The 445,222-nt window shown below is 37.8% G+C and overlaps 3 protein-coding genes and 1 long non-coding RNA gene across 19 annotated transcripts; 3 read left to right on the plus strand and 1 right to left on the minus strand.

The window, feature by feature from the left end:
* The first annotated feature begins 47,144 nt into the window (after positions 1–47,144).
* LOC149918919 (uncharacterized) lies at positions 47,145–51,898 on the plus strand. 2 transcript variants are annotated; one of them, XR_016464656.1, is made up of 4 exons: positions 47,145–47,322; positions 47,477–47,593; positions 48,047–48,129; positions 50,423–51,898. It is a non-coding gene; the product is annotated as an uncharacterized LOC149918919 (long non-coding RNA). The 2 variants fall into 2 exon arrangements; XR_016464657.1 differs by having other exon boundaries at positions 50,426–51,898.
* A 2,122-nt stretch (positions 51,899–54,020) lies between these two features.
* On the plus strand, positions 54,021–87,912 carry MOCS1 (molybdenum cofactor synthesis 1). Of its 4 annotated transcripts, none has more exons than XM_031594288.2 (11): positions 54,021–54,183; positions 61,185–61,317; positions 62,092–62,259; positions 68,908–69,072; positions 73,903–73,964; positions 75,195–75,306; positions 75,631–75,743; positions 76,445–76,555; positions 78,838–78,958; positions 80,381–80,428; positions 84,506–87,912. In XM_031594288.2, exons 1-11 carry the CDS (start codon positions 54,058–54,060, stop codon positions 85,426–85,428), a joined length of 2,082 nt encoding a protein of 693 aa, XP_031450148.2. In that variant the 5' UTR covers positions 54,021–54,057; the 3' UTR covers positions 85,429–87,912. The 4 variants fall into 4 exon arrangements, with proteins under 4 accessions (XP_031450148.2, XP_031450158.2, XP_089991317.1 ...); XM_031594298.2 differs by having other exon boundaries at positions 80,381–80,443; positions 84,506–84,595; XM_090135192.1 differs by lacking the exon at positions 54,021–54,183 and adding an exon at positions 54,219–54,408 and having other exon boundaries at positions 84,506–87,910.
* An 8,433-nt stretch (positions 87,913–96,345) lies between these two features.
* On the minus strand, positions 96,346–303,565 carry DAAM2 (dishevelled associated activator of morphogenesis 2). 9 transcript variants are annotated; one of them, XM_090135195.1, is made up of 29 exons: positions 303,486–303,558; positions 300,174–300,336; positions 299,556–299,684; positions 294,290–294,374; positions 208,697–208,899; positions 187,842–187,931; positions 169,816–169,890; positions 162,629–162,723; positions 156,041–156,374; positions 151,237–151,347; positions 150,122–150,225; positions 149,758–149,824; positions 148,823–148,940; positions 147,163–147,301; positions 145,671–145,729; positions 145,078–145,262; positions 143,830–144,147; positions 139,294–139,401; positions 136,169–136,201; positions 132,940–133,046; positions 124,276–124,360; positions 122,685–122,791; positions 122,055–122,143; positions 121,158–121,326; positions 119,265–119,372; positions 117,739–117,799; positions 113,451–113,582; positions 105,872–106,042; positions 96,346–104,182 (listed from the first exon to the last, which is right to left on the minus strand). In XM_090135195.1, the coding sequence occupies exons 4-29, from the start codon at positions 294,351–294,353 to the stop codon at positions 103,967–103,969; spliced, it is 3,348 nt and encodes a 1,115-aa protein (XP_089991321.1). In that variant the 5' UTR covers positions 294,354–294,374; positions 299,556–299,684; positions 300,174–300,336; positions 303,486–303,558; the 3' UTR covers positions 96,346–103,966. The 9 variants fall into 9 exon arrangements, with proteins under 9 accessions (XP_089991321.1, XP_089991320.1, XP_089991324.1 ...); XM_090135194.1 differs by lacking the exons at positions 299,556–299,684; positions 300,174–300,336 and having other exon boundaries at positions 303,486–303,565; XM_090135198.1 differs by lacking the exons at positions 299,556–299,684; positions 300,174–300,336; positions 303,486–303,558 and adding an exon at positions 266,638–266,779.
* Positions 303,516–444,702, plus strand: KIF6 (kinesin family member 6). 4 transcript variants are annotated; one of them, XM_090135206.1, is made up of 23 exons: positions 303,516–303,691; positions 304,214–304,320; positions 307,071–307,145; positions 313,560–313,707; positions 318,284–318,393; positions 327,293–327,422; positions 335,404–335,610; positions 337,851–337,994; positions 338,554–338,640; positions 342,929–343,032; positions 353,908–354,013; positions 354,850–354,991; positions 356,930–357,142; positions 390,065–390,167; positions 396,979–397,034; positions 415,300–415,350; positions 422,530–422,619; positions 428,401–428,485; positions 429,367–429,502; positions 431,114–431,208; positions 438,763–438,852; positions 440,788–440,894; positions 444,135–444,698. In XM_090135206.1, exons 1-23 carry the CDS (start codon positions 303,626–303,628, stop codon positions 444,149–444,151), a joined length of 2,469 nt encoding a protein of 822 aa, XP_089991332.1. In that variant the 5' UTR covers positions 303,516–303,625; the 3' UTR covers positions 444,152–444,698. The 4 variants fall into 4 exon arrangements, with proteins under 4 accessions (XP_089991332.1, XP_089991331.1, XP_031450128.2 ...); XM_090135204.1 differs by having other exon boundaries at positions 303,604–303,691; positions 313,607–313,707; positions 444,135–444,697; XM_090135205.1 differs by lacking the exon at positions 335,404–335,610 and having other exon boundaries at positions 444,135–444,702.
* Positions 444,703–445,222: the final 520 nt, after the last annotated feature.

Genomic DNA, 445,222 nt, shown 5'->3' on the forward strand with positions numbered 1-445,222 from the left:
CAAAAGCAACAAACAGAAGGCCTCATTCTTTTTCCCTTGCAGAAGTGAGACTGTCCAAATCAAGACTTTTGGATCCTTATCCTGCAGTCCAGTGTGCAGTCCAAAGTGAAAGACTTTGCATGGAGGATACTGGAAAAAAAAGTAAGTAGTTTTATCTGTGAATTCTATTCTACACTTGAATAAGCCTTATGCAGTAAAAGTTTAAAGTAAGCAGGAAACACAGTCTACAACCCTTCCACACACCACTAAGCTTTTTTAAAACTACATGCATGTTCCACAGAAGTTCCTGCATCATATATACAGTAATGCTTATGTTTCCAATGGGAAAGCAAGATGAAGAGCAATCAATGTTCACAGGATTCACAAGAAGCCACTTACAATGATTTCAAAAGTTTCTAGTTGAGACCCAATACTTGGAGAGTTTCTGTTTTCATTTCTAACTTGCACTATTTTAGTTTACTTTTATAAATGCTAACCCTTGAGGAAAAAGCATACTGATTCTACAGTAATGTATACGTATCCCTGATTAATCCCATTTCTTCCCCCAGCAATAATTAGTCCCCATCATCTCTAAATCATTCACTATGTCTTTGAATTTCACATTTAGGTTTCAGAACATAGAATAAAATGCATAAGTATCGAGGGAGAATAGTGCAGATATCGATTATCTATTAAGGTTCTTTAACATTTGGCTGAATTCAAATCAAGGCCAGAGAAATGGGTCTGACTATAATAAAATTTTTCTCTTTTCCCTTTTATGTTTTTCCTAGCTAGCAAAGCTGTTCTCCCCAAATTACTTTCCATTAACAGCTTCCCTCACAGTCTTTCATTGTGCTCAACCTCAGCACAGCCTTGATATTTTCAGGTTTAATTTACAAAAAGGTAGGAAGAAACTCTGCCAAGAAGAACTGCATTAGGCTAAAGATGAGTAGAAAACACAGATGAAAAGAACTGTCAAAAATGGTTAAAATGGCAGTGACGTTTTTGTCAACGTTGTGAATTGTTGTCTCCAGAAAAGGAATATTTTCTTCTAGAAGTTGATTTAAAGAAAAAATAAATAAATAAAAAAAGTCTGAAATTTGGAGTGACTTTATATATATTGAAGTACACAGTCCATAAAGTATTTGATTAGAGGTGCTTTCTCTTCCTGGAACCTCTTCAGAGCTGCAGTGTGGTTCTGAATGTCACAGCTTGAACCTCACTCTGTTCACCTGAAAAACTGACATAATTACTACCATCATTATATGCCATTCTATAACTGAATGGAATAACTGGAAGTAAGGTCTATTTGGTTTCAAAGCACGTCATTATTACTTGAAAGTTAGACGCTTCTCAGTTTTATTACTTGTAAGAGATGCCAAAGGATATTATGAAAGTTATTATCCACTGACGACTATAGTTCAAATGCTGAACTCTCAGTCCTACTAAGGCAAAGTGGGGGAAGATGGTCTCTGCCTAGGAGCACAGCTTGTGTAAGGAAGACAAACAAGAAGAAACTTCAGTTATGAATGCTCTACCTAAAAGCATCTATTAAATAAAGCAAGTGGCTCCATCCAATAAATGGCATAAAAATATTATAAGACTGACTTTGAGGGAATTTGTTAAAGTAAAATTTATATTGCCACATATTATACAGCAATATATATGGTGATGGTGATATACATATTATACATGTAGTCTCAGTGCCAGCAGTTTCATTATTTATTCTTTTCTCACATGTACATACAGCAGAACACAATTTAATTTCTTCTTCTATCTTGCCACCGAAGGTGAAGTTGCCCTAATAGAATTGACTTGTTCAGTCAGGTGGCAAAATGTTAATTAGTTTTCATAAAAGATTAATCCATTGAATTCTAAGTGACTGAATTTGCTTTCAAGGTACTGAAAGAAAGAAATCACTGTGATTTGCCTTGAAATAGCATGTGATGTCTTTGGAAAACTCCAGACAGTAATAGCAGGATTTCCTAGGCATACTGTTCTACATGTGTCCGAGTAATTAAATCACTTGTGGGCATCACAGGGTAAAAAGGATTAAATGCTACTGTTTTTGTGCAATATGAGGAGAATCCACATTCATACAGCTAACTATCACCAAAATCTAATCCAACAGTTTGGATATAATCTTACTCTCTGTCATGGGGTTGGCCATATCCAAAAAATCAAATAGGCTTAGAGAAAGGGTAATACAAATATTAAACAAACATAGAAAAGAAAAGTTGATAACAATAAAACTCAGATATTAACAATTACAGAAAATTGATTGGGAAAGGGAAAAGATATCAATAGAAAAGTCTGCTGATAAACAGGTGCAAGGGACATCTGCATCGAGTAAATATTTTTGTTCTCTACTATTCAAATAAAGGCAGATAGTGTATTCACAACAATTGATGGCCTTTCAATACCCTCATTTCTGCCAGTAACACAAGAATTTAAAGAGAGCTACTACTATTAAATATTGTTAAACCATCAGACTCATATGGTTATGCACAAGTACTGTAAAATAAGTTATCTCTGATGTATATTTTGATTTACTTAAAGTCTTTGAAAAAAGCAGATTTCCAGAGGATACTTAAACAAAATGACCTAAGTCACTGTCAGCCTGACACTGATCACAAACACACTAATGGGAACGTTGTTACAGGTCTAGATTAAAACAGAATTAAAGGACAGAAATATAATTAATTCCAATTACTGTGGGTTTATGAAATGCAGGTCCTCTCAAGCTAACATCAGAACTTTCTTTGATAAAATTAAATCCTCATGAATACAGTAGATAAGATGTATTTCAATTGGATTTCAAAAGGTGTAGTACAACATTGAATTTTTAAAATCAAATTACAACTATATTAAATTGAGAAGGCATATATTACATGAATTTAAAATTGTCTAATTGGCAAGCTTCAAACGGTCCTCATAAATTACATTTTTGTAAAAGATCATTATTTCAGTGGACCATCCAGTCAGGATTCTTTTCCTGTTATCTGCCTGATTCAATTAAAGTCTCTTGAAGTCTCATGATTATGGGGATGTGAGCAAATCAAGGGAAGAATCACCTTTGAAGATAAAGCATTATACTAGATGGCCTACTCTTAACAGTTGACCTAATGTAATAATTTTCTATAGGTGGTTCTGAAGAAAAAAAAAAAAAACAAAACCTAAAATAAACATTTTCTGATAAAAACACTAAGAAAGGGGTGTAAAAGTGAATTAAATAGCTAATTAGACCACTGTACATATAAACATGTCAGCCCTACAGCAGTTGCATTGCCTCTATCTACACTGCCTACAACACCATGTTCAGCTTTGGAGTCTGTTATCATGTAAAATATGAAAGAATTTTTATGTGGGTAGATAATGATGGGACAAAAGGAACAAATTTAAACTGAAAGAGGGAGGGGCTTAGGCTGGATGTTAAGAAGAAATTCTTCACTCAGTGGGTGGCGAGTCACTGAGACAGGCTGCCCAGAGAAGCTCTGGATGCCCCATCCCTGGAGAAGTTCAACTCCAGGCTTGATGGGTTCCAGGGCAGAGTGATCTAGTGGTTGGCAGCCCTGCCTATGGTAGAAGGGATGGAACTAGATGCTTTGAGGACCCTTTCAGCTCAAGATTTACTGTGCTTCTACGATTCCGTGAGTTGGAGAAAGTTCAGAGTTACCATGAGAATGGTTAAAAAATAAAAATAAAAACATGCTCTTCCAAAAAAGATTTCAGGAGCTCATGAAAAGATTTATGGTATAGCAGTCTGTAAATATCTACTTAAATCAAGACAAGACACAACAGAAAAAAAGGGAATATATAATTCAAAAGTGCATTTTAAATAGTTAGTTTACCTAAACACAGGATACATTTTATTGGGACTATTGTGGAGTTCTCACTTCTGCTTTTTTTTTTTTTTTTAATTAGTATCCAAATAGTTACGATTATCTTCTTACACTTTCTATTGTGGTTCCCCAAGACATTATAGAAAACTAAAATGGAGGAGAGTAAAAAAGAAATATTAGAAAAGATTTAGTAAGTGTTTAAGTATAAAAAATTATATCCATTATCATAAGGAGTTGCATAAAGACCGATTTTCTGATAAGGAGTTAAATTCTTAAAACATTTGGGAAATAAGCAATTAACTCCAGAAATCCTTAAGGCCTATTACAGGCAGGAGATCAGGTGGGGGTAATCACTATGTCCTTTCAGTTCTTGTAATTTATTTATCTATTAATTAGACCTATGTAAGTGGGGATTTGTTTGCTCCAAGGCACTGAGCTGCAAAGCTTAATCTACCTGGTCTATATGGACTTATTGTACCAGAAGCGTGCAAAATTGAACTTAGAGATTTAAATATATGTCAGTGACCTAAAAGTCAGGTTGACAAAGGGCATGGAAGCAATAAAACAACTAAGATAGAGACCTTTCGCAGGTATGCATCAGGCTTTATGCCAAATAAGATCCATTGCTCAGTTTCAAGCCTGAATTAGCAAATTCCTTCTGTAGTCATGAATATGGTAGAGATTGTAACATAATTAAGAGTGGCTTTTGCAAGTTTAAATTGTCCTCTAATATTTACCTAAGTCTGTTGAATCACATTCTAGCCCTTATCTGGCTGCAGAGAGTAGTGATATTCTTTGAAATGCATATGTTCATTATAACACCACCAGTTCAGGGATGCACTGGGAATACATATTTAAGAAGGAATGAAACAATAGATAGTTCTGGTTTGGTTTTGTACTGTATTTTCTGAAGGATGAAGACCACAGAGAGCAAATATTAATCTCAACAATTCAGATTTTTTTTTACTATTTCATAAATAACTGCTTATTATTTCTATTGGGGTAATGGCATTATTATTGCCATTCAATATGCAAGTGCTGCTCTGTGCTCTGGTACTTCATGCTACAGTAGCCAATGACTCCCACTATTCTTTTAAACAAAGAATAATTTAATAAAACAGGCAAAGGGGAGAAAATGCTGTTTCCCATTATCTTGGCCATTTGTATGCTTTGTATGATTTCCTAATGGCATCTCTCCAAATGGTTTTAAAATTGCCATTTGAAGTGTTAATAGCTAATGAAAATACACAATAGACCCTGCTCCTCTATACATTATCTTCTCTCAGCCTCATTCTTCTTTCCCTTCTCCAAAAAAAAAAAAAAAAATGAAATGCTATGTGACTATTCATGCTATTAGATCCTCAGGAACACTGTTGCAGAGCAATGCACTCTGAATGTGAAGAGACCTGGCTATGCCTATTGAAAATGTGTGCTAAACCACTGGCTAGCATGCTATCTACATCCTGATAGATAGTTTCAAATAATGTTGTGTTTTATTTTTTTTTCCCCCCTGTATTTTCTTCAGTATCTTTATTCACTTCCTTTTCAACTCTAAGGAGAATTTTTGTCCCAGGTGATGGAGGTCATCATTTAGGCAAAGCCATTAATATCCTTGGGAGCAAGAATCTCATCTTCCTGTCTGCCTCTATAACATGCACATTTCTGATAGAAGTGATAGACAGAATTCAGTTACAGTGGTTTTTATTTGAGACTCTAACGTGTTCCAAAGATAAGAATGTGAATTTTTAGGCTTATTTTTAGAAATAAAGCACACAACACAGTTTGTCTTTAGTATAGTGTACTTTCATATATGCTTCATCATCACAACCTTCCCACTGAGCTTTTACTTCTTTCCCTCATTTTATCTAAGTGAGACTTCCCTCCATTTCTACCCCTCTCACAAAATTAATTTGCCATTGCACTTGAATAACATTATGATTAGTTTGGCTGCAATCACTCTGCAATGATTTATCATACTATTTACAAGCCCTGCCCAAAAAGTATCAGAAAATCACATTAAAAGAAATAAAGGAAATCCTTCAGTCTCACAGGATAGAGCAAGAACTAATTTTTTGAAGATAAACTGTATGCTGAAATGTGTGGAATTTAGCACATTTCTCATTTTCATAATCAATGACATCTTAACTTGATCTATGTTGAGAATAAAAACAGGAATTTTTGTTTAGAGGTTAACTTTACTTGACCTAAAAAAAAAAAAAAAAAAAAAAGAGAGAGAGAAAGAAAGGAATATTTCCTGAACAGATTTGTATTTTTCAAGATTAACTAATTGAAAAAGAGAAGCACACAGTCCAGAATCTCCTCAAGTAATCTAATGATTCTTCTTTCGTCTTGCATTTAGATATATTGTCGTATGGCACTGACTTTTATAGGATGATAATGTTCTTGCTTTGATTTAGATTCCTTCCAAATACCACAGTCTATTAAAAGCATCAGTTCATCAAAGTCCACAGTATTAATTTACCAGGAATATCCCCACAGGATTTTTAAAAATAATTTTGTATTATGAAATCATGCTTCAAACTGAACTAACAGAAATCTAATTATAAATGGGAGCACAGTGCTAATTAAACCACCCACTTCAGCATTAAGGACCACTTGGGGGTATTCACATTGGTAAACTGCCAATTTAAATTAAATTGGAGGATATAATCTCCAGGTATTGGCTAGCCCTACCATTCTGCTCCTCCCTCTCCTACGGTCTGCTTAACAGTAGTAAAATGTAAAAGGCAAGAAACTCAAAGATTTTTCAGCCTTTGAAATATTTTCTGTGAATAGCAATAGCTACTGTTAGTTGCAAAGGTCTATCCAAAACATGAGTTCCCAAGCCCTACTCTCCACGTAGTTAAAAGTAACCGACATGGTCTCCAACATGCCTGATCTGTCCAACATTCTATCCCAGGTGATTTTTTTTTTTTTTTTTTTTTTTTTTGCCCAAGCAATGCCAAAGGACTGAGGAAAGCAGCTCTATGCTAAATCATGCTCAGAGCTTTGCCATTTCCCAGCAGAGTCTTGTTTCAGGAAAAAGGCATCATCAAAGCACAGTGGCCCCAGCTCCAGAACTGATATGACCAATCTAGCTTCTCTACTCTGAAGTTTCACGATAGTGGGCAGATTCTCCAGCAGAATAGCCATAAGAAACCTCTGGTCAGTCTCATCTGATCTACTGTATTTGATTATATAAAAGACAAGTGTCATCTGGGAAGACTAGTCTTGATCTTGTTTTCTGTCATCTAGAGACTGAAGACCACCTATGTGACAAGAAACCTGTGTATGATAAAGCCACCTGCTTTGCTCTGATAGCTTTTTTTTCCCAACTCTGAGCATCTTAATGATAAGTGAGACAATTTGATTTCCAGTAAATCAGCACCATGCTGAGAGATTGTGAGAAAGTGATATGACTTAATAATGGATTTTATTTCAGAGTAAGGATAGTGACTGATACCCGTTGCTCTGAGAGAAAGGTAACTTCATGATATGTGCTTTACAACTCTGATTAGACAGAAAGAAGGATGGATGAAGATGTGCCATGCCAATCAGCCTTTGCTAAGCGGTGATAAACAGGTGTTTAGGACATAAAAAGGATAGACTAAGATAGTTACTGTCTAGGACTGCATATATATGTTATCTTTTAAAAAGAAGCTCATTTTTCTATTTATTACCCTGGAGTATTTGACCTATTAGATATCACCTAGACTATATCATGAAACTCAAATAGGAATTTCATTATTTTAGTGGACAGATCGACAGTCAAGCTGGAGACTTTCTGGTGCAGAGGCAACAGTTCCATCCAATGACATATGTCTGGAGATATCCATTGGGTAATTCTGAATGTTTTTTTGTGGTATATCAGTAAAAACACACACTGGACTATGATCTCATACAATATCTTGCCAACTAAATAGTGTCAAGATTGATTAAAATTTGGCTGAGAAATATCTGAAGAAAGCATAGAGAAGGGAGTAGCAGACCAAACTCCCATACACAGAGCACTGAAGAAATTCTTAGTGCACCAGGTCTCTGATCCAGCAAAAAAATAATTAAAACAAAAAGTTGACCAAAGCAAACTTATTTCTCCAACAGGAAAATGGATCCTGAATGCAAACAGGAAATTTCTTCTATATATAGTGTTATTTTATGTTGGATGTAGTAGCCATCACTTTTTCATATGTATCTGTATACCTACTTTATCTCCTATACTGCTCTATGTTATTAACTGCCATAATTCATAACACATTTTTATCTTTCCTGGAGAAAACCCAATTTCTTTCTTTCTTTTTTTTTTTTTTTTTTTTTTTGGAAAGCTCTATTGCTTTGAAAGATGCTACGTTCCTACATCCCTGCAATGGAATTCCTAGGGGACATGAAGCAAAAATAGGTAGGTCTGGCCATACATTACAGAAATGGATCTGCTTGGCACATAGACAGTGTTATCAATTTCTTATAACTTTCCTGAATTTTGACAGGCTAAGCTAATAATTGTTATGCCAAACATTTGTCTAAAACTTTATCAGTGACCTGGAAGAGGTGAGGAGCACACTGTCATAAACTTTGCAAACATTACTGCAAAGTGATTTGCAGTCAAAATGCATGACTGCCATTCAGAGGGACTTGGAGCAGAAGGAATAATAGCCTGACAGGAAACTCACCATGGTTAAATGGAAAGTCCTGCACAGGGAAAGAAAGGGCCCCTGTAGTGGCACAGGCCATTTTGCAGCTCTGCAAAAAATGGTCTGATTAGAGAGCATGCTGAATGCGAGCCAGAAGCATGTCTTGGCCTACAGCATCCTGGACAATATGAAGAGAACAACCATTGGAATTGTTTTCCTGTGTTTACTTGGCAACCGCTAGACTACATCTGGGCCACTGCACCCAATTTGGGACCCTCGGTAGAGGACAGACATTAATGAACTGTAGTCATTAAGTGGTGTAGGAGAAGAACCTCCTCTGAGGAGAAATTGAGGAAAAGGGTCTTATTTAGCCTATGGAAGAGAAATCCAGATTGATTATATGGAAAAAAAATTGGCATCATGAAGATAGTCCACCAGAGGAGCTGGCCAGAGAGGTTATGCACTTTCTATCATTGGAGATGTTCGAGACCACATTAAATAATCTTGAATAATCAGGCCTGACCTATTTTTTTTGGCTCTGTTTTGAGCAGAACTGATTAGAGGTCTCCTAATGTGCTTTTAATGTTAATGCCATGACTCCAAGGCCCTTTTTTGAAAGCCTCACTCAGCTCAACCATTTTCAAGAATATATTTTTATACATCAGAATACTTCTTGTGGAATATTTTAGAAAATCTAGTACTCCAAATTCTAGAAAGAACAGTCATTTGAAGTGACTGATAAGGACGTTCTTTCTACTGTTCCATTAAAGCTCATTGGAAACAGAATAAGAATACTTTGTAAACCTCTTCTCACCAATAAAACAGTTGCCAAAAAGCTACCTCAAAATATCCTCTCTCTGCGCTGATTTCATAGGAGGACTAGCATTGAGATTCCTCTTTTTGGCATCTACAGTGTAGATGTTCACTTCGGAGCTAGTCAGCCCTTGATGTTTTATAGCACAAAGTAGGCCTTAGCAGCTAGTTGACTGAGTCCTGCCCTGCATGACTAGCCTAGACATGGAACTTTTAGAGGAATTTAATTATAAGAGATGAATCTCACGACTAACAAGCAGCTACCTAGTCTGTACTCAATTTATTTCCTTACTATTTTCTTTTTTCACCTGTTACTTGGCCAGATAGCAGCATTATACTACTTCACAGGGTGTTTTTCTGTAGTAATAAATGCTTCAGACACAAGCAATGATAATTTAATCTTGTTTTAAGTCTAATATTATTCCTACTGTATAGCTGGAGAACTGTACCACCTGCAGTAACATACACACTGGAGTATTTAGCACCTAATATCTAATTCCATGTCCTCAGCCTTGTTGATTTGATTTTTTATTATTTTTGTGTGTGATCTTACTGGAGACTTTCAAACTTCCTGAATTACATTTCTGCAAATTTGCACTAACATTGTGTTTGACACATATTACACTTCTTTTCTCATGCACTGATCACAAAATGTTCCACAACTGGTGCTTAGCAGGGTTATGCCCATTTACAAACAGATAAAATGAGATATTGGGATTCTAGATGTGCACAAATTATCAGAATCTGCTGCATGTGCCATTTTCTCTCAGATCTCTAAGCTGTCTCCTTCTTTGTTGTAGAACTGCATATGTAAAGCATGAGTCAGATACTTTTCCAATGCTTTTGGAACAGATGAATCTCTGATTAAATTGCTGTAGAAAAATTAATCTTAGAAATAGGTAAAAAACATAGGTTTAGTTCTTTAAATTAGAGCTTGCTGAAATATTCAACTAAGGCTTACTGTGTTTGCTCAAAGTAATCTTACACATTCTTCCTGACATTTTTTGTTTCCTTTTGTTTGTTTCTCTCCCTAAATCTAAGGGCACACAGAAGAAAAGGTAAACTGATTCAGGTCTCTATACTGAATGCTTTGTCAGTGCACCGAGAGATCCTGAAACTGTATCAAATCTCTGGGGCAAAATACACAGTAGCTGTTTACAGCACATTTTGCCACAATCCATTTTTATCTTTCTAGTTCCTTGACTCTGAGAAAATGAAATGAATAATTCTGATATTTATGTTTAAAAGAACTGTTTCACAGCTCTGGATGTCTGATGGAGATACCCGGTAAGTGCAGTTTAAACCCCTTTTGAACACAGGGATTACCACCTGTTCCTCAAGTCTGCTGTCCTGTCATTGTGTGCAAAAGCAGAGCACACTTGAAGGTATTCCTCTTCCTTTTATATCTTGTCATCCCAGCATCACAGTTTAAAAGCTCACGAGACAGAGGTTGTAACTCAAGCTTTTTGTTGAACAGCTACTGAAAAAATATTGAAGGTTCTCTGCAATTTTCAGGTAGAAAAATAAGGAAAAAAACATAAGTAAGGGCCATGCCAGTCATCTTTCAAGAAATACAGTATGTGCAGAAACCTGCAAGGTGTTGTTGAATGATGCCTGGAGTAACAAGGCAAAGGGCAGCGGTTCTTGTTCATTCCTACTTGCAATCCGCACTGAAGACATGGCATAACTGTAAAATCAGATGCTGATATTTCTAGGGCTCTGGCAGGCATTGGTCTCACTTCTTGTTCATCATAGGCTGATGATGACCCCTCCACATAAATGTTAAACTCATTTTCTGAGGAAGGCCAGCCACTCAAAGAGTTGCATGCCGTTGTGATAAGTAATATCTTTACATTCACATAATCTTTTCATTCAGAATTAAATGTATGAATTCTGAAGGAGGCCATTTTTTTCCAAGCTGCTGTAAATAGCCAACATTTTATATGTGCCAGTTGGGAGCATATGTTTTATAGAGAAAATAGTTGTAAAGGGCTTACATAAAGGGCTTACAAGCATAAGCCTAATTCATAAATACCAAACAGAGGCAGACAGAAAGGAAAAGCAGTCCCAAAATACATGTCCTTTGGAAAACTCTGAGCCTTAAGGTAAGTATCCAAATGCAGCATACAGGGAATATCACTAGATGCAGTACCAGAACCAATGCATCCCCAGTACATCACCTAGTTAATGGCCTGTAAAATTAGGTGCTATTACTCCAAGACCTAGTGAATATTTAATGATTTATGTCAAGTGTAACCTCTGCAGACATACAGAGAGAGAGAGAGAGAGAGAAGTTCAAGTGCCTATAAGGACATTTAGAGATGAGCATAAATTAACAGTCAATATCCCATTAGTAGTGCCTAGGATGTGAGTTCGAGATGCTGCTTTCAGTCAAGCAGTTTTGTAGTTTAAGCACTTTGTAAATAAGACAGCTGGGGTATAAGACTTCTTGGAGTACAGTGGTTAGGGATGTCTCACTTGATCCCATAGAAGATTACAAACGCAATTGGATTGGAGACTCCTTTTACTGTCTGGATAGCAACTGACTGTCCTGCTCAAGAGCTCCGATATCTCACATGAATGCAACTTACTCAGTTTATTTTTTTGTATGCCCAATTTATTTAAAAAGCTCCTAAACAGATACTATTAGCATTTATGAACACTTGCTTTGTAAATCGAGTCAGAGCTTTGTTGTTGTTGTTTTTTAACTTACTTTTCTTTGAGTATGGGAGCAGACAAGTTTGAGAAAATGAGAAAAAATAGGGATGTATATGTTAAAAAAAATTGTTCTGCTCTTGCAGACATTTTATGAATCTACTTATTACTTTTTGCATTTAAAGTGTGTGTAATGCAGGTTTCATTGCTCATATAAGTTATATAAGTTTCTGGTTAATATGCTTTAAAAGCTTCATTAAGAACATCATCATTTGAATTATTTACATTACAGCCCTTTTTTAAAGCACTTATCACTAGGATACTTGGAAGCACTTCTTATAGCTTATATTGGGTCATTAATAGATAAAAAGAGAGGAAAAAAAATCACCATCTTGCTATCTTGCTTTGCTGCACTCTGTAGTTCAAAGGTAAAGAAGGTGGTTTTGGCCAGTGAGCTAAAAAAGCTGAAGTTCTTTTCTTTGAATCCGCCCACATATAGAAGTACAATTGCAGTCTTTCTTGAGCACGCTTAGATATGAATCAAAGTTATTCTGACTGAAGTTATTTGCAAAAACAGGCCACTTTTCAGAATGTTTCATCTCCCTATCCCAGAGCCTTCATCCTGGACCTGTAGATGATAGCAACTTATAGGAATAGTAGGTATGTAATCAGGATAATTTACCCCCTTCCCTTGCTCATCAAACTGGAGAATGGGATAGAACCCAACAGATGCACCTGTTCCTGTGAGGCCTACTGCCTAACTCCAGGCCGTGGGTGGAATATGTGGATGCTGTGGGTGGAATATGGAACATCTTTGCTTGTGATTTTATCTTCTGGTGTTGAAGAAAGAGTTTTAGCTATATTTCACCTATTCCTCAGCTAGATCAGATAATTTTGCATCTGCTTTAGGCTAAGAGGATACATCAAGAAAATTACTGCAGACTTGTTGATGCACATAGTTGTTATCTGTGATAGTTTGTTCATACATCAAAACCATTAGGTAACTCATAGGAAGCAAGATAATCTGAAATACTTATCAACTGCCATGGGCTAAAAATAAAAACAAAGTGTCTTCCACACCTTGAATGCTGCACTGTTACTTGTTACCTTAGAACATATCCGTATGTCCAAATCAGAAGGAAGATTTTCTTAACTATTTGAGAAGTTGGTCTCTGGGGCAAGAAGAACAGTGTTCAGATCCCACATACACTTGTGCAAAATGCATGCACTTCCCAGTCCTGTCCTGATTCTAAGTTTTGGCCAGAGGGCTTCAGAACCACTGCTGAACAAACTCTATGCTTTTCAGAGCATCAGGAGTCAAACTGTTCAATACAGCACTTTTCCTGTATTCCTTGTATTTATCACAGCTTATACACTGTACTTATTATTCACATCATGACGCTTCCACTGCATCATGCTGAACTTGCTGCTACTTCTGGCACTCTATTTCATCATGCTATATATATATATATATATATATATATATATATATATATATATATATATACACATAAAACTTTCCTTAAAAAAATAAAACAACTAGCTTTTTTCTTGTAGTTCATCTTGTTAACCTCCTTCACCATGCAGGAAAAAGTAAAGTATTTTCACTTATTAAAGAACAGCAGAATATTAGCATCTAAAAAAAATGCATTTGTTTTAGAAAATAAAAATAACTGAATAGCCATACTGAATTCTATTCTATCACCAGTCAATGGCACAAACTTGGGTAAAAATATAAGGTAGAATAATTCTATATTAACACTTCACTTCTGTAAGACCAAAGATTTCCGTAGTCACTGGTTTACAGATTTACTGAGCCATTCTACCTGCATCTTCACACTTCAGAGCTCCAAGTTGACTTGTCTTCCTTGAATATATGTATTTTTGAACCCACTTTGGAGCCCACAACAATTTGAAGCAGTAAATTCCTCTGGTTCATTGCATGAAAAACATTCTTTTTTTTAAGTTTTAAAACAACCAACTCATTCTTTCAGTTTTACTCCAGTTCCTCTATATTATTCTATCATGAATAAACTGATATGATCACTCCCTGTAATATTTTCCAGCAGCTGACCAACTTTCCATTAAACTCTTAATAATTTGATACTGCAAATATTTATGATTGTCATCAAGTCATTTACAGACGAATGGCTCTTTACCTGCGTTCTTTCTTTTCTAGACTCCAACTATTTAGCTCCTTGTGTTTTATCCTTTAATCCTTGAATCATTTTTGTGATTTTCTTAGTATTGTTTCCACCATATTAGTAGCTTGCTTATTACCATTTGAAATAGCCCTTGAAGTTGATCCATTCTGTCACTAGATTACAACTCAGCAACCTCTCACTTCTTTCTTCCTGACATGCCACCTCTGTGGGTTTCAACATGCTATTCAGTTTGACCACCCAAACATAACTGTGACTTTTTCTGTGCTGCCATGTTGGTAGTCTGAGCCCAGTCCCACCCTGATTATCAAAAAAGGTGAAAGTTAATCATTCACGACCACTTGATCACCAGCTTCACTGCTGAAAATAACAACAGAGGTGAAAGCACAAATTGCAACAACCAAGTGCATGGAAAAGGAAGGTATCTAGGATACCTGAGAAGGAATTTTAAACTAACATGATCCGTGTACAGAAAAGCAGCATACAAAAAAACTAGAACACATCTGCTCCATAAGAACAAATAGGTATGTAAGGCATACATTTTCTTCCTTCTCTAGCAATCATCTTTGTCACTACAGCAATCAAAAGAAATACAATTTAAAGAGGGAAAACATTTTAGTCATTGCAACAAAGACCAGATTTAAAAGTAATGCAATGTCTTATTCCTAGAGAAAACTGGAAATAAAATACCCTATATCAGAATCAAAAATGCAATAAGTTTTGGTTACGTGAAAAGAATCTCAGCATTTCACCTTCTTATTAATTCAGTACAACAAAGAAGTACCAGGATGGAAGCCTTGATTTTTGCTCAGAGCTCTCCTGTCTAGACTGAGAGCCTTCTAGGAACTCATTTTGCAAAGTAGTTGCACTGGCATTAGATCAAAATACCAGTGCTCCACCAGCTGAAGTAAAACCCATTATAGAGAGGTATTCTGTGAATTTGCTGTCACTCTGGTACTTCCTGGAAGATGCCCTAGACTTCAGATTAGTACAGGGAAAACAAAAACAAATAACATTAGATGCAATAAAGGTAACAAGTTTTGTAGAAAAAAATTTCAAAGTCAATCTGTGAAACCTGTTGTATCGCAGACACACAGAATCCTTCAAGTTGGAAGAGACCTTTAAAGGTCATCTATTCCAACTCCCCTGCAATGAATGGGAACATGCACAGCTAAATCAGGTTGCTCAGAGCCTGATAACTCACAAACCCCAATATTTTAGTGGTACTGAAAAATAAGTGGATATTTACAGGGATAAGGACATAACATTGATTTGAAAAGATACAAAAATTAAGAGACTTGGAAACCTTTATGACTTTATTACCAGCTCTGAAAATGGGATAATGCTAACCTGAAATGCAAGTTTTTTGTAACTGTCTGTCATTCAGACATTGACACTACTCACAGCAGAATCCTGTTTCAGAGATAACACAGTGTTGATGTACCACCAAAATAATCAGTCAATGGTCTTCCTCCATTTACTGAGATCACACGGCTAGAAAGCCTCTGGAGGAGTGTATGATTTTCTCAACATGTACATCTGTAAATTTACCAGTAGATTTACTTAACAGCTGACTGCAAAGTTCTATTACTGAACAGAGGTCAGCCATCTGTATAACCAGATAGCGCAGAGTGGTTACACAAATTGCTATGCTTTCCTGGCAATTCCTTGCATCCACAGCTATATTCTTTTTCTGTATACTGATGGAGACATTAAAGACAAGACTTCTAGAAGCTAAACATAATGAATCCAGAAAAAAAAAATCTGACTTCAAACTAGGCGCACCCACTCCTGCTATGCCTTGCTGCAGTGCAGCATAGATCCACCCTGCTGCAAAGCAGTAGACCCACAAGCTTTCTGCTGGCTGACACCTCTAGTTAAAGCAGAACAGTTTATTTCTGTCTAGTCAACAAGTGATTGAAAGCTTCCTGGAGGATCACAGTAACTCACAGGAAGCTGCTCCCTGGAGCTTTACCCCACAGAGTCCTACACTTGTCTGACAGTAACTCTCAGGAAGAATTGCAGCAGCTGAGAAATACAGATGCATAATTATTGCTGTCAGGAAAATTTTTGTGAGAGCAGTCCTGCAAACACTGCACTGCAGTACCCTCCTATTCCTCTCTTTAGCACAGAAGTCTCTTCTTGGAAGTTCTCAAAAAGATAAAAAGAAAGGGAGTAAAGAGCCAGTGTTTATGCACTGCTCTCCAATTAGGTCAGATCTTGTGACGGCTGCACTGAATTCAGACACACTAGTTTTAGGCTCTGAGACATGCCTGGAGACTGCTGAAACCATAGTTCACCAGAAAGATAATAATTCTGGTACTCGTCCTATGTTTTCCTTATCTAGATATTTCCTAAGTACTGCCCAAACAGTATCTTCCCCTCTTCCTTGCTGCACACTAACATTTGCAGATCTCTTTTCTGCAATTTTCTCAGAGAAAGCAGAAAGTGCAAGTAAGGAAAAATATAGTAAAATTAACTTCAAACAGAAGTAACACTTACAGCACATTGTATAACACACTCATTTCTCTGTCAAACTCTTCAGATATCATTGCAATGATGCACAAGAAACCAGACCATATAAGTTAGGATATGTAGACAGAGATGAGAAGATCCGTTTAGATTGGTGAAAAAAGTCCTTTAAACATGCTGACTGAAGTTCTGTATCATTTACTGTCATCTTCAAAAAATAATTAAGAACTACTGTCCTTAATAGAATCTCTAATTAAATCCAGATAGTTAGTAAGCAGTACATACCATTTTTAGGGCCACATTTTGCAATGGGAACTAGACTGTAGCAGGAACTGCCAAGACAGATTTAGGCTATAACAAAAAGCAATTGACTGGTTTTCATGATATTTAAAGTGCATAGCAAACCATCGTAAATCCTGCTTTCTGTGTATATATATTGCCAAGAAAGGGCACAAGCAGCACATATTTTAAATAGCCCAGAAATTGGCCTATTTATAATCTTTTTGATTTATTGGCTATGTTGTAGATTTATTTATTTATTTTGTTATCATGCAGGTGGGAAATATTGCTTAGTTCAAAGGAGACTTGAGACTATATATGCTAAAAGGGAGACGCATAGCAGACTATATACCTGAACAGTGGGGTCCTTGAAGCTGCAGTCTGAGGGAGACATATTCAACCAAGTCCACCTTCCAAAGAGAGGCAAGAAGCACCACCAGGTGCTTTTCATCTCCAGACATCCTCCCTTTTCTGTCACTCAAGCAAGTTAAAGGGAATTAAAAATGGAGGTTGAAGAGGAATGGTGGTTGACAGAGGAAAATATTGTAGGAAAAGAGATCTGACAAATTAACCTGAGTGCTAGAAAATAATTTTCTTGATAAAACATTATTGCAGCTTCCCCTGTTGTCCTTGTAAAGGAAAGTTAAATATTTAACCAGAATACAAGCATTAAAACACCTGCAGCATGTGCTGTGCCATGGCCTGGCTTGGGGGGGGGGGGTGGGTAGCAGCAGAGGAAATCTCACAGAACTAAAGCAGCCCTGCTACTCTCCCTGGGGCTGCCTGGCTCTGCAGTGTGCCCACCTCATCTGTTCACAGTAGCTCTGCTAGCCTCAAGCAGCTGCATGTGGTAATTCAAATGCCATACAGATAAGGCAGTTGGTACCCCTGGTACACTTCATATTATCTTAGGTATAAGCAAAGGACAGTGGGACACCAGTCCTACAAAGAGTCTGCTGCAGCTGGGATAGGCCACAAACGTCCTGCACATAACACAGTAAAAAAAGTCCAACAGAGCCTTCATGCCCACAAAGTGGGAAAGATGCCATGGATGATCAATAACTCCTTTTTTTTCCTTGAAGAATTTGACACATCTATAAGTCCTGCTAGAGTCAACTCTAGAAATAGCTACATGATACATTTAGAAAATCAGACCATTTACCAGAAAGCAGCCTGGCTCCCTGCAGAGACAAGATGGTTCCTTGGATAAGTGCAACAATGCTCTGTCTTCTCTGCTTTTCAATGGTCTGTGTAACAGAGCCTCCCTTTTTTAACTATCCCATAACGTAACAACCCTAATTTCTTGCTGAAGTGTTTCTTTCTTAATGTAATTATCCCCATCCTACCTTTTACTCACTATCAAGTCATTTCTTTGTGATACTTTTTGGGACCTCTACTTCCAAATACTCCAAAGACTAAACAGCTACAAAGCTTAATTGCTTCATTTTTGTAGTAATTGGAAAGACAGATAGCATTGTTCTCTCCTCTTTGCTTTTGCCATCCAGAAAGGATTGGTCTGTGCTATGCTTGGCTAAGACAGATAAACGGTTTATGCAACATATACTACTGTGAATATTACAACTGCACCAGAACAGTGTCTGCTCCAGGCTTTGTCCAGGTAAGGGGTCCTCTTCTGTGATCCTCAAATAATGTTAAAGTTTGAACTCTGTCCTGTTATTTAGTTGTAGAGGACTTAACAATACATCCTAAAAGAAGCATAGGTATGTGTCACAAATGCAGCTGTTTGTAGTTCAGAAAAGCTTTTGCCTAAAGAGACATCAATCAGGGAAGACAAGAAAAAACAGTGTATACTTGGATGGATTAAAAGCCAATGGAAAAAGACTTTCTCTGAAGCTTGAGCAAAGTCTTCAAGAAGAAAATGAGACCACAGGATGACAGTTTCCACTGATTCTTTCCTTTCTTCACACTGGAGCAAAAGCCCAAACCCTCTGCTACGAGCATACAGAGCCTAAAAGTCAGCATTGTTCTGCAGACTGCAGAGATGCAGGGCATCTATTGGGAAGAAGCGGTCTTCCCTTCATCTTAGTTATATTTCCTAATCTTAGTTATGATCCCTTACAACAGTAGGCTTGGGATGCTTTTAAACCTGTTTCACTCAATCTCTCCTACTTGCCTGCAAAATGCAAACCATATTTGAGAAGAGGATTCATACTACATGATGTCCAAATTCCCCTTCCAACCTCAATTAGTCTGTGGTAACCACTGGTTTTAAAGTTATGTAACTTTCCCTTATAGGGAAATAATATACATTGCTTTTTAATTGAAATAATATGGACAGCATTTGTTTAAACAAAACACACTCCAGAGAAAACAATACCATAATTCTAATATGGTACTTCGAGACCATCACAACAGTTTTTAAAAAGAGAGGATGTATAACCAATCACACAGCCAGAAAATACAAGCAGCATCCAAAGGAACAATTTGTTTGGTTAGCTGGTAGGAAGGTTTGTGGTCTGAATTATCTACATAGCACATACCATACAATTTATTCATATCAGCTTCTACAAAGTAGTTTTACCTTTACCCATTACCTGCTGAGTCAAAAGCCCCTATACTAAAAGGCAAGAATTAAATCACAAATACACATAGCACAAAGAAAACCACAATGGATAACTATCATGGTCCATTCTGATATTAATACTTATGAAAGCATAAGATCTGATTACCCATCTCCTTCTCTACGGGTGAAAATGTATAACTACTGGCCACTCATTTCACAAGAGTGAAAAATAACCTACTTCTTCCTAGTGGTGAAGTGTATCAAATAAAGTCTGCCTTACTCTTGTTCTAGTTTCTCTGTTATTTTAATTCAGAAAGCACCCTTTAATTCTGAGTCACTTGCTGCTTTTTCTCCTTTAAAACAAGTTCCAAATCAAATGAAAGCCCAAGGAGGGAACACCTGAGTTAATGGGCACCTTCATCTACTTTACATGGTCCTCTAGGTGCAGCAACTGTTTTTACTAAAGGGATTATGTGTGGACAGCAACATGATGCTTCTGCATGGCTGAGAATTACTGGTAAAAGCTTTATTTTTTTTAAATCTAGAAGTGCTAAAACTTTATTACATCAATGATGAGGCAATTCTTCAGTTAGAAAATAGCAAGTATTTGCCATGTAAGACTTATCTGTTTCTTGCTGATGGTTTCATTTACAAAGCAAAGTCTCCTATAGCGTACTGCTATTAGAGCACAGAGCTGCTATTGCTGTATGGAGAAGAACTGGATTAAATATTTTCAATATGCTACTTTCAGTATGTCTGTTAAGCTTCTATGAGGGGTGAGAAATTTAGGAAAAATAAATTGAATGGAGCAGGTTAGCAAAGCTGAAGGATAAACTCGTTGGATACGGTATGTTGGGAACAGTTGGGACTAAATTCCTGAATGTACATGAGGAAATAGATATTATCTAGTTCCTGAATATCATCAGTAAAAGGCCTCTACTTAGAAAGCACTTTGGGGACGGGACATCCACAACCTCTCTGGGCAACCTGTTCCAGCATCTCATCACTCAGTAAAAAAACTTCCTCCTAACATAAATCTCCCTTCCTTTAGTTTAAAACCATTCCCCCTTGTCCTGTCAATATCTACTCATGTAAAGTGTGAGGGAAATCAACATTTATAAACTCCCTTTAAATATTAGAAGGTCACAATTAGACATCTCCTTCTTTCCAGTCTGGTTCCTTCAACTTATGTTCATAGGAGAGGTTCTCCAGCCCTTGGGTCATCTTTGTGGCATTCCTCTGAACCCCCTCCAAAAGCTCCACATCTTTTTTGTGTTGGGGCCCTAGACTTTGATGTGATACTATAGAAGGGGCCACATGGGGGCAGAATAGAAGGAGACAGTCACCTCCCTCACCCTGCTGGACACCCCTCTTCTGATGGAACCCAGGATGCCATTGGCCTTCTATGCTGCAAGTGCAAATCCGATTACAATACAATACTTCTCCAAGAGACAGCACATTCTGAGTAATGCTGAATAGAGCACAGTCTTCAGGTGATCAAGCTGCTTTCACCCTTCACACTCAGAAAGGTCAGACTTCAAGTAGAATACAGGTAGATTAATGCATAATGTATAAACTCTCAAGTGCAAACCAGATTACAGTGATCATACAACAGCACTGTGCCTGGGTGAGTTTCATCTCTGTTAGGCAACTCTGAGAACCACTTGCTGAGTGATTTATTGTTGGAGTTCCCTAGAAAAGTTTGGTTTTGCAAGGCCCTGGGGCTGCAAGTTGGAGTAAATGCATTCTAATGTTAAAAAAAAAAAATACTCAAAGAGAGAGAAGGAAAGGTGGTACCTTAAATCTTGGCAATGTAAACCTGTCTTAACATCCTTTTTTGCAATAGGAAGGTGTTTTGTATAACATGACTTGCTTTTCTAGAAAGAAGTTTTACTTATTAGAAGAGCTTTCTCCTACAGTGGGGAACCCCCAAGCTGTTCCGCAGAGCTCTTGAGAGAATACAGTGAAGTGATATTTAGTAGATATACTAATATAGCAAGTTACTTTGTCTGTTTTGTAGTTTGTGGTTTTTTTTCTGGCTTTTTTTTTTTTTTTTTTTTTTTAAGATTTTCTTGTTTCGTGGTTTTTTTTTGTTGTTGTTCTGTTTTTAAAATCAAACCTCTCGGTAATTCCTTAAAACATGAAGGCTACTGAAATGCTTGGCTAGAAACACATAGAATACGAAAGCCTGAATGCTCCCTCATCAAATAGAGTGCCCAGCTAGAGAAAACATAAGGGAAGTCAGAGAAGCTCTGTCAACTTAAGCTGTTTTGTACAGGACTCTGAAAACTGAGATGAAGATGTTCATAAAAAAAAAATTAAAAACATCTTTAAAATGTCAGAAATACCTGATGTCTAATCTTCAGCTCACTCAAATCTATACCTAGATGTCTATTGTGTAGATCTAGCACAAATTCATGTGAGAAAAAAAGGATATTTAACTCTATTACGTCTCAGCTGCAGGACAAGCATGCTTCATGACAGCCTCTGATCAAGTGGGCTTGGCATTTCAGCAAGATAGGGCTTGCTCACTGAATCAAAGTCAGTGCAGCTGCATGCTGAAAAGCTTGGTTGTGCCAGAGTAAGGCTCACAAGTAGAAAGATACTCATACCAAAGTCAGCAAGGACTACCATGCAGGAAATTAAGGGTTAGCATGTACTTAAGAGTTTTGCTGTACTAAACAAAAGGGCCCCAATGCCTTATGGGCTGGAGGTCCAGTACTCAAACAGCTAAATGCTGCTTTCCCTTCACACTGATGTAAACCTGAAATAGCTGAAATTAGTGACATTACTTTAGCTTATACTGCTGTGAAGTAACACCAGAACTTGACTGTTTTAACTGCTTCTTATTGTACTCTGTGGTTTTGAAGATATATTTGCCAGAGATGCTAAATTTCTGCAGAATTTCTATTGTTTGGGGAAACTGAGAGATTTCCATCTCTGTAATATTAATTTCTCTGCTTATATCAGCATGGCCCTGAGGAATCATCTTTAATCCCTGAAACAGAGATATAAATAAATTCCCTAATATTTATACTGTTCTCCTTTTCAGTGCTTGAACTGAGCTGATTTATAGAGCAAATATTAGAATCATAGAATGGCTTGGGTAGGAAGGGATCTTCCTACCCAAAGAATAACTAGTTCCAACCCATATGCCATTTGCAGGGCTGTCAACATCCAGATCAGTTACCCAGAGCCCTGTCCAACCTGGCCTTGATTGCTTCCAACGATGGATTACCCACAGCTTTTCCGGGCAGCCTACGCCAGGGCTTTACCACCATCACAGTAAAGAATTTCTAATAGCAAAATAAATCTGCTCTCTTTTAGTTTAAAACTGTTACTCCCTTTGTATCACTACCCTCCCCAGCTTTCCTGTAAGCCACCTCCAGGTACTGAAGGCTGCTATAAGGTGTCTCTTGAACCTTCTCGAGGCTGAACAAACCCAGCACCCTCAGCTTGTCTTCACTGTGCTCTCATGGACCTCATCTAGACTCACTCCAACAGGTCCATATCCCTTTTGTGTTAGGAGTCCCAGAACTAAACACAGTACTCCAGGTGGGATCTTACATTAGAGGAGTAGAGGGGAAGAACTGCTTCCATTGACCTGCTGGTCATATTGTTTTTGATGCTGCCCTGGATATGGTTGGCCTCCTGGGCTGGGGACACAGATTACTGGCTCATATTGGGTGTATTGATGATAAACTAGAGTCTTTCTCCCCACGGCTGCTCTCAATCTGTTCTCCACCTAGTCTGTACTTCTGCTTGTGACTGTCTTGTTGAATTTCATGATGTTTGCATGGATACATTTCTCAAGCTTCTTAAGATTTTTGGATGGCGTTCCTTCTGTTCAGAGTGTCAACCACACATGTTGGTGCCATCGATAAACTTGCCAAGGATACACTCAACCCCACTGCCCTGCCCACTGCTGACATATTAAATAGCATCATTCCCAGTACTGACCCTGAGGAATGCCATTTGTCACTGCTTTTCACCTGGGCATTAAGCCACTGACTGCAACACTTTGTCACCTACTGGTTGGATAGCTGCACTCACTCTTGTAATTATTTCATCTTGAAAATATACCCCCACGAGTGAACATGCTATTGGTCTCACGACTTAGCTGAGATTACGTTGCTTTCTTCGTAAGTAACAGTTCTGGCTGCTGAGAGAAACACTGAACCAAAGAGATCTTAGGGCATCTAGTGGTCCATAGGGGAAACTGCATCTACATACAAGCATTTTGTGGACAAACTGGATGTTTTAACAACAGAGGAGATGATACAGGTGTTATAGGGGAAGAATGTCACCCTTTCCAACCCAGGTCAGCAGCAAGCCTCTGGTTTCAGCCTCAGAAGTTCACTCCTTAAAAGCTCTGCAAGTTACTTACCCCACCTTCATCACCACTCTCAAATAAGTGACAGAATGACAGAACCAAAGAATTCTAGGGTTTTGAAGGGACCTCAAGACCTCATGGAATCCAACCCCCCTGCTAAAGCAGGTACCCTACAATAGGTTGCACAGGTAGGTGCAGGTATGTGTCCAAATGGGTCTTGAATATCTCCATAGAAGGAAACTAACCTGTTCCAGTGTTCTGTCACGCTTATTGTAAAGAGGTCCTTCTGTACATTTGTATGGAACTTCCTATATTCAAGGTTTAGGCCATTACTCCCTGTCCTATCACTATGCACCATCAAGAGCCAGACCTCATCCATTTTCCTCCCACTTTCCTTTAGATATTTGTAAACATTAGTGAGATTCCCTTTCAGACTTTCTCCCAGGCTGAACAGCCAAAGGTTACTCAGCCTTTCTTCATACAGAAGATGTTCCAGGCCGTTTATCAGCTTTGCGACCTTCTGTTAGCCTCCTTCTAGGAGATCCCTCTCTTTTTCAAACTGGGGAGCAAAGAACTGAACACAGTATTCTAAATGTGGTCTCACCAGGCCAGAGTTGAATGGGAGGGATCACCTCCCTCGACCTGCTGGCCACTCTTTTTAATGCACCCTAGAAAGCCATTGGCCTTCTTGGCCACAAGGGCACAGGTATCAGACCAAATCCTCAATTTCCTCAGATCTTATCATTTGCTCACTGTATCAATTCACAGGCTGCAATAAAATAGTCTAATTTTAACTGAGCTACAAAAACCTGTGAATTAGTCTTCAGATTAATGTGATATAAAGACTGATGTGGAATTCTGCCTCAATTTCTCCTGCATCAATAACGGCATACATTTGAAATACTGAGAATTTATATTATGGGAATGCTGCTTACTCCCATAAAAACTGTCCCTCTGAGTACAGAAGCACAGGAGATAGGATGTAGCTGCCATAGCATTCAAGTTCTTATTCTTGTCAATGCAATTGTAAATAGCTTGGCTAACAGCGTTCATTTTGTAGACTACAAATAACGCTTTTCAGAGGTTATTTTTTGTATGGCCTACAGCTAGGCTGCAAGGGGTTTCTTTCTTAACTCTACATCTTGTGGGGATCTGTTAAAATTTAAGCATTCAGAAACCCCAGCTGAGACCAGAGTTTTGCTGTGCCAGGCATTGGGCAAACACAAAAAAAGCTCCAGGTCCAAATTTACAATCTGAAAGAAAATGAGGTGAAGGTCAAGCCACATGTAGAAATGGATGTTTTAGTGGAAAACAAAAACAAAGAACACAGGGCAGTGAGTAGTGAATAGGAAATAAATGTCCATAACCTCTTTCAAGGGCCTCTCCAGAATTCCCCATACTTATACCAGAGAAAATATAGAGCAACAGTTCAAGACAAAACACTTCTATGGCTGGGAAGTGTACAAGTACACCTCCATCCTAATAGTAAATTCAACCCGTAAACACTAAAGTGAAAAGCATTTTGCTAAGGTCACAACTTTGCAGTGCAAAGTTAGGAAGTGGCAGAATGATGGCAGCATACAGTTCAGTCCTCCTGTGTCTCTGTTATGGCACACTTCTATTACTTGCTATTTTCCTTAGCAGCTCTCTGATATATCTAGCAAGCCTGTGCTGAACTGATCAGCAAAATTATGCACAGCAACTAGCAGGGAAGCTGTCAGCAACTGGAGATGCCTATGCTCAATTCAGTAATGCTAACAGAAGCGATGCCTGTAGTTTACCTGACCAAAGTAAGATTTGTATATCAGCATACCTGCACGCTTTTCCAGTGGAGCATTTGTGTGTCACAATCTCTCTGAAGGTAACAAGGAAGACATATGTCAAACATGCAATTAATGTGCTTATGAGAAAAATGGATCATTTAATATGTAAAGATGTTTGGATCCCTTCAGTGAAGGAACAGCGACAGAACATACCCTTCTGTATAAAGGAAATCATGGCTAGCTTACGTTGTGTTCCAGCTATCAGATGAAATGTCACTGTCTGGCATTAGCTGTGCTGCTTTGCGTTTGCCATTGCCAGAGAGAGTATTTCCAAGTGGTAGTTCTAGTATTAACTCAAATGTGTGCCAAAGAAGATCAAAGATGAATAGACTGAAAAAGGCTGGCAGAGTAAATGCAAACAGTGATGAGTAGTTCTTCCAAAGCTGCTTTATTACTAGCAGCTAGTAGAACTCTTAGAGGCTATTTGTTTTTGGAGTAGTTAGATGGAAGATGTATTTTTTGTCTCTGGCATAATACACAAAAACATCCTTGAATGTCCAAGTGATCATAGATTTGCATTTCCAGCAAACAATTTTAAGAAATATTACTTGGTTTAAGTCTCTTACACTATCATATTCTTCTTCACTATCTTAAAAAAAAAACAACAGCTTGAGATGTGAGAGATGGAATTTATCTCCTTTATTCAGACTGCAGTGGCCAGGTTGATGGCAAGTGATGATACTGTTCATAACAGATACGTTAGAGAAACAGCAGCTCTGAGCAAACCAGAATGCTTGACTTAATTTCAAAGTGAAAGTATTCTGAGTAGTAAAAACATTGCAAAGGGCTGAGAAAGATATATTATGACATAGGCCTATAGAAAAAAAAATGATTGTAGCTATGCATTCTTTCTTGATTCCATCACAGAAAAGGAGATTTAAGATAATGTTAGATACAGTAAAGAGTATTTGATTATAAAGAGTAACACCAACAGGTGTATTTTAATGCTGCATATCCCTGATAGGATGAAAATTAAGAAGAGGGCTAGCATTCCTGCTTTGAGATACTTAGCATAAAAATGACCCTGGTAAGACCACTCAAAGAGGATAAGTCTATTCAAAAGTAGGACGACTGCTAACCATAACTATCCATGTCTACTCAGGGGTTATCTAAGAGAGACTTGCAGATAACCTTACTATTAGTGTATTGCTCTCTCCCTGTAACTCCAACTTAAATGCCCTGCTAATTGATTTCCAATAATTTCAAAACAAAAAAAGCCTCTTCTCTTTACCCATTAGACAGATTTGTGTGAGGAGTTCAACTGGGAAAAAAAATGCCTATGAATATTCAAATGAATTCTCTGTAGAGACATTTCTTGCTCCCCTGGAGCAGTTGTTTGTGTACATATGAGCATCTGTCTTTCCATAAAATTATGAAAACAAACAGAGAGAAAGGAAATCCAACAACGGCTCCGTTACGACAAGATAATCAAGACTGACTTCACCAACATTTTATCTTCTTTTTGTAAAAGCATAAACACCATTATGTGTGGCATTCTAATACTTTTTTTTTTTTTTTTTTTTTTTTTGCCTCTTCTAGAAATATGAAGCTAGTAACAACATCTAAAGAGTAGAATTGCAAGAGCAGGATCATAAGGTTATTCTACAATTGCATCTAAAAAGGTTGCTTAGTAAGTCCACCACAGCAGTACCTACAGGGATGGCAGCATTTCTTGAAGATGCGGTCTGAAGATGTAAGCCTGCTCCTACATTAGTTTGTAGGGAGATCAGATAGAAGGGAAGGAGTCAAAAGCAACATCTATTTTCTTTTTGCAGGCTATACATTCAGTACAACAATCTAGCCACTTATGCATGGGGAAAAGATTTGGGCCAGTTTTTCTATGGTATAAACTCAAGCCAAAGTCTAGCTAGTTCTTTCTCTCACTGGACCTTCACTCCTTTCCTCCTAAGACTTACAAATTACTGAAAACACGAAAAGGAAGAGAGCTTTGCAGCAGTGTCAAAACTCTTGATATACTAATTTGCTATGTTTCCTGATATACTGATTTCCTGATATACTAATTTGCTATGTTACCTTACAAATAGTGTAGCTAGATTTCTCTATGTTTTCCTTAATTCTGCTCTGTAAAATTGAGGTAATTAAAAATGCCTACCTCATGGGAATGCCTTACACTGATACTTAATGGATTAACATTTGTAAAGCTCTTTGAACGCCTCAGATGTTGGTCTTGACAGAAATGCAAAATATTATCTTGCTTTATAAAATCATTTCTGAAGACCAACCCATTTTTTATTCACAATATGTGAAATATGATAATGTGGAGATTGATGCATCAATATAATTCAGATAATATAGAAAAGTCTGCTTATTTGCTTGTCCTTCTAACAATACCATTCTGTTTTCAACATCTTCTGCTTTTATCTTAGCCTGAGAGTGAAAATTCTGGTACACATAACAGAAATATAGGAACTAATTACAGAAATGCACAATTTTTTTAAAATCTGACAGGCAGGCTTCAATAGGATCCAAAACAATTATGCATATTTCTTTCATATAACATACAGGCTAAGAGAAAGCCTAACAAGCCAACCTTTTCCCCATGGCTGCTGATTGATGCTATCCTCTAAAGAACAGTAACATCTGCTTCTACATACAAAGAGCACTTAACTTTTGCTAACATAGCTGTTTTTGCCTCTTACTGTAACGTTTGTACATCTTAGAGATAAGGGAAGGAAGAAAGATCCAATTCTATTTTTCTGTATATATAGTTCATCTAACAATTTTGTCTTCCCTTCTGAGAATGAGCAGACCTTCACACCATCTCTCAAGTTGATAAATGAGACCAGTTAACAGGTCAAATATGTAAGTAGCACAGTTGAAGTCCTCAACACAGATCACAATACTCCAAAAAAGAAGCATACACCCTACTATCAGACCTCACACCAACTTCCCCATACTTAAATGATTGTCAAAGTGAAAGTACTCAAACAAAAACCAGGTTATTTTATGTATGTTCATTGTGTCTCTTGACAATAGCACAGTACTGGAATGCAGCTTTTAAGTACAGAAAGTTTTTTTCCCCTCTCTGTTCTAGTTTTTCTGCTACTTTCTACCTTACAAAGTCACCATATTTTCCTAATGCTGGTTAGCACAGGCAGATGAAATTAGCTAGATCCTTTTTATTGCTTATTTATAACATATTTGGCTAAAACGTTACAAGAAATCACCACTCTGAATCTTAAAATGTGTAAGATAGTTGCAATGAGGAGGCTAAAGCAGGCAAACTAGAAAAAAAAACTTGATGCTGAGAAAAATAATACCTGAGGTTTTTTTTCCCCAAACATTTGGATTTGTTGCTGTTATTTATTTATTTTTTGAGAGCAATACAAGCTTTCCAATAAATAAAAGCTTCTTTATAAGTACACTAAGAGGAAATGAGAAAAATTGACTTTATTGTTAGCAAAGAATTGAATATAAGGAATTGCATTCCATCAGACAGACAAATTCTATCAGACAGCACTAGACCAGGCTGTCGAGATATATGTAATTGCCTTTATCTATAGCTTAAAGGAGAAGATAAACAATTTAATGATGGGTTTCCTTTAGAGGCTTGTTTCATGAAGTAGAAGAGAACCAACATTTTCACAAGCGGGGGTAGGAAAACTGTTATTCTCTAGAACTCATCTCTGTGACCTCTTCAAAACATCAACATGTTTTGAAGTGAGTGCATGAAACATATAGAATTGAATACTTTTCAGTCCCCCCCTTACCTCCCGTTCACTAAATTATGCTGCTTTCTTGCATGATTACAGTATCTCTTGCTTTAGATGTTCACTTGCATTTGCTCCATTTAAATATCCATACATATTTTTTTTTATATGACCTTATTATGCAATGAAAAGCAGCAATGACAGCAGAGCAGTAAGGTCCTAGGCTGCAGCAAGCAAGGACTTGCTCAAACGCAACAGTAGTATCTACAGAAATAAAGGAAAAAAGCTGCTTACTTTCAGAAAACCACAGGTATGCAGGAGTCTCCAACAAGATACCCTTGCTACCACTACCAACTCTTTAAGGTCTGGGAAGGGGAGGATCCTGGCTCCACCCCTTCTGGTCACTCACTGGCATTGCATGCACCTGAACTCCCCTGGGTTCGCCCTGCCTTTCTACCAGGTGCTCAATCACTGTTTCAAGCCATGACTTAGCATTTCCACTACAGACCCCATTTTAACTTTTTCATCCTTTTGAAGTATTACACTGTGTTTCTTTTATTCCAGCTTAGTATTTGGGAGGATGTTTTGGGTGGTGGTTTTCTGCGTGCTAACAGGATTTGAGTCATCAGAAGAACAATGTTCACAGAAGCGCAGATAGCAAGTATCCTGTTCACTGGGAAGATCTTGCCACTAGGAACAGAATTTAGCCTGCTTTTGTGGTGGATTGCAGAAGATCTGCATCATCGTTTTGTGTTGTTTACTGTACAAATAGAGCCAAATCATATAAATCCATACAGAAGCTAAGAAAATTTCTATAGTGCTCTTTCCTACCCTCAACTTGCCATATGATATGCTAAAATGGATTATTTTCTACAACCATGAGATGTATAGCCTGATGTAGGAGATGTGATAGTTGAAAAGAAATGTGAACCTCAAAATACAAACAAAAATGCAAGTTATTTTAAGATATACTTACTCTTATTTAAAGAATGGCAATAACATATTGTCTTTGTGGTTGCCTTCATTTTTGCTTAGAAAGAAATGGATACTGACAATGATGGCTTTGGATTGTTGGTTGGTAGGAGTTGTCTGTTTGCTGTTTTAATTTGTTTTCATCATGAAGTATTTAGCTGTGATCATAACTTCATTAAGTGGGGAGAAGGAAAGGACACATCTTTATGTGTTTTATTAAGTTCCCTTCGATAATTTTTCATACACAGACAGACTCAATAATATAATGCAGAAAGTGTGCATCTATCTGTTACTTTGAGTGACATAGATCTGATTAAGGATTAACCTGATCAAAGTAGAGTTTTAAGCATTCTGGAAAGCTCATTTGCTCCAGTGAGGCAAATGAAATCTTTAACATTCATTAAATGTTTTACTTGATTTGTGCCTATAAGGAGAATCATAAGGAATGTTTTCTTTCCTTTCAGAAAATGTGTTCTGTGGATCTTCTGATTCACACATATGTGCCCATCACAGTATTTACAGTTCATCTTATGAACTTGTGCAACAGTCTCTAAGTCAGTTTTGTAAAATGCTGTGCATTAGTCAGAAAGACTGTTACTGTTTTGATACAACTTGAGCTACATCTTACTGATGCCCTTGGACTTATCCTGAAGTGTTATCTGGATGAGGATGTCAACAAATAGCAATACACTGTACTCTGAGACTTTGATCTGATAAGGAAGTAATAATCATTAGTCCTCTGGGGTCCAGTTCTGGTTACATGCTTTTTTTTTTTTTTTTTTTTTTTTTACAGAAGTCATTCTATGACTTCTTTGAATTTGCAGCACAATTAGGCTAATTCCCTCTTTTGTAGGATATTTTGATATATTATTAGGTGTTTATTATGGGGAGAGAATGTTGTTGAACTTCAGTCACACCTGAACAGTGGGATTCTATGATTAATGCAAGATAGATCCTGGTCTCACAGGACATTAAGCAGCATGAATTAAACAACACAGTGTTAAAAATGAGTCACTTAATTAACAAAGGTAGGGAGTCGTTACTATAGTCCAGAATAAATGTTATCCAGCTAAAAATATTTTCTTTACTTCAATCTTTCAATCTATTTTTATTTTAAATTACATGGATTGGGGACACCAGGCTGATATATTTCACCATACAGTCCAAGCCTGAATATTACAGTGACAGAAAACTACACAACTTAAGTATGCAGCAAGCAGATCTACCGGTATTCATTTAGAGTGGTGTAGGCTAGGTGAGGATGTGCTTTGGCAGGGGAACTTTGGTCAGCTGATAATAACTCCTAGAATACTCTAAAGTGAACTCTACTGTGTATTTTTCTAAGTGGCAGGTATTTATCTGGAGACCAGATACACAGAAAGTATCAGGCATACTGATATAGAAATGTATGAAATTATCACATAGTTCATTTCTGACCAAAGCTGAGCATTCTAATGATTACCAGAGAGCTTACTTCTACATATTCCAACTATTGTATTCTACCTTGCAATTCTTGTTTTCTGTCTAAATTGGAATTTCTCCCATCCCATTTTGTCATGTTGTTTAGCCATTTCTCACACCGTTCTTTTATTAAACCAGAAAGGCTTTGTTGTGGCAGATTTTCCCTTTTCATATTTTCAGTTTTCATTCTGCTATTTCTTTTACTGATCACTTCATTACTGAGAAAAGATCACTAAAAAAAAAAAAACCTCTTTTAAATGTCAAGAAATTCTTTGTGCTGCCTTCTTGATGGCCATGTTTCCGTTATGAAGAAAATAGGACCAATCAAGATATATTTGTCCCACAAGCCAATTTCTCACTTCCCCTCCTCACCTCACCCATTGAAGTTTAGAGTGGAAAGTACAAGAATGTTCCTATAAAGTGGAGATGATAAAAATGGAGATGATAACTGTGTTCTGCTAGAGGATAAGGTTAAAATAGCTTGTAGATTGTTTCAGGCAGATGACAGGAGCTGTGAAAATATTAGAGGTGGGACATAAAACTGCAAATCAGAACTGAGGTGTATGGGAGAAAACCATTAACAGAAATTCCTGGACTCAAAAAAATAGCATGCTGAAAGATGAAAATGGAAGAAGCAGTATAGGATAACTTGCAAACCTCCCTATGCTATACAAAGCTGAAGCCACACTGATCAATCCCCTTCTTCATGTTTCTATTATCACTCATTTACTGGCATTATTCTGCTTCTAAACAACTGCTCCTGATAAGCTTACTGTAGACTCTTATGTATTCATAGGAAATTACAGCAAAAAAAAAAAATGCGATTAGAAGCAGCTGCCCAAATTGGACAGTAGAAGGAAACAAAACTTCAGAATTACAGAGGAAAATAGGTGAAATGAAAGGAACAAGCCTATTTGAGATAATATGATGGTATATGTATTTGCCACACTTATGAATAAAACATTGACTTATTGCACTCCCAAGGCATACAAATTATCAGGGAATTTAACATGATCCACACATGCGGGCAGAAAGCAAAGCCATACATAAAAATGGGATCTTGAATATTCTATTCATGCGCTTTGTAGAGAAAGAAGGGAAAATAAGGAGAATCACAATTTTTTTCTTTAAAAACCTTTTAATCAGGACTTGGGCAGAGAAAATAGACTTATGGTGCAGTCATTCAGATGATGGGAGATAAGTGTCACTTCATTTATTACTATCTCTGAAAGGTTTCTAGGTTTCTTTCAAATTTCAATTTTTATCAGCAACTCAATCCATTGGAGCTTGATGTTGGTTTTTATTTTCAGCGGACTCAAACCTTTCTGATAAATAGCATTCAAATAATGTGATTTCTTGTTTAAAACAAGCAAACAGGATTTAAAAAGCAGGTTCTCTTTAATTCCTTTAATTCCTGATATTTTGAAAGGAAGGAAAAACTCAATACTGTGTGTTCCAAATGGAGTGGGCGAGTATTTGATGAATGAATAGAACACAATTCAGAGGTATACTGTAAATAGGATCTCAAAGTACTTTATGGATTTAAATTGGAGAGAAAGATCAAAAAATTAAAAGCCAAGCAAAGAAATAAGTTGTATTCACCTCTTAAAACTGTTGTTTTAACACAACAGCTGAGAAAGGTGGACAGTTGGACTGGATGATCTTAGAGGTCTTTTCCAAACTTGATGATTCTATGATTTATGAAAGGTCTTACATTAAGATACTAGAGAAAATGAACAAAATCTATATGAAGAGAAATTCTGAATATTTATTAAACGTGTGTAAAATTCCTTGAAGGTTCAGCACAATTCATTGGAAACCCAGGATTCTAGTGTGAGGATAAGTACAGAAAACTTAGTGAAGAGAAATAACTTATTTGACTCTCTACAGGTGCCAGATAGGCAGAACAACACTTTCAGGTGTCCTATTAAGATTGTAGAGGCAACAGAAAATCTGACTTTCCACAGAGATTGAACAGCCTTCACTTCTTATGAATCCTATCATGAAAGAAAGTTCTAACATTTTCCAAGATGCATTTCTTTGGAGTTGCTTTTTTTGTTATTGTTTTTATTTGGTTGACATTTCTATTGTTGTTGCTTTGTGTGTGTGTACTTCAAAGAGGAACTGCTTTTTGTTGAGTTTTGTGGGCACTTTCAAGAACTATGGATGTTCTACTTACTGATATGTCTACCTGCTTACCAGACATTTTCTAAGATTATTCATTACTTCATTTGAAAACTTGTGACACTTTTGGTTCACTTCTGATCCCTGTAGTATTGTTTTAGACAGCCCTACAGTAAATAACAACTTTCTTTATAATAAATTAGTTTAAATCTATGACCAAACCTGGCTGTCCTAGAAGATACTGCTCATCAGTGTAACCCTGCCTGAAGCCATGGTGTCATTTCAGTGCTGTTTGTTCTGATTTTAGCTGTTCTGGACTTCAAGGGAAAATTCTAGTTCTGGCAAAGTTAAATTCGTTCATAGACACCATAGCTAAATTTGTTCTGTTGCTTTCCCCCTTTCTTCCACTGTTGCTGACTTCAAATATTTGTCAATGTAGGCAAAGATGGACATGATAGGTATGACATTGCATGCAGTATGGAAATACAGACTTTTGTTTTGTTTACATTTTTGTGATAGTTACTTGGTCATCTTGTCTGCTGGCAAGAATAGGCAGCTGTCAATATGTGATACAAAGAAGATCTTGTCTGAATTCTGCTCCCTTTGTAAAGCATGCAGTATTCCTGAAGGTGGAATAGAGCAAGATGAGGCATGTCATGTCTTGAAGCTTTTACCTTGGAAAAAACAAATCTCTGGTAGACGACACTGTTTTTTACCGAATATTTTACTGAAGATATTGAAACTACAATTAATGCTTGATTTGTTAAATGTAAAAATGGCGTATCTTCTGATTGGTATCTGTATGTTAGCTGTGAGGCTAATATTTACAGATATCCCAACCATTTACATCAAGAATCTTGATTTTGTCTAATCTTACATTAAGATATCTTAATACAGTTATCCAGCTCTACTAAAAATTGAGTTTAAATTAATATCACTTCTGAGCCTTTAAAAAAAGGGGAAGGAGGGGAAAACAAGGGACAGGAAGATATCCCTTATAGTCCATTTGTTCTTGGCAATCTTTAACTGACTTTTGTTGACAGCTCTATATGTACATATAAGCAGCCTTCCAAACTAGTTGGCAAATGTCAGTGCAAAGTACTACATTAAGACCAGGCATAACCAATAACCCATCCGTTGGACCTAAGGTCTGCTTGTATGATTATGGTAGAAAAAATAATTCTACTGAACACCAGAGCAAAATCCTCTGATGAATAATGGGCTACACTGTTACCACAGTAGCTCAGTAAGGGCTCAGTACTTATGTTTATGCCACTTCATCAGCTTGCAACATCACAGATGAATGATGCATACCTCTGAAGTGTGTTCTGACTGTGCTGGAGACAATCCTGGTAGACCTGCAGCAGAAAAGAGTAGCAAGACAGCTCATAGTAGCCCAGTGATGTGAAGGGCTGCATTCTTGTGTTTGTATACATAACATCTACAGAGAGTCCAGGTACAAATCACCAGGTTTGGCTGTCACTGAGTGGCAGCTACGTATCTGACTGTCACATATAGCCTGCAAGTGTGATTAGGAAAGGCACTGATGGAAACCTTCCTCATTCCTATCACTTCCTGTCTGTCTCAGGTTCCCTGGGATAAAAATAATGAAGTTTCTAATGGGATTAGTAATTTCATTTTTCTCAAGTTCTGGAAGTTTGGTCTGGTAAAGGCATAACACTAAACAAGATACAGCACAGATAAGCAGTAGGTAACAATTCTTCATGCATTTCTTTTATACATATTTTCACTGCAAATGTCACTACAATGAAGAACCATATAATCATGACACAAATAAAGAAAGAGCACAGAATAAATACTGCAACCCTCTTACTGCAAGATATACAATTTATATTTACTGAAGTGTAAAGAGTGTACTGAACACTAAGAAATGGATCACCTGCAGTAAAATTGTTTTTCCTTTGATGATATGGTTCCCCAAGACCTGGTGACTCAAGAGTAGGGAGGAAAGTATAACTGGAAAAGGAATGAAGAAAAGTATTGCAGGAGGAGCTTGAAATGTAAATTAGTGAAAAGGCATCCTAACTGGAATTCTGAATATGCACTTCAAGTGCAGGGGAAAGTCCTAGAATATAATCCATTTAGTTCATCCAGTGATAAAGCCTCTTGAAAATAAAGGCTGAGTTCCACAAGTCTGAACATAGCCAGCAACATTCTGTTACACCTAGGGCTTACATTGTCTGTAAAAACGTTCTCCTCTGCATATGAATGCTCATTATTTTGCTTAAAAGGACTTACAGGAGAAAGGTTTTAGCTCTCAGCCTTTTAACCTCATCTACAACTGATCACTGTGCTCTCTGCCATATTCTATTCACCAGCTCTGTTTGGAGCATGCCTCAAGCCCTGCTCAAGTTCCTGACAGAGTTTCAGCACCTCTCCCACTCATGTCTGTGTCGAGGAGTTCCAGCCCAGTCCAGCTACACTTCTACTCCTCTAATAGGCATTCTCCAAAGCATACAGGAATTTAAACTTAGACACAAAGGCTACTTCCTTGGCCCAAAACAGGGGCATAATATTTAGGAAGTACTTGAAGAAAGTTGGTCACTAGTTCGTTGAAACTCACCTGAATTTCAGTCTTTATTCAGGTAGAATCACACTCCTAGTCTGCTAATGTGTTATTTCCAAAGTAGCTGTTTGACTTTGTGAAGTGAGCTCTCAAACAACAGAGAAAATGAGCTTGATTTCTAGAGATGCATGCAGTATGTGGAGAGATTCAAGAAATAAAACTGTTGCGTTGTTAAGGCCTACTTAGAGCAAGTAACATTTGGATATTTAAGATCTATGAAATACTGTACCTGTTATAAAAACTGCTTTCAACACTGTTTTCAAGGGCCCTAAAAGGGACAAAGCCAAACCTCCTTGGTCATACTTTATCTAAATCCAAAGCCTGCATACTCTATATGAGCAAAACTATTTCAATCGGGACTTACTGAAATGGGAGGAGACTGAATATGCCTCTAGAGGTGCAACTTTGAATCTTTCTTTACAGAGAGAAAAATGTGCACCTAGCCAAAGTCTGCCTTCAGCCTCTGGTTGACTAAAATTAGCGTCTGGTAGATCTCATTTCATTGTCTAGCACTTGCATGAGTCAACTTGATGAAGAACTCACACAAACTTGAAGTACATCAGAACATACCTCCTGTCACAGAAGTTCCCCAATATTACATCAATTCTGCTGCTGCACAGAGGAATCTTAAAGTAATTCCTATTTGCTCTGGGGATGTCACAGGACCAGAAAGAATTCTGGAGAGACTAGAAACAACTAGCAAAATAATAATATAAAAAAAATAATAATAAGATACCTGAAACACTTTCTAAGAACAGGTATATTGCAACAGAGTTAAGACCAAGACAGAAGCCACTGGCATTTTGTTCTCTCTGCTTATCTTTCTGACTCAGATCACAGCCAGCTTTCCTACAGTATCATGTGAAAAATGGAAGTCCTCCTACAAAGCAGATAATTTTGTTGACATTGCATAAGGCGATGGCACCATCTAGCTGCAAACACTTGATTCGTGGTTTTTGTTTGCTTTTTTTTTTTTTAATATAAAGTATTCCCCCCCCCCCCCCCCCCCGCCCCACACACACACACACTTGAATTAGCATCTTCTAATTCATCTCTCAGCTTCACTTCATCTAGCATGAAGTACAGAGAGATTGACAAAGCAATTCCTACAAACCTCCTTACGGCCTCATCTGATCGGCCAGACATTCTCCAGGTTTTCTGTATGTGCTGGAGTTGCTGCATAAATGCTTAGTTACATGCACTAACTTGGTGGAGAGCACTCAGCTTTCTGGGGTTCACTACTAATTGTGAAACTGTACCCAACTTCTATTTCTTTCTTCTCATACAGAAGATGTAGTGAAATTTTTCATTTGTTTAACTACAAAAACATGTTATCATGTGAAACAGAAACAAGATTTATGAATCTAAAATAAAACAGACAAAGTATTTTAGGGTAGGACTATGGCTGCTTTTTAAATATTGACAATAACTGTATCAAACTATGCTCTTTTGTGGAAACTTGGAAAAATCTGTTTCTTTGCATCAAATGTAGGAAATAATTCAGCTTCCCAGAAAAAAATATGAAGCTGTTCATTTTTCTTTCAACTTCTCTAAAGTGACAAATACATTTTCATTTGAAAACATAACAGAACACTATAATATTCAAGTTTAAAGAAAAAAGTAAACCTAGAAAATGAAACAGTTCCCTTAACAGGGAGCCAAGAGAAATATTCTTACTTAATGGAAGGTAGTGTTTTTCTTTCTTTAAAGAGATAGTAAGTTCTATGCTAACCTAAGCCAAGATTCCTTTTTTTTTTTTTTTCCCCCTCTTCTGGGGCACTTTTTCCAGCCATCAAATGAAATCAAATACCATGTTATTTCACCAACTGCACAGAGAAGGCTAGAGATGCATCAAGATATATTATTATCTTCATTGCTCTTGATTTATTTTCCAGGAACATGGCATAAAATAAGTAAAATTTGACATTTTAAAGATTGGTCTTTAATGCACTCAGTGGCCTTGCAGTCAGAAAAGATGCCCGAGTGGTAATGGAAAGGTCTTCATGAATGAGTGATCATTGTATTAGGGAACATTATTACATTTAGTGGAAGAACAGGAAGTTGAGTTTTTTCTTTGTCGATGTTCATCTTAGAAGAAGAAACAATACATACTTTACAGAAGACAGATTGAGGGTTTTCTCCTTCTTAAAAGATAGTATTTTAAACGTGATAGCTTTCTTGTCTCTTCATAATACAAATGCAAGATTCAGATTTTTCTTTCTGCATTATTATTAAAGATGCTTCAGAAAAGTTGAAATCGCAACCTTAGCACAGTTGGAACTGTGTTTTCTCAGCATGCAGCTACCTCCTTCACATAGCTCTGGTGAGCACTTAAAATGATTTATTTTGGAAGCTGAAGGCAGAAAAAGTAAAAGAAAGAGATCAAAACACCATCACCTTAAATCTCATGCTCCAAGCCTCAAAGGCTGCTACAACAGCATGACAAAATGTGCACATGCTCTCCCCAGCTGAGTTTTCTGTTGGCAATTAACCAAGCAGAGAACCAGTCATAGAGTTTTTATTAAGCACATCATAGGTTTTTGTTGTACTATGGTAACGTGAGCTGTTTGAGTCAGAGGAGTGGCAGCCTTGCATTTTATTAGCTCTACTGACTTGGAAAGTTAGATGTTGATTTCTGAATTCCAATAACTGCAAATACACAGATGCTTTTCTAAAGCTTAGTGAAGTTATTGTATCCTCCTTTCAATGCATGAGTGCATTGACAGGTCTAGTCTTTCAAGCTCTACTGTTGAAGTTTACCAGAAATGATAAGAGAATTAGAGAAAACTTCCAAAGAAGTCATGTGTTCTTCCTGGCTTTCAGGAAGGTTTAGTCCTTAACGGCTCACACTTCTTCCAGACTAAGCAAGTAACAGCTAGTTTGCAGCAACTTTTTTAAAATATATATAAAAACAGTAGTAGTAATTTCAGGAGAGGTTGTGTAATTTTGAAACCAGGTTAGAGTCAGACACAGCCCAGAAGGGCTACGTAAGCTGCCCAAGGAAAAAAGTAACAGGAATAGCCAGTTCCTTTCTCTTCCATTTTCAATTGATGAGTCCTCAGTTTCCTGTTTGCCATGTAATAAATCCTTACTGTGTAATCCAGTCTCATGTTAACACTATATACATGGAACCTGATTCTGCCTGGCAAAGACTTCATTATACTATATGCTGACCATTCATGTACACATGCTTGTTTATATGCTTTTCAGTGCTGGGTGGTTTAGTGCTACTTAGATGCTCCTGCTAGCTGGAATTGACCTAGCTCTGATACTTAAATTTAGAAAGATTCATCTTCAGTTTTGAGGCCTTTATACTATCGCTTAAGTCAAGGTAGGGATACTAAACACTCAGGAGATAATGTGTACGCTTGTTAATACAAGGAGTCTAAGCAATGAAAGTGATGCCATTGTCCACTCCTGAATGACAGAGTTGTGCTGAAGTAGTGATTACAAGGAGAGCATGTGTTAGCCATATGCTGCTCAGGAAAGATAGAAGCAGAAGAGTAACTTGGTGTTGAACAATATATAAAGTCGTAAAGAAATAAGGACAACTAGTCACTGGGACAGGAGCCCAGAGGGGTTCTGGAAGTCTCTATCCTTGTTGAATCTCAAAGCCCAGTTGAACAGAGAATCGTAAAATTGTTTAGTTGGAAGGAACATTTAAGATCACATAATTCCAGTCCTCATGTTAGAAGCAGTGACAGCTCCCACTAGACCAGGTTGCCCAAAGCCCCCTTCAACCTGGCCTTGAGAGCACCTTCAGAGAGGCAGCAACCACAACCTTGCTGGGCAACCTGTTCTAACATCTCACTGCCCTCACAGTAAAGAATTTCTTCCTGGTACCTAGTCCAAATCTATTCTCTTCCAGCTTAAAGCTATTTCCTCTCACCCTATCACAACAAGCCCTTTGTAATGCTACAACAGAATGGAAAGTATCACAATAATAGCAGGGCAGCAAAGTCTTCAGCTACAGGAAATGAGAACAAGAACAAACCCAAGCGCAGCAGTCACAGAAATGAAAGAAAACAACTGCTTACCTTTAGAAAACCACAGGTAGGCAGGAACCTCCAGCAAGAGGTGCCCTTATCTCTTTCCTGCCAGCCCTTAAATGAAGTCTGGGAAAGGGTGGATCCCGATTCCACCCCTTCCAGTCACTGAGCTGCATTGCATGTACCTGAGCTCCTCTGGGTTAGCCCTGCCTTCCCACCAGGTGCCTAATCATTGTTTCAAGCCATGACTTAGCATTTTCACTATACCCTTTTAAAAAGTCAGCCACTAGAAGACCACTAGGAAGTCTCTCTGGAGCCTTCTCTTCTCCAAGTTAAAGAACCCCAACTCTCTCAGCCTGTCCTTATAAGGCTGAAGCCCTCTCATCATCTTCATAGTCCTCCATTCAGCCTGCTCCAATATGGGTACAAGCTCATCCTGGTCTAGAAGCAGATGATCTTCAAGGTCTTATTTTGTGATTCTGTGTAATAAGCGATAGGATAATTAACACAAATTTAGAGAAAGCTGAGAAAAGAAGTGCAGCTTGGATAACCTAGCAGGTCAAAGAATACAATGGTCAGAGAAAGATAATACTGAAATAACAGTTACTACTTTCCATACAGAAATGGGTTAGGGAGAAAAAATAAGGGGAAAAAAAAGGTACCTGGAAAACAGAATAAAATATACAAAATTTAGAAAATACAAATTTCACAGTTTTTTAATACTGTTTGAGAATATTCTTCAGTAAAAACCTGAGAATATTCTTCAGTAAAAAAACCCTGTTTGTTTACAGAAAAGAAATTACATAAGTTTGCTTTAAAAAATGGTGCTTGGTGAAAAACATAATTAAAGAGATGAGGGCCCACAGAGAACAGTAAGCTGGTTAAGAACTATCTAAAATATCAAAGAGCATTTTGCTGAAAAAGATGACTAGTAAAGGTCTTCAGGATATGTCTTTAGTCTTTTCCTGTCAAATATTTTTGGTAATGATGTTCAGAAAACTGATACTCTGAAATTTGTTGCATATACTTTGGTCTCATTGGTAAATCAGAGGAGTACTGAATATCAATAAAAACCGGATTACCATGAAGCTCTGTGTAATAGAAATGAAATTAAGTTACGCAAAACAGGTCATGCATGTGCAGCATTAATTACTGCTTGTTCCTTGTCAATCAAATGATAGAAGATCTTGTGTTTACTCATCATGGCTTGCCTATTACCACTAAGACAACACAGTATCCAAAAGAAAAACATATCTTGGGAACATGTTCTGAAAGAGAAATCTATCACCAAATGTATTGAGAAAAGATTAATTTTAATATGTAAGGGAGAGTTCATATTTGAGATGCTGCTTCAATGTATCCTAGAAGGTACATACTAGTTTAAGTAGTGACACAAGTGAAGAAAGTTATTTTCTTCTTAAAACTGGAAAGGGGCAAACAGAGTTATGTAGAAAAATGATCAATGCATGTGCTATGGCAGTTCTATGGACCCTCAGTGCCATTTGACAAGTGGTAAGGGCCTACAGAAACAGTTCAGTCAGAAAGCAGTAATGTTCACTGGGCACACTGCTCCTAACGAATTGTAAGAACAGTTTTAGTCACCCAAGAGCAAAATTAATTTTGGCAGAACAAGTGCAGGTAGAGGCTTTTGAATTCCCTACTCACCATAACAGCACATCTAAGAAGAAGAGCCTAGATGAGGCATTCATCTGTTCTGACAAGTGGTACTCATGGACAGAAATCAGGAGAGAGATAAGACAGAGGTCAGCTTGTGCATAAACTGTGCATAAACTGTGACAGGTGAAAATTTAGAAGGCTTACAGGCATTGGAACTCCTTGGCTCTAAACCAGATTCTCAGCAAGAGTAGAAGTGCAAGTTTGTGATGTGGCCATCTCCAACAGCTGGTGACTCATTTGATGACTCTCAGAGTCCCTTCCTGTACTACTAAGTTTCATAGGGAAAATTCTTAAGTCAGTTTTCCCCCTTCTCCTTTTTTTCCTTCTGACAGGTACCACTGTGATAATTAAACTTCATAGTTACTGGAAAAGCAGACAAAAAAGTGCTACCAAGTACTGAAACAGAAAGAATTACAAAAGTCTCAAAATCATGACAACTCAGTCACTTGAAAAGATAAGAAGAGAGTAAAAAATGCTAGTGGCTTTTGTCTTGGTCTTAACTCTGTTGCAATATATCTGCTCTTAGAATTACCTTTTGCACATTCTCATTCTCCAGTCTCTCAGTCTGAATAAAGTCTTTTTAAACTTCCTCAAGTCTGAGTTAATATTCTAATCATAAATAAATTAGAAAGAGTAGGGGCATATCCTACTTATTTTCCAAGGACAAACTTTTTTCTTTAATTTTGCCTGTGAAAAATTGGATCAAAGTGCTTAGTACTCTGTAGCCCTTTTCACTCATGCAGTCATTTACAAGATGATGATTTGCAGGATGATTGCAAATTATTGTACAAGGAAAAAGCCAAGGATGAAGCAACTGCTTGGATTGTATTTCCACTTGAAGGACTCTCTGTTCCCCCCTCAGGCAACAATTGTATTAACAAATAAAGTGAGCTGAGTTCAACAGCTTAGTTCTTCCAAAGCAGTAGACTGCTGAACTGCCTTAATCCAAGAATGTGTTCCACTGAAAATTTTTCTGAAGTCCAAATTTTTAAGCTTTTTCTCAGAATTTTTCTATAGTTGTATTTTAGTATTTTTTTTTACTTTTTCTGCAAAAATATATATATCTGTTAATACAATATTTAAAATGTTAATATGGAAATAAAAAGAGAAAATATGCTTTTGAGATGTTCAAGTTTACAGACCAAAGATGATAGATTACAATTAACCAGAGACTAAGAAGTTTTCATTTAAATATTACAGCTATGTTTTGTCTTAAATATGTTAAATTTGCTTAGTTTGGTTTTGGTTTTGCTTGCATACTAACTACTTTAAGGGGAATGCTTTATTATATTTATGTTTAAGATTATAGTTTTCTATGCTAGTCAAATATTTTGACAGCACGATCAAACTTACTGAAGTTTCCTGATAATTTCTTTGTTGTGACCCACAGTTAGTTAACAATTTACAGAAAGTGGAGCCACTCCTACTGGGTGAAAATTCAAGAACTGGCACCAAGACCTGCAGGGCTCTTTTTTATTATTATTTTTTTAATTTATTTTTTATCTCTTCCCAACTTCATTGGCTAGTTTCTCACTACACATCTTGTCAAGTCAGAACTAAGTTCTTCAGGAGAGGTATTGTCTCCTCTGGTGTGGATGTGGGCCTCTGTGGACATTCACCTCTTCACAGAAAAGTGTATTACCATGAGTTCTTCAGTATGATTTTCAATTGATAGGATTTTAGTAGGTGTTTCTGTGTGCTCACTTGTATTCTTCCATTTACCCGCAGGTTTTGTGTACTTCCACTACCAACCAAAGTGGTTATTCCCTGTCTTTCCAGAATGTGCCAAAATACGAATACAATGGCAAATACAAACCCACAGGTTTGTAGACCCCCAGGCTGATTTATGAGAGCAGGTGCAAACTGCAAAGCAATGATTAGGTCATTTTCCTAATGCAGGAAATTAGGAGTTCAAACACCTGCAATCTGTTCTCTACCCTACACTCAATCAGTTGTTGGAGCTGTTAGGTGTTAGGATGCGCATTGGTGTCTGTGACAGATAAAAGGTTTTTACACCCATGTGCTGTGTCAGTTTTATTGCAGCTTTACTTCTTCCTTACCCTTCAGAGAAAAATAAATGAAACATTGGCACAGTTAATAAGTGGACAGCTGTTGCAGCTGCACTGTGGGCTGGGGCCTGCAGGATCCCAGATACCAAACTGCAATAATATCCTGATTAGAGCTGGGACAGAATTGATTTTCCTCAGTAGCTGGTATGATGCTATGTTTTGGTGTCAGCAAAAAAACAATGTTGATAACATACCAATGTTTTAGTTGTTGCTGATTGCTGTTGCACAGAGCCAATGATGTATCAGTTTTCAGCTTCTCATATTGCCCTGCCAGTGAGGGGGATGAGAGGGCACAATCAGTTGGGAGGGGACAGAACCAGGACAGTTGACCTAAACTGGTCAAAGTGATGTTCCATAGCATATGACATCACATGAAAAAAAAATAATGCTGTGGGGATTTGGCTGAGAGGACAGCCTCAGCCTGGGGACTGGTGGGCATTAGTCAGCAAGTTGTGAGCAATTGTGCTGTGCACCACTTGTTTTGGAAAAAAAAAAAAAAAACTATTATTTCTCGTCTCCTTTTCTATCTTAGTAGATTTTTTAAATATTAACCTACAAATTCTATCTTTTTTCCCAGTTCTCTCTCCCATACACTTGGGGAGAGAGAGTGAATGGCTGTGTGGTGCTGAGCTGCCTGCAGGGTTAAGCCCCAGCACATCAGCAGTAAAGGTGAAGAGACATTCCTATTTCATGTCCTTGAGGGCTTTTATTAGCAAGTCTTTGTTTCAACTATCTCGTCATTCCTTCCAAAACCACATCAATGGTGCATATAAACACAGAGCTAATGTTTCTATGCTAGACATAAAGCAGTAACTCCAGAAGCAGAACAATTTTATCAGTGCTTTGCTGCACTCACACAGATGATCTCTGTTAGGATGCAAATGCTGTTGCACTATCTCTATGCCTCTCTTGATCTGAGCTGGCACCACTGCAGATCCAGGCTATGTACGATGTGATTTTATCTGCCCTGTTATCTTCAGCTTAACAGGGTCCTTGCCCTGCTGCATTGTACAGTATAGTTATTGTATTTAACATGAAAAGAGTAGAGTCATCCCCTGGAAACCTTGCTGACACCACATGCTGCTTTTTAAGCCTTAAGATATGTAAACTGAAAAAGGACTTACTCTGGACTGCCAACAAACGAGGCAGAGTTTGAGTCACCTCTAATTCAAAGTTCTTTACTGGAGAGGGAATCTGAACTATGCAAGTTTCCTGTTCTCTGTAACTTTGCCAAAGTTCAAAGTAGAAGTGTATAATGAAGCTCTCATCAGTGAGTAAATGTAAAATAAATTAGGTTACTATAATTAAATATGAGGATTTAATCAGACTCATCAAATCAAGTCTCCTTCAAAAATGGAGGGAGTAAGAACCACAAAAGAAAGTTACTTTGTTTAGTTATTGATTTTTGTGGCTACAAAGTTATTAGCTGTTACTGGGATTGATTTGCGGAATCAAACTCTCTAACCCACGTAAGGTTATAAGAGCAGGTACGTCTTTATTTCAGCACTGCACCACACGCCGGGTGCAAGGGGGATCGCTCCTCCTAACTTGCACGCCGGAAAGTGAGCTCCCGTTACATTTATAAGTCAATCCATACATATTCAGGAGTGTTACCTAAGACTCACTAACATATTCATCACCTTTCCGGGAGTTCATTTACATACTGTCCCCCTCCCCAGCGCATGCGCAGCAGCATCCATTGGATGAAGGCCCGACGTCTTCCTCCCCCTCTGGTGGTCATCCCGGGATGAAGTCAGACGTCTTCCTCACCATGTCCTTTCGACCTTTGTCCCAGTTTTGGGCTCTTCTCCCGTCCTGCATACCTCAGCAATCTCTAATTCTGCCTATCCTTGCCACGTTCTCAGGGGCCCTTTCTGCTGACTAGAGACGGCTGTCTGTTGGGAGCGTATTTTGGGCTAGCAAAGGTTAAGCAATAAGTTCCCCTTGAGATAACAAGAGGTTAAACTAAGAAACGAATTCCCTAAGCTGAGCAATAAATTCCTCCTGAGTTAGCAAGAAGGGTTAAATTACGTGATGCTAATTTCTTTGAGTTAGTAAAGCCAAGCGATGTTACAGACCCCCCTTTCATCTTTCCCACTTTACTGTCTCAGGATGAGTGTGTATATTGTAGCCAAAGAAAGGTATAGGAAGAGCCAAATTGTGTCCAGGTTGTAATTAACGTAGAGAGTGCAGCCTTCTGAAATTACAGGTAATGAGGTTGTAAATAATCCTTCCTGAAGGCAGGGTTGCACACAAGAGAAAAACTATGTATGAAGTCACATCACTTGTTCAGGTGACATTAGAGGGACACTTCAGTACTGCAATTAGAGGCTGTAACTTTTGAAATACATGAAAATCTGATATTTCAGATAGCAAACTTTCTAACAAAGGCTGCAAGTGACACATTGTTAGTATTTTTTGTTTGTGGCTGTTTTTTTTTTGTTTGTTTGTCTGTTTTTCTTTATAGCAGTGGTGGTGTTTTGTTTTTGTTGTCTTGAGTTTTTTTGTTTGTTTGTTTGTTTTTGGGGGGAACAACCTTTCCCCCCATTCCCATAACCCTGAGCATCTATTCCCACTTTGATAAATTCTCATGTGTAAATATGTTTCTCTCACTCACCAATTTCAGATGCACAGTTGGCAGAAGGGAGGTTTGCAATGTAAAGAAGAGATTAGAAACAAAGGCTAGAAAAGGACAGTAGAACAGGTGAGCAGAAGCTGAGAGAGGAATTTAAGGGAATGGAAAATATAAGAAAGCAACTAAACATTGAGGACACTTATGTCAGGGAATGAACAAAGAGTGTGCAAAGATGGATGTCAAAACTAGGGCTACTTTTTTCCCTAAGTATTTGATTTTGCAACTTTAATATAGGGATTGGCTGTGGAGCACAATAGCCTGTCATTGTGATATTAAATTTCAGAACAGGAAGCAAAGAAAATAGAGGAAAACAACATTAATCTAATAGGGTGTTGATTCCCAGCAATGGACACATGAAACAACAAGGCAGTAACTGCATCCTTTTGTCCCTCTGAACCGTCAAACTGATGGTCTTTCCTTCACCTCTTCCATGCCTGTTTAAAGTGATCTGTTTTTCAAAAGGGACTGTGTTGTACTGCAGAAAGAGATGCAATTAAGTGGAGAAAGACTTTCTTGTTAAAGTATGCTGGAATCTTATGGAACAATTACACATTTTAACTGAAAAATGCAAAATCCTTCTAGAATGTTAGAGTCACTCAAGTCTGAAGGTTGTGTGGCTTCTTGAATGTAGGTGCCATTTTCAGCTTTACATAAAATCTAAGGCAAATACTAAAATCTAATGTCTTAGTCCCACATTTTCTGCTTTGTCCTCACTCATTTCTCCTTTTTCTCCCCTTTTTTTTTTTTTTTTTTTTTTTTTTTTTTGCCACGCTGCATTTAGCAAAAGTGCTCAGCCTTCTTCACGAGTATCATATGAGTATAAGATGCAGGCTGACAGCAGGGTATTGCCAAGCATTTTGGATGCCACTTGGAAAAAGAAGACTTACTCAAGATAAAGGTATTTTCTTTGATCAGAAGAAGAAACAAACTTGTAAATAGCAACAACACAAAACCTCTTTGACTCAAATTGATGCTGCCAAAAGAGCTGAGCTGATATTGGAGATAAGTTCCCAGATTGCGAAAACAGGCAAAGCTGCCAAGCTTAATAAAATAACAACAACCAAAAAGGCATTCCACTGTCTAAGAGGACAGTCTTTCCAGCAAACAAAGCTGGAACACTCAAGTCAGTATCAAACTAGCCTATTCCACTTTCATGTTTTGTTTTATAATTAATTTTCCTTCTTTTGTAGTTTTACAGTCAGAGAGTTTGAAGCTGAAATAACTGGATCAGGAGACAAAATTTCTAGGGCTGAGAGCCTAATGAATCACTAGTTACAAAGAAATACAAAGCCAATAGAATGCTTTAAATGCATTTTTCCTGTGGAATAAACTCATTCTCATTTCTCCACAGCAGACCGTTTCAGAGACTCAGTGGATAGCCAGTCACAAGGTCTGAGCAATTACCAGGATGGCTGAAAAGCTTTAGAAGAGCAGGTACTACCAACAATACAGCCTATCAAGTCTCAAATATAGTAGGCATAGTAGTTGTAAATTTTGCAACTTCTGGTCTGATGGTTTCTCTGAGGTTAGATTGAGTGCTATTGTTTGGACAGCTAGCTCTCCAGGGCTTGATTTTTTGTAACCTAATAGACTATTTGTAGTCACTGATGTGAAGGTGAGTGGCAGAAACGAGAAGAGCAGAATTCTCTTCTCCCCTGGAGACAGCATCTCAAGCGCACTCTTCCTTCATCTATGTGACTAAACAATGCATAAAAAGGTAATTACCCTCTGTTTGAAAACTGAAGGAAAGCTTTCTCAATACACTGTTACATTTTGAATATTTTTGGAAATACAGCTTACAGAAAACATTGGGAAGGGGAGATCAAAGGAGAGAGTCTGCAAACAGATCCTTCCTGTCTTTCTTTTACACAATTATAGCCAGAGATGTAAGAGGGAAATATTCAGTGAGATTCTGTTTGCTTAGCCACAGTTCTTTTTTGTGATTTACAGTATCTGAACAGAACTATAGTGTCTGGGGGATGTGAAATGACAGAAATATCTCTGGGATGTTAAATAGGGAAATGCAGCATCTGTAAAAATATAGCCTTTGATATAAACTTCCACAAAATAATAATGCCAACAGCCCACAAAGATGCCCTGATGTTGCTTCTAATTGCTTTTATTTTGCTCTAACTTTATAATTTGATAAAGATCATTCAATACAAATTAACTTTCTGAGAATGTTGTCTGTTACATTTTAACTTGCTTTGAGGTTATGCTTAAGAGACTGGAATTTCACTTGTCTAACAAAGTAGGCCAAGAAATAACCAAAAAGTAAATCCTTTCCTAGGTAGACTAGGACTCTGGCTATTGGTGTGAAAGTTGCAAGGAAGGTATACATCACTATCTAGAAGTGATTTTCAAGTTGCATCAAACATTTCCAGCACACACACACACACACAAAAAGTCTTGAAGGTCTATGCTCTTGTTGGGATGTCAAAAAGGGTTCTTTGTTGACACTACCGAACTTTCTTAATTGATGCAAATGTTGTGGGAAATATCTATCATATATCATAAGATCATATGCCAAGCCAAATAAATTGAAGGGAGCGCATAAACAGGAGAGGGAATGGCTGTTTACAAGGGTGGATAGTGATAGGACAAGGGGGAATGGTTTTAAACTAGGGGAGGCTAAAAGATGGGGGAGGTTTAGGTTAGATATTAGGAGGAAGTTTTTCACACAGAGGGTGGTGACACACTGGAACAGGTTGCCCAAGGAGGTTGTGGATGCCCCATCCCTGGAGGCATTCAAGGCCAGGCTGGATGTGGCTCTGGGCAGCCTGGTCTGGTGGTTGGCGACCCTACCCATGGAAGGGGGGTTGAAACTAGATGATCTTTGAGGTCCTTTTCAACTCAGGCCATTCTATGATTCTATGAAATCGATTGCTGTTCCAAACACAGGGATGAAATCTAAAAGAGTAAGACAGCAATGATACTGGATAAATGGTAGAGCTAATGGGGGTAGAATCAGCTCCCACTAAGTTAAGCTGAGAAAGGGAATTGCCTAATCTTTCCTTTGATTATATCCGTATCAATCTTATTTGGTGGGGCTGTTCTACATCACTACGCTTATTCTTTTTACATTTTCACAGGACATAAACATGATAAGCATCCAATTAGATAAGCAAAGTTGTTGTGGTCAGCCCTTAAATGACCTGCTTACAAGCAATCTTATGTAAAGAGTAAAACTGTGCAATTTTGCTCCAGATAAAAAAAAGCACAGCAGTTGTCTTTCACAGAACTTGTAGATATAAAACAGGAATGCTAATAGTGCCACTGTTCTTCAATTGTGCCATTCTAAAGGCTTGACAATACTATTTCATTTAAAGGAAAGAAGTCAAAAGAGAAAGAAAAAGCTGTACAGAAATGAAAAGTTTAAGCTCACAGCAAATAATATTTCCCCTTCCTGCCATACCTCCCTCCCTTTCTCCCTTTTTTCTCTTCCTCTGTTTCCTTCCCTTGTTTTCCTCCTTTTCTTTTCCCCCTTTTCTACTGTATATCACAACCTTCTTTTTATGTATTTCTTACTTCCCTTTCTGTAGTGTAGCTATGCAGAAGTACTGATGAGTAAGTGTAAACTTAGCTTTATTTTGAACAATCAGTTGGATTCCTTGATATTCTACTGCCATTGTAGACTATATACTTTCTCAAACAGAGAATGCCAACATTTTCATCTTTCTGAGTTTAGCAGCATTAAATTAACATATATTATTATTATTATTGTAAGCAGAAAAATTGGAAGACATCAAAGAAAATACAGAAGGAGGAGTGGAAAGAGGAAAGCAAGCTACAACTCAGTCTTTTGCTTTATCAACTACCTAGGATTTCTCAACTGCAGATACAAGTGCAATGGTGTTCTTTGAATTGAAAAATGTTATGAAATTAATGTTATGTTTTAAGTCAGTTCTACACATATGCCTTTATGTTTAACAGTGAACCTCCAGCAGTAGTTTCTTTAAAGGAGGACCTACGTTGCTTATTAATAATAGATGCCAAGACTGGCGATGCTCTGCTTTTGCATGAAACAGGCAAAACAATGAGAGTGTTTTTTCAATTTCTAGAAGTTATTTCCTGCTCAAATACCAGGAAATCAGATATGCAGGTTTTCCCTCATCTCATCCTAGACAAGGATTTCTGTATTCTGTCCTTTCTGTAGCCGCAGTACAAGACCTGGCTGTGTTCCAGCCACACGTGAGGACGAGTTCACATTTTGCACTTTGCCCTGTAACCCAAAGTTTCATAAGGTGTTGAGAAACAACTCTCAGTGGGTGCTTAGTTTGGTTAACAAGGCAATCATGATTCAGTGTAACAGGTCTATCTGCTCACATAGTGTGCTTTCTCCTTTACCTTTCTATTATTATCTCATTATTAAAAAGCATTTAAAAATTTATTCTTGTCTGAAACACCAGAGTAGTCCAGTACCTCATATTTTTGTATTGTTCTGAGATAAACTCTGAGATACACACAGAACACTGGTATTTATGTACTGGACTCTGTCCTTTGATTGCCAATGTAGGTGTGATGCTTCTTGGACAGCACACTGACTATTGTGAGTGGCACACTGCAGTGTCTTGAGAAAAGCTCTGTGCAACTGTGCTGAATTAGAATGGGGAGGTGTTAAGCATGTTAAGCATGAATTCAGCAAAATCTTGAAGTACACAGCGGAGTAGACTTCTGTAATCTAGGCTCCATGAAAGTCAGACAAGAAAGCAGCAGTGGTAAGGGCAGGAAATTGCAGTCTTGAGAAGTTGGACTGTGGAATTACTCTGTACCAAACATAAATGAAAATCTGCATGACATACGGAAGACAACTGAAAGCCTAGCGGCAAGAGTCTCTGTGGATCCTAAAACTGCCTTGAACAAACATCTTGAGCTTCACTAAAGTGCCAGTGCTTTTTCCAGTTAAATGTAGATAAGTATTATTTTGCTGCAATGGAATGTCACACACAGCTTTGGTTACAATGCAAGGGCATCACACTGCACAGCACCTCAGCTTAAATACATAAATCTCAAGTCTTTAATTTTTCACTGACTACTAGTTCTTCAGAGAGCTGCTGCGAGAGGCAAAGAAAGTCAACCTCCAGCTGCTGTCTCAGATGTGCAAGAACTTTCACTCTTCACAACATATGATAAGACTGTGTTCCAGTAAATTCCAGTAGAATGGAATTATCTCTTACACAGATATTCCTCACATTTATGCTGCTGTTTTGTTTTTCTTTTTTAAATTCTAGACAAGCTTTTTCTCAACAGTAGCAACTTCTGAGAGTGAGTTGTTGCCTTTGGAGGTGTAAAAGCTGATTTTATGCTTGTTTAATGAGAAATGCCTATACTTACACATAATAAAACCCAAAATATATGAGACTTCACGTATACAAAGACACTTCACTTTTAACTTTCCTAATATGTACATCTTCATTGTATTTATTGGACTACAGATGTAAGTCAAGCTTAATACAGTATTTAAATAAAATAACTCTAGAACCAGTCCCTTCACTGAAGATAAGAATAATTAAGGGAGAATCCTGTGGATTTTTTAAATGATAGTTGAACAATATATAATTTTTGGTCCCTTTCTCAAGTTGTAACTAATTTTGATCTTTACGCACTTTATATTTCTTTTTTTCTTTTTCTTTTCTTTTTTTTTTTTTTGCAATTGAAATATTCACTTAAACAATTACTGCATTTAGTAGAAAGCTAAATTCCTTTCTGTATTTCAGCCTTAATTATCATTATCACTTGCTGTTCATTTAAACTCTAATTACAGTTATTTCTTCTCTACAGGAAAAGGTAACCCTTCACATATGTAATGTAAATGTAACCATCAAGCTTGCTTCTGCATCTTTTGAAAATCATAAATAAAATCAGCATTTACCTTGTTATCCTCTCCACTGTCTCAATTTGTGTGTGTTCCCTCGAAAATACCTCGAAAATCCCATACTGATGAGAATGGTTTCAAGATAATATTTGGCCACATCACATATCATTCAAATCCGTATTTGTTTTCAAATGGCTTCAGATTTAAAAAAGAAAATAATATTGCATTAAACCTTGAGATCTTCCTATCAGATTACACTCAATCTATAGACTGAACAAAGTCTGAATGCTAAAGACTAAATTAGACATAAGAAGGCATTTTGCTAAAGTGTAAGGATTTAAGTACAACCTCACTAAGGATATGAATCAGTAATAATACATATAACTACACCTTGAAATAATAGCTGACAAAAGCAATTATAGAGCCTAGTCATTCACATATCAGGTATTGCAGGTCAAATGCTAAATGATTAAGGCTGTGGTTACTGAAAGCAGGATTTCTCATCCACATCTCAACAAGGAATTCTTTATGTTTTTGTAGCCAGTGCAAATACCCCTGACATAAACTGGTAATGGAAAATGACATGATTTAAACAAGGAGATTTATCTCAGAAGCAGCATGGTGCGTAAGTATAAGTTGTACTCTCACCAGCTACAGCAATACAGAGAGCTGCAACATTTCAGTGCTCAGAGCAAAGAAATTATGTATGGAAACGTGTCTTTCAAAAGCGTAGCCGATAGAATGAGGGAAAACTTTTGGGGAACTGTGTTGTCCTCCTTTCAGGTATGAGACAAGTTCAGAACAACTTCACCTTCAGTCTGGTCATGTGAGAGCACAGGCAGCTGGTACGTACCGGGATGGTGGGCCACAGGGCACTTCTTCCTAAGACCCCATTCTTGTGTAACGGTGCGAGTGGAGGGGAGAGTGCTGGGAAACCAAAATGTTAGTTGGTTTTCCTTGGTTTGTTGGAATGTCTCATAAAGAGAGACATAAAAGTTCAGTCTTATGACTATCATACAGTCATGACCTCCAAACACTCTTGTAAAACAGAGATTGAAGAGGAAGTCTTTGCTTTCACAGGAAACATTCTACTGCTGATAACAGCATTTCTGGTCCTCAGCCTGTCACTGTGGGGACTTGTTGGAGCACCCGCTGTGCGAGCCCTTCCATCAGCACGTTACACAGCCTCGCCCAGGGAGGCCCCGCATGGCCTGCAGGCCTCGGGGCTGCACACGTGCATTGCGTGAAGGGTCAGGGCAAGGGCGGGGACAAACAGACGACAAAGCGGTCGGTGCAGGCTTTGCCCTCGCTAGTGCGGGATTCGGGGCTCCCGCGCGACAGCTGGGACCCTGCCCCGGCGTGGGCCGGCTGGACCTCGGCCTCCGGGCACCTCACTGTGCACCGCCCGCCCCAGGGGACCGGACTACAGTTCCCAGCGTGCAGCGCCGCCTCTGCGGCCTCTCTGATTGGCCGCCGCTCCTCCCCACGTGACGGCAGGCGGTGTCGCGGTGGCCGTGCCGGTTCCCCCCCCGAGTGTCGCGGGCCGCATGGCGGCGGCGTGGGGGCGGCGCGGAGGTCCCGCGCTCCTGCGGGGGGCGCTCGGGGCGGCGCAGTGCCGGGCGTGCAGCACCGGGGCGCCCGTGCGGGCACCCACCGGCGCGGCTCAAGCTCAGGTGAGTCGGCGCGCTGGGCGCCCGGGGGTCGGCTTTGTAATGACAGCGGTGCGGCGCCAGGTGCGCCCGCAGGGGCTGTGCCCGGTGGGTCGCCTCCTCCCGGTAACGCGGTGGGCAGGGAAGCGGGTCTCCTCCCGGAGCGGCTGTCTGAGGCGGTCCCGGCGGCGGGAGCCCGACCTCACAGGCAGAGGTTGCAGCTGTGAATCCTGACGCTTTGTCCTGCAGGTAAAATTGAGGGGACGTAAATTGTGGGGGGCTGCTGGTGGTGAGCCGGGCTTCCCTCGGTACGCTTTGTGTGAGTTCTGAAAGTTTCCTTGAGTAACTGTGGGCAGTGTAAGGTCCCCCTGCCGTCACTGCCGCTGCTGGGCTGGGTGCCACGGGGAGCTTGGCTTCGCCCGAGATCACATTGCAAAAACGGTGTTAAGTAACTTGCATGGGAAAGATGAGCGGATATTAGGAATAGAGAGTGCAGTCCGCAAACTTAGCATGACAATACATTAGTTCCGCGCCCTTACTTTGATCCGCTGAGATCAAATTTGAGCTGCCCCAAATCAAAATTAGCGGTGGTTATGTTCTGAATAACCGTGTGAGCTGTACCACGGAGCTATTTCGTCAGCCCCTCACGTGAAGTAAACAAAGGTGTTGTCCAGTTCCAGCTTCTCCCAGTTTCACCTCAGATCCCTCAGATGCGTTTGGTTTCTCGGTGCTCAAATGCAAGAGAAAAAACTCCGCGTTAAGGCACAGCAGTCTAGCACAGGCAGGGTACGACATCCTGACTAATCCCTGCTGGTGATTTATTGATTTTTCTCTTGATTGCTTGGCTGGCTTCAGCAAGCACACTGTAACCTAAAGCTGCCAGTCTTGTGTCACCAGAATTGGATGCATTCACTCCCACTTACTTATTTACAGGAAGTCAAACAGATTTGTACATTGCTTTGTTGAACAGTTACTTGGCTCAACGACCTACAAAAGTTTATTGAGGTTCTGTGTGTGTGTTTTTTCCTGTAAACTATCAATTTTTAATAAAATCTGATTAGAATTAATTCTCACAGAATGGTTGGAGGGGACCTCAAAGATCACTGAGTTACAACTTCATGCCATGGGCAGAGTTGCTACCCACTATCTCAGGCAGCCTAGGGACCTATCCAGCATGACCAGTTACTTTCTATAAATCAAGTGGCTGTAGCACACAGTCTCAAATATTTTTGGAAAAGCTTGATTATACCACATAGGTCTGAAACCCCTACATCCTTTAGGAGAGAAAACCACAGTGGTTGAGAGTATGAAAGCGAATGGGAGATCTGTATATGTGGTAGTAACCAATGACAAGCGTGCTGGAATACTTGCTAAAACCTTGCAGGTCACAACCACCAAGCCAGTGCAAAAGCAAAGACAGTACAAACTTCATAGTTGTAAAGTGATAAATATCTGGGAATTTGATGGTAAATGGCTTAGGAGTAAAACACAGAACTTGGCTGGACTGTTATTGGACTGGTAGTCTGAGTGATTGAACCTATTTATATCTTAGTATTTATGATACAGTTGCCAGCCTTCTACGTTTGAACGTTCTATTGCCGAGGGTAGAATCCCTTTCTTAAAGATTAGATATCGGCAGGTAGCAACAGGCGCTCTCTGAGAGCTCCTTTTCACACATCTCCGGTTGTGTGAATTACTCCAGAAATGGTTTTACAGTTAACAGTGGAAGATCGAATGCCAGCCTGTCATCTTCTACACAAGATGATATATACCTAAATGATATTCTTGAATAAGAAAGTATTATGTAGGACTATGTATTTCAACTACAAAATGGTATATTTTCCTGTATAACTTTTTATCATAAACAAGAAGTTCCTGGGCAAAAATACAATGAGGAAGACAGGATTCTTAACGTATTAGGGCTTCTAAGTAATAACATTAAGGAAAGGAGTCTTTTTTTTTTTTTTTTTTTTTTTACCCCTTTATAAACATATCACTTCAGTAAAAGTCTTTGGCATCCTGTTATGAAGTTTAATTTCAGCTCATGTAAATCATGCAACTCAAACATAGTTGACTGAAACTTTCTTTGCACTCACTGGAATAAAAGGAAAGAGCCCAGCTAGACTAGAACAGACCTCGTATGGCCTTTCTTGTGCATTCATGCTGAAACTCTGTGTCCTGGCACTCCATTTTGTGGGTAGCTGTTCAAAGTCCATGAGCAGCACTTTCTGTGCCAGAAGCCAGAACTGAAGCATGCTGTTTAGGGCCAACTGTTGTGCAGCAGCTGTGGAGCCCTCAGAAAAACATTTGTCTTGGACTTCTCAGCTCAGACCTCATTCTGGCACTTGACCTACTTAGACCCATTTCATCCTCTGTGGTTGTCTAACTTCCATGTTGAACAAGGACACTTCACTGCTTGCCTAACCCAAGACATTAGAGGTGAGGCTTGAAACAGGAGAGCTTTTGCTGAGTTGCATCTATGATGTTGGCAGATTAGTGCTAGGCCGTTAGGCTGGGAGGGCAGCACTGGTGCATGGACTCATCCAGCAGGACTGCAGGAGCTGAAAGAGCCTGCAGGGTTTGGCAGCAGGAGCCAAGCTGACACTGTTGTGGTGGTCCTTGAGGCCAGAAGAACTATTTGGTAATGTAACATGGTTAAGGAGCTCTCTGCTCCTGTTTAACTGAACTTCTCCAGTATCTGTCAGTTTGTGGTATTCGTGATTGTTATTAATAGTGGTGACAGGTTCCAATTCTGTTGCATTGCTAGAAGAGTTTTTGTGGAGATCACAGGTGAATTGGCAGGTTTGAAGAGTTGACAGCTTGTCAAAATATAACAGTCATCTAAGCTCTTATTCTTTCAGTACTGGTTTAGAACATAGGATTGACATCCTAGAGGGTGAAATTACTTTTTTCATAGATCAGATGTAGCATACTCTGTGACAGGGCATACTCCTATGCAGAAGCCTGTCCTGTCAGTTATAGAGAGGGGAGTATGGGCTAGGGAGTAATAGCCCTGCCTTTTGAATCAGAAAGTTATACAGTTGGACATTAGTAGGTTAAAATACCCACAGCACCCTTCTTTTCCAACTGTAGGGAACTGAATAACCATTTCCCTGTAGTTCAGGAATGGTAGCAGGCAGCTTTTGCTGTTCAGTGGCTCACTCAGAGGCTACAAGTGCCTTAAGGTCCAATCTCACCGTACTTCTTCCCTTCAGAAAATCCTGCTTATGAGATTGGATGAGAGCAGGCTTATGCCTTGCTCTCAGTTACCAAAGAAGTATCTAGGTTTCTGCCTCAGACATTTGGCCTTCCTGAGGAATTGATTAAAAATATGAGTCAGTGTTGCTGCAGTGGCAGATTTGGCAATACAGGATTCACTCCTGGACTCAACCTGGGTACTCTTGAATTCATGGGTGTCTCCTGATTCCTCCTTGTGACATCAAACAGGACAGAAACTGAACTAACAGCTTAAAAATTCCACTGTCAGTTACTCTTTCCTCCCAGACAAGCCCATGACTGCTCTAGCAGCCCTACGAAACTTTTTGTTTGACCACTCCAGCATTAAAAAATATTTTCCAGCAAGAAACAAAAATCAGTTATCTCCAACAGAATCTTTAAGCAGTATTAACACTAGCTGCCTGGGGAGCAAGTTTTCTTTAAATACCGCTTCTTGACAGTAAGCTTCAAAGTAATTAATGAAGGCCAATATTATTCCTCAAGTAAGTCTGCTTTAACTTCCATGTCTGGAACACCTACTCTGCCACTCACAGTGGATGTGACAGACTCAGGAACAGAATCATTGCTTCCTTTAATCTCATGCTACTGAGAACTTCTTCCTGAAAAATGGGAAATTACTTCAAGCACATCATTGTGCTTGTAAAGAAGTTATACTATTTTGACATCCATTTAATAAAATAATTAAAGTTCACTTATTTTTACTTCAGTCTGTCAAGAGACAATAGCATCTTTCTTCTTACTTTACCTGTAATTCTCAGTCTAGAGTGGGGAGACAGAAGGTTGATGCTGTTCTGCCTTCACATGCCGTGGATAAGGAGGTCTCATCCCACACAAAGTGCAAAAAGTGACTAAGAGAGAAGCAGCAGGGGAGTGCTCCTGCAAGGAAGAACTAAAATAATAAGCATGGATGTACTTCTCATCTCAAATATGGACACATTCTTAAAATAACAGATAGGAGAACACCAGAAATATAGCCTGATGAGAATGTGTGGCTTTCAAAAAACAAACATTATGATTTGAGAATGGCAGTATTTAAAATATCTTCATATTTTCTACCTGGGAAATGAGTGGAGTTAAGTCTGAATATTTAGTTAGGCTCTTCTTCGACTGGTTTTCTAAGGAGTTCTCATACTAAGTGAGAAAGAATAAGCATTTCTAATAAAGTAAGCTCCCAGCTTTTGATTTCTTGGGGAAAATAAAGCTGTACAGAATTTGTAAACAATCCATAAGTGCACAGGCTGCAGCATTTCCTCAGAGAGATTAAAAAACATGAGTTGTTCTGCCTGTGCACATGGGAGAAGAGTCCTGTGTAAGAGTGAATTTGAGCAGTGTACATATCAGTGACAACAGCTGTACAAACTGATTAATCCACAGACATCTTTGTTACTGCAAAGGAGGAAAGGACAAGACTATGGAGGACTTTCACCCTCTGGAGGTCTCCACTCGTGGTTGGAGCAAAACAGAAACTGAAAGATTTTGTCTGGGAGATAAGCAATTACATGGAAACAAGTATGCCATTTTATCAAGGTTAAACAGATGTTTTCAGGGCTCTCCACTTTACATCTTCTTTAGCCCCTCCACAACCAAGGTTGTTTTCAGAGGCCTTAACTAATCACAAAGCCATTTAGATCAGGAAGCATAGGAAATTGTTTAAAGGCTGATGGTAAGATTATACTGCTAAGAAAGACTGCTCCCTGCTTGTAAGTTTACCAGCAGCCAAAGAGTTGGCTCAGCTAGAATCAAAATAACTTCACTTGCTGGTAGCAAGTTGCAGCTGGCAGTGCTGGGCCTGATACAGCTCAGGATATAGTTATGCTTTTTAGCTACTGAGGCACACAACTGATGATTTCTACTGATAGGCCAACCCCCCTACCACACATAGCACCCCCTGCCTGTCCCTGCTGAAGGCCTAGACTTCCCACCAAGTTTTGCTTATGTAACATGATGGAAAGCACAGCAAAACAGCAAGGGCATAGCTTCAACAAGTGAGGGTTTGCTCAAGTGGAACAGCCCTGGGCATAGAAATAAAGGAAAGAAGCTACTTACCTGAAGAAAGCCTCAGGTAGGCAGTAATCTCCAGCAAGATACCCTTGCTTCCAATGCCAACCCTTAATTGAGGTCTGGGATGGGGTGGATCCAGGCTCCACCCCTTCTGGTCACTCAGGTACATTGCATGCACCTGAGTGCCCTTAGGTTAGCCCTGCCTTGCCACCAGGTGCTCAATCACTGGTTCAAGCCATCACTTAGTATTTCCACTACAGCTTATCACAATGATATTGCAGTTCTGGGACTGAGCCAAGGCTTCTAGGTCCCCTTGCTTTTTCTTCATGCTGTGTGTATTGATGTAGAAACATTTCAAATGTTCATTTTACCTGGCACCTCATGGAACAGACTGAACGTTCTCATAGCGTGCTGTCCTTCACGTTTTGGCACTCTATCCTATAGTTTATCTCTTGCGTGCCTGATTTTATTTCTTTCCCCCTTCAAGTCTAGTTTAAAGCTCTGTCAGTCAGCTACTAACTCCTGTGCTGAGCAGTTCTTTGACCTGAGTGCACCTTGCCCAGTGTGCTCATTGCTACTGTCAGACACTGACAGAAAGCTTGGGCACCTCCTCCAGCCTGAGACGTAAATGGCCACTTGTGTTATCTTGTCCAGTTCTGCATTCTGCATCTTAGATTTTTGTAAAAACTTCATGTAACCTTTTATCTACTGTGGCCTGTCAAAGCTAGCCAGCATGATTTTGAATGGAGGTGCAATTTTGTGGCTGAATTTTCACCTTCACTTTTTTTTTTTTTTTTTTTTGGCAAATGCCACTTTATCTAGAAGTGGTCTGGTGAGTAGGTGTTTAAGGCCATGTTGGATGGAGCCCTGGGCAATCTTATCTACTACTTGATCCAGCAGCTGGCAACCCTGCCTGTGGCAGAGAGGTTGAAACTTGATGATCCCTTCCAACCCAAGCCATTCTGATTCAGTGCTTCTCAAAAGCTGTGTTGCTCCAGAATATGATACCCTGTTAAAAAAAAAAAAAAAAAAAAAAAAAAAGTAGGTAGAAATCATCTTAATATTTATTTCATCAATGAAGACATTATTAAAATTCTGAATTTTTTACAGCTTGAACAGCTGGAGTGTTTAGGATCATGTAATACCTCTCTTCCAATCCCACTCACTTCATATTTGTTGACTTTTATCAAAGACAAGCATTTTGGTAATGTTCTCTAGTTCAGATTTGAACAGGAAAACCTTTCTGGAAATGTTCTTTAAGCAAACATAAAATATAATTATGTACAGCAATAACTTGGTTTTGCTATTGATAGGATGTTATGTCTTGTATTTGGAAGCTGGAAGGGACGCAAGCGGAGATGCAGAGTTTCATCAATTTTTATTTATTTTGTGCTAAACTACAGGGATCCTTATAAATGATTTTGGTTATCTGAGGGTTGCAGTGAGACTGGTGGTGTTCTTGGATCATTGGTTCTTAGATACATAGAGATGCAATTGAAAAACACTGCCTCTTACGCTGCACAAAAAGTCTGAAGCACCAGTGGCAAAGTGGCTGTATCTTAAAATGGGAAAGCTGGTAATACTATTCTATGGAATTAAGAAAACTAATCACTATGTGGCCAATTTGGGCCATAAGGAGAAACCATTGTTTTTTCTTGTGCTGCTTTTTTGGAGGGGGAAAAAGTAAGATAATAATTATCTGTTGAGATAAAAGTTAAAATGTATGTGGCAAGTATATATTGAGTATTGCTATTCAAATGTTTAACAATTTCTGATTTTCTTTACAGGAACTGCAAAGCTCAGGAAGAGCACGTTTTCTGCTGGAACATGCTGCTCCCTTCTCTGCTTTTTTGACTGACAGCTTTGGACGTCAGCACAACTACTTGAGAATTTCTTTGACAGAGAAGTGCAACCTCAGGTGTAAGTGTGTTCTTTCTTGCACAAAGCTCTTATTCACCATTAGGTAGAAGCACGTGCAAATGCCAGGAATAGTGCTAGAGTACTTGCTGGTACGTTGGCCCTGTGTTATATTTCTTGTCTTGGCAAAGAAGTGGTACAGGACAGTTAGAAACTGATCCGGGGCACAACTGGGATGAGGAAGCAGGAGCATGCCTCATGATCTGGTAAAAATGGGTCTTTTGTCAGACTTGGCATGGTTTACCCAAGGGAACGGCATGAAGATGCATTAGGGCAGGTTCAGATTGGTTGATAGTAAAAGGTTTTTAATGAGGGTGGTTGGGTAGTGGAACAGGCTTGTCGGTCCCTTCCAACTCAGGGTATTCTGTGATTTGGACTGAAGTGCTTTTGGGCATTTGTATACATAAGTGTGTGATAAGCATGAAAGCTTGTACCTGGGCATTTCCTCAACTACATCTACAGAGTCTGTGGCTATATTCCCATGCTTGCTGGGTGAGTTTGGTGTGTGTGTTTGAATGCAAGTTAGATAGAAATAAAGTCAGCTTTTCCTTTTAAGTAGGTCCGTCTTAATTTTGAGACCCATCAAATGAATTGTGGGTTTTCTTTTGAAGGAAACCAGGAAATTGCTTATAAGATATGGTGTATGATCTGTATGTAAGAAAGGTAGTCAGTTGGCTTCCATTAAAGACAGTTGCACTTGGTGCATTTTGCATATCAGTTTTAGATTAAGTGCTGCTGAGTATTTTTTGCCATGTATTTCTGTGTTCTTTGTTTCAGGTCAGTACTGTATGCCAGAGGAGGGTGTTCAGCTGACTCCTAAATCAGAGTTACTTACTGCTCAGGAGATAATCACTCTGGCTGGACTGTTTGTGAAAGAAGGTGTAGAGAAGATCCGTCTGACAGGAGGAGAACCACTTATCCGGCCTGATGTGGTTGATATTGTGGGTGAGTTTCCAATAAATAAAGTGTAATTCAAAGTGACTTATTCTGTATTGAACCAAGAACTACATTTACAATTATCTACTAATAAAGTCCCACAACCTGAAGAAAAATTCCATATGAAATGATGTTGTTTTCCCCCAGTATTGTGAAATGGAAGGCAGTTCCCTTCAGCAAACTTCCAGTTCTGTTCTCCTGGTTGAATAGAATTTGTCATTTCATACTGTGACAGCTGAACTTAGTACTGCCTTCATATTCAACATCTAATAGAATAGCATGCAATTATGCACCCTATGGGTGAAAAATCAACTGATTTGAGAAGGTCCTCATTGCAGAGGAAGAGATGATACTTGTTTACAAACTAGAGAACAAAATGGGTTTTCTTTCTGGGGGGGAGGAAGGGTTGTTGTTTGTTTTGTTTATTTTCAATTGCATCTGTGTTTACAGGAATGGTGGCAATGACTATGCTTTTATAGTTACTGATGAAGAGTGTATTAATTAAATGGAAGATAAATTACTGGCTAAACCTTTGAAGTCTATCTCCTTTTGATTTACATTGTGTTAATTTATTGTGCTCCTGATTTTGGCTTGAGCCAGTTGTTTTTTTCCTTATCAAAAATATCGTATGTTATGGATAATAAAATAGTTTAAGATAGTGGTAATGTATTAAATTAAAGCTATGAAGGCAGGTGTACTTTGGCATATTGTAGGCAATGGAACTTCTGTTTCTACAACTATACTCTTAGAAGTACTGAAGATAAGGAGGGATTAATATGGCATATGAAGATCTTGAGAAAAGTGCCTGCTGATAGACTGGGCTTTGCTGCATGAAACAGACTCTGTTCCTGCTCTGTTTTATTCAGAGCAGTGTAGTATAAAGAGCTGGAAAAAGTAAGGCTGGAGTGAGGTGGCTTGACATCTGCTTGTATCCTGATTGTGAGGAGCCCCCAGACTGTATTAACTTAATCTTTTTGGAACTCTGTGGAATAGCATTACCTCAGGTATTTACCACATGAATGATGGTTATTTATATTTTGAGAGTGTTACGTACATTTCAAGAAGTCTGGCATGTGTGTTTCTCACAATAAAAAGCGTAATTATTTTTAGCTGGCTTTTTCCAGCCAAAAGGGGAGTAGATTTATAAAAGCAGATGTATTTTAAAATATAATAATCCTTTTTTTAAGTTGGAGGATATAGTATTGGCATGAAAATGAATTGAAATCAGTAGCATTATCAATTTAGTGCTTTCTTTGCTGGTTTGTACTTTTTTGTTTTATCGTAGTAGCTGATGGCTTTTTATATTCAACACTGCTACTTCAATGTTGAGGGTTTATGCTGAGTAGGTAGTAGTTAGTTTGCAGTAATTCTAAGCATTGATAGAAGGGTTGTTTTGTATGTTCTACTGTAGTGATTGAATTCTCAATTGCTTATTTTTATGACTATTGGAGGAGGACCTCAATTTGAACCACTGGATTTACATTGTTCTGTTTATGTTCTTGTTCACAACTAAGCTTGGATAGAATCATAGTGTTCTTGAGAACCTTCACAACTTCTGCATTGTCATTTTAACAGATGAGAATAGTCATCTTGGTGTAAAAGCGATGGATGTTAAGATGATTGCTAAGATGATTGTCCTGTTACATTACTTCTTTCTGTAATTAATTTGTATTTACCTGGCTGTTTTCTCTCAGCCATGTTCAAAACTAGAAAATTAAGTCTGCATATACAATTTTTTTTTCTTCTAAGACTGTCATTTTACAATATGCTGTGTGCAATTAGGATCAGTAGAAAGTTGTTAAAATTAAATAGATTGCATATAACAAGTAGGGGAAAACTCACTGAAAACAATTCTAAAAATATTTCCGGCAATGTTTGGAGTATTCAGCTTTATTTAAGCCATTTTATGTTGTTACAAAATTGTTCCAGAAGCGGGCATCTCAGACTCTGAAAATCTCACCTTTGTAATAGTATTTCAAGATGTAAATACCTTATCTTGTAACCTAAGGTTACTGCAGCAACATATGTGATCCATCTTTTGCCTGGCAAGAGTTATACTTCTCTAGAACTTTCCTTGGCAGTACATTCCTTGTATGACCTACTGCTCTAGGCTGTAAGCTGTTTTCTGGTTCTTGGGCAAGAATCGAAAAAGCAAAAATTGTGCTGATTCAGGAGCAAGAGAATTACAGAGTCTGTGATTGCTTCAACAGACTGGAGAAAAAAACTTGGCTAGCCTAAGAGGAAGGTGAGGCACATTCAGAAGTTCTGTTTTATCTTTGTGATTCCGTGAGTGTATTTGTCTTCACTGTTTGGTCTGAAATATGAGCTGCACTTGATTAAGCAGTTCTGCTGTACTTTAAGAAGCCTGCTCACAATTACATAGCAAGAAACTGCTGGGTTTAAGATCCAAATGCTTTATTGTCATGAGTTTGATTTTTTCAGGTGTTCTGAAACAGTCTGAGATTGAAAAAGGCAGTAGCACGTGCTAAGATGCTATTCGTTCACATTTCCATGCTGTAATGTTCGTATTTCTACCAGTGTTAAGTATATTAATTTCTAGTTTAGTGTCATCTTGCCCTTGTGGGCCTATTTTGTTTTATTTTATAACTGTCTTCGCTCTGAAATATTTCTCCATTGTTAAAGTGTCATTACAGTGGTCAGGTCCTTCTGAACTTCAGCAAGACCGATGATAAGATTGTTATGCAGAGGTTTGGGACATATAAGTCTGTTTGTGGCTTTTTGTGACTCTGACCTAGGTTTCTTTTTTCTTGAGTTCCATAAACTGCAGAATACTCTACCCTATTAATTATATGTTGGAGTATGTGATGGTGTTCAAATTCCAGGCTCAGTGCTTTTGTATGGAGGTGGTCTAGCTAGTTAAATACTGTTAGATGATAACATTTTGGTAAATCTGAAGGCTTGCTGTATTAGCAAAAAAAAACCCAACTGGTTAGTAAATGTTTACTGTGGTCTCCATTTATTTAGTATTATATAGGAAAATATTCCTCAAACTAATGTAAAAGCAACTCTAGAACTCCAGAATGATTTTAAAAATAAAATCTAGTCAAGGTAAGGTTGGAGTAACATGATCACTGGCTATTAATTGTTACTAAAATGGCTATTTAGGTACCAGTTGATTTACTCTTAACAACCTAAATAAGCTAAAACAGCCTTCCTGAGATTCACAGGGTTTTTACCCACAAGCACACATTAGATTGTAAGAAATGGAGGCTTCAAAATTGTGTTCTTGACTTAGAATCATAGAATCCTTAAGAGTCAGAAGGGACCTTTAAAGGTCTTCTAGTCCAACTCCACTGCAATGAACAGAGACATGTGCAACTAGATCAGGGCAACTTACCTGAAAGGTAAGGGCATCAGCCATATCTGGGCAACCTGTTACAGTGCATCACCACCTCACTGTAAAAGACTGTTTCCTTTTATCCGACCTAAATCTACTCTCTTTAAGCCTAAAAGCATTTCCCCTTGTTCTGTCACCACAGACCCTGCTAAAGAGTCTGTCCCCTTCTTTCCTGATATCAGTATCCTTTAGATACTGAAAGGCCACTATCAGGTCACCTCACAGCCCCAGCTCTCTCAGCCTGTCCTCGTAGGAGAGGTGTTCCATCCATTGGATCATTTTTGTGGCCCTTCTCTGCACATGCTTCAACAGGTCTGTGTCTCTCCTGTATTGAAGACTCCACATCTGGACACACTACTCCAGGTGAGACCTCACCAGCACAGGGTAGAGGGGCAGGATCAAAATCTTTGACCTGCTGGCTACACATCTTTTGATGCAGCCCAGGATACAGTTGGCTTCCTGCAAGGGCACATTGCTGGCTCATGTCCAGCTTGCCATCCACCATTACTTCCAGGTCTTTTTCATCAGGGCTGCATTCAATCCTTTCATCCTCCAGCTTGTACTTGTAGTAGGGGTTGCCTCAATCCAGGTGCAAGACCTCGCGTTTGGATTTATTGAACCTCATGAGATTCACCTGGGCCTACTGATCAAGCCTGTCCAGGTCCATCTGGATGGTATCCCATCCCTCTGGTGTGTCGGCTGTTCCCCACAGCTTGGTGTCATCAGCAAACTTCTTGAGGCTGCACTTGACCCCCCTGCCAATGTCATTGGTGAAGATATTAAAGAATGTCAGCCCCAGCACTGACCCCTGGGGGACACCACTCATCACCGATTTCCATCCAGACATTGAGCCATTGACCACCACCCTCCGGACTCGATCCTGCAACAAGTTCTTCATCTGTAACTTGTTTCTAATGTTTCTTTGGGCTGGATAACTCAAGTTCCAGCCCTGTATTGCATTGTAGATGGTTTATGGAAATTGCCTACACTACATCAGGAGGTGAATAGGGCTGAGATTTAAGCTACGTTTGTTTTCAGCAAGCATTTCTCTTAACCGTAAATCGTCTGTGGAACACCAGTAAAGCTCATTAATTTTAATGATAGATTATTACAACCATATTTTCCTAATACTTATACATAAACTTTTTACTGCATGCAACTAACACTAGCAGAAACCTCTATCATGTCCTAGTGACTGCCAAAAGTATATATTTGAGACTTTCCTGAAGCAGATGATAATGGAATATAGAATCCATCTCCTTTGTGGTACTGCAGGCTTAAATTAGAACTGGACTTAAAAAGTATGATAGCTGTTTATTATTGTCTGGGAAGCATATGTCTCCACTAAGAACATATAGAATACCCTGAGTTGGAAGGGACCCATAGGAACATCATTTTCCAGGGCAGGCTTTTTATAGTAGCATACACATTTCTGGAGTAAAGCTGTGCTGATTAGACTTATTAATACATATATTAGGAGACAAAATTTATTTTCTGTTCTCAATCAGGAGAAATATAATTGAAGAAACTCTTAGAAGAGGATACATAAGAAAGTCATCTGTTTAAGGAGATGCTATTTATCCTGAAGGAAAAAAAGTAAATGTAAAAAGGTTTATTTGATGGCTTAAGCTGCACAAATAAGTTTTTAGCTTCATGCTATTGAAGCTAAAATTGAATCGTAGCATCTGTTCTGTTTTCTGTCCTACTTCATAGTTTTATCAGTTACCTTTTCTTGTATTGATGTTGTGTTGATGGTAAGGCAGTGGCCAAAAATTGGCAAACAAGTTAATATCTGGGCACACAGTGAGTTCCAAATTTATGAAAACTCTTTGTCCCCTTTTTAATTTAGAGATCATTAATAGAAAAAAAAGAAAAACAAGCAACTGCAAATATTTCACTTCTTAGCTTTCGCAAATAACACAGTTTACAAACTGGTCCTTCTTAGTTTGTTGGTCTAAGTGTTGAGTCTCCATCTCCAATTTCTCACAGTTGGGCTCTATTCAAGTTGTTCTTATTTATTAATGTATTTCCAGTGTCTCGCCCTGTCTCTCGTCCTGGCACAGGGAGAGAAGATGCACTGACAGAAGCTGCTGCCTGCACTTAATGACCTAAAGAGTTCCTGCCTATTTTATTAAAACAACAACAGCAGAACTTTTCCATTTTAAGCCGTGGCTTGGATTTGTTTCTATATTTTATTCCGCGTCTTTATGCGTTTTACATTTCTAGCTGTGAGATCTGTATGGCAGCTAGTTTTTTCCTCTCTGTTAGGAGTTCGGGGCCAAGCTTAGGCTGAATATTTTGAGAATAGCTGAGAAATGAAATAAAGCCAAAGTAAGACCTTTATCAGCATGACCAAATAGAGGTAAAATAGGCAGTGAAGACCGAACTGTAAAATATTTGTACTGTAACTAGAATTGCCCCAAGAATAAGAGTTCTTAAAATATTTTCCAAGAAATTAGGGTAGATACTATGGCTTTGCTTTGATTCTGCTTCTGCAGATGGTGTGTGCGGTTTTGTTTGTTTTCCTTATTTGTTTTTGTATTGATAACCAGAGGTTTGAAGGACTGCCCTCTGGGAATTGAATACGCCAAGGATTTCCTCATTTAGCTTTCAAGGAGGCAGCTATTTTCTAAATTTTAAACTCATTATATTATCTGTTTCTTATTTGGTTTTCTTTTGTTAACCAAAAGTTTCCAGTTGTTAAGTGCAGATACTTTTGTTCATTGGATGTTGTTGCATCAGATTCTCTATACTGGTCTGATGTGTTGACCTTTTTCTCTCTGGATGGGAGCATATATATTTTATTTTTACAGCTTAAAGTCACTATTTCTTGACACTACCACTAGGTTAGAACCGTTTTGTTTTTTTTCTGCAGCACTTCAGGGTAAGCATTGCTAGTTCAGGTGCCATGGTACATCTTGCTGCTGCTTACTATTACAGAACACAGAATTCTGTTTGCAATGGTAGATTAAGGAAAAGATGGTAAAGAAGATCAGAGGCCTTCTTCCAACAGTAGAGTAACTATGGAGAACAAAATTAGTTGTGTTTTCATTGTTCTTCTTAAGCAGTTTTGCATGCAACAAATTGCTGTTGCTTATACCTTTTGAAATAGGTGTATGCAAGAATAGATCACCTAAACCATCATGGCTAGAAGAAGGCTGAAACATTGATGTGTCTGTGTTTTCCTCCACCCTTGCTGAATTTTATTTGTTTCGTGAATCTTTTTAGGGGGCTTTCTGTTTAATTCACAGTTAAATTACTTCTTTTAAAGTGTTCTTACTTTTATTTTCTTTTCCTAGGTCAACTGTACAAGCTAGAAGGGCTGAAAACCATCGCTGTCACAACCAATGGGATCAACTTAGCCAGGTTATTGCCCCGACTGAAGGAGGCAGGACTGAATGCCATCAACATTAGCCTGGATACTTTGGTTCCAGCTAAATTTGAGTTCATTGTCCGGAGGAAAGGTACAGATTTGTCTTCAAAGGCAAAGTTTTTAACACCTGCAGGAATGTGAATTGTTTGATACGTCTTTCATACTCTGTTGTTTTGGAAAAGAAACAAATTAGTATCCTTTTGATTCTAGGGAAAACAACCTACGCTGGCAGTTTAGATAGTGACTTTTCTTCTTTCTACAATGCTAAGAGGTAGAACCTTTAGTTGGATCTGTTAAGAGTAGATGAGGCTCAACTCATCAACCATGGTCAGTGGCGACTGTGTCTACAGTTACCAATAACTGTTTGAGTACCTGTCTGTTGTGGAAATTAAGAGAACTCTCCAGATCTTGTGCTGGACTCATGTGCTGCTGTTCTTTAACACTTTTCAAAGACACACATTTCACTGTAGCAGCCAAGGATTAATATACCACAAGAATTAAACTTCTTGTGACAAATAACAGCAGTTTCTGAAAGCTGCATTTGGGATGTGCCAGCTATGTCTCATTTTTGATTAGTGGTGTTTCCTATGGCACTACATTTTAAAAGTAGTAAAAATAAACCGTTCTGACTTCATTTGAGGAGAGATGCAAGCTTTGTAACTTCTCTCCAGTTGAACTAGTAATAGCAAACTATTTCAGAAATGCTTCGATGTTTCCAGTGTTAAAAATCCTTGTTTAAATGAATCCTGAATTCTATCATGAAGTTTAGCAGAAATGTTTGGGCTTCCTTCCCTAAATCTAAAATTGATACAGCTTTATGTCACTCCATTTCGGTCTACGAATGAACTTTTGCAGGCCGTGAATTGCTAATTCTGACAAAATTTCCAGGTAGCCACTAGATGGTGCAACAGCATAAGCTAAATGCATGGTAAGGGGTGAGCAAATTTGGGATACTGTGAGAAGTAACTTCTACATTTAAATCACTCCTCTATCAAATTGAAATTCTGTTGACAAGTGTAGAAAGGTGGTTTTGTCTGCAGTCTCTTTGGGAGTGCTTCTTCAGATTTCTACATCACAAGGCAAATATCTCTTCCTGTCAGAAATCTGTTTTATTAATGTGGTTGTGTCATGGCATAATTGGCATGCAGAGAAGTATCTGGAGTATCTGATCACAAGCGGGTGGTGACTGTGCTCTTTTCTTCTGCTCTCTGCATTTGAATATTACCTGATTTATGACATTCACTAGAAACAGGCTCTTCCTTATGCTACTGAAGAGGCAAACCTCATCCTGAAGCTCCCTGAATTATATGGCCACAGCTCTTCATATCTGATTGGAAGCTGTTAGGAATGCACTGTTTATAGTTAAATTAAAAGTTAGCGAGGAAGGAGGATAACTATTTGTATAAATGTTCTCATTTTCCCATTTTCAAATGAAAAAGGGCCTTTACCAACAAAGAGAGAAATTGTTCTTCTATATAGAATAGAGAATGGACAGAGAAACTTCTGTGACTTTCTTTTTTAAAGAGGAGAATAAAAACTCCGAACCATATATAATTTTTCTTTTTTCATTAAGATCAGGTTAAAAACAGCATTGCTGAATGCTTTCATTTTTTTTTCCTTTTGTTAAGGGCTGAAATTATGTAAAAATACTTTTTAAATTGTTTTTGAGTGTTTTTTTATTTAATAGGAGATTTCCAAGTATAGAATGAGCAGAGAATAAACCATCTGCTACCTTGTCTCATGTGGCAGTTCCAGAGGTGACCAGATGTAGCTCTGTTAAGGTGAGAGGGATTCCTGGTCTTAGACTCTTACAGTCTAGTAAATTCTGTGGAAGGCAAAGGTTTCATCTAACTGGAGCTAGTCATAAGCTCAAGAAACTTGAATTAATTTTTTCAGCTCTTCTGGGAACTTATTCTAGGATTTTGATGTTGTATCTTTAATGCAGGTTATGTCTGATTTAATCCCAAATGGTTGGGTTAATATTGGAGATACCACTGATGAGTAAAAGCACATTGGAGAACCATAACATTTCTGCTCCTCTCTATCTACCACATTTCAAGGGATGAACAAATAAATAATATTTGGTGCTGCACGTAGCTGTCCAATTTGTTTCATAGCCTGCACCTTCTTTTGTTCAGTACAAAGAAAATTAGATATTTTACTGTAATTCAATCATTAAACATTGGCTTGAAGTCTATGCTCCAGCAGGGATGAAACGCTGGGAAGTGTCACGCCTCCCATATGTGATTGTTCTGGACATGTTGAAGAATCTCTACAGAATCCTACTTACAAGCACTATAACTGTGCTTTAAAGTTGGGTAAAGTTATGGTTTCTTAAAAGGTGAAAATATTGGATTTTTTTCACTGTCTGGGGAAGAATTTTGAAATGTCCAACAAAATGTTGAAAACTTCTGCTTCTTGACAATATTTCCTGAAAAAATAGCTTTTCATTTCTGCTGTAGTGTACGGAAATATTCTGGTTTTGTTCTTTTTGCAGTTCCATTATCACACAAGGATTTTGATCTAAAAAGGAAGTTTCAATTAGTACCTTATGGTACTATGGAACAAGACTGTCCAACAAATGGACTCTTAACAGCTTTCCATAAAGTGAAGCAGAGAACAGTTAACCTGAAAATATGAAATGCATTACAGGTTTTTGGTTTTTTTTTAATGTAATGGGTTTTTAGTTTGAACAGTTACCCTGCTCCCAAACTCTTTGAGCTTGTTTCCACTAATAGTAGTTGTTAATCAAAATAGGTTTGGTGGGGTTTTTTTGTCTATTTTTTTTGTCTGTGTGTAGATTTTTGATAGCTTGTGTTAGAGTGGCAGGAGATAAGAGGTAGAACTGGTTAGAACCTTGATTTAGATGCACTGCAAGCTGTGTTATTCTTCCATACCTCTATATACATTGTTTTATTGTTGTTTTATCTGTTGGTTGCTTATGACTTCTTCCTATCTCTTTTAGTTGATTTTGATTTGTGCATTCCTGAAGCTGCACATAAGGTTTTCTTAGCTGTTGTGAAGCTTTTTGATCCCATTTGAGGCTCTGGGTTGTGCTTACAGCAATGTATCATTATCTCTCTTGCCACATTCAGCTCGTAAACTTAATTGGAAGGAAAACTACCACCATGGCTGCAAACTTTCTGGGTGCATGCAAAACAAGTAGGTGATGAAGGAGAAGAATTACAGGTTCTAACTTCAAACAGTTGCTTGCAAGAGTTAGGTTATATTCCCTCCTTACTCTTCACATTTTTTTTGTGGCCAGGAGTGGTATTGGTTACGCATCTCCTGCTTTCCTGTGTTTGTGCTTGATGATACTCTTAACAGACAGGGAATGGTAAAGTAGAAGTTGTGTCTCTCCTTTCTATTCTGATTCAATGTCAACTGTGCAAGAATATTATTAAGTAAGCTATTACTTGTTTCTGGTAAGCACCTACAGATAATTAAGTTACAAACATTTCTCTAGAGAACCTGAGTTTCCAGTAGATCAGAGATGGAAAAAGAAGGCTGATGAACCTACCTGGAAAAAGATACCATATAAATAAAAAACAGCACAGAGATTGTCAGCACAAAACTTCTGAAAGATATTGCCCTTTTGCTAGCATATGTAAATTATTTGCTGTTGAAGACTACAGCTTAGGGAGGAGTTGCTCAGCCTCATACAGTGTCTTGTCATCTGCATTTAGAGTGCAAAAGAGGAAGGGTGTTTAGTCTACCTTAGACTAGGTAAGACACATGCTTGCAAACACAGTATTTGCAGCTGTGCACATCCACTCACCAGAAATGTGTCCCCAGTGGTCTGTAACTTTGTCTCATTCTTGCTACTATCACCTTGTTTCTCTGCCAGCTGGTGTGACAAGGAAAAGAGTAATATGTGAAATCTAAAAGTGATATCTTGACGAGAGGTCTTAACTTTAAAGATGACGTAAGGTGTGATTTGAATGAGTTGATTAAGAAGCTTTCATAAAGGCCTTTGGAATCATAAAATTGCATACCTAACTTTTTTTCTTCCACATTTAAGAGGTACGTCTAGAGGGAGAAAGTACTTGTCCTGAATTAACTCTGTATCTGGGAGCTCCTGAAAAGTACAGACCATACTAAATGGGAGGGTGAATCTGGGCATTTCATCTCTTGGAGTCACTGCTGCTTTTGACATATTTCATTTGTTTTTAAGAGTCAAAGGACAACTTATTGCTTTTCTAAATGCTTTGACTCGTGCTTCCAACATTGTGGTCACCAAATCCACAAGTTCAAAGTAGTCATAAAATGATAGTCGTGTAAAATGCTGCTGCTTGTGATCTTTAATAGCTTTGGAAGCCAATTAGGTCTGTAGCAAGGGAGGAAATGAAGGGTTTTTGTTTGTTCCTAACTCTGCTCTTCCCCACATACACACTACAAAGATCCTTTTAAAATACCCTTAGCAACACTGTAAATACCAGATTTAGAACAGTGAGAGTCTGCTGTTTTAGCAAAGACACATGTGCTGTTATTATCAAATAAACATTAATTTGGTATTCTTTCTTCATTCCATCTGGAGGCAATTCACAAATGTTTGTCACTCCCTTTAAGACAAACATAATGCAAAGCAAAGTTGGAAGTACGGAGAACTGGAGAATCATACATTAATGCTATATTAACATCCAAAGATGCAGAAAAGCATCTGAATATTTTTGACTACCCAAATACCATTAAAAAAAAACGTATCTCACTAATTTGACAACAGCAATGCTGGCAGACTTTAGGGGAGATACAGAACTGAAATTTTTTTACTTGCATCTCTTCTTACTTAATCCACATCTTCTGAATTAGATTGTTTTGTATGCTTTTTTTTTTTTTTTGTGGTCATCTTTTTGTCCTAAATCTCTTTCCACATTCTGTTTATAAACAGGAAGAATAAAAATTTATCTTTTCTGTATCTTAGGCTTTCACAAGGTAATGGAAGGAATCCACAAAGCCACTGAACTTGGCTACCGTCCTGTTAAGGTAAAAGGAGTGTTAATCTACTCTTTTAACTGTTATTGTTTTTTACCATAACTTGTGATAAAAGTTGCAGCTCACCTGCTAAGGAATTTATTTCCCCCCCTTCTTCTCCTCACCCCAGATAATTTTTGGTAAGTCTGAAGATCACATCAAGAGATATTTGGGGAAATTCGTATCTCCTCATGCAGCTCAAAGCATAGTTCACTCTGCCACAAAGCATATTGATAGCCTAGCAGCAGGCTGCTGGGTGGTCCTGCTCTGTACTTGCCTCCTCCTGCCCCCTGTATTGAGTTGGCACTTGTCTGACCCAGCTATGAACTTGGCTGAGGGAGTTAATAGGCAGAAAACAGCCCTGCAGAAAGACTTTTTTTTCTGGTTTATCTCCTTCATCTGCTCATTGCAGACTCTGATGAGGGCCAGTGTTAGAGACAGGCAAAGGGAGTTTTCCTTTGGAGGTGCAGGTAAATCATCTTAGCTGTAATATGAAACTTCACCCTAACTCAGCTTACAGTTTACAGTTCTGTAGCAGTTGTTCCCTTCTGTTTCACCGGTGTTTTGGAAAGTTGAACAAGTGTAAGTGGTTTAGGCTATAAAGCTCTGAAAAACACCAGCCAAAATTCAGACCCTCTGTCTGAGAACATTGTCCTGCATCAACAGCTCTTCTTAATTTAGAATCATTTGTAAACTTACTTATTATACCTTCAAGTCCTGCAGTGAAGTCATTTATGTAAATGTTAAAGAGAATCACAGAATCGTAGGGGTTGGAAGGGACCTCCAGAGATCATCGAGTCCAACCCCCCTGCCAAAGCAGGTTCCCTACACCAGGTCGCACAAGTAGGCATTCAGGCAAGTCTTGAATATCTCCAGAGAAGGAGACTCCACAACCTCCCTGGGCAGCCTGTTCCAGTGCTCCGTCACCCTCACCGTAAAGAAGTTCTTGTGCACATTTGTGTGGAACTTCCTATGCTTCAGTTTCTGGACCCAAAACAGAATTCTAGGGAACCGCTATAGCAAATGGTCACTATCATGCCATAACTCCATTTACTATCACCTGTTTGACCCCAAACTTTTACAGAAATGATTGGCTGTACCATTTCAGTCTTGCCAAGTTCTCTTTTCTTTCAAAATATGTTGTTCTTTCTGTTACAAATAAACTAGGACTACAGAGCCTTGTGTAAGAGGTAAGGAAGTCATTCTCTGCTTTCTAATTTTAGGTGTCTGCTTTTCCTGCAGGTAAACTGTGTGGTGATGCGAGGTTTGAATGAGGATGAACTGCTGAACTTTGTGGATTTCACAAAGGATCTGCCCCTTGATGTGCGGTTCATAGAATATATGCCCTTTGATGGTAACCATTCCTTCTCTGAGATTTTGCTTGGTATATGGGGTGCCATGAATATATGTGAATCAGGTTGGGGTTATTTACTCCTTGGGCTTTTCTCCAGAAGTTTTGGTGAGCTCTCCTGGGGAATTTTGAAATCCTCTGATTTTATTTCATTTGCACCTTGCCTGTCTTCTGTGGGTACACTGGCAAAAGATTAGTAGCATAATTAGTTGGGACTGAGATGCCTACAGGGAAAAGTGAGATCTATGGGCAATGTAAAGGTTGTTCTTTCCTAACTAAAAAAAGAAAATCCACAATCTACACTTGTGCTGGTTTTGTTAATTTTAGGTAATAAATGGAACTTCAAGAAGATGGTGAGCTACAAAGAAATGCTTGATACAATTAAACAACGATGGCCTGAATTAGAGAAATTGCCCTGTGAAGCTTCCAGCACAGCCAAGGTGGGAATAGACAAAGAATATATATAGCATACATATTGTATATATCACCTCCTTTTACCCCACATCCCCAGAGTCTGATAAGTTCAGCATTTATATTAAAAAAAAAAAAACAACAAAACTACTATTTAGTTTTGTGTGTAGTAACTGTGGAATTTTGGTCAAGCTGCACGCATGTGGTTTGACACTTATTTAAAACACTGGTTGTAATTTTTCCCTTTAGAAACATAGTATGTTTACTAAATGCATTAGTGAGATATAAAGAATGACAGGCTTGCATCCTGTATTCACACATTTTGAAACTTTTCACTGTCTACGTCTGTGTGTCTGACTGCACGTTAATGAACTTGGTGAAACAGCTGTTCACTGAAATAATAGCATTGCTTTAGCGTGCAAAGTCACATGGGGAATCTCTGACCCACATGAATCTGTATCTTATGTCTCTCTGACTAAGAACATTCATACTAGCATCACCTGCAAGTCAGCTACAGTGGCAAACACATAACAAACTTGTGCATTTCCAGGAATGGAATAGAATAGGCTGGAACTTCTGACAAAGCTGATTTTGCTTTACTATCTTGTGTAACCTTAGAACCAGAGAAAATTTTTGTTAAAGTGTCTTCTGGTCTTTGGGCAAACAGAAGTTTTAAAATGAGACCTTTAGTATTGATTTTTTTTTTTTTTTCTCCTCTCCATTTCTATAGAGCTACAAGGTGCCACATTTCCAGGGACAAATTAGTTTTATCACCTCCATGTCAGAGCACTTCTGTGGATCCTGCAATCGGCTGAGGATAACAGCAGATGGGAACCTGAAGGTTGGTAGTAGAAACATGATTCTCTTTGCTTTTGTGAGGCTAAACTGGCGTTGAAATTCTTCCCTTAAAAGTAGATAGGTTGAAAAGTAGGATGGACAGATGCTTAATTACTATAAGCTAACTTCTAAATTATCTATCCTTTATTTTCTGCTGTATGTATTGTTTAAGTTTCTTGGGCTGTTAGGGAAATGCTGTAACACCTTTTTTGGTTTCTCTGTTTTGCTAACATAGTTAATTTCAGCTGCAAAACATCAGTTTCAGGGCTTATAAATATAAATATTTATTTTAGTCTTTGACATAAGAACATCTTAAACATATGACCAGCAGATGATTTCCCATTGAATTTAGATGGGGGAAAAAAATATCTAAGCAGTGGTTAGGGCTTGGCTTTTGTATTCCACAAGGATCCTGTTCTGTTTCACCAAAGATGTCCTTGGAAATCTTATTCAAGAACAGCCTGCATATTTGCTCAGCAGCTGTAGAAAGGGGAGGAATAACTATTTCCTGCCACGTTGAAACTGGCAGTTTCTAGGGGAAAATTAAAGTTTTCAGTTAAAAATTGGCACTTATACATTGTCACCTAATATTGACAACAGCTGTGCTGCTGTCTAATGTCAGATGACCAAGGTAGCCTGAAGGCCCAATGGGCTTAAACGTTATGTAAGCATCTCAGGCTGCCTGTGCATGAACATGAAAGAGAGAGAAAGCAATCTCCATCAACCTTGTATTTCTTCAATATCTAAACCTCTACAAAACACCTTTCTCTGTAGTTACTAAGAAGTACTTATAAAAAGATGGCATACAGTAATGATAGAACTGAAACTTAGCTGTATGACAGAGAACAACAAAGCCCTAAAAAAAGCCCTAGAAGGATTATAAGCTGAGTTGACTGAGGAGGGTAAGGAGAGCAGCGATCTTATAAAATAAGAGAATTGACAGTCAAAGAAATGCTCTGTTGCATAGTATTTGCAGTTTGAAGGAAATTTGCCAACATGGAATCTGCTCAGTTAAAGGAGGAAAAGATGTAAACCTAATGAAACTTACTAGCTATTTCTGGTAGCTTTGTGAGCCTGTTTTCCTTTTTGAGGAAGTCGGTCTGGTGTTGTTCAGCAGGACTGCTAAAGGTAGCCGTGCTTATCTGCGTTTTACAGTACCAGATTCCCATCAACACTTTTCTTTAACTTAAAAGCTCATTTCAACCAGACTTTATGTAAGGACTTATGTCTTAAAGTTAATAAATTGTATGTATGAAAAAAGCATTTTTGTCTCACTTTCTTAAAATAAATTCAGCTGCCTCATGGTGAGCTCAAAAAACAATTACTAGGCTGCCTCAGCACCCAAAAAAGACTCTTAAACAACAGGTAAGCAATGTTAAGGGTTCATAATTCCCATTTAAATTTCCTCACTCTTCCCCCCCCTTCCTTTTTTTTTGCCTTCTATCTGTTAGAAGATACTATCTATTGATTCTGATTGGTTGACCCATTATTGAGCAAAAATGTATAGCCACTTGTTTAGTGTTCTGTACAGAAGAATGACTTATGGTTTTGATACAGTCATATTTTACAAGCTATGGAAGACACATCCCTAGTGTTCTGTTTTATAACTGCAATTCTAATGAAAAATTGAATCCTCCAAGGGATTAATGGTTTTGTATGAGGGTCAGTATGAGCTTGTGTTCAGTATTACTCAGCATCTAAAAACCAGAATTCAGAAAAGGGCGTGATATGACTGTTGGCTTTCATTAGTAAGCTGTAACATATCCATGGTTTGTCTTCCCAGCATCAGACTAGCAAAAGGGAAGAATAATAGTGTTAAGACTTAAGAATGATAGCAAAGTATTGTGCTTACTTGTTAGCATAAGTCTTCCTTTCAGAATTGAGTGACGTATTTGATAGCCTACGAAACCATTTTATGTTTTCAAGTAGCAGTTACTTAGTCATACTAATGGTGAAATGTTTGTTTTATGGGCTCAGCTCACGCTGCTCTTAGCTGCAAATAATCAGTAGGGTATGCTTTTCCTTAAAGCTGACCATGGAGAGTTGATTTGGTTCACAGCTTGGCTTGTAAGGCAACTATTACAACAGCATTATGTTGTCATCTTCAGAGACTAACAGAGCTGTAGGAGTCTGTGAAATAAGATGGCATTGTCTTGAGGCAGCAGCTGTGCAGCTGACTTTCCACTTCACAGAAATCTCTTATCATTGACCCAAGCCTTGTCTGTTATAGGAGGATCACCTATTTTAATCTTTCTTGCTTCTTTTGTTTCCTTTGGTTGACTCTAGGTGTGCCTGTTTGGGAGTTCAGAAGTGTCCTTGAGAGATCACTTACGGTCAGGTGCCTCAGAAGAAGAGTTGGTTCAAATCATTGGAGCAGCAGTGAGCAGAAAAAAGAAACAGCACGCTGGTATGTTTTTTGTACTGGAGGAATAACAGCAGTGAGCAGGGTAGGCAGTGTTATTCTGTTGCAGTGGGAAATGTTGACTTGCCAGAAAAAGGGAAGGAAAAGGTTCTTAAATGAAGCTGCATTAGTTTCCCCTCTGCTAAGAGCATTTTTTGATAGAAAGTTTTTCATTTACGAAGCCTACAGGTCCTCCAAAATTCAAATGCCAATTTAGAATTTCCTAGTCCTTCACAAGATCTGGCACCCTGACTGTCTAGCAGTCTTTCAATGTGCCTTTTGTCTTCAAAGAGGTGCAAATACCATTGCTAATTATCACAACAGTGAAGTGTAAAGCTAAGCAGAAACCAGCAGGGTTGTACTGGATCCCTGTTTACCCAGAAAGTTAGCTTGCTGTAAAATAAGCACTAAAGCTGAATTAAGCCAAGTACAGCTACTTCATTAAGATGTTTCTAGAAGTGTCAAGCCTTTTTTGAGTACACCGAAATACATTGCCAATTTAGTGCTCTGGATAAGGTAATGATGCAAGGTCCATGATGATACAATCTTATCTGCATGCTGTGTCAGTCTTTTATATATATTTTTTTTATTTTAATTTATATTGACATAAACTCTATTTAAGTCACATCTGAGCCTCAGCATGTTGTGGTAATCTGACCGGATGTGAGAATGCTGACCTTTTACATATTAACTGTCTTCATGAGCATGGAATAATTGCCTTTATGTTGGTTCTCTTGTTCTCTTGCAGGTTTCTACCTGTTTACTAATAGTTGGTTTTACCCTTCTTTAGTTACACGTCAAACAAATTTAAGCAGCAGCTTGTAATTCTAACCATAGGCTTGCTTGTAAAAGTGCATTTTTCTGACCCAGATAAAATAGTGCCTTGTAAACCAAAAGGTAGGAGGGAAAATTGATTCCTTTACTTTTAGACTATCCATTTCTGAGTTTCTGATTTGGGAAAGTGAGGTGAATGTTTTCCCATCCAGTAAAGGCATTTCTGCCATTAACAACCTGACTCTTTCTTTTTCTGGCTTGTGTTAGTCTCAGTACTATCCTCGAAGATTTAGAAGATGAGACTTCTTTGAATTGAATCACTGTTAACAGCTTACCCCTACAACTGATAAAGTTAAATGCTATTGTTAAGAAATAAGATTGTCCTAATGTGTTTTAATTCTGTGCTACTTGGACTATAATTCAGATTACAGAAGGTTCTCTCATACATAGCATCTTGGAGACTATGGCAGGTATTTTATTTTAATATCATGCTAGATTCCTCCTTCTCCAGCTCCCCTGATCTTTATTGAGCTTTGGTTTTCCTAGCGTGCACGTTGCACTGTGAAGAGCAGAAAACTAAATATATATGAACCAGATGCATGACTTAAAACCTAAAAAGCTAGGATTTTTATGTGTTCCTTATTTTATTTCTAGGCATGTTTAACATTTCCCAGATGAAAAACCGTCCAATGATCCTGATTGGTGGGTGACAAATCAGTACGTAATAAACATAACATCATTTTGTTTAGTTTATGTCTTTTTGGGAGCAGAGTGGATTGGGCTTTTATTTTGAACATGTATACACTTCTGGTTTAGGAAGAGAAACATTTTTCTTAGTTCTAAGCATAACTGTATTTTAAGCCAAATTTTAGAAAAAGGAAAGGTTTTACATCTCCATCCTCTGACTGTTTTTATTTTCTCTAATTCTGAGAATCATTACATTTTCCAAAGGGATCACTAGCTTCCTCTTGCCAGTCTGCTGTCTTTGTGCCTAACAATACTATACTAACTAATCAGGCAGTTTAAGGATGAGTTTTATGAAGTTTACTAAATTGCAATAGAAGCATAAAGGATTCAAGACTTATTTTTATTCCTGAACTAAGAAATTCTCCTTTGGCTACAACATATAAAAGCAACAATGCGACACATGCAAGGCTTCTCAGCTCCTTAATTCTTTGCTTTGGAATCTGGAACTTGTAGTTTTGTTATTTTGAAATTTCTTCTTAATGTTGCAAAGTCTCAGGACATAACCATTTAAACTGCAGAATCTGGTGTCTCACCACTCCTGCGGATAAGAGCTTTTGTTTTTATTTATTTCTATTAAAGATATGTTTATTATCTTTTCATTCATTTTGAAGATCTCTGCATGAATGATGAGGCACTGCTGGGGATTCTCTTACAGACTTTTTTCACATATCTTTCTGTGTGGCACCTCTTCCATGCCAACACTTCCTTATTTTGTAGCATAGCACTCTTTGGGAGTACTTGTCGGTCCTTGGAAGCAGTGAAACTGCTTCTGATAAGCTCTTTACAATACCAGGCAAAGCATCATTAGCAATATCAATAATCACATACAAGAAAAGGTTGACTTACCCAACAGGTGAAGAGGGTCTCTAGCTATAAGGCATTCCTTTTCAGGAAGCAGCCTCCATCCAAGAGATGCTCTCTCTTTGGAGGCTGGCCCTTAAATGAGCCTAGGGGGTGGACCCAGGGTCACATGGGAAGCACAGGTGAATTGCTTGCAGCTGTGCCCCGTGGGCCAGCCACCCCATTCACCAAGTGCTCAATCATCAGCTCAGGCCGTGACATAACAGTTCCTTTACACTTGTCTTCTTCAAAAGACCAAGTGGTTGTGAGAGTTAGTGTTGCAACATTTGTTGGGCACTGTTCTATTGTGTCTTATCAGTTGGGGGGGGAAAAGTGTAGTGGGGTGGAGGAGAGTGGATCAGTAACACTCATTCTCCCATTAATGCTGTGCAGCATAAGCACAGCTTTTAAAGCAAGTTCCCTTGCAGGGAAGGATAGTGTGCATTAACTGGTAGGCTTTGCTACAAGTGATGTAGTAACAGCTGTATTTTGAAGCAAGAGCCTAGTGATTTTACTGCTGTTGCCTTTGTTGAGAAGTACATTCTTCAGAAGTCTCTTAATACTGTTACATTTCACTGGGAATATTTTTCCCTTGCTAGACCGTCTTTTTCCATGTTGAGTTTTAAAGTGAATGGCTTTGGTGATGCAAGACTAACTAGCTGAGGTTGCTTTTGCTCTTTTGTATTTGGTGACTGTCTTATTGTGTTCCAGTCAAAGAGGAAAGACTAACTATTGCCTGAAATGAACGCTTACTTGTTACAGGAGGAAAATTTTTTTTCTTTAAAGATGATGGAAAATACTAAACTTCCTACAGTTGGATGAAACCTACATCATTTTACAAAATGCTTTTGAAAATATCCTCACTCTGAAGTTAACATTCATAGTAATGTTTTGGTATGTAGAGATCAGATCTATCTTAATTCCTTTTGAAAAGTACTCTCACATTGTCTGACATACAGTAAAAGAGAGAGAGAGAGATCCTGTCCGTGTCCTCCCCAAGCTGTTCCATCTCCTTTTGATAGCAATTGATGTCAATATCTTCATCAGTGGAACAGGGTCCATAACTGGAGATGAGTGGAGACAGTCTCACTCTTTGCACATGGAAAATTGCATTTTAAATGACTAGAATTAATTTATTGAACGCTGTGGAAAACATTGAGTGGTTTCACTAGTCCCAGTATGACAAACCTGGCTTCTCCTCTGCACTGTAATTGGCTGAGTCTTTGCTGTAATATGGTTTGTATGCTACTCCCCTTACTAAAACACTCCTTTTGGCAGGTTGTTCTCTTCACAGTTTCATTTCAGTATTGGAGAGTTCTTCTTGCTTTTAAGTATCTCCTAGCTTCTTTCTTTTCCCCCATCACCACGCTTGCTGGAAGCTCACTCACTTAACTTTCTACCATACTTTTTACTATTAGTAGGGTCAAAAAGAGAAATAGTTTGTCACATAGGTTCAGTTGTATAACGTGTAGTACTATGGAAAACCATTATCCATTTTTTTGTATTTGCATGAACAATGCATGAACACAGATGACTGAACAAAGGCAAAACAAAGATATTTGCATGCATTGCTGTCTGTTGCTATATTTTTACTTCCCACTTTACTTGAACTAACACTACTTCCTTTGCTACTCCCTACTGCCACACAATTGTGCTTACCTCCTTTACACTTGTCTGCCTTTGCAGTCCAGATTCCATTGAAGACAAGACACTGCAGGGGATTAGCTTTAATTTCAAAGCTAATCAGGGGAACCAGAAGAATAATTTGAGACTCTGCATTTTTGAAGGCACATTCACATTATACAGCAGGAGCTAAAGAGAAAGGGGAAGAAAAGATTACTATGCATAATTTTCTGTGCTCTTCTAAAGCAGAGCATTGTTATTTTCAAAACAGTTATGTTCACTTAAATCCATTTCTGTAAGGGTAAAGACTTTATAATTTTGGTGGATAAGCCATCAGTTGTGGATCTGAAAGGGCTTTTGCTTGAATTTAAAGTATTATTGGGATTATATTTTAAAAAGTATATGTATCTGTGGATGATTAAACTTCAGTAATGGGCACTTTTCAATCAACAGTTGGAGGATGAGATGAGAAAGCTGCTAACTACATCAGTCTCTAGTTACAGCAGAATTTGGGATTAACAAGGAAGATTAATAAAAAGCTGAGGAACACAGCTAGAACATTATCCATCCTGTTATTGTAATATGGACAGTTCAAGGCAATATCTGTATGTCTGGGCAGTAAAGGTAACTCAGCAAGGTGCTCCACATTTCTCATGAAGTAGAGCAAGGAGAACTGGAGCTCTAGGAGAAGAGTGGTTATCAGTGAGTTTACTAAAGTAAGACTTAGCCACTTCTATACCATTTTCTCTATACTTACTTAATACAAATCTCTTCTTTTATGTGAAAAAGACTCCTTCTGTCTTGACACTTGGCATTAATACCTCTGCAAATGCCAAAACCAAGGGATTAAATGTGAAAGGGGCAGGAGGGCTGGGAGCTATGCCAGCTCAACTTGGAACATAGCTCTTAGTCGATTTAAAATATGTCTTTGAGAGGAGTGTGATTTTTCCAGTGCTTAAACTTCAGCTGTCAGTAATGTGGTTAGAGCTGGCAGTAATAAGGAAGGTTCCCATCACAGAGCCACCCTGCATGCTGTAGACAGTGCAATTGCAGGTGGTGCTTCTGGTCCTTGCTGCCCTCAGGTTCTGGAATGTCCCTTCTCTGCAGGGGATGAAAGCAGGAAAAGTGTAGCTGCCTGTGCTAGAAGAAGGGTTTTGGAAAAGAGGAGCTGAGAATCCAAGTGCAAGAATTTTTTTACTCACCCTGCCAAGCTTTCATAGAAGACTGGAGCTGGGAGTCTCAAATGGGTGCTGAGATGCTGTTTTAGGCCTGCTGTTCTTGTAAGCTTTCTTGGCTGCTATTTCTCAGTAAGCGTTGATACTTTTTAGAAGCAAGTTGTTTCCTTTTGTCAGAGACTTCTAAATAAGTGTTTTAAGTCCTAGTGTTCAGAATAACAAGTCAGCAAATGCTGGTGAATGGGAAGACAAAGCTTGAAGAGAAAAGGGGATGTTTGCAGGTTTCTAAAGTTTTTCCCAAGCAAGGTTCCACCAGTGTTCTCAGCTGCTGCAGACTTAGCTTAACTTTCTGGTTAGTCAGGCATCCTCATGTTATTTTCTTTTCTTTTTTCAGAGCCTGCATTGATGTCATTCCCTCTATGCCAAGATGCCCTACAGAATCTCCCATATTCAAAACTGTGGGGCCACGCATTTAGCCATTGGCTAACTTTGAGAGCAAGTTTATCCAAGCAAATGGGAAAAGCATTAATAAGAAATAAACTTACAAAACAGCTTATCCTGCCAAGACTTCACCCAGAGCAACAGTGGTACCTAAGGACAGGAATTCTACAAACCCAGCTGAGAGGCTTCTGTGACTTCCAAAAGGACTTGAGCTCCACATCTGACACAAAGTGCCTTGAGGCTTCTTCTGTTGGCCAAGTTTCTATGGACTGTCAGTCCAAAGAGGCAAGTCCAGGATCTGAATTCTCTAACAGGAATTCAGGATCTTGCACCAGGATCCATCGTGCCTCTAATAACTTGACTCACACAGATGAGGAAGGACGGGCCTCAATGGTGGATATTGGAGGGAAACCAGATTCCAGAAGAAGTGCTGTTGCTGTTGCTTTTGTTCGCCTGGGTGAGAAGGCATTTGAGATGGTGAGGCAGAACCAAATGAAAAAAGGGGATGTGCTGGCAGTAGCACAGATTGCAGGAATTCAGGGAGCTAAACTGACCAGCCAGTTGATCCCTTTGTGTCACAACATCCCTCTTAGCCATGTTGAGGTGTCCCTGAGCCTGGATGAGGCCAGTTGTGCTGTGATGATTCGCTGCTCCTGCCAGACCTGGGGGAAGACAGGTGTGGAGATGGAAGCTCTGACAGCTGCCAGCCTGGCTGCCCTGACTGTGTATGATATGTGCAAAGCAGTCACTCATGACATTGTCATTGAGGAGGTGAAGTTGCTTAGTAAGACAGGTGGGCAGAGAGGAGACTTCTCTAGAAGTTTAGAGTCTACATCATATCCAGACACTTCTAGCCCTCTAGATAACCACTGCTAGAACACAGCCTCTTACAGAACAGCTTTCACTCAGCAGTAGTAAGCTTGTAGACCTCAGTATATTACTATACAACTCTCATTTTGCCTTACCCTGTCACTTATTTCTGAATGAACAGAGGAGCCACTTAGCCAGCTGCTGAGTAAGTGGGTTTTTTAGAGGACAGACTTCTCTGCTCAGCCAGTAGTTTCATTTTAGTGTCCTCACCATGAGGTTGAGCAAAGATTCCTAGTTATAGTACAGAAGGTTTCTTTTTCTTCTTGCTGTGAAATATTCACAGCTGCTGTCATCACACCATGCAACTGTGAGCTCTGGAAATGAAACAAGTGTTGAAAGTACTGTTATTTGGCAACTATTCTTAAGTCAAGGATTAGGATTTCAGAACTGCTTCTGTCTGTCTGTGCCCCCATCCCCTCAGATGAGTTTAGATGGTGACAGGGAGAAGAAAACAGCTCTGAGAATTTATTGTACGTCAGAGATTATAGTCGTGGAACAGTCAGAGTCAGAGGGTCAGCTCCTGTCCCTTTTCAGTGCTACTGCAGTGGGAAATATCCACCTCTCAGTTTCAAAACTAAAGGAGATTGCAGCTGCCCAGCTCTACCTTGAACACTGTGAAATATGGTGTAGAACATCAGGTTTCTGGTGTTGGAAGAATTACTTGGCTGATCTGAAAGGTAACTTTTACAATTTCAGAAGCATGTTCCAGCATTTTGATCTTGGCACTCAAATACATTGAGGCACTGTCTGCATGCATGTCTGCATTAAGAGTTTGATTATGCCATGCATGGAAGTAGGTTTCAGCTCTCCCTGACTTTACTAAGAGCTGTCAGATCAAGCCCCAGAAGACTACACTTTTTTAATTTTACAGTGCAGCTCCTAGTAACCACCAAGCTGCGTGGTCCTGACAGGGGAAAGACTAAGACCAGCAGCCACTTACTTGGAGGACTGGGATTGTTGCTCTTGCCTCAGCCAGTGTGTTTTCCTGCATTCTTCTCTAACTCGCTTTCCTGAAGTCTGCAAGTATTTAAGTGGTCCCATGTAAGTTGCCAGAAGTCGATTGTCATGTAGCTCTGAATAGCTTTGATAATTGACTGTCCTAAAAAGAAGTTAATCAGCATTTCATTTCAGGTGGATCCCTTTTAAACATTGATTTATATGCACTGAAGATGATATTTTCAACTTTGGTTTACTTGTTGTCTAGTACTTATGGCTAATGTGAAGCTCCATATGGTTCAGGGTGCTGCCTCTCAATACGCACAGAGAGTTGAAGACAGCTTTAACTTAAGGAGGCTGCTGGGAAAATTGTCTTAAACTTTGCAAGCCATTGCTTCTCATGGAATATGGTTAAACTGTGAGCATCAGTAAAGAACACAGCACAGTCACGCACATCCTGCTCCTTTAAAGTAAGCACAGGTCCAATATGAGGAGTCAGTAGAAAATGCTACAAATGTGTTCACTTATACATTATGAATCTCATACAGTAGTTAACCAGAAAGCACTTTTTCCATTGCAGGTTAATTAGATTCTTTTTTTCATTGTCATTGAGGTCAGGCACACAGAACAGCTACTGCTGAGCAAGCTCAGAAAAGCAGAGGGAGTCTACATAACTTAATAACAGAGATGCTCAACACTACAAACATTTGTAGGCCTATATTCACTGTTATATTCCTGTTTCCATCAATATCACTAAACTGTCTGTAAATCAATAGTAAGTCAGCTTAACATTGTACAGGGGATGGCAGTGAATTATCTCACTCGAACACCTTCCCCAGATAGACACTGAGAATTCCAGCTGACCCTGCAACCATAAGAGACCATGTTCATCTGTGGAAATGCTGTGCACATCATCTCCCCTCATCAGTGTAGAAACAAATCCCCTGGAAAAAGCAGCAGGCATGTAACCTGCTATGTTAGCTGACTTACACAAGCACTTAACTTCCCCCCCCTACCCCCACCATGCACAGCACACGCTGCCATCCCTTCGCCCAATCTTGAAAAATTAAAGAAAACCAGATATACTCAGTAGTAATAAAACAATGCTTGGGGCATATGATTCTTTGGCTTCAGAGATGTTTGCTGTCATGCTGTAAAACTCACAGAAAAGACTTAAGGTCATACCAGGTACATGATTACCACAGCACATGATTACCACGCACATCTTACCACTTAACGCACATCTCACTACATACTTTCCTGGGTTGAGAGTGACTAGAAGCTTTGGGCAAATGTACTTTGGTGCCATTTTATGCTCATGTTCTATTGTCAAGTCTCGAAACTATGCACATTTATAGATGATGAAACATACTTCAACAGAACATTTTACAAAAGAAATGAGCTGGTATATTTCAGTGGTGCTGGGTGGGCAATGGTACAATGTGATGAATACTTTTCGAAGGCTTGCTTTTTTGTTCACTGTTTTTAATAAATGCTTGTTGTAATTGTTTCACATTGTTTTGAATACATTTTTTTCCCATTCACTCATTGAAAGGAATGCTTGTTTTTTTTAGTCCTCAGCTTCTATAAGTAGTTAACTCAGGATGAGCAACAAAACAGACTTTGAAAGTTACCGTGATTAGTCAGCAACTAGGAGGAGATCAGTCAGGATAACATTACTGCAAGGAAGCTACTATTTCTTTTTATGTTGTTGAGTGAAACTCAGCTCTACCTGACCATACTTAAATAGAATGATCTTGTAGGCTTAGCAGCATAATTTATCATTGCACCTTTAATCCTGCTGTCTCCCACTTCTCTATTACACATCAGTGGATGCGTATAACTTAGCATTGCTCTGTGCTGCAGTCATGTAAGGAAGGAGCACCTCACCCATTATCCTTCTTAGTGTAAGCATCCACACACTGAAATAAATGCCCACGGAACTGCCTGTACACAAATCCATCCCTCCTGAACAGTGAAAGTTGTAAGGGAGGTCCCCTTTCTGATCCAGCTGAACTGCCAGGAGAGTTCTCACCTTGTTTGCTACCTGGAAGGCCGGTAGGAAGTAGTATTGGTGGAGCAGTTTGCTGTGACTTGCTGCTCAGTGCAGCCCCATAGGAAGCCAACAGCAGGCACTGTGGAAGAGGGCTGAGACTGTGGCCATACTGCTGGAAAGTTTCCCATCAGGCACAGCCTCAAAATGCTGCTTACCCTGGGACTACAGCACAGTACTTTACATCCACTTTCTGATTCCAGATTAGGAAACAGGTCCTAGATTTTTGACAGTTTATAATGCAGTAAAGCAATGAGCCTACCATGTCTTTCTGGAAGATACCATAAGGGCAAGTCATGCCACTAACGCTTTACATGCCAAATGCAACTGGAACACAAAGCAAGTGTTGCTTGCCCTTACAGCACATCTTTTATCCCCTCCTGGAAACTCATTTGTCCCAACTAATTTCCCATCTGTGTTTTATTGTCTCTTCCCTGCCAATCCAGCCTGTGTCTTTTGTGGCAGGCAAGCTTCTTTCCTTCCTGGCCACATCCTGAGGCCAGTCACCCCACCCTTAGACTGCCCTGGAAAAAAATTGGATGCAAAGTACCAAAAGAGAAGTCAGCAAAAGTTAGGCTCTAAATAAAATAGGGACCTCTTTCAGAATGAGAAGCACATAAAACCAGACCCTAAAAGCAACAACAGCTGAACACTAAAAATGGGAAGAAAATTTTAGCTATTCTAAGCCAGTGGTGACCTGCAGTAATTCTTCCTAAGTCACTGAGGTTACTCAGCTTCACGTGGGATTTGAGTGAACAGAATCTGGCCCTCCATCCCACTCCTCCTTGGCCCATAGCTGGCAGCTCCTGGCTGGCTCAGCAATAGTAAGGCAGGCATGTAACAGCTTAAAAATGGCTGTAACATAGTGTGTGCTTTGGCCAAGACACAGGAGTGCTAATTAGTTCAATGAAAACACGGTTTACCTCCCTCCACTTTCGACAGCTTTATTCCAAGAGCAGCTTAGCGTTTCAGCAAATGTGAAAATGGGAGTTGCTGGGTGCAGTGGGCTGACTAAGCTTTTTTGGGAGACTTCAGGACAAAGCCTCAACCTAGGTCTCAAAATCAAGTGATCTGAGGAGCGCTATAAAAGCTATGATGACGGCAAACCCCGTGACGTGCCTGGCACGCTCCCTGGAAAGGCACAGGGTGGAGTGGCTGAAGCCTTCCTCACAAGCTGGGCCTGAAGGGCTTTGGGTGAACTCAGTGCACCCTGTCATAATAAGAGCAGATTTTCATTTTGGTCTCCACTAGTCTATACAGCAGTAGCTGAGGCATAAATCCAGCTAGCTCCATCTTCTGTGCTGCCAGTGCCGTGTTTAGAAAGCCTTCAGTTTAGCACCTCTATTTTTGAGCTCATCCTATTTGCTCCTTTGATGAGGAGAAAGATCCCAGAATAGCAGAGGTTAAGTATGGCTGAGTGCAAGTTTAAAGGCCAGATGCCCCAAGATGCTGCTGAGACTTGCTTCTAGCAGAACTGCATGACAACCCCAGGCAGTGCTCAGATTCACAATCACAGCCTGACTGCAATGGTGGGACCATCATCCAGATTCTGGAGAGCCTGCTTAAAACCAGAAAACCTCTATACTCCTACTAAGCTCTTCCTCCATTGAATTAGCCTTAAAAAGAAATGCAACAGAAATGCTTTCCTCTATACCCAATTGATAATTTCAGGGTACATAGCTGAAAGGATGCAAGGCCAGCAAAAGCAAAGTTTCTGGTTCCAGTGTTAAGGGCGGCTTGGCTGCAAGGTGCATATGAGTGACAGGAGGCAGGGGAGGAAGAGGGAGAGACAGCAGAGGGTCGGGCAACTGTAAAGTTGTGTTAATATTATGCTTGGAAAAAACATACGCTAGCAGATACACAGCTGCTCCATTAGCTGTGCCCTGGGCCAGTTACAAGCTGGTGCAAGTTGTGGCATAGCTCCAGCAGCAGCAGAACTGCATGGCCTCACACCGGGCAAGGAACTGGTGAGCAGCTTCTGCTCCTGGGACCTAGGAAGGGGGGTTTCGTTTGCAGAGACCTGACCCTTTCCACCACTTCCCAAGTCCTTAAGGAACACCCTGATTAATGAATGGGGGTCATTTCATCACTCGAGTCTCCTCATGTGCAAAGTTCCAGATGAGCTGGAATTACTGCCATCGTGGGCAGCACGTGGGGCTGTCTTCTCCCTCCCCTGAAGCCGCCTCCAGGCTGCCACCCACAGCCTTCGTGTTACGGAGAGCTGAGCTTCCCCACCCCAGGCTGGATGCTGAATGGGAATGTTTCAGCTCTGTGTGGCTCACTTGGCTTCTGCAGATGGGCTCCTGGGGCCATCCTCAGTCCAAATCCAAGAAATAAGCAGAGGGGAGGGAGCAATTTTTGCTGCCCTCAAAGCCTCATCTCTTCTATTGCAGCTGGCAGTTCCGAAGGCTCCATCCTGCCAAGACTGGATCTTAATTGGGTTCAGTGGAAACAGAAGTTACTGCCAGGGCTGCTGTGATCCATGGCTTACAGGGAACATGGGCAGAGTTCGCCTGGTCCCTCAGGAAAGGGCCTTCAATAAAGTTAAGGGGAAAAAAAATCCCTCCAAATGAGTGATACCAGTGAAAGCCTCAAGCCGAGACCAAGGAGGAGAGGAGATGGCTCAACCAGGCAGTTTGAGGAGGAGCAGGCAGTACCACATCTGTGGAAAATCCTCCCTGCTCTGGCAGTGCTTGGAGAGGGGAAGCCACCAGCCAGCCCAACGGGCAGCCAGCAATCCCCAGGCCTTGCAGCAAATATAAGTACTAAACCCAAAGAGGCACACAGGACCTATCCCAATTTTGCCCAGAAACACTCCTGCTGAGGGCTGTGGGACAAAGCACAAGACATAGGAGGACCAGAACAAAGCCTCTTCAAGCATCCTGTCAGCACACAACATGAGGATACTACACAATACTTTTTCCAAGCCACAGATTTCAAACCCAATTGCTACAAAGGCCTCTGCCAGAGCTCACTCACACCTCTGCAATTAGGCACAGTCTATCCGCTCCTTCTGCTTTGAGGAGACACTCAGTTGGCCTCTGCCAATTCCTACTACACCCAAGATGAGCTCTTCTGACCTCATTTCCTTAACAGCACAGCATCCTGTCCTCTCAGCCACCATAGAGTCCCAGCAGCAGGAGGAAATCTGCTGTGCTCTCAGCAAAGCAAGCAGACAGCAGTCCGGATAATTTTGACATCATTTGTTCCCTCTTGCAGATTTTAGGTCCACCAGAAGAAGGCCATCACAGTAAGATCTTGCTCAGACTGGGAGCCTGAGAAGATCTCGCCTTGCTGATTCAGAGACACAGGGCTACCAAGAGCTTATGCAACCAATGCCATGCAGACATCTCAGAGCTGCTGGACCTGAGCGGTGCAAATGGGCTCTTGCTCTGGTAAAATGACTTTAACAGGATTTTCCAGCCAGTGAATGAGCTTTGACAGACACACCCAGGACACTCAGCCATAAGCAACACAACTGCATGCTGAAGGCTCTTGGCCAGCCAGACTGGGAGGGGTATTTAAACACAAGTTTCTTGCATTCATCTTTATAGCCTGCTGTTTTCCTTCGGGGCTCACAGAGGATGCCTCAGAGCACATCCTTATGGGATGTCCCACACATAGCTAAGGCATCAACAGTAACACTTAGCTGATCAATGGTAAACCATAGCTTTTACAAACCTCTGCCAGAGAACTCCAGTTGAACCCCAGCAACTGGAGGGGTTTTCATTTCCACTTCTCCAAAGCTGATATTTCAAGGTGTTTTTATTTCTTTTTAATCAGTTCGCAAGACCAGCTTAGAAGGGGGTTGAAGGAGGAGAGAGGAGGTATCTGCACAAAGTTCCACATGCAAGAGGAGCAGGGCTCAGCTCACTCAGTGTGTGTTTTGCAGTGTGGTTATGGGCCATCATTCCACCTTGACAAAGCTGTTATTTATTTACTTAAAGACTTGCATTCCGTGGAAAAAGATGCCCCAAGATAGTACTGTGTTTCTAAAATTAAACCCAGCTGGCTGGATAAGGAGCAAGCAAGGAAGGACTCCCATGTTTCACTAGCAGCATGAGCAAGGCTCCCCACATTCCAGGGCCTCCCCAGACCCACTGAGCTGCTGCAGAATCTGACAAGTTTTCCCCATGCCCTCAGCCAAAAGAGAGGCAGCTCCCTGGGGCTTGGGTCACTTCATATGAGAGCAGGGATGCAACTGTGTCCGACAGCATGGGACAAGGCCTTAGTAAGAGTGATTGCACTTGCTTCTCTAAGGCTCCAGGAATGCTCTCACTCTGCTGCTGGATAGAGGACATCCCATCAGATATCTGACACAAGTCAGCATGTGGCCCTTTCACATTTAGTGTGGACAGGCTGCATTTATGGTCCTTGTCTTATATCTAATCTATCCAAAATCTTCCTCCAGCTCACGTGTCTCTTCACAAAGCTCACCCAACCCTCGCTGCTGTAATTTGTTTTCACCAAAACCATTTATAGAAGGGAAGAACTCCAGTGTTCCTCCACCCTTGCCTGGCACCAGTAAGAATTTTCCCTGCTGACACGCTTTTGGCACCTGTTCCCCTGCTGACACACGTGCACAGAGGCCACATTTACATCAGCAAGGAGTTCAACTAGGAAACAAGCCTGTTGGAGCAACTGGTGATGGAGCTGCTGTTCAGGGGTTTTACAAGGGCTTACATTTAGCCTCATCCCTCAGACGAGATGTCTCCACACACACATGTGGCTGAAGCTCTCCAAAGGACAGGCCGGGCTCTGGTTGAGGCGCCTGGCCCTGTCAGGGGCAGGAGCACTTTCAAGGCATTTGGGAAGCAAAGTTCATGTGGATAACAAAGGCAGACAAGTGAGGGCCATGGGGAGGATGGCAAAGATATGCCCCAAATCTTACTGCTCTGCACCATAGAGCTCATATAGAGTGAGAGAAGAGAAATCTGATTCCAGCAATGGAATCAATATGATGCTTGGAATGCTCATAGAGCTCCTGATCCCCAGGTGCACAAACCAGCACCCCCTCGGCCTCAGCACCTCGGCTGGGAGCAGATAGAGGGCCCTTGACATCACGCATCACTTGTGACCAAGGCAGGAAGGCGAGCACAGTTCTTCCACTACAGGCCTGGATTGTGATCCAGGAGGACCTGACCACAGAGCATTGTGCCAGACCAACACTGTCATGCTTGCTAAGTTATTCAAATCATTGTTTGCAGATGGGAACACCAATCCGTCCTTCCCATTGCTCTGTACATTAGGCAGTGAGCACCTGGAGATGGATCTGCAGGCCTGAGCACTCTTCATCTCTGTCATGCATCTGGAGAAGGTAACATTTGCCATCAAATTACCAAAGTTACTCTTAGCAGATGTGGCTTCTGACCCTCAGCTTGTCCTAATTGCTTTATGTAAATGTCACTTTCCTGCCTCAGAAGGAGAAAAATCCAGCTGCACTGGTGACACCTCAGTTGCAGCGAGTACAAAAGGCAGAAGTATTTAGTGACAGTAAAGTTCCTTGCAGAGCTGATGGAAAGTGCTGGCAGAAGTAAGAGGAAAGAGAGTTGGCCATCATTCCTGTAAGAAGTTCTTAGGAAAGAGCCTGCCCTTCATCAGAGCTCAGCTATTTCTGTGATTATGTCCATCTGCCCATAATTATACTGATTCTGCTCTGTAACGCGCTGTCAGGACTACTGATCCCTATCCAAACTCCTGCTGCCTTCCTGTCTGGATCAGGATGCCAGCTTGGGTTAAAAATTAGAGAGTGAAATTGCTTCAATATCTGATTTAGCCCCTTCCTCCTCCCATCCTGCTTTGAGTTTGGGATGTGCTGGTCAGCACCCCTCTGGTAGACAATTAATTAGGAACAGATCAATAACTGGCAGCTGTATCACAAGGACATCATCTCAGATATGGGACAAGATGGAGTCTCCCACTTGACCCTGGTTCAAGTCCAAGACATGCTTGGTTTTGCAGCCCAGCACTGACACTCTGAGAGCTGGCAGGCAATCAGCATCCCAAAGGCCACAGCTAGCTTGGGTCCCAATGTTATACTGATTCAGCTCTGGAGCTGCTTCTGCAGTGAAAGGTTGTGTGTCCCTGCTGGCTCCAGGGGCAGCTTCAGCTCTCCAGCTGCAGAAATGGCCTTCTCTGTATTTAAGGAAAAGTTTTCATTCTAGAAACCAGAAGGGAAGATGTTCTGTTACCATTATTTTAAGAGTAACATAGCTTGTGCAAGAATGTCCATATCAAGGATGCCACAGAGAAAGGGCAGCGAATCCTCCTGAGGTGAGGAAGTTGTAGACCGCCATGAGGCCTTCCCTCTGCCTCCTCTGCTCTAGGAAGAACAAAGCAAGGACTTCAGCTGCTCCTCACCCATCTTGCCCTCCAGACCCTTCCCCATCTTTGTAGCCCTCCTTTGTATGCTCTGGTCTTGCAGAGGCATGTGGCTGCCCTGGTGCAAGAGTACTGAGAGCAGGCATGGAGGGTTATCTGGCACCTCTTTCCTCACCCCAAGTGACCAACACTGTGGGAGAACCCAGGGAGAAGCAGTAAGTGAGATGGAACTCCTCATCACATTCATGTCATTTTTCATACTTTGATTATGGCTAGAAAGAGTTTTTTCTTTTGAACTAGGAAGATCTTCATTAATTGAGCATAGGAATAAAGAGAGGAGCTCAGCTGTGAGAGTAGAGGACAAATATTTGTCCTTAAAAAAGCAAAAAACTACCCTTTAGAAGAATCCTTGTTGTGTTTCCTTTCTAAGAGGCTTTTTCCTTTCAAAGGAGCGCTGGGAGCACGATTGGTATTTCTATTACTAGATCATTTTTGAAGCCTGGATTCTACTCCAACACAAGACAAAGACCCTTTTGATTTATAACAATAAAAATAAAAATAAATAAAACCACATTTTCTGAAACAGACAGAAAAAGAATTACTTGGGAGTGGAGGTGAATATTTGAGATCTCCCTGTTAAACATTGACCAGCAAGGCAACAGCAGTTCTGAGAGACCAAGTTGCCAACCACTTTTCCAGCATCAGAGCTGATTCTGTGCACAATGGCAGCACTGCAAGGAGATCCTTGGAGACCTTCACCCAGGTGTTTTGTGGATACCTCAAGAAACTCAAGTGCCTCTGAAGGACAGGGCAGTCACACTGATCCCAAGTGAATTCAGGAGAGACCCTCATCCCACCGCGTGCTGCCAGGAGGACACATTAGACATGCTTGTCCCACCTTTCTAGGCAAGAAGCTGACACACAGAAGAGGAAGCATGAGCTTCAGACAAGACATACTCAGCACCCTGCTTTCAAATAACAGTGAATACTCAAGGTGACAACTTCTTTTCACACACTCGACCCATAGTTTGGTGTTTGAAATCAAACTAAACCCACACTAAACTTTGGTTCGTCTCCCTACTATTTTAATCAACCTTGATATGCATTTCATTATACATTTTATACCTTTTGTTCTTCTTGCCCAGAAACATCAAGATAAAAACCAGGTATGCCAAAATATGCCAAACTGTTTTATTCTTCCTCTGTTTCTTTCCATCATAAAGGCACACTGGAATAAGACATTTAGCTTTCTTAATTAGTCTCTATGTTGCTATTTTACACAAAAATTCAGTCTGCCAGACTAATGTTCCAAAGAGCAGAGCATCCCACCCCACCTTCCTCCAAAAATTTTAGCAGGTATACATAGGTCTACAAGCAGCATCACCCTCATTTCCTCTAATGAATCTGCACTGAGACCAACAGAGACAGGAAAAAAAGAGAAAAATAATAATAAAAGATGACCCTCCTGCTGAATATCTGACCAAAGTAGAGATATATAACAACTATGTCTCAGAGACAACAGCAAGAAGCCCCTTAGCTAAAGAAACATTAAATGAATAAACAAAATCTTGCTCAACAACCTTGAAACCCAAATTTCGGACTTCTGAGGGGAATGAAAGGGGCAAAAGTATTTTAGTATTTTGTTACCAGGCAACAGAATGCAGTTCCCAAAAGGCCAAGCAGATTTCTCCCAGAAGATACTATATCTACTATGGCAGAGATAAAAGTCATCTTTGTTTAAACAGAAGCCAAAGGTTAAAGTAAGGAGAAAGCAATGAATAATAGATCTTCAGAGTTACTCAGCACAACAGAAAAGCTCCCCTTATCCTCCTCCTCACTGCTGTTCAGGACAGCAAAACCCTGACACTATATTTGCTCAGAAAAAAAAAAGCCAGAAGGCACTTACCTTGCTTCTACGCAGCGGTGACAAAGAGCAGCAGTCTATAGCCACAACAAGGAGCCAAATGGGAAGATTAAAGGAAGCATCTATACCAAAGCCACCCTGTAGGGCAGAACAGCAGCTCCTCACTGCATTCTCCAACACCAGTCAAAACAGAAAAAAAAAGATCTTTGTATAACTTAAGCAGGATACCTCTTCGTTTGCTTAGTGCAGCCAGAATTCAAATGCTGCTGGGCTTGACCTCCAGGAAAAACAATGGCTTTGCCTTCTTCACTGAAACCCAGCTGCTAGGGTTCCTGTATTGTCATCTTCCCTCTGCCACTCACATCTTACATGGATTTCAGAAACAGCCCTCCCTTGCATCTGTAAAACAAGAATCTTGTAGCCAGGCTCAGCCAAGTCTGAATCAAACAGACCAAAGACAGAGAATCTGAAAGCCCTTTTAACACATACAAAATGAGTCTTTCCACACAGCACTCAGAGCCCCACCTGCTGCCTGCTCACCCTCAACTTGTGCAAGCAATTATACCCTATTTGCTTTTGCTCGTTGCCATGGCCCTCTTCCCACCTGAGAGCTGCAACCAAGAGCTGGGGCTTTGAGATCCCATGTACTGCAGAAACATACTCTGCAGCCTGATCTAAGCTAGGCATGAGATTTGCCAGAGCTCACAGTTAGAACATAACACTTTCATGATAGCAGATAACCATGAAAATTTGTGGCTTAAGGAGGAATGTTGTCAGTGACCAATTTATGTTATCAGAGACAAGGAGATTCATGTGTAAGTGAAACAGCTGCATGCTGAGTATCTAAAGTAAAAACAACGTTCTGCCCTTGAGCAGAGGAATTCCTTAGCTTGTCCCTTGATTCACCCGCATTTCAAGTGCACACAAATTAGCCCCAACCCTTACATACCTCCTGCTTGCCCCACTGTGCTGTACCCAACTTCTCTCCTTCTCACCTCCCACATCCCTGAAGCTGGCTTTCCTGGATTCCTTTCATCTAGCCTTGTTGAACTCCTTCCTTTGAAGCCATCCTCTCTTACCCTCTTCTCCTCTCACTCACACTCTTCCTCTGAGGATGCTGCTCAAATAAGCAAGTTTACGGCCAGCACTGCAGCCTTACATGCTGTTCTTTGAGTGTGTTCACATGTGGATTATGAGCTCTGAGATAGCAAGACTGATGCGGTTGGGTTTTTTTGTTCTTCGTTTAACAGAACTCCAGTGTTCCCTATGCTCTTCCACCTTCCTGCAAGAACTATCTCTGAAGTTTCTCACCAGCTCTGCAGTGACTGTGTCACTGAAGAACTACACACTCTCGATCAAAGAGAAAGACCCAGAGCCAAGAAAAACAGTGCACTCAGACTCCAACTCACCTGTAACACTGTCCAGCAAAACCACAGAAAATACAACTACAAATAAATTTACTGAGACACAGTGGGGGCAATATATCTTTAATTTTTTTGCTTTTGTTTTTTAGTATTACAGTATATTCTTATAAAAAGATACAGATAAAAAGGACACTACAGGATTTGTACATTTAATTCACTTATAGTCTTAAATTGACTAAGAAATGAGGATACGCCAAGGCATTACAGCAGCACACAACCTCCCACATCAGTAAGCAGCACTATACTTTCCAGCTCGGCAGGCAGGGACACCTCCAAAAATGATCTGGAAGTTTCAAACTGAGCAGGCTGACAGGGGAGGAGAATGGCTGAATACAGTTTGGAAGGGAGAAGCTTTGAGCGTGGCTCAGGTACCTGATGTCCTCCTACAATTCTAAAACAGCAAAGGTATTTGAAGAGAGTGTTTAGGGGCAAGTCTGAAGATGGGAAGCAGTGTAGAGGGGGTGGGTTTTCAGTAGCATATCATAGAGGCTTTTCTAGAATCAGCTGAGTGAGAGCTTCAACTGTTGAACACCTGAAAGGACCAAGCCCTTTGAAAGCTCTGTAGAACATCATCTCAACAGCTAAAGCTGTTTAAAAGGGGAGTTCTGATCCAGATGTTGCTTTAAATAATGTTGGTGTTAAACACTGTACTGGTATACTGGATCTATTCCACATTAACACCAGTATCAGAAGACTGGTTTGGAATATCTGTTAAGCATCCAGACTCAAAATGAGGTGCCATAACAGCTTTCTAAGCTAATGACATCCTTCTCAGCATAATCTGGCCAGCTTTAGGAGAATATGGTCATCCAAACTACTCAGAGCAGTAAATAGCTTTAATATCTACACCTATATTTTCAGTTGGCCGAATTATATTACTCGAGATGGCCTTTTCCACCTTTGATAAGGAAAGTAAGAGTGGTCAACAGCAGCTAAGTGTTTGAATGGCAGGCAACCAGAAATCTCCCTAGTTCAGTACAGAAGCCAAAGAGGTGTAGCTAAACATGTGTTATTGCTAGAGACTCCACAGAGAGGAAACCAAACAGCCAAAAAATGTTGCTTACCCTGGATACTCTGAGGAAGTAGAGTGGAGAGGGGAATCAGAGGGAATCCTTTCTTCCTTGGCCTGCTGCAGTTTGTCTCACCAACACGTAAACTCTGGTAAGGGTATGATCCATACTTGTGCACCTATTTGAGCTTCTCTGGCATTACATGCAGAATTTGAGTTGGAGGTTGAAATTTGAGTTAGCAACTGTGTAGCTTAACTCTTCTCAGTATTCCCACCATGATTCATGACAAGAAAATGGTTGTTTTTAGAAAGTATTCTGAAATAACCTACTTGCATCAATTCACCACATGCTTTAAAAGACATGTTTTCCCAAGTCAATTATTATTAGGGCACAGTGATTCCTGTGAAAGCAAAAGTGAAGTTCCTCCTTGCCTCCTTTCCCACACCAAGGCTGCTCCCACACCACCCCACACCCTGCTCAGCTTGCTGCAGAATGGCCTCGCCAGCTGTCTAGCTGGTGTAATGCCCTGGCACGGTCTCAAGAGTCTTTGCTGTAATGCAGTGTATACATACAAACATAGCAAACTAAAATAAGGCAAAATAAATAGAGGTGTCAGATTTACAGGTTCCCCTTAGAGATTCCTAAAACCATTAAAAAAAAAAAAAAATCATTTAACCCCCAAACAAAAAAGAAAAAAACAAACAAACAAAAAACAACAAACAAAAAACAACCAACCCAGAAACAAAACTGCATATATCATGTACATCATCAACTGTACAACTGATCTCCTTTCCCCTCAAGGAAACTCCTGACACAAGCTTCTCCCGTACAACCCAGCTCAGAGTGCGAGCTTTCCTAAAAAAGAGGGAAGATTCAGCCAATGGAGCTGACCATTACAGAAACACCTGCTCCACAGCCTTCCATCAGGGCCCCTCACGATGCCTTTCCCTTCCTCAGACATTGTGAACACATTACAGAAATGCTTCTGAAGGATGCCCAAGCTGTCTCTCTAGTGGAGAGTCTCTCATCCCTGAATATTAGTCCTGCTTCTGCTCTTATAGGGAACCAGTGCCCGGACCATAGCTGTGCTGCAAAGCATGGAAGAGCCTTGCTGCCCTGAAGTCACTTCATGCTGTAGCATTTTCAGAGACTTACAGACAACTGAGAAGAGTGACAAAGAGCAAAGGGAGTGGGGGATGTGGGGGGAAGTTCTGCAGTCTTTTCAGGGGTCATCCTAATGCAATCTGCTTAAGAACAATGCAAAGACACATAGGTAAGGGAAGAAGCATTAGATCTCTACGGACAAGGTTTGGAGAATTAGAAAGTACCTCCTCTTCTAGGTGTGAAGAACTTCATCATAAAATTAGCAACAACTACATTTCTCTAGGACAAGTATAAAGTAGAACAAGCCCTCAATTATAACCTTTTTCACATCTCCTCCTCTTTTATTTAAAATGCTGGTGCTAAGCACAGCTGCAAGGACAGCAGCAGACCTTAGTTCTCCTCTGTCCCTCAGAATATGATAAAGAAGTTCTGCCTTAATGTTATGCCTCATGACTGCTTGCTGTGCCCACCCAGGCTACAGAGGCACTAGAGGACAAGGATTACATTTTCCCACATTTTTTGGCACTTAGCAACTCAATCAAAACTGCACATGAGGAACAGAGCATAGCTGCACTCACAGCATGCCAGAGACTCCAAGCAGGGATGAACTTGGCTTTGCAAAAAATCTGAGGTCAGATCCTAGAGCAGATCCAACTATTTCCTTATCTGCTGTGGCCAGCCTCATCTCTTAGAGCAGACATATTAATGGGACTGTCTGCTTGTCACCCCTTAGATGAAATCACTGCTTGCCTCAGTGAGTAACCAAGCTTTTCCACAATGCTTTTCATGAACATTCACCAAGCAGTGAACAGCCAGCATGTTCAGCATGCTGAAAGAAACCTTCAGCCACCACCACTGATTCAAAACAAAAGTCTGGGGCCCTTGAGTGCTAAGAAAGTTGAGCTGCAATGAACCGGGGGCATGACTCTGGGCTTTCTTTCAGTTCCAGTAATGTATCTCACAGCTGATTTATTGGAGTTGCACAGTCTCTTATTACTTGTGTATATATCGAGGGGGTGGCAAAGCTACAGCAGCTTTCTCTGACTGTCACTGTGACTGGAGCACTGCGTACCATCATATAACTTTTCATATCACGGCTGAACTGTGTACACAAATGGAAAGAGAGATTATCACTCTCTCTGTTTTTGCTACATTTATGGCCTGGCAAAGTGACTTCAGTTTCAAAAAGTACACTGTGAACCTGGTTTGAAAAATACTGGGGTGGGGAATGCTGTATTTATATTCAAGGGTTTTGCCCTGAGGTGTTTTTTCTATAACAGAACTGCCTTGCTGACAGTCTGACATATTGAACAAGTACCTGGGGAGCAAGCAAGCAGCCATAAATTGGACAGAGCCACAGGTCACATCTTCTTGCACCAGAGCTGACCTTGGCACTGGCACTACACTTGAACTTCTGAGTGAGTCTTAAAACCAAGGAGAACAAAGAGGGGGGAAATCTACAATGTTCTAATCCCTGAAAGTATCATCTTTGGAATTCAGGGATTATCCAAATCTAAACTCCATTGTATACCAATTTGGCACATATTATCACCTCTTATATGGCTTACGTGGCATAGATTATATGGCATGCCTCAAAACAAGACAAACAAAAAAGAGGGTTGAGATATGGCATGTCTACTTTGGGGAGCAGCAAGGAGCTTGTTAATATAAATTACAAGAGACATTTCTAAAAATCCATTTTGTAATTTAAAATAAAAATGCTTATAAAAGTGAGAGTTAAACTTTCAAAAACCTTTACAAAAACACAGTCTTTCTTCTACAAGGTGCTTGTGTCTGCTGCAATGGATATTGCTGTTAATAGCTAATCCCAGAAGGGTGATGGGATAATAAGGGAGGAGAATGCACCCAGTTCTTGTAAGATACCAGCTCTTTACGAGTATTATACAGAGGCGCGGCAGTCTGGAATGTTGTCAATAGGGAAACTGTAGGGTGGAAGTCTCAAAATTCAGTAAACAATGAAACATTAGAGTGTAACAATTCTAAATTTTTTGATTCTTTCCATAGTTTACATAATTATTTTAGTGTTTGGAAAACCACCACTGTTGGCTTCTCCAATATTGGTAGTGCGTAATACTGATCTGGCAGCATGTATGGCAGAAGTTCTACTCTGCAGACTCAGTGCTGAGCCTGAGGTTAAGTGACATTCATAGAAAACCAGAACCAAAATATTAAAGTGACTAATGGAGCTTTTTCCATTTCCCTGGAATTCCTTGACACTTTGTGCTGTTTACTGTTGATACATAGTTTGTAAATTTTGGCCTCTCTTCTCAAATGCTGTTTCCTTCTTGTCTAGGAGGAAGAATCCATCACAATTTCTTTTTTTTTCTTTTTCCCTCTCCAGAGTTGATAATCAAAAGGGATGAAAAGATTGAAGAAAAAACAAATGGAAAAAAAAAGGTCATGGCAGCCCACAGAATTGGGCTTCCAAGAGCCATGAAGATAAATCAAATTTAGAATTCAAGCATCTTCTTGGGGTTCTCCGCTTTTTTCACTGTGTGCTTCGTAGATGCAGTGTAAACGCAAATTTTTTTTTTCTTATACATTAACCCATTTCCAAAGCCTGCTTCACTTACACGACTTTGTGTCCTCCTGGAAAAAAATCTCCGTTTTCCTTATGGGACCTTCCATTGGTTCATCCTAAGTAATCCCTTCTAAATGAAAAAGGCTGTGGCCTGTACAGCTCTCCTTTGACATCACTGATATCTTACTGAACTACGTGATTACCCTAGATAGGATTGGGGTGCATGCAATAAATCATCCTGTTACGCAGAAAGTCCAGTCCATTCCCACAGCAGCTGCAGCCTGTATCAAGTGGAAAAGAAAACTTATTTCTTGCAGCTTGCAGTCCCATTTGCTTTTTGCCCACTTGTGACCTGTGAATGATACTCAGGAGCTTCCAATTTCCATTGGGCTGCACTAAGGAATCTTGCACAAATGGATAAGAAATGTTCAGCTGTTTCCTTCCCACACTCCAGCAATTACAACAGGCTCCACAGTCATCCAGGTGAAATCCCAACCTGTTAGCGGCACAGTTTTCTAAACAAAAGCCACAACTTCTTTCCTAGAAGATGAATTTCAGAACTTTGAGACTCAACCATCAATATATTCCAGAAAACTGTTTCTAGAAAAGCAGAATCCAAAAAACTTTGGCAAAGTATTTTACATCAATCCTGATTTTCGAATTCCATTTTGTTCCAACTTCCTTCTGAGCATCACTTGCTTTGGACAGTATAGGCCATACAAAAACACTATACAGAATATGAGATCAAAAGCATTTTTCAGATGCTGATCAATGGCTTATAAAATCCAATTCTTGGAGGGACCTTGTAACCTCAAGAACTACATCCTGACAAGACCTTGAAGGGCAGTATAGTTACTGAAGAAGCAACAGATGTTTACCGAACTGTTCTGAAATTAGTCTTGCTTATTATCAGCAAGATGGAGATCATAGTTCATTTTCACTTTGGCACGCAGAAAATTATCCTTCTCCAGCTGCAAGGCCCAGTACTTTCTGCCATCATCATGAGGCCTTTCATGACACAATCAACTCACAGAAGCAAATCTGTCAGGTCTGCATGGCCCAGTCACGGACCCTGCTGGCTCCACAGAGGCACTTTTATAATGGTTCAAATTAGGAGCGCAGAGGAGGGATGAGAGGAAAGCTGATCAATGGAAAGGTAATGTCTCTACCCACAGACCAAATAAATCCTTTGGGGCAGCTGTCAGCCAGGCGCCATCGCACACATTCATCTTCCTTGTTCTGCTCTTTTTCTTCACTTATTTTGGTTGATTATTTTTCTTTCTCTTGTAATTAATAATTTAGTTTTGTCACCACCCGCTCCCGGCTTGTCTCTAAGCCTTGGTTCCCCGAACGCTTGCGATTACGCTTCAGTTTGGATAAGTCCTTGTCAAAGACTTCTCCTGACCTCAACGCTGACACCAGGTCATCAAACTCCCCAGTCTCTTCAGAGATGTTTCCTGCTTTTGCTTTCTTTTGACGCCTCTCTTTTTCCCTCTGCTCTTTCAGCTGTGGAGAAAGAGACAGATCTTTAGGATTCACTGACTGAGATCCCAGATCACTACAGACATTGTGTTATGGGCCATCTAAAATATGTTAGTACTGTTTGGAAATAAAAGGATCAGGATCCTATCCGTAAGGCCATCATGTGTTCCAAGAGCAACATATACCATACTATGCTCCCTTTCTCTTGCTCAGGTGAGCAGAGAGCATGAGAAGCAAGGAATGAGCAGCATCTTCTGCTTGCCTCACAAAGCATTACCACTCCAGGGCAAAGAGTACCAGCTGTGCTCACAGTATCTAACCTGCTGAGTTTAAAGTTAGTCTGGATGTTTCTGCACAAACCAGTCACCACTAGAATCACAAACAGCTTTGCTTGTAGGGCACAGGTAGTTATATTCAAACAGGCAGAAAGGTCATGTTCCTTTAGAAGGAGAAAAATAAGAAATGGAATTCATCAGATGGCCACAAGCTAAACATACTACACAAGGAAAATAGTGTAGCATATCATGGAAATGGGGAAAAGAAAGAATATTGCCTTGAGTCCAGACAGAGAGAGCAATTATAAATAGAAACAGCAATGAAACAGGACTGCTGATTTTACCAGTTTACCAGGGAGCTCAATTATCCTCCACGCTGCTCAGCTCCAAGATTAGTGGAAATACTAAGGCACAGCTATGGCTCCCAGGATGCAGGTGGCTCACCGTGCACTAGTCCCATGTTGCAGGAGGATTCTTCTCATAAGCAAACAGCAACCTCTCAGTACATCAGGCCTACTAACGCTTCTTAGAGCTTTAACAGTGGGCTCCTGCACTTTCTCTGCTGGCTGAGAGGAAACTTGAGCCTAAATCTTGGCATTTTATCTCTGTGTCCAACAGTTCCAAGAAGTCTGCTGGCATCCTAGAGTTCTACCTCTTTCCTCTTCTGAAAGGAGTAAAAGAGTTCTTTTGGCACAGCAAACATTGCAAGTAGCAATTGCCTTCAGATAGGAGCCAGGCAACAGCCGAGGTTAAAGTGTTGGCATGGTGGAAGGATGAGGGAAAAGCTGCGCTGTTCTCATCTTCAGGAAAGCCTGAGATCAGAAGGGGAGGCTGGTTCACATGAACCCTTGGGGTTATACACGTTGGTCTCCAAGAGGCAAAATCAATGATGCAGAAAAGCTCATTTGCCTCATCAAGGTCTAGCACAGCCCCTGTAATCAAGGCATTAAGGCTGCCAGCGCAGACTACAACAGGGCATTTACTGTGTCACTGTACACTGTCAGGGAACAAGAACACAGCAGATGATGATACAGTCTGAGTGGAAGCTGCCCAGCTGGCAGGACCTGACTCCAAGAACTTCTGCACAGAGCAAGCAGTCTGAAAGCAGGGCAGACTAGCTCCATGAAGGGACAGCACCATCTTGCAAAGTACCTTGACAGAAAAAATAGGCCTAGATTTGGGTATCTGAACTCAAAAGAAGAGAGATTTAGAAGCCAAACTCTAAATATTCTTTTTTGACAGCCTTTCAAAGCTGACAGGATACAGTCATCAGGAAAAATGCCATCATTTGTGAAGAGAAAGATGACAAAGAGGTGGCAAAGGAAAGGACATAAAACAGGCACAGGACATCAGCACTTGAACTGCCTCTGTCAACATTTCTCTCTTGAGAAATGAACAGATGATGAAGTAAAACACCTTCTTTTGCCCAAGTTCTCACCATGGCTTCCATGCGTGCCCTGCGCTCCTCTTCTTCCTTTTTCTTCCTCATATTCTCCAGATCTTGCTTTGCCTCTGCAAATGACTGTAAGAAAGTGTCAAAGATGCCAAAAAATTCATCTGGCTGCATCTTTCCCTCATTCTCTCCAAAATGCTTCAGTGCCTTGGCGTACTGTCAAAGGGGCAGAAAACACAAAAGCAACAATTAGGCAGGCAGTCCACTGAAGGCAGTGAGGAAAGCTTATGCATAACTACACATATAATTCAATACTCCCTGAGTGTTCACATGCAGAGAAGAAACTGCCTCCCCATGCAGTAACCAAAGTGCCTCTATTAAGGCAGGTGCCTGTGTCCCAGAGAATCTGCTCTATTGGTTATTCTTTGAGCAACACAGGACAATGGTAGTGGGGAGCACTATCTATCCACTCACATTAGAAAAAAGTATTCAATGCCTGAGGTTGATGGAGCTATTTCAGAGAGCAACCATCTGGCCACATCTCAGCTGCAGCTGTGGGTCAGCAGGGGCATGAAAGGCAACAAGCTAGTTGGGGAACAACTATCAAACAAGTAATTCTAGTTCATCCAATCTAGCCCTTCCACCTTCTCCTCCTCTTTCCCCCTCAATTTCACTTTTAAAAGGGCCACATTTAGAGATTTTGTATAATAATGTTGTAGCCTATCCTCTCAGGAGCCTTTTGCTACGTCATCCATCACTCTGGAGTCCTGAGTCAGTGTTGCCTAGGAGAGAGGAGACTATGGACAGACACGGCATGAGAGAGGGGCAAGGAAAGCAGCCAGGGCTGCAGGGCAGACTTAAAAGAGAGTGAATACATCACAAATGGCTTTTATTTTAATAGGGAAATGTTGAGATTGCAGGACACATGTGGAGAGAGCCAAATGGCAGGACTTCAGTCACAGGGCTGTCCTGATCTGGGTATGGTAAATTCGCAGCAACCCCTGGCTCTTGGACAGAAGTCCTGCAGTACTTGTACTCTCTTCTTTGCTCCCTCATACTCACAAACATGCCCCTGTGCTTACCCAAATGTACTCAACTGCCTGCACGCAGCACACAGCACGTATGCCCATATCTACTAACTCTTATATAGCCATACACATCCCAAAACTGCATCACTGTCCAACCACTTTCTCTCATACACCTTTGCACTGCAACTGACAGAACTAAACTCCTGATTCTTATGCTGCCCTGATGTGCAGCTCCCCTAGCACCTTCATGCACCAGTGCTGAAAAACACAGCATCCTCACAGACATCCCTGCTCACCAAAACAAAACCAGCCTCTCCCAAGTAATGGACTGGTTTCCGATAATCTTGTGTGTCTATTCAGTTCATACCACTGACAGCCCAGCTCCCCTTTCCTTAGGTGCTCTTGCAGAATGGAAAAGAATAAGAACAGTCCAGGCTCAAATCCCAAGCATAAAATGAATTTGGAAGCAGGACTTATGAAACCCTCTGGCTCCATACCAGGTAAAGCACAAACAATGTCTCCCAGTTAACTGCAGGGAGAAGAAATCTCCAAGGAAAGCAGCTTCCTTCTGGCACAGCCTGAGACATCCAGCATCTCCCCTTCTCTGCTTTCACTGCCAGGCCCACAAAGCAGTTTAAAGCAATAACCTTTTTTTTTTTTCTTCTTCTTTATAAAGGCTGTGTTCAGCCAGAAACAAACAAAGAAACTCAAAGTATCTGGGGAAAAAAAAAAAGCAAAAAAAAAAAAGTATTGGAAGGAATGCAAGTTGCTTTGAGCTACCAAACATGGCAGGAGTTGAAGGAAGCACTACAGCAGAAGCAAGTCATGGAGGGATTTCAGAGTATGGAAATAGCAACAGACTACTTCTCTGTTTAACCCTGTTCACTGAAAGCTCTGAAGACAAAAACATACATGCGTACACACCTACTACCTTTGTCTCCCTCTCTATATTCTTTCAATATATGTCTACTTAAATATACTTCCACAGCTGCCTGAGCACACAGAGATCACAGTAGGTGTGCTATCTGGAATCTTTTCTCACTTAACTTGTGGTTAATCCCTGTGAAAACTGAAAAAAAAAAAAAAAAGGGACAAATTAAGAGCAACAATTGGAGCTAGCAGCTAGGAGGAAGGCTTATTAGCCCCACAGGGGTTTCCTAGTCTTTTAAGTTAGGAGGCTGAGGAGAGGGTCATTGTCTGAGGATCTTGGATGCTATATATATGGAAGTCTCCATTAGAGGGTGGTGTCGTCTGCAAATGTTCTGCACGTAGTCTGCCACCAACTGCCAGCACCAGCTAATTCTTGCCACACTGGCAGAGAGGCTTTTGACATTGTGTCCTCCCTGCCACATAAAGGAGGAAAAGTATTGCTGTGCTGGGAGGACCAAGCATCCTGGGAGCCCTCCAGAGACACTCATGAATATAAAGTGTCTACAACAGACCCCTCTGCTTTTATTCCTCCTTGTGTTTCTGCCATCACGTGTGCTCTGTCAAAGTATCAATGCAGGGATGAGGGTCAGTGTGCTGCACAGTCCTAACAGCTGCCCTCCTGGCTCAGGGTACTCCAGGCAGAGCAGTAATGAGCAGCCTTAGCAGTTCTGAGCCTCAGCACACTTTTCTGCTATCTGCCACAAGTTCTGTGATCCTGCATGAGTCATTCAGCTGCTCCAAGTGCAGATTGCCCCCCTGTATAACACTGCATAGTCTGCAAAACTGGTAGCATAGTCCTCATGCATGCACAACACTTGCCCTGTCTCTGGAGGCATTCAAGGTCAGAATAGAATGGGGCCCAGGCCACCTGAGCTAGTGTGTGGCACCCCTGCCCATGGCAGGGGGCTGGAGCTTGATGATCTTTAAGGTCCTTTTCAACATATGCCATTCTATAATTCTGTGATTCCCAGAATTTTGTGATGTGCTGTAATATCACGGAATAGAGTTTGAAACTTGCTTATTCCATAAGTCATTTGGGGACAGATGACATACAAAAGCAATATGGAAAATTGTTTCAGTGGGTTTTCCAATGTAATAAAGGATGGTATATCTTTTTTTTCATTAAAAAATTCATTTCCACACCATTAGGGACCCCAAGCTCCATGATATAACAGGTCTGTAAGCTCAGTGCCAGCTCTGCTTCCTCTGCCAAACTTTCCACTGAATTCATCCCTTTGCCAAAGCAAATTGCTTAGACAGTTATTTATTTTAAAAAGCTATTTCATCAAGGAGAGGAAAAGCAGGACAGCAGTGTGCACACTCTTGGCTCTGCTTGCCACCGAAATGTTAAACAGTGGCAGAAGAGCACTGGAAATGGCAGGAATGGGGTTTCTGTGAGGAGGAGGAAAAACAGCTACACTAAAAACTTCCCGCTGTCTGTGCTGTCCACTATCAGTGGAGAAGCCAATGCAAAAATGGATTATATCATGCAACATGAACCGTCTTCCCCAGAAAAGTAATCCTGAGTTTGCTGTTGCAAAGACTCCATTCTGTACCAAGGCAGTTCAGATAAAATTCTGCTCTCTATATGGGGCAGGTGCAGATCAGTAAATAGAAAGAGACCCACTAATCTCAGGCAGGACTGTGCCCAGCTCTCTTTGCAATTTTAGATCTCTAAAAGGATTTTCCCGAGAGTTGAATGGTAACTCTGGAAGTATCTACATTGTAATCTAGATACAAGCGCTATAAACATTTCTGATATGTTATGTTCCATCTCGCCCTGAAGCATCTGCAGTTCTACACACAGGAGCTACACAATTTATTTATCAAATGGTTGTTTCTGACAGCAGGCTGTAGTGCCTGCCCATACACACAACCTGCCCTGACTTCCTCGGTCTCCGACTGACCTCTTCCTTATCCACCGGCCTCAGAGGCTGACAGAAAACACCAATCTCTAAAAATGAATGACTGAAGAGCACAGTAACTGGCACTTGGACTACAGTATTTCATTATTTTCATAACATTCTGCCATTAATGGCTATTTTCTTAAACTGATTTTGGCTTTCACATCCTTGCTGCTCTTCAAAACAGTTACTGCATGTGCTAAGCTTATTAAATGCACGTGCAGATTCTGAACTCGAGTCTCTCCCATGATAAATATAAACACTCTGACTCACAGTAGATGTCATGAGAAAATCTGGAGATGGACATTTTTCTTCCTCATCAGCCCTGCCTGAACTGAAACCTCCCTTGTGCCTCTGTAGAGCAGCATAGGCTTGATTTTCAAAATGAAACCCCAACCCCCTTTGGAGTCATGCAGCTACGACATGACTACCAACTATATAGGAATGGTACTACCTTACTAACCTGATTTAGCCCTTCTAGGAAGATCCAAAACACTTCACAAATGGGTTTATTATAAACCTCACACAAAGTAGAAGAGTTATAGAGCAATAGTTATGTCCATATCTGTCAGCATTCAAGGATACTGTAAAGTTTCATGCAGGGCAGATGTCACTATATTCAAGTAAGAAAATAAAATTCACACAATGGGAGGACACTGTTACTCCCCTTGGACATTTTCTTTGCTTCCCCACAGGAAACTAAGAGAAGAATTCTCACACACACACACAAAAATCAACCTCTTTTTTTTTTTTTTTTTTTTCTGAAATGAGAAAGTCAGCATTTTGTCTGCTAAAACATGTAAAACTGGTGAAAGAATTTCACTTTCTCCTTCTCACAACTTCCAGTTTACGGGAAATGGCAAAAAGCATTATCCCTTGATCTAATCTATATATTCCTTTATTAAGTGGTATTGAAAGTGAGAAAAACACAAAAAGAACAAGAACCAGCTGTGCTAGGGAGCCTATTTAAAAAGTAGGTCTAAGTTTTCAATCACTTCTTAACTATGCCATCTGTTTACTGCATGTAGATAAGTACAGTTACAAAGCTTCTGCTGCAAGCACGGATGTCTGCATCTGACAATTTGGCCCTTTAAGTTTAAAATATCACTTCTTCCCCATGACCACTAGCAGTAAATAATCCTGTTTCAGAAAGAAGGCCAAAAAAGAAGTATTGAGTGGGATTGTGATAAATATCCTCCATAGAGAAGGTCAGTACCACACCTTGTAATGGAGGGTTTCCAAAACTTCAATACTGAAATGATTTTTGCCTGTACACAATATTCCAAAAATAAAAAGCTTCCCAGGTTTGAAAAGATAATTTGTATTGTTTTAAATGCCAGCTGAGGAAACATGGCTCCGATTAACTCATGGCAATCAATTAGCCACATCTATATTTAGAAAGATATCCAGCTCCAGCTGTTAAAACTAGGACTTCATTATTATTAATAAATCTGTGAACCAGACGAATTCTTCCTGGGCCCTGTTAGATGTTTTTAAAAGCCCTCCCTTTCCCACTACTTTTTTTATTATTTGCTTTGCTTTGAGAAATGAAAAAAGAAGAGGATAATCAGATGTTTTAGTCTCTCTCTTCCTTTAATTGGCTAGTTATAATATGTTTCCATGGTTAAAAAAAAAAAAAAAAGTTTGTGATTCAACAAACACAGAGAGACCACTGAGAATGGAAGATGTTATAGGCTTTGCAAAGCACATCTGGTTTGTTGAAAATTTTCTACTTTTTTTTTTTTTCTTTTTTAAAGAAACAGAGGAAAAAAAGAGGAAGAAGGGAGGGGAAAAATAATATGAGGCAAACATGAGAAATAGCTCAGCATTGGTAAGGAACAGACAGTTCCCTTTCAGGAGTCCAAAAGCAGCTTATTGCCAGCGCAAGAGCCAAAGCCATAGGTTGAGCAGAAGCTGGAAAAGCATGCATTCAAATATAGTGAGGAGAAGGTAGAGAAACATTTCCTAAGCATGTTATAGTCATTAAAGTAGAGCATCTCTTCTTGTTGAGGGCGTTATATTGCCTATGGCTAAAAAAGTGCGCAACAACTTCCAGACATATTTGTCCATCTGCAGGGAGACTTTCTGGTTATTTTTAAAGCAAAAGAACACAGTTTTTCTGCAAGTGTCTGATAAAGGAAAGCAGCACTGCTGTTAGATGTGTAGCATTTGCTGGTTTTTATCCCATAACTGACCTCATAAACAAATCACATTGGGCTTTAAGCCTCAGTGTGTCAAAGGAAAGGATCACATCTATCTGTAACATCAAACCAAAAGCCAAGGAGAAAGAGTCATTCACTTCCAAAAATGTGCACCTAACTGTAATGAAGTTGAAAATGTACCCAACCATAAAATAGAAGCCTCCAAATCATAGAACCTCTAGTTCTTCTCAGTGAAGGCGCGGAATGTAAAATACTGGTTTAGTGATTATAAAGCAAGTACAGCGTGAACATTACTATGCTGGAAGTGGTTTGAACATTCTCAAGCAACAAGATAACAATGAAAAAATTAGGCATATTATTCTCCACAAAATTTTGTCACAACACTAGCAAGTGTTATATCACTAAGCTTTGTCTTCAAAGTGAAGTAGTAACTACTGCCCACTGGCATTTGCTCTAGCTAGCTCTAGCTGAGACCCTGTAGCTCCCTGTTGTTAGCATCTGCAAGTCAATATTACCAACATTATCTCCACAGGAAGGAAATGCTTTGCAATTCCCAAATGACATTACTGCAGAGCGATCAGACGAATAAAGAGTCTTAATATCCACATCCTTGGCCTGTATTCTGTCTAACCTTCAAAATCTAAGGTCTAGCAATCCAAAGGCACAGGTTTCATTAATAATGCAACAGGTCCCTTAACACTGCTTATATATCCCTGCAAGGACTGACACCAGGAGTGGAAACAACTCAATCCAAAAGAAATAACACATTTGCTTCATGAAGCCAAGTACTTTTAACATGCCAGCCAACAAGGGTAGATTTGCCATTACATACCGTTTACTTTAGAACTTGCTCTTCTCTAAACATTTTCATATGCTTATAATCTTTTCCTATAAATTCTTCCTCATTCAACTGAGAGACAGAGGGGTTAGTGCCAGATTCCAATCATCAGCAAAGAACAAGCACCTCCTTAGCTGTGCAAATCTGGTAATGGAGGTGCAGACAGTAGAAGTACAGAATGATCACAGCAGCATGTGAAGAGTAACACACACATGGAGCTGGCTTTGTCAGAAGGATTCAAAAAGGTCTGACAAACCGTGAACATTTGGGATCACTGTCCTTGCAATGAAATACAAGCAGTGACAGAGAAGTCTAAGTGAAAAAAAATCAGGTATTCAGGGTTATCAAATTACTCAAAGGTGCACTTTTAAAGGAAAGAAATGAAGTGCAAATGGTCCCAGTTGAATGAGCAGGGTGGGATGGAGGTCACTATCACTGATTACCAAAGGAACTCTTTTGAGAGATTGGTTAAAAGGCAGACCCTTCACTGTAACAGCACTGACATCATCATCACAGTTCCACACATAGATAACATTATCTGTTAAGGTAGATTAGCAAAAGCAGGTAAGAGCACTGAATGTTCTCTTAATCTTAAAATGTGGTGTAAATTGCTATGAATCAGATTAGAAAAAGATAGAAACTTCAGCCTGAAACACCTTCAGTGTCTATTATCATTTTTACTCCATTCCCAGTATCTAAAATTCCTGCTTTCACTTTGATGCATGCTTTCGTCTCAATCAACACTTCAAAAGGTATTCGTACCTTGTCTCTAGCATCATTGAGGAGGTCTTCTAACTCTGAGAAGCTGAAACTGGCAACAGTGATGAAATCACTCATGACGGGAACAAACCTGTCCCCCGATTCCCGTATGCGTCTCTTCTGATAATCCAGCTCCTGAAAGAGAAGAAGTAAGATATACAGGCAGGCAATCAAAGACTTCTCACTAAGAAATAAGGGAGTGGGGAAGCCCACATATTTCACTCAGTATAGAGCGTGCTCTGTTTCCAAACCTCATGCACTAATTCAAAATTCTAACTCAGAAACCCATTTCTCACTAAATTCAAGGTTCTGGCCTTGCAACATGAGACAGAAGCCTAACGTGGGAAGAAGGAAAGCCTCAGTTATGGTTTCCTATATCTTAGAGTAACCACCACTCCCACGAAAGCCACCAATGTGTTGAATTTTTAAAGTAACCTTAGTATCAAGTATTTAAGATACTGCAGATGTTGTTTCTCTTTTTTAATTTCATTTTGTGTTTTATTTCTCTTTACGCAGAATGACAAATTCTATGCAAAATGAAAAATAATAAGGAATGTAGGAGAACTGGAAATTTTTAATTGTGAGTTTCTCTCCATCTTTTCTTTGCACGGTGGCTCAAAAGGCTGTATTCTTGGAGAAGTGCACACACATGTGCCTAATCTGTAGACTGTGCTTCCTAGCATTGGACCTCCTCTTTAGTTCTCTGACAAGCACTTTCTGAGCAGCAAAAAAAGATGCCAAAATTGGTTCTATTCAGAAGAACAAGCTGGAAAACAACATTTGCTAGCACCCTGCTTAACGAGTAAGCATTTACTTGGATGTTACAAAAGTCAGGGATTTATTAAAAACGGAGCTACAGGAAACTAAACTTTATCTGCTACTAAAAAAAATAAAAATAATTATTTCTGGCTCAAGTTCTTAATATTAAGCCAAGATTACCGATATTATCCCTTCCCATATTCTAGTCACCACATTTGTGGCACTGAAAAAGCTACAAAGCTTCTTAAAATGACTAGGTTCTTGTAAGACTGGCACTCTCCCATGTCTGTCCTTGGTTTGTGTGCAGCCAATGGTCTCATGGGGACAATGAAATGGTGATCTGGTATTTTATTCTCAGCTGAATAATCAGTGGGAATGATAAAGCCTTGCTTTCCCTGTAGGGAAATCAGCATGAAACAGCAGGTCAAGTTATGATCTGACCCTCTGTTCCCTTTGGAAAAAATATTTTTGTGCTGGCTGCAACTTTAGCTACATGTATGTTTGGTGCTCAGTGTTACTGGCCATCAAAAGGCTGGTTCATAGAGCCAAATGAGTGGTTTTATAAGAATTTATGCTGAGAAACACCTTGGGATTTGCTCTGTGTTGTTGATGAATGCAAAGAATTACTCTGGTCATTGACAATCTAAAATTAGATGGGCTATCTCTTCTCTTCTGACATGAGTTGGAAAGAGAATGTAACCACTACAAGGAAATACCACAAGGTAGAAAAGCAGCACAAAAACAATGAGTAGGTGTCCAGAGAGCAATCCACATTAAAGAAGTGCTGCCTCTCCTGATTTATATTACATTCTCTTTTCCACTGTTTTTTCTACTACATCATCAGGGTTTGTCCCAAGAGCACTACTCTATTACACCACTTTGCAGTGCACTATCTCTATGCTACAATTCCTCTGAACTGGATCTTACAAATACAATAGACGTCACCTTCTGAGGATTACACAGTTTTTTTCAGACATACTTTCTCATTTTGATTTATAAGCTATTTTTAGCTCAAAGTTGCTATATCCACTCCTCACCATTCTCCTACTCCCTCCACTCCCTGAGTAGGTACGTATAGTAGTTCTTCTATCTTACACACACTGTTGCGATCTATGGCATTTGGGACTGCTACGAGACAGCAATGTTTTTCAAAGCAAAATTAAAATTAGGTAGTCTCATCCTCAATTTCAAATTCAATCCTTCCCTGCAGAGTAATTCTTCCAAATTAAAAATGCCCACAGAAGTAATCAGCATGATTATGTAATCAGCCCAAGAGTGATGTCAGCAAACAAGAAACTCTTCTAAGCCTTCTAGAAATGGTCTTATATTAGTCAAAATAGTGTGACAATAGATGCTAGCATTGCCCTTGGCAGTCTGGGCTACCAGTTCTCCAGATGTATGAAATGATTTAACATGGTAGGGGGTTCTCAAAGCATTGATCATAATCTCCTGGTTGTACGAGAGAAGAATTCCACTGACACAATTCAATTCCAAATTTGGAGAGGACCAAAAATTACTTAGCTGCCCTTTTGAGAGCATTTTACATTAGGCAATAGTTATGTGAATGTCTTAACAAAGGAATGAATCTTATTTTTACTAAAAAGCTACAAATCCAGGAAAGCAAAAGGTTAATAGTACCTTTAAGAACATCTGACTGTTAAACTATTTTTAGCTTTCTATTCTTAAGGGGCCCTGAAGAAACTTCTCAGTCACTGGAGCCAAGGCTGTGGTGAGAACACACTGGACAGGAATCAAGAATCACACCTTTCCCTCCTCCCCCTTCCACCTGACAGCAATCTTCTATTGTTGCTGTAGTGCTGCTTTTTACATGCCAGAAAACCACAAACTGAGCAAGCAGACTGGGAGGTACTGGCAACCCCAGATGATAAATATCATGGCAAGAAGGGTAAGGGGGGAAGATAGTGATTGAATGGGAAGAAAGGTTGCCCACTGAACCCATCTATAGGAAAGAGAAGAAAAATTGGCTGCAAAGGCAGAGGACAAATAATCACAGAAAGTAAAACAGAAGTAGGTACTCACATTTCAACAGGGGGGATTGCCTGCCTCAGCCAAAACTGGGCCTCTCTTCAAGTCATGAACTTAATGTCAGCTTTCACTTTACAGGTACTTTTAATTCCCAAACATGGCTTCTAGTGAATGCAGCAATATCTCTTCCCATTGCTGCTTTCTCCCTTATCCCAACAATCAAGGTTTGGAAGATTTGTTTTTTCCCAGGAGGCTCACTGGCTAATTAGGTAATAAACTGTTGGAGACAGCCAGACAGCCTGGCTGGTAGGCCACAGAACTTTTTCACTGCCCCCAGGATCCAAACCAAACTCAGGAAAGGTGGAAGGAAAATTAAGTCATCACTGTCTGCCTTATAGGATATCTGAAGGACTGGAGAGACCTGGTTTAGTTTCTTGTAGATAGGCAACCATTTCTCAGAAACCACACAATAAGATTCCCACAACTGGTCCCCTTGCCAGCAGTTCCACAGAAGAAGCTGCAGAATGAACAGCAAGGGCAGCAAAGGGCATTTGCTGAAAAACAGAAAATTCCTCTGGGATGGTGTTGTTACTCTGTGGCTAGGACATATGAAAGGTGCCTTATATGCCTTCACAGAGGGGAGGCAAACACTTGAGACTGCTCAAAGCCACACACGTGTATCCATGGCATAAACAAGAAGCAAATGTGGGAGTTCCTAGCTCTTGCCGCCAAGTACGGTGCTCTTGCATTGTGCTCTCCTACCTCAGGAGCCTTTCCTCAGGAACAAAATCAACATTCTAACTAATAAGGTTTCCCTTTAGGGGAAGGAAATCACAGGTGTGATTATAACTAATAAAGTTTTCCCTTTAGGTAGGGAAATCACAGGTGACACATGAATCTGTGACTCCAGGGAACATTTAGACCGGTGCTTCAGCTTTAACTACTACAGTTCAATACAAATAACTGCATCAATACATCATTTGTACCGTTCTCTGCTGAGATGAGATTCTCTGCATCAAGTACAGATTAAACATAAGTAACTTAAGTCCAATTAGAAGGTTTTCATTAATTTTACTGAGCAGGAACATTGCAGCTTTGCTTGACAGCTCCATTCTCTCATCTTTATCTAGTCTACTTTCCCAAGGAGTGCACAAGATATATTAGGGTTGTATACTAGAGTGCACTACCTGTTTACTAGTATTCCAAGACACATGTGAAACACTTGCTCAGCAGTCATCCGTCCCCCCCAGAAAGAACGAGAAAGAATTTTATTTTTCCTTCCAGTGCATGCTGTTTGTCAAACTGTCCTCTTACTCTCCAGGCTGAGATCAAATAAGCTTTTCATCAGGCTTAAGTCTGCTAAGATCATCAGCAGGAGCTCCACATGAGAAGCTTTTATTTGTTTTTTCTTGGGTAATGCTTTTGGAATGGAATGGAAAGGAACTGAAAAGGAAAGCCCACTTTTTCTTATCATAAAATATATAGTGCCCCCGATTCTGACTGTGATACTTTACGTATGGAGCTTTGGAAACCTTCAGATACTTACAGCTTCAACAGCTTTCAATCCGGTCTTTATATTGTTGACTTCCTTCTCCAGCTCTACCAGGCTGCACAGGAGACAGACACAGAGGAGATAAAACAAAAGAGCAGTGTTAAACAGGAGTACAGGAACTGTGAAGCAGAACAAACAGATCATTGGCCCATCAAATCTGATATCCAACTTCTGGCACAGCCACATCAGATGATTAGAAATGAGGAGAAAGGGATCTGTTAATGTTCTGTGTTGCTTTTTGTAGGAGAGGTAAGAAGATGCAGGTTCTGCTTGCCTGTGGTCACACTAAAGATCAGGATTTTCATGAGAAGAGGCAGGAAGTTGCCCTCAGAACATCTCCCATGTGAGCTGAGCCTGACCCTCCTACGAGGGGACCTCAAAAAGGTCCAAAATACTGCTGATTTTTTTCATCTCCATTTCTACTATATGAAAGTCCTTGAAGGCTTACATTGTAACTGAGCATGTAACCCTACTGCTAATAAATGTTTCCCCAGACAGAAACAGTGTACAGATTTTCTGCTTGTCACATATGAACTGGAGCTTTTCCCTAGGGCTTGTATGAAAAAAAGGCTTTTCATTTCCAGTTAAACAGTAGGTAGTTATTTTGCAAATCAGTACGTATCTTCGCTACATATTTGATTAGAAGTAGATCACACCTCCAAAACAAGCAGACCTTAAAGTATGAACATCCATGTATTTTTCACTTATATCTTTTCACTTCTCTTTCAGTAGGTAGGGTAATTTCTTATATAAAGAACCATAGCTGGACAAATAATACGCAAATTTTACACAGTCCTTTGGAAGTGAAAAACATTAATATTTTAGGGGATGCCTTGTGTATTCACTGTCAACTGTGAACCTGCAGAAGTGAAAAAAATTGCACTGAAATTTGTGCAGAAAGCAGGATGCAAAAGTTTGAACAACTTTCTTGAAAATGGCTATTTTAGTCTCTATACCTAGCTGATTATGGCTTAGAAATAAACCAAATTATCCAGAAAAAAACCACCACGTGACATAGATAAGGAGCCAAAGAGTATGGTGAGTGAATTACAGTGACCAGTCCAGTTACAACATCTGATTTGGAAACAGAACAGCTATAAACATGTAAATCAGTCAGTTTAGTTAAATTATTTTGGACCAAAATTTCCCACTGATCTACATTTAAATAACATCAAAAATGTCAGCAAAGGCACTGCAAGTATCCTAGCTGGAAGGCTGGTCATGATTTTGTAAAATCATCACCAGAGGAGGTTGCAGTAGAATATTAGGAAAAATTTCTGCTCAGAAATAGTGAGGTATTGAAACAGGCTGCCCAGAGAGGTGGTGTCTGGGGGTGGTCAAGAAATGTGTAGATGTGGACATGGTTATTGGGCACTACTAGTGGATGGACTAGATAATCTTAGTGGTCTTTTCCAAACTCAATAACTCTATGATCCTAAGGCAATGAAAAAAGGAATAATCATTAAGCTAACAGAAATCACTGTGAACTTCAGCTCTGGGAACAAGCAATAGAGACTTACTTGACTTTTGCTGCTTCTGGAAGATGCTGCAATTCAGTCTGAATATCTAGTATATCTGGATAATTCTTCTCAAAGATCATAATCAAATAGTGCAACAGTGTAATGTTCCTAAAAAAATAAAAAAGGAAGTTGGTGATGAAAGGGAAGGAAAGATAAAACTATTGTGACAAATGAGTGAAAAATATTTGGGTAGGAAATGTACTTGACTGAAGAAAATAAGCAACAGATCAGCAGTTAACAGATTTGCTATTGAAAGAAAAGCATCATAGATTAAAATAAATTAGTCCTTTATGAACCACTCCCACTAAAACCCCAAGTGCCTTGATTTGTGCTGGGAGCAACAGTATGCTCCTAGTCATCTCCATAGATAGCACAGTGGAAAAAACATTGCACAATACAATGTACTATTTATCTCCATATACTTCAGAGAATAAACAAATGTACTAAAGTGACATTAAATAACAAGGGAGAAGTGAATTGTTCTCAGAGGCAATGTGGGGAGGAAAATAAAAGTTAACTAAGAAGAATAAAAGATTCCTGGAAGTCCAAAGATGCAAAGAAGAGTCCTATAGTAAAACAGCTGTATTCAAATAGTCAGGCTCCCTGATAAAAAAAAAAACAGCTCAAGTAGAAGTGGAAAGAAATGAGACCTAGAAGCAGGTTTAAGGACTGTAAAATAAATGGTGAATTTTGCATCAGTGAATTTTGTAAGTAGAAAAAGAAGCCAGCCATAACAGCTACTTGAAGTGGGTGCTATTTGGTTAACTGACAAGAAGATAGCAGATGGCCACTATTTCACTAAGACCAGAGCCTGGGAGCTGGAGAGCTGGAGACAGAATAGGAGAGAACAGGATCTGCAAATGGCAGTTAATGTATGGAAAATTGAGTCAAGCTACATTAAGGCAAAAAAATAAAAAATAATAATAAAAAAAATTCAACATTAGCTACACATGTATTAGCATGTATTAGCCTTAGTATATGGAAAGGACATCATGTTAGTCAAAACAGAGTCTTGTTATTTCAAACTCTAATAGGTAGCAAAGAATTTCCTATGGTTTCTTGCCACTATTATTCATTCTGTCATAATCTGAAGTCATTTCACCATAGCTGTGGTCTCAGCAGGTCTCACAATTTGAGGAAGATATAAGTTAGTATGAAGCAGTATAGGAAATCTCCTAGGAAAATCTTAGTACTGCTGAAGCTTGAAGGTGGTATTCACTTCCCAGTCATAGTTGAATTAATTTCCAGAGCCAGTATGGGGATATGAAGCAAAACATGGGATAACACTATAAAGACCTGCCACCCGTGTCCATAAAGTTAGCTCCACTATCAAAAAAACCCAAACAAACAGCTATTTTTCTTAACTGCTCTAGATACAGCCAAGGTCAGCCTCACCAAGCTACAACTTGTAGTTCTGGTGTAGGTAAAATTTATGAGAGTATTGCATCAGAAGCATATTTCCACGTTTCGCAGGACATGTAAGACTGTGGTCAGAGTTTTTTGTGTTGTTTTTTTTTTTTTGCAAAACCATGTTCATAAAACTTCAGTATAAAAGGCAAATTCCATAGAAATCCTCCTTCTCCCAAACTTATTTCAGTTTAATACTACACTTTGTCATCTTTGTATAACACTGCAGAAACCCAATTCAACAACAGATGTGCACTGTTCAAATGACTGGCAGAATTTGAATGCTTTGTTATTAACTCAAATGCTTCAGGATACTTTAGAGTAAAAAGCACTACTTAAATGCCACGTAAGACATGGTCTGGAGAATAAAAAAAAAAAAAAAAAGAAAAAGAAAAGAAAGACCAAAACCAAATACACTCAGTTCTGTTACTATGTTAAGAGGTGCAGCAGCACAGTTACTAACTCATTTGAGGCCTTTTAGCCTACCTGTCTATGCTGGATTTGGTGTCTGCAATTTTGTTCAGGCTGGAGACTTTGAAGCCATATGCGCTTCCCCTTTGGCCCTTGTTCATGTAATTGCCAAAGGCCAGAACAACCTCCAGGAGTTGCCTCAAACGTTTGCTGCGGATGAGTTCTTTGGATGCCAGAAGAATGGCTTGAAAAGAGAAAAGAAACAAATAGGTTATTGTTGTTTTTAACATATTTTCGCCCATAATCTGAAAGGCCCCAAAGTGTCCGTCTGACTGTTGCTCAGTAAATGTTACAATACAGTTCTGTTCATGCATGGTTCTTTCCCCCACCCAGCTTCCCAGATGCAGGACAACTGGAAAGAAGATACACCTCCTCATTCTACAGGACACTCCTCTGAACCCAGGAATAGGGCTGTTCTCCTGGGTCTCCCACATTAAAAACACAGGTAGTGGGAACAGGGGTAAGTCTAGAGCTCATCTGAAAACGCAGAGTGGAAGATACTCCCCTCCTCTCTTTGATAACCAGGAATGATGCACAGAAGCCATGGCATTATTCTTGTAAGTGACACATTTCCACAACATCACTGTTCTGAGGCACCTAACCTAACTGCTCCAGTGAGATGGAAAGTGAAAGGACTGGGAGTGAGAAGGGAAGGCTGGAAGCGTTTGTCAGTTCAGTAATACCTGGTAGCACACTGAGATGTGTCAGGTCATATTTGCAGCATAACAACAACACTTCATTAAGTCAATTGGGTGTAAGAGCATCATACAGAATTTGCTTCCCAGTGTATTGCACGTTTTGGATTCGCTGGCTTTACAACCACAGCACGAATGTAACAATTCCTTTGAAGAAAAACCTCTATTTACCTTCCTTGCCCATTTACCCAGCCCCTAGCAGAGCTTTTAATCATACCTTCTACTTTTGGCTTTGCTTCTGCCAGCCTCTCTGGAAACTTCTTCTTGAAGAACAATGCTTGGAGTCGCTGCTGATAGTGGTCAATCCTACACAAAGGGTAGAGTAAAATCAGCACTGATCTTGAACCATATTTGGAAACCCTGGGCCAGCATGCTGCCTACATAATCTAATGGCTGAGTGTTGAAACCCAAAATATCTATGCATGGGATTACAGATATAGTTCAAACACCTAACTCTACTTAAACAAAGCTGTTAGAAAAACAGAGAGCCTGAATGCATGAGTTCCAGGTGAAAAGGAGCTGGAAGAACTCCCACTACTCTCAAAATATAAGTGTCATGAAATCCCTTTTTCTGTGAACACAGCTAGGAAGAGGAGGCAGATTTCTGCTTGTCATCAGGGGATTGTCCTTAAGTGACAGCATGGAAAGTGTTTATTATCAATGAAAAGTTTGTGTAATGAAGAAAAACATTTGTAACATTGGAAGGCTTCTGGAAAATGCAAGGTATAATGTTGGCCCATAATCTCTTGCACATTCCCCCTCAGTGCCAGATGATCCATTTTTAACAACAATTACAGGTGCTTCCAAGAAGCCCTCAGTGCTTTTTCCCATAATGTATTGAACAGACCTGCTCATTTCAAAGAGGAAACGATCTGCCCGAGCCATGCGCTCTATTTCATGTTTATGCTCCTCCAGCAGGTCGGTATCGCTCTTTTCAGGAACAAACTTCAGCAGCTGGAATGGCAGACAAACCAAACACCAAGACAAGAGTTTTATCTGTTACCAGTGGGAAGCATTATTTTGATTCAGCCACGTGACTGTAACTTCAAGTGCAGCTGCGGCTACAAAACTGACCTTTTCAAAATATCTGCTTGCTGTTGTGCCTTTGTCCTTCACTGACCCTACTGGATTCATTTTCATCTCCAAAGGGGAATTTCCCATTTCTAAATCCTAAAGGCCAAGTACGACTGCAGCTTACCCAAGGGGAAGAACAGAAAGAACTCTGATTCCCACAGCACTATGCAGAGCGTAGACTGGTGCGTACAATAACAGGATGCACCCCAACCAGTGTGAACTACTCCTTGTGCGTATCTTGGAATGCACACAAAGCCCCATCTATCTCTCTCTTGGGTCCGCCCTACTCTGCGGAAACAATAAACAATAACCAAGCCACTAGATGTGTATCTGACACTGGCTGCTATTCATACGCTGACCTTAAAAGCTCATACTTTGACAGATTTTTGACATATCTAGCGGTAGCTGTGCTTTAGTCTGGTTATAAATACTGCCATGCATGCAGCCTCAGTGCACACCCACAAGGAAAAAACTGCTTGCAACAAGCACTTTTGCTTTACACCATTTCTTTAATATCTCATCCCACCCCTCAAAAGTGTGGTACTCAAAGGTGTGGAGCATCAGAAGTTTGCACTTACTCATAAAGCAGCTGCAAACATTCAGTTAAGATGAGAAGCAGGCTATACATTTCCAAAATGGAATAGCTTTTTGTATATGATTAAATACACTGACTGCATACAAAGAAGTAATTACATTTGTCGTATAGGTGAGAATTATAACATTCTGTGCCCTCCTAAGGAATTTTATCATATGCAACTGTGGTCAAAATATCATCTTTCACCCTCTATAAATGGGAAAAAAAAATGGAGGAATGGTGTTTTAATTGTTCTGTTTTGCTTTCCCTACCAGCTATGCAGTGTAAATGGAGGACAGAAGTCTCTCAATTTCTTTCTAACCTTCTAGTTAGAATGCAAGTTCCCTTCTTAGAGGTTAGAGTCCTGGCTGTAACCATCAACATACACAATCTGATTCATGACATTTCCCAATGGAAAAGCTGGGCAAGGGAACACATTAAGAAAAAAGAAAAGACTGAAGATTGTGGAAGTCACAGAAAAGTCATAGGTAAGAAGAAAGTTCATGAAAGCAAACCCCATACCAACTGTAACCATGCATATATCGCATCAGGAAAAGTAAACTGGTATTGGAATCCAAAAGCCCAAGGGATCAAATTCAACCTGACACAAATAGTGATAAACAAGGGAGATATGTTTTATGACACTGGGAAAAACAGCATTTCTCATGCTCCAACATGCAGTTCAGAACCACAGACAGACTAGCAGAGCCTCCACACGCATCCACTTATTTTGGCTGAAAAAAAGGCAGTGAGAAATTTATTTATAAGGTAGAGTTGACTGCAATCTTACCTGTTCAAGCATATCTTTTGCTAGGTCTTCTTGCTCATCCATCTTCAAGATTGCTTGTCTGATTTCTTCATTAGACAGCTTCAACCTTTCAACAGTACCAACAGTCTACCATTAGTGAAAAGTTCAAATTACTCAGTTCAGAAAATAGGAAATCTGAAAAGCTGCACTTAAAAATAATACAAAAGAGCTGTGGGAAAGTCCTACATGAAACTATGTTTCAAAGGCCGAAATTTTCTATTTTGTGTTACTTTTTTTACTTTTCTTTTTTTAATCCACTTCAGTAAATCAAAAACACACTGACTACAGACATGTCAATTAACAAAAATCAAATCCTCATAGATCAAAAGTGCTTCCAATTTCCTCCTTTATCAAAATATTTCCCTCATCCTTTTACAGCACAAAAACCCTGCAAATCTGCATAGTTTGTAAGTGATTGTGAGCTCATGTTTCATCTAAGCTTTTAAATATTAAAGGATCTCCCAAGGTAACAAGTAATGATTCTGATCTTCCTATGACAAATCTGTTTGTGCTTGCTAAGCTCACTCCGTTAGCAGTCGCAGCTGAAAAAGAAACTGACATCACAGACAAGTCCATGTTTCATATCCAATATGGAAGAAGCCTTAAAAACATAAGCTTATTTTACTAATATCCAAGGTGTTCAAAATTTGTTCTCCTTATCACCTACTCCTGTATATTTGTGTGCAATAGGTAGGAGTCATCAGTTACAACTAAACAAGAAATCAATAAAACAAATCAACTGAAATCCAGGGCAGACCAGTCAAAATTAGGGATCACTTAGAGGCTGTTTGATACACTGCCAGAAATTAATGGGTGGTTCTCAGTGCAGGTGACAATAAATATATGTGCAAGCAACAAATTCTATACTACCATTCCACACTCACAACACCCTCATTGATCTTCCTAGCAGAATAGGGGAGAACTATACAGAAGAAAATCTCAATTTTGGGACTGAAACAGGAAAGTGTGAAAATAAATATTTGAGGAGAGAAGTCTGCAGTCTCCACAGACAATCATTATAATTAATTAACAGCAGAAAGAGAAATTGTGAAGACAAACAAGAGACAGGCTGACGCACAAGCCAGAACGTTTTTGTCTTCCATGCTAACCAACTCCATGTTCAAATTTCACATTGCTATTGCCATTTGGATAGAATCACATTTGTATGTAAAAGCAAAAGAAAGAGCTTTACTTTTACAGACAGGAAATATTACTAAATCTGAGAAACTTAAAACATTTTAATATTGCCCAATACAACCAACAGCTGGAAACTAGAATATGAATCAGCAGAAATTCAAAAGCATTTAAATATTACACCCCTTAACTAATTACACTCACTGCGCTCCTAATTGTTCACTGCTGGCTGTCCCCTTTTGACAAGGAAGGCAAACTGATAACAGCTAAATAAGAATTACCACAAAATAGAATTACCTTCATAATAGGGGCATACTTGAGAAATAAAAGGATTAGAAGGTTTAGAGTTCAGGCTGGAAACTTTTTACTTTAGGTCATCAGTTTTCACTCAAGATCAAAACAACAAACCTCAGTACACAGGCTTCTGCATAAAACCCTACTTTCTCAATCAGAAAGCTGAAGTTTCTTTTGGCTTTAATAATCATGAATTATGAAGTCTATGGTTGCATGACCCTGAGTTGATCAAATTCTGTGACTGCACGACTCTTGAGAAGCTTATTTTTGGGCGTAGGCCTGGCTCTTAGCAGACACACGTACACATAACCAGACAATTTGGGTGCCTACACTTTCGGAATGTGTCACAAAGTGCACTTTTACATTTTCCAGAATCTAGCCTCCGCACAGAGGGCTTATATCTTGTGACACAGGCACAGTGTGTCAGAGGAGAGACAAGAGGCCAATCCATGAACACCAGGGTTTTTTGTCAGTGATGGTGTTGCTACTTTCACTCGAGATTTATGAAAAAAAAAAAAAAGAAAAAAAAAAGTGTCTTTTTTCCATGAAAATAATTCAAACAATTAGTACACTGACCACCTCTTTACACAGAGATCCTGTGCGTGTGTTTGGGAACTCAATAAATATGACCAAACAGAGAGGTCTGAGGCACATTAACAACACAGAAAGCGTGGCTCACATTACTGTGGATTTCAGTATTCTGTCCAGGAGCCTGAGGACTTCAGATTCCAAGCTCCACTGTTTGCTGCCATTTATCATAACTAAATACACTTGAAAACATCATCTGTTCAAAAATAATGGAGAGCCCCAAGGACAGACAGTTATACAAACACTTTGATTTCTTGAATGATTCTGTGCCCAGCCATCCGCAGAAAAACATCTGGCTTGGATGGTTTAGCCCACAGTGGAGAGAACCAGAAAGCTTGCCAGCCCCCTGCTGAGAAGCAGTTTAACTTAGTCACTTACAGGCCTGTAATGGGGTCATGATGCCTGCAGGTGTGCATCCTCGATTATTACCAATCCAATTACTAGTACAGAAGGTTTTACAGCAAAACAAGCTTACTCTTCCAAAGCAGGCTTTTTTGAGGTAGGACATATCTCGAGTTGTAAGTGTCAACGGCAGTAAACAGGGATCTTTCCAGTAAAAACTGGCCGAAGAACTGGCCAAAGAATTCTTAATCATGTGATTTTTCTTGTATCTTCAAAATTAATGCTCAGTCATGCAGTAGATCTTAAAGATGGACAGTGGTAATGTGAAACAGATGTGCTGTTTTTAAACAGAAACAGGTGAAGTGATTAAAGAGGAACCTAAAGCAGATGCATAAACTTTTTCCATTTAGAACTAAATAGAGGCATCCCTCAGAGCCTAAAACTCATGAGGTACAGACAGCAAATTAATGTGGGACTGCAGCCCAAAAAATTACACTGCAGAAATTACATTTCAGTAAATCAACTGTCTACTGAAAAGTTTGCAATGACTTTCTTACAAGCTTCACAGATCCAGGCACTCTTCCTCCAGCTGCTGGAGACAACTCTATTCAGAACAGCGTACAATTCAAGCTGCATTCTCTCTGCCTCACACTTCTTAACCAAAGCAACAATCCTGGCATCAAAACTTAGGAAATAAACATAACCAGGAGAAAAGACTGTGCCTCCTTCCTCAGCTGCAGCACACTCATTCAGAGCACAGATACTGACTGTAGTTTTGTTCAAGGGCAGCCTGACGCCAGTCAAAAGAGCAACGGAAAGGATCTTTACTGAGAATACTCCCTCCTTCTCCCCTTACCCATACATCTTGTGGCAGTATATAGAAGTCCAACTGCTTGAGTCATCTTCAAGCAATGTTAAAATTCAACAAGTACCAAATAACTTCTGATATGGTACTTAAGCTGCCTTCCTCTATCCCCTCCGGCTTCATAAATAATCTCTATTGACTCTGCTGGGTAATTCATCACTAATCTCCCCAGGACACCTCGGCTGATTTAACACCAGCTTCACTTGAAGACATCAAGTGGTTTATTGTTTCGTCCTCTTGGAGAAAGTCAGCAGCCTGTCTCTGAACATGCCTGGGAGACATGCTGCAGCTTTACATCAGCTTCCCTTGCAGACACCCAATGCTCACTCATTTTTCCTTCTTAAATATATCCATTGATTTGAATCACAGTAACCTCCCCCCTTCATTCCTCTCTTCGATGGATCAAAACAGAATATTTGTGGCTTATTAACCATCACCCTCCACATATGAAGAAGTGAGTCACTTCATGGGTTTGTTCCTTGGATTTTGCTTAGTTTTTAAGAATGCAGCTTGTCTGCCTGCTACCAGAGAACCTTGAACTGTGTTACAGCTACATTAGTATCTTGTTCCCACTCTTCCTTTTTCTTTGGAGGAAGGGACTGGTTTTAATGTAAATCAAGACTGAACTAAATCACAGGGCTTGTGAAGATGCTAGCAGTTGTAGCTGTGACAGTGCTGCTGCTAGCTGAAAACAGTGAAATAGGCCTTACCCTTCCTCATGTGTGAGCATGACCTCAAACACGTGCACTTCTCCACATATTTAACTAAGGCCACTTTGTGGAGCTCACTCAATTTTTAGCTTTTATTGATCACAAACTGCTCCATCTTCACAACTCACACAGGTTAATAGTGAATTCAATCCCAAATTTTGTGACTGGTACATAAACCTTCTAAAACTACTGAGCTCTCCTAATGCACTGTACAAACGCCAAGCTGCAAGCTGATGTTAAATAGCTACATTCTGGGAAACTCACTGTTGGTAACCCATAAAGGCAGGAAAAGTAGATCTCTCCGTCCATTTTCAGAAAAAAGCATTCAGGAACATTAGGCTGGTCTAACTGCAAGTTAACCTAGGAGAGAAACCTCTCTTTTCACATTTTATCTCAGCTGCCAACACATTTTGTCAGTGAAGATGACAATGTCTTAACATTTGGGGAACAACAGTGGGGACTTCTATCACATATAACTTGCACCACTGTATCAACATATTGGGCAAAAATCTACCAGTACATTTTCAGTACTTCATTGTGAAAACATTTTGCTAAGTGCATAAACAAACAGCCTTCTCTTTTGTTTTAGTTATTCAGAGAAAGCTCATGAGTGACCATCATCCACACACTCTCAGCTTCCTACCAAGAAGTATCTGAGATGCCATCTTTCCAAGCCAAGCAGGGCCAAACTTGGGAATCCCCAAACGACGGTGACATGTTGATGAGACAGTTGTTCATCCTTCATCACAGCCCTACCTACTGTTTCCCGTTCATGATTTAAGACAGAATGACACTGGCTGATATGTCAAGTTTAACCCTGGGGATTATCATACTCTGGATTTATTGTGGACATTTACGTAAAAACAGAAAATTCCTCCAGGAACCAGGAAGCAGTGTTTATTGCCTGATGTTTTTCAAGACAGAAAAACTGACCTGCTGAGTCCGATGAACTGTTTCCATATCAAGATACAATCTGTACCCCCAAATTATCATAGTACTTAGAATCTGCCTTAAAATAAGAGTGAAAAGTGTATTGCCACATGGCAGAAAAGCACACGGGGGGCTGGGGAACTGCACAGACAGCACATGGAAATCAACACTGTCTGAGTAGCTCATCCCTTTAATGTTTGAACTAAAAGGGTTTAGAAACTCTGAGGAGGCACAGCTATGTGGAAAAATACTCAGTCTCTTCAGTATTCTGGTTGGAAGTGCTGCACAAGTCCCTTCTCCCTCACTGACAGATATCCGAAACAACAATCATGAAAAACACAAACTTTTAGTACAGCCACTTGCTAAGCCTGGTTCACAGTATAAAACTACTATGAGATTAACATTTAAAATTATTTTTGTTCAGTCAGATTGTGTAGTCTTCTGCTACTAACTGTATTTATGACATTTTCCTTGCATTCCTACTGTTTCCAGCCTCTTGAGAGGGTTACTACTGACTAGCTGGGCCACAGAAATAACAAATACATCTCAGAACAACTCTGACATAATTATTTTGCTGGAATTCAAGCAAAATAACTTGTCCAAAAAAGTTCCATAAGTATACAGTCAACCTTCATGCTCCATGTGAGTGATGTTTCTCATAAGACCAGATCTCTGCAGAGCATTTCACAGAATAGAACAGTAAGAGATACAAGCCATAGGCAAGTTCTGTAAGGAACATTTTAAGATGTGGTACAATAAAAACACTAGAGCAGTGAAAATACTATCTGTTATTTAAGTAATGAAAGGAAAGAGAAGCCATACTGGTGAGAGAGGTCAGAGAAGTTTCCAGCTGTGAAGCAAAAGCAGGGAAGCACAGGGATCTGGGATGGCTCTTCCAGACCACACAAGTCTGACAGTAAATTCTCCAGCCTGGTGGAAACTGAAGACATCGGGAAATTCATGAGGGATAGCAGGTTTCCAGAGTGACAGAAATAACTGTATGTTGGAAACACCATTAAGAAAGCCAGATTTGAAGACAGTGGGCGCCTGGACTCACCACAGACAGATGGTTCCACGCCTTGGTTGAATTATAGCCTACTGGAAACACTGTGAGATAAACTGATCTTGTGCCTGTTCAAATCTTTACAGTTGGCCTATGGGAAAGAACTTCGTTCTGGATCCATCAGGTTCCATTAAACAAGAACTGTTACATCCTCCCACTGAAGTTCCCACTGAAAAATATTGCTATCAAGTTGCTGAAAAAAAAAGCTTTTTTTTTTTTTCAATGAAAATTGAGATGAGAATAGGGAGGAAGTCCTATGAATCTCACTGTTAGCAAAAAATAATTAACAATTCAATTTTCATCTCTTTTCAGTTCACCATGCTCCAGTTTCTCTATGAAACAAAGCAAGAGACATCTATTTCTCACTCTAGCTAGATTTTGGCTTGTTGGATCATATGAAATATGAGCTCTGCCTGACCCCTTCTAACACAGTGTTAGTAAAACAAAAACATTTGAGTAGTGGAGGGAAAGAAAACCCAATCCATGCAGCTATTTTACTTTAAAGGACACGGCAGTTTAGTGTAAACAAAGGGGGAATAAACTACAGGGATATATGCACAGTAAGAGTAAATTGGAAACAGCTGTTGGCAGATACTGTGGCAACCTGAAAGCTGGGGCTGCAGCTCAGGGTTGGTCAAACTCTCTTTGTTTGTCACCATTTTAAAATATTTTCTCACTGCATGTGTCTGCACACCCACATGCACACGTGTAAGGTGCACTGCAGGAGAAGCAACGACATGGCAGTAACCAGGCAAGACTTGGCTAGGAGCATCTGTCCCTCTGGGTTTAGCCTAGAGGAGGAAGCACTGGGATAATGAAAAAAACTGCAGTGGGGTTGTATAAACCTTTTGATTACTGTCTGCAGCCAAACCTCCCAATTGCTATCTTCAACAACAGATCCGTGTAAGCAGAAAGTGCAGTACCAGACATGAATACAGAGGTGCCATTTTAATTCCCAAAGATTTTTGTTTTTCTATTTGCCTTTGAAAGGGAGGTTTGGAGAGAAGAAGCAATCCTGGTCCGAGCTATGAGATACTTCATATATCCTGGATGTAAAGTTATCTGTGACAAGCATGAAACCATCTAAGTTAATGATAGCTCTGGTGACAGCAAGGTTAACAGGGCACAATGCAAACTGGGAGGTATTGTTAGGCCTGCTAACAATAAGACCTGATTATTTCTTGGTGGAGAAGCTTTTCAGCTCTTGAGTCCAAATAAGCAACTCAACACATACTAGCTTCATGGCACACCTGGAGTGATCACATGCTGCATACCCTGAAACGCAAAGCTAGTGCACCAAGATCACTTTTCTGGAGGCAACAGGAGGTATGACACATCATGGGGACTGTCTCTCTCTCACTGTTCAGAGAGAATTCCTTAGGAAAGGATAGGCTAGACTTGCACAGCAGAAGAAGTGAATGATGAAAAGCATGCTGCTGCTACCTATACTTGCTCCTGTTTATGGGATAGAAGATATTTAAAAATAGACATCGAGTGTCACAGCAACTCATGGACCACTTTCTTGGATCCTCCTCAGCCCTGCCACCTGTATACATTATGTTACCATTCCAGGAAGCATTTCATGTGCTTACATGACTTAATCTGTGCCCCAGATACACTTTCACAGGTCTGTCAAACAGCATGAAAATCCTGTTGCCCCTATACCTTCAGCATCCCTCTGCCCTAGCCTGCAGTCAGCTGCCAGCATGAGCAAAAACATGCATTGGCAACTACTGCAGAGAGAGAAATGTAAGCCTTCCCTCCTTGCTGGTTTGGATGGCAGGGGTCCTGCTGACATGCAGGCTAATGCCACATATGTAGCATAATGAGCACCTCCACAGTTTTCACCAAACAGTAGAAAGAACTCACTCCAGTCCTGGTGGTCTGGCTGCAGCGTTGCTTTTAACTGTTACCTTGTCTGCTAGAGCAGACAATCACACAAAGCTACATTTTCTGCTAATCAGTGGAATGCTCAGTACTGCCACAGGTTTCCCAGTCTTGCTTCCTGCCTCTGACAGGGAAGGTAAGATTCTCAGGTGGTTCAGTCCCTGTACAAATTTGCTGTTTAGTGACAGATATCCAGCCCAGTACACAGGTTGGCAGAAAGTCATGAAAAGCATACAGGTAACCCTGATGTCACAGCATCTGAAGACATAGGATCATTACAAGAGCATGCAAAGTTGAATCATGCTTTCCGAAGCCTAATTTACAAATAAAAGACCTAGTTCTTTTCTTACATTTGCCAACTTTCTAACCAAGTTCCAAAAATGATAAAGATGATCACCACTCTCAACACTGCTGTATTCCAAGGAGGTGTTTACAGCAACATTTGAAAAGCAACATACAGAACAAATTGAACTAATTGACACACAAACCACATGGGAGAAACATCACTTAAAGTGAAGTGGAAGCACTGCCAACCAGCTCATTTCATCTGCCCATAAGTACCAATAGCTTTCTAATGATGTGTTCAGATACATCCTGGTTTCTATGTCTACCTGCTTAATAAACAAAATGTGTGCGCATACTAAGAGAGCTAACACTTCACAAAGGCACTTGTGCACTTATTAAACTGCAAAAGAATTTTGTTTGAAGTGCTACAGGTATGGGACAGCAGGTCTAGGTAAAAAAAAGTACATGTCCGTTCATTAAATTCCACTCCCCTCTTGCCTCTGCATTGACCACAGCTTATGCTGTCAGCTAAGGCATAGCACACTTACTTGGAAAGGAGAATGACACAATTCTGGGCCCTCCGGCCATCAATCACAGAGAGCTCTTTCACCTTTCGTGTGGAGAGGTAAAGGTCTTCTGTTGAACCCATCTCTTTCTGCGTATAATTCAAAAAAGGGGGGGAAGACAGTCAGTATCATGTTTTTCCTTGTCTACTCACCCAATGCTGATAGAGTTAGTTCAGTATGATGAAAAAAAATCCCAATTTGGGCAAATCCACCCACATGATGAGAAAAGGAAGCATGAAGGACAGAAAACATGTAGGTAGAGCCTGTACTACTAGACAGACAGGAGTCATTCATTATCACCTGTAAGATCACCAAATACTGGACCTGATTCTAACTTACAGGATTCACTCTATGAACAGCTGTGATATTATTATGTAGATTATTCTTAATGTAAATCTAGTCTGACAGAAAAACTGGGCACATATGGTAAAGCCCACCACTCGTAGCATATCCTTCAGCTGGATGTCTTTTGCAAAGGTTACACAGTGCTTTTGAAATGCTGCAGCCCAATAGGAAAAATCCTTTTATCATCTCTAAAGGCTGCCATTGGACCAATCTAATCCATGCTGCAAGTGAGATACAAACAGTAGGGCAAGACAGTCTTCATCATAGTAAGTATTTTACTAAGTATCATAGTAAGTATTTTACAAAGTCACCAACGACTACATTTGAACTAGCCTCTCTTTTTAAATGAATTAATACAATTAAATATGGAGAAAACAACTTCTGTCAAAGTCTTCTGTATATCCCCCCATTGCCAAACTCTTCACCCTGGAAAATACCAGTCCAAGATGTTTGACACAGAGCATAGACAGAAACTAATTGCAGACCTAGTCTGATCATCCACAAGTCTCTGACTCCTTGTCCTGCCTACATATCAGGCGTGAATTTTGTTATACTTCTAGAGATTGGCTTTCTGTAATTCCATTTTGCATCTTTTAACACCATTCCCTAAACAGAAGTAGAGGTAATGATAAAAATTTACGATTTTGCATAATAGCTCCCAAGAAATCAGCAGAGGAAACTGGAAACAGGATGGCTTTTATTTTCCCAGCTTGCTGTTGTTGGAATTTCTTTAAAAATGACTTTTCATTACACTCATATTATCATTCCTTTAGATTTTGAAACTAACTAGTATAATCCAGCTTTGAAAGCATCCATCAAATTATTAACATGATCTCTTCCATTGGACATAACAGCAAACATGCTGGGTTGGACATTCTGTGTCCTGTCCAGTGTCCTGTCTTTGAGTGTGGTCAATAGCAGATATCCATGGAAAAATGTAAGACCGTGACAACTGTGCAATTTCTAGAATTAATGCCTTGGACTGAAAGTTCTTCAGCTCAGATACTACTTATGTTAGTGTCTGTTTCAAGTTACTAACTCCTAATATGATGCTTTCAAAGAGCTTACTGCTCTCCTGATTAACTCACTTCAAGAGATTTTTTAATACCCAAGTATCTGAAATTTCAATGTAAACCTTGGAGAAATTCATACTGTTACTTCCCATTTTAGTTCATGGTACAGCCACAATGAGCCTGTGCTGCTCCTGGATTCACAAAGGATTCATACAACCACATGCAAATGTGTTGCAGGGAGCCACTACCAATATGAAGTAGCATTATAAGCAGGTACAATCCATTAGCCAAAGACATGCATACTATAGTTCTGCTTGAGAAGCCCAGAGTGTCTAGTTGAGAAAGAAAGAAAACACAAAACCACTGGACAAATCAAAAAGAGTTTCTAAGGAAAGAAAAAAATGAACATTTAGCAAGCTTATTATTTTTGAGGAAAACTAACAAAACAGAAGAGCAGTGCACCCCCAGGATGTATGCAGAGATGTCCAATTTTTCTGAATTTCCTCAGTTTTTGGGGAGGAGGGCAGGAGAATAGGTAGATAGGCAGCTGCTGAACAGTGAGAGGCAAGCAAGGTACCGGTAGGTCTGTGCTTTGTTCCCAATTTAAAAGCTTCACTGTCTCTCACTAGCTAGTGTTTGCAGACAAGTACAGCTGGTTACCATTATACAGCACCCATCCCAAGGAAAAAGAAAAAAAATAAAGTAATTTCAGGGCTTGGCTACATACTGTGTATTTCAAGGCTTGGCTATGCAGTGTGTTCAGATGTCTTCCCCTAAAGCCATGCAGGAGGGATTAGTATAACAGTCTCCATCCCGTTTCAATTCCCCAGCCCTGAAGGTTCAACAGAGATGAATACCTGAACTATTCAGACATGGCCCACTCCTTGGTCATAAGGAGTGGCCTAGTCTCATCTAAAAATATATTCTCTCCAACTCATATTGAGAAGAGAGATATTTATAGACATTTGGAGTTCTGTGTAAGCAAAAGCAGATGAAGCTTCAGGTTTTACTGAAGCCAGATTGCAAACTGCACTGAAGGAAAACAGATTGCATGTAGACTATCTGTGTTTTCTTAAACACGGAAAAAGAAGAGCAGTAGTGACCAGCTTTTGTGGGATAAGCCAAACACACAGAGAAAAAACAGCTGGAGCTGTTGTCAACCTACAAAACAATGTCCCTACATCTTATCCCATTATTCTTGACAGTCTTTCTGTGTGGACTAACATTGTGCTATACACTTCAAACAGTATTTCAGATTTGAGATTTTAATTACAAATTCAAAAATCTACACTATCACACAGACTTGTTTTATGGTACACATTGCCATGATGATAAACAGTTTGTGGCCTAGATGCATTTATTAGTCTCCTCCAGCAACAGAGGAAACTTTCTAGTTACAGTCCCCTGAGTACTCACAGCAAGAACTACTTTCTTGCTTTCCATACTTTCCATCAGATGCCACCAGAGACACTTGTCACGACATCTCAAAAATCCCCTTGATAGAGTCTTGCTCTTCTCAAAAGTCTCTCCCAGAAATTCTGCTTAGATAATGAATAAAATGAGAGATACTTTGCCTCCGATCTTTTTGCTCAGAATCATCTAAATGGGAACTACAGAGTTACCAGCAGAAACCACAGAGTGATTACAGCTAATTGAACAGGAATTACATCTTTGTGTAGCAGAGCTAACACAACTGATGAAATTTTTTTTTTCTACTTTCTCTACCCAGGAAGCAGAGGTATAAGGACATATGAAAGACTGGAATGAGATGAGGCATGATCCTATGACAGCATGGTGTAGCATCTCCTTCCCAAGAGCTATGAGAGGATCAGAAGGCAGACAGTGATACTCACCTGCTTGCAGGAAGAGGGGTTAGTTAGCAGGTCCTATGCAGACAGCAGCCACAAATAACAAAGAAGGAAACATGCCAAAAGTCAGTCACAGAGAAGTACACCAAGTTTAACAAGGCAGCTGAATTTAGACACACACACTGTTTTCTAAGAGAATAAAATGCTGAGCGAGTAATACTGGCCCACATGGTTTAAAGGTATTTCAGCACTTCTTTACATATTTTAAATCAGCAGGTGTTAGGGAAATAAGAGTTCTAGGTCTTTTCTGAAATGAATAAATTCAGTTTCCAAACCATAAATCTCTAAGGTCTAGAAACATTAACTAGGATAGTGCTCAAATACCTTTACAAATCTAGTCCAGAGCCTTACTGAAAGAACTGCCAAGGTTAAAAATCAAGGGTCAGTTCTCCTCCCCCAATGCACAGGCACAGTTTGCCTTTCATAGTAACAACTTGTTTCAATGGCACATTATAGCTTTAACGACTAAGAGCCAACAACTTATAGCCAAAAGCACCGTGTAACTACTAAAAAAAACCCTACAGCAGCACTGGCTAACAGACACCAACTATTTCATGACTTATTCCATTCTCCAGGAAAACATCAGATATACTGAACAAAAAGGTCAATATTACACAGTCAGATTGGAGCAAAGTCAAAAGACACGTGTAAGAACTCTTGCTCCAACCTTCTGTACACCGAACAATTTTCCTTTTCCTAACAGCCACCCAAAACAACATACTGGGCTTGAGAGAGGAGAAGAGATCCTTCATCATTAAAAAAAAAAAAAAGAAGCTGTTAGATATAAATGAAGCTGAAAAAATAGGATCATATTAATAGCAGCAAAGAAAGAAATGTCTTTGTCTGTACTCGTTCAACATTTCAGATGCAAAAGAGCAGGGTTTTCGCTGACATTTTTCTTTACAGACATTTGGAGGAAGTTTAAAAGTCACAAACCCAGGGTAAACACATACTTGGCCAGAGCGGAGTATTAATAAAATAAAAGAGGAGAAAAGACCAAGTGTGAATCAATTGGAAAAGTTCTCATCAGAATTTGATTCAAAAGCAATTTTGGTTGCCTGGCCTTGAAAAAATAAAAATAAAAAATAAATAAAAAAAGAAAATGGAAATATGAGGATTTGTTGTTTGGAATTTAGTTCTTATTGGAGTGAATACGGATGAAAAAGAAAGCATTACTTAAAGTAGTAACAGTGGAATACAAATGAAAAAAATTAGAAATGCGAAACTAAAATGAAAGCTGGAAGGGTATCAATACACTTAACTGCACAAAGCCATGATGATATTGCATAAGTGATACTCCAGTGTCTGGAGCCACTGTCATAAAATTTGCTTAACAAGCACTGAGAGAACTGTTCAGAGAACCACGCATCACTGAGATGATGGCTTCATTTCAGTGGGAAAGTTTAGGTTTAGGGTCACGCTACTTTACAGCTGAGTATGTCAGGCACCTTTTCAGTAGTTGGTAACACAGCTATAAATATTACGTTTCTAACTAAGAATCAACAAGCCAGTACATTGACCAGTACATTTTTTAGTTTATATTTGGGGTAAGGCTTTGGAAGGTCATTTCTGGTGAGGAAGCTGCAGCGTTTGCACCTCAAATGCCACATGCTGGCACAAAACCACTACATTAGAATGGCACCTCAGTGGCTGCTGTTGTCCACAGATGGCAGTCTGCCTACTTTCACAACAGCTGGAAGCTCTCTACTATAACTACGCTACTGGCACACAGGGTCTACACCCAGTCTTCTACAGCAGTGCAGTTTCATGTGCCTTTCTTTCTCTCTAGTGAACTAGTTTTTTATTTCTGAGAATAAATATGAATAAGATTTGCAGAGATAGAGAGGGACACACTTCAACAGCTATTTGCAGGAGCAGAATAAGAAATTAAATGCCATCATGTAATGGGCAACACTGCAGTCTTCACAGTTCAAGTTGTGATGCTTATCTAGATGATTATGAGCTAGTAAATCAGAAAAGTTATTCATTATGTTTATTGAATCTGATAGGAAAAAATGATAATGAGGGAGAGAGAGGAGCAAATGGAAAAGTCCAAAGGCAAGGGCTATGTGTTCATTGTAAGGTACTGAATAAGATAGTGAATGATAACAATGAAATTACCCTTATTATTGTGGGTCTTAATTTACAGGCTGTTTATGACAATCATGTCTGTGTCTTTTCCTAAAATTCCAAAGAAATTATCTGATTTTGCAGAATAGGAAAGATTGAAGTTCTCCAAGTATTCCAAAAACAGATGAAAGCTGGAGGAGTTCAGGGAGTGCAAGTACAATCTCTCTCCTGTTAAATCTAATTCAGTGGAGATAGATGGATTGAAAGTAACTTGCTTTCCAAGAAAAAGAGGAGGGGAAAAAAGACATTATAATAAATGGTTGCTTTTAAAGTATGCCGTTTGTGTTACAATCTTTCATTTTGACAGATTCTGTCATCCAGCCAGTTGGACCAGGTATTTACAAAAAGAAAAAAAGACACAAAGCAAAAGGAAGCTAATTCAGTCACCTTGCACAGTTCTTGGATGAATACAGATTTTTTTCATTGGGAAATAGAGAATTAAAAGACATAAGAGAAAGATAGATGTCAAGCATGAGCATAAAGTTCAGGAGCTTTTGGAAACCAGTGGGTACTGAGGTAATATTGGGCATTACCTCTTGTGAAGTGTTGTCTCTGATAGCTGTCCATCAAGTATCATAACAGAAGGCTCTACTTTGCCCACTATATAGAATCATAGACTCACCAAGATTGTAAAAGATCTCCAAGATCATCTAATCCAACCATCCACCTACCACCAATATCTCCTTACTAAACTATGTCCCTAGGAACAACATTTAAATGTTTCTTGGACACCTCCAAGGATGGCAACTCAATCACCTCCCTGAGCAGCCCATTCCAGTGCTTAACCATTCTTTCAGATAAGATTTTTTTCCTAATATCCAATGTGAACCTCCACACTTCTTTTGGTCCTGCGATTTTTTTAATAGTGGCAGAGCAGCAAATGATGCAGCCTGACTGCAGATAGGCAAGAATCAAGCATGTGCATTCTTTCCAACTTAACGTATTCAAGGAAGACAAAGTATGGAAGAGTCCACTCCTACCTGGTGTCTCTGATACGCTGAGAACATCTTTTCAAAATCTTCTAGATCCAACACCTTGAATGCCTTTAAATCATCAATCTCATTCCAGATTGTGCCATGGATCCTCTCCTGAAAGAAAAGGTCATATTTGCATGAGATAATAAAACCTTTTAGCTAAGTACATACAATGCTATTTTCTTAGGTTTTGATTTTTGTTTTAAACATACTTGGTTGTTTATTTTTTGTTTTTTGTTTTTTTTTCCATCACAGCAAACCTCTGATGAAAGGCCACATTCAGACACTAGAAAATCAAGCAATATCCATGATCCCACAGAATGTATCCTTTAATAGTGGTCATGAAAAAGAAGTGTCATCATGAGGAAAAAGCTTGGGAAGGATACAGGATGCATGTTCATCTCAAGATACATATTGCCATCTGCAAACTTTGCCATGTTCTGGTTTAAAGCCTAAAGGCTGTACAGTTTCTATTCTGACTGCCTGTTAAAGTAATCTAAGACTTTATTTTACCTTTAAGGCCCTGAGTCTTTGAAGTCAAATGATTTCCTATTATATTATCTCCCCTGTCCATCTGAGTTCTTTGGCTCAGATATTAGCTATACTCAGATCTCTGAGAGAGCATTATATACACTAACTGGAAATGTTGAAAACCTGTGCAGTACATTACCTTGAACACTAGGGAATTCTAGCTTTCCAGAAGATAATTAGCATGAAGCAAAGAAACACTACATGATAAGCACAGATTACTCCTCCAACTTTGCTACTCATCAGCCCTAGACCAAATAAGCTGCTATAATACAGGCTTTAACTCATCACAGAGTCACAGGATGATTTGGATTGGAAGAGACCTTACAGATCATCTGCCACGAGCAGGGATACCTTCCACAGACAACAGTCACCCTAAAATATGAGAGGATTTGAGGTCTTCTGCTGATCTTCTCAGGAAAGACATCCTTGCCAGCAAAGAGGACACAACAACTGAACTACTTTCTCCTTCCCAGGGACTGTTAAGGTATATGTGAGGTGGGTCAATCTTTGAGCAATTATTCATTCTGAAGAGTGTTCATCACACTCATTCACACCTGACCACGGTATCTTTGAGTTCATTTACTTAATAAAGTGTACAGTTAATGTACTTCATTAACTGGAAAAATAAGGAAGGTGTTGATTAAAAGAAAAAGGAAATGGACAGAAGGGATTGTAAAGAGAAAACCTCATGAGATTAAGAGCCAGCAGAACACTGATGCAGAGAAAGCCAGGAACAGCAAAAAGTGGAAATTAAACCCTCTCACAGGCTCCAGCTCTGAAGTACCTGACTTGCACCTACACAGCAAAAAGTGTGTTAACACTTCATTATCAGAACTAATTAGGAACAGGCTCTACTTCCCATTCACAGTCATCAAAGGAATGAGGGAAATGTGCTAAACCACAAGGCTGAAGGAGCAAGGAAAAACACCTGATGGAAGGATGAAATGAAGGGGAAATAAAAGTGTGAAGTGTTCTGGAGGAAATTCCTGGCAGGGCAGGCACTGTAGAGGAATAACCAACACCCTCCCTCCAGAGGTAGTCTGTGAGTGCACGAAGGAAGGCAGGGCTGTCCAGCTAAAATTGCTACAGTGCTGTTTGCAGTGAGAGTATATACTAAATGGGAGCAGAATTCATCCCTGAACAGGATCACCAATATCTTTGCACAGTTCCTTGCAATCACGTGGTGTTCCCTCCCATAGCAGCAAAAACATGATTCTTTGACTATAACAAAACAAACAAGTTTGGGAAGCTCATCTCAGCTAAAGGAATAGGAGACAAAATTAACTCTGGTTTCTACTGCAAATCTTGGCCAGAAACATCCAGACAGGGTGTTCATTCTCATTCAGTTTCCAGGCTGGCTTTATAAACCTTGCTTTATAAATCCTGAGAGACATATTTGAACTCAGGAGTGTTTCTGTGAGCTCCTCGTTGTCTCATATTGTCCCATCAAACACTGAAATGGAAAAATTTATATTGAGGGGAGCCAGTGGACATGACTTCAGGAATGGTCCTTAGAGTCATCACTGGGATAGAACACTGGGGATGTCAAGAGCTGGATTTGGATGTGGCTCAAGTGACAGCTACTTTTGAGAATCTTGCCATCTACCTGTCTGGCTGTAAAACTCTCTTGGAAGTTCAGTTTCCCCATGAATGGGGAGAATGATGAAAATCTGCTACAGAATGGGCAGGTCTCTGAATTGCAGAACTGCCAAAACAGGAGGGTCTGAGACTTCAGAAGGGACTATAGAGAATAGGTTTTATCTTCATCTTCCCAGAAAAAAAAAAAATTAAGTTAAAATTATTCCTGTTTCAATTCATTTTCATTTTAAGACTTGAATATGGACCAGGTTGAATCTGGACATACATAAGTACAACATCTAAATGTTTCTTGAACACATCCAAGGATGGTGATTCAACCACCTCCCTGGGCAGCCCACTCCAGTGCCTAACCACTCTTTTGGAGAGGAAATATTTCCTAACATCCAACCTGAATATCCCCTGGTGCAACTTAAAGGCATTCCCTCTAATCCTACCATTGCTTCTGCGGGAGAAGAGGCTGACCCCCACCTCACCACATCCTCCTTTCAGATAGTTGTAGAGAGTGATAAGGTCTCCCCTGAGACCTTTTATTCTCTCCGAATTAAACAATTCCAGCTCCATCACCTGCTCCTCATAAGACTTGTGCTCCAGACCACTCACCAGCTTTGTTGTCCTTCTCTGGACACACTTCTCTGCCCAAGTGCAGCTGTTTCCAACAGTGGATCAATGCACGTTGCTACACTGCATGTATCTATTGCAAACGTACCCTTGAACTCTTTTTTAACAAGATAAACATATATATAGTATTAGATGTATTTTTTTTTTTATCAGACTTCCTCAATATGCATAGTATAAGGCCTGTCTCCCATGCTCCAAAGTCTGAGACATACTGTTCCCAGTCAGTATATGAGTTGAGTCTTTGGTAATTTAAATGTGGCTACTTTGACAATTGAGGAGAACACAGCAGAAGTGCTGCAATGGGAACAAAATGCAAGGTGAGGTTATCCAACCTACCCATGTCTTTATGTACAGAGGATGCATATCCATGTGAACAGAGAGCGCTTGGTACTGAATCAGGGAATCAAGGATCTCTGATGAAGATTACCAAAATGCATTGCCTTCAGTGGCCAGTGGAATCATTTACCTCCATAACAAAATGCACCCCAAATGCACCTACAGGTGCAGATCAAGGCAACTCTGCACCCGTATCTCTGCAGTTTTGCAAGGACCTTACTAGGTCTAAACATTAACACACACCTCAAAATGAAAACTTCTCTATCTTATGGCCCATTTTCAATCTATTCTGCCTTCCTCAAAATAGCATCTTTTACCTACCTCACCACCCAGCTCTTCAATTTTATTAGCACAGCTGCCTTCACTCCTAACCAGAGGGCAGGATAAGCCTACAGTTACTGTACACTAAACAGAAACACCTGTGGCTCTCCTTTTTCATATACATTCATATATATACATACATTAGTTATTCTTTCTTTCTTTTTTGTTGTTGTCAGAGCACTAAGTCCATGTTCTGCAAAGGAAAATAAATCCCCATCCTTACATTCTCTCCCACACCCCCCACGTGGCCTTGACAGACAAGCACAGACGGTGCAGCAAATATTTCACTTCACTTTATTTTAAAGAAAAGGAGAGAGGGGGAGAAAGAATTCTTGTGGCATTCCAAAGGTCCCTGGACACTCATTCCAAATGCCTGAGTTGGGCCCTGGGTGAATTTCAGTCTAAAAGAGAACCTGGGTTTCTAGGCAGCCATCCAAACTCAACACAGGAACTTCTTTCTTTCTAAATAAGTTTTAAAAAATTAAGACACAAAGAAAAGGAGAGAAAAGGAAAGAAAGAAAGAAAGAAAAAAAAAAAAAAACATCAGGAAGAGAGAGAAGTGGAGGGAAGAAAGCAACCAAGGTAGCAGAAAATGAATGCAACAGGAGGAATCCAATTCTTCTCCTATATTTCCACTTCCCACTTCAGAGTTTTATTTTCAAGAATCAAAGCAGCTGGCCTCATAGCTATGAAACAGTAGTGTAGAGAAAGAGGTCACCTTTCTCTCCTTGGTGACTGTTTCTGTCAGGGTAGAGGAGCTGGGTTTGGAAGCTGATTCTCACTGTGCCTTGCCCACACTGGATCTGTCCATCCTTTGACCATATACACAAGTGAGGGCAACTCTGGGACAAAAGCCCTGGCAATGTGCAGCTCTGTCTTACAGTATTTAGCACCACTGCAGCTGTGCTGAACCAACAGTATGCACAGATCTACTGCAGTTTAATCTATCCAGCACCTTGGACATCATAGGAGATGTGCTGCTGGAGAACCTCCTCAATATGGTTACTGATTCCCAGTGGCTCAGCCCACGGAAAGCCACAATATCATTGTTTTCTGTCACCTAGAACTTCATGGCGTTAATCAACAATGAGTTATACAGAGAAATGTAGTTAACTGTGAGAGTATTGAATTTCTTACCTCACTCAGCTTAGCCCAGTTGAAGGATTTCAGTGGGTGTGAAGGCTGTGGGATAGACTTCTTCTTCAGGCTGGTACCAGCACTGCTGAAGGTGGTTGTTGAAGGTGGTGGTGCACCCAAGCTGAAGAAAGGCGGTGCTCCTGGTGGGGGAGGAGGTCCTCCTGGAGGAGGTGGTGGGGCAGGAGGAGGGGGACAGGTGGAGAAAGGCAGAGGAGGTGGTAGCGGGGGTAAATTCTCAGAGGTGAGAGCAGAGGACAATGCCAGTGGGCCGCCTGGAGGAGGGGGTGGTGGGGCTGGGAAGGAAATGCTGCCCCCTTGCTGGAGAAAAAAAAACACAGAAAAAGAAAGCAAACAGCTTAAAAGGCACAATAACTCCTTATTGCCAGCTGATGTGATTTTATTATGAGTCTCAAAATATTTGATGTTTTCTTTAAAGCCTCCTGCACTCAAAGCCATGCAATAAAGGGAGGAATCTCAGCTTTCATTTAAGAGAAAGTTTCAAACCCTTGAAGTTGTGGAGAAGAGCTTGAAAAAGGGAACCATAAATGGCTCAGAAAAACAGAAAGCTAGTAAAAGAAGCCAAAATGTATTATTTTATCCTTATGTATGAAGAAAGAGAAAAGTTCAATCTTTGAACTTTTGAACTCCTGGGTTTTAAACCTTAGGGTTTGAAATACAGAATATCTGTCATTAGGCCCTCCTAGCACAAAGTTGGAGCAGAAAAGAGAGTAGGGAAGTAATCTGCTTTTTGCAGTGTGTAACTTCTCAGGGCTATGTCCTGTGGCAGAGAGACAATACTGTGACAGACACATTACTGGAATAGGATCACAAGGCAGTTCTTCCTGTCACTTCTGCAAAGCTTCAAGGAAGCACAAACGCTCCTGAAGCACAATGGGAAATCTCTTTCTTCACTAAAATTACTTTTAGATTGGGCAGATTTCTCTCTATTCTATCAAAATAATGATCAGGGCCACCTCAGCAGCAAAACTTGTGCCTAGAAGAGAACACACGTGCCTCACCATCTTTGGCACATAGGGTGACTGAAAAGGAATGGAGCAGCCCATTCCTGAATTATCCAATCTATACCATCAGCTCAGGGATTTTGTTCTCTATTGAAAGATGAGCAGCTGGCTAGACAGACTCTTTCTGTACAGACCACAGAAAGAGCTTCACTCATAACGTTCTTTTGTTCATCATTCACTAGATAGTAGGCTTTAAACAAGAATGAGAAGAGTCCCAGTCTCATACCGAGTACTCATTAAGTTGAGCTACCAGGTCATTCATCTGGTCCCTGGCCTGGCGCAGCTCCAAGGATTCTTTCTGCAGCTTGTCTTTCATTTTGTTCAGTGTCTTCATCATTTCATCTTTCTCCTGGGTCTTTGTCTCACATTCCCTCTCCTTCTTCTCAAGCTTGCTCATCAGTTCAGCATGATCTAGAAAGAACAGGCAAGCAGGTTGACGAAATAAAGTTCAGGAACAAAGAGATGGAGTTTACTCTGAAATTAAGCTGATAAGTCTGTCAATTCAGCTGGGAATATGTGATATGGAGAAAAGAAAACAAAGTCTGACTGTTCTGACAGTGATCTTCAGCGATCAATACAGCAATGCCCAAATTTCACTTAGATTGCAAAATCATTTCATGTCACTATTGAGGGAAGCCCCACCCTATGGAGCACATAAACTAATCATCACGAGACAAAATGTACTGGAAGGAACAAAGTAGGGTTAGCTCACGAAAGATAACCCAGACAGTCACTTGTGCCTATCTCAGCTTCCTGCTGCTCTGTGAATGGGTCACAGCCTTTCTCTCTTGCCTCCCCAAATACAGAGGATGCACTCACCTTTTCGAAACTTCTCTGCCTGATCCCTCCACTGTTTGACTTCATTCTCATTCACCAGCCTGAAAGATGAAATCAGAACATAAAAATGTGTTCTGAGCTATCCAGTTTGAAAGGCAAGCAGCCATTATATGTAGTGACCAGCAAAAGACAACCTGGTAAATTTATGCATGTTTAATCAGGATCATACTAGAGGTAGGTTTGGTTCCAGATCCTGATTGTTACTGCAGCCAACAGTTAATATCATAAAGGTGTCTTGTAGCTCAAAGTCTCACAACAAATAAAGAATGCCTGGGGAACAGATACTGGCATTCTGTCTTCAGGTAATGCCCTAAAGGTGCCAAGTGTATTTACTCTGACAGGAAAAACTCATGGCTAAAATCATTGCAGCTGCTGTGGGATACAAATTTTTCTACCCTTAACACAAGACTGCATTGCCATTTTTTTTCTACTTTCCATAGTTCTAGATTTTTTGTTTCTTAAGAGGATAGAGAATGTTTATCTGTTGGGTAATTTATCAGTTACAAGGCAGCACTCATATCTCATACTGGCACAGCTATTTCCTACTACTGACAGAAAATATGCAGAGCATGCTGGGGGTTGATTAGATATGCAAAATGAGTAGTAGCTATGAAAGCAGAAATGGAAGATCAGGCACAAGGTCTACAAAGGAGTCTGATATCCAAACAGACAGAAGGAGATCAACATCAGTGTATTTTTCCATGATGAGAAATCAGTTTAAATTTTGACTCATGACTATAAAAGGAGGGACTGGGAGATTTTTAGTACAGGAGAACTTGGTTTCATATGTTCTATAAGAATGCTCTTTCCAGTGGATATTTCAGAAGGGTAATGGGCCACGAATTACCTGCAGAGGCAGATGGATGGGATGGAGACTCCAAAAGTTTGGCTTAAAAAGGACTGAGAACAGGGAAGTTGAGATGAGAGCCAGCTAATGTAGCTAGACTTCTCAAATGATGCATCCTATGGGAAAAAATAATGGTAGAACCCTTGGCCAAGTCTGTGGGTGAGCACATGCAGACATTTTACTGAGGTAAAAAGCTTTATGTGCTAGATGGGTGTTATTTTCAACAATTTCAATTTTTCTAAACTAGATGCTCATTAATGAGGAATGAGATCCAAGTAGAGAGGACAACATTTTTTTGGAATATCAGTGAAAGTTTTCATCAACATCTTGAAAGAAAAAAGAAAAACGAGGAAGTTTTACTATACAATCAAGGATATTTTTTTCTGCTCTTCTAGCTATCTTAATATTTAATAGAAATTAGAAGCCAAACGCAAAAATTTTGCTAGAAAATGCCATCTGGTGGAGTTGTCATTGGAAGGGAACTAGTTATATGACTAGCAAGCCAACAAAAAGCTGTAAATTAGCACAGGAAACTCCTCAGATATTTTATTTCCTAAGTACTTGCATATTTAACATATAGTTACAGCTTCATAACAGAACCAAACAAACAATATTAATGCAACTTACATTTTAATGATATTTTTGACATTGAAGTTTTCCAGTGGAGCTATATCTGGATCATCTCCTCGTTCATCTTGAAGAACAATTTGTTGGAGTATTCTGTCCAACAGCTGCCACTGCTGAAAATTTCCTCCGTTCCTCTTATCTATATGAAAAATGAGCAACACATGAGAACTTCCATTTTCACGCCAAAGTGCACAGGTTTACTGACAGATGGGCATTTCTTCCTTTCTGGTCACTATGTTAATCCCATAGGTAGTAAATTACAGAACACAGCACCTAAGGCTGAATTATTGCTGACAGATTAGTTGCAAACACTTAGCATATTGGAACAAATCATAACAGGCATTTGCAACCCTATGCCTGACCTATACCTTCAGGTTCTGTGATCCTCTTGACAGACAACTACACCTTGTGCTTTAGATGCTTACAGAAGTGATTCCATCACTTATTCAGTATTTTATGCAGCTTGATGGTATTTTATTTTATTTAGCACCTAGGCAACACTATGATCAAGCACTATAAAAAAAGTCAGATCTTCCATCTGCGTACTCTTATCTGAAAGTCAGTCAAACTCAGCTGACATGAAAAGTTCATATAAACGTGGTCAAAATTTGTGGAAAGAAAATAAATTGAACAGAAGGGACTGATCTTCTGGATGTCAAATTTAGTTGCCATCCATATTGCCAGAACAATACGAAGTTCACCTTAGTTCCCTAGGTTACATAATCTAGACCTTTATATTATTTCAAATTGCTCCATTGCAATCCTGTTCTATCCTAGAAGGATTTAAATCTTCTGCCACCAAATATTCCAAATCAATACACAAAGCTCAAGTACTGTCTTAAACAGTAACAGTAAAGAGGCCACTGACAAACACTGGCTAGAATTTGTGCAAGGCAGTACTTTCATCTAATCAGTTCCTCAAAATATGCCACAATACCTCCTGAAAAAGTACAGTAATTCTCCTTCATCTTGATTTCTCAGTTTGACTGCTCAAGTATGGCTGAAAGTAACCAAAACAAATCCCTGACTCATAACAGGATTAAGGCAGGTAATTTTTTGGTGATCTTGCTGTAACTTTGCTCAGCTCTTACACCCTGGAAACGTGACTGAACTACTTTTTTTCAGTTAACAAGTAGATTCCTATCATCTCTCTTTAAAACAAAAGCCAATGTTATTTTTCATTTTGAGCTCAGGAGCCCTCCACTGACATTCTGCCATAAGACAGCAGCCTGAAGACTTACTGTGGAATTTCCCAGTGACAGAACAGTTTTCTGTACTGTATTGTTTCACCAGAAAAGTTCCTCACTGCATTTTGTTAACATTCAAACTAGTATCTATTTCTGGGAAATCTCCGATCTAAAGCACAACAGCTCTTTTTAAAAGTTTCTAATTTAAAGTCATTATAAGCTCTGTCAGTGACAAACTGGAATGTCTCCAGCTACTTAATTTTATTTGCAAGTGCAGAGAGGTCAAACTGCTGCTCTAAGTATTACAACGAAATCTGCTGAATGGAATCAGTGCAATATACCATGTCCCTTAGCCACTGCCAACTTCTCAATGGAGGACACAAGCAGTGTGTCCTGGTATCTGCAACACTATACTCATGCCAAAATTTCACCCATTTCGTCAACACTCCCCTGGAAAACTGTGAGATACTCACATGGCATCTGCAAGCAGTGCTGAAGGATGGACAACAAATAGGGATAGGCATCTGTGTGCTTCAATCTTTTCTTGATCAGTTCAAACATTTGAGAGGCACTTTTTGTATCAATATGGATCTGGAGTGAGGGAAGGTAGTGAAATAATAAATCAGATTAAAAACATGCACAGTAAAAGCTTAACTAGCTGTGAAAGACCAAAGACCAACAAGCAAGACACAGGCAAGTTTCCAGCAACTGGACCTCTGCAGAGTCTCTTGCAACATGCAGCTACAAGCCCATTGAAGAGCTTGTACATACGTCTTCGAGATCAGCATTGATCTACCCCAGAACAGAAAAGTTTTCCAAAGCAAGGGGTTAGAAAGCTAGGAGAAAAAAAAAAAAAAAAAAAAAAAAAGGAAACTACAACTGCTCTGGACCCTGCAGCCCATTACTATTGCTAGCGGTTGTGAAAACTTTCCTTGTTTTATGCTTATCTTCAAATTCCATCCATTTTAAAATATTGACCCCTCTCCATAGCCTCTGGTGTGACACTCTTTAGGAGAGTTTCCTGTGATATACTGGAAAAAGTATCAGAGATGAGCCCAAGTCCTGTAAGAAACTCAAAATCCTGTAAAGGAGATGCCTGAAACTTGAATCATCTGGATCATCAGGACTGCAGGGTTGCAAACGTGAGAATAGTGTTGATAACATCCTCTGCTCCTGAACATTCAGCAAAACATAAAAAAGAAATCTTTGTCAGAGACACTTTGCAGAAGTGATTATTGTTTTTGTTTCACCAGAGACCCCATATGTTCTAAATGAAAAAAAGATGACTAGCCAATCTCAGCATCGAAGCCAATTGCTCATTTCAGGAAATATAAAAGGGAAGTTGCATCAAAGATCCAAAGAGGATGTTCAACTTCGGCAAGTTCAAGTACTCCACAGAAAATCTTACCAGGTCAAATCGCTTTGCAAGTTCCAAGTCATCTTCATTTCTGACCATTTCAAAGAAATCTAAGTGCCTAAGAGAAAACAGAAAAAACAAAACTACCAACTGTCATAGCGTAACTCAGACTTCAAAACGTGCCACCACAGAGAATTCAATGCTTGGAAATTGGCATGTGCCATTTAGTATGTGCATTTTCTACTTCACCTGCTGATTTTAATTTTAAAAACAATTATTCCTTTTGTCTTTTAAAGGGAGTCAGTTTTAGGAAGAGACAGAAACAGCTTGGTGCTTGAATGTGAAATGCAAAAAGAGGAGAGCTCTTAAGAACGCTTTCTGTGATCTATGACTGTTCTCAGAAAACATTTCTTACCTGTCAAGTGTCGCATTCTCATGCTCTCTTAGCTTGTCAATAACAGGTTGAATTCCCAGCATTAGAAACTCATATCGTAGGTGTAATCGGAACTCTAAATTGTCCTTATAAAGAGAAGAAAAAGAATTTACTAAGTTCCAGAACCGTTTAATCACATTTAAAATGATTCACTTATATCTTAAATTCTTCCCTTTCTAATATCCTCTTTCCTGACACCACATTCACAGGATGATTACAGGATTCCAGTAAATTAAGTAAAAAATGAATGTCTTTGCCTCTGTTTCTCTTAAGAATACTGTTCTCCTGTATCTACAATGAGTTCTGCAAGTCTAGTCAGAATAGCACACTCCATGTTTCAAAAAGAACAAAAGGTATGGGTACTTAACATGCTAGTCAATTAGAAACATATCTCCTGCTTAGTGATGAACAGAACTACAGTTCTTTCTTATAGTTTTTATATATATTTGCCATAAAATCACCAGAAACTCTGGTGAACTTGATTGATACTTTCATAGAGGATTTTAAAGGGCAGCTGCAGATACAGCACTCTGCCAGACAGAGCTCTTACAAGCTTGTTGCCTACTGCAGTTTAGCCAGAAAAAAAAGTAAAGCCAACTTTTAGTGACGCTTCAGTTTTAGTGAATCAAAATCAGTTTAAACTATCCTCCATATTCAAGAGAAAGAATTTTTCATGAATGAAAACCAACAAACTGACTTTACTGAATGGCCTCTCTTTGACTTTTTTTAAATTAATACGTTTGGGGTTTGGCTTTAAGTCAAAACATGTTAACATTTTAAAATTTTTCTACAGGTAAACCAAGATGTTTTCTGAAAGGCTGATTATCAAGGAGATAAATGCTTTGCAGTTCTTACAAAAACAAAAATGCCACAATCATTTCAGTGTAAGTAGTCAGCTATCTTAGAAGAATTAGAAGAGGCTGGGAAATAATAAATAATATGGAAGACAAGTGTAATAATGAACTTGACAATTCAGCATTATTTTCCACAAAATACATCCATTCACACAACATTTGTGACTTAGTCTACTAACCACTTCCAGAGTAAATAAATTCAAGCATGACATTTCAGATGGAATTTCTAGGACAGTGACTTACCTCACCAGCACCAGCATTCAAAACAGCATTGATAAAGGACATGATAGCTGTTTTGAGATTTACTTCATCTCGATATCGCCCCATGCTTCGGTCTAGCTCATTCAACAACGTCTAAAACAGAACAACAGGCTAAGTTAGAGGATGTAGTCTTATTTCTTAGACTATTTTGCTTACTGCTCATGGTTCTGTGAACCATGTGAATCATCTTCTGATTTACTATATACTTGCTTAAAGATATAACTTTGTTCAGCGATGGTTATTAGCAGTCTTGGCCAGGCACGTCACAATAACAAATGAAGAATAGAGATGGGAATAAAATGCTCACGAGATCATAATTAAAAACAAAGGTGGTATGTTTTTTTTTTTTTTTAAACAAGCTATTTGAGAAAAAGCAGATGCCTTTACAGTTCCTGCCAACATGATCTAAGAAAACAGCAGAATTGTGTCCTCCCTCATATTAGTTAACTTCATACAGAAGTTTATACATGGAGGATAACATCAACAGCACTCAAGTAACTTTCACTATTTTCTTGGATTTCAGCAGAATAGATTGCACAGGGAGAAAATTCTAAAGAAAAGCTGTCTTTTATTTCTCTATAGGAAGATTTGCATTTATTTATCTATTGGAAGATTTCTTGGAAGATCTCTCCTTGTTCCTTCACTTACAACCGTTTCACATGAAATAGACAATTACTGGCCTCTTGGTAATGCCCTTTTAGGGATTTGCAAATACAGGAATATCCTCAAGTCCAAACTTATTACAGCTTAAGGGTAAATTACAGAATTCAAATGGAAGTGCAGTTAAACTCCAGTTTTCTTTGTTACATCTGTTAATGAAACAGCAGGGGTATTCAGCACTCAGGGGTATCTCATACAGAAATGCTCTTTTGGTGTAATCTCTGCATACATGTAGATACACCATCATAATCTCATTAACACCACAAGACAGAAAGAGAGGGGGAAAAGATAAATAACGTTGTTAACCTCTGCCATATGCAGTCTATTTCAGATTAACTCCAACCGAACATTTACTGAAGAGGTTATATGTAAGAACTGATTAGCCACAGAAGCAACTCTACTTATGGATTTGTGCTGATATCTGAGAATCTGCTCTTCAGGATCTTCTCTGATCAGTTCATTACTCTAAGAATTATTTTTTTTTACTGGAAGAGTAATAAATTCCACTTGAGTTCTGTCAGTTTAATTGTATGGATCTCATTCCAGCATTATTAATAAAAAACCCCACTCATGTTTGCTCTGGTGATGCACTGGAAAAATGGAATACTTTTCCCAGGAAGTTTTGGCCACAAAAAGAGAAAGAGGATAAAAATAACATTTTAGAGTTCTACTCAGCAGATTCATGTAAACAGAATTTTGAAGCTATGATGCTGAGTAAAGAAGTTCATTTTCCTTTAGTTAGTCTTCAGTTCCTGACTACTGAAAGTGTTCATTTATAGCAAAATCTTTCCCAAGCTAGTCACCAGTTTCATAGGTCTATCTTGTTTCCTGTAGAAAATGGACATCATCATGGAAATATGCCCTTAGAAGCACAGGGAATATCCTCCAGGGCATCCCATGGGGAAAGAATACGTTCCTGGCTTCATGTGAAACCTTTGCTTGTTTTTCTGTAAAAATCTTTTGATCTATCATACACTACTGACAGCTGTTCTTATATCTGAGCACAGAATGTTTAACTTCTCTGCCAAGTTCACTGGATTTCATAAATTCTTTTTCCTGCAACTTCTAAATTGCCCAGTTGGCAATTGTGAATTCCTGGCATTTGAACTTCCACCATGTCCATGACTTTCTAATAGTTGTATTAAGGCCAAATACATAGGTTGCTCCGAAAGTAATGCCTCCTATTTATTTCCATGAAAACTACAACAGATACAGTAAACACAGTAACACTATCTGACAGAGCAAATTCTCAACTCCATCTCTAACATTATTTTTCAACTTTGTCACCACAGTGACTATAGCTTGCAATATGCACACTGTTGCTCAGCTCTAGAAAGAAACACTGTAAGGTCAGGCAATTTCTAAAGATCAGATTCCACGCCCACGCATGGCTGAATTCCAATATCTCTAACCCTTTGCAAATGGTTGAGGTTCAAGTCTTCACTTGTGAACATTTCCTTCACCACACCTCTTGGCAGCCAGTTCTCTGGACTAATTGATCTTATGGTTGTAAAGATTTTTCCTACTATTTAAGCAAAACTTTCCTCGCTTAATCTCATTATTCCTCATCACTGACATCCAGTAAGAATTCATTCAACTTGCAGAAAACCTCAAAAGGTTTTGGATGAGCCCTGAGGGGCAGAAGCAAATCAAATAGGAATACAGGACTTCAACTTGTTCCTTTTTAGCTCCTTTGCTACAATTCTGAATCAATCAGATTTCTCTTTGCAGATCATGCTCTGTACTGACATTGCTTAATAAACCAGGCAATGGGACTATGGAAGGAATGTTTCTAATCTCCACCTTTTCGACTGACAATATCAAGCTTTATTTCTTCACCTTCAGCTTTACAGTTTCTAGCAGCATTATGGAAGAAAACAGATTGTTCTGTCCAAAGTAACACAGTTAATATTTTCTCCAGCAAATGAAGTCAGCTCCTTTCAGTATGCATCAAACACCTAACTGAACTCTAGCTGAATGAGTATTCAGACAGCACACTGGGCTGGAAGGGGTACAAGTATATCCTGAAATATCTTTCTGGGTCACTACAGCACTATAATTTTGCAACTGGTTTGGCTCAAAACCCTGCATGTTAAAAAGTTCATATTATACAACATCATAACACCATGCATTCACTTCACAAGACAGATGAGGGAAAACAGCAAAGCAATAACTTTGAAATGCAACCAATGAGGTCCTTTCAGAGTGAAAATCAGTCAGTTTGGACTGTCTGATCTTTCAAAGTCCCCTCCAACTGACTAATTTTATTTTACATGGCGTAATGCAGACATTAACAATACTGAAGTCAAACCCTTTATCCTCAGTTTCCAGAGCATTTTAGAGATCATCACCTTCGCAAGAAAGTACCCAAGAAACTAAAGATGCAGCAACACTTTCGTGGTCAAACAGTGAGTAGCAATTTTGAAGACATAAGATGGAAAAGAAGAACAGTGATGACACCAAGAGTGCATCTTACTAACTCTACTCTTTCTGCTTTGAGGGTTTACTGTTTCAGTTTCCAAATTTTTCTTTCATCTCCCTTCTTTAAGAAGCAGAGTAGGATTTGTAGGCAAATAAGCACATTCAAATGAAAATTGGATAAAGCAAAGGCAGAACTTCTCCAGATTGCCTCAGGAAGGAGATTTAAGGAATGTCTTTCTATTATTGTGGTATTTGAGTAAAGATGGAATTAAAGAAAGAGTTACTTCAGGCAGATGGGCAACATAAAAGGAGGGTAAAAAACTAAAGAAGGCAAAGGGATCATCTCAGACAAGAAGCTATGACAAATGTAAAAAATTGGAATAGCCACAACATGAAGTAAATAAACATTATAGAAACTTTTTGCAAGTGCCAAGAAAAAACCTGATTGTGACAACCCTATGAACACACTGAATAGTGGAGATACAGGGTGAAGTTGTAGTTCTCAAAGGCTTTCATTTGAGGGAAGACCAATATCTCAACAGGAAAGTAAGTTCTGGAGAACCTCCAGTATCTGTAACACGATGCCTGCTGAAAGCTAAGGACTGAATTGAAAATTGCAGTTAGAAACACAGATGACATGTTGGCAGTTTAGAAAGAGGCAACAAGTACATCAGAGATTCCTCTCATAGCCAAATGTAAAACTCTGTTGAGGGAGAACTTCCATGATTATGAAAGGCTATGTATCTCTATTAGCTTCATTTAAAAACAAAAACAAAAACAAAACAAAACAAAAAGCTAACCCTTGCAAAAAACAAGGACAACCTTTCCAAAACATTACAGCATCACAGTTTTAGAAGAGTAATCTTCAGCTGTTGTGGTCTAGTGAAATTTAATTAAATTGACTAGAATTACAGCTGCTTATATCACACAGAAATTTCTCTGTAATATGGATTTTAACTTAAGATGCACAACTTGAACTGCACAAGTTGCACACTTGAACTGCAAGTCCCTTACTGAAATAGGAAGAGTTATAGCAATACACAGCCAATACAAGTGCAGTTAGAACTGCATCTGAAGTCTCAACTTTCCTTCTCTACTAATTGCTAGTTGATGATGATTCTTATTATTCTTAAGTAGCTGTACCAAGTATTGTGCTTAGAACAGTGAGCAAAAACAGTTTAACATTCAACTAAACATGCAGTTTTTTATAGTACAATGTTTAACATATAATTTGTTCATCATTTCACCACACTTGAGCATGTGGAAATTGGAAATAAACAGTGTTCCAATCCAAAGCTTTTACCAGAAAGTTATCTACAAGGTCACGTTTTAAACAGTTGCCAGCAAATAATAGTGTACTTTTCTTCGTCACTCTTACAAAACAAAACTAATAGCAAAACCATACAGCCTCCAACTTAATTAGTGGTTAGAACTTCAGAAATGTCATCAGGTTAGAGAATGAACAGATTAGTAGCTTTCATTTAACTTAGTAATCCGTCCTTTTAAGGTAAAACACAAGAGATTTTACTATTAATGACAAGCAACCAGGTGTTGGAAAAAAAAAAAGAAAATATAATGATAACCTATTTGAAGAGAAACATTGCCTTTCTTCTGCCTAGCTATACTGCAACATGCGCACTATAAAAATCAGTCCTTGAAGAAATGCATTATATCAGCTATTTCTGTCAAAGCATCCTTCTCGTACCTGGAATCTTGTTCTCTCTGCAGCATAGACTTGGTATTGAAGCATGGCTTGCAAGACTTTCTTATGACCATCTGGTACCAAGCAGACAGCCCCTAGGATCTCCAAAACAGCAATCTTGGTCTTGATGTTCTCAGTCCGTAAGCTTTGGGAGATGATGTTGATACTCTCTGGATGAGCCAGGACATGAGCCCGTCCTTGGGAGTTGTTCATCAGTGCCTTGATACACCCTATAACGGATGTGTGTATACGGCTTTCTGAGGTCTCGTAGTCCATGCTTTTCAGGAAGTTCAGCAAACAGCTCAGACCATCCAGCTCAATGAATCTCATCACAAACCTGAAAAAATACGCAGGGAAAAGAACAAAACCAAACTAAAGGTAAAGAAAATTTGTTTACTCAAAAGATATTCAACTCTGTGATCCCAGCAGATGCAAAAGCTGGCTAGTTTTAAATATCTGGAAATTATTCTGTGATCTTAAGAGGAAAAAAAAAAAAGAGGAATCAAAGATTCTATCACTCTTTTTCTGTGACTATCAACTGTAATGACTAGGGAGTTAAGAGTTCACACTTTGAACTCACAATACATGTATAGGAGCATATTACATGCAAGAGGCATATAAGAGCCTCTGAAGAGGCCTTGGCTGCATTATTTTATTTTGAAGATGTATACTAAAGATGCACCACTGCCAATATGCTGTAGCAAAATGTACTGTAAAAACATCATAAATTGAAGAAATATAGAATTATTCAGTTACCAAATTACATATCAAAATCTAAACCTACACTGAAACAGGTTTATATTGACTATTCTGTTGTTTCTACCACATTCTACCATTAAAGTCACCTTTATTAAGACTAAGATGATGGAAATTGAAGATAGAAATAATATAGGGAAAACTTCATGAATAAGCTTAAAGAATTAACCAAGCATACAAAAAAAACCAACCAAACAAAAACAATACTAGCCCATTCAGGCAGTCTACTAGAACAAGTTACAGAAATTGATGGAGTTAGATAAATCCATTCAAACCGGTCATTTTAGCAATGTTTCATTTAGAATTCATGTGCTTTAAAATGGGGATGCAAAGATGTGAAACAGGCTGCAAATCATTTCTCCAGACTAATTTGTTTACCTCTGCTTCTTCTAGAAGGTCATTAATGTAGATACATTTTTTCAGAATGCCTGAGCACAGAACCACATGAATTAAATTTGAATTATCAGTCCACCAAAAGGTACACCAACAATAGCAATTCCACAACCACCCCATGGTGGTCATGTGGACCTCAAACACATGAAAAGTCGTTAACTGCAGTCTGTGTAAGAAATTAAGAAATCTATGTCTGAAGCTCAGAGATTTTACCCAACCCCTTCTCCCTACTACATACTTCCTAATGTACTACTCTCCTCTTATCTACTTGTAAGATGCTTTTTCTAATATCCATCTGTTATGGAAGCACCATACTGAAAGGCTTCCAGAATTTCAGTTATCTCTGTTAATGTTTCTGCAACAGCAATACAAAGCTGAGGCATTCTTATTTATTTCCTGGATAAAATGAAATTTACACACATGGTGCACTCGCGGATACACCCCACACCATATAAGAACTACATGAGAGTTATGCTCATTCTGCTGATGGATTTGCCAACTTTCAGCTTATTCAAGGCCTGCAAACCAGAAACATGGCAAAGACTGGTGCTTTCAGCAAAGCTTCAGTCTGAGGTTTGGATTTTGTTCAAAACTGAATTTCAAAGTGAATATCAGAGTAAGAGCAGGAACACACAGGAACAGATGAACAGTAAAAGCAAAGTTTACCTGAAATCTGAATGTCTGTAAGATAGCCTGCAAAGGTTCACACAGGTCTGACTGCACAATTTTGGATGCATCTTCTTGACTACCCTCATAGAAGCAAAAGCCCATATGTCTCCAGGCTACATGGTGGGATCACACATTGTGCACTCGGAGTTTATTAAGTCATTAAGTTTGTTTTGTAAGTGGTTATAGAAAGATCAAAGTTCAGTTTCTGTAACGCTGCTAGCATGCAAAGAACATTCATGGCTAAAATAGACACTAAGGATATAATAGGAACCAAAATAAGCACAAACTCAATTTGTTACCAAACAATGTGAAGCCAATGACTATACCGCACTTCTCTAAACTTGGGCTTGAAAAGTTGAGTGGATCTTTGCCTATGTGATGGGAGGACCAGTTGAAATTTGCTCATCTCTAAAGGTCAGTTCTATGAATTCACCATACACATGAACCACTCAAACACACACACACACACATACAAACAACAAAATAAAAAAACAGACATTTTGCTGTTCTTTTCAGTTTCGTGGCTGAGAGAAGACTCAGGATGGATACCTTTCCAAAGACACAGAATCATAGAATCATTTGAGTTGGAATGTACCTTCAAAAGTCATCTAGTCCAACTCCCAAAAAAGAAAACATCCTTAAGAAGCAGCTGAACAAATGGTCTCTAAAGTCAACATAGAGATGAAATGCCTGCTCTTATGACAAGACATGAAGACATTAGAACTTTCATGTATTTTGGCCTCCTTTTTGACTGTGAAAAAAATGTGAAATGCACAAAAATCACACTGTCCCAATTAAATACAATCCCTTACTAAATTCACTGGCAGAGCAATTTTTCTATGACTTCTGGATGAGGTTATTCCAAAGATAGAAAGGTGCAAGGAAGTGGTACATGTCACAAACTTTGATTAATGACATAATTTAAAACAATGTCAGCATTTTCCTGTACTGTTCCTAGTTTAGAGAGCACACAGTGAGCTGCATTACTCAATAGGAAGCATAACCAAGTATCTTCCCATTTCAGCTGACACCAGAAGCAGTAATCAAATGATGATTTTTCACCTTCCTTTCCCAAAACACTTAGTCCTCTATTCTCTGGAAAGGACAGAAATCATGCAATAGGGAGACAAAGGAAGAACTGGTGACAGCAGTTTCTGGGACAGAACACACCCTATGAATTAGGATTTGCTCAGTGAGAGTGGGGAACTATGTGGGTCTGTACAGGAGAGAAAAAGAAGTGGGAGTTCAGCTGACAGGCTGAGATCCATAATCCCCACACTATTTGATATTTGTCTATCTGCATGCCTATACGCACAGATGTTTGGGTTCACATACGCATGTACAGAGGAAAACTCAACTCACACATATAAACTGCCTTCTTCCTCAAAACATACACATGTATGACTAACTGCCATCCTATATGCTCTGTATGCTGCAAAGAAACGTTTGTTCTAGACTGAAAGGTGTAAAGTTAAGCATGTTAGCCAACGCATTCTGGCTAACACACTCAAAAACTCAAGTGTAAATAAAGTAGGGTGTGTTTTAATAGGTGCTAAACAAGCATATTAAAGCCTCACCTCACCTCAGACTCTCACTTGACCAGTTTAGCACACATTAAAAAGGCACAGCACCTTTTAGCCTTTCAAGTTTTAGAGAGTGTTGATCAGAACGTGTTAGCTAGCTCAAATAACAAACTTTTCATCCAAATACAGTTGAGGCCTAGGAGGTAATGATCCACTGATGGATTCCAAGTGCTGTGGGGAACATCTTCTCTGTGAGACTTGATCCAGCACAGGAAACACAGAAAGATCATATGTTGTGGGTGTGCAGAGGGCAGGATGTTCCCACCCTGCTATCTGCCAAGGCTGCACTTCCCTAAAGAATCAGGGGACAGACATAATCCTGACAACTACTGGATTGCTGAGAAATTCATCAAAATGGGTTTTGCTTCCTGGAAACATAAATGATCATCTTCAGTATGAACTGGAATGCAATATGGCTAAATCAAACTAAAATAACAAGAGGTAAATCTGAGCTGAACAGAAGGAGAAATGTAGACAGCAAAGGGAGTTAGTGCTTATGACTTAGAATACCTCTCTGGATCAGACTTTTTTTCCAGACTTTTTTTAAGTTTTTACCTTTTTTGCATTTCTGAACCTCCATCTTCAGGTATTAAAAAGAAAAAAGAAAGCTCTTCTCTCCGCTTCTGTCCAATAGTTGTCATCACTCTTGTTTATAGTCACAAGCTCTCACAAACCCAAAGGAAAATCTGTTTCCTTACTAGATGCAGATGTGGGGGTTTTGCTCTCTAGGATTGGGGCTGTTCCTCTGTTCTGGGATATAACCTGGTTTTATAACTTCAGGGCAGCTCCTAAATACCAAACCAAAATGCATCTGCTTAGACTGGGCCAACTAGCCTCCCAGGAGTACTTCTAGCACCTTTTCACTTAAGAGGAAAGGAACCTGAGTTTGGGAAGGTCTGCTTCGGAGTTTGTTGGTATTAGAGCTTGTGCCTTGAAATAAAGGCACAGATTAATGCCATTACTCTGCATTTTCTACTACAAGATGCACAGTTCTACAGTAAAATGAAACACAGTCAAACACATGCATTTTTCTTCTTTTGGCCTAGATTGGAGAATTCAAGCAGAGGAGTCTTTTGGTAAGCTATCAGAGCCCCTCTGTACCCTACTGACAAACAGATTCCAGACAGTCTATTCTGTGTGAATTTTGGTATCTGTTTTCTTCAGAGGTCCGATGAACAGAAGTAGCAAGGAAAATAGGATTTGATGTCCAAATTTAACTAAAAAGACTAGTATTTTGAAGGCTTGGGTATAGTACTGTGTATGAGAGGGATCTGATGGAGCTGAGGGCCTCTCTACTGCAACCTTCCATCAAGAAGAAATTGGCTTGTTGATCAGTCATTGGCATGCAGCCTATTTGGCAGCTAACAAATGGAGTTGCTGGAAATTAGTTGAGACATAGGACTTAACTTAAAATTTGGCTTGGCTTAACTACTTTTAAAAAAAATGCCCCATAACCATTGCCAGTGATTTAGAAGAGAACACTTTATAGGGTAGCTCATAGATGCTTGTACTGAAGCTTGTTAAGGTTATCATAAACAGATGAGGCAACAGCCTGTTGTCAAGGGGACCCAGTAGAATCACTATAGGTCTGGTCTGGAAAACCTTGCAAGGTTTTGGGCAAAGCACAATTCTCTCTTCTCTTTTGCCTTCCTCTCAGGAAGGAGGCTGGGATATCCTATTCAAAATGATGGAGTAAAACAACCTGCGGTGGCCAGCAAAGTGTTTTGGCTGAATGCAAAAGAGATACCTAGCTACTCAGAAATGTTCAGTGGTATGAAAAAGCTTTCACAGAGGAAGCATCACACCAGCTCCAAATTAGTGTGACAGAGTTGCTACATCATGTCTCAGCAGCACAGACCTGTGGTTAAAAATCTCTGTGAAAACTGGGCATTTGGCAGTTGCCTCAGTGTCTGTTTTAACATAAAGTTGAACTACATTTTACCATCTTCTGCTTTAGGACAGTGGCAGTGAGAAGCAAACGGATGCTTGTCCCCTTATGCTAGTTCTCAGTACAGGTTCTCTGTAATAGAGCTCCAGCTATGAACCTGCCACCACAAACAGTTTTGGGTCACAACACAAGAAGTCTGACTGCAAATGAATCTCAGAAAAAGCTTCTCTGTGCTGAAGACTTCATTCTACCTTTTGTCTTCTGCTCAGTATCTTGACATTCACACATGAAGGGAAAAACTATAAGGTCTGAAGGCCTCTCTATATTTGCTTGCTGGCTACAGAAAGGAGATGTTTCAGCACTTTAAAATCCTAGAGCTCCCTCAGTTTCCTTCACATCTATGTACAATGCAGGAGCAAGCTCAACTCAGCCTAACGGCAGTGCAAATTCTCTTGAGATATATATTTTTTAATTATTATTATTATTATTTATTTGTGTTTTTTTTTTGTTTTTTGTTTTTTTTTTTTAATTCCCAAACCCTGTGTGACTGCATTAGTGAAGCTCTCTGAAACCATGACTTCAGCATATTGTACTTACAAGCATATTCAGCCTATTTTGGTCTTAATACAAAGACATTCAGACCAAATATTCCCCTAGATTGTATCAGCCATGGTTACTGCTTCAGCACAGTTTCCTTCTAAGTGTTAAATACTAAAGGTTCTTATGCTAGTCAATTTGCAATTGTTCACAGCACTGATCTCAGAAAAACAAAGATAACCTTACTTTCAAAGACACAGTACACAACAAAGTCTCAACATTTCTGCATGCTGCTGTTACACACAGAGCAGGAAGAATGCCAAAGCAGGTGAAGTCAGATGGATTAGCTGCTTTGTGCCAAACAGTTCACATTACTATAGATAAGAGGAAGCTGGAATTCAAAGTTCATAGCAGAGGCTATGATCTTGCCTGTCATAAATCAGATCACATGGGGTGCTCAAGGGGCTATGAGGTTAGTAAGTTTGATCTTCATAGTCCTTACCTGCATTTGCATAGATCTGCCACATGTTTTTCACAACAGAATTTGTTTTTTATTTTCCTGAAGCTATACGCTTCAACATTAGTGTGCCCTTCCAGCTAGACAGGTTCGAAACAGGAACTGTAGGGCTCTCTGTGGACTGTCTGAACTATTAGAGAATGCTTGCGTGAGGTGAAACAAAGAGGTTTCTGTCTTTGCCAGTCTTTCTTATTCCACATCTGACCATAGGGAGGCAGTGAATTGCGATGAAAGAAGAACAACATTACCTCATGGGCTGAGTCCGCAGAGCTGTCTTCAAATCTTCAACTATTTTATTTTTCATTTCTGTTTCTTCTTCATCAAAAGCATACAGAGTCTGCATCTGTTCAGAAAGGGAGATGACAATCAGAAAAGCTTGAGCTGCCTGGAAGCTAAGAGAGGGGCCAGGAATTATGAAAAACAACTATCCCATCAACCCATGGAGAGATGCCTGCCGACCTCTCACCAGGAAAGCAGTGTCTCAACTACAAAACTGAATCCAGATGAGGCTGCTCATGTGGACTGGCAGCAGCATACTGCTTTGCCACACCAGCTAAACCAGGATTCTCAGATTACTCCCCCAAAATCATACATGCCAGGATGCCCTTAGAAAACTGTACCCAATTTGGAATGGTGATACATTGTGGTGATCTATGATATTGGAGGCAAAATACGTACAGAGATGCAAAATCTTATTAGACTGACACAACTGGAGGGGTATAAGAAAGAAGAAAAAAAAAAAGAAGAAGAAAGAAAGACAACTTCTGTCTCAAGTTTCAAAGCAGAAAAGCTTTTTCTTCAAATGACTAGACAGCCTGCAAGTATCCTGGATTACAGTTTGTATATCTAAGAGTTTGACTATTTTTCCCTACCCAAATTATTTCATCTGGTTTAAGATCCTGATTTTTGTACACACTTCACCTTTGCTAATTAGGAACATTTCCTGCAAAAAGCAGTAAAGAGTATCATAAAATCCCTGTCCCTGGTTTTTAAGAAAAAAACAGAAGCATGCAGAGACTAGAGCCTATATTTTCACGTTTTCTTTTTGGGAGCTCTCTCTATCATTTTTCCCCCTGATACACAGCTTGCAGTCATCTGGAACTGAAGATGCTGTGAATCACTGTAAATTAGGGTGAGAGATTACGAGTGGAATACAGTTAAAATATGACATTCTCAAAATAAAACAATGATAATATGAAATAAGACAGTAAACCCGGAAATCAGGGCTCCAGACCTGCACTCAGCACCACCACAATCTTGTGGGTATAATGCAAGACTCTTCAGTGCCCATCACATGCACCATTCAAGCCCAGAGCTTCAATGTGTGACTTCACAAAAAGTCAAGACTGAATATGAAAATTCTTAGCCTACAGCTGTGTTTTCTTAGGCTCTGTTTTAATTGTAAAACAGAGAGGATAAATGCTTTTCTTACTGGCAGGATTTCTGGGAGATATCACTCAGTGGTATCTGGAAAGTAGCTTTGAAACCAAATGAATACCCCAATTAAACTAGTATTATCTGTAAAGGTTCATTTTATCTCTCTGGGATGGAATCTGAGTACCTACAATTATGGTCCATTACAGCAAAATATTTAAGTCTTTATTTTATTATTTCGCTAGCATGAAATAAAACCTTTCTCATTGAAACTCCCTTCAGCCCTCCTACCCAACCACCTCACTTCCCTTGGAAATACTCCTATGTTGCTTGCTTTTGGAAACCATGTGGTGCCAACACATGTCAGATCCTGAGGGTGGTCATTTGGCTACATGTCATTGCTGTCTTATGCTGAACAGCTGGCATAAGGAGATGTGTTTAACTCTAGGGGTCCTCTCTCTGATCCTCGCTAAAGTCAAATTCACTCAGTAACAGAGCGAGCTATTTCCTGCCTTAATGGAATGACAGAGCGCTACTGATGGAAAATGAGCTGATGATGTTTTATCTTTTGCCAGCATCCCCCAACAGCCAGAAACATAAATCGAAATGCTTAAGCCAAGCCATATATGATTCTCCTCTTTGAAAAATAAACAGAAATCCTGAAAAGGTATTATGGAATCTCAATGGCAGAGTCCTGGGGTGTGATCTGAGGTTTGATTTGTATTTTCTTGGGTGATGGCCCATCTGGTCACCTTTCCTTTCGTCCATAAATGCTCCTTTGAAAGGCTCCCATTCCTACAACAGCTTAATTTCTGCTCTGAGCCATTGTGGGGTGGGAAGCGAATGGATGTCAGGAAGGTGCTCAACAGTATTCTGTTGAGAGTGAAAAAGGCCCACTTCCAAATGAAACAAACACAAATAATCCTGCCTTTACAACTGAGGGCGATTACAGAAAACCCCTTTTCTAAAGCTGCAGGCAGCCAAGAGCCCTTCATTTCTCACTCCTGTGCATGGCCAGGAACTTAAATACTCATGCCCTCTCTAAAGATAGCTTGGTCATGCATTTACATTAAGAAATAACTTTCTCAGCAGGAGTTATAGAAAATACAACTGTCCCTGGGAGACACAAGGGGAGGGAAATGTCATTATTTGAGGCTGGATTTCATGAGTGTGGCAGACTGATGAATTGCTTTCCTGAACTACATACTGCACTCTTGGACTAACGTCAGCTGTGCTGAGGATGCAGCTAGCTACACCAGCTAACCAAATATTATAGGAAGAGGAAGTAAAACAGGTCCAAGTCCTTATCCAGTCCCTAAAATGCAGTATATAAGGCTCTTCTCATATGCATATTTTGCACATTTGAAGGTTGCCAGTCTAAGTGCATCACCCAGGAAAGCATGATATCCGGTTATTTGATTTGCCAATAAAAAACAAACAGAACATCTTATTCATTTAGGAAAAAAATCACCCACATAGAATTATACATGTAAAACTTCAAGCGGTCCAAGATTTGAAAAATCTTAGCACAGTGTAAATTCCCTCACCTTCTCCTAATGTTTAATCATTCCTCTGAAAAGGCAAATAGAATACCAAAAGGACAGTACATGTAAAAAAAAAGACACGCATCACAAAAACAACTAGCAGCAGAAAGGCATTATATGATTGATTTGGTTTCACTCCCAATCTCACACAAATGAAAAGAAAAATGGAGCAAATAGAATAAATTGAGAAAAAGCATCCTGGATATTCTGATTCATCACTGTAGTCCAAGCTCTTTCTTTAGACTGTATCTAAAATCACAACTAACAAAATGCTATCACTTAAAAAAAAATAGAAGTGAAATGAAATGAAAGTTTGATAACAAATTATTGTATTGCATGTCTCCTATGACACATGTGGACAACATCGCCTTAGAAAGTTTCTTTAAAGAAAAGAGGTTAATTGAAATTCAATGTGCATCATATTTCTAGCTATGTTAGAGTTGAACCAAGAGAGCAAACTACAAATCATAAACTATGAATAGGCTATGAATAAATGTAATGTAAATAAAAGAATGTTCAGGAAAATTATTTTGAAGTAACATAGGTGTCATCAAACCCAGAGGAAAGTTATTATGCACCTGCTAAATTACGCTGGAAGACTAATATTTTTTATATTCTATGAAGCTGTTCTGCCCTGAGCAAATGCTCACTGACTCAAGGGAAAGGGCTTTTTTACAGCTGTATTTATTATTATCAATCTCCATCTCATACTCTCAGCTTAGCCATTTCTCAAAAAAGTGTTGTTTATCTGAAAATCTCTCCCTGGAAATGCAGGTACAGCCAAACCTCATAAAAACAAAGCAGTATTGTCAGAAGTTTTCCTGCCCGGTACAGTGAAGGCTGCGTTTATTTGTGCTGCCAAGAAGACAGTATCATGGGGTGAGAAGGGCAGGAGGAGCACAGGGATGTGCTTTAAATTGTGATATAAACAGGACAGCTACTGAATTTTTAAGAAAAGAAGTTCTGTTTGTTGATGAATCAGCAGATGGCAATGACCCTGATAATGGAAATGGCCCCTGATTGTGGGCTTGCAACCTGTCTGCAGTTACCAGCATTATTTATAGCATGTACGTATGAGAACTGGGCAAATTTAGAAGCCCTTCCTTCTAAATACCATTAGCAGCCATTCATTTCTCTCAAGTGCAAGTCTAGAAGACCCTCTAGCAAGGACCTTGGCCCCTTCCTCTCAGTCAGAATACAGAATCACAGAATGACAGAATTACCAAGTTTGGAAAAGACCTTCAAGATCATCCAGTCCAACCATCCACCTATCACCAATACTACTCACTAAACCACGTCCCTCAACACAAAATCCAAATGTAATACCTGAAGGATGGGATGTTTTCTCCAAAGGAATTGTGCACTCCAGGTTAGTAAAGAGATACAGTTTTACAGTTACACACTCTTGTGAGAATTAGGATCAAAAATTAGTAACATTTAAAAAGTCACAGTGACAGAAACAGTTGTGGGAACAAAATCATGCCTAAAATGCATGGCTTTGTAAACTGGATTAGGATTCTGTGACCTCAAGTCTACTGTGAAAGTGCTTCCTAACACAGTGGTCTAAGGTTACAAGTAGAGAATGTCAGATATGTCAGGAATCACCATGCTGCTCTCAAGCATAACGTGTGAGAGACAGACATGATGAGTCTGCAGCACATCTTCTGAGAAAATGATCCCTGAGCATGGAGGCCTTGGCCTGCTGAAATTCAAAATTCACCAAAAGATACTTAAGGATCTCAGTGGGATAATGGTGCCATTTTCATTTTATCAGTGGGAAGAACTTTTTTGCCAAGCTGGTATATAAAACCAAACCTTGCAATTAAACAAAAGGATACAGAAAAATATGTGAAAGCTGCATGTACTTATGTACTTAATTCACATGAGACGCAAATATTAAATTTTATTATAAAAAAAGCAAGAATTAAAACACTTTGAACTAACACTTCTGTGTTTATTGCTGTTTATTTCAACTGGTATTTCTTGCTACATTTCTAATTAACGTATAGCAATACCTGATAGCACCCAGGAGACACAAACTGAAACAGACTACACAGTGTCAGGAAGCAACATGAAACAGGCTTTCTTCCACTACATCTGAGTCAATTTCACTTGGATGCACTTAAAAAGTAGTAATAAAAAAAAATGCTCACCATCACTAAATTTAGGACTGAAGTTATAAAGGACCCAAAATAACCATTTGGACGTTAGGAATCTCAGAGGTCTAAATAATAATGAATAGAGCATGTCTTGTTGGAGCTGTTTCTCAGCTGTGTCGTTCCAGTTTTCCACTGATACAACTCCTATGAAATCAAGTCAATCAAGCTTCACCTGCCTAAAATTGAGGCAACTAAGTGGTAAATCAGAAGCAGTGGTTTAACCTCAGTGTATCTTCTTAACACCTCAAGCAGAAGAGTAAATCATGAGGCTGAAAGCTAAGAAAAAGGTTATCAATCATTCAGTGCTGAGCCATGCAAACAACATTACCAGGGATGGTGTTTATTGGTGCTCTTAAAATGTGTTTAAAATTAGAAACTTAGGCCAAAACATAATCTCATTCCATGGAACTGCTCCAGATTTACAGTAGTGACATGCACATACTCACTCCAGATTTAAAGACTAGTCCAAAAGTCTCTGAAACCAATGGAAAAATTTTCAGTAGATTCAAAAGGCCTTGGATCAAATCCTACCAGAAATATTTTGCACAATATCATTGCAAGGTTTCATAGTTGTTTTTTTTTTTTCCTTAATGGCCCTTGTAGAGCAAATTTGTTCAATCAAGAAATCAAAGCACAGTGCCATGCCAGCCACAAAAGCTTAATCTTTTTTTTTCTTTTTTTTTTTTCTAACAACTAATCTATATTCTTTTTGGTCCATTATTTTGCACTATGAAAATCTAGCATGAAGGAAGCTCATCATTTTGGCTAGCAATAATTCTTTGTAGAAAGTAACTCTTATCCTCTTACAACTGGTTATAGTGGCTTGTAAAGTCCTGCTTTTTTTCCTGAGCTAGACCTATTTCACTAGAGATACTTTATACATTAGTATAAAGTATCCATTAAGGCACTATTTTTATGAAAACATTTTCTATCTCATAACCACACATGGGTGTATAGAAGGCATAAGAAATCAAGCATATGGGCAAAAGTGAAAAAATAAGATGTTAGAAACCTAAGATGTTAGGAACTGACTTCTGTCATCAACACTGCACAAATGTTAAAAAAAAAAATGGCTGAGCAGACACCACACATAAATAACCGGAGGCAAAAACTGACTACAAATTAGTAATAGGATCAAATTCCAAAATGTAAGGTCTACCATATCACAAAAGTCAGTAACACTACAAGGTGTTCTACTTGGCAGACAGATCTACAGGATGTTTCAGAGAAAGACACACATTACTAAGCTACTGAATAAGGACATGGAAAGAAAGTTTACCACAGATAACTTGTTGGCTCACATCTGATGCCTAAGCTGTTACAGCCTTATATTACTCTATCAACCTGCTTGCATGTAAGTGGATATTATATTATATGAAGAACTGCCTTTTCTTTAATTTTTCTACTAAACTAATAAACTCAATGCTATTTTGCAGATTAGTTAGAAATTAATTTAAAGTCACTCAACAGAAACAAACTTAATCTTGTTTTCAAATGGTTACTTTTCTGTTTCATTAAAATACTTCTGTTCTGAAGAGTAAACAGAGACTTCAGTTGACTTTTATCATGAATATAGACTGCTATATGAAATATAACAGTTAAAGGCTGCCCTTCCTACTAATCATGAAGAACCAAATTATTTCACCTTTATTTGGCACAGTCACACACAGGTCTCAACAAAGCAAACTGTAGTTACAAGTACAATTTTGGAAAATGGTACTTTTGGTTGTCACTGTTTCAGACTGGCTAGCCCTGCCAAGATCCAAGTGCAAGTGTGTGCAGTGCTGAAAGCTAGCTTTACCTTACCACTTCTCTAGATTTTCAAAACAGAGGTCATAACTGAATTATCTTTGTGCTCCATCAACATTCAAGAGCAGGAAAATCTCTACAAGACCATTATGGTGTACCATAGTTTAAAGCTAGCTGCAAGTTGTTTTTTAATTGCATAGAAATTCAAAAAGGGCACAAAGACATTTTTGTCCTCTCTTTTCAGATCCAGTGCCAAAGAGCAGAGATCCAAGGATCAGTGCCATACATTGCTGTAGCTTCAGAGCTGGTATGTCACTCCTTTTAAATCATAAATCTCATTACTCCAGCACTGAATTTTCATTCCAGAACTAACTTTAATGCCTTCAGTTCTATGTATCATTTAGATTAAAAACTGGAAAATGCTTATGATGTTATCTAGTCTATTCTGCTAGAGTAGGTCTCCTTCTTAAGACACATGCTATTCCTTCTAAAAAGTCATGCACTTGGGCTAACATTTTCTTCAGAGATTTCTTCCAAAAAAATCCCCCAAAACAAACAGATCTCTATGAAAGGAAATCTTCCCTTTCTGTGCAAGAAGAAGGAACTTACTGCTGCCATGGAATTGATGCGGTCAATGTAGTAGTCTGGCCAGCTGGTAGCAAGCTTATTAGGATCTTCTTGTTCCTGAAACAAAAAGTTAAATAAGTTTACACATGAAGTCTTTGCAGGATAAAGCGTCACTGTAGAACTTCCTGGGATTCTTCAACGTGTTGGTCTTTACTTTAGTATCTCCTCTCCATATTCTTGTGCAAGCACCACAAGCCTACATGCATTATTACAAACATTTCTGGCAGTTTAATACTAGCAAAGTCAGCATGGCGCGTCACAGAAAAAAAGACTCTCCTTCAGTTAAGGTTATTACACTAAGTATTACGAAGTTTGACAGAGACTTGGTTATCTTCAATATCTAAGTGGCAAGCATCAGCCCCTTAAATATACTGACAATATTTCCAAATAGAAGAACCACACATTTTTAGATAACAAGTTTATATTTTGTAGTCATATACTGACAGATTTTTGAAATTATTCTGCCTCACTACTGCTGGAGTGATGGGGCAATTCACCAAGGAAAGTCTTTAACATCTTCTATGGAGAAAAAATAAAAAGAGTTAAGAAATCTGAAAACAAGCCAGAAGGCATTTTGACTTGATAAATCACAAAAGTTATTCTATCCCTCAAAACACCTGACAGAACAGAACAGCATCACCTCAGTTACAGTAGCAGAAATACTTATCTTTACATCTCTACCTCCCAGATAATCCATCAGAAGATTCTTCACTACACCAAGACAAGTCTAAGACTAGACAATCAAGCTAAGCTTCTAACAGAAGATTTGCTCCAACCCAGACAACAAATTTTTTGGTTCCTTGGCTGTTCAATGAAATGAGATTTCATTCTAATGGATACATTTATTTCTACATAGGTGTAACAGTCATTAATAAAATGAGAGGATTGATTTCTAGGATCCTAATTGTTTATTATAAAGAATAAGTAACTTGTATTAAGACTCCTACTATATGGCAAGAGACTGAACTGCTTGACCTATACTAAGGATTTCCAAAGATCGATGAAGACTATATGGATCTCATCAATATTATCATTGAATGGATGCTTACTCATATTAGAAAATCTATTCTGTGGAAGAAATATGGAACAATATTAAATGTGCAGTTTTATTAGAGTACCTCAGCTTTTCAGAACTGCTTGGTTTAGAGATGAGAAATGACTCTACATGATCCCTGTTGAACCATGTTGAGAAAACACCATTCTATCTGACAAGTTTGTAGCAGGTTACCTTCCAACACACAGAGCAACAATTCCATCCAAATCAAAATCTTGATATTTGGATCTGAAAACAAAATCGAGGCTGACATTTTGATATTTTCTTACTCTCTCCTCACTCCCATGGACTTCCAACACGTGGACCAAAGGAGTATCCCCATTCAGGATAATGATCTAACAGCTTTTTTTTATATCTAACAAAGAACTGCAGTAGAGACACATTGTAGAAAGAATACAACTCTTTCTTAAGACTACTGCTGCATGAAAAATATGGGAGACTATCAAAGCGACAAGAGATACCAATTACAACAACAGTTGCTATGCTTCCACTGCTTCACAGTAATAAATGGAGCAATTAAGAACAGGATGACCTTTCTCAAATGGAACAAGAATCTTTGCTGCTTTTCCCTTCTTCCCATTCCCAACCATAGTCAACAGCAGTGTAATGGATCCAAATCCATTCCAAATGACACATCACAGAAGCATGCAACTCTCTCATAGTAGCCAGTTAGAGTTGTCACATCACACAGTATTGAAACATTGCCTTTCGGTGCCTGATTTCCCTTCACTATATGTAGTTGCAGAAAGAACTCTGACAACCATTTTACACTAAGCAGACCATTAGCTCTTACAGAAAAGTCAAAATATAACTTTGCTAATGGAAAAATAAATAAAATATGCAATAGATTAAATCATTATTTTTAGAAGATAATCTTATCATGTCCAAAGAGAACAATAGAGATAGGAAGCTAATCCAGATGTAGTGAAGTAAGTGTCATTCTACAATAAGCCACCATATTCTTTCTCGACATAGAATTATAGATGTATAAATGACAGCTATAATTGTATGCAATGTACAAGTGTCAAGAAGATTTTCAGAACAGGGAATGTGTACATTCCCTCTCCTCTTTCTGCTTTCATTCCTAGCTCTAAGTAAAGAAAGAAACAGACAAACTAAGGACTGCCTGAATCCATCATTTTTGTACAAAACTAAGCTACAATACTTTTGCTCACTAAAGTTCCTTAGAAAGCAACAAATCTATATATAATATATATAAAAGCTAAAATGTCACAACTAATTTCTCTCGTTACCTAGTTTAGACATGCAACCTGAAGAGTATCAGGAGAGACATACAAAAGCAATAATTCAGAATTCTGAAAAATTCTCTGCAAGCACCCAAACCATTAGAAACTTCCCAATCAGAACCACAGTTCTGATGAAAAGAAGAAAATACAAAGACTCTGATCCCTCAAATTATATTAGTATATTTGATCCCTCAAATTATATTAGTATATTTGATCAGCTTAGCAAATGAGATAAGGTCCGTAGTGAATCCTGCTTTTGATCATTTTCTGTTCTCTGCAAATTGGTGCAAACTCTTAGATCACAAGGCTTGTTTTGTTTTTGGTTTTAGTTAAAATTGGGAAAATAAAATAAAGTTTCAGTGGAACACAGCAAGTGTAAGGATTTTTTTTTTTTTCCTGAACTAAAGCCTACACTGAAGCTGTATGTTGGTGCCGTTAAAAAGTTTGATCAGATAATCTTCTTTGCAGTCCTCACTTTTTGAAGTCGCTTTGGCCCATAAGCATAAGATCCAAGATACTAAACAGAAAAGAACCTATCTAATGTTAGTGACCCCCCCGCCACACACACTCTCTGTTCAGAACAGAATTTTATTTCCGTCAGTGGTCTTTGCTTCACCAGAAGAAAAGTGATTATATCCTTAAAACTGTCACTCTGTTTCTCTTATGAAGCACCAGAAAGTTACCCAAATTCTGGATAAACTTGTAAAATTTTATCAAGTCCCCTTAAGACTGGATCATGCCTAACTCATGTTCACACGTCAAAAGTGGCACAATATTATTTACAGCAGTCATCCGGTGATGTTTTCACAAAAGACACCAGTTCACACCTGTAACATCAGAGCCACTAGAGAAAACATCTCACTGCCCAAATTATGATGAATGCTGTCAATGGTAAGAAATCGTTGTATCACATTTTCTTTCAGAGAAGGGAAGACAAAAAATACGAAGCAATTCTTGTTTCTGTTTTTGCTTAGTGTTTATTCATATGAAGGCAAAAAAGGGAAAAGTGTATTTGTGTATGGGGGTGCTGTTTATTGTTGAGGTTTTTCTGCTGTCTATTGCTGGTTTGGGTTTTTTCCCCCCCTTAATGTCTTCAGGATTTTGATCCTTAAAGAAACCTCAGAGGAGATTGCAAGGCACCTTGAAGCTAATGGCAAAGCCCTTTTCCTTGCTCCAAGAGACTCAGAAAAAGAAGAAAAGAAAAGAGGTCCCAACATACAAAGCTGCATAGGCATCAAGAGCTGGAAACAATAACCCATCTGTGTAAGGGAAAACATCAGCTGAAGGAATCTATTAAAGAAAAGCCTTCTTTTAGCTCCTTGAATAATGTAAATATTGCATTAAAAAACAGACGTCAGCTTGTGGACTTTATAAGAGGCCATATCATTCTTCACTGGAGTAACAACTATGTAACTGCTGTGAAAACAGGATCCTGATACCATACGAGCCTGCAATATAGCCAAGGTATTATATAGGCTTTGACACTAATTTGGACAGGCTCCATTGCTTGGTGGAAAGTGGAACTTATGACTTCATCCAAAATAGGATTTAATGGAGGGCAAGTATTTGGACCATCTGAACCAATCAAAATGAAACAGAATACAACAAAGTATTGTCTGCACATCTAAGCTGATCCTAAAAACCTTTTTGAGAATCGTGGGAGACTGGATCCATTGGACAAGCTGTTCTATAGAAAGCAGAGACCTGTAGCAATCGTAACAGACATAATTTAGAAGTATCAAACACTAGAGTTACTGAAACAATGTGGAAATGCCAAATATTTGTGTATCCAGTGAAAATAGAAGCCTGTATATATATAATGGGTCTTTCTTTCAAGATGATCTGAGTCCTTAAATAAAGAATATAGGGAAGGTCTGGACAAGAACAGCCTATGCTGAAGCTCCTTAGGGGCAAATACTCTGTTTCAGTTTCCAGTAAAGAAGTACTGGTATTTCACACTGCACCAAGTAGACTCCTGACACTGTCATACAATTCTCTAGAGCATTTCCTGAAAATCTGACCATTTGTAAGCCATAAATCCATAAGATTAGCAACATTACAAATCTTCCTTCCTGTAGATGCAGAATGAGGAAGAGATACAATGAAATGACAGTTGAAACTCCATCAGGAAATCACTCCAGAGTTAGAACAGGCACTGATTTGACAATGAGTCCACAGTTCTCTTGTTTCCAAGTTTTTTATGCAACGTTGACTGATCCCAGAATCATGGGACCAGTGGCTGCTTAGCATCTCTGGGTGTCCAAGCATTATATAGAATTTGTTTCTACCTGCACACGCACTGCTGTGATAAATTGCCAGGGCTGATGACTCATGAAGCTTTCTAACATACATGTGAAATAATATTTCTTCCTTGAACAGATGCATCAAGAATTATACCACATGTTATGGATGTCATAGGATAACTGTGGGGATGATATCCATTCACTGGAAAGAAGGACTTTCTCCTCAAAAGTGTCTTTTCAGAACTGCAGGCAGCTGACCTGCTTCCCATTGTTCAGAACAGAATGAGAAAAAACCATGTACCTGATGTTGTTCAAAAGGTTTAAAATGTTCTGTTGGCAAGGAACCAAGATACTATTCATTGGGTTCTTCTACATCAATGAAAACAGTGTGCAAACATAGATGAAGGATGTGAAATGAGGCTACTTTAATATAAATTCCTGTTCCGGCTTGTTCATTGTATGATGTCCAGACTAGGCTCAGATTTATACTTGGGTCACAAAGGATTGAATTTGCCTGCAGAATCCACATTAAGGTTAACACTGTTTTTCCTCTCAGCATGCATCATCCTGGTACCTTACAGAATTGTAAAATGGGTTATTTTATGTGGTGAAAAGAATAGGGTGGAATAGAATGGTATAGAACAGAACAGAATAGTTTGAAGGAACCTACAAAGATGATCAAGCCCGAAGGATCGGCATCATCATATTCAATTCAGAAAACATAGGTTACATGACTCAAGTTAGTATAAGAAATTAACAACTTTCAAGAAAAAGTGAAATATGATACCTGACATAATGCATAAGTCCCTGTAGCTAGGCTTTGTTTTTATTTTTGTTTTTGTTTTGCATCCTATTAAAAAAAAAACAATGGGAATGGGGATTGTGAAGAAATTTTTTTGAAGGAGAAAAAAGAAGAAAACTCATTTGTTCACAGAAACTTTAAATTCTAATGCGATACCCATCAATTGAGATAAAAGCTGAGGAATAATTCTCTACTTCAGGAGGAAGCCATCCCACACTTTACAGAATAACAAATTATCTGGTAGAATGTTCATCTGAGATGTGCATGATTTAGACTCATATTCATGTTGTCCCTGTTTCAAAGTGAAGTACATGAACCTTGCTCTCCGCATGCATTTTCTGGTCGCTACAAACAACAATGGATTTTTTATTGTTTTGAGGATAGAGAATGACCATCACTTGTATTTCATTTCCCAAAAGTGCAACTCCATTCCCTTCAGATGCTTTTTGAAATGACTCAACTTATTGCAACATGCTATTAATGCTGAATACAATACAATTCAGTAACACCTCGCACTCCACACTGTCAAAGGTCCTGACAGAACTTCATGTATTAGGTTTTTCAGCCTCCCTTTCATTGAGATCAGCAGAAATGGGGAAAATGGGATGCAGACAATTACAGAGTTTGCAGTCACACAGGAAATCTGTAGCACAGCCAAAAATCAATCGACACTCAAGTCGTACGTCCTGCACTCTCATCCAAATCACCATTCTCCCTTTTTTCCATGACTGACTTACTGCCTTTTCTTGAAGCTCTCTTTAAGGAGAGGTACAGCTTTCAAAGAAACATTTACCTGTTCATTAACACACTGTTCATCCATTAACATCTGTCTCAGTTCAGAGCAGCCAAAGTTCCATAAATAAGAAGCACTTTCATTAAAAGACACAAAACGTGTTTGATCTGCTGTGAGAGGAAATACTAATTCAGGAGTGGAACTAAAATACATCCAAGCTTTTCAGACAGTTTACGCCTCCAGAAAGCCAGCCACGTCCCAAGAGATGGTAATTTTGAAATAGGGCAGACTGTAGGACTGAGCCATTCAATAGACAGATGTGGTCACTGCTCCATTTCTCAGATGCCATGGCTAGCATTTACACAAATATTCTCAGGCTCTGGGGGAGGGAGCTGTACCCAAGCACTTTAAGCACAATTTATTCAGAGTGAGAAAAGCAAACATTACTTCTTTCCCTGGAATTAAGCTATTGACGTGCGGATAATAATCCTTCTGCCCCAGATGCAGTCCACTATGTAACTTATTAAAAGGGAATGCTCAATAATTACTAGCTGGAGCAAGCAACTGAGAATTCTAATTGCCTCTTATAGGTCAGGTATAGTCATATATGCTTACAGTTCACTGGATTATGACACTGGAATATTCTGCCTAGCAAACTGTAGGGTTATTTCTGTTTTTATTTTATTTTTGTTATTTAGACTGATCTTTGCCCTGCTGCCAGCAACTTGACTGGCCTGATAATGACCCCTGGTGCTGGTTACTGAGTACTCATTTCAAAAGAAAGAATCAAAGGCTTCATATTATTATTTATATTACAAAACGCCTTTTGCTGCCAAACAACTGTGGAAGTCACTGCCACAAGATACAATAGAATATGAAAGTATAAAAGTGAAAAAGAGATACAGTTTTTGAATAAGGAAGATTCTTTCTTAAGAATCTTTCCTAATATGAAAGAACCTTCAACGTCGTGTGCATTCACTAGTCTTTAAAAATTAAAACAGATTATCAATCATTTGTAAAAAATAAAATGGTTTTCCCCTACTACAGGCTGAAAACGTTCTAATAAAACTGAATCGCTGTTTTGAATTGCCTATGCCATTCATCACCCTTTTTGCTTCACAGTCACAAATGCAGTAGTTCTACAGTCTGTAGACACACAACATGCCATTTCCAACGTTACCTACCACTCAGAACAACCACTTCAAATTAATTACTTCTAATTGGTACAAGTTTAATAGAGATGGAGATCATGCTTCTGTTTTTTATATTCCAGAAAACTTTCCAGATTATTTGAATACATACACATGCAGATACGTAGTTTATTGATGAAAATGGACTGGAAAGGGGGAAAGCAGGGAGAAAGGTTGCTAGTGTAATGCACTGAGCTGAAGATAAGTGTTATTTTTCCAGAAAAACAAGAGAGATCAGAACCATTGATTAAATAAACTCTATAAGTGTACTATTTAAAACAAAATTAAGTTTTACAATAGCCATGTTTGGCACAGGACTTTCAGTAGGTTGCTGGAGGGAATCTCATTTCAAGGAACTTTAAATTATAGTGAAGTTGCACAGTACATTTAAAGAATATTCTTATGTTCAATTCTCCCTTCCTTTGGCTTCTCATCATCATTGCAGACAAGAGTAAGCTGATGCTGACTGCATCAGCATACTCTTGTTATTTACAGATCACACAAGAGTGCTTGTCCCTGTGCAAACACATACAGCCTTTTTGGAGGATGTGGATCTCACTTATTAGGCACCTATTTACAGGTACAGTAAAGTAACCAAGAGGACAGCTTGTCCCCATATTTACAGATCTACTTAGATATACAGCTGATATCACACTGAATTATTAAAGTCTATCAGTAATTCACATTCTTCCTCTAGTCAAAGTTTCACCTTTCTCAGGGAAGTTGTTCTGCTGGATATATTCTTCTGACTGTGCTGCTGCTTACAATCATTTTTTCCTGAAACCATGAACTCCATGTTTAAAATCTGTTATTGCTCTACTTTCCACAGGACCCAGTTAACTGGTATTTTGCAGCAGATAAGGCTATAATTTAAACACTGTGTTGCAAAAAAAGCAATTAATGAGTTATCTGCAAATGAAATGTAGGAATTCTTAGACAATAACCTTTCCTTGTCTAATTCCATATTCTTTTGGAGATGAAGGGAAATGTCTACTGTGAAGGACTTTACCAGTCAGGAAGTCAATTCATGTTCATTCTACACAAAAGGTCTTTAGGAAAAGATGTTTCTCATGGACAATGTCTGCTCTCCAGGTGTGTGGCTGGGGACTGACATTGTCCTCCTGATCCTCCTGAACAGCTCTGTTCCTGTAAACCTGCAGAAAGCTTAAAGTCAGGGTCCAGATTCTGCAATGATTCCTGCAGCTGATGGAGCCAATAACGTGCTGCTATCCCAACAGCTCCTAAGTAGCATCGCTGGGACATACATTTCTGTTTTATCTAGGTTGAAGCTCTGCTCTTTTGGCTCTATGCTATGTGAAAGTACTGTGAATTCATTTTGCTTAAAGAATTGACCTTGTTCAACTTACTATTCCACCTTATAGTAAGCATCCATTGAACACAGAAGCGGGCATTTGTCCTTCACAATTCACTTCCTGCCTTTAGCTTAACTTGTTCCATTTCCAACAGCACTGTTCTCAACTGGATTCCAATGCTGCTGGTATTGGACAGTAAGGAAGAACTTCCTTTTTTCTTCTCCTTCTTCACTTTCTTTCCTCCTCTTCCTTCTAGCGCTCTTTTGGCAACAGTGAGAAGCCCCAGAAGGAGCCCAGCTTGTTTAAGTGAACCTCCTACTTGTCACATGCTGCACTGAAAGTTTATCTTTTAGTACAACTCTGTTTTTCTCCAGCAAGTAAATAAATTTTCTAAACAAAATGAAAAGACATCTTTTCTAAATAAAATGAAAAGACATCTTCCATTCAGTGCAGGCACCGTGTCTGTCACTTGATGATAGGAGTGAAAGGTCACTAGCCCTGCTCAAACCCACAAAGAAATACTGAGAACACACCTACCTAGAGACAGAATAGCTAGGATAAATCCCTCTAGAAGCGCACACACAATTATCTAATGCCAAACTCTACAAGGTTTTTCTTCACTGTCCTAACAATGCGGGCAATGTGGACAATATGCCCACTGTCTCTACTTCCACTGTCAGCACTTCTTACTCCAGTTCATTTCTGCTTGGGGCCTCTTCTATAAATGATGATAGTGTTGGATTGTGAGAATAGAGAGACAAATGGTTTTTAGGTTGCTAATCCAATATCTGAGTATATTATTCAGTTAATTGGTTTCTCTTTCTCCTTTTCATAAGCTTGGGTAAAACTGTATTTTCTTCCAGCCTTAATTTTTCTCAACTGTTATATTTGTAAAATCTTTGGGATGACAGATATCTTTCAGCAGGTGACTGAATATCTGGGAAGATTATGTACTTTTCACCTTGAGTCAGGTGCAAAGCTAAAACTGTGACTGCAATAGAAATGTGGCTTTCAGTAGATACTGGGAACAATTCTCTGCTGTGTCTGTTCAGAAACCTGTCACTGAAATGACAGAAAATTCAGGAACCCTTCTTGCTCAGTATTTACTGGTTTTTGAAAGGCTGGCGGACATTTGGTGAAATGTAGAATGCAGAGAAAAAGTACTGATGATTGTGGTTATTACTCCCCAGGTGTAGGACTCTACACTTGTCCTCACTGAACCTCATAAGGACTATCTCTGCAGGACTGACTCATACTTGGGACTGTAGAGACCCACAACTTTCAAAAAAGCACCAAGACTGAACTGAATCCAGAGGTAGCAGAGGGTTTTTTTTTTTCTTTTAATTGGTTTTGTTGTTTTTGTTTTTCCATGGATCAAATCTGCTCCCACTGATCTCTCCCCATTCCCACAGAGTGGGACATGTGTAACAGGAAACATAACACTAGGTATTATGATGACAATATACCACTGTATAAATTCAGGAGAATTTTTGGTCAGATTTTTGAGTGCTAACTTCAGCTGGAGAACTAGTAGTTCATATTAAAAAATGCAGAAACTGAAAGATGGACACCCAAATTTTATATGCTCAGAATATCTATAGCAAATAGCATAAAATCTCTATGGAGTTTATGTTTTCAGTACTCTTAACCAAAGAGCTGCAAAGGCATTTTCTTAGCACCAACTAACTTCTACTGTTATAGAGAGAAAAAGAATGAGGAAGAAACTAAAAATATTCCATGCTGTTCCCATGGGGGGGTGGGAAAGAGAAGACTTTCTGATTATACGTAAATAAATATATAATTTCAAGGCCCTGACCTCTAATAGCCTCTCATACTAGGATAAATAAATGAGTCTGCAACTGTTAGCACTGCAGCATGGAAAGCATGAACCAAGTAAAAACTGGTTGGAAGAACTGTCTCTCCTCTTATATCTGCTTCACTGTGGCCTTTCAGATATCATTATTCTATACTGTAATGAAGGTATACCAGCTGAATTGTATAATCAGTTTTTCCTCAACATCAAATTCATCCTTCAATCTGATAGTAGAGTAAATCTGAGCTAAAATCATATGCTTAAAAGAAGAGTCTGATATCATTATGCCTACTGTACAGTTTCTCAAAGTAACCCTCTTGGGGTACTTACAGGTGATGGGAAAAAAATCAAAAGATAATTACAGAAATGTAATGATAAACCTAAGAAAAAGGTCAAATTTTGTCCTCGGGTATCTCTGCATTAAATGATGTAGAAGGAAATGGTACTGTTTTAAGCTTTATTTTATACTGTTATAACCTTGTTGTCCAAACCTTAGAGACTGTTTCAGCCTACAATACACATTAAAAAGAGCTATCAATCAAACAGCTCTTTCAGAATGAAAAGCTTCACTATGCACAAGTTTTGTAATTCCTGTATTAGTGACACTGACTGCATTTTCTCGATTCCTGTTATGTTTTGTGTTTATCATAGGGCAGTTTCTGAATTTACTGTTAGAAAGACTACTTGCACTTATAACAAAGTAATTTCTGAAGTCTTGTGAATATCTTCCATACCTATACTAAAAATACCATAATCACCCGATGTCAGTATTAAGCTAACAAATCATCCCAAACATCTGAGCATGAAGTCATTCTGTTAAAGAGGAAAAGGAACAGATGCTGGTGGGAAAAAAGCAAGTTAACTCCACAATTGCTGGCATTTTCCAGATGTCCAGCTGAAAGAATGCCATGGTTTGCAAAGGACAACATCCTCCCACTGCAAGCTACCAGTGTTAAGAAATTTACTCTGAGCCATAGGCTAACAGAAAGCAGTCTCCAGAGTTAAGGAAGTCAGGCAGTCATTCAGACCCAAAGCAACCATGGATCCCAGGCAATGAGAATGGACCAAATAACTTCTGCTAAAGCATATTTCAAGGAATGTGTCTCATCACTGTAAGACAGAAGACAGTAGGTTGCACAGAGACCTACTGTTGGCATACAGCTGCTTTCTTAGTTTGGTTTATGGTCAGTTCACAAAATCACGGCAAGAATTTAGGATGCAAGGGGCCTCAGGCAGAAGGGACCAGCACAAAGTAGGGCTAATTTTAAAGCTAGATCAAGTTATTTGGGTCTTTGTCAACATTTGCCAATGTTTTAATACCAAGTTAAATCAGAATGTTTACTGAAAAGCTGAATGCTTGCCATGAACTTCTGAAGCATCAGTAGAAACAGAAGCAGTTATCTGATGCATGCAAAACTTGAGATTAATTCCAACTGTCAAGTTCCAGTGTACATATCAGGCTTTGCCCTTCATGCGTAAGATAACGTCATCATTTTGCTAGCAATGCACTTTCACTTGTCTCTCCAAGTCCTATACAACTTCCTCAGTCTCCTGCTGTCTATCAGTTGCTCCTGTTTTTAGCCTGTCATGTGTAATGTGTTATTCCAGAGGAAGAGAGAGTTGGAGCACCCCTCTCCCACAGATATTTCATGCAAAGATGTGAGAAAAACCCTCACGAAGTCACATCCAAGCTTTGTCAAACAGATTCCTTACAATTGGCTTCTCAAATACTGCAGAAAATCATCTTGTGTGTTCATTGTCTGCTACTCCCAAATACAGCTTGTGGAATAACAGCTCTAAAGATGGGAATTTATAAGGGACATATTAAATGATCCTTACAGCTATAAATCCATAACCATAACAGTTTAATATTCCAAATCAATAACAGACACAAGAAGTATTTCAAAGAGGAAAAAAAATAGAGCAAGAAGATAGAATTGAAAACAATACAACTTCAAACCACCCACTTCATTTAGTACGAGACAACCACGTGCTTGGCACTCTTTATACAGAAAGGATGAACCCCAAAAGGGCTTTCATAGCTTGAATCAGACAATACAAAACCAAAAATTCATACTCAGACAACACAATGGTGTGATCTTCATCTGGTATATCACATCACTAAATGAGACCAGATGAAGATTCATTCTCTCTCTTCTTTAGGCAATATCTATTTTACTCTGAACATCTCCATGTATTATAAAGAATTTGTATTTCTTCAAATTCTCTTTCCTTTCGCAAGAATTGAAGAGCTCCTTCCTATCTTAACACAACAGATGCAATGCCATCTCCTGACTTAGAGCTTCCATGAAATTTAAATGTATAGAAAATACCTCAGGGTTCTGGAAGAAAAGCCCAAGCAGCTCACATCTAGCTGAGAAATAACTGCTCTTCCATCTTAGCCAAGTTGAAACTATACAGTATACAAACAAAGAGTACAGCAAACCAAGAACAAGCAGTAGATTGAGGACCTTGTGTTCAACTCAGTGCTTCCCCCAAAAGCAAGGACTCTAGCTTTTATATCAGCATCTCTCTTTTTCTTCATCCCCACTAGACTAAGGTAATTATATCAAAAGCTGCAAAAGTAGCTTAGATTCTTCCAGCAGGTTCTGTATTACAGATATATGTGTGTATATGGTACAAGAACTGATATTACATACATGAGTTCATTTTTATATTTTTAATTTTAATAGGAAGATGTATCCAAGTTTCAGTGTGAAATATATTCTCTGGAATCTGGAATTGTAGCTAGCTTTCAATTAGTGTTACAAGCTAGTGTTGAACTGGAGATTCTGTTTAGTGCTCTGCAGGCAGGCCTGGACATGGAGTAGAGAAAATAAGTATCTTGTGTTATATCAAGCTGCACGATATCAAGCTATACTCTTTATATGGTGACATTTTGCTGACCACTAGGGTAAAGCTCAGAAAAACTCTAAGAAAAAGCTGTGACATGTAGACATTATCATAATTAATGTTAAGACAGTCAGCATGGGGCCAAACTGGAAGTTTGTGAAATGGAACTGCAAACATTTTAAAAAGCCTTCAGAGGAGCTGTTAAAAGTTTAACTAAAACTAGGATTCCTAAGGGCATTTTGGAACCTAATGTACAGCTAGATGAAGGCCTCACATCAGGAAAAGGGAACTGAGTATCAGGTGTTGCAGTGATACCTGCTGTTTCTTGGTGGAAGAGTTAAGTACTTTTTAGAAAGACATCTGGGACATTCCTCACCTAGAATACAGCCTAACTGTGCTGGTGTAATGGCATAAAAGTATCTTCCACTCCATCTTTCCCACCCCATGCATTAAGCTCTCTTGTGTACAGACATACCACAGAATCCATTCCTACAAGAATGTCAAACTTATCCATCTTCTAAGGTAGTGTAAAAGAATGAATACTGATTAAACAAAAAATATTTGAGATAGTTTCTTAGAAAGAAAAAAAAAAGAAAAAAAAAGGAATATATGACATGCAGCCAAGGTATGCATATACAGTACAGGAAAGAGGCCTGAGAGAATGACATGGTCGGAATACCAACATAATGTTTCCCTAGATTTACTACTTTGCTATTCTTTTTTTTTCAGATAGAGAGAAATGCATTTATATATAAACACAATAATGACAAGTTCTCTGAAATTATAGAGCAATTTAGATCAAAGAGCTTAAAAATGAGTTCTTGACTTCTCACATTGTTTGCTAGTTTTCTTATTCATCACTTAGGAGAAAAATGTGATTCACAAATAATATAAAAAGAATAATTGCAGGTCATGAATTCATTAAGAAATCTTTTCTGCATATTGGCTGGTATAGCATGTGCATCAGATACATTTTCATTGGAGTTATTTTAAAGCCATTTGGCTGTTCTAGTGATGCCTTTCCCTAGATCTGTTTTCTGATAAAGCAAAAAGTCAAACGAACATGAGGACTATGGAATCACAGAATCACAAGGTGGGAAAGGACCTATAAGATCATCTAGTCCAACTATCCTCTCACTACCATTGATACCACAAGCTACTAAACCATATCTCATAGCTCCTCATCCAGACGCTTATATGCGTGCACACTTTTTAAGATGCTCTAAATACCTCTTTCCAGAAAGCTGCAGCATGCCATTTATTGCTTCACTACTTGAGTTTGAGTGATGCCATTTGACTAGTTGTTGAAGCAGGTCAACCGAATGACCATGAAGATAATCAGAGGGCTGGAGCACCTCTCCCATGAAGAATGGCTGAGGGAATTTGGCTTGTTCAGCCTGGAAAAGAGAAGCTTCATAGAGACCTCACTGTAGCCTTCCAGTACTTAAGGGGAGCTCTTAAACAGTAGGAAGACCAACTTTTTACACTGCCTGATAGTGACAGGACAGGAGGAATGGCTTTAAACTAAAAGATAGGAGATTTAGATTAGACATCAGAAGAAAATTCTTTACTCAGAGGGTAACGAAGTACTGGCACAGGCTGCCCAGAGGAACTGTGAATGCCCCATCCCTGGAGGCATTCAAGGCCAGGCTGGATGGGGCTCCAGGCAGCTTGATTCAGTGGTTGAGGTTGGAAATGGATGAGCTTTAAGGTCCCTTCCAACCCAAGCCTTTCTCTTATCCTATGAGTAGGTACTGCACAATTAAATGAATGCATCTAATCTACAGCACAATGACAGCAGAAAAGTTAAATAAATAAATAAATAGGAAAGCTGAACAGTTATTAGGATTGAACTTCTAGGTGGCTTGTTTGTTTGGAGAGAAGCTGTATGATAGAGCTATTTCCAGTTTGACTGTGCTTTGGAAAGAGATTTGCTACTAATTTTTCCTCAAATAAACAACAAAAATAAATCAAAAAACACAACTTGTTTAACTCTAAATATGGTGCTTTGAGTAGAGTGTCAAGGTGCCACAATGAGGACTGACTAACGATTTTTATGATGCAAATGAGGACAACTCATCGTCTCTCCTTATGCACTCAGCAGATTCAAGGCAAGATAAAGGAACAGCTGAGATTGAGAACAGGTTAACATTTTCCAGTAGTCAGCCTTTATTCCTTGCAAATAGCTGTTCAACAAAGGAGATGAAGCAGTCACTGTAGTTGCCAACTGAAGTTACTTCTTTAAGATCAAATCATAAGGAATTTGGTTTTAATACTTGAGGTTTCAAATGCAAATCTAGAATGGCCAAAGGAGACCAAAGGAAATACAACTGTATCATAAATGTGAACACTCCTCTGTAGCTATCACCCACAACCACAAAATTTCCACCCAGAACTGAGACTCCTTTGGGTATCAGGGAACTCTGATAGGGAAGCTTGGTCCCCAGTATACAACTTTGTGCATAGACATGCATCTCTCTGCATTTCTTTAGAAAGATTTAATATCAGAGACAGAAGGAATGAGAATTCTGATACAATAGGAAAGTCCTTCCAGGAACAAGTGCTATGAAAGATTATAACTGAAGTTTAACTGTCATGATAAAAATACAACGTGTCTACAATGAGGAGTGCTCTTCATTCCTGCAGGTGACGTTTTTTACTTAATACAGACACTAATGCTGCACTTTTGGAGCAGATCAAGAAGCTCTAACCTTCCATTATTTTTACACTTGAAAAGACATCTGAGATAAATGAACATGAACAATTCCCTAAACTTGTACTTTTTGACCTTCTAACACGTAGCATTTGCTCTTGCCCCCTTACAAAGCTTTTCCTCAGAGTGGACACAGAGCCCTCACTTCCCAGAAAGCAGAGAACTTGGCATCAACAAGACAGAACTCTATGCATAGCTAATGGAGCTCTGTCTAGTGAGGTACCAGGCTCTTTGAGGCCAAAATTAGATTACAAATTCTTCAGGGAAAAGACAGCTTTCCTCTTCAGGGAAGCCTGCAGCACGCTTTTCTGTCACTGTAGAACAGTAATGATAGGTGGATTAGGTAGGAGGCTGGAGAGATGTGTCAGCAGGGATCATTTGACTGACTGTGAGGGGAAACAATGAATAACATTGGACAGTTAAGGTTTCAAGTAATTGAAAGTATCTGCAATGTAATGAATAGATATCTGGCAACAGTATACTGTTCCAGTTAGCACATCATTTTGGATAGCTGGAGCTCAGCTAACTGAGGTTTCACTATAAATGCATTATAAAGATTTTCCAGTATGCAGCTCCTTTAACTACGGAGGTCTTCAGGATTCTTATATCAAATCCACTACTTTAAGGGAAAAAAAGAGAAGAAAAAAAAAGTGTAATGTACTGAATCCAACCAACATATTAAATACATTAAAGCCTGAATCTTCCTGCCAAGGCTGAATGGTCCTAGAGGTGGAATGTGTGGTTCTTTAAGACAGCTACAAATAGATCCTCTCCCATCAGAGCTGAAAAAGCCAGCTGAGCCTGCCAGCAAAAATGTAAAGCAGACATGGATCACAACAGCCTTCACCTTCCCTACACACTCAGCCTCAATGCAATAGTGGGAAGAAGAATGAAGAGCACCAAGCACAACTGAACCTAGGCTACTTTTATATACTTCTCTAATTATTGCTAGTTCAAAGGCACTGCAACTAATTTGATGCTATTGACTTCCCTCTGTGATGCATCTCAATCAAAAACAAGAAACATACAAAATACCCACCTGATTGGGTGTTTTATTTAATTACGTGGTAAGAAAGCTGAATTATTTTTTTTTTTAATTTATTTTTAATTTAATGCTGAGAAAAGAAGTTAGGCTACTATTCTCAGATAGCAAAGTTTTTCAATGACTCGCAAAACAAGCATGTGAATGGCAGCTAACAATGACTGCAAAAGGATTATCATCAAGGTTACAATCTGCCTTCTTCAGTACGGAAATCTAAACCTTCCCCTCCAGCTTCTGCTATGCAGACCTACGTATAAAGACCAGTGCTCTCACAGCAGACTCGCATATTAATAAAGCCTTTGAATCCACCATCTTTCTATCCAACGACCTGTTTCTTTCCTACAGCATCAAAAAATTTCCACCATATCACTCCTGCATGAATTGTCTTGTACAAGTTTCACAGCAGTAACAAAAACATTAATTGCACATGTCACTACAAAAATCGTGTCCAAGATACTCAAGTATCAGCTCCCAGTCTTCTGGCCTTCTCACTGATTTGTCCAAAGTTGAAAACCTTGACTGGAGAAACACTGACATGAGCAAGTACCCTTCACTTTATAATACAACACAGTATTTCTTATTAGCTCTAGAAGTATTTGCTGCCAGGTTTTAAGATATTATTATAAAACTCTTCATGTATTTTAATTCATCCTGATATTTCAGTAATGACTGTATTCTGAGCATCCTACAGAAGTTTTAAAAAATTCCTTAAAGCTTTTGCCACTACAACATTTATTTCTGCTGCTAAGAAACATGTAAAATATTCAGTATGGGGAAGCATAAGATTTCTGCTTATTGACATATTCTTCAAAAATCACGCATGAATATGGTGCAACACTCTCACAAGAAGTATATGCATGTCAATAAAAATCCTTAAATCGCTTCATCATGTTCTTGAGAAAATAGTGGATAAACATGGATTTCACATCTGGATATGCATCAGTAATGATGTGCATGCACATACAATTTATACATGAGCTATTTTGATCAGGACAATAGTAATACCTTCTTTTTGCTGCAGTATATCTGCCATTTCTTCTCTGGAGGGAGTGCAAACATAGCCTCTCTGTTCTTGTCTGTAAGATCCAATTCATCCTGGAGATCACAAAAAAGAAAAACAGAAAAAAACACACAGTCAGTGGCTGCATTGTAATTTCTAATATATTAAGAGGAATCTTGATCAGGTACATTACCTAGCCTTCAATCAAAATGCAGAGGATTTAGTGCCTCCAAAAGACCATTGGTTTCATACTTTTTGCCTCGCTACTCCAAGTTTCCCCTGTCAGGACACAACTTGGAAATAGAGCAGTCTGGACAACTGCAGGGTCAGACTGCCATTACTTATGATTGGTATGGGATGAAAAAGATCACATGAAAGGGATGAAATTACGAACTCAAAGCACTGGCTTACATAATAGAGATGCTCCTTACAGTAGTTAGAGAAAGGAAAAAAATTCAGTACACTTTTCTTCTGGCATGCATTATCAGCTTGGTGTTCCAGTTAAAAACATCAACAGATTTGAGGTACACGAAACTTTGTTCTACATCTGGGCAGAGACTAAGTGAAAAATAAATAAATAAAGCTTTTTGTTTCTTCCATGGGCTGCCAACGATTTAGAATGAGAATAGTGAAATCACTTTATCTTCTAAACAAAGGTCAAAAGACAGTGGTTTAGTGGCAATAATGTCATCGGCAACCTACAAGCTGAAAAGGTTTCAGTACCATTATACTTGTCCACTGAAGCACAGAGGCCCCAGCAAAAAACAATCAGCTGTTCAGAATGAGAGGATTCTACTCCACACAACTTCACATCAGGTTAAACAATAAGCAAATTCAGTCTTTTAAAAAAAATGAGTTCAGCAGAAGACAACTTGTCTGTCTCTTCTGTAAAAGGTAGACAATGTCAGTCTATCTTCCTATTCATGTTTCTCTAAACCATAAAAGCAGAGAGTACTACTTGTGCTCTGTTCACTCAGCACTGACCAGAATAAAGCTCTGGTCACAGCCAGCAGTCTCAGGTACTGATGGGACTTAAACAAATAGGAATGGTCTTCACAGCAAGTAGGCTGCATGATCTGAGACAGACAAAGATGCGTAAACTAGAGTTACAGTAATAAAAATACAAACTTCCAGTGACATTTCAATAAATCAGTTTTGGTTGGGTTTCCTATTTCTTATCTATTGAGGGGAGATGGAGCAGATAACCTTTAAAGGCCTCTTCCAGCTCAAATGATTTTATGATTCTATTTTTAAGTGTTTGGAGAAGGAAACATCCAAGGGTTCGATATCTAGATGACTTTGCAGCACTAAGAACATCACACACACAGGTTCTGGCATCCATGCTAACCTAACCCAAGCACAGACAATAACTCTTTAACTCAGACCAACAATGGTTCATTTGGAAAGCTTTCAGGGCTGGGAAACTTGTGAAAACAGTGAGCTAAATTGCACACTGAGCCTGGTAGCGGCTGCTGACAGATTTAAAAGCCCATAGAGATTTTAGCTGCAAAAAGGTACAAAAGAAATGCAAACAGTAACAAGGTAAGATCAGTGCCAGCAGCCCAAGGTAGAAGAAGCTGGAGTTCTTTCTTTTTTTTTTCTTTTTTCTTTTTTTTTAACAAGAAAAAGTTTAAAGGAAAAGAGTAAAGAAAAATTTTAACTGTGCAAAAAAGTGTAAGCCATGTGGAAATGTTTAGGGTGAGTTTCCAAACAAGGGGGCAGCCAAGCGAGGCAAGGAGTTTTATCCTTGCTACACACAATTAGAAAGCTCAGGCCAGGATCACATTCTTGGGGAGAGAGGGAGAGTAAAACGACATGTAAGGTCTTAAGACAAGCAAAGGAATGCTGTTGGAGGTCAAGCATGTGGGAGGGAAGGGAGGAGCAGACAGGGAATCAGAAATGGAAGGTTTGGAAGAACCACCAAAGGGGCCAGAACACACATCTGAAAAAAGCTGGCTGGCCTCAGCTAAATTCTTAGAAAAATTACGGTATTTTACTGAACTGCTTAATGATCTTAGCCACCTTTTTTTTTTTCTTTTTTTTTCTTTTCCCTAATTTAAAAATAATAATAATAAAGTTGAATTCACTGGACAAGAAAGCTGAGAGGTTGACTGATTCTTCTTGGTTCTCAAAGAAGTTTTGCCCGACAAACCAGCTGCTAGACTTTTGTCCTCAAAAATGATTATACCAACCAATATAGTACAGGAAGACCATTTCATCAAAAAAGCACTCATACTGACTAGAACCTAGGCGCACCTGGACGGCAGAATGCTGCCACTTAGCTTCTGGACACTCCCATTGGCAGCATCAGGGACATAAGGAACATTCTGCTTTCAGTAGGGTAGTATAGGTGACTTCTATTCAATCTTGAGAACATTCTTTTAGGACAGGAGGCTAGAAAGGTTATTTGTAGCAACAAAAGATACAGTGGGAATAAATTTCATCTGAATTCTGTTTCATCGTGATTCAAGGGGGTAGAGTAAGCTAGAAGCGTGTTAGAAGTCATCACACGATGTATGGTAGCACAGCAATAAGAAAATTGCTGTAAGTTACCTGGCATAATGTGTTCAGATGCAGACAGAAACAAACCTGACTGCAAAACAGCACAGAAGGCTCAGAAGAATGGACTGTTGTTCTTTCTGAAACAGCCAGTGTTTGTCTCCATAAGGAGGCAAAATGCTAGACTAACCCCACAGTCAGGTGGGCAGGTAACAAACAGAAGCAGGGAAAGAGACACCTTCTCCAGAGCACAAAGCAGCAGTTGGGCTCATCAACAGCATTTCCTGACATAAGACATTTTCTTCAGCATGCGTGCTACTTCATGGAAGAACATTGTGAGAGGAACTGAAAAGGCCTACATGTCCCACTCTACCTACATCCTTAATCAAATCTTACTCTATGAAGAACTACAAAACTCTGTAAAATATCAAAGACATGAAACTTTCTTCTGGAACCCTCCAAATTCTCCTCCCTTTCCAATCCAGGCCCCTTCAAAAGCAGGAGATGACTGCAATAGCAACAGCAGCATCTAGCTAAGAAAGAGGATCTTGCATCAGGTTTTCCTATTCTGTCTTGGAAACCTAACAGACAATGCATAAAGAAAACTATTCCTGTTTCCCTCCAAAGCAGTCATTAAAGAAAGAGTGGAATAAATTTCAGAAAGGCAACTTACTTCATGTATAGGTCATACTGGCCTGACAGCAGAGGCAGATCTGTCAAAATGTAGAACTTCAGATGCTAGACTTAGTTTAGTGACAGCAAGTAGCTGCAAGGAACTGCAAAGGTTGGCAGGAAAAGTGGAACCACTACAGATTCTGAATGCAGTCAAGATTGGTGTTAGATCCAGGTTGAGGAAGGCGGTATGGTGTGACTGAAACCACATGAAGCATGCATGAACAGCAAGTGAGGTCAGAGAGATGCAAATGCCATCCTCACCACCTGTGCCCATTTTCCCAATAGAAACACAATAAATCTGCCATGCCTTACATGGAGGACTTAGTTTCAGCAATTCATAGCAATGTGACCCTTCACAATGGATCTCAGACTATGGTTCTAAAAAGCACTTGAAGTTGCAAGTGTTCCCATTAAGCAGATTAAAAAGACATTAGCCAGGTTATCCTCAGGGCAACGTAGAGTAGCTCCAGTTAATACTTCTTACATTTCTTTCCTTTATCAACTTTCTATATTATTTTATTTACTGAGAGAGGGACACAGTGAGTTAATTTCTCTTTCATGTGGGTATTTTTACTGACAGATTAAATTTCAATGATAAAACATGTAATATGTACTGGAGCTGGATTTGAGGTTCTGATATTTCCAGCCTAGTTTCTGGGACAAAAGGGAAGATGGCCTCCATTCAAAATGGCTACAAACCAAGGAAATAAGAGACAGAGAAAGAACGAAGAATGGGCAGGAAACATAAAGCAGTATTTTGTGGGATTTAAAACCACATTATGTCCCTTGTTTTTGAGAGCATTCATCCAAGTGTGAAAGCTGGATTTGATGTTTCTAGCCATCAGCTTGAGAATGATATCACCCAAAGCCCCGGAAGAACTGAAAAGAAAGGCATTTCTCACCTAGACTGGGCAGTGTTTTTCTTATAGATGTGAAATTAAATTAATACAGAGAAGAAGGAATATTATGGGAATATAGAACAGTGGCCCTTCCAGAGAACATTTAATGCCTACTGAGACCTCTGTATTGAGATGTACTTTGCATCTCTGCCATTCACCAGGCTTTGCATGAAGACTTGAATGGTCTAGAGAAATCATGGGATTTAAATAGGGAAAAATTGACCTAGGTTGAAAGGCAAACTTAGTAAAATAATGAGAGACCCAGTGAGACTTGACATTTTCAACATACCAATGTTGGAGCCACAGAAGGAGTAGGACAGAAAGGTCAAGATGATGAGTACATAGAGTATCAGGGTTTTGGGAACCTAGGGCATCTTCACTGCAAGTCAGAATAATGAAGACAAAGAGCGTAAAATTGGTTCCCCAGGAATGTTTTGAGAGAGATGGGAGATTTCCTCAGTTGAAGGTCTTTCTCATTCTACTTGGCCCAATTCCACAGGCTACCAAGACATCTTTATAAACTCAGGGAATTTCTCAGTGACTAAGGAGCAGACAGCTGCTCTAGTAAATAATAAATTAAATAAAGAACCAAAAAAAAATCATAAGAATTGCTTTTTGTTGTTGTTTGAATATACTTGGAATTCTCTTTCTGGAAGAAACATGTAAATTCCTAGCACCCATTTGGTTTCAAGTAAAACCTTTTTTTTAGAAATTTCTGTGAAACTGAAACCCAGCTGTAATTTACTATAATCTCAAAATCTGCACTAAAACTTATTAAAATCATAAATGTTCAATGAATTATGCATAGCATTTCCAGCAAGATGTGGCAAAGAATTGTGACATGATATGCTTTGTTCACTGTAGTCAATAATTTTATTAGTACAGACATATCCCAGGAGAGAGATGAGATTTTATTTTCTCACGTTTAGCTGGATACCTGTCTTGTTCCATCAAGTTCTTATAATTTCAGCTATGGACAGTTGAGTTATATTTTTAATTTTTGTCTTGAGGTCTCTTGCTTATGATGTTCATGAAAAAACATTCTTCCTTTGGTTGCTTTCTCTGAGCGTACATCTTAGCCTGAGCCTCACATTTAATGGCTTCTTTTATTATTGGGAGAATGTTATGATATACAAAAAGTATTTTTTTTCCTTTTTTTGTTTTGTTTTGTTTTCTTCATACTAAAAATTCAGGCAACTATTACAGAATTGTTAAAGAATGTAAACCTTTTACCATGCACAGAGGTAATAAATTTTGCATGAAATCTACCATTACTATATATAATTGAATGTAATCACGAGATGTAATAGATTGACATATAGGATTCACTGCTTCTGTTCATATAGTTGCTTATTCTGACTGTGGCTATAACACACTGCTTCGTTCTTCAACAGAAGAAGAGTGCTCAAGCAAACGGATAGCCTGGTCCCAGCATCAACAAACACCACAGGAGCCAAACTCACAGATAGCACAAACTGGCCAAGCTCCACAGAAAAGTTAATCTCTCCAATGTTATCAAAAAAGACAACTTATGTCTATCCACAACAAATGTCAGCAGCAGCAGTTATCTGTCCCGTGATCAGCACCAAGAGTTTCAGAGGGCTGCACAAAAGCCCTGCAAGTGCAAAGCTGCAGAAAAAAACAATGTAGACAGTCAAACACTGCATTGCTCCCTATCTCGAAAAGCCACCTGATTCTGTGATTCACTTGAGTTAATGTTCCTTTCAAGATGGGAGACAATACTGATATTTAGAAAGTTTGTTTTTGCTCAGCTTTTTTTCTCTTGCTCAGTCACAACAGTATTATCCTTGATAGTTCTCTGTGAATCATCAAATAGGGAACAAAACTGATCAATTAGGAATGATACTAAGGTGCCTTTAGAAACAGGCTCTAGAAAACCTGCATAATTTGAAGACATTCTATTTGAATAATTCACTTGCATACCTACCTCAAAAATGCAGGTTCAAGAGTATGTTCATTTTTATGTTATGTCCTCGCACTGTATGAATTCTAGTTAAATGCACCACATGTATCCTGCTTCCTGTTCACATCACCATTCCTTCTTTCTCCTTTCTTGTGCACACAAATACCTTTACTTTCATACTCTTCTCTAACCTTTTTCTCATTCCCCTTTACCCTTTTTTTCCTGTCATGCACAAATGCACTCTCCCTTACGCACTTCATCAATCATTCTCTCAGTTTCTTAACAGCATCAAACTCACCCAAGTTACAAAGTGAAGTATAATACACTGTTACCAGAATAGTAAATTCTCTATATAATATAATACCGCTTGCCTTAGGTTCTAAAAAAGTCATTTATATAGATGTCTGTCACCCTGTCCCCAAAAGAAGGGCCATACTGCAGTTCCCAAGTGTCACAGTAGAGCTGGTGGTCCTATGCACTGGAAGAATTTATTTAAATCTAATATGAAGTAAAAAGTGAACGTGACACATCATGGGATCCTATCCAGAATGTGCTGCCAGGCCCCAGAGTAAAGTTCATGTTCTCTGTGCAATCACTGTGAGGGAATAGCTGCTGGTGGATTAATCAATGGTGAGTACAACTCAAGCTGACATGAGATAAATGGTTCTGACATCTCTGGGACTATAGAAAAGGAAAAGCACTAGAAAGAGATCAGGGAGGGGGTTGTCAGTAGCATGCTACAAGCCTTTACAGTAGAGGATTCAATCCAGCATTACAGCTTTAACAAGTGAACTGAGTAAGATCACATTGCTAGCATGTGATTTATACTGCCTGAGAGCTTCACTTTTGCATTAATAATGGTACTTAGGAACCCCACTTTTTTTTTTTTTTTTTTTTCCTCCCCAGATTACACTGTCTGTGCCATGCTCTCTAAGCAAATAATAAACAGGTCAATGTGGTGGCTCATGTTCTAGCCATCTGTCCCATATGTAGGGAGGCAGGGAGGAACAGACAGAGTCACATTCTCATTGCAGAATCCAGGGACAGCTGTTCCAAAAGCTGCTTTAGAGACCACTGCAGTGAGTGAATAAAAATCAGTTTTCAGATCTTAGTCTCTTCTCAAACCACCTACAAACACTTTCAGATAAGATAGATCTTCTCTATTTAGTCACTGTGTTCACCTCCAGGGGACAGTAGAGGATTATTCCCCTACAGTTTTACTTCCATTACTTTGTTCAATCCAACTCACCCAGCAGACAGATGAGAGGCAGCCTCTGGAAGAGCCCACATTTCCAATACTGAGGTCAGTAAGATATTCTGAAAGCCTGCCTCTCAGTAAATGAGGTTCATTCGACTGCATAAACTGCCCACATCGATGTGCAAACTGGAGCAAAGAGCAGTGCAAAAGTACCACTCAGCAAAGCCCCCCAGCAGGAAAAGCATTTCAGAGGTATGTGAATATCCAACTGCACACACCACTGTGACTGAAGCAGGCATCGAAAAAGAGGGAATCAGATCTGCTTAAGCACCAAGCGGTTCCCACCCCTCCCTTCTCAAGGTTGTGCCCCTAGCTGTCACTGTCAACACATGCTCTTTCAGCAGGCAGCAGCACTGCCACCCATACAGCCAGCACATGTGAAAGGCAGCAAACTAGTCAGAAGTACCCACTTGGGCACCCAGTATATCTCCCAAGTCCTCTGGTAATCCATAGAAAAACAAACAAATAAACACAAAAAACAAAGCAAAACAAACAAACAAAAAAGTCAAGAGAACTTTGCGAAGCTCTTCCCCCGTCAATCTCTTATACCTCATCCTAACCCCTGCAGTTAGAAACAGTCAGTGTGAATTAATTACACATGAAGATGCAGAGCAACATTTTGGTCAGTTTCCCAATTAATAAGAACTAGGTGTATCACCAGAAAACAGCACTGTCTTTCAACATCTTTGCATGTACAGTAAGCATGTGTGCACATACATATGCTACTTGTAGCTTACATACACAAGAATTACATATGTAGCGCATATCTGCTCATATCTACAATGCTTTATTGCAACATTTGTACAAAATGAAAATACTGTGCTCACAGGAGTTTCTCACACAGCCTGCTAGCATAAGAAGATACGTTTATGTTTCAGTTACTGCCATAGATGTGAACATAAACCAGAAAAGCAGACAAACAAGAGACTTTGATTCCCGTTACTCTCTTTCTAATGCTTGCTTTTTAAAAAAAAAGATGCAGCATTAAAACACCCTCTGTGTTAGAGACCTGAATATCTTGATTTTCAGCCACAATAGAAGAAAGCAGAAAGTACCTGATGTCAGCATTCAGGAGAATACACTCCTCTTCTAAGATGCCAACACAGAAGTCGTTCATTCTTATGACTCAGCTTCAGACTAATAATTTCATTTATCACAGGCGCAGCTTTTTGGCAGAGAATTTTATCAAACAAAAAGTCAATTAATTCCCCACAACTCCACCCTGCAAACATCCCCTTTGCTGCACTGCTTCCTTTTTTCTTCCTTAATTGTTGGTTAATTGCCCAGAGAAGAGCTAAATCCTGTCTCACTCCTATTCCTCTCTGTGGCTTGACAGCATATCAGCACATAAAACCAGCAAGGCTGACAGTGGCCATCTCCTTTCAGAGGCCACTAGAAACACCTGTCTGCTGGTCATTTTCCTGCCCTTCACAGGCAAAGTACATGCATTAGACAACAAGCTGCTAGGGCAAACAGAAAGAATGAGGAAAACCAATACCTGTCTATGCAACAATGCACACAGATGTTTGCAGAGAAATCATAATTTAGATAACACATTCTCATATATGCAGGACTATAATACAGGTAGAGCTAAAAGGGAAGTTCCATGGATATCCTCTTGGGTGGGCATATGAGGATCATAAAGTAAAAAATTTTTCTGTCATCACTGCTATTTCTGTTAAGATGGGCTGCATGTCCATGTCAGTGAATTGGAACAAGCCCAACAATAGGGGTGGGGATGAAAACTGAATAGTCAGGCTTCTGTCTAATCTAAATCCCCACTGCTGCAATTTAAGCCTATTACTTCCGGCCCTATCAACCACAGATACAGTTAGCAGATTTGTTCCTTCCTCTTGATAACAGTTTTCAAGTCTATTAAAAGCTGTTGTAATGCCCCTCCTCAGTCTTCTTTCTTGACGCCAGACAAGACCAGTTCATTCAGTCTCTCTTGAGGTCATGTCCTCTGGACCTCTCTTTCCCCTTCTAATTGACATCCAGGCTATCCCAGGTCAAAGTGCATCTTTCCTGAAGTTCAAAAGTGTGAATAGTGTTCCAGACAAGACCTTACTAAAAGCAGGAGATTACCTCATGCATCTTCCATAGCACATTCCTACTTATGTATCCCATGAAAATGATGAATTTATTTTTTTAAGTAAACAAAAAAAGTGTGACTCATGTTCACCCATGAGCTTTCATAATCTCTACTTTCTTTTCCAAAGAAATGCACCTATCTTCCTCCTTCCCTTCCTGCATATCTGACTTGCTCCTATAATGAGTTCATTTTATCTCTTCACTCTTTTTCACACAGTTTCTCCATCTTGTTTTAAGCCTGTCTTTTAACATCCACAGGTTTCCAATCTAATGACATCTGCAAAGTTTATAGGTATATCCTATACTCCGCTACTCAATCAATCAAATGAACACTGAACAGAACTGAAGCCGTTCAATCTCTGCTTGGTAAGTCTTTTCACTATGACAAACGACAGGCCCTCTGGAGTTATGTACCCCTTTTTCCTCCATATTCTGGTTATGCACAGAGTATCAGACACCTCTCTGAAACAGCGTTCCCAATATCATCATCTAAAACACCAAATAACAACAAATTTGACGCTTCAGCACAGTGCCATTCCCCACCCCTTATTTCCTTCCTTTTCCTCCCTCTCCCTTCTCACGGTCAGGGTTTGTTTTTCATGCCAAGGTCCTTTAGGTGAGACCCTATACGGGAAGGTCGGTGTGGGAAAGGTTATTAGGAGATGTCTGTCTAAACTGTTGCTACCTTTCCGGCTTCCCCACCCTCTCCCTGTCTACAAAGTCTCTTCTGTTCTGCTTTAATACTAATGAGTTCAGAGGAGGTTCCTATACTGGAGCAATTCACAGCTTGAACTGTGCCAAAGCACACAGGCACACACCTCTCTGATCGTTTCCTGCCCAAGCACAGTCGTGCTGGTTCAACCCACAAAATGTGGGCTGGGAATCGCTCCTGCGGCTCTGTGCCAGAGGCGTGCTGAATTTCCCGGGGGTGTTGGTGCCACTCATTCCTCCCAGCTTCATCCTCTTGTGTGTACCCTATTTGCCATATGTGCCTATGCCAGGAAAACATGGGTAAGTCAGAGATTGGCTGACATTTAAATCCCTGATAAAATATTACGTAAAAGGGCAAGAGAAATTCAGGAGCAAAATTAACATCTTATCACGTTCTGTTTGCAGTGCTCAGACACATGCTCAATCTCAGCTCTTCTACACAGGGGTAAACCTAAAGGAACTCCAATAAATCAACACAATTTCTGGCATTAGCTCAGATTTAGACAGGTAGAAAGGAAACTGGGAGCTGGGTTTAGTTCTTCTCCTGCTCTCAGAATAATTACTTCAGATTTAGTAATGCATACCAAAGATCAGAATGCACCCATAACTACACTAAACTGATCAAGTTAACCTGTTTTACACAAGTGCAAAATATCAATTTACCTGCTTTAAATTCTAACAGAGACTAATCCTCCATTGTCACCAGACAGCACATAACACAGGCTCCTTCAACTACCCACAGATCAGACTTCAGAAACAGAAGAGACTTAGCAGTCCCCCGTTTTGCAAACTGTTGCTTTTCACTTCAGTAAATGAAGATGAGCTGTATTTGCTACTAATCTATCCAGACTCACTACAAGAACACCCACATATGATGTATCACTCATCTCCTCTGGGGTAAGGTGGAGGGCAATTCCACAATACTTTTTCCTTACAAACTGAGTATTTTCATAACCGAACACTGAATGGAAGGCATGACAGTGTATTTGGTTACTCACTTACACCCTGTCCTGTCTCACTGCTCAAATACTCTGATAATTAGAGCAGCAACTACTGACATCACCAGCCTTAAGAAAATAGCTAAAACTTTTTTCCTCTAAATACTTCTAAGTATGAAATTATATGAAACATTCTTAAAATAGAACAAAAGGAATAAGAGGGATGAGCATTTGCCTTGCAGACTAAATTTGCCCCCTAATTGCAATTACAAATTGTTGTTATTTGGTTAAGCATTTGTAATCCAAAAGTTTTCTCTCACTGTTGTTGTAGAAGCCAACAACTTTGCACTGACCAACAAACTCATCCAGCTGTTGCTCGCTATACGAGATGTAATGCTGAAACATAGCCACTAAAGCAATCCCAATGGATTTTCCATGACTCAGGGAACTCCCTGGACAACTTCCAGATTGGGAAACTACAATCTGCTTTCCCCTTGTAATTTCCTTTAGAGAATTTACTCTTCAAACCTCCACCTAGTAAACTATTGCATAACATTGTTGTGCACACTGCTAAATTCTTTTCAAAAGATGTTTGTGTTATTAGTCTGGCCAGCTTCTCCCTTTCTGTGGTTAACAAATCACGGGAAACTGCAAAAAAGAAAAGGTATCCTTAAGTGTTTTTAATATAGAAGTGCCTAGAACATACAGATACTGGATAGGACCCATTGGCACACAGCACTGGGCCTATATGTGAAAGAAAGGAGAGCTTGCCCAGGAAGGCTATAGATTTTCATATCAGATTCTACCTGAAAATAGAAAAAGCAGACAAAAGCAGGGCAAGGTCTATGAAAAGAAGAACTAGCAGAGATTTGTTCCCAAGATCTTAAAATACAATGAATTTTGCCATTGGAAGGTTTGTGTACTTCCCGTGACCTCCATGTGCAGCATCTTTTCAGCACCTTTTCAATTTGGCTACAGTTCTGTATTAAAACTTGTTTAAGTACTACAAATCCCTGTTTCACACTGGGGAAGTAAACTCATGAATGCATGAAGTAAATTGTTCATGTTTATAGAGGGACTTAGGAAAAGAACTCTGTGGGGGAAAATGTAGAGAAAAAAAGAGCAGCACTCCCAAAGTTTTCCTGCCAGCAAGGTTAAAATTTTTCCATGTACAGAAGAAGCAACATCTAGCATTCAAAGCCATGAATAAGTGATGTTACAGGTGGAAAGCACATGTCTGTATTTCCACTGGACTAAGCATGTCAAAGTCAGCAGCAGCAGATGCAGCCTGTTGAGCGAGAGAAGAAGCACCTTCTAATGCCTGCACTGCATGCTGCTCCTATCAGGTGCTGCAGCAATTTGCTGAAGAGCCTCTCATTACCCACATATAGTGACACCAAAATCTCCTCCTTGTTGAGTTCAGAGGAAGATGCCTGGAAACTGCTGACCTGAAAACTACATACCCTAAAAAGGTGCTACACTATCCACTCAGCCTCACCTGTGGCATCTCCTCTACTACAGAGCCTTGCAGGGCAGGCAGGCATATGGTAAGAAAGGAAACCAAGAATTCCCACACTGAAATAACCATCCCATGTTACTTTAACAGGTAACGATAATATCCTGAATGATAAACAACCTAGACACTGAAGCAACTAGATCACTGAAGACAAAATCCACCTGCAGAAGGACACAGAGGCATGGCATAATCGTAAACCTTTCCCTCCAATTCTCTTTCAGGCTACAGCATATACTGTTGTTTGAGTATCCATTATATCTGATATAAATTGCTACTAGATGAGCAAATACAGAAACTAATTTGAATCAACACATAAAATAGATTAACTTTACTATTATCTACTTCTTCATTCAACTATCTTATTTTGCTTAGTTTTGCCTATACCCCAGCTACCCTTTATCTCAGTACGGGGTAACTGCTGTCCTGCAAAACACTTGGACATAGTCCCCTTTCACAATCCTTCCTCCTTAGTGGAAAATTTCATTTGTTACATTTACATAGTAATTTTGTTATGAATTCTATGAGGTTTTCATCACCACAGAGATCTGGCACTCCCTATGTTGCTAAAATCAAACTAAGTGAGAAATCTTATTTCCTGCAACATCTCAGAACTGACTCTTTTATGAGCTGCAAAAGAAACAGATATCTGTCATTCAGTCTTCCTTCATCAATGCACAAGCTCTGTCTCCAAAAGCACAGCCAGAAGATCATTCTGGTCCACCATTTGTGCCATGCCACCTCCATCTTTGCACTCTTTGCTCTCCCTTCAGCACCACAGTGACTTCATATACTTTTTCTTTTCCTTCAGTATTTCAGAAAACATCATCCCTCCTCATCACAATATTCTGTCCAGTTACTATCCAGCCATCATGTTATTTGCATGTTCAATACTTTACTCTGACATTTTCCACAGATTCTTCTCCAGGTGGCTCCTTCTCATTTCAAAAGGCCTCTTTCACACAATCCATAACAGTTTCCCAGGTATCCTCAGCAGGTCAAATCTAGAATTCAAATGTCCTCTCCAGAGAGCAAAGAATTAGGTCTTAGTGGGTTTGTAGGACATTAGTATAGTTTTGAACAACATAAGACAGTAATACACAAAAAGTAAAGAAAGGGAATTAACTGTAGAAGGGCAGGAATCATGTTCAGAGAGACCATGTTGAAGGCACAGGCCAGAATATCTCTGTCCTGCTGCTGGCTTTATTTCCACTAGAGAAGATAGAACCTGTTACTTTAAGTCAGCAGATACTGACTTGTATGAGAGTAATGGTTCAGTTCTAGGAGTAACGTAGAAAATTGTCTACTTCGTACTCATTCAAGTGGAGCTGAAAGCTTGGCAAAACTGGAATAAGGCCAAGTTGTTTTGATCCTTCCAGTTACCAAGTATGAGCTCTACTATCAATATCATTTCAATGTTTAATCACTTCAGCAGCCTTCAGACTCAATCCAGTAGTTCCTGGCTCTACATTACAGCCACAAGGAAACACAAAGCCATTAGTGTAACAGTAATGCTTTAATAAGAAATAAGCTCTACTGTGGGGCCTTTATATTATCATTTTTGTCTTTTTATGTAATGTTGCCTAGCACTAAATACACTAACAGGTGTGCCAAAATATGATAATATTACCAGCACAGCTGATACAGTGTTATAAATACTTAGGTACAAGATGTCTGAACAATCAACACATCCACCCATGGCTTAAGAGGATAGCATATAATGAGAGTTTCCAAGCATTCAGTAGAGGGAAGACACGAGATAGACTTCTTAGCATATCAATACTTTACTGCTAGGATCTGGATTATCCTTGCTTTTTGCATCCTGAGTTACATCTTTGCTGTGCTTTCAACATCCTGTACTGCTTTTCTTATGCCCTACATTAGCTATTATGCATTTTCCCAATGAGGTAACATCATGGTTATCCTGTAACAAACAGGTAATTCAGCAAATAGGTCTTTCTCAGGTGTTTTCAGTCTACTGTAAGCAAATCACACCCAGGACACACACAAAGTGAATGTCTGAACATTCCCTTCAAACACTTCCACCATGACCACAGTCTTCCCCAGCTTTCAGGAAGGCTGTCAGTATGCTCTCCTAGGGATACTCAACAACCAGCAATCCCCATGGATACATAAAATACCACACAAACCTAATTTAACGCAGTGTAGAGTGATGTGACTCCATTTCAGACTTCAGTGGAACTGAACTGCTTTACACCAGGTAAGAATCTGTCCATAAGTCTCAAAGTAAAGCAACAGAATCTTTAAAGCAGTGCATCCCTACACAAAAGGCTTGTAACTACACATGTACTTTGGTAACACACCCAGGTCCTTCACACCCAAACTCCAGCACATAAATCCATATTTGGATTTGCATTTGTTTACACAACCCTTTTGATTCCTGCACATGGAGCGTGAGCTGCAGTTTTCTGGCTCCCCTCTCAAACTGCTCTCACCACACCTGGATCTCAAAACATTTGCTGCACAGAAACTGCTGCTTCTCACACAGCTGCTCAGGGAGCTGGGAGCTGCCAGCCAGCTGCATCTACTGGAAGGAAGCCTGAGGAGAAAAAGATTGTGGGTTATGCATCCAGTGCCACAAGCCTATCCCTACCACATAGCTCCATACATAGGTGAGTGTGAAAGGCAGAGTTATCTCTGCCACATGAGGTATAGTAAGGTTTTCTATCAAGACCAGAGTAACTTTGCAAAGCTGTCTGTAGTGATATGTGTACTAGAATCAGCAGTTTGTACACATATATTGCATACGGGGTATATGTAAATCTGTCCTGACATTATGAAAAGTCTTTTCTGAAGAGCAGGAAGAAAAGTGGAAAAAATGAGAGAGAGAAAGAGAAGGATCCTGGCTATGTGCAATTAATTAAAACAAAACCAAAACTCACACAAACACTGATGTGTATAACTAGACTGAGATACTAGATATAGCTTTTGTTTCCCAAGTCTTAGTCTCCTTAGCTTCAGAAATCTTACTCATTAATTTTGCTACGACTACAACAGAACACCGGTGCATTTGAACGCATGTTAATTCAACAACTACAAAGTAGCTCAAGTTAGAGCTCATCATGTGCAAATAAAAATGAGGGATCTCTCCAGATCTTGATTGCATTTCTGCCTTGATTAGCTACAGTCATTGATTACAAAAAAAAAAAAAAAAACCACAGAAGGGATGCCCACAGTGAATAATAACAATAATAACAATAATAATAAAAACTAAGAAAGAAAAAAAAAAAAGAAAATACTGGGAAATATACCAAAGAAACAGTTTTAAAATATGGTTTCAGAAAAATTTGCATTGATCAACAAATTCAAACCCACAGGGCTGTCAGAGGTATACTGTCTGAAACTAAGATTTACATGCCAGACAAGTGACACAAATTAAATCCCTGTATTAAAAAGAATCCAGGAAGAGACTAGAGTGACTCAGAAGACTGATAATGTGAAACTGAAATATTCAAATCTTGGCAACATGCCTGAATTTAAATGTGATTAAGTGCTGTGATCAATATACGACACATGTTTCAGGTTTAAAGTAAGGGCCTATATATGCATTTCTAAGCCACAAACTTTCAGTGCAAAACTGGTGACTAAATAAGCTTCAGACAGAGGATACTTTTCCGAAAAGGCGGTGTTTCATGCTGAAGCTGAAAGGCAGCTACATACATCTCCCCCTCAGTCTCTCCCTATTACTTCTGGGGAACAACAGAGAACTTTGTTCTCCAGGCCTGTCAACAAAGAGAAACTCAGCTGATGTTCTCTCTCTTATGCTTACAAAACAGACTCATGTGTAAGGCAATCTATATTCACAACAGAGGCAATTCTTTCGCTTTTTTACCCAATAAATACTCTTGCAGGTTACAGAGCCAAAGAGGGGCCTCACAAACACTGCCATAGCAAGGACTTGGCAAGCTTGAGTGGGACTGGTGATATATGGGAGCACTTATTTAATGTGGTGAAGCCTAGTTTTCGTCTGAGGTGTATGTTGTATCCATTACATTAAATGGCCTGCCAGGGAGAGCTAAGCATGAAGCAAAGTTGCTACTTCCAAGTCAGCCGTATGCAATGGGAATTTCTTATACAATTATTTACACTCAGATCCCATCTCCCTGTGGCTCTTGATGAAAATGCGTTTCATAGTGTGTCACATGGATGCCTTGCTCAGAAACTGTTTTCTTTTTCTGACAAAATAAGTTAAATTCTCAGATAATTCCCTGCTGCACCTTAATCTTTTTCAAAGTAGAACTCCCTTTTCCCCTTTCCCCTCAGATTTCTCTTCTCTGGGAAAAAGGACTACAATCACAGTTTTACTCTCTGTGAAGGCAGAGAAGGAACAGACATGGACAGATGTCAGAGAGTGAACACAGAACAGAGCTTTTCCAAAACTTCTGTTACTGGTCACTTCATCAACTCTATTGAAAACTTGTACTCTTCAACCCCATCAATTCTTTTCTCTCTGTCCTGAGATGATTAGTAAAGATACCGGGTGTGCAATAGCCTATTGTGCTCAGAGAAGAGTAAACAACTGCTTTCACTCACTTATGAATCTATTAAGCAAACAGAGCCTCTTATTAAGGAAAAGCATACAAACAAAAAAACCCCAAACAAATGAAGAAACAAACAACCACAAAAACAACCCAAGTTTAAATGCAGTGTAAGAGAAACCAATCACAATGGGAGAATCCAGACAACATCCTACTTAAACTTAATACTAGAATGCTCCAATGACTAAGAAGGGATAAATGCAAACATTTCTCAAATCTTTCCCAGTGTAAGAATCAAATGTGGCATCAGTAACTCAGACAAGGATATTATCATTCAAGTTTGCAGACTATAGCATGCATAATATGATCAGCTTTGAAAAGGGCAGCTTAAAACAACAACTCTGCTTTTTCCTTTATGACCTTCCTTTCTAAAATAGTGTTCAACTCTACCTTCTCAAGCACCATCTCAACAGAGATACTAACAAAATAAAGAGACACAACAAAAGCACAAGCTCATTACAGTGTCCTTTCCTCTGTGCTAGCATTACTTATATATTTTTTGCTTTCCCTGAATTTTCAGCATTTAAGCTGCCCTTGTGGCCAGGTCTGAGTCCACTTTTAGGATCCACTTGGTTATTTAAGAGAGATATAGATAGCAAAATCTTTACTGTCATTCTGCTCACTACCTTAACCAACAAAAAGAGTCCAGGACTCAAAAATACTGAACAAAAGGAATCTGCTGGGGCAAGAATACACTATCATTAAGAAATTTGAAGAAGGACTTGGAGAAACTGTTTCATGAAAAAAAAAAGAAAAGAAAAAAGAAAGATTTCTCTTTACAGTAATTCTTTCACATTATTCCGCAGTTCCTGTTCAGTTAATAAATCTGTGCAAGGAAAAACACATGTGTTTAGCACAACCATTTTTGCCAGCAGACAAAAAACCAGCTTGGCACTTGCTGAATAGACCACCAACTGCAGCAACAGCACTTTACTACATGGTAGTGTACATAGTGCCAGCTGAGAAGGGAGACTGAGGAAAAAAGGAGAAGCAATGCTGACTGTAACAACCTTGACAGTCAGATAGGGCCAGTTCTATAATTTATGAGATAGGCATAAGACCACTCCATACAATCCTCCTACTGTGTAGAGCTTTTCTTCCTGACCTGTTCATTGAAGTAGTGATTCTCAGTCCATCTGTTTTTCCCTTTTTGTTGGAAGCTGAAAATGGCCCTTTGAGGAGCAAAGCTTGGAGTCACAAGCAGTTGTTTGCTTTGTTTCTCACGCATCTAGACTTGTGTAGCAAAACAAATGTCTGAGATCTACCCTAGAACTCTTTTTCTGGTAAAGCAGCAATGAGAGCACACATTTCAGCTGAGATCAGCATCATCTTGTCATTTGACAACTGCTTCTTGGTCAGAGTCCAGTTAAGTAACTGTCACCACACAGTACCCAGCAAACAGAGCAGCATATATAGGTGTGCATACCTCAGCCTGGTGTCTACACAAGCAAGTTTACAAGTTCTAGAGGAGTTTGTGACCCCGTCACAACTAAAGGATCTCAATACATTCTCAATTCCTCAGTCTTCTCCTTTTGCAAAATGGACGATTCCAACTTTATTTTTATAATGTTAATTTAAAGATTGCACGAACAAGAAAAGACCCACAAAATGTAAATTTTTCTCCAAAAGGCAAGGGCAAGCATAGTGAATATTTACTAGACTGGAAAACTCATCACAAGAGAGGTTTATCGAGCACAGCCAGGTTTAGCTCTTCATGTCATTAGCTCCTATATAGGACAATGTCCCAGATTTTGACTGCAACAAGGGGAAAATAGGGCTTTTAAAAATTCATTCAAACAGACCAATATGTTTCATTATACCCTCTGCAGACCAGATGGCAAGATGAGGATATATCCTCTGGGCCTGCTTCAGGCAGCTAACGCAAATGCTTTTCTCACTGCAGATCTCAGATGATGTTGGTGTCATCATTTCACTTGGGGATTTGGGTCAAAAGGCTTTACACTTAAATCTGCTTTTTATATAGTACAAATGCACCAGACTAGACCCTGACGGATAAGCAGTGGGGAGGCTGGTACGCAGCACAGAGCTCTCGCAGGCACTTCCAGGTCGCTGACTTATACCGGCCCATTTACAGACTGAATCTTGCTAATCCAATTAAAATCTCATCTGAGCTGTCAATATAAATGTAGCCTGTTTTATTTGAGTGTCTCATAGAACGTGCATTAATCTGGGCAAACCATCCCCGCTGGGCAAATTCTGCATTCTGCCAGACCAATTTCTTTTTTGGGTTCTACCACTCCTATAGCCTTTACTAATCTAACATTACCTGCCTACACAGGAACTCCTCCTATTGGCATGTATCATCATCCTATCTGAGTGCTTTATAAAATGCGGCATATACAATCAAGCTTCTGAAAAGCAGCACTTTTCTCTCTCAGCTCACTTCTCATGTAACGATGAGTAGGGAACTATCATTAAATACAGGAATAAGAATTTGATCCATTTTTATTTCAATGGCTTCATTTGTTTGAAATACATATGCCAGTTACAGGCTGTCAGCACATTTACTAAGTTATAGCATAGCCTAATAACTCACAGACTTTTAGGGCCAAAATTTTTTTGCAGATTGTCATGTAGACTTGTCATTAAGTGTTGCACCAAAAACATTATAAATCTTGCTGTTTAATAGACTTCCATAGGACAGCTGCAAGCTATTTTGCCACAAGGACATTGAAAAGAGATACTCACCAGGTATAAAGCAAAAACCTGAAAGCACCCTAAATATCACCACAAACTCTCAAACTCCTCATAGAGCTTGATACCCTTCTCAGTAAGCAAAAGTCCAGCAGCATAATCAAATAAGTCTCTTGGTAGGACCCAAAAGTGAACAAGTTTAGGTTGTAGGAAGCCAAGTTCAGAAGCAAAGCACTTCTGTTGCTAACATCTTCAGCAAAGTTGGATTTAGTATTTCAACGAATCTTGATACCGGATAGAGGTGAACTTTCATTCAAGAATTAAAGCTTTTTATTTGAAAACCAATTCTTAAGCAGCACCCAGAAATAAGCAGACAGCAGAGCAGATAACTGTTATTCCTGAGAGAGATCTGTCATCAAGCAGAATGCTCCACAGTCAATCAGCTGTACCTTCCAAAAGGAATTCAAATAGTCTCTCACAAAATACAAACTGACTTAAATATAGAATGTGATTTTGTGAACCACCTCTGAAAGAGAAAACTTCCTATCTACAAGTTAGAAGCAAATATACTCTTCCTTCTACTGCATGCCTTATTCCTCCTGAAACAGCTGCAAGTTCTGCTGTCTCCTTCCCACACACCTGTCACAGAACACTGCAAATCAAAAAGAAATCCATAGGTTCTAGAGAAAACAGAAAGAATTAACAGAAAAGAAATCCATACCAATTTAAAATGTACAAAGAGAGTAACTCTGGCCAAGGAAATCCTTAAGGTGCAAATTATTAGAGTGGCAGAGTATTCTGGAAAGGGCCACTCTACAGCTGCAGCTTATATTCTTTCCTAGGATGTGCTTTTGACCACTGTTTGAAATAGGATCCCATATTAGGTAGTCAGACTATTGTTCTGAAAATATACCTGTCCATATTTTACTTACTATAGTTACCCATACGTTCACCTCCAACTGCATACCCAAATTACATAGCCATTTTCACTGATACAGCATTGTGAAGGCATGCTAAAACAAGCAAAAACCTTTTAATCTCATTTTTTTCCTCCCATTCTTATTAAGTTCTTTTACTTCTTTCAACAGGGGAGTTCATCCACCCTCTAAAATATATCAATTTGCCAGCAGAAACTTACCACAAGTTCAGAGAACCTGGCATTGAGCTCCTCTGTTGGTGGTATTGGGACAGTAAACTCGAGGAATTGGAGAGGGTTGTTGTCCTTGAGATTGATTTCAGGGAGGTCACTACCCCCAAAGCAACAAAGAAATCCCAGCGCATGACGATTCCTCTTCCTGGGGGCCATGATCATCATGTATGATGCTATCTTCTGATCATGTTCTGCAGGAAGAAGAAAACAAGGGGGAAAACAAGATAAGCAAGAGTCCATTGGATACGTACAGCCCTCTACTGTTACAGTGATCATCACCGGTGTAACAGCAGAATGAGAAGAGAAGGATTTGAGATACAAAGAGCTAAATATGCATTCAAACCAGACAGGATAGCCAAACTTTAACATTCTTAAATAGCAACATAGAATCAACTTCTTCTAAAGTTTGTGAAAAGGTTTTACAAACTCAGGGTGTGACTTTCTAGCAGTTAGAGTTATTAGTAATGATCAGCAGCCAATGCTGAATGCCCATTTTGGCCTTTTGATCACTACTACAGCAGAGGAACCAAAGCATATACTGGAGTATTTACCCAGAAGAAATAGAAAAATCCTCCAAAGATATATCATTTGATGAAGGAGGGGAAAAAAAAAAAAAAAAAAAAAAAAAAAGCCAAATGCAACAATAACACAACAGCAAAAAAATTGCTTTTTTTCACCACTCTGGAGGCAGACAGCCAAACATTCACTTCTCCCTTTCTGGCCAGGACTATTGCAGCAGGACCATTCAGTTTATCACGTTTTCAAGCACATGTTACTAGCTTGGGTTGCTTTATGCATCCAGTGGAGAAAATGTACAGTGCTAGTGCATGCTTTCAGATTTACATTTGAGCTGCCAGATCCAATCTTGACAGGACCCAGGCTTGAGGGCCTTTGGTATCAGGAGCGTAAAGGGAAGCAAAAGGAGGCTTGAAGGAGGAGTTGGAAAGTGACTGATTTCACCACACAACACCGTTTGTGAGCAGCCCATCCAAACAGGAAGCCTCCTGCCAGTAGTTTGAAAGGAGGGATCTGTGCAGTCCGTAGAGAGCTGCATATTTTGCCCTTTTAAGGGACTTGTTGTTTGACAGCTCAGGGGCTTATTTGTGTTGTATTTTTTAAGGACTTCACTTTTGCACTTAATCTGCAGAATAAGCTATATCCTTAGAGAGTAAATAATTAAAGGCTTTTGCAAAGTCCAGCTCCCTGGGCACTAAGCAGGGAAATGAGGAAGGTGGCAGGTGAACCAAACCACAGGATGCTGGATGCTGTAGCAGCAGCAACACAGCTGTGCTTTGTCATCAGAGCAGTTGCTGCCCTAACCTGCCCCACAATGCTTTTGCCTGTTTGCTTGCCAGAACAAGGCTGCTTTGAGCTCTCACAGAGACTAAGCGGCTGTGCTAGGAAAAGCACCTTTAGGTCAGCAGTTGCATAGTAGGACTTAACATACTGCATTCAGCCAGAAGTTCTCCAAGAAAAACGTGAAGAAATCTGAGCATGCTTGCTAAGGAAAAGAAAAAAAAAAAAAAGAACAAAAAAAACAAGCAAACAAAAAATAATCCCAACCACTCAAACCTTCATCCTTGTGGCCCTATGGACTGGGCATGACATGCCCAGTGCTGAAACTAACTCATTTAGTGCCTTCTGTTACATGCTACTATGCAGCTGAAATCTGCATTAGATGGTATCAGGCACAGTTCTCCAGCCTGCACTTTCCTTTGCTCTCCACGCCAGCTTTGAAATGGGTAGTATGCCTCACATGGACTCAACAGGGCAGCATCATTACAACCAGCTTCAAAAGCACATCCATTAAATCATTGGATTCTCATGCCAAATGCCAGATAACTCTGGAACCTCATTTTTTATACTGATAGACTGAAAAAAAGCAAAGCATCCCCAATTCTAGCACAATATTGTATACATCCTCCATTTCCCCTCAAAGGAACAGATTTAAGAGACTGAGTTCTTAAAAGATTTCAAAAAAGAAACTCAGAAGTTGACCTTTTCCACTGTTCTCCAACACTGGCATTTTCCAGATCCATTTCTAAGAGGATGCAGGACATGTAACATGGCCCATCTGTACAACACTACAATTCTGTATAGGTTAGGTATCTAGAAGAATTTGAAATACAAAGAATTGAGAACAGCAAAAAAGGAATCTAGCATAGCTCCTTTAGAATTGAATCATTTAAGAAATGTATGACTGAATATATATTTCTAGGTGGGAGGACTGTCTTCCTCAAGATTAACCCTGCCAATCACAAACTGCTGAAAAACATTTGCTTAAGTAAGTTATTATTATGCTATTTAACATTAAGAAATAATTATGTTATTTACTGTTCGTGCTATTTAAGAACTAACTACATCTTCTTAATTTTTATTTGTGGACATAGTTCTGAAGAAAATTAACACTTTCAAATAGCCTCCAAACAATTCTTTTCCTCTTTTTTTCATCTTTTCTTTTTCAAGAATCAAATCTGGGGAGGAAAACTTGCATCCAAAAGAAAAAAATAAAACAAAAAAGAAAAAGATGAATAAGAAGGGAAAAGCAACAGAAACAAAACATCTTCCATTTCTCAGAGTGGTAATTGATAAGCAAGCTATTATAGAAATTATTTTTTAAACTCAGAAAACTAAAAGTAGTTTTTGTATTTTTCTTTTTCCTACAGAAAGATCTATTAGCATTCAACTCTTTATAAATAAAGCAATTGCAAAAATGACACAAATACATGTAATTACATATTTTTAAACACCTCCTGTGAGAATCAGTGGGAAATCTCTCTCTGGAAGGAATCCCACTATTAAACACAACAGCTCTCTCTCTGAGCTCTTCTCGGTTGCACTGTCTTACCCTTTTACACAACACAAAGAACTTGCTGTCATTTCAACAGCCCATCCTTGCCTCACAGTGAGCCCCCTCCTGCTTCCCAGCCTTATTTGTGGTTCGACTCAGGTCAGGAGTCAGAGTCTGGAAGCTGCCCAAGGTCTAATTATAACGTCTTCTTCCTCTGACAGGGTGTGCATCTTCATTTCTAAACCACTTGGCCCAGTGACCAAACATAATTACACTAATGCAATTTTTTCAAGTCTTATCTGAAGGGTTAGCCACATGGGATGGGATCTCTGCTGACTGCACGCAAGGATCCTCTTTCAATTGCAGGTCCTGAATTGTTTTTTCAGTCTCATTCCTTTCTTCATTTTCTCTCAAAAATTACATTTTCCATGCAAAAAATATCCTGAACTGGCAATGTTCAAAAGGGAATGACTGATCTGCCAGTATTTCTCTTGTGCAGGAGAGCTGATTATCATAACTTTTAGCACACTTTCTTCTCCATTCTTCTCCACAGAGAAGGGCACAACTACAACTAAAATAGAAAAAAATGACTTTTGTATCCAACATTTTTGGGAAAACAAAAGAAAGAATGAAAACTCTGTGGGCTAACTAAACACACACAGGTCTGCAAAACCAGTTTACAACACAAGGAAGCATTAATGGAAACCACTGATTAGCCTCTTCCAGATCAACAGATAAGAAACGTCAGTAAATGCAGGCCAAGCTCACATCTAGGTGGAAAGCACTAGACTGCATATATGCTACAGAATCACTGTCCCCACTGTTATATTCTAACAGATGAGAAAAGAAAGAAGAAAATTTAAGAAAAAAAAAGAAAAGCCCAATCACTTCTGTTTCCCCAGAAACTGTTCCATATATATCTTTCTCCACACCAGGGTGATATGTATAAATTTGATGCAATATCACATGGAAAATAAAGATGAGGTAATTGGTGATAACCAACACTGCTTCATTAAGGGCAGGCCATGCCTGACAAACTTGGTGGCCTTTTACAATGGAGTTACAGCGTCAGTGGATAAATGAAGAGTAACTGTTGTCATCTAGCTGGACTTGCAAAGTGTTTGACACTCCCACACAACATCCTGGTTACTGAATTAGAGAAAAATGGATTTGATGGGTGGACTACTTGCTGGATAAGGAATTAGCTGGATGGTTCAGCTCAGAGAGCTGCGATCAACAGATCAGTGTCCAAGAAGTGGAGACCAATGACAAGGACATTCCTCAGGGATCAGTGCTGGAACCAGTGTTATTTATCATTTTTGTAGGTGACATGGACAGAGGGATCAAGTGCACCCTCCACAAGTTTGCAGACAACACCAAGCTGAGTGGTGCAGTTGACATGCCAGAGGGAAGGGATGCCATCCAGAGAGACCTGGACAGGTTTGAGAGGTGGGCCCACGCCAATCTCATCAAGTTCAGCAAGGCCAAGTGCAAGGCCCTGCACCTGGGTTGGGGCAATCGCAAGCACAGATACAGGTCAAGCAGAAAATGGCTTAAGAACAGCCCTGAGGAGAAAGATATGCAGGTGTCAATTGATGAAAGACTCAAGATGAGCGAACAATGTGTGCTTGCAGCCCAAAAGGCCAACTGTATCCTGGGTTGCATCAAGAGCAGCGTAGCCAGCAGGCTCAGGGAGGCAATTCTGCCCCTCTATTCTGCTCTTGTGAGATCCAACTTGGAGTACTGCATCCAGTTCTTAAGCCCCCAACACATGAAGGACATTGAGTTGTTGAAGCAGCTGCAGAGAAGGGCCACAAAGATAATAAGAAGGCTGAAGCACCCCCCTATGAGGACAGCCTGAAAGATTCGGGGCTCTTCAGCCTAGACTCTGAGGGGACCTCACAGCATCCTTCCAGTACCTGAAGGGGGCCTACAGCAATGCTGAGGAGGAACTGTTTGTAAGGGCATGAAGCAACAGGACAAGAAAAGAAACCAAAAGAGCATAGATTTAGACTAGATACTAGGAAGAAATTATTTACTGTGAAAATGGTGAAACACTGGAACAGCTTGCGCAGCAAGGGTGGATACCCCCTCCCTGGAGGCATTCAAAGCCAGGCTGGGTGGGGCTTGGAGCAATCTGGTCTAGTGGGAAGTGTCCCTGCCTATTGCAAGGGCTTGGAACTAGATGATCTTAAAGGTCCCTTCCAACCCAAATCATTCCATGATTTTATGCAGTAGAAAGAAACCTGAATCTGAACTTGGAACAGAAATCAACACCAACACTCCAAATCCAAATTAAATTTCTACATTACTCAACTATTTAATAAAACATCAGAATTTTGTGGTATTATAATAGCTACCCTCATCTTCACTTACTGCATGATGAAACCAACAAAATAAGCATCATGCTCAAAATCATCAAAATGAACACACCGGACAAAGCTAAACAGTTCTGCTCTCCTAATCCTATAGTCAGTTCCCTGGACCACATTGCTTCTCCAGTATACAGATGGCAAATCTAATGAGCTTCATGGCATATTTCAATTACCATGGGAATTATCCATACAAATTGTCATGCCTGTCACATGCAATGTGACAGATGTCATGTGTAATAGAAGGCAACTGCAGCACTGGGGAGCAGTGGAGGGAAGTGTCTGCAAGCAACCCATTTGCTCCATCTACAATAGCAACTCAGCTCCTTTCATTTGTTTTTCCCAATGCAGCATGGAGCTGCCTGGCTTCTAGGACACAAAATAGCAACAAAATAATTAACTACTTAAAATCCACTAAGCTAAAGCCACTCATTCAGAAAGGAGGAAAGTCCTTTCAGAGAAGCACCACTTGCAAACTGCATTGAACAGGAAGGCATCAGACCCAGGCAAAATAAATCAATTAATCACAAGAAAGAAAAACCTAGAAAGGAAGAAACACTCTGTGTAGCAACAGCCACGAGCACAATCCTTGTGAGGCTCAGCCTTTTCTCAAGGTTTCCTTCACAGGAGAGAGCATGGCTTGCCACTCACTGTTCTGAAGCCAGTTCATAGATCTCCCCCTAAGAAAACACTTTAAAACAAGAGTACAGATGTCAAGAATAAGAACTTTGCAAGCCAACCCAGGCATTCTAGTTTACTCAGTTTCACTCACTTGTCAGGCTGCCTTATGGTACAAGCTCCCAGGCTGCTGCTCTCTGTTTTTCTGCCACAACATCCCATCAAAACTGAGGTAGATGAGAATTTCAAAATATCCCCCGCACAAGGGAGAAAAAGTAAGTACTATTTGAAGACTTGTCAGGTGTAACTATAGCTGTAAACCTACTTAGTGTAATGTGCCTGTCTAAAATCTGTTTATTTTTTAGTTCTTAAAGGTGCTCAGGATGTGTTGTATGACCAATGATCTGCTTATGACCACAAATCCAATAGTGCCTTACCTTTCACCTCTATCTGACTAACACAAAAAGAAGCTACAAAGAACTCTCTTTCCTGTCTAAAAGATTAGTTTGAGTCTCCCTCTGTGCTCTTCTGGAAATGGGGCAGGATGAAACAAACAACAATAAAAAACAACAAACACCAGCAGGTTCTTCATGTTCCTCCCAAACCATTTATCTGCCTTCATAAAAAGACAGTTTTAAAAGAATATGGTCAAATCAAGATTCAAAACCCAGAACAATGACAGAAATGAAGTAGTTAGCAAATATCATAAATTCAGCTAGATATCATTTTTGTATGTTTAAACATTTTTTCCGTCGTTTAATCAAGTACAGATCAGTAATTCTCTATACCTGATTGAGGTGACTGAAAAATCCATTCCTTCTTTTCCCCGATGAGAAGTTGCTTTCACATATTTACCAGTTTATTTTATGTTTGACTCTACATGACATTTTCAAGGGTCAAAACCAACCTATTCCCTTACATATCATGAGTCTAACTAAAACTTTGCATCTAATTTAGATGCAAGTAAATCCATACATCTGTAGCATTTGAGAATGGTGATGCGACTCCACTGCACCCTAAGCTGCAGACCAAACAATTAAAATTAACAACTTAGGTGTTTATGGAGTATGCATATATTCTTCTTCATCTCAGTGTCTAAGTGTACAAGATATTTGGTTGAGAGGCAGCGATGCCTGGCTGTACAGAACACTGGAGGCAGAAATACATTTTAGTGCTTATTATATCACAGGTTCCCATCCGAATTTATCAATTCCATATTTAGGGAAGCCTGAGTGCCTCACCCTTCCTGTGTGAACCTTTCTGGTATTTACAGGTGGTGGATCCAATAGTACTGCATAACCCCGCATACAAACAACCTTTCTGGTTTGAATGCATCATTCTAGAGCCACAGTCTTTCTTTCCTTGTCTCTTCTCTGTTATTATTTCCAAAACTTTTAGCCGCGCAGTATTACAGTTTCAGGAGCAGATGCCTCCACTTCCTTCTCTCTTAAAACAAAGTCTGGACTATTAACAAGACCAATTTTCCTGACTGTCAGCTTTGTTGTTTTTTTTTTTTTTTTCCATTTTTTTCCACTATTTCAATTGTAATACCCTTAACTTCTTTCATGAGAACTTTCAGACTTGGAATGACTTCTTGTATCCATTTCATTCACCTCAAACAGCAAAAATCCTCTCTCTCATTGTACAGTGGCAAGCAGAATTATAGTGCTTCATAATGTGAAGGTGCTAAAAAGTTTGTTTTCAGAACTTCCACAGAATACACTGTAATATTAAGGCCATAAATTTCAAGGCAAGGCTACAGTCTAAAGCACTTTCCTCAGCTTCTCTCACCTTTCTTTGGTGCTGGGCACAACAGTGATGCAATTGCAAGAAGAGGCAAGGGACCAATATGTTAGAAAATGGAATGCAAGATAAAGAATATTTGAAATTACAGATTAGCAGACTGAAAGTGAAATATACTGTGGTGACAACAGGCAAGCAGACATATCCAGTAATGGTCAGAACCAGCACTGCTCCTTCAATCCCAAGATAGAAGACTAATCTTCTCTAGAGTAAGATGAACTTTGTGTCTGTTTCAGATCTTATAAAATCAAATGTTTTTAATGTATTTGGTCCAAGACTGGCCCTAATCAGTAATGGTTTCCAGTTCTATCCATAAGACCAGATCTCAGAAAACTTGACCTCAAGGTCAAGTTTTTGATCACCTCAAGGATAGATTGATCTGGAGAATAAACTGTCCCACTCATCCCTCTATTCCAAAAGACAAGAAATACTACTAGGGTAGATTAGCGTGAAAATTTGACTTAAGAACTGGAAATCTTTGCAGTTTTTCTATTGGGAAGATTGGGATTTAAGTCACAAGATTATCAATTCAGAATTTCCCTGCAGCATTATGTTCTACCACCTTCAGAAGAAAGAACACACAAAATCCCATTAGTAAGAGTGTCCCTGTCTTGTTTCAGTCACTGTAATTTTTCCATTCTGTCATTGCCCAATTATTTCCAGACATGATGTAACCATTTTGCCAGGGGATTTGGGAGTCAAAATGTTGCTGTTGTTGTCATCATTATCCTGGGTGCCTGAATTTTCCAGACAAAATAAGCAGCTGAGGATATTAGAGTGCCTCTGTTGAGAGAGAAATAATTTGTAAGAACTGCCAGTTTGCTCCAAGAAAAACAAACAAATGGTAAAGGTCCAATTACATCTTCCCAAACTCCAGCTCATTTCCATGTAAAATGTTGTTTTCTTTTCAGACAATTAGCAGAAGAATGTTTCATCCCTGGTCCGATGTCATCACAGAGTACAAAAATTGATTTCCATTCTAACACTGGGTTCAGGGCCAGTGCAGGACATCAAAGCTTGACTTGACTGGAAACATGCCTTGATTATAACCAATGACAGCCAGCCACAGATGTAGGTGTACAAGTGCATTTTTCACTATTGCCAGGCAAATCCATTATTTGCACTGGTGAATTTTTCCTCAAGTTTTCTTGCTGAATAGAGCAACCAGGTATAACTGAGGAGAAATCTGACATAGACAACACATGGACTTTCACATGTTTTTCCTAGGTGGTACAGAATCTCTTTAGCATTGCCACCTGCAAAAGACAGCTTCCAGATCTGTTGCTTTCCTACTCAGTGCACCAGCCAAAGTGCAGTGCATTTCTGTTTGTCACTGCAAACATATAATTAATGATGGTGGTTCTCAGCTCAGTTCCCTATACTGAAAAGTAACTGATTGTGATGGTAAATGTAAAGTTCCTTTAGTGATTCATTAAAAGAAAGAGACAGTCAGTAGATGCATCACAAAGGGAGCAGGTCTTGAGATTTAAATGCTCTCCCCATTTTAGAGATGCTTTCTCTAGGTCAAGGCACAGACAGCATCAAAGTATCACTCATTTTATATACCTGTTTTTTAAGCTACTCAGATTCCAGGGCTGTCAATCTGGCACCAACAATAAATTCATCCTTGAAAATGAAATTAAGAAAAGGTCACATAAAGTATTTTATTTCAGCATTTTTATTTTTATTCAACATTCTGACAAGGGATAATCTGGGTTCAATGCCCTGAAACCTCAACATTACGCAAGTAGTTTTAGACTTTAATCTAGCAGCTTGGTGAAATTGTTGAACTTTTAACCTAAAGTGTCTTCATGAAGAATGGATATTTGGAAAGAACTCTGCTCAAGGATTTGGAGATGTTTTCTGTGTGTATTTTTAAGTGGTATCCAGATAAAATATATTTTCTGGCTGCTGTTATATTTATAAAAAGAAAGTGTACACTAACAATGAAAGCTGGTTTCAGAGCTGTGACCTGCTGCTTTAGGTTTCAGGGCTGGTGTTTTATGATGTTAGTGAAAAAGTTTGTATCTACATTTAGATCAAATGCCATAGAGCGAGAGCTCTGAATTACATAGGTAGTGATTTTGAGGATCTGAAAGGAAACTGCTACCTAAAGCCAGTCACCTTACTTGTAAAACAATGCGTGGTTTTGGCCAATAGTGAGTTACAAAGAGTGCAGTAAAAGGAGAGTTGGAGGGGAATAGGTGGAACTACCCTAAATATGCTGATCTTCTCTATAGTGATGCACATCCTCAGACCATGTGGTCTGGAGCATAAGGTACATGAGGGACTGTGCACACCATGACAGACACTACCAACTCCATTCTTTCACAGTTCATGATTAGAAAGAGTTTAAGTACTAAAGTAGAACTAGGGAAGACTTCCTAGAACTGTAACTGATCAACACCCCATTCTTCTTTGTGGGAAAATAATTTGCTTTATGACTACAGAAAATCTCAATACAGCAGGTGTTTGGGTATTTATCTCTGGACCTCTAAGTACCTATTAGCAAGACAACAGATTGCCCAAAGACCAGGCAGTATCTTCCAACTTCTGTGCCAAAATTCCTTGCATCTCACTGACAAACATTCAATTACAGTCCGCAACAAAACAGACTGCACTATAAAATTCCCCTGGCTCCCCAGCTAGGAAAAAAAGTAAACAAAAAGAAACACCCTGCTTTTGAACAGCCTCTTGATCTGAATACTATGTTCTCTGACATGATTTGAAAGGGAGGCTCACTGTACACAAACAGGACAGAATTCTACCCTCTATTAGCAAAGGAGCATCTTCATCCCCTTAGGTCAGCAAACATTACTATATCCAGCAATGCATGACTTTGCAGAACACATTCCAATATCACTACTTGTTATCTCTAGTTCTGTACAGCACTGATTTATTTGATAGATTGTACAGAATTTTATCCAAATCATTACCTAATGCATTTTGTTTTGTCTGATTCTTTGGAGACATATTTAAAACTTGTTTAAACCAGTCATTTTTCTTGCATTTTATATCTTAAACTTATGGACTGTATACATACAAATAAAGACAACTAACAGTCTAATATTGCCTCTTACAAATTATTCATATTTTGGCTCTGGTTTTCCTCGCCACGCAGGGACACATGTAAGATAAATGCATATTATGCAAAAATATCTTCCACTGCAAGAACAAATTAAATTGCTGTTTCCCCAATTTTTACTTGCTGTAGAGAAAAAATAACAACCAGTAACAAAACCTTTCCAACAATATGTACCTAGCATCAGCATTTGATTCTACTCCCCTGCCTCAACCTCACACAGAAACACTCTGAAGAAGGAAGGACTCTTAATCACATGGCACTTCACATCTACCTCACAGCATAATCACTAGAACTGCAAAATTTCAGGAAAAAAAAAAGCAAGGCCAACTACATATGTAGACTGGGTGGCAAATCCAAGCAGAAATATCTTCTATGCAACTGAATAATTTGAATGCAAGCTGCACTAAATTTTAACTGCTGGATGTTGAAACAGTAGATTTTGTATGACAGTAACATTAATGCTACTGAATCCCTATGTTTTATGCTTTAAAAAAAAAGCATTATAGTCATGCATATTACAAGCAAAGAGTCCAGTGCACTATAGTGGTGCTTGGCAATGCTTAAAACTAAAGAAACTGTACAAAGAAGCAGCCTGACCTCCAAATCTATAAAAAGAAGTTAAACTAGCAGATGTATAATGCAAACATTGAGTCCATACTACTGAAACACTCTTCAGGGTGACCTCTTCCCTAGTGCTTCTTCTGTCCATACCCTATCATCAGTCAAATGGAGCCTGTAAGAAGCATGGCTACTGCCCAGGGAATGTTCTTAGTACTGGGTTTACACTGTTATCAGCTATTAATCACAAAAAGCTCCACTGGGATAACCCTAGAATTAAACAAGTCAATTAAGCAATGCAAGCCTAGAGAGAGGAGTCAGTATGGGTAGTAGTTCTTAGGAACATCCTTTTTTTTTCCAAGAAAAAAATGTTCTTTAGACAGTAGAGAGAGTCCATGAGGTCTTAGAATATCCTGTTCATGCTGAGATTTTAAACACACACAAAAATTTTCTACATTTTTAAGAGGTCATGCATGATAAGGAAACAATTCATCTCCAGTGGGGCCTACTAATAGCGGCACTAACTCTTCTTAATCTCCAAAGCACATTTCATACCCATATCAATATGTCAAGATACATTTCCAGCTTTTAATGGAATGTTACTACAGTAACAGTTTCTCCACTCCATTTGAATTGCATTAGTGTAACTACAAGGGCAACAGATCTCAATCATCAAATACCTGCATGATGATCACTAGGTCACATGCGTTCAGAAAACTTCTCATAATGGAAGTGCCCTCCAATTAGGTGATTTTCAGAGCAGTTCAGAGACCTCTGTTCAAAGAAGGTGAAATATAACATTGCCCAAGTGAAAAAAAAAACAACAAAAATTAAGCTCTAGTACTGGGACAGGATCCAGCTTTAGAAACATTTTGTCACTTTCATTTAATAAAGAGAAACCAACATTGACAAAATCTTGGAAATGAGATCTCTTTGCAACCTTCAGCTGGCCACTCTGAACCAAAGAAAGCGTTTCTGAAAGCTGGAAGGAGTACCTCTAAGGACCAAAGTTTGAGATTGAGTTACTAAATAGCAAAGTGAATCCACTTATCATGGGAAATGATGCAAAGGACAAGATGAAACGCTCTTTTTTTTCTGGTTAGAAGGATCCCATGCTTTGTGAGAGTACGATAGCTATTTGTGTGCTGTGGAAGGACCTTGGTGTGGAGATAACTTCAGTGAGTCAAACAGACAATGGTTCAGTCGAGAAAATTAATTCATGCCTTTGTACTCAGTTCTTCAAATATCTAGGCTGAGGTAACACCAGAAAAGATCTCCATCTAATCAGCTATTAGGTGTCTCATACTCCATAAAACAAATGATTTAAGGCCTTGGTTAGGGAATCCTAGAAAATATTTCTGGAGGTAAACTCAGAGGACTGAGAAAAGGAATGAGAGAAAAAGCATTTCATATTTCTCTTCAGAAAGATATTGGAAGGGATAATCAGTATTTTGTTTGTCTTATCAAGGCAGTAATTTCAGGATATACAGATTATTGAAATTGGGTTATAGAGACTGCAAGAAACTTTAATCCTTCCAGTGAGTAAAGAGCATATATTCTCTTATATAGTTTCCTCTACAAATCTGCAACAGACTCCTATTAATGCTGATGGAATAGCATAACCTCACAGAACAAGACACTAGCTCTCCCAAGCAGAACTCAGTTCATTTCTGGTGAATTTCCTCAGTAAAATCATGCCAGGTAGGCATCTGAGATTTTTTTTTAAGTCCTAACCATATTTTTATTTCATGTTCTAAAAAGGCCTTTTGAGCTGACGTTAGCAAAATTGAAGTACAGCATCCAAATAATCACTTCCTGACTCAGAGGGAGTGTATTCCAAGCCATACACAAACTACAGTAAGGACTGGTACTGATACCTCTTTCTTAACTGCATTCATCCATGCAATTTCTGTCACTAAAAATGAAAATGAAATCTAACAGTGCTAGCAAAGTTAGTAGGGAAACTTCCTTCTTTTAACAGTTAAGATTTAAAAAAACAAAACAAAACAAAAAAAAACAGACTATAAAAGGCTGTAAAGGCGTTCTCCTCACTCCAACAAGTGAGCAACACAGCGAAGCAGAAACCTAAATCTAAACTTGAGGTAGTACCTCACACTGGAGCAAGAGTGTTCATATATGTGGTTAGTGTTGCACAGACCTCTTGCCAGGCTGAACGTATTCAAAAAGAGATTTAGTTTCCAACCTTAATCCTAACTCCATGAAAGTCTGACCACAAAATCAAAAAAGCAACATATGCCATATGTCAGTATTAGTTTTGTGCTTCAGCTACCCTTCCACCCTCCCCCTTTAACCATCTTTTCCCAGCAATACCTCTCATGCTGCTTATAAAAACTCAACTAAGTTACCTCAAATCAGAAATATAGGGTAGAACCATCATTGCTTCTGACACTATTAAGCAGAAAATGCTCTCATGCTGCACAGAAAGCCAAAGCATTCCTTTCCCTCTGGACCTTAAGGGACCTCTCTATCTTTAGCAGCTACTATCTGGATGTGCACTGCCAGAGTACAGAGTTTTGTATCATGAACTGCGTTGCAACAACTCTGCACTCTTCATCCTGTACTCCTATCTCCACCATCAGCAAAGACCTAGGTCCAGTTTGCTCACTGTTCCCCCCACTCCAAGAGGTTTTCAAATGTGTCACAGTGCACAGTGTAGACAAGCAGTACTCACACTGGAGAGAATAATAACACAAAACATAGGGGGGAAAGTGACTTGAGATGCAGACATTTTCCCCATTGACCAAAGAGCTTGCGTTGGGATATACCAGAGTGTTATGCATGCATCTTAGCTGCTTTTAAACAAATATTTTGTGTTCTCTTCTTACACCTGTTTGCAGTTTCCCTTCACTAGCTTTCAAACTCACCAAACAAAATGACTCTCACCTGTCCACCACTTGTCAGACAACTCTATGGAAGTAAGCTAATGCCAACATAGTGGAACTCAGGAGCTGCTCAACAGCCACATAAGCTAATCAGCATCAATCACTACATGTATTCACAGCTTAAGGCACTGTCAGACAGTTATCCATAATAAGAGTCCCCTGTTCTGGTCAGTTAAACTTCCACAAGTAACTTCTGAATAAGATCATTAAAAAAAAAAACCAAAACAAAAAAAACCCCACCACATTGGGCTGGTACAACATATATTTTAATGTTAAGCTATTAAGTATGACACAAAATTTTAAGCTTCTTTCACTATTTAGTTCATATATCCCTAGTTTTCAGTGCAATCTGTTGGCACACAGTAAATGTTTGCAGGCTCACAAAAAAAAAACAACAACAACAAAAAACTTCTCCCCCACCATCCAAATTAATTCTAAAAGAGGAAAAAAACAAACATCTTTAATGCAAATCTTCCCACTTCCCTACCTGAAAACAATAAAAATTGCTTCAGTCCAAATTTCAGACTCTCTTTCAAATTCTCCTGTCATTGTAGCAAATACTCTACAGCACCTCAAGTTCTCTGTCCTGTATACAGAAAATAAAAGGATTTACATCCCATTCAAAAGCATCTGTTAAAGAAATCCCTTTTCTCCTGTTTTCTTAGAACATTGAGAGAGCATGGGATTTTTGCTGCACCTTTTTTTCTGTCTTCTTATGACCAAGGAATTAATTTAGAGAGAAGATTTAAAGACAGAGGACCTAAAATAAAGTTTTCCTGTGGTCCTGATATATATAATTCCCTGTTCTCATTCTCACCATTAGACCAACCCAAAAGCTCATGATGTTTTGATAAACACACCAAAAGTAGCTGAAAATGTAAGAATGAAAAACATGTACAGTGTGTTTATTTTATGCCAATTTATTTTATGGCTTTTCTCCAGCATTTTTGATGCACAGTCTCACTAAGGTCATAGTGCTAAAACTTTCCTTAAACAAGTCCCACTAAAATGTTCAGTCTTCTTCTTCACCCTCTGTACCACCTGCTTCACAACAGGGAAGGAAAAAAGAAAAAAGAAAAGAAAAAGGAAAAGAAAAATGGAAGAAAAAAAAGATCAGAGCAGAAAAAAGAGCAGTGGGTACCTTGGTATTGCTTGGCCTCTAATGTACTACACCCTTTTTTCATCAATACTGCTTTTCCAGAGAAAGTACACTTCATACACTTAAAAAGAGAATTTATTTTCTCTGCAAACACTACTGTGTAAAAGCAAGAAAAACCAAAACAAAACAAATCAAAAACACCCAAGCAAATCCCTACATTAACAAGACAGAGCTGAAAAATGTTAAGAGACAAAATAAATAATTTGTGGAAGTGTTAGAGATGAGGCAAGCTATGGCAAATCTTTCATTCAGAAGCTGATAAACAAGTTCTGAGCAACTAGAGAAAAAGAGACAAAAAAATATAAGTGACTACTGCCTTAAGAAAAAGAGAAGTGTAGTTTTGTTTCAAAAAGGGATTAGAAGGCATTAGAGGCAAGATGCTCTACCAAGGATCTTTTCCAAGTATGATCCAACTTCTTTGACCCAGAAGCCACATGACAAAAATATTCAAGATCCACTAAGCACCTTGCGGAGCTCAGGAAAGGGAAAGTGTTAAGATGTGGTTCACAAGCCAAGTGGACAAGCTGCTGCTTTTGAGGTGAGGCTGGGCTCAACAGGTAGCCAGTTCTTAAAATGCTGCTAAGTGGATATCAGAAGCTCAGAATAGAAGAGGCAGAAAGGACCTTCTCAAGGCTGTCTACTCTGACACTCCTGCTCAGCCACGGTCACTTACAGCAGTTTGCCTGTGACCATGTCCAGATGAGTTTAGAGCATTTCCAAGGAGGGAAACTAAAAGCATTCTGCATAAGCCTGTGCCAGTGTTCAACCAACTTCCCAGTTTAAAAAAAAAAATACAAATGTACTTCTGTGTGCTCAAATGGACTTCCCTGCGCCTTTTTTTGTGCTTCCTTCTTCCTGCCCATTCAACAAGCACCACTGAGAAGAGCGAATCTTTCTTATGCAAAAGCTCAAATTTCTCAAAATCCTCCCTACCAGCAAAGCTCCTGCTTGACATAAATGTTTACGAGACTTACATCTGGGTAGAAATCTAGATTGGTTGCATGATATGAGAATACTACAGAAATGCTCTCTTGACCCAACATCTACTTATGACAGAGAACAGGCTGTAGAACAAAGATTCATGTATTGAAGAGATATAAAGAGCTCCAGTACATTTCCCCAGTCAATCTCATTTTTAGCTTACTGACCACAAATATTCAAAGACAGAAGGTAAATCAGTCAGAAAAAGACTCTTCATATCCGTAGAAGGTGAGCCTGCACAGATTGTTACTTCTCAAAGCCTTATTACAAGACTGTCATTAACATTAAAACAGACTTCCCAGAGGATTCCATACCAATAGAAACAACCTTAAATAAAAGTTCAACTGTTTTCAGTTCTATTACCATCCACAGCATAGATAACATCCCTGCATTAACACAGAGATAATGACAAATACAATAGACTTGTACATCTGCTGATTCTTGTATGAGGTAAGATGGGACTGTTATTAAGGCACTGGCATGCTCCAATACATTCCCTAGGCATGCTAGTCTGCAGTCTCATTAATAAGTGCTTGTGAATAAGTTTTTTTTTCCTGTGTATGATCCAAAATGAATACTTGGGTTTAGATTTTAATTCTCCAGAAGTTTAGGGCTTTGCAGAATTGTTCCCTTTGCACCCCTCATCTGCTTGTACTGAAGTCAGGGCATGTTTCACCACTGATTTATGTGGGAAAAGGATGGGATTTTAGCCACAGCACTACCATCTAATATTTGTCCTTCTGAAGCTTTTCAAGGCAAATGCTTACAAAGTAGCTGAATTTGGTTTTTATACGTAAAACCCAGAAAATCCAACCCCAGAGGTCAAGTCCTGTTCTTTGAGGCCTGGGAGCAAACTTTCTGGCACAATTTTTTCCTGAGCCTGTTGTGTGGAAGATAAGGAATGTGAATGATTTCCTGCTATGCAGCATGTAGCTCACCAAGCATGTAACATTTTATGTACTAGAGGCAGTCTCTACAGAAACCTGGCTAGAGAGACCATGATGCTGAGCATGACAGCTTTCCAGAAGCAAGAAGCTCATCTTCATGCCTTCACAGTCTCCAACCCTTTCTAGGTTCAACATTAATTACCTTATCAGCGGCTTTCCCAAAGCATGCTCGAACATGCGATGCCTTTATCCAAACATGTCTCAAGGAAGGGTATTACCTCCATTGGTATTACCAATGCATCATTGCTGCAGGTAAAGCCATTCCCCAAAGGAATCAGTCTTTCATTTGCCTAAACATCATGTGCCAAGTGACATACTTGGTCCTGACTTGCTACTCTCCTGCACTACATGTTATCTTCCAGATATGCGTCAGATAATGCCTTTGGGTAATGTCTTCTTAATTTTCAAAATCAGAAGCGCCTCTCCTAAAGACAGTTTGATTTTTATCTCTGAAGATTAAAAAACAAAACAAAACAAAAAACACAAGGGAAAGAAAAAGAAAGCACCCTTACATTTCATGTTATCCTGTTATCCTTAATGTGGGCTGTGCGCATCCCTATGCTGGAACAATAATGTAGGCTCCCAAGGACTAAAAGCTGAGTGTTCTCTCTCTTCAGGCAATCCTTTAGAATGCCATTGCTTGGTCTCTTCTGGATATTAGCCTGCTAAACAATATCCTGGAGAAATTATGCATAGGATGCTTTCCAGAAAAACTGCCCAACATCTTTGAGGGCCAGGCTAATCACAAGAAGATGAGTTTAGGCAGCCATGGCCAGGCTGTTGTAGCCTCATGGAAATATTCCCTGAAGAGTAAGAAGGATTTGGCACAACAGAATTCTAAATGTTTACCTGAAACCATGACTGCAAAGATGCAAAAGCCAGCCCAGCCTCTCCAAGTTATACAACTCCTTAAGGGCATTCATTCAAAATGAGGATTAATTGAAGAGAACATCATAGTCAGATGATTCTTTTTTCTGTTCTACTGTATGCTATAAAAGGAACTTTTTGCTGTTTATAGGAAATGCAGGAAATCCTCCCTCTAATTGCACTGATCTTATCAGACTGTTCTTCAGCCTATCCTTCTTCAACCCTGTCACTTACAAGAGCAGGATTATATATATGATGAGTAAACATCACTTGTTGTGTTTGAAAAAACACACTTGATTCCAATAATTAGAATTAATTTTAAGGAGAATTTAGCTTTTGCCATCAACTTTTCACAAAACTGTCCAACTTCCATTTCAGCACAAAAAAATGAGACATATTTTGAAAAAGAAGAGGACTGTTTAAATGGAAAAAGAACAGCCTTGAAAAAATTAAAACATATTTGGAAAAAAAAGAAAGTTATCTTAGTGCTCAGAACTCTATAGATGTCTTGGATTTCTTTTTTATAATTGAAAAAAAAAAAAAAATCACCAATATCTCTTCCGCTATTACTGAAGCCAAAAGGAACAAAAATAAAATAAATAATTTAGAAAAACTTAGTAGTATTCATTTTATTGCATTTGGCAGCATTAAAAAAAAAAAAAAAAAAAAAAAAGGAAGAAGGAAACAGTTACAAACAAACACATGTTTCCAGTGTGATTTATCCAAAATTTTGAAATATCCAGTTTTCATAAGAATGTGGACACACTTGGGAAACTCTATGTTTTCTTCAAAATTTGCCAATTTTGAGACCTTTTCATGAGAAAAATTTCAATGGAAAAATGTATGAGACATACTGAGCTCTTTTGAAAGTCTAACCACCAATGTCAGTAAATGAGATGAATACACACCATGATCTAGGCTGTCTTCTCAGAATAGTCACTCAAAGAGCCAAGCAATTATTCTCTCCAACTTATACACCCACTTCAAAATCTGTAGGCTATTACCAGCTGTGATCCTTCAGCAACAGTCATTTAGCTGCTGGTTTGGTCAAGAATACTGAGTTCTACTTTACCTCTGAGCTACCTGATCCATTCTGAACAAGCAGTACAGATCTGCTGAGCTAGCTGCCTTGTGCTTCAACATACAGGAGAAAATGAACAGAAGATCTCCATCTGACCTGTTGGGCAAGCATCTGAAGCACAGATTGCAGCCTCATGCAGTGATAAAAATATAAAAGCAAAGCAGTAGGATATTTTTACACGTTAGCTAGTAACATGTAAATATAAGCTGGCTACATGAAGGATGCGAAAGAAGGCAGCATAAAAACTCTGACCCCAGGTTTATTTAGCTTCTACTGGCTTCAGTGAGACTTAGATTCACAAATGCGAAGACAGTCTTATGAATAACAGAGCTGAAAGGGTTGCATCAATCAGCTAGTCTAACTTTATGCATAACACATGTCGTAGGATTGTTATAAACTAATTCCTGTCTGAATTAGACAACAACTTCTAAATAGACATCTCATTTGATTTGAAGATTTCCAGCAATAGAAAACCTACCACAATCTTCAGTAAACTGCATCTCACTTTAGGAATGTGTGTTTCATCTGCCAAGTTTCAATCTCCTGAGCTTGGTTCTTGACTTGATTTTCCCAGACTGAAGTACGCTACCACCAAATATTCTCTGTATAGCTAATTATAAATGATCAGCAGATCACCTTTTAAGCACCTCTTTAAACAATTAAAGGATAAGCTTTCCAGTCTCATCCATCAATAGAGAGGATTAATCAATGTTATATTTTGTAACCTTCCATTTAACACTTCTGCAGAAGTCTCTCTGTCACACCTACAGCAGTTATTTGAAAATGGCTAACTCTTGAATCAGAAAAGTTATTCAAGGTTAAAACAGAAGTAATTACGTATCATGGCTTTCTGGCAAGACACAAGGATATCTCAATGCAGGTATGAAGAGAATAATGGTCTGCTTAAGATCCTACAACAAGCAAGCAGCAGATACCAGAGTAATACCAATCAATTCTGATTTTAAATCCTCATCCTATTTCACAATGCCACCTTCTTGCATGACACAAAGCAGAAGCTATTCTAAAAAACAACAACAAATCGCACATCCTGGAATCTCTCCAAAATCAGAGCACAGTTGCATCAGCACGCAACTGAAAATAATATCAAAAAAATCCTGGGATCTGCATAATAGTGTCCTTCCTGATTATTTTGAGGCATAGAAAGCATACCAAGCAAATGAAAGATTTAGTCCTACAACAGGCCACATTCTTATTCTTCTGCAACTTCAGAGGTGTTTGGAAAGACCAGTTTCAGCAGCCTACTAAGGCTTTACTATTGGTTTGATTTCTAAGGACTAAGTCACCAACAAATTCTTTTAGTTCCAATTTTAAGCCTGTCCCACAAATTCCAGCTTGCGAATGTAAACACCATAAAGAAAAACAACTTTAAAAACAAAATATTTGAAAGTCAGTTTCCCTTCTTTACTAGCTGCCAAGAGCAGAGTTCAGGGCTCTGTGCTTCTTGAGTTGATGAAATCATTAACACCTACAGCAGCATAAGGAATGTAACTGCCCTCAGGACTTCATCAGTAATAAGAAGCTGGTGTCAGCTGCACCTTTAGAAACAGTTCCAAGTAATAAATTTCCAATTTCACATCCAGATAGAAACCTAGTGTAAACTGCATAGGAAAGTCACAATTCAGAGCACTCGGTTCAAAAGGCATCCATCAACACTAGCAATTTTGCAAGCAAGATGCTCTTAAAAGCAATCAGAAGATGCCTACACTAAAGTAAAGCCTTACTGTGCAGTAATATCCAGAGGCATGCTCACAAGTTACTACAAAAAATTGTGCACAGCATTCAAAGCAGAGAAAATTCAATTCATTTTCTCTTCAGCCAGCAGAATTGACAGCCTTTTCCTTGCTACAGACGCCAGACCGAGACTTAGAAAGATTTTGTGTGGCAACATCAGGCAGCAGTCAGCCAGTCTGGAAGCTACAGCCAGTGTGAATTACAGGGTCTGTATGCATTTAGCAATCTCCATAAAGGTCCCCCTTTATATTCATTACAACACAGTTCTGTCTTTGCTACTACAAGGGGGGCTACAGAGGACGATTAGCAGCTGCTGCTGCTTGGAGGTAAGGTCTTCTGACAGGATAAAAGTGGAGTGCAACTCTCTTTCCAGAAACGTGAGCCTCAAGTGCCTGACACTGTTTGCTGTTAGCTGTATCATGGCTCATCTGTCTCTTTCCCAAACAGACACCGTCTTACACAAGCTGGACATGCCCCCTTCCATCTCGGGAGAGGGAGTCCTAAATGGAAATTCAAGACTATCCTCATGCCATTAATTTATTTAGGGTTTTCCAAGAGAAGTACAGCTGGTTTTCTAGTGCATCAAATTGCTTTAAACCATCTCTTCTATGACTGCTACTCCCACTCCCTGTCCTCTGGGCTTCAGGTCTGGAGCAGAAGATGCTACCTGTCCCCTTCTGATACTTCCATGTTCCTTAACTGAATGCAGTTAAAATAGCAGTATTTTAACTCACAAGTAAAAAGAAATGCTGCGGTAATAAGTTGACATTTATTTTGCATACATTTCAAGCTCAAGGCAAGCACTCTCTCTTCAGCTTATATCCTGCTAGGATGGGATACTCAGAGCATCTCAACATGCTGAATGTCCTACAAGTTGTTGTGTATATTGAAGCTAGCACGATGTTTTGTTCCTCTCTGTAAGTCTACGTCAGATACCCTATTGGAACACACCTACTCTGAAACGTGCCCTCATACACTGCAGGCATGCCAATCCTGCTGTAAAATTCTCTTACATCTTACCAATAACCCAAGAGTCCAGGATTCTCAGTCATTTCCTGTCCCCTGGATTAGCATCCAACGATGTCCTGTTTACATTTCAGGGTTGTGGTGGAAATAAACACCATAATGTCAGGACATTCCATCAGCAGGATTCCAGTGTAACCATGCTGGGCTCCAAGCAGGATGCTGAACCATTTATGGTCTTATTCTTTATCTTCTTGTCTCCTTCTTATAATTCCATTACCTAACTGAAATAGCCTTCTAATGGCTTCATGCAAGTATTTAACATACTGGAAGGATCATTACAAGTGTGAAGTTACTAAATCAAAGGAATCAGAAAGGAAGCATGTAAATACAACAAGCAAGGAAGATGTACTGTATCACAAGGAGGATATTATTTCTTTACTAACAGAAGTTCAAAGCAACATCATAATCCCTTTCCCCACCCACATCAGGCATATGTTGAAACTGAGAAATGGACAAAACAAAGCCGTTTTCCAATTGGTTGTAAGAACTAAATTTCACTGTCAGCTATGGTAGAAGACTAAACATAGGTCAAAAGTTATTAAATCTCAATTCTTCCTCATTACGTTTCACCTACTTAGTTAAACAGCAATGCCTGAATAATCAGAAGAGATACCACAAATGCATCTGCTATTAAATCTCTGCCAAGAAAGCAGGTTATAAAATTTCCAGACTGACTCTGTCAGCAAATCAATTGTCCTGTAGTATGATAAAAACTCTTTATTTCTTACCCTAGCAACGTATAAGCAAATGATATGTTCTCCATTCCAATCAGAATATTAATTATAAAAACTGTGAGTAGAGATCACTTAGGACACATGAACTGGATGGCTATCAAGGAGAAATTGAATGCTCTGAAAATGAGATTTTCTATGATGCAACAGATCTCTCAGAATCAGAGAAAGCAAGGGAAAAGATACACCAAGCTTGTACACTATTTGTTCCAGTGCTGAAACATTATGTTGTGTAACACTTTGCTGTGTGATAGTCAATCTAGACGATTTCTAGTGTTGCCATTTTAGGCACGGTAGGCCTACAACACAGATACTGATCTTTGGAGGAATATAACTGGAAGCCAGAACACTGTGATGTTGCAATAAATGCTTGCACTTGGCATTGAATTGGTATGGAAATAGTTCCCTAGCACTTACATGAGGTTCCAAGTGAGTTGGAGATCCGTAAGATCTCCATGAGACCTTCCAGCTGCAAGTCAGGCTAGAGATGGCTGTCGTAATTTTGTACAATGCTTTAATCTTACAGACTCTTACCTTGCTAAAAGCCACTCTGTCTCAAGACAGCCCTAATGGCCATTTAGAAATTCCAGGAAACATGATGAAAGCTTCACTCCTAACTAAAGTAAGGGTACATGGGCCTGTGACCCAGGCTGCCAATGGTCTGCTTCCTCACTTCTACATGTCAGTGCCACCATTCACAAAGCAGATTAGTCTTGCCAAAAGGCCATATATGATAAAGGCAGCTTTGAGAATATGCCTCAGGTGCCAAAATGTCACACAGACCATTTTCTATTTGGTGACATTTGTTCCAGAAGAACTTCATAGAAGATTACTTCCACTGCATTTAGACCATGAGGTAAGACTCACCTCTTTGTCCAAAACTTAGCATGATCTGTAGACTCAAAACCCCCTGGCACTTTTCCATGAACTGTATTTTTCTTTCTGCTTGTCCCTGAGGTTTACAAGCACATTGTTGGAGGGAGCAGTAGGGAGTACTGGTGCTTTTGCTCCCCCTATTTGGAAAGCCGTTGATTTAAACCATGTGCACACAGCAAAGTCTCAACAAGGACATTATAAATGCATGTAATGATGTGATGGCTGCTAGCAATCAATGGGAAAAAAAAAAAGGGAGAAGGGGAAGTTTACTGGGTCTTGGTCCAGCTCCTAATGGACAAGCTCCTACATCACCAAACTGAGCACTGCAGCTGCCACTACTCACATCAGTCAGCTGTCTCCCCAGCAGCCGAGAAGCGGACAGATAGAAGCTGTCTGAGCTGCTCTTTGCCAGTGTGCTTCCACAGAGGGCACTGGTACTCTAGGGCATGGGAAATTCAATTAATATTGCCCATATTTTGCCTGCTATTTTAGCATCTTTAACAAATACTACACTAACTTTAAAAATAATCAGTGGGCTCATGTTAAAAATAAAGTGCAAGTTGGCTTCCATGAGAAAGCAACTAAGCCAATGCCATTTATAGTAATTCGATGTGTCACTGAATAGCATCATTTTTTATAAATACACTGAAAGCCGGACATGAAATAACTGGTTAACAGCTCCCTAATCACAAGGGCTTCCTCTGCTACACATTTTTCCTATTTATCCAATGGCTTCTGTTTTATATCTAGTTTGCTAATGGAAAGAGAGGAAGGGGGAGGGGGAAAATTGGCCTAAACTGATCCAGCAGATGCACAGAGCTGGGGCCTCAAACACTGGCTTCTTTTCTGCAGCCACCAAAGGGCGGTGGGGGAGAGACATTTCAGCAAAATTCTTTCTCTCCAGCAACTACCGCAGAAACACATTTCCCTCTGTTTGGAGCCACTCAAAATAATTGCAGCTCAAATGCCAGAAGAATATTTTTTGCTTCCTGCATTCAGGAGGAGAAAGAGATGGGAAAATACTGAGAAAAGTTCCAAGTATGGTGGTCTCAAAACAGCAGTGCTAAGCTTTAAGAGAAAAAAATAAAATAAAATAAAAGTGCACTCTCATAAAGAAAGGAAAACAAAACTAGCCCCCAAATATTTGTCCCTTAATGATCCCAAAGCATTTTATAGCTACACATAGGAAACATTATTTTATAGAACAATCCACCTTCTAGACCATGCAGATCATTTCAATTTTCAGAATAATTATCTATTCCCAACTTCTCACAACTGCTAGGATTCCCTACACAAGCATGACTGTCTGCAGCACAGGTAGCAATCATCATTTCTGCACGCGCTAAGATGAATAAACAAAACTTACTCAAGCATATTAACTCCTGTGCTGCACTACTTAGAAGGTAGGCTGCCAAAGCCCAATGGAGAAGATGAGAAAAGGAGTCTTGCTGAAGCTCCTCAGCACAGGGCTGTAACCACCATCCATCCTGCCTCAATAGCAGCATGTCATGCACCCCCACTGCATTGCTTCAGCTTCTCCCTCATCCCCAGCTGGCAGCTAGGCCATGCGTCTGCAAGGGAGCATATGCACATCTACAGCTGATGTCCTATCTTGTGTCATATTGTAGGAAGGCAGAGAACGGGAGGAAGTTTTATGCTGTCATGAGACCGTGCACCAGGACATGTATGAAGGGATTCAGTATCTCCTCAAGGCTGTGTCTACCTTCACTGTCTGCTTTAATTTTAAGCTGCTCAATAAATACTCCATGATTTTAATCTGCAGAGGAGGAGGAGGAGCACAGCACATGTAAGCAGAACGTGAGCGAGAGCATTATCTAAATTCAAGCCAGCAGCAGAAACATGAAGCAAACTCCCTGCCTTTCATCCATTATGCCCTTAGCTATGTTTCACTGTCACAGTATCAGCCCCAGAAAGGGGCACGCAAATTTCCTATGCTAACCACATTGTAAGTGTCTTCACATGAAAACTGCGCCTATATTACTGAGTCCACCATCCGTATCAACACAGTTTTCTGTGTTGAGTTATATTCCAGTAGAAAAAATTGTATGTCGGAAAGGGAAGAGACCAGTGACAAATACAGGAGAGTTACCAGCACTTAAACATTTTTATGTCTACATTCATTGCACAGTGAGCATGTTTTAATGTCTAACCTGAACCTCCAACTGCTTTAGGGTAACCTGTGCTTGAAGTACCTCCATACCTGGGTCAAACATATTTGTCTCTGTGAGCAGCATGAGTAGATGTGGTGAAAATTCAGGTATGTGTAGGAAAAAACGGACACTGAAGATAACCTCAGAATTTAGTAAAATAAAATTAAACTAAATTAAAAAACAAATAAACAAACAAAACAAAAGCAACGTATATTCATCTGATAAGATTTACCCCAGTTTATGAAGCAGGCAATTTGTGGCCAGGTTTTTTTTATTTCCTGCCTAAGGAATACCAACATAGTTATGAGACAACCAAAATAGCCACATACTGATTGACTACAGTACAGAGCCTTTGCCACCAGTAGAGCAGGCAGAGGAGAAACAAAAACAAAGCAAGAAGAAATTTTCACTGAAACTATGGACACATGCAAGCCAGGGATACCATGAGATCTGTTCCATCTCTCTTCCTCTTCAGTCCCTTTGTAACTTGCACTCAAGGCACAGTGTTCACAGAAAACAGTAGTTTTTCTTCATAGACAATGCAGTACTTCAAGGGGCAGTTCCTCACTTCTTACTGAATAGTAAGGAGAAAACGCTGCTCAAGAGGTTAGTATAGCTGGTCCAAACACACATACCTCACATAAAATCAGGAAAGATGATGGCCCAGACGCAAATGCCTTGATATGCTGAGTGGGATTACAAACCAGGGCCTGCTCTTTGTGTGGAAAAGCAGCAAGCAGACTGCCAAGACCCCTCTCGAAATACATTTCAAAGTGGGTTACTGTGAGGAGCACGAGCACTATGATCTCAGCTGCCAACAAGTACTTCTGTGGAAAGCAGTTTGGAAGCAGGAACTCATTCTCCCAACAGTCCAGGCTTTGACCCATATTCACGCTGTGCAGTTAATCTAAGTGGAATTAGTGCTGGTGAAAGGGGCCATATGGATGGCCCTTGAGACAGAAATCTTATTTACCCACAGAAATTCCGCTGTGACCAGCAATGCTGTAAGATACATCTTACATGCATGTGCCAAAGCCACGTGTTCTTCTCTCCAGCTCAAAACAACTAATCCTGGACTATCCAAACCCAATCTTCTGTAGGACTGCACGGAAAGATTTTGCAATTCCAAGGTTTGTACAAAGTAAACAGGAGAGAGATTCGAAAGCATTTTTTGTATATTTTATACGCATAGCATCTGTCGTTCTTTTCTGATTTGTGCCATATTTCTGGGGCTCTGAAAAGAGGACTACGAACACATCTGTCAGCATTCCAGTCAAATCACTAAATAAATATATTGTGTTATAATGAAATGCATTTTGCCATACCTGCTGGATACTATTTTATTCCCCCTCTTCTTAGGCAACAGCTCCTGAAGCTCCCCCCCTTGAACTGCTTACTAATGACAGGCCAAAACTTTCAGTTAATATGTCCTTTAGGTAGGTGCCATGAAGATGAAAGCCACAGGACACAAAAATGACCCATGGAATGGAACACCTCTCCCAGGACAGGCTGAGAGAGCTGGGGCCATTCAGCCTGGAGAGGAGACGGCTCCAAGGTGACCAGATAGCAGCCTTTCAGTATCTAAAGGGGAGCTACAGGAAAGAAGAGGACAGACTTTTTAACAGAGTCTGTGGTGAAAGAATAAGGGAAAATGGTTTCAAGCTCAAAGAGGGTAGGTTTAGGTTAGATATAAGAAAAAAAAAAAAAAATCGTTCACACTTAGGTTGGTGAGGCACTAGAACAGGTTGCCCAGTGATGTGGATAATGCCCCATCTGTGGAGACTTTAAAGGGGAGGCTGGATCAGACTCTGGACAACCTGATCTAGCTGTGCATGTCCCTGTTCATTGCAGGGGAACTGGACTAAATGGCCGTCAGAAGTCTATTTCAACACTAAGGATTCTATGTTTATGTTTGTGTGCCATCACTCTGTTGCACATCCCTCAGCCAGACAACTCAGGCTTCACCTGACCCTGGCCCTGGCTCCTCCTGAAATGTTCCAGGAGGTAAGCAGGAATTCCGTTTTCAGTAAGTCTGCCTCCAGCCCTGGGAAATGAGACTAGCACAAGATTCACTCCCATCTTCCTACTGAACTTAGGGGTAAACTGCAGTTCAGTACTGAATGAAAAGCATTTTACCCAGGAAACTTGAAGCAAGCATTTACCTTGGAGATGAACCTTCCATTCCACTGCAGCAGCACATTAGAACTGTTCTGCACCAAGACAGCCTTCTTAGATAAGAAGTATTTGAGGAACTGAATAGTACTTGATTCAGTCTGAAATCCCACTTGACCAAGATTCATGAAACTGCAGTTCTTACCCTCTCCTAACAGTAAAATGGCGTTAACATCTCCTTCATAAAAAGTGAACTCCAATCCTGCTTTTGCTTTTCAAGTTAGTACTGTTCCCATGGATTCTGTAGCTTGTTTATGTTGCAAGTTCCTCGGAGCAGTGGCAACTTCTGCTTTTGCTTCTCATCAGAGCTTAGTTCCAAAGAATAATAGTAGTCAAATCTGCACTGACAACATCTTTTGTGGCCAAGCATCAGGAATTCTCCGACCTTAAATACATTCTCCTGAGCTTTCTGCATTCACAGAAAGTAAGCAAGCTTTCATTCACCTGAGAGCAGTGAGTTTGATTTTGAACCTATTGATTACGATCACATTGCAACACCTTCCCTAAACATTACTAATACCAGATCACCGAGAATGGCGTTATTGTGAACAAGAAGACAATGGGATGAACAAATTCAGTTCAGATGGAAGTATTGGGCAACAAGTTCACCAATCCAGACCAATACTGCTTCTTACTGATTACAACAAATACACACACATGCCATACAGTCCTCTGTTCCAAGAATTTAAACTCTGTAATATAGATGTCAGAAAAAAAATGAAGCACACAAAAATGGCTGCACCTCCTCCACACCTTGATCACGCCTGGGCAGAAGCTCATTCTCTCTCCTCAAGACATTTCTAAAGAACTACTGCAAGCATTCTGAATTATGTTCAGGAGATGCTTTGTTTCCTAGTCTTTTTATTGGATTAAAACACAGCCCACCTTCCCCAGGACTCAACAGAAAGATACTACAATGTGGAGAAGGTCAGGATGTACCATTATGACCATCAAACCTGACGTCCTGGAGACCACAAACTGCAGGATCTCGCATATGTACTTACACGTTCACTCTCTCTTCAGATCACTGCTCACTGGTAGATTATCAAATTGCAGTTGATCAAGTCTGGACAGCCACTATTCTCAAGCTCCACAAAGGAATCATTAAGGAATCCAGCTCAAGTACAATTTTCCTTCCAGTAAGTATTTGAGATAAAGAAGACAGAAAACACCAACACTACCACAAAGCTAAGCATAATATAACAGCTATAATTTTGATGCCTCTGGACAGTTTTTTTGCTCAGATACAGAAGAACAAACATGTTTGCTACCAGAAGGATTTTCTTAGTATTTCAAAGGTGCCTTTGACTCCCAATGGGATGGCAAGGTGAAAAGAATTCAACCCAAAATTGCTGACAGTCCCTAAGATTCAACTACCAGATACAACTCTCACCAATTTTTTATGATGCTACTATTCTCCTCTCATCAACACCATTCAAACCATATAGCTTCCCTGTTAATGTGCTAAGAAATGTTTTCCAGGTTGATAACTCCTATTCAACATTCTTAGAAAGACACTTTCTCCACTTTACTATTTGTAATCGTCATGATATGAATTTCTCTCTGAATGAATCACCTCTTTCTTGTCCTCACCATCACCTTTTTTACTTAAAAAAGAAGGAAAAGAAAAAAAAAGAAAAGAAAAGTGAGATCTGAACTAAGTTAAATGACTCCAGAACACAGGACAAGAAATACTATCTCTACCAATAAACATAAAATATAGGAATCTTAAACTGTGATTTATATGAGATTGAGATGATGGAACACGCTCAAGTTTAGCTCATCCTTTGCTCAGCCCAATATTTTTCTATTTTCCTTGCCAAAATCATTATTCTTCAAGATGAAAGTCAATCCGGGTTGAGAGCAGGGACAGTTACCCCTGTAGCTGGCAAGCTGCTCATGTGAGGAATGCAGGAGAATATGCACTGGCTGTCATTAGAGATGAGATTCCAGTTGAAATGATTATTCGGTCCCTTTTGGCACAACAGTTGTTAAACTGCTACATTTTGCTACTGTAACAGGACTTTCTAACCTTGCCATTTCTGTACAGATTTAACATTGGCAGCAACTTCAATGGAAATCAATGTAACATCCTGAAATATGGGGCCCCACCACAGTCAGAGGGAAAAGAAGGTACAGTGGAACCAGGGAGGGGTTAAAGAAAACACAGAAGAACATTGTACTTGGCTGTACAAGTAACTTGTGAATATGTCTTGAGAAATGTCCTGGATTATCAACTGTAATAAAATCTCTCAATGAGGAAAACAGGGGTGTCCTAGAGAACTACGAGTTCTGGTTTTCTACATTCTCTTCACACGTGGTTTGAAAAATTCATTTAATAAAACAAGATAAAAGAAAGAAAAGAAAGAAAAGAAAGAAAAAGAAAAGAAAGAAAAGAAAGAAAAGAAAGAAAGAAAGAAAAGAAAGAAAAGAAAGAAAAGAAAGAAAAGAAAGAAAAGAAAGAAAAGAAAGAAAAGAAAGAAAAGAAAGAAAAGAAAGAAAAGAAAGAAAAGAAAGAAAAGAAAGAAAAGAAAGAAAAGAAAGAAAAGAAATGGCAATGCAGCCATAGAGAGTTTAACTTTTCCAACCTAGAGATAGATTTAAGCATTCTTCTTTCTAGGAGAAGGACTATAAAATAATGTTTCAGATAGGGATGGAAGAAGAAGGACATAATTAAAAATCTGTCTGTTTCTAAGATGGACACTGAAATCCTAACTCTTATTTCAGGGGGCAGTGGTTCCTCCATGAAGAATGTATTTGTAAGAAGGAGAGTGAAGTAGGGCTTAAATAAGGATCAAAGAACAAACTGTCCCCAAATTAGACAGGTGTATGCCTGAGGTAGGCAGCTGGTCTTCAACTAAGACGACTCAAGAGCATGATCCTCTCTGTATCATTTGCTACAGAGAAGACCTTTATCCAATCTCAAAGCAAAATTTGGTAATACCAGTATGATACGGGCCAGAAACAGCTTTCTGTAAAATTACTGCACTAAGTACTTCCCCTGAGTTTGAGGAAGACTATCCATGTTTCCATATAAGTTGTCTGTTTCCTACTGAAACATAATGGCTTAGCAAATGAACATTTCCTCTAGCACCCAGATTCATTTGGGAAGGAACAAATAACTAGCCAAGTTGCTCCTTTATCTAAAGCCACAGAGGCCTATAATATTCATGTTGATATTCTAAGATTTCTGCATGCCAGAAACACAGGACAAGTATCTGCATGCACTTCATTAGGAAGCTACTTGCTGTTTTCTGTCTGTGTTTTTGAAGTTCAGTTTTTTTTTAATGTATGTCCCATACTGATAGGTTGGGTATTATTTCAGCCTCCAAGTTCATGTCTATCGAGGTTAGGCTGGGGTGTTTGCTATTATCTTCAAGTCTGAGAAATTACTCTTTCTAAACAGGGGAATCACTTTGAGCAATCCAGCAGTCCATTCCAAATGCTGGATAAGGGGCTCAGCTCTTCTTATTTAGAGCATTTTAGGAGTTTAAGTATGTGCAGGAACAAAGCACAATAAAAAGAATTTTAAGAAAGGAAAATGAGCAAGCAACAAACCTTATCTTCCCATCTTCATCATAAACACAGAAAGTTACCCATATGGCCCCCTGCAAAAGGATACACTTCCTGGAGGCACTGTGCTGTCTCACTAATGCACACATACAAGATGTACTGCACAGATATCAACCAGAGGTCACAAAATTTCAGTGCTGATCAGCACAAAAAAATAAAAAATCCTCACATATGAGATTCTTACAAAGCCACATTTCACTGTGCAGCAGTTGGTTTCAAAACAGAAGAAACATCATAGTATGTTTAAGGCCCCAAATACACAATTCATGCTGAAAATTAAAGATGTCTGTTCCCACTGTACAAACAAAAACAGAGCTGTATGTATTTGTGGGTTTTTATAACGACATGCATGCATAACACTGCACTAGGAAACTTGCAGATATCTGATTAAGAGCAGGAGCATGTGTTCATTTATTTCAGGACAAAAGCGTATGATTGCACGCCTGGTCACATACTCAAGCTTACACATGTAGATCAGGAAGGATGAGTGTAGAAACAAGTACATACATATGCAATTCCTGCCTCAGCTTTTGTATACAAAATACAGATTTAGAGCCTGTGCACCATAATTTGGCAGTCAAAGAAGAGTGATGTTTCTCATGTAGCAAATACCACCCAAGCTGCAAAAGTCATTTTTCTTCTCGCTCTTCCATTCCATGTGCACACTGGCACCTCACGCCGACATGAAGTCATAGTATATTCCAGGAACAGCTTTAGCTTGTTCTTTTCATTCTTGCTTAAAAAGAAATGTGAACAGCTACTCTGCCTGCTCAAAGCTGCTACCAATCTAAGATGTTCAAGGACCCTGAAACCACAAAACGTGTCTTCTCCAATTTCCCAAAGCTGTGTCAGAGGATCCATATCCTGTCCCGACAACTTCTAACCCACCAACAGAACGAAAGGAGCCTGAGGCATTAAAGCAACATTCAGCAGGCACCACTGGAATTTCAGGCAGAGAATTAAAAGCTCTTTTGCTTTGTAATAACAAGAAAATATTCCAGTTAACAAATATTCTGCAGCAGAAAGAGACAATGACTTTGTCATCTCTATCAATTCTGAAGTGCTAGAAGAAATCAGAACCTTACCACTAACTAACACTTAAGTGATACTACTTAACCCCTGTGCTAGTGACCCCAATGCTAGTGACTGACATGCTCTGAGGAAGCTGGAAAGGAAGGATTATTTGAAACCATGACTCTTAGGGTTGATAGCTGTCCTTCAACCAACACCGTTTCTAACTACACAGTTTTGGTGGTTCAGTGTAATTTGTTTGGTTGGTTTGGTTTTATTTTTTTGTGTGTGTGTGATTGGCTGTTCTTTTCTGTTTTGCTTGATTTTTGGCATCACTGTAGGAGTGGTGTGCTGCTGCTGTTTTGGCTTAGGCTGAAAGGAAAAAGAAACATGGGGCTGGGGGGCGAACCGCAGGGAGAGATGCCTTCAGCCCTCAGTGCTGAGCAGGAGTGGTAAAGGGGACAATTTCACACAGAGGGTGGTGACGCACTGGAACAGGTTGCCCAAGGAGGTTGTGGATGCCCCATTCCTGGAGGCATTCAAGGCCAGGCTGGATGTGGCTCTGGGCAGCCTGGTCTGGCTGGCGACCCTGCACATAGCAGGGGGGTTGAAACCACATGATCATTGTGGTCCTTTTCAAACTGGGCCATTCTATGATTCTATGATGAAACACTATGCAGTGCACTGAACACTGAGAAACAAAATCCAACAAATACCTACTCCAGTTTTTCAAGTCTGCAGTCTGCCATTGGAAACCCTTGCTTCATTACCAGGGCTGAAATACCAAAATCCTTAGATAAAAGTGCAAACAGATGATAGATGTTCTTCCCTAAGTATATTTAGCCACATGTATGGAGAAGAAAAAGGATGCATTATCAAAGGATTGAGAGCAACTCTATATATGATGGTTTTATCAGATTTTCCAACTAACTGCAATTGGTCACAATCACACAAGCAGCACTTTGATTTGTTTTGTCTTCTAAGCAAAGCTCAGTTAAAGAACACAACTCCCTTTTATTCTGAAGTCTATGGACTGCAAGGAATCCAGACAATTTTTCAAGCTCGGATGCCACAGGAGAAGGGGGAATGATCCCTGGGTCACGCTATTTTTAATATCCATCTCCCTACCCATGTCATCACTTCTATGCCACTTCTTCAGAGAATAGCAGTGCTGAAACAGCTTCGTTGAAGAAGATATGAAAGCCATAGGAAGTATAATTAGTAGGTTCCTACTGAAAGATGTGTAAAGTCACAGACTCCTTAGGACCTTTGTGTTTAGATGCTCAATGCAAAAGTGATGATCAGTTTTGACTATTAGAGGTGAGTACTGAAAGATTCACAAACAACATCCATAAACTTAAAACTTTCTATGAAGGCATCAAATCAATATATTCAGTTGATTTGTTATTATTATTATGATTACCATTGCTAGGATTTCAGCATGACATTTGTCCAGTAGGAACATGAAAGTGTTCTTGTAACTACTGTTACAGTGACTGGTTGGGTATTTTAGCCTGTACATAAGTCCACACTGCTTCAGCTTTATTAGTATTTTCTTTTACATTTTCGGTTCACATGGAAATGGTATCCACATTACTATAATTTTTAATTGTACAACTGGAGCTGAATAAGCAGACTTATTAATCTTTTTATATTTCATATTTTGATTTCCAACTACCAGTCTTTAAATCTAGACCACTGACATTTATGCCAGACAGTCTTCTATGCTGCCAACCTCCAGTGACTTACTTCTAATCTTCCTTCATACAATTCCTGGTGAACATTAACTAGGCTAATGCAAAGTACTTACACCACAGTTGACCATAGTCCTTCATGTTTCTGAAGTGTCAAGGTGCATAAAGGGTATGGATACACAAAGGAATTGAGATACAGAAAGAGCCTTTTTATGAAGTGTCAAAACAAGGAAATTTGAAGGCAGACCTCTGAGGATGATTAGTTTTGTTTTTTGTTTTTAGTAGGTTTTTTTGCTTGCTTTTTTGTTGGTTTATTTGTTTTTTAACTATATGAGGAATAGTGGTTATTTCTAGCTTAATTAAAGGTCTGACTGTGACACATGAAGCCATAGCCTGCTAATTTTAACTTTGGTTTCTTGACTAAAAGCATTGAGGAATCACAGCAGAGCCATTTGACAGTTGAGACTGTCTAAACTCACTCAGCAATCAGGTTACTCACACAGGTGGCTAGTGTTCTCTAGTTCATGACACCACAGCTTCACTGCCACTGATTTCTGAGCTACCTCACCTAAAGTTAGCTCAAGTATGAGCTGTGTACATCATCTGTTTACTGTGCTAAACAGCAATGCACCTTACCTACACTGCTAAATTGCTATGGCTTTCCCTAACCTCATTTCAGTGTTAGCTGATATGTACGTTAGAGACAGCAGAAAAGAAGAGAGTATAAGGTATTCAGTATTGTGTTAATAGTGCCACAGACTTAATTTCCGTTGCTTCTATAAGAAGTAGCAGTAAAATCACTTAATTTCACAGAGATGTGCTGTTGCAGCAAATTAACTGCAACATAAACACTAATCCTATGCTTCCATGTTTAAATCATCAAACCTTGTAAATTCATCAATTCATTTTATGTTCTCAAACCTCTTTGTTATCCAAACTCATTTTCTGTGGGACAGAGTAGTAATGTTTCTCAGACATTGTATCACAAACAGTCTCAGAATCAAAAGCTCACGTTAACAGAGAAGTCTTTCTCAAAAGCTGATGTGGCATTTTTTTCCTGTGGAAGAATGAAATTCTGGAAAATCTATACTATTTCTCTATGTGGAAGGTTAAAATAGGAGGCCTGAATACACAAATAGATAAACCTAAGCAGGGCAATAGGTCACGAGGAAGAAAAAAAATAAGAAAAGTAGGAATAGAAGACTAATCAAAGCTAAAAACTGACAGGTCATATTTCAAGGCCAAATCTGAAGGTTAAATGTGGAAAAGCAAAAAATTACAAGCCACTTAAGTTCAGTTTAAACACAGTCCCAAGAGAAAAACAGACCACTTAAGGCAAAGAGACTAAAGACGCAAGACAAACCATTAAGTCAGGACAGGAAGGATCAATCAGGACCAAACAAAAATGAAGCTCAAGAGATAATGATCCAAGAAAAAAAAAAAAAAAGTGCGGATGAATATGACTGAATTCAAACAGTTATCTGAGAATGCTGTGGTACTGCTTAGAAGGAGTGCTCTCAAGAAGCCTTCCACCATTTGACAAAGAATCTGACATGATGACACTCAGCAAAGAGTAGTTCAAGACAAAAACGCAATAGAGGTAAGAGTGTCTGTGGCATGAGAAGGGAACATCTAGTTCAAGATTTTTTGAGACAAGAGAGAAGGTGAAAATGCTTGAAATAAAATTTAAGTCCACAGAAATTGAATGAACAAACTCAAAGGTCTGCCTGGACCACTTCTAGATACTCTGCACATCACTTCCATCAACTGGTCAGGTGAAAAATAAAAAATGAATAAGCAAACAGTAACACTATAACACAGGGAGATTAATGGAAACTTGTTATATATATATATATATTCTATATTATATATATAGTATTTATATACATATATAAAATAACAAAAAAAAAAACAAGCAGAATATTTTAAGCCCTTGTAAAGTTTCATTTGGGGTGATTCAGATGCCTAAGTTCTAGCTAAGGTGGACAGTGAAAGGTAGGTAAAACACAGTCCTGAACAGCATGATTTTGAGAGGTTAGGCAATTGTTCATGAACTTTGTATATCTCAACATCTGCATGTGCTTATATACATATATGTATACCTGTGTAATCATCCATGGTAAAGTGAGGAAGAGTGAAAACTTTCTATGAAATGAATCTCCAAACATAAACACATAGTCTTATTGTTACATGTAGGGAGGAACTGGCATGGATGGATTTTATTCCTTTTAATTAGCAAAGGAGCTTTCAAAATCATTCACCATTTCTATAATTCCATTATATTCCTTTCACACAAAGGACTCTGAGCAATTCAATTGATTAAGTCCATCAAGTTTAAGCTTACCTATTCTTACAGAGAAAGAGAGAAACATATTGCTAAGACTGCCAAGTTTGAAAGCAGACTTCCAAGTTTATGAAAGTACCACATGCATCTACCACACGTAGGACCAAGATGACTGACCAACTTTGATACAAATCTAGTCCCAAAACAGATTATGTAGAATTAAATCTCACTCACTGAGAAAAAATAGATTCTCAGAAAAGCCTAAGTAAGGACACTAGCACCAAATCTGATGATGTCTGGATCATGCAGGTGATTCACTGAAATTAAACAGCAAATCAATCGATCTTTAGAATCACACACACTCTCCCATACTATGAAAACCAGCACATAAATTATATTTAACAACCCAGGAATAAGTAGAGAGTGCAATAACACATAGTTTCTTCTGCAAGTTGACTTGAAAAGGTGAGACCAGAGTACCACCATGATCTTTGTCTGTGCAAGATAATGTGTCCATAATTAAATTATGATTGTGTTTAAAACAGGCAGGAAAGAAGAGGAGCTGCTTCTGGACTGTTCAAAGGAACTAGGAAGGAAATGCTTTTCTTTTTTTTTCCTTCCTCCCTTACATTGGTCCTAGAGATCTCACTAAAAGAGGCATTTACTTATTTGTAAGAAAGGGTAAAGTACTGTAAACTTTCACTTTCCAGTTACAGAACACACCCAGAACTGGACAATGTTCAGAGAGGGTGGGAAGGGTATAGTTCATGTTGATAAACAAATAAAACAGTAAACACTGCCCAGAAAGTGACACTGCAGTCTGCCTCAGGAAAGCAGAACTCCATTTAAAACCACTTAAAAAGGACACTCTCTACAAATTAAGGCTTGGTAATGAAGGGGAAAAAAAAAAAGATCTGAAACAAAACTATTTGCAGATTACGAGAGAACTTAATTAAGTAAATTGCACCCATCTGCACACTGTTGAAATGACATGTTTGTTTCCAGAATTACCAATATTCCTACTTCACAATAAAAATAAAAATAATGTCCAGTCTAAAGTCAGTTTCATAACATTGTTTTCTTTGTATAGTTTGAATCGTTATCTCGTGTATTAAGTACATATCACAAGATCTCATTTCCACATAGATATATTTCCAAGCAAAGGCAAGGTATGAATGCCAGACTTGCATAATTGATTCAAAAGATGGTAATCTTGAAACAGATGAACTTCAATCTTATATAACAAAAAGTCAGCAGCAAAGCAGCAAATCTTATCAGTAGAACCACATTATGGCAAGCTTTTTTGACCTATAATCATTTCTTTGTCCACCATTAACAGATATAGTCATTTCCCATCAAACTGTGAAATTAAATTGTGTTTTAGACGAAAATCCCTTTATAGGACATGTTAAAGTACTGCATAAAATCTGCAAGGAGAGTTTCCCTGCCTACACATCTGATAATAGCTCTGTCCATTCTAAGCCCAGACTTGTTACTGAATATTGTTCACTTCAGTCAAGGGAAACCCTGACTTTTACATGATAAACACATTGAATGCCTCTGATGTTATTACCAGGAAGCATGACTGAACTGACCAAACAGTCAGCTGAACACAAATCTTCCATGAATAAATATCAGACACACAGTAAGAAAAGAAAGCAAGAAGGGCAGGGACAAAAACATCTACGGAAAAAGTCCTTTTTCAGAACAGCAGGAGAGCTGACTTTGAAACTAAATTTCAGGCTGCTCACATCAGAGGGAAAAAAGTGACTCCAAAAAACAATGCTACTAAAAACATCACATCACTGAAACTCTTTTTAATAATGAAACTCTCATAATACACTTTTTTTTTTTCTACTACTTATGTAGCCACTTCAAGCACTACATCTTGATATGGCAAATGAAGATGTTTGATAACAACCCACAAAGATCTTGATCAGGCTACATCAAGGCAACACATCAAGAGGCTGATGGCCCAAAAGTCTTCCATTATATGGGGACCTCATGAATTAGAATTATGGATATTCTGGTCTGAGCAGAAAGCACTTTCTGCTTAAGTTGTTGATGAAATTGCCTATTGCATTGATTTTGAAATCTCCCCTTTCCCTAGCATTAGTATTATCATATGCCCAGGATATTTCAAGTATATCTTTTTTCCTGGAAATGCTTACTTGCTGGAGAAAAGAATTTTGGTCTCTTCCCTTTGCTTTCTGCATGAATAACAACCAAGAGCTGTGGACAAAGAACTAAGCGTCATGTGCAAGTGAGCATTACTGTACCATGCACAGTGTATCACAGATGTACATACTTACTGAGAAAGTAAAGAAAACACAGCAGGAATGCCCAGCATCAGGCCCTCAAAGTTTTAATCCACTCAAATGTATTCAATATCACATTTGCCCGGGAGCGTGGAAGGTAACAGCAGAGAAAGGAATTTTCTCGTTCCTGGAAGCTGAATCCATCAATTTGATTCCTTCTATGGACATTACACTTATTTCTGGCTTTGCCTGTCCTACATGAACCCTATCCCTGGAATTCTACAGGGAGAAAGTACAACTAATCTTGACAAAGTAACTAATAAAAATCTCCAGCAAGGCATTCTCTTCCGAATTCTGTCACACATTTGCAATGAGGGAGCACACATATAATAAATTCAAGGAATGTCACTTCTCTTCCATCTTAGGAGACCATCATATACTGCAATCAAAGCATATCCTCCAATTCCAAAAACTGAAATATTTTTTAACTTTTTTTTTTTTGTATTAGCAGGACTGATCTTTACCTTTCAGATTTTATAAACGACCAAAGAACCAACAAGAGACTGCCAGGACTTGTAGTAAGACAATAGAAGGGTAGGCTGGCTTGCAGGACAACACCAGCTTACTCCATGCAGTCTATGCTGGCACTTGATTGAAGGCATATTTTACCTGTGAGCTTAGATTCTTCCTGCTGGAGATCAGTGGGATAGAAGTGAAAAGAAAGAATGATTCTGCTTGTTAGTATATAACCAAACAAAGCCAATTTTAAATGTATTTGCTTATGGTCATCAGCATCTCAGGCAATGAGTGACAAGTTGTTTAAATACATCTGCTGATGGAGAGGAACAAGAATTAATTAGAATTACTATTTGGTGAACAAGTCCCAAATGCTCTTTGGCACCAGTCCTGCACGCCATCATTCCAGGAGTATTCAATATACATTACTTGGCAAACTCCTGTCAAAGATGGAATGCAAGTACAGCACAATGCAACAAGCTCCTGTAGCTGTATGTGCATACCTCTTAACCACAGGAGTACTGGAGACAATAAAGCAGTGCCCTGTTTATAGAAGAAAATGGCTTGAGTATGTTTATCCTAGCTACCCCAGCTAGACCTGCTGAATTTTAAGAATATATTGCAACACCTTTTTTCCTGGAACATAATTGCACTACTTAGAGCTGGGAGAGAAATCTTTTTTCCAGCTTTTGATCAGGAAAAGAAAATTAACTCATTAATCAAAAATAATTCCTCAACACAGGAAAAGACATACAATTCATGACTGTATTCAGAAGGGCTCAGAATCACCACGTTCACCTCAGTACGATGGTACAAACCAAACGCCATTATTCTCCTACTTAGCTAGCACCTATCCAAATCCAGGGGTCAGATACTATGTTTTGGTTCTCCTTCTGCTCCACCTTTAGTCCTTGTGCCCAAAAATTACACCCTCAATCTCAGAAGGTTTGACTAAGGCTGGTACTTTCATGCAAAAAGTCCTGGTTTTGATATACACTCTTTGTTAAATAAAAAGTTATCTCTTATGACACATCAAGCCTTAATTATATCATCTTAAGATCAGCATGCTGAATGGACTAAAAAAAATCTTTTTCCTATGGAGTTTTAGGGACTAAAAGGAACTTCGTGAATGGTGGCACTAAGCACTCAGACAAGTTCCAAGCCCATTGCTCAGAAAGTAAGCTGCCTGGGAACATGACAAGGTCGTAGGAAACCGTACTGAGTTCTCTCTCTCCTCCATGCCTGCCCCTCAACTGCAGCATAGCGTGGGATCCTGACAGCAGGAGGTTCCCATTACAGGCCCTTGGCTTCAGCTCTCTGTTGGGCCTGGGACTGCTCTTCTCAGGACTCCCGATGCGCCCTGAAGAAGCAAGATTCCAGGCATTCATCTGGGGTTCTGGGAGTCACATGCTTCATTCCTTCTGAGGAAACAGCTGGAAGTTTGCCCTCTAAATCTCATTTGTGGACTGCATTCCCTCTGAAAATTTTATCAGCTTGCTCATTTCAAACAAATTTTTACAGAGGGTTGCGAGGGCTGGAATGGATGAAAGAACTGGATCAATACCTTCGCTTATTCCAGGATAAGGAAGATTCTCAGCCACAACTCACTCTTCATGAAGTTCACATGAGAGTTATTTTTCAATATGCAAAAACATGCAGGCCACTTTCTCCTTCCTTCCATTTCATTCTCCTGATCCTAGAGTTAACATGAGTTACCCTCTGCCTGTCTAGCAAAATGTGAATGGTCACCTTTTTCTGCTTACGAGTATCTGAGAGCTAATAGAAAAGACTAAAAAGCTCCCAGAACTGTAGAATTCATCAAACCAAACTACACCGACACTTACAATAATCAACACTGTAAAAAGAAACATAATTTCAACTATATACATTACTTAGGGAAAAAGATAAGAGAGAAAGTTAAGAATGCTCAGATCACAGGAGGATTGTTTAAAAAAAAAAAAAAAAAGAGGTATTAGAGAACAACCTTGGCACAACACCAAATGGGCATGAACTGGCCACGAAAAGTTTAATTTGGAAATCAGAAGCAGATTTCTAAACAGCAGAGGAGTGAGGTTCTTGAATGGTTTCCCAGCAGGAAAACAAAGAGCAAAAGCCATTTCATTTTGAGGCAGAGATTGATAAATTTACAAAGGGAATCCCACAACACAGTTTTCTGCAATTACAGAAAGCCATACTCTGTGATTCAGAAGATCTCTTTCAGTCTTGCATACCTCATCTTCGATTGAGTGAAGGCAGGAAAAAGTAACAGTAAAATAAATAGATGTGTTGCAATAGAACCAAAATAGTATCAGGTCAGTTAGTACAAGGGTAAATGTAAGGGGATTTTTGGAGCAGAATTTATTCACCTCTTGGGACTTCAGTATTTTCAAATAAAATTTTGGATCACAGGGGAAAACTGAATTAGAACTGAAGTACTGTGTATCTATGACCACTTGCAAAGAACAGCATGGATGTGAAACCTTCCACATATCTTGCAATCGTTATACTAGACAGCGAGAAGTTATCCTCACAGACCTATATCCAGAGAATACAGCTGTCAAAGTAACCATAAAAGGGTGTAGAGTGAGACTCTTAGAATATTAAGAAGAACCTTAGTTAAACAAAAAAGCTGAGGGAGGGCACCCTGCACCTATACTCTGTGCTGTTGAGACTTCACCTTTAATACTTTGTACAGATGTGGCATCCTCAGTACAGTAGAGACGCGAACGTGTTAGAGGGTGCCAAGAGGAGGGCCATAAAAGTGATCCAAGGGATAAAACACCTCCCCTGTGAGGACAGGCTGAGAAAGCTGAGAATTGAGGCTGTTCAGCCTGGAGAAGAGAAAGCTCTGAGCAGACCTGAGATTGGCCTTTCAGTATCCAAAGGGGGACTGTAAGAAAGGGGCAAACTCTTTAGCAGGGTTTGTTGTAACAGGACAAGGGGCAATGGTTTCAAGCTAAAAGAGACATTTTGATTGAGTATAAAGAAAAAAGATTTGTTTGTTTACAGGAGTGGTGAGGCATTGGAACAGACTGCCCAGAGAGCTGGCAGATGCCCTCAGATACAATCAACAGTCAGACTGCGCTGGGCTCTGAGTACCCTGATCCAGCTCGTAGGTATCCCTGTTCATTGCAGAGGAGTTGGACCAGATAGCCTTCAAGGATCCCTTCTAATTCATACAATTCTATAAGTCATAGTTGTGAAACATGCAGATGGGTATAGAAATGATTATCTGTCTTATTCCAGACTTGACTAAAATTTTATTGGAAGGAAGGCTCCGAAACTATTAAAGAGAGTCAGCAAGGAGAAATCTTTTCACATTCTATTTCTATACTGAAAAACACAGGATAATATAACTCTATTCTACGCATGGAAGAAAAAGCAGAGCACATAAAGCTGCAAAAGCATGAAAAATATAGTATTGTAACATAAGAATTCATGTGTGAACTCCCCCATAGCACATCAAACATGAGGTATTCATTGATTCCCACAAATGGAGTCAGTGTTGATCTATAAGCTGCAGCTCTGTATTACACATTTCAGTTTTATGCATTTAAGCCAGAGAAACATTCCCTAGGGATTGAAAGAACCCACTACAGTAAGTTGTGGTTCTATTTTGGATCATATCACAGCATAACAAATCACAGTTTCAGACACTGGGATAAGGGCTCAATAAACCAAGAAGCATGATAACTTCATGTATATCCCTTCCACACATATAGCCGTGAGTAGAATCAAATCCACATAAGACCTTCCAAACTGTACAACTTCAAAGCAGCAATCAGTCTCATAATGACATATATCCATACAGCATTATTCATACAAATGTATATCCTTATATAGACAGTTTACCACACATTGTCTTGTAGAAGTAGCTATCTAGCCTTGTCCACATACACCAAAACTGTTCATCAGATCTGATCTCTCATATTTGAGGAAGCAGAAAAGACCATAATGTTTTGTAGGTTGGTTTTTTTTTTGTTTTTTTTTTTTTTGTTGTTTTGTTTTGTTTTTTGTCTTTTTTTAAATGCAGAAAGTTATTCTGGTACTTTGGTTTGTTCCAGTGGTTTTTCAATTGTGGTCCACACAAAGTAGTCCTCAAAAAATCAGCATCACTAGAACTATTCAGTAACTCAGTAGTTCCCTATGACTACAAGAAATTTGAGTGCTGAGAATGATCCACTGGCCCATTATTGGTCTAACACTTTTGAGTCTGAGTGGTTTCTAAATTAAGTCTTTATAAAAATCAATATTAATAAAAAAACTTCAAGGCTGGATTGGAAACTCAGCTATGATGCAAATACCCCATACCAGCGTTCCATCCTGGTGATCTTTGATTCCCAGAGAATTAAGGTTACAACATAACAATGCATCCCATAGCAACCTGTACAGATCAGCAAATGTTACTGAAGTACAGAAGGTCTTCTGTAAACACTGAATAAAGATGAGATAAAGATGAGAGGCAAGACTTTAAAGACAGTTCAAATATTGCTGAGGTACAAGTAGCTACATTTTCGTAAAGACTTTTGCACTTTAGGCGCGTAATTATTTATGTCATTTGGTTGCCTTCTCAAGCTGAAAATGGAACTCTGTGCTATTTAGACTGCCTGAGACTTGAGACACGAAGAAGATCAAAGTGGAAAGCAGGAGCTCAAGTCTTCAAATCCCAGCAGTCACACTTCTTGTTCTCTCTATTTACTGCTGTGCTCTAAGTTGAAGCCCTGCAGAAGTTGCCTTCTTTCCATCTAACTAAGGTGTCCTTAAAGCATGAATGAAACAGACAAAAAGAACCTGGCTGTAGTACATTTTCATTTTTTCATTTTAATTTCACCTACAAGGAATGCACAAGTCAATCACCTTAAGCATGACACTGGATGGATAGCAAAAGCATATCATTGACTGGAACCTAACATCACTAGAACTTCTTTGTTTGGGAGTATTTTCTTAAGAGGAAAAATGATTGAAACAAGTAAACCCCTGAACAGCTTCCAACCCAAACACTGTACAATATTAGGTGATGAAAGACCAGTTAGGAAAATGAATGAAAAAAATGGGATGTTGGAACTCCCTAGCCAAATTTCACTCTATAACCTGAGTACAGTGTAATTAAAAAATAAACAGCACAAAGAACAAAAAACAGCTTTCATTAAAAAACATATGCTTTTACAACCAAGAACTCTTTAGACAGAAAATTTTTCCTCCCCCTACCAGCCCGCCTGCTCTCCTCCTCCCTTCCCCCACAGAGAGTATAATTTAAGGGCAATTAAATTCAAGGGGAAAAAGAAAGGGAACAAGATACATACACACATGAAAATATGTTTGTGTAATGTTTTCAAACAGTATCTTCTTTAATACAACATCCTGCCAAAAGTTTAGTCTGTACTAAAGTTATTACACACCCTTCTAGGTACTAGCACAGCCTTTGTGCCACTGTCATTTATAGTCCTTTTATCCCACATTCAGTCTGAAAGAAAATTCTTACAGTTCACATTCTCTGACTTCTAGATGATCTAAATGCAAAAGCCCACATGCAACTTTCCAAAGGGCCTCCGTATACGTTAAAGAACACAGAGCCTAAAAGCTCAGGATTTGCGTAATGCAAGCAGAGTACTGAAAAACCGTGTAAGATTACTGAATGATTCAGAGGGCTTGTAATATAATACAGTATGCCCTTCCACCAGGTCCCTAGCCTGAATCCATTCTTTGTAACAAACAAAAATAATTCCCACTTGTTAACTACTCTAGTGAAATTAATTGATCAAGACTTTCCTAATAACTGAGCCAGTTTGCCATGGTGTTATTTGTCCCTTGAAACAAAAAGATCACAAGGACTTCTGTTGGCATAACCTAAATGGATTACAGAGGAAGCCATCAGAACTGACTGGTCAGCTCCTTGCTGGTAATCTAACAATGTAGAGAAAGAAAAAAACAAAAGTTGATCGGAAAGATGTCAAACTTCCGTTTTGATCTTCTGTTGACCAAACCACAAAGCTAAAGAGCAGTACTAGAGTTCAAAACATCACTTTGTTCTGCAACTGAACAAAGGTATCATGGCCTTCCAAAGCTGTCAGTTTTGCACCTTTTTTGCACTACTAAATCATTATTTTTTTCCTCCTTAAAAAGAAAATAATAGAAATCCAAATCATCAGTGAAGCCATCAAGACTTTTTGAATTAATCCTCCTTCTTACCGGGATCCACACTTAACAGGTAAATACAGATGCCAAAAGATAATTACCCACAGCTCCCAGTGTACCTTTCTGTTAAGAAAATCCAGATTCCTGCTTTCTAGCACATACAAATTGGACACATTTCATTTACTCACTGTTTATTTTACTAACGTATCAAATTGCCAGAAACGTTTTGTTTACCTAGCAGTGGATAAAATTCATACTTTTAAATGTTTTCTTCCTAAATAAATTAATAAACAATATCAATTTTGATGCAAACACTCAAGCTTTTATTTGGTTTGGTTCTGTTTCAACTGCAGTAAAAACCGCTAGGAAAAAAAAAAAATTAAGAAAGGAAAAAATATTCCTCCAAATCTCCTCTGTATCACTATGTCCTATACCCAAAAATGTATGATAACACACACACTGCTGTTAAAGGCACAAGCTGGCAATGCAAGAGTGAAGCACTACTGTATGCGTGCACATACATAGAAACACACATGCACAGTATTTATAAAATTGCTGCTGTAAGGGATTTGGAGTTTATTTTTTTAATTAACTGAAAATGATAACATGGGAGCTTTTCATCTGGCATGAGCCTAGGTTTTATCAGCTGCTGAAAAAAATTCTTTTGGAGAAATGAGATTGTAGTGTTTCTTCACACACTTTCTGTGGATTTCAGAATAACCAGAGCCTATATGAAGATGCCAGCTAGCAGACAGATGTAAATAAAGTTACAAGCTATGACAAAAGAGGCTGCAGAACTGGACACATGGTCTGGGTAGTACAACCACAGAATGCCCTATTATTGTTTCAACTCCAGCACAAATGAGAAGCACTAGGAAGGACAGTTGCAAAGACTGCCTTTAGCCTCCCTGCTGCACATCGATATTGCATTATACACCACATGGTACAAAGGACAATTCATTAACTGCTGATCCTTCTGCCCATCCACATTTCAGCACTTCCCCTTTAAATCAGTTTAAAACCTCCAAAAGAATAATTTGACAAGAAGATAAGCTGCAGTTCCCAAGTGTAAAACAGACCTTCCAGTGAAGACACTGAAAAGCACAGCATATGCTAAGTAACAGCATTGCCAGCTGCCACTTTGTCTTTTCTTCTCAAATGGAACCTTTACAATCCATGGTCTTTTTAAATTATCTGATTATTAAAAAAAAGAAAGGAGGATCTCAGTAGGGCCTTTTTTTTTTTTTTTTTTTGTCCCTAGGGGTCTAGAAATTCACAACTCTTTTCCCTACTTCATGCTGCAAAACACATCAACTTAATTCATACTTTTGCTAAGTGCTCAGAAGATTATTTCATGGCTTTCAGGGTGCAGCAAAGAGGAAAAAAAAGGACTTTGCCATTGCTTTGATTTATTGGATGGCAAGGTCAATACACTATTTAAATGTGATTATTTAATGATATATTAGGTCACTACTATGTTTTTGCAAGCATAATTAAACTGGTAGAGGGACTAAAAGTTTTTGAAAGCTTTCTTGTTCACTGTATTTGACATTTAAGAAATAATCTCTCAATAACGGATTGTTATGATTTAACCTAGCAAGCAGCTAAACATCACACAGCCATTCATTCAGCTCCCCCGCTCCAAGTGGGATTTTGCAAGAGAATCAACTACACAATTGCTTACCACTCTCAGACTGATGCCCAGCTAGTCCCCAAGCAGCAGCCACCCCTGTATCCCAGCCAAACTCCCCCAGTTTTATTGTTCAGAATGATATCACATGGTATGGGACATCCCTTTGGACACTTAGGGTATTTGTCCAGGCTGCATTCTTCCCTATCTTCCTGGCTGGCAGGGTGGCACTAATGGCAAAGAAGTCCTTGACTTAATATAAACACTGTTCAGCAACTAAAACATCAATGGGTTATCAACATTGTTTTTCTCCTAAATCCAAAGCATAGCAGGCATATTAAGAAAATTATCCCTATCTCAGTTGAAACCATGATACAGATTGAGATTGAAGAAGAATTTTCATGGGAAGAAGAACTTTGGAACTACCAAGGGGAAAAAGAAAAAGGCAAAGCAAACAAAGGAAAAGCTGAGCTGAGTCATTAATAGTTTCAGATACGAGATGACAGCCATACAAATTTGAAGATGGAAATTAATTCCTTAGAAAAAGCTCACGCTCATGAGCATCACAGATCTCATAGAGTCTGAAAGTCTAAAGGAAGATAGAATTATACTTTGAGAAAGGATTTCACAATAAGCGTCTTTAATTAGACTACGACAACGTGCTCAGTGCTGAGTTAACAAGAACATGAAAATCAGCAAAACAATGACCAAAACTAGTAATACTAGAAAATGAACTGTCAGCATTTGTTGACTAATCATGAGTCTTGCTCTGGCTAGACTAACTCAGCACTGTTACTGTCAACGTAAGCAAGTAGTAGACAAACACTCCAATGGCAGACAGAATTCATAGCACTGCCAACATCACAACAATCTACTGGTGAGTAAAAAGAACAGCCTCTACCAAAAAAAAAAAAAACAAAATTATTAAAGGAATCTGTTTCTTTAATTTGGTATGGATATACACGTGGATTTTCATCACATTTTAAATCTTACAAATACATGTCAAATTAAGATAATATTTGGAAGGCTCTAGAGGAGTTAATTGTATGACCCCAGCACCACCCTCTGACAGACTTACAAACTGGATTCTCAGGTGAAATGCAAGAGGGTTACTTCCAAAGTAATACCCCCTATTTATTTCCATGGAAACTACAAGAAAAACAAAGGGGACAATAACACTGCTTGATAGAGCAAATTCTCAGCTAAAAATGCTACTTTTCAACTGTCACCACCATTAGCTTTGCATTTTCACCAGCAGCAAGAACCTGCATGCCTCTTGTAAACATCTGCACCAGTGGAAGTGACCTACTGTCACTGTCAATGCTGCTGAAACACACCGTTCACTGCCTCCCCGGGCTCACATCCACTGTTTGGTCTCCAGAAATGTGCAGCAAGCACCAATGAATGTCAATGGGTGCAATTTTTTCTGCATGGAGGAGTTCAGCAACACCTTTGCTTCATACACGCTTCCATGTCAGACACTATTCTGTCAGACTGCCCCTCTGCTGCCAGCTGTCCCAGAAACAAAACAGAATGGCACACTGGTGGGAAGATCCAACCTCTCTGTCATACCACCAACATCCATCTCTGACATTGTGGGCCAACAGAATAATACATGAGGCATTACAAAGAAAAGCGCTCAGAAGCAAAATAAAAAACATCCTCAAGTGCATTTCCAAAGAGCACAGTAAAAATGGAATGGGACCAGTCACATCAAACTGTCTATTCTGTGTATAAAATACACATTGTAACTGGAAATAATTGGCAAGCAGAAAAACTACACTTTAGAATGGAAATCAGTTCAAGGGTGATACCAAACAGGCCATGCTGAACAACAGAACAGAGGGAAGATGCAGCTGATAAGACCTCAGCTGAACATCAATGACTGTGGGGATAACTTGCTTTCAATGAATAAAAAAAGCCTCCTACCAAGAGAAGCATCTGCTAGTGTCTAATATTTCTCAGAGCGCCTGACAGCTCTATCGGTATTCGCAGTAACCTTGCTCCACTGCCAAGGGGTGTGTCACATCCTTCACAGTGGGAGGGGTACAGCTGACTAATCCCATCAAGTAGTCCTCTTGAAGGAATGCAAAAAAGAAAAGATCCTCAGTACATCAGTCAGACTTCTCACTAGTTCCTGGTAGTTCGGAGATGTGCTAAAGAGAGAAATCTTTCCCTTGATCCAGTAAATGATTTCAAAGGGCCTGTAGTGAACAATGAAGAATATAATGATTCTTTTTTCCCTGTGATGAGCTACTACTATTACAAGGGTACACTGCCTCAAAATAACTGTTTAAGCCCTTTGCAGATGAAGAAGTTGACTTTCTTCACTCAGTCCACTGATTGAGTTGATGTAGTAGCAGCCTAAACTCTTCAATGAGGTTTAATGACTGGAAGTTTGAATGACTGGAATCCATGTGGTCATTTCAGCTCCTTTAATCTGCTTTGTTCGGCATGCCTCATATTAAGAACTTGAACCTGCAAATCTTTCCACTCCACTGCAAGTGATTGTTAAGTAAGAGGAATAAAGCCAGACAGAAACATCTTGTGCCTTGAGCGACAACCAAAGCCCCTGGTCATAACAGAAATGCCAAGTTCAAGTAGATGTTGCACAAGTCAGAAACTTGATAGCTCCGGTCCTTCTCTATTCATAGTAGAACTGCATTGGTTAAAACAATATCTGAATTCACCTTAAAGCCTTTTTTAAGGAAACCCAAATTCCTACTCCAGAGAGCAGCAGAGTATTATACTAACATCTGTGTGCACATGCAAGTATCGTACACACAGATAAAGACAGTCTGTTACTGTATTCTCTAACCCTTCTCTATACATAGCAAGAATACAGTGCTATTACCCCTGTCCCTGTAGCAGTCCTGAGATACCTATGAAGAAGGCTATATGCATGAACACCTTCCCCAAACTACCTGGCACTAGAAAGTACAGTAATCAAGGTTTAGAAGTTTTCATGTTCAGCTTACAATCTCTAACCACTGCAGTGCATTTGTGTTGAATACAAAAGATATTTTATATTAGATGAGTAGCTCATAAAATCACTCAGGTTGAAAAAGACCTTAAAGATCATTGAGTCCAACCACGACCTAACCATACTACCCAACTCTAACAATCCTCTGCTAAACCATGTCCCTGAGCACCACATCCAAACGGTTTTTAAACACATCCAGGGATGGTGACTCAACCACCTCCCTAGGGAGCCTATTCCAGTGCTTAACAACTCTGTCTGTAAAGAAATTTTTCCTGATATCCAACCTAAACTTACGCTGGTGCAACTTGAGGCCATTTCCCCTCATCCTGTCACCTGTCACCAGTGAGAAGAGACCAACCCTGCTCTTGCTGTGAGCACCTTTCAGACATCGGAAGAGAGCAATAAGGTCTCCCCTCAGCCTCCTTTCCCCCAGACTAAACAGCCCAAGTTCCTTCAGTTGCTCCTTATAGGGCATTATTCTCCAAGCCCTTCACAAGCCTTGTTGCCTTCCTCAGTCTACAGCTTGATTAACACCGAGTTCTTCATTATTACCCATACCATTACTGAAGCAACATATATGTCAAGACATTCTACGCTTTTCCTCTCTTTCTTTAAGTAGGCTGACCCCACAACACCTTCCACAAAAGGAAACAGGAATATAATCAGGCTCTAATTTCTAATTAAAATCTGAGTGGATCATCAGAACTTATATTTTTCTTTGTAAGTCAGATAATCACTTCACAAACAAGCAAAACACAAGCTCTTAAGGGAACAAAATTAAAAATTCCGACTGCTCTGACAGGATGTTACACACTGTCGTTCTGTCCATTTGTGAACAATTTCTGTTTTAATTGTGTAAAACATCTTCTCCCTCCTCGATTTTTCGCCGGCCTCTACCAGCTCCCCGGCTGCACAGGGAGGACCATGCCAGACGCAGCAGCACCGCCCTCTGCCCAGCATAGAGGAAATTGCATGTAATGTCTCTGCTCTTCAGAGCTGCCAATGGATTTAGCTAAACTCAAACATACATATGCAGCAGTTGCTCAGCAGTACTTTTGCATGAAGGTTTCCACTGATAACATGGTTGTAAAGAAGATTCTTATTCCTGCCAAACACACTTGACAGCATTTTAAAGCTGTTTAGGATGAGATTTGCTTTTCCTCTGGAAAAGTAAATGACAAATCACTTCAAGCTTCAAAAAAGTCTTTTTTTTTTTTTTTTTTTTTTTCTTCAAATCTCCCTGTTTAGTCATGTCCACGAGAAAAGCCAATTACAACTCTTAGGAACTTTCAGCCCCCCACTTCTACATAAATACTTGCTGGTTTCCCCATCCCAGCTCCTGCAGCGTGGCGTCTATGCAAAAAGAGACTTTCAAAACAGGAGCACAAACGCTGACAAACACTGAACGATTTTTTACACTTTTATTTTGCCTCCATGTTTTCCCAGCTGCTCTGCTTAGAAGACAAGGGCAAAAAAAAAAAAAAAAAAAAAAAAAAAGAAAGAAAGAAAAAAAAAAAAAGAAGAAAGGAAAAAAAAAAAAACTAAAGAAGCGGCCTGCGAAAAGCATTACAAACCAAGAGACTGGAAAACTACAGCCCGAGGTGGAGGATGTGCCTTTCGTTTAGACTTACCAATTTCATCCAGCCGCGTATTTTCCTACTCGCTTTTTACAGCGGCTGAGCTCAGTGCTCAGGAACGTCCATCCCGCGGCAGGCGCAGCGCCGCTCTCGCTCTCCCCCGCGCTGGATGCTGCCGAGTGAGCGGGGCTGGAGCTGTGCGAGCGCTTCTCCGGCCCCAACCGAGGAACTGCTTCCCATTCCCAGCCCAGCTCCAGCGCCGGGACTCTGGGAGGCAGGGCCGGCCCCTGCTACCGTGCTGCACTTTCTTAAAGGGACAAGCTCCGGCCTGGCAGCCACGGCTCAGCTTTCAGTCAAGGCTTTCGGGTGCTTGCGATTTGGTTGTGGTTCAGAGGGTTATTTCCTCCGCACACCTCCGCAAGGCGGGCGGGCGTTCCCAGTCCCCAGAGTTGCAGAGGCTGTGTGTGTTTCTGCAGCTCGCGGGGAGCCCTGTGGGATGCAGTGCCTCCCTCCGACCCTACAGCTCTGCGCTGAGTGCCCCGGCACTGGTATTGGCAATGGGCCCTCTAGCAGCTCAGATCGTTTTGATTGAGGATATGACTTAACTAAATAAAAAGCCTTAATTTCCCAGTTGTTTTTTTGTTTGTTTGTTTTCTCAGTCTTTTTTTTTTTTTCCTCTATCTTTAGATAGCTTAAACCAGCCTGTTTTCTTCTGACTTCGCTTTCAACTCTGTCTTACATTAATAGCTAGATGAATACGGGGGAGCTGTCTGCCTCGTGTGTCTTGCTGTCTGCAGTGGGAGAAATCACATTCCTTGTTAAACAGTAACTCCGAATTTCAGAGATAGTAACACCATCTGCAAAATCTCTCTCTCTGTCTCTTTGTAATTCATGGAAATGGATGGTTTGCTCTCTATGAGCATGAGTCGTTTTTCATTACAATAACTGAACTCTCATGATGACAACACAAATCAACACATATCACAAAGCAAAGTCATATATATACAAATGCATGTATATATAATGGCACAAGCAGAGAAAGCAAGTTACACAGGAAAAATATCACCTTCAGATCAGCAGGCCAAACCAAATAATGTGGAGACAAATCAGCACTGTCTTCCCTTTTCTGTCCTGACATACACCAATTCACAGCAGTCATAGGATGAGTGCTTGCTGCCATCAACCCAGTGTGATTTCTTTCCATTTGTTTGATTCTATGGTGAAAGGAGGTGGATAAAAAACAGAGAATCCAACCCTTTCAGTACTAATGCTCCTTCACAAACAGGCCCAGCAGGTATCCTCTAACTGTAGATAAATATACATTCTATGATGTAAGGAGATTAGTCACTTAGCCAAGCTACCAAATTATAATCTTCAGCATTAATAACTTTATATCAAACCATTGGGACCCATCAGTGTTCTTCTGACATGAGCTATACTACGCTCTTGCGTTTCTCAACATAGAACCCAGGAAAGTTTTATATGATTTACACATGCAAATCAGATGAAATCAGCAGATGAAATCTTACTGTTGTCAGAGCCCCCTTCCATTCATATGTTTCTAACTGGTCTATTAATCTTCAATTTCCACTCACATCTCTGCCTGCTACTTCTTTCATCTCATCCTCCAAGTCCCTGCTCTTTTACTCCCTCTCTCTCTCTTTTGCATGACACAGGTTTTTACCTTTCCCCTTCCCTTGCCAGCCCTGCTTGAGTGGCTTGGTACCTCCCTTTCCCCCTCTATTCCCTCAGCTTCTCATTGGAAAAAGAGAGATGAGAGAGGCAGAAATAATTAACTGTTTCCTTCTCTCAGTTTCCCCCTGTCCTCCACTTCCAGCAGACAAGGATATGGAACCATAGACTGTACCTAGCTCTGGAGACTAGCATGCAGCAGCAGGCCAAGGAAAAAAGGTTAGGTAGGCTCATATTACCAAAACAATTTCCCTTACCTTAGCACACTCTACCATTTATTATGACACAGCATAACCAATATAAATGGCCTTTGTCTTGCTCATTAGTTAAAAGTTAACAAAACTAACTCATTTAAGGCAAAGCTCATCAACCAGCTGACGTCTCAGCTAAGGTTCATCTGATATGTTCAAAATAGGCAGAGCCTGTCTACAGGAAGGCAGAGTAAGGCACTGCAGCAGATGTGGATCTGAAAGGCAAAGACCGATGATGGAAAGAAAACGGGTCTTGTGGGAAGCTAAAGTGGTGCTCCATCACTCTGCAAACACAAAACAAGAACGTGCAAAACACCAGAATGTGCCCAGCAGGAAACAGGCTTGTGTCATTGGGCCAGAATGATCAAATCACTATAAATATGAAGATAAATTAAGAATATCTGCTCTTCCTTACATATGTTGTTCCTTAGAGCTCTTACAAATCCTTGTGAAAGCCATCCCCCCTCTCACTGCAGCATCTGGATGTTCCATTGACAGAGCATTGTCTAACGGTTACGGCACAACTCCTGGTTTCTATTACTGGTTGCAGGACAAATGTGTGGTATATTAAACAAAATGAAAGCATTCAAAATTTGCTGCACGCTTCGATATTTAGTCAGTAATACATTAAACTAGATAAATCATTGATTCTTTCTGTGACTATTTCCCCAGCAATAGAAAAGTAGGTTAGATTGGGTGTTATATAATTCAATGCTTGTATCAATAACAGCCTGGGATGAAAGATGCCAGAGAAGTCAGCTTTTTATTAGTACATACTGAACTGCAGATACATCCCTGAAAAGTGTTGCAGTTTGCAAAAATGTTTGGTTCTGCAGAGTAATCCTCTTCTGTAAGAGTTGACCTTTGATAGAAACTATTTTGGTGTGTTCAGCTTATAGGACACAACAAAACCAGAAGTTACAAGAAAAAGTGATGTTTCTCTTTCTGAACAGCACATAACATAAAGTCTACATCTCAGGACTGCACAAATATACTTAAACAGGCAGCTCCTTTTGAATTTAGGAATAAGACCATCAAAGAAAATATCTGCTTCTTTCTAAAAACCTTTTTAGACTCTAACCACCAAGGTCAACCCCAAAAGCTATAGTATTATCTATGTAACTGTAGAATAATAAGCACCATGGGTGAAGTCTCTGATGCCAACTGACAGTATCAAATTAAAAACTTCCCCGTATTTTCTTTCTTTTTCATGGTTTTTCATTTTTCCCTCATGTGAAAGAAATCAATCCCAAAATGCAGATACACATGTCCTCAAAGTCGCATCTAATTGCTACACAAAGAAGAAGCAAACGCATCAAATATTTAGATATATTTAAACAAAGTCCTTTTAGGGTCCTGCAAGGAGTGAACGGACAAGAGGAAAGGAAGTACAAACCAAAATTTGTTATGTGCTTTTCAAAAGCAGATTTCTTATACAATATAGAAGCAAAAGCTTCTCTGAGATGCTGCTCCGCCTCCTAAGATTCAAACTGTTTGTTTGATCCATTGTCAAAAGGACATGGGTACATTAATCTAAAAACAAAAGTGCCCATTGTGAGCAGAGACCAAGTGCCAGGCTGCCTGCTCCATCTGACAATGGGTTTAAACACCGTGGCTCTGTGAGCTAGGCTGCATTCCATGCCTGACACCACCACTCAGTGAAGATACAGAGTCAAAGTCTTTTGCTTTGCCACTACAGGCTAAAGAATTAGCAAGAGTTTCATACCCTCCATATAGAAGTTGTTTCAATGTGTTTCTCAGTCTCTGAAATAGCACACAGTAATTAGAGCATCTCTCACTGTACCGTGCAAAGCAATATTATTACTATGCAGGTTTTTTGTATGTTGGTTTGGGTTTGTTTCTTGTGTGCGTGTGTGTGTGTTTGTTTGCTTGTTTTGGGGGGAAGTATTTCAGTCAGCTTTTACTTTGGTTAACTTCTGGTTAGCAGAAAACCAGAGTGAAAAAGTAATGGCTATCTTCAAACTGCCCGTTTCTTTGTGGTCCTACAACTGATCAAGGTACATTAAGACTGATACCAACTTACAACAACCTTGAGGTTTTGTAAATGACAATTAGCTACTCGTGGGTCTTGAAACAGCTCTTTAGCAGACAGAGAGCTTCAGTTAAACATCTTTTTCTTTACAATACTGGTGATGGAGCTATTATACCACTCCTATTCCACCTAGAAAACTCACTCCCTTCAAAAGTCTGTTCAAGGTTGCCAGTTCTGTGTGCTTCTGAGACATTTGTAACATCTCAGTGGAGAAAAGCAGCTGGAACAAGTCCTGGCTCCACCTATGATGCCAAGCAGGAGACATTTGCTTACTGTGTATTCATTGCAGAAGAGCTAGAAGGATTATTTACAGTCAGCGTGGCTTGCTAAGCTCTGATTATTCAATATTCTCTGAAGTTTACATGCAAACTAATTGGAAGCACTGATCCCTTAGTAAGAAGCTGAAATCAATTAGAAAGCCAGCTGACCATATTTCAGCAATTAACTGCAAATGGCATTTAGTTTCAGTACTTTAAGGCCAAGCTCATTATTCTGGCCTTTGAGGCTCTGGGTGTTTATTTTTCCTGTACTGCACCAATGTTAACCCACACTCATTTTCCTGGACATAACTTCCATCACAGAGAATCTGCCCTAATCTGTGACACACACTTTCCTGGAGAATACTTGGCTTTCTTTACAGGAATTCCTGTATGTTTAGGAGTCCTGGAAATAGGAAAGTTTTAAGGAAATGTGGCTCCTTACTTTTATGAAAAAGATGCTGAATTGCTCTCTTAGAAATCTGCTCAACAGTAACGGGTGAAGGCTAGAGAGAAGAAAGCTGTAAGCCATTTTTGTTTAATTTGTCAAGACAGTGCAATTCACTGGGAATGCAGAGCATCTATTGGAGTGCTGAGAGGTACATATGCGATTACCAGCATGACTGAGAGTTGCTCTGGAAGCAAAAAATACACCGTTTTCAATGTGGAGTGGTTGACTGGGACATAAAGAGGGGCACACCCAGATACTGCAATATTTAATTCCATCATTGGCAGCCTGAGTCAGAAGGTGACTTGGTATATGCCAAGAAAGCAGCACATATTTAAGTAGGTACTGATCCTGATTATTTTTAAGAGTTATGCATGCAAAGACCAAGTAATTGTTTGTTCCTGAATCCTTCCACATGCCAGAAAAGAAACAGGTCACCTAGAGAGACGTAGCTAATCCCATGAAATTGTTTTTCCAAAAGACTACAAAGATGTAAAATGCTAATGTTTAAAAATTACGTCAGGTAAACACATTTCTCTTCAATGCATATTCATACACAGCTAGGAAATTGAAGCTGTGAGCAAAAGATTATACTTTGTTTTAGGTAAAAGAATGTGAAGTTTAGCAAATGCAATTTTCATGCATCAGCTAGCTGTGCAGTCATCTGGGTTCTTCTTAGTTAAGATACCAACAAGGATCGCACCTCTGAAAACAACTGTTGGAGAGTTACCACTCAATTTGGCAGAAATTTTGAGAGAGTTTGAGCTGTGGCAACTTATTCACCAGTCCTTGTATTTCATATAAATCATTTACATCCACACAAAACGTACACCACCTTAATTCAACAGCACTTTACACTTTCATTGCACTCATGTAAATAGTGCTGCAGATTTTGAGGACTCAGATCTAGCTCACATGGACTTCACAATATTTGTTGTACAGTGGAAATATCATAGAAAAAAAAGTTTTCATGCTATTTTTTAACTCTGTGATTGCTGCAAGTTCTATGGGAGAAACAGAAAGCACACTTATAATGATAAAGTGTTAGGTGCAATTAGACCTCATGCACAAAGTGAATGCAAAAGCTTTCCTTAACAGACTGAAGCCCTGAAGGATTCTAAATTACACAGAGGAGGAAAAACTAAGTTTTCCTTTAATTGGTGTCCATTCTGGAAGAATAGACGACTGAATAAGGAAGGAAAGAAAAAATTAGAGCATAAAATCAAGAGCATTCCTAGATTATCATTTCCTATATGCTTCCAGTTTAGATTATAAATGTAGTCAAATCTAAGTTATCACACTGACCTTCAAACTGGATGACAACAGCTGTACTAACACTTGTAGCAAAGCCTGGATACAAGTTCTATTCTCTTTTGTTTAAATGATGACAGTGTGGAAAGAACAAGAGTAGGAGCTTAAAATTTCAAAGCCATTAGGAGTTATGCTTCTTCTGAACACACCTGGATTATCAGTAATTAGGCACAGTAAAGCCCTTTTTGCTGTAACATTGCTCTGTGTTGAAGAACATCTCACAACAAATGGAATATTCCTTTTGCTTTGTGAACATAGGTAACATCATGAAAGCTTAAGAAAATAAAAAGTGGTAACTAAAATCCGGTTCCCAAGATTTTTACGATTTCCTCTCCCATTCCCCACATGAAAATCAGAACTAACCTGGATGATTTGTGTGGCTTCTGATTTGCTCTTCTCTCAGTATTAAGTTCTCTGTATTCAGGTCCTCATCATGTAGGAAAAGCCCACCTTCAGATGATTTAGTTGAACTGATGTGACAGTAGAGAGTTTTCTGGAGAAAGAACTACAAATAAAGAGTTCCTTTTAGCTTTCTAATATTTCAGTATTTCTGTGATTCTTCAAAAGAAATTACAGAAGAAATCTGTACACAAGTTCTTCTGTTAACTTCAGTGAAAGGCTGATCTTCCAGTATTTTGATTAAATCACTTAGAAACCAGAGGGATTCTAAGTACATTCATGACACTAAGCATAAGATGATGAAGGCAGTGGGTACTACTTGTGCATGTAGAGGCAAGAAAGAACTTAAATGCTTCTTTGCTGAAGCACTCAATAGTACTTCCAGCATACTGCTTAATCCAATCCAGAGCAAGTATCTCACATGTACCATTACATCTGCAGCAACTGCATCTACGCTATGAAAAAATTGTTGATTGGTTGCTCTACCCATTTATTTTAAGTATGTGGAAATGATCATAGGTTATCAATGTTAGAGGAAAAAAAATGTGCTGAGTGTGATTAGTGTATGCAAAGATGGTTTTCATCTGATACAGAACAATTGGCTCTGAATTCTTTGTATCAGCTGCTCTAGAGAAATAACTTCCAGGATTTAGGGCCCGATCTATTATGAATTATTTACTTCTATCAGTCAGCCAATTTTCTTGTTATTAGGTTGGTTTTGGTTGATGCTTCTTTTGTTTGTTTGTTTGCTTCATTTTAATTAAAGACAAATTGTGCTCCAGGATATCCCACAAATGCTGCTATACTGCCATTTTAGGAAATATCATTAAAGCAACATTATCCTTGTTTTCTTCCGATGACATTTAACTAAGCTGTTTTAAGATAAACATTAAAATAGTCAGTTCCTCTATGAGTGCATTAAGGTTATTCATAGAAACGATAGTCCTTTGGGGATAATAGAAACACAAGGTCTTGTTTTCACTTAATTAACCCCATTTTTCATTGAAGTAACAAAATCAGTTTTAACACAAACCTATCCACATTGGGTAAAGTCAGGATTTGTTTATTTCTTTATTTACTAATTTATTTACTTTTTATGTGAATTGGATACTAATGAAAGGCGTCACATTAGAAACTCTAGGGACCGAAGGCTGATACTCAAACTCAAATTATAAATAGCACTTGAAGTCATTCTATCCATCCTCCAGAAACTTCAATCTTTGCCACAATTCCTCATTTTTGCCCTGGAATAACCTATTTTAAGAGGATGTAAGACAACATAACCCAAATTGTATTTGGCCTTAATACGAGTGTGACTTGTGACCACAGTTATTGAACTGTTTTGACTCAGTCATGAGGGGAAAAAAAAGAATCAAAGAGTAGCTGAGGTTGAAAGAGACTCTGGCATTATCTATTTCAATATGCCAGTTCAAAAAGGCAATGAGAGCAGGTTGCTTACAACACAGTACAGTTGGATTTTGAGAATCTCCACGCGTGAAGCCTCCACAACCTCTCTGGGCAAACCATTCCTATATTTGATCAGCCTCGCAGTAAGAAGTGTTGCTACTGTCGTTTTTGTTTTGGTTTTGTTTGCTTTAATGCTTGAATACAGGGATTTCCTGTATTTCAGTTAGTTCGTTAACTCCTGCTCTGTCTCCAGGCTGCACTGAGAAGCATCTAGTTACTCTTTTGCTTCCCCTCCATCAGCTATTTATACACCTCAAGTCTTTTCTTCTCCAGGCTAAACAGTCCCATCTTTCTTAGTCTCTCTTCGTATATTAATTGTTCCATTCTCTTAATCACCTTTGTGACCCTTTGTTGGACTCTCTCTAGTATGTCCATTGCTCTCTTGCATTGAGGAGCCCAGAACTGGTTGCAAGACCAGATTTGTCCCATCGAGGCTGAAGAAGGAAAGTCACCTCCTTTGACTTACTGACATTGCTTTTCCTAATCCAGCCCTGTTGGCATCTACCACAAAGACACATTTCAAACTCATGTTCAACTTGTTGCCCATCCGGACTCCAGATTTTTTTCCACAAAGCTGTTTTCCAGCTGGTCAGACTCATTTTATATTGGTGCATGATGTTATTCCTCCCCAGGAGAAGGACATGGCATTTCCCTTTGATGAATTTTATGAGATACTTGTTGAGGTGGCTCTGAACAGAAGTAAAACTATCTGATTTAAAAATCACTCATCTCAATTTTATGATGTCTGCTAACTTGCTGAGGGTATGCTTGGTCTTATAATCTAGATCATTAACAAAGTTGTTAAGAAGTTTCGGACCCTAGCACTCACCCAAGAATATACCATCAGTATGGTCTTCATTTGATCTTTTTGCTTTGAATCACAACATTTTGAGCCCAGTAGCTCAGCCTGTTATAAAGCAACCACACTGTACAATTATCTAGCCCACACTGCTTCAATTTCTCAACAAGGATACTAAAGGGATGTATCAAAAATATTATACAGTCGAGACAAGCAGCATCTATTTCTCTCTCCCGTCTATAAAGCCAGTTTTCTCATTACAGAGGCCATTAGAATGGTCAGGCACACTTTCTACTTATAAATCCATGCTCACTACCTCCATTCACCTTGTTGTCCTTCATATGTTTGGAAATAGTTTCTAGGATCATTTGATCCCTCACCTTCCCAGGGACTAAGATGAGGCTATGTACTCTGTAGTGTTCAAGATGCTCTTTCTTGTCCCTCTTGAAGATAAACGTAAGAGTTGCTTTTCTTCCAGTTCTCAGGAACCTCGCATAGTTGTCTTCATATTTTAAAGGTAACGAAGATTGTCTTCACAGTGACATCAACCAGGTCCCTCAGCATTCATGTGTGTAACGCATCAGGTCCCAGGGACTTCTGTATTTATAGTTTGTTAAAATGTTCCCCTAATCTGATCCTCATCCATTGAGGTTAAATGTTCCTTGCTCTGAATTTTGTAACTGGTTTCAGAGGCCTGAGATTTCTAAAGGCAAGCAACTTGCTCATTCATGTAGGCCTTGTCTCACCTTTCTTTCACTTCCTTCTCATCAGAGCAGACTGTCCTTGAGCTTGGAGCAAGTGATCCTCAAAAAGCAACCAACTCTCCTGAAACTCTTCTCCCAAGGGCCATGTCTCATGAGATTCTTTAAGACCAGATCTGCTGTTCTCTTGAAATTCAAGCTAAATTATTGCTTTTCATCTTGTTCCCTCTTCTCAGAATCCTGACCATTACCATCCCACAGTCATTGCAGCCAAAGCTACCCTTCACAATCACATCCCCATCCCATTCTTCCTTGCCTGTAAATACCAGGTCCATTTAGAGCATCTCCTGTCTTCAGCTCATCTACTACCTGTGTTAGGAAGCCGTCATCAGTACATTCCAGAACCCTCTTGGATTACTTGTGCCCTGCTATACTGCCTTTCCAGTAGATGTTACGGTGGTTAAAATCCCCACGAGTATCTGTATTTTTGATCACTTGACTCTTCCAGTTTTCTGAAGAAAGTCTCCTTTACTTGTTTTTTTCATTAGGTGGTCTGAAACAAACATTCACCACAGCATTGCTCTTGTTGTATTGCCCACTAAGCCTGGCCCATGAGCTCACATCTGGTTCATCATCCATTCCTGTGATGAGTTACTCCTAGGCATTTGCTAGCACAGACTGGAGAAACATTTCATGTTAACATCAGTCTCTCCTTCTGCTGCAGTTTGTCCTTCCTATGCTTCCAGGGAGCATTCATAAAGGCAAAGATATCCCCTTCTGGGAGACCTCACACACATTCAAAACACCACCACAGTTCAGGGTCAACCTAAATCGATCAGTTTTCTTGCAAGACAGTTTCTTCCTACTTTGCTGATGTTGATATTTCTTTCCTCACCTAAGTCCTGCTGCCTGGGATTCCATCACATTGATATATATTAGGCTACATTTTAGGATTTCTGACCTTTACACTCACAGAAAGAAGTTTCAACCAAACCTTTCTACCTGATTTATGTGGAGAAACCCTCATGTGAACCCAGGACCCTAGGTCGCTCTGCACTCATTCCCTGTATTATAATTTCATGAGTCAGTCTATCCTTATATTCCCTAAGGAGAAGCCCTCTCATGCAGTTCAGAAAGCATTATACCTTACCCCTCAGAATGAATGTAGGGTAGCTTATCCTATGATGCTTACAATTGTAACAATTTTTCATTCCAATCCACTGAACCCGAATTTGAACAGCTCACCAAATCTCTTTTATGCAACATATAATAACTATAAGCTGATTTATTAAGCAGATCCACTTATTTTTATAGCATTGCTTTTGCTGTGACACACTGGCTATTTAATTTTGCATTTTTTGCAACAGTCAGTGCCACAGCATCTCATTACCCAACGACGTGATCCTTACATATTTTTCAAAAGCTCTCTGTGCACATTTTAACCACGTCAATATTGGCCATATAACTAAATCCTATTCTGACCTGATATCATCTAGAAGAGGATAAAGCAAGGCAAACAACTACTAGAATCAACAAAGTTGTAAAAATTAAAAGCAAATAAGCATTTTTTTTTTTTAAACTGGGATAAGTTGAGTAACTCACTCAAGTAATGCGGTCATCCTAAACGCACAGGAATAAAAACTTTATAGCACCTTACAGCTGTGTTCACTCATTTGTTCACTCACTCTTTCTTTACCTCACAGCTCTATCAAACCCATCCTGCATTTCAACAGTCTTTTTTTTCTTTTTTTTTTTTATTTTTTTTTTACATTTTCAGCCAGTGGTACAGCCACTGCTATTTCTATTAATTAACCTGGATGGCTGGAAAAATATGATTTTCTTTTTTTCTGAAGCCTGTCAATTCACAAGGAGACATTTTCTTTGACATCAAAACTTTGTAGATGGAGACAAGATTAAATGTGAAGAAGATGCCAAGATTTTCTATCCACTTCTCCCCTTGATTCCTTGATGTTACAGGAAAATTACATAGGACCTTGGGGATAATTTTTCAAACAGGCACAAAGAGCTTTCCTTAGAAAGCCTGTTGTTATTTGTACATCCCCAGCTGAATTGTGTAATGAATTTGAGAAGTTATGATTTTGAATGTGACAATACAATGGAAAACTGACTGTAAAATACAGCAGTGAAAATAATTGTACTGCACTGTACATTGCCTTTTGTACTCAGCATGTGTTACTGAGGAGTATGTTGTCTGTACTTCTCAAAAAGCAGAGAAACCTTGTGCCTGGTCTTCTCATACTGCAACGTTGTTCTTTCTCTTGCCTAATTTCCAAGTGAGTCAAACGAGTCCAATTAGAAATGTTTGTTGTTGTCTTCAGGTCGGCCTTGCTGTACCAGCAGAAGTACACACTACTTGCTGTTTATATAGTGGTACTCATGTACTATATTTTCTGTCTTTTTCTGACTTGACTTTCCTTTGTTTTTAAAACATTTGCATAGGACAAAATAATTATTTTATCTTTAACCTCACCAGCTTCCATCGTTCTTTTGATTACTGAAGTTAGAATCCTCTGCTGGTCACAGCACTGTAAGGACCAGAGCATTCTAACTGGAAGTGTTACTCCCTAAAACGACCAGATTTCACACTTCCCAGCAGCACTGCAGACCTTGTTCCAAGAACACCAGTATCTTCCAGAAAGCTTTGCCTTTCAGTATTGGTATGATTTCTGGAAAGCAGATGCACTGTAGACCCCAGCTACTTTTTATTTTACCACTCATGTGGAAGTAATTTCTTTTTTTTTCCTGGTTAGAGAGTCAATGCAGCAAAACTCCTCCCAGTTCTACAACATATGTATAATACCTTATGCAGCCTTCTATCCATCCTGTCTTTCACGTTATGTCTAATAAATAAAATGTCTCCAGCTCAAAGCTGGGGAAATGGCATGAAGACCATTTCCATTACTTCTGCAATGCCTTCAAAAGAGTAAGCTGCAGGCCCAACCCCAAATTACTGGAAAAGTAGAAAAACCCTGGCACCAAGTCCCATCTTCCTGACACAACACATAACATCTGACAAGAACAAGCAACAGGCATGCTTCTGTGTAGTCCTCATTCATCTCAAAGTTTCTGCCTCAGATGACAGTGGGGCAGTGTACCCTGGGGCTTAAGAAGCATTGCCTGGCACATTATCCATACGCAGTCCTAAGTGATTTTCTCAAAACAGCTGGTGGAGAAAGAAAGATTGGCTTAAAGCCAAATTTCTTCACTTGATGCAAATATCAACCCCCTTCAGTACTAATTTGGCATTCCTCAGCACAGACACACTCTGCTTTTGAAATATTTACTTTCCTTTATTTCATAACCTTAAGAAAATTTTGGGAAGAATGAGAATTGTTTAGGTTTTTTTTTTTTTTTTTTTTTTTTTTTTGTCCTCCTATGACAGCAGAAATGTATTTATAGCTAGGAACTGGAGGACAGTTCTCACGTGGCTGCTGAAAATTAAAACAGCATGTAGGGTTTTGTTTTGTTTTGCTTTTATGCCTTTGCACTACAATCTTTCCCAGCGTTCCCTAAACCCATGTTATTGTAACCAGAGCCACATTTTGCATTGCTACAATTGCAGGGTTATGTAAATTCCAAAGGCTTTAAAAGAAAGAGCCCGGAGATCCTGCTCCGAGCCATAGGGAGGTCGACGCAAATAGTTGTGCCCAAAATCGAGGGAGAGGCAAAGGTATTCAAAAACTACCAACAGATAGGAAATCTAAGTCTCAAGCTCAGCATGAACCTGATGTTTCTAGACCTTTTAGAACTTACTGTTTTCCTTCAAATTGTTCTCTCATTTTCAGCATTGTGCTTTGCCATTACAAAGAAAAAATGTCCTCTCATTGGTACATCTCAGACCATTTTATCCAGGAGCATCAACAATAGAAAGTTCTACAAATACAAACTACTGCAGACTCGAGGAGTTGTATTTACAATTAAAAAGAAAATTACACAAAAAAACACAAAACACAGCAAAAGATCAAAGAGTTTGTACCTGACCACTGAGAAATGTACCTACTTTATAGAAAGCAGTGTGGGAAGAATTGTGGTACAGGTTGCACATCTGAGTGCCTCTGAGTAACCAAGTTTTAATGCTGACTCTGGCTGTGCATTTCTGTGTGGGCATGGGCAAGCCAATTCTTGTTTCTGACTCTCTAAAAGAGGGATAATAGTGCCTGACTCAGAGTCATTGCCAGATGCCTTTGTGTGAGCTCGTCTTAGGGCCTAGTGTTTAGACAACTCAGCTAAATGAGAAAAATATTTAGTCCACTTCTGCAGTCCTGTTTCTGTTTCAGTTCTTAAATCAACACTAGTTGAACTGTGACACCATATGAAAACCTAGCCTACATTATTACTGAAGTATGTAGAGGTTTCATACTGCTCAGTGCACCTGGATCACTGGAGCATGCAACGGAGAACTTGGGAACTCCTATACTTCTGCAGAGGTGTAGCCAGAACTCCCTAGCACATTCAGCTGACGCATAAGGAAGGATGGTTCTGTGGCCCTGCTCCAACATACTGCTTTCTATAGTTTTAGAGTTTTCCAGACAACCTTAACCTTAGTGCAATGGATATGAAAAAGCAGGGCTTGCTGCATCCCTTGCACCACCCAGGAATGACAGTTGGTAAGATCTCAGGAAAGTAACCAAGAAGCACTGCCTCACCCCACTGCTGTGTAGGCTAATGCCAAGCCAACATATGAAGGGACATTCCAAGCAATTCCCAAGCTGTGATATTTTAAAAACAATCATTACAGTGGAAAAGATGACCTCATCTGCAGATAATAGCCCCTACTCTGCTGGTAGTTACTGCTGCTGCACAGGTACTGATAGCTGCTGTTATGAAAGTGTAGCTGTTTAAATCTTATTTAAGAAATACAAGACCCATCTGCACAGCTTAGAAGTTTCTATCAGTTCGTCATATTCATTTATTTACTTGGAGCCAGGAAATGCTCCATAAAGCTCTGATCCTGGCTGTCACTGTGACCTTGGCAAGCGACTGAATGCCTCTGCACCACCCACAACTCCTTTTGAAGTCAGCTGATGATGTGGATACTGAAGAATTCTGAAAACCCAAGCTCTAGAAGGAAAAGCCTTGTCTGCTACAGCAGAGGTGTTCTGGATCTCATCACAGATTATACAAAATTTGAAGATAAATACCGAAGGATCTATTGCTAAAGAATATCTATGTAAATGTGGTACGTTACACTGGCCCAGTGTAACCACACTCCCAGAGCAGCGGAGTCTAAGGAATCCTAAGGAATCATTCTGAACCTTTTTTTTTTTTTTTTTTTAAAAGGGGACAGTTTTTTTAATGATCTTAAGAGTCTGCAGGGGATCAGAGACAACTAGCCAGAAAACAAACAGAAACCAGAAATTCAAGGTAGTTATATTAGATAGTTTCCCATTCACAGAGTGCCTCATGACAAATATCTGAGAATCACACATTTTACTGTACAAAGTAAAGTACTGACCAAAATTGTTAATTCACCATGTAACTTGTAACCTAATACTCTAAACTCTTGAATCCTTACCTTAAAGATGACTAGTTTAGTGCTCTGTGGAACACAGGCAAGAAACTTTTATGCCATATTGATATGAAGTTCCTCAGATTCCAGTCTTGAACCTGCATCAAACATCATACATTCCTCTAAACAATCAGTATTGCTTCCTATAGACTTTGGTCTTTTGTCCAAGTATTAAGCAAGGTGAAGCTTGCTTAGCTTTTAGAACTTGAGAAATATGCAGCCTGTAATTAACGGCCAAAGAGCAGAGCAGCTCTCATCTACAGCTCATCTGTTTTCCTGAATAAACAAAGTCCTTCCTTCCCTTCTATGCTTGCGTATGCTCTGACAGATGCTACTTGGCTCAGCACAGTGAACAGAGCAGGCAGGACAAGGGGCCACTTAGTCAGCTCTGTGACATCATTTGCCAGCAGGAGACCTCCTATAGCTGGCACAGTCCAAACAAAGCATAAAATCAAAAACACTAATAAACATAACCACTTAGACTCCTTGATACAGCTGACAGGCCTGATGAAATAGGAGTACAATGAAATCTTCCTACTTATCCCTAATTGCAATAATAAAATGAAAGGCCTGCGTTGGCCCAGTGACTCAGTGAGATGAGTTCTGGTTAGACGCATTTTGGATTCTCAGGACTATCATGTTCCACAGGTAAAGAAAGAAGAACAAAAGGAAAGAACAGCTGTGAGTGTACAGATAGGAGGCATATGGTGAGGAAAAAAGTCAAACAAACAAACAAAAAAACCATCATAAGCAGAAACATTCTAATACTCTCTAATTATGTAACTCAGGTGAGCTGCATATCATCCTCCAAAAAGCAGACTTCTCTTATCCTCCCTCCTTGCTGCAATCAGCTACACCCAAAAATATCTGGAGGGAAAATGACATCTGACACAGCCATGGTAAAAATGACCCAAACTAAGAAGTGGCAACTCTGAGGGTGTGGGAAAGTCTGCAAACAAATCACTGGGTGTGTCAGATATGCAGACACTCATATAATGCAGTGATTACTGTGTCTTTCCTCAGTGAATATGTAAAAGTTGGTGTTTCAAGAAGCATACACACTGACCAATGAACAAACTCAAGCCTCAGTGCATTTGCCTAGGAGCTGTACAACAGACTGTGAACCCAAAGGTTCATGTCATGAAACACTCTGAAAATAATTGGAGTCCAGGTGATAAACGAGTCCAGCACAGCATCTCCTGCTACACAGGGATTATTTAAACTGTTTCTGAGTATCACAGAACCGGGGAAACTGCTTGCTATTTATTTATTTATTTAAATTGGAGAGAGAGCAAGAGCTTCACTGTGTCTACAGGGCCCAACATTTCCCATCCTTTCAACATTACAAGGTACAGAGTGTATAACCCACAAATAAGGCTCTAGAAACAAGGCTCTGAAACTTCAGTGATAAATTCAGCTTTAGAAGTCCAAATGCAACTATAGGAGCTCGTGGACTTAGGGTCACACAGTTTAAACAGAAAACCTAAAAAATACAACTCACAAAGTCATGCAGCCTGTTCCATTAAAAACAAGCAGGTAGATGTGTAGATAAACAGTTAACACATAGGAAAACACATATCCTGACATGTGCAAACAGCCAATGGCGATTAATAGCAGTGGCCATCCTACTGAAGCAAGCTACAGATTAAAATAGGGGTATTTTCCATTTCTCTGGAATTGCTGTCCTTAAGTTTGGGACCAAATTGCTAAGCGCCCTCTAGCTTCTTTGTGAATTAAGTTTATTCTTGAGAGAGCAAAAGAATTCACAGCAATCCCAGTGCCAATTCATCATAGCTCAGAGACACACTTCCTCAGCAAGCTATTTGGATCAAAGACTTGAGGCAACATCCCTGAAAGAAAAGAGAAGGCAAAACACAGAGGAGGCTTTTTCACCATCTGCTTCCACTTCAATTTGCTGCGCTCCCATGTCACCACAGGCTGTAGGATGGTCAATTGGATTCTGTGTCATGTGCATTCATAGGACTACAAGGTCATCACATCCTGTTTCCTACAGGCACAGACACCACATAACAGACATGCAGTCCAGCAGACTTCACAGCACTTTTATCCCAGAAGCATCGCATACTGACATAGGATTTTTCAAGTGAATAGAGAGAAGCAAAATTATATAAGTTTTATAGCCTAAAGTGAGGCAACTATTTTCACTGAGTTTAAAAGCAGCTGACAACGAGGCTACATAATGCATTTCATTGTTTAAAGGCAAAGTATCACCTCCCTGATCTTTGACCTATGATGATATGATCATAGTTTAGCCCATTATGAATGTTCATGCTGTCTGAATAAAAAATACATACAGCTACAAATAATAGTTTTTTGTTTTTTGTTTTTTTAATCTGAAAGCAAAAACAAAAAATATTGATGTGTATGTAATATGAACTGTAGGTGAAGATTCAAGTCTGGTTCTTCAGGTATCTGTCAATTCATTGTGCAAAAATAAAGGCTAGTAATTGAACAATTAACTTTCAAGTCTGATGAAGCAGCATTCTTAAACTGCTTTTTATGAAAAGTGCAATGATACCATACAAAAATGTTAATATGTTATATTAGATCACCTCTAGTTTGTATTTACAGTAGGCTTTTTCCTGGATAAGGCTCCCATTTCACAGTAGTTTAGCTACTCCAACAGATGTGAAAATCAGAAAGAGTATGGGCCTCTGGAGATGTCCCAATAGATGTGGGCACACTAAACATCACCACCGTAAGTAAGCGGAGGATGAGGCAGTGAGGAGTTGCTAATTTTTGCCTCTGTTTGAACATAAAATCTGTCACAAAGGGCACAGTTGGACATTTATGGCTTAACACGTGCCCCACAGCAGGTACCTGAAACTATTCTAGATAAGCCCAGGCACAGCTGGAAAACAGTTCATGGGTCCCCCCAGGAAAATTTCACCTAGTCAGAAAATGCATCTGTTTTTCTCCCTATAACTTAGTAATGGTAAGTGCCAAAGACTTCGAAACACTCAGACTGCCTGAATCCTGCTGATGATGAAAGACTAAGGTCAAGCTTTGTACTTCTGTCATTGGCAACACATTCTGGGGCCTCTACAACTGAGCCAGAGGAATTCACTCATTGGGATGTCTGACCCTTAGGGCAGTAAAAGTATGAAACAAGCAATGAGGGCAAGTTCATATCTCAGTAGGGCACAGTTGGAAGACAGTACATATTGGCAGGGCCCTAGCGTGGTTATTGCTCTCTCCCTGTATAGCAGTGCAGGAGGATGCTGACAGATCAGAGCACAGACTAGAACAAAACCAACTGTCTCTCTGTGCATTCAGCTGTTAGAAACAGTTTAATTGGTTCCCGCTGTATATACGGCTGCAAAAGTAGCAAAGGACTAAAGTCCCCTCATGTTTGGTCAAGATCTTGCTTTCTTTCATCTGTTGTGCAGATGCTGATGGGGTCACCTGCCTGGAGGGGGTCAGGATTCTGCCAAATGGATTTAAGCAGGGTACTCACAGTCCAGGCATCCCAACTTAATGGCCAGTGACTCAGTGAGAAAACCAAGACTGTCTGCACTAACTGATGGCCCCATTCCTGACAACATTTGTAAGGAAGAACAATATCCTGACAAACCCTATCTACAGTTTTGTGCTGCTAAATCAAACAAATAAACTCATTCCACCTAGTTAAGGCAGATCTCTTAGAAGTAATCACTACTACAAATACATGAGTTCTGTATCCTTAATGCAGGCAAAAACCCTAACTGAAGGATGGAGAGGAAAAAAAAAAAGAATTAAGGATTATGACTAGAAGCTTTGGAAAGCATAGAAATCAGGGAGTGAGAAACAAAGGGAGGAGTACACATCCTATGTAATAGGGTGATGGTATCCTGGGATACATTAAAAAGAACATGGCCAGCAGGTTGAGAGAAGTGATCTTGCCCCTTCATTCTGCCCTCCTGGAAGGAATCCAGCAGAGGACCACATAGATGATTAAGGGCCTGAAGCATCTCTCTTGCAAAGAAAGGCTGAGTAATACGTTAAGTCTGGGGAAAAGACTAAGAGGGGAACAGGGAGCTGATTAATGTTTATAAATATCTAAAGGGAGATGGAAGGCAAATGAGCAGGGCTAGGCTCTTCTTAGTGATGTGCAGTGATAGGACAAGAAGCAATGGCCTGAAACTTGAACACAGGAAGTTCCATACAAACATGAGGAGCAATTTTATGGAAGAGTGACAGAGCATCAGAACAGGTTGTCCAGAGAGGATTTAGATTCTCCTTCTACAAAGATATTCCAAATCTCTCTAGATACCTATCTGTGCACCTATTGCATGGTACCTGCTCTGGCAGGGAAGGTGGTCTCTATGATCTCAAGATCCCTTCCAACTCCTGCAATTCTGTGATAAATTTGCATTTTGGAAAATGTGTAACTTTTGTCAATATATGATTTGCCAACAAGGCAGGAGACAAAAAAAAAAAAGATAAAAGCACTCTCAGACTATAATTGCCATGACTTTGTCAAACTCTGACCTACATGCAATGAGAGTATGCATATGGTAGTACAGACTCCTGTCAAGTCGCAGGCATCTGAATAGGCAGTGCCTCAGTTTCACAGAGAGCTAAATCCATTAATAGCTCTAATTTTTTCCAAAGGAAAGTGCTGAATGCAAAGAATAAAATGCTAACATTATAAAACCTCTTTCCTGTGTCCTCACATAGCATTATAGTGGACGATTGCAGACAAGAATACATTCCCTTGGTTTAACCCCTAATGGCTAAATAGGAGATTGCTACACCTCTGTAAGAAACAATTTGGCCAGTGAGTATACCATACCCACAGCATTCAAGGGCTTGATCTTAAATCAATGGAAAGTAAAAGTGCTATGGCTGAAGATTTATTGACTACATATTTACAGGGAGGGATTAGACCGTTATAACATAACAGGGAATAGCATTGTGTTAGAGGGAAAACAAGTTATATTATGTTATACATTAGAAATGTCCAGGACATTTCTACATACAAATAAATATATGCAAGGATACTTATAGAGCTCTACTGTAGTTTCATTGCATCTTGAAAAGGTTGCTTTCTTTGACAAGGAAATTAGGAGAATTGGCAGGCTGATACAGAGCAACATGGAATTCCCACATATTTCTGTCACAACTTTGAGAGAAAACAGATGACAGTGTAGGACCAAGAGCGTGCAAATAGATTAATGATTTTTCAAGACCAGCCTGAAACATCTAAAAATAGCCTTAATTTTTTTTTAAAAGCCCTGAGTTTTCCTGGAAAATAGAAGCACCCCAAATATTTGTTAATTATGAAAAAACAGCAACAATCATGCAGTTGATGAGTACACTTTACGAAATATAAAAATTTACAGAAATATTTTAGCTCAAGAGAAGATTTGAAACATTTCTAAAAATATTGGAAAAGCAAATTAAAGAGCCGATGAAATCCTTTGTACAAAAAATTGACAATGTTTGTAATCCAGATTTGAACTGGGAAACAGAGAGAGCTGGCAGTCACTTTCTTTAACTGACAAGAAGATTGAGACAGTACCACAAATGAAGGTATAATTTCTCCATGGTCATCCTTGACATTTAAAGGACTCAAATATTTGAACAAATTTGTGAAGATTTATATGTACCTGGTCAGTTTCCTCAGCCCAAATCTTAGGGAGATGACTTTCTTACTCTTACAACAGCTGAAATGTCAGAGAATCTTCAGTGTTGTGCCTCTTAGAAACCACAAGAATATAAAAATTGACTACAGCTAGTCAGAACTGATGTCCATCTAAACCAGTACTTTATCTCTAAATAACAGGCAGCTGCAAATAGTTAGGGAAAGCAAGCTAAAATACCATATATAGTCTGATCCTACTCCTGCTCAGTTCTCTTAGTTGTTTAGAAGATGGGAATACAGCCAGTTTATCATATTTAATAGCTACTAGTGGACAGATTCCCTAAGATTTTTCATCTCTTCTTTGTCTTGGGAAAAGGGAGCACTACCACATGACATTAAAGCCTTAGAATGTAACGTTGCATGATTTCTTCACAATCAAACCCAACCCTGATGGTGCCCATTGATAGAAATATTCTTTTCCCCTATATTTGTGTGCATTTGTGTATTAAGTTTATGAAAACTCCCTAGGAGCTCATCTTCTGGTCAGATCTTGAAAGGTGAAACTGGACCTGATTTTCTTATAAAATGACTATTTTCCTACTGAGTACTGTGCAGTTTCTCTTAAGACTTTGTGCCTCATTAGTTCAATTTTTTAAGCAGCAAAAAAATCCAGAGCTGCTCTAATCAGGTTTGTTTAATACTTTGAATAATAAAAGACATAAGAATAAAAATGCTTCCTTGCTTATACCTTCTTTTAAAAAAAAAAGTAATATGCCAGAGAGACAGGGAAGAGCTTTTGGGTCTCATAGCTCAGTTTTGCCCACAGTTCAAGAAATAGCTGGACTGGCACATACACTGCCTGCATTTAATTCATCTTGGGACACAATAAGAGGAAAATACGCTGAACAAAAACAAATGTGAACTTCAGAGCTCATAAGCAGAAATATCAACTGCAGTGATTAATACTTTGTAGTCAGCAAAACTGGGAAGTGTTCAAGCACTTGTTATTCAGGGAGGGAATCTATTCCTCCCTTACTGCCAAGTTTTTCCTAGTTTCTCAAGGTTAACTCTCCTTCCATTTTCCTGCAGTCTAAACACATCATTATGATCTCCAGCTCCCACTCCTTAAATTCCATTTCACCCCTTTCTCATCTACTTCCCTCTTTCCGCCTTCAGCCTCTAATTCCTAAATCCAGAGAAACCTTATCACTGGTATAAGTCTCCAGTACTCTCAGATTAAATTTTCTACCAAATCCAAGAAACACGAGTTTCTCCTGGTCAGATTTGTTATCCCATGTTGTTCCAAGTCTAGAAAATTCCTACCATTAGGAGATGCCATTTGACACCATAAAGATCATTGAAGAAACCAATACCTCAAGTGTTGAAATACAAAAAAAAAAAAAATTGAAAACAAATCTAACACATAACATGAAATCCAGGCAGCATATTAACAGGACACAAAGCCTAAGGTTAATACTTTGTAGGAAAAAAAGCCAGCTAGATCATTATCAGGCACAATTTTAACACACAGCCCTAAAAATTCTTTAGCCGGCACTGAGAACGGCATTGCTTAGTGTGTGATGCATTTGTGGTCATTGGCTACACGGATCTCAGCAAATCAAATTAAAGTACATCCCGAATATTCAAGAAAAATGGAATGTGAGCACAGGACTGACATACCAAAGCTCATGGGAGCTTCTGGCAACATGGGACATATTCCTCTGTGACTCCACTGCTGTGAAACATCAGTTACTTAGCTGACTTTTACAGAGTTATAGTGTTGTAAAAAGCACGTGAGAAAAATCAAACCCATTATGTAGATTTGCCCAAATCAGTCAGCTAGCATTTCAAAAGCAGCTTATAATTTTGTCTGTCTCAGTTTTCAAGTGTCTTAACAAGACACTAAAAATAAAGAGCCAAAATTACAGGTTGCTTTGCACAACTCGGACCTCAGTTTATCTGGACCAGACTCTGATGTTATTTGAACCTACTCATAATTGAATAAGATTGAATAATGGAATAAGATTCTTGAACAATATGGAATCACAAAAAACTTGCACAGGTACAAATAACAGCAGACTTGCACTGCATGTGCCTCAGGTCACTCACTACCAATCTGAAGATACCAGGGCAAATCCTAACTTGGAATACATTCATCCTGGGTGCATAGGAGCCCCCATACCTATTTACATTGGCTGAGTACCTGCCCTAATAATTCCCATTTAACTAGTTTACACAGCACTATGAAATGTAACATCTACACAGCGCTTATAAGAAAACAAATCCTCAGCCTGATACATGCAGAGTGGTAGTGGCGGTGTTACTTCTGTTTGATAAGTGAAATTGCAGAAATATGAGAAATGAATCACATCTAATGCATGCTAGTATATATACTGCAAATGCAACAATTTAAAGGAGCGTGATATTAGAAAGTATTGCTGGTGAAAACAGAAAAGCTATAAGCAACACACCAATTAACAACATAAAAAAAAACCCACAGGAACATACATGAAAATTCTTTTATCCAATGATAATCAGAGCAGCCAATTTCGTTTTAATTGTGGAATACACTGTGCTTGCCTGGAGGCCGCAGGGGAGGGGAAGAGAGAAGGTCATATCTCCATAGCATTGCCCCAGATTTGAAAATTCACAGTAGTTAAAGCACTGAGAGCCAAAACATGCAACCATCCTTCCCTTTAAGTGTCAGGAAATTGTGTCCCCTGATTGCTCAACAGCTAGGTCAGAAGGCTGGCTTGCAGTGCCTACATAGGTTTCAGGATTTCCACTGGACCTTGGTATTTTATGGTATTACGGAAGATAAAGTAAAACCAGAACAATCTGAGAGATACCTTCAAGACGCTCTTCAGCTCTAGCTGCGTCTCTCTGCCAATAAAATACAGACAGTGCAAACCACATCTGGACTCGGTAAGAAATTTTTTTGACTGACTTCAAGATGAACTGAATGATCTCTCTCATACATGAGGAGCACAACCAAAATAACCAACAGGAACAGCAGCAGACAAGTGATACAGTGTGGTAAGGCCACTGAGCTATCCAGAGAATTTGCTTACTCAGCTCTGTGAAACCATGAGACAGCACTTCAGAACACATAATATAGACCTTTAAAACCTCAGGGTTGCACTGTGATTGTCATGAACTGTAACACAGAACTGCTTTCTATTTTGCAAAGCAAAACTGAAAAGACATCTGCTCTGTATGTATTGCATTTACTCTGCTTAGTTCTAGGGTCAGTGTCTACCAGTGAAGAACTAACCATTCCCTGGCTGATATGACTACATCTAGACTCAAGTATACTGAGTGACAGCCCATTATTTATGTATTTATGTTATAAAACACTGCATATATCTCCTGACAAATCAGTAGCTCCTCTCCCAGTCCTTTTCCCGCCTTCCCCTCAGATGTAGTTTTCACCCTGAGCCGTGACTAACAGCCCACAAGGAACTTCCAAGCTCACAAACCCCTCCAAATAGTGTCACTCCTTAGTGGGATGGCAAGGCAGAGAAAAGAAATTCTGAAACAGAAAGGAACCAGTCAGCTTAACGGGCTCCGCTTCTGGAATTTTCTCATTAGTCCTTCTTTCCTTCCTCTAGCTTTCACCCGCTCTCTATATATTAGTTTTATACTGGCCAATACACTTGAACAGATCAACTAAAGAACACTTCTTGATTCTGCACTCACAGGTACTTGTCTTGACTGTGACAACCCTTGAGCTTTTACTGGGGCAAACATGTTCATTTAAAGTCTACTACATTTGTGTTCACGTTACCAGTCAACATGATTAGGCTGCTGTGAAGAAAATAAAGCAGCTTCTTGGAAAGGAAGGTATTATACTACTGGAAAAAAATCTAATAAGAAATAAATGGGGTTGAGGAAAGGAATTCTGAAAGTCACGATAAGGCAACCCAAATCCCAAACCAAGTCTGGAGGCTTCACTTCTGAAATATATCTCTGCAAAACCTATCTCTGACAACACATGCAGTCAGTACAGTTGCTTTTTCTCCATCTCAGTCTAGCTTGCTTTGCATTGTATGGCATCCCTCAGTGGAGGCTAGATGTGGAATATCTCCTAGCATAGGCTTTCCCATCACATAAGCCACTACAGTGGCTATATCAGCCACTCAGTCATGGAAAGGGACAATCCTATAGTCACTTTGAGCACAGCTAATTAGTTCTCGTTCAATTTCATTTGTCGGGGTGACTTCTGAAGAACTCCCTCCTCCTTCTTTCTTGTTTAATTCCCCCTGCAATCTATTCCAACCCCCTTAGGAGGAAAAGTATTTGCAGACGTATTCCATTACCAAAACAACTCAGCCTACAGAGCAGCAACTTGCAACAGCCTTTCTTGTGACTGCTTGTTGGCTGAAGCCAATTATTAGCAGCTCACACTATATTGTGCAACTCACATAGCTCCTGCTTCTCAGTCCAGCATTGTGTTTATATTTAAGGGCGTCATCTCTCCTTCCAGCACCCGCACAGATCAAGCACACTCTAATTGGCAAAGAGCTTTTTAGCTCTTATTAGCTAAATTGGATCCACACAGGAGGTACCAATCTTCTCCATTCATCTGGGGAAACGAGCTGGTTCTGTCAAGGGTCTGGATAGAGAAAATGTCACTGAAGAGGACAGATGCTTCACCTTATGGGCAGGGGAGTTAGAAGTAGATGATCTTTAAGGTCCCCTTTCATCCTAAGCCATTCTACAGTTATGATTCTATGCTTCCAAGGCTGTTCCCAGGAAGAGCTCACACCTCTCCTGAAGTGGGGAGCAGCCTGGTGGGCAAGGGTGGGAGGGGAGGTAAGATAAATTACATGAATCAAGCACAGAATTTTAGGTGCAAACACCACCTTCTCCTTATGAAGTACGCTGAATTATAAGACAAAAAAGTAAAATCAAAAAAATTACAAATCATTAGCTTTCCTTAGGACTTGCACTGTATGTATGTAGTAGTAACTCTACAGATTGTTCACAGAGTCACTCTAATTCCAGTAGCTGTCTCCTTCTCATATGACTCAGTTACAGCTAGCTTCTGCATGTGAAAATATCTCTTTTTCTTTGCAGAAGCAGTGGGTTCTTTGGAGCACCCTTAGGATCCCCAGGCTCAAGGCACTAAATTTGTCAGACTTAGCAAGCAATAATGCATACTCATGTTAGGATCTGTTATCATCAGAAGCCTGGCAAATAAAACTGGGACAAGACTACACTGTCAAGAAGCCAGGAAACTTCCTGTCTTTCCCATAAGGAAAGAAGAACTGTTTGCTGCATAATATGACAAGGGATTAAAGAGTTTAAAAAAAAAAACAACAACAGATCTTGCATTGTGAAATGGTCTACGAAAGTAGGGTTTTGCCTGGCAATTATCTAAGATTTTGCTGTCTTACTACTGGAATACAAAAGAGATAGATTTTAGTTAACTTAGTAGTCTCCCAGAGATACGTTTTTCTTTCTCTCTTTCCTTCTCAACCTCCTTCATTTCCTGTCCCCCCCAGTTCATTTACAGACTCACACAATAACCTGCGTGGATACCCCTCTGCATACCTTTGAGAGAAGCAATCAAGCCAAACCTGAATCCTGTGTGCTGCCAAGCTGTCTTCAGGACCTCAGAGGAGAATAAAACAAAAGAAAACAAACAAAAAAAACAAAAAAAAAAAAAAAGGAGAAGAGACAGACAGTATTGGCAAGGATTTGATCTAGAAGACAAGCAAAAATATGAGAAGAGTTGCTGCAGCAGCTGCACTTACACTGTAATGCCTTTCTGCCTGTGCAGTTCCTCCCTGTTCTGCAGTCCTATAATCCACATATAGAAATGCCTGCACTGCTCCTCTCACTGGCTGTGCTATTGCAGTGAGACTGGAACTGCTGCTGTTTTCAGTTTCAGACCAACCTCTCCCTCCAAATCCTCTGACGTCAGACAGCCTCCAAGAGATATTTATGGCATGAACAGCCTAAAAGTTTATCTAGGTAGAGCCTAGACTGCAATTCTTCAGGATTTGTAATTTTTACACTTTTGGATAGAAAAATCCACCAAGGGGGGGGGTCAGGGAGGAAACGGTGGGCAGCTATATATGTAGTTGCATAAGTCCCTGGCAAAAGACAATCCCTGTACTTTTCTACCCATGGCATATTATACCCACACCCAGGATATAACTATCTGCCATGTAAGTCTTCTTTTGGAAAGTAGTATTTTCCAATCACAGCTGTGCCTTAACACTGTATACTTCAAGACTGGCAATGAGGCTTCCCTCTCTCCCTGCTCACTCTTAGCCTACAGCCCTTTGCTGTGTCCAGGCTTTGACTCAATTTAGGAGGAGTGAAACAGCCCTTTCAAGCAACCTGTCCACATCCTCATTCAGTTTTGCCCTAAACCCTTCCAGCTGGAATTTTTTCCAAGCATGTGGGCCAGCATCTCTCTTAACTTCTAAACACCTGGAAGTTTCTCATACTAGATAAAAACAGCTCAGAAAATTCATTTGATCTTTTTTTTTTTTTTAAATCACGCTCTGCCATTTTGCATCCCTATTTCTGTTATTTCTTTGGTACAGGTCACTAGCCACCATACAGTATGATATGTTTCACCTGCTGTGAAAACTACTTAGAGTAGAAGAGAAGAGACACTTGAGTAAAAACTGAATCAGAAGTATTAGTGCTAATGTTAATTAGCACTTGAAGAGCAAAATTCTCTCAAAGTATAATCCTTCTGAGGCAAGTGGTGAAAAATTTGGGCTGATGAGACTCCTTTGTTTTACATTTAGGAGCTGAGGTAAGCATCAGTAGTCCCATCTAAGAGATGAGGAAACTAAGGCTTGCAGGTCAAGAGATATTCATTGAAAATCCTTTTCTGATTATAGGCAAGTGTCTGTAAAAAGTTCAAAACTTATTCAACATTTTCTGGAGGAGTCTATAAACATGCTGCTATTATAAGCAACTGTTATTTTTTTTTTTTTATAGCCCATCATTTCCATTTGTAAACAATTATAAGTAGCATGTGTCCTGGTACTACTTTAGAGATGCGAATGCTATTTAAAAATGTAAAGCCAAAGCTCTTTTCTGTGCAACTTACTTGTTGAGTAAGGGCTGTATGGATTCGTTTTCCACGAGCATATGCTTTCTTTCTTCTGCTCTACCAACATCACGTTTGGGCATGAGCCAGAGTGCTTTCAAATCAATAGAAATAATGTGATCAACTTCAATGGCTTCAAATAAAGTTTGCTTTGATCTTTTTTTTTTTTTTGATGGCAGCTTTGCCATGCTTTGCCCTATCATTCCTGTGACCAAAAACCTTGAAAAGAAAATGGCATCTCTCCGAAAAGCTACCCTTCTTTGTACTTAAGGTGAGTCTAAGAATCTGGAAGATTCCAGAACAAGAAAACATTCCAAGAAGGAAGCAGAATGCTTTTATGTAATAGAAAAGAACCCAGCATGCAATCCAAGCAGTGAACAAGTAAATTTCTGTCCCCTTTAGCTATCAGATTTGCCACTTGTCTTCTTAAGATCAGCAAGGGTAACTCAGGATACAATTCCCTCTCCTTCAACACTGCGTACTACTCTTCTTGAAGATCAGCCCTCTTCAGTTGCCATCCATTGGTAGCTTGTCCCATAATTCCTGCTTTCTCTGTTGAATTTATAGGATTACAACCTACTTCATAGAGAGTGGAGAAGGAGGAACAGTGGAAATCCTGACTGTTACACAAAAGTAAACCATTAATAACCGCAGCATGTCTTGCAATGGTACCTAATCATAAAAATGGCAAAAAACAAGGAGAACTGTCCTGCCCCTTAATATGCAACTGTCTCACATTCCAAGAACATTCATCCCTAGTCAGAAGTGCTACAGTATTCCATTTAGTGCAAAGTATGACAGTATCTCCATGAATCCACTGTATTCTTTCTGGAAATGAAAAGGAAGTGTATCTAGTTGTGCATGGTTGCATATTCAAAACCTGTACAAAAATCACATAAGGCTTGCTTCCACAGGAGCCCTTTACAGAATACAATATCATATGAAGAATATGAGGATCCCATTTACAGGCAATACCTAGTTCTGTTGCCTATACAGGATAACTTGGACTTTCTCTAGTGGGCTGGGAGCTATGTTCATGAGCACAATTTGTTCAATTTCAATAAAAATTTATTTAAATCAATACTTCTCCCAAATGATACTGGAGGTATGCAATTTTGGAGAGTGAAAAACAACTTGGTACACAGGACCACTACAAGCACAGACTTTACTCAACCCTAAAAAACAGAACAGAGTGGGACTCTCTGCATCACTATCACATGACTGACAAAACAAGAGAGCATGTGTTCCTTGGATCCAAAACAGCCTCAGTATATTCACAGCAGCAAGTATAGCAGTATAGCTGCCACTCCCTTAGTGCTACATAAAATAATAAAGCAAAGGAAATGAAACCATATTCAAACACACCATTATTGCTTCCATAATGGAACAGACCATTCAGCTCTCTGGGCCTGTACATTGCCTCTCAAGCATTATTTAGATACCTGATGATTCAGTACACAAAGAATGGAAAACAATGCAATCAGACAGCTGCAGACTTTAGCATTACCCAAACTGTGGTGGTAAAGACGACAAATATTTTCTTGAACCCCACAGTTGATCAGTTCACACCTTGAAGCATGAGGTTCATTCAGATGGTGGTTCTTGGTGGCTTTTTTGTTGTTGTTGTTTTGCCTGGCACTGCATTATTATGAATGTTATCTCAGTTTTTGGCAATCAGCCATTTTTTTTTCCAATCCACTGAAGTCAGGAAATGCAAAGTTATGGCATACATTCAAAAGAATAGCATATGCCAAACAACGCAGAGAACTCTATCTTTGTCCTCAGATGCACACAGTCTTGGCCACAGTTTTTGAATCCACCCGGTGATTTTCCTTTCATTTTGCATGACAGAATTCTATCCTTTGTGTACTTTGGCATCCAGATTTAATTCACTACTGCACTGACCAGAGTGAAACCATTTACAGATTTCCTAGATGTCTTCACTTCTAATGCATGAAACAGCACTGCACCATGGTTTACCAGGTGCCAGTAACCAGAGTAAGCATTGGAATGGGAAGCCAGTGCTATGTTACAAACATGTGCCAGCAAGAAGGATCATTTTAAGACACTGCCAGTTTGCTATGTCCAGAGCAAGGGATTATAATTTACAAATAAGGGGGAAGGAAACACACTATGGTACTGTACCACGGTATACATGGGATGTTCATACAGAATCATACAAATGATGTTAAGTGTCTGAGTATCACAGTCAATTCATGACACTGGAAAAATCTTATTATACCCTGGGTATCAATACAGAAAGCATTTTATACTCTGATTCTTCCAGTATCAAAGTCACCAAAAAGCAAGAATCTAGAATGAAGCTCACAAAACTAAAGGATGCCTTCCAGTTAAGAGTGGTGCAGTGTGAGAGCAATACTTACAAAGCCAGCATCTCTGCAGCACACTGCAGACTAAACTAAGAAACTGAGTTATAGACAGAGCTCCTAAAACTAAATTTAGCAACAACCCTAACCTTGATGAAGAGTATTCATACATGGAAGTAGACAGAGGACAACACGTGCTGAGCACACACATTCACTGTTGCTAGCAGAACAGGAGGCAGGAAAGAGCAAGCTCTGTTCTACTCAGGGAACTGTGGCTCAGCTCTGACTCCTTTGCTCCAGTCAAGTAGACCAAAGAGAATTGAGGAGGCCATACTATTCGGAGAGTTGTAAACTAGAACTTTGCTGCTTCTATACAATATCAGAATTAAACAACATTTTTGTAATATATCACAGCCCAGCTACCTATTCCCCAGCTAATTTAGATTCAATTCATTTACTTTCATTTACCACCAAAAATTACATAGCGAATTCAGGTTAACCAAGGTCATTTGAGAGCTGTGTGCACCAATAATCTCTTGGCTTCTTATCACACATACTGGGCTGAGCACTGTTGGAGCATAGATGATTCAAAGAAGCAAGAGATATACAGTGAGCAGAAAAAACATACAGAACACCTGGTGTAACGATCCTGCTTTGGCAGGGGGGTTGGACTCGATCTCTGGAGGTCCCTTCCAACCCCAACGATTCTGTGATTCTGTGAACACAGCCATGCAGACAAAAGAGTCACCAGTGATATGCCATATTAACAGCAGTTGGCACATGCTACAAAACATCAGGGGATTCTGGATGGGAAGGAGAATTACACTACGTGAACTGTATCAAAATTAAGTGTCTTGACTGGCACGTGGCATTTCTTTTGTTTCTTAGAAATTCTCTCTTCTAGCAAATGATTTATGTTTAAAAGATTCCAGGAAACCAAGAGAGCATATCAGAGTAGCAGTTATCCTGAGTCACTTCCTATGATGGCTTTAAACAACTTTGTAGAAAATCTCTTCTGTGAAGGTGGATACATGTACATCAGCGGTCCACATAGTCAAACTGGCAAGCCTGGAAGGAATAATGAATTATAGCTAGCCATATTACATTTCTAATAAAAAGAATACTAAGGCTGGGAGATCAAATGCTGGAAAGTGACAGATATAAAAATTAAAAACACCACCATGAGAACTTACATAAAACACATTATGATATGGATATGTTTATTCACTTCTGCTATGGTGGAATGTGGGATGTGACAGGCTCCCTGCATTTTAGGTCAAGACATTCAGCTCAAGAAAATTCTATTCCTCCTTGCAGCTCTTGCTACAGCCATTGTGTGCCTAAAGCATGGAACAAAGCAAGTATCTAAAAAACATGAGTAATGCAATCAAAGCCTGTGCTGTAACCTTGGCACTTCACACATTTAGATGCTTTGGTTTACCGATTCTTAACCACTTTATTATTTTTCTTTCAATATCATTTGTTAATAAAAAATAAGTACAAGTTCCAAAATCTTTGCGCATGTAATCCTACTGAATTTATGGCTTACAAGCTTAATCTCTGAAATCACCCAACTCTGTGGGAGTTTTGCTCTACTGTGCACATGTGGCTACACCGTTCTCCTCTTGCAGAGTTGCCATTTCCTGTGATTTTGCTTGACCATGACATACATAAACAGCAGCTGGGGCATTAAAACTTAAGTTCTTGAGTTCTGCTTCTGAAATGTAGTACTGTCTCATGGACACGAGCACAAAGACTTGGCACAAATGTCCTTCAAACTGATCAAGCCACATATTTTAATCACTAGAGAAACCAAAAATGACCTTATGTAACCATGGTTACCTCACCTGCAGAAGGTGGAATTAAGACAGCCTACTTATAGGATGTTGACTATTATTAAGAAGTATTCCATAACCTTTTAAAATGTAAGAAATGAAACAAGCAAGCAGAACAAAATGAAACCATATCATATAGGTTTACTGTCTTTTTTTTGCTCTTATTAAATACCAAAAAATAAAGGCCCGTTCTGGATTCATTTCAACAGGTATATGTCCTGTTTATGTTCAGAGCCCCAGAGCCAAGCACAGTACTGCAGGTGGGATCTCACAAGGGCAGAGTAGAAGGGAATGAACACCTCCCTCAACATGCTGGTCATGCATCTTTTGATGCAGCCCAGGATGCAATTGGCTTTCTGTGTTGCAGGTACATATTGCTGGCTCACGTTGAGCTTCTCATCAACCAACACACCCAAGTCTTTTCCATCACAACTGCTCTTGATACATTCTCTACAAAGCCTGTAGAGAAAGCTATTAAAATCTTTTTTTTCTTTTTCTCATTCCAGACAAGATCAAATTAATTCAATTGCAAGACTGGATTTTAAGATAGAATACTCATAAGAACTTTTTAAACCAGCAAGTAACAAGAAAAAGCTATACATCTTTCATTTATCCTTTCCTTTGATTATTTCAAGCATAGAACTATATACAAGGTCTGCTCTGAAAGTAATGCCTCCTATTTACAATGCTGGCCCACGACATTAGAGGCAACCACGACATTAGAGGCAACAGTGTTATTGTGCTCTTTATTGTAGTTTCCACGGAAATAAATAGGGGGCATTACTTTGGGAGCAACCTACATACATATAATAAAACCTTAAACATGTCATCAGATAAAACCAATACCAGTTTAAATGAGTTTAAAAAAAAAAAAACACAAGAAAGCCTGAAAAATAACAGAGCCAGTCGGCTTGCATGAAGAAACTATACTCATTGCAAAGGGACTACTGAACAGGAAATCATGACTAAAAAATTTGCAGCTAAGCACTTTCACAGATTCTTGGCTTATTTGAAAATACAAGATGAAGACACTTGCTTCCTCTTCAGCTGATGAGGACTGCTCTACATTAAGACAGTAGCTGTCAAAAACAATGCAAGCATGCAGTAATGTTTGGAAGCAGCAGAAGGATCATAAGAACACGAGTTCCTTCATGCAGAAATAAACTCTCTCAGAATAATTAATTTATATCAGATTGGCCATGAGTAGCCTCAGAAAGCAGAGAATGTAAAAGCAACTTAAATGCAGAACAAATAGAAATTGGTGAATGAAGATTTTGTGAAACTGTAATGGCAGAGTAGCAGAAAGCCCTTAACTGAGGCAAAGATACTTTTTTTTTGCAACAAATTACTTGGATTTTTTTTTTTTTTAAATCCACACTGGTATCATAAGTCTGATTTTGCTGATATGTGTAAATCTCTTTGAGATATTCCAATGGAATACTCACATTATTATATATATTACATAAAGCAAAAGCTACAGTGCCAGAATATATACAATGAATCTATGGGAAATCATCATTCTTCCATGTTTCAGAAATTGTTTGACAAGTTTTTAAATTATTTCTCTGGGAACTGGTCTGTCTTAAATGTGTTTATCCTTTGCCTTTTGTTAGCTTATGTTTGCATTTACTGTCTACTAATAATAGATGAACAAAACAGTCTAAGGTATTTGATTCTTTTATGAACTGTAGATAATTCCACATTTCAGTCCTACATAACATCAACAGCATAGGGAAAAATGGAATGTGGCAAGAAGCCCAGGAAAAGGCAAGTTGAGTTGGACTGGGAATTAGCTGGAAGGATAATAATCCTGCAAGCCAATATTCATTAAGTAATTTTATGTGCAGTGGAAGAAAATTATGTTACACACTTGGCACCTGGAGACTTTCAAATATCAAGAAAAATATTTCAATAACTGTACAAATTGGTCAACAATTATGATATAAAATTATTTAGAAGGAGCTTCATGCCAACATAATTCAGCTTTACCCAGCATTACCCTGAAACTCCAATAAGTAATATAAAGAACTGCTCATCAAAAGCCTAGCTGTTTCCTGAGATGTTACATAATCCTTCCCAACATTTCTCTTTCCGCAGTCATCATTTGGCCTACATCCAAATCACATTCACAACACGAGATTGAGCTTCTGGAGGTGCTTTAGTATACCTACATAAGGCCTATGAGGGCATGAGAAACATCACAACATTAGGTGATGCTACTGAGATACCTCATTTGATAGTGACAGATCCTTCTCTTAATATCTTGATTTTTGTTTGTCAGTGAAAGTTTACCTGAAAGTAGGCAGTAGACAGGGAAATGAAAGTGTTTCTTCTCTCTCATGCAGTATTTCTTCATACAGTTGAAGAGACTTCAGCTCTGTAAATATAAAACAAAACCAAAATTTTGCAGGGAGTTCTCACACATCTTATTAGAACTATATATCTGGAAAAGTGGACAAGCACTGCTTCCTATGTGATACCCTCCCTACTCAACTATAACATTTTACCTAATATAAACTTTTGCCTCTCTTATATCCCTACACTATTCTGGATACGTTAACACTTTTTTTCTTAATTCACAAAATAGTTTATGATAGTAAGCATTAAAATTTTTGATCTACTTTCATAAAAGTTTTTGTGTTACTTATCTGCAATAAAAACAATTATGTTCTGAAAAAAAAATCCGAAGTGAATTTATGTACAGACAAAACTACTGTTTCCCACAGAAACAATCCAGTATATGAGTTGATCCATATTTTCAAATCTAGTACTTGATGGCTGTTATAAACAACCTTTGTATAGCTTTGGAAAAATCTGACTGCAATGTATACAAATCACTGCCCTCTCCTGGAAGACAAAGAACAATGCAAATCTGAGCAACAATTACAAAGCTCCTGATCATCTCACAGTAAAAGATCAACTTTTAGATTAATAACAACATGCTATCAACAAATGCTACTGATATACATGTTGTCTATCAGACAAACTACCTCTACGGTCATTAAAAACCTCACTTTCTGACATATACATACCCCTAACATATGATTCATAGAGAGCGTTGTTGAATTTTCATTATAATCACCATATGAAAGACCAAAATGATTGACAAAGACTACAGTACAACTCCTTGACTAAATAAATAAAGTGAAGCATAGCTATTAAATCAGAAAGAAGGGTTTTCTGGTTTATTCTATTTTCAATTTTGGCCAACTTAACCTCAAAGGTCTTCAGTCATAGAAGGAAAACAGGTAAGTACATCTTTCTGCTTCTGCATGCAGTCCAACATTCAACCTGAATTTGAAGAGAATTTAATCCCAGACTGAAACTCACTAATTTGTTATAGGTTTGGGGAGTTCAAATTGGAAGATGCTAGGTAAGACTAAACTAAAGCAACTAAATGCATGATCCATGGCCAAGATACAGATATAAGGGCAACATCGGGTAAGTGAACATGTTTTTACTGTAATATAGCGTCTCAGACAGGAAGTCTGCCACTTCACATTGGCAAGTAAATGCTGTTTCCAGACCCTGGATACCAACTCTCACCCACTTACAAGATTTCGCAATTGCAGACAAAACATCAGAATGTGACAAAATCACCCAACCTTAAATGAAACTTGCATATGAGGCTTGAATGAGCAATAGCAGTTGGCTTATTAAAAAAAGTGGACAAGAAAAGAATGAAAAAAATCTTTTCCCACATTACTAAAAAATATAAAGGAAAAAAGGAAAAAAAATAGAAAACATGGGAGAAAAAAAGGAAAAGTATAAAAGGGAAGACAACTGGGAATGATGTTGCAACATGCTACTCTCTGGTTTTCAAACAGTTCAAGAGTAGTCCTTAGTTTTACATTGTTTTATTGCAAGTCTTTCACAGGTTATATTCTTTGTTTTTAAGCACAGGTCCCATCTATTCACAGAATTAAACAGAAGAAATACAGCATTAAAAACAAAGCTCTAGGAAAACCAGCTAACTTTACAAGCGATAGCAAACATGAACACAGCTGCACTGCTTCATACATTGTTCTGTTCATCCCTTGTTTACATCAATATGCAAATACATGGAAATCGTAGTTGGAAGGTTGTCTGTGGTCTTTTAATAGATTTAGTAGCTTGGTATTGAGGACACCATTTTTCTCCTCCAGTTTCATTTCAGACTGTGCTTGCACAATGGGACACATTACAATCTAGAAAAATCGAGTAATTATCACCTCTAAGAAAAAGGCATGTACCATCTCTGCAGCTAAAACGTGCTGATGTCTGAATTGCCTATATATGGCGTATCACTGCATCCATGTTCAACCACCAGAATCTGTGTAAGCACTTACGCATGTTCATTAAGGCAGCTTTCAGACAAATGTAACTGAGAAGTCTCATTTCCCTTAGTTTTAGTTATGTTGTGCTATTTAGATGACATTCTCTTCCTGTACAATTCCATCAACCTGCAGGTACAAAAGCTTATCTGCTCACCTAACAGTCTTCTGTGACATGTACTTGTCACTCCATCTTAATTCATCTTCTCCTAAGATAAACAATTACCTTCCTGTATTTTTCTGTTACTCTCCTCTACATCTTCACTCTCCCTGCACTGATCTCACGCTTCAGTCCTCCATCCAAACAAATGGGTAAACCAAAAGGCACTCAGGTATTCCAATATATTTGTTTCACTTTGCTGTCAAACTAATACTTCACTTTCCTGATTCTTTTTCATTTTTACAACCCCTAGAACATACAACTTATTTTCTAACCTGGAGACTGCCTGTGTATTTGCATAATAAAGCTTCCTTCAGTATTCCTCTCTGCATCATGCCCTTGATTTTCATTCAGTGATAATTGTGAAACCTCAGTGCCATGCCCTCATTTTACCTTTATCTTTCAGAAAAATAAAATTGAATTTTACTCTATGTTTGTAATCACCTTTCACCACATCTTCCCCCCACACTATACACACATTCAGAATGCTGTTGCAAAAGCCATCCTTTGAGCTATCACATAGATTACACTGATAGTGACTCCAGTAACTATCCCTTCTTTATTACTTTGTTTGTCTCTAAGGCCTTTGTCCATTCTAACACTTCATTCACAACCAAGTGGAAGACAAGTTTCTATGTTCAATTCATAGCATCACATCCATGTTATGCTTTCAGAAAAACACCCCTAGTTTTTGCCGGGCCAGTTTTTGTACCTGAAAGGAACAGCTCACAAAAGTTTGTAAACTTGCGCATCTGTCTTTAAATTTTTTTTATGATTAAAAGAATGCACCGCCTGCACAAAAACACAGGAGTCATAGCCTCTGACTACTGTCTTAATATTACCCACATTGCTTCCTTTCAGTTAACTATTTATTTTGCATTGCCTTCTGTCCTAAGCTTGGATAGCAAGAGCTGTTTGGTGCAGGGATATCAGAAATATTTCTTTCCATTCTTCCTTCCTTTCTCTTTACTTCCTACCCTTCCTTTTTTATTCTAAACTTACACAGACCCCAGCAAAACTTCTAGTGCACAACTTTAATTTCCAAACGTTATTTTCAACAACAATTAATAATTGTTTCATAAGGTTCTGTTGAAGCTGATAGGACTGTAATCTATTTCAAGCAAGAAAATATATAAACCAATATTACAACTATGAAAAGATTTATAGTCCTAACTAACTGTAACATAAGAATCTGCATTTCTCATCAGTCTTCAGATTAAAAAAACAGCAAAACCACACAGCCCTTTCTACTCAGTATCACTTAGCCTTTTATCTATTCCTTGGTCAGAGATAGATCAATGAGAGGCATTAAGACAAAATAATACATTTAAGAAAAGCTTATAATACTAAAAAATATGTTGGGGGAGAGAAATTGTGCAGAAAACATCAGCATTGCATGAAAGTTCTGCTAATGGGAGCATTCTGATAACACATTATTGCAGTTGGCAACAAAGGATGCAGTTTACTGTTCAGAAGATAAAAAAGAAAGAAAAAAAATCAGCTTGAATGAAATGGTGTGTTGACTACAACAGTCAACACATCACAGTAGACTTTTGGTTTACACTAAAAAAAGATATACATGCATGTATATATGCATATTTAAAAGCCCTCAGGAGGATATTTTATGATTTTCTGTCATGGCTGAGTCTATTAAGGCATACATCTTCAGGAAACATATTAATGTGTTTTATGAGAATACCAGTACAGCTGTGAAATCTTGAAGTACTTCACAAATTAACTGTACCATGTATGAAGATGTAACACTGTTTCTAAGAAACACATTGTAACAGTAGCCTAAAAGAAGCAGCCCTTCTCCAACCACTGGACTATTAAAAGCTGAACAAGGCAGTTTACATGGAAGCATTAACAGTTTCAAGATGGAATACATAAGCAGAAAAAAAAAAAAAAAGTGGCTATAGCTCTTGGGGGATATCTGAAAGACGTATGTCTTCTTTTTAAGAAGTCCCTTTTTCCTATGCCACTCAGATGTAGGGTAATACTTAAATATGTGTCTATCTCTTACATGTAAAGTTTGTACTGTTCCTGGCAGAGCTGATACAACATACTCAGCTGATACTATACTTAAATTTAGGCCAAGTTTTAGATCTTAAATTCTGGGCATTTAAAAAAAAAATAGTTTCTGGTCATGCAGAAGATATAAATTTGGCACTAACGTTTGCAGGAGTTGAATGATGAGACAAACTCAGACTTTGGCAAGAGTTTTAACTCTTCATCCATTCCAGTTGATCTATGGAAAGGTTTTCATGTCCTAACTTCTAACGATTATCTCAGCCAAACAGCATAATAGTTGCCAAAAATAAGTCCATGAATAGTAAAACTTTGGGGAAAAAAAAAAGAAAGGCTTTAAAAGTTTGGGCTATAATAAAACTTACAAGGCTGTTTATTTGGAAGCACATTAAGTTGCTAGGTGACATAATGGAACACAAGACCTTGAACTTCCAGCTCCAATACATACTACAACCTGCATTATTTTTAATCAGAAGAAAACTACAAGTATATGACCAGTTAGGATGTGCAGCTATTAATTCAGAAAGCAGTGGCTACACTTTTTAAAACATGCAAACGCCAGATCCTGTAACTCTAATCTTATATACGGTTGCATAATTGTTTAAAGCCTATAGGGTACATATGCTCCATGATGTACTTTCTCAAATATATTAATTGAAAACGTTTGATATTTATCTCTGAGATTTATCATAAATTCTTGGAGTAGTAGAGAAGACAAAGCAAATCTAAGGGAAACCAAAGCTTTTCTGGCCTCCAGCATATGAAGCAATCTCTAGACTAGTACACAGTCTGAAAGAGTTAGCTGTCATCTTGAGGATTCATTTTTAGAGACTTCCTTCAACACTGTAGGAAATGGAAAAACAGTTCTTTCTGGTTCATAGTAAGAGGAAGATGTCCTACAACGCTCACATCTCTGCAATCAGTTCTTCACAGTTAACTCGAATAACGAACTCTTCCCCAAATGTTTGGAAAATGTAAAGAGCCAATTTAGTTCTTTAGCTAAGTCTCAACAGAATATTCCTGTAATTGTGAGTTAAAAAAAAAGGATACTGCTCACATTTGTCTTGAATCATTCTACTGATTTCCACCTGGAGATTAGAAATCCATTCCTAAAGCAACATAAAACTTCCTTTGCTGCAGCTGCTACACTCTTTCAAACTTCAACCTTAAATTTACCACAGGATCTCTGTAAGGAAAGGGAAATGATGGTGAAGAGACAAGTAAGAAAATGAACACTGTCCTATTTTCTGTGTTGGACAAGCTGAAGTAGGGAAAGATGTTAGAGACTGAAAAAATGACACCCAATAACTTCAGGAGATCGATCTCCTATAGGTGAAATGAAGATCTAAAGATGCACAATAAGATAAATAATCATTCAGTGGATGTGGATGCATACAATTGCTGACTGACTTCATTAGAAGCAACAAGTACCTTGTAGCTTTTTCAATTATGAAGTTGACTGAAGGTTCCCTGCAGCATAAAAATTACAACTGCCTTACAAGCAAATTTATTTATTTATTTATTTTACAAACTCCACAATATCCACCAGCAGTGACTTTACACAGAAGACAGATATACATTACCTCCCACATGTGGAGATATTAACAGGATTAAGATGTATTAAGGAGGCTAACCTCCATCAAGTGGCTTGGAAAAATACTCAAACTGTCCTTACCTGCTTATTCCTACTGTGCTTCTAGAAAGACATTTCACTGATCTTGAAAAAGATCTTCTGGAATAGAGGTTTTGATTTCACCTTCTGGTTCAAACCTCTGCTAACATAAGTTAACAGAGTCATATAGTATTTTTTCACAACCTGATCGTGCTTTCTTCAGTATCTGAAGGGACAAATCAAACCCCTAAGACAATTTATTTTCTTCCAATTAAAATTTAAGTTATGTACATTTCTTCTTATGTCTACCTTAAGAAGCTTCTTTTGCTCCCACAACAATTCCTCATAGTGCATTTATATACACACATATATAGCCAGCTTTCTCTTTGCTAAAGAAATCATGTCCTCTTGGTCTCTTCTCTTACAGAATGGCCTCCATCAGCATAATCACTACAATAACATCCTTCAAACACTTGAAGGAATAAAAAGAAACAACTATAAACACACACAAAGCAACTGTGTGAGAAGGCATTCTTCCCTTCATAAGACAACATCCATTTTTCATTGAAGAATCACGGCTGCCTTTTTCATTAGCAGCTGTCATCTTGATTTCCACAACAACAAGATCTTCTAACAATTTTAGGTGAACGGATTTCAGCTTGCAGCAAAATATGTTGTCATTAGTCCTCAGATGCATGCTTGCTTGGCTTTGTAACTTGTTTTACACTCAATAGTTCCTCTAATCCTCAATTACTCATCTTTTCTAGATATCTTAGTTCGCTTATGACTCTCAATCCTGTGTTATCAGAATTTACTTTTTGTGACAATACATAAAATATCACATATCCTCAATGAAGTCTGCTAATAATTTTCTTAAGCCAAATAATACTCTTTTTCTTGGCAAACCATAATAGATCAGCCTTTAACTAGTTTCTCATCTATCTTACATTCTCCATATCTCCAATTTACTGCATTCAGTATACCACATACCACATTCAAGAAGAAAATCTGGATAATTTTGAAGCTTAAATAAATGAGGCAGCTTTCATATCATAGCAAAGCCAGTAAACCTAGAGAGCTGATTCTGTGCTGGGTGCCACTGAGATAACATGCAATTATTGAAAGCAATATATTGAGGAGTACAATATACAGAGGCACCCAGCCATCTTCACACGAGCAGCTTTGTAATAAAAGGCCTATTTTGAAAAGAGAATTGTGAATCCTTTCTGTTATCTTTGTTCTCTTGCCACACAAGTGACTATTCTGCAGGTGGCCCAGGATTCCTCCTTCCCTTTCAAAAATTTGGCTTGTGTTTTTACACTGGATACAGCTTGAGTTAGAAAAGGCTCATTCACTTCTCCATTTAACTACATAATATCCAAATTGGTTTGCATAGAGCTAGTCAGGACGTCTCTGCTCAGCACCACAGGTTCTTCTAGTCTACAGCTCAGGCTTTGTGTGGAAGGACACCTAAAGTCCTTGCAGATCAGACTTTGTCCTCAAAACAATATAGTCTCATTCACTTGACTCAGTCAGCTACTAAACACCAATAGACACAAACTGACTTTTCACATAACTAACTACAGCATTGCTATGTCTACTGTTCAGTTAATTAGCAATCCAGCTAAACTACTGTGACACAATGGAAAGCAGAGCAATGAGAACAGAGCAGCAAGGTCCTAGGCTGCAGTAAATGAAGATTTGCCCAAATGTAACAGCAACGCGCACAGAAACAAAGGAAAGAAGCAGCTTACCTTCAAAAGGCCTCAAAAATGCAGAAATCACCAGCAAGATACACTTGTCTCCATTGCCAACCCTTAAGTGGGGTCTAGGAAGGAGAGGATCTTGGCTCCACCCCTTTTTGTCACTCAGGCACATTGCATGCACCTGGGCTCCCCTGGGTTGGCCCTGCCTTCCCACCAGGTGTTCAATCATTGTTTCAAGCCATGACATTGCATTTCTGCTACAGCTGCTAACATAGTTGTCTATCCCATTTGTTACTTTCCAAGAACACTATACTTTTTCTTGTCCATTTCAACACTAAATTAAATACATAAATGCAAAAACAGCTCCTGGACTTTCAAGTAAACACGTTAGTTCTTTCAGAATTATGGGACTGATATTATCACCTCTCTCCTCCCAGATCCCCTTTTCTCAACCTGAATTCATCAGACCCTAAGGGTTCTGACTACCACCATCTTCAGGATCCCAATCTATACTGACAAGAGACACTTTTTTTTTTTTTTTTTAATAGTTTTGGAGCAGCATTGAGATGGTACTCAGTATTTACTCTATTATCTCATTTTGACATCTTGTTTTTTTCTCTGCTCTCTATTTAATCACCAAGTAATATTTTCCATTTGTTCTCATTTTGACCCTTTTGACTTCTGTGCTTTACTTCAGCTGGTAATTAGTTCTTTCCTGTTTCATTCCCTAAAGGCACACTACTTGTTCCTCAGATGCTTTCTGAGATAGTTATTTGCTCATATGGGACAGGAAACCTTTCCCCTAATGCTTTTTCTTATTTGGAATAGAAGGTCAACATATTTTTTCCCACATCTGAGTTAAAGAAATTTCTACCCTCTTAATTAAACCTCAAATTAAGTCTCTGATCTTTCACTTAATTTTGATCAGTGGACTTGTAATCACTGCAATCCTTACTACTATGCCTCACCAAAAGAGAATCATAGAATGGCTCAGGTTGGAAGGGAACCTTAAAGGTCATCTAGCTCCAATCCCTGCCATGGGTAGGGCCCCACCCAACCTGGCCTTGAGCACCTCCAGGGATGGTGCACCCACAGCCTCTCTGGGCAGCAGTGCCAGTGCCTTGCCAACCTCTGAGTAATTTCTGCCTAACATCTAACCTAAATTTCCCCTCTTTTAGCTTAAAGCCATTCTACCCTGTCCTATCAGTATCAGACCATGCAAAAAGTCGTTCCCCTTTCTTGTTTCTAAGCTCCCTTCAAGTACAGGAAGACTGCAATGAGCTCTCTCTGGAGCCTTCTCTTCTCCAGGCTGAACAAGCCCAACTCCATCAGCCTTTCTTCATAGGAGAGGTGCTCCAGCCCTCCGATCACCTTCATGACCTTCCTCTGGACCCGCTGCAACAGCTCCACATCCCCGCTGTGCTGTGGGCCCCAGGCCTGGACATAACACTCCAAATAGAGCCTTACAGGGCAGAGCAGAGAAGCATCAACTTCCGTCTCCTCTTTTCAGTAACCATTTCACAGAATAACCAGGTCCTACTATTACCTCTTCCAAAGTTATGCTCCCACAACAAACCTTCAGCCTCTATTCCTCCAACAGAACCTTTAGTTCAACTCCCCTTACGCTAGACTAAAAGAATGAAAGTTTTCACTGCACGCAGATACATACATGCTCCAAATTACCCCTCCAGACATGACGGCAGCCGGCGCACCCTCCTCACGGGGCCCCGCGGCTCTCCCAGGGCAGGCTGGGTAGCGTTGCATGGTTACTGTTGCTACGCGAGCAGCGCCGCGGCGGCTCCAGCAGCGATGGTGAAGGAAACCATCCGGGTGTACGCGCGCCTGAAGCCGCTGGGCAGGCGGCAGCAGGCGGGGGTAGGAAGGGAGTTCGGTGCTGGCGGGGGCCTGGCGTGATGCGGGAGCGGGGCGACCAGCTTGGAACCACAGAGAAAACGTTCGGCGGGATTGAGGCTGTTAACGGTTAAACATCGTTCTGAGCTTCGAGGGGTAACGCAGAGCTGCCCTTAGTCTGCTGTAATAGCAAGGAATAGTAAAAACGTTCCTGATTATCCCTCGGAAGCATTTAGATGCCTACCTCGCCGTGCTTTGTTTAATACCCGTAGTGTTATTGATAAAGTTGTTTATTAAGCAAGTTGTGGCAGAGACTCTGCATTTCTATTTCACATCTAATTGTAGTGTCTATGTGACAGCAAGCTGACACCCCTATGCACTTGTTTTTTGGAACAATAACTGTAGAAAGATGTGCTTGAGTGTTCAGGGCTTTGAACACTACTTTGCTCTATGTTATTCTGCTATTCTCATTAACTATGTTGTATCTAAGGGCTGTGCTGCTCTGCTGCTAAACTTACTTTGTTAACTCATATCCATGCTCGTTAGATTTACTCAGTTGATGATGAAAAATCTGCATCCAGTCTGGAGATTATCGTGCCACGTGATTTAGCAGATGGGTTTGTCAACAATAAGCGAGAGAGCTACACGTTCAAGTAAGTAAAAGCCTCACCTTTGTATAGTGACAAATTTCTAGAATCACAGAGGAAAAACCTATTCCTAAGATTAAGTTTTGGTAGAGGCAGCTTTATATTCATACAGTTCCTTTAACAAGAGCAACATTTCAGCATATCATGTTCTGCAACTAGATGAGTTTGATAAACACTAAAGTTGCTTCTGTTCGTTGGGTTTTTTACCTATCCGTTGCATACCATTATGTATTCCCATCTTAATCTATCAAGTCTTTCACTCTTACAGCTTGTTTTGAATTCGCTGATGAAAAGTGAGTGCAGCACTGTGTTGTTTTCCTGTGACCTAATGAGTTGGCATAGACTAACTGAAGTGCCTTTATGTAAAACACTGTTTAAAAACAATGTTTTCAACACAACCAAAACAATTTTAAAAAGGGTTGAAAGAATCAGAACTATCACAGTAGAAATCTCACAGTGGAACATGAATAATTTTTAGGAACTTAAAATAAGTACCAGTACTATCACATTGTTTATCATTTTAAAATATGTAGAGAAAATATTTTAAAATTTTTGTGAGTTGTAGATGTATAACCACTTTTGAAAAAAGAAATCCTTAACTTAGTATTCAAGGTTTTTTAAAATACCAAATCAATTATCTTATTCTATGCTACTAAAGAAGAGCCACAGACGAACATCTGCAGTTTAGCCTGATGTCATTTTACATCAGCTAAGAAAATCTGTTCTGCTTGTGAAGTGAGGAGCTGCCTCCTCCAACATGATTCTATGAAAAAATAGCTTAGGATGTAAATGCCCAGTGAACACTTTCATTCTGATTTACTCTATCATTTATTAAAATGGCTGTAGTGAAGAATGCTGAGAAACACTATGACTTACTATCCTCAAAGCAACAGAAAAATAATACTGTGGATTAAGCATTTTTTTTTCTTCCACAAAGCTTACAGCTGCAAAAAAGCTGTGTCTCTTGGTCAACTTATTCTCCTTTATTCTTACTTTCTTGTATGGGAGTCAAATACAATTTTTTAAATGAATTAATACAGTGCTAGCAGAATAGAATGTATATTTTATATATTGCATTTCTTTCAGATGTTGTATACTCTGCACACACTCAGGGCTTTTCTATATACCCTGTGAGGTTCTATATTAATGTGCAGTTCCAGAAAGGGGAACAGGAGCACACCAGGGCATGAACAACCCAAAAGTTTTCTGAAGTGTATTGATTCCTGAACTTCCTAAAACTGAGTTGAAGAGCTAATAAGGGGAGGAGGATCTGCTGCACCTCTTATTTACAAATATAGGAAGATTGATCATGGATGTGAAAGGTGGGGTGGCCTTGGCTGTAATGACTATGAAATTGTAAAATTCAGAAATCTGAGAATAGGAAACGAAGAAAAAAAGCAAGGTCAAAACCTTAGACTTAATGAGAGCAAATGTCAGCCTGTTCAGGAACTGCTTGAAAAAAATTAAAAAAAAAAAAAAACATGAGACACAGCCCTAGATTGTTGGGAAGTCCAGGAGAGCTGGTTGTTTTTCAAGGATCACCTCCTTCCAGCTCAAGAACAATCTGTCCTGATAAGAATTTAAGCAATGGCAGCAGGGGCCTGAATGGTTGAGCAAGGAGCTCCTGACTCTAGACAGCCTTAAAAAAGAACTGTATTAGATGTGAGAGCCAGATCAGGTGACACAGGAAGACTGGGAAATGGGGTTTGGAAAGGTTATATAAGTGCCCAGTGAGGGGGACTGAAAATGAGCCGAGCTGCTGTGCTCAAAATATTATCAGCAAGAGTGTAATTAATATGGAATCCAGTTCTATCTAACAACTTAATTAGTGACCTGGATGATGGGACCAAGTTCAACAGCAAATTTTCAGTTCTGCGTTGTCTGCAAATGGGTGGTTGACATACCAGATGGTTGTCCTGCTACTCACATAATCTGGAGAAAAAAGCCAGTAGAAATCTTTAAGTTCAACATAGTGAAATGGCAAATTCTGCTCCTAGGGGGGTAGAAACACATGCACCAGTACAGGATTGTGATTGGAAAAAAGGTTTGCAGAAAATTACCTGGAACACTGTGTCCAGTGCTGGGCTCCCATAAAGGGACTGGGACATCTTAGGGGAGGCTCAGAATGCTAGGACTCTTTACAGAAAGAACAGTCTGAAGCAGCTGTTTATGCTCCATACATGCAAATAACCCAGCCTGACAGGACAGAATCCTACTTTAGTTGACTCTTCTTTGAGCAGGGGAATTGTAGTAGGTGGTCCCTTCCAACTTCAAAGATACACGATTCTCTATGAAAACTGCAGTTACTTTGTATAGGAAAGATTTAGTTAAACATTTTCCTTTGATGATTACTGTATGTGTGCAACAGAATGAAGGAACTAGTTATTTTAAAAAAAGAAAAAAAGCATATTGGTAGGACACGGTATTTAGTTACAGTGTAACCTATTTATCCAGGTTTCAGTGTGGTGCCAGTTACAAACACTGATTCTCTTGGTAGATCTAAAATGAGGATTATTTTTCTCTAAGCCAAATCATTTTATCAGAGGAATTTATTGTGAAGATCCTGTCAATGCAGCTCTGTGTACAGACTATTTATATACAATAGTACAACAGCATGCTGTGAATAAGACTACAGGGAAAACATTGTACTAAGTTATGTAAGCCTAATGATGTAAACATCAACTATTACAAACACAAGTATGAATCAAGTAGTGTTTTAAGATTCTGAGCAATTATTATTTGCTTAATATTTTCAGATTTCAGAAAATTTTTGATCAAGAGGCAAAGCAAGATGTGGTTTTTGACAGCATTGCCAAACCAGTGGCAGAATGGTACGTTGTTGCTCTTGAGAGTAATTGGGATAACAGGATCAAAAATAGATTTTGTTGTATTACTTGGAGGAGAGCTGCCAAGTGTTTGTCTCATTGTAAAAGGGTATTGATATTTTGATTTTCTGAATACTGACATATCTGAAACTGGGAGATATAAAACAATCCCCTGAGAATTCTATTTATGGTAAAGTTGCATCATTAACTCCTAAAACTACACTGATACGGTAGTAATTTTTGTTGCATAAAAATAGAAATCCATGTATAGTTATCTTCTTACCTATAATATAAGCTCACTTCATTGCTTTACAAAAGTATTTTCTATACAGTTTCATGAATCGCAGAATCATTGAGTGGTTAAGATTGGAAGATGACTTCTGGAGGTCAGCACAAAAATGATAAACATAACAAAAATACTGTCATCTTATTTTTTATTTTGCTCGTTTTGTTTTTGTTTTTGGAGTTTTGGTAAGGTGTAAGCATCAGACCTTGTTATTGTTGAATATTGTCATTGTTTACTAATTTAAAGGCAAGCTTATGTGAACAATTTTTTTTCTGACCTAGATATTTCTGTTATATGAGCGTGGGAACAGCAGTTTGGCTCACCTGTAGGCAAACATGCTTTACAACTATATTATTGCTAATGTGAGTGACTTACATAGAAAAAATGCCACGTAGAATTTATATAATGTGAAAAGACATCCGCATTTTGCACGTCAGCTTGAAACAATGTAGCTTACTATATCCCCTAATTTGAGAAATAGGAGAATGAACAAGTATAGATTTTGTAATGTAATAAAAAGTGAAAAATTCATTAAGCCTTCATCTCAAACAGCTATTAGTTGTGTTCATTTTGACTTAAATTTAAGTTCAGAATTGTTCAAGAATACTGCTTATTGTAGGTTACAGTTTGATAGGTTTCATTCATGCTATTTTTGTGATACTTATCTTCTGCAGTGCTTATGGTGAAATTTTAAATGTTTTTGAAAATTTTAGTCAAAATAGGAAATAATATTTCAACTTGCCTTTTAGGGAAAGCTTTTTTGAAATTTCAGTGGAAACTTACACTGAGCCCTCAGAAACGGTTACGTGCACATTTGGACACCAATGTTATTTTTGAAATATGAGACATTACCAAATTAGATTTGTTCCATAAATCTGGCCAAAGCATAAAAAAGAAATGTCGTGCTGAGATACTTTGTTTATTTTAATTAAAAAGAACTTTAATCTGATCACCAACTGATAGAAGATACCTAAATACTATGTGTAAAGACAAATTCTCCCTGAGAAATGCTTTTCCAGATCCTGCAAATTAAGTTCTTTCTCCTTTTCATCATAAGTATTATGTTTGGGGACTGTTTTTACCAAGATTTTACAGATTTATTTATATATTTCTTTGTTAATCTTATTAAATGACTGTGAACTACTGTTTTCTGAGATTGCAAAAAGGAAAGAGAAGGACTTTGGTAAAACATTTCATGTCAGCAAGAACTGAGATGAGGAGATGGCTTACAAGATTTAAAGATCAAGATATTTTCCACCTTCTTCATGTAGCAATTGGACAGATCAATACAATGGAAAAGGCATTACAACAGAGGTGCAGTGATGAAAGGACTGACACAATAGAGAGGTGCTATAAAGGAAGGAGAAGAAGATTGCTCACCCATATCAGAAGTTTCTATGTTTGCAGGGGAAAGCTTCACCAAAGAGGGATCTCCAGGAAGAGATCCTTCCTTAGTGGCAGTCAGCCCTTAAATGGGCTCTAAGAGAGGTGCAGCCAGGCTCCACTCTTCCTGTTGCACAGTTGAAAAGCCTTCACCTGTGCTCCCAGGGCTGACCGGGTCCTTTCCCCAGGTGCTACATCAGTGGTTCAAGCTGTGACTCAACAGTTACCTTATACTTCAGAAGTCCAGTATTTTCATAGCTAGAACACCCACCTTCACGTTACTAGTCATTTAAAATGAAGCTTCAGAACTCCAATTAAAATAACAATATGAATCTGAAATAAACTAGTAAAAGCAAAATTTGTTTCTGATTCCCAGCCATTACATTAATCTACAAACAGACACTCAAAAGAATTTAGGCCTTATTTAGTACAGCCTTTTTGATTTAAACATTTAAACATTTTTTATTTATTTACATTATGAACTTAGTAAAAACCTTTCATCTTAAACTTTTTCATTTTAAACAAAACAATAATGAATATGACAGATATCATAAATCCATCTTCAAAGTCATTCTGAAGACTGTGAAATAGAAATTACCAGAGCAAAGAGGTCTTTTTGCTTAAATTTCATATTCAGTTTTGCTGTAATGGCTTCTGGCTCTGGATTGACTTCATCCAGCAGTTATCAGGATGAGATTCCTGTATTTGTCTTTAATATCTGCTGATGTCAAAAGCTTGATAATAAGGTCACGTTATTTCTTCAGTTTATTTTCATTATTAATTGAAGTTCAGAGTAACAAAAAAAGAGTCGGAGTGTTCTGACTTCCCTGAGAAAGACTGTTGTACTGGTATTTATAAAACGCTATGTTTACATTGTGTAAACATTCAGCATTCGTTTTCAAGGAATAGTAAAGATTATTTTTTACAAATCCATTCCTCTGTTAATCTTTTTTTTTTCTGTGAATTATGTCTACTGCTAAAAAATTCTCTCTTAAAATCATAGAATAATCAGGTTGGAAGAGGTCTCTGTAAGTCATTAGGTCCAACCTTCTGGGCAAAACAGGGATAGCTTCAGAGTTTGCTCAAGCATAGCAGAGCTTTGAAAATATCCAAAGATGTGGATCCCACAACTCATTGTGCACCAGTTCCAGGGCTTACCTGCTCTCATCATGAAGAACATTTTCATCATATTTTGAACTTCTTTTGCATCTTGCAACATCTGCCTTTTATCCTACCACTTCTTGGAACAATCCATTCTGTAACAAAAGGTGACAATTACATACACGTATAGCCTCCTCATCTCCAAGCTGACAGAAAACAACTCCTTTTGCTTCTCCATGTTTTAATGTTCGCTAGCTTGAACCAACTTGGTTTTGTTAGAATCACTTGTGTTTCTTTCTAGCATCCTTCTTGGACTGGGAAATCCAAATCTGAACACAGAACTCATTTTAGAACGTATTTTTATTTTTTATTTATATATTTAAAGTTCATCTAGTTCCAACCCCCCTGCTATAGACAGGGACACCTTCCTCTAGATCAGGTTGCTTAAAGTCCCATCCAGCTTTGTTTTGATTGCTTCCAAGGAGGGGGCATCCACAACTTCTCTTGGCAGCCCATACCAGTGTATCCCCACTCTCACAGTAATGAATTTCTTCCTAATATCTAGTCTAAATCTACCCTCTTGGAGTTTAAAACCATTTCCCCTTATCCTGTTGTTACATGACTCTATAAAAAGTCCCTCTTCAAGTATTGGAAGGCTAATGTAAGGTCCCCTTGGAGCCTTCTCCAGGCTGAAGAGGAAAGCAGACATTATACTCAGGCACAAACTACCCTTCAGTCTCATTAACAATAAGCATAGAAACAAATGAAAAGTTCTGTGTTCATAAACTTTAAATAGAAAAAAAAAAAGATCATGGTAAATTAAAACAAAATGTATCCAGAAAAACAAACCACAACAAAACAACCTCAGCCTGCTTTCAACCTTTGTCTACTATCACTGAGTTTTATACCACTCTAAGTCATCTCAGATACTCAAGAACAAAGTACTGAATGGTATTTTGAACTATAGCAACTAATTATACATTTTCTAGCTTCCACTTGAGAAATTTCTCACTTGAGGAATGTTAACAAGTTGTAAACACAATGGATCAATGAATTTAAGTATGATTACTTGCATGAGTTAGACTTTTGTATCACACTATTGTTTCGGAATTTTGTGTCTTCCCACCATGAAGTAAGTCTCTTGAGTAACAGCAATTGTTAGTATACAGCACTGCAGCAGTCATTTACTTAAATAAGAGTCTACATTGATGTTTTTAATGAAATATTAGTTTTTTACTACACTTCTGTTTTTTAATTGCCACTAATTATGAGTAAATTAGAAAGTGCGAGTCAACTGTTAACAAAGTAGGAATATTTGACGGAAAATAGCAAAATGTCCTTGCTCACTTTTAACTGCATTTATAGATGCGTCCATTCTAGAAAGTGCTGTAGCTGATAATTGATACAATTTTTCTGACACATTTTGCATAGTAACATAATCAGGGAAGAGACAAGATCTTCTCTTAATATAAAAATATTTTATTGAAGCCCTGAATCTTGTCTTCTTTTCAGAGAATCACCTAATCTAGTCCAACACAAAATAGAAATGCTCTTTAAAATAACTGCTTTTTCTTATATCTCTAAACCACCACAATTGCAGGTACGGTGTTACAACATAATTTTAATTTTCTCTCTTATTGGGTGACTAACAGTCAGCGCTTAGGGAAAAAAACAAACATGTAAATCTACTTTCACCTAGTATTGTTAGCTCCCAGTTAGTTGTAGTTTAGGGACTTTCTGAAATAAAATTAATTTCTCTGTGTTTAGACACCATCAGAGAACATTTTCAGGAATTTAGTTTCTGCTGATGCCTGTGTGATCTTTTAGCATCCACAACATCCATTGCAAGGAATTTCATAGCTTAACACCATTTTGCATGAAGAATCATTTCCTCTTGCTTGTTTTGAACCTGCCATCTGCAAACTTACTTTGATACTCTTACCTTCTGACAGATAATTACTGTATTCAGCATTCAGATAAAGTGGTGCAGGCATTATAAATTCCTAAGATAAATGAATGAGGTGTTTCCTAATAATGAATGTTTTGATTTTTAACATCTGTATATATATATGTAGTTCCTTTTAACATGTTTCTGTTTTTTTCTCTGTCATCCTACTGTAACGGATTAAAATAAGCAATTTGGCATCTGCTCAAGCCTTTAAATAATAATTTGGAAAACCATTGCATCTCTTGTGGCGCCAGACCAGCAGTTATCTATACGTGGTTCTTTTTAGCTTATGCAAGGGCTGTTTGCCCCTTTTTATTTATAAACAAAATGCACAAGAAAAATTTATCATTTCTTTTTGTTTATCCAAAAGGAGTAGATCTTTAAGCATAGTAAACCAAATCCAGAGTAGATTGTACTTCTGATACATTTCATCACGAAAGTAATTCCTTCCTGATTATTTTATGCCTTTTTAGTATTTTTTATTATTCATATATGTTCTTTGCACTTTCTTCATATATTTTGTCAGGAATTTTGGTAGAAAAATTTCAAGTGGAGGGAAAGTTTTCTAAATGTTGGCTACTAAAAAAAGAGAAAACCTGGCCCTCCTTAGTCTGATTTCTTTATCATGTAGGCTGTTGCCACTTCTGGTTTGGCTGGCCATGTGAATATTACAGTCAGTAATAGATTTCAAAGATGATTGGCATTACAAATTATTTTACTCAATTTTTGTTTTCAGACAAATGAAAATTCAAAATAATTATGTCCTCTTTTTTACCTCATTGTTTATAGCCAGTCAGAGCGCAGTACAGGATGTTAGAGCACTTAAAATACAGTTCGAGGTCAAGGCAGTTTACAACAATTAATAATAATTTGATCTAGAAATGTGGAGACAGATTTTTATCTTTTGAGACAGAGCTGTACAAGGAAAACAAATACTTATCAACTACAAATATCAATTGATATTTTAAATACAGTATACAGAAAGTTTTACTGTTAATATCAAGGGAAAAATGAAAATTTACATTTATGTTTCAGACATCAGCTCATCAAAAGTATCCTGGTAAAAATACAAGCCTCTCCTTAAAACAGTACAAGAAACTTCACCAGCTATTAAAAAGAAAATAACTGCTGAATTATTCTGTCAAATTGCACCAACTTCTCATTGGTGGAATCTAGATTACCACAATTTGGGACTACTTTTTTCTTTCTTTGCATTAAAACCCCACTCTTCTAAAATGAAATTGGGACTAAAAGTCAGGATCAAATATATTGTGTCATAATGTCAAATATATTGCCTCATCAGCCATGGCTGATGAAAATCACATCTGCTGTAGTCTAATCCTACACATTTCCTGCTGAGTGTGCAGCTGAACTACTGTTCAGCCTATCTTCTGTTATGCTGTTTAATGGAAATCAGATGAACATCAATAGTGTGAGTCTGATGATTTACAGAGAAAAACATTTTGGATAGGCTTTTGTTAGGTACTTCAGCAAATGTGAGGTGGGAAAAAAGATGATCACCTCTGAATGGCATTTCAGACTGCGTAAATTCTATTGAATCTGAAATGAATATGTTGAATTGAAGACAGCTGCTATGTATTTAAGAATTACTGTTAATTGCATTTTGGTTTTATAAAAAGCTTATCATAAAAAATATGCTGTGGATATTAATTATCACTTCATTTTTGTATTTTTTCTATAGTGCTTTGGCAGGATATAATGGTACTATCTTTGCATACGGTCAAACAGGTAGTGGCAAAACATTTACAATCACAGGAGGAGCTGAACGTTACAGTGACCGAGGCATCATTCCCAGGACTCTCTCTTACATTTTTGATCAACTGCAGAAGGTATGGGAGATTCTTTTCTGCATTTGTTGGTTTTCTTTTTTAAATGAGTGGTGTAAAAATATTTAGCTATATTTTGAAGGACAATTTTTATAATACTGTTATAAAGTAACAGTAAGAAGCCCTAAAATTAGTAATTCAGTCATGTTGAAGAAAACACGTAACTTTTGAAAAAATAAAATGAAATATTACACAATAATGAGCTGCTAACTGTTGGTTGCCTGCCTTTTTTTGCAGTAGAATGAAACAATGGATATCAAAGGATGTTGCTTTTTTTTTTAAACCATGCTATTTTTTCAGTTGTTTCTATTATATACATTCAGATCACATAATAAGTTCTACTTGTCTTATCTTCACTGCTTCACCCTTTTTTTCACTGTATGCATTGCATCACATGCGCGTCATGCAAAAATAGCTTTGACTCCTATGCAACAATAAACCAACAATATTGCATTAAATAAGGACCATTTTTTCACTCATCATAAGTTATATAATTTCTTTGTGCTTGATTGATACTCAAAAAAATAGTACACTTCATAAAATATTCAGCTATTAACTCAGTGCAACTGCATGTTCATATCTGATGTAATTATTTATTAACTATATTACTGACACATAGCTAAATGCATTTCTTATTGTGTAAAAAATAATTTTCAAGTCAGTAATGCAGGATTTGAAAGAGAATAAGTATGTGTTCATTCTCCTTGTCTGCCCTTTTCTTTTTAACTCCAATTACATACTTATATGGAATGATTTTATGTGTAGGTGATATTACTAATAAAAGTCTGGTTCACTCAGCATAATTGAATTGAAAGTGGTCATGTATTAAGCCCATTTTTAAATACAATTACATATGTATAACTTATGAACAAATTATGCAAATAGTAAAAATGTCATTAATATTTTTTATTATTATTATTACTGTTATTCATTTTTCCTAATGCACTCATATTAAAAAGACAAAAAATCCTTTGGTCTGTTTTTAAACCAGAGTCAGAACCTAAAGACAAGTTAACAGTGGCTAGAAAAATACTTTCAAAAGTAATAAATTATATTCTGAAAACTAATTTTGCATGTGCTTTATGCTAGAACTGTCAATTTTTAGTGGAGAAATAGTCACCGCACCTGTGTAAATATGGGTTTGGCTCCACCAAAAAATTTCAACAGTACTAAGTACAAGAAATATTTATATTTCATTCTCTGTTCCTTTTTTTTCCCCTCATCTTACAATATTTCTGACATTTATAGTCCTCTCCCAGTTATTTCTTTTCTTTTAATTGTTTTTAATACTCCACAGAAGATTTTCCTACCACTGTCAACTCTGTGAAACTGTTATGTGATTACTGAATTTGGCATAGCTGTTAAGGTAAAACACACAACTCTAGTGTGGTAATCAAGCTAAACCTAGGAGCTATGAACTTACCTGTAGGTGAATCCATAAAGTAAAATGAATGTTATAAATGCTCCATTTCAACAACTCTAATTCTAGCCGTGGAGAACTTAGGAGGGAAACTAAATACTCTCAAAACAGTTTTATGATTACACAAATCAAAATCTCTTACAAAAAAACTTAGTGTCATTGTTGCGCTTACAAATTATTTAAGCCAATTTAGAGACCATTGTAACCCACTGAATTTGAAATCTTGCACTCTTCTTTGAATTAAAAAAAAAAATTCTCATCTCCTGTGCAGAAAAAGCCATTGTACTTAGCTGAAGGAAAATATGGGAGGTGAAACCTGACTGCAACTTAGCTTTAAGTCATTTCTGTGGCACTGTAAATCCACAAGTGCAATTTAATTTAACAACTTCTTTATTTTATAGACAGAACACAGGGCAACAATGTCTGACAGATGGTAATAATAGTATTTAAAATACTACAAGTATACTCTAAAGTCTCAACGTTAAGAGCAATTAAAAAAACTCAAATAAATACAAATAAGAAAACTAGTCTTAAATCTCCCCTGAAATATTTCTTATTATCCATTTACATTAATTTTTCTAATAACTTAAAGACAATTCCCAACTGATATACTTCCAGAACTAAAAAACAACAACAAAAAACCCCTAATCAAATAGTAAAGTGATTTTTAAGTTAGTTATTCTGAATTTCATGTTTGAAAGAATTCTATATTTGGTCTTCTGGCTGACCTTCAGCCCACAGGTTGGAAGGACGGCATAAGTAATATGTCTTATTTTTGTCAAACACAAGGGAACTCTGAATATCAGTAACTAGCCAATAGCATTCCAGATTTAAAATCCCTTTTCTAAAAGTATGTACTTGTGTGTTTTACTTACTAAAAAAATTACTGTAGAATAACTTCATTTTTATGCAAAGAAATCAGTGAATAACTGAAAAGATCTGACATCAGAAAGCACACTGATGATTGTTTATTATGTTTAAAGTACATTTTATTTTGTCCTTTGTAGCAGCAATATGAGCAAACAGTTGTGCTTCTGCAAGCATAGGGGGCAAAAGCAAAAAGAGAAAAAGATGTGTTTTCTATCTTGTCTAATATATGGGTTTTTTCTTCATTTACTACACCAGGCCTATTACTAATTTAAGATTAATCTTTGCGTTTTAGCAAAGCTATCTAATTAAGCATTTAAGTATTATTTGAAGTTACCAGCAGTCTTTATACTGTATATTTAAAATATATAATTCACTTAACACAGGCAACCAATTGTAAAAAACCAAGGATATGTTTCTCAATCACATAAACATGTCTTGTTTGAGTAACAGTTACAAATGTTGAATAGATACACTCAGCTTTTTCAAAGTATGGTTTCAGCAGGTACACATATACAGCATATTGCAAGTGCATAGAAGTTTGCTCTTCTGTAAATGGAAACAAAAGAACCATGTGGTTATGTTGCCTTAGATCTTCAGCTACACTCACATGACCTCATTTGAGTAATTGCTCTTCTTGTAGAAAGGGAGGAGGGTGATCAGGAATTGCCAGCAACATGATGTCAACACAGCAACATCCTTGTCCAATGATGTTTATGTAATTAAATATATATGTAGGATAAAAAAAATCTGTTTTTATTTCCTTCTGTTTTTTGCCTTTTCTCAGTACATTCTTCTGGCAAAAATAAAAAGTTTCTTCTCATTTTCAGACCTTTCTTTGGATTAAAAGCACTACTTAGCTTTGATTCTAGTGGTATTTGTGTGCCTATTTCCAGATCCTTGCACTTCTTTGTACATTTTCTTTCTTTGTGCTTCTTAAAACACTTCTCTTGGTGTTTTGTATCTTGACACTTGCTTCTTTTAACACCTTTCCTTTACTTCATTTATTTTTTATCTATCACTGTGCTTTGGAAATTACTGACGTGGCAGAAAAAAAAAAGTCATCTGCTTCCTATCCTAGGTAGAATGGAACAGGAGAAAATGAATTCAGAGACAAAAAAAATATGACTGTTAAGACCTTAACTTGAATCATACAGTGAAGTTTGCAAGCAAGAAAACAAAACTGTAACAAGAAAATAAAGGCAAATCAAACTCTTTTTTTGCTGTTTTTAATAGCAACTTTTTTTTTTTTCTGAAATTCTGATTTGTAGATCCACCTCTTTGAGCAGTTCCTTAACACATTTTCCCAGCCATTTGTATTGTACCTTTCTAAAAAGTAACCCTTGAAAGACTGATCTATCAATGTGGAAAAAACCTCATATGGGAAATAACTATTCAGTGAAAATAAAAGGTCTCTATCTCAAGATATTTTGCATAACAACTGCTGTAGATTGGATTATAAAATTGCTACTGTTTGTTTAATATGAGTCCTCGTTTTGTCCACTGAAAAGAACGACAACGTTTATTTCTGAAATCTTGGTCCATTCTGTTGAACTATGCAGTACGGATTTGGCTTTGGGACAGAAGGAAACTTTGACGACAAAAGCCAATTATGTTAAGTTATGCACTGACAGTGTGCTATACAGAAATGAGGAATACAGAGAATAGAATCATCTACAGAGTTTAAGTGTTATGATAAAACATGAGAGTAGAAAGCAGTACATCACTAAATGATTCTAAATGTCACTAAATGTTTTTATATGAAACAAAACTTCAGCGTTTTTATGTTTTTCTTTTTTTTTTCATAGTCTTTTTCTTTATAATATGAGGCTTTACCTCTATAACATTTTTTATAGGATTAAAAAGTGGAATGTTGCATGGTTCTGTAAGCTAGCTATGTTTTAAATGCATACAAACTTTCCTAGGTATACGGAACCAATAAATACAAAAAGAAAAAACAAACTCAGCTTTCTTTTAATCATGGGCATAGTGGAGTTCAGGGTGCTTTGATTTTCATAATTTTATTTTATTTTTTTAAACTTCACCCTTTTTCTACTTTAGATTTCATGCATGTGGTCTCAGAAAATATAAATATCCCTAATTGAGAATATAAACTATACCCAGGAAAAGAAGAAGAGACAGAATGAGAGAACAACATAGAAGTTGTAGTGATAAGTCTGTCCCCTGGCCTAGCTTTCATTTGTGTTTATAGCTCTTCCTTTGCCTCACTGTTTACTTGTTGTTTTATTATTTGTTGTTTTGGGGTTTTTTTTGTTTTGTTTTGTTTTTTAGGACAACAGCAAAGTCTATACAACTCATGTTTCATACTTAGAAATCTACAATGAATGTGGTTATGATCTGTTGGACCCAAGACATGAAGCTTCCAGATTAGAAGATTTGCCGTAAGTAACAAAAATACATAGAATAGACAAGCAAAACAAAAATCACTGTCAGATACCATCTATATGTGATCCTAGCATTTAATAATACTTGGACAAGGATAGTTAAAAAAAGGTATGTAGGTCACAAACATGTAAGTCCAGCAAAGTTAAAGACCTTGCACTTAACAGGAAATTCAAAACCTAATCTCTAAGTTTCTCCTGAAAGAAGAGTTTATGGCTTATGTTGCTCTTAAAATAACAAATGATAAATAGTTATAAGTGAGTCTGGAAACCATAAACCTTCTCACTCAGCATGACAGCAGAAATGTGTAAATAGCAATTTCATCACTGCTGATGAAGTGCACTAAGAACTGCCAATGGACCAATATCAGAATATAATTGAATTTCTGTCAAAATAGCTAATTACATTTGTAACATATTAAACTCATTTTTAATATTCTTTTCCCCAAAATATGTTCTGGAATTACTACATAGAATTCTAGAATTACTGTAAGAATTTCTATAAAATGTACCTTAAGCTTTCTACACAGCATATGCTAACCAGGAACTATATCTACAAAATCTTTTAAGATCAGCCTCTGTAAGACAAACTAGTCTAGAGATAAGAAAGGAAGCCAACAAATTCAGTATATGAGACTGTACTCCAGGTTGGTCTCACAGCTTCACTTCATGTATAAAATCATGAAGAATTCCATTTTTGTAATGAAATATTGATAAAATACTGTGTTGTTTTTTTTTTTTTAATCATGAATGTACAAGAGCTGTTCTGAAAATCATGCCTCCTATTTTATTACATTGGCTAATATTCCATTTTGTGCCATGTTACAGATAAACAGCAGTCAGGTAGTTGAAAAAACGACATGGAAGTGCGTATGAAACAGATGTGTCACTGAATTTCTCAGTGCAGGAAAAATGACACCCATTGGCATTAATTGACACTGAATGTTTATGGATGTTAAGCACAGTGAGGTTGTGGGTGGTGAGTGTCAGCAGCAGTGACAGTGAAATGAAAGACAAGCCACATTCCAGATGGCCATGCACAGCTGTCACACCACAAAATGAAGAGTGTCTCAATCAGCTTATCCACACAAATCAGCAGGTTACAACCAGGGAACTGCATGCAGAGTTGAGTATCAGCTTCAATGCACTGGAAATAATATCAGCAAAGTTGGAAGATTGCAAAATTTGTGCCACGTGGGTCCCATGAACACTCACACAGGAACAGAAAGAACAGTATGTGTGTCAGGACCTATTGAACCAATATGAGGCTGAAAGTGACTGTTTCCTGGATTGTATCATCACCAGTGATGACGCATGGTGTCACCACTATGGACTGTTGTTTTGACTTTAGCTCATGGAGTGGTAATACCCAAATTACCCATTGAATAAAAAGTCTGATACACAGCCCTCAACTGTTAAAATGATGCATGCTGTCTTTTGGGATGGAAAAGGGGTTACCCTCCTTGATTTCCTGGAACTCAGACAAACCATCAGCTCTGACAGCTACATCATGATTCTGACTAAGCTGAAGGTTCAAAGTCAGGCCAGAGAAAAAAAGAAAACCTTTATCTTGCAACACAACAATGCCAGGCCGCATGCCAGTTTGAATACCATGGACACGTGGCTAGTATTGGCTAGGCTGTCCTACCACAACCACTGTATAGTCCAGGTTTGGTACTTTCTCACTTATATCTGTTTGGGCTGATGAAGAATGGGCTGAATGGGCAATATTTTCCTAGCAACACTGTCATCATAGCAGCTATGAAAATGGGTCACCTCCATCAAGTGCTAATTTTTATGAGCATGGCATGCAGGCTCTTTATTCATCGCCAGTAAAAATGCATAGCTAACAGTGATGACTACATTGAAAAAGTGTTTTGCAGCTGAGAAGCTATTCTATCAAATAGCGATATTCTGCTCTTTGTACTGATTTTAGCTTCCCTAGAAATAAATAGGAGGTATTGCTTTCAGAGTGACCTAATATATGGCTATTACCATTTCAGTATCTCAGTTGTCAAGAAGTATATGTTCTGCTATAAATATATACCTTCACCACTTATATTTAAGATTGTGTAGAATTATTCAGTTAGTAAGACATTTTTATTTTTAAGATATTTCAGGGGTTAAACTTTAAGAAATAAATTGTAATGGCCTGAACTAAAATGGGAGAGAAACTGCATAAAGTGTAACTACACGATCAGTTCTATTTTAGTTGCTTGGACGTATTCTTGCAAATGGCAAAGTAAATAGTAGTTACAGAGACTTTAAAAATATATTAAGTGTTTATAACCTGATATATATTTCATTTCTTTTAATGAGAATTTTATGTATTTAAGACCTTTTAGGGTTTTACTGGTGGTAAGCAAAGTACAGAAGAATATAATTTACTCAGGTTTGTTTGAAAGCACATTTTTCACAGGAATATATTTTTTAAAACCCTATTGCTTATTTTACTTCAACAGGAAATTGTTTAATATCACTGCTTTAAATTCCACCGTGGATCATCAGGCTTTTAAGAACCATAAAAAGCCAAATGCTGTTTTTCTGTAGCTTTATAAACATTAGCAGCCTGTGCGGCTATTCTCTTCTCCCAGCTATGTAAGATAGACAAAAAAAATATTGAAGAATTATATTATTTTAGAGAAGGAAACGAAAGATTAGTTAGTTTAGTAGGTATGTAGGTTGTTTTGAATGCTCTCGTTATCTATATTCTTGCAAAGATGGGATGGATGCAATGTGCTTCAGAGGTAGATAATTCTGCCTAGGGAGCTCTATGTTAATGATTATATTATTCATCAGTTTAATGGAAGATATAAACACAATGATAATATTTGTGTGATAAAAGTTAAAAAATTTCACAACAGACTCATTGATGATATTTGAAAATCAGGGCATGAAAACAGTATTGATTTTTAAGGTAGATTTGAATGACAAAAAAATTTGAGTTGCCCACTGTACCTAAATATTGTGTGACTAGTTCTGGAATTCTAAAGTCATATGGAATTCAAGATGAGAAGCAGCTTTCATTAGAAAAAATTCTATTTTTCTGGAAATATATTTCTGACAAAGGGGTGAATATAGACTGCGTGTACTTCTATGTCTTTATGTATACATATATAGACATGTATCCCACCTATTCATGTGTCTATTCTTGTTCTTCTGAAAGATGCTTTCTTTTTGCTTATTTTCCTTGGAGCCATGCAAACTTTGGATTCAGTCTAATTTAAATGTACAATATTCACTATACATAGCAAGCTTGTATTTTTTGAAAGAGCTAAGTCTATAACAAACCTTTTCATGAGTTGCATGGTAACAATGTTTTATAGTTTTGTAAACTATGTTTACAAAAAAGAACATATTGAATGTCAGGCTCGTTAACAAGCTTTAATGCAATCATGTTTCTAATAGGCACATAAACAAATTTGAGTTTTAAACCCCAGTAAACTTCGTTTTACAGGAAAAAAAGTTTTCTAATTTTCTAAATGTTTAGTTGTTATGATTTTACATATAGTCCATAGAAGTTACCTTTTGAAATACCCTAATGCCTAATATACAGCATTCCTTAGTTTGCAAGTGTAACTTGTTTTTGTTGTAGAAAGCTGGATTTTTTTTTTTTTTTTTAAGTTCTCTGACACTGTAACTGAAACATAGTTTATTCAGATGCAGCTTCAATTCAATTGATTTATTAGAATGTAAAAGATTAATCTAACATCAACAATACCATTCCATGCTTATCCAAGGAAAAAAATTAAAATTGTTTTCAAATATATAAAAGGCATGAAACTACTATTGTAGAATATAGGTGATGAACGAGTCTTTGAATTCTGACTGCCATCTCTTGTTTCTATGATAAATGATCTGCAGGATTGTTCGAGTTAGGAAAATTTTTCTGAAGCTCTTCATTTGCTCCAAGATTTTGCAAGAGGCTTTGTTTTCTAACAGGTTTCCCATTACACAGTCTGATTTATGTAGCTCTACGATACTGAATCAAACCAATTTATCTTCAGTTATAATCCACTGGTATAAATTCTTCCTAACTGGTTTGTATTATTTATTAAGAACTTGAAATGTTCCTGGTACTAAATAATAACACAAACAAAGGCTGAGATTGTAGAATTATAAATCATAGATTAAATCATATCAACTAAAAATTTACCACTTTTAACTGTCCAAATTATGGTAGGTGACACTCATGCATGTGAAGACAAATTAATGCTGGCTTTCCTTAAAATAAAAGTCTGTCAGTCAGTAGCTGAGGAGCTGCTTCACAAGGAGAATGGACAGCAGTTAATCTGAACTGTCAGCCAGCAGAAGTGTTTCCCCATTTGTGTCAAATTGCTTTAAAAATCACCTTTGATACAGAAATATATATGACTTAGTATGTTTTAGGTTAACTTAAAACTGCAACAAACAAGCAAACAAAACTGGCTAGTTTGTATTGAATCCTCTGAGAATCCATTCCCAGCTTATACTTCAGAAAGATGAAAGTTGTTTTTCAAACTACATATTAATTTCAGAAAATTCCACAGAACAGAAAAGATTTTAAGCTATTAACCAATTAAATTATTCAATTACCAATGATGATATTATGTATTAGTAGCATGTAGAACTGTAATGGTTCATGGAGTCAATGTTAGATATTTTCACTTACTCTAAATTACCATATTAAACAACTTCAAACAATTTATACTCTTTCTTCACTTGCCTCCAAGGGCCTACAGCGTTACTAAACTACTGACAAGTAATGCTGAACCAGCAAATATGCAATCTCTCATATCATTGCTCAACAGAAAAAATCCACTCAACACCACACAAAGTCATAAAGGCTCAAGACACAGTTTTCTATGTACAAGTAAAATTGATAATTTCCACTAATCTCCTTTTTGATGCAAATTAACCTGTTCCTTGCCTATAAACTCTAGATTAAAAAATGTCAGCCCTTCCCCCTTGTTTCTTAATGGAGAGATAGCAGACAGCCATTCTCAATCAGTTTCTCAAAGATTATGTCCATTACAATTTTTAAAAACTGCACTTTAAATGTGTAAAATAAAGTCTGTTCACATTACATGTATGTAATCATGTATGTATATGACATTATGTTGAATTATCTCATAGGTTATGAAGAAGTCAATGAATGCTTTCTGAAGTGATTTATCTACATCCCCTGTAGAGTGAATTAAACCAGTTCAGATTACTGCTGTCCTGTTTCAGACTTTACTTTTAAATGAAATACTTCAGCATTCAACAAATATTTTATTATGAACTACATTATTACAGTTGTCCATTATTTTAAAAGTTCTATTTCATTCACGCATGAACTATTAATCTCATGACTCAGTTCTAACTCGTTCTGCACTGGGCACTGAGAAAGAGGAGGTGCACAGTTCTTTCTGCATCTCAGTAAGAAAGACCTGACAACAAATAGTATGATAAGATAACTGCTTAAATAAGATAGAATAAGGAGAGGAATGTAGGCAATGAGTTCATCCCTTCATATTCAGGCTGCATTGAATGAACCAGAACGTATTTTCTCATGACATGCTGCACAGAGCAGAGCTGATCCTGCGTGTGGAAAGTTCTCCCTTCTGGCCTCTCGAGCTGTTACATTTATTATCATCTGCATAGTCTCCTTCTCTTGCTGAGGGAGTATCACTGTATTCTGCTAATTTTAATTGTAAATGTTATATATCCTCATATATAACTTATGTCATTGTGGTTCATTATTTTTAGACGTTTATCAAGTTTTTGAAATCTTCAGTTTTAAGCCTCAAAGACAGATATAAACATATGAAATGTATTTTTTAAACTGTCATTTGATTTCCAGAACTTTTAAATGTTTGTTCGTTAAACAAATTGATGAGATGCTATCAACAAACCAAAATAAACTTTAACATCAATACTTACTAGTAACAGGAATTTCATAGATGAAAGTATTTCTCATGTAAGACTCTCTTGCATTAACGGCAGCTCAGCTGATGTAAGAAATAGCCTGAGTTGTTAATGGCATAAAAAATGCTGCTCACATCCTACAGGTTTCCTAATCTGCTACAGATTCCATCCATTAGGCCAAATGGAAAAGATTCTTTGTTTATAAAAAAAACAAAATCTTTTCTTTGCCTTCTTCCAGTCATAATGGATAACTTAACAGAGCTGTTCCTACAAGATCCAAGTTAAGACTATGAAATTTAAGCATCTCATTAATTTACAGGAAGCTATATAAAATTCTGTCATCATATCATAGAGTAACTTTATAGCACAATAAAATAAATCATTTGATTGTCATTTTGGAACTTGTCATTTTCAGACAGTTTTAATAGATGCTTGTTAAGATGTAAAAATCTGTACTTCCATTTGGAAATCCTCCTAATAGCTAGAAGGCTATTGTATAGGAAGTTGTCAATGGCTTGAAGTTCCTACTGTTGTCTTTTTATTGTAATAATCTTCCAAGGCTTTTTGTCCAAGCTAATATCTTTGTTGTTTGGAAATTATTAGACAAACTATGTAGTATGATTAGAAGTTCTAGAACTATTCCAAATGTTCATATTAAAACAACACTACTTTTCTTTATTATAAGAAGAGGGAGATGACTCTTACAGTTCGATTTGAAGTTATTAAAATTAATCAAGACATGGTATTTTACTTTTCTTTATTATAAGAAGAGGGAGATGACTCTTACAGTTCGATTTGAAGTTATTAAAATTAATCAAGACATGGTATTTTAATTTAAAAAAATGTATGGGCTTTAGTATGTTATGCATGCACAGACAGCATTAAAGCAGACACAACTTCATCAAAATATTGATATGCAAGAGCAGAACTGTGCTTTCAGATTTATGCTTTCAGTTGAGGGAGCAGGTTTTATGACTGTGTTGGGGCTATCTTATCCTAGAGCACAAAGATATAGGGCTATAAACAGGCAGCGATCATGCTTGTAAAAACAATTGTTATGCCTACTAGAGAAACAGTGTGTCTATGTTTACTTGTATTTTTCTTTCTGAAAATAGTATGAGCACTGCAGCATGTTCAGATTATTTATGTATATCCACACCAATGTTTTGACCAAAGGATAAATAGCTTCTGTAACATTTAACAGCAATACTATGGAATACTGCTTGGCTGCATAATTTTGTTTCTGCAAGTTTTGTCAGGAAAAAAAAAGAGACAAACTCCAGATCAAAATCAAACCTTTATGTTTTTGAGGCAGCTTGGAGTAATAAATGTGCAAGAAATATCTAGAGATAAAAACTCAAGCCCTGTACTCCCTCTTGTGGTTAACCTCTAGGAACATGAAATACATATGTATTTATATACTTAAGTACACGCACATATAAACTGTTAGCTTCTTGTTTTTTGTGTTTCTTGATGATTGTTTTTACCACTTTTTTTTTTCTGTTAATACAGAAAAAAAATTTTTTAAAACTTCAAGAAGTTCTGTTTTCCTCCAGGTTGTGTCAGAACACATATCATTCATCCTTATAATTTGCACATACAACAATCAGAAAGACCAACACAACAGAAAGACAGTACAAGAGATATGACAATGGAAAAACTGACATAACAGAAAACTGTTATAAAGGAAGAAAAAAAGGACTACTCACCCATCTCTGAAAAGCTAAGCTCACAGTTAACTCCAAGGAACTAACTTCACGAAGCAGAAACCTCCAGAAAAAACACCCTTTCCTAGGGGCAGTCAGCCCTTAAATGGGGTCTAAGAGAGGTGCAGCCAGTCTCCACCCCTTCTGGTCAGACAGTTGAATTGCCTTCACCTGTGTGCCCAGGGCTGAGCCACTCCTTTCCCCAGGTGCTCAATCAGTGGTTCAGGCCATGACTCAGCAGTTACTGCACTTTTAACACCATCTTCACTCAGTGAGCTTTCCAAAGTCAGTAATGCAACTTCATGTCTTGTATTTTGAACACTATAGGCTGCACTAGCTTAGGAGACCCTAATGGGTACTCAGTAAAGCTAATTAAGTGTAACTCTCGCTTACTTGATTAGAAGAAAAATTTCTTATATAAAACAGTCTGTTTAGTAATTGAGAAAGAGTTTCAGTGATGGTAAGTAACTTTCCTAGAGCTTTTGCTATATCATAGAATCATTTGAGTTAGAAGGGTCCCTTAAAGGTCACATAGTCCCACTCCCCTGCAATGAACAGGGACACCTACAGCTAGATCAGGGTGCTCAAAGCTCGGCCCAGCCTAACCTCAAATGTCTCCAAGAAGAGAATATCTACTACATCTTTGTGATTAATGCCATTTCCATTTAGCTACCTTCTTCTGAATTATAAGGCTTGAAGAGGTACGCCTTACAAAATTTCTAGCTTCAGAGGAAATAAATGAAAACATCCTATTTTTATTTGTTTGCTTTTAATGAAGAAAAGAATCATTTACATTTTTAATTAGCAGCATTCGAAGAATGAGAAGAGAAATAGTCTTGAAAAAATGCAAATTACTAGAATCATATCAGCTACAGGTGTGATGGTCCTGAAATATCCTATATCTATTTTTTCACCATGATTATGTTATGTTTTATGCTTCATTAACACTTAATAACTGTGGTAATAGCAGACAGATGCCCTACTCATTTGTTTGTGATGATTCATCTAATATCTTATTCATGAGATTTCATTCTACCTTACAAAAAACAGTTCTGAAGTTTTCTCTAATAGGCACAGCTTTTATATTTTCTTTTTCCATGTGGATACTTATAATAAAGGCATAAAAAAGAGAAGGCAGAATAAAAATAAATACTTCCTTTAACTTATGTCTTGACCATTTGATATTTTCAGTGTTTTATTTTGTATTTTTAGATGTAACCTTCTAGTGCAATCAAAATGAAAATATAGAAGTAAGTTAACTGTGTAGTAATTCTATTTTTCTGTCCTTTTTATCTACCATGTAGGAAAGTGACAATAATGGAAGACCCTGACCAGAACATTCACCTGAAAAACCTCTCTCTTCAGCAAGCAAGGAATGAAGAGGAAGCCCTAAACTTGCTCTTCTTGGGAGACACTAACAGAATGATTGCTGAGGTAAGAACTGTTGCTATAAATCTTAATTAACAGCACAAGAATTATAGAATTTCTAAACATCTTCTCAAAAGATTCATATTTTAGAAGTCTTCAGAAATAAATGTGTAAATTCTTTCTTTGGGAGTGTATTTCTACAATGAAATTAAATAAGCATTTCTTTGATTATAGCTTTCACTTTGCTAAGATTGTTGTTTTCCTTACTGATTCTGAATGGTGGTCTTTGATTAAATAATTTGCTGTAACTAAAACAAGCAAAACAAAAATCTTATTTTTTCATTTATAAAGCATGGGTGGGTAGTGGAAATGCTAACTGACGGCTGTAACCAGTGATTGAGCACCTGATGGGAAGGCAGGGACAACCCAGGGAAGCTCAGGTGCATGCAGTGCCTCTGAGTGACTGGAAGGAGTGGGTCCAGACTCCACCCCTTCCCAGACATCATTTAAGAGTTGGCTGTGGAGGTAAGGTGTCTTGCTGGAGATCCCTGTATGGGGAAGGGTAAGCAGCTTCTTTCCTTAAATTTCTGCGCCTATGGCTGTCCTGTTTGAGCAAGCCCTTGTTTGCTGTAGCCTAGGACCTTAACGCACTGTTTTCATTTACTGTATGAACTGTAGTGCAGCTAATTGCACTTTAGAATCTGCTGCTTTTTTTTTTTTCTTTCCTTCTCTGACTAAAGAGGTATGTGGTAAACTGGTGAGGAGGAAGAATTTTAAAGTGCGGGGTTGAGTCAGTACCTCTTTGTCCTTGCTGGCTACTAGTTTGTACAGTGATGTAGGTGAAGATGTATTTGAATACAAATTAGGAGTGGTGCTAGGTTCTTTTTTTTTTTTTCTTCAGGTGTCTGGAAACATGTGGATACTGCTGATAGAAAATGTAAATGATGTTTTGGCTTAGCAAATATTATGCTGTTTACACCTTTCTTGCAGTTTAATTTTTTTTTACTCTTATTAACTATGTACAGTAAAATTATCTTTGGTGCTGTTTAATTTAGGCCGGTAACAAAATGTTTAGCAGCACACTGAGAGAGTACTTTCTTGGAATAACTATCACTTATTGCAACATTATGCACTATATTTTGTGTAAGTGCTAACATGATTAAAAAAAGTCTATTTAGATTTATTTAGATGGATTTCATTGTAGAGGTTTTACTAAGGTAGTTATCTTACTGTTGCTTTGTGAGAGGCATGTTTTGATTCAGTTCAGAGAGTTTTCTGAGTGGTGCTTCTCCCTCAATGCTACGAAGCTTACCACTTGTTATCTTTTGGCCTTTCTGACTTTAGGTGAAGGGAATAATTTGTTATATGACTTAATGGAGTGAGTGTTTTCAGAACTTAGGGATTAATTATGTGATTTACAATATGGCTTATGACATCAACCACAAGTTCTCTAGAGATTCACATTTTTAAACCTTAAGAGAATTGTGATAACACTTCCTGACCTCAGAAAAAATGAAAGTTCTATTTAAGTAAACTTTAAAAGATACAAGATGAGTTAACTTAAATAGAGAAGTAAATAAATGAAAAACTGCTTTATCTATCACTTTTTAATGGTGAGGAATTCAGGACTAAAATAACTGTCATGGATTGAATAAGAAATCTGTGGCAGAATAGCAGTCTCTAAAATTGTGGTCTAATACCTTAGCCCTGAGATAATCCTTATTTGAAAAGTTGTGGTACTGTTTTGAAAATAAGAATGATTACTTGGGGCTTTATGGCTGCATTTTTGCCCTTGTAATAACAAGAAGTAGTGTTAAAAATTATTAAGATATTCTGTAGGTGACATTTATTCGTTAAATATCTGAACCCAAGAGAAAATTTAAAAGAGGATACTTCTTACCCATGCAAATCATGTAGGCAGTAAGAGGGGCGGGAAAAATATTAGTCTGCTCTAATCAGTGCAGAGTTGATTTTTATAGCCTAGTATGAGACCAATAGTTTGTTCCAATTTAGATGTGTGCTATGAGCTATGGAAGTGAAAAAAGAAAAAAGGAAAAAAAAAAAAAAACCTGAATGCATAAACACTTAAAATAAAAATCTGAATAGGAAATTTTTCTCTTATATTTTGCTAGGGGAAAATAGGAAGAGAGCAATCTCAGAAAACTGATTATTGTGTTGGCTGCTCTTTCAACTGAATAAACTTGATTGTTCTTTCATTTGATTACTACAAAGTACAGTCTCTTGTAATGTTTGAAGGCATAAGGATCTCAGAAATAATTTAGTGGAAAAATATGGATTTATTTATATTTACATTTTTAAGTCAACTGTATGATTTAGATAGCTCAGATACAAACAAACAAGGGATTCCAAAAGGCAATTTGCATATATGACTCTGATGTATATACAGTAGCAAAAGCATCATAAAAAGTTCAGTTGGTTTTCATTAATGTTCACAGTCATTTTATTTTTGTATATATACTATTAATATGCCTTCAGTTTAAATGTTCTTTTCTAATATCTTGAAACTGAAAGCTCTTGTTATCACTATCCTTTGGAGTAATATGCACTGTGTGATTTAATTATTTCTTAGTTCTTTTTGGTATTTCCTTTAAAACAGCAGAATAAGGTAGAGACAGTAGCCTTCCAGGGGCACATATCAATTTCAAAACTAAAATCTTTTTGTGAGATTGATGCTTTTGAATACTACAGTAGTGGATAGGTTTAGTGGTGGTGGTTTTTTTTTTTTCTCTAATGAAGAATCGCTTTATTTTATTGTGGAAGGAAATGTTTTTACTCCATGGTTTTGCAACTATAATACTCCATTGTTTAAATTTGGAAGACAGTGTATACTGCACAGTATTTGTTCCATCATTTAATACATTTAAAGTACTCACGGGAGTAGCAGTAAGTTTTTGGCAATGTCTAAGTATGTTTTTTCAAGAAAGAAGGAAATTTTAAAACATTTAAGGATAGTTATGGGGACTGACTTGTGACCTGTGAATTGGACTCATTTCTTTTATTTTTACTGTCCATTAGTGTTCTCAGAAGTATATTTAGGGAGCCACTGGTAGTGTTTGAATTCATTGCTTTCTAGAGGAAATATGAAAAACAGGACTTGAACATGTGGACATACCAGATTTAGTGACACTTGCTAAGAAAGTGTGTTATCCAAGTTAGAGCTTCATTCTATAATGAATTAGAATTTCCTGCTTTCCAAGATTGCTCATTGGTATCAGTTGCTAAGTTATTTCTACTCTTACAAACCTGCTGTATAGCAACATCAGCAGCAAATGGCATCACCGTTTCAGCACAGGTGCTTTCATTTCAGTGTGTGGTAAAGCAATTACTGTGTCATATTGCTTTGAGTAGCCCTTAAAATGCTCTAGAATTCATATGGATAAAAGGCATTGTATAATGTAAATAATATTCTCACTGGGAAATAATTACTTAAAGCTACCTCAGTGCTCTAAATGCTCTAAATTGCACTTGTTGCAATTATGCAACAATAAGGCATAGAGCGTTGGTTTTCAAAATCAGGAAAGTCAGATAACGTTTATATATATATATATATATATATATATATATATATATATATATATATATTTTCATAGCAATGAATTTGCAATTGTAACTGTGACAAGCGTACCTAGATAATACCAAAAATCCTCTTCACTTGAGCTGTAACAATCAAAGGGAACTAAAGAAGTGCTAAGATCTCAATCATCTACCAAATATGAAGGCAGGAACTTAATATTCTTGAATTTACAAATTCTTCCATTTAATATGGTTGTGTAGAGATCTGAAGAGTTAGACAGATATACTTGTTGCTTTCCAACACAAGACTCTCTGCTCCTTTCACCTTGCAATCTGTACTTGTTTATGAACTATTAGAATATTTTAAGGATGAATTTCAGCCAGAAAGACAGGTAGCATTAAGCTGCTTTATTATCAACCTTGTCATACACAGCAGCTATTTTCTTGCCATCTGAACTGTAGAAGGACTAAATCTGTCAGAATTCCTTTATTCAGTAATCCATTTGATAGTATCTAGAGACCAGAGAAGGTCTGTTTGATATCTGCTTTGGATGCTCTCGGTGTTTTCTACTAGCCCTTGTTCAAAAACTTGATAATGAAAAAGAGGAAAAATAAAAACTAGTACCTTTCCACTGAGACGTTCTCTCAAGAAAATGGGACTATTCCCATAAACAGAGGAATCAGCCTTCTTTCATTTGTTCATTGGTTATTCGCTAATTCTCTCATACAAGAAAATCATATTCTTTTCAATGTCTAAACAGTTTGATTCAAAGAAGAAAAGATTCCACTGAAGCAGTGTTAAGCAGCCAAGCTGAGATAGTTTGTGATATGAGCTGAATGACTGCATTTAATGCCTGTGAACTGCAGTCTCAGCTGTCTTGAACTCTTCTGCATTTTTCTCCAAGAGTATTTGGCAGCCATAATCAATACATTCTTCCAGATTGTAGCAGCTTATGTAGGTCTAATACTTGTTTTCATAGTCTTTCATGTATCTTTTCAATTTAAGAAACTTCTCCTTCTTAGGGACTCAGTCATTAAGAACCTTAATGAGGCCAGTAGCTTCCAGTTTCTTACTATTCACTGTACTAAAAACACTTGTAATACTAGCTTCAGCAAAGAAAAGATTGGGAAATGCATTGTTTCTTGTAAGATAGATAACAACTGAAGTAAGGTGGATTACTTGGTCTGCAACAATTTCTGGACATTTCATGAGATATTACTGGTTGACAGAAACATCCAAATTGGATGCTTCTTGCAGTTTGGTTGCACACGAGGTTTTCATTTAATTAGAAACCACTTTCTTGTAACTGCTGTATGAACAGTTGTAATGTATGGTAGTTATATGACTTAAAACATTTTATTTAATTTCAGCAGACCCAGGTATGCCCTGATCTTGTTGAAAAGTCAACTAGATTGCACATCCTGGAAATCTGGCTTGTATACATTTTCCATCATCAAACCAAACAATGTTGCTTTATGAAAATGTGATCTTGAAAGATAGGTTACTGAATTCCTCTTTTACCATGCCGCAAACAGGCAGCAACGGTTGACCTGATTTTAATTCCTTTGTATTTTTCATGGATGTCACAAAGAATCTGAAGTCTGCTTATGTGGTTTATGATGTCACAGAATTCATGGAAAAAATTATTTCTTTAAAAGTAACTGCAGCTCATCTGTTATTCTATATATAGCCTTCACAATAGCAACCATCTGCTGGAAACCAGTCCATTCCCCTCTTCTTTTTTTCCCTTCATCACATCAAATTAGCATGAGTATGATTTCATATACATATGTTTGGAATACTGCTAACAAAGCCAAAATGAACTCCAAAAGCCACTGAAGGAACCTTGTAGTAAATTCTGAGACACTGTTTAGGAGATTTTGTTTGGCTTTGTTTTCTATTTTCAAATTTCCTAAACAGCTGAATCATGATAGTCAGAAATTGCATATGACTGTAAAAATACTTAAAAATGTGATCTTAATTTTGGACTGAAAACATTGACATTTTTGTTGCTTTGTGCTTTTCATGTACTCTTAAAGTAAAAGAGGTATTCAGTAAAATATTGTTTCCTTCAAGATTACACTGTGATAAAGCAACAGTGTTTGATACTGGAAAGTATATGCAAGAGAGATTTTTGAGGACATGCAGCCCAATCTCCTTATTGACATGCTCAGGGCACATCTGTGTCTGCTGAAACTGAATAAACTGTTGTCTGCTTAAATTTGTATTGCCTTATGCTTCCTGCAAGGGTTCTTTATGGTTCCATTATATGAGAACAGCAATGTGGAGATATACGTTTTTACAGTTTGTTTCTATCAGTGTATTGATTAAAGCATAGTACTACTCTGAAGAAGGACTGCACTGAAATAATAGTTTAGAATTCTAGGCAATTACTTCCTAATCAGCTTCATTCATTTTACATTAAAAAAAAAAAAAAAAAAGAAGAAGAAAACAATGGGGTATCTGATAACCAATCCAGCATAACCTATTTTTAACATGAAAAATCAAGTTGTGTTTTGCCGTAGACAATAAATTCCTAATAGTGCAGATCTTGTACTGAGCTAATATTTGGAATTCTGAAACTTGGTGTCCAGAGATCTTTAACCCCAACAGAGGCAAACGATGTTAAGAAAAGGACGAAAACAACTATTACTAAAAGTATATATTGAAATAGATGAGTTTTTACTGCACAGTGAAACTGAAGAATGCTTGTTCTGAAGTATGATCTTCTGTTTCTGGAATACATTTAGTGGCTTTTTCTCATCTCTTGTGTTTCCAAAGCTAGACTCATACTGATATTTAGTCTGGCTTACACTTGTTTGCAATACAGTGTGACTCATGCAATGACTGTAGTGAAGAATGTCCTTAAATTTTAATTATCTTGAGATTTCAGAGCTGGAAAAATAGAATATCCAATCCTGCTTTGCAGAGTTGCAAATAGTAAAATCATAGCTCTCATAGTAAAATAAATAAATCAGAATTGTTGTATAGACTGTATTTTAGTTATTCTTAGGAGAGCTTTCTTGCTTCTCAAACTTCAAGGACCTATAACTTTCCCTGAACCTGCTATTTTTATTTTTCCCATGCCACCACTTGTTGCCCCTTCATTTGTTTGGCTTTGTCCCTGAAGGCATCGTATCATGTAGCTGCATTCTAGTGCGCTATACAGGTTTATGAAATGATCCTTAGAAATCTGAAAGTAGAGCCAGTGGTTTGCCTTTATTATTCCGAAATTTCTTATCTGCAGTTACTAAATGATCAAAACTTTTCTTGCTCTGAGTTTCATCCTTCTAGGAAATACAGCTAAGGCTGTAGTTTTATTACAGATGTTTAAGCTTACAGCACTGGTAAAATTATTCCTGGTCATACTTGTTCATGTGCTCTGTGCTGCCATTTTCAATTATTCTTGTGGAAGTGCTATGTACATCTGCACTCTGATTGCTACAAGAAACTGATTCAGGTGGTTTACTATATAAATATATATTTGAAGGTTGAACTTGATGGACTCTAAAGGTTCCTTCCAGCCCTTATAGTTCTGTGATTCTTTAATACGTATATTCAAAGCTAAACCTTTTGTGAAAATTCAGTCATGACATGTAAACTTGTGAGCTGGCCAAGTTAATTTTTTTGAAAAAATAATGAAAATTTTAATCTAAATTTTACAGAAAATTCTATTCTTAGCTATGCTGATAACTAGCAAAATGTTAAAAATGAACTAGTTTTGGTAATGAGATTGAAAACCAGAAGCCAGGTTTTGTGCAAAGCTATTGAATATGAAAAAGGGGTTGTCTGCTTGGAAGGAATATAGAAGTGAAGTCAGCGTGCGCAGATACAACCAGGAAAGCTAAGACTTGCGTGGAATCAAATCTAGCAAGGGTGATCAAGGACAACTCAAAGCTGGTCTTCATGTCAAGAGCAAAAAGAAGACTATGGAAAATGCTAATTTATGAATAGTAGGGAATTTTCATAATCCTGACTGATTTATAGAAAGGAGTTTTAACAAACAAGCTCAACTGTTTTCTGTATCTCTCCAGATGTGTTCATTATGCATTTTAGCTTTCAAAGAATATTTAACATTCAAACCTGTTTAAATGTAAGAAAATAGAACAAGAAGGAGGGGAGGGAAGAGAAATTCACAATAATATCAGGACAAAAGGTAACCTGTTGGTGATCAGGAATTGTTAAGCTGCTCTCTGATCTATATGCCCTTTACTAGTAGTATTCCTTAATACAGTGAGGCCAGCTGCTTTGCTGATGTCTTCAGTGTTACAATATCTCAGAAGAAACAGAAACATAACTGCTCGTTTGCAGTGCAATCTGTATCAACTAAAATTATCCAAGCACTTGACTGGAAAGTGAGTGGGTAAATCCTCCTGCGTTCTTCTTGCATGCTTTTTATAGGTGAAGTAGCTCATAAATTAGAGAATTATAATTTTCTAATTTTAAAGGTATGAAAAGCAAAATGGATATATTAAATAAGTATTAAATACTCTCAATTTTCTTTTGTTGTAGACCCCAATGAACCAAGCCTCAACTCGATCTCACTGCATTTTCACTGTTCACATCTCTAGCAAGGAACCTGGATCTCCAACTATCCGGCATTCTAAGTTGCACTTAGTAGACCTTGCAGGATCAGAGCGTGTTGCAAAGACTGGAGTTGGAGGTCATTTATTGACAGAAGCCAAATATATCAACTTATCATTACATTATTTAGAGCAGGTGAAGTTCAAGCAGCATGAAGCTGTTTTCTTTTACTACAATCCCAGTGAACAATGTTCACTGTGTTTTTAATATTGGTTTCCATGTTCAGCTGATCAAGACTGTGTATTTGCTACGGTTTTTAAAAATGTTTGAGTTGATCATTCCTCATCTGAAATAAAATTTTCATTTATCTAAATCTTAGTAACTGAAACAGAGGACTGCATTAGCTGTACAGGTAAGAATAGGGACTCTTGAGCATAACATGCATAACATATAATAACCATAACATGTAATAACCAATGGTAAGTCTCAGATCTTATTTTTTGCTTAATGCTTTTACTAATTTTTTCAGTGAAGCTAAGTTATATGTGAGTGACTGTAACTGCTCCCTGCTGTTATACTTCATTAAAGGTGCAATTTTACAAAAAGTGATGCTATATCTGATAGCTTTCAGGTTTAGCAGATTAATGAGGTCTTAAGGTAGTTTATTTCACTCAGCTGAAATGAAACTCTCTGCCCTAAACTGTGATTTAAATAATCATATTACAGTCCTGGTTCAGTAATGTTATTAAGGTCTCTTAAGGTCAGACCTTAGTATTAAAAATAATAATAATCTTTCTATAACACAAGGATAATGAAAGTCCTTTTAAATCATGTCAGAATAAGCCAATTATTTGGTTATCACATCATGCTGGCTGTTAGATTCAGGTCAGTTCAGATGCTGGATAATGTATGCTGGTCTCTGTCACTTGGTTAAAGAACATAATTTCCTTATCCTTTATATTTGTCCACCGTTCTTTTACAGATTTCTTGACTGGATTGTGAAATTGATTTAGTGCTTTAGGTGAGGTTTTACCTAAGGGACTTAATGCCATCATCTCCTGAGTTATGGGACTCTTGCATATGACAGATGCTTCAGCATCATGAGAGATAGCTATGTAGCTTTTCAGGACAGTGTAGGAAAGCTCAAATTCTTTCTGCACTTCAGGCTTTCTGCATGAACTTTAGCAAAAATTGAATTTCTTTGTGACATAGTTGCCATTATTAACAGAAATAAGATATCTTCCCTCTGACTCTTATTCTATCTTGCCAATTTGGATTGTAATCTCTGTACGGCAGAATCTGGGAGTGTACTTATTAATTTATACTCTATATTAGTATAAGTTAATGCAATATATTATGTGTTAGTTTGCAATGTTGCTTACTGTGTAAGATAAATATCTTTCCATCTAATGAGTTGTAGTACGCAAGATTTTAAAATACGGATTCAGGAAACTGTATTCAAATTCCTTTATGTGATAATATTTTTCATGTTATCATTGACTACTCTGAAGACTGCTGGCATAAGATTTATAGTAATAAGAAATTTTAACTTTTTGAAGACTTCTAAGATAAAGGAACCAACAAAAATATCAGTACTAAATTTTGTAAAGAAACATTTTTTTGTTGTTGTTGTATTAAAAAAGATGTATGCAGCTATAACGTTTACTGAAGGAAAACCAACTCCAAGCCATTTAGAATAGTTTGCACACCTCATGTAACTACAGGTTTGTTTTTTTTTAAGTACAGTGCTTGGGCAGCACAAATCTTTTATCCCATGATCTGTTGAAATATAATCTAGCTTTTTATTTAATGATAATTAGGTCCCATAGTGTAGAAAGCTGAGAATAGAAGCTGAGGATGTTAGGTGTATCATTTCCTTTTTAGCCAAGACGCATATGCCAAACAGTGGTTTTTTCTCTGTTGGTACACAGTAGTAGTGCACTCTTTTAATAGTGTATGCACTTTGCAAGACATTTTCTTGGAAATTGGTGAATTGATCTCTAAGAACTGCGTGCTTTAAGATTGTGTCATTTAAAAGTGTGCTTCAGCCAATGTTAGGGAAGTTTTTACGTGAATACTATTCATATTTTATTTTATTACTATGCTATGAAAAAGGTATTTTCAGTAAGTACATCTTAGGCAAGTCTGTTATTTTTGTTATCATGCTCAGTTTCCACACTGCTGAGTGACTGTAAAGCTAGGATGTAATAATAGTAACCATATTTGGTTTTTAGGTTCAGTGCCTACAGAGATGCAGACACAATGAAGCTGAAATGAAAGTTATACCAATAAAATCAGAGGTTTTTCAGCTAATTGGGTGCATAGCTGTAACTTTTATTGTATTAGAAGTTTCAGTTGCTAAACGCATTGTTTTTTCTGTTCTTACGTCAGTTATTGATAGGTAAATATAAATGCTATTTCTATTATTGTTCCAGGTAATAATTGCACTTGCAGAGAAAAACCGATCCCACATTCCCTATCGAAACTCTATGATGACTTCAGTGCTAAGGGACAGTCTGGGGGGAAACTGCATGACCACAATGATTGCAACACTCTCTTTAGACAAAAGAAACATAGAGGTTTGTATGTTATTTCTATATATTTTCAAAAAAAAAAAAAGTTTTCAGTTAAAAGTCAAAAGATTAGGATCTTTTCTTATTACAGTTTGTAATTCAAGTACATAGACTTTCATTCTCATCCTTATAAAAGAGAAGTTTAACATTATATCTACATTACTACAAAATTACTTTGATTCTGTGATACAATTTTGTACCCATAGTGACATTCTTCTAATGCTTGATTTTTAATTTGTAAATTCTTACGTTTATCCTTACAACAGCACACTGGCAAGTCTCGGAAAACTTTATCATACAGCTGATTAAACATGACTGTAAACTCTGGCTAATGGAGGTCAATTTTTTGTTTTTTATTCATTAGGGATGTACATTTTCTATTGTGTTCTGGCATGTAAGTATTAGCTGATCTCAAAGGGGAGGGAACAATATTTAAGGCTCCAGTTTCAGTCCATGCACTGGACGTGAATACCCATGCACACAAAAATAACTTAGTTCAATAAGGTCATCAGCAGTCTGCTATAGTTGCATGGTGTCAAGATAACCAAGATTTTTCTTTTTCTAGGAATCTATATCAACTTGCAGATTTGCACAACGAGTTGCTCTTATCAAAAATGAAGCAGTTCTTAATGAAGAAATTGACCCTAAATTGGTGAGAAACGTTTAGGGGAAGAGGGAAGGAGACTGCTTGGTTTTAATTTTAATGATCAATACTAATCACATGGGTTTTTGTTGCAAGTTTCAGTCTTTTATTTAAAACAACCACTATTCTTAGTTTTCCTTTTGGAGATGATTATAATTAAACTAACATAAAACCCCTAAAGGCTTTTTGAATGGTGACATCCATTACTATCTTTTTATTGCTTCATCTAGCTTTGTAGTTTCTAAATCATAGCCACACATAATTGGATGTCCCTAGAATTCTTTAAAAATATACCAAAATTACTTGTCACTTGGTGATGGTATTTTTTTTCCTCTCCTTTATTTTAATTACATACATGTTTCCTTGGATTAAAGACTTTAATGTGTTAATTATTTTCCCAATAGCGTTTTCCTATGTAATCAGCCACTAAAATTGTCATAAAGTATTGTTTGTTTCAGTTAACTGAAGACAGCTAGCAATAGAGGTATGAACATACAGGGCTGTACACTGTAGATGCCCTTCTATTTTCTCATTTGAGGTTTGTGGCAGTTAATTTCAAACTTTTAGCAGCACTGGTGTTCATTTAGGGGTTAGTCTGTGACAATACCATTGTGTCAGCTATGCTTCTAACCTAGCTTTGTGCTTAGTTTCTGTGGCAGTTTGGAAGCAGCTGATTTTCTGTATCTCATGTCTAGGTGACTCAGGTGACTTTAATACCATGCTACACCAATTGAATTGGTCTGATGTCAGTGTTTCTCCAAATAAATTCTTCCTATTAGTTGGTCTTGAAATTTAAATAGTACCTAGAAAGCAAGAACAATTTATTCTCCAGACCATTTTCTCTCCTTTGCTTTACCTTTCTCAAGCACATCGTAGCCTTTCTTATTAGTTTTTCATTGTTTACAAAATCAATAGGATGAATTTTACTGAACATAGAACTGCTTCTCACTTTTCTCTATTTGTCATTGTCTATAAATAACTTTAAAAAAAAAAAAAGTAGTTGAAGAAAATATGTTCTTCCCAGAAGATAAATTTTGTGAAGTCATTTGAATTTAAGGTTTTACTTCAATACGTGGTTCAAGAACGAACAATTCTAAATGTAATGCCTATGTTACAATTTTTTTTTTTAGTAATGATAGTGCATTAGGGAGAAAATATACCACCATTAGCACAATTATATTTTTGTAATGAGGAAAACAGTAAGACTGATTTCAATCAAGTCTGGATGTGTTACCATTCTGGTAACACTTTTTTGATATCTTTGAACTTTTAATGTACTTTCTAATATTTTAGGTTTTGTTTTTTAGGAAGTATTTGGAATGGATGCAATTAATATAGGTTTGATGTTATAATACATCTTTATGAAATTTACTCTATAGATGATTGATGGTTCTTGTAGCTGATTCTGTAAATAACTTTTTTTTCTCTCATGCTTTAAATTATTTGTAGCTGCTCCATATTAAGCACTTTTGAAATTAGGGTACTCGGTCTTCAGAATATGTTTAGCACATTGTTTAGTGTTGAAGTAAATGGGACGTCTCTGACATAGCAAGCAGCATGACGTATGATCTGGCATGGTGGATTTTGACCATCCTAAAACATGATGAAGGGCAATACACCTTGGTGCAAGCAATCCAGTGATTTGTTGATCATAGTTTCCTAACAAATATAAAGTTAAGAAAGGCAAAGCACAGCTGAATGTAAAACCAGCAAGAAATGCAAAGAGCAAGTAGGTCTTGTATAAATCAATTGACATCAGTGGAGCTCAATAGAGCTGAAATCATGCTGCAGAGCAGAATAAAGGAATCTTGTTACTGGCTACATCTCCTAATAGGTGACAGTATAGATAAGACAAAGCAAGAATTTGAATTATACACTATGATGAGCCAACAGGCAATGGACACATTGAAACTAAATTTTAATTACACATTTGGGAAAAAATAGGGATTATGTAACATGTTTGTCATATGGGTGGTTAAATATTTAGTTAGGTTCTCCAAGGAGACTCTGGAATTCCAATCCTTAGAGGTAATGAAAATGCTAATGAATGTGGCCCTGCCATCCCTGTGGAGCAATGTGTCATATTTAGCCCTGTTTTGAGCTAGGATTCAACTAGCAGCCTTTGTGTATACCATGATTATGTGGCTTTAACTACATGACAACTATTTTATCTTGCTTTTTGGCTATCAAAAATAAAAATTCTGCATTAAAAAAATGTTTGTAACAAGATTATTCTGTGAAAGTTTAGCTGTGGAATCATCTCTAGAGTTTTTTTTAGTATCATTCTTAATTGGTTATTTAAAACTTTCTAAGTACTTTTTTCAGAATATGCTTTTGTTTTCACAGATTTCATAATAGAATTGTAAAACAGGAAGTCTACAGTTAAATCATTCATAGAACCCTTCTGTAGTTGAGGTCTATAGAAATAAGGCAAGCTGGAACATTTTATGTATTAAAAAGCTAAGAATCGCACAGGTACAGTTCCTCCTTGAGTTTGCTCAAGGATTTAGAAAGGGCAGGGAAGGACAGAGGAAGTAATTTATATTGATAAAGCATAAAGCATTGCCGCATAAAAAAATAAAGCTTTTTCTTTTAGTATGTATAACAAAAATTTGCTTTATTTTCTTTTTAATATTTGGTTAGTCTTTTGAAGTATTTTATACTTCTAGCTTTCTCTATATTGAAGATGTATTAAAGCTTTTTCATTAAAGACTATATTTATAAGACTTAGATTTGATGTAATTTTCAGCATTATGTGGAAAAAAAATATTTTTCTCTTAAGTATTGAATACATTTACTAAGGATTGGTCAATTCAGCATGCTATGGCAGATAATGATATGCTATTGGATCATCTGGGTTGCATGATGTATGCCGAGGATGTTTCTGATAAGAGATCTGTGAGAGAGGGTATACTTGTCATTCCAAAGCTGTATATATGGACATAATGAAGAACTATATATGGATTTCAGCATTCTCTTTCTGTGACAGAGGTGTAAGATGAAAAATAAGTTCAGGGTTTGTTTAACTGTGCTTTCCAAGCACATGAGAGTAACAACAACAACAAACAAACAGGGCAACAAGCATATCTTTCCTTTGTGTCTGTCTTTTCTTTCTTTGCTTTATAATAGCTAATAATGAAAAACTGTCCTTTCATAGCCACAGAAGCCTTTGATTGAGTTGGAACACATGCAGGCTCCTGACCATTTACTACATCCTGTAGAGCTATATTCTGCAAGTTTAGTATGTCTTGCTCTGCTGGATCATTTAGCAAGTAAAGCAGGAGTGGACTCAGGAGGATTACAAATCCAACCCCTCTTGTGGAAAAGGCAGGAGAACATAGATACCTAGGTTTTATGTGGCTATGTGCTCACTGTGGAATTGGCTGCCCACCTTAACTACCTGTAGTGTATTCCCAGGGATCTTGTCCGAATGTCTGCTCTTGCAGGACTGTAGAGCTGATTGCCCAGGACAGTGTCCAGAAGTCTTTTGACTATCTATGCACTCATATCCATCTAAAAAATTTATTGGACTTCTGACACATTTGAGCCATTGTAAGGTAATGCATCCTTAAAATAAGCAGTCTTCAAGTAACCAAAAACTTGTTCATTCATATTTTAGGCTTGCATATTGTTTCTGTTTTGTAAAATGACTTTAGAATGGTGATATTTCCAAAATACACTTTCATACATTTTTCTTTCCAAAAGTGCAGTCTCCAGTAATCAGCTATTCAAACTTAAAGATCTTTTGCAGTTCATGCCACTTCTGCCATTGCTATTATTCATAATTCCATTCTCATTATGTTGATTTATAATATTCTTTAGTTGATACTTTGTATAGATAAAGCATGCTTTAATATGTTACTAATGGATTATTGCATATAAAATTAAAATACTAAGATACTATTTTGGAATTCCTGATTCTAAAGGGGAGGGGAACATCACTTTTGGTATGTAGTTCTTTCTGACAGACATCAGTTCCATTTTAAGTTTGTTTTCATCACTAGTAGGCGAAACTAAATTTCTTGCTCATTTTCCTCCTATGGCAAATTATTTTTCTTTCTGTACACCATATCTTCTAACAGAAAGTTTACTGAGTCTAGATGACTTGGATGACTTTCTTCCATTTTATAAATGGACCAAAAAGTTCTTGGGTATACTTAAGTTGTTTTGGCTGTTCTTAAAGAGAAGAGGTTACTTTGCTTTTCTTTTTTATTTCAAGCAAATATTCCCTAACCTCTACTTTCTAGTACAAAAATCATAACCTAGCTAAGTGATGCTTGTTTTATTCTTTTTGTAGATGATTATTCAGCTGAAAAGGGAGATCCAAGAGTTGAAAGATGAGCTAGCACTGGTGACTGGCATGCAAAGAACGTCACAGCTTTCACAAGAAGAGCTACTTCAGTAATGGCTTACATTGTTTTAATTTTCTTTTGTGGTAATACTTTTAATTGGTTTCTTTGGTATAAATGTTTAAATTCATCTCAGAATTTAAGCTCTCAGTGAGTACTGAAGTGAGTTTATGTGGCAAGTTGGAATGACAGTTTGCCATGAAAATCTGTATGAGGCTGTGCTTTTGCAGCCTCAGGTTTGAGGAACTGAAATAAACTAAATGCAAGGAATGGGAATGCCTGTCAGATGCCAGACAAAGTGTTGTATAATAGTGTAGAATAACAAAAACAAACTTTCTGGAAATTGGATATAAGATCTAAGCAAAATTAAAGCAGTGTTCGTGTACTAAGAACTATCCTACTGCAGTGTTACTTTGATATATGTCAAGATAAAGCTTACATTTCTAGTAGAAAATTAATCAATGCCTTAAAAGGCAAATATTTAATTTTTTTTACTGAGTATGCTATTGATAATGCACGAGTGTTGTAATATCTTGCAGATTTTTAGTAAAGGATCAGTATGTTATATAAGAATTTGGTGTGCAATGTAAAAATATTTAAGTATATCACTCAAAATAATGCCTCCTATTTATTTCCATAGGAACTACAGCAGAGATAAAGAGAATAATGCCATGACTTGATAGAATAAATTCTCAGCTACAAAATGTTTTTCAACATAGCCATTACCATTAGCTATGAATTCTCACCACTGAACAAGAGCCTGCATGCTACATTCAAAATCCACACCAGTGGAGGTTGCCACTGCTGAAACACCACCCACTACCTCACTGTGCTCATATCCACTGCTTAATCTCCCTAAATGTTCACCAAGCATTCATGAATGTCAAAAGGTGCCGTTTTTCCATGTGGAGAAATTCGGTTTCATACTTGCTTCATACTCACTTCCATGTCAGACACCGTTTTTGTCAGACTGCCCCTCTGCTGCCACCTGTTGCACAGCAACAAAATGTTAAAGTATTGGTGGGAAGGTTCAACCTCCTATTACCGTATCACCAACATCTGCCTCTGATGTTGGGGACCAGTGTAATAACACAGCAGGCATTACTTTCGGAGCAACATCTAGGTATAAAATTTCGAAATGGCTATACTCAATTCCCAGTTTTGAAAAACTGATTCTGTGGAATTAATCTATTTAATATCTTCCCCTCATTTGTATAAAACAGTAGTAACTGATTTGGTATTGTTTAGTTTGATGTAGAAGCTGAAAACTTGATTGGTTTTAATTTCATCTGGAAATGGCCCAGAACAATACTGTAAGTACTATCCAGGAGATTCTGGAGACAAGCAGAACTGTGTCTCATTGGAAGCTGTTATTCTTTTGTTTTGATTTGATGGTTTTAATTTGGGAATGAAATTATATTCTTGTGAAGGGTGAGAAGATGGATAGCATTATATAAATATTTCTTTTGAAAAATCTGTTTTCAACATAAGCAGTTACCAGTATAATTTTCCAGCTAGAAAAGTCCACCCAGTTCCTACTGGGTTAATGATGCAGTGTTTAAGTAGTACTGGATGTGTCAAAGGCATAGGAAGGAAATAAGAGATATAATGAAGAACAGAGTAGTGTTTTTCTTTTGTCTTTCTTTCTTCCTTTCTCTTTTTCATTTTTTGTTTTCATTTTTGTTTTTTGTTTTTTTTTGGAAGAGAGATGGATTTGAAGAGTTGACTATTCAGTATGTTAAAAAATTTTTTTTTTTGAATGGTTTTAGCCTGAGAACTGTTGTCAGTGGTACTATGTCTAAGTGGAGTGCTGTGTGGCAGTGTCAAGTGGTCTACCCCAGTAGTGTCTGCCCTGGGACCAGTATTCTTTAGCATCTTTATTGGTGATCTGGATAGTGAGATTGAGTGCCTCCTCAGCAGGTTTGCTGGTAACATTAAGTTGAGAGGTGCTGCTGAGACGACAGAAGAGAGATGCCATCCAAAGGGACATGGTCAAACTTTGAAAAGTGGGCACATGTGAACCTAATGAGATTCAACTAGGCTGAGTGCAAGGTGCCGCACTAGGGTTGTGGCAATCTCAGGTATGTGTACAGATGGGGAGAAGAACTCATTGAGATTAGCTCTGTGAAGGATTTGGGGGTTCTGGTGGATGAAAAGCTGGACATGAGTCAGCAGTGTGAAAGATGAACTGCATCCTGGGCTGCATCAGGGGTGGCCAGAATGATGGAAGATGTGATTGTCTCCCTGCTCCTGTGAGGACCTATCTGGATTGCTGCATCCAAGCCTGGGGCCTTCAGCACAAGAAAGATGCAAAGATACTGGAGTGGGTTTGGAGGATGGCTATGAAGATTATCAAAGGGCTGGAATACCTCTTCTATGAAGAAAGACTGAGGGAGCTTGGGCTTGTTTACTATGGGGAAGAGAAGGCTCTGGAGAGATATCATTGCAACACCTTTCTGTACTTAAAGAGAGGCTATGAACTGAAGGGAGATGGTCTTTTTACATGGGTGGGTAATGATAGGAGAAGGGGAACATTTTTAAACTAAGAAGGAAGATGTATATTAAATGTTAGGAGGAAATTGTTTTACTTAAAAAGCGATGAGGCACTGGCACAGGCTACCCAGAGATGTTGTGGATGCCTTATTGTTGGAGCTGCTTAAGGCCAAGTTGGATGGAGCCCTGGGTAATCTTATCTGGAGCGTGGCATTCCTGTCCATGGCAGGGGAATTGGAGCTAGGTGATATTTGATGTCTCTTCCAACCCAAGCCATTCATGATTCTATTGAAAGATTTCTCCATATTTCTATATACATCTTGAGCTTGCTTTCATTTGGTGACAATATTTGTGGTCGTGCTAGCTTAGGTCTCTCTAAGCATCCTGTCACTACTGGTTTTGAGCATTTACAAATATCAATAGATAGCATTTAAGTTTTTGGTCTCTGCTGAGAGTCTTTCAATGCATGACATAACAAATATTTATGAAAATTCTGTATGTGGAGACCATCTGAGTTTGGAGCTACTTATTATCTGGAGACTTTGCACAAATTAAAGAATAAATATAAAAATGAGTAATACAAACAGACAGTGTTGAATAAGGGCTGACAAAGTCATTATTTACTATTACTGGAAAATGTTTGTGGTTTGCATCTAGTTTTGTATATATAATGAAACATAATTATTACTTAACACTTGTCATGTAGATCAGATTTATAACAAGCAGAAGAGGTAAAGGAATATGGTATAAGTGATAATGCAACATACTGTGCTGCACAAAGGCTGTTGACGTAGTCTACCTAGACTTCAGCAAAACCTTCACAGTATTCTCCTGGAGAAGCTGGCAGTCCACAGCTTGAACAGGTGCACTTTTTTTTGGTAAAGAACTGGCTGGACGACTGGGCCCAGAGAGTGGTGGTGAATTGAGTTCTATCCATCTGGTTATATATACCAGATGTGGGGTGTGTGTGTGTGTGTGTGTGTGTGTGTGTATACCGGTTATGAGTGGTGCTCCCCAGGGAACTTACTGGGGCTGTCTTGTTTGGTATCTTTATTGATGACCTGGATGAGGGCATTGAGTGCACCCTCAGGAAATTTGCAGATGACACCAGCTTGGGAGGAAATGTTGATCAGCCTTGGAGTAGGAAGGCCCTGCAGAAAGACCTGGACAGGCCAGATTGCTAGGCTGCAGCCAATGGGATGAAAATCAACAAGACTAAATGCTGGGTTCTATACTTTAGCTACAACAACCCTGTGCAATGTTACAGGCTTGGAGCAGGGTGGCTGGAAGACTATGTAGAAGGTGGCCAAGAAGGCCGATGGCATGTTGGCTTGTATCAGCAACAATGATGCTAGGAGGAGCAGGGAAGTGATCCCTCTGTACTCGCAACTGGTGAGGCTGCATCTTAAGTACTGTATTCAGTTTTGGGCCCCTCTCTGCAAGAAAGACGCTGAGCATGTTCAGAGAGGGATGAAGTTGGTGAAGGGGCTGGAGCACAAGTCTTATGAGGAGCATTTGAGGGAACTGGGGTTATTTAGTCTGCGGAAGAGGAGGTTCAGGGAAACCTTATTGCTCTCTACAACTACCTGAAGGGAGGCTGTGGTGAGGGACAGCCTCTCTTCCCATGTAACTAGTGATATGACTAGTTGCACCAGGGGAGATTCAGGTAGGATATTGGGGAAAAAACTTTCTTGAAGAGTGCTTTGGTATTGGAACAAAATACCAAGGCAGGCGATGGATTCAGTGTCCTGGAGATGATCACGAAATATTTAGATGTTGTACTAAGGGGCATGATAACAGGAAATATTGGTGATAGGTGAATGGTTGGACTGGGTGGTCTTGGAGGTCTTTTCCAACCTTGGTGATTCTATGATTCACTTTATTCAGAGTCACTACATAATGGTGATTCTTATTTATATTATTACTGTGGGAGATTCCAGACAGACAAATTTCTTTTTTTAGTTTCTGCCTTTTTAATGTGGCCTGAAAGGAAATTATCAAGGTCATTATGGATTTCTAATGCTATTTAGACATTTCTGCTTAGTTAAGATATATTCTGTTTAAACTTTCGTGAACTGTATGACAGCATGCATAAGTATGCGTGTGTGTGTATATATACATGTATAACTCAAGTTTACATGGTTCTTTTCAAAAGACAAAGTTTATCAGAAGTATTATTTTAAGCAAAGTGTTATGAATACCATCTTATCAACGTTCGTTTTATTTTAAATGGTCTGATTCTTTGTTTCAAGGGAGGCTGTCTTCTAGAATTATTCTGTGCCAATTTAGGTATTTATTCTTCAATCCTTAATGCAGATGTTCACAGGTACAGAACAGGTCATTGAAAAACTTCAAGCTCTAAGTACATATTTATCTTGTTGTCTCTGCACAAGTTCTTATCTCGGGCTTTTTAGTAGAAGATAAATGCCAAAATGAATCTAGGTGTCATGATTACATATGTAGAACCCATACTTGCAATGGTTATGATAATATAGTGGTTGTGATAATAGGTTTTTGCTCCCTATGTGCGTTGCAGGAAGTAAATGCACACGATAGAAATAAGTATTATTATTATGTTAAATGGTATTTTATATTTTTCTTACATAGCTTCATTCTACTTGCCTACTTTAAGAGCATTCAAAGTAGTGGGCTGCTCACTGCAATTCAGATTGCTAGAATTATTCAGATATTATGTGCATAAGCTATAGTTGGTTCTTTTTTTCCCTCACTTGATCCAAAGAAGCGTGTTCAGGAATTTTTTTTTAATTAATGGAAGGGGAAAAATATCAACTGTACTTTCTCCATAACCACTACAGTGTCACTGCCATCCATTATATTTACCACAAAATGGGAAACAAATGCTCTTGACTTTAATTGTGAATGCTAAATGCTCTTGACTTTGATTGTGAATACTATATCGTAATACAACACAAGTGATCAGTCTTGTGAATAAAACTGCAGCTGTCTACAGACAATTCTGAAGTAACTATTCTAAAGTGGTGCTTTATTATGTCATATTTTTGGTTTTACTATTTTATTTTCATAAATGCTAGGCATACACAAATTCTGCTGCTCTCATTTTGTTTATTTGAAAAGCATAGCATAAAAAATGCAGCTCTGCTATGTAAGTGGTTCATAATGTAGTTCATAAAATGCTTCTAAAATGCTTGCTTTCAGTCACACAGTCTACTTCCTCAGCTATGAAGGACTGATCTCTTAAGTATTTCTTTAAGCTAAAGAATGAATTTAGTTTAGTTTAAAGGGGAAAACAAAACAAAGCACTTTGCACTATTAAGAAAATCATCGCAGGCTTTTGTATTATAGTTTAGAACAGAGTGAAATGGCATTGAAATGATTTTATTTATATTTTTTTCATGAAAAGTATGCCAGAAGTAAAAGAGAGAGTCCTTTTTGTTGGAGTCATTTGGGATTTTTTGTTGTTGTTGTTGTAAATGAGCTCACTGGCAATTTACAGTGTGTGCCCAGAAAGCCAGGATTTTGAAGCAAAGCCCTGTGCTCCAGAGCACCCACGCTCCCAGAGCCTTTGCCAACTGGAATTCTCTAGTAACAGGGATGGAAGTCCTGGCTTAGCACTTCTATTTATTAATAACTTTACCTTATTTCTTTCAGATACATATGTTATAACTGAAGCTTCTATTTTTTACTTCAACAGTCATATAATGTTCATCCTACTCATTTCCTGGATTTCTCATTACTTTTTTGTCTTCTTTTCCTGTTTCAACATTGTGACATCTGTATGCTATCATAGCATTAACAATATTGCACTATTCTACAATATACAGCTTTAACAGTTGTGCTTAAGCTGTTCAACAAATGGTTCCATTTACAAAGCAGGGCAAATTATATTATTTGTTGATGTCAATGTTCAATTTCTGTTGTAAAGTGGAAGAAAAAGAAACAAATTACTTTGCCTTTTGTCAGCACAGCTTTGCAAACAGCGAGCAGAAGTTAGCAGGCTGACTGACATACACTGCATTGGCAATATTCAAGAGAAGCTACCTTAATCGTAGAGTAGGTCTAAAATGTTCCATAGCCTGATCTAGAATCGCGCTAAATCAAGGTATTTCTCCAGAGGACATTCTTTTCCTTATATGCTACACAATATTTAGTGGGTGGGGGGGAGAAAAAGGAGGGAAGGAATGGAATGGGAAGGAAAGGGAAGGAGGTGATGCATTATATTGTAGTGTTTCTTTTATATATGTATTTATGTACCACCTACCTGTCACGTTTTTTCTCTGCAAAAACTCTCCTGCATAGCATTAGTTTAGGCATGTTTTTCCCTGCATGAGTCAGTCTTGGCCATGTCATAATCCTTTCCAAAACTCTCCTTGACTTACAAATCTAAATCTTTTCAGGAGTATGCTCTTCAGCTTTGTAATTATTTTTGACTATGTGGAAACTCTTCACATATGTTTGTCATACTGTAGCTGTCTTATTTCAAAAGATCTCCTTACATAAGGAGGTAGCAAAAATGTCTTGTTTTCTTTTGCTTTATCTTCCTCACAGATTTTTTTGTTGTGGCTAATAGGAAGAAAATTTGGTAGAAGGGTCTACCATCTGTCTGACTGACTATGCCATTTAGAATGGTTCCCAGGAGACAAGTGACAACTCAGAACCTAGCCTTTAGTTTCAGAAGCTTACCTAAAAATAAGTGGATATTTGGCACTTGAAGCAGTAAATTAAGTTGAACCCATAATTTTATCTGTTAAAATACACTTGCTTGTGTAATTCAGTATCATTAATTAGAGACTTGCCTAGCACACTTTTGGAGTTTACAGGATGAACCTGAGCCTCACAAATTCTTTACCATTGCTCAAATTCCTCATACATACACAATTGAGGTCTTAATTTTGAAGTTCATTATATTACAACTGGAAGCAGTAAGGGTTCTTTATCTTTCTTGTCCATTGTAGATTTTTTTTCTGTTTTTAGAGCTACATAGATATTTGAAGTCAAAAAGTGTGAAAATCTGTAGGATCAGAAGGCACTTGGGAACTAGTTACTCTTATTTCCCTGCTCTAACAGAACCAAAATTACGTTCAGATTTGCAGAACTGTATTATGAACTATCTTATAAATAACCTCTGTGGGATTATACAATGATTTAGAACACCAGTTTCAATACTTAGTTATCGTTACCATTACTTCATCCAACAGTTAATCCGCTACATTTGAAATTAAGCTGTTAATTCTGTACACAGAATGTATTATCCTCTGTATATCAGTTATGTCTTAGGGAATTACTGTCATGTCCACTATCCATTTCTACCCACAGTTTTCACTTGACTGGCACTTTTCTCAGAGTTCTCAAGCTTGCTACCTGGCTTGGTGAGATGCATGCTCTAGAAGATAGACTTAGTAATTTACTGACAATTAGTTATGTCAATAATGGTATGTTTGAAGCCATGGCAGAGACCTATTATCCATTTGGTCAGTCAGTCTGACTTCTATAAAAAATTCCACTTACAGTTTTTCAGGTTATCTCATAGCTTAAATATATAGGGAAGTTATTGCAAATATCTGTCCAGGCTGAATAGACTTTTTAATTGTTGGCCTTAAGTGTTTCAGTAGCTGTGTTAGCAGTCTTTCCATTTTGCTTGTCATGAAGTTCACAGCTTATGCATAAAATTGGTTGTTCTTTATGTGAACTTAATTTTGATATGATATACAGTGTTGGTGATCAAAGTTAAAAGGCAAACTCTCCCAGAAATGACTCGTGTCACATTAAAAAAGATCAAAATGAGTCATTCCAAATATACATGTTTAGACCTTGCATTCTACGTGCTATTGAGAGCTCTAAACTTGAAAACCATGCTCTGAGTTGGCTGCATAGCATTAGTGCAGTTGGCATCAGTTTCTGATGCGTTTTAATTGTGTAATTTATACGCTGGTTCATGGGAACGCAAGACTGAATTAGAAGTGGATCTGTTGTGGTGTGTTGTTTTTCTTAACATGAATCTGTTTTGTTGTTGTTTTTTTTTGATGAAAGGGTGAAATTAAGGTGGCAGAGTGCTTATCTTAACATTCCAGAGCTGTGCTTCCAGGAAAGAATTGCAGGGAGTATAAAATATTGAGGATAGAAAGCTTTTTTATTTTATGTTCCCTAAATTGTAAGCAGGTTTCATTAAGAAAGAATTCCTGAAAAACAGAAAGTGATAGGAGAGAAACCAAGCTGGTAATGTAAATGCTGTCTCTGAGCTATGGTACTGTATTTGTTTACATTATTAGGAAGAATGCTATTAAAATTATAAATTATAAAGACTTTAAGACAGATTCATAGTTGGTAAACAGAAATCACTGTTAATTTAACAAGTTTCCACTTCAGCTATTCATCACTGCTTTTCTTAGAATGTTCATCCCTGTATCAGTGTAAGAACAGGCTCATGTTTTCATATAGAGCATGGTACTGTTATTCAGTTCACCTGGATCAGCACTGCAATACCTTTCTATTTGTATTGTGCTAATATATACAAGTATCAAAATGATGGATACTGTTCCCTTGACATTGACTTAGAAAATTAGTTATTTTTGATGGGCAGTTCTTATTCCTTTTTTCTTATTGTATTTCATTGGTGGTTGTTTTGTGTGTGTGTGTGTGTGTGTGTGTGCGTTCAGGTTTTTTTTAATCTGAGCACTGAGAATAAGTACTTTGTTTACTGTTTTCCACTGAAGATGGGTCATTGTTTGATAGTTTCATGTTCTTCCTCCTTCAGGGAGTTTCAATTGGGGAAAATTATTCTTCCTAATTCAGCAGGGTTCTGGCTCTAGGCTTTGGCACACTCTTGCTGCCAGTAGTGTAAGTTAGGCCTGCTGTTAGGGCAGAATGTAGCATTCCTAAAAGGAAAAATGGAATTGTTATTGAGATCCTTAGAAAATTAAAATGAACTAAGAATGGAACAGCCTGCCTGCTAACAATATTATTTAAAAAAAAAAAAAAAAAGCTTAATTAGTTTCATATTTGTTTCTAAGCAGAAGCAGAGATTTTTATCGTTTCCCTTCTTTGGGCTGCTTTTTCCTAATTTCTGTTTTAAGAGGGCATGTAAATATTAACCTGATCTAGCCAATATTATCATTGACATAATGGTGGAAGCTCATCACTAGTGAATTTAATGATTGATTCCTCAGGGCTTTTTGAAAAAAAACTATAATGATTTTTCCAGGAAACAGCATGCCTAGAACATATCTGTGAGATCAATGGAATGGCGTCAGGGCTGAACCAGAGGTGTTTATAGTTATCTAGTATACCTGTGGTGAAAAATAACTCCTTAAGAAAGGGATGTTGTTATCTACCTCATGATTTCATATGATCTTCCTTTATATGCATGCCTCTAAACAGGCAAATAAAGCAAGTTTTTGTACGGAATTCTCTGGGAGATGTTAGCGTTTTCTTGCTCCGCCTGAATATCTAGGCACAACTTTGTTCATGTCTGGGCTATTTTATATGATTTTTCTAGTTTGGTAATACGGTCATAATTCTTGAAACAGTTATGTTGGAGGAAAAAGGCTTAATATTCACTTATCTGCAATAGAGCAGAAGTTAGGTGACTATCTTTAAGTACAGTATGGTTGGTAAGGAGAGAGTTATTCTCTCCATCTGTTGAAGGTAGTTGAATTAAAACCAAGAGCCTCTGTATAACTTTTTGCAAAAAGGGTTTTTTTCTCTACCTTTTTTAACAGGAGAATGACTTCTGTGTTTGATGTTCTGACTAGAAGGAATGCATTGGAATTGTTATTGTAGAAGTAAAAATAGATATAAATTTCTTAAATCTTTTATAACTTTACATGATTCTGTGGCCTAATTTTCATTTATTTCTATAAGTAGTTTAAGAATATCCTCCTGTACAGAAAAGTATATGAATATCTTCTCCCCTCCTCCCTTTTTTTCCTGTTTGACTTTTCACACTGAAAAATTCTTGTAGTGATAAGTAAAATTTTGGAACAAGTGATATTGTGTATGAAAGTTTACTGACTCTTGTATCATAAAAGGAGATGTGTTTTTCCTTTGCACAAATAACTGCACATTAAAAAATCTGCTCAAAGCCTCTAAAAGTTAGGTTGCCATGTTTTCTGAAAGGACAGACTTCAGTTCATTTTAATTATGATATGGCAAAAGAACTAAGTTGTAGAAATAAATGAGAAAACAAAATATTTCTTCCTGAAATCCTTCTTCCTTTAGTTCTAAAACTGTTAATTAGCACATGCAAGTATGTTTTGATATACAGCTATAGAATCTCCGGTATCAAAACCAGCTTTTAATATCAGCAATAAAAAGTACCATAATTGCTTGGACACTGGGGAAAAAAAGGTAGCTTGCTAATGTCAGTCATCTTGGCAAATCAGAATTTGACATATTACTTTACAGAGTCGACTAGTTTTTTGTGAATTTTGTTTCTTAAAAATTAATGTCTTTTCAGCTTGGATGAGTTAATAGAAACATTTCTGGAAGACAATGATCCTGAAACCACTTTGGATGTTGGAGCAGACATGCGCAAGATCAAGTACTGCTTCACTTATTTGAAGGTATTTCTTTTAAACACAGGTGAAAATACAGCTGGGACTGTATATATATTGAAGACATTCACACTTGAAAAGAATAAGGAGATGCAGTATAGCTGAGAGATGGAAAATGGTAGAACTGTGAGTTGCACGAAGAACTAACAAATTTGGAATTTAACTGGAAAAATGCAGCAAGAATGTGTAAAAGGATCACAACTTGTGGTAAACTGTAAGAGTGGACTGTAAGTTATTGGAATCAACCCATTGCAAGTTATTTGTAAGTGGATTGATGTATCTGAGTATTCAGGGTGCTATGATGTCTTTTCATAAACTATGACAAAAGAGATAAAAATATGAAAGCACCATATCCTTGAATCCGTTGCACAATCTTATTAGTGTAAGCATTTCAACTCTGAGGAAACAAGGTATACTTGAAGTAGAAAGAGCAGTGAAGTTAACAGAGAAATAAGTAGAAGGCATTATACACTTTCTGTTTTGGGATATTGTTTTATAATAAGATATGCATTCCTGATTTAAATTTATTGTGTTTGAATAATTAGGTCTTATTTACACCGTTAATATCAAAAACACCATGATGCTACAGAACACTGGAGTCTCACTTAGATTAGGATATAGTAAATGCTACACTTTGCAGTGAAGAACAACAAATGCAACTCATTCTGTACATCTACTCATCCCAAACATTTGCATATAGCTTGATATAGTGGCACGATTTTATCTCTCAAGGGTCTATACAGACATTTATTTTCAACATATTTTCCAGAGAGTCACAAGAGAAAGTACGTACGTAGCTGGAGGTGAAGTTATGAAAGCAATTCTATTTGTTTTTCTTCTGGTAGCTACGCCAGAATCATTCAAAGGTTTCTGATGAAAAGCTGCTCTCGCATCACATCTGTGAAGAAAAAGACACTAGCAAAGAAGCAGGAAAAGAGGAATTGGAAAAAATGAAAGAACTTCTGCAGCAAAGAGACAATGAGATCAGTATCCTTAACAGGGGAAAAAATAATATTTGGGTTTCAGCTGATGTGGCTACAATGGTTTCTCTGTGTGTGAGATAGGAGTTGGCTGCATGAAATGAATTTCTCTCTATTGACCCCACTGTGCTAAAGCAATTACTCAGTTTCCAAATTTTATGTGGCAAGACCCTTTCTTTACACCTGCTTCTATTTCAGTTGTGACCCAAACCAAAATCCTGGATCCAGGCACCACTTAGCTTTAGAGTGGTCCAGCCAAAATCCAAAGACTGTGAATAAAGCCATGCCTAAAAAACTCTCCTCAAGCAAATTAAACATTTTTGTAGAATGGGAAAATCTGATGCTATGTAAAGATCAATTTATTACCTTACAAAGAATAGAATTTCCTGTAAGTGTTATTTTTAGCCAAATGAAGTGCTGCTTTGGGGACTATTGGATTATGTACCTTTTGAATGAATATGAAACCAATACTCTTTACACGCATTTAAAAATTAAATTAAAGCTAAGGCTTTCTGCATATAAAAATATTGGACTACTTAGATGTGCTCTGTCCATTGCAGTGCCTCACAGCAGACACAAGTATGTAGGTTGCAGTGAAAGTAATGCCGTCGTCTTATTCCCATGAATACTATAACAAATACAAAAAGCACAACAGCAGTACTCAATAGAGCAAATTCTCAGCTACAAAATAATATTTATTTCCATCTTAGTCACCCTTAGCTATGCATTTTTGTCAGTGATGTACATTAATCTGCATGCTATTCTTGTAAAGATCTGCAGCAGTGGAGGTGACCCACTGTCACTGTCAACAATGCTGACATGTACCACCTGATGCCTCACTGTGTCCACTTTCACTGTTCGATCTCCATAAATGTTCAATCAGTGCCAATGAATGTCAGTAGGTGCCATTTTTTTCCATGTGGAAGAATTCAGTGACACGCTTTTTCTTCATATGCACTCCCTTGTCAGATACCATTCTGTAAGACTGCCCATCTGCTGCCATCTGTTGAATAGCAACAAAATGTAACAGAATATTGGTGGGAAGGTTCAACTGCTACTGCCATACCACTGATATATGCCTCTGATGTCATGGGCTAACACTGTAAAATGGGAGGCATTGCATTCAGTGCAGCTCTTGTATATCAAATTCAGTCTATCATTGCTCAGAAATTAATAATGTGATTTGAGTGATAAAGTGAGAAATATGAAAGTTTTTTAGTCAAGAGATGAGATTTTCTTGATAGTTCTTCAAGTCAGGAGCTATCATATATCATAATAACTATACTGTACAGAGTTTTATAATCGTCACCCAGTTTAGTAATTAATCTTCCCTAAAGGCTACTTAAATTTTCTGTTGTTCATTTAGAAAATTAGTTAGGATTAGAATTAATAACATAATAAAATAAGTTCAACAGTATGAGGAATCCTGTGGTTTTGGTTGAACACTGTTAGCAAAACATACCTACATCAAATACACATTTAGTAAATGCGTAACAATGCATTTTCAAATTGCTGTTCTGCATTTTAGTAAACTTTCTTGTTATAAAAAGGTTGCAATGTGATATGATTTTCAGCCTAATTGTAAGTCAAGGGTTTGTTTTCTTCAAAAATTTTATTTATTAGAGAATTTAAAAGAATTGAAAAAGGAGTCACACAACAGCAATCTTAATGGAGTTTTCATTTTTGTTTGACTGTAAATGCTCAACAGTCGTGTTCAACGTGTGAATTAATTAGTGTGTATTAAAAATGAATCTCCTGTTTGGAAAAAGCTAAGGTGGCTGGATATAATTGCAAATGGAATTCCTAACTTTAAATTCATATTCACAAATAGGCTTCCAAATGTAAATTGTTTCACTTTAAAAAAAAAAAAAAAAAAAACTTAAAGAAACAAATAATTGTTTTATTGAAAAGAGATTCTTAATTACTTCCTTAATATATCTTGCAGATATTCTAATAAATATGCTAAAAAATGAGAGAAAGAAAGCACAAGAGGCTCTTTTTCAGCTCAGTGCTGCCTATGCTGGTTCTACGTCATTGAAGTCATCTCATTCTACAAAATTAGAAGAAAGTCAAAACCCATCTAGATTTTTTAGTCTAAAAGAAGCAAAAGATCTCAGCTCTTCAGTTCACAGGCTGCCTTTTCTTTCCGGAACTAAAGGTTAGTGTAAATTAAGCGAGTATTTATTGGGTTATTAAAATATGATTTTCCAGCATATTATTCAAATTTATAACAGAATAGGAAACTTTTATTTTCAGTAATAGTGGTATTCTGCTAATTCTGAATACACAAATGCAGGGATATAAATTTATAGTTGTCTCAAAGTAATGATGGCTTTAAAAAACTGATGCGAATTTTCTGTTGTATAGATCTCCAAAAAAAGAATGCAAATTATGTTGTAGAACTTCAAATCTTCAAGTAAATTTGTTCTCAGAAAAGGATTTTTTTTTTTTTTAGCATAACTCATAAAAATTACTAGGAAAAAAACTTGGTTTTCCCCAGAAAGTCTGGAAGTAATGACCTTTAGCAAAAAATAAATCATAACCAGTACATTAGATATTGAAAGAAGTTTTTTGCAGGCATTATTAATTGCACAGTATAGTAAAACATCAATAAACGCATTTTTCTTTCCAATTTTTTGTAGTCTTACAACCTACAAGAGGAATCTTATTTTCAAATAGACTTAGATTTCGTTTATTATGCTTCCGTCTCTGATATCAGGTTGGAAACTTTCTGTGATTGTCATTAATAGTTTTGCTTATACTATAGTATTTAGGTGTCTGGGTATTTTTATTCAGCCTTTTCAATAAAATATTGTGATTATTTCAATATAAAAAAAAAAAAAGTGATTGAATGAACTGAAGTCTTAGTTCCAGAAATGAAAGGTAGCTACATTTTTGTGCATTTGAATAGCTCTATTGCTATTCTACCTTTCTAGAGCAAGAACTTGGTAAGTATGAACAAATTCAAAATCTGCGTTCTGTTGTATTTCAAAATAATAATTTGCCATGTGGTCATATAAATCATATCCTTTCCAAAAAAATTTGAGTTGAACTGATAGACAAGGTGTTCATTTAGGATACCTAACAGTACCATTTGATATATATTAGAGTCATTTGTCAGCAGATAAGTACTATTTGTATGTATGTAACTGATTAAAAAAAAAAAAAAAACTGGTATTCCTACTAGATTAAAATCTTTTGTTATTCAAACTGTGCTGTAACTGTTCTGTAAAATGTAATAGGTAAACATACCAGATTTTTCATTGAAAAAGAATTATTTTGAATATGTGGTTGGCACAGAGGACCTGCGATGATGAAGTATATTCTCTGGCTAAAAGTAAATCTACCTGATTCCCACCCTGTTAGGATAATGAGTATTTAGATGGGTGTCTGTCTGGGCTGAGAAGGTAATATGTTCTGAGATGAGACGTTTTGTGCATGATTAGATTACAAATGTTTTGAAAATAGCTGTAAAACACATTCCTTTCCTTCCAGTCATCTTTTCAGTCTGCTTTGGGTCAGGTTCTGATACTCTGTCACATTCTATATGGACATGAAAACAATGCATCTTCAACAATCATGATGGTAAATGTGAACAGAGAAACAGTCCCCTATGGGACATCTTACAGTTAATAAAAATAATTTAAAAAATCAGCCATGTTTCTATGAGGGCTGCAGATAAATAGCTTTTTCTTATTATTCTAAATGGCCGTACGTGTCTGCACACCTTTCAAGAGGTCTGATGTTCTGCTGCAAGTCTAGTCAGTAATGTTGTCAGCATTAGGACTTTGAACGTTCTATAATGTGTAGCTGTTATAACAGTAATGCTTTAAAAAAGTATTTCTTAATGTTTGCATTAATGTTCTCAAGGAATACTTTACAGTAACAAATGTAAAATAATAAGTAAAACATAAATGTAGTAGAAACCATGTAAATAGCACAATCTGTTCAGCCTTGCCAGGATGCCTTAAACCCAATCTCTGGAGACCGATTGTCTTTGCAAGCATATAACCAAGTTTCCATGCTCTCTCAGTCTTTTGTCTCTCTGAGAATGACAGCATTTTCCCTAATGTATAAAATATATTTTTCTTTCTTTTGTTTGATTTCTTAGAGTACTGAAAATAACAAGCTTCAAAGCATGTTCACATTGAATGTATTATGTTCCTAAGCTCTTGAAGAATAGTCAGATTATTTTTCAAATCAGTTTGTAGTTAGAATGAGCCCAGGAGGCTGCCAAAAAAAAAAAAAGAAAATGTTTGAGAGTCAAATTCAGTTAAAAGAAAGCCAAAGTATGGCTATGACATGATTAAAGAAGAAGTAATCGTAGAATCATAAAATGTCTGGGGATGGAAGGGACCTTAAGAACCATCTAGTTCCACTGTAGTGGGTGGAGATACCACCCTCTGCACAAAGCCCCACCTAACATGGCCTTGAACACTTTCAGGGATGTGGCATCAATGACTTCTCTAGGCAACCTGTTTCAGTGCCTTGCAACTTTCTGAGTAAATAATTTCCTCCTAACACTTAAAAATTTCCCCTCTTTTAGTTTAAGAACTGTTTTAGTTTAATTTTTATAATAGTACCGCTGGATCAGTATCATACAAAGAAAAAAAGTCTTATCTACTCAAAGCATCCAGTTTTATCTGTAGGCAAGTTACTGTTTTGAGATCTTTAGCTGCAAAGCACTATAAAATCTCAAGTGGTTATTACTGTTTTTATTGCAAAATTTTGGCAGTGTAAATATACAGTGGTATATTATCAGCCAAAAGCTGTCAGCTCTATGTGCTAATGATTGAGATATAGCTCTTTCCTTTTGAACTCAGACCTGGACACTTGTATATTCTGCGCACTTTATTAATCCAAAATATTCTACCTAACAATTAAGCAAAGTATTTTGAAAATACACCAGCTGGTGAAATGAACATTGGTAACTTTTGTGGCAAAGTAAGTTATTTTAATTCTCTAATATCAACTAAGTGCATATGCTTGGTTAGAACTTTCCTTTTGGCCTTCCAATTTCTGCATGGATTTGAGAAGTTGACTTATTATAGTAATTTCTCACAGGTACAGAACTCCTACAATGGTAATATTGTTATCTGTCTAGTAAAGCTTCTGAAAGAATTAGAAAAAAGTTTAGTACCAACCATCTTACAGAAAAACTGTTCTCAAGAGCTTGGGATTACTGCAGGCCTCACCAGGTCTCATAACTGATTTTTCTATTACTGTCTTGTAAATAACGTCTTGTAACTTGTAACTACATAACTTACAGTCTTGTAATGTAACTTAAAGAAATCTCAAACTTACAATGTCAACCCCAGAAGTTATAAATATTGACTCTCCATCTTAAAAGAGGAGAAAAAATGCATTATTAGATTTCAGTCCAGATAATTTTGAAATATGAATAGGCAAAAGTTTTATTATTAATATTCTGAAAAGAATATATTCTTCTGCATACCAGATTTTCAGAAACCACTCATAACCTAATTTTTACAAGATTTTAAGGATGTATTTAACTTTAGCTATGTAAATACCAATAGATTTAACTATGTGCTTACTATTTGATTGAAACAACAACTCAAAAAAAGCAGATTGTGTTGGCTTATTAGCATGGATTGTATAAGTAAGGTAGTTATGCTGGTTAACTAAAAAGTGTTAAGTGTTAAATATTGTATCTTTCTTTGCATCTCAGTTGGTTAAATTACAGTATCTTTACAAATTGTTAAATTTCAAAATCCATATAAAACAACTTATGACATGCAATAACTCCAGACAGGTTTTCATTGCCTAGTTTAGTTTTTTCTTTCTTTTACAATTGAGTTGTTCAAACAAAAAGCATTAGTGGTGTCAATAGGTTTTAGAATTGCTTATGAAAGCTCAGAGGAAAAGCATCCTAGACTATCATTTTATAGTTACTTTATGTATTTGTGATTTATACTTCTGCATACTGTTTATGTATTTTGTAATGAATTTCTAATCTAAAAGTGATGATAATCAGTTCAAAGGTCAGCCATAACTGGCAAATAAACACTTAAATTTCACTAGTATCTTAACATAAACATCTCTTAAAATATTTAGTATTGCCAATTTTAGCTATGATAGTATGGTGGTTAGGTTGAGGTTGGACTTGACAGTCTTGAACATCTTTTTCATCCTGATCAATTCCATGATTCTATGATTATCTTCTAAAATTGCTTACTAATTGAAGGGATGGATGAATGGGCAGGAGCTGTGTATTGTGAGATGCATACATGTGAAAGAAAAAAAACTTAGTCTAAAAAACAAAATACTTGAGAAATGGAAGAGGGAACGGACAGAAATTAAGTCTTAAGAGTTCTGTTTGATTTAGTTGCTGCTTTAATCCAGTCCAGTGATAACTGAGGAGAATTCAGAACTAGAACAGTTTATACCATGGATTTTCACAGAGGGTGCTTCACATATTTGTTAGAATTATCTAATGCTGTCTTGATATTGCTTAGCATATGAAATACTACGCTAGAATAATCTTGCATCTATTCCCTTATAGCAAAGTCTGTGAGCTTTTTTTTGATTCAGCTCCTAAAACTTTTAATTTGCCTCTCGCTTTTCCTATGTATCATTCTCCAATTTTGTAGGAAGAATTTACTTGATTTGATATCATAATTATAGCCAATGAATAGAATTTTTTCCTTATCAAAAACAAAGTTTTTGATATCCTCAGAAATATCTTACCAGAAAGTAAGCTATACTTTGTCAACAAATCACCAGTATAAATGGTGATTTATGTAACACTGCTTATGCTTTAGTCTTTAAGAATCTGTGAACCATTGGCAAGTTGTCACCTTTGATACTATGCTCTCTCTTTCTGAAAACAATGTTATGTTTATGTACAAGTGATCTTTACACATAACGTAGGAACCAGCATATCAGCTCAAATTACTGCATTGCTGAGGTTTTTCTTCTGCATTCTGCACAGACAGAAATGGATATTTCAAAAAGTTTGGATGATGACCAATCTTTGATGTTTGTCTTGACATTTCAACAAATAGAAAAGTTTGTGAGGATTTGTTAAAGATGTGGGAAAGAGCTTGGGCTTGAATCAAGCTAGAACTCTAAGTAGAGCCTTTAATGTAATATTAAACCTATTATTCACCATTTAAGCAGTTTCCATATCTTAGATCATTTATAAATATTTCAATTTACAACAATCTGTAATGTCTTTCCAATTTTGTATATCATTTCCTTTTTCCTGAAAAGAAACTAGCAGAAAGTATGGGGGAGAATCCTACGTTTGTGTAGTCATTACCATTCCTTTCTAAGTTTGTGCTGCACTGAATGTATGTATTCTTCCAGAAGAAATTGAATGCAGATACTGTAACTTTGAAGACCTGTCATGTGCATTTTATTATTTACATTCCTATAAATTCTATCTTTTCTGTATCTTCTGTATTCTTGAAACTCTGAATAGCAGAACTTGAGGGTAGTAGCTGTATAAACACAAAAAGAAACATGACCTAATACCCCAAATTTGCATTCCAAATGTTTGTTTGGGTACTCTTATATCATATTTACCTATTACTAATAAATACTAAGTTGTAGATAGTTTTTCTGTTCTTAACTTCTTATTTAAATATAAGGGCTCAAGGTCCAAATGAGATTATTAGTAAATTATTATCAAAAATAAGGTTTGATGCCAATAGGAAATCTAATAAGAATGACTGAAATGAGATATGTGCATTGTTTTATTTCTTCAGATACATTATAGCCTGTATCAGCATATTCTCCTGGGTGATTAGAGTAGAGGAATACACAGGTGCAGCATCCTAGTAGTGTCCTAGGTTTTGCTGATGACAATGGGCTATACAATATTGAATTCTTCAGCTAAAAATTTTTTATACTGGTTTGCTTGATGTTAGATTTGTTGTTCTTGGATCCCAAGAGTCATCTTTTAGTAGGGTGTGGTAGGTATCATTCTCTTGTGATTTAGTAAGGCAGCAGCACAACACTGTTTAGATTGGAAGATTGCCTGCTGCTGCTATTTTGGCAAGCCAGCTCCTATCACTGAGGGCCTTTTACAGATTGTATAAGACAATTAGCTTAGAATGAGCAGACCAGAGCTTTTTATCTTAGTCCAAGTACTGTGAAAAAGGAGAACTTAATTTTCAGTACCCATTTTAATCACAGAACACTCTAAATTATAGATCTATAACTACATGAGTAAGATGCACAACTTTTTAATATACTCAGTTGTGCTGGCTGACTGCTATTATTTACTGCCTCATGCTACCTTTCATGAATCTGAAAAAAACATATCTTTCTGGCTGTGAATTTAATGTTTCAGATGAACATTCCAGAAAATGTAAAGATAGTAGCACAATAACTTGAGCTTTACAAAGGCTTCAACACTTATTTTTAGTAATTCACCTTATTGTAAAATCTATGCTGCAGTTTTGTTGTTATTCATAATCCTTAACTAGAAGAAATGTTATATTTAGGTTAGGATTTCACATACAGAGTTGCTTATGGTCTTTCTCAGGAGATTGTGCCACATTTACAAGTAAGTAGTTTCAGGATAAATCAAAGTGTGAATAAGCAACAAAGCAAGAAAATCTGACTTCATCATATATGTCACTGGAGTGATGAACATTCTGTTGAATTTTGACTCTTGTCATTCTATATCACTTTTCTTGTGCAGGTAAGTCCTATTTTAAAATAGATGTCTTCTGCTTGCTTGTAACATAACTCTGTCTGTGGAAGATACATATATCATTTTTCCTCCTGCTGATTTTTTTCTACTGAAGTTCAAACATTCTGGTTGCCAGAAAACAGGGCTAATATTGTGACGTTCAAAGAATGCAATAAATTGTAGTGATAGTTTCCAGTGGTTGTTTATGCTGATGAGTTTTAGAAGAATGGTTTTACACTTACAAAAGATTTTATTAGGATCGTGTTCTGGCCATTTTTAGCCATTTCCTGTATCATTAACTGAGAAGCTGCTAGGATATTTTAGAGTTTGGTGGAGAAATTATCTGCTATGCAACTCAGTCAGAATTGAATATTGCTTTTCACTTGGCAGTTTGCAAGCATGTAGAAAAAAAATACATTTCTCCTGAAGGGCTGACAAGTTGACTTTAAAATGAGAGGTGAGAGATGCTTTCTATAAACAGATGGTGATCATGAACAGTGGGACAGTAGTGATGATAACACACCAACTGTTCAGTTCTGAAAGCTAAATATTTTCATCTTGTATTTAGACTTCTCAAAATATTTATCTTGGCTCTTTCATGTATTTATGTAATAATCTGGGGGAAATGCTTCCTTCTATTGTTGGAAAACCCACAGAAAACTCCCTACTGGAAAGGATTACTGAGATTTTCCATCATAATCTATTCTGTGTCCTTTGTTCAAAAAAAGGTTTCAATCCACTAGGAAAACTAAGTGTCTATTAAACATACGTATGTCTTGAGATCATTTGTGGGTGCTGTAGTGCTTTAGGTGAGCTGGGGACAAATATCCTGGCCCTGTGCTCATGACTGAGTTTGTTTGTCACCAAACAGTTGTACCCATTTTAATGCTTTTTAGTCAGCAAAGGAGCTCACTGATGTACATCAAACATTATTCAGACTTACTCCTGATACTCCTCATCCCTCAGAATAGAATACGTCTCCTGTTACGAGACTAGATAAAAATACATATTCCAATTCATTCTCAAGCTGAACTTCTACCAGCTTAGATGTAATTGAATTTTTCATTGCTACTGACAAAATTTTGAACAATTTTATGATGCTATACTTCTGATAAGTTTAACAAAGTTATTTCCTGGTATTTTGAGCCACTATTTTAACATATATTGCTCCAATTCACAGAATTACAGGGGTTGGAAGGGACCTCTGGAGGTCATCTATCCAAACTCCCTGACAAAGTATGTTTTCTCCAGAAAATTGCACAAGTGTTCAGGTGAGCTTTGAACATCTTCAGAGAAAGACTTCACAGCCTCCCTGGGCAGCCTGTTGCAGTGCTCTGTCACCCTCACAGAAAATTTTTTTCTCGTGTTCAGATAGAACTTTCTGCATTAGTTTGTGCCTTTTGCCATGAATCCTGCCATCCTGTCACTGGGCACCACCAAAATGAGTCTGGTTCCACTCGACAGTAGAAGGACCTAGATGTTCTGCTGGAGCCAGCAATGTGTCTTTGTAGCTGAGAAGACTGATGGTATCCTGGGATACAGTAAAAAAGAGTATGGACATCTGACTGAGAGAAGTTATCCTCTCCTTCTGTTCTGCACTGGTGAGGCTACATCTGGAGTATTGTGTTTAGTTCCAGGTTCCTCATGAAAAACAAGGAACTTCAAGATAGTGTTTCATTTCCCTTTTCAATCTACAAGTACTTCCCAGAATAAAATAGCTTTCTTTAAAAGGGTGACAGGGCATTAGAACAGGCTATCCAGAGAGGTGGTAGAGTCTCTGGAGATATCCATGTTTGGATGCTTTCCTGTAAAATCTATTGTGGGGAACGTGCCTTGGCACGTTGAACTTGATGATTACCAAAGGTCCGTACCTATGATCGCCTATTATTATGTGATTCTGTGAAAAATGCATTTGATTGCATTAAAAAGCAAGACAAACACACAATGCTTTCCACTGTGTTAACATTGTGTGTTTATAGGACTCTTAATTTGTGTTGCTTTTTCACGTTCTAAAATCTATTCTTCTGATTGTACTTCCAAGAAGTTTATTTTGTCTGAATCCACTGTGAGTTTTGATTGAGAAAGGACTTTGAATTGAACTTGTTGAGATTAGTGAGAAGTTAAAAATGAGTGGATTAAGAAGTGCAAGTCTCTAGAAATGTCCTTGCAAGCAACAACAAATGATTTTTTTTTTTTGTTACGAATAAACATAAATGTGTGCTTAAGATGTTAATTTACATGAACTCTTGCAATTGGCATTTCATGCTAAAGTTCTGTTAGGATTTTTGTCCTCAACTGTTTATAAATATGAGCATAGAGGATTTTTTTAGGAGATGAAGCCCAGATTTTGCTTTTTTGGAGCTGGATCACCATTTGCAACATCAAAGGCAGATTTGGTGAGATGTAAGGATTTAATGAGAGTAAGGAGTACTTTCATTGATTTATTGGAAACTTTATTATCTTATGCAGAAAGTGCTGTTATGTAAACCACTTACTACTATATGGTCAAAAGCTTTTTCTTTCTCCACATTTATTTGGTTTTACAAAAGATTTCTGGTTTGTCTAAGCTCGTTTTTCTCTCAGTTTCTCAGCTTGGAATTTCTTCTGATGTGGAATGTATGTTTGGAAGCTTGTTAAAGATGCTTTTGGCAGTTTTTACAGCTTTCCTATCAGTCTGTTTAGATGGGGAGTGTTTTTACGCTAGCTTACTGTTCTCTTATCCACATTAGTCTGCTCAAATGTAACCTAGTGTTCCCTGGAAATTCTCTACTGTTTCAAATCTTTTCAACTTCCTGATACATTAGCCATTTTGGCTGCCTAAAAGTGATTTTGGATTCTTCAGACTAACTCCTTGAAGATGTTTTTACTTTCTGTGACTGACCATCTTCTTGGTATTTTAGAGGTAAAACATACTCCTGAAAGTTTCTACATACTTGAATAGGGATTTATTTGCTTTATCTATTAACTGTCAAGTTTGGCAAATACATCTGTGAAATGTCTTCCATATTCTTATGATTATTATGATTAAGAACATCAAACTCAAGAAACTACGGTGTTTTCTTAATGGAGCCACTACATGCACATTGCCTATGCATGTGGGTAATACAAAAGGCTAGAAGTTCTTCCTTTTGGCTTAACCTTCAGATATTTCTATGCAGATGTATAGTGATCTATTGAGCTACACTGAAAATAGTCTTTAATCATTCCCTGGGTCAGGTAGGAGCTGATCTAACTCAACTGTAAATTAAAGCAAATCTGGAAGTTGTATTGCTTATGTAATAGAAAGTTATAGACAGAACTAAAATGATTATTTGAGAACCTGTGTGAAAGCAAGTGTAAGTGATTACGATAACTCTCCTGTAACTGAAGTATTATGACTAAGTCTTATGTTTAACAGTTATCCCAGTTCTTTTCAAACCATGTATCTGACTGACTACTGAAAGATAGTACCTAACATAACAAAGATCTAAGACATCTACTTTTTTTTATCATACTACAGTGCTTATGATTTATTTTCTCTCCCAGACTAATTTTCACATTTTCCTTCTAAAAATGACTTAGAGTAGAGAATCACTTGGTACCTGTTGAGCAAGGCATTTGTTAAGAGTTTGTTTTTTCCCCAATGATACTATGTAAAATATTTATGTAAAGCGAACCCCTTATCTGATTTCCAGTCTTATACCAGACCTATATTCGAATTAAGATGAATTTCATTTTTTACTGTATATTTTAATGTCTAACTGTAATGTCAATTTTCTGTTGTAAGTTTCAGATTTGCTTTCACACTTTGCGTGTAATTTCAAGGCTTTTTGACTTTGTTGCCTCCTGGCTATTGGGCTACTTCTACCTCAGTGCTGCTGAACTTGATTACTGTTGCAGTCTTAATGGTTTTACTGTTTATTGTCATTCCGTAATTCCTTCAAAGAGCAGACAGCTCAAAAACTATTTAGAAGTTCAACTCTAAGCAAAATTAACATAGGAAAGACATCTGTAAACCTGATGCTGTCCATATTGGATACCATGTTTGATACCTCCTATGCTTCATTTCTTATACCTGTTTCATTGCAACTCCCGTTTCCGCTTATATTTTAGACTTTCTGGTAGCTTGAGTTAAAAGTTTTTAAGAATGTAAGTTTAGCCTACTGGAACTAAAAACAAACTTTCATAAAAATCTGAATTGAGAGGTTAACTTATTTTTGTATTTATAATACGTATTTGCATGCTATTTTAGGAAGAAATGGATCTCTTTTGTTTATTCTTCAATAGAAACCAAACCGGTTTTTGCATTTATTTTGTCTCATTATAGAGAGTAGAAATGTACAGCCTGGTTTATCACAGCAGTAGTTTGAAATTCAGTCTTTAGCTTTAATAATTTTCTCTATTGAAGGGACAGCTGACTTCTTGGCATCTTTTAAAATATGTGGATGTAATTTATGCTTTTCTTAAACTAAATAAAGATTTGTAAGATTTTTCAATGAAAATCTGGAGCATTTTTGTTATCTTTTTTATCTTACCTTGTTGCAATTCTTTTCTTTTGTGTAAGAATTTGTTACTGAAAACACTGTATAGGAAAAGCTACAGAGAATTGTGGGTTTTTGTCTGAAGTCCTTGTCATGTCCAACTTCTAAATTGCTGAAAACACTTGTTTGTCCTGTGAAACTTGCATTCCTCAAAGAGAGAAAATATCATAGCAGTACTTTGAAATACAGCCTGGACATGCATATTTAAAGAACATGTTCCTGTGCCACTGCCAAAACTGATAAAAGTACCTTTTCCTGAGCATAAAAGTACTGGAAATACCTACTTCAGTTGCAATGTCAGATTCTCCACAAGATGGTATAAAAACCCACATACAGACTGTTGTGTGATAACTTGTGGGTCCATCTGTTTTCATGCTGGAATCTAATATCTGGCGTTTAATCAAAGTGCTAAAATGCAAGATAAAATATTCCTTCCAGTTTTTAGTTGCAATTATACTAATGATACTTCTGTGTATGTACATTACCAATTTCCTTCTCAAGGACCATGTGCATATTTAAAATTATAACTACTTTCTTATTTGAAGCTGAACATTTTACACACTTGTTTTCTGGGCAGTCAGGTTCTACCATATCAGGGCCTTATCAACAAAACATCTGCCTAGCTTCAAGGAGATATCACAAGATATCTTTAATTCCTTTTACTGTAGGGGCCTACAGTTTGGGGCGTATTTTACAAAGCTAAAACTGTTAAACGGAAACAGGGTGAGCATGTAGAACAGGTCGAAGGCAGTTACAAGATTCATTGCATCCTTGCATGGCTAAACAGGATTGATTTACTTGCAGGAATTCCCTAAAGCACTAACGGTATTTGTTTCTCTGAGGAAATGCATAAAAACACTGTTATTTCCCTGTGATGTCGGTTGAACCTAATCGCATTTTGAACATTCATTAATGTTTACAAACTTTGTGAATTAGAAATTTGATGGTTTTTATCCTTATTTTTTCAAGAGTCAAAGTTAAAATCTTTCTCATTTCTAATTTCCCTCATGAAGCATTGCAGGATGCCCTCATACTGGTATGAGGTACGCCTTTGCAACTAAATAAAGCTAGCTGTAAGCATTTAAGGTCCTGTTCAATGTAAAAATAACCCTGATATCAGTTTCTAAACTTTCTGAAAACTTACATAATGGATTTCATTTATGACCGTATATTAAAATATGATCAGTTTGATTTTGATTAGAATTTTTGCCATATGGCTCTTCAAGGTTGATATTGAAATATCCACTTTATTATAATAATTCTTATGGATATTTCTTATATATATATAATATATATATCTTATATCTATAATATAATATATTATGGATAATTCTTATGGAGTGTTATAAGAATAACTAGAAGAATTACCAGGAGCTTACTGAACCACTTTTGATGAGGAAGATTTTTTGTAATTTATAATACAGCTGCAATTTTTTAGCCTCTAGTGTCATCTGAGTACATACTACAAATAAGTATGTTTTCATATATGCCTGGCAAGTATGTAGTGGATTGTTTTGCTTTGTTTTCCAAATGATTTTTCTTTTAGTACTCCATGAATTTGCTGCCCTATATTTGATTCCTGCAGTATAATCTGTGTGCGGCTACAGCTTGAAAAAACATTTAGAAACAAAATCTGGTGTAAAAAGTAGATGCTTGCCTATTAAATACAAGTGATCATTGCATATATGTGATGACACAGTTTTATAGTATCCCTTCTTTACAGATATTTCTGAAATGAATCTCTTGGCCTAGAAGTAAATTAGTCTTTAGGGACCTACCTCTTAAGGAAACTCTGCCAAGAAGCAGCGTCTATTACAAAAAGGAAGATCTGTGGTCAGCCCATTGTTTGAGAAGAGTCTTCTCTGCTGGCCTCCCCAAGTAGTGACTTAGAGTATTGTGGTGCTGGCTTCCTACATTGTTCCAAGTCTGCTTTTCACTAGATCTTGGAAGGAAGCAATTGACTGAAGAGTGCCAACTAGGATATAAGTATTTGTTTGTTAATGCAGTAAATTTTGTAAGCAGTTCTTAGTATTATCATTGAATTTATATTTAAGTTAAAGAAACTTGGGTAAACTGGGTCTTGTCTAAAGTCTTTTCAGTGAAGCAACTTTAATGCTGAGATTTAAATTCCTATGATAATATCTAAAGTAATGGAAAGGGTTTCAAAGAAGGAAGGAGAAAATCATAAAGGTAAAAAGAGAATTGAAGGTCTGGGATGTATAGGACTTGGTTAAGATTACTTGGGTCGAAAAGGACAAAGATGTGTGACTTAAATTGTGTTCCCAGTGAATCTGAGAATGAAAACAAGGAGCAAGAAAAACTAAATTCCTAGAAAGGAAGGAAGCAAGACTTGCTATGAAACAAAGTGTGAAATGATTTAATGGAAAATGACTAGCGAGAGATGGTAATGTGTTTTGAAATGACACATACAATTAAATGAAAAATGTAGTTGGTAAGTGACCTTTTCCCTCCCTTAATTTAACTGTTAACTACCAAGTAGGAACCTAAAGGTCAAATTATGATTTGGAACTTTTTTAAATTAGGGGAGCTAGAGAGAAGAGATGCGATTTAAACTGCTGTATATCTAATTGTAGCCCCTTAAGGAGATTTTTAGTCAGAGTTTGTATAAGAAGGGTGTCCAAATTTCTTGCTGCATTGAGTGAATAGAAATTGTCTTGGACTACATATATGCTATATTTAATGTACATAAGTAATAAAGCTTTTTTGTGTATATATTTATATACATTAAAAAAAAAGGACAAGAAAAGGAATAAAACTATCAGGTTGGACTTGTAAGGCCTTGTTAACAAAATCCAACAATCAAAATTTTCCTATCATCATCCTTTTTCATCTACTACTGAGTCAGATGTTAATAACATCAATGCTAAATACAACGATTGTGCTAGCTGTGTTCCAATCAGTGAGCTCTTTGCAGACTTCACATTATTCTTTACACTGCATTCACATACTAGGCAGTAGAGAGAGCAAAGGGAGGAAAAAGCAAAATACCAAAATGGAGTCTGATAGCAGATCATTGATTCAGTAGTCTGTTTGTTGCTTGGAACCTGTTTGATGTTGTTTTTCCTGACATATGTAAAATTGAATTTATTATTACTGGACTGTAATACTTTGAGCACTCGGATATATAACACTGGTATACCATTCTGGGGCTAAATTGAGTTTTTGTGTGGCTGAATGGAATGCCCATCTTGGTTGGATTGAAAAATGTCATAAGGCTTTTTTTACCCAAACATTTCTGCCAAATGCGTACAGGAAGTGGCTTTGGCAGTTGTATCCAAACAAGTAACTTCATTTCCTGGAATCTGCTTTTTTGCAAAATGCAGACTTGAAGAAAGAAAGTGAAAAGAGGGATGTTAAGGAACAGAAGAAAGATCACTGACAGTTTCAGAAAATTAGATTGCCTAGATTATTGAACTCAATTTTTTTATGTATAGTCAGAAAAACATCATGTAACTTAACATTTTCAAATTGATAGTTTCTTCATGTAATAATACTATAAAAAAAAGTCTGTTGAGTATAACTGCATTTAGTGCTTATTAGTAAGGCAGTCATAAAGTAGTTACAATGTAAGAGAGTATGCTGTATGTTTCCTACTGGGGGGTTAGTAAAATTTACTTTCATTACTGTGAAACTCAGGAAAGTTGAAAGAGAATAAATGCTATCATATTATTTTCAGTCCAAAAGGATATATGAATTGATTTAACATAATGAACAAAATGCTGAAAATATCATCAACATTTTATCTGTCTAGTCAGGTACTATTTATTTCTTATTCTGCAGCAAATTCATTTTCCTACTCTACCTTGCTGATTTTGAATAATGTGTTATTTTTTTCCTTCTCTTTTCTCCTACTGTCTCTAAGCTAATACCCTGAGTATTTCAATAACAATTACTGCAATCTTCCTTATGGTGCTGGATAACTGTCTATATTATAAGCACAGTCTTCATGTTCTTATACTCATACTCTTAAGGTCAAATCATAGACTTTTCAGATGTTTGGAAAGCAGTAGTTCAATAGTTGGTTTGTGTCAAATGATTTTTAAATAATTTTAGCAAATTAGGGGCTATTTCAGAAATGTTGATAGGGTAAACTGTATGGTTAAATATGCAATAGCAATGAGTCATACTGTAATGAGTCAGAAAACTTGAAATATTGCCATTTTCTTAGAAATAATATTGAAAAATCTTAAAGTTTAGTTCTTCTGAATCACAAATGTTTATGTCAAAGAAAGATACAAAATATGCAAGTTGTGGAGAATTAATGATATACCTTCTAATTTATTCAATTGGGTATTAATGGACTGTATATGAAACATCTTAGTAAAACTGTTGATTACATATATTGTTTTCAAATCATTAAAAATCTCTTCTAATGGGTGTAGGCACAATGAAAAAAAAACTTTTGAAGTGGTTCAGTGAAATAATTTTATTTTAATGCAGCCACCTGTTGTTTATTTTAGTTTTCCTACCATCTTATAGTGTTCATTTTTTCTGTAAGTATTCTATTAAAATTTCTAAGTTATCTTGTTTGCAGTTGTTTTTGCTGAGTACTTGTTCCACTCCTGGTGTTTCTAAATAAGTTGTACTTTTTACTAAGAATATTTCCTAAATAAACTTCTGTTAACAATTAGCATAGTATGTTTCTGATTTCTTACTGAATATATGAGATAAATATATTGTCTGAGTAAGTTTTTTAGCTGACTAGGAATTTTCTTTTTGTTTATCATGGTTTTTTGTTGTGTCCACTATTGTTTGCATGTTTCTGCTGAGGTATGGATTTAAATTAATAATAAATCAGCTTTCCATTACATTATGGAAGCAATACTTTGCATTGAATATGTTCCCAGACTGGGATACAGGGCATCTGTTTTTTATTTCAGTCTTATTATTTAGTAAGATTGTGAACTTATGCAAGTGATCTCACCTCTCTGAACCAGTTTCCTCAACTGTAAAATAAATTAGAGTAGCTTATCTTTCGAGATTGCTTTGAAATGTCATGTTCAAAGGCTATCTGTAACTGCAAAATCTTGTTTTTCTAACATCAAGGAGAAGATTGAATCATGTGTGAAAGAAAGAGTGAATTAGAAGCAGAGACCAATACGAAGCTTTGGAAGCCTTTATTCTGTAACGTGTTTGTTCTTGAAATTATTTCTATTTATTGATAGCTAATTTGTTTGGTAGTTTTGTGAAAAATCTAGATTATATTGGCTGCTTAAACTTCTATGCAATCATGGGTGAGGAGTTCTGGTTATAATATGTCTGTTATTTATTGTAACTTCCAAGAGTAAGCTACAAAAAATGTATTTCATACACTGATATTGCTACTTGCTGAGTAAAAGAAGAGTTGAGTACTCAGCATGAACTGGGAAAGTTCATCTTAGTAGAATGATTATATTTTTTATTCCACGTACGTCCGCTTTAGGTCTGAAAAGAAACTTTTCTTAATATTTGAGAAATTTCATTTAATCTTTCACTGTACAGAAAGAAGTAAACAACAGTTTTAAATGCTAGCAACTATTCAGAGACAGGAGGTGAATGTTTAAGTTCTTTATTAGATGTGTTAGGACTAGTTTACTTAAGGGAATACTGAAAGAAAAACTTACGCAAGTTTATTTCATTAACTAAAGCCTATTATGAGTGTGCTCTTGGCTCTAAGGTACATTACATTTAATATTGAATTAAACTTGTGACATGGAATTTCCATAATATGTTGTCTCATTTGGATCTTAAGGAAAAGAAGTTTAAAGCTGCTGAAAAACATGATGTACTTGGCATTCAGAAAGAATTAGGAAACTTTCTAATGATAGATTTGCAGAACATATATTTGCAAGCGGCAAAAACTCTTAATTCTATGTCGTGACATAAGTAGATTTGAGCTACAGCGTGTAGCAGTGTGAAAGTTTTCTTTTGATCCTTCACTGTACCTTCACTATATATTCATCATAGTTCAAGTAGTAAGAAATGTTCATTAAAAAGGAATTGGAAGACTTTTGGGTGCAAATTGTGTTCATGCAATATGTAATTTCACTCAAATATTTTGACTAATTTTTCTTAAGTCCCCTAATAAAGCTATTGACACTACACAAATTTTTTTGAAAACCTATGTACTATTTTGAGCCAGAGAGAGACAATAGGTCCTGTCAATGTGAGCAATTAGCTTTGTCGTTGATATCACTGTGACAAGAATGTCATCAGTTTTGATTAAGCCAGCTTTTAGAAACACTGAAATTAAAGACAAGTATTAGATGCATGAGAACCCAGAAGGTTACTTGACTTTTCATCTCAGTTTGTTAAACAATATAAGGATAATTATATTTTTACTTTTTTCTCTTTGTATGTTGTGGAGACTGTAGTAAGAATAACTACAGCTAAAAAATATGAGCAGGATCTGTAGAGCACTTTTTTTAGTGATGGTATGAAATGCATCTGAAATTATAGTGCCATTGTATATATTTTTTACATGAGAAAATTACTTTTTAAATAATGAAGGCTACCTTGTAATATTGAGTGAATTTTGTTTCTTAAGTGTTCAGTTTGAGGAGAAAGGCAAGATGCATCTGCATTCTTACCTATATATGTATATACATATGACATTAGCTGTCTCTCTGAAAAGCATTCCTATTAGTGTACCTGAAGAAAAAGAAAATGCCAGTGCAATATCATTTGTAGGTTAAGGAATGTAGCTTTGAAATCACTTTTGGAACTGTGTAATTAAATAGCATAGATATCCATCTAATATTAAGTGATCTGTAACCACTACAGTTTTTCACGGTCTTGTGGAATGTAAAATATTATTAAATACTTTTTATACAGCAGTCATACATTAATAGGGCAAAAGCTGAAATGGCCAAGAAATTGCTACCAATGCACTAATAGATTTCTGGAAAACAAATTTGAATTATTTTAAGCAAATAGATGTTGCTAAATCATAGGCTGTATTTTACCACACTGCAGTATCAAATTGTTCCCTCACTTATATTTCATCAGGAAAGGTTGCTGAGCATAAAGAGGAGGAACAATTAATTTTGCTTAATGTGGATATTTATTGTTATGACAGCAGAACTTACTGTTAAAAGGGTAGACCAACCCATAAGTACAGGTTAGAAAGCACTTCCTGTCTTTGGGGTCAATTTATGATGGAAACTTCATTAAAAGTTGAATTAATTGCATCATGGTGAGGTTTCAGGAATAGTGGTCATACTGGTTGAGAAATTCATGTGTTATATTACATCTTCATTTTAAGCCTTAGAAAGTTATAAACACTGCTTTTACTTATCAGATGTGTTGTTAAAATTGTATTGGTGGTTTTCTTATGAATGTTTCTTAATTTTCTGTGATAAGTACCTTGTGCCCAAAGGTATTTACTTGAATTCCAGAAATATTTGTATAATGTACTTAAATTATTCAAGCATTTTTTTCCAGACAATCTTGAGACACTATAATGCTACAACATATAACTTTTTAGTCTAGAACTAAGGAAGTTCTGTGCTCATATAATTTTGTGCTTACACGTGGCCTCAAATTCACAGAAGTTTAAAGAGGCATTAAAGCGATATGTAGGATCGGATGGTAATCCAATTGATTCTGATAACACCTTAGTGCGACTTCCTTCCATCCTTCTTCAAACACAAGTGTTTAGTTTCATTTTTTTAATGAACTCAGTTTTTTACCTACCCTGAAGCAGGAAGTTACATGTGTTGAATATTCTATGCATTGTGTATTACACTAAGAAAATATTACATCTGCACAGTTAAGTTTCTGCAGCAGTGCTTTGGCTTTAGAGTGATTCTTTTTAGTCTCTGCTTCAATATTGCCACGGCAGAGATGCTGACGTACCAAGCAAAGGTACCTAAAGAGAGATATCAGTGCATACAGCCAAATGATGGCATCTTTGTTGTCATGTTAGGAGCTTAGAAGTACATTAATGGTTACCCTGTAAAAATAGTTAACTGTTCATTTATATAACCACAAAAAAAAAAAAAGCTTTTCTAAAGCCTAAAATATCATAGAAACAGTAAAAAAAAAAAAAAAAAAAAAAAAATCACCCAGTTAAATAGAAGAATTATTAATTTATTAACTGGTAAAACATTGTAAAATATACAAAAACTAAGTGCGACAAACGATCATCTTTCCTGTGTATACAAATTCCAGCCTGTACTCTATCCTTTTCCAAAACCCACCATCTTGTTCAGAAAGCAGCTAACTCTGGTAACACTAGCAATGGATAAAGGGAAATTTCAAAGTCTATTGTGCTTAAAACAATTCTTGTATCAGATCCTTTGCATTTGTGCAACTCTGCTGCTGACTTTGTAATTCCAATACTTGGTAGACTGTCCTCATCTTCTTAAGGCATTTATTTTATGAAAGTGCTTTGGAGAAAATTTCAGTCTGACATATTTTTCTTTGTTGTTGCCAGTTACTGTATTTGTAACAAAAGCAGTTTTTTCCATTCAGTGTACATGATTCTTTCTCTGCACCTATTGGCATATTAGCAGAATCCAAATGTATTTTATATTAAAATACAAAGATGTATATAAAATTTTCGTGAGTTGCCTGTGAGCTTTTATGTAAAGAATGCCACAGCTCTGTCTTAGAATTTCTTGAGTCAGAGCCATACTGAAAGAATGGCAAAAGATGCATACAGCTGGAGTTTATTTCTCTTGCATGTAGTACAATTTATGTCCAACATATGGCTCCTACTCACAGCCTTCCTTGAAGTTTAAGACACATCCCTATTTCCATGTGAAGTTACCATCCCTGCCTGTTGTTACTTGCCAGACCTTCTGCTTCTGCTCTGTTCTCCTCTCTGGGTTTTACTAGATTCACAAAAATTTGCTATCTAAAGTGAGTTTTGACTAAGAACAGTTAGTGTGCACGTGTATTAACAATTCTGCTAGCCAATGTGACTAGGAGTGGGGATAAGTGGCTAGAAAGTTTTCTCTGAACCTTTTGTTCTGTGAAACTACAACAGCAAAATTCTTCAGTAAGTATGTGATATACATTAATGGTTGGAATTCCCATGTGGCAAGGACATTCTTACACATTAAAAATTTTGTCTTGTGAAAACCAGTAATGTACTCTTCATTTACTGGAATAGTTTTCTATATAGCCTATAGTCTCAGTTGTAAGATTGGCAGAACTGTGATTTCTAAACAGATGTCTACCTGTTTTATGTCCCATTATTGTAAAAGTTTGATACCTGGCAACATATAGTAGTCTCAAAGTCTGAAACTAAAGGACTATTATGTTACATTTTTGCTTGGTAGTGAATTACTTTTTTTTTGGCAGAACACATTTAAATGTGAAAGTGAGTGGTTCCTTACTGGTGCATTATCCACTGGACCTTACTTTTTCTATCCCACCATAGCTGCTTTGTCTTTGGCATAACTTATATTGTAGAGCCATGTTCATTATTTGCTACTGATATACTTTAAATAGCAGGAGTAACAAAGACTAAACCAAACCAAGGAAAGAAATCGTTCTTGAGATTGTTGTAATTCCAAAAATGTGCATTTTTCTACAAAAATGTAGTTTTTACTTGTCTTTTTCCCAAGTCTGCTGAGAGCAAAAAAGAAGCGGTGGCAGTATGTGCTAAGAATACGTTAAGGATTAAAGACAATTCATTTACTTAATATATACTGGGAATTCTATGCCAGTTTTTGACAAAGAAGCTGTAAATAAAGGTAATGTAAGGATATTTAATTGTAATTCAAATAAAATGATGGAAATTTTTGTCTTCACTGGGAAAGTAACATTTAGACCATCTATTCTGAAAGGCAATGTCCAGGTGTAACACTGAAAGAACATAGCATGTAGCTCTCGAGTGGATCTGTTAATTGTATGATGACACTGACCAATCCACTCTTGAACTATGTGGCCTCCTAAACAATGGTCTTGGGACAGAACACAAAGGAAAGCGTGATCATGAGATAAGGTATTTTATAAACACTTCTCAAAGATAGAGTGTAGCTAACTAACCTAAATGCTTGCTCAAAAGTTACGCAGCAGACTAGATCTGTGTAGATTTAAGCCATGCTGGATGATGTACTTTAAGCGTGATCATGCTGGTAGTATTAAGACAATTTTTAATCAGATGAAGAAAAAGGGATATCCCATTTTGTTGTGGGGGAAAGCTATTTCTTTTGAAGAATTCATCTGAAGAGTGGTCATGTTTTCTGTTGTAAACACTGAGCTCAAAAATAAGGTGTTTACTTATTTGTAAGTGTTTTAATATTGGAGATTTTGTTGCTAAAGGCAAAAAGAGACTTTTTAAGAAAGTGGAAATATTTTAAAACAAAAACAAAGATTTACCTCTTTAAATGAAAGTTGTATGAAAATATGAATTATGAAAACATTTGGAGTAAATACCAAACAAATTCAATTTGGTAATTGATAATCTTAGTTATAAAATATCAAATTAATGTGATGTGGGAATAAATATTCTGAAAAAGTTAGGATTGTAACCATCAAAAGTGAGAAATTTGAAAGCAACGTTGTAAGCAGTATAGTGGAATTGAGACATGAATATTTTGTATTACAAGACTGTCAAAACAATCATATGATAGGAAAGAAATAATCTAACAGTTATAAGTAAGCCTGTGGGTATCAGTGTTTTAGGTAGCAATTTGTTGACTTTGAGATGATATTGAAAGTTGCGATTAGTTTTTCTTAATTATGATTTTTGTATTGATCTTTGCCTGCTTGATTTGTTGGAATGCTTGGCAGAGTATACTATTTCTTTTGGTATTTTATGGGAAGCAAATATTTTGCCTTTCTAGTGTACCAAACTCAAACACACAGACACTTTAAAAAAAAAAAGGCAAGTTGAGGAATCTCAAGGATCAAGACTTTTCTGTATGTTTCCATGTTTCCATTCCTAGAAATATCTGCACGGTTTTCACCTAATAGATCCTCCTACTTCTGAGGATTTAAGACCTTTTCTTCTCCTCTTTTTCTGGTGGTACGTTGTAACTTCAAGAATTTCTTCTTGTTAACTAGAACTTAGAAGCGCTTGATAAAATATTTGGGAGTGTTTGTTTCTGGTCTATATATCTACTACCTAGCAAGTTTTATGGCTGCAGGCAGGTCTTAATGACAAAGGCCACAGAATCACAGAATGATTAGGTCTGGAAGGGACCTTCAGATGTAATCTTGCCTAACCCCACTACTCAAGCAGATCCACCTAGTCCAGGCTGCTCAGGACCATATCCCAGTGGCTTTTGAATATCTCCAAGGAGAGATACCACAATCTCTCTAGGCAAACTGTGCCAGTGCTCAGTCACTCATGTACTAAAAATGTGTTTCTTGATGTTCAGAGGGAACTTCTGTGTTCATGTTTGTGATCATTGCCTTTTGACCTGGCACTGGGCAAATGTGAAGAAGGTGTGGCTCCACCTTCATTACATCCTCACTTAAGACTTTTATGTACATTGATAAGGTCCCTGAGCCTTCTCTCTTCTAGGCTAAACAGTCCCAGCTCTCTCAATCTTTCTATGCAGGAGAAATTCTCAAACCACTTCATTATCTTTGTGGACCTTCATTGGACTCTCTCCAGTTTGTCCATGCCTCTGGTATATGGAAGCCGAGAACTGGACACAGTACTCCAGAGCAACATAAGATTAGCACTTATATGTTTATTATTCAGTTCACGTAAGATCAACAGGAATATCCAGTGCCACTGGAGACATCTAATTGCTTCACTATTGAGAGTTAAAAGAATTTTAATTAAAAACAAAGGGCAGATACCTCATTCTTTGCTTTTTCCTACAAAAGTGAAAATGTTGAGGATGGAAATTTATTATTCTCTTCTCAGTTTTCAGTTGGAAAGGATTTGATATTACGCACATTTTGATATACTAAAAATGTGATGAGCTGTTTGCTTTTTATCACATGGATTGTTTCTACTTTAAAATCCTTTCTATTTTGATTAATTTAGTATTTCTGCGGAGTCCAGATTTCTCTTATTGCAAAGAGTGATTTCTAATGGCTGTAACTCAAAACCGTGTGAACTTAACTGAACTTTCTAAGGCATCTAAAGAATGTTCAAGTTAAAATTAATCTTTCTGCTGAAGGAATCTGTTTCTGAAAGCTTTATTTTTAGGCTATTAAAAGTAAATAAGTATAACGTGTTGCATAATTTTGTTCTTAAAATTTTAATGTGTGTGCTATTTATCATTATTGTCAGCAAAAATGCAGAGCTATTTGCTGTGCTTTATCCTATTATTTAATGAGTAGTATGACCTCACGTAAACTATTTAAAAATGATTAATAGCATTCATCAGAGTGCTCTATTAAAAATGCAAATTATAGTTTTACTTAAACCTCCTTGAATTTCTGGACTGTTAACATTGATTCACATAGTAAGTGAATCACTTTTGGTAAGACTGGATTACAAAAAGATGTATATAACATGCACAATTTTTCTTTTTTTTTCCCCCTCCTTGTACAAAGATTTAGTGTTTCCTTTAATATAGACATTTTTTTCCTTCAAAGTAGGACGGATCCATATGAAAGTGTTTTTTTTTTTTAAGAATTTTAATGCTTTTAACAACTGAGGAAAGTCCAAAGAAACTGTTAGCCATTTTGTTGAAATGTGTAATTCCTGGATTTATAGTAACCACCTCATTTTCTACTTTGATTCCCATTTCATAACCATTACAAATAAAAGTGAAGATGTATCTATAATATAGGTATAGAAACTACTGGTACTAACCGCCACCAAATGCTCTACCAACTACTTAGAGACAAATCCAGATATAAAAGGGATTCCTTTTGGTGAGTCTATAACTCACGAGGTACGAAGTGCTTAATTCTGAAGAGAATTCAACACATTACTGTCAAGGTTGGTGTTAAAGAATAACTCAGGAAAGTTACTCAGATGTCATCTAATTTTGTTACACATACAAAGGACTCACTTCTTGACTATACTACAACCTGCCTCGCTATCTGTTCATCCACCAGAATATGTTACATGCCTAGAAGCCTTCAGTTTTGAGAAGACTAGTTAAACCTTCCGAAGGATTGAGTGCGTATTTAGAGCACAACTAATATCTATTGGCTGCACTGGCCACTGTTATTTAACACATGAGCAATGGCATTAAAAAGAAGAGATGCTGTCTGTAATGTAATGGTTACAGCAAGGAGGAAAATATTTCCTCAGGAACTGAGTGTTTGAAATTTAGTGTGGCCATTGCAGGGAATTATATACTTAAGTTTTGAAATCTGGATTTAGGTATAAAAGAAACTATCATGTTCATTCTCAGAGGCTCCAATAAAGCTTCAGAAAAAGAAGAATCGAAGTTAATTCTTCTACAAAGAAGTTTCACTCCTATCTTAATTTCTAATTATCAGCTGCCAGAAAAAAATAAGAAATGAGATTAGTAAAGCTTATTCATCTTTGACATAAGTAGGTAAACCAAATTTAAAATTTGTTATCTAGAATGCTGAGAATGTTAAAAAGACATACAATAGTCTTTGTCATGGTTACTTCTCTTAACTCTCTCAAGCACTGTTTTTTGTCACTAAAATGTTCCTACTGAGATGAACAGACAAATAGACACACACAAAAAAACCACTTGTTATGAAACAGGTCCTCCAATCTTTCAGTTAATAATCTGAAATTTTAAGATAACTCCAGATTGGTAGGAATTGACAGCACACCAAATACAGACAATTTTTTCTTGTCTGCCACAGATTGAGAAGCATATAGACTTCAGAAAACCTCAATAGCTTAACAAAGAATAAAACTAAAATGTAATAGGGAATTAAAAGTACAGTATATTTCCAAAACCAGATTGATGGAAAACAAGTCATCATTCCTCTGAACTGTTCTGAAAATGAAACACTCCTTTTTTTGTGGTTTATGGTGTTACTGGCAAGACTGGTGGCACAGTTGGTTCTTCAGGCACCAAAAATATAGTTTGTGCCTACAAGTTGTGCCTAACAAAAAACTTTACTTGCATTTAGTCCAAGCTGTCATGATTCTGTTGATGTAGGTTGTCATTTGGTAGAACTCTTAAAATATTCTTCTCCCACAATTCTGTCATTTTTCTAAAATTATGAAAGATACATTGAAAAGGAATATTTAAATGTAGTGTCTGCCACTCAAAACAGCCTAAAATACGTAGATGAGACAAATTTTGAGAACGATCTATTTTTTTAAAAAACATTTATATGGCTGAAAAAGATGAGCTTTTGAAAAAAATGAAAGCCTATTTTCAGGTCTAAAACAGGAGCAGCAAACGTTGTTACTAGTACAATTTGAATTGAATTGAGATTCAACTTGCATAAAAGATCTACTTGAAATCTTTGGAAAAATTAGTTTTACTTCACTAAGATATTTTAAAGATAATATTGCGGCATTACTATCAAAAGCAAAGATTAGTATCACAGCGTTCTAATATGTTGGACTAACATAGTGGCCCTATCTTTTATTTAGTAAAATTTTCGCAAAACCCTGTGAACTGCCTAAGAGAGCAGGCTTAGAGTTTGACGAAGAGAGAGAAAAGCACAGTTGATTGATAATGTTCAATTTTTGCTGTAAACAGAGCAAGATAGAATAAGATGTATGTCATTTCTTTAAGAAGTTACCTACAATGTGTGAATCCAGTGTAGACAAAAGTGAACCTTATTTATTCAGATGTGGCAGCACCATTGGGTGGGTCTCTTAAAGTTTCTGTGGGTTTGACTTCATATTTTCCTTTGTATCCACCCCCTGAAATTCTGCCAAGCCTACCATGCTTCATTTCTGTTTTCTTTTTATACCTACTAATTAAGGACTTCCAATGTGCATATGTATTATACAATCAGATATGGTCTCACAGGCAGCTTGAAAGTAAATTGTTGTAAATAGCTAAAAAATATCTGTCTCTTTTGAAACATTCCAGTTATCATATATGAAGTGCTGAAAAAATATTTAGTAATGTTGGTATCAGAACATGAAAACTTGATTTTATCAGTAAGTATGTGACTTTGTTCCTCTCTGCTTATATTTGCAAACATCTTGTTCATGCTAACTAGACTCTGATTCTCAGTATCTGCACCCTCAGAGAAACTCTGCCCTGATTTTTGAATCTGATAATTCTGCTGTCCATTGACTCATTAAAGAAAATTAAAGAACATAAGTAACACAAAGTAGGTATGCTGTAAGTCTTCAAACTAGAAGCAGTGAAATTATTAGAAAATCGGTGAAATTATTAGAACCCATAACTGGGAAAAAAAAATAGACCAAAGTGGTCTTGCTAAACTGTCTAATGCATATTAGAAAAAAAATATTGTCGGGTGCAGTCATGGACATTTTATACTTTGCAACATTTAACAGGCAAACTAGTATGCTTATTATCCGGAAAAGAAAAATGAAGGTAAAATAATTTCAGTAATTTTGATCTTTTTGCTTTGAGATCACTCTGAGTTTCAGTCTGGTACCAGACTTATGATATGTTAATAAGGAGCATAAAGCTGCATTTCTGTCTGCCATTTGTCATTTAAGATCAAGCGGCTTTTGTTGCAAAAGTGAATCTATTAAATATACGGTGGATTAATATGAAAAAATATTTTTCTTACCTTTGTTGTTATCTGAGATTTCTTATAGCAATTAAACTGAAAAAACAGTATGATTGGTTTCAGCAGTCACATGCCTTTTGGAATTGTGGTGGTGGTGGTGTTCTTTGTGAAGTTTAAACTAATCACTTTCATCTTCTTTTAAATTGAGTTTATACTCAGTTTATCCTTTATATTTATATTTCATTATCCTATATATATGTGTATATGTGTGTGTATATATATGTATATATTTATCAAAGTTTCAGTGATCATATACATGCTAAGAATAATTATTGCAGTAGATATGGTACTTTGATTTGTGTCCAAAATAGCTCTGAATAAGTTTGTCCTTCTGCTGTTACATATTTGCACTATCAAGGGTTACTGCTACCTAGAAAATATTATATACAGAACTATTTTGTATATAACTTTTTGTCTTGACTTTACGTGAATAAAATAACGCCTAAGTATTGAGTATGAGCATGTACTGATTAATTCAAGCTGCAATGAGTTAATAGCTCCATGAAAATTTTCACTTCAGCGTTGCAGTCCAACTGACAGAATCAATGTGCGATATCACAGTAAACATACCAAAACTCAAAAAGCGTTTCTTTTACCCTCTTTTTCCCATTTAAGCGAACAAAAGAAACTCCAGAGCAACAGAAAGTTATTTATGCAGCAGTTTTATTTAGTTTAAGTACTGTTTTTCATTTGAGTCTTTGAACTGTCCAGAGATTGTTTTGCAATTCCATTCTGCAGGGGTAGCATGAGGAACCTACTTCCCATTTTTGAAGATATTAATATATAATGTGTATCATCATGATGAATTTAGCTGAGCATTAGAGCAGGAAAGTATTTGTTGTATATTTTATTGGTGTCTATTTTCCAGTTTTTCACTATTTCTTTGCTGTTCCATTTTACCCCAGTTCTGTTATATCTACTTTTACCCATTCTGAACAGTTGGTCAATACATACTTCTAACACCTTAGTTCTAGTACAAAGACTCATCAGATGATTGGTCTTTACTCTGATTTGAAAATGCCTACAATTCCTTTGTTCATATTTGATCATGAGCCAAAACAGATAAAGAGCAGGTTGACCATTGGAACATTTTTCATAGGAACAAAAACTCACAAGTTGCACCAACTGCCATCCTGAAGTTCTTCAACCAGCTCTCAGACGAGAGCTTTCCTTGAGTTAAGAGGATATTTTGCTCTTCTTGATTTCAGTGGAAAAGCTGGCAAGTATTGGTAGACAGAGCACTTAGCAGAAATAGAAATATAGAGTCTTCCATTGTGAAAATGTAAATTTTGCAGAACAGATATGTGGGCAGAAAAGTGGACAGATGCTTTTATCATCAGAATACATAGTCTGTGAGGAGTCAGAACAGCTATTCCCAAGAGTTTGTTTTTGTCAACTGACAGTCTTAATATTTCTCCCTCAAAGTAGCTCAAGTTGCATCTTCAATTCTTTACTTCCAAAGAGTTGTTTCCAGTTCTTTTTTGCAAATTAAATTGACAGCCTGTGTCATGAGAACCGCTTGAATTCCCATAAGCTTTTGTAACAGGACCAAAATCTGGCTATAAGTTGGAGTTATGAGGGAGACACTGTGATTCTTATTTCTGACAGGTTATAGTATCTTCTAACACAAACAGTAGCATGAAATTGATACCTTCTGAGCCATTTTCCAGATTGAACTGAAGAGCAATGTAAGTATTTTCAATGGATTTTACACATTAAACTTTATGAAGATCTTCTGACTCTGAGAAATAAATTCTTTTTCAACAAGCAACCAACAACAACAAAAAGAATTTGTCAGGCCTAATAGCGCCATTCCTAATGTGGATGCCCATAAAACCTTTATGAAAAAACGTCTCTAGAATAAAGTCTTGAAAAAATGTCTATTATTTGTAATCTAGGATAACTAAAACAGGATCCAATAGTATTTGTGGTTGTTGGATACCTTTAAAAATCAGGATCATCTCTTAAATGCATTCAAACATGTCTGGTACTCATGGAAACAAAATAAGTTAGGGTTTTTTTTAGTTTTGTGCTCTTACCTACATGGATTATTCCTTTAGTAATACCAGTGGATAGTATTCAACATTAAAATACTATCCAGATCGATATTTTTTCTCCCAGCATTTGAGCATCCAGTGCCACACTGCATATGTATAAATGCATAGTTTAGAGTTTAAAAATGCAGTTAGAGTTTAAAAAGCATTAAATGTTGTTTTGAATGGCTGTAAATAGCATTTAGTACATAACTGTGTAAAATGAATTACTTTAGTGATAGAATAAGTTATGTGATATTTGTCAGGGGTTTTGCTGATATGTAGGCTTTTAACTGCCGTAGGTGTATTACTGAATTATGGAATCCCTTTGATCTTTTTATGTCACCTTAAAAAATAATCAGGCACCTCCAAGAGCACTGTTATATTTCTCAGTTTATTTTGAATTATTATTAATTACAAGAGTTTAGTCCAGTAATGAATACTACAGTACTTTCTATTTCTTGGTTATTATTGTTCTTGTTGCTGTGGTTCAGAACTTCTTAGTAGACACTGTGATTCTCCTTTCTGACTTTCTGAGCTCAGTGGGATAATTTTAATTTGCAGATTTTTCTGGAGGAGTCTCTCGCACTGAAACTTTTTGTTTCATATGCAAGTTGGTGCAGTGCACTGGATAGAAGTGCAGACTAAAATGAAACCTTCAGTGAGAACATTATGAAACATTCAAATCCAGAATGTGGGTCAAAACATTACTTTTCCCCAAATTTGAACTCTGAATTTGCAGTGAATTATGAGTTTGCTGTAAATTTTATGTTGTGAATTGAACACATTTCTGAATATTTGAACATTAAAACCAACTTACATAACCTGACAGTAAAGTTTAAAAAAAAAAAAATTACTACTAAAGTTATCACTTTTTAACACAACACTGTCAACTGGGATTTCACAAGTGTTATTGCAAGAAAATTGCAGTTTTTTTCTAACCATCCAAATTATGTTGATAATGATTATTCCAGTTTGCATTGTAATGACTTGATGACATTTCATTGCTCTTGCCTGTAGTATGTGAAAATTTTCTTAAATAAGAATTTTGAAATATTTACTTTGTAATAACATGCCACAGTATTGAATTTGTTTGGCTTGTACAAGAAAAGAAATTGTTTTCTACAACACTAAGTGTTCTACCTGAACTGTTTAAGAACCTTGCCAACAATGTGCTATCATCAATGTTTTCTCAATTCTTTTACTCTTAAAATTATTGCATATAATGCAGTAAATATATATCAGTTTGCAGCTAGAGAAAAACTATTTAATAAAATTATGTCATTTGAGAAAGTGTAGATGTCATAATTGAAAATATAACAAGCACACAGAATCTTCATTACTGAATATATCACCACTCCATCAAGCTTCCAGTGCTTCTTGCAATGTTTTTCTAACATTAACATTGCTGTATTCCCTTATTATAATTCTTTCTCCATTATTACCCACATGCTGCAATATACTTTCTGTATCAGTTTTATGCTCGTGTTAGGCTGATACACAATCTTAATGCTTCTTTCAAGCTGCTAAGATACTGTTTTCAGAATGTGATTGTTTACTATTTCATATACTTCTGTATTTCTTTGAAGTGGACTTTATGAACCAGAAAATTTCTGATTCCCAAGAGTTCTAGAGATCTATTCTTATGTGTTTTGTTAAGCTGTACAGTTCTGCTGCCTTTTAATATAATGCTGGAAAAATATTATCAGATTACCATTAATTTTGGTTAACAGACTTCTGCCTGGAAGAAGCAGTAAGCATTATAATATTTTGTCTTCCAAACCTAGTGCTGCTGCTTACTCAAAGGTAAAGCATTGTCAAAAAGGTTAAAAATTTCATGTTGTGTATTACATATAAGAAAGTGTGATTCACAGTTTATTTTAAGCTCAGATGTGATCTTCATTAAGGCTTTCTGCATTTAAAGAAACTTTTTCCTGAAGAAAAAAAAAAAAAGCAATTTCAGAGGGTCAGTTCAGGTTGCATATTAAAATTAGTGTCAATGATGGGATGAATATACTATAAAATTCTGCTTGCAAAGCTGACTCTTTTCTTCAGTGCAGGCTTGAAACGTGAACATTATATTCTCAGGTCATCACTGCAGAAAATACATATATTTTCCTAAACCCTTTTACTCTCTTGGATCACACAGTGGCAAAAGTGTACTGTATCTTTCTTTGATTTTCTTCTTCAGAAAGGGTGGAGCATTTCTACATGCTTTGCCATTCAAACATTCCTGGTGGTTCTATTTTCAACTCAAAATTTTTAGATTAGTAACAGATGTGCTTATTCTTTCAACTGAAACAGAGTGGAAGTTTTTCTACTATACTTTGAATAGTTTTAAAACTTTTACTGATTATTGAACCCTGAATGCTAGCTTGTGTTACCAGCCTTCAGTGTAAACAATATCTTATACCACAAAAATGTCACTGAAGTCAGGGGGGAGAAATCTTGAAATGATAAGCATCACAAGGCGAAGCAAAATATAGTCCCGAATGAGTTTAAAATGCAGTTTTTTTCATGCAAACTGATCAGGACCCCAACAAGGTGTAGCGTTCTAGAATTCCATAGCATAACTTTTAGGTATGTTTTGTTAATATGCATTATCCCTACTTACACAAAAATTGCAAAGTACATAGACAGGAAAATAGTTCGCAAGCTTTGTAGGTTGTTGGTAATGGTGGTTCATTGGCACAAATCATATAGAAAACTCTTGTACAGCAAAACTCCCAATAAACTTTAGTATTCTTGTGCACAACAGATTCGATGTCCCCTTTGACAGAGGGAAGGGGTGCTATCTAGAGGGATAGCAGCCCTGAGGAGAAGGTTTTGGGAATGTCGATTGATGAAAGATTCCATATGAGCCAGCAATGTGTGTTTGCAGCCCAGAAGGTCAACTGTATCCTGGATTGCATCAAGAGGAGTGTGACCAGCAGGTTAAGGGAAGTGATTCTGCCTCTCTATTCTGCTCTTGTGGGACCTCACACGGATTACTGCATCCAGTTTTGGAGCCCCAACACAAGAAGGGCATGGAGTTGTTGGGGCTGGTCCGGAGGAGAGACACAAAGAGGATCAGAGGGTTAGAGCACCGCCCCTATGACAACAGGCTGAGAGAGCTGGAGCTCTTCAGCCTGGAGAAGAAAAGGATCTGAGGAGATCTTATAGCATCCTTCCAGTACCTGGCCTTTAGGAAAGATGGGGAGGGACTCTTTATAAGGGCAGGTAGCAACAGGACGAGAGGAAATGGCTTTAAACTGCAAGAGGGTAGATTTAGAATAGATATTGTAGAGAAATTCTTTACTGTATGGGTGATGAGACACTTCATCTGGTTGTCCAATAAGGCTGTGGATGTTCCAACCCAGAAGCATTCAAGACCAGGCTGGATGGGACTGTGAACTACCTGGTCTAAAGGGAGGTGTCCCTGCCTGCAGCAGGGGGCTTGGAACTATATGATCTTACAGTCCCCTTCTAAACCAAAACATTCTATGATAGCTCTGAAACAGAAAGACAGGCTTTGATTTATTTATTTATTTATTTAAAATAGTGTGCATAACTTCTTATTTAGATTTGTGGATCATTCAGCAATGAGAATTGGTAAATAATAGAGATCATAATACTTTCCTGTAGTATTTTGAAAAAAGATCTGAAGGACAAATATGTAATGACTTTCTGGTGCCAATAGGAAATAAATCCAGTACTGAAAGTCTAAGTAGCAGAAATCAGCTGTTTTTATAGGTACAATACCTGATTCACTAACTACTAATTCACTAACTAATGGGATAACATTCACTGAGGAATATAAAACACATGTAATTAAAATAATTTCCAGTTTTTCTCTTCCCGAAGAACTGAAAATATTCAAGTCACATCTTGGGGTAAATATGATAAAGGGGTGAAAGAAATACTGAAGCAAAGTGCAGCTTGATGTTGTGAAAATCCTTCTAATATTCTTACACTTCAGAATATTTTCAATACTTTAAAATTCCATACATTGGTTTTATTTATCAAAATTTTAAGTTGACTTTGCATAAAGTCAACTTTATATAGAACTTATTCAGTGCAAGCTTTCAGACTATGTTTCTCTGTAGTGAAGCTGAATTAACTTGCCAGATTAAAACTTGTCAGTTCTTTTGTGAAAAATTCTTTCCTCTTGGTGGGCAACAGAGCATAATCTGCCAGGTTATTTAAGATGCTTTGGCTGATTTGTCTAAAATGGGATTAAGGAAATGTGAAATGTCTGTCTCTTATACACTCTGACACAGTTCCTGTTTTTTTTCTTGAGAAAGAAGGAAAGATGTCACTTGGATGTCAGGAGGCTTTTGAAGTTTTCAAGCAGGACCATGCTGATAGTATAACCATTGAGGACAACAAACAGCTTCTCAAACAGAGGTGAGTGTCCCAGGAAGATACAGCTGGAGAAAGGCATCTGAGAGTTTATTATGAGCCTGGGTAAGAATGCATAATTTTAGATTGGGTGTCCTATGCTTCTACTGAGAATTTGCAGAAACTTAGTCTTTTCTTACAGGGAGATTTCTTATTTGGAGGGCACAGTGATGACAGAATGAAAGTCTGAAGAGAATATGAAAATGGTATTAGTGGTCTCAGTGCATCTTTCCTCTGGTTTTTTTCATCTTATCTTTGTAGCCCTATGGAAGCAGTGTGGTAAATGGTATTCATGATCATGAATTATTGAAAGGAAGCTAGATTCATGTGACCAAATTGATTACTGTAATTTCCATTGTCAAAAATGCTTTACTGGCTTCAGCACTAAATTGGACAGTAAAGCAGGAGATGTTTAACAGATGCTTTGGTCTGTTACTCCTAACTTGTTTGCCAAATGATTTTAGGTTCTTTCTTCCTGTTTTGCTCTCTAAAACAGAAATAATTTATCCTTCCACATTTGTTGTTAACGCTAGGAAAGCACTTCAAAATCTTCTGGTGAAGATGGTGAGAATGGTGAAATATTAACATGAATTTTCATGTAGCAGACTTTACACATCTCAAAAACTAAACCATCAAGACTTGTTCTTGTTGTTTGTATAACAGTACTGTTTCACTGTCAGTTTTGCAAGCATTAATCCTCCATGCTCTGTAAGAGAAATATGACGTTTTTAGCTTAGGCATGCCAAAAGCAGATCTCTCAGTGTGCCCTTCCAACCTAATCAGGCTTTACCTCATTTCTTATGTTTTTTTCTTGATTTTTTTTCTGTTCTTTTTTCCCCTTGAGTCTCCTCAATGTCTCATCTGCTTTCTTATATTTCACTAATAGAACAATTTTCCTACTAAACAGGCATGCAAGACATTATTTTCAGGGTCACTGAATCAAATATTCATTTATTTCCTCAAAACTCAGGCAATAAATGATCTCCATGTCTTTGTGACTTACTCATGATCTTGCTACTTACAATTTTTGTGAACTGGCTAATTTTCTATCCAGGTCTACCACTTGCAGCCACAGATGCATAACTGACAAAGTATTAGATGCACATAAAATGTTATGCGTGTAAATCGGACCTTTAATAATGTCTTCCATCTGCCCAATAGATGATGCCACATGTATCTTGCACTGCAATAATTTCTGATGTTGCTGTCTATTAAGAGAACACTTCATGGTTACAGCATGATCATGGGAGCACAGCAGCTCTGAACCGTGTCCTGAATTTCTTCTAGTTAACCAGAATTCTACCACATTTTCTCTGATAGTTATTACTACTGAAGTAAACCAGTGTATACTTTTGGTTTCAGAACATGTAATAGAGATGTGTGGAACCCACAGACTTTGACACCAGATTTTCTTTCCCTAAAAGACAAAGAGATTCAGACTCATGCCTTGTGTAGCCCCTCTCTAATTTGCAGCAGCTGGTTGATGAAATTGGTGCTAATGTGAAGGCTGATACGTAGAAACGAGAAACAAGTTCTCCATGTCATTTTACAGTAGATTTTAGTGAGATATTTGTAGCTCCAAGTATACTGAGTTCATTAAAATAGGTTTATAAAAGTCCAGTCTGTAATTTGGAATGCAACCTCTGAACCACCAGTTGCACAAAAACTGGGTTACCCAGCCAGTGTTCAAATTGCACAGGAAGACGTGTGTGGACACCAGATGTTTAAAGGTTACTGTAACTTCCCTTTACATAGAGATTTCTCATGTTAATATTTTTGTTTATAGTTACATAACCGCTTTTGTCATACCAACAACAGTATTTGGGTCAGAAAGTACTTATTTTTAGCTGTCATACTTTTTCCTTTGGATATTTTGGGTAGATTTTCTTTGGCTGGTATTTATACTGTTCTTGTATTAATTGAATGGTGATTTGTCAATGAGCATAGTTCAAAGTTTGACAGCAAAAGTAGCAACTATTTCCCAGGCTGTGAAATTATTGACATATATGAATTGTGGATTCTCCCTCCTTGTAAAAAAGCTGCCTGGACAAGGTCCTGGGCAACCTGCTCTAGATGTCCCTACTTGAACAAATAACCATCACAGGTCCCTTCCAATGTCAGTCATGCTTTGATTCTGTGTGTATGCATGTACTATGTATGTATATATATTCTGTAACTGCTTATTTATAAATAATCAAATGTAATCATTTGATTAAATCAAATACTGAAAAATATCTATCTTGCCATAAAAAAAAATTAGAAAATCACATGAATAAAATCAATACTGTTTCAAACATAAAGCTTTTCATCACTACTTCAGAGATCTTTACAGGGAATATAACTCAGTACTGTAACTTACTACCATGCCTGGATTAATGAGAAAAAAAAAAAAAGGAAGCTTACTTAGTTAAAAATCATTTAGCTTTGAAGATCATTTAGCAACTTGCTGTGTGAAAGACAATAGATTGAGACTATCCTGTTAGTGCAATTGCTTATGGAGCTACTAGAAAAGCAGTCTTGTAAGACCGAAAAAATGATCTATAGCTTAGTTTACAGTTAATAGGAAAAAACTCTTTCTAGTTTTCTTCTAGAACAACTGCAGTGCTGCTTGAATACCTGTGCTTGTGCCCAGACAAAATGAGACTGTTGGAATTTGAACATCCTACACCTGACTTTCTGAGGACTTAATAGTGTCCTGTTACTCGGTATAATCATGTTCTCTTAAGAGTTGCTTCTCTAAGGAGGAGAAAAATCTGTCACATTTTCTCGTGCAGTAAAGCTACAAATCTTCCCAGCTAAGCCACTCCAGTGCAATATTGTATATTGCACAAAGCCTTTTAAATTCCATCCTAGTCAGTATTTCCAGTAGTAAAATTGTACTAAGTTCCCATATGTAATGTAAATCTAGTTTCCCCTTTGATGTTCTCTATTAATTTTTTCCACTTGCCTCTTTCCTTGCTTTCTGTGTCTCAGCTGCTTAGCAGCTAACTTGTTTTTTCAGTAGCTTGGTAGCTATGGATGAGTTTCATGGAAAGGATGTGTTTCACTTAAGTCACTCAGTTTCTAATTAGAAATGAATGAATGTTTGCATATTCCACTAAATATCTCTGCTGTCTCATTTGAATTTGCCTTGTTTTACGTTATAAAGTAGGGATTTGTTTTTCAAAATACATTCAAAATACAAAAATTAAAATTTTAATTACTGACCTTTTTTGATGAGTTAAACCTTTGCAAAATTCTTACTCCATGACAATTCTCTATTCGTGGAGGATACTCATGGACTCTTTTGAGCTAACAGTGTATTTGTTCACTCATTTTTATTTATATCAATATGAACTTTATGAGAGATTTTTTTCTTAGAGTAGTCCTTTTCTTTCAATAATAGAATCAAATTTTGTCTTTATCATGCTTATTTAATTTGACTGTGATTCATAGTCCCAGATGGAATTTCTTGGTCTATCATAGACTAATGCCAAGTGTTAGTTTAAGTTACAATGCCAGTTTATAAGCTGTGGGGTTTGAGAAACAGATGCATGGCCCATTCAGCTATTCCTGTTTTCAAGGCAACTAGCTACAGACATAGGCTGGATAGGCAACTGGCTTCAACTTGTCCAACTGAATCTTATCTGTGAACATGAATCAGAGTTCACTTTTGACTCAAATAGTTAGTTAATGAGGTTAATATTTGATCTATGGAAGCTGGAGGGAAGAAAGAGAAAGGTACTTTTGTTTGTTCCCTTTAGATCTTTACACAGTCTTCTGTACTTGCTTGGGTATTCTAAGTCTGAACTAGTTCTAATGGTTATATAAAAGTCCCACAGATACTTCAAAGGCTTCTGCTTTCATTATGCAAGATACAGGAAGTGCTGAAGAATACCCCAGCTGGAGCTATTTAGCTCTGTTAAATTCTGCCTTGAAAATAAGCGTTCAGATGTGAATGTGGTTGCTGGAAGTTCCAGCTCTTTCAAATTTCAGTTGGGATTTGAACTAATTGAGAAAAGGCAGTTTTCCAAGACTCACTTCCCAATGGGATATTCATATCTATGTTTTGCCACTATTTGAGTTAGACAGAAATACAATTTGTGGATCTCCTCAGTTATCCTGTTAGACCAAGACTCATCCAGGTCAGTCGCAGGCTTAATGAAAAATTGTGTGCTGCAGTTCTGTCTCCACATCCAACAGGGTTTGATTTGCAGAGATGAGAATAACAGGGCTTTCACATCAAGCCCAATATCACATGACAATGGTCACAGTGTAGCAAATTGTCTTTCTACATTTTAAACTTTTACTATTTCAACTGTTATAATGAATTAACAGTTATAACCTGCACAGCAGTATACACTTAGCCTATGAATGTCTCATATAGATGCCATTTTTCCTTAACAGCTTTATGCAGTACTGAGTTAAATAAGTATAGTGGAGTAATTATGCCAAGAACCATTGTAAAATATCAGAAAACTGCTAGGGAAAAAAGAGGATAAGGCATCAAGTTCTAACAGGCTACAGAGAATGTAAAGAATGTAAGAGCATTTGTAAGGCTCTGCTTTTTAATGAAATATGTAGATGTCACAAACTTATTAAAGAACAAGAGATACATACAGTGAGAGGAATGCTTTATAACACTGAAGTGAGCATCACTGCAGCATCATGCTGCAAGCTAAAAAGAAAATCCTGATCGTTAGAATAATTAATGTGCCATGTGAATTCTTGATCTGAATGCTATCAGGATGTTGTCAGTGAGTTATTTTAGACATATAACTGCTGGAAATTTTACACAGTACTGTTCAATTACAAGAGAGAAACACGGTCTTGGCTCCCTAAGAACTTGCAGTATCACCAAACTTGCAGGCAGGCGAGACACTGTCAGTATGTATGAGGGCTGCTCTGGAAGAAATGCCTTGTGAACGTTCATGGAGATGCAGCAGTGGATGTGAGCACAGTGAGTGTTGCTTTTCAGAAGTGAAGACAGTGACTGTGTGTCACCACTGGTGCAGATATTTATCAGCTCAGTATGCAGGTTCTTGTTCATCACTGGCAAAAATGCATAGCTAACAGTGACTATATTGAAAAAAGGTGTTTTGTAGCTGAGAATTTGCTCTATCAAACAGCATTATTGCACTCTTTCTATCTATTGTTTCCATGGAAATAAATAGGAGATATTACTTTCAGAGCAACCTCCATATACGGTTTAAATTACTTCACTCTTAACAATTTGGGATATATGTCTGTGCTGTTATTCATAATATTTTGCATGGAAATGAAATTTTTTACATTCGTTAAGTCCTTGCTTGACCTTTTTTAAGAGTTCTTAAAAATAGCCATGGATGTTTTGAGGACTGTTTCACTGACATTATTCAGTGCTTTGGAAATGAGAGTTAGTAAAATGTGATCATCACATTACCTCTTATCAAGGATGACCTCAGATGAACTTTCTCTCTATGAATAATTTTCTACTTAAATTCAATCAGTTATGGAAGAAAAAAAAAAAAAACAGAATATTAAAAAGCATATGAAAGGTATTTGCAGCATCAAAAGAAGGGGACTGAAGAATGAAAATGGATCTTTGCAGGAGTACAGTTACCAGTACTAGACTTGTCCAGGCTGCCAGATTTATCATCCCTACTTTTGTAGAAAGGATCAAGTGATGTTTATTTGCCACAGGTGGTTTTCTTTTACAAACACACACTAAAGAAATACGTGAGTAGATTAGTTCAGTAGACACTCTGAGAGAAGAACCACCTACTGAATCACCAGCAACATGTCCTTCTGCATGCTGAGCTTCCTTTGGTCTCTCCTCCAAGAAATGACTAAGTTCATTTTTCCTGTCAAAACACTAGGCCAAGATGGAAAGGCCCTATTTTATGCTGGGATGATAGAAATGTGGTATATTAAGTAAAACAAATATTGCGTATTACAAAAGGCAATTATAAATTTTCTTGAAGGAAAACAAAAAATTTAGTCTATTTCTATCCTTTATTTACAGAAATTGCATTCCTCTATGATGAAATATACCAGAGGAAATTTCACATTAAATAATAATAATAATAAAAAAGCTCACTTCCAGCTTTAATTTGAGATCCAGTTATCTGAATATTATAAAAAGGTATTTTCCAAAGCCAGATTTATTGATTTGTTTCCATTCTTCCTACTTGGGCTGTTGTTTGCTTGATATTTGTATGTCTTAATTTAGCTAGATTTAGCTTGTATCAATATTGGATCATACCAGTAGGTACATATATAATTCAAATATTTGCATTCACACGAGGACTGGTGGTAGGACAGAATAATGTAACTTATTCACACCTTATTTTTCTGTTTGAGAGGTTTCTTAATGATGGGGACACGCATGTTCACATAGCACAAATGATGATTGTCAGTATGCATATTATGGGTTTAAATGTTTGATTTCCTCATGAGCAGAAGTTCAAATATTTTGTTTTCGCTTATGATTTTTTTTTTCTGTGCTCTCTTTCTATATAGCTGTATGTTATAAAAAATTGCAATTAACTTATCATATTAAAATTAATAGATTATTATATGAATATTAGCATACTTCATTGTAATAAATTACTATTATATATTTAAAGAAAAACAGTCTTTAGATTGAAATAATATTTATCATCATATCAATTTATTTTCTTTCTAGCATATCTATTAATTGTATTTGAAATGGTTTCTTTTAGACCAAACTCTTTTTGCATGGAAAATATTTTCCATCCTGTTCTACTTACAAAACAAAAAGTAGCCCTGAAGAATTCAGTATTCTATGGTAAACAAAGGTTTTAACTGTTGTGTTTTCTGTATCATTGCATTAAAGGTTTGCTGAAGCTAAATGTCTTGGAGAAAAAATAAATGAAGTGAGAAATAAAATAAGTGAGTACATTTCACTTTCATTTTACATCTATAGCTGATGAAATCACAACATTCACAGGATATATAAAGAGATTTAATTTCTAAAATAGGTGAATCAATATGTTACTAAGATTTCCAAAGAGATAAATTAACTTGTTATTAGTAATAATTTTATGTATCAGTTTTAATCTGAGTAGCGTGAAAATGTGATTATTGCAAATAACGTGATTATTGAAAATAATGTGAAAAACAGATCTGTTCTTTATTTGATAGGAAGTCTTAAATATAGCAAAGGGAGAAGTTAAGATACTGATATTGGATTTCCTGAATTTCCTTGTAGAATAAAAGGGTCCAAAGACCATTGTTCCAAATTTTCATATCTGTGGATGAAGAACTGTATTTTATTTTTAATTTCATATAGCTTTTGTTAGAAGAAGCTTTCTTTGTTTAATTACTCCTCTGCACTTCATACAGATTAATTGGAATGATTAAGAGGAGTCCTGCAGCTTAGTGGGGGAATTCTTTGTTTTTTATTTTAGGGTGCCAGCAGCATATATTTGGCTTCCAATTACAAATTATTCAAAGCCAAAAATCATCTAGAAATATACTGAATGCAAGTGAAGTCTTATCCAATCTTCCTTCCAGCCCTTGATATCTTTCTAGGTAATTTCTGAGTTCTTTTGAGGTCTGACCTCCTTCCCAACTGGCTGTCCAGGCTCTATATCAAATGTGAAACATAGCTTTTGTCTTTGGAGATCAGGTCCATGTTATTTTGTATGTAGACATTCAGGCGTACCAAATCTCTTCAAGATTCAAATATAGACTGTGAGGAAATAACTTTACAGGCAATTCAGCATTGAGGTGTGGCTCCCAGTTTCTATCTCCTTCCTCTGCAGGTGATATCAGCAGACATGGGCAATAACTCATCATCACTTCTTGTCTCATAATAGCATTTGATTGCTGGAAAAGGACAAAAATCTCAAAGCCTTCTTGATGATTACTCTATACTTTCATAATAGTTGTGATTATATTCTGCATGGCAATGAATGGTAACTACAGCCAGATTCTGGTCCAAGTCACTATTAGGTACATCACAATGCCTATTTGGGAATGCTACACAGTGTATTTAAAATTATGTGAGCTACGTGGAAAATTTCAGCCATGATGGCACAGTTTGTTCAAACCTCTGCACAAGGATGTTTTGAAGGGATGCAGAACCAGAGACATCCGTTGCAGAGCCAGTGTTCTGAACACAGGGTTGTTTCTACAAAACAAGGCACATCTGATGAGCCATAAGATCAGGATACAACTTCTCCTCTCCTTCTGTCCTGAAGTTCATAATGTCCTGAATTATTCTTTCTCCTCGGTTTACTCATATGTGATATTTAGCCCAAATGAGTTTTTGGCATAGATTGAGGTAGAGCCAAAGTCAGCATTGGGTGTCAAAATTCTTTCTCTTGCTGAAGATGTAATCCATTTTAGAACAAGCATAGAGAACACCAGCAAGGAGCAGTCACACACTAGCACATAATTCTCAGTGCCAGATGTTGTAATAGTGATGCTTGAGGATAGGAACCTAGCAGCCACCTTACTTGCATCTTGTATTTAAGTAGTCTCTTTTTTTTTTTTTTTTTTAATTTTGGTTGTAAAATGGAAGAAGTCCTTTCATTTAGTTCATACTGTAATCTTTCTGTATGAGCAACAGATTCCATCCATTATATTCAGATTCCATATGAATATGCTGATCTCTGCAGACTATGTAGTGCTTTGTGGATTGTTGTTAAGCACCAATATTTGAGGTTTGAGACTGATCATATCATACAATCTTTCCCTGAATTCTTTCTGTGTAAGGTTATGCTGCATGGAAAATTAGCACTCTGGTTAATATACATAGTGTATTTTATTCAGCTGTTCTCTTCTCATGTCCAGCTTGCTATTAATCATGGTTGTAAATTAATCTGCCTATTAGCACCAATCTAAAAGTTATTAAACCTTTGCATCAAGAACAAAACTTTCTGGCTTACTCAGCTTACCAAATGCAATTGCTTTGGTTAGCATAGTTTAGCAGCCTGAAAAAACATTCATTTGTCATGTTCATAGTATGCATAACATTAAAGATACTAAGTAAGGCTATTTATCTGCCACATTTTTACTGAAAATATGGCAGGAAGAATAAGAGTCCTCTGCAGCCTGCAAATAGATCTTTCATTTACTTGTATTGTTATTTTGGTTTCCTTAAGCATTCCTGTCTGCCTTGTGCACAATCAAGAACAGATCCCATCAATATCAGTTTCTTCAATTTCTAAGCTATATTTAATAGTATAAAACTATGCACCACAGAGGTCATAAAGCACATTTCATGCAGTCTGATTACATTCTGAGATAGTGACAGCAGTTGGCTGTAACTTGTGTGTCATAAATATCTTTTCGTTCTGACTGGAAACGTGTTTTTCAGTACACAGAATAATCTAACCACTTCTCAATTGCATTAGCATTTCAAAAACACGTCAGAAAGTTAAAGCTGGAAAAAGGAATCTGGAATAAGATTTTCGTGGTAGGCTTTTGCTGATGTTATTGCTTGCATAAAAAGATTAAGGAAAACATAGTCTAGATGCAAGCTGGATGTTAAGTGTAGAGTGACTGTAACATAAGAAATGAGACATTGTGGCTAGCGTGCCCCTTCGCTACTATACCACATGTTCCTGGATTCTGCTTCCTTTTATGCTTAACAGCACTGCGGTGAATGTGGATATTTTAGAATTATTTTTATGAAGAACAATATGTGTCTCTCAGATTTTTCATCATGATTACTTTTCATCATGACTTAGAAATAAGAAGGGGAACTTTCTTGTAGGACGGAAGTTTTATTCATCTAATATTCAAATAGATAGACAAATAGACGGAGAGAAAGACAAATAGGAAGAATAAGGGGAAAGTTTTTGTAGCCCAGGTAATTCTAGTGATCCATTTTAGGCACAAATGAGGGAACAGAGAGTTTTGGTGCAAGGATTGAGGAGCAAGAGAGTGAGCATTTTTTTTCAAGGTCAGTATGTATCAGCAGCAAGGGCTTCTTTATAAGCTTAGTCTTATTCATTATGACTAGTATTGTTGAATGAAAAAAGTTGACAATTCGGTTTGTAATGGAAAGCAAAATGTCAGATAGTCAGAAACTCTCTGTGAGGTGAAAGGAATTTGTTAACGTTTAGATTTCCCTTTCTTTCCACAAAATCTAATAAGCTTAAGATGAAATTTGACATACCTAACTTGTGTAAATTAATTTGTGCTAATTAATAAATTCTAAGTAACTTTGGAAATGCTGCCTCTGTCCAATCACTGCAAAGCTCTCATTCAGCAAAGGCACAGGCATCATCCATCACCCTATAGGAAAGGTTCCAGACTGCTGAAGATATCGATAAACAGAATGTAATGGCCAAAAATTGCATGTATGCATTCCAGTTTATGCAGGTCCTTGTTGTTCATGAATAACATCATGGAATGCATAGGGCAGTACTTGAGAAGAAAGTGAGGCAGTGATATAGTATCACCTTGTTAAGGTTAGCAGGAGTTTTATTTTTAGGACACAGTTGTCAACAACAGCTTTTTACATCATTATCAAGAGCATTGTTGATATGAAGGAGAACATCTGAACAAACTGGTAAATATTAAATACCAAGAGAAAGCCCCAAGTGCTCCTTTATGAATCATACAGCAGCGTTGGGGGGCATTAAGCATACTGTTTTCAATGTGGGTTAAAATGATACATTCATTCAGAATCTAGTGACTAAAAATATTGCTCACACACAGGAATGTGCTACACATTAGTTGCATTTAGGATTGGTAAACATTTCCAATTCATCTCTGTAAATGTCTATTTTGGAGTATTTATACCACTATTAGGGTTAGTTTGGTTTTTCTTTTCCTAAGGAAAAAAAAAAGTGTACTAAATGGTATTTAATGCCCAAAGGAAAGGAAAGCAGCTGTTGTTTTTTGTCTGTCCAGAAATCAGCTAATGTTGTTATTGAAGCTGAGAGAGAAAGGGCAAACTCATGTGGGAGTAATAACAGTGTGAGGAAACAGGCACTCTTGGAATTAGAAAGGGTAGGTGGGTGGATTATGTGCACATGATGTTGACGATGTGGCTATACCCACAGGAATGCTGAGATGTTGCACTGCTCTGCCTCGGTTCAAGCTTTGAATTTAGTGCACAAGACCATAGGGTACCAAAACCAATGACAGTGTATAATGAAGTAATGTTCTTGTATTTCAAAGCAAGGTTATAGAAGGATCTTTATCTGATTTCCTTGCAAATTGCTAAAAAAAGAAAGTTGTCCTTACGTATTGCAGTTCATGGAGTGTTACACTGAAATGGTGAGGGGAGAGTGTGAGGACAAGATGTAACAGTGCTCAACTGATTCTTATTCACTGTCTTACACATTGCACTGTTCTTTCTGTGAATGCAAAGTAAATATAAAACCTATTCAGAACATAAATAATGTAGAGCCTGTATTTATGATCAACTTTTCTCTATGTGCAAGACTCTATCCATGTATACATGAAAAGTAACAGTAAGAAACAGGGAATGGGGGCAACTAGGAAGAGAGTAAAAAGGCTTCCTTGTAACAGTAGTAAAGTTTTAGTGTATATGATCATGATTTTATTTTAATTTCATTTAAAATTTATATAAAATTTATTTTAATTTAAAATGAGCAGACAAGTTATAAAAGTTGATAATTAAAATGATGCTATAAAAGAAGACTACTGATGGCAAGATTTTGATTTGAAAAAGGTATGTGATGTCTGATCACAGCTGCTACTTCTGGTCAATTCTGTTCTGTTTCTATTTTCCAGTCTACATTTTTTTCTGTCCAAAAACTTCTAGGTGTTCTTGACTGACAGCACTCTGTTGGCTATTTTGACTATCTTCAAAGTTTTATCTTCTCATGTAGGCATAAATTACTTTCTTTGGGAAGGAGAATCTATTGCTTAAAAATTAGAATATCAAGGATGATTCTAGGAATATTGCGCATATTTTAGGCCGTGATTATATGGATTGAAAGAGTTGAGGGAAGTCATGAATTACTAAAAATCATTTTGTTAACTTCTGCTGAATAAGCATATGTACTTAAGAAAGGTATAATTCTTCTGTTGAAGAAAAGTCCGTTCTTTACATGGAAGCTAAGTTAACTGAATATGCTGTGATAATCTGCTATACAAAAACAAACTCCTTCAAAATCAACGTTACTTTCTTAAAGCTCTATATTGTAAGTAGCATTATCTATTAATTTTATATTAGTATAAACATTCTAAGTGGAGAGACACTTATTCACTGGACATTGTTTCAGCCATGAATGAAGTGAGGCTCTAGTAATGCATTCCATCCTTCATTGTCTTTTTATGGAAATTAACACTGAGACTTCAGAGCTGTTGTTTAGCATAATACACTATTCTAGCTGAATTCCAGAAAGTATCAAGTGTTTACACAGTTTTATATCAGATGTGCATACACAGTGAATTTCACTGAAAATGACTATGGCAGATGAAAAATAGCAGAGTTGGGTTTTTAGGGAACTGACTAGCTCCAAGAAAAAATAAAGAAAACATAAAAAGGCTACATTCCACAAGCAAATCTGTTTCAAATGAGATGCAAGCAGCATATAAGTGAATGAATTCAGTATGAAGATTGAATGAATAGATAACACAATAGTATCATTCCATTCTATTCATTCTTTAGGTAGGTTGGTACGAATTGCTGTTCTTAGCAGAGACCTTAGAAGTCTGTGTAACTTGAAATCTTGAACTCTTTACTGAAGAAAAACTTTAGCTGAGGTCGTGAGCTTGTGTTGTACTAGAGTAAAGGTTGAAAAGACAATTCAGAAAAGTCATGTATTTTGCTTTCTGGTTGTTGGTTTTGGTTGTTGGGTGGTTTTTTTTTTTTTTTTTCAGTTGATATAGGACAATTTGAATTAGATATAGTTGCAATATAAAAACTAAAATAAAATTGTAATGCATATGTCGTCCTTATATTATGAAATATATTGCAGTATATTGAACTTCACTTACAATTTCACCATTAAGGCTGCTCAGCATTTTGCTGGTCTTGAGAACAGTCCATCACTGTGTACTCAGCCAGTCACTTTGGGTCTGCCCTATATTTAAGAGATACAGTGTGGATCACTACTACTGTACAGAAGTATTGCTATTCTGTGCGAACTACAAATACCTGAAGGAAAAAGTTATATGCCAGTTAATTGTTCTTTGTCACAATTTGTCCTCCTGTTTCTTATGCCAAAGTTTCTCAGGGATTTTCAATTATTCTGAGACTGAGAAGAGAAAAAACTGTACATGTGCTGAATAAATTGGCTGAGGTAAAATATGAAAGCGTGTGAATGTAGTGAGTACCTCTCCAAAAAACAAAAAAGAAACAACAAACAACAACAACAACAACAACAAAATAAAAAACAGCTGTAAGTAGGTAGCCATTTTTCTGTTCCTATTTTTTTTGTTTTGTTTCGTTTCCTTTGTTTATCTTTTCATTTTGTCCTCTTGCTCTTAATCCAATCTTAGTGGAAAGAATCATCCCATTCTCTGGTATGTTTTTAACCAATGCCTTTGACACCCATCGTGTTTATCACAAGCATCTGTCATGCTGAATAATTTAAATGAGTGGTTAAATAACACCAAGCTGTGTTGAGCTGGACTGTTGAGAACCTTAGAAATTCTGGACAAATAGCCAAGTTAGTGATCTAGAACAAGCTGAGACAGTTGTTTACCATGAGAAGTACTAGATTTAGAAATATGCATCAGTGAAGATATCCAGCACCAGGATATATATGGAAAAACACAGCTTCAGTACTATTAGTCTCCACGGATTTTGTCTCTTATGAGAAGCTGTCTGCATCTTGCAAATATCTTCTGCCAGACTTAGACTTAGCAGAGTCTGTCCTGTTCTCAGGACACAGCCGTTTTTTCAGAAAAAGGAATACCAGCAGTATTTCTAGCGTACTGAATCTCAAGTGAAACTTTGCTGTTAACTGCTGGAGGATGTCAGTTCTGACTAACACAAGGAATCACATTAACTCAGAAAAATCTGTGGCCATCTGTGAAGGGAAAAAAAAAAAAAATAGGGAAAACAAGCCATAGGGACAAACAGTCCCCCAGCTGTAATTTCCCAACTGGGATGTTATTCAAGGTGGCCCAGTGCCTAAGAAGCCCCAGCCTGTTTCTGATCTCCAGGTCAGTTTCAAAGTAGTTTTGTAATAAACCAGGCGTGTTTATGTGTCCACCAAAAATAGCAGTAGCCGTTAAAGCTGAAGCCATTCGGCATGGTTGACAGAGTCTTCAGATTCTTTCTCCTTAATTTCTTGGCCCAATTGTTTTGCAACATAATGCTGAAAAAACATATTTCCTATGTGTGTTTGTTTTGGATAAATATCTGATCATCATGCCGTTATGACTGCATTTCAGAATCTATTTTTTAAATGTTATATTTTGGTTTTTGGAAATGTGGAATTAAAAACACAGAAAGACAGCTGAGTTTCTGCAGCTTTTATTTCTTAACCACCTTGCCATCATCTGCAGTTTGTTCTTTGTTAGAAATGTGATTTACTTAGCTTTACAGGATGCTACTTATTTTTCCATTTGGTTACAGCTCCTTCCAATTCAATTTATTTCCTTCTCTCCATAATGAAATATCACTTTCCCCTCAGTTACACTAAGGTTTTTTTTCTACTGACATCTAACTATTCAGGCATGATTCCTATGACTGAGTTTAACTGGTGACCTGTAGAGCACAGTATATAAATGTGGTGATCACTCAGTGTCATGCATTTAATCATCTTTCTCAAAGTGCTTTACGGGCAGAAGTGTTGTGCATTTCACACAGGCCTGGCAGATTGCTACAAAGTTTTAGCTCATTGCTAACATCTTGTGACAGACTCAGAGCTGTGATTAGAGTCTCCAGAACCTATTTTCTTGTTCTAGGAGCAGACCCTGCTATGTGCAGGGTCACCAATCACTAGATCAGTCTGCCCAGAGCCACATCCAGCCTGGCCTTGAATGCCTCCAGAGAAGGGGCATCCACAACCTCCTTGGGCAACCTGTTCCAGTGTGAACACCAGTATCTTGTATGATCAGTGTGACATGTCACTGCTATGTGTTTGTTAGTCCTTCATTAGAACGGGATTTGTCTTCCTTGCTATGTCAAATCTGAGGCTAAAAAGAGAATCAAGAAGTCCTAGCAGCTTTCTGGCAGCCTTACTGTTTTCCTGCTTTTCCCAGAAAGAAAAGGTTAGAGGATAGCATCTTCAGTAATGTAAAATTGTCCCTGCAGCAGCACTCAGGAAATTTAAAAAATAAACTTATTTTGGTAGAAACAAGTCTTTTGGTTTCAGGGGGCAATGCATATGTTTACGCCAATTCTAAATATTGTCCATTGTTTCAGCATAGCTTACATATGTTTGTTTTTACTTTCAGACAATAGGCAATGCTCCTGGGTGACAGTGTATAGGCTGAATGTGTGCTTAGAACAAGAAAACATGATTTGTCAAATGACTCATTTAGAAAATACCAAAATGAATGAATTCATTTGAAGAGCTCTATTATGCTCCCCTGATGTGCTATTCTTTAAACAGAGGAACCTTATTAGTGTAACTGACTCCAGGCCTAAGACATTAATGTTTTCTTTGGATCTATGCTGGAATCTACATATGTAGGAAACATTTTCATTTTCTAATTATTACGAATGATGTTCTGTTCTTTAGAAACAGAAGTATGTTCAGGGGAAAAAATTGTGCTCAGGAAGAACCTAAGTAAACACTTTTTACTTAGAGTTTTCACTAGAATAACTAAAACCAAATGGACCAAGCTCATCGGATTTAATCAAGTTATGAACTGCCGTGACTATAAACTTGGAAAAGTACCTCTCAGTAACAGATTTTCTTCTTGTAGTCTGCCTACAGACTGAAAAATCTTAATATTGCTAGAATGATGCTGTGTTTTTACTTTGTTAGGCTGATATGTTCTGATGAAGTCAGTTGAATTTGCTCTTTAAGAGAAAAGAAGTCATAATATTTATCACTATATTATTGTTTTAAGAATATTTCTATAATATTTTTGCACAGAGTTGCCATTGATCATGTCTTTATTTAGTACTGGGTGTTCTGAGACTTTAGGAGTGAAGAGTCAAGATCTCAAAGTCTGAAAATAGTAAACCCATTAGTTTATTCAGAGATGCAGTGTTGAAGAATTATGCCTCTTCACGAGCACTAAACGCAAAAATGTTTTTTCATAGGATCTTGTAATTCATTTTCACATCGGGTCAGCATGGATGCAGCCTTAAAGAATATTTGCACATACATATGTGTACTGAAATACAATAGCTATTTTTTCCCCAATCAACATATTTTTGAATCGTGTAGAACTGTAGAGTGATGTAATTACAGCTGGCTGTGAATGGTGCAGGAGTATAATCAACAGTGCACGGTTGTATTTTATGATGTTCTCATGCACTTTTGTTAAGGCTTGAGGAAAGACTTATTTTCAGAGCTGCTGATCTCATTGTGCAAGTTATATACAGTCAGGTTGCAATTTCAATTGCTGAGCAATTCAAAAGAAGGCCTGGGCTCATCTAGAACACTGATATAACTATAGTACATCTTTACAGAAAGCTATTTAAGGTTCTACTGGGATGTTAATATGCATCTAAAACAAACAAACAAAGAAAAGTAGCTGCTTGGTATAATTATCACAAGTTACAAGCAAGAAAAACAGAAATCATACACCTATTCTCACTCAGATCTTGTCCCCATCTCTTTAAAAACCTGATTTCTTCAAAACATGGCAGCATATCTAAGCAGCTCCAGTGCCATATTTTTCTTATACATATTTTATTTTAAATTGCTGTCATATCTACTGTGTTCCTATTTTAATTTTTTTTTCCTGATGTGTAATTGTCAGAAAACCTGCTGTGGGTAAAATATCTTTCCTTTGAATGTGTTTGTTCATGCTCTAGGTTCTATTTATTTTTAAATTTCCTAAATGTGACCACTTAGAGAGTGGAAAAGTGCAAAGTTGTTTCTCTGGCTTTATATTCCTTGTTCTTTATTTTCACATTATTTTATCAGTAATAATCAAATAACAAACTGTACTTAGTCATATAAATGAACATCCAAAGCACAGATTATACTTTCTTGTCCATATGTCATTTCTTTTCAGCGATGCTTCCTTGGGCCAGCTTAATATTGAATTAATGAATAAATATGCAACAGAGCAACAGTTTCCAGATGTGCATCATTTCTGACTCCTTTCCAGCACATGGAATGAAGATAGATACGCAGAATATTTATAAACTTTGAATAACATCTAAAAGCAGTCTTAGGCATCCAAGGTATAGCTTAAAGGAAATTTAGGCAACTAGATTCAGGAGAGCTATCCAGAAAATTAGAGTTTTAGTCCAGTTCAATTCCTGCAATGCAAACCACCTTTGCTATAGTGCATACAGGAGTACTACTTTTGTTGGCTGAGCTGACCGTTCAGCAACCTATCTTCTACTCACTGAGAATCCAGAAATCATTTGACCTTCTACTGAAGTGTCCTGGAGAGTACTTCTTGATAAACATCCATGTTTAGTTTAAAATGTTTGGCAGCACTGAGTTTGACTTTAAAAAATAAAAATAAAAATAAAAGATGGGTAGTGACAGCCAACTTTGGGATGATAGTATAAAGTTCTGAGTATTTGTTTCTAAATTCAGAAAGCATTCAAGTTCTGAATTCCAGTTTCAAGATTTTGAGCTGCATTCCAGAGTATTTAGTGTTTGTTGTTGGTTAGCCTAGATATCCCAGTATTGTGTATGCAAACTGTTATGAATTTATGTGCACTAGTCACTTCCCTTATTGCTTCCTATAGAGAAGAATTCTCTGCCTTTGGGTAAATGGGCACTGAGGTACATTATATCAGTCCCCACATTTAGATGAGTGAGACTTGGACTCAGCAATTCAGACCTAAAGAGCCAAAGGCAGTCTGCAGTAAAAGGAAGAGAAAGGTCAAAAATGCTATATCAGAAAAAAAAATGAACACAGTTTCTGAACAGTTTTGCTGTATAACACTACCAAACTATTTCTTTGTGTGTACCAACTGGGAGATAAAAAAGGCTGCTGAAAAAAAAAACCTGTTTGATAAAGGGCATTATGGAAATGCAGACCAAATAATGAAGAGTTACAGAGGTGATCATCAATGAGAAGTGAGAAGCACTCATCTTAGTTAAGAAAAAAAAAAGTGACATAATCTAGCCAAAACTAACACAAGAAATGGAGAGAGCAGGGAGTTAATACACAGGATAGAATTGAATACATAGAAATGTGAACAGAATTTAGAGGACCACTGAGTAGCTTAAGAAACAAACAGTGCAGAGTTATCCTACAGTATGTGACAGAGAAGGCTGTTTCATAAGATTTCATGATTTAATCATGCTTGAAGGAATTTGAAGTGTTGACATAAACTGTTACTTTCTTTGCTGAGTTTTGCAAGGAAAAGAATTTCCCATATTCTACATCATAGTCAAATGTATACATTTGAGTCCGTGATACATAAATTTGAAAGAATTAGAGTGTATTAGGAAAAGTGTATGTTTCCAAATGTATTTGCTCATATGCTGAGTGTGAACTGTGGTTTGAAACTACAGATTTGACATGAAAGTTGGAGTTGAGCATCCAACTCTCAACCTGTTGTCTTTTCAAGGTTCTCTGACTGATGAATTCTACAAGATATCATCAGCTACCTTGCTGGCATTTCACACATTCCAATTAACTTGAAAATGTTGAAAATTGTCATTAAATATATTCTTGTGCTGAGATGCCAGACTGTACTGGAATACCCACGGCGCAGGCAGCTGCTTGCTTCTACCTGCTCTTTTGTGGGGGCAGAAACCTTTGACAGCATCTGTGGAGAGGACGAGAAGGGAGATAGGAAAGGAGAAAGGGGAGCCAGTTAAATCTTAGATTGCTGGATATGTTTCTTCAGTGAACAAAAGGTAGAAATCCACTACAGCAGGTAATACTTTACAATATATTACTCATGTATTATCATTAATATACTTTTATTGTTGATGAGGTCTGTGTTTTGTACCTTGAAAAATATCTTGGCTATAATCAGGAGATTGATTGAGCGTTGCAATCATAGTTCTCCTTTTATGATGCCTCAGAGAACTTTCTGAAAGCTAGGACTTGTCATTTTACATGGGGATTTGGCCAGCCCTGTATCCCAAAACAGATCACTTACATCAGAAACAGTGTTGAGTCAGATTACAGATTGTTTTGTCTCCCCAAGTTGTCCTTATAGAGTCTTTTGACCCATTTTTTTCAACACACCAGGACAAAGATTATATAGAAGAGTCAGAATTTGCCCTAGATGTTTCTTTGTATCAGAGAAAGGCTGAGCAGTTTGCCTGCTCTTGGTGTGGTGGGATGCTGAGGTACAACAGTATTTTTTTTTTCTTCTATTACTTTTATGACATATACTTACTATTATACGTTGTGGGGTCATAAAATTTCAGCACCCAATTTTCAAAAGTATCTGGTACATCTGATAAGATGTCCCATAACTATCTGCATTTGAAGTTTCCATCTTCAAGAAATTACTCCATTCAAGTACCTTCATTTAAGTTTAATGTCTCCTAGTTCAGTGTCTGATTAGAAATAAGATACTTTAGAAATCCTTTGTAAACTGTTGAAACTCCAGCCTCAAGCTCAGTTGAAAGTCGTTCCCTACAAGACTTAAGGAAGTTATGTTATGAAATTTATGAGTACTCTGCCTCTAAAACCTACCTTACTAACGCTAAATATGAACTTCAATATGTGCTTATTCAGCAAGACTCCTCTTCCTCAAATGGGTGCACACAACTTTGTAAATCAAATGCAGTCAATTCAGAGGTGTAGTAGGTTTTCATAGCTGGCTAGCAGCTGGGTCCAACTGCATATGTAGGGGCACTGCATTACAAACCGTGAAGCTGCTTACTTCCACAAGCCAAGAGACAGTGCAGCGCTTGTTTATATCTTTTGGCTTATTTTATCCTGATGATGTCCAAACCACTTAGAGATTTTCACATGTGCATGTGAAAAGGGCAGATAAGTTTGACAGAAAATTAAACCCCATTGCATTTCAGCTTGTCCTCAGACATCAGAGGGGCTGGGGCTGAGCTTATATTCTGAGTGATGCCCAATTTAGCACTATAAATCTGGCTACGTTCAATATATGGCTCAGGAAAGCGAGAGTGTTTATTGGTTCCAGTAGTATCATCAAGTCCCCACCCTGTAGGATGATCGTGAGGTTTGGCTATGGGACTTCCACCCTACTCCGCATTCTATTATGTTGGTTTTTTTCTTATTGTCAGTATACCATACTCCCCTGGTGTTTGCTAACAGCTGAGATCTCAGGTCACATTACTTAGGGAACCATCATGGAAGAGATTATCCACCATACTCCACTCTGGAGTATGTCTGCCTTTAAAGTGGTAGACATTTCAATAGGTCATCTCTGGTAAATATTCCACATAATCCACCCTGAGACTATAGTCACTCAAACTTCACAATATTTAGAAGGAATTGGGGAGGTCACATGCCATCTATTAGGATTAGAGCTCAAGGGGCTCTCAGGCTGTTTGCTATTTATTGGATAAGATGATTGATTCACAGTTACAGTATTTAGCAGAATCATCTTATCAGTCCTGAGCAAGAACTTAAGATTAACAGCCAGGCCAAAGGAGGAAATTGGACAGGAGGGAGCATACCATCGCACCAGGATAGCCACTAGATAGAGAAAGAGAAATGCTCTCTTTATCAGTCTAACTACTCTAGAGCAACATGCGGAAAATCTCAAAACATTCCTCTGTCAGCATGGTTTTGTCATGGGTGAAAGTTGTGTTAACATTTCAGCTAGCAAGTCAGCTGTAGCTCTGTTCTGCACTGTGCCTTGAAAACATAACCTCAGTTGTATTAACCAGTTGTGATTTTTGGAGACTCTAAACATAGATCTAATGCTTAGATCATAAAGCATAATTAAAAACTCAGTATGCCCTGGAAGGTGAGTTCCAGAAATGGGAGGTTTCCTGAAGAATTAAGAGGATGTTCTGTTAGATATTTTAAATTAAAACAAAAAAGATTCAAAGATGAAAAAAGAAAGAGATGCTGTCTCCACTCTAAGCTGTGAAGATTTCAGGATCTAGAAGATGGAATGACTTCAGCTAAACATAGATTGGAAAATGCGGTAAAAAAATAGCAAAATATTAAGAAATAACAGTAGATGAGAGACTGTTGACAAAGGCTCAAGCCTGTCAAATACAAAGTCAAAAAATACTCTGCGTAAAGATAAGGGTCAGTCCACAATATTAACTGCAAATATTCTCAAAGAGAGGAAGTGTGGATTGTATGTGTACTCCTAGCTTGTCCAGTATTCTTTAAGTTGGCAGCCTTTGAAGCCTTAGAATAGTATTATATAGAACATCTGATTAAACATATGAGAAGTTTTAAAACCTGTAATGTGGACTCAAGTGAAGCCAGAAAAATGTACGCTTTTAAATCAATTTTTTTTTTAATTGCAACATATTCATTTTTGTATTGGCTTGAAATATATAGAGTACTGTCAAAGCATTCACTGTCTGAAATAAACTGGAAGATAGTTCTAGATCCTGGAAATGGTCTGGGGTAACACAAAGACAGAAAGTTACGGGAGAGCTTCTCTATTCAAGTTACTGATTCTGTTATTGATTAGTATAATTGGATACTTCTCTCTGCTTTATATCATTCCTAATTAGACTTCTCTATTCCATTTTGTCTTCTCCATTTTACCTCTTTGCTTTTGTCTCTTGTCACAAAGCTGAAATTCTGTGTTGCTAGTTCATCTCTTTTCCATACCTCGGGATGGTACCATGTGTCCAGAAACACAGTCCAAAACCAACAGATTTATCACAGCCTAAATGACAGCTGGCTGCATGCTGAGTAAGTTCTTAAATTCACAAAAACTACATTTTTGCCAAAACATGCGATGTTGCAGCATTGAATATTTTATTGGGATTGTTATCTCCAAAAGAAGAATGACTCCACTGGAAAAAATATATATATATATTTAATATTAACTTCAGACATCCTTTTAGCTTCTTATTTGGTGAAAATTCAGAAAACATATTTAGCCATATGTTGAGAGATATTCCCAAGTATAAATCCAATTTTGCAGAGGATATTTAAGCATTATGTTGTCCACAAATTTACACTGTTGGAATCAGAAGAATGTTTTTTTTTAAATGAGAGTGTTATTCTTCATATTTATTTGGGTAAATATTTGTATATATGAAGGTTGTAGAACTGGCAGTACTAAAGACTGAAATCTTCCATTTGTTTACACGGGAAGATCTGTGCAGGCAAAGGGATTTGAATCATCCCCTAATTGTGTCACTTATGAACTTCAGACTTTGCACTGGGATGATGATGTTCTCATAGAAAGAAAAGTAGAGCAGGTCAGGAACATTCATTCTTCCCCACAAATATTTGTAGTGAAAACAGAGCAAGATTAGTCTAATCAAAAACATAGACAGAAAATGTTAACTTTTTGTTAACATAAGTAAGCGTTTCTATGTGAAAACTAGAGGGCTTTTTTTTTTTTCCCCCCCAGAGGAAATCTAAATAAACAGTGAAATTTCAAATTAGATTAAAATCAACTGAAAGATTAAATTCTACCTGCCTAAGTAGCTTTATGGAATTATAGTCAGGTGCCTCGTGGTACCTTCTCACCTTCTGAGTAGGATTTCAGTTTAGGCTACTTTTCCCAAAATAGAATAACTGTTCCTCCTCAGGAACTTTTCTGTGAAATGAGTTCAGTTTATGCTGCCCTGAATAAGAAGTTTGGATTATTTGAATCAGATAAATGTCAGCTTTCTATTCCTATGGAACAAAAAGAAAATTATCTTGCTATAAGAATGGCAAGATTAGATTTTTATTTTCCTAGACGAAGAACTTCTCTTTGGGTCCTCTCTGACTGTAGGTGGTCTTGTTTGTTCATGAGGCCATAGGATTTAAGGACAAGATGTCTTTCAGTGTTATGGTCCCTGTCATGGATGGAGCAGAAGTGTATGAAGGCTAGAAGAAAAGGAGGGAGGAGCGTTTGGGGCATTACATGCTGCTGGCTCACTATAATAGCTTGCAATAAAATTAGGGTTCCTGCATCCTCTGTGCTGTCTGTCCCAGCTGTACTGGCAAATTATAGGTGATTAAAAGTGAAGCTTCTTGGCTGCTATCATTTTAAAAACAGCTCTTATATTCTTCTATTTCCACATATTTGTACTGACGGCATTAATATCACGTATTGACATGACAGAGAACTTCACATATAAGTCATTTTCAGCTGGCTTTTAATAAATATCATATTTTACCTACTTATAACTCCTTTTCTAATAACTCCTGTTTTGTAACTCCTCTTTTTTTCCTAAATGTCAGTGACAATGTATTTTGCAGCTCATAATGCATGAGAAAGGGATGTATTAAGCTGGTAGATAAAGATACATGTGTGATAGTGAATACATGACTTTTTGAGGAACCTAAGCTAAGATCAATCCAGTGAGATAAATCACAAGATTGCTGCAGATTGGTTCATAACCATCCATATAGAGTAACCTTGCTGTGGATATTAATTTCCAGAATCAAAAAAAATAATTTGAGGGAAAAAAATTGTATGTTTAATGTCCTTTCACTGAATATTGACTTCAACCGAGTTGCTCTATAAATCTTTCAAAGCACAAATTCCATAAGTTTGGATCTTTCAAATAGGCTTAATCTGTAAAAATGTAATCCAGTTTTGTGGGTTTTAAAATTTATTTCTAATATTTTGTTTGTTTGTGATAGCTTTAAACAGGGAATAATTCTCTGGTTTCAGTAGAAATAATTGAAAACAATATAACTTAATTATATTGTCAGCAAAACGGAAATCCACAGTATCATTTTTATAGACAAAGAGTAGGTAGGGTTTTAATGGTTTTGTTTTTGTATTTTGTGTTGTATTTTTTCATAAGACATCCAAAACAACATGACTTAATTGTTACATTGTTGTGTACTGAATACAGTACCTATTCCACAGTGCTTCTAAATATCGAAGAAATATTCTCTTATTTCTCTGACATTAATTAGCCATAATTCTTTAGTATTTATACAGCAGTTTGATCCTCATGACCTGTGAATTTAAATGTTCTTTTTTTCATTTTCCATATAAACATTTGACAGCTTTTAATAACTTAATTTGTTCTGAAAATATTTTACTTCAGAATACATACTAATATGATATAAATAGTAATCAATCTGGAGAAAAAAACATTAATCCTGCAAGGATTTTTTTTCTTTTTTTTTTTTCCTTTCATTTTCTCTTTTTTTTTTTTTTTTTTCCTATCCCTAGTATCCAGATGTACAGATTGGTAGAGACAATGAATAAGTCTCAAAAATTTGAGAGAGATAATCCATCCTCGCACAGAACACAAATACTGCTGAAATTGCACATTTAGGGTTATGTTTTTCCTCTATCAGTTCCATTAATATCAATGAATAATGGCTTCCCATGTGGTAATCTAATTATGGTTTGAAATAACTGGTGAACTGGACCGCTGTCATAGATCAAGGAGGAAATAAATTATAGGAGGGTAAAAGTAAAATGTAGGGGCATGAGATCCTAACTGGGAATAATGAAATTAAGTCAAGTTTCAATTGAACACTTGTGACATCTGCACAGTGAGTTCTGTTGAGTAGTGGAACTTGCAGAAGCTCTAGCACATGGGATATTTAAAACAGAGTTGGACAAACATGAAGAAAAAAAGACTGTAGAGAACCAATTTTTCACTGGCAATGAGGTGGACTGGATGATCTAATATCTCATTTCCACTCTTAGCGTCTACAAGTCTGTTTGAAAAAATACTTGGAATTCTGTATGTTTTCTAGCCTCACTTGGACTTCTTTTGTATCTAGCAGCAGGAGCTCATTGTCCTGTGAATGTGCTTGACAGTAAATAGCTTCATTTTCAGTCTTTCTTATTGTGCAAAGCTAAATTTTAGGATATGTGGGGCCAAATTTTGGCCCTAATCTTGAATACCTGCTTACTTGCAACAGCAAAGAGAGCTCAGAAAACTACTTGTCCTATGGATCACAAGATCCTTAAACTGGCCAACTGCACATGAAATTTCTGATGGTGGGAAATAAGTGATGACTTCATTATTTTTTTTACATTTTAAAACTAACTATTTGCATTTTGTTTCTTTTGCAGACCATCTGAAAGGAGAGGTAACACGGAGACATATTCAAAGAGCTGCTCTAGGTAAGACAGAAACACTCAGAAGCAACAAATTATCTGCCCGCGCTTAATCTGATTGTTGAGCAGACTGTATTTTTTCAACAGTTCATGTCATGATATTCCTATATTCCATAACATAAAGGATGCAGACTTTTTGAATTTTACCAGAGATTTGGCTCAAAAGGCATCTGATTTTATGTATGGTGAGGAAAATTATGCAAAGTTTATTTGTTTCATATTGGATTTGCTATTACTTTCTGGTTTTTGTTTTTGTTTTGCCTTACTTGTAAAAACAATCTCTTTAGGTTGACTCAGAAAGAAACAGAGAGGTCTAAGATCATAGAATGATAGAATAGCTTGGGGTAGAAGGAACATCAAGGGTCATCAATTTCCAACCCCGTGCCACAGACAGGATATTTGCATTTAAATTTTTTTGTGCTTTCTAATGACTCTTTGTTTCCCATCAGTTGATTTGTGCTGAAGCTGAGCTTCTAGTTAGGCATGTTGCCACAATCAACCTAACATCCTTTTAAACTTTCTTTATTCCAATCGGTACTGAAAGCATATACTGGTCGTTTCTTTCACATCCAGTTATAGAAGTTGAAAAGTTATTCCTTGCAGCTTCTGTTGACACAGCTGTGAAGCTAAAAATGTCTATGCAAGTTGTTCACATACGTGTAAAGTTATCCAAATTTGGCTTAAGATGCTTTAGGTGGACTTCTTGGGTTTTGTACTGAAAATAGCCCAGTAGTGACTGTATGAGAATTCCACTTTTGGGACAGTAAACTGTAGAAAAATGTGATCAAATTCTGCTGGGGGCAATAACAAGGTAAGCCCACTTCACCTAGATCCTGGGCTCACTGTTGAAGCTTGTCTAGGCCTCTCTGGATGGCATCCCGTCCTCAAGGTCTTATACATCTTGTATAGTAATTTCTTAATATGCAGGCATTTGTGTTGCAAATGCTATTTTGATTAACTGTCTAACCTGGTTTTCATAGAATAGGTAAGCATAATTTTTTCATGTCCTTAGGAAATGACAGAGTAATGACCCTACTAGCTTTTCACCTTGTAAATATTCTCTTATATTCTCCTAGCATATTCCACAATGGTGCAGGAACCCATGTGCTTTTTGCATTTGTTTTGAGCATTGCTCTCTACTTACCATCACAAAGTCTGGACTGCGCTAAGTGTTTTCCATACTTTTGTTTCTCCTTAATTAGTCATTATTTTAAATATTCTGGGAATTGTGACAGTATTTATTATATGAAATGGGGAAATATTGTCCGCCTTTTGGACGAATGTTTCTCCAAGGAGTAACAAGTGTCAAGTCTCCCAGAGACTTTCTTGATGACTAGAAAGTGATCAAGATATTTTTAAATAAAAGCAGCCTGGTAAAAAGGATAATTGAGAGCCTGTTGAAATTCCAAAATGAAATAAAACACACCATTGTTTCAATTAGGAGCCAAGTAAACATCTTCCAGCTGCTTTTTTTTTTTTTTTCTTAACTTAGATCATCTTATGGTTAAAACTCTGTAAGAAGTTATTCTACTTGGATTTTGAAGAGTGTAGATCTGTTTCCCCTATGGCTATGTTTAAGATGTGAGTTTCTCATTCACTGAAGGATAACTCCACTAGTTAGGCCATCCTTCTTAGCTCTCTCTTATAAAACACCATATGCTGTTAACAGAGGATGAAAATGGATAGGGAGTTTTGTTGGAGGTAAGGATGTGCTCCATTTTTTTTATTACAAAACCAGAAACATTGAATAATTTATGTAAAATTATAAGGATTCACTCTCAGCGTCACTTTAGTCTTCATTAATGATTAGAATGGCTTATTATGCAAATATTTTATTCAGTAAGATCTTTCAGAATAACTGTCAGTCTGAAAGGGCAGGAAATAGTATGACTGAGTTAAAAATTATGATCTTTTTTTCTCACTCCTTTCCTTGTCTTTCTTCTGCTCTTTATTTCCTTTTCTAACTTCTCATTCATCTCCTCTTTCACTTTTTTTAAATCCTCCTGCCTTCGTTTTATTTCATTTTTCCATTCCTCTCAATTTCTATTTTCCTTCAACTTTTTCTCTCCACAATATCATTTACTTTTGAATTTTTCCTCTTCAAGGTCTTGTATGATTCTTCCCCCTATCTTTTCACTTCCTTTGCACGGTCAACTGCATTTTTGGGCAGTATTTGAAATTAAATAATTTGTATAGAACTGAAATACTGACTGAGCAAAAACACTGGGTCACCAGCATGCTTCTGGGTGGAAAAGATGGCAGAAAATGTCAGAAAGAAAGACATCTCCTGGGTTTGCAATTTCTTACAATGTAAGTGCATATTTTTTAGGAAGCCATTAGCTTAAGATGCTTTGAACTAGCATTTCAGTAAAACACTATTCTGGTTTTACTTCAATTAAATGTGATTTCAAATAGACAGGCTAATGTAACATTATTTACCAACAGAGGGGAAAAAATGAATCCTAAACTGAAGTCATCTGATGAACCAGGAAAATCTATGGCATATTGTACTGGGAAAATACTCCTGTGGGAATGCAGTCATCCTGGTAGAGCCACAGTTTTTGTCTATTCAGCTGCACCTCAAGTGGAGGCCTCTATTGGGTCAGCACAAGTTAGGAACTTTCATAACATGCACCCCATTTATATGCCCACATCAACAGAAATGTTTAGCAAATCTGCAAGTCACACAGCTGTTCTGTCAGCTTCACACAGATCCTGCAAACTTTATACAGAAATTTCAGGAATCTGAAGCACTTGCTAAATCAAGGTGAACTGATGCAGCATCTTTAGCACCACTAAATCAAGGTGAAATGATGCAGCATCTCTAGCACCACGTGCCTTTTTTTTTCTGTGCAATGTCATTGTTTCGTGTACAGCTGTCCAGAAAAAATTATATCTGACATGATTAAAGATGGCAAACATGGATCTACAAAAGGAATCTGCATCTTCTGTAAGAATTTCAGCATAAAGGCCCAGTTTTATCAACATTTTACTTGGCAAAAAGTCTTATCAAGTTTATAACTTCACCTTTAGAAGTAATATTTTGTATTTCTTCTGATTTTCAAAAATATGTTCCCAAGTTCTTTTCAGACAAAACTGACTTTGAAACAAACAAACAAACAAACAAAAACCCCTATTCCTCATGAAAAGTAAGGTGACTAAGTGTGTCAAAAATAACAGCTGTGTTTCAATTCCAGAAAAATGTATGCCAGTATTTGATTTGTTATAAAGTTGCAAATGCCTGAGAGCAAGAATTTGGGGATCTGTTGTTCTTACATTCAGATTTGCAACACATATTTGTTTCAAGCAAATGTAGAGAGCTTTCTCTTGATCTCTGGTCCCTCAATAGCCTTTTCTATATAATCTTTTCCTACATTTCCAAAGCTACATACCTGTTCTTAGGATATTAGCATTAATTTATGCTGTTGTTCCTGCGTGTTACGTGCATCTCTGTATTGTGCTTCATTTTGCTTCCTCACCTTTCTTCAGTAAGAACTGAAAGAACAGCATTATTATTATTGTAGGTTGGACTAGATGATCCTTCAGGGTCCCTTCCAATCCCTGACATTCTCTGATTCTGTGATTATCAGTAGAATAAGTAGTACTAGGAACTGCTGCTCCTACTTCTCCCAGATGAGTTCCAGTCCATGCCACTAGAAAGGTTGTGTGACCATGGTTTCTCTCTTAAGTATATAAGGGATACTTAGGAATTGTACAAAGTGTCCTTCTGCAATAAAAGCACAGCAGCCTGCAGACCACTGAAAACATTTAACGAGGCTAATAATTAATAACTGTCATGAATTCATCTTCTGTGATTTCTGTGAATGGAAAGCACAGAGAACTTCCAAACTGCTGGCTTGTGTCAGAGTTAATCTCTTATTTCAGTAAACCCGTATTTAAATAATATGAGGTCCATTTCTTTCACTGCTTTACATCTTGTAACTGAAAAGCCATTAAACTTTCTTCATGTGAAGCAGAATCTCGATCTGTACTAATGCAATGAAATGAGGAGACGTTAGTGGTTTTAATCACAAAATGACAGGAGCTGAGAAAAGTGGCAGTCTGTGTTTTCCCACGCAAGTCTGACACAATCCATGGAGAATAATAGATGGCCTGCTTTAAAGCCATCATTCCTGGCACTCAAAAATGATAACGTGTATTGGCTAAAAAAAGACATTTGGGGATATAATCAGTTTGTCTGAGCTCCAGAATGTTAAGGGTTTTGCTTTGTGATAAGAGAGAAAAAAGAAACATGTCCCCAGTACCAGTAGGTATCCAGAGGTGCTTCCTAAAGCCATGCAAATGGATTCATGCATTTTCCGTCAATAAAATATGCTATTTTTAGGAGGGAAAAAAGCAACACTGTCAGTTTGCAACGGCCTCAGAATAAGGGATACATTTCTCCTAGAAATTCACGATTTTTTATATGCATAATATGTCAATGTGTTGTGTTTTTCATTAATTTCTGCTTGAAATCTCAAGCAACAGCAGTGCTTTTGTAAAAGTTCACTGCTCCCATGCATGCAGGGCATGGATTTTATTCCTACTATGACCTCTAGTGGTACCAAGGCCATTCTTTTTAGTGATGGGTTTTGTTCTTTTTCTATACCAAAAGAAAGCAATCAGTGATGCTTTGCATTAAGATTTATTTTAAGAACTCTGACAGAGAAATGATAAAATGATGTTTCTTAAAAATGATGTTGTAACTATTGCTTATATGAACATATATATATATTTATATATCTCAAATAGGCTGAAAATTCAGAAATTATTGCCTTTTTGCCTTTTTAAAAATATTTACTCTGACAGTGATAAATACATTCTTGAATTTGCTTTTTGTAATAATTTTAACACATTAAATGCTTTTAGGAAGGTTCACCAAATCATTTTTCAAACAAATATTTATAATACTGATGATCAAAGAATTTTGAACACATATATAAGTCATTACCTGGGATATTTTAAGAAGATTAGAAGACCTCTGTAGCTTCTTCTCATTGCAATGTAGTTAAATCTTTGCAGTTATTCCAGATTTGTTCCACAGGAAAACAGCATAAAAACAGCATACACTTTGGCCTCAGATAACTGTGAAGTTACACACTGTAACAGACCTACTCTCTTAGTTTCACATGCTTTTTTAGGCTTAGATCTAGTGCTGTCCAGGGCTAAAACTGTGAACTCTTGCAGAGCTTTTATATTTCTGTATGTACCAAACTCTTCTGTAAAGATTATTGCAGTCAGGAAAAAGAAACAGGATTTTGAAGCAGCAGTGAGACAAGGTGCAAAACTTCCCTTCCTGCAGTACCTGAGGACTGTTGTCAGGCATGTTTTAGGTTTTTCCCTGTATTGTGCAGGAATGAATTTTAAAACTCTAGGATATTGTTATAATAATATGACTCTTCTTAAACCTGGCCTTTCAGGCCTCAAGCTCAACCAGACCTTTCTTGCTCTGGGTTTCTCTTCAGGTTTTTTAAAGATATTCTGTAGTTTTTTTGTTTCTGTGTGTTTCTGGCACCTCTTCTAGCAGATTTTACTAGATTCAGTGCTAAACTCTAGAGGCAGCTGTGAGTTTCCTCTTTCACCATATTCTCAAGAAAGAGAGCATTACATCTTCAAAGAAAATCTTTCAAGAATGTTATTCTGCACTGCCTGAGATTATTTATGTGTTCCTAGTAAGCTTCCCTTATGATCCACTCATCTTCAGCTTATCAGATCTCTAAAAAGAGTAAAACACATATTTGGATCAAGTTATATTTCTATTAGGAATCTGAACTTGTAGCACAAAAATTTGGTTCTCAGTTGTATTGACACAGGCTTTAGCAATTCCCGGTTGTTAGGACAGCTTGCAGTCTTTGTATACTTTCTTGCAAGAAATGTTTCTTCAACAACCCTAACAAGTTCAGTGTGAATAGAATTATTACCTACATTGTTCTGAAAGTTATTCCTCCTACTTATTTTCATGAAAACTAGAGCATATACAAAGCACAATAAAACAATTTGACAGAGCAAATTCTCAGCTACAAAACACTATTTCTCAGCACAGTCACCACCATTTGTTATGCATTTTCACACCAGAGATGAACAAGAGCCTGCATGCTGTGCTCATAAACATCTGTGCCAGTGGAGGCGTCCCACTGCCACCACTGCTGAAATGCACTACCTACCACCTCATTGTGCTCACATCCACTATTTGGACTCCACAGATGTTCAGCAAGCATTGATGAATGTCAATGGGTGCACTTTTTTCTCATGGAGGAGTTCAATTCCACCCCTTTGTTTCAAACTTCCATGTCAGGAGGAACTGTCAGACTGCCCCTCTACTGCCATAGCAGTAAAATGGAATGGAATGTTGGCAGGAAGTTTCAGCCTCAGCTGCCATGCCACCAACATCCACCTCTGATATTGCAAGTCAACAAAATAAAATAGGAGGGAGGAATTACTTTCAGAGCAGGCCCTGTATTTAAAGACATCCCCAGGTGAATAGTATGAAAATAGAGTCTGTAGATAAAGCTCTTAGTTCTCTATTTTGGTACTAAAATTGAAGTATTGGGAAGAATATGATGTGATTATAGTTATGCATTAAGAGAAGTCCTCAGAGAGATTTGCAGGATTTCCATGCTCAGAGTTTTTCAAGACATGACAGAGTACCAATCTGATTTAGTTTTCACCTTACTTTGAGTAGGTAGCCTCCCAAATACCTCCCAGAAAGAGTGATCTGGTAATTCTAACATATAATTCGAAGCAATAAGATAAAGAAAAAGAAAATTTTATGCACACAGTCTACTACGCTTAAGGCAATCTGCTTTGGCTCCAGTGCAATTCAGTAGCTTCTCCCATTTGCGTCTAAAAAGATGGTAAAAATCTAAGAGTAACTTTCAATTTTAGGCACAACCTTCTTCCTTCTCATTCCAAAAATTTGCAAAAATACGTATATACATGTGGGTATGTTGGTCAGCAGGCTAGTTCTCTATTGATAAAATTTGAACTATGAGAGCTCTTTGCCCATATAACAAACAAAAGTTCTTTAATCTAATGAATTATAGACAATAAATGAAGCTCTTTTCACATCTCTATTTCCCTTGATTTTTTTTCAAGATAAAGGTAAAATCTAGACCAGTAATTTGTATCAGTTAAAGGATGAGTTAATGAATAATAGCAGATTTAATGTGGAATTTGATGTTTCAGAGCAAGCTGCAAATCTGATGCAAAACTACTTCCATTATTCATTTTGCTGTAATGATCAGAAGAAATTCTTTGCCCAAAACTTTTCAAAGGGTAAGATCAAATGAAAATAATGATTTGGAACAAGTAGTTGCTGTTAATTTCCCATGAATGTGCAAAGGTTGAATATACTTTTCCAGTTAAGAATCTTGTGGATGAATTGTGATCGTTTCAGGTTATCAGGATTATCTTTTCTCAGAGCTGGCAACTATTAGGACATTTTAATTGAGCTTAATATCCTTTTCTTTACAGGACATAGAAAAGATCTGTTTGAATGATGAGAAATGTGTAAATATCTCTTTATTTCTTCTTTCACCTTCTTGAGTTAATAGCCTAACACAGGGAGCCTCACTGTTTGGCTCCTGCAGCTGTTGGACATGTACTAGCAAAAGTGTGGCATTTAGAGTTGGGTATGAAGGTGCCCAGCAGAGACAGAAGGTCCTGAAAACACATTCCAGTCCTCCAAACCACTCAAGTTGAGTATGGTTGCATTAGTGGTCATATATTCCTAATATCTCAGCTTCATAATAAGCAGTCACATTCAGAAGCATTTTGTAGTTTTTTCTTTCAAGAAAAACGTAACAAAACATGGCAAAGAGACTTTTTTTTTTCCATGAAAGCTGTTGAATGTTGTAGAAATGAATGTTAATGAAGTCTCAAAACTGATGAATGGTAAATCACACCACTTCTTAGGAGGTAGGGAAATATGAGGTAGATATGTGTCTAAAATTATGAACAAGATAAGTGATGCAATAAATAATCTTATGTAATCTGAAGACAAAATGCATTTAATAAGTGTAAGCAAGAATCTGAATTCGTAGGCGTTTCCTGAATATGATGCAGTATATTACTCTTCCTCTATATCAACTGGCATGTATGAAACACACTAAACTTGAAACTTCTTTTTTAATTCACTGTAAAAAAAACTTGTGTATTTGGAAACCAACAGAGAACTTCTAGCCACAGTGGTTTCATAAGAAACTTTGATGGCTTGAGTGCAGCTGAGGAGAAGGCAATAGCTTCTTGTTTCATGTGCTGTGTGTATTTTAAGGAGCACGTATATGGATGACTAGTTTCAAAGAAGAGAGTTAAGGGAATTGGAATGTGAATCTGTATTTAGCCAAAACAGCTCACAGAGACTGGAAAAAATATCTTCACTTTCCATGTATGTGTTGAAAGTCAATTACTTTGAATGAATATTAAGCCAGTAGAACAGTAAGCAATACATCTAGAGTACCTTGAGAAGAAGCATACTGATGTTTAGCATACTTTTGCTAAACTCAGTGACTAAAATAAAGAATCAACAGAATACAGATGCCTTCAACCCTCTAAGCACGCACATTTATAAAAAACTGAAAATTAGACACTTTACTTCAATGTATACTTAGAATCATAGAACCATAGATTATCCTGAGTTGGAAGGGACCCAAGAGGATCATGGAGTCCAACTCCTGGCTCCACACAGCACCACCCAAAATTCAAAGCCTTTCTCTGAGAGAGCACTGTCCAAATGTTTCTCAAATTGTAGCAGCTCAGGGCTGTTCCCACTGCCCTAGGCAGCCTGTTCCATGCCCACTGATGCCTGATGAAGAACCTTTTCCTAACCCCAGTGTGACCCTCCCCTGACACAGCTCCATGTGATTCCCTCAGGTCCTGTCACTGTTACAGAGAGCAGAGCTCAGCACTGCTCCTCCATTCCCTGTAAGGAGATGTATGCTGCCATGAGGGCCTCCCCTCAGCTCCTCTGCTCTGGGTTGAGCAAATCAAGGGACCTCAGATGCTTCTCATATACCTTGCCCTCCACACCCTTCACCATTTTTGCAGCCTTTCTTTGGACACTCCCTAATTCTTAGGGCCACCTGGCTGAAATTTTTAAAAGTCTCTCATATTAGGATTAAGGGTAAAGTGCTCTAAAACCAACAGCATAAACTATTCCAGACATGAGGATATTTTCTGATGGGTTTCACTGTGCATCCTCATCTTTGCTTTGTATAAGGTACACAGTGTAGTGACCAATGGCAAAGAGGTTGTCGTGGCCTAGAGGAGGAATAAGAAAAAAGAACATGAAAATTCCTTGCAAGATGATCCTGAATAGCAACTAAAGGGTAGCTCTTTTTTAAAAAGTCAAAATAACAAATATGATGCAGTTTGAAAGCACTAAAGCCTGAGTTTGCCAAAAGCTGCAAAGCTGATAAATAAAGCAGTAAAAATACTAACTGGATACTGAAGTTGATTCTAAATTTTGTTACTTCAAGTGACTATAAATTTAAGGAGATAAACTCAAGACTATTCAGTGAAAAAATGAAAATCTTTCTCTGCAAAAGCACAGCTGGGGGGCAGGGCACAATGTTATTTGAGGCACAAGGACAATAAATCCCTAGGAGTTTGACTTCCAGGATATACTCAAGTTGGGAAATATATGAGTGCCCCTGAGAGTATAAAGTTTAGGGTCACAGAGAGTTTTCTTGCAAAATTTTGTGACTGCGGACAAGAATCTGTCAGAGTACTTCAAGTTGTTGCCTTCTTTCAGTAAACTGTGGTGATTGCACTTGATATCTCATGCTGGAAATAGTGGTTTTTATCCATGTTTTTCACAATGCTTGGAAACAGTGAGATTGTTAACAAGTGCTATGATATGTTTTTGGTACTGTGTGATTTGGTCACGTGGAAAGTATTAGAAAATTTACTACTTCCTTTGCTCCAAAATTGGCCCTTTTATCAAACTAAAAGCATTAGAACTTTAAATGCCTCTTACGATCTTCTTTATGAAAAAAATATGCAACAAATTTTCCTCTCACACAAGGTTCACTTTCATCCCTAAGCAGGCTACTGATATCAGCTGTACCCTGTGTTCTATTTTGCCAAATAGGTTATATCAAAAGATGAAACAAAAGCAGTTGATCTAAAGATAAATATAAATATTGCTAGCTATTTCACTACTCAAGGTCGGTTAAACTTGTTGCTTGTGTTGTGTGAGTCAGTTCTGTTAGCAAAATATACCAAATGTAGGATTCATATGATTTTCCTGCTTGTTGTATGGCAGTTAGGCTAATGTAGAGAAACTAGTACTTCTTGGGAATACACTACTGAAACAACTGTGTAGATCTGTGTAGGTGTATGCTAGCTGAAGCTCCTTGCATACACAGGCAATGTTTTCTTAAACAGGTATGTCACATATCTGCTACACCCCTTAACCTGTATCAAAACCCAAACAAAATGATTTTACATTTTAAAGCATTTTTTTCTGTAGGGGAAGGGAGATACATACAATGAGAAAGAAACTCTTTTGTGGAAGTAAAATATGTGGTAAAAATAAATTCTTCCTAGATATCTTAAATTTGTAATCAAACATTGTGCTTTGTGCATATACTGACTATTCACAGAGTTGTCTCTCGTGTTATTTTAAATATCTGAGCCTGCCTGCTGAAGAATGATTCTGTTGGATGTCAGATACAGAGCACAGACTGAGCCAATAACCTCTGCCTTAGCTTCTTAGCTTGAGCAATAGCTAAAATTGTGGGTGGGAGGAGAGGACTACAGTGCGTCAGCAGCAGGAGCCCACAGGCTCCAATGCTTTCTTCTTCTGGTGGGGTCTACACATCTCTTTCCATTGGGTATGTACACAAAACTTTGTGCAGCTCACCTTGCCCACAGCTGTGTTTCTAGTTTTCATCACCAGCATATTCCTAGAGGGAATGTGCATAGCTGCTTTCAGGATTGAGAATGCTGAGGCTTTGCATCAAAGGGATACTCTGTGTGTTTATAAAAGTCTTTATTATTACTTCTGAAGGTAATTTATAACAAAACAATCCCTTCTACAGTGTATACTCAGCAGCCAAACATTTTTCTTTGTGTTTTTTATGCATGTGAGCAAATTCTGCCTGTGACTGCCATTTGAGAGCTAGTACAAACATGTTTTTTCCAAGTATTAGATATCCAAATAAATCAGGAAAGGAAAGCCACAGTATTATGATCCTGCATCTCTTTGTAATGACTAGCAGAACTTGATAACGTTTTCATGTAGGAAAGTTCTCCCTTCAGAAACAGCATTAACATTTTAAGTTGTTTCTGTTTTCTACTCTACTTCCCTTCATTCTCAGGTACTAGAGCTGCCACTCCTTGTGGACAGGCATGCTCAGGAGAGTCCCTTTCACTGCTGCTGAGGACAGCTTAACTCAGCCTCTCTGGTTTTGCACTGGGGTGCATTCCGGATGCTCATATGAGCATGGTTCACCTGGGATGCAGTAACATCCTAAACCTTTTTCTTTTCTTTTTTTTTTTTTTTTCCATGAGACTACATTTCTCTCAAGCCTGGATGCTGTGTGTTCATGAAGGGAAGAACAAAGTTCAGCCCTCAGGAGCTCTTCAGAAATTTTCTACCCTTAAGCATCCTATCCTACATAGTGCTGCACTTTGTCACATTATGCCTTCCTCCTGAGGAGGAAATCTGACAAACTAGAAACTACTGATCCCCTGAAATCATTGGTAGACTTGCTGCTTTCGTTGCAGGATCTGGCATGATTATTGAAGCCTTCTGGTTATCAACTGTGTTCAGTTTTGTTGTATTATATAACGCCACTGTTCTAGCATCTCCTCTGCCCTGCTGTTTGCATCTCTTGACTTGCATACTCATTTTAACACTCCAAGAAGCTTATTTTAAAGAGGGTACTCTCTCCACCACAAATGTCATCTCCCTGTCCTTTTGTAATCTGCACACCTAATGAAGCCTTCAGATGTATGAAATGAGAAGTGTGCATGGGCTCTGTCCATCTTGGCTGTCTGTATTAAAATGTTTGATCTAAGCGCTCCAAAAGAAATAAAATGCTTTTCAGTTTCATTTGTACTAGACTACAGGATGTTACAACAAAAGATTAATGTCTGTAGCTGGCATGCTGACAGCCTGAAAAGGGTCACTGCTGCCCTCTTGTTCCAGACGGATTCCATTCCTCAGAGAAAGGCTGCACTCCTTAGGCTTAATGACAGGTTGATGTTCAATTTATTTTCTTGGCAGAAATAGTGATTTGGATGTAAACTTGCATGTATTGTATAGCAAATCTTTTGTTTCTTCTCAGTTTTCTTCAGTTCTAAAGCTTAATTGTATTGTGTTGGGAGTCTTAAACTATTCTCGTACATTCTAGAAATAGAAACTGTTGTAAGACTAATAGGTAATGATACATTTCTTTTCCCTGTTGAAATGAACCAATGATGGAAACTGTATTGCTGTTTCTCAGAAGAAGCATTTCATTTATTGCATGCTAACTAACTCTGTTATAGGACACGAAAATCCTAAGCTGCTTTCTTAGGTTAACTTGGACTAAACTCTCTTGGAGTACTTTCACAGTTCTTCTCTACCTTGAAAAAATTTCTGAAATGTATTTTCACAGTCTTTTCCATATGCATACAATCTGTCCAAACCTATTGCTGATCCCAGTTACTTTCTATGTTTTTATTTTAATCTTTTTTTCTGTTACTCTGTTTCCAGGTACCAGCACAGCTACTATTGGATCTTCTTGTATTTGTAGCCAAAACTGTCACTGAAAGCATTTGGTGGTGTTTTATGGAATGAACTGGCAAAATCATTTTTATTCATATCTAAAACAAATATTCCAGGAAATTCAAAACAACTTAATTCAAACACTATAGTGATTAAATCTCTCTAATATTAGTTAAAACCTAAATATAGAATTCAGGAAAAAAAAAAAAATCCAGAAAAGAAAAACTGCTATAGGCCTCCATTTCGTCACCAACTTCTTAAAAACAGCTTGTATTCTGATTAAAAGTTACTTCTTTAGAAATAAGATGTTCATCTCTTTTATCTGGTCATTCCTTCTACAGCTGTTTCCAATCCCTCTGAAGTGGTAGATGTTCTTGATCCAGTAGAAGAGAAACTTCGAACTCAAATTGAAGAAGAGAAAAAAAGGTATAACTTCTGCCTCAAATCATGCTCCAGAGGATAAATTATATTGTATTACAATTCTACACATATTTAACCTCAGGGTTTCTCTGACATTTTTAAAAAATGTCAGCTTTGTGGTTTGCTGATAGTTTTAAAATTTGTGTATAAGCTGTTTGTTTGTCTCTAAGATGCCACAATAAGCGAATGGGGAAAATCTATGCTAGGGCCAATGGTCAAGAATAAATAAAAACTTAATATCCCACTTGAGGATTAGCGTTAGAAATTTGTTCTTCAAATCCAAATGTACCATGTACCTTCTTTGTTGATTCATGAATGTCATGCCTTCCTCAACCTATGGAAAACTTTTAGGCTATGTAGGACTGACTAGTTGTAAACTAGTTGTAGAATATGCATTGGTTAGTCAATCTTTCTGATTGCTATATTGTAGCTTTGGCCAGGAAGATAGAAGAAAATAGATGCAAGGATATCACATCTATGTAACTTTGTAGACATTTGTATTATATGTAGCCTATGAGGTAATTTCTGACTGTTTCAAATTACAGTAATTTCTGACTACACATAAGCTTTCATTTGGAAGGGCAATCAATGCATATCTTGACATAATCAAACCTGTATTAAAACCAATATTGGCTGCACTTGAATTTCACCATTATTTTAGTAAAAATTTAGTTTTCCAGGATAGGTTTCTTGACTCTAATCTCTAGTGAAGCTGTCATAAAATATGAGAGGTCTCTTCTCACCACCACTCTGTTCATCCTCACCACTCCATCTCTGATTGTTAAATATTCTTTTTCTTTTAAATCTGTACCCATTCTAGGTAAAATTAAACTTTATTCAGGGATGCGTTTTAAGGTCTCTACTACTCTTTCTTCTTTTCAAATTAGTTATAAAACAATGTTCAATCGCTTGAAAGGGCTGAAGGTAGAGATTGAACACCTGCAGCTTCTCATGGAAAAAGCCAAGATGAAGCTGCAAAAAGACTTTGAAGTCTGGTGGACTGAAGAGGGAACAAATCTACAGGTATACAATTACTGTGTATTTCTTCCATTTTTATGTAAATATAAAATCTTCAATGATTTCATAAAGACATGATTAACTGACAAGATAGAAAGGAGTATGAAGGAAGGGATTTGGGTCCTGATTCACCACTGCTCATTTCAGTGTAAATCAGACAAAGCTAATGTGAATTATGCTTTATGAAGCTAATACAGATAAAGTGAAACCCTTGCTTTCTGCTTTATTTTCTGTTTTGACTTCCTCCCACACAAACTGAAGGAAAGCCAAGAACGGTCCCAAAAATTCCAAAGACTCTGATGGAACATAAAATGAATACAGGCAACTGGAAAAAAATAATCTTTCTCACTGCTTGCTAAACTGTGATTTCATCAGGTTTATGACGTGTATGGCAGTCAAAGCTGTAATATGGACAAAACCCAACAAATGTAATTTTTTTTTAGCAATGTTTCTAAGTCTCCTGTAATCTTTTAGCTTTCTTAAGCTCCCAGAGGGTCACTGACTTTCACTGTACTGCCTGTGTCCCCTTGCTCTCCAACTGAGTCCAACCACTACCATCCTTGTCTGTTTAAGAACTCACTGGAAACAAAGTGTTCTATTTTAAACTCTTTAGTAAAAATGAGCTAAAGAGATGTGATTTTAAGCAGATTATGTGAAGTTCGTCAGGCAGTGAGACAGCTACATGGTTTCACAAACACAGAGTACGGTACAAAAGGTCTGGAAGGGAAACAACTGAAATAACAACATAGCTTTCTTATGAGCTCCCCTTTTGACACTTTTTTTTATGGCCTCCAAGCAGTGACATGGCATCTCATAGCACAGGACAGCTGTGAGATGCCTAGCAGCCTAGTGGAAAAGACTGCTAAGTGCAGTCTGTACATATCACTTGTTATTAACTAGAAGATAAGCTTTAGTCTATGGAGAAAGTTTTTATAAAAGAGACAGAAGATTTTAGTCAGTATTTTGTTTAATTCCTGTGAGTATAAATTTAAATCATATTTTAAATAAAATAGTCTAAAATAAATAAGATATTTAACATGAGGATCTTACGTATTCACAAAATACCATGAAAATAGCTTAAATTCAAGTTATTGTTATAAAATGCTATTTCAAATTAAAGTCCCTAACCTATGGCAAAGATGATAATGTTTTAATTAACATCCTGTCTACAAATTTAGACTTTTAAAACACTACAAACAATAATCTTGAATTCACTGCAGCATAATTTTTTTTTTCTGTCCCTTAACAAGAGAGGTCCAGGATTCAGTCTCTCGTGATTCAGCAGCAGAAGATTAAAGAACTGGGGAAAAAATAGAAAGGGATTGATATCTTGGATCTTGACCTGTCTATACATCTGAGCTCCCTAAGAAACTCAAATAGTGAAATGTGCTGTTACATATTAAAACCCTGTAACATGAGCTTAAGTATCTTTGTCTCAATCCTGAACACTTTTCTCATTGTTCAGAAGTGTTTGTATAAGTGAAGAAAGTACTGTGTGATTCAGATTGTTTTTTGAATGACTCATTGACCTACCTCATTACAGCTGAGACCTGAAGACCAATATTAAGTGCTCTAAAAAAATCCCATCCTACTACATAGTTTTGTTTTTCAATCTAGACCCAGCAAGAAAAGACAGAGTTGGTTAGCTCACCGAATACCACGACGATTTATCCCCAGTTTATCAAATCTTCACAACATCTATCATCTAACAGGTAAATTGATCATTTTTCTCCTCCTTACTTAGTTGTAAGAAAATGTAAGATTTATAGAACTGTAGTACACCAGAAAGTTTTGTAAATATCATGCTCAAAAACTGCATTTCTAGTTACAAGAAAAATGACTGTGGAGAAAACAAATTCTTATAATTCAGTTGTTTTGTAGTCCTATTGACGGTATCTTATTGTAAATCAGTCCTTTTGGCTTGCTAGTCTTGGTACCCTGGAAACCTATCACAAGCCTGTTATCACCCAATTTTGTTATTTAAGGATATTGTATCTCCTTTGGAATGAATTCAGGAGGCTGCAAATCAAAACAGATTTTAAAATGATTGAATGTACAGCCTAGATTCCCTGTTGAAAAAACGTCTTGGTGCTACACTCGTGCAATATATTGTTCCTCAAAGATACTGCATGTGATATGGTATGGCATTGATGTAACCTCCACATTACAACAAAGTAATGATCTGAGTTATTTCACCATCAGTCACTTCTAATTTCAAAATTTCTAATTCAGATTTGAAGTAATGGGTATTTCATGGTCTTCAAGTAAAGTAGAGTGCAAGAAAATGCATACCACCAGAATGTGCAGGTTTCTGTATTCATTGTCAATAAATGGAGATGTTTTCTCTCCATCCTCCTCCCTTTCTTCCCTTCTTCTCGTTATACAGTTAATCTTTCTCTGATGAGTATCTTGTGTATGTTTTTGTAACAGGAGTCAGCTTAAATGATGTTTTCTGCTTTGCAGTAAAACATAATATATCCTACATGCCATTAAATACTGGATTTGCTTTAAAAAGTAAAAAACATTCTAATATTCAGTAGCGAACTCTTGTGTATCTACAGTAAATGCCCCACAATGAATGCAGAGAGAAAATGACACACATAATCCCTATAACGGTCTCTGAGAAGGCATTTTCAGAATGACAAAAACCAACACTAGTCTCTACTTTGCTCCACTTCTCATCCTGTGTATGCTAAAGACTTAGGCACTGTTCACTTTGCAAATAATTGGCATAATTTAAGACCTTTAGGCTCAATGTTACCAGTCCCACGGAAAAGCTGGCAGCACAGAATGCAAAAGCATTTTCAGTCTAGCTCAACGCAAAGCCAGCCAACTTAGCTCAAACAGTCCATGACTGTCATTGGAAATACTTTTTTTAACCTTGTGCTGGACTAAGCTAAGGACCATTTGCGCAACCTCTTTGCCTTGTTGTTTGTGTGCACTCATCTCATTAGTGTACAGTGATATCTTCTGCAGTTTAAACCACAGCTAAAAATAGCACACGATAAGGCCTGAGAAGTTTTTCAATGCAATGGGAGACCACCCTCCACAAGTAGTAGTTTCCCCCTTCCTACATCCCTGTTCCTTCTCAGAAGCAAATTTGCATATTTTGGTTCCTTTTTAATTTTCTTATAAATTTTCCTTCAAATACCTTAACAGTATGTACCAGGGAACAGGTCTCAGAAATTATTTAGTTTTTGGAATAGAACATGGGAAGGTGTTTGATTACTATACGTTGCTGAGCTTATTTTGGTGGCCTGTGCTGCCCCACGTGGTCTCTCAGAAAAACTAGTATGGTTTTTATAATGTGGAGTTCTTCTGTGTGTAAGTAATGGACGTTTTGACTGAGACTAACTGACTGATCCTTTCATAGGTACCACAGACCCAGAGCATTCATATTCTCAAACTTAAGTTATAGAACAAATCAGGAGTATATAGTTTTGTTTTCTCATATCTGGTACATATCAGTATTCTTGCAATGGTGGTTTGAAGTTAACTGTTCTTTCCTCCACACAGTTTCAGAGATCTGATCTTGTATTAGCTGTTCAAACATATTTTACACAGGTACATGATTATACATGTATAGAATTGGAAGCACTATTTCTGCTTTTTGTGAGGCAGAGCTGCAGACTTTACATCCCACTGTGCATTAAATTTTACTTTTCCTCCTACCTGAGGCAATAACATTTTAAAGTAGAAGTTTCCAATTTCACAGTCTTACAGAATATAAAACAGTAAAATCTTTATTCTCAAGAATTTATTTGACCCCAGTTGATGCAGGAACTTTACTTACCTGTTCCTGTGACTGTGTAGGATGAGTCTAGTCTAAAATTTCTCCTCTCTTTTGCATGGTCTCAAGAAAGAAATGTCTCTTTGTTTCTAATTCAACTAAAAAACAAGAATCTCCTTCTGAAATGATATTGCTGTGTTCATCTAGCAGAACAGTTAAATGGTAGCTAAAGCAGAAGCTATCAAATTATATACAACGTAATGTAGTATAAATAAAACATATTTTCAGGAAGGAATTTTATTCACAGGTATATTCAATAGATTAAAGGTCTAAAACATAGGGAGCTGCATGTCAGAAATCGAGGACTTCTGTTGACAGAATAACTATGCAGTAAAACTATTCAGAAAAAAATCCTTAGCGTGAATAGATTTAAATACAGGCTTCAGGATTAGAAACAATACTTGTAAATTGTCTATATGTCAGTGCCTCAAGGATACAAGCATACTCCATCATCTTTCTTGAGATATATATGTCTTTTTGAACAAAATGTTTTGATCACCTTCTAGTGAATAATTCATGTGAATTATTACTGTTTGACACACCTTAGTTATATTACTAAAGATAATGAAACTTTGGGAAGGGAATGTGATAGCCTCAAATTAAATTTTATATTAAATCATTTTATAGCTAACATAACAGTGAAAGGAAACTAGGAATCCTTATGAAGTTTAGGAAGGATAAGCACATACAAAAGGCATTAAATGCATGGCCAAACAACTTTTTTGAATTTTCATTAACCTGTTGAATAGATTCAATGGGTTTCCCAGATGTATTTATCTTTTCATTATCTTTCACATGAAGATTGTAGAAATATTAAATCTCATCTTTTCTAAACGTATTACTTAAAACAAAAAACAGCTGTGCAAAATGGATGAAGAATGGCCCACCTCTGCATTCCACTGTACGATCTAATCACCAATCCCAGAGTCACAGTACTAAGCGAAAGAATGAGGAATGTAAGATAATCATCAAGAAATTATTTGTTCAAATTGTATGCCTAATATAATCCCTTAAACTTGAAAAGAAATACCTTACTCTCTGCAACAAAGCTGTGGCTTGAACTGTAAATCTTATTGTATATATGTTTATGCCCCCTAGTGGGCTCCTGTCGAATCTGAAAAAAAGTCTCAGACATTCTTCTCACATGTTGGCTTTCATTTAGGATGTTCATCAGACTCTTGCCTGTTCAAGTTACTTCACAGAATCACAGAATCACAGAATGGCCTGGGTTGGAAAGGACCTCAAGGATCATGAATCTTCAACCCCTCCACCACATGCAGGGCCACCAAACTCCACATTTAATACTAGACCAGGCTGCCCAGTGCCCCATCCAAAGTTTAATTTCACTAATGTTGAATTGTTCTTGTATCTCCAGTGAATAAAACAAATATAGGCTGCTTACTGAAATCGAAAAAGTTTGGATTTTTTCCTTTTGTCAGAAGGAATCCATTCCTTTGCAGTTTACTTGTTTCTTTCCTAACCTCAGTCACTCCCTCTTAATGGATTTCATTTGTCCTGTTCCAGCAAACCACACAGCATGTTCAGTATCAGACTCTATGTCTCTCTAGCTTCTTTGAAATCACTTTAGTTTCCTTAGATTTACAGACAACTCTTCACATTCTATGAAGACTTTTAGCATCAGTTGTTTTAGTATTGATTGCCTTGGATTACAAAATTTATTCCCTGTACTAGAGCTATGTGAAACAAGGGAAACGTTTACATTTTTTGCAATGTTTTCTGTCTTGATTGTTTTTAATTTCTGCCAATTTTCTGCAGTGTTACATGATGATAAAATATAATCTGAGAATAACATGTCTGATTAATGATATTTCAAAGTTTTACAAATGTTCGTAACAATTTGACTTGAACAATTTATCTAGGAATTTGCAAGTGAAGCCAAATTTATTTTGCAACTAAACGCAAAAATGCTCCGATTTTAAGCAGCTTGAATCTTTCTGAATATATTTTGTCTGCCTTTAAATGGAACATCTGTTCCTTCTACTTTTAAGGTTCAGATGTCTGGAGAACTGAAGCAGATTTGTTTTTAACAATGTAGAGGTTGCATGCCTTTAGATGTTACATACATTCTCCACTTTTTTTTCAGTGCCACACTTGCAAATCAAACATTCATGCAACAATGCTCATCATCTTTCCAGATTCTCTACCTTAAGGGCTTGTTGGAGCTGATCAGCTCTTGGGTTCTTACAGCAAGGGAGACACTGCAACAACAGTGTGTACATCTCTCAAGCTGCTGCCCCATGCCTGACCCACACATATGCTCCACAATAGATGTCTCAAAAAGAAAAAGCAAGTCACCCACTGGGTAAATACTCTTGCTACTAAGTTCAAGAAAGAACTGATAAATCTAAAGTTGACAGGCTATTTGTAATTGCCAGAAAGAAGCAGGAATTTTACAGAAACTGTCAGGAAATTGAATTTGCCTTCTTTGATTCAACTCAAGAAAAATAATTGGATAGATTCAGAATGAAAATTGAAATTACATATTATCCAAAGAACCTGAATAGTCTTAGATCTTAGTTGCTGAATAGAGAGACTGGAATTCTATAAGTCATACATCTGCCTAAATCCAAAATTGTAAGCCAGGAGTGCTAACTAACGTATTACAAAAATATTGATTAGATGGCACCTCTAGAGATATCTAGATGAACCTCTTGCTTGAAGGACTATCATCACACTAAATCATGTCACCTATCATTTTGTCTCGCTTTGTCAAGTACCTGGACTCAGGAAAAGCTGAATGCTTCTAAAAGTTGAGTCACCACTCTTTAAAGATTTTCTTAGCATCCTTAGTTTCACCGCTTTGCTAGTGAAAAGTATTTTCTCACTTCAAGCACTGTGTTCAGTTTTGGGCCCCTCACTATAAGAAAGACACTGCGACCCTGGAGAATGTTCAGAGAAGGGCAGTGAAATTGTGAGGGGTCTGGAGCACAAGTCTTATGGGGAGCAGCTGAGGGAACTGAGATTATTTAGTCTGGGGAAGAGGAGGTTCAAGGGTGACCTTATTTCTCCCTACAACTACCTGAAGGGAGGTTGTGGTAAAGTGGGAGTCAGCCTCTTCTGCCATGTAACTCGTGATAGGACTAGAGGGAATGGCCTCAAGTTGCACCAGAGGAGATTCAGGTCAGACTTCAGGAAATACTTCTTCTCCAAGAATGTGGTCAGACAATGAAATGGCCTGTCCCCAGGGGTGGTGGAGTCACCATCCCCAGAGGTGTTCAAGAAATGTTTAGATGTTGCACTGAGGGACATGATTTAATGGGAAATATTAGTGATAGCTAGAAAAGTAGTTTTCATGCAAGGACATCAACACTTAAATCTCCTGAGATGCCAAGACCTTCAGGCTTAATACACAAAGTGGGGGATCATTGCCCCCATCCCCCACCATTACGTAATAGCTTTCTATTATATGTAAAGCAGTATTAGCAAAATTTCCCCTTTTCTCAATCACTAGAAAAACACCTAAAACTCAAGTTAAACAGAAAAGTCCAGGCTTCTGGAAACAGACTAAGAGACATATGGACACCCTAAATGTTAAAGAATCTGAAAATACTAACCACTGCACAAGAAAATTACATCCATTCATCTGTTTTTGATGCAACATATCTAGCAATACCATGGAAAAATAACCATAGCTTCAACACAAAGGATGCAGGTTATCTCCATAATGACCATCCCTCTAATTAAGGAATTTTAATGATTTCTGAGGTATGTAAATAAGACTAAGTGTTCTACCAAGATGAAAGACTCATTTGTTAGATTAGTACTCTAATTGTTAGCCACTTTCATGGAAGTAACACCTCGAGTCGTTACAAAGCTTCTCTAACTTGCAAACAAGCATGTCTGGCTATAATGTTTTGCAGACAGAGTAGCAGTTTAAGGTCCTGTTTTATTACTGAACACAGTCATAATTTCCTGGTTTGGGGTTTCACCTCACTCAATCTAAGTTGGTTTGTTTTAAACATCACCTTCACAAGGTTCTCAGTTCTCTCAGATCACTTTAAAGCCAGTTTTAGTCTATTGCCCAAGATCCGAGACCACTTCAGAATGAGAAGTCAATTCCTTATCACACCTTAATTGGTCTGAATCTATGTACCTTTTTAAAAGCGGACTTAAACAATTTTGGAGAGTAGTTTTCATTGAAATACAGTGAGAAACATTATTTAAAATATGAACTACTGCACATAAAAATTATTTATATCAGCTGACTCACAGTATTTATAAATGATGTACACATTCTGATTGTGGCAAGTAAAAAGCAAAAAAAGTCTTATGGCAATGACAAACAATCCCATTATGTCACAGTACCTTACATTTGTTGCAGGTTGAGAATGCAATCATGAATGCCTATTATCATTCAGTTGATGTACTGTGATTTATTAAACCACAGTTATATGAGTTGGATAGCTTGGTATCTCGGGACACAGACACAGAGTTCTTTTAGAAGATGGAATTTAAGCTCCTAGATCACTTCATTTTTAATAACTGCCAAATCAATGGCATTTTGGGGGGGAAATACTAAAACAGAACTTCAATCTAGAGCTCCCAGATATTGTTAAACCACATAGTAGGTAGTATCATCACACATCCTTTATTGTTCTTGTAATACATATCCATAATAAAGTATGGAACATTATTAACATTAAGGGAACAATATCTTTTGCAAAAAAAAATGAACCTGGAACAGCATAATACACCGACATTTTAGTGATAAATTTCTTTCTTTTTTCAAGTTCTCTGTCAGAAATATCATCCTCCCGCAATGTTTGTGGAGTTGGAAAAACAAGAACTTGCCGATTCTGCCATCTAGTGGGAAAATCTTAAAACTGAGTAATTCCAGTTTTCAACACCGATCAAGAATGGCACCAGGAACAGCATCATACACAAAAACCCAGAGAGAGAGAGAGAAAGGTGTCCTAAGACATCCCCTGGCAGAAATCTGCTTTCTTCATTGTGGGACTCTTTGATAATTGTATCTGTTGACAAAGGAATGCACAACATCCATTTGCACAGCTCTCATCAAAACACATTCCAAGGACTTCACTGAATTTTATTCAATTTCCAACTGTTTTCAGTAATAATTTTGCCTGACCAAAGAAATAATGAAAAATTTGCTAAAGCCTCACTTGGATAATTGTCAAATATATCTCTACAAACTGTTCGTGAGACTTGTCAAAGCTCTTTTCAAGCCCTGCTAGAAGGCAAATCCTAAAAGCATAATCTATGAGCTTCCTTGTTCATTCCCGAGTAGCCACATTCACTACATAAGCCGGATTATCACATGGCTTCAACTGAAAACAGTCTTTCTTCCCATAAACAAGTGCTTTATACTTGTGTGTGTGTATATATATATATATTTTTATTTATTTATTTATTAACAACTTCTTTGTACTTAGCACGTACTAACATTCCCTCTACAAGGATTATATGCTTGCCTTCATTTCTTCTCCCATTCCAGTTTTTCAGAGACCACAAGAGCCAATTCCAATGAAGATCCATCTGGGAAAAACAATTCAATCATTTTCAATAACCCAACTACTGAAATAAGGTAAGAAGCCTACCTAGGCTAATGAGAGGAAAATACAAGCCAGTAATATAACACCTAGATAACCCTCTATTGCTATCTTTATAAACAGTTTTTTTTTAAATAAAAGAGAGAAAAAGACAGAAAGACAGAAAGAGGGGAAGGGGAGGGGAAGGGAAGGAAAGAATAGCAGGTTTTTCTCAAAAATCCTCAACAACATCACAAGCTTTGCACAAGTACTTGCATTATCACTAGGGAGGAGGTGGCCTCAGGCTTTCTTCCACATGAGCTCATGATTCCTCATGACTGTTTCTGCTTATGCAAGAGAATGAGACTCTAAAACTATAAATAAAATAATTTGAAAGAAAGAGAGATTCTGAGTGTGTAACTGTCACAGACTGCAAGTTCTGGGTAGAGATTTTTTATTGTTGTGATTTTGACCTCATGACATTGACATAAAATTTTAGACAAGGTTTCTTGTGACGCCATGAAATATTTTCAGTTTCCCTCCTACAAATTATTAGAGTAAAATAAAACAACAGCAGCAGTCTGAGATTGTCAGGCTTAGCAAATGTTATATGCCATGTTTTTTCAAATGAGGTCCTGCCTTGTGAAAATTAGCTTTGCAGAAACTACTATTTTGTGTTGTGTTTTGTGTTGCTTCTCATTTTTTCCATATATTTTCATTTCCTTGTTGTTTACTCCCACCAAAACGTCATGCCAAGGCAGTATATTCGCAGAGGTTACATTCTTATTGTGCTCAGTACTTCTGGCTAGTAAGGGCCTTAGGAAAATGTGGTTAAGCTACTGTTTTTCAAGCTGCAAGAGTTAGAAAAAACTGCAAGTTTTTTTCTCTCATCTTCTAAAATAAAACATATATAGAACAGCAAATATATATATATATATTGTGTATTTTAAAAGAATTTTTATATTACCGCTAATCACATGAAGATCAATAAGAATAAACCTTTGATGGTATTTTGAGTTCTCCTTGTAAGTTACATATGAAATATTTTATTGAGTTCATATAGTAATTTCTATATTTTTTTTCCATTATTATTCACTAATTTTGCAACAAAGGACTTAAATAGTAGCACAAAGAAAAGGATGTCAGACTTGTTTTATGGTAGGCACAATTACTTCTTACTGCAGCAGATGGTAAAGAACAGCAGAAATAACAGTAATGAGAAAGATAGAGTATGTGAAAATAATTTTTCTCCCTTCATTACCACTTGTGCTTCTATATTGTAATTTTAATCACTCTATTTCTGATTTTTACATTAATGCTTAATCTTTACATAAGACTAACAACACAGAGACAAATCCTTAGCTGATTAGAATAACTTTCTTGTCCTACATCACTATAGACCACCGGTGTGTCTACCAAAAAGCAAATGTGAATTAAGGACTTAACAGTGTAGAAACGATATCTCAATCTGCACAGGAAACTCACCAGCACAAAATAGTTGCCTCTGTCAGCAGATTTCATGAATATCATGTGACTGTTTACTTCTGTGTTCAAATGAAAACTTAATTCCCTTACAGTAGGCAAAAATACTAATGATCTGTTCAAATAAATAGCTGTTGTTGTTGTTATTGTTTTTTTCCCGAAAGCAAACAAGCACATGACATGGTCATTTCCATAATTTTTTTACTATAGTCACCATACAAAGCTTTTCCAATTAGTGGTAAGCCTTTGATTGAGCAGTAAAATATTTTTAACCCTTTGTGAAAGGTTTTATAACTATTCAGCTCGTAGTTCCACCAAACTAAAAAGCTATTATTGACTATTCTTAGGAGTCTACATTAAGATATCCTCAGCTTAATTCTACTCTGAACAGTGCAATTTTTAACAATGTATCGGGAGAACAAAGCACTCCATTTTAAGGAAAGAGGAGATAAAGCAATAGAAAAATGACTTCATTCAGTTTTGTCCACAAATATGTTTTTTCATTTCAGGACCTCACCAAGTTCAAGTACATCTATTCCTCTGACTGGAGACAGCCAGACTGATGCTGACATCCTAGCTTTCATTAAAGCAAGACAGAACATTCTACAAAAGAAAGGTAAATCCTAAAAACAAAAACAAAAACAAAAAAATACTTCAGTATCTTAAGGCCTAAATAGCTTTAGTCTGCACTTACACAGTGACACAAATCAGAACTGATGCTAGCAAAATTTGTATGAGATTATGTTTTCAGCCATTCTAAACACTTTAGGTTCTTCACAAGTATTTATTTTAGTAGCTTAATCCTCCAGTATAGAACTATGTAGGCTGTCTTTTTTTCCCAAACACCATCATGCATATTTATGCAATCAGCACAATCTATTAATTTATACTTTAAAAAAAAATGCATTTGAACATGATTTCTCAGTAATTTAAATGTTTCTCAAATCTTTGTTTGCTATCAGGCCTAGTTTTCAACTGGTACAAATTTAATTGTGATAATTACCACCAAATAAAGATTACACAAATGATGACATTTCAACCTTTCTCATCAAGTAAACTGACTGCTGGATCTAACAGAGTATGCCTTTAGTAGGCATTTCATCATATCAAGGGCTAATAAAATTTTCTATGGGTATTTGTCAACAAATCAGTTACTGAGAGCAATCACAGGTAGGCAATAAAGTTAGTTTGTACCGGGTAGATAAGTCAATTTGGCAGGAAGCAGAAAGTACTAAACACACAACAGAGGCACTGCAAAGTCGCTTAGGAGTAACTCAGTAACTCATGATAAAGAAAAACAACCTGTGAGGGTTTTTTTTCTTCCTTTTTTTTTTTTTTTTTTTTTTCAATAATCATTTTTAGTGGCAGCTAGCAATTAGACAGAAAATGAAAGCAATGATGGTTACTGAAGCAATAACTTTCCGTCCGCACTTGAGCGCTGATGACAGCATTATTCAGCAAGCTATCAGCACCTGGCAGATGGTGTTAGCACTGTTACAAAGTGGGGTTTTGTTATCACGCTGCTTATCAGAAAACTGTCAGGTAAACACACAGTGGCTGAAAAAAACAGTCCCTTTACATTCATCCAAAGCAAACACTCAACACACTCAGGCTTTGGGTTCGGTTTTGTCTTTATTTAGAAAAGCTGTTGTCAAGTTTCTTCTGCAAATGAAATTAAGTTAAATTTATAGGCTGCTCACTATAAGGAGAGATAAGTATCTTACAATAAACATTTCAGGCCTTTAGAGTGTCCAGATCTGATCAGTTTTGTGTACAGTAATCTATCAAGCACATCTTGTCCTGTGATCATCTGTCTCCCAATCATACCACGTCAGGAACATCTCTCTCAAATGCCTTTTCCATTCTGCATGCTTTTCAGACACAGTCAATTACCTAGCATCATACATCAGTTTCAGAAGGGACAAGGTATTATCAACTTCCCCAACTGTCAGGCTTAAAGTTATGAAAAGTATTCTTGCAGACAGTCAAAACTTTTACAATCCTGTTGAAGTTCAGTTAAACAAGATGGGCTGCATCCCCATCAACAGCCTGAAATAACTGACATTATAGGTAACATTTGTACAGTGCTTATTCTGATCATTGTCAGCACAGGATTGACTCAACAAGTCACTATGCAAGCAGAAAAGAGTGAAGAGGCTTCATAACTATGGCCTGCATATTGAAAACACGTGGGACTTGATGTGTCATAGATAGGAGACAACAAGCTGTGAGAAGGATTTGGAGTTAACCTGGCAGATGAAAGAACACTTCACTTCCTTGGTTACTTGCAAATAGAGGGAAAATCTCCTAGATCTGAAGGATGGAACCACTGATAGCAGGAAACTTTGATGAAAAAAAGTTTATTCTGCTTTATAATGAGATAATGAGACCAGGACTAAGGAAACACTTTGCCCTTCAGAACAGTAGTAGTGCATGACGACATTTATGAGATGCTGTGGTAGCTTTTTGAACTGGAAGAAAATAGACTGAGGCAGTGCTTCAACTGCTTCTAATAGTGATGTGTGTTCTCCTTTTCATGTACATCATGGCACAAGAAATGCAGTAAAGGACAGAACTGGGTTGAGTCCCCTAGGTTTCAGACTGCTCACCACTTTCTCCTCTAATCTTGCATGAAATTCAAAGTGCTGAAGGTTTCACGTGAACTGTATTTCATCACCAGACTTCTCACTTCATTGCAAGCAAGCTTCTGAGCTTGTTTAAATGCATAGCTGCCTCAGCTATTTTTTCTATCCATCACTTCACTCTTCTTTGATTTGTTTCTAAACTAAAAGAAGAGAAGCACAGTAAATGTTGTAGGATTCTGCATCATTGACTGGAAGGAATATCCAGTAACAGTTACCTTGAAAGCAATAGATAACTGGAAGGAAGTTCTATAAATAATAGTTTATAAAGATCAACTACGGATAAATAGAAAGGGTAGAAGAAGAAGTGAATACCTCAGGAGTAAAAAAAGGTATAATCAATCTCACACAGAACTTTTTGTCAATAAATCTCAAACTTCCACTAGATGAAACAGAAAACGCCTGCCAAAACCATTACATTGTGTCACAGCTCCATGTGTAAGCTGTGTGCCAGTTCCCAGTCTGGTGCTCTTTTGTCTGCCCCCCCCAACTCTCTTCAACCAAGAAGTTCAGTAAGCATTTCTCCATTAACATGCAAGTGTATGTACTCCTGGGATGATTATTACATATAAAGTGCCATGCAGGAAACAATGTGAGAAAGCATAGGTTCAACCAAACCAAAATCTGATAGATCTAAAAAATCTCAACATACTTCTCTTTCCTTTGTTGTTGTCTTTATTGCTCCTGAGTCTTTCAAACTGTTGTATCAGTATCTTAGAAGCAAACTGAGGGCCCCACTTGACTTTATCTGGAAAAATGAAATAAATAAGTATAAATGTGTGCCAAAGCCAATAGAATGGAAAATGAGTATCATAAACAGAAAGCACAGGAATGCTTGATATCCTTAGTGACAGTAACATGGGTGAAATAATGAGAGATCTCAGAAAAGATTTGCTCAGTTCTTGTAGGTTGTTACTGTTTGTATTTTAACCAGAGATGAATTAAAGTGGATATATCCACAGGGTGTTGATGAGATTGTCAACGAACTATTAACAACTAAGTTGAAAATCTTTTACAAAGTACACTGCAAACATGTGCTTTTGTTGCTGTCGTCAGTCTTAAGGAAAATAAATGACAATACAGAAAACTAACTTTTTTTCATCTTAAAAGTCTTAAAGTATCTTATTTTTCCTCTCTTTTCTGTAATGACATTGTTTTTTCAACTGATGAAATATTCTAAAACACAGCCTAGTAAAATTTTTATCTCCTTTCAGGCCTGGGAAACAAATGAAGTTCTTGTGGCAGTCCACTGTTTCCTTTTAGAATCTGTTAATGAGCTTTCTTCTTTACCTTCCTCTTCTGAGAAGAAACAGCATCTTTGGATGTACAGATTTAAGTACAATGGTATAAGAATGACTTGTATTTGACAGCAAAAATCCATTTCTTCAGGGGATTATATTTGAATTTTTGTGTTCGGTTTCAGCAGCTTGCATTAAAACTAAGCAAAATTAAAATAAATAATCAGGATTTTGCCAAATATATTTGTTTATGGGGAATTTATTGTCAGTTTTGTAGAGGTTAAATTTATTTAATGTATTAATGTTCTTCTACATCTTTAATCTGGGGAATACATATTTCTACTGATTGAATGTTGTTTTTTTACCTCCTTTGGTATGTATATACTGGAAGCTTGCAAAGAAATCAGGTGAAATTGACTGGTTTTATTTGCATGGATTTACAAAAGGCATTATAAATTACATCTATTTGGCATCTAGAGATGTCTGAAAAGAAGTTTTCTGGGTTAAAAATGTTACAAAAATAATTTGAGATCTTTTGCTGATTTTAATTGTACCCAATACATAATAATTTTAATAACTGATTATTAAAATGTGGATATTGTACCGCAATATGAATATTAATTTTTAATGAAAATAAACTCTACAGTTCAAAATTTCCAGAATTATTTCATATGAAACACACCACCAGCTACCTCACTGTGCTCACATCCACTGTTTGGTGTCAAGAAATGTTCAGCAAGCATTGATGAATGTCAGCGGGTGCCATTTTTTCCATGTGGAGGAATTCAGTGACACACCTTTGCTTCATACACACTTCCATAACAGATGCCATTGTGTCAGACTGCCCCTCTGCTGCCATCTGTCGCACAGCAACAACATGTAATGGAATATTGTCGGGAAGGTTCAACCTCTGCTGCTCTAATGCCAACATCCACTTCTAATATCATGGGCCAACAAATCAATATATTTTCAGTATTTCCATGTACAAGTTGCTCAGGCTATAGTGCATAACCTGAAGAAGAAATAAGTCCCTGGATATTTGCATCCAACTTGTCATCTAGTTC

The sequence above is a fragment of the Phasianus colchicus genome, chromosome 2 (genome assembly GCF_987193195.1).
Source record: "Phasianus colchicus chromosome 2, bPhaCol1.hap1.1, whole genome shotgun sequence".
Classification (NCBI taxonomy): Eukaryota; Metazoa; Chordata; class Aves; order Galliformes; family Phasianidae; genus Phasianus; species Phasianus colchicus.

Coding starts and splice junctions, on each gene's coding strand:
- DAAM2 (XM_090135194.1), bottom strand. CDS start 294,353: ATGAAGAAATACTGCATGAGAGAGAAGAAACACTTTCATTTCCCTGTC. Junction 151,348..156,040: donor CAGAGAGAACAAGATTCCAG/GTACGAGAAGGA, acceptor GTTCTGTTTTAG/ACGTTGTTGAATGAGCTAGA. Junction 113,583..117,738: donor GATTGAAAGCTGTTGAAGCT/GTAAGTATCTGA, acceptor CTTCTCTTTCAG/GAGCTGGATTATCAGAAGAG.
- MOCS1 (XM_031594288.2), top strand. CDS start 54,058: ATGGCGGCGGCGTGGGGGCGGCGCGGAGGTCCCGCGCTCCTGCGGGGG. Junction 54,184..61,184: donor CCGGCGCGGCTCAAGCTCAG/GTGAGTCGGCGC, acceptor TTTTCTTTACAG/GAACTGCAAAGCTCAGGAAG. Junction 75,744..76,444: donor AAGCTTCCAGCACAGCCAAG/GTGGGAATAGAC, acceptor CCATTTCTATAG/AGCTACAAGGTGCCACATTT.
- KIF6 (XM_090135206.1), top strand. CDS start 303,626: ATGGTGAAGGAAACCATCCGGGTGTACGCGCGCCTGAAGCCGCTGGGC. Junction 318,394..327,292: donor TCCAGATTAGAAGATTTGCC/GTAAGTAACAAA, acceptor TCTACCATGTAG/GAAAGTGACAATAATGGAAG. Junction 343,033..353,907: donor TCACAAGAAGAGCTACTTCA/GTAATGGCTTAC, acceptor ATGTCTTTTCAG/CTTGGATGAGTTAATAGAAA.